The sequence below is a fragment of the Opisthocomus hoazin genome, chromosome 18 (genome assembly GCF_030867145.1).
Source record: "Opisthocomus hoazin isolate bOpiHoa1 chromosome 18, bOpiHoa1.hap1, whole genome shotgun sequence".
In the NCBI taxonomy this organism is placed as follows: Eukaryota; Metazoa; Chordata; class Aves; order Opisthocomiformes; family Opisthocomidae; genus Opisthocomus; species Opisthocomus hoazin.
The window spans coordinates 9,226,343-9,776,713 of NC_134431.1; the positions used below are offsets into that span (position 1 = coordinate 9,226,343).

The following is a 550,371-nucleotide window of genomic DNA, read 5'->3' on the forward strand; positions in this document are numbered from 1 at the left end:
AAAACAGTGAACTTCACGCTGTAACTAGCTAAAATGTAGAAAAAATACAGTCACCAGAACATCCAAGATGATACTTTGATCTCTTGTTGGAAATTCTTATTGTATACTTATATAAATCTTTACTAGGATTTGGTCACGTATTACTTCTCATAAGGAAAGAAAACAACTCTTTTATGGAAAAAGCAATGTCCATTAAAAGAAAAAAACAAGCTGAAACAGGCTTCAGAAAGCAGTGTGGTTTCCTATAACAATTTTTTACTTGTTCATCTCTCATTTTTCTCCTAACACAAGGACAAGCATTCAAATTCCATGGGGAATGCCAAACCATTTCAAGCTTTCAAGATTTGTGCTTTTCTTTAAACAGCAGCACTGGGAACATTAACTTCAGTTGTTTTACAAATGCATGCTAACAAGGTAACTACAGGAGACAACGACTTGAAGACAATATTCACAGTAAGATTTTATGGTGAGCTATTTCGTCAGCTCCCTGTTTCTTCTTACAGACCATTAAGAAGCCCACAGCAGCCTTGCCCAATCCATGCCCTCTTAGAGGGCTACAACTGTACTCCTCGTGAAAGTGCGCGTTTCTAACCCACAAATACACCTAACAAGACTACGCGTATCTGTCCAGCCCCAATCCAACCAACGCATAAATGTTACACAACAAGCAATGGACCTTTGCTGCTGTTAAAACTGAGAGAAAATGGATGCTACCGAGTTTTATACAGAAATGGCTTCATATTTACAGACTGCCAGCGCTGCTTTCTTTTTATCAAATTTGACAGGCTTGGATTCAAAGGTCCCACACTTCTGAGACAGAAGACCCCAACTGAAGTGAAAATATCTATGATCTGGAGACTGTGCAGAAATGAAGATCCATCCAGACTGAAACGAAACTGGAAATCCAGGAACACAACTTTTTTTTCTCAAACAGTTTAATAAAAAAATTGTGAAGTTTCTTGAAAAATTGGAGGAACCCAAAGCATATTGTGTGTGTCACCTGTCTTAGTCACAAAGAAACACAATTGTCAAAAAAGATATTTAAGTTTAATACAAATTTTATACAAAGAAAATGTGAAAAAATACTTCCATATGCTAAAAGCAATTATGCTTCACAAATAAGGCCAGCTAGGCTATTTTTGACACAACTGCAATTCACGAATATTCTGTTCTCGCTTTTTTTCTTCTAATACTTTTTTCCCTCTAATATGGGTACTAGCTGGAGACTGTACAAACCGCATTCTTTTATAAACAATGGGAGAAATCAACATGACTAAAATGTACAACAGAATGTACTGGAATGATATCATACAATTAATTTTCTCATATACATACATCACCTTTGCTTTGTTCAATGCTTTTGTTTTACACAACATACAAAATGGTACTACAGTATAAGTGTAACAGACAGCATTTTCAGGGGTTACTTTCTCTCATACTGTACTGTTTCATGCTTACATAAAAACATAAATTCCATCATTTAAATAATACATGCTCTGGCCCAGCATCAGAAGTCCTTTGCCCATGTTTCCCAGTCCATGTTTTTCGCCACACTTAGTTCTTGCTCCATTCAAAAACCTTTTTAAAGTCCTTTTTGGAGGATTTTTTAAAAAAGAAAACCAAACTGTGACGCATAGGAAAAAACTTCACTTTTCTCAAGCTTTGATATCAATGATCAGAAATCATGTCTCAACCAGCTGGTATTACACTTTGCAACTTTTCTGATATTGGACTGAAGGAAGTTTCAACTTAATTGTAACCTGTAAACAATATAAATTTTAAACAGTCTGGTCGTTGTGAAAAACAATGTAAATCTTTCTGTATTTCAGGTCCACAGATTGGAAATGTCATAATTTGCCTAATACAATTAACTGAAAAGAGATACCCTTCATTATTTGGTTGCTCAAAGAAATTCTACAAATGTTCCAAAGTGCAGATATTTTTGCCAATCCAAATGCAAATTGAGTTGTCCAGATTATCATGATTATATTATTTGATGCATGACTGCAATTTCCCAAGACCAGCTTTCAGTGTTAGCTTGCGATAAAGCTGTTTTAAACCTTCCTTTTCCAACTTCAAACACTCTTTATAAGTTAAAGTCAATAGAAATATAAAAAGGAGATGGTACTCTAACTTTAATGACATCCACAAATTGTACATTATTTACAAAAGAAGCATAGATTTAATATGGATCTTACCTGTCCTCAGCTTTTCTAAGCCAGCGCTAATGCTTTACATTAATGTAGTGTAGTTAATGCTTTGTACACATACACAAAGCTAAAGTCTGAACCTTTGAGGTTAATCCAAAGAACTGTGTTTATTTTTCACATTTCTATTAGATTTATTTATTCCAACAATTGTATGGACTTCTTGTTAGCAGTTAGACTCTTCGTACTTGGACTGGCATTGTGGTCTGAACATACTGAACTCCAGTTCTCATTGCCACTGTCCCAGCAGAAGGACTTACCACTACAGGAATGGTCTGTGGATTAAAACCAAGAGAAACATATTGTTATGTCAAAGGTCACATAAACATGACCACAGAAATAGAGATTTCTTTTCCAGGGAAAATCCAGAACAAGTTCCAATTTTGTGCAAGAATTAATACCTTTATTACCGCAGTGTTACCTCATTCCAGCGTAGAAAGTAGCGCATTACTTTCCTATAGCCAAGAGGGTTTCTGTATTATTATTACTATACAATTACAGGGACAGGTGGTCCTGCAGGTACTGTACACACTCTGTCTGTGCTTGGAGAATTCAGTTTTCATAGTTACTACATCCAGTTATGTATTTTCCCCAAACTAATACATGGGAAGAGGAAAAAGGGCTAAGAAAATCCTTTGTCATTTGAAAAAGTTTTGACAAATCAAACTGGAGTACAAAAATACCCTTGTTTATAAGTATATTCATGTTACACATTACTTAAATCTTTTTCCCCAGCGGAACTCCCCCATGCATTCAGTCTACACAGAAGAGAAAAAAGAACATCCATTTGAACAAAAAAGTACTTAAGTTAACTTTTGCACAAGTCAGTAACAAAAACATTCAGCATTACTGGGAACTGTCTTATACACCCTGTAAAAATATTAATATAGAATAAACTTTTCACTTCCATCATACAGATCATGATTTATAAATCTTGACAAATGAAGTTTCAGGACATCTCTATAGGTGGTAATTGATTCTACAGATGCAGAGACAAAGGCACAAAAATGTTCAACAATCTGGTCATGGTCACATCACTCTGGAAGATCTGGAAGAGGATTTATTGAATCTTACGTGTGTATCTTAACCTTCTGCCAAAACCGGGAGAAAGTCTAGAGATGTCTATACCATACAGACTGCAAGGATGTTTTGGTACAATTCCCGTGACGCACAAGTGGTGATCAGCCAAATGCATCCATTTCAGCTCATAACAGTTTGTGGAAGAAACAGGAAGGGAGATGTTGAGGAATCTGAAAGGGATGCACAGATCTTCCCCCTGATGGCAGTGTGATATTCTGAAGAGAACATGGAAGAAGAAATACAGTTTCACTGAAGCCCAGTGTTTCCCCACACCGTTTTAAGAAACCACATTAGTGTCTTAATGGTATTCAGCAACGATTGTGAGCATCCCTGCTGAGATGGATTACAGCCTAGAGCGTTTATCAGCTCCTTTGTGACAAAGTCTGTGCCTTCCAGAAGCCCACTCATTCCATTCCCTGGAATGCAAAGATGATGAATTCATATTTTTACATTATTTTAACTGCAGAAAGAATAAAAATCAAACATGGAACCAATCTGGTAAATAAATGCAAGGTTACTGTCATTTTGTAATGATTTCAGATGCATATAGAGGGTTCAGTGGAAAGGTACCCAGAAGATATACTGGAAGTTGTTCAGAGGAAGAACTCCCTAGCTGGAAACAAAGTGCAAGCTGAACCCTAAAGTAGCCATTATCTAAGTCACTGTTAGCACTACAGGTGGGGAAATGAAGGTTGCCACAATCGCCCTTTAAATATACACACTTACACAAATGAAAAAAATTAAGTTTCAGTTCTTACAGCGATCAGGATATGGAATGTATGAGACTCCTTAAATGTGTTAAAAGATCATTCCCTGAGAGGTAAATTTTCCACCTCTGCCAGTTTTACACATATGTACATTTTGCATACATATTAAACATGCACTAAGGTTTAAAATTATTTAAATTGCACGTGCAGTCATTAGCATACAGAGGTGTCTGTAGCTGTGCAAGACTAATGCAAATGTGTACAAAGTTTTAAACATGCACAAATAAAGGCTGAAACCTTTCAGACGTTCCAATGATGCTTTACATAACTCAATGCACTTTGTATTACAGAAAACCAACGAAGGTAAACTCCTTTTTTCTGAGTATTACACAAAACACCTTATGATCTTACAACCTCTCAGCTATTCACAAAAGAGCCTAATGTCTTTGATGTTTGAAATTAGAACACACAGAAAACCTTGCTGTTATGGTAATTCAGTCCAAGCAACTTAGGGCCAATGCCACAAAGGTGCACAGTGTTCTCAGTTGAGACAAAATGAGTTAACGTGCTGCTAGGAATGTGAAAAGTCGTGATCCCCACTAAAAGCAGTAACGTGTGTGGAATATAATGGCTATGAAATGCTGTATGTATGCATGCATGTGCGTGCATCCACAGACGTACACACACAGAGGCATGTATCCAGCGGCTGGCTGTGCACGCACGCACACGGGGGTGTGCGCACAAGGAGAAAGACAGAGTAACTTCTACAGCAAACTGGGCCTCACAATCACACTGTGATTAAGGTACACTGTTAAATTAGTACATCGTTATTAACTATCTAACTTCCGTCAGAAAATGAACTGAAGTTATCCACACAGGAGCTTCCCTGTTGAACCCACCACTGAGACAGAGCCGTTCAGCCACCAGTGCAGTATCGGCATTTCTTTTTGGCAAGAAGAGTGTCAGCTCAGCTGCCATGCTGACTCTGGAGTGAGTACTGCAGAACACGACCAGTTCAAACAATGGGATATTACGGTGCATCACATACAAAACTCGAACTCACTTCTGTCCCATCTCTTGTGACTGACACTAGGGAATTCAAGTGTCCTTGGTTAAGTCTTTGACGGAAAAAAACAGGTCTGATTCCAATGGTGTTTCTCATAATTTTGTAACACTCATGTGCAAGACTGCGTGGGAGATACACTACTGATGAATGCATATTTTCTTTCTTAGTTACTGAGATGTCACAGGAATATCAAACATAGCTCAGAATTAATTAAATCTCTCTAGGATACCATAGACAAAGAAGATATTTAAAATGAATTCTATATATTTACAATGATATTGTGGTCAAGTATATACACAAAATGGACAAATAACTAACATAATAATGTAAAATGGAAGTCTGACTGCCCTCAGTGCCTTTGCTATACTTAATGACAATTTCTGAATCCTTGTAATAATGAATGATGAAATACAAGGGTGGAATGTTGCACAGCAAAATAAGACATTTTGCACTGCAAGTTGAGACTATACCAGTGAATTCATATCTTGATAGAACAGCAGATGGAGACAACCCCCCAGAAATACTGAGCAATTTTAATGCCAGGAACAGTACTACTGCAGACTTGAAATGATGATATTGTACTTACAATTGTGGGTTGAGTAGTTGGAATATAGGTGGTGGTCTGCGGTACCTGGACCAGTTTTATAGGCTGGTTGCTTGTCACACCTGTTGCTATCTGCAGAGACAGCACAGGCAACCTCAGTAGAAGTCTCAGCTTTTACATAAATTCCACCTAGTTGTTATTATTATATGAAATTTATGTTGGATGTTTTGTTTGTGTTAAAAATTTGCATCTTAATGAATTCACAGGTTACTTCTTTGTTAATAAAACAAAGTTCAAATTATGAACATGATCAATGTGTACAGCATGATGTTTCAGGTAGAACATCTATGTGAAAGCAATTCCAGATTTGTATAACTGGAATATTCCCTGGCAAAAGTTTTAGGTCATTGATTTTCTCCCATCCCCTATTTCCCCAGTTGTACAAAGGTTGTGCTGCCACAAACAATGCATACGAACATCAACTGAGCTAGAATTTAACTAACTTCACCAAAGCATTCAGGTGGAACAGCACATCCTTTTTCCCCCTCTTCAAATCTGTTTCCCAAGTTACTCCCTTAGATGACATGTGAAGCCCAGAGATCTAACACCAGACAGTAGCAAAAGTGTCAAGAAATGAACACAGCTCTCTAGTTTACTATGCTTCCCAATTCTATAGGACTATCTCAATGAGACATCATGCTGGAATCACAATACTACAAAATTAGTTTGCTTTTAATATTTTAAAATACAACAAGGCTCCTACTGATGCGGGGGATCATGTGTAAGGGTTTGAAGAATCGGCCCCCCACTAAAATTTTTCATTTAATAAATCTTGCAAGGGCAGAAGAAAAACAATGCTGAAATTGCTAATAGTCAAGCCCTACCCATGAAGCAGAATCTTCTCTATAAACATTTTCTATATATGCAATGTTAAGTCCCTTTTATTAGAGCATTTGCTCATCCTTGCCTACTGAACACTATCAGAGTAGATGCTATGGAGGATTTCGTAACTGCACACTGCTCCGTTAACTGTAGATCCAGGTGAATTGTTGTATCAGTGTTATGGAACATTGTGGTACCCTAGTGGCAGTCTGTTCTGATAAAGTAAGTTGATTTGAATGCAGGTCTTGAGCTTGGCCTCTGAACCCCCAGGCAAGAAGGGCTTGGAAGTGCTGCAGTCAGTATTGCTTATCAGAAGGCAACTTGTATCGAAAGATCCAGACCAGAAGCTACACTGATGGGTCCTGGAGAGAGAGAGAGAAAGAGGTCCAGTCCCCTTTGGCTGGAAGGATGAGTCAAGCCAACACAGGTTTTTATTGGGTATGAGTGAAGGGGAAAGGGTGTTTCCAGAGGACAGAAGGAGATTTTTTTGCCAAGATGAAGAAAAAAAAAAAAACAAAACAGCACACCACAACACCCTGTCTCACTCCCCAAATCACACTTTTTGAAATATGCAAATAGTCATACATTCCTGGCTGATCCAGGGAAGCCTTTAGGGGTAGGTTTCAGAGAAATCTTACATATTCTTTTTGTTCGAAGTGACCAAATGATACTTACTGTAACACTCTCTTTGCTTTTATCAGCTGAACCTTCCTTTTCCTTAGGGGTGCTGGCTGTTTCTGTGGGCGTAGACTGCACACTTGAACTGGGCTGGGATGATTTATTTAATGTTTCTGTGCTAATTTCAGTATCTGTTTCTTGCTGTGTTGCAGTAGCTAAAATAAAGGAAAAAAGAGAAAGTAGCCGCTACTCATGTGCCCCAGGCCATGAGTCACTCTTCACAGGTACATCTGCGCCCATGCAAATGAAGAATATTGAGTCACTGTGTATTCCACCCACCCTAATCCCCTCAGCTGTGAAACAGGCAACCCAGAGCAAGATTACCTGACTGTGTGCAAGATTTCATATGCTCAGGCCAGTGAGCTTGTTGGCAGGGATAGTCACAGTAGCTAGTATTCCAACAGCAATAAAAAATGGCCTCTTTCTTGCAGTTAGCGCACCACTGCTTCTTTTTAGTTTCATCCACTGCTTGCTGCTTTTCCAATTCCAGCTGCTTCTTCACCTCAGCAATCAAACGATCTCGTTCTTGTTCTAGACTCTGACGCATTTCAGCCATTGTCAGTTCTACTCAAAATGCAAAGGAAGATGAGTTTTCCATTTTCCACCCCCTCAACAGCAAGGTGCAAACCAATAATTTTCATGAGTTTAAAGACAACATGAAATTAAAGCTAACAGCCAAAATTTTCCCTGAGTTTGGGCATCCTTGTTTCATACCTAGTCAACAAATGAACACCTTCCTTCCATCTTCTTTCCTTATTCTGGCACCATGATTTTTACCCTTAACCATTACCTTCCATTTAACACTTAAGTTCTAGATGTTCCACAAAGGATCAGAGTCCAGGTGTACTAGGTGCAGCATAAAGACAAAAAGGGTGTACGCAGCTGCTGCTAACATACTTTGTCATTACAAGCCCAAACTTTTGTTCTGCTCCAATATTCAGAAAATAGAGAGAATTATATTTCTTCTCTTTTCTCATACATAACAGCGAATCAATTGTTCATTGTATCTTGGTTTCTTTGCAAAGAAAAAATGTGAAAGTTCCAAGAAGGACACTGACAAACCCGTAAGAACTCATCACTGCATGAATAAAGCTGTAAATTTGAGCCTTACTTCAAGATTATTCTGAGAACCACCCACTATTAATGCAGTCATGAACTGATACCTCAGTCACTATGAGTGACTACGAGTGAAACAGAGCTTGACAGAATCTTCAAGCAAGCGGGCAAATACAAATAAAGAATTCCGATTCTAGCCATGTTGACTCGGGATGAATCTTTGACTCTTCTGAAAATCTCTGAAGTTGATACACTTTCAAAACACCACTAAAGGTGCTTATTTAAATCAGTAGCTTAAGACTGGTGGCAAAGGGTTTAAAGGATTTTTCTTTTATTTCTGAGCACACCTATATATTCAGTTTTGTGAGTTACAGATGAGTTGTTGCCATACCCAAGTAATTCTGAAGATTGCTATAACTGGACTGCAGCAGTGGAGAAACTGGTCTACCCTGATTTGAAAGAGCAGAACGTTACTAACAAACCAAAGACACGAGTCTGAATATGGAGTTATTCTGCCCCTAATTCACTTCCATTCCAGATACACTCTGTAAAAAGAGAGTTAAAAAGTGGATGAGGACACTGTATTACACAGTCCTGGGGCTGTTTGGACCACACGTAGCTTAAAGAAGACTTGATAATTCAATTGCAACCTTCTTCCTACAGTCAGTGCATTAAATAAGGATAATTTAAGAGGAATTACATTTAATCATAGTTTCATTTCCTGCCCATATGGTTGAGCGAATGTAGAGCTGAAAATCCCCCTCCTAGGAGGAATATTCTTTTATCTGTTTCAGGTAGTATTTTGAACTTCTTTCACTAACAGTCTGGCATGAAGACTGAGTCAAGGTTCACTACTCACTTTAAACAAATAAGTAAGTGTGTACACCAACAGCTGATCTGAACCAAAATGTCAGCTACAATCTCCAAAGGTACCAGAGGAAGCAGTTTCCCCCAGCGGCTATATTAACAGAATCTGCTTCATATGAGAATTAGAATGAAGTAATAAGCATAAAATATCTCATGAAGAGGGATTATCCAATGATGCATGAAATTCTCTCCTATCAAAAGAGTTATTCTCTCCTATCAAAAGCTCTCGTTAGCCTAAATTTGTCTAAGGGATGAACACATGTTGCTTACTATGCAGAGACAGAAGCAACTTTGTGTACATACTCAATAGGTGTCTGCTAACATCAGCACAACACATTGTATAAGGTTTTATGTCCTCCACTTGGACAAACTGTAGTATCATATGATGAAGGAAATACATATTACAAGCATTTGGATCTTCTATTTAGGACAACAAACTGACACACTATTTTGGACTGCCTTTTTCATACCTAGGTTATGCTTCATTTCTGAGAGTTCCTGTTGATGTAACCATTGAAGTTTTTCTATCTCAATCCTCAAACGCCGAATCTAAATATTAAAAATTTAATAGTTAGTAATAATAAACAGGGTGCAATGTATAATACGTAACTATTAAACAGAAAAACATGCCCAAAGCAAAGAGTCTGATCATTACTTACATCAAGGCTCCCCCACACTAACACGAGGAACCAAAGTCTAAAGTATTCTAAATATTTGTTGCTAGATTTTCCTACCATGAAAAGTACAGGATTGTTTGAAAACAAATTTCTATTAAACTTGCTCTTGCTTCCTCTGAAATTAGTAGTCTCAAATTTCTCTCACTGGAATCAAAAAACTATTCCTCAGTTTTGCTTGCATTCATTAGTATGACTTTTTTTTTTTTTTTTTTAACTAGATGAGGCTTAGGAAAGCAATTTTTTCATTTACTGTGGATTGGGAATACAAATATCGTTGCTCAAAATTGTGACTCCACTGTTTTGGTTAAAGCAAGCAAACAAATCATCACACTTTTAACCCTGAGCTTTATTTGTTCACATTTGTACTTAGTTTACACTGCTTAATCTGCTTTTTTCAAGTTTTAAAAAACCACTTAAAACATACTAAGTACTGCCTTTGGAGACAATTAAAAGCAATGCATAGCATTTCATTAAAAAATGCAAGAAGTATTAAAAGTATTTTTAAAAAGTATTAAAAACTATGGTCATAATCACATAAGTGGAATAAGCTACTGCACTACGAGTAAATTAAAATCTTCCTCTGGCAGATAAATACATGCTTTAAAAATGGCACTTTAAAAAAAAGACTTCATTTCTCATTTTAAACAAAGTGAAACAGAATTAAATCCTCAACAGCAGCTTTAAGGATCCGGGCTTGCTGGCTTACTGTTCTTGCTGCTTATCTTATAGAGCACATCTGATATTTTTTCAGTGTTTTTCTCTACCACTCTAATCATTACTTCTAAAACAGGACAGAAATTCGAACATCTGGACAGTCTCAATTTATAGTACTTTGTAGGTATAAATTACATGGTACTTTTATATATAAAAATACTATTTTGCAACTTTCAAAGTTAAAATGCAAGCAATATTATTTATTTTATCTTACACTAACCTCAGCTATTGTACTTCCAGTAGTATTTTTTGAAAGATCATTATATATTTCAGTCATTGTTCCTTTGATGGCATCCATCATCTGAAAGACAAAATGAAAAAAATCTTTGATACTTACTTTTGATGGATACCCACTTTCACCTCCTTTCAACCACTTTAATGGGAACTTATACTACTATCAACAATGCCCCACATGTCTCTCTATATTTATCTGGGTCTACTTTCAGAGGACTATTTAGAGGGTAGAACACAACAGTTTTGACCAGGACTCTGATTGTTAAGTGTCCTGAACTGGTGAAATCCTTGACCTTCTACTTTTCCAAGAAATTGCCATTGATACGATTTACAAACAAAAAAATATGACCATGAGTTTGGGAAACATTTACTCACATTGCTGACCACCGACAAATCCACCAAGACCACATGCTTGAGTGAGAACATTGAAAGTTGATAGTCCGGATAAATCCTGGTGGTTTTAATGACTGGCTACTCAACTTTATTTCCTTATATAGTATTCACGTTGATTTTTTAATTTAAAGATCTAAGAGAGTATATGAAAAGCTAATGTCCCATACCTTCACTGTCACTATTACGATACAAGTATTACACCACATCTCCTCTTTAACAACTTAGCTTCTGCTTTAATACATGAATACACACTTATGACAAATTACCATCTGATGAAGTAATACAGTGTTTTAAAACAAAACTACACTTTTGTGTACGCATTACCGGACACAGATGAAGAAATATTAACGTTTTTTGTAAACATGATGCTCCTTTAGGAGAAAACACAGAAAATGGTCCAAAACACAATGCAACGTACGTAAGAAGAACCAATGGGGGAACATGAGAAGGAAAGGGTTTTAAAGTGTCTGAGGAGCTGAAGCCTATCATATACACACTCTGGCTTGGAACGGCAGGATTCAGCCACCTCTGAAAAGATGGTTCAGCACTTTCATCAAAATCTAGCTGTTCCTACCCAGCAGAATGAATTTGCAACATATGACAACCTGAAAATAAAGTGATTTCAGAATTTGAAATGTCAAAAATGTGAAAGTTCACTTCAAAATAAAATTTCAAGAAAACCTTGCTCAAGAACTTACTTTGCTAGTATATTTAGCAATATCTGCAGCCACATCAGCTGAAGCTGTTGCAATTGGCAAATCTGTATTAACTGAGGAAGAAAGCGTACTTGCAGATCCAGAACTGGTAACCATAGAAATAGGTTGAGTACTTGTAACCAAAGTTATAGTGGATGTGGAAGTGCTCTGGGTGATCTCTTTTTGCTGCACAGCTAAGAAAAGAGAACATACAGCAGATCAATCACATAAACAATTATGAAAATAAATAGGCAAATTTCTAACTCTAATGTCTAACTTAAATATGTGCACCTAATCATTTCAAAGACTTACATTATTTATACAATGGTACCATTTAATCAGTTAATCACACAGTGCCCAGCCACTGAACTTGTACATAATTATAAGGCTTACAGGCAATGAAACAAATATACCTGTCAAATTTATTATTTTAGACCGGCCAATGCACAAGTCTCCCTCAGATGTGTATTCCTCCATTTTTGCACTTCTTCAACCCACTTCCTAGGAATTCACTACCTAACCTCTCAGTCTGGAGAACTCCCAATACCATACACATGAACATAAGTTAGACTTTCATATTTTCATTTGCAATAATTTTTAAGATATTATTGAATTTCTTTTCTTTTTGCTTTGAAACAAGGTTTAGTGAGCCACTGTTGAAGAAAGCCTGCTGTAGTAATACTTCCTTGTGTTATTCCCATTCTTTTGTTATTAATGCTACTAATCATCATTATTAGTGTTGCAACATGTTTAATATACATGTATCGAGATCAACATTAGCCTTTGGTTGGCTGCACAGCAAGGAATGCAACATTAGAATAACTCATTAAAGCAAAGAAGTTATTCATAGTGTTAAGTCAAACAGGATAAGAAAAGTTTTCTCATCTTTGGTCAATATTTCAAATAATATTAAACAGTGGGTCATTACAAGTGACCATACAAATCAAAATGCAAAGACCTTCACCTTTTCATCCCTAACAACTTAACTGCCTTAAATACTTTTTTTAAAAAATATTTTAGGACGATATTTTTCAATCTATTTTTAATGATTCATATTATAAAAGATGTCTTTATTGCCAATATCCTCAAAACAGGAATTATTGAAATAAGTTATTCAATTTATTGCTCTGTACTATATTTTTGTTTGTGCCAATTCAGTATGTAAGAAATTTATAGACTTTGTAGTTCTAGCTTATAGTATTTCTATAAGACGGAACATAGCTATGATGTGCTTAATAGTAAACATATTGATAAAACAAACTCATAGGCTGAATATTTAAAGTTCCGTCCATATTATTAAGCCCTTTATATTAAAGTATGACTATTAAAAGAAAGACTTCACCAACTTTCACATTTGTTTTTCTCACTGAATATTTCCGTATCAAATATGTGCAGTCTACAAGTAGAAAGATAACACTTCTCCAATACTTCTTAAATGACAGTCATAAAAGCAGTTTGGGATCAGAGAAATGTGCCTCTGGTAAACGTTTGTATGTGACCTAAAGCTCTCTTCTGCGTGAAATCACTGACCTGCCAGCAGTGTTAGCAGAATGGAGAATATCTGTTCATCAGGCACAACAGTAAAGAGTTCAGTTTATTAACTTCAAATTACAAATGAAGCTAGATTTGCAAAAAGTTATTGTTCTGTGAAGTGAAACAACAGAAGCATGGCCTTATGCTACTATGTGCCTACTATTAGCAAAACCTTGGGCAAAGGGCTGGTAAGAACACAGTTATGAAAACACTAAAATGCCGTCACTGTTTGCTCAGTAAACTAGCATCAAAGTCATGTTAAGAGTTAAGCAATGGGGATTTCAAAGACAAGTGCAGTCTGAGTAATTTCATTACTGTCAAACTATACTCTGAAAAACCATACAGATCAGCTTGTCAGGTAAAACTGGATCCAGTTTGTAGACACAGAGGTGACAGTGGTAATCATGCAAGTGGAATAGAGTTAATGGTTTCATCAAATAAGCCAGAAAATAATTCAGTTCACTCTCCCAAATCTGCGATGGCTAAGAATGGCAAAAATATTCATACAGATACACACACAAACTTTCTGTCATTAAAATAAGGAGACATGACTCTAAATACACACCAGAAAGAGGAGGTATGGTGAGTAAGTTGTTGTATTTTAAAGTCACTTATCAGAGTAGAACCACACTTTGAGATTTTGTTTATATGGAAGAACTCCTGGTTAGGCAGCCTTGGAGCACTGAGATCACTACTGGGGAATTAGGCATCACAGGCACATTGAGTTAGAAAGTGTATACCTTTAACTGCTTGTCTTGTCTGATATCTTGTCCCTTGAGAGGACTGAGGCTGCTGTGACTGAGACTGCTGGCTCTGCTGCTGTTGCTGCTGTCTCTGCACCTTCTGCATGTGCCATTTCTGAGATGATGTCTGAAATTTATTCGAAGAATTCCACACCACACGCTGCACAGCAGGGGCAGTTTCCTTAGGCAGCAGAGGCCTCTGCTTTTTCACAGGGCTCCCAGTGGCTGCAGATGGAGCACTAACAGTAGAAGAAGCACTAGTAGTTGCTGTCACACCAGCTGGTGGAGTCTGGACTGCAGAGCGGGTAAGTACTGGAGTTTCTGGTAGAGACTGGGTGCTTGCACTGGAGGAAGGTGGAGTTTTACCTACAACTAAACAAACATAAAACGTAATGCCAGCTTTTCACCAAAACATCTGATTCATAATTTTCCATCTAAGTTCTGGAAGAGCCATATGCATCTTCCAGTCTACTCTGAATTATTTTCCTCACAAGGTAATTGATATTCTACAAGTAAACTCTTTTCAGTCTAATTGAAGTTGGTGGCAACTCAGAAGCACTAGACATTACACAAAACAAAACAAAAAGTACAAAACCCAGAAAACCAGTCTGACCTCCTTTGGAAGATATGTGAGAAGTCAGCATTTGTTAGGATGTTTCTGGGTCACCACTTTACAACTGTCATCCCAGTTTCTTTCAGGAGAAAAGTACATTCAAAAGCAACAATGACTGAACACAAAATAACTGAAGGAATAGCGTAATAAAAACTTTCTAAACAAAGGTGAACAGGCACTGACAACCAAATATACAGTCTATTTAAGATATCTATGTTTACTCAAAAATCTGCCAGAATTTATAGTTGACTGTTCCACATCTCAGATCAACTTAGGAACCGGATGATTCTTCCAAAGCTGTGGCTAGGACAAACCTATCTGAAAGAGAAGGCTGCTGCATTGACAGGGTGCAAAGACCTTCAGATTTGCATGTATCAGATTTCTTTTCTGGACGAAGGTATTTTAATACCCGATATCCAGGTAGGGGCTTTGGAACCATGGACCGGACACAAATGCTGTCTAGAATATATTCACATAGGTCTATATACATGAATATTTAAATCCATGTTTAATTTAACTCAGAATATGTTGGGGTTTTTTTGCCTCAATATCAAAGTAAACTTCAAGGATTACTTATTATTTCAACCATCACTGGTTTAGGCCAGTAGTAACACATGAAACAGTGGTTTTGAAATTCACAAAGCCACCTTGCTTAATAAATTTTTAAACAAAACAAGAATCAGTCCATATAAAAGTCCCAAAATTACAATTCTGTTTTTAGTTTGTAAGCCTATTTTCTTTGTTATCTCAAAGTAACATTTATCCATTAAATTCCATTTTGAGATTCAAAATTCAGAAGCATTAAATTGTCTTCTAAAGTATGCTTAACTGATTGAAAACATTGTTTTAAATAAAATGTTTGAGCCAACATGCTATAAAATATAGCCAACAAGATAGTTATATGAAGAATAAAGTATTTTTCTATCTAACCATTTAAATCTGGTTTTCTATTTTATTTTGTCAAAAGGCTAACATGCAGAACAAGCTTAGCAAAAGCACTTCACTCATTAATTGAGATTGCTTTCCTCTTTTAGCAACACACAGAAACAAGGGACAATATCTCAGGGACAATACACTTGATTTAGCTGTTCTTTTGATTATTACTGAGAGCATTTACATTGATTTCAATGGGACCTTATTCAATTTGTATGTTTGTTAAGTTCCAGCTTCTTCTATACCTGCAATTTTGGGAGGTCTATGGAAATGCAAAGATTCGTAACAATTGCGAAATAAATTCTACATTTGTCACAGAACAAATATTACAGATATTCATAGTTCTACGCTGCTGAAAGGAAACTCAATGAAACGTATTTTATTTAAACCAGAAACTATACTGGGGACTGAAAACTTTTTTCATAGTCACAAAGAATGAAAAATCATTCCTAAAAATTGGTTTAGTACAGATATTTTTGTCTTAATGCAAAAATAAAGGTAACAACTCCGGCTTCAGTAACAGCCCTACAGAATAGAAGAAAAAAAAAGAAAGAAAATAATTTCATCCTACCATCTTGTTTAGAAGGAGGTTCTTTAGACTCTTTCTTGGTTTTCCTTCCTTCACGGCCACACTGATCATCTCCTAGATCGATGACGAGTTCACTCTCAGAATCAGAGTCCAGTCCTAGATGCACAGTTGGAGAGTCTGTTTCATCTTTACCTTTCAGTTTTTCTTTTGCAGGATGCTGTAAACTTTTTCCCTTTTCAGAAAATTCTTTTTCAGTGTCTATAATTGCCTTTTCTTTGACCGGGTCATCTGCTTTATCCACTTCTGGACTTGTGCTTTTAAGTTCCTCCTTGTCTTCATTCTGTGCTGGGGGCTTAGGTTTTTTTTTCAAGCTCAATGATTCTTTGTCACTTCTTGTACCGTCCTTGTCCTCTCCATCTTCTTGATCATTCTTTGATTTCTGATCCTCATCACTATATTCACTATCACTGGTGTCAGATTTTTCAGAATCTTCAGAGTCACTGTGTTCTACTGCAGTATAAACAGCTTCAGATATTTCATTTATTCCTAATTTTGGGAAGGAAAGTACATTCCATGCTGACATCAGATTGACTGATATTACCAAAAAAAATACTCTATATACCGGAAAAAAAGTGTATACATACCATTATCTTAACTGTCAGTCCTTAAACTATAAACACTTCCCTTAGTGCCCTATCTCAACACCAGAATGTATAAGAATTACCTTCCACATATTCCAATTAATATTTCTATTTCATTCGATGGCCCTCTTTTCAATGCTTTTTTCTACTACCTGCAAGCTGTTTTGTTCAACTTAGGACCAATGCTAGCAAATACAAAGAGGAATTATTTTTATCCACAAGGAACCACCTTAAAATCAGTAACACTATTCACCTGGTTAGAGTTACTTACATGCATATTTACAGAATCTGTTTTAGACTGTGTAAGTTTTGTGAGGAGAACCTCTAATTTTTTCAGTGCCTAGAAAGTCTTTAATTAAGTGCTAGACAACACTAATGTTTCTAGCGGCATTCAGCTCCTGTGTAACTGGATATATGAATTTGTGCAACCGACATAAGTTAGGTACCATTCTAGAATTTTTCAATTTACAAAGCAAATGTTAAGACTATAATTCTGTCACACTACCTACGTCAGAATGGTACAAAAATAGATTAAAAGATGGAAGCTTTTTGACAAAAATTTGAAACACCAGGTCTCGCTGTATTTTAAATTTAAGCAGTTCACTTGCCTCTAAGAGTTCAAATATCCTCTACTCTTGTTTTAATGCATAAAATATTTAAGGTTTTACTATTTGACAACTTCTTTTAAACTCCAATTCAAAATTTCCTCCAATGTATCCTTCAGATGTCTATTGCATTCTTGAGATATACTTACCAAGTTGTGCTTTACAACTCTCTATTGTCTTGTCAAGATTAAGCTGAAACCTACTACGTATCTGTCGTTTGGGTGAAATGAGCTGCACAGGAGTGGTCTGCTGTTGGACTGACTCGCTCAACTCTTTCAGATCCATCTCAGCTTTGCTACGATCTAGAAAAACAAAAAGGAACTAAGTAAAGTATTTTACAAAAAGACATCACTACCCAGGTAAGACAAATTTTACTGAATTACAACGCAGACAATCTGAAACATATTTCACTTCTTTTGTAATTATTGGCTAAATAATAATTCTAGAATTACCTTACACAAACAATGGTTACTTCGTTTCTGATACTACATATTTCACACACAAAACACAAGCACCAACTATGTGGATGCTTTGTCTGTCAATGTGAAATTACCAAGAAATCAGCATTCAGGTCTGTAAGCTGTCTGACAGTACTTCTAGTAAGCTACCGCTGTTCTTTACTACTAGTAGCAATATTTTCACAGAGAAAATTGAATAGGAATACAAATCCTTATAGTCACCATTTAAAACTCAAAAGATAAGTCATAAGAATAGAAATAAAAATGTGGATTGTAACACGAGATAAATAAATTTAAGATAAAATAAGAAAATTTTCAACCTATGTCAGCAAAATCTTCTCGAGTTCTCCTATACATGTAGAGAATTTTCACTCTGAAACATACAGGTCTGTCTGCAGAGACCACAGACTACAGTGCTAAAGCTAAAGTTGTCTTAGCAACTAAGTTTCACATTTTTGATTCGGTTTTTCAATTTCACAGGTTATGTTTCTGTTCCATAGTCCTATCCTTTACTCTTTGCCAACAGTGCTGACACTCCATTAGTGCTCAGGGCACTAAACCAGTATGGAGCTAGTTGCTTGTTTGGGCACGAAGAAGGGAGAAGGAATGAAGATATCGGTTCGGCCAGTTCTGCTCCTTGAACTGTCTCATGGTAGGATCAAAAAAGCCATATGCTGGAAAAGGACAGCAGCCACAGAGAAGACAAAAGGTAACACTGGCACAATGTGCATTTGTGCTTTGTTTAGAGTTTCATTCCACAGCAGTTATAGATGTCACAGTATTGCTTTATTTTACTTTTTTTACTAAAAAAAACCCCACATATATTTACGAGACCTTTTTTGTTGATGAACAACTCAGAGAAAAGTGACATAAATATGAAGGGCTGAGCCAGAAATTCCTCTAACCAGATATTCTTTAAAAGTTTGAACATATTATCAAGGTACATTCCACATTTAAAATTTAAGAGCCAAAGTACATAATGACTCAAGTTCAGCAGTACAGTCGTCTCAATCAGGCTTGGCCACTGTCTCCTATTGGGTTGCAAACAGAATCTGTATTACAGATAGAGCAGGTACAGAAGGAACAATTCGGGTATTTATGCAATTTTTGTTTACTGCTAAAATAGCAGTTCATCATCTCTTCCTAGAGAAAACCATCAACTTGTGTGGTCCGATCCACAAGCCAAATATACAGGCTATAATTTGGTTCATCCTGGCTTGTAACATATATGCATTATAGCATACACAAATTCAGACTAAATAAAACTCAAATCATCCTTTCTAGTCCCAGTGAAATGGTCATAAAAGTAATGCTGATTTTCACACTCCTGTCACATTCATACTGAAAGAGACTAAACATAATACAAACTCTTATAATTTTCAGTGCAGTGTAAATTTTGAAAATAAAAACGAAGGCTCTAAGTCACTTAAATACCTTTGAAAAAAAAATTATTCCTTGTATTGGAAATATTTACTAGATTAAGCTTCTTCTTCCTGTGCTAACTATGTCTACCCAATCCACACTAATTTGACAGCAGTAAGGGTTGTATCACCCTTAGTACAGAATTTGATTCAAGGCCTTCACAGCCTTGGTTAACTACATGGCAGGATACAAACAGAAGAAAAAATAGAGAATGGGTGAAGATGAAGTCGAGGCAATGTAACACCTCCCCAGGGAACCCTACATCATAGGGTATATCTTAATATATGAAAGTCTCGCAGTCCAAATTCCTGTCTCGCCTACAAGGTGGTCTCAATGACATCTGGATTTCCAATCTGTCTCATTATTGTCAAAGCATTAGTCAAAAGAAAACAGAGCCAAAGGGCAGACAAGCCCATTGTGGGGGAATCTTCAGTTCTCATCTCCAAAGTCTTTACTTTTTCTCATTAGCAATCTGAAAATTTTCACTCTTGAGTTGGTCAAACTTGTTCTGTCTCTTCTGCCTCTGTCACACAAGGACAGGTCCTACACTACCTGGAACAGGTATTTTTTCCAAGCAATCTGTGTATAGCTTGGTCATTCACACCTCCATTTTTCAATTTAGCCAGTCTGCCAGTAACAACAGATGGCTCATTTCCATTATTTTGCTTTCCTTATTGCTGAATTGAAGGACAATCATGGAGTTCCCCTAGTACTCTGCTCAAGGTATCACAAAATCACAGAATGTTAGGGGTTGGAAGGGACCTCTGTGGGTCATCTAGTCCAACCCCCCTGCCAAAACAGGGTCTCCTACAGCAGGCTGCACAGGACCTTGAGTGTCTTTGTTTTCTGGACTTTCATTTTTGTTTTTTTCAGAGAGAAACCCTGTTCACATATGTATGACAATGAGACACAGTAAATCATATCTGAAAACCATATGATTCACAGATTAATCTATGTCTGGCACAGCTGACATTATTAAATGAAGAAGCATTGCCATTTTCATTCCCAGCACCGAAGAGTATACTCCCCTAAAGCTTTTCAGCTGATATTCTACTTGAAAGCATATTAGCTGTTCTTTTATAGTATTGCTCATGGACCATAACATCGGATTTTCCAATCCACACTATTTATTCAAAATAATCTATGCTCCAGCTGATGTCTCCCATCTGTGGTTCAAAACTAGTGCAGCACCACATATTTCTTAACATTTTTCCAAATGCATTGTCACCTCAGGTAAGACGACAAACAGCTACAGTGCAGCAGAATAAATTAATACTACAGTTATGTCCACACAGATAGACACACTGAAAAATATACTTGTGAGCTTGTACCTAGAATATCTGTAACTCACTGAAAACATGAATTCAGCATTTGAGCTCAAGCCCTCCTGAAGTACTTGGCTGACACTAAGGGGAAAAATCCTGTTTCTCCATGTAATATCATGTGGAGGTAAGAAGTAGCCAGAACTGAATCAGAATACTCAAAACAAACTCAGGAACAAAGCATGACTCAGGAAACTGATTTACATCCGTTTGACTTTCAGAACTATTTTACCAACTTAGTACTTATCTACTCCATCTTTCAAAATTCCAGATTCCCAAAATTTACTTCTAGGGATTTTCAAGACACCTGTTAATTCTTTTCATCAATCTATCTCCCTAGAGAGGGATGGTAAGTGAGGAGCTGATGTGAAGGCAGCAGGAGAGAAGCCCTAGTATATCCTAAATCCTAAAGACCACAAGAAAATCATTACATTACAATGTACATTAATTTGAACAGTCCAGCTAAAAAAAAAAAAAACCCAAAAAAATCATCCTTTAACTACTTCCTTTCATCAACAAGAAGAAACAATAACAGGAACTTCCACTTATAAAACAAGAACAGAACAGCATATCTGATGAAATCACAGTAACACGTGCCTCGTTTAAAGCCCTTCGTTCATTTAAAGCCACATACAAGCAAGTTTGTTCACATTACGTTGCACTGACCACTGTAATTTATTCGGTTCTACCACTATTAGATTTTCAAAGGTTAAGACTAACCAAGATTAAGATTCAGAATGCTTCCTGGAGTGGAAGTTCTTTCTTGCTTAGCAGAAATTGGCGTTGACGCTTGAGGAGAGAAAGGTTTGGGGCTGCCTGACAAGCTCCCTGCTTGACCCGTTCTCGTTGGTGCTGGAGAAGCTGAAAAAGTACAAGATTAATAAAGACAGGTTTAAAAATTATCACAATAAAGCCAAATTCACTGGGACAAAACAGCTTTTAAACCTACACAAGTAGGGAAAGGACTTTTGTTTAATAATTTCAACACTGTGTTATACTTCCATTGTAAGTTACTATTACCCCTTTAATTTAATAAAGAAAGGAACTGTAAGGAAAATAATTTTATTGCAGCTATATAGTTGGATCAAATGTGTGCTTACCCTCAAAATCACTCTGCAGTGACAGAAAGTTTCTAGCTTTCAAGATTTGGTTATTTCTGGTGTTAACAAATTCTTACACCCTAAATTGCTATCCATTTTAATTCATCTACATAAGTAAACACAGAAAACCCCACCTACACTATCAAAGAATTAAAAGTACAAATCATAGTAAGTTTAATCAGTTCAGCTGAAGATCAGTAACCAAATGTCTCCAATACTCTAATTTACCAAAGTATAAGAAAAATCCTACGCTCTGAGCCTTTAAAATCTCCATGAAATAACGTTTCTAAAACAAACTTTTGGAAACAGCCATGTAATCTAGAAAAGGAAGCATTGTAGGCCATCACCTAAAAAAAGAGGACTAATTTTTGTCAGCAAGAGACTAATTTCTGTCTGTTAAATCTCTGCTTAATGCTCTGAAAACGTCATACTGGAAAACTGTCACTGCTGGACACTTTTTCTTCCCCAGTACAGCCAGGATTGTCTATATATTTTCAGATTCCTAAAGAGCAGCAATATCTGCTGTTTCAGTAACTGTTTCCAAGTTATTTTCTACACATCACTCAAAATACACCACAGAGGCATCCAAAGAAAACTGGTCTTGTCTAACGATTGTGCAGTCATACTGCTTGAATTACATTTTACAGCAAACAAGTAATTTAATGCACATTTGAAATGAAACACAGATTCCTGTAAAAGGACAGTGAAGTTTATAGATAAAGTAAATATTACAGAAACTGCATTTGTAACAATATACAGGTAGAAATGCCAGGTGGGAAACTGAATATTCTAGTTTAACCCCTGTTAAATCCAATCCAGCATTTCTATGCACTAGGGTAATGGATAGTAAGGCCTGAGGAAAAGTTAGAAAAATTCTCCAGAATTGCTATGATAATCAAGAATCCAGGGTACAAGGATAACATCTGTCATCTTCTTTTATCTTTATCTGACAAAATAGCTTTAATGTGACTTTCCATCTCCACTAATATAAAGAAGTATTAATGTGCTATAACAAAAGCTCTATATTTTTAAGACACAAAACAGTACCTGTTAGCTACACCTTATGTGTAAGAGCTGTACACATACATACATGATAATTTATGTATAAAATTAATTATTCCTTTTGACATGCTACTCTACTGAAAAATCCAAGTATTTCCATATATTTAAATTCATACAGTTACTTTGTCATCACTTTCTTAAGATGGACAGAATCATATCACAAGACACTTTTGTACCCAAAGGTAGTTTCACAGCCTAGTCTTTACTGGCTACAAAGAATAAGATTGTAATAAATAAATAAACAAATAACAGCTTTTTATCTAAAAAATTGTAATGGAACATATTAATTTAGTTTTCTACACAAAGACATCCTTTCACCAAAACCTAAGTTTTAAAACTTTCATGTTAATTAATATACTGCATCATTTCTTTCACATAGTGATGAACTTTCTTTTATGCATGAAAAAGATCCAGATAAAGTAGTCTGCCTGAGTGCCACAAAATTAGCTAGCATTTGGTCTTTGACTACATTATAAGTCTGAGAAGTCCAAATTCTGTATTCCACACTCTTTTCTCTTTATCCACTCTGCCTATGGAGCTGTAGTGTTACCATATTTTAGCTACTCAGTTGGGAACATTGCAAATTAAGCTCACTGCCTTGAAAAAGAGCTATCAAATTTTAAATAGAACACCTCCTAATCACAACAATTCTAACTCTTTGTGTATTTACTTCTACTCGCCATTCATTCTGACAGTTACAACTATTTCCTGCTATTTAAACTGAAGGATTTTGGTCACTTTTCAAGATTATTTATTCCTTCTCAATGTGACAGAAAGGACTGTTAGTTCTTATCTGTGATACTGAAAGTTAAATACCTCTCGTTTACTAAAATTTCTTCATCAAATGAGTCATAATACAGTCTGTCTTTAAAAAGGACATGGAATAAAACTAGTGCATTAACCAAATGCAAAGTCCTGTAACCCCCCCCTTTTTTTTTTACCTGTGTTTTTCTCAATAAAGTCCATGGATTCTTCACTAGCACTAAAATGACTGGAAGTCGCTTTCTTCTCTGCGTCCTGTTCAACATCAGATCCAGTGTGAACTGATGAGTTTGTACTCATTGGTGACCGTGGCATATCTGTCAACGAAATCCTACGACCACTACTACTACTCAGCATAGACTTGCTCATTAGAATCTTGGGTGATGCCGTCATATCAAAGTTCAGTTTGATTTTCTCTTGTTTGTCTGTCTTTGCAGTTCCAGCAGTTGGGTTTGTAGGGTCTAGTAACATTTGGTATTGATTGTTGGGAGTATATGGTGTCCGGAAAGGTGCGTAATTAAATACTCCAAATTTTCTACGAATGTTATCAACATAAACCTCCATTTCTTGCATTGCACTATTGAAGATGCTTTTAGTCTTTTTCACAGAAAAAGGAATTTCTTTAGACATGAGGTAGCAATTATTTATTGGAACCCAGGCCCTGTTTATAAAACAGAAAAATAAAAGATAATATAACTACATTTCACACTATGGATTGACATTGGCAACTTTTGTGTGCATAGTTATTTATTTTAGCCTAATTATACAGATATGCACACCTCAGATCATTTCAAAGGACCATCTCTGCCTTCTTCTTTTAACAGTTCAGTGCTCACTTTTGGTAAGTAAATAAACTGCATGTCTCAGATTATCACTAGCTTATGTTACTCTACACTGTAAGACATAAAACATGAATAAACACTGGTCAAATATGACAAAATATTTCTAATTATAACAGTCTATATAACTGGTAAGACAACCAGTCTTTCCATCTGTCATAGTTAGCAGAAGAACATGAAAAGCAGGTCAGGAAAAGAAAAAAACTTTACAAGCACATTCTTAAAAACATAATATTCTATTTTACACCCCACGTCAGGGTTATAAACTCCTCAATGCTAGGAAAAGCTCAAAGAGTACTGGACAGATTTTATTTATCATGAAATGAGACAGACACTAAAACCATACCTTCCAAAATACCAAAACACTAGGAACTTTGACTTCATTATTTCATGGCCCTATACAGTTTTTTTTACAACTATATAGATTTATATTTTCAGTTCATGACAAATCAATTCATATTCATCATGACTTTCTTTCATGCAGAGAGTTCCCAAGTACAGAAAACTCCTTTCGGAGCAAAACTGGCATTGTCAACACAGATTATATTTTCTATATTTTTTTCTACATTTTTTAAACCTACAATTGTGTGTTTACTCCCACAGTGTTAAGACAATATAAACAACTTTATTGGCCTCTTCACCTTTAAGAACTACAGTTCTCTGCAGCACAAAACCAGACACAGGAATTAACTTGCACACTCACTGAGATTACATGTGTATTAACCTTACAAACATACGACATTCTACAGACATCACATAAGAAACTAAGACTGCATATGCTACAGTATTATATAGTTTATTAGGGTCAAGGTTCAAAGACAGGATCCAAAATCTGTAAGAGCACAAAATTACAAGAATTTTCAAGTACTGCCAAAGATGTCCTTCGGTTAGAATCCCACCTGTCGTGTTGGCCAAAGAAACGAGCATCAACTTGCCCATCTTTATCCCTCAGTGCTTTTGCAGGCCAGAATGGAAAACCTTTGAGTTTAGCCCAGACCAAAGGGTGGGGATTGCTCTAGATGAAGAGGCAAAATACACAGTAAGAAAATACAAGCAGTACTACCTTCAAATCTGATAAACAACATAATTTTTTTTAAATTGTACATATTGCTTAGATTCAATAAAGATCCAATATGCACAAGGCACTTGCCAAATACAAGATTCCATTTTACTATATATTCGATAATAAATAATAAGTCCTGAGAGGACAAAGTAGTAATTTTTTTAAAAAAATACATACAAACTTCAGTATCTCAATTAAACAGATTGTAATTTCACTTTTTTATTCATTTATTTTTGATTAATCCTCTCCAAATATGTGGCATAATGTCAGTTAGGCTAGGGCCAATCTTTTAAGTTCTCAAGTCCAAGACAGAACTTGATGGATTATACACTTCTAGTTAAGGGTCTTAAAGAGTCTTCCCAAGTCTGGTGCTGTATTGAAAAAAAAAAAAAAATCAAGTCTAAATTTGCAGGTCCAAACCTACAGAAAGAGACATTCACATTTCTGAAATCTTACCCTGAGTGCAAGTACCACATGAAGGCACAGATGGCCCAGGAGCAGATACCTTACATTTGAGGACAGAGAAGTTGCGAACTGGTTGCGAACTGGTTGCTGACACCCTTTACAGTTATTTCTGACTGAACCAATCCTTTTGTGAAAGTATGCAATTTTACAGCTAAACATCTTGAGATACTCTGAATCCACAAAGAGCATGATGCGCAAGTACAAGCTACTTGGTAAACTACAGCAGCTTTCCTTGACTCAGTAACCACCACAGGTTTAAAACAACGGAGGATACCAAGGAACAGTCAAATGAGGACTGCTAGTTTAATGTATTAGCTAGACAACCATAATCCTTAACTTACACAAGGCTCACAAAACCAATTTTCTCGTTTTTGGCAAGCAGCTAAATAACATTCCGGACATACTTCAATTTCATTCATCTGAAAAGAAAAAGCAAACAATTATCGAAGAGCTTAAACAGAGTCCAAAGTGCAATCAGTGTCATTACATTGGCCTGTCTAGTTTGCTAGCATCATTTTTCCCCAAATTTGTGGTCATACATAACACTGTTTTGACAGACACCCATCTGTTTCTACCCCTGTGACACATGCATTCCAGTTAATAAACCAGTCACATTTTTGCATCCCTCTTCAGACTGTATGCTACTGTCATTTACTCCAGTCAAAAAAAAATACATCCTTTGTTTGATGTATTTATTCCAATGATAAAGAATTATGTATCATAATCCATTCCAATGGCAAAAATATAACCTCAGTTGGGCATTTAATTTCATAACTTATGCAGAACTAGAAATAAAATATTTTACTCCTTATGCTCATATTATATAAACTAGTGAAGATATCAGGCTCAGATTATACATGTATTTTGTTCTATTAAGAATTAATAAGTTCTCAAAATTTATGTGAATCACGGATATTGCTGTGTCAATCTGGGGATGCAGAAAGCACTTCTATAAATACAAAGGGTCAGATCATCAGACAATTTGTATCAATGAAATACTGTTCAAATATATTACATTTAGAACAGCAAATTTTTGTAATACTTAACATTATGGATTGCCACTGAAATAAAATGAGTGCAAATGATCAGTTAAGAGTGCATGCAGTCATTTTTGCATTTATTTAGATGAATTTCATATTGTTACAGCAAAAGAACCACCAAAAACACATCTATGAATCAGAAGATGTGGGTCTCTTTTTCCAGCTCCAAATATTCATTTAGAAGATAGCTTTCTTTGCGCAGAATCCATATGTCCGCTTTCTTCTCTTCCCACTCCCCCATAAGTCTTAATTATAGTGAATATCCTAATGGAAGACACATTAGCAAGCAATGCCCTTGCCAAAAATCATTCTGCAGGCCATGGATATGCATATCTAAAAATAAGAAAGCCTACAAAAATTATAGTTATGCAATACACACATTAGAAGACATATAATATTTCACTCATGAATACGTGAAATGGAACACTAAAAATACAGAACAATTAAGTTAATTGGGGCACACATACCTCATGCTCACAGATTTTGATGATGACTTTTGCTGTTTGTGTCAATTTGTGATTTCCTGAGAAACAACAAAATGCTTTAAACCAAGAAAATTGCCATGCTGGAATTACAATAAAATCAACAGGTTTTGATTTTAAAAGTTAACTTAAAATAAAAGAGAACATCTAAAGAGACGATGTAAAACATGTATGTATAAACTACAAGCTTGTAAAAGCAGAAGGTAGGCACTTTTCTTCTCAATATAACACATAACAAACTTTCAATGTGCCTTTTTGAAGCCTATTGCAGCCTGCCCACCACTGATACACTCTTTCAGTGAGGGACACCGTGTATCATCTCCTACAAAGTGCTGCACAATGTAAAACCCTAAAGCAACTTGCGGGTTGGAACCAGACAAGGGGAGCTGGAAACAGATGATCTTTAAGGTCCCTTCCAATCCAAACCATTCTATGATTCTAAATTATTTTATCCTTTTTTTAAGGTGGAATGAGCAAGTGAAGACATGGGTTGTATTTGGTCCTACAGTTTTATGAATGCAAGTTGTTAAAAAAATAAAATCTGTTGTGTTTAGGCACTATGGTCATTAACAGGAAGATACTTTCCACATTTGCCAACTACAAGTCTACAAATTGCTCTACGACTTTATTTCAAAATTTCGTATCTGAGGATGTAAGTGCATGTTAATACTTACCCCCATTGTAAATAATGCAGTTGTGCAAAATCCATTTGGCATCAGCCAAAAATGCTTCAGTGCAACCATACATTTTCTTTTTAACATTCTGTAAAGGAAAAATTAAGAATTAATCAGGAAACAGAAATGAGTAAAGTGACACCTTTTTCCTGAACATTGTTTCCTATCAGTCCTACAATTAATAAAACTGACTACTTATTTACTGTAAGACTTATGATTCTAAATAGTTAAGAATCAACCAAATTCAGGGTGTCTTTTGACTGCCCTGAAAATGTATGAACTGTGTAAATTAACTCTAAATAATGAATTACTTAGACCAGAATCTTTAACATTACGAAAAAAAAGTGTTCCTTTCCTGAAATAGCGTTCCAGTTGATGTCTGTGCAAAAAAATGAGTCCTTGATTTCTTGTACTGAAATATTATTGCTCCACAGCATTTTTGCTTTTAAATTTTTAGAAGATCCAGAAAAAATTATTTGTCAGAGTAGATAAGACAGTGTGTTTGATATTTCAGTCTACTCACTGGCTAAAGTAATTCAATTAGATAAACTCAGTCACATGGATTTGTTACACCTTTGTACCATACAGATCTCCACCTCCACTGTAAGGACATGGAGAATGAAAATTTGCTATCTCTTCACCAGGTCCTAGTGAACAAAACTCTGCAATGCTTCACTCTTCATTAAGCAGTGGAGAATGGAGAACTTCTTCACTACTTGAAACTTTTAAATTAATGAACGGAGAATGAAAGTCCCATTATCCACCTCTTGACTTTCTTTTTTCTTCCACACCTCAGGTGCAGTGGAGATTACAGTATTTGTTGAATGATCAGTAAAATAGTCTGGAATGACCCCTGGATATACACTCAAATGGTCCCAGATCAATGGACCAGTGATCCATTCATAGCTTACAAACATGATGATCAAATGCCAACCCTGGCTAATGAAGTCTCCCCACAGGATCATTCCTAGAATTAGATGAATTTATATAGGAAGGAGTCATCAGTGTAAGCCTGACATTTTCATACTGTTTTTCCTGAGCATTTGTTACTGGTTCAGACAAAATAGTGGACTTGTTCAGTTGGCATAAAATTGTTTTTAAGCTGTAACTGACCAAAAAAAGTCATCAAACTAATTTCAAGCAACCTCTCTCCCCTTCCCATCAAACACTTCAGAAATCTTCACGTTAGCAAACTGAAGGAACATTCCTCCCTTAGCTTCATACAAACCTTCTCTAACGTACAAAGGTCCATTGGATGAAAGATATATTCTGCATAATCTGGGTGTTGATCTAGTGAAACTGGCTTTTGAAATGGCTCTGTCTGTTAAGGGGGGAAAAAAAAAATCACACTGAAAGAAAAATCAAACAACAGTTTCATCAATGACACAGTACTCCTTTTTCTGATACTACTTTCAACTGTGATGTCAGAGAAAATTCTTTAAAAGTAAATACAAAATTTTATGAAGTAATAAAGTACTGGCAGAACAAGAGGAACTGAAAAGTCTCATTTAACCAATTTTTTTGTATGCTGGAAGTAACGAGTAGCAAAACTTAGGGGTTCTGTAAAATGTACTGTTACTATTTACACTAGGGGTTTTTTTGTGAGGAGTATTAGACGAGGTTTAACAAATAGTTTTTAGCAGAATGAAGGCAGTTACTAAATTTCCAATTCACTAGACTCACAAGTACTTCTTTTTCAGAATCCCATTAGACTCATAACTTTCAAATAAACAGTGGCTTGGTAATGCAAATACATTCAAAATTTTATCAGTGGGACCCTACATTTTATCTGCTAATGTGGAGGGACCGCAATTCTTCAAACAACCAATTAAAGTACTCAGGCACCAAACCAACAGGTTATTAGTAAAATGCCTAAAGGGCAAAATATCTCAATAGCATTCACTGAACATTAGATATCTAACCACATTCACAAAACACTTTATTAATTCAATACAAACAAACACTGACACTTTGCTTCTGAAAAGCAGCACTTCAAGCTTCTAACGGCTCCACCTAACAGGATAGTATTTACCACTCCAGAGTAAAATGATTCCAAGAGCCAAAACCTTTCAGTTCTTAAGAGTAACCTTCCCATAAACCACCACTATTGTTCTGCTAAAATGCTTACCACAGAGAGATCAGAGCTGCAGAGAGCCCATGATTCTGCAGATCTAGTTTTCCTAACAGATTTTACTACAACACTGCAGGCACAAAGACACTCTCCCTGCTCCTCTAACTTACGTACAGGAACAACAAGGCAACGGGAGTTAAGACAACCCTTGGTAATCCATCACTTTGTATTTTGATTTACTGTTTTCTTCATACACGTGAAAACTAGGTAACGCTTGCATGGTGAAGAACAACTGACCAGAACTGTTAAAACTTAGAAGCAAGAATGAGTGACTGGAATAGATGAAATTTTGAGGCATGGTGATTTTGACAAGTTAGTCTAAGACAGACACATGGAGATAGGTACAAGTTGGAGGAAAACCAATTTTACCTCTGTGATAATAACTCATAGAACAGAAGCCTCACACTGCATGAAAGTTAATGGCACGGGTTTTCACCACACTGAGGAAAATATCTTCAGTGTTTTAGAAGTATACAATTAACTTATATGGTAAGCACAATTTTTACTAGCAAATAGGAGCTAGGTTTTCATCAGGTATGATCAGTAATATAACAGTGCCTGTGCCTAAGGTTCCAGCCCATATAACTATATTGGTAAAAGATCATGCTCTCGTCATTCCCCTTGCATATCAAACACAGCATTGTCTATTTTTGGTGAGTGAGAAACCAACACGTCCCACTGGAAAGCCACACTATATTTTTACTACACCTACTGAAACTATGTCCAGAAGTTACATCAAGAAACTACATTTTAAATACACTCTAAAACAGTATGTACAGTCTAAACTAATCTGTACTAGACAGGTGGCAGACAGCACAGAAGCTGTCACATACAATCTGATAAAACGAGATAGGTTCATAATCCGCAAAAGGAAGCAAAACTCAGGATTATGACAAACATATGATCCAAGGATTAAAAAACAAAAAAATCTTCCTTACCCCTGGCTGTTTCATTTTCTGTAGTGCAAACTTCAGTAAATATGATAGCTGTTCAATGGTGAGCATTGTCATAGCTTTACTCTGTGTTTCTATGCATTCTGCGACTGTGATTTTCTAGAAGTTAAGATTAAAAAAAATATTCTGTTAGCAAACATTTCTAGACAAATTATTCTCCGCTGAAACGTTCTAGCATTCAAATGGAAGATCATAACTACCTTATAAGAAACAAAACATTTCTGATGATGCAGTATGAGTACTTCGGATGTTTATGTTACTTGGTTTTTGTTCTGGATATGTTAATCAAAAAAAAAAAAAAAAAAAAAAAAAAAAAAAAAAAAAAAAAAAAAGGGGGAAAGACCAGAAAATCATCCATCATCTTCAAGATCACATAAAGTGATTGCAAGAATACATAAAATTCCCCAATACAATGCAGGTTCACAGCAACATGAACAAGTGAGAAGGTCACCTTGGGTCTCATAAGTGGTCAAAGAAAAATGTGGGGTAAAACAATTTGCTTTCATTAAAGACACTTTGATGCTTTGATTCTCTCCCCAGGAATCACTGGAGAGGAATGATTAAATTCTTCCTCAGCGCTGCAGAAAAAAATAGTAATAAAATACCCACTTGTTTATGTAGACCCTACAGTGTATTTTTTTTCTGCTGCAGAGCTGATCAGTCCACTAGAAGAAGCACAAGTTAAACTAGTCAGAACTGCAGAATGTTTTCAGAATTAGAGGTGCCTGATGAAGAGATCACTCTTTGAAATGCTGCCTTCTCTAGAGACAGAAACACAAAGGAAGCTGAAGATTTGCAGTAAGAAGGCAAACACAATCCAGGTATACACACAGAAAAACTGGTGAAGCAGCTATGGATGCCTTTACCAAGAGGCATATATAGGAATAAACCAGAAACATTTCAGAATGCAAAAAAGCTGTTCATGTCTCACAGACAAGAAAGAAATCCATTCATATCAAACTAACCTCACATTCTGGGCAAAACCAATCCCCCTCTGGTTCCGCTGTCAGTTTCAGACACTTAGCATGATAAACCCGAGGACAGAGTTCACAGCAGAGGACTTGGCCTTCCCGATGACAAACCCAGCAATAGAAATCATTCCGTCCATCCTGTGGTACAACATCAACAGGGTCTGTGGTGAGTGGCTGCTTCATATAGTAAAACGGACCATGTCTTAGTTCTGACTGAAATGTAGGCAAGAAAAACAGGTTTGGTTTCAAAACAAATTTGCATTGTTTCAAATAATAATATTCATAACATATAAGCAAACAGCAGTTTACAGAGTTTGATTAACATTTATGCAAGGACAGTATCTTATTCATTGCACAAAATCTTTCATAAAGAGGTTTACTTCTTATTCAGATGTCAAATGCCAGTCTACACCCAAGACTGAAAATAAATTTTTGTGGCAAGTGAGGGCATCGAGTGCAAGACATGCAATCCAACAAAAGTCAGTAAATGCTTTTATCTTCAAGAAGTATTGCTATAGAAGCTATTAGGTCTTCTAAACTCAGAATCCCATGGGGCTGTGCAAGATAAATACTGAGATGTTTAGTGGTGGCTAAACCCGGGACAACTGAAGAAGTTAGTCCTGAAAGAAGCAGCTGAACACCATGCAAATCTTTCCTCAGCTGCAGCAGTTCACAACTTTGTACAGTGAAGCAAGCCAGCACTGATTTTGATTAATAAGGCAAACTGTAGAGTAGGGTAACAAAGGAACACATTCATATCCTGAACAGTCACCTCTGCTACAGAAGCAAGGAACACTGGGAGAGATCTAATCCACCATTTAAATGCAAATCAGAATTTAAGTCTCACAATCTCCACTGGTTTGCCTGCACTAGAAAACAGTGTTAAGTTTGTAAACTGCATGAACCAGTCTTCCACTTGAGCCCCAGACAGCTCAAAGATGACATAACTGATGCCAAAACACAAGAAACGAAGAGCTTGGGATGGCTAAAGTGGATCCCCAGTTAGATAAGCTTTGAAGAGCTGATAACATTTATTGGAAAACTACAATCTATTTATTAATTACAAGGGAACTTAAGTTTTCTGTTTGGTATTAATTATAGGGGTGGTCTGCTGAGGAGGGCATGGAGGGAAACAATCATGAGCTGTAGGCAGTTTATTTACTGTGAGATTTTGTTTGAAGTAAACCCATTTGGCTCATGACATTACTTGTAACTATCCAAATGCCTGTAGTTTGCAGAACCATTCTGTTTGGTTCTCAGGTAATTTTGCATGTATCCTACACCATTTACACATGTGCAAGTTCTTAGACCCTTGCGCTGTCACATGCCCGTGTGACTCACAGAACAGTGCAACCATATGCATGTTCCATACCTTTGCAGCATCCTGTACAAAATTAGTCACACAGGGCATAAATTAATGTCACCAGAAACCACCAGCATGCCAGCTTGGACCGTGGCATTTCCAGATTTCTAAAGTTACAAAGGACAAGGTCTAATTATTTGTGTGAATACAGGACCTTCAAGGTCAATTTAGCTGTTATATCTCAAAAGATACACCAGAATAGATACCATCTGCAGTTATCTTACACTGTATAATATTTTAGGCAAAGAAAGGATGTTACCCACAAACATTCCCAAAGCATTCTGCTCCCTAAAATATCACTCGAATTTCGATTTGGTGGTTTTCATTTTCTATTCTACAGATGATACAACTACTAAAAAGATACTTTGTTCCCACCATGGAAATGGGCAAAGTGTTATTTTCTGTACTTTCTCTGTACATATTTTTAATCCTATAACATGACAAGACTTTCAAAAGGATGGTTCTGTGAGATCCTGTGGAATAAGAAGGACAGCATAAGGCTTTAACTATACATTTCAAATGTATTACTACTACAGCCTTTCAAACATATAAAAGCGTATGGAAACCCAGCGTGAAGATGGGAAAGTTGCAATTTACAGCGCAGAGAAACGTTTTGTTTGCAGCTATATGCACCACAGCTGTGACACCAAAATCTCAATAGAGTATAAGTGGAGATGAAGCTATGAGGCATTTCCTCAACTGCAGATAAAGGAAATTACCAGAGGAATTCAATACATATTCTGACTTTGAAGTGGGTATAAGCAGTATATCCACACTAACTTCCTAAGAACCAAAGATACTGCTTTAAGACAAATATAAAACCTGTGAAACCATGCCACAGAAATGAAGTCATAACATCCAAACTGAACAGAAGTCCATTTTTGCTAGAGCATGAGAGCAATTACTTTTCTGTAACATCTATCACCGTTTTTTGTCTAAGCCAAGTTTAAAAAAAAAAAGTTCCGAGACTCAAAAAACATCCAAACAACAAAACAAAGGACCTTTTCACTTGTTCTAATCAGAGTAAAAGTTTTAAGAGTTTAAATTTTAACAGTTATGAAAGACAAGCTTTGTTTTCTCAACTGATTCACAACTAGACAATTCCAGCGCAAATAGGCGGTAGCTTGTTTTAAAGTCTTTACCAAAGTTATTAAGACCTGTAGAACAACACAGAAAAGTGAAGAAAAAACAATAGTATTGTAGGGCTGTTCTGGGGAGAAAAAGATCACTATTTATATTCAGTTTAAATTAATATTGAAGCTAGTAGTAAAACAAACTGACAACTTCAACGACATTATACCTGACCTATTGTCAGAAGTTCTTGATTTTTAACCTGACAGCTACATTCTACAATTCCATAATTCTTTGCTTGTATTTCAACACTTTAAATACCTGTTGACACCATTCTGAAGATCTGCTACTGCATACACAACATGTGATATGAAGCTTTATGCAACTATAACTTTTGTAAGGGTATCTTGAAATACTCAAATATTTCAAAACACTTCATAATGTAGAATATTAAGGTAGAAGTTTCCAGTGATGTTGTCATATCTCAAAATGGACTTATCAGCCAATCAAAACCACAGCTATCAGCTACATTGTACTTAAAACTTAACCTGAGAGCAAAACAAGTAACTGTATGCTCAGCTAAAATACAGTAAAAGAATCTTTAACAACCCATGCTACCATATAGAGCAGAGTTTTGCATCTACTTCAGGAAAAATAATCTTCAGGCATGTCCATTTCAAATTTGACACGCAAGACAATACTGAATTAAAAACAACTTGAAAAAGCTAAACAAAACTAAACAGATCATATTTTCTTGCTAACTTGTAACAAACACAGCAAAATGAGCAAGTCTGATTGCTTTTCCTCATTAGATATGTAAGTTTATTCTATCCTGCAATATTTCAGGTCTGAAATGCCTGTAAAACAGAAAAGGATTTACCAAGGGGAATGTATCAAGTTCAACAACTGCAACTGTGTTTTCACATGTATTTTTAAATGCATGAATAGAGAGTGGAAATTAATACCCTAAGATTCAATTCCACTGTTTGTAAAATTATATCTACACTGCACAGCCAGAAGCTCAGACTTCACTAAGGCAACATCTCCCCAGTAAATGTCCAGGACATACAGGAATTTATATAGCCTACAGTGAAGCTCAGTAAAAGCCAAACTGGACACAATAAAATTGTGCAAGTATGCCTAAACATGCTATTACTAGACCTCCCATTTATCCTTCAATAAAATATGCTTGACACTGTAAGACTGTTCTCTAGCAAGGCCTGATTTATTCACAGTCTTCACTCCAGGACAACTGCAGTGATTAGGAATTTCTTTTTTTTTCTTAACCAGTGCAATTGTACTGGGACAATACTTAATGTGGCTGCTGTTACACCAGGAAAAAGTGATACAAATGCTCAGAACTTAATCCTATGTTTATATGATCCTGGCAAAATCGACACACAAAAGCACTACGAAAAATACACAGGCATGTCATTATCAAATTAGATGAGAAAGAATTCCAGTAAGGCTGAAGGCTGCTTTTTTGTAATCTCCTTCAAGACAATGCAGGTCTTTAGAACATTTGCTATTCAGTACACTTTATATAATTCTTTCACTTGTATTAGACAATGAATCAGAAATTGTCAAAGTCTTCTGGAGTCAAGTTCTTCTAAGAATTACAACAAATACTGTAAATTCAGTATTCATAAGACACTGAAAATAAGATTTCAAGCATGATGACTGAAAAGTACTGTCAGTGTGACCCTTTGATTTAACCAGTTTGGTAGGAGTGTACACTGCTCAGCAATTTAAAGGATGGGGAGGGAATCTGCAGAGTACCAAGGAAGGAGCTGGGCTTTTGTTAACAATTGGCAGTAGGACTGAAAGCAGATGAGGGACTTACACTGACTTTCTGAGATCTTTCTTAATCTAGGATATCACGCCACTGAACATTTCCTTTTAATGGTTTTAATTAATAAAAACTGTAACAGTTGGCTTTCTTGTTATTATATTGCTTCATAATCCTTTTGTTCAAAATTGCACTTATTAGTTATACATCTTACTAGGTTTAAGAAATCAAAACCCAGGACACAGGTAGTCTTTCTCATACAGATGTAAAACAAAAATAAAAGAACACCCAAATCCACCTTAAAAGGCCAACTCGTACACTCACTGCATTCAAAAACGAATATCCACTCTTAAAGTACAAAAATGGAGCTTCCTAAAGAGGAGAGCTCCTAATCATCTGCTTCTACATCCTTCACTGTTTTGTATTCTAGGATAACAAGACCATGACTTCTCTTACCTGCTCTTTATTATTACTGTTCAATAGACCAGGTTTCTTTTTCTTTTTTATAGGACTTGTTGATGCATCTTGTGGTGAATGGCCATTAGAGGAATGTGGAGGGCTGGGAAATTTCCTTTTTTGTGCTGTGCGTTCGGCAGAGCCAGGATCTATGACAGATACAAACAATATGGTTGAAGAGTGCATATCAACGCAAAACATTCAAACAAGGTTACAGTTTGTCATTCACACTCCTTCACTGAACAGAATAAAAATTCTCAACTGTCTTTCACCCAGTCACTGACAAAACTGGAAGCACAGACTTGCCAGGTGATGCCACTGTTTAGTGAAATCTCGATATAGTAATTTAGATTAACATCAAGTATTTTTTTCTTTTCCCACAGCATTCTGGTCATTCATCACATCTCAAATTTTAGTATCTTTTAAAGTATAACAACAACTATTTCTGTAGTTTAGCAGAGTGCTATGCTAATTTATGTCATACACTTCAAAAGCAGATAAACAACAGTAACAGTTCCTGACAGCTTTGCTCAAGTAATTTAGGAACATCAGCAACAGAAGTTAAAACACAGTAAGAGGAAAGTCAGTCCTCATCATTTATTTCTCATATTTAAACGTATTCAAATATGTCAACAGAAAAAATGAAATTTTCCTATAGTCTGAAAATAAATGTGCTACCTCAAATACTTAGTCATCTGTAGTACCTGCTAAATTGGATTGTAAAAAGATAAAATTAAGACTCCCAGTCAACTAGTAACTTTTGACAGCAAGATAGAGCAATAAACAGAAAGTGACATAACTTTTCAATGCCTCTCACAGTCAGAGCTCTCACATTCAACCACGCAAATTAAAAGAGTAGTTTATTAAGTCACAGCTTCCATCTATGCCTGAAGTTACTATCCCAAGTAACAAAACTGGCAGAAGGGAGCATGTGCCTGGGTCTCAGTTGCTCATGGATTGTCATCTTAGTGTAAACTCATCACACAAGCAACGTACGTAGCCCCGATAGCTCTGAACTGCATTTTATGACCTATGTGCAAAAATATTTTAAAAATTAGAAGGAAAATGAGATATAGCTCTATCAAATGAATGTCTATTATGATGACCTTCATGTCTGTTTCACTCCTCCAACCATGCTAAATTATTTGAATTCTTCAAAGATTTCTAATTCACCTTTTTTTTTTTACTTCGTCACTGTTTCATGTTCATTAGAATATTCAGAAGGAATTATTTACAGCCTTAAAAGAGTTAATATATTGTAAAAAAAAAATCACTGACAAGCTTATCAGAGATATCCTAGGTAAAAATAAGAACATTTGCAACTTAATTTTCTCAGAACAGAATTTAAATGATTCCTAATGAATATGGAATGCTCAGTTCAATTACAAAGAACTTACTGACTTTTTTTCAAAAGAAACAAGCATGCAATCAGTTGTAATAGACAATCATAGAACAGTGAAATGATCTTTATAAAATGGAAGTGAAAGTTCAATAGAGTTGGTTTAATATGTTTAATTTTTCCTTAAGCTTTTAATGTATGCATCAAAACGAAATGATACATAAAACCATAGGGATCAGAAGTCTTCAATATTGCAGAGAAACAACTGAACACACACCAAAGTCATTTCCATATTTTCAATCCCCTACTCATATGTACCAGTGCAAATGTTTTGTAGCTGCACACTAAACACTTGAGAAATAAAACCTGTCTAAAAAAATAACTTTTTCCTGAGTAATTTTCTTCTATGACCCTATTCACTGCACAGCCACACAAGTGCTTGTAATGCACTCAGCAAAGCTGTTATACCGGATGGGAACATGTAGCAAGAAGAAGAAATGCTGCTTTTGGTACTAATGCCACCTTGAAGTTTGGGGTTTTTTCCCCGAAATAACAGTTTTTGGCAGCCATTTGACAGAAACCAGAGGCAATCAAACTCCTGGTTGCCATGATCCTGCATCCATTCCCTCCTGGATCTGTATTCTTGCCTTCCAAGCCTCATTGGGTGATGGGCTGAGCTGTCTCAGGCTGTGAAGTCACCAAAACCTCACTAAAACACTTCACCTGAAGTCTCCAATGAACACCAGAGGCACCAGAACAACAACCAATAATTGGATTAACTTATCAGAGGATGTCTGTTGTAAATAGATTTAAATTAACTTTAAAAATGTCCACCAAAAATACTGAAAGTTCCCCAAATAGAAAAATACTGAAAACCACAGCACTAGATAATTTCACAGAGACAGTGGACAAACACCCTTCTCCCCCAAATGCCGCCCAATCTGACTTTTAACTATTTATTGAATGAGACAATTTTGTTGAGCTACAACATTCCCCTCGGGGAATGATTTTAACACATTTAAGGAGTTTCGCACACAATATGACCACTGACACTTTATCATTAGACAGTCTTACAAGTGAGCTAGTAAAACACAGTTTAACTTAAAAACGTATTCAGAATAATGACCTGTCAAATTGAAAAGCTACACTGAATCGCATTCAAAAGCAGTGTAATTTGTCACATGGCACTAATCTTAGAGGGTCTATGGCACAATAAAGAACTGGATTATATTTCTACATGATCTCTGTATTTTGTGCAAATGTGGAGGGAAAACAGTCAATGAGAATAAATAAAAATTGACTGCAATAATGATTTGCACAAATGGAGGTAAGATTAGCAACCTATGCACTTTTCTCTAAACAGAAAAAGTATTTAGAACAATAGTTGAGCATGAACTGACTATGAACAAATGACTTTTTTTCTGTTGTGAAAAAGGGCAAACGATACTGATATAAAAATAGGAGTGATACACGCGATGTAATCTTGATGTTAACCTTGGAATGCTTGCATATAATTGAAAATAACATATTATTTAGTGCAAACAGTGAAACAACGTCCAGAAGCCATACAACTATTAACATAGCAAAACTTTTTGAAAAAATACGCTCAAATAACCCCATGATGCTACTAAAACTTCATCTTGATGCAAGCTCAAGAAGTGATCCAAAAAGATATTTCTATATGAAATTGCATTTCAAGAACATATGCTATTTACATGTATGGAAGAAAATATAAAGAAAGATGGAAAAGGCATAGTGGAAGAACGTCTCCTGTGCAAGAAAAGTTCTACTGGACTACGTTAATTTGTGAAAATACCAATCTTACCTGCTATAATTAGCATCACACATCTTTCAGATGGGTCCAGACACATGAAAGATGTAATTGTTACCTAATCAACTGTGAACATTCCATTTATTTCAGTTCCTGGAGCTTTTAAATTTTTTCCCCAAACATATAACTGCACAGAAAAAAGCAGTGGGTTTGACTTCTTTCTACATAACTCTACAAAAAAATTGGTGTTATATGGTGACTTCTGATCGACAAAAAACTTGGTAACATGTCAAGCTAATGATTAAGAATCAAGAAAACTATAAATAAATATGAAAAACATATGAGAAGATAGATGGAAGAAGATATAACTGGGAGAGAAGAGAACGTAGGCGCATTTGCCCATCCTGAGTTTTATTAATCTAGGATAGCTGCACCAGGCTAACAACAGATGCAATTTCAACAATCCTAGGAAAATGTCTGCCACTAGACTTAGGTAGGCACAGCTATTTCAGCAGTGCTGCCTAGCAGAAACGTAGTTTTGGCTTTCAGAGAAATCTTTCTGTTCACATAAGTTATAAAATTTTGTTAAAATTTAGTTAAGCTTATTTAAACAAACAAAAAAATTTCATGTTTTGAGTTTTCATGGACACTAAGAAATGTGATGTTTTTTCCTTTCCATCCCTCCTCTTTTGTACTTGTAGGCAGCATTTAAGACCAGTCATATTCTGACATGCCTAGGCTGAATTAAACCAATACAATGTGTCTGAGACCATTATTGTTACTTGACCTGTTCCAGTTCAAGCGCATTCGCCTCCCACTCCACTAAATGGAGTGGGCCTAAAGCCAAAATTTAGATTGGTCTGACAGTACAAAGAATTGCCAGGTAAGGTACGTCACTTAAACGTGTGAAAAATATAATGCCTGCCTCCTCTCCTCCTTACACAATTATGACAATAAAAATCCTAATACAGGTACAACTACACTGACAGAAGACTACGGATTTTTTTCACTTCAGCTCATTATGCACAGAAGGTGGCAGAAGAACTCTTTTGGCTGGCATATGCTTCATATACCCCAACAGAGCTGAGCCAGTACAGCTATCCTGGAAGAAATACTGCAGCATCAGTGTCAGCTAAACCAAAACCCACAACTTAACCAAAGCGATCAAACCTAAAACCAACACAACCTCTGAATTCTATTTTTTTTTTTCATTAAAGCAGAATGGAGCTTATTCAGCATGGGAACTGTTTGCATTCAGAGTGGTCAACAAAAAAGCCGTATCTTTTCTCGTTTTTCCATCACCACATGGCACAGAACAGCATGTAGAATATAAGTCTTTGTTTCTTTATTATAATTTGCAGTTCTCAACAGAGACTTTTCATGCATTCCTAAAGGCAGTCATAAGTAAACTACTCTTACTGTGAAGTGCTGACCATGCCTTAGTCCTCCTTTTCCAAACGCAGGGAGATCTGCAGAATTGTCTCTCTCTACAGCAAACAACATCCTCAAAGTACTTGCAAGGATCTCTGAGCCTTTGAGTTTCTCCCCAGCAAATAAAGCTCTCACTATAACTCACTGAAGAGATGCAGGCTTTTATTTCCATACTGTACATATGCAGGCACACGCTGAAACCAGCAGCGTAACAGGACAGTAGTTTTCTGCCCTTTAGCTTCCATTTCTTACTCTCAGGCACAAAACTGCCATCAATGGAGCACATCAGTTTCCTTTCAGCTTTTCAGCCTCAGATTGTGGTCGTTACAAAGAAGTTGCCTGTGACACTGTGCGTTGTACCTCGGCTCTAAGTACGAAAAAAGAAAATCAGGTGTAAAGTTCCTCATCATGTGCATGCCCCCGTAATGTGATGCTTCTCACTTTTAAATGCGTTTTTTTCCTAAACTAACTGGTTCAGGGTCAGGAAAAGGGTTAAAACTGTTATTAGCTACACCAGAACTGAATTACGATTCAGTCACAGCCAAATCCAAACTACACTGCAAGAGAAAAGGTACTGATTCAACACCAATTTAACCAAATGATCACAGAGACATACATGCTTGGTTAAGAGATTTAAAAAAACTACTTAACTAGTGTAATTTTCTTCTGTGGTTCAAGCCTGAGCATACTAGGGATTTTCAGAAGTGGTGACATATACAACATACAAAAACTGACCTGAAACACACCTTATTTCTAACTGGCAAGTAACTGAAAAGCACAGAGATTTTCTTGAGGCAACGTAAGATGTAACTGGAACAATTAAGGAATAGACAGGAATACAGCAATGCACAGGCATTTTCTTTCAGATTTAGTTGTGCTAGTGGAATAGGCCAATATCTTCAACTATCACTACACGTTGTGACCTTACCAATCTGTGAGAGACCTAATAATATGAACAATCTTTTAATTAAGTTCAAGTAAAATAAGAACGGTAGCACCTACTTCAACTGAGTTACAGTTTTCAATTCTAATTATGATAAAAAAATGCTGGAGTTGCATTTTGTGTGAATTTCTTTCAACAGCCATGCCCTGTTTGGCACACACTGCCTCTTCTTCCTCCTTGGCTCTTCCAGCTGTGTTAACAGAGTTTGAGTAGCCGTGCTGTGAACCAGATCAAGAAATATATTCCTGTTAAAATAACCTGTCAAGAGGAAAGTTAATTTTTAACCTGGATCACTCCCCCAGTGTAGTTTAACTTCATATTTATTACTTGAACAAAGTGAAACAAATCCAAAAGGAACGAACAAAAAAGACCAAATTTAAACTACGCAATAACTTGGTGACTAGGACATTTACTTAAGAGGTGGATTCATGCTTCTGCTCCAAAAAGGAACAGCATGAATTTTGGTGATCTCTTCTATGTCAGAGAAATATTTTTAAAAAGGTGTTTAATGAGCAAGAATGGTCTCACTTTGAAGAATACCTCATCATGCCAGTTGGCACATATGCCTGCAATCCCCCTGCTTCTTCTACAAAACTCCTACCATACATTGAGCAAGTCAACTTGAACCAAACTTTTCACATAGGCATCAATTTGTGCCCCCACCTTTTCTAACTGAAAAGGCTGAGATCACTTGCAGTTACCCAGCAGTCGGAAGATGAATAAGAAATGAAATGTTCTGCGTACTAAATGAAGGGCATTACAGTAAAATAGTAAATGGACATTTTATTGAAAACCAAGTGTACTAGCCAATTAATTTGCCAAGCAACCTTAATCTACTTATTTGATTTTTAGTGTGTGATTTTGCTTTCTTAGCATTACCTCAATTCCATGTGTCTAGCACAAGTGAAAAAATAGACACCCGAAATAACTTTTTAAATTCTCATTAAAAGCTAACTGTTTCTACATCACTAGGTTATTATTAATTGCTCTGTAACATTGCCAAGGTTGAAATAAGCACCTACGAGTGCTCTTGCAAACCATCCATTGGAGAACAACAAGCTACCCTGAGCTTCACCTAAAGCTGAAAATCTTCATTTCGGTATACCATCATGAGACTAAAGGATTAGTAACTACTGCTCCCAGGAGACAGACTAAAGCATACTTAAACCCTAAAGCAACTTAATTTCAGACTTTCTGACTACTTTAGAAGTCCAATTTTATGTGATGGTAATGCAGTTTTTAAATAGGTAAACTATGATAGTGACTTAATACAATTTAGCTTAGAAAAAAGCTATAAAAACAAGCAAAAAAATTATATTATTATTGTACATCAGGGATCATATCTTGCTGCAGCATATGGAGCATAGACCACAACCATATTTTGTGTTCTATACGTTGCCAAGTACTCTGCTGTAAGTATTCAACAGCAATGACCCCTGACAACTAATTGAGAAGTCTTGTTTTTCTCAGTAGAAGCAGATGCCAACTCAGAAAATACATAAAAATAAAATGCTGTTTTCCTTCCTTTTCCCATGACACCCCAATGTGATTCCTCCTGAAAACAAGTAACATCAACATGCCTTACTGTAAGAACATAGCACAAACTGCTCAGTACCAAGACTTACAAACAGTGATATCTTACACCTCCTTATGCTCTCCTTTCCATATACCTTTTTTAAAAAAAATTTTAAAACTTACTTAAGCTAAATGCAGTCAAAGTAAATCCAGACTAGAATCAAAACAAAATGGCACTAACATATGTATTTCTAAGTACCTATTACACTTGCATTAGTTTCTTTACCCATAAGGCCTTAATGAGAGCCAAAATCCACAGCAAATTACAGTTCTAAGTTAAGACTTCACAGTACCCTTCCACAGATATACTTTCTTTCCTTTGTCTTTCTCTAGCGCTGTTATTTTTTCACCCAGGAAGCAAGATGGTTTAGATAACTGATATGGCCAAAACCAACAAAACCCTCAAAAAATAATTTCAGCTGAATTGGCATACCAACAGGTCACAGAGCTGAAGTGCCAGTATAAAGCAAAAGAATGGAAATGTGGCTGACATGAAGGAGCACATGAGCATGGCAGGTCTGACTTAGATAAACATATATTGCTTTACATATATATATAGATATATATATATATATGTATTTTTTCAGTGAAAGCATTATTATAGTCTTCCAGGATCTGTATTAGATATCAGTAAATTGAGACTTCAGTACACCAGTAAAAGTATTCTGTGATATAAGTAGGTTCTTGATATCTCAATGCAGGTGGGTCAAATACGCAAAATTCTGAATAACATTTCCAATTAGAAACCTAGTCAATTGTTCTATGTAAGTTAGACACTCAGCAGAAGTGTTACAGAGCCAGGCCAAGGCTACTTCTGTTAACACCAATTCCCAATCCCATGCTATTCTGTCCTGCCAGCATTTGGCGAACCAGATGAAGGATTTAAATTAAATGAAATGTAACAAAACAAAAATGTCATTAAAGCAGTTTCATGGATAATTCATTTGATGGCTGTAAGAAACAGCTAGGCTAGCCTAAAACAGGAGGCAGCATGAGAGAAGGTACAATACAAAGGTGACTGAAGACTGCTTAAGCTGTCATTACCCCACAGAAATGTAACTATGCCTTTAGAAGGAACAAAAACAAAACCAGAAAACTAACTTCCACCTAGACTGTCACTTCTCTCTTCTTTTCTCCTCCTCAAAAGCTCTGAATGCACGTACTTTAAACAGTGTTGAGGGAAATCAATGAAGAATTCTGAGAGAAAAAGGAACAACACTATCTCCATTGTCACCATCATTACAGTCTGATTTGACAGAACAGGCTTCAATTAATAATTTATATGGATTCCAGAACTCTGAAGTCTGCCAGTTACATTTATTATCCTGAATGGTTGCTAATAGATTTATGGTTTTTTTCCATCTATAATCTATCCATAATATAAATATCTTATCTATAAGACTCCAGCAAGCTTAATTATCTTCCAAACACTTAACAAAATCATGGATAAATCTGTTAGAACTCACACTCAGCTCTGAGGCATCTTAATCTTATGCCAGGATTTTGAAACACGATGCAGTTTCAATCAACCACTAAAGTCCTGTTTACATTCCAGATACTTCAGCTGATGCAATTAACCCAGTCCAGTTGTTTAATGTAATAAATAATAGAGGTTAGCCACGCTTGTGTAAATCCTGAGGAACTCCTACTATGTCACAATTTTGCATAAGTACAAAAAAGACATTGTTACTTGTTTCTTCATTGTAGAATTTTGGTGGATAAAGAAAAAGAAACACCTCCCAACAACCTGCAATATAAGAGATGTAAACTGCTTATAAGCTAGAGCCTGGCTGTAGGGGGACTTGCTGCCCCAAGGCACTCCTGAAGACCCCCTGTTGATTAGTAAGTAACAAGGGCTGTGCATTAGAGATAAAAGCCTCGGGCTGTACTACTGTTCACTGGAGGATTCTCAAATTATGTTTCACACTGGAGTGAGAATCTCATTTCTATGTGATTAAATACTTGGTATCACTGCACAGAAAGTCGATACACAATGTACTACTATGAAACTGTTACAAAATACATAATGTATTCTGGAAATTCCATTTTACTAGTAATTTTGCATTTATATTCAAAATATCCAAATCTTTTACCACTGAGAGAAGTCCCTAAGACCAAAGAGCCTTCAACACAAACCTGCAGCAATATAAAAGCTGTCAAAGTCAGAATTCTCACCATTAAGCAGCAGTGTATCAGTATATGATTTTACGACAAGACCATCTAATGACTAGTTGTCACTGACTGTGGCAAGTCTGCTCCTAGCAATGACATCTGTCCAGCTCCCGAGTAATCTGGGAGATAAGCAGGTAGAAAACTACTTCTACACCCAAGCGCTTAACTAACTCAGCACTGGCTAACAGCATAGCTAGCCAGCATAGATGCAAAGGAAGTATAAGGGATATACGACTGGTAACGGGAAGAAGAGAGTTAAAGAGCTCCTTTTGACTAGTTGCTAGACCAGCAACAGTTACAGTACTAGCTGAAACATATGAAATCTACATGCAAGTCCATCTGCCACCAGAGCTAACTACTGTTGGTAGTAAGATAAACTAGCAGAAAACTAACCCAAGAATTAAAAAAAAAAAAAAAATCTTCCAGGTTGATAGGATGAAAAAGCCCAGTGGAGAGTTCAGTGCTGTCCAAAGCTAACAAGTGCAAGTGAAGAAATTAAGTTGGTTATGCTGCTCTGGAATCACAACCTGGAAATACTCAAAAAATTCTCCAGAAAGCTTTGCAAATCCCATCTTGAAATATTTAATAAACAAGGTTAAAAAGTAGGCCATGGGGCTGGGACAGAATATAACAAGATGTTTCTGTCAGACATGTTAATGAATCATATGCAGAGGACAAAATATTATAATTATCTAATCCATGGCCTTTCTCCTTTGCTAAACAGTAATCCTCTGCCGACTCCATTTTGTGTTTTTGGACTCAGTTATTCTCTTTAAGCTGTCGTTTCCCATTTCCAGTTCTCAAATGCCTTACGCCGTCTTGTTCCAATGAAGAGCAGCATATTTTAAAACCTCGTATTTAGTAAAGCTGCACATGCACAGCTTATAATCAGATCTACATTACAACTGCTACAGTAACTCTCCTCCTCTTCCCTTCCCCATCTCACCAGATGTCTGGCCCCACAACTTTGTGCAGACAGGCACTTGTATGTAATAGTAGGGTTAACCAATTTATGATTCAGGCAAAAAATAATACTACAAAAAAAATGATCAATTTTCAGCTAGATCAGCTACTTGATACAGCTTACTATGCAACAGTATAAACATCAGTGCCAGACTAAGGAGAAGGGTAGAAAAATGAAGCTAAAGATGAATGTGGAAGGCTGCGTAGCTCTGACCACTGCTATAGGCGCTCTCTTACATATCACATGACAAAGTGTAAGCAAGAAGTGTCACCTATGGCCTTAAGCTCTAGTTTCATTACAGCCTAACCCTATTTAAATGCTGGCTAACAAAGCTCTGCGCTTCCTGCACCCAACTGCAGAAATACTCCTGCCCTCTCTCTTACACCAGTTCTGGCAGTCTACCAAGACATGTCAGCACACTAAGCTAGGAGAAAACTATTCAAGTTTTATGGTTCAGCTAGTTTCCTGCCAGCTTAGGGAGGGAAGGAAGTGGACAAAACTGCTGCATCAAGCAGTGTGACCGTCTTAGGCTGCTTTGAAATGACCACCTTACTTAAACCGATTCAAGGGCTACACTAACACCCTTGTTACACATTAAACAGTGCATGCTTCAGCATAGCTTAAACTGAACTGGAACTGATTTATAGAAAATTAAACTTCTTATACCAAAAGAAAAATATTCACAAAGAGGTCTCATCAGACTAATTGGTTTTAAAGCAACTTAATTTATTTTCCTACAACTTTCTTCAGACATGGCCTCACATGAGTTGTACAAACTGTAGCAGAACAAGTTACGTTACAAACTTGCAGCATATCAGCTTCTCCAGGACAAGTTACACAATACCTCGGATTGATCTCCTGCACAAGCTTCTCAGACCATCAAAAAACCCAACACAGATCAAGAAAAGCTGTATGCTTCCCTTAAGGGTTTGTCTATATAGGGCCAATCTCCTCATCTACATCCCTTCCAAAACACACAAAGCAAAAATCTGAAGGAGATTGTTACAGGAGGAAACACTGTTACCACTATCCCACCAGTTTAGAACTGGTACACTTTTTCTACCTTACACAGAGTGTAACAACAGTTTCAAAATTTCTGGTTTGTGACTTTTCTGCTGCAGAAACACTGCCCTGAGCCAACAGGGAAACGTCTCCATCCAAATAACAGAAGTCCATAAAGATTAATTTTAGCAGGCCTATAATACAGTCAGCTCTTGGACTAAGCAGATGACATTTATTATCCTTTTACTTTCTATGCAAAACTACATATTCAACCAGTATAAAGTTCTACCACTAATTCATATATTCGGTTGGGAATACAAGAAAGCAAGATGGCTTATAGGCAAGTCTTAGGATTTCCTTCCAACCCACATCCCTTCTTCACTGAAATAAAATATATACCTGTAAGGGTTTGGAGTGGGCAGTTGCTACTCTTGCCCTCAGAATGATTCTGGTTTATGTTTGTCAACATAAATGTCAAATTTAACAAACTAATTAAAGCAAATCAGCATCAATTCCATCATATTTATTCAATTAATTCAACCTCTGTGAAGTTTTATCTTTACTCTGGTCATTCAGATCACTCTCACTGGTGTTTAACACACAAAAGATCCTACTGTGTACAGACCAGTGACTTCCACTCAATGACAGCTTGACCCTGCTTCGGCAGGAGGGTTGGGCTAGATGACCCACAGAGGTCCCTTCCAACCCCTACCATTCTGTGATTCTGTGATCCTGTCCTTGTCTTCTACAACCACTCTCCTCTCAATCACTACCAGAGCTTACCTATGAGCTCGTCCAAGGAGTTGTATCAACAGTAAACTGACTCAGTATAAAAACCTGAGTTTTTCTGTGAGGTCAGCTCCTTCTGAATCGACCAATTTTAATTGATCAGAGCCCACAAAGCTAAGGGAGCTGCAAGATCACATGGCTGAGAAGGTTGGGAGATGAAAGACTGACCATTTCAATCACCATGAGGTATTAAATCAGCTCACTGTTCTGGGAAACTTCATCTTAACCCTACAAAGCAAAAGTAAAAAATTTCCTGAGGGTTTAATTCATTAAAACAGTACACCTTGAGGTCAGACCAGCAGTAGAACTAATGTAAGGGAATTGCATCTTTTTGTATGGACCATACACCTGTTTCTGGGCTGAGTAAAGCAACAGCACTAAGATGCAGACATCTACTTAAATAGATATCAGACTCATAAATTACTTTTAGACATTGATTATGTCAGAGTGACCTAAGTAACAGTTTAACTAATAAGTGGGCCAAAGTCTTTCTAAGGCGAAATGAATGTGAGATTTCATGCACAGATAAATGCATCCAGAGACCCTTCATCTCTTCTATCGAGTTCTCATACTCATCAAACTCTTTCACAATCAGACTGGTCACTACAACAGCAAAATAATGTTTCAGTTTTTAAGTTGGTTAGAAAGTTCAACTGGCTGGGATCTAACAAGCACCACAAAGGAAGTAAGCAGTGTGAGCACAAAGCTTGGAGCTTACCCCACTCAGCAGCAATCATTAAAGCAACAAAAACCAGCTTACTTTCTGCTGGCTTAGAAAACTGAAATACAGACATAAGTACACATCAACAGCAGCCCAGTGATGGAGACTGATGTGCAAGACCAGCAGCAGAGAAAGGAGAAAAGGACAGGAAGAAGGAGCAAAAGGAGCAAGCAAATCTCTTCTGAGCTGTCAGATTATACTACCTCATCCAACCATACCATGAGAACTGAAACAAGCAATTTACTGTCTGTTAGCACAAACAAGACTTAAACACAATTTTATAACCATGTTATCTACCCAAGCTACCTCATTAAAAAACAAAGCAATGCAGATGATCTGTGCCACGCTTTCAAGACAATTACATCTGCACATTCAGAGTTAACTAGACTCGACCCCTGTAGCAGAAATGTGAAGAATCAGTGGGTATGCGCCAGAATTCAAAAAGCCTGGTAGAAACCAATTCTGCCATTTTACAGAAATGGCTTTCAAGTATACTGAGCTGCAAAGTCAGCTGCAAGTACAGGAGATGGACAGGCAGCTGGCACTCAATTACAAAGAACCAGAGTAAACAATAACGTGCAAGTATTCCAAGTGAAGGGCATTTCTGTTCCCTCACTTCAAATGACAGTGGGAATATTTACACTGATACAGATGGTTACATATTTGGCTTGCTTTACACTGACAGATAACATCATTTTCTTCTAGTAACTCATCCACAGGGAAAACTCCAGAAACCAGAAGGACAGAAAGTATCAGCCACCTGCAATTCCACCTCTAAGTTTAATTCATGTCAGGGTAGTAGGACAGATACGTAAATGTCTGTGAAATACATACTGCTCAGGGGACCCATTTTGTGGAAACAGAATTGTTACTGTGTTTATTCTTATGAAAATTCAGATTCATTACTGTAGGAAATACTACCTTATTACTACTACTACTACTTTCTCCTACATTGCAAATCTAAAAGCACTGTAAAGGAAGTCATGATAAGTGAGACGATACAAGAGGCTGATTTTTTTTATCATTTAACTGAAGTTAGTTATTCATAAACCAGAAATAACCAGTGGGGGGGGAGTGCTGACATGTAATGGAAACCAAGCACAAATTAAAACACTTTCTAACATACAATGGCCATTGTAAAAAAATACAACGAGTCTTGAGTCTTCACTGAAGAGCAGCTTCATGATAGACTACACAGTTTCACTATCCTGGTTTAAAAATATTCATTTGTTGTAAAACATAGATTAAACATTCCTTCTTACTCACCTTTGGATCGAGTGGAGATATCCATCCCCTCCACCACCTCCTGCTCTGCCTTTATTTCCTCTTCAGCCAAGCTGCAGGATTCAAAAAGGTGAATTAGAATAGTTATAAATTGTATTATTCTCATGTCTAACTTCATGTATAGAAGTTCAACATAACATTGTCAAATACAACTATATTAAAATTTCTGATGAAATGAAATGTTTGCTGTTTGCCAGAGTATACACTGACCAAAACAAGTAGAGAAACAACCCAGGTACACATGTATGCTGCACATTTACCAATTACAAAGGTAACATTGTCATACTAATAACAGTCTCGTAACATGCAATGAAGATTATGTCACTGTATACATAAATTGTATGTGACAGACAAACAGGAATTCTGTTCCCTGTAGCTCCTAATCTAAGGCCTCTATAAACTGTGTGGACAAATGCCTGCCAACATTTACACACTCACCAGCATCAGTGAACGGATTAGCTGAAGTAACAGGTTTAGCAACACAGAACAGCTTGCAAAACTAGAAGGTAACATGCAATTTTAAAAACTATTAAATAACTACTAAATAAATAATTTCTATTTGAAACTAGATTACATAACAGAGAACTGAATAGTTATAATTCCTTGTCAATACAATTCCACCAATTATTAACTACAATAAAGAGTAAACGGAACAGATTTGTTACTATCATTCAACCATTCAGTCTTACATATACAGTTTTAATTCACTCCAGGCAGGATTAAGTAGACAACAAACTATATCTGGCTTGCCAATCTTCTACTTTCTTATAGCGATGCCATTCAAGAAAATAACTCAATGAATTTGGCTAGTTAAGTCAGTTTGGGGAAGGATGCTGGAAGGGAGAAGAAAAAAGAACTACAATGGATATTAAGTTACACACCTCTTTGGGGGATCTGACTATTGTAGATGAAATATAAAAGACAACATATCATGTTCAAGCAAACCCAAATTCAAAATAAGACAAATCAGGTTATGGTGCCTGAAGCTGGTATCACGGTTATCCATAAATATCATCAGAGCACAACAGCCAAACAACATGTAGATCATTTCCTCTGTAGTGACAACTTACTGTCTAGTCTGTTAATGTAAGTTGTTGCTCATACCAGTTTACTTTGACATGGCAGTCTGTGATCTACTGCTGTTACAGAGTGGACTGAGATTCTACTCAGCCATCCCAGCTCTAGGGACAGCTATTTCTACCTCAGAGGCAAGAAGATAGCCACTGTGGTTAAATCTGCCCAAGACAGCCAACTGGAGCTCAGAAACAACACTGAGGACTTGGTTACATTTATATCAGAGAAACTCTTCAGCCTGACAACTAGTTTATATTAGCAGGAGTTTTGTTACTGGTATAACTTAAAACAGCTTCCTAAACGAAGTAAAACTTAACCATCAGAAGGACTTTTTAGTCTGGTGTTTGTCAAAACTACTTCTAATCACCTATTAGCTACCGGGGTGGGGTGGTGTTGGGTTCAATTCCTTTCACACTTCTAAACAGGACAGTATGTCAGCAGAAACTTTAAATACAAATTAACCAAGCTTAATATATTGAAGACCCAAAGCTGAGAAGATCCGTGAACTCCAGAAATAGTTATCCTTTACTTGTCATTTGTATACAGCAATAATTTACAAATTAAACTCTTTAAAGTCATAAAACACTGAAGAGAAGTTCTATTCTATCAGCATCCAATCTCCCAGCTCATGGACTATGCTGTTAATTTCAGCCGCAAGCAAAGGCACCCATGTGACCAGAATGATGGTAAATGTGTAGCAGAGTTGACCTAGCACAATGCTTCACAGATTTCTTTTGCATGGGCAGATCAATTATACTGCACATTTGTTACACCCTTCCCCAGAGGGCGTCCATCACAGAGGAGCTGGCAGTGTGTTGCAGACACCAAAATATTTCATGTGCCACTTGCCTCTGCCCATTCTCTTTCCTAAGCAATGAGAAGGGATGGGTTCATTGTTCTCTTCCCACGTTGCATTGGCTTTTTCTTCCCCTCCCCCCTTATAAAATCCTATTTCAGTATCACCAAACTGCAACAAGACCCATATTTCTAAAACATCACGTATATATGAATAACGCACACAGGTAAATAAGTAATAATACACACTAATTCTGTCAAGAGTGAAGTAATTTGGCAGTATACATTACATGGTTTTAAAATATAGATCAAATTTCAGCCACAGACTAGGACATACAAATCTTCGCGAGACTCAGGTTGAAGTCTTAAAATCATTTTACACAGGTTGCTAGTAAAAGGAATGGTTTCCCCAATCCCTAACTTTATGTTCCAGAAATCATATTCATCTCAACTGAATCAGTTCAGTGATCTAGCTCACTGTGCAGAAAAGAGGAAATGGCAGTGTACCACACGTGGGAAGGGGTGGAAAAGAGTAACGTCCTTTTAGCAGTAGCTCACATCTATGTTACATTAAAGCAATCATAACATTCCAGACTCATCCAAATCTCTCAGGTGCTATGTTGTTCAAATCACAATCTCAGAGGAACATGATATAACAAGCAAGATACAGTAGTTGCTACAAGTCAGTATTACAAGACACGGAGTTGAGAAATGGGTATGACAGATCAATACAGAAACAAAGTAGCAGGAACTGTTCCTGCATCCCTGGCCAAAGTAGCAGGGCAAGTTACAGAGCTGACTGAAGATGCTCTGCAACTGTGGGCCCAAACCTAGCACTGCAGGGGTGTTACAGCTCAGAACTCCTATGCATTAGTTACAGCATAGGAGGTTTCTTCAGCTCTGAATCTGTCTCTCTCCATCTAATGAGTTTAATTCAGGAAATTGAGCCAGTTTCCGCCATCACCTTTTTGAGTGTTCTTTCAACAGATCTATAGAGACAAGAAAAACATTCTTCGTAAGCAGTTCCAAGATGAACAAAGTATCTTGACTTGATCCATCTCTGATACATCATATGTAAGATGCCTGAAGACAGCTTTCCCAAAGATTTTAAGTATAAAATAACACACGTATTCATCACTTGACACAAAGGTTCTTCAGTTTTCTTAGCAATGGAGGTGCATATATTCTATACACACATACCCACATCTAAAACAAAATGCAGCAATTTTATACTATACTATGAAAACTGAGCCTTAGAGGAACAGATTGCATCTCCATATCCTCTACTATAATTAATCTCGTTCAATCTTTCAAGGGCACAAACATTGAAGCATGTAAGAAAATAATTGAGATTGTTCTGAAAAAAATAAAATGTTGGGGGGGCAGTTAAAAAAGCGTATTAGTCATAGCTATAAAAGATACTTAAAATTCACAGCTCTTCAGAAGCATCTCCCATTGTTTTATTTGCTGTAATGTATTATGACTCGCACAACATGACACTGTTTGAATGGTGGCAGTGATGATTGTAGTGGTAATCTTTTAAGACTCAAGTTTGTAAATACATGCTAGCAATTCACAGCAAGTTTACAGTAACTTTTCTAAAGCTGAAAGATCTTTTCACCGTTGCATCTTCCATCAATACAAGCAATACTCTGAAAATGTAAACATACAAACTGCCAAACACAGAAATCAGCAAAAGTTTTCAAGTAAAATAATTCAAGAAAAATGGATCCTTAATGACAGGTACCTTACTATTACCCACAACAAAATAAAAAGAAAATTAATACCAACAGCAAAATAATTGTAAACTAGCATCTAGTTCTACAGAAACAATAACTGTGTGATCCAGTAGACTATCCTAGAGAGTTTCATTTTGAGAACTCATTTTTGCAGGGCTTAGACCTGTTATTTCAGACATTATGCGTTACTATCATGCATGTGTACTACGAATGTGATGCTCTGAGGCTGCAGATCAGAAATGATACTGGTATATACTCAGTTAAGTACCTAGATGACTACAATAAATACCTTATGTCATTCTGAAAGCTAGTCTTATTTAATCCTTAAGATGAATGAACAGAGGAACATACATATTTTAAGAACACAACTGAAATTTAAGCTTTGCCAGTTTCACTGTCCATTGACTAGAACACCAATTAATCATTTAAAACTTCCCTACTTGTATTGACAAAACTTACAAAAAAAAAAAAGAAAGAAGAATTTGTTTTCTAAAATGTTCAACTAATTTGTTTCATACAAATTGTTTTAACTTGTCTGAATGAGGGGAGGAGGGGTGGAGGTTATTGCTTTGAGAATAGCTGGGGATAGAAAGAAAAAAAATAAGGAATGCAAACATACAAGATTTACTGATACTTAGGTAAAAATGCAAAAAGAATTTAGCTGCCTAATTTTTAAATATGCTCTGTAATAAACTGAAGATAGAGTGGGATTTTTATATGAAATTCAGTTTTTCAAATTTCAGACCAGTAAGTAAAATACTGACATTTCTGTTTAGGAAACTCATTCCTGTATTAGTAGTAGTACTTACCTGAAAAAATGTACATATACAAAACATGTAAAGCTGCTCTAACCTTTATTAACTACAAAGTGCAATTAAAAGTTGCAGATGAACTACTGCACCTTGACATTTAACCAAGAAAAACTGACATATATGGAAAACCACTCGAAACAGCTAATGTCCACATATACAATCTAGATCTACAGTAGGGAATAAACACATTACTTTAAAATCAAGAACTATACATTTATGGAATTAATTTTTCCTTTTAATTAGTAGAAAATGAAACAAAAACCCCTGATGTAAGACTATAAGCACTAAAACTGAATTTCATCCTTAAAATAATTCCTGCCTCTCCTATATCACATTTGTGAGTAGCAATTCATTCTAAATAATGGTTTCAAAAAACTGCATTCAGTAAAAAGTTGAAAAAAAATATTTGCATGCCATTGCTGAATAAATAGCAGCTTTGTATAAGCACTCACCTATAACAGTCTCTTACTCATCGGTAGCTATGCTATTTATGCAGGATTCTTAAAATGGCGTCTGACAGCACTGCACTGCCTCATTCCCACACTGTAGCTAAAATGGTAGCAGTTTATTCAATAACAGTATCTCTTGTTTACACATCAGTGCTATATTCGAAGCAAGCATCTAAATGTCAGAAATGGTAAAGCATGACAAAAGGACACCTGGCATCCGAATGTTTCACTAGAAAGGCACAAGATAAGGGAGTTTCGTGAAGTCACAGGTTACTAAGGAAATCACTGAATTTTAGATTCACTCTCCAGTTTGAGCGCCTCATATTTTACATTTCCTTTTGCAGAATTCCCTGCAAAATACTCAACTTGTATTAAGCAATTAACATACACAAAATGCTTGTTCAGATATTTACATACAGCAATGTTTAAGCTAAGTTACCTCTGACAATAAGCAAAGTAAATATATATATATTTAATTTAAAGAACATTTAGGTATTTTCTAAAACCTTATTCTTCAGTGTGCATTCAAAATAGCTCCACAAAAGAGAAAACCAGGGGAGGAAGGGAGATTCTTGGTGTCATACCATCTTCTTTAAGACTATAAACTATAGATCTGAGGCCCAAGCAAGGCTATCAGAATAGCTGTAGGTTTCAGATGCTAAAAACATAATTTGAGAACAATCATGTTTGAAAGTAAAGGTTTATACTGGCTAAAGTAAGGATGTTAACATTCTGCTACAGCATGGTTTTAATATCACAGCATGAAACACAGATGCTACGACAATTGGCAATAAAGGGTTAACATAAGAATGACAGACAACTTCTATCAAATAAAACTCAATTCCTATATAGCTATTTCTAAAATAGACTTCAACCCATGAATACGAGACATGTTTATTAATAAAGATATTTAAAATACTTTCTAAATACAATTTAAAGGGCCAAGCTTAAGGGCCTGCTACAACAATTTTCGGTCCCTGGTTTGCAGACCCCTCAAAGCCAGTGTACTACTAATAAGGGGTTTGCAGACATTAACTAAGTAAACCAAACCTAGTCTAACAGACTTAAATTCCCTATAATGGGATTCATGTCCCCATGGGGAAAATATGAGGGATTCACAAGTAACAAAATTTGAAAATTGCTATCTACTACATTCTACACAGGAAAAGGTTATGTTCAACTTCCAAGATATTTACGAGATTCAAATTAATAGCCTAAATTCCAGAAAGAGAAGAGGAGCGCTTTTACTGAGATTTATCGCCCTTTAACCAATTATGCTGGAGTGGCACAATTGCTATGGGAAACTGACCACGACCTATCACTTTTCAGCTACTGGATCCACATGGCCAATACACTTGAAAACAAAGCAAAAAGGGGTGGGGTGGGGTGAAACCAGCAAAAGTGGTATCACAAAATGGAAGACAGCTCAGGAAGACGAACCAATCGAAGTTTGTGGACACTGATATAAAGGGCTAAATTTGTAATGTAATCTCCTATTTACAATTTTTGAGCATTAAGCTCCTGTTATTACACACTTCCTTAGCAGCAATGTAGGTTTTCCCCTACATTTCAATACTGCTGCCTGATGCGGGGGGGGGGGGGGGGGGGGGGGGCGGGAGGGGGGGGAAGCGAATGTCACATTTGGAGTGGTTTATCCTCTGGATATTTTTTTCATTATCAGTATGTCAAGCAGTGTCATTTGTTTAAAGAAATCACTCAGTTTTTCCCTAGCACTATTTAGGTTCCAACTAAAACAGTTTGCCTGCAAAGAAAGAGGCATGTAGCTTTTCAAAACCTACTGTTTTCTTCATAATTTATAATCCAGATTACTCCTTTGTTTTTCCCCCACTGCATTCTTTGTCCAGCTAATTACAAAAGTAACTGGATGTTGGCACTAAATAATAATGGCTAATCATATTTATCCTAGGCAATTCTAATTCCTCTTTAGTAGCCAGAAAACTTAAAGTGCAATTATACGATTAACTGCTAGTTACATTAGAATAATGGCCATTTGCGACAAGCTGAATAAACCTCAGCTACATTGCTTCATACATGCTCTGTCTAACTGTGATATTAACAAGATCCAGTCCTGTAAAATCTCGGGTAGAAAGAATATGTGCTTTTTCCCCGCGTCTAGCTCTTAAACAAAACCCCACATTCCATCTGTCCTGAACAGTAGAAAAAATGGCACATAGTGCTTCTTATTATGCAATCTATGAAAGTGAGTGATAACATCATACCTTGACAAAGCACCAAAAATATATGAAATTCTTCAGCTTGGCTGAATTTGCTTTACTTAGATGGAACAAAGATGGTAGAAATTTCCAGAAGGCCTTTCTCAGTCTTGCCACTGCAATTGTCAATCTTTAACCTACCCTCTGCTTCTATTGGCTCAAGCACTCCACGGAGCAGTGCGATTGGGCTGATCTGTAAAACAACACCACTGTGTCTACCTTGCCTCAGACATCTTGCTGCAATGCAGACATTTATTTTTTGTGAACTATAAAAGAATTATATTTGAGTGATTAAAAATAGTGAACTTTAACAGACTCACGATGCTATGTTTCATTACATGCACAAGGGCAGCTTACAAATATGCTTCACTGTCAGCAGTGTGTCTGGAGGTGCAGATTTGAAACAGATCCTAGTTTAACAAAACCTGTGGGAGCCATTTTAATACAAGCTTTCTGATTGCAGATCACTTACCCCTGCTTCCTCATATTAAACAAATATTATGTTGTGCACTATTTAAGACTGAAAGTAAACTGCTAATGTGTATAAACTACTGCTAGGAAAATTATGTCCAAATGTAATTTCTGTTTTTAGCAACGGAAGAACAAAAACCGGAATAACTTCTTAACCATGTCAGCACTTTTATGTATGCTGAAAAATGCATTAAAATTGCATACAAAAATGCTATCACATGAAATTCAGTTGTACAACCCAGCAATGTTTCAGGTTGCAAACTGAACTAGACATTCTTATAATTTAATCCTTGGGGGGGGGGGGGGGGGGGGGGGGCTGTTAAGCAAAGTGAGATATTCAAAGTAAATACTCATACCGGCAAACAAATAACCAGAGGTAAATTGCTATGTAACAGAATGTTATCAAACACCTGGCAACCTTCTATAAAAGTTAGCATGTAATTGTGCCTGGGTGCAGTTATTTGCAAAGCTAGCTTAGCTCCAAGTTCTTTCCTAAAATCATGAATATGTGTGGACTGTTAAAACGAGTGCAAAAATTACATTAAAAGCACAAAAGAGCATCCTCCTCTGCTTTTTTAACAATACTGGCTATCACTGAAAAACAGCTTGTCAAAACAAGCATGCAAGCACTACAATCAAAATCTTAATAAAGGGACAAAATGTTCTAAATTAATTACAAATCAAGCAAGTTTGTCTGAGATTACACTTTGTATAGAATGAGAAACATATGCTTATTAACCATTATTTACTTTACTTCATAAGGTCACTTCATTGCTGAGTACTAGCACTTTCATCACACCTCAAAAGCCTAAGAACAACGAAAATGCGCTTTACCCTACAAATGTGGTAATTAATGATCTATGAACAAACAGCAAGTAGAATATTTTTCACTCGCCTGAAGGAAACAGGAAGTATAAACTTCAAACTTTAGAGGCAAATTATCAAAAAAACAGTGCATTCAAATTGGAACAGTTTACACGCACAAGTCCCTTAAAATGGACGCTAAGCAAATCTGATTTTTTATATGACTAACCACTAACATTACTTCATCTACTGGACTAACTGACACAGTAAAAACAAAATGTTTGGAAAACTGTTAAAAATGTTCAGAGAGTAGCATGCTGCTTACTTACCAACTGTTCAAGCACCCATCTCATTTTTCCAGCTAAGAAGATACAACAGGCTGGCAGATTTGGGAATTGATCAAAAAGGAATTTCTTGAAATAATTATGCAGCATTAAACCAAAAGTTAAAAAAAAAAAAAGGGAAAAAAAAGCAAGAACGAACAACATGTACTACTGTCATGAACCACACATGATTTTATATCCTCTGGACTCCACAACACAGAACTGTGGCTGATACAGTGTAAAACAAAAAGGCACAGATAAAAGGTACATCAGTTTATTTGAACTATGTAAAACAAGAAAGCTAACAGTTCAAAAACATTTTCCATAAAGAATCAGATTTGTAAACAGATGTACTGCTGCATTTTACTGAGCAGCAACCCATTTCCAAAATCTGCAGCATAAAAACTCCCTTTTAAAGGAACAAAATATTAACCATACATTGTCCCTCAGAAAGAGAAACACGTTGTATTAATCACTCCTGCAAGAAAAAAGGTTCAATAATCATTTTAAGTTAAGAGATAAGCTGCATAAAATACATGATGCAACAGCACACCACCACCTAGGCCCAATATCTACAATCTGCCATTAGCACTTTTTGCTGATGTCCAGGTTTTTAAAAATCCCGTATTTTCTCAGAGATAACTTATCTTAGCTATTTCATTCACTGTTTAGAAAGGTAAACTTGCCTGTTCTTCTGTCTGCCATTATCCCTGCTTGACTCCCTGTAGGGCAGTTAAATGCATCTGCTCCCTAGCTTCCATTTTCTCTTCAGCAGGCATGTGACACAACAGACAATAGTGCTGGCAAACTGCTCAGAGAGAGAAAGCTTCTTTGGAATACCAGGATCTTGATAAACTCTAAAAACACCATCCTCCTGTGAAGAAGTAGGTATGCCAAGGTTTTGCCAGTCTGCAAAATAAAGCTGTGGCTAATGGCTACTAACCATGTGACCCAAGAAAGCAAATTTAAACAGTTCCAACTTAATAAAGTGCTGTGGTGTGAGTTTTGCACAACAAATCACAGAGAATCACACTCTCAACCCACAACTCATAGGTCTTAGAGAAAAAAAAATGTAAAAAGTAAGGCTTACCTCTGTGGATGCATTGTTAACACAGTGTTATGTCAATACTTATAAAACATGGAGGACAGGCTCTCAGTACTCAGGCAGAAAGGGCTTGGCACTTCAGCTTGATGATCTGTCTTCCTAATAAAAGCTAATCCCGGATTGGCTACTTCGGTAAATCCGAATGTAAAGCTTCAGGGGATTGGCTGAAACACTTCCTGAGCGATTATCTTTGTGCAGCTCTGGCAAGCAGGAGCCATCCTGTGCATAGAGAAGACAGGCTAAGCTAGGCCCGTTTCAGCAAAAGAAACTTAAAAAAAACGCCAAATGTGCGCTCCCCGTATGAAATACACAGATTTTCAAGCAGAGGGAAGTGAATGCAAACTGCCTGCCTGAGCAAATGTGTCTCAACATGCCATTACTGACAGCATTTGGATATTTTAAACCTGAAGGAGGACAAGTTCACCCAGGTCACAAAAGCTGTTCTTTAGAAACAAAAACGTAAATTCACTTTGCTGGTGTTCTGCAATGCGTTTCATGGAGAAAGCAAGGCCACGGAAAGAGAGCAAAGCATACCGAAAGTGAGCATGCACAGGAGGGACTGAAATTAATTACTGAACAGTCTGAGAGAATCCTCCTACTCCAGAGTTTAAATATATGAACACCTACCGTAGCAACCATATACCGACAGATTTCTTTAGACACTATGGTAAGCCAAGCCTTAAACAGGAAAAACTTCACGTCTCATTTCCACAAAAACTATTATACAATTGAAATTGCATTATCACAGAGGGTTGCTGCCGTTCAGTGCGTGCCCTCCCTGTTTATAAAAAAGCTGCAGAGGATAACCAAACCCATCAGCATCACCCCAGCTACTGCACTCCGCAGCCCCCCCGCCCCCCCCGGGCCTGCCCAGGCTGTCTGTTGCACACCACTCTGACTTCCGTGTCAGCCGGCTGCCGCGGCAGCTTCCTGCCGATTAACCCTGTAAGACTTGGTGCTTTTTACCGCACAGTGCAGGCCCGAAACAGGCGTAGATTTCCCTACGTGGCAAGTTATCTGTCTGCTGTGCCAAAAACATTAGTAGAGCTTTTCAGATGTTTTTGCTTTGCCTTTTATCTCTTACTAAAATTCCGCAAAAGAAACAAAATGAGAAAACGGCATGTAAGCAGCTAGTTTGATCTCGGGCCAATTCCCAAGCATTTGATTAAAAAATGTGATTCAGTTCTCTTCCCTAATACAGTGAAAGTGGGAGGATTTATCGCTATGCCAGCAAGGAAGAAAATCTTAACTCCAGATGAAGATTTTAAAGGTCAAGTCTTTCAAAAGGCCCCAAGCAGCCTTTACATTTTTGTTCAAAATTTTGTACCCGTATTAGGTAGCTCAACAACATCATTCTATAGCCATCAACAAATTATTATGGAAACCTTAGATAAAAGGTGATTCTGAAGCATATTGCATATTATTGAAGGATTCTTTATAAAAAAAAAAAACAAGGAAAAACAAATGGAGCTGTAGAGGGAGAGTTTTAATATTAAAACAGTAATTATTAAATAGTGAGATAAAATAACCAAAGCAAAATAAACATTCTTCCAATACAGCATGCAAGGTCTAGGATTGTGCAAAACCGATTATAGAAAACCCTCTCCCATAAATCAAGGCCAGTTTCAAACAGAATGTGCACTTCCCTCTACCTTTACTCGAGTGCTAATGATCCCAGAAACAATCACTTCAAACAAAACTAACACCCTCCCTTAGCTCCAACCAGCACCTTTCATCATGTAACTACTTTACCACACACACCTCTCTGCTTGAGAGCCGACATGACTCATAACAATGCAACTCAGTAAAATTAATAATCCTACTCGGCGTTGTCCCCTACTGCATTCAGATTATTTCTTGAGATATCGTTGTCACAGGAAAACTGCCAAACAATCCTATCACTGTGCTTACATTTTTTGTGTTCTTGCGTTTTAGGCTGCAACAGCGGATTAACAGCCCAGAGGATAAATTCTCATCTCATAAGTAATTCTGGAGTCTCTGCTGGAAGCGTTTTCCCTTTTTAGCTTTGGCAGCGTTTTTCAGGGCAGGGAGCAGGAATGCTCATGGGTTACACTGGCAGTTTGTTCTGTTTTAGGAATGTAGCAGAAACTAGAGAGAGTGCTGCTATAAAGGGAATCGTGCAGCCCACTACAGCAGCAAGAACACACTGGAAATGCATGGCATTGAAGTGCATACTTGTATCAGTTTTAACAGTTCGAACCATTCAAGACAGGTTTCTTTTTAACTGCATACCTCAAGGCCTGTGTCACTCAGAGATATCACCCCCCAACACATAAACATCTGAATTTTGATTCCTACATGCAGCAAATGTGAGGATTGCCAGCGACTAACATTTATGCTCATTAATTGACTGCTCTAATATTATTCTATATAAAAAAAAAATCCTAATCCCTTTGAAGTACAGCAAGGGAGCAAAGCTCAATACACTGTATTTGTCCATGTTTGTGCTAATCAAGACTGGACTCTGGGAATGCAGAAATGCTGATGGCGGCTGGGAACACTGCCAAACTGACACACTTGGACCTATCGGAGAGAATCAGCATGCAGCAGATAGACAGAAGCAGAAGCAGCCTTAGAAAAGGCCTAAGGTCCTATCATCTTCATTCAAGGAAACAGTGGCCCAACTGCAAATGAAAAATTTACAAACCTTCAGACATTAGCACAAACAAAAACCTAGAAAGCTACCAGACAGAATATAGCATTTGTATTCAGCTGCAAGGCTACTCTGCTAAAATAGACAAAAGAATTCTGTTGGGAATCAGGAAAGGAAAACCTGAAATATCTTTCTCTTTATTTTCTTGTCCTTACACATATATTGCAACAGGAGGTACAAATCTGGTGTAAGGACACACAGGCACATCTGGAAAATTCAGAAGATTTTGTCTGTTAAGTCGCAATGATTGCATGTCCTACTGAAGATTAACCAATTCTTTTAAATAGGAGTGGTGGATTTTTTGAGGGGGAAGGGAAAGAAAGGTAAAGAAAACAAAGAAGAGGAGGCAGGGGAAGCAAAAAGCTTTGTTAGTGCAGAAGAGAGGGTGGAGAGATTAGATTAGCTAGTATTTGCCCTTTTCAATGCTTTGGAGATGTTAAGGGAAAACAGGGCTGTGAGACAGGAAAAAAAAAAAGGCTAAAGAGAGAAACTAAAGGAAGGATGGAAAACACAAATTCAGTCAAAAAGAAATCAAAAGACAACAGTGTTAGAAGTGCAACCAACTATATTTAGAGTTCTTTGCAAAGAACTCTGCCCGCTGTGCAGTATCTCCAGAAAGCGCGCACATCAAGCACCACAGTGTTGTAAGGGACTATACTACTTAACATACACCAAAAGCCTCAAAATTAAACAAATACCAGTAAGGAAGAGATTTCTCTGTCTGACAGAAACTGGGGGTTTGATACGTGCCCCTATAGGGGGTGAATAATCACTGTCAGAGGGGGAGCAGTAGGGTGATGGACAAAAGATGGAGCTTTAAAAATAACATTTTTAACAGATACACAAAAGGAAAGAGGAAATGTCATATTTTCCAAGGATAATAATAAAATATATAAAAAAAAAAAAAACAGGGGAAAGGAGTTGCATTAAGGATTTGTAGTGTAGTCCTGGATTTCCAAGTCATTGACTGGCAACTCTAATTTCTAGACTAAGATCATGAAACACTGCATTTCAGTGTCTTTCCTTTTGAGTGTTTTTTTCCACCTTTTCCCCTTTAACCTGAATCTGCCAAAGAAGAACAGAAGACTGCCATCTGATGCAGAATCCAATAATAAATGTCTATAAAGGCAGTTCCCAAACTCTTAAAACTAGGCTGGATGCTAAAATTAGTGACCTGTCTAAGAATGTTCATAATGCTGTAAATTATTAGAAACTACTGGACAATATCTTTATGACAAGTACGTAGCTAATTTGCCCATAAACTTAAAAGGCCTTGTGGCCAGATGCATGCATGCATTTATCCTTCTAAGCAATATCTTTGAACACTTTGGTTTACATCACTTGTTCTGGATCACAACAGTCACTCATTGTCTGCAGATTAAAAAGCTGGGTTTGTTTGTAATATACACTAAATATCTGGTGCATTATGAAAGTTTCTCTTGACAGCCATTTTTAGCATGCTGTGCAACTGCTTATGTACCTTTCCTTCTAAAGGAAATCTCCATTCATATTCAATCAGCTGCCAAAAATACCTGGGAAAAAAAAGCACCTTTAAGCTCTTTCCTTTACCTGCTGTAGCTTTTTTAAAGAGATGCTACAGCCTATGTTATCTTAAGGCATAAGCCCATATACTTAATCCCTTTTACCCCCAATTTGAACCAGTGTCTCCAAGATTTAACAGCTGGGAGCTGGGCTGTTTGATATCTTGTATAAAACACGATTTTCATTATTACATACTTAAATTATATGCTCTATATTAAAAGCCTAACAGTTATAATTTATTTCATATTTCATATGCAGCCAAATATTTTTTAGTTACCTGGAAAGCAGCTGTGAGATGTGCAGATATACATGTCAGACCTAAATCATATCCACCATGCAGTTGAACTGCACCTGTGTAGCAAGTGAATTTATCATGCCTACCCTGTGATAACATGGTATTGAGTTCAACTCGCTGCACATGCAAGGTCTGTGGCTATGGGAATGTAGATGCCTTGCATGAGACCTAGGTACAAAATCCTGAAAGAAGTCAGTGTTTCACCTGGGGATTCTAATGCACAAGTGCAAGACGTTCTGCATACAGCACTTATTCTGACTTCAAGGTCCTTCCCAGGAAAATAGAAGAAAGTCACTACTGTTAGAGAAGAATTATTTAGGACCAGGTCTGGGTAATGCTAAACTCTAGTCCTATTACTATGGCTCCTTTCTCTCTTTTGATTTTTTTCACATTCAGGAATCACTTGGTTAGCAGTAATGAGATACATTACTTTTCTTGTTGTTTGGTTTTGGTTTTTTAATAAAAGCTGATTATCGCACAGAAGACTCCACCAGCTAAAGCTCATACCAAATATGTAAAGTGATGGAACTACAAACATACCGCTATTACAGTGACTTTTCCTCTCTCCTAGGCTCATAGCTCATCACAACCCACTGCAAATTTAGAATATATCACTCTCACTTTTAACGTCTTTCCTGCCCTTCCACACACTAAATTTGCAGTTTGGCTTCAGCTTTACGGCTCTGCATAGTCACACCTTTCTCCTCCCTTTCTGCTATTCCGATTGCTATACTCTTCTCATTTTTGTGGTTTGCCTCTCACCAGCACAAAGTCCTTCTGTCTCTTTCCACCACAGAGGTGCAGTACAATCACTTTCACAAAGGTTTAACCCATAGTTTCACCAACCTTTTTTTTTCTTTTTTTAATCAGACTTACCAGCTTAAGCATCTCTCCATTCCTTCCTTCCTTCCAGCCACAGAACTCAGCTCAGTCACACTTCTAGCAGAACTGTCTGTATGGATGCATGGAGAACAGGACAAGTGAATGAAATATTTACTGTGTTAACTTCAACCCAGGAAAGGCACCAATTCACAATAGTTCACAACACTGCTGCAATAACAATTGTAGTGGCATGACTGAAAGAGCAGGAGTGAGAAGCTCAAGATAATTTAAACAATCACTACCACTAAAAGAAATTTTTGTGAAAGTACACAATCAAGCACTGCATCCATATTTTTACCGGATTTGTGTTATTAACTCTGTTTTCTTCATGCCCAGATGACACTATGGATTTGTCCTTGTCTCTCCAACCTTATGAACAGGCAGGAAGAAAGAAAGCCTTTGAAATATAATCGTGTATCTCAAAAGAAGCAACACAATTTCGCAGCTGTGGCTTTGTCTCCTGAAGCCAGGTGAAAGGCATGCCCATAATTAGCACACATTTCACTCACCTTAACTAACATCTGCATAAACTGTTGAATTCATTTTAGCACCTTTACAGATTATTACTTTTCATGCACTGTTGGATTTACAGGCCATGTTTACTAAGCCCTCCTTATCAAGTGACAGAAATGAGGACACTACTGAGCTAATGCCACTGTAAAGTTGTTTCCAACAGGGACACTTACTGTAAAGAAAGCTATGCCCACATCAAAAAAAGTAATTCTGAAAGGGCAGAAGACGTCATGCTCTATTTATTCTACTTGCCAGTAACAATAAAATCCAAGTGTGTGTTAATCAGATACACAAATAAGTCTCAACTATGTCACTAGTCTGCAAGTTTGTTATTAAATGAACTTTGATACGTTTTTTAAAGCCACAATATCCTCATATGACATTGGAGTGGACAGATGTCAGAGTTTAGGGGATTCAAAAGTGGAGTTGTATGCAACATTTCAACCACATAAACAGCAACAGAACAAAAGTATAGGGGAGATAAATTTCTGTGTTGAAGCTACTATAGGTCCAAAAAGAACTCAAGCACAAATGTCAAATTTACCCTTTTATAAGGCATTATTCTGACTTCTTGTATAATAGTCTTGCTTAATCTTGGCTTTTAAAGATAGGTTGGAATATAACATTCCAGGCACTACAATGCATATTGAAAACAAGTTGTGATGTTACTCTGCATTTTGGAGCATTATTAGTATTTCAGGAAATACCAAGTTATTTCGCAGAGGAGGAGAAAGAATTCTGCAAATATTTCTTAAGCAACTCTATGCAACATCCATTCACAGGTGGAAGATAAAATTAGTACTGCGACCCTTGTTTTTTTGCCTTTCTCTCAATCTCTCCTGCTGTATTTCCCTTAAAATCACTCTGATTCCTGTCCTGCAATTTGCACATTTTTAATCTCTTCTGTGCATTCGGATAAGTGATTGTTCTTTGGAAAGATGTGAGAATGTTTTGGGATAACAACCCATCCTGGACATTAAAATGTTTGCACAGTGTTAACACAGCAGAAAAACATAATGGGGGGGGGGGGAAGAAAAACATTTGCTAGTTGTTATAAATTCTTCATGTTTATATGAGTGAATAAAAATACTTAAAATACAAAAGGAAAACCTATACCAACATTTCTAACTTAGGTCCAAAATAATTTTCATGACCTAAATAAAGCCTGACAAAAGAGATGCTTTCAACACCCCCACCAAAATAATCTAAAGTGGATACAGATTTTCAACTCCTTAATCACTGCTGTAGTCCTATGCTTGTAAACCTGAGATAGAGATAAACACTAATTCACAAAGATGAAGAGTATGCTTTCTAAATTGCAAATTTATGAAATCAGAGACAGTATCTGCACATGCATTTTGAGTCTAGCTCCTGAGTTAGGCCTAAGAATTTAATTAAACAAGATGGTTAAGATTTTATATAAGACTTTACTGCCACTGAAAGGGGTACCATTACTACCAATCCCACTCCCAGGCACATATTCCCTCTTCTTCCATTGCACTGGATTTATTATTTGTAGAACTCTGCAGTGAGCCAGTTCAGTTTGCTCAATCAGCAGAAAACTAGATGCAATGGTGGGATTAGACTCTACAGCCACAAATATTGGAGAGAGGGAAGGAAGGAAGTTACCCCTTTCAACACTTAGGGGCAATTAGTCAGTTCAAATTGTCTGTACGTCCCACTTTCCCCAAAACTCACTGCTACAAAAAGAAAATTACATACAAATATTGGCCAGTTCTCTGGACTTACTGTGTTTTGACTTCGCAATGCTTCTCACTCATCTACAGTGTTCTGGGTAAGATTAGTTCTTTGCATTCCTGTGAGAAAAATGAACCTTTCAGCACTTGGCCTGTTCTTTTTTTCTCTGTGAGAGTCTATATTAAAATGAAAACAAAACCATAAACCACAAAACCCACAGTATATTTGCAGCAAACTCTTGGGTTCATTTACATGTGTATGCATTTGTTTAGGAAAACATAGATCTTGATAGACAGGTAACATAGAATACCAACAGCATTTTAGATTGCACCCAAAAATTGATACTGACATTTTTGCTGACAGCTCAGAGAACAACAAAAGGATTGTATGATGAACAAACACTGAGTTCTTTTTCCAGAACTGAGCAGTATGGGTGTATAAGGCAGGACTATCAGTGGAAAACTTGAAATGCAGCTGTCTGTGTAATTTAAAATATAAAAAACTGATCCTATGTAACTCATATTTAATAATTAAAAATTCTCTTTAACATTGCTTCAATTTGCAAAGATTTGTAAAGCAAATGCTGTAACAGGCAATTTCTTTGAAAAGCAATGTTGTCATTCCTGCTTGTTCTTAGGATTTTTTTTTTAATTAAAAAAGTCATCTACATAGATTTTTACATGATATTGTTCCTCATGTTAAAATACAATGAAAGTTTACATAATTGTCCAACATTTAAATATTTCTGTTTTGTGTAGTTCGCATAAACACTTGAAAAAAATGTAAATTATTTACAGGAAAAGCAAGTTCTAGTACAGAACAACCAGGCTTGTCCTGTAACAAATTTCAAGCCTGCAAGCTGTTCTGTATTTGTTGTCAAAGGATAATTTCCAAGATTGGAGCCCTAGGCTAAACAACTCTGTAGCTTTGTATGTAGTGCAGCTGAACTATTCTTCACCTACTTTTGCATGTAATCTACTGAAATGGCATCCTGATCTTGATTTGGATGTTTCTATAGGATAGATATTTAAAAACAAATTTCTTTAAACATACATAATAAGGCCATTTTCCCAAGTTGTTTAGTAAAGAATTAAAAATTTATCTATTTCTACTCACTCAGATACGTTCCAATAAAATAATCCTATTACATCAAATGACCAAAAGCTGTTTTCCTTACTTCTTGTATGGAAAGGAAATGTAATAATTTCACAGATCTGGCAGTTTTTTCCTTACATATTTCGCTAATTTTGGTAGAAGTGTAGCATCCCCTAGCGTTCATTCATAGGTTATTACACGCCAAAAAAAATGCGGGCATCTAATCACATCTAGAAAATGCTATTCAGAGCAGTTTTTGCCATAGGATTCAATATTCATTTTCACTTCGAGATTTTAGCAGACTTCACTGATCTGCATGATAACCACAAAAAAGTCGGAGAGTGAAGTTTTTCTCAAGGGACGTTGACGTCTCTGTACTGTAGTAGCATGAAGAGAAGCAGTCAACGAGCGCGTTTAAGCCCATATATTGGTTAGTGTCAACACCAAGACCATGGATGAACCATCTTATACTGACCTGTGTGGCTCTTACATCAGCAGTCACCATTCTGGACCTCAAGAAGAACCCTAGCCAGCAGTGTTTAATGCTTTCTTAGTGAGGTAACCATGGAAAAATGTCTGGTGCTTTGATGGAAAGGAGCAGCTCACATACGTTTCATTATGCTAGAGCATAATCTTCCTTTAGCCACATCAAATGCCTTAAGTGTAAATTTAATTCTAGGAAGACAAACAAGCAAATGCAAAGCATTTGAAATCACCGCTAAGTCTTAATCCAGACATGATTTTGCCATATAAGTTACAGTTAAGTATCTAGTACTATGAAACAAATCTTCGTAAACATGGATAGAGACAAAGCAAACTGGTTCTTGTTTCTTGCAGACAGATAATAGAGGCAATTGGGACTCCTCTATTCGAATACATAAGGCAACCACCACCAGGGCACACTCACATAACCCCAATAAATATACATTCAAAAGAGCTGAAATTTATCATAAATTATGACAAGATTTCTTCAAAGTTCTGTCAACATTGGATGACATTCAAAATTAGTGGTCTTGCACAAAGCACATGTGATTTTTTGAGATTCAATATGTCAGATTTAAATTCAATTTTGCTAACTAAAAATCAGCGGATGTGTCTGAGCTTTCGGATCTACATTTTCATTTACGTTAAAAGTGAGCAGTTGCAACCAGAATGCCATTCATTCTGAACTGAATGTATTCCTATATATCTTAGAAAATTTAAAAAAAAAAATCTTTCAAGTAGTGTGACAATCACAGTACTATAGTTTCACAAGTTAATCAAGAAAGAACATAATGGCTTAGTTCCGATAACCTGTGTTCTCTGCAGTAACCCAATAGAGATCTAATTTACCTAAAAATGCCATGCACAGTGTGCCTTGAGCTTAGAGATGGGATAGTTTCCAGTTACAAACACATTTTTCTTTACCTCTGGCTGATTTTCTTGACATCTGTTTAAGATTTTTTTTCCTGATGGTGGGAGGAAGCCACCCCACCTTGATAACATTGAACATATAAACAAAATACAAATTTCATCCTCCTCTGGATGGCATGACAACACTGTTTTGCCAGCCAAACTGATAGAAAAGAGCTGTACTACAAACAGTTTTAATCAACATTTCTAAGAAGAAAGATCTAGTGCTTTAGAAATAAACCTCTCCACCTCTCAGCAGCAGAAGAGAGCTGCTCAGTTTTGAAATTAAAAAGCCAAAGAACTTTATTTAGTTCTATTCTTCTCATGTCAACAGAATAATTCAGGCAACTAGAGTGACATCCAGCAATATCATAGATGTCCTAGATATCCCATATGGCCTCTAGCTTCTACTCCTCAAGGCCAAGAGTCTCTCGTAAGCCCCATGTCATACGTGTCAGCCCCATGAAGACAGCTCAGCTAAATCCCACCCTTGGAAAAATTCTTAGACAACATGACATAATTGGGGTGCTAGTTAATAGCTACCTGGAACATAAAGGAATCAAGGCTTTTACTCACTCTTGAGACATACTATGCTTTTATCACACAAGCTATACAGAACAGTCAGAATTAATATGTTTAGGCAGACAGACAAAAATTTGTGGAACTCATTAGTATCTCACCTGCCTTAAAGTACTACAGAAGGTTTGTGAAGTTCTATAAAATGCTACTTCTTACAGAGAGATGTTTTTATAGATGCCTCATTAATATCATTAGTAGTTTTATGTGGTTACCATATAACAGGAAAGAACAATATTTTTCAGAAGAGACAAATCTTATGAACATAAGTAAAGTAGAAAGAAAGATAAACCAGACACGGAGCATTTCTCCATGACTAAAACTATTGTAAAATTCCTTACAAAATTCCAACATATATACTTTGGAGGCCATGATGAACACATCTTGTAACATACCCCACTAATTAATACATTTAAAAAACACATATCGCTAAATCATAGCAGCATAACATAAAGTCACTTTGCAGTACACACAAGAATTTGTCCTCTCATGATCCCAGGCATGAACCTTTGAGTATTCCAGCCACTAAAATACTATATGCTACACTTTCCACTGTTTTGTACATGCACAGGATCATTTCTTCCCAACATTAATACCTCACTGGCTGTTTGACAGAGTAAGCGATTAAACTGGGAGAAGCTAATTTAAGAACAGATTTTTTGGGGAAAAAGAAAGCAATAGAACAAAAATAAGGTTAAGTTTACACTGTTCAGTCTTGCTCTCTGATATTGTTATACTGGCAAGAGAGCTGATTTTGGACAGAAAAGTGAAGAGCATAGATTCTTTGCTATTTTTTTCCATATTTGCTTTTGTGTGTTTAGGCTATACAAGTTATATTTGTACAAACACTAATTCTCTATAGTTTCAACTTGCAGTTCTCATTTTTTTCTTTAATGCTTAAATGTAACCATTGCACAGAAGAGAGACGATGCTTATTTACAGAGAATAAGAAGAGATGTTTATATGGAGTATATTCTTGATCAACAGCCGTGACAGAATATTCACTGCAACGGGATAAAAGCTAACAAGGGGGGGAGGGGCGGAATGGTTCCTGAAATGATATCAGTGTTTCTGTGCATCTAGCACTTAGCTGTTATAATCTGCACTGCCCAGGCTCGACTGGCAAATTGCATTTGTGTCATCTCAGCCTCATTGTTTGCAACAGCCTCGAATAAACTTTCAATTTGTAATACAAATAGTAGTAAATCATGACAATAAATCCAGGATTAAACAAAATTTCTCGTCTCAATTCCCTTCTAAAGTTTGTGTTTTATTGCACTTTTAGGAGTGTTAAAGGTCAACAATGGATTAAATATTTTCAAAATAGTTTCATCTCATTTTAGGAGGCTTGCTGCTAGGTGATTCCACATCTAAGCAATGCCAGTGTAGTATGTTGACACATTACTACACAGACACTGGCTCGGCAAATTTCCAAGCAAGCATAATATATATTTATAAATATTGACTTAGGTAGAACAATCCTTAGAAAGCAAAAAAAAATTCAGGGAGTTTATCCACCTCGATAAAAAATGAAGAAATATCAGATTAAAAAGAAGGGTTTATTTTCAGTTTCAATTATTTCTAGTCATTAGTTTTTCCTTGACAGACTACTTAATGTATTTATACATGAATGAAGTATTAGTCTTTGCATTGCAGGGTCATCTATTTAAATGTCACTTTAATGGCTTATTACATAAAACCCCAGGGTGAAATCCAGCCCTATTATCTCTAGTGCGTCCAGAGTTTCACCCAGCACATTCGTCTGTTTTTTCAATGCATGGAAATCACAGTCTTTCAAGGAAAATAAAATCTTTTCCAGGCAAATTAAAAATCAATAATGTATCTAAGCCCTTCTTGTTCTATTAAGTTGTGAACAATAACAATTAATATAAATGTAAATTTGCCAGAAATATTTAAGAGAAATGGAAGAGTTCTTCTGACTGCAGTCTCATATTTTATTTTTCATTAGTCTGTTTTCTTGTATTGCTGTTACTAATTTGCAACTACCAATACTTGGTTTTTTATTCAAAACACTTTATAAAAGCATTACTCTGCTCATTTAATAAATAGTAAAAACAAATTACTTTCCTCCTGTAAATGACAAGATGAATACAGTATTATGACCAGAGTGATCAGCTTGGAATACAACAGAAGGGAACACTGGGTTGAAGAAAATGGTGTGCATTCCCTCTTCCTTTTGAGTGCAAACATATAAAAGCCTCTGGAAATTGTCCACTATTTCTTCTGCTGATTTCTGTTTTCATGATTCCTTGGTGAATCCTTACATGCAAGAAAAAAACCCTTAAAACCCAAGCCTTTTCACTACTTTTAACTACATACTACCTTCAAGCCAAAATATAAAGTTAGACAATACCAGTTATTAGAAGTTAATGGGCTTGAGAGGGATCTGGGATAGAACTAGGACGACAGTTTCAAGCCCCATTCTGTAACAAGCAACATGTTGCTTCTGCGTAATGCTATGAGCCCTGGAGCATACTGGCATGCACTCTCTAAGCACAAAAATAAGATGGGACAAGGGTTTCTTTGGAAATAGTAGGGAGTTCAGCAGTCTAAATCATTCTAGAAACCCTGTCTATCAGCTTGGCTGTGATTTCACAGCTTCACAAACAGGTTGGATTGTGCTTATTTGTGATACACATATTTTGCTGTCAAAGGTCCCTTTTGGGTCTTAACACAAAGTAACACTTTTTTTTTTTTTTTTCCTATTAAAAGCCCTGTAGGCTTTCATAGCCTTCAGTCTGGCAAAGGTAAACAGAGATGACTACTAATAAATGGTCACAGCTCACTGTTCTCATTATAGTAGATTTATACAGGCCTGGTTTACCTTCTTTTTTTGTGTAGATCAGATTGCATTGGAATTTTTCAAAGACCAGACTGGATAAAGCCATGAGCAACCTGGTCTAACTTCATAATTTGACCATGCTTCGAGTAGGAGGTTGGCCTAGAGATTTCCTGAGGCTCCTTTCAGCCTGAATGTTCCTATGATTTGCAAAATTGTATCTATTTTTGTTTCTCTACTAATGCAGTCTGAAACTTTCTTAAAGTTCAGGTAAAGAAAGCCTGGAACATAGGTGCTTTTTTCTAGCTATGAAGTGAAAGAATAGTTCTAACCTGTGCTTTCATTCCTATTTATGTTTTGGTGGCACTTTTTGGTTATTCAGAAAGAACGTGACACAATAAAGAATTCACATTATTAGGGGGACAGGAACATATAGAGGAAAAGAGTTATTCACAAACTAGTATAAATTATTGGATGATTTTGCAATGTCCATGTATCATATTGGTAATTATTCCAGACTCTCCACCTGCTACTAATACAGATGTATGTACCGCATTTGAAGATATTATGCTTATTCTTCCTTTATTAGCCAGTCATTTAAAAATTGGGAAAATAAGTATAAAGTGCAATTTTTTGTTTGTTTGTTTGTTTTACTGCTGTATTATTAACCCATTAAGGAGGAAAAGGAAATGGTTATTATGAGGATAGATTCATACTAATATTAATAAACACAAAATAAAATGCAAATGTGAAGTGTTCTCTGGAAATATTTTAAGAGGTTTTTTAGCTTAAATTTTCCCTGAAATAGTTTTGTTTCAAATTAAATCTGCCCCAGACATGGCCAAAAATGTAAGAGCCTGAAAACCTAAATCACTGATTTACTAACATTATCCAAGCTGTAGAAAAAGCATGTATTATTCTGACAATATAACGGTAAATAGGAGTGTTTACATTTTCTAGTTTCCAGAATGCAATTTATGAGATAACACTTTTTAATATAATAATCAGCTGGTGATCTTGAAAGCTGTTCTTTGAAGAACTGCATATCCAGCGATACAAGCTCCATTCCAAAAGGGAAATATACATTACAACAGAAACAACACATAAATGCACAAAGATGTATGTGGAAATAGGTGATTAAAAATCTATGCTGCATATATCAGTTGATTAAATGATTACCATTTAAACAAGGTAAATATAAATGTTGTAAAATGATGCAGGGTTAGTGCCAAGCAGATATATGTGAAATGTGCTAAACATGAAAACAGGGTTTTACAACCAGTATAAATCAACATCCAGGTTTGTGGGTTTTTTATGTATATTAAAGTAGATTCTATTCAGATAAGAACTTGACAGTATCTGGAGAACCTATTTACAACATTAAATGGCAAAATACTTTTAATCTCTCTATTTTTGTTCAACTATGTGGACCTTTAAAATACCTTGTGTCTTGGTTTTGGCTGCCGCCAGCAACAAAAGCGCCACACGGCCACCCCTCACCCCGCTGGCGTGCGGAGGAGAATGAAAAGAAACAGGCAGAAACCAATGGGTCGGGATAAGGGCAGTTTAACAGAACAGCAGAGGGAACAGGAACAACAACGATACAGATAAGGAGAAAACACGACAAAAACAGATCCGCTCTCTCGGACTGCACCGGCGCCGCACGCTCCCGAGCCGCAAGAGAGTTCCCGCCGCGCCGCACCCCTCCCCCCCCCCTCCCCCCCCCCCCCCCCCCCCCCCCAGAACCCAGCGTGACGTCCCATGGTATGGAATACCCAGCTCTGTTTGGCCAGGTGGGGTCAGCCCCCACCCCCTGGTTGTGCCCCTTCCTGGAGTCCGGTGAAAATTAACCCTGTCCTGGCCAAACCCAGGACATTATCCACCCCTTATTCCATACCATCTACGTCATGCCCAGGTCCCCCATTGTCCAGCTGATCACCACCACTTCTCCTGTCTCCAGATATCATTCCCTTAATCTATGGATCATCACTCTAAAGTGTCCATTGAGTTCATTTAATCCATGACTTCAGGCTCCATCTGTCGTAATGGTCTTCCGTGGCAGGAGAGGTGATGTGTGGTGATTAACGGTCACTTGCTGCATCCGGAGCTCATGGCTGATGTATCTGGTGCGGCCCGTGCCCACAGTCTGCAGGAGATGTTGATCCTCATGAAGTTGCTGGATGCCAGTTGTTGAAAACCAGGTCCAGTTCCATCATCGCTGTGCTCTGCTAGGGTTCATCAAAAAAGTCCATCCTTCTTTAATCTGGATGATTCTTACTATGCTACTACTGGTACTAAATATAACAATTGTAACAGTGATAACAGACAGTGACAGGGTTATTTAACAATTAACTTTATACAATTTATTTATGGACTATTCTCGCCCAAAATCAAATCCCCATGAGGTACACATCGGACTTCCCCATCCTTCCGCATTACCCACCAGGTACACCCAGGTCCTTGAGCAAAAGCAATCCCGCGGACGGGCTTGCCTTTGCCGGAGGCAGGATTAACCCAAACCGTCTTCCCTAACGTGTTCCGCATGTGCACTACGGGGACTTTATCTCCTTCTACGGGGCGCTGAGGTTTTGACTGGGCAGGACCAGGCTGGTTGGTGGATCCCCTGGTGTTAACCAACCAGGTGGCCTTTGCTAAATGGGTATCCCAATTTTTGAAAGTCCCACCCCCCATTGCCCTCAAAGTGGTTTTTAGCAGCCCATTGTAACGTTCGATCTTTCCAGAGGCTGGTGCATGGTAGGGGATGTGATACACGCACTCAATACCGTGTTCTTTGGCCCAGGTGTCTATGAGGCTGTTGCGAAAGTGAGTCCCGTTGTCCGACTCGATTCTCTCGGGAGTGCCATGTCGCCACAGGACTTGTTCTTCCAGGCCCAGGATGGTATTCCGGGCGGTGGCATGGGGCACAGGGTAGGTTTCCAGCCATCCGGTGGTGGCCTCCACCATTGTGAGCACATAGCGCTTGCCTTGGCGGGTTTGTGGCAGTGTGATATAGTCAATCTGCCAAGCCTCCCCATATTTATATTTTAGCCATCGTCCTCCAGACCACTGAGGCTTTACCCGCTTGGCTTGCTTGATTGCAGCTCATGTTTCACATTCATGGATAACCTGTGCGATGGTGTCCATGGTCAAGTCCACCCCTCGGTCACGAGCCCATCGGTATGTCGCGTCTCTTCCTTGGTGGCCCAAGGTGTCATGGGCCCACCGAGCTATAAACAGTTCACCCTTATGTTGCCAGTCCAGATCCACCTGAGCCACTTCAATCTTAGCAGCCTGATCTACCTGGTGGTTGTTTTGATGTTCTTCAGTGGCCCGACTCTTACGGACGTGGGCGTCCACGTGACGGACTTTTACAACCAACTGCTCCAGCCGGGCAGCAATATCTTGCCACAATGGGGCAGCCCAGATGGGTTTGCCTCTGCGCTGCCAGTTGTTCTTCTTCCATTGCTGCAGCCACCCCCACAAGGCACTGGCCACCATCCAAGAGTCGGTGTAAATATAGAGCACTGGCCACTTCTCTCGACTGGCAATGTCTAAAGCCAGCTGGATGGCTTTCACCTCGGCAAACTGGCTGGACTCACCTTCTCCCTCGGCCGTTTCCGCGACTTGTCGTGTAGGGCTCCACACAGCAGCCTTCCACCTCCGCTGCTTCCCCACAATGCGACAGGACCCATCCATGAACAGGGCATACTGTTTCTCATCTTCTGGCAGCTGGTTATACAGTGGGGCCTCTTCAGCACATGTCACCTCCTCCTCTGGCGATGCTCCAAAATCTTTGCCTTCTGGCCAGTCCATGATTACCTCCAGAATTCCTGGGCGACTGGGGTTTCCCATTCAGGCGCGCTGGGTGACCAGCGCGACCCACTTACTCCACGTAGCATTGGTGGCATGATGCGTAGAGGGGACCCTCTCTTTGAACATCCAGCCCAGGACCAGCAATCGTGGAGATAGGAGGAGCTGTGCTTCAGTGCCCACCACTTCTGAAGCAGCTCGAACGCCTTCATATGCTGCCAGAATCTCTTTTTCAGTGGGAGTATAGCGGGCCTCGGATCCTTTGTATCCCTGGCTCCAGAACCCCAGGGGTCGACCTCGAGTCTCCCCTGGTGCTTTCTGCCAGAGACTCCAGGTTGGGCCATTCTCCCCGGCTGCGGTGTAGAGCACGTTTTTAACATCTTGCCCTGACCTGACTGGACCAAGGGCTACGGCATGAACTATCTCCTGTTTAATTTGTTCAAATGCCTGTCTTTGCTCAGGGCCCCATTCAAAATCATTCTTCTTCCGGGTCACGTGGTACATAGGACTTACAATCTGGCTGTAATTTGGGATGTGCATCCTCCAAAAACCCACAACACCCAGGAAGGCCTGTGCTTCCTTTTTGCTGGTTGGTGGAGACATAGCTGCTATTTTGTTGATGACATCCATTGGGATTTGACGGCACCCATCCTGCCATTTTATTCCCAAAAACTGGATCTCTTGAGCAGGTCCCTTGACTTTACTCCGCTTAATGGCAAAACCGGCTTTCAGAAGGATCTGAACTATTTTCTCCCCTTTCTCAAAAACTTCTTCCGCTGTGTCACCCCATATAATGATGTCGTCGATGTACTGCAGATGTTCTGGAGCTTCACCTTTTTCCAGTGCAGTCTGGATTAGTCCATGGCAAATGGTGGGACTGTGTTTCCACCCCTGGGGCAGTCGATTCCAGGTGTACTGGATGCCTCTCCAGGTGAAAGCAAACTGTGGCCTGCACTCTGCTGCCAAAGGGATGGAGAACAATGCGTTAGCGATGTCAATTGTAGCGTACCACTTGGCTGCCTTTGACTCCAGCTGATATTGAAGTTCTAGCATGTCTGGCACGGCTGCCTTTGACTCCAGCTGATATTGAAGTTCTAGCATGTCTGGCACGGCAGCACTCAGCGGTGGTGTGACTTCATTCAGGCCACGGTAGTCTATTGTCAGTCTCCACTCTCCAGTAGATTTTCTCACTGGCCATATGGGACTATTAAAGGGTGAGCGAGTTTTGCTGATCACTACTTGACTCTCCAGTTGACGGATCAGCTGATGAATGGGGAGAAGGGAGTCTCGGTTGGTACGATACTGTTGCCGGTGCACCGTTGTGGTTGCGATTGGCACCTGTTGTTCTTCAACCCTCAGCAACCCCACAACGGAAGGATCCTCCAAGAGACCAGGCAAAATGGACAGCTGTTTAATTTCTTCCGTCTCCACAGCAGCTATGCCAAAAGCCCACCGATACCCCTTTGGGTCCTTGAAATACCCTCTCCTAAGATAGTCTATACTAAGGACGCACGGAGCCTCAGGGCCAGTTACAATGGGGTGCTTCTGCTAGTCCTGCCCAGTGAGGCTTACTTCAGCCTCCAGTACACTCAGGTCTTGGGACCCCCCTGTCACTCCCGAAATGCAAATGGACTCTGACCCTTTGAACTCTGATGGCATTAAAGTACACTGTGCACCAGTGCCCACTAGAGCTTCATACTCTTGTGGATCTGACGTGCCAGGCCACCGAATCCACACCGTCCAATAAACACGGTTGTCCCTTTCCTCCACCTGGCTGGAGGCAGGGCCCCTCTAATCCTCGTCAGAGAATTTGCTGCTCATCTGCTGTAAGAATGACTTGGAGGTCCCCTCCAGAGGATTGGAATCAAGATCAAACTGTCTACCTGGTCTGGAGCGCTGGCTGCTGGAAACTGGAGCGGCATTTTTCCTAACAGAATCCCCTTTTGTGATTGTTTTACCTCGCAACTCACACACTCGTGCTTCTAGACTTGAGGTGGGTTTTCCATCCCACTTCCTCATGTCCTCTCCGTGGCCACGCAGGTAAAACCACAGGGTGCCCCGTGGTGTGTAGCCTCTGTATTCCCTCTCCTGAGCAGGGAAACGCTTGCCCCTAATAGCTGAGACACTGGCCCGTACAGGTGGGGAGTAGGACCTACTCTCTTTGATTTGTCGGACCTCCCGAGCCAGTTTCTCCACAGCTGAGACAAGGGAGGAAGAGAGACTTTCCTCATATTGCCGGAGTCTGACAGCCATCTCATCCACTGTTGGTGCGTCTTTACCTTTCCAGTTTACAACTGCCAGTGAGTTGGCATATGAGGAGGGTGCGCTCCGCACAAACTTCCTCCACATGGATTGTGAGCACTGGAGTTCATCTGGGTCTGTGGGTACCTGCTCATCGTCTGTGTCACAGTAAACCAGCTCCCGCACAGCTAATTCCCTCAAGTACTGAATATCCCTTTCCATATTGGTCCACTTGCTAGGATAGCATACAAAATCGTCACTGAAGGGGTACCCCTCCCTCACGCCTGACAGAAGTCTCCTCCAGAGGCTGAGGATTTGTTCCTTTTCCCCAATGGCCTTGTCAATGCCCCCATCCCTGGCCAGGGATCCCAGCTGCTTGGCTTCCTTGCCCTCTAATTCCAAACTGCTGGCCCCGTTATCCCAGCACCGCAGCAGCCAGGTGGCAATGTGCTCGCCTGGGTGGCGGCTGAAGTCTTTCCGCATGTCTCGCAGATCGCCCAGGGACAGGGACCGGGTGATGATCTCTGTCTCTATCTCCCGCGATGACCCTGGCTTATCGTCATCCCTCCCGGAGTGATCTGCTCTCTTTGCGTCTTTCTTTAGTTTTACAGGGGCGACTGCTACTGGCACAGGTTGGTCGTTGGGCTCAGCCGCAATGCCTGCAGCTGGAGCTGGAGCAGCTGCCGTGCCTGCCAGGAAAACCGAGGCAGACCCTGCAGCTGTGGCAGCGGCGGTGCCAGTCGGGGGGGCTGTGACTGCCTGTTGGCCTGGAGGGACTGCAGGGCTGGCTAGGGGGTCAGCGCCAGCCGCAGTGCCTGCCGCTTCATTTCCCCCCCTTTCCCCTTTAAGGCACTGAACAGTGTTGAACAGGGCTCGGTAGGCGTGGGCCAGACCCCAGCACGTTGTGGTGATCTGTGTCTCTCTGGAGTTCCCAGGGTGGCAGCACACTTTTTGCAGATACTTTACTAGTTTGTCCGGATCCTGTACTTCCTCAGGGGTGAGTTTAAAAAACACCGGAGGTGCCCGCTGCCCTTGGTACTTGCCCATGCTGTGCCACACACCCAGCCACTCACAGCTATCCAGCCCCGGGGCAGGTCTCTGCATGATGTTCTTAACTACTTGCTTAACCCTAAACAAGACCCAAAACCCATTCAGGAGGCAGAACAAAAGGAGAGTGCTGGCCTGAGCATCCCATGGGTACTCGAAATTCTCAAAAGCCGTTAGGACCAGCCTGAGGGAGAGAGGGGGGGCGAAAGAATGGGGGAAGGTGTCCCCTTCGGTTTTCCCCACAAACTGGGTTTGATTATTCACAAATTCTAAGACATAGGATCCGAGGTACGGAAATGACCGGAGTGCAGCATGCAAATACAAGCCTAATTTCATGAACATTGACGTTATCATGTCATAAGTCGACATCATACAGTATAGCAAAATCATCACCCTGATCCTTTTCCCCGAGGTAATGAACAGCACCACAGGGAAAACATAGTGCAAGTACGGATTCAAAAACCACAGCCATCTGATCACAGACAGAAACATTTTTACCGGCGACTATTTAGCTAACACAGAAAAATGCGTATAACAAATTTAACAAAATCTAAGAAAGCAGTTTTAACACCCGCTGCTCAGCCCTGCCGTTATCCCTGCCCCATGTTGGGCGCCAAATTAATGTCTTGGTTTCGGTTGCCGCCAGCAACAAAAGCGCCACGCGGCCGCCCCTCCCCCCGCTGGCGTGCGGAGGAGAATGAAAAGAAACAGGCAGAAACCGGTGGGTCGGGATAAGGGCAGTTTAACAGAACAGCAAACAGAGGGAACAGGAACAACAACGATACAGATAAGGAGAAAACACGACAAAAACAGATCCGCTCTCTCGGACCGCACCGGCGCCGCACGCTCCCGAGCCTCGAGAGAGTTCCCGTCGCGCCGCCCCCCCACCCCCACCCCCCCCACCACCCCCCCCCGGAACCCAGCGTGACGTCCCATGGTATGGAATACCCAGCTCTGTTTGGCCAGGTGGGGTCAGCCCCCACCCCCTGGCTATGCCGCTTCCTGGAGTCCGGTGAAAATTAACCCTGTCCTGGCCAAACCCAGGACACCTTGGAAAGAACAGCCCACCTAATACCAACAAACAGAGGCTTTTGGCATAAATATGAAAAATTTAAGCATTTAGACATCAAAACCATCTTCATGTTATGCTACAATAGTAAGAGAACATTTTACAGAATTAATAAATAAAAATGTTTAATTTACAGCTTTTACTGAAACATCAATAATGGCATTTTTCTTGTGATCTGAAAGCTTATTCCAACACTACCTCTCTTTAACTGTACAGTCAATGCAGTACTAGAAAATAAACCAGAAAAATAATTTTGTATTAAAACTATAATCTGGCTCTTCTAAATAATAATTCTCCAAACCGGTGATTCTAGTTCCAAGTCATTGCCCTGCTTCCCTTTTTTCTAGAAAACCTTTTATGTCATGACAAAAAACCCCACCATATTTGATTTTCTAAATATAGTCTTACAAACTAGTTTGCAATCACTTCACCATCTAATAGACACCCTTCCAAACAAAGAAGTGACACTAGACTGCAACCAGATTTTCACCCTGAAAGGAGGAACCACTCTCAGAATGAAACAAAAGGTTTCATAAATCCATAAAGATGTAGGAGCTTGTATTCAACGTATGATCTCTATGAATGCACTACTGCTTTAACGTATGCAGCAGTTGTTCCACCTGCTCTGTAAGTAGAATATTTGCTTAATAGATTCTAAATAAAAACTGCAGTCACCACAGAAACTGCACATCGTTACATAACAACCAGTAATTGATTACCAGATGCAGACATTGAAATGGATTTCTACTTTTGTTTTTCACAGGACAGCAAGATATCTTTTCATTCTTATGTGCTACCTAAAATCTAGTATCTATTCCATTCCTGCCTTTCTTAAGGCTCTACAATTATAATTCAATTACTTATTGTAGTAAAATTACTTCAAGTGTTGTTTAATTGTAAAAGGTTTTTTGATACATGATTCCCTTTGAGAATTTTAATTATAGGGTAGAGGCACAAATCCATGCTTACTTCACTTCCCCTGTCCCAATTATATGACCTACTCTACGTTCTTAACACAGGGGGGGCGTTTCTTTTAAATACATATTTTGTTGCTACAGGATCTTATTTTGCTTGTCATTAAATGCCAGTTGTTTAATCTGTTGTATTGAAGTTTTGCTTTTAGGTAAAGAATAAGTGAAAATATCTGATATATGTACCTTGCATTTTGTTTTACATTATACCTGTCATTATCCTTCTCAAATTAAGGTAGAACCCTTTAAGCCTCATAAACTGGAATTCAATTAGCTTTGGGGAGATTCTACACAGGCAAAATGCTTAGCATAAAGAGAGTATTTTAAAAATGTGTACGCTGCATATCTCAATCTTTTTGTACTTTGCCTTGTAAAACCTGTACCTCAGGAACAGACAGACAGACAAACAGGCTCAAACATCTCAATCCCTCACCCTCAAGTACTCCTGGGCCCAGAACAAATCAAGGATGATCATCTTCACTTTGGTCACACCCAGATGATACTTCCTTTACTGCTGCCATATGACTGTAGCTGAAGACTGCAGAGAGAAATCACCTATAGATTTTAACCTGTAAGTCAAGCAGAACGGAAAGCAAGAACCTCTGTTACTAAAATTTGCCTACAAGTTTGCCTGACAGTCTGTCATTCCAATGGCTGTTTGCCCCAGTCTGACTTTTAGAATGCTTTACTGTACACATGTTCCTCTTTTCTGTTTTTCCCAGCTTATCCTTTCCTAAGTATATCTCTCCTCCCCTATCACAAAGTCTCAAAAGAACACAATAAATGTGTTTTGATGCCATTGCACTGCTTACAGGTATCGTTCTTCTCCAGGGAATCTATCTTGTCTACTTGATCCTAAATTCTGTTAGGTAGAGTCTCTATATGCTATTCTGTCTTTATACAACGCCCAATAAAATAATGATAAATAAACTAATAAAAAATCCTAATCTTGGATCGTCTTTTAACACACAAAAGGAAATCATACAGCTAATTTGAATGTATTTGCATTGTGATTTTTAAACTGGGTTTACTTACCCCATGACAATGTCTGAATCTTTTTTCTTCTCTGAATTTACTCAAATTCTGAATTAGCTCATCTTGTTTAACTGAAGCATAAAATAAAGGAGCCATTCTCAGCTACTTCCGTGTGGTCAAGCAGATCTCTGGTTAATCTCTACAACTCTGCAATATACATTAATTTCATTTTGTTTTCCATATAGAAGAATAACAAATCAACAAAACTTAATAGCAGACTAAGTATTAAAACCTGCGTAGTTGATTTCAACCTAAGTGGCTGGTGGGACATAACTTTCTAATTTTCTGTTTAATTCCTTGACTAAAACCACAAAGTGACAAACCAACAGAAAAGTGGAAATCATTTCATAACCAGAGGCTATGTTTTTTTTGTTTTGTTTACCTTTTTACTAGAAAAAGCAACTACGAACATAAGAATAGCTACATTTGCTAAGTTCATTTGTTTAAAGGATAGGACAACAGAAATAATGCAGCGGGCTTTTATGTGAAATAGGCCCAAATATAACACAGAAAATGTGGAATTAAAGAGATAAAAAAACTCTTTGGGTCTTTAAACCTGGATCTTAGAGCTTAAATAACATAGACACAGAATTATAGACCAGGCAGGAAAGCAGGCAACCAGAAAAGTAAGTGGGTTGTCCTTGTGTAGGTCCATTCAGTTATCTCAGTTTCTAGATACTAGATAATCTAAATTCTGAAGAAATACATGAGAAAATTAAATATTAGTAACAGAAGTGTGGGGTTTCACTGGTCTCTTTTTGTACACCTGTACACTGCTTTAAGAAATAGAGTTTACTTACTTTCCAAAGGCAGACTTCAGCACACTAGAGATCTATCAAAAAATCTTGTCATACACATAGCAAGTAAAAGGGGACACTTCACTACCTTGACACGATGCTGTCGTCAACTGCCACAGGAGGAAAAACAGATCTTAACCAGTGGGTTCTAAAGAGCAAAATTGTGGTCTGCAACATCACATCTTTTTTTCTCCCCCTTGCCTCCTACACACAATCTTTTACTGCAAAAATAGGTTCAAGCCTTTTGTCAATTGAAGTAATCAGTTTAGACAACTGTGATCTCCTCTTGAGCATAAATAAAAATTTTATAGAACAGCAGAAATCACTGGATATCTCTTGAAGCACTTGAACACTAGTTTAATATTGCTATAAGTTATCACGTTTGGTTGTCTCCTATCTCATGGTCTAAATCTTCAAGTCTTATAGCTAGCAAATCTGCCTGAAGATTCATTTTGACAAGACATGGTAATTACTAGATTTATTATGAATCTTAAATTTGAGTAATGTATTAAATCTTACCTTGTACTAAAGAAAGCATGCATCTATACAAGCAGGTACCAAATCATAGAAGTTATCTGTGCTAAAAATTGATTTAATTTTGTTTAAAAATAAAAACTCAGCGTTGCTTGTTTGGAACTTAAGCAAGTATAATAGCTGAAATTTATGCTGAAGGTAAAATTATCTACAAAGCTAGAAATGTAGAAGCTATACAAATATAGAACAATTCTTATAGCCCTACACTAGGGATCTTCTAGAAAACCATACTCCCCGTCAATAAAAATCTGAAGTAGCTTACTCAATCTGATAGGGTACAAAAAGAATGGTGTAAACTGTATCAGATCGTGGGTTACAAAATTAAGTCCCAAGTTCCTGTTTCTTGGCTCCCATTGCTATTCAACATTCCTTGCCCCTTTCTCTAATGCATTCCAGGAAGAAATGGAACCGTTTCAAGTCACAGTCAATATTCAGTCAGGATTATATTTGTAGCTTTAAAAAAAGAACAGAAGCAGCAATTATGCTAAACAGTTATGAAACTCTTTCAATTTTATTGTTTCTTTTTCCTTAAAAAAATAAGCCATGATTTGTAAACAACTTACTATAAGTATTTTCCTTTTAATTATTTTCTGCTCAGAAAAAGAACATGCATGGCAGTTGCTTCCCAAATGAATGTACCAAACAGCACCTGTGCTATGTAGCAATTCTGAAATTTCAAACGTAAAATCCAGTTTCCGAATATATTAGCCTGAAATTCAAAATAGAGGTGGGAAAAAGAGCACGAGCATCAACAACTCAAGCAAAATGTTGAACAGAAGGCAAATTCAGGCATACTAAAAAATAGTTTCAGTGAGCATTAAATATTTAATAATTAACAGGTAGCAAAACTGCTTTATAGCTGAACTGAATTTTAGGTCCTGTTTGGCAACTGGATCCAGGCAAATCCTCTCTTAAGTGGAGTCAGCTGAGGCCATGCTCAGCACAGCAGGGGAAATACCGGGTTACTAGATGGGGCCTAATTCTTTTTTTCTCTTCCAACCCTGTTCTCTGGGATGCCATGCTACCCTCTGGGCTTCACCCTTCCCTTCACTGACTTTTTTGATAAATTGGTGTGGTTTTCCCCCTGAATTCCAGCTAGATAGCCAAATGTCCGCATTTTTAGGAGTGCAAAGCACTCTGAATCCCCTTTCTCTCAATTTTAAGGGGGGGGGGGGGGAGGGAGGGAGCTTCTCAACAGCTTTCCCCCGTTTGCCTAGCCGTAGGTGAGGGAGCACACCTCAGCTCTAGAGGGGAGTGAGGAGTAGCCCTTCCCACCACCTAGGCGGGCCACAAGCCTGGGACTCGTGAGGAGAGCGGACCGACCAATATGCCTCGGAGGCCCTAGGAGAGCAGAGCTACCTGGTCGGTACCGGCGCCGCAGCGAGCACGGCCTCCTCAGAGGCCAGACCGGATCGCACTGAACCAAAGGGCTCCCTCCACTAAGCCTCTGCCAGCGGGAATCTCCTCAGCGCCCAGCCCGCTACTGTCACGAGCCAAGCCCCACCCGCTAAAGTCCGCGGCGGCCTTCCGAGCAAGCCCCACCCACTCGCCTATGGGATTGGTAGGGGTGCCTGTCACTCATATCGGACCTCGTCGGCCGCCGCAAGTGCCCAACTGCCCCTGAAGCACCGCCTTCTTAGAAACCGCTGTTCCAGACCGCCTAACGACTAGTTGTCAGTAATGCCAATCATAGGCGCTGTTAGGTTTGATTGGCCGGAACTCGGAAGGGGGTGGGCCTTTTGGGCCAGCGGTGTTTACCGGGCGTGAGGTGGAGGCTGTTGAGGAGTTGGGAGAGGTGCTGTTTCCCTCGGTCGGGCTGCGCGGGCCTGGGAGTTGTCCCCGCCATGGGGTTTCGCAGGAAAAACAAGAGCCCGGCGGTGCTAAGCCATGAGTTCATCATTCAGAACCACGCGGATACCGCGTCCTGCCTGGTGATGGGCCTCTTGCTGGGGCTCATGTTTGAGGTAGTGTGAGGGGGCGAGGGGGCCGGTGGTTGCCGCGTCGAGCCGCACCTGCTCCGGCTGTGGGGCAGCCGCGGCGCCCTCGGCTTCCCGCTCTGGAGCTTCCCCAGTGCATCCTTCTCGTTCGCTTCAGCCTGCCCCACCCCCTCCGGCTCCTTCTGCCTTTTCCCTTCTTCCCTGAAGGGTTATGTCCCTTCTCTACCCCGAGGCCTAACTCCGTGGCATCCTGCTCGGGCACCCTCCTCTCCGTTTCTCGGCTGTCTTCCGAGTGCAGCAAGTTTGCTGCTCTCTGTCTGCCCCAGCTCAAGTACTCCCCTTTGCTTTCTCTAATGAGTTGTCTTTGCCAGCTCCCGCTCTCGCTATGCAACTCCGTCTCTTACCTTCTTCTGTCAGATTGCTGCGTTTCATTTCTCATCCGGTTTTCCTTCATCTCTGCATACGTTTCATTCCCGGCACCCTCCCATAAGCTCCCTTTTACTCAGTTCCAGTCTCCTGAGTTATAGAGCTCCTCGAGCCCCGTTGCTTAAAAAGGAGTCGTTTTATGTTGCTTTATTGTGTCGATTTACTTTTTCTTTTCCTCCCCCCCTTCGCCCAGTTCAAAAGTCCGCGTGGCAAAGCAGCTAGGAACACTGTTATAAAGAGGGTTTCAGTCAGTCTCTGTCGTTTTGAGCATGCTTAAGCAGATGATAGTTAAAAACTGCTAGTCACCCTTTTGCACCACTGCTCAGTCTATTGCTGTGCCTGGCACAGCTCCCTAGTGATGGAGAATCTGAAGAAAAATGTGAGTTGAGGCAGTCTCAGCCTAACTTCTGAATTCCTCTTTGCTTTTGTGTTTGAAAGTTATCCTAAAGTTTTTTTCCATGTGCAAGCTGCGTATTAGTTTCTGGGGTAATGGATTAGGCATCTCTCTTAGGCACCTTTTTCCCACTTTTGGGACAAAAGCCTTGAGTGTGTTGCTACATGACTATTTTATGTTGGTGTTGAGTATGGGATAAGGCTTGGTAAACAGAGTTTAAATTCTGGATAGACAACTTAAACACTTTACAGAAATACTATTGTGATTACAACTTAAATACTTCACTGCAATATTTCAACATTTCACATCAGTTGGACAAGATTTAAAATAAGATAATTTTAAATTAAAAGTATTGTTAAATTCTGAGATAAAATACTTGCATGTAGGTGTTCTGACTTTTTCTTGACCCGCTTCTGGAGACATTAAGAATACTGGAGAGAAATAAAATAGAGAAAGCAGTTGTGATGGTCAGATAATTTCCTTTGAAATGGTGGACAAATGCAGTGTTGAGGTATAAAAATTTGTGTCATCTGTGGAGGAGTATGTCATAAAAGTTAATATATTAAATGCAGAACTCAGTCTTGGGATAAAAAAAATAGCTAGGGACTTGACAACATGTGTGCTAAAGACTTTAAGAAATAAAGTAAATGTCTACACCTGAGATAAAGTAAATCCAGTTTGGGCTCCCAAGTGGAACTTTTTATGTGTCTTTATATATGGTACTTTTGAAAAGATGTGTCTTCTTGCTGTTAAAACCAAGTGTTTTTTTTTGGAGTTCCATCGCTGAATTAAATATGTCTTAACTCAGGCTTTGTATACACCACGGAAGTTATATTTCTGTAACTCTACAGGTATTGGAAGGAACTGTGCAGCTCTCCCAGGGCGAGTGTTATTATTTTGGTGAAGGTGATTTCTTTTAGAGGAAAAAGGGTGAGTTAGTATTAGTTACATCCAAGGGTAATTAGCAAATTATCTCATTTCTAGTCAGCATAATTCTAAAAGTTCAAATGCAGACTAGAGTCTAGTGTATCTTGTGATATGCTTTTTTTGTGCTGGTTTGAATATATACTATTATACTTATTATCGTATAACTTACACATCTGCTCTCTTTTTTTGATGCAAAAATTACTTTTTTGATTGAGGCACCTCTCATTTATTATGCAGAGGAATGGTGGTGCTATATAACAGGTTAGACCTCTGTGTTAGACGTCCGCCTCATTCATTGCAGAAAAGCATACCAGAGTTATTGGAATGATATCTATATTTCTGTTGTTCATTGTCTGGGTCTTATGTCATCTTTGTTATGGATAATCCAGTCTTCCAAACGAACAAAACTAATGATGAAGTTCCAGTAAATTTTGGTGATGTTTATCATGATTCTGTATGAAGGGCTTCATAAGTGTTTCTGAATTTGCCTACACAACTGTTCTGTCAATATGGAATCATTTACTTGGGCTTACATAGTACTGTAGTAAATAAAAGGGTTTTCTAGGTGACATTCAGTTGCCTATATCCATGAGACCATGCAAAAAACAACAAATATGTTAAAATTAGAAATGACCATTAGAGTGTCATAAATTCAATTATAAGATTTTTCCTAAGGGGAATTCTTACATGTAAAGTTGTTTATCCACCTGCGTTGTACTTTCCTATACCTTAACTTTGCTGATTATTATGAGGTCTATAGGTGTGTGTAGGGATATTCACTCTGATTATACCATACTGAAAAGTGGCAGTTAAATTTTAGTGTGTTAACAACTTCTTCCTTCTGCAAGAATATTCTAGTCTTTTATGTGCCCAATCCTACTCCGTTTCTTGACAACAGAGTGGATCTTGTCTTCTAAAGAAACCTTTCTTTTAGTATTTATGGTTCTTTTTAAGCTTCTGGTATCATCTCAGTGTGTCATATGATTTCTTTCCTCCTAGAACAATTTACCTAATCTTTTCATCTGTGGCTCTCTTACCACAGAATACCATTTAATGGGGCTCCCATACTACCAGCAGAGTGACACACTTGTAGTATTATGTTGTGTGCTTCATGGAGAAACAGAAAAGCTAACTTGCTGGGCTCTAGCAAAGATTCTTACCACCCTTTTCTTCGAAAGAGCATTAAAAAAAGCTTGTTCTCAGGAAAGCTCTCTAATGAAGGGGTCTGCTTGAAGTTACATGATACTGCCTGAATGACCTTCTGCAAGTGAGACTGTTGCTGTGGGCGCTGAGCAATGACTTAAGGAAAGCAAGCGTGTTTGGTTTAGTTAGGTGCTGATGACGTCAATACCTGTGTAACTATCTATATTTTTCCTGTTTTTCTAGGAGCAGTTGGCAATGTACTTTTCACACTCTGATTCCATGAGCATTTTAAGTTAGTATTGATGCTCTGGCTGCTTATTCTCCCCATCAAGCACACAAAAGAACTTCTGTAGCTGAGCAGTGCATCATATTAGGAAATTCGTGTGTGTTAAGATTAATAGGGTTTTCTCCTCCCTTGTGTCTTGCTGGGTCAGTTTTAACTTGTGTAGTTTTCCTGTCCAGTTCACCATACCAGTACTTTTGAAGGCACAAATGTTGAACAGAGCAACTGGCAGTAAAGAGAAAGGCAGGATTGCTCCTTTTGATGGTAGTGCTGGTTTACAAAAGGTTAAACTGTTCATAGAACTGGAATGTCAGAAAGTCTGTTTTGAATGCCAGAAAAATTGGCACTTTCATTTTCCTTAATGAGACTTCCTCCTAAAAGCACTCCTCTGCATTGTGACATCTCTGCTGCTTAATTTCACAGGTGCACTCTAAGTGTAGTGAAGCAGTTTGTGGTCATCTTGTGGTTTTTTTTTGCTACAGAGGATCTTTTGCATTGCTGTGCCTCTTGGTTACTTTGTAGCTGGATAAATTATTTTATATAGTCCTGAATGTTCTTAGTTACACTCTCAGAAATTAGATGTTGTAACATCTGAGGAAATTAGCTTTCTTTTTTTAATTTATATTTCTTTGTTCTAAGTCATATCTATTAAGATCAGCTTAAGAGAAAGCGTAAAAGAAGAATGTATTTTTTTCCATCTGTTTTCATATTATGCCTGTTGTACTTCTCTGATTTATGAACTAGATAACTGAGAGCTTGCAAACATAGTAAATGTATTTGTAAACATAGTATAAGAATTTGCTATTGGCAGTGCAGGACATAATTCCATATTGCATTGTGTTTTCACAGCAAAGGAACAAGTTTTTGGTTCCCCCCCCATTCCACTTATATCCCTGTGTTACAGCTTACCAATCTTTGAGTTGTATCAGCACAACTGTTTTTATCTAAAGTTGTGCAACAAAATAATGAAATGTTTTCAACTAAACAAAGCAAACATATTTACCTCTTATCACATTGTAGGGTCATCCAGTAATCAACATTATTGTTGCGAATGAGAGGTTAGGTTGCTTAAATGATCACTCAAAGGTTTTGCAAGAAAAGATTATACTGAGAATTTAGAAAATGTGAGCTTACAAAGTTTGTTGGCAAGGTCCGCTCTATTACTTATCAAACGAAGGGAATACAAAATCAAAGGAATTTGTGAGGAGAAAATGATTTATACAGAGTAAAAGAAAAGTGTAAGGGTGTAGGGGGACCCTCCTGTTGAGTCACCAGGTTTGGACTGGACCCCTTTGCTTTCTAAACTCCTCCTCAGAGGGGAGCCTAGGTGTGGCTGGATCCAGAACCGGCCTTAGACCGCGAGGGTTTATGTCTAAGGATATGTTTAACAGCAATTCATGGTGTGTTCACAGTTTAAAGACAGAGTGACAGGAAGTTAGCAGCTATTAATCACTGGTTAACTTAACATTTACTAAGTGGTTGAAAAGAATTTGCAGTCACAGTAATAGAATATTATGTTTTGAATCGATTCACACACACAAATTCCCCTTGAGTTCAGTGACATACTCACTTCAAATCAAGTGATTTCTCAACGGGCAAAGGCTGAGTCTCGAGATCAGCCCAGGTAGTTCGCGAGTTATCTGAGAGGCGTCCCATTCAGAGGGAGTTACTGGGCGCAGCCCGCTGTGGATCAGAAGAGCTCAAAGGGCCTTTCTTGGTGCTGCTGTTTATAGGGTCTCAAGATGACTGACTTTAGGCATCAGTAATTTTCCATCCTGGTCACAATCCACATGATGCAGACAGCAACTATTCAATTCCAGTACCACGCAGAATGTACAGTTCTGACATTTACCAGGCAGGTGCGACTCCAGGCATCAGGAGTTTCAGGTGCAGTCAGGGAGCGCCTGATCGGCCCAACTCACTGCTCTTATACAAAGACAAGGAAAGTGCTAAGTCGTCCTGATTCAGTGCACACCAGCCAACTATTCCTGCAGTGCAAGCAAGAATACAATGTTGACTGGTTCTGGGATTGCCAGGTGAGGGGGGGCTGTACCACTATCAACAGTTCTATTGCTACAGCTAGTGACTAAATATACTGCAGCATGGCAATGGGAAGACATTTTGAAGACGTAGGGATGGCTGAAAGTGTTGGGGTTTGGTTTTTTTTTCAGTTGGTTGGTTTTCTTTTGTTTTGTTTTTTTAAATCCACAAGCTAGTTTTGCCACTGGATAAAAAGTAACATAAAAGTATACCATTAGTTTCTTTGATTGTACTGTAATTTTTAGAAAATGCTTGATTTTTCATGCAACAAATTGATTAATCTTATAATTTTACTATGATGTTCTGAATATTCTATTTGTTTATACGGACACTTAACCAGAACATTGCTTTTTTGAGTATCTTGCAAAGTTAGGTGGAACCTGCCATCTGATATAATTTAGAGAGTCTTTTAACTTTTGAAATAAATGAAAGCCATTTACACTTCTAAACACTTCAAAATGTTATTTAGTACAGCAGTGAGTAATTTGATCCTTAGCTAAAAGGACATAATTCATGTCCTGACCCTATGCAGCAAATATTAAAGGATTTTCAGCAAGGTGAGCCTCCACATTTGTGGGAGATAAATAACACCTTCAGGACTTCTTTGATTTAAATTGTGTATTTGAGAACTTTTGTTGATGGCATAATCTTCTGGTTTTGAGTGTTTATATCTAGCTTGTTTGAAAAATCTGATATTTTTCCTTGTTTCTTTTTGAATTTCAGGTCCCAGCCAAGTATGCCATCATGTTTATTGCTATGCAGTACAATGTCACCTATACCACTGGTGAGATTAAATTTGTTTTTTTTTCTTATAATACAAGATCTCAACTATTAAAAATTACTCAAGGCTTCAATTCACTTTTGTAATATAGTGGAACTCTCATATTTGTCTTGTCTGTTTTCGGATTTACTAATACTATATTCGCTGAAACATTCTAGCATTTTCTCTGTTGCTTGTGAATAATTTGGGTTATTTTTCCCCGTAGTTAACACTGCTACTAACTTACATTTTAATGTGAAAAGCATATATTCTTTCCAGTTTTTGATACAATCAACAGGAGTTACCAAGTAACAGAGTATTGTGGTAATATTCTAGATACCTGTTGCTTATTTGTGATTTCTCATGTCATTAGTAATAGATTTCTGTTTTATATTTCAGAAATACCACATTATTATTCTCACATAACTGATGTTGCTGATTCAGTCATGCTTTTAAATAACAAAAGGAGAAAGTACTGACTTTTTTTAAAAAAAGAATATTCCTTTTTTAAAATTTCATACCTGCTGCACTATATACAAGTGGTAAGCAGCTAATGGGATTTCTTAATTTGTGAACTCAATTTTTCTTAATAGTATTGATAGCTTTCATTTTTTTCCAGGAATTAATCTGCACAAAGTCTTGAAAAAAATGGGTACTGTGGTAGAATTATTCCAGATCAGAAACTAAGGTCCAGAGAAAATAGCAAAATCTGTGACTTTTGTTCTAATCTTGACTTCAAAATTTGAGACCTCTGTGCTGCAACCATTCTAAATAGTGTAGCCTTCTGACTGCATTTAATATCTTCAAAATAATGCATTGATCAACTTTGTTTGCAGTAATGAATATATATAATTTTTTGCAAATGTTTCCTGAGATGTTTAATGTTGAACACTTGAGGTGTACACAGTCAACGGACTTCTGTTTTACTGGCATTTGAGCAGCATCAAGTAGAAATCTCCTATGGCAGAGACAAAAGTAAAATCCATGTGTCAGTTACCAAGATGCCTGTGATGTGACTTCTTCATAGTGTTTGGTGCATGCATGTGTATGTATCTGTGTGGATATACATACATACAATGGAAAGAACAAGGTATAGCTTTCTTTAGTTTTAATAGGAGGTGTGGATGAGTTCTGCACAAGCAATTCTGAGGTCTCAGTTCTGGCCCTCTGCAGACAATGAGTGTATTACTAGTGAAAGTCCATCCTGAAAAACAGTGGGACCAGGCAGAAATAGCATTAGCTATGCAATTACTCGTTCATTGATTATATCACAAGCTGCTTTCAAACATAAGAATAGGGCATCTGACACTTAGAGTTATATAGATGTCCTGTTTGTTAGGACCTTAATGTACTATTCATGTTACAGGAAGCAGTAATTGTTTTCTTCACACCTTTTAGCCTAGTTTCTTTTGGGGAAAAAAAAAAAAATTGTTTGATGTCTGTATTTCTGCTGTTTTGCATTTGGGCAACACAAACAGTTTGACAAATCATAGAAGTCTTAAAGATAGCAAAACTCCTTGATGTTTATGAAAAGTGGTGGCTGTATGGGTAAGAGACATCCAAATTAATGCCCTCTCTTAAGTGAAAGCAGAAGAACGTAAATGTTGAACATGCTAGCCTGTAAATCAGGATGAGCATGGCTCTCGAGTAGTTGTAGTACAAGTTCTTTTTTTTCCATTGCAGCGTCTCAGATGCGTAAAGAAAAGTGGGGTTGTAAGGGGTGTTCTCTTCTTTTGGTAACTTTGGTTTTGATTTGTAGCAACCTATTGCTAATTCTGGGGAAGTTGTTACTTACCAATGTGTTGAACTACCAGGGATACTATCCCCACTGTATAGTTTCTTTTTTTCCTACATATAGTTGTGATTCTTAAGATGGAATCTCGTTTGGTGTCTACCAAAGTATAGAGGATAGGGTGTTGGTGTGTTGCGTTTTGGTTTTTTTTTCCTTTTTTCTTTCTTTTTTTTTTCCTTCTCTTTTTCGATGGTCTAGATGAAAGAAATGGATTGAAGCTACAGCTCAGTGTATACTGCTCTCAGTAGTTCGTTCTAGGCTTATAACTATATCGTTGTAATGAAGGAAAAGATGATCTGATTTATCTAATTGGGCATAAAATGTAATTTTAAAAAACATAAAACTTATAACTAGTATCCTGTATTAATTTAACATAACTTCCAAGAACAACGGTCACTGCTGCCCTTTCTCAGTTGCAGAGTACTCCTTCATAAGAATGTAAAAAGAAAGTAAAAATGCACCCTTTTTTTTTTTTTTTTAGATGACAACAGCGAGCAGTTTCATTTTTATGACTATGGTCCAAAAGACATTGCCACGATCTTCTTTTACATGCTCGTAGCTATTAATCTGCATGCTGTAATCCAGGAGTACATATTAGATGTAAGTTTATTGCTGGGATATAATTTATTTTTATAAACATGTCATTTTTAGCCATCGGTTGCCAACAGTTTTTCTTCAAGATCACTGTAAGCTGTGGTAGAAGGAATGGTTTAGCATTTAGAAGCCCTGTTATGATTGATCCTTTTGTTCTTTGTCAAAAATGCAAATAGACCTTGGTTTAGTGGTGGACTAGGTAGTGTTAGGTTAACAGTTGGACATTATGATCTTAAGGGTCTGTTCCAGCCTAAATGATTCTGTGGTTCTCGGATATTTTTACAGTGGTATTTCCTCAATTTGTTATGGTATAAACCACTGAATCTTTCTTTCAGTCAATATCACATATATTTTTCTGTAAAAGCAGATGTTAAATGTTCATGCCTTACTCAAAATATCTGTGAATGAGGCCTGTTGCATTACATTCACAAGATAGATTCAGAAAATTAAAAATGAAAATTACTGCAGTGGTGGATTTCTGTTTGTCAGCTGAGCCTTGCCTTAAACAGGGAGCTTAAACTTCGTTGTGTGCTCTTTTACATCAGCTCAGTTGTGAAATAAAATGAATTTGTTAAAGCCATAGTGAAGATGATGTATTATTAACTGATCTTAGAATGTCTTCACAAATAGGCCATCTGAGCCACAGAAGCTCAAATGGTTTTGAAGTGTGCAAAGAGATTTGAAAAATTTAACAATATGACTCTGATTATGGGGAAAAAAAAATTGTATGACTACATTATCTGAATATTTTCCATGTGAACTTTACCATAATGGCAAGTCTTATTGAAGCTAGTTGTCATGCCAAGTGCTGATCAAGATCTTAAATGGTGGGAGCTATGTATTTTGATTGAGGAATAGGAGATTTTGGGAGGAAAAAAACAGAAAAATAAACCAACTTGAGAGTGAACACTAACTCCCAAATAGCTTTCTTATTTTAGAAATTACATTTATTGGTCTGTTTTTTGTTTCTAGAAAATTAATAGACGTCTGCATTTGTCAAAAACAAAGCACAGCAAATTCAATGAATCGGGACAGCTAGCATTTTTCTACTTGTTTTCGTTCATATGGGGAGCAAGTATTTTGAATGCAGTAAGTAAGTCACATTTTGTGTTGTTTTTATTTTAAAAATTGACTTAAAGTATTAAGAAGGTCCTTAAATCAGTGGCCTTTTTCTTTAGGAAGAACTCATAATGAACCCAACTTCACTCTGGAAAGATTATCCCCGTTCTCGCATGCTGTAAGTGTTCTATTTTCAATTTTAAAAAATCTTGTACTTCTAATCACTGAATATTTAACCATCCCAAATTTTAGGGAACCACTAATAAGGTAGTGACATTGGTACCTTATAAGAATGACAATTAGATGAAAATATTTTCTTCTGTTTGAAAACTGCCAGATGTTTTATCCAAAGGTAGTTTTTGATGATGTGAGCATAGTTAAATGTGTTCTTACTTTTCTTCCACTTAACCATGGTAGCTGAGTTAGTGTTTGCAAGACAGGATATGTAATAGGACTGCTGAACTCTTTCACACTAAACAAACATGTTTGTTGGAAACTAAATTTTCAAGTTAGAGGGGATTTATAGCTTGATTTTTTTCTTTTATTTTTTTCAATTAAGATGACATTAAATTGTGTTGTTTGTCTGTCCCCCTCCCCCTGTTTTTTCCCTGGCGAGTGTGATAGATGGAAGGGGGATAATATACATTTTTTAGGAAGGGAGTTTCACTGCTCACAGAATAAACTGTTTCTGCGTGTTAGGTTTTCTGTTTTTTTTTATTTCCTCCTGTCTCAAAAGGTGATTCAGAACTTGCTATCAAGAAGATTATGGATGCTAATTCAAAAAACTGTCACCACAGTATTTGCAGTTCCTGTGATTTAAGAATCATAAACTGTAATGAGTCAGAAATTAATTCATTTAAGATAACAAAATCAAATCTCGTGTGTCATGTTGAAAGCTTGAAAACTCATCATCTTGTGGTTTCTTATCCTGAATTATTGTTTAGTTTTCAGGTAAAATTCTTCTATATTTGCCAGATAGCCTATTGGCTTCATGCACTGCCAGAGCTATACTTCCAAAAGATCCGAAAGGTATGGAGAGAAGTTGTCAGTATAGTTAATTAAATATCTATTATTTCCAATCATTCATATTAGTATTTTTGTTTATATTAACTATATAAATATGTACATATCTATATTTGTATATTCAGTTATTTGTATACTGTTTATGTATTTTAATTGCCTGCATTTCCTATCTAATTTAATCCAGGTGATCTGTAGGTTTTGATTCAGATAGTCTTTACAGAAATGTATACAATAGTGTGAAAAATAATCAAACCTAATGAATGATATGTTTTTTCTTTGGGGACGATATGGTTAAACTGTAACAGCCTTTATTACAACTTCTCTAATTTTAGGAAGATATTCTGAGGCAGCTATGTTATATTTGCCTTTACATTGCTCATATCTCTGGGGCCTATATATTAAAGTAAGTATTTGCATGTCCATTTTGAATAGAAAGATTATTTTCTTCATTATTTCATTAAAATTTCTAACATTCCTGTTTTATAGTTTGCAGCATTTGGGGCTAATTCTGATGGTACCTCACTATTTAGTGGAACTCATTTTTCATGCCTCGCGTCTTTTCTACTTCAGTGATGAAAACAAGCAAAAAGGGTAAATCTTGCATGTATTTATTAAAATTCAGAACTTTGCTTATAATTGTGTGTAAGTGAATCTGCATGTATGTAAAAGTACTCAGGTAGCAAACATCACTTGTTCAATGTCCACTGTTATCCACTTTGAATTCACGAGCAAGTCATTGTCATTACATAGAGTCAAGAAAGCAAATTCACTTCATGATCATCATCATAAGGTTTTACTGAAGCTTTTGTTAAAGTCCCATCATAGCTGTGTGTGTATTGGCTTCTGATTCTGTAAGTTGCCTGTTTGTTTAGATGTTCATAAATGTTTGTATGTGGGGACCCTTGTTTTTAAAAACAATTAAGCAAAGAAGTAGTAAAAGCAGCATTCCCTGTAAGTTGTTGGCAGGTCTCTGTCCTTTTGGTAAGGTGAGAAAAGTTGTTGGCAGGTCTCTGTCCTTTTGGTAAGGTGAGAAAGGTAAGTAACTATACAACAGAGAAGGTAATGTCTCAAAAAGTGTAGTTGATAAGATGCCTTCAATTATACATCTCTTGAGTAAGATTCTCAACTATTCTGAGAATTAATGGCTATGCATTTGAGAATGGAAGGAGATGAGGAACTGAGATATTTGATCATGAGGAGTGCTAGGAAGAATTGGATGTGTTTCATCATTTGAATGTAAAGACTTTTGGAGGTTCCAGTTTGAGTAAAGCAGCCTTGTCGCACTTACATGTTCTTGTCTCTTATTGTGTCTTTGTTTTCTAAATGACTGCCTGGCTGGAAGAGATTATTGTGAATGCCTTGCTTTCCTTCATGCAGTCCCTGTATACAGGCAGCCTCCCTAGAGGCAGTGTAATGCTGCTGCTCTTTCTGGTCTTTTGACAAGATTAATTTGTGTTGCTTCTTAAAACTAACATTTTTAATGGGTATGCTGAATGTTCTTTGTGGAAAATCAGTGTTAACTGATGCAAATAGGGAGAGAAAGTTAGCTGATCTTTCACTTGTATGTTGTGTTTAATTGTGAAGTTTTTGGAGCTAGCTTATCTGCTTTTTGTTATATGCCATCCAAAAGCATGAAGGCTAAATATTATTAGGAGAACATATTTTCCTGTCTTATGAAGACTCTAATGGTCAGATAAGCAACTATATCTTTCTTTGGCTGGAAATCGGTTATCCTTTATGCAATATTACCACAGTTTAAATAACAGGAAATGGAATTTGGTTTTCATAGCTGATGAATTGCAGAAGTATTTGGGACATTTTATTTCTATTACAACATGTAGCACTTACAATGTAAACTCTAGAAACAACACAATGTCAAATACTAGGTGTTTTTCTTGGCTCAGAAGTTATTGTTTCTTCTCACAGTTCTACATCCAGACATTGTAGCTTTTCTCAAAATCTTTTTTTGGAGGAGGGCATGAAGAGAGTTGCTTTTTAAGCAGTCTTGCTTATACTGCCAGAGTTTTGAAGTATGTTTTCTTTAAGTTTTAAATCAGTTGAACAAGCTGGTGGGTTTTTTTTTCCAGTGGAAATTTTGGAAAGATGCTTTTTTCACACTGGTAGTGTCTTTTTTTAATCTATTCATCAGTCACACGATACGAAGTCTTTTTCCTATAGAAATCTTTGGTAGTATTACTGCCATTACATAGTTTTCTACATTAATTACTATCAGCTTAATAAAACTGTTCTTCAGGGTTTTTTCCCTGCATCCTGTAGCAAAACCTTCTAAATGCTGAAAATCTGCAGGATGGCATCTTTCACGGTTAGCTATAAGCTATTGTTAGTTATTTGCTATCTGATTGCCTTCTGTTCTTGTCCTATAAATGTCTGGCTGTTAAAAATTGTATATATTGTCTTGATTTTCCAACTGTTTAATAAGTGTAAATTGTACCTTTAATATCAGCTTTCTGGCCTTATAGCATCACGATTACTTATAAATGGCTTACAGCATGAATGCCAACTTGAGATGTGTCTTTTTACTTCATTGTGCTTTCTGGTCAAAAGATAGTATAATGAGGCAGACTGAGTGTTTGCAGATGACCGTATTTTTCTGTAATTATTGGTTCCCTCCATGGACATTTCCCTATCATTTCTGAGAGTTTTAATGAAAAGTTCTTTGCACATTTGACTTGACTGGAAAGAAGTGGACTAAAAGGAGAAAGCACATTAATTTAATTATTTTGTTTTCAGATTTACCATTTGGGCTTTACTTTTCGTAATGGTGCGTCTTTTGACCCTAACTTTATCTGTCCTCGCATTTGGATTTGGTCTGGCAAGAGCAGAGAATCCAGGTTTTTCCATAGCAGATGGAAACTTCAACGTACTCCCTGTGAGGTATAACAAGGCTAGTAGACATTCATGCTTCTGTAATGTGGAATTTCAAAATATCTTTTAATAAAACAATCCAGGACGATAATGTGTTTTGACGAATTTCCCTGGGTGATATTTTCTTCTTGAGTAAGGGAAGATAAATTTTGGTCTTTTTTTTCTACCTTTTTACAAAAGTAGCAGAACAGAATTTATGGGAAATAGAAAAGAAGAAAGAAAAAATAAACTTTTTTTTAATTAATTGTTGATAATTATCCAAAAAGCCTCGGATGATTATCTCTAAACTGCTCCCTCCCTTGCCCCTGTCTATACCAGACATAATATTATTTGTTGATATTAATACCCATAATTTTTGACTAATTATTTGTTTGGTGCCCTCCAAAAAGATTTTTATATCTTATTTTTTATATCTTCTATTTTTGCTTGTTAATTTTAAAATTTTATTACTTTTTCAGCATAGGCTCATCACTTTAACATTCACCCTTATAATTAAATGCCTGTAATCAAGTATGTGGGAGGGTTTTTGAATCTACATGATTTCTCATTCATAGATTGCTTGGCAGGAGGGGCCTCAGTGACACAATTCCCTATTGACCATTGAAAGCTATGGTCATAACTCCGTGATAAACATAATTGCTTCTAGCAATATACTTACATATGATTTCCGTTCACTTCTTGTGTGACACCCTAGTCTTGGGTAGAGCCTTCTGATACATCTAGTTTCCCATGGTATGAAGATTTAAATTGTTTTGATAGTAGACTTTTGGAGAAAAAATAAAATAGGTACAGATTTGCAGTCTATTAATAGTTAACTGAAACTTTTATCTGTCTCCAAAATCTCAAATCTTATTAGGATTGGCTGCCTGGGTGCTGTTTGTCTAACACAGGCCTGGATGATGTGGAAATTTATAAATTTTCAGCTGAAAAAATGGAGAGAACATGCTAAGAACCAGCTTCCAAAGAAAAAAATAACTAATACAAAGAGCAAACGAACAAAAAAGGAACCAAACAGAGGTCAGTGGCATATTTTTTCAGTTGTTTCTAGACCAAATGTTTTTATGTGTTGTATCGTCTTATATTTTTCCTTTCTGTAAAAGAGCAAAACCATCTGTCTTTTGACATGCAGAGAATATAGATAATATTATAGCTTGTGTAAATGTTGGGACATGTGCTTCTCTAATTCCATATTGCTAACAGGACAGCACACGGAGTACTATGTGTTTTAAGTGTTAGCCCTGGGTGATCTTCAGGATTATTCACTGAACTCTATGTTAATATAAATGCAAGGAACATTTCATGAAACTGGGCTTAGTGATTTCTTTCCATTTTAAATCATTCTTTTAAAATGTTGCTAAATTTATTTTTGTTTAACGTCAGGGAAAAGAAGTGTCATCCAAAATCCCTACTGTATTTCATAAATTCTGTTTCTATTATGTTTCAGACCATTAAAAGTAAGTTTGTTCTTCTATATAAAGACACATCATGTAAAGAACATCAAACCCAATGAAAAAGAATTCCAAAGAAACATTGTAGTAGCTGGCAAAAGACAGCTAATGGAGAAAGACTTTTAATTAAATTACATCATATCATTTCCAAATTCCAGTGTTAAATTAATTAAAGGAGTTAAATGGGAGTTAAGAAGGTTTGGTAGAGTGAAATTTCATATATATAATACACTGGATAGGGTTACGCATGAAAGATTGGGAATTGCTTCAGGGATTTGTGTAGAGCTTTGAAAAATGCAGTTTCTTGGGAATTTTACCACAGGCCAGCTCTCTTTCTGAAGTTGATCTTTATTTATTAGTTTCTACTAAGAGGAGTTGAATATCTGAGCATTCAGAGATTACTTGCTGAGTCAGCACTAGTTGAAGCCAATTGTAAGATTCTGGACTATAATGGTGCTCATCATTCCAGAGCAGCCTTTCCACTCTGAATGTAGCTGCAGATGCTTTTTTTTTTTTTCTCCTTTTTTCCTTCTCCAGTCCTGCAGATCATTCTCTCCTTTCCAGATGAATAACTTTGGCTTTCTGTGTTGTTTTATGGAATTAGTGAAATTCTTGAATTCCCAGGATGATTACTGTTTGGAATAACAGAAGTGATGCTGTAGTTTGACTTCATGTTTGCTTCAATTAGTCAAAACAAAAAATAGCACAGGCATTATAGCTCTCTGACGGCATATGTGGAAAAATGTTGTACATTGTTTATCAGTTTATCTTATTTCTAGTTGCAGAAGATTCACCCTTGTAGAAATATTCTAAAAGAGAGAGCTTGGGTTCCACTGAAGCCAGTAGTTTAGTTGCAGGCATTAGCCAGAAGTCATTTCTTTAGTCTACTTGAAGGCAATAGACGCCTCTTGTCCTCCAGGTCTTAAGTTGCGAATTCAGATTTGTTTGCAGTTAATGTGTCTGTACACTGGTTAGGCGTGATTTGCAAAGGATCTCAACAGTATAGGAAAAGAATATGTGTCTGAGGTTACTAGAAGTGGAGAGTTATGTTAATAATCATGTTCAGATTTAACTGGCAAAAGAAGGACTAGAAGTTATGTGTACTACAATCCTTCATAGACTGCTTTGTTCCATTTGTCCTGTTGCAGCTTCTCTTCATGCTGTGGCCTGATCTTCTTAAGCTAATGACAGACAAAGCTAGTAAGTGTGAAATGGCATACTCTCTAGGATAGCACATGCCTTACTGGTGTAATACCAGTATGCTGTATAACAGAAAAAAAAAATCCTAAGGAACCAGCAAAAATGATTTAAGAAATAATGGAGAACTGCTGAACTAGGATCCCAGTTAAACTAAGATGTTGCGGAAGAAGAGACATTGATTAATTCTTAGTTAATTAGTAATAAAGCAAAATATAAGAATGGTTAATTGGCACTCTGAGGAGAGCTTACCACGGGGCTCAACAAGTTTCTGTGCTGATTTATTCATCAATAAACAAAGTCTATAAATAAAATTTTTCTGAATTTCTTACAGTAGAGAATTGCGGGAAGATCTTGTGAACATGGAATAAGTAAAAAATGGCAAATTCCTAATTTGCAGTGCAATTCCTAAGTTTCTAAGCTACTAGAAGTAATGCATATTATGGAGAGAGGGAAAAGGAATCATAGTTTATGCATGTGCAACAATGGACTTCAAACTAGCATTCGTTTAATGAAAAATTTTAAATCAATGGTCTTTTTCCTGTAAACATCAGGTCAATTCCTTGTTGCAATAAACCCCCCCCCCCAACAATCCCGAAACCCCTCGGCCAGAATGTACCATCTGTTGTAGAAATCTATGTGCGTATCTACATCCCGAAACTTGTATGCCATGTTGACAGCCCCACTTGAAAAACCTTAGACTACTGACAGAAAGATACAGAAAAAGATGACAGCAAGGGGAGAAACTAACTACCACCTAGCTCAAAAATGTCTGATAGGATACACCACAGAGTTCTAAAACCTTAAGCAATTTTGAGCAGGTAAATAGCAGGTTACTGTTTGCTATTCTTGTAACGTAAGGATAAACAATTTTAATGTAGTAGCATGTTTAAAATGAACACAAGAGGGATATAAAATACGGACAATTTCTAGAAGTAGTTTCTGTGAAAGTATGGATTGAGATTTAATTCCTGGGTTTCGGTCTGTCAGTGGCTAATAAAACAATGGTCTAAGTGCAAGTTAGACCTCAGGAAGTCACAAAGGTTCCCCTGGAATCCAAAAGAAATTATGTTGGTAGGTTACCCTGTTTTTTAATATTCTTCTTGAAGCATCTGTTTCTCTTGGAGACAGGAGACTAGACTTAGAAGCAACTTTTGTCTGATTCCTGTTTGTATCAACTTTGTACAGCTCTTAAACATTTTACGCACCTAATTCCAGGTTCATTTCAAGTGAAGGAAATACTTAAGCTTTTTTTTTTTTATTTAATTTTCCTGGTCTAGGTTCTGTATTTTTTTCATGTGAAGCAAAATTGTGTTTGTTTACTGTACTTTAATTTAAAATTACAGCTGACTTTGTCAATGGATCAGCAAAACTAGAAGGTGGAGCATCACCAAGAATAAGAAAATCAAAACCAGTATGAGAACACAAGCTAGTATTGGAAGACAACATTTGACAGAAGACTGTGACTTAAAAAATTGACACTACAGAGACATTATTTGGATGTCTTTATTATTTCAATGGACACTATCAGGTTATATTTTTAGAATATTTTTTGTTAATGACCCTACACTTGCGACAAGATCATCTTTGGTCTACCTTAACCCAGTAGTCATCTCCAAATTTCACGTAGCTTTAACAGTGAACACAGATGAATCGGTTTGAGCTTCTGATTCTGTGATCAGAAGTGATTACATTTCTATAATATTTGCATTACAGACACTTCAGAAGGCTGTCAAAGTTATCTGTCTATTCATTTGTTTTTGCAAAATCAAAATTTTGTACCAAAAAGATCCTGCCATGTCTGTCTGTGTGTCCATCTGTCGTCCCCCCCCGCCTTCCCTCTCCAAGAATTTTTTTCTTTATTCTTCTTACATCAAGTAAGAGGTATATCTGAACTGGCCTGGTAAAAAACAAAAAATGTTCTATACCTGATTTCTCTTTAAAAATTGCAGATTTAGAGAGAGGGCAAATTCTGACAGGACATCACTGATCTTCTTTCCGTATAAAGGTGAGACTAATGTTTAGTAAAAATGCAAATTATGTGCCTTGGGAAAAATGCTAGACTGCCTGTTGGATTTTGCAGTGGATTGTATTGTCTTGTATGCAGCAGGGGTGGAGGGAAGGAAAGTAGCCAATTGATCTGTAGTATAATCTTAACCCTTCTGAAATAAAAGACAAAACTTCCGAATATTTTTAAAGAGCCAGTATTTCATTCTTGCTATCATGTGCCAGATTTTTTTTCAACTGTATTTTTCCTTTAATTTATAATAGACATGTCTTAAAGTTCTGGGTCTACACAGAGGATGTTTAAGTTAGGTGCTCAAACAATATTGCAATGACTGTTTCACCAAGCATAACCTAAAGGTTTTTTGTTCGTTCTTAACCTGTAGATGATCATTTAGTTTAGTCTGACTCAAGGTATTAATTTGCTCCTTGTGTGAACACTTTATCTGGATATGATTTTAATATTAATATGATTATATTATAAAAAGATTAATGGTATTTTTGTAAGTAGCTCTTGTAGATCTGAGGCTGGTATCTCAATGCTGGGTAAGTTTCATGAACTCACTTTCTTATTTGCCATAACTTTCTGTCTATGTAAATGGATTGTAGGAATATTACGTGAATTCACATAAGTCTATAAACTTCTACTGAAAATGTTTACCATGGAACTAGAATACATTTGCTAATATTTTTAATAATCTTGTGTAATAGAGTGCCACATGTGATAAAAGTATCATCTTTTGAACAGTTTGGGTGAGATTTTCTTAGCCTTTGAGTATTTCTCAGCATGCTGCTCACAGGACAGTGTTTCTTTTGGTGTATGCTGCAAAGGTAAGCTTACAGTCTGTAGATTTCAATTTGTGCACACCTAAGTTACTAGGCTTTTACAAGTGAATCCACACAGCGGTTTAGGTGTCAGTAGCCAGTTCTAGGCACATAAAACTAGACAATTCTGAACTTTAAAGATATTTTTTTTCTTCAGCATTATCAGAAAGTATGTTCCTAATACTGCCACTTGAATAAAATGACTCCATGCTTAAATATTCTTAGTATGTGACACTCATGATGGCCATTTCAAAGAAGATTGATTTTTTTTCTTTAAAGGTAATTTATTTAAATTATTATTTTAGAAATACAAATGCAATGCAAGTATATGTATAGCTACAATTGTATTCATGTACACTTATATTTGATGTAGGAATCTCCTCCTTTGAACATGATTAATTTTGTTTTAAATGAAAATCACTGTCTGTATATTAAATACTTGGATACATACTTACAGTAACACCAAATACATTAAATTAATTCTAGGCTTGTTATTATGAAGATGTTTCAGAAAACTGTTTGCGACAAAATGTCTGTTTTACTTAAAACACTGTTCCTGCAAATTTAACAGCGTAATTACTTCACAGATATGAAGATAGTTCCATTGAATTTACAAAAAAAGAAAATGAGCCAGTTGGTGAACAACTAGTTCATTAATAAAAAAGCAAGTGTATATGCTTTTAGAAGTAAACTGAATTAAGGCAGTGATTCTTACGATTTTTCTTTTGGTTTTTACTGGCTTGCTAATAGAGAGTCTGTGAAAGCTAAAATGAAAACTGTTTCTTAAATCAGATGACAATGAAGATGATGTTTTTTTTTCCTTCCAGCTGAGTGGGAATGAGGAATCAGGAAAGTAGAACTCGGGTGAAAATTATTAACTCACAGGAATACTTGCTTAGATGTATTTTAAGCAACTTCTTTCTTTTGTAAATTTACAAGACTAAGACAATTTTGAGCTTATATCTGCAAGTACTTTTTAAATGCTTTTCATGGTGTTTAAATTAAAATTTGTTGGTTTGTTCCATGTTTAGAAAAAACTGCCACATTTGGGGATTGTTCCATATATTAAGTACAAGATTTTGTAGGGAAGGTATGAGATGTAGGTCATCAACTGTGAATTTCCAAGTGCTTGACAATTTCTTTCAAATTGTAGCTTTCAGAAACATTGCCAAAAATGTCTAAGGTCTTTGAAATTACTTTTCTTTAACCAAATACTTCAACCAATTCCAAACCCCTTGGGTCACAGCAAGATCCGAGGTCAATCCAGGCATCTCGTTATGAAGTCAATAAAACAAAATGCTCAGTAGAATTCTCATACAGGACTGCTTAGCTGACTGAGACATATTTAAAGCCAAATCTAAGCCAAAGGTAATGAGAGTACTGCAAAGACATGTTTATGTCACAGAGCATCTTCAGAAGCCTTGGAAACACAAGACCTAAGTGCCTTGAATCAGAGAAGTCAGAAATATGCGCTTGAGGTCTGGGGTAAAAACTGCAGCATGTTAGGGTTGTGCTTGGTGGGGTTTGTTCTGTGGATTTTTTTTTGTTGGTGGTTGGTTGGGATTTTTTTGTTGTTTAAATATAGCTTTGTCAGGTTTTTTTTGAGAACCAAGATGACTGTGTTTTTCATGTTTTTTAAATATTATGAGTGTCACATAGAGAAACAATCAAATTAGACACTGATTTCTTCCTGTTTCAGCCATGTAGCCTTTGCTGAAGTGGCATAAAATCTGTCAGTACAGATGTTGAGGCGTGTTCCCTAGTGATGTAATACTGTAATAATAATCTTATTAAGCTCTTTTTACGTTTATTTTAAGATTTTAATTTATGTAAATCATAAGACTTTCAGAGCAACTGTATGTTGTATCTTGTCACAGGCTAATTGTAAGCTTAATTCATATATCAGAGGCCCTTCGCAAATAGTCATGTGCACATCAAAATATAAATTATTACTATGCATATACTTTGTGGGGAAACCAAAATCAGGTCATCTTACTTTTAACCTTCCTTTCCTCCTAGTGGGTATGTAAGAGTTGTTTTATCTCCTGAATATTCTTTTAAAGATAAGAGGAAGGGCATCTTTTAGGCAGTGTGGAGAAGCTTACATTATCTATCTTTATCTCTGTTTTTAAACTGTATGATAGGAATCAACAGATTGTCTTGGTTTTAAAAGCAGAATAATGAGAAACCTTCCTTAGCTGATACATTTTACATTCTCTGCTTACTGAGGAGTTGAGTTGGTTGCATGAAGTGGAATAGAGTGGAGGTTTTGTGGTGGCATAGCGATGTGGACAGTAGAGTTACTCTTGCCTGCTCCTGTTCAAGTCCACTAGAACCTGTAATTATTCAGAGTAGGTTCTAAAAATGCAGAATGTTGTCTGGGAGCTGGAGTTTTAAACAAGTTCTGAAAAATGCTAGAATTTCTAAATGTTTGGTCTTTTTGAACGCTGTGTAACTCCGTAAATAATTAGTTTCATTATTTTGTTGATAAAGGAATTGGGAGGGAGGAGGCAATGTTTCATCTGTGTTTATTAATGTTAAAATGGGCAGGTGCATCTTAAAATGAAAGCACATACATACTACCTTTCTTAAACCATCTGAATGTTGACTTTTACTACAAAATATTTCTAGTACTTAAAGAAATGGGTAAAACACTGATACTGTAATCTATGAAATTTTAGATGCTTAGCTTTAAGCCTCAGTAGCTGGAACTGAGTTTATGAATTTACTGACCACAAGCAAGAGAGAAATGTTTACAAACTAATGTTGTTGTAACATTTCTTTGTTACAATTATCCCCTAATTTTCTTACATACAGTTACTCTTTCAGTGAAACAAGCAATCCACTGCAGGTTACATTGACTAACATGTGACTGTCTGATTGCAACAAATATACTGGTTTGGTTTTAATTCCCCTTGAGATGTATTTTCTTTTCAGTTAATCAACTTGTCTGTCCTTTTTCTGCTTAAACAATTAGTTTTGAAATGTGTTTTTTAAAAATTCATTATGAAAAATAGATTTGCATAAATATGATTTAATAATTCTATAAGCTAAAATTATGGTTTAGTGAAAGGCTGCTGAAATACCATAAAGGATTTTGCTGAAACACTAGTTTGTTTTACATAGTTTGTTTTACACGGTTTTCCATGAGAATTTGATTGTTTAATGTGTAATCAATAATGTATAGCACAAGACCTCTGTTTTCAGTGTATGTAAGATTCTGTTTATTCACTTGAGAAAGGTTTCTTTAGCAATATCTTATCCATTTTAAAAAAATTGTTCTCTAATGATGTATTTCAGATGCATCTCATTTTACTCTATATTTTTGTTTAATTTCCTTTGTTACCATTGAATAATCTGTTTTATTGTTATACTAAACCAGTTACTCTTGATAGCCTGGTCAGTTAGGCAGATTAGCCACACAAAATTGGATTGCTAGTCTAGGAAGGAGGTATGTATGTACTTTGCGTTTATTAAAAAAAAATAAATAAAAAATCAAGAGACTCCACTTCTTCGACACTTTACCCGTTTCCTATCCGTGTTGGTTTTCTTTGCTTATTCAATGCCAGAACAACATTTCTGTATAGTCCCTGTGATGTCTATGTGGTAATTTCAGGGTCTTTTGTACACCAGATATTCTTCCCAACTCCAGTCAAGCAGTCTGAAATCAATCTGCTGCAAATTTTTACTTGGTGTACAAAAAAAATAATAATACAGACATTAAAGCAAGTTAAAATTTTGTGGTTATCAAAAAGTGCCATTCAGCCCCAGAAAACCTGTTGGTAATGTGACAAACCACAGTTCTGCTTAACCTAGTTAGATAGGGAACCCAAAAATAAAGTTTCCGTATGAATATTAAAAATATCCAGTATCAAAGACTGGGGAGGGGATTCTAGGTTTGGGGGAGCAGAAAGATGTTTTCTTTTATGTTGTCAGTTTATAATTTGGGAAGGGAAGAGAAGGAAAGCTACTTCTGTTCCGGAGTATTACTGGAAAATGTCATAGCTTAGAACTGATGGGGTTGGTTTTGTCTGTGGGTTTTTTGTTGTTGTTTTGTTTTGTTTTTTCTCTTTTTTAAATGGGGATCTTGTTACTATTTCCTTGTGAAACATTTCAAAAAATAACTTAAATCCTATCAATAGATGGAATTGGAAGAAATCTGAGCTTGAGTAAAATTTCTTATAAAGAGTGCTTGTTGACCATGGTGCTTTTTTCTGTCTCTGAGCAGGGAGTAATTAAATGGGCAGAAGAAACAGGATGTTTCTCTTGCACTAATTGTCCAAACAGAAATTGGTCTTGGAAAATTCAGGGGACAAATCAGTTATGTAGAGACATGCCCATGTGGAAGAGAAAATGTTTTCTGGAGAAGAGTAGATGATGGAAAAGAATGACTGACTCTGTTATTATCACAATGCAAATGAATGGCAGTGTCCAAAAAGTGAGCTATGGGACATGTTTCCCGAAGTCTCTGCTTCCCTTAGCCTTTCTTTACTGAGAAAATGTTGAGATCAGATTTGATTTAATTAGTATGTTACATAAATTAAGCTTAAAGTTGAGTATGTGTCTTGTGTATGTCTTTGGCCAGATTTTTAATACATTTAGGCTGCTAAAGACTGCTTTAGAAGGGATATGCACCAGCAGGTGGAGCAAATAGATAAAAATATTAAATGGTACAGTTCTACAGCTATATTCGCTGTGATCAGATTTTAAGAGAAGTACAAAAATTTAGGGCAGTCCTATTAATTTTTGCAGAGCATTACATATCAATGAAAAATGCAAGCACTTTATCACTGTATCCTTCATTGTATAAAGTCAGAGCTAATTTGAAGTTACCTGTTTATAATTGCTATAACAGAAACAGAAGGTTAATGGCGGGGGAAAGATAGACAATACTTGTATTCTGTTGACAGTGGTAATGTAAGTATAATTTGAAGACCTTATAGTCTAAATGTAAGAAATATGAATAGCATGCATTTTGCCCAGATTAAACAACAACAACAAAAAACCTAAACAAAAACAAAACAAACACACCCCCAACATAACCAAACTCCAGTGTTACCACTGCTTCTCATTAACCGATTCCTCCCTGCATACCTCCTTTGGTTTTTCTTTGTTATAATTCATAGTGGAAGAAGAGAACAACCTGCAGAAAAAAAAATTACCTGGAATGGAAGAATTGCAATTGTTAAACAGCAGACCTCATACTTTCAGGAAATGCAACAGGACCTTTTTCCTCTAAGGTACCCTAAAAACATGAACTCTTTTCTGTTGTGACGACATGACAGGAAATCTGTCTCTACTGGTTAAATCCGAGATCATAAGTACAAACAGACATTTATAATTGGTAAGTTCTCGAGTAGTGTAACTGCAAGGTAAAAATCTAAGGTGGAGCTTGTGTTTCCAGAACTTGACTGATTTGAATTTCATTTATCTCTGGATTTTTTTGGTTTTTAATGTTCGTTTCAGAGGTAGCTGGAGGCTCATATTTGTACCATTAACTTGCTCATAGGTGCCTAATGCTAGTTAAACTTTTTTTTTTTTTTTTAATTTGGGAATTACTGGAAGGTGTACTTAATGGCTTGACTTGTCTGTCTATCCTGAATACTAATTGTGGCTGTGGTCCTATAACGAGCTCCGTATGAATGGCTTGGCAGGACTTGAGTGCGTCCTTTTTCATTATTTTGCACTTTATAAATTTGCAAAATAAAGAGAGAATTTTCATATGGCTGCTTTATGAGTACCTAAAGCTGAGGTATAGTGTTCTCCACACACCCCATTTTAGTCTGCAAAGTTTCAAACAGTTGTTCTAAAAAAGCTTATGAAAGTGGTGTTTATGCAAGGAAACTGTGGCCCAGGAAGGCTGTATTCTGCCGGCCTCCTGCCCCGCGTATCCTCGGCCTTTTTACAGATGGCAGATGAACTGGTGCTATGAGTTAGTTTGAAAACCATCTTTGACAGGTACCTGAAGTAGAGAGTAACTGAAACTATGTATGTGCTTTTTGACACTTGTCCCAACGTGTTTAACAAAATGTTCACTTCCATAGGCTGTTTTTTTCTTTACTGAAATAGAAATAATGGTGCTCGGCAGAGCAAATACTCCAGAAACGTTATTTAGCTGCAGCTGTCCCCTCAGTGCTGTGATTGCGCGCTGTGTGCAGGGCTGGTACCTTACTGCCTTCTCCTCCTCTGAGCCCATCACCCGCTCTCGGTTAAACACCGGACTGCCAGCCCCTAATTATTCTGTGATTCTGCCGTGACTCTCCGCGGGCCGTCACAGCTGCAGCGCCTGACACAAGGCACGGCGAGTGCCAGCCCCGCGTCCAGCTGACGGGCCCGCTGCGGCGGGGCCTGGCACGGGGAGCTTCCCCTGGGACCGCTTCCTCGGCCCGGTTTGGGACTGCCCTCCTGGGGCCAGCGCTGGACACCGGCACCCACCCCGCCGAGCACCCACCGGGCAGCGCCGGGGGAAAACGGCCGGCGGCCGCAGGGGCCGCCGGGAGCGGTGGTGCAGGGAAAGGTCGGGCCCAAACGGGTACTACAAGCACCGTGATGCCCCGCGCGGATGGGGGCGGGTCCCATGAGGGCCCGCGCGGGGCCGTACTACAGGCCCCACAATGCCTCGCGCCGCCTGGTGGCTCGTCTCGGGGAGGCTGGTTCCTATTTAAATCCAGGCAGCGAGGAAAATGGCGGCGAGAGGCTGAGTGTGGGGGAGACGGGGAGAAAGAGACGTAGCCGAGCTTTGGCTCCTTTCCCAGGTGAGTGGGGTTTGGAGGGAGGGAGTAACGAGTGGAGGGAGGAGAGTTCTAGTTCTTGTTCCCCTGCTTCTGGCGCTGGGGTGGGACTGGGATGGGGGAGAGAGGGCTGCCCCTTACCGGGGAAGGGAGCAGCTTGGGGCTGGCCCTGAGGGGCGGCTCTCTTCTCTCCCTCTCGCCCCCCTCCCCAGTATGGATGTGTCTCCCTGAGGGCTGGAGGGAGGGGAGCGTGGACGGGTTGTGTGTGAGGAGTAATTCCAGGGCTGGGGATGAGGGGGTTCCCGGGGCAGCGTATAAATGCCTTTACCCCTTTCTAACCATTGTAACTTTAGCACTGAGCGTAGTTAGAAGGGGGCATTCCTGAGGCAGTGGCGGGGGACCAGTGTGTGGAGCTGAAGGCTTCCCTTATCGCTATGTGATGCGTATCTGAGTAGGGAGAGTTTGGGTGGAGGTTCCTCGTGTAACAGTGAGAGAGCTGAGCTCGCGATGGATTTGTGCTGAGGATCGTCTGATCCCCTGTTCCTCAGCCTGAGTAGAGGGGGTGGGGGGGTGAAATACCTGGGCGAGAATGGCCCCACCTGCCATCCAGCTGGGCTTATCTGATGCTGAGGCGGTTCCGAAGACCTCACTATCTGCATTCTCCTGATCATCCTGTAGCCTCGGTAAGTTTCAGAGGTGACTTGTCTCCCTGTCTCTAGTAGTAAGGAAAGGGATGGGAAATACAGCAAATAAACGATTGATTTCCATGCCTCTTATCTATTTCTGCCTTGTAGCTGCAATGAAACTGTGTTGTTGAGGGATGGAGATGAGAATTTTTTTTTTTTTCACTTCAGGTCACCTACCACTGTAGGTGTTAATGATTCTGGGATATAAATGGGGTGAATATGGGTGGGGATGTTGTCTGAGGTTGAGATGATTCCCAGAGTCCTCTTTGTTTGCTTCTAAAGTTGGTTCTGTTTGTGGTTTCTGCTCTTACTCTTAAGCACAGTCAGGTTTTCTTTTAAAAGAGAAGCTTCCCACTTTGTCAGCTCATCCAGTGAATGTAGTTTTAAATCAGTCGCTTATTCAGGCAGTATCTCCTTCCTCTTTAACCTATTAAGAAAAAAAATCTGATTCTGCCTTTAAATCTTCTATCTAAAAGTTAACACAAAATATTATATTAGATTCTATCTGGAATAGACAAAATTAATCAAATCTGGAAGTGTGAGAGACAGTAATGTCTAGCTATGTAATATCTATAATACAGTTAAAATGAACACTTAAGCTTAAAAAAAATCTATCATCACTACTGTAGAAAGAAATATTTATTTTTTTAAATATTTCTGACTCATAATGAGCAGCTACACCTGAGACAAAGATACGTGTGGTCTAAATATAAATGCAAGATAGCTTCATAGTAACAAGTAGTATCTGAGTGAAAGCCCTAGCATAAGATTTGGAATTAGAGGAAACGGACAAAATTGTGGGTTGGGTTTTTTGTGAGAATTTTTGTTTTTGTGTTATAACTAGACTGTGCATGATAACATACAGTAATTGTATTTGCTGTTAACCGTTATTGTAACGGGCTGTTTAATTGACTGTTTTTCAGAATTTCATTCAGCTCTGTTACTATCACTATTTTTTAAAATTATTTTATTAATACCAATGGATTTGCTGGTGTGAAATGTAGCTAGAGGTCGGGGGATAGGGGAAGTGACAGCAGACAGAATAAACCAGATATTCATCCTCACTTTACGTACTTTTCCTGATGACAGCGTGCTGTTTCTAATCTGCTTGTATTTGGCATGTGAGTTGTATGGGGTTTGTGGTGGTTTTTTTTGTTTTCTTGTTTGTTTTGTTTTTTAAAATTCTTCACTTGAAACCCCTATTCATCCTGGCTTTGGATTTATTAACTAGGAAGTTTTCATTGTCTGCTTATTAATTTTTTGCATAGTATCACTGAGACTAATGTATAGTTGAGACAAAATGCAGAGTAGGAAGGAAGGTGAAATCTGTTTTACAGTAGAATGTTATCTTTTGATCATGGCCTTTTTTATTAATAGTAGACAAGAAATCACAGCCAAAAGCTTCAATATTAATTTCTATATTACAGTTGCATAGAAAAGGATGTTTTGTTTTGTTTTTTTTAAAGAACCCTGAGAAAGAAAGGGTGTCTTGGTTATATTTGTCTGCAAAATCAAGCCATTGGCAGCATGTAAAATGATATTGGACACTACAATCTGACACTGGAGGTTGCTTCAACTCCTGCATTTAAATGAGCCTCCCTTGAAGAGGTGATCTTGAATGACTGTATGATATAGGATGTTCTGCATTATGTTCATGGAAGCTTTTTGATTATGAGTATTTAGAAATATCTTAAATATTCTTCTGACTTGTTTTTATACTAAAAAATGGAGGGGAGGGGGAGGGGAGGAATAGTATTCTTTATGCCAAGGATATGAGAGGGTGGTGAAGAATACCTAAACCTGAATGCTGGGGCAGCATGCCTGTGTGCTTTTTTCTCTGGCTAGATCTATTGATGTTTCTAAAAGTGTATTAGGGAAGAGGCAATTGTGAAAGAATTTAACTGCTACTGATTTAAATCTGCTGTGGAATACATTTCCACTCTGACTTTTTTATGCTGAATTTAGTTAAGAGAAGGTACATCAAATCACTTTTTACCCCTTGTAAATGGGAGGTAGACTTCAGATACACCCTATTACTTTAATAATGCTTTTAATTTAATTGGTGACTTTTATTTTTAGTTGACAGTTATCAACAAGATGATTGTCTTTGAAGCGGAACTAAATTAACTTGCCTCCAAACTCAACCTCATGAGGGATTTTTATTCTTTCGTGTGCAGTGTGTGGAATTACTGTTGGTGAGGTGGTATGCTTTTACATGTAGATACACATTTTTCTTTCGGGCTGTCTAGAGCCAGCCCTATTTCTAACACTGTACAGAGGTAAGAAAAAAGGCAGTTGCTGAAGACAGAATGCTATTTAAATGAGAGGGAGAAGAGGGCAAGGGGGCCACCATTGGTTTAACTGCTCATTTTGCTTATACCCTGGAAAGTCGGGCTTGTTACTGCTGATGGTAAGCTCAGGATATGGTGTAAGCTGCTTGCTTCTGAGGTTGTGACTGCTTTTGCAGTGTACTAGGAGGAGGTGATAAGGCCAGCTCTACAGGTATCTATCTACCTTTAAGTATTTCCTGACTTTGTGTGCTTCGTGTGTGGGGAGGGGTTTTGGTCACCCCCAGTCCCCCTTGTTAACCTTCACTGTTAAATGTGAGCCAGTTCAGGTCAGGTGCAGTTAAACTGTTTGTCAAACCTTCTTTGTTAGGTTATGGATCATTGCCCTGTTGGAAATTTTATTTTAAAAGCTTTCTTACCATCAAGTTATGTTGTTTTTTTGAAGATTACAAACATGGGTAGTGTCATAACTTGAAGTCTAAAACCATCATAACTGCATTTTATGGGCAAGATTGTTCTAGAAAGCTGAAAACACTGTAGAAGTTCTCCAGAAAATGTTGTAATTGCTAGGTCAGTGCAAGCAATTTTTCATCAAAGTTGTTACACATGTGGCTAAACTACCTGGCAGTTTTGTCCTGATTTATCAGGTGCACCTGAAAATGGGGGAGGAGGGCTGCAGAACAATACCACTGTTATACTGTTAGCCATAATGACTAGCACCTGCATTAGCCTTGGCTCTGTATGAGATTTTGTCACAAAACCTGAACCCTTTACTGTTTCCACACTTCCATGTATGTCAAGATGTGTCAGAGCCATGGAATGAGATAATCTAGTATCACAGGTATACCCAGAAGGCCTTTTAGTGGCACGTTTTCAAGGTAGGGGTGTGTATCTGTGTATATATTGTTGCGTGGAATATTTTGCATATGACTTCTGAGTTACGAAGATTTATTTTTCCTCCTTCCATTCTCTAGTGCATGCAATTAAGAAAATGAGTTGTCTACTTTTTCAAAGGCAACATCGAAACAGGTTGCATGGCTAAAAATGTTATTAATGTAATGCGTTTCTCTTGGGTAGTTGTTGCGTAACACTTTCTTTTCTTTTTTCGCCTTGGCAGTTGTAAAAGGGGGACTAAGTGGAATAGGGCAGAATGAAAAGGCAGAAGTACCTTTTACCTCCCTGGTCTCAGAGACTGTAAGGCGATTTAATATATTGATCAAATTTGCTCTTTGGGATTTGCTTTGTTTGTCTAGCATCTCCACAGGGCTACATGTGTGCTTTTTCTCATGAACTTTTAGGTGAGGTGGAGTAGAATGGGATACCTTGTCTCTCTCTTATGATTCCAGTAGCTTTCTCTCAGCAAACACAGATGGTACAAATGAAATTTCTGGAGTATTTTATCATTAGGCCGTACAAACATGTTTTTGAACAACACTACAAATGTCAAAGAATTAAGAATGGACTGTGTTCCTTTCAACAAATACAGTTAGTTTTTGGATTGTTTCTAATGGAAATCCTTTCTAGTGTCGTCTTCAACCTGGGTTTTACTATAATTAGAAAAGAGCAGTTAGTGAATGTGGGAAAGAAGAAAAAAATGATTCTTAGGGAAATCGCCGAGACTAGGAACAAGCTAGCCAAAATCTATTGTCTAAAAGAGTATTTGCCAGTTGTCTTTGAAGAAAACAACTGGCAGATTAGGTGTTTGCCTGCCACTTTCAGTGTACCAGTGTAGAATAAAGCATATCAGCCTGTGTGTTCAAAACCATTGTCAAAGACTTCCTTGAAAGCTTACCCAGTTCATTTAATGTTTAGTGTTTCTTTTCAGTGCCAGTGTTTGGCTCATGTGTGCAACAGAAATGTAATGCCGTACTTTTTTTTTTAAGGCAACTGCAAAACTGTTAATTCATATATTGCACTCCTTCCAAGTGTCTTAGAACACCCATTTATCTTTGTAGCTGATCACAAGCTAGCCAAGACTTCAGTGTCACCATACTGTGTCTAGGGAAGTGTCTCTCTTCCTGTTACTGAACCAAACTGCAGGTATAGTTGTGAAGGTATCATGTGATGCTGCATTAAATTAGTGTTTTCTTGGGGGTAAGAGGAGATCACCTTTATATGACCCTAGATGTGCTAAATGTCCTTCCTTCTCTATACTCATTAACATGTAATTTTGAATTTTAAAGGAAAAATATCTCTTTATTCCAGATCATATGGTATGCTTTTATAAACAATTTAAATAGTATCAAATGCTTGTCATCTTTACCTCATGAAGAGGGAGTGTAAGAGCATCAACTCAAAGGATCTATCGTAATGCTTAATGGGAGATTTTTTAAAGTGGTTGTTAGCAGCTTTTCTTCACAATGAAAACTATATGTTGGCTGTATCATAACTTTAACTCAATGCTTTGGGTAATGCATTAAAATACAAACTGTGCTGTCCCTTCTAGGCTTTCATAATACTAAGCCATAAGACATCAAGCCACTAAGGAGGAGTTGGTGGAGATTTAAAAAACAAACAACCCACCCCTCTCAATTATTGATTCTTTTAAAACCAATATGGAGGTTTTAAACTCTTGTTTTTCTAGAAACCTGAACTTTCATAACTGTTGTGACAGACTTGAGAATTAGTGTATGTATATATATATTTTTTTTTAAAGGCTATAACTTGCTGATAATGTTGCCAGTCTACCAGATGATGCAACATTGAAATCTGTTCACAATGGGCTGCATGGTAAAATAAAGCAGACTGTTTCTTATCCCATGCTTTTCTGAACTGCACAAAGTGAGTACGTAAATACATACACTTGTTTCACAAGGACAACACAAAACTGGCTTGCTAGCACCAGCCACTGCAAAACTACTGTTGTAGTTCTCTTATGCGCTGTTTTGGAGACTTTTCATTAAAAACTTAACAAGAGCGTAATCTCAGGAACTAAGTGTGAAAAATAGCTGAAGTGTTTCTGATGTTTCACTATGCCAAAGAATGACTAAGTGATGGAAGCTTGCAGTAGTGATGTACGCTTTTTTTTTTCCATTTTGCTCCTCTGAAAGCCTCTGGATTTTTTGTTTTTCTAAGTCTTAAGCGGGTCTGTAACTGCTCTGAACTCTAGCTAGAGCACAAGGTTGTGTTGTAGCATAAGAGGACTAAGCAGCTATTTCTACCTTACATTGGCAAATGAGTAGTAAGCTCTAAGGGTGCTATTTTACTGTTTACTTCCTATGTAAATGAGTGAAATGTGACTTTAAATATCTTGTGAGGACAAAATCTCTGGTATATAGATGAGCTGCTTTTTGACTTGCATAAGCAATAGTTCACTCTTTTCTTTTAGACCTTTTATTGTTCTTTTAAGACTTTTATTGCTGTAGGTCTAGAAAGGAACCTTTCTACGCTGTATGAGTTTTAATGTTTTGTTGTTAGTTCTCATAGGCCAAATATTGATGAGCTGAATCATTTGCATACATATAATGGTGTGAAGTCAAATCCAACTTCCAGTGCTGACTGAGCATGAAAAGTTTGTTTGTTAAAATCACTTACAAATCAACTTGCTCAAAGTACATAAACTAGCTTCTGGTAAACTTTTATATGAATGATCCTGGCAATCATAAATGTCTTTCAAATGCTTTCTTAGTTAGCATGAATCTGAGGAAATTATTCTAACTGCATTTTATTAGAGACTTCCCAGAAGAAGTGTTATATGTGCACATCTAAGAATATAAAATATAACAATTTGGTTGTGTTGCTCTACATAGTTTATTTTCTTTGTGTTTATGTTATGTCTAATAACAGAATGCCCTGCTTCACTGAAACATCCTCAAGTGGTAGAACAGGTAATGGAGCAGGGAGTGGGTTGGGTGGCTTCTGTTGCTGTATCTTTTAATGGGAGGATTAAGCAAGAGGCAGAAGTGTAAGCAATTTACTTGCCAAAAAAAAAAAAAGTGAAATGCATGTTTTTTACTCCAGTATTTTGAGGAAACTTTTTCTTGTTCAGAATAGTTAATCTAGAGGACTGTTTTTGTGTTCTTTCTGCACAAGTCTGAAGAACTAAAACCTAAAGCAAAGGTAGCATTCCCCTGTTTTTTCCTTGTGCACTCAAATTGTGACTCTAACACCTTGCTGATCACCCTGTGGAGAGTATTAACATCTTCATATTGCTGGCTTTGTCAACTACCCAAGTGGTGTTTCATCATGTTCTCTGGACACTAGTGATTCTCAGGAAAAGGGAAACTTCGGTGCTGCATGCTTTTTGCTACTGTGTGTGTGAGTGGGTAGCAGCTAATGTAGTCTACGTGGATTAACTTTTCTAAAACTGTTTAGACAACTGTTGAGAGTGTACACATACGTGTGCATGCACACACAAACAGTATGTGGAAGCTCTGTATTGTTTCTTGGAAGCTTATGGGAGTAGTAGTAAAGGTTCAAAATGTAATTTCTTCCTCTTATTCACAATGGTGACTTTAAAATGGTTATCCATTCTTAGCAGCTTACATCTTAAGGAGATGATTTAAAACAAAAATTTGCAACTTCTTTTTTTTGGCCAGTGACTTGGACAGACTTTTCAGATCTCTTCCCCTATAACAACTTCTTTTTTCCCCCCCATAAGGGTTTGCTGAAGAGATTAGATGGAAATAGGGAACTATGGCTTGTGTTGCACCTTCTTTTGTGCTCTGTCCATCTTTGCTGCTGCAATGGACTGAAGCAGATGTAGCAGTATCTTTTGTTGTAGCACTCTTGGTTTTATCTTCTATGGAAGCCCTTTTCATGTTCAGAGTGGGGGTTTCTGGCCTGACAGACAGACCTCAACATATAGCCTACTAGAGGACTGCACTTCAGGTAATGCTGACAGGTGTTGCATGGATTTTTAATCCTTTTAACCAGTAATTATAAAATACCATTTGCTTGGCTCACTTATAACTATTAAGTGCTATGAGAGAGAATCGTTATGTCTAAACTACTTAAGGAAGTTTAAAAATACTTGCTCTAAGTCATACTCTGCTGTACTTCTCATTTAAGCGTAATTTTGTCATAGCCTTTTAAACAAGAAAATCTAAAAGAACAAATGGATTCAGACACTTTAAAGGTATCTTATTTGATTGCGTACCACTTCAGTGCCATGTGCTGGCACATGCATTGTTCGTGCTTTGTAAATAATGTATGCTTCCTTATTTAAAAGTTTTAGTTTCCCATTAAAATCTGTGAATGGGAACTAACATTTTTAGGCAGTAATTCATAGAATCCCCTCTTAATCAGTATTTAAAGTATTTATCTAGTCATAGATAGCTCTAAAGGCAACAAAAGCAAGAGTACTTAACCTGTAAATTATTCTCTTGTTTAAAATGGAACAAAACCAGCACTTCTATTAACATAGAATGTCCATTTGACCCCCCTTTAAGAAGGCGGCAGTTCTTTTGATGAGTGCACATAAAACTGAAAATGGAAAACATCTGCGCTGGCTGGAGTAGCTTTTGAAGACTTTTGCATTACACCTGTGGGTTTTCTGTTGAAGCCCCTAGTTTTTTGGTGATGCATGTTTGTAGCTCGTGAACAAGACTTGCAGAGGTGAGGTGTGGAACCAGTGGTAGCAAACTTGCAAGACTTATGTTGACTATGTTAGAGATCATAAGAAGGTAGTAGGGATGACGAGTGGGATCCAGTGAGATGTAAAATGAGTGGAGATTTGAGGAAATTCAAGGGAGCTATCAGTTGATAGGGACAGAATAGCTTGTGTTGTCATCCACTGTATTTTCTGTTCAAATGTACAGCTACAAGGTAGCTTCATCCTGAACTGCTTTTCTTCTCTTGTCTGTCTGTAGCTGGACCTCAAATGACCTGTATCAAGAGATTAATATGTAGTATGCTAATATTTCAGATTGGCTAAGCAATGCTTTTGGTATATGACCAAGTTTTTTTTCCTTCTCTCCTGACGATCCTAGTACTGCTGTGTATTGACAAAACTTTTGCTTTGAACTAAAGATTCTGTCTAGGCAGAAGTGTGAGGTTGGTCTAGCTGTACATTCAAGAGAGTTTTTAAAAAATCTTTTAAATCAGTGGAAATTTCCAGGCTTCACAAAAAAAGGAGATTTTAAAGTTCTGGTCTAATAACTGCTTTGCAAGAAGAGAGAAATATGAAAAGGAACCGCAGACATTCTGGATGTCAGCCTGTGAAATTTTCCACTATTTCCTTTAATAACATCCAGGCATGCTTATATTGCTGGAATTTCAGTTAGAAGTCTCATTCTGACTGAAGCTTCAAGCTACTTGGTGAGCAAATGCTCCCCAAAAATGGATTGTCAAGAAAAAAAGTTCTCACTTGTAAGAACATGTGTAAACCGCTCCCATGCTGGATATCAACTATTGATAATATTAATCTTGCCTTCAATTTCTTGCTTCACAGTTTGTGTTAACTGTTACTATTATTAGATAACTGCCAGGTGACAATCCATCTTTTTTTGTTTCTAATAGTAAATCTAGTCTTAATGTTTTTTCAATAAGGACTTTATGTTGCTAAACTAGAAATCTTAATTGTTGTATCTTTGATATACTAAAGGAAGAAAGACATTAGGAAACATATCCTGTTCTAATCATATTCTTTGTAAAACAGTTAACTCGAAAACTTATTTAATGGTTGTTTTATAAAGTTATTGTAGCTTCAGATACATTGGTGAAAATCAAACTGAAAGGATCTACAGGTTCAACCTCATTTGTCTACCTTGAAGCTCTTTTCTGTTGAAGTTCTTATTTACCAAAAGGCTCCCTGACCTTTCTCCAAGATCTAGAGGACTCTGTACTTTGAATGTGCCTTGTCTTTCTGTCACTACAGATATTTATTGTTGACTTCTGCTCTTTTGGGTTAGGGCCTAAAGAATCCTTTATGGAATGAGTTGAGGGTTTTTTGCTTAAATGCTGGGGTGGGGGCGAAGGTGGTACATTCTGCAAAAAGCAAGCAACATCACAACGAACTGACTTCTTTCCAATATTAATTGAAAATGTAAAACCAGAACCCTTTAAACGCATTCCCATGGAATGCTGCCTTTCTGAGGCAGTGTGGTACACTTCCACAGCTCTCAAGCCAAGTCAGGGCTATTGTGTGTCCTTTCTGTTGCCTCTTCTCCCGTTGCTCTGGGACAGAGGCCCTTACAATCAGCAACAGATTTAACTGAAAACTGTCCATTCCTTTCCTCTCACCAACAAAAAACCCTGAGCCCCAAAACCAAATAAAAACACCCAGACAACTGCTGGCTGTCAGCTTACCCCTAGCTGCACAAACATCAGTACTAGTGGAAGAGAATGGGTGGGACGGGACTAGAGCAGCTGCAGTCTATGAAGTTTTAAACTGGATGGAGTTCCTAGAAGACTGTTCCTGAAACAAATATGTTGTAGAAAAGAGACTGAGGTGATACCTGGGTGTAGGAGAAATTCAGCATCCTTTGTCTACCCAGGGGCTGTAATTAGAAAGAGTTGGTGGAGTTACTAATTATGTTATATTACTGATAGTTCCTTACCTGTTGTATCTACATCAGAAAACTAACTTCACTTAAGCTGATAGGGGTGAAGTAGAGATACTGAGTGTTGTTCTGAAAACTAATGTTGAGAAATCTGCAAGCATTTAACTAGTATTTGTTGCTAGTGTAGTGCATATACATATTGCTGAGCAGAATAACCTATTGAAAGGAGTAAGTACTGTAATAATTCTATTTTGGTGTAGAATTAATCCATCAAATGGATCGCTTCTGTAGAGACTCGGAAGATCAGCAACCCAATGCTATTGGGTCTAGGGTTGAAGGGTTTTTAACAGGACTAAGAGCAGTAAAGATCTTTAATAGCTCGTGATACTTGTTTCTAAATGAACTTGCAGAGTGCGCTGACATACTTGGCAGCATTTATAGAATCAGTGCTTAATAATAAGTAGTGGAACTGTCATTTAAGTTCTAGCTGTTGCTTCCGCAAAATCAACGGTAAACTTTTTTTTTGTCTGAAGACTATTTTTTTTTTTTTATGGAGACATAAATAAAAGGGGAGGGGAGGACTGTACAGAACAAGTTTTGTATACAGCTGTGTCTTATTTTATACCAAGAGTGCCTTTCATGTCTAGGTCTAGATTGTTTCCAAAGTTAACCTGTACAGCTACGTCAAAATAAACAACTAGGTGCAAAGCTGAAGACAAATTATTGTACTCTGATAAAAGTATGTTTACTGTAGGAAACTATTGCTAAATAGAAACGTATTCAATGTTTATATGACCACTTTTGAAAAAGGAATCTGTCGATGCCTGTACACAGATTGATAGGACACAGGTCAATTTAGAGCATAGCTGTTTTACCTACAACTTCACAGAAGCGATGAAAGTGGGAAGAGTGGCACATAACAGTAATTGACAGGATCATCAATATCAAGTAGTATGTCTCTGAGCCAAGGTGGCAGTGTTTCCAGACCTGCAAAAGCAACACAGCTGAACCCTTTTGATTGGTAATTGCACTATAACACACAGTTGCCGAAATAATTGATTATTTTTTTGGATTTAGGGCCCTGTTGAATGTCTGCTTAGTATTGCCTGGGAACTCTTTTCCCATTTTCTGTCTACCTTTAGGTTACAGTTATGGATGCAGGACCTCCTTGGCCAACTTTCAGGGCAGGTACTTGACTGACTGAATTAATTATGGACCAGACTGCTTAGATTGGAGTGTCCAAAAGCCTGTTTTAAAGTGTACGACCTCACTTCTAACTGGAATTAACTCTTAGCTGACACACAGATTCCACTGGTATGGAGGTTCAACTTACGCTTTCCTTTATGATAAGGGCAAACCCGTGAAGTGAGCTGACTTTATCAGAGGCAGAACAGTCCTAACTCAAGTTTTTAATTAGAATACACAAATGTTTTGCCTATAATAGAATCTCATGAGCATCAACAAACTATGAAACTTAAGTTCTGGCCTTTTCTGCTGGTTTGAGTGTAAGAAAAAGATGGGTCTTGAAACTTTTTAAAGTAAATTTTAATATCTGACTGCTAGATTGTTATAGTTAATTGTCTTAATATGTTCGTTAATCCTTTGTCTTTAAACAGAAATGGTTCTACTGAACATTTATCTTAACTAGTGCTCTTCAATTCTAGATGTTTCATTTTTATTGACATTTCAGTAATGATTCACCTTTTTCTTCCTCTTTCAGAGCTCACAAGAACTAGTAGCATGCTACGTAGAGAAAAACCCATTAGGGCAACACTATTCATTAGTGCCAAGTTGATTTGAAACTTTATTCAAGGTGGTGCGGTTGCACAGGTGAGACTGAGAATATTCTGGGATGCAAAAATAATGCATTGTGCATTTTGCATTAAGTTGGATACAGCAGGGCTCCATAATGTTTATTTGTATCAGAGAATCTGAGAAAAGACAACAAACTTTCTTTCTTAGTTATGTTCTATTGCAAGTTTTTTCTCATTAGACTCATTTCCTGAACCAAGGACTGCTCTCTGGATTAACACGCTGAATAGTTTCAACTTTTAGGAGTGCCTTATTTTAGGGTACTTTAACTCTTGCACTGTGTGGCCTTGTATAGCCTTAGTCAGTTCTATTCATACAGAGTACCCAGTGTCTACCACAGCACAAGAGGTTTGTGAAATAATTCTAAAAAAAGAAGTCTAGTAACTTCCTCCTTAAATATTGAGACAGTAGTACAGGGTAGATGGATCTGTTGCACCAGATTGGTGGTGTCAGCTGAGGATGTACCACATTTGTGGTGGTGTTACTATGGCAACTGCCTTCTAAGAGCTGTCTCAAGGTCACTCATCAGTTGTAGCCTGGAGTGCTTGCTGCTTAAGCAAAATATCTACACCAAACAATTCAGGAAATGATCATTCTGCTTTGAGAAAGCAACAATAGGGGTGCAAAGCAGTGCTTTATTTTTGGGTTGAGGGAAAGGAGATTCTCTTTAATTACTCTATATATTCATCCATCAGATATTATGTTCGTCTGTCAGATGTTTGAAGACTCTTAAAATCCACCCCTCCATGATTCTAGTTGAAATGTAAATCATAAGTAACCTAGTATCATTGATGGAAAAATTGTCTTATTTGAAAGCAAAACAAAACAAAAAATAGAACCTGTAGAAGCTGAAGAACTTCAATAGAAAATGGTGACCAAGCCTGAAGTTTATGGTGCAAAAATGACTGCCTTAGATTGGTGAAAATTTAGACAAGATGGTGAAAACTTTTATGCTGAATTGAGAATTCAGAGTTGCTTATACTTAAAGGCTGCTTTTGCGAGACATACAGATGCATTTTTGCATATAAATCATTGTGGATGTGGTTAGAGAATGGCAAATGCACTTAGCAGTATTTTCAGTTTAATGCACAGTGATTCAGAGATAAAGCTTGAGGAGGGGTTGTTCATGAAGTTGATCTTATGTCTGAGATTACATGAGATTCAGTTATACTACATGTATAAAATTGAATCCACTAGATTAAAACTTGATTGGAATGACAAAGTGCTGTTTTCTTGGTTTGGATAGCTACCTGACTAGTAAAAAGCTACCATGTTTTATGTGGCTTTTTGTTTGATTTTCCTTTCTGGATTTAACCTTGCTTTTGCTCTTTCCTCTTGCATCATTTAATGATAGTAGTATGATAGCAACAGAAGCAGTCATTAGATTCGGCAGTTGATATTATGGCTGACTATATCTCAAACCTCTTTCACAAAGTGGCAAGTTTTTGTTTTGAGAACTTAATGTATTCAGATGGCAATTTAATCCCTCCTCTTGCTTTTTAGGCTGAACAGACCACGTTCTTCTAGCTTCCTCTCAGAAACATGTATTAGCTGATTTCCTCCCCCACTTGTTATTTTGTAACTTCTGATTAGTTTGTAGGTTTGGGAAATATTGTTATTTCCCAAGTGCATGATTTGTATATCTTGTTCTAAGAAATGCTTTACAGAGCTGTCCCCAGAACCATTTCTCTTATCACCTCTGGAGCTGTGGGGCAGGAGTCACTTTTTATAGCGTAGTCTAGATTTGGTGCCCCTCTCTCAAACTGGATTTGGAGATGCCCATTTTTAAATAAATGTAACCAAGACTTAAGTCTTGTCTGTGAGACCTTTAAGAGTTGGGATTGATTGGAATTTTTATACAAGTAGGCTCAACATTAGTTTCCACAAAACCCAAGGAGCTGCATCCTTCGAGTACTACTAGTACTACACAGAAATGATAGGTGAGCTGGTATTGCTATTTCTAGATTAACAGGATATACATACATTTAAGGAGGGAATGAAAACGTAAGAGCTAAGGACATCGTGTTAGTAATCCAGTCTCCGTCTACCCTCAGTGAAACAAGCCTATACTGCAGTAAGAGGGTGGAAAACAGTTGTACATTTAAACAGTTGGTAAAGGGATTAAGAAAAATCTCTTACCTTATTAAGGCTGGTCTGTAAGAGGCATTTATGTTAAGTGTCTGTATCTTTTTTTTTTTTCTCTCCAAAGTAAGCAGTCAGTTCAAAATTTAACACACAATAACGCATGGAAGTACTAGTGTATCTATTGCTATAGGGTGAGGCCATAGCAAGAGAAGAGAAATTTTCACCTGTGCCACAGAACAGGTTTCCAGGGCATGATACACAAGTCATTTCCACATGATATGAAGTAGTGGCATTATACAAGCACTTCCTTGTCTACAAAAGTCTGACACAGACAACAAAGAAATTGCACATGAGGAAGTATTTACTGAAAGATAACCTGAGCCACAGGGCTGGTATCTGCATCCCCAGTTACCAGAGAGATGCTTGCAATCTGAGGTACAGGCTTCTCAGCCCAAAGCTGTCAGTGCAATCCCCTAGCTGTGCCACCTCAGAATGGCTATCTTGTTGCACCGCTCTGCGAGGCTGTGCTGAGCTCCATGGCAAGCTTATCCAGGTTGTAAACTAAATTCTTGCGGAATGCAGCATCTTGTCTACACTTCTGGTGGAAGGTAACTTCAAAGCTATGACAGGCATATTGATGCAAATTTCATTAAAAGAAACCATTGTAGAGCAGATATAATTACTTTCTGCTTAGGAGAAAAATCAGATTTGTGTTTCACTTTGTGTGCACGCAGGAGGGTTTTCTGAAAATGAACAGGCTAGACTTGTGGGTCAGCCTTACACCTGTTTTTTTCATGGTATTTTACAGTATATTATTGTTATTTAAGAACTGTCCAAGAGTTCATGAGAGAAATAGTCTGAACTTCCACAGCTGTTTTATTTTTTGAGGATGCAGCTAGTTGATACCTTTTAACAAAAGCAGGTGAGCTAAGATCCTAGACAATGGCCATGTTCTAGTCCAAGTACTGACTAGCCAAAGTAGACTCAAGTTTAGCTACACTAATTGCCTCGGCCAATTAATTTTTTTTTCTTTGCAGTAGCAAGGCTGTTTCAACTTTCTAATGTAGTATTTTGAACAAAAGGTTAGATACTTTCCTATAGTCATGCTCACTTCCCTGAAAGTTTCTTCTGTCACAGATCCTTGCTATTTACTAATTCCAATCCAGTCTAGACTTGTTTTTTTTCTGGAATAATAAAAAAACTTGCAAATCCTCCAGGCTTTTCTTCCTCCCCAAATAAAGTTTGCAAAGCACTTCACCACAGATTGATTCATTTAGAAAAGATTTTAATGTACTGTTATTGTTAAAAACAACGAAAAACCCACCCTGCCAACAAAAAAACTTGTGCATGAAATGGAATGTTTCTCTTGTAGAGTTACACTGACTCCATAGCATCAACAGTGGAAAAAAGTAAGTAACTAACAGCCCTGGAGAGACTTTAGCTACATCAGTTGAAACAAGGATACAGCTGGGGCTCTGGATTAGTCTAAAACAAAAATAAAACCTCACCCCCAAAACACCACAAAAGAATATAGCTGAAAACAGGCTTGTTCTAACTTGCCTAGTGTATCAAGGTAGCATTTTTAGCATATTCATGCCTAAATTAAAGGCTCCACCTCTGAACCAGGGATTTCAGAAACTGCTCTGACTTTTCTCTGTATACTTGCATAGGAAGTCCTCATACGTTTCAGTATTACTTTCAAGAACCTGAGGCAGCATGGAGCACAATTAAGCAGTTCCTTAAATTCTTAATAAGAGATTGGCCACCATCAGTTAGTTTATAGCTGGAGGAACTTGCATTAAGATTTGTTACATAAAACAATACTGCAAAAGTTTTGCGAAACAGATGAAGCAGCTTTTAATATTAAAACTTTAACTCTTATGAGAGGACACACTAAGTAGGCTTGGCCAAAATGGCTGGTTTTCCAGAGAAATTGTACCACTGGCACTTTTTTGAAGCAAGTCTGGAATAAGCCTGAGGGATAAAGCTCTTTATCTGCGTTTCTAATCAACTTAAATTTCTTCATTGACAGCTATCTTAGCAGTTCTTTACTCAATTTAAGTGCAAGAAGAATTTCTTGACAAAGCCTGCTAGAACTGTTATCCAGCATGGCATTATCTTGAATCTGCTTCACTCCATGCACTCAGTGCTTGCAGTCCTAGATCTTATCTCTGTCAAAAAGCAGAAGAACAGAAGAACAAAGCATAGATCAAGAGTCAGATAAAACAAGGAATACTTACGTGCTTTAATAATTTTAGATAAGCAGAAAATTCAGCTTCTAGAATTAAGATGTTTTGGTTGTTTTGCACTTGGGATAATTTGTTTATCTTGGTTTTGCTGCCATATATCCAGATGTGACTAACCTGTCTCCAGGCAGAAGTTTACCACAACAGTTTTCTATTGCTCTAGCTACAAAGATATTACTGTCATCTTGGAAATATGAAGTTCTGTATTAGTTACAATTTACTACAACAAAGCAGAAGTTACTGATGTCAGAATATGCAGAAATTAACTTAGTTTAATCCTCTTGGAGAAAGTATTGCTTACATGCAGTAACATACCATGGAGATGGCCACTAATTAATTGTTTTGCTAGCAGACATCTGAAAGATTTCAGTATCTGCCATATGCACATAAACATGTCATGGTCTTTGCTAGTGCTAACACTATCTCTAGGAAAAACAGGTAGTTCTTATGCCACAGACTTCTTGAAAGAGTTCTGGCCTCCAGACAAGGCTATCTATCATGTGATATGGGTGCTCACACATACCAGAGTGCTCAAAACCAGTTTGTTATCTTTTAAAGACAAGCAGATGCTCATGCCTCTTCTCTTATTTGTTAGCATCCTTGAAATGCAGCAGTATTGGGCTTGTTTTCAAAGGCATTGTCTTTCAGTTCACTATTGTGTAAATTCTCTGCTCTTTCCTAGTCAATCATGAGATTGTTGGGCTTGGTTTGATCTTGTGAAATGCTGTAAAAAGTATCTTCAGCAGGTCTTACAGCAGTGTCCTAAATGTCACTATGAAAAAGGTATGCTACAGGAATTGTTCCATTAGTGTCAAACTATAAGAATGTGAAGACTGCATTTCTCTATATATTTTTTTTTAAATTTTGGAATGCATCTTATGAAGCACACAATGATTATGAAAAAATAATAGCAAGCAATTACTACTTTCTAAAGCAATCTGTAGGCCTTGATTTGATATACTGTGGCAATGGGAGATTATGTTAGTTGGCTAGGTCTAAGTAACTTTAATTGAATTGTTTGTTGGGCCAAAAATTTATTTTTAAATATATGAATTTCTATATCATACTAACTTCCTAGCTGCTCCTAATACTTTCTCAAATATTAAGTTACTGCTAATGAGAAGGGACTTGCCTAAAGTTAAAAATAGAGCAAGTTGAACTTGACGTGAACCTTAATATCTTTTCCAGCTTTTACAGGGATTGTATTGTGAATTGTGTATTGTTTAGTTAGTTTCTCACTGATTAAAAGTATGGAAATAAACTGTGTATTGTGAAATAAAGCTGCTGTGATTGCTTTGTGTACATTTTGGATATCTTATCTAAATGTTACTTCACAGATTTGATGCGAAGTTCAAGCTTGGAGATGGGATTTCTAAGCCTTAGTAAGACTTTTTTTTTTTTGAAGACAACATGTATTGCTGAAGACATAACTGAAATGTGGTTATTGTCAAAGCCTAAAACAAGCTTGTTTTGCTTACTTGAGCTTTGGATAAAAGGCAGTGTGGCACATCAGATATTTCACTATGTGGACTCTGTTACTACAGCCTTACGGAAGTTTCCAGTGTTCTTTGAGCTTGGCTTTATGTAGATCTTTCTTTATTCTGTTTCTTGTAAATTTACTCATTGACTTAACTGGCAAGTTTGCTAATTACTTCATAGACATGAGACTGATCTTGACTAAAACAATTCTGCAGACCTTATTGCATGCAAATTTGGTAAACTCTTAAAGAAAATGCCCCTTTCCAATGCTTCCTTTTCTGGGAGTAGGCTTGCTTGCCTCTGATCTTTCATTCTTGTCCTCTAAGAATGTACATTTGGTAACTACAGGTAATAATTACAGTCACTGCCAGGGTGATAATTGAAGAAGAAATGATTGTGATTTAAGGGAACTTTCTCTTCTGAGTGAGTTGCTGTATGTATACCTAGCACTTGCTTTTGAAGATTTGTCCTTATTCCAAGTGATGCTTTTGTTTTTATGCTTAGTGATGTACTTAAGGGAGAAGCAGGCCTGCTATAACCAATAGATTTTTGCCCAATTTTCTTCCACTCATTTAAAAAAACAAACAACGAAACCTGAATTAATTATTCCATCAAAATGACATACCAGTACTCGGTAGCGTTCAAAAAGTTGAGTGTTGTGAATTGTCAGTGAAGAAAAAGAATATAAATTTGAAAATACCGTATCATTATACAGTCATGTTATGCCTCCTTTTTGAATATAGGTAATTCGGGTCTATGCTGTATCAAAAAGAGCATAGTGGACTTTATCTTTCTCTATTTTTTCTTTAAGATCACATCTAAAATTTTTTTATGAGAAACAGAATTTACCAGAACTTTTTTGCCATCTTTTTTGGTGTGGGGTTTTTTTTTTTTTTTTTTTTTTTTTTTTTTTTTTTTCCTTGAGAGTACAAGGCAGATCTATACAAAATAACCAGAAGTGTCATGGGATGTCAACAGGAAGAGTGTTTTCCTCTTCAGTCGTTTCATTTATTCTTCTCATTTTCAGATGGCACAGTTAAAAATAAAGACATGATACTTTCACATAGTGTAGACCTTCACTACAGAACTGACTGCCACAGAATATTTTATCTGTATTAATTTTCATGGGTTCAAACAGAAACTTATAGAAGAGAAATCCAGCTGGTGGGAAACAGTCCTTTCAAACCAGGAAATTCCTGAGCTGTAGTTTGTGAAGTTTGACAGTATGCTGAAACACATTCATACGCTTACCTTTTTCTTTCTAGGCATTCCTACTAGGTTCTGTTGGAGAGAGAACACTGTGCTAGGTAAGTGTTCTGTTTGACTTATGTGCAGGACTACTTTGATTTATGACAATTAATCTAGAGAAAACATTGATAGTTAGGGGGTTAGGAAAAGGGAGAAAATAATTTTAGTTCCCTTAGAAAAATAAAGGTATTTTCTTATCTTCTGTGTTAGTATTGCATATAGTTTGCTCTCCTCCATCTCCCTTAAACTTGAGGAAATATATGGTATGACCTGGCCTCAGTATGTATGATAGTATCTAGTGGCACAAGTATCTCCCAAAGGCCTATTAGCATTAAAGGATGTTGCGCTTAAAAGCTGTGGGATGGAGTGGTTGCATCCTTCTGTGTATATATCTGTCTTGAGTTTTTAAGTCTCTGTATCACTGATATGAGAGTTTTGTTCTTTCTGAAGTAACTGGTGATGTAAATACTTAGAACCGTTCTTTGAAACAATGGTGATGAAATAGGATTTTTTAGCTAAAGCTGTTTTGGGCCCAAAGTGGACATGATGCTAATTGCTGGTGGGTTTTGTTTGTTTGTTTGTCATAACTTCTGGGGTAACCAATTTAGCCTTGAGTACTCAAATAGATTAATGTGTCAAGCTCTATGCCTGTTGCTGGAGAGTAGTGAAAGTGGTAACTTGTCTGGACATTCAGTACAGTGGAATTATGGTCTCCAGAAAGGAAGCACCGCTTTAAGAATAATCTCTTGTGGTAAGATCAGTCTCTTTGTTCAGCAGTTTAGCAGGTGCCCTGAAATAAAATTAAAATGAGCTGGCTTAATTAGAATAAGGTAAGGTTAAAGCAAAATGAAGAAAATGATACAGTGGAAGGAAAACCTTTGGAGAATGATCTCTTCAAAGCACAGAAAAGATTGTGTCTTGTTTCAGATAGCTGTGCTTATTAAAATGCTACAGTTCCTAAGCAATGATTTGTAGACAGATGACACAGTGAAGTAAATAATATGTGGTAGAGAGAAGGGATAAATAACTTCTGCTCTTGACTGGACGGAGACACTTGTCTAAGCATATTGTCTGTCATAAATCTACTTGCAATGAAAAAAAAACTGCAGCATTTTTGTTCTGTAAGACAGAATTAATGACATCAGACTGAAGTTTTGTATGCTCTTTTCTTGTGTTCCCTCCATGGTATGCTGTGTTTATCCTGTTATTGTATGTACACTGTTATTTATAGGCTTCATCTGTATGAGAATCTAACAAAGTAAGCTTTCTACTGGTGAAAGCTCAAGTGTAGGTAAGGTTTTGTAGGTTTCTCAACTTTTAGTGGACTGTTAGGTACACTAAAAATGCTTAGTGGACTTTGAAAAGAGAATATTAAAGCTATGCCATGCCTAGAGACAACATTAGCAACTTTTCTCCTAATACTTTTGACAAGGCCCAAGAATATAAGATTCTGACTGAGGTGTACATAAACATAACTTCCCTTGCTTTTAAGAATTCCGTGTCAGTGTGATGTACTGGTTACTTGGAAGATTACTTACCTGGACAAATGCAGTGTGGGTGTTTACTGACAAGAAAACACACTGAATCAACTTCCCTGTATAGCTGAAATACTCCAGTTGTATGACATAAATGCATGACTGGAGCCGATCAGTTAGTTACCATGTTTGATATGCTTACCAGATGCTAATAAAAAACCGCCCAGTGCAGAGGTGTGGCTGAATACTAACTTGAAAGCTTAGCATCAAGTTAAACTTTGAATTAAACTGCAGAATGACCTGAAAGTCTTGTAAAAGAGAGCACGAGTTTTTTGAATCATGGTGGATGCATCTTGGATGTCTCATTGGCAGACAAATGCTCAAACAATGGTTCCTCACTTCAGGGCTTTATTGAATGTAAGATACAGTTCAGCTGGTCTACTTGTATGGGAACTAAAAATTCATCGCACATAAGAAACAGGGATAACAAAATTCAATAGCTCTACCTGGCATTTTTTCCAGTACACTGTATAAAAATATATAAAATTGCTTCCTAATGTGGTGAAACTACACAACTACTTAACCATTTATCTACAAAAAAGGAAGCAACTGGATCTGAAACAAAACATTACAAATGTTTTTTGCACTTGACGGGGAAGGATGTGATCCCTTCTTCTGTTTTTGGCAGTCACTGACCTCTTGTACTAACTTCCAGAATGGCTGTAAATCTTCCTAAAATTACTTGGAATTTCTATGCTAATGATGGTAGTGTCATTTTGGAGAGTTTTGCAGATAAACATCAGTGTTTGAGAAGTGCCATTTGTATAAAAACTTTCATGAGCAAAACTGGTTTTCTGCCTGTTGTAGGAATCTTAGGCAGCTCAGTGTGAGATTTGTTGAAAAATTTCTTTTTAATGAAAGTGAAGGTATTGCTTCTTTAATGGAGCATTAGAAAAACTAGAAACATAAGGTTTTTATGCGATGGAAATTCTTTGCAAAGAATATAAAAGTTTGGACAAAAAATTCCAGAGGGCGTAGAGAGCCTTATTCAAAAGCATGCTGCTTTTTCTCATAAGTGGGGGGAAAAAAAAACCCACAAACTTAATAGTAGGAATTAATGTTGTTGTCAGGAATCCATACTTTGTGTCCAGTAAAGATGGGAGTATTGACGAATGTATGCAAAAAAAGAGTACTTGAGACTAATAAAACATCCGTTTAAATCAGTACCAAAATGAATGTGGTAATACATCTTAAAAAGTAGGATTAATTGTCAAGTGCTCTCTTGTCTTAGTCCATTGTTAAATGGTACCAGTTTATCATTGAGCTGCAGGCTGTAATTCTCTGATGATGATGTTTTACTGAAAATCACAGAGAAATTATGCTAACGTCGATCCAAACACTGCGAACAAAGTTAGAGCTGATTGGTCAGGGTTGTGTTCAGTCAAGTTTTGAAGGTCTCTGAGAACAGAGATTCCATAGGCTGTCTGGAACTGGTTCCTCTGTTCAACCACTATTTGAAAACTTAAATTTAACTTGTTGCAGGTAGTGAAGCTTGCCTCTTGCTCTTTTGTTGTAGGCCTCAGAGGAGACTCTGAATCTCTTGTCTATAATATTTCTCTAGGTGCTATTTTTCTGTTTTGTATAGCATTGAACAAAGACACCAACCTTTGGGGTTTTTTTCTTCTCCATTTTAGCTTAATTTTTAAATAATTCACTCCTGAAATCTGATATTTGAGTCTACCAGTGGCATGCAAAATAATGTTACAGCTTTCAGTTTCATGCAGTATATTTTAGCAGGTGCTTTGTGTTATAACCATTATAACAAGATAACCTGACTATACTATGGAGAGACAAATTAACCTAATTTGGGAGTGATTCTATTCTGCCTTTTTTTGTGTTTAGCTGAAGGTACTTTACTAAGCTCTGGTCACTATGAATATGAAATACAATAAGGTATATGAAAAAATAGGGGAAAGGCTATTTTTAACTAATACAATGCTCAGATTTATTGGTATACTATATACTGTCACTTCAAATTTTGAATGGTAAGCATTTGCGTTGAACTAAATGAATACCTCTTGCAGCCATACAAAGTGTACCTGTGTACACTCAAACTTAATCAGATTTTAATTACAGCATTAAGCCTGGAACATTTCCATATTTCAAGGTCAAACTGTGTTTTAGAAATGTCACCTTTGTATTAAGTAGATGTACTTATTCCTTACAATGAAATAAATTCTATATAAGCTATGATGCTATGCATGGAAAACTTAAACTTTTGATTTCCTTTCTTCAGGAACTTCCTTTGGTTTTAGTCTCTGATCTTGGTACTCAGATTTGAGAGTCTAGTTATGCCAAAAACTCAGGAAACTTCATTAATGGGCCTTTTATTATTATTGGATAGGAAGATAATAAGATCTAATTTTAAAAGCCAAGAGTATGTGTGTTTTTCAAGAAATTAAAAAAAACCCACCCTATTTTGGTAGCCTGATGAAGAGACACTAGGCATTTAACTGCCACTGAAGCCAGTTTGTGTGAGCCTGTGCATATGCAGTATGGAAACCACTAATGGATAGCTGCCTTCCCCCCGCTCTCTCCCCATGGCACTCAAACACTTTTTCAGAATTTCAATCTACATTTTTAAAATGCTGATGTATCCAGAGCTTTGATTAAAACTAGTTGGTTTACAGTGTAAAATAATAAATTTACTGGCATTAATTCTACAGCTTAGTTCTTGTGCAAACACATGAATAAATGTCCGTAAGTACTGTATCTGCTGACTAGCAAAATGTGCCTAAGGCAAGTCAATGTGATTTATGGACTGTGTTTCTTTCCTGCTCGTGTGCCCCTCCTTATTGATGGGTGTAAATTTACAACAGTTAAATCAGTGATTTAAATGCCAGTTTAAAGTCTGCTCTAAATGAATGTTCTTAATCAAAGTTGCAATTTGTCATAATCAACACAGTATATATGTGTTGTTTACTCTTCATAGGAAAAAACCCATGTCCTAATTTGAATGTCATTGAAACTCCCTACATACTCATGCTGGGCAAAGGCCAAGTCAGGTCCTTGACAAGACTTCAGTTCTCTGTTTGAGACCATTATCTATCACTGTATAGTAAAGTGAACATGGTTGCTGAAACAGTAATGCACTCTGGAGATGGTAAAACAGACGTAACGAAGTCTATAGTAGTCTTTTCTGTGAACTGATGGGTGTCAGTCCCACACAAAGTCTAATAAGCAGTTACACAGCAATGTGCTTAATTAACTATGTGCAACAAGGCTTAAAGGAAGAAGTGTTCAGAGTTGGAGTTGGCCATACTATTTTAAGTTTTTGAATGACCTCACAACCTTAGTATTTTTAGTGTAACTTTTTGTACGCCTTTAAAGAGATATGGAAAAAAAGTGTAATTTGCCACAAGGAAATTTCTGCTCTGTTTGTCAGCAAGGTTGTCAATTGGAATTCTGCAGAGCAGATCGACACCGCTTTAGTCACCGGAATGTGCTTTCTACACGGGCTAGTCACCAGAGGGGCTGGAGCATAGTCCTTTAGAACTGCTGGCCAAGACCCCCATCTGCGGTTTCAACTGGGATCTTGAACTTGGGGGGGAAGGAAGGGTGGCCTTTGCTAAGCCCTTGATCCCACAGCTGCCTCGTGTTTTGTGGATGCTGTGTATGGGTGGGGCAGCATAACCTAGAAAAATGTCCCTGTACACTAGCTACTGTGCTGCCAGGCACTTCAACTGCTTTGGAGCTGGCAAGTTTATAGCGAAGCTGCTCTTGCTCTTTAGAATATGGTGGTAAAACATGTTCTGTCCTGTCAGCATGGAGGAGCTGTGCAGTGACAGAGCTTACTTGGTTACATTAAAATACTTGAGGGTCTTGGCAAGTGGTTTAAGACAACACTGAGCATGTTCAAAGACTTTAAAGGTACTTTCCATCTGTAAAGGTATCTTCATTGGAGCAGCAAGATGAAGTTTAGCTTGTTCCGAGATTTGATCAGTTTCTCTTCTAAAACTTTAACTTCTCGGACTGAATAAAAGGTTATATTTTGTTCGTCTGAATTCTCCACTCTGTTTTTAAATGTCTGAACCAATTTTATGCAAGTCTTCCACCAAAAGTAGTTCTGAGGTGTGTGAGAGAGACAGTCATTAAAGAATTAGAACAGGCTTCTGTGATGGAAAATGTTAGGCATCCTTGACCACAGATGTAGCTGTGCCTGCATAGGTAATGATATGCTTTAGTGTATCTTTCTATTTCAGGCAAAGATGCTCACCCAAAACCAGCAATGTTCTTTTCTTTTTAGTGCACCGGTTTGTCAAAATTAACTTTTATTCAGTAGGTTGTCCTAATTTTAGCCTTGTATGAAACTTTAGTTGCAATGTTGGTTGTATCAAGGCTGTTATAAAGATGGAGTATATTAAATTGAGTGTGTGTGTGTGTTCATAAATAAAGTCACTGGGGCCCCTTTCCTAGACTAACAGATGCCCTAGTGGAAATGTCTGTTGGTGTGTGGTTTTAAATGCTTTTCAGCAATCTGTTCCTAACTTCCCCCCTTTCCCCACTGTTAGGTACTCCAAAGTGTAGAATCTTTATTTGTACACACAAAAAGCAAAAAAATAATACTCTTTTGTTTGGCATGGGACTTATTTTTATGACCTGTAAGCTTTAACTGTGCCTGAGAATGGAATAAGCTACATCTGTTTGGACTCTCATGCATAATGCAAATATGGCATGTTTTTAAAATAACTTTTAATAGATCTTTAAAATTATAGGTGAATGCAACTAATTTCTAATTGGTTTTGTGAATAATAGGTATAGTCTTCAGAAACTGGAAAATTGCATGCTGTGGACTTCTAAAAAGAGCGTTCATGCTTTCCTGAAATATGTTTTTCCTAAATGGCCTCCGAATAGGACACAGCATGGATTGGGTGGAGCCTCACAGTCTTAGTAGGACTGAGACACGCTATTAATTCAAGGGCAGTCTCTTACTAGCTTCATGAGCTGCATAATAAAACATACGTAGTAAAAAAAAAAAAAGTACATTTTCAAAGGAATTGCATAAAGTTTAGTAAAGGTTCCTCAGAATTATTCATATTTTTGCAGACGTGCCAGTGCATCACTGTGAATCTTTTTTCTAGAAAACATGATTATACACACTCAGACTTTAGTTAATAGGTTACTTATGTGGTGATCTAGTAAACACTTCTAAATATTACTAAAATTTTGTAATGAGTGTATTTTTGGAGACAATGTTCGAAATTGCTAGTGTTGTCTTCCCATCCCCCAGCTTTTGAGCTCAGAGGAGTCTCGTTTGCTTGCAGCTGCAGTGGTAGGCATCTTTCAGGAAGTGACCTTGGCTTGTATTAATCAAATTCAGAACACACAGAAAAGCTTCTTGGTAACATGCTGACTTGATGTAAAATTTTATAGCATCCATTTTCTTTTAAAATGAGGCCATCTTATAAGAAGAGAATTTATGATACCTCAATTTAAAAGAATTTCTCTAAAATGATGTGGTATTTAGAGAAGGTAAAACAACAAAAACAAACTGCTCTTTTTACTGAGAGGAAAATAGCTTTTTATATATGTAATTGAGTCTTAAATTACTATTGGTAAAACTGTATTTTAGCCTAGCTAAACTATGAAAATACAGTGTTATTTGATACCATTTTCATTGGTGTCTTACCATTTTTGAACTAGATTAGAAAAGCTTGGTAGTCGGGCATGATCTCAATCAGCTAAGATTCTTATGACGTCTTTAACTTTCTGACTTGATGTATTTTAATCACTTACTGCATCTTTTGTTAGCAGCTCTCAAGGCATTACATTAACCTCATAGTAGCTGTATTGAGCTGCTTTGCCTATTTACATAGACTGAGAAAGGAATCTACCTGTGCCTGTCGAAGAAATCAGTTTGACCTTGCTTGCCAGCTGGAAATTGTTTTTCATTGGCTGCTCTTAAATGGAGTGGCTGACTATTCCTGAAGCAGGTTTTAAGAGTTTTGCATTATCATCTTCTTGACTAAAACCATTTTGTGAATTCAGTTACAAAAAGAAGATTGTTGGCAGTGTTTTCAGCTGGTATAGCTGTTTATAAGAGTATGTGTCTATTCTTTCTTGGGACCTATACATAGGGCTGAGACCAGAATATCTTTCATCATTGCAAAGTGCTGTGAAAGCCTTTAAGGTTCTGGGGTAAGATAATTTACTAACTTTCAAACTGCATCTTTCTGGAGAATTAGTCATAGCTGTCACCTGACTAATGTTTTTCACCCTTAGGTTGTCATGTATGTTATCTTGAACAATCTACCATCTGGTTGGTTTCAGGGTTTAGAAAACTCGACTCTACTTTAAGTGGAATCTTCAGCATACCTCTTCTGCATGTTGATGGCATATTTTTACTCATTTTACCTCTTCACAATTGTATTCAGATTTTTGTCATTCTTTCTGCAATGTGTTGAAGATCTGAGTATGCTAACATACATGTTCCTAAGTGTTTCTTGACTCGATTGCTGCCTGATTTGGAATGGTTAATTCCATGCTGTTTACTCTGCAAACCTATGCAATGATTTGCCATTGTACTTGGTATCAAGTCAGAGTTGCTAATTGTTCCATTGAAGATCTCTGTGTAACCCTACCCCTTTCTGCTGTTGAACATACTCTTAGATTTCTTTGCTACTGAATTTTCCTTAACTACATGCTTTATACACTTCTTTTCATGCTGCCTCACATTATATTGTCTGTTATTGCACCATACTAATTACTCCTCATCCACATCTTCACTCGAGAGTGCTTTAGTCCTCTTTCCTTGTAGTTTGCAAGATCACTGAAGGGGTGATAAATCTGTTGCTTTTTGTGCTTAAGTGTAGTTGACACTGGCTTTCCAAGATCAAGTGGATGCCAAAACACAATCATAGATCGTGTCATTCAGAATTTGCTGTTGTCAGCATTTTCATCAGTCTCCCAGAGAATAAAATTGGTCCCAGCCCAGATTTTGGGATACCCCACCATGGACTGATTCACTGAGTCAGTAGTTCCTGAAACTACATTGCTACTGATGTTTTGACTCTGGAAAGATTGTGTCATAATTCCCTCCATTAAAATTTTAAACTAGAGCTACTGATTAGGAGGTGACAGAACCTGGAACCATTGATACAGAATGGAGGCATACAGTGGAACAAGACAGTGTTCTTCCTCTAGTTATGTAATCTTAAAATGAGGGGGGAAGATGCATCTTGTCTTTTTCAGTGGCAAGGCAAGACAATCTGTTAGAAGTGTCCTGTGTCCAGACTGTTTTCTACTTCTGTGGCTAGGTATTACTTGTTTTCCTGTGCAAGACTGGGAAGAGCTGACAGTTTTTACACCGAAGAGTCACAAATACACTGTCCATCCTTCTTGGAGTAGATGGAGGATGACTTGAAGTCAACATTTTGAAGCAGAGTAGTATTAACGGTACTGTGGGGACTGGGCAGTGGGCAGCAGTACTCCTTGGGCTGCCCAGCCTTACGCAAGGGCAAGGCCGATTCCTCATTTGAGAAGAAGCAAAGTAAATCACTGCAGCTCCAGACTGCGCCTTCGGAATCCTTTCCGACAATTCTCCTCTGCTGTTCTCCCTCCCTCCCCTTTTGCAAGGTCAGTCTTTCCTGTTTGCCAGCACAATCTCCCTGCTGTCACTTACAGCTCCATAGTTCAGTGCTGCTTTGATAGTGCCTAATCTCAGTCCTACTCCTCACACTGCTGACGTGGTTTGCATCTAAAATGGGGGTGAGGGTACCCACTGCTGCAGCTCAACTTCTGACGCGCTGCCCCTGCACAGCTCCTGGTCCCCTTTATTTCCCTGCGAAAAGAAACGCTCCGGTGGCAGGAGGCGGCTGCGCGCAGTGATGTGCAGGCCGCTCGAAGGGAAGAGGAGGAGAGGAGAGCACCTCGTGTGCCCCGGCCTGCTCCCCCGGCCGCTCCCCGGCGAGCCGCGCCGCGCCGCCTGCCCCCGCCGCGGGGCCGGGCCGGGCCGCAAGGAGTTAAGGGCTGCGCTGCCGCCCGCGGTTCTGTCTGCAGCCGCCGCGCTCCCATTGGTTGCGGGGAGGTGAAATTGAAACCACGGTAAACTTTTGACCCTGGAGCAGTTCTTGTGGAACGCCTTCCCCTTGCCAAGAGCAGAGGGCTTTTTTTCCCCCCTTTTCCTGTATTTATTCTCTGTGATCGTGCCGTGCCGCATGCAGCCTCTCCGAGGGAGGGGGAGGACAAGCACAAGCAAGTAGTTTGCGTGTCCAGCTAGCGGTAAAGCTGGACGATGGCTTAAGGGCTGGTGCCAGCTATTTTCTAAACCTCTTGATCAGTAAACAAGTAGGAGTCCATTTTTCAACTTCCAAGATGGTTTTTGTGTGGTTAAAAACAGAAAAAAACAACCACCAAATTGACGCTGACGATCACGGCTAATTAAAAAGGGGGGAAGGGAGGGTGAGTCATCAGGCACGCCGGCTGCAGTGAGCTCTGCTGCTTAATAAACCTAGTGGTTGCTTAACGATGGGAGTGGTTTCTCGTTACTGAAATCTGAAGTCTCTCATTATTACTACTTAGCTCGTAGGTTGGTGTGTTAAATACATACGTAGCTAACTGTAACTGTTTTACTATCCTTTTGTGTCTTCCTTAAAATATTTGTTCAGTCTGGGAGACAAGTTAGTGCCAGCTGAATGTCATTGCCAGCTTGCGAAGTATCAGAGATGCATGGTAGCCAATGTTACGAATTTTTAGTTAGGCAGGGAGACTATAACAGATTCTGGACCCAATTAGAGGGTCCATCACTTTCATACTCTCCAGAGTTTGTCACAAAAAAATAAAAGTATCTGTGGTTGAGAAAAATCCACCTTCCTTCTGTAGCTTTGATAAACCAGATAAAGCAGCATTACGTTTTCAATGAAGTATGAATACGAGATTTAGGTAATCCACGTTTCTCTCCCCTTAAACATGTCTGTCTTCACTGACAAAAGAATAGCTGACTTGGTTACTTTACTGCATCAGCTGCCATTTTCTCCCTCCCCCGCTCCCAGGCACAGGTACCGGCCTGCTGTTCTTGCTGGAACATTAAACTTACTGAATGTTAAGTGCCACTTAATCAAGGAGTCACTCAGCACCTGACTTAGAGATAACTTTGAAAACTCTTCCTTAACAAAGAAACTTGATTCCTGACTACTTCAGGCTGATGTTTTCACCTCTCTAGTGGCTTGTTCTTGCAAATAGTTTCATCAGATTGATACAGAGTGTTCATTTTCCTAATGAGAGATCAGGGTGGGGAGGAACCCTTAACTGTTGTGATTTGGATTTTTTTAAAAATTCAGTTCAATAAGCAGTGCAGTGGTTAGGAAGCGTTTAGTTTGCGGCAGCATTCGCGTAGTAGGACAAGATTATGAAGGTTTTGTGTGGGCTTTTTTTGGAGTGCTGCTGTCCTCACTGCAGTTTTATCTGGGAATTGAGGGAGTCTCCTGAAGCGTTGCCAGCCGCATCAAGGGAACAATGAATGTAATATGATTAATAGCAGATCCCCTGCCCCCTCTTGTGTGAAATTCTCCTTGCAACTGCAAAAGAAACATGCGCTTGTAATGATAGTTGGTGGCCTCCCTGTTTGTTCCAGCTAGTGTTCCCAAGCAGCAGCTATTATAGAGTTTATTTTTGCCCACTCCGTGTGATTTCTTTGTTCTGTCCTCCCTGTGCCTGTGTGCGTCCTATCTGCTTCTTATTGTCCGTTTCATGGCAGTTTGTCTGCCTTCACAGTGGAGCTGCACTGAAGCTGAAATGGAGTAAATGCTCTTCTAAAGGAAGGAAGAGTAACAGCTGCTAGGAACTAAAAGTCACTTGTGAACTCTATTTCTGAAGCGTCATTTAAATGTTTCTATCTGGAAAGGCTTCTGTCGAGCAGTTGCATGATTGCGTTGTGGTAACATTGGGTGCACATGCCTTTTACTGTTAGAAATCGGTGATCTCTAAAAATATCACTGCATGTGCTAGTGGTAGGGTGGGAAACCTACACAAAATGAACACAGACTCTCAAGCTAAAGAAACACAAACTTCACCAGATTTGTAAATCCTGTAACTTCGAAGTATCCTACTTGGGGGGAGTGTTACTGAAGACTATTATTGAGAGCTAACTGCTGGTCAGGAGAAAATCACTAGTGTAACCTTTGCTTCTAATAAAAATAGCCAGAAAGAGGGGTATCGGGGATACTGTCAATGCGTTTGGTAACTAAAAAGCATTAAATGAGCAGTCACAAACTGAAAATAAATACAGAGTTCTATACTGTTTTGTTCTCTACGTTTATTCAGAGCAAATTTTGAGGCTGGTTACATCTGCCCAGTATCCTCAGGAGGGAGTTGCAGTCTGCTGCTTTGGAGCTATCCTTTTAGAATTTTCTCCCCCCACCAAGATTTCCAAACTGAAATTTAAAAGGAAGTTCATGCCAAGGTGTTTTTATCTATTCTTTCTGTTATCAAGAGTAAGCAGTTCTGATTGCCATGTTTTACTGGAGGATGGAAAGATGATTTACAGGAAATTCTAGAGCACAGCCTCTCAATCTGGAAAATTGTTTCATATTCCAAAACTCATCAGTATTTCTATTGTGTGCTTGAATTTTTTGCTGGCTTATTTCCCCTCAGTCTCCTGGCTTTGATCACAGCATTGTACAGTGAACTGGACTCTGGCATCTAGTATTAAAGCTTGCCGCTTTCCCCAGAATCAGCTCCTAACTGTCATGCTGGCACAAATGATGCTGAAAGAAACCTGCAGTAGTTGGAACTTAGATTTTTGTTTGTTTTTTTTTTTAAATATTACCATTGTATGTCTGTCTTCTTTGCTTTTATTTCTATTCCAGTTGGTGACAAAACTTACTGTTTGCAGTCCGACTGTTTCATCATGGGATGCAATAAGCAGCTTTTTCTCTGCTTCTTCCTCAATAGGTTTGTCTCAAAGTTATCCTGTCTGCATCCTTGTTCCAGATCTCCAATGATAAGTGAACTCTTCGTCCTCTGCAACAATATTGGGTTGGGTTTCTGGAATGTGAATTCCTGTTTGAGGAGCTGTGTGAGATACGGAGACGTACCTTTTCTAAGAAATACATTGATCAGATCTAGAGGTCCTCACAACACTTGCAAGCAACTTTGAGGTCCAGTTTTGCTCTAGCCTTGGGGCGAGTTTATAGCAGCAACTTCTTAAAAGACAGTAAAAACAAGAAAAATCAACATATTAATTCTCTCACCTTCTCTGCTAGCAGAAGATGCATCGTAATTTTTCTAAGTTCTTTTGCATGCCATCAGGATATAGCAGGATGAATAGATGCAAAAAAATTAAAGCTGCGGACATGTCAATTCCTTTAAGCGTATGTGTCTAAGCACACCGTCTTGTTTCTCTGGCACTAGAGTTCAGGAATTGGAGTCTAAGAAATCTTTTTTTTTTTCTTTTAATATACAAAACAGTAGGTAGAAAGTCTAGTGTTTTTCAGATAGAACAAAGTGGTATGATCACAGTGAAGCAGACCTCCTGCTGTGAGTTGTGTTTCGCCTCATGCACTTTCTTGAAAAATGCTGTAAATACAGGGATTGGCTGCTGTAGCTGGAAGGACTTTATGCATTTATAATCTCTCCAGGTTGTGTTATCTATACAGCTGTCACTCGTAAATGTTTCTGGGTTGATGTGCCCTAATAGCCAGGTTGTTCCTAGCTTCTATTGTAGGCTGCAGTCTTCTCTGGCCACAGAAACAGTAGCTTTCCTTATGGATTTTTACTAAAGTAGCAGACCAGGCTATTTACTCTGCAGTCTTTTTAGAAGAGTCTGCTTTATTTCCAGCACAGTTTAAAACTGGTTTTAGGTTGTTTTTTTTGGGTGGGGATCTTAGGTGTGGGGGTAGGACAGGATAGGATTGCTCAAAGAAATTCCACGTGCTAGTGTAGAACCCTCTCTGCCATTCACATTCAGCTTTTTTTGTATGTGTTTTGGAAAGCTCTTCATACCTACCTTATTTTGTCATTAGCTCTGATTTCTCTAAACTTTCCTTCTAATGTTTATTAAGCATATATTACTTGTCCTTCAGGATGATAATCAGTATAATCTATCTGGCTATTTCTCAAAGCAGTATGTGAATTTTAAATAGTAGAGAGACCACATCCCTGAACAGGTGGAGGAAGGAAAACAGAAGATTGGCTGAAGTGCTCCATAACCATTGCATTTGCTCATTTGTGGTATGTGATCGTTCTTGTAATTGTCTGCTGAAGTCTAGATCTAGAAGGCTAACAAAAGGGATAAACTTACAGTCTGTGGTATCAAAAATTCAAAAATGTATCTGTCATTGCACCCTGCCCATTGTTCACTCTGTCCAGTCAGATGGCAGTAGAAATGCATAGTTTTCTTCAAGGCGAGTAAATTAAAAGCACAATACAGTAATCTTGCTAATAAAAATACTGTAATCCTTACAGTAGACAGTTTCAGTTCTGAAGATAGAAATAGGGAACGTCCTGATAAATCAAGGATCTGACAAATATAAATAGATTCAGACCAAAAATGATATGCCAGCAAAGACGGTATGTCTTTTGTCTTGCTGGCTCCACATGCTATTGTAGTCTTTTGGTAATGATGCTGTGAAAATAGAGGATGAGTATTTTTCATTTTGTATGTTACTTTTTAAACATATTCCCATTTCCTGCACTAGAACAGACAACTGTGAGCATTCTTTCTTAATAAACCTCAGGGCTGTGATGTGATACAGAATAGGAAAATTAGTGATGCCTGTCTAAATTTCTTTCCAGTGCTAAGCTTTGTGTGTCCTGGGGAGGAAAAAGGGCAATGTGTACTGAACATGGACAATTACAGAAAGTTTATTTTATTTGAGGGAAGAATTTCTTACGTCTTACATTGGGAGAAATAATGTTGCCTTTTATTCAATGCCTATTTAATGTAATTATAGATTGAGGGGGCAAAATTGAATTACCCTGGCTATGAAAATGGAGGAGGAAGGGGAATTGCAAGCTCTGTGATGGTTTCAGTATCCTTTTTAATTGACCTATGACTGGTGTACATGAGAAAACATGCCCATGTAGATAGCGATGTTTTCGATAATACTGATTTCAGGAATTTTGAATTAATACCTTAAAATTATATATATAATATACTGATAATTTTATGCTTCTTTGTCTCTTTTCCAGCTTCTTGTATAGAATATTCATTAGGTGATTTGTCATTCTCCTGCTTTTCTCCACAATACAGTTAAAGTAGGAAAAGCAGTTCTGTTGGGGGGGTTTGTTGGGTTTTTTTGTGGTGTTTTTTTTTTTTTTTCCCCACCATGATTTTCTACCACCTATGTAATGTCGTCCTCCTGGGTCCTCGCATGTTGTGACAGGAATAGAACTGAGGATTTCAGTCAGGTGAACCTTCTTCTGAAATATCCTGAAGTTGAAAAAGAAGAAATTACGATCAATATGAAGCTTGCTTAAGCTTGCTATAAGAGGCAGAAGAGGACATTTGGAAAGAGAACAAATGTTTGAGTTTTTCGGAAGCTGAATAACAGAGCATGACACATAAGAACAGACTGGAGTCTTGTGTGTTTTATGGCGAGGACAGTGGGGGCATCCTGGTAAAGGAAAAACAAAACCATTTAAATTGTTAAAAAAGAAATTAACTTATACAATTAGGAGGCGCATGATATCAGACAAGTTATTAGTATACTAAAAAGTACTTAGTGTTTTTTAGTAGGACAATATTTATATTTAGTAGAGGTTATGAGGGCACTCTGTGGTGCATATTAGTTTCCTACTGATTCCTGGAAGCTAAACCTCTGTGTGGTGGATTCAGCCTTTTTCAGTACTGAATACTGTACTCTGGTATGATAGAGCATGGTGAATTCTGTGTTTCTGTGGTGAGCAGGTATTGATAATGAATACATTAGTGCCAGAAACGCTATCTTTATTTGAAGAAAATAATCCTTCTCCTTTGCTTTCTTGTTATGTTATGGGTCCATAATATAAATGTTAATTATGTCTTTTCAGGTATGCAGAAGACATTTCTGATCTTTCTAGAAGTAAAGCATTCTAAGTTGTAATTGTCTTTGTTGCTTGCTTTTACAGTCTGTCAGAGCGAGATTAATACTATTTAATGGCACTGTTTTACTGTAGTATACTATTCATGCTATCTTCATAGTGTTCTTCAGTTAATGTTTTCATGAAATTTCAGGGTAGCTTCTGAGAAATGTTGAAGGCTGCTAATCGCTCATTGGCTCAAAAAGTTAAGAAAACATTGAATTGCTTGGTTGTAACGGCAAAATTAGTCTTTGCTTTTAGGAAGGACTTAGGAAATACACACTTAATTCAGTGTGTCTTTGATGTGCAATCGTTTGAAAATCAGCCTTTTTTAGAAGTGTTTTAAAGATATTTTTTTTATTTCAGCCCTATAAACTAGCAGACCTAAGACAAATTTTAGTAGTGTCTTAGGATCTCTGATGAGAAACTGAAGATCTTCTGCCCTGCTTGTACTGTGTGACAGTTATTTGTCAATCCCGAACCACTGCAATTTGCAGAATGATGTTTTAAGATACCAGTTTGATTTTGCTTGAAATGCTACATTGTGATGTGTGACGTCTTAGTGGCTAATAATGAGCAATTTGTCAGTGAGTAGCTGGCCATGCAGTAATGGCAGGGCAGTAACTAGCAACCCCTTCACTTGCCCAGAGATATGAAGAAATCTCCACTCATCATCCAGAGTTCTGCAAAAATCCTTGAATTTTAAAGAACATTTAGAGCTAGGAAAGATGTCTAAAGCAATAAAAATAACTGTTTGGTGTTTACTGCGGGATCTGTGGCTCTTTTGTAATCCAAGGCTGTGCTGTAATTCATAGATAGTGACATTTAACTCTTCCGTGACAGATGGATGAAGCTTACCTCTCATCCAAACTAAACTTCACTTTGGCTTTGTGTGACAGATTTTGCTTTAGAATGAATGAAATAATCTGGCAGTCTTCCTGAAATTTGCGAGGATAGAATAAAATGCATAATTTAAAGACTAAGAAAAATTTTAGAATTTCTCAATGAAGTATTGTGTGTAAGTGCTTTAAAACTTAACCAGTTTTGACTAACTGGAATACACAAGACATCTTCTCTGGTCAGTAGTAGTATACTGTGGTCCTTAATTTGACAATTTTTGGCACTCTTAGTACGTCTCCTTTCCTTTTTTATACGTCTGTCATGCTAAGAAGGGATATATATTCTAATCTGTCTCTTTGAAGGTGCCTATTTTGAAATGTCGATATGAGGATTATAGCATTAAGAAGTATGTAATGTTAGATTTTTTTTTTTTGAAACAGAACATATAAATTTTACTTTTCAGAACCATACATCTTCTTGCTGATATTAATAGGCAACTTATTTTTCGGTTACATTTTCATTAGATTTTCTGTCTTGATTGTTCAGCTCTCATTTCACACCACCAATGTTGGTTTCAGAGCAGATGTAATGAATACTGTAAATTAAATGTGCAAGGGCACTTTTTCATACTTCATGTTCTTGTGCCATAAAAGATCTGAAAAGCTTTTGTATTCTGCTGAAACTCAATAGTTTGCTCTGATTAGCGCTTATAATCACTTTTGCAGTTAAAGGATGTTATTTTGATGTTTACATTGCTACAAATAATGCAATTTTTGTAGTGAATCTAGCAGTTAAGTTGCAACTGCTTTCAGCAGTTGTTCTGGTTTTGCAACAGTGATGTTCAATGTGGTTGATGAAGGATCATTTAGATTACTTATCATAACTGTAAGTAGTGGACAGTTAGTGTATAAAAAAGTGTGTCTTTTAAAATAAAAAAATGTGAACATTGTAGGTTATTACTGACGTTCTTAGAAAATATCAAGTAGACTGGAACAATGATTTTGAATAGGAGTTGCTCCAATTCAGACACCAGGTTTAACATAGGTAGTAGTACCAGAACATTCTTAAAAGGTGCCTGTTGAGCAAACAGATATTTTATCTGTTTATAATCTCTGTGTATAATGTACACCTATGTTTCTAAGTAACTTATGAAATAGTTCTACAAAAACTTTAGGTCTTCTGAGTCTCCTGATAGGACCAAACACATTTACTGTATCTTTCTGTTTGAAGTTAATAAAAATATTCAGGTAATATTTTTTTTTTTTGTTTTTCCCTGCTGAAGATAAAATTTTGAAAGAAATACTACTTTCGGCCTTAGTATTTCTACTGGAGCTGGTGACAGAATTCTCACTGAGTTAACAGAAACAGGCTTAGACCAATGCTAAGTGCTTCTGAAAATCCCAGTAGAAGTATATTAAATTTTAATGGATCAAAATACTTCTTCCTTAAACACAGAGAGGGAAAGGCATTGATATGACATATGTATTTCAGATCTTTCAGTACACTGAGCTTTTAACCTGCTCAGGAAAAATAGCTAATACTTTTAATTAAAATTCATGGAAGACTATCATAGTGCTTCAGACTTAGCTGTGGAGGAAGAAACCTGCTTGTTGACGTCGTAATCACAGCAAAATTTTTAAAGTACATTTCACTGTTTGACATGATAACAGTAACATAGTAATAATTTTTCATATACACAGAATGAAGAAGTATGTGTGGTTTCAAATGGGGGAGCTGGGGAATGGATAGGTATGAAGTGGACTACACTGTAGATAGGGATGATTTATATCACATGAAAAAGTAACATTCTTTAATGGAAAGTTTTGCCAATCTGATCCCTACCCCACCCTTGTACAGATAGTGTTCCAAGGCTTTGCTCAGTTTTTGGGCTAATTCTGCAAGATACAATTAGAATTTTATGAGGGATTTACTACAGCAGAAAATGTTGTTCAAGTAAAATTGGACTGTAGAATATACAGAATTGATAGTGGATATAAGAACTGTTTTTTCTTTTTCAGGTGCTTTTTGATGTGGTTTGATGTTGAATGTCTCCATTTTGGTAGAATGTATATTAGAGCATTATATGTGACTTTACCTAAGATTTTGGGAATACTTCTGTTAATTTCAGTGTGTTGACATGGTCTGTGTAACAATACCATGCTGTAGGAGTTAAAATTGGAAAATGCTAAACTTTTGACCTTGGGTAGATGTTGCCATGTATAATGCATTATATTCAGCTGGTGAAGTAAAAATTGCATTTTTCTGGGCTCTAGTTTGTGGAAAAAATAGTGTGTATTGGGCTGTGATGCCTGACAGCTGACATTTATCAAGAGTAATGTGAGCTTTACTCATTCTCACATGTTAAAGCAGCTTTCAAATCTTTACATGTATACACATGTTCAGCATATGTCTTGCAGCTTTGAACATTTTGTTCTAAAGATGTCAACTCTCATTAAGATGAGAATCTAGACTATAAACCCATAACAATTTTCGTTTGTCAAATTTAGTCGCAATGTTAACATTTTGTAAACTGGCACTGTAATGTAAAACAGTAAGAGTAATGTTTAAAGCTTAAGAATACTTTTTCCCTATGAAATGTTGTAGTGAACTTTAGACCAGACTTTCAGTACATAGAGTTATTTTGAATGCATGATACTCTTTCAGAAGCATGCTTTTTCTAGAAATCATGAAACTAAATACTGTAAAAATGCTGTTTCTTGTTAAAGTGCTAAAGCTTCCCTTTGAAAAAGGAAAAAAAAGAAGATGATGCGTTTTCTTTTCAGTGATGAACAAATTGTCTGGTAGCCATTTTGGTATCTTCCTAAACAGTTTGTGTGCACTGGCCAAATAATGAAAAACTTGTTCTACCTGCTTTAAATGTTGGAAAGAATTACGTGATTGTCTTGAAATGTTAAAAACTCTGTATGTAATTATTCTTGCTTAATAATCCTCTTAAATAGAGAATTGTCTGGAAGAAATTATTTTTTTCATATTTGACAGATTTTCTGGTAGTCTACATAAGTTTGCTGGTCTATTTTTAGACTCGTAGTTTCCTGTTACTTCAGTAACTCAGTGTAGCGCGGAACAGATCACACTGCTCTGATGCCAGGTAACTCGAAACTGTAGGTGACTTCTAAAGAAAAAATGGATGGGTGTGATTGTGATCATCATAATTTTAATTGCTGATCAATGGTGTAAGGTACATCTATTTTTCCTTACTAATGTTCTTACTAAATACTTCATACCAACATTAATAATATTCATACCAAATACTTTTAGTTGGTCACTTCTACATGGAAGTAATTTCAGATGACCTAAGAAATAATTTTCTGTATTCTTTAAATAATATTCAAATTGCTAAAGTCAAAAGATAAATTGAGGTCTGAAGCCAGTCTGGAATTCAGACTTTGCTGGACCAGTTTGTTAAAAATCGGAGATTCAAGACGGGATTTCTTTGCTCCAATTCGGAAGCACCAGGGTTTTAAACATTAGTTGATCTCAAACACTCCTAAGAGGCAGAATGGATTCACTGTATTTTCTGTGTTGTTTTAGATTGACCTCAGCCAAAATTGTGATCATAATTGTAGCAACTCTCAAATCCTCCCCATTTATTTGATAAATTTAAAATGTGGAATTGCCTTTGTTGGATCATTTAAAGATATTACTAACACATAACCAGGTCTTAAAAGTCATGCAGGCAACAAACAAGTCAAAGTAAGATGACAGTTGAAAATGTCTCTTTCTTGAGCTTGTTGGTCTTGAAATAATCCATATAATTTAGCTACTGTCCTTAAAAGCTTTGCATGTTCATTTAAAGAAATGAGTGCATTGATTTATGACATTTTAAGATTTCAAAATTTTTGAAATTTTTGTTTAGTGTTTTGCTTAGGTTCATGAGAACCATAAACTGATGTCAAGTAAAATTTGGTCTTGCAGACAAAATAAGCTGTATGAATAGCAGAAAATATCCTTTTATAAACAGGAATAAAAACTTAGTGTAGTTGTGCCAGCATGATTGTTTTTAATTGCTTGTGAGCATCTGTTATATCACAGGTAGTTCAGAAGATACATTCTTCTCTTTAGCAGTATCCCTCATAATTTGTCTGCTGTTTATGGAGTACTGGTAGAATGATGAGCAAATGGATCTCTTCTAAATGTCAGCATTTTCCCGTGTCAGACTATGTTTATATACTTTTATCCTGTAAAGTTTTTCTTCCATGCATCCCTCCATGTATGCGTGGTCAAGAAAAGTAACATTTTGTATATATAGGTACCTTTTTACTGAGGAAAGCTGCTCTTACATGACTTTTCTTGAGAAATTTTGGGTTACTTTGTTGGAAATCCATGTGATTTCTCCTTGCAGTGACACACTGTGACCTTCGTGGTGGTGGTGCTTTGGGGGTTTTTGTTCGTTGTTGTTGTTTTGGGCGTATTTTTGTTTTGTTTTGAAGGTAGCAAAGAAGATATTTTGTTGTAGTGGCTTGAAGCTTATCTGTCCTTTCTTGGTTAGCTCCAGCTGCAGAATTACAGTTTTTATTTCACAGTTCTAACACACATATTGCCAAAGTGGGACTGATGGAGGGGCAAGCACATAAAGATCTTAAAAGGGACAAAGCTTGCTGTCGGAGTTAGACTTTGGCATGCTCTCTTAATTTTATACAAGCTTTAGATATTTGGTAAGGTGTATGTTGGAGGAGAGCGTATTTCTGCCTGTAAAATTTTTGTTGCTCTATTTGTTCTTTTCATTGTGAAGTACTTGTAGGCATCATTATGTAAAACTGTAGATGCTAAGAATGTTTAAGGATATACATTCTTTGTTTTAGAAAGCATTTTGTAACCATAAAAATGCATGAGTAGCTTTATTTTTTTTTATGCTGGCCACTGATACTGAACAGCAAATTACATTAGGGAACATGGTGAAATTAGTATGCTGAAATTAAATTCATTTTTGTGCTGTACTGTTACTACAGTGATTGTGTGTAAAACTCATTTTACTGTTGTAAATGAGTGAAAGTGTTAAAAGTATAATGCAGTATAGGTACAGTATTTGTAGTGTATTCTCTCATGGGGTGCTAGATTAATCTTAGTTTTTCTACTTTCCAAGTATTTCACAGATATACATTCATTCACTTACAGTCAGTCTAGAAGAAGAAGGAGCTGATTAGCACACAGGTAATTTTTTAATACGTTGGTCGGACTGTATTATCATTCCCTAGTTAAGGAACTTGTATATGTATTGCACGAATGTTTGTGTTTACCTATGTGGTAAAATGTATCAGTGTTACTATGCTGCTGTTTGTAAACTTTGGTTGTTATAGTGGCTGAACATTACCGACTGAACATGTAGAGATGGTGTTTTATTGGTAGGATAATGCTAGTAGGTCTTCCCATGTAAACAAGCCTATAGTTTTGAGTTTTGTGCATCCTTTTCATGCATAGTTTCTCACGATGCACTCATGGTCAAGTGCTTCTCCTTGTTCATTCTCTAAAAGACATTTTTTTTCTAGGTTCATTTGCTTTTTTTTTTTTGTGACCTAAATAATTGTAATATAAATTTTCTTGAAGCAATTTTGACAATTAGAAGTCACAGATAATGTTGTAGTTTTAAGTATTTTTCATATGAAAATACTTCTCAGTTAATATAGGAAGGAAAACACAATTGCTGCTTCTTCACATTTGTATGTTTCTGTTGCAGGCTGCAGTATTGCCCCCCCCCCCCCCCCATTATATTTGCTCTTTCTCTTCAAACCGCAACTGTGACAGTGACACAGCTAGCAAAGCATCTCATATTTCGTTTAAAAAATCCATTCCTCCAGCACTGTAAAAGAAAATTTGAGTTTGCCTTGAAGTCTGACTGAAGAAAATGGAGAAGCAAGGAGCTTGAATCTAGAAGCCACATTTTCTTTTTTTTTTTTGAAATAAGGAGAGAAACATGAGTTTTAAGGAGTTGCACAATTCGAGGTTTCACTGAACTCTCTTCACTCCCCCTCTTTCATTGACCTCTGGCTCATGGATGGTTAAAGCTTTCACTTTTAGAAAATATTAGATGTTCAGAATGATAGTGCCGTGTTTATCCCACTAGTTTTTCTTAGGCTTAATCTCTTACTACAGAAGCTTCCTGGTAAAGCTCTGTCAATAGACCTTAGTAAAATCACATTTCATACTGGCAAAGTGGTCTCTATATCTCTGAATAAAATAGGTTATATGGGTAAATACATTGTTTGCCACTGTACTAATGCAGTTCAAATATTTAAAAAAAAGTCTTCTTATAGGTTTTTACAAAGGTAAAATGGCAAGAAATATTAGATCAGTCTCAGGATCATAGAGGTCACTCACTAATTCTGTGCAACTTTCTGTTTTTCATCAAATAAGCTTTCCCTGTTCAGAAGTCATGCCATGTTGGCTGTTTTTCTGCAGACTTGTTTATTCATGTGCTCAGTAATACTATTCTTTAGGATAGCTTCTACCCTCTTAACTATAGATGGAAGTCAGTCAAGGCATGAATGTGAAATTCACTGGTCCATAGCTTCTGAGAATCTCTGGGTTCTTTTATGTCAGTAGGAGCTGCGCTGGTCACCTGCCAGCCCTCTGATACAGTGGCCATTTCCAATGACAGATTATGTGGTTTGGCCAGCAGTTCTGGAGACTGGCATTTGAACCCCTTCTTGGATGAAGGGTATCCTGGTGACTGATTGACACCTCATGTGTCTGTTTCTTTAAAATTAATTTTGTTTCTGCAACCAGTTTGCTACAGCAAAATGCTGGAAGTGGGAATCTCTCCTGTGTCTTCAGTGGTGAACGCCATCACGAAGAGATTTTCAGGGCTATGGCTTTATCCTCTCTGAGTGCCTATGCTATGCCTTTGCCATGAAGAAGTCCACTGTCTCCCTAGCTTCCTGCTTCTGATGGTGTTGTTTAAATATCTTTTTATTATCAGTTGGAGTTTGGTGCAACGCGCTCTACACATTCTTTTTTTAGTCCTGTTTTTCCTGTTTACATTCAATTTACCGTACTGAAATGGGTGTTTCAGTTCTTCCCATGTAGAAAAGCTCTCCACTTTTTAAATACTAACTTTTTCCCTGTGGTATCCCCCTTAACTTTCTTATGGAGCCATATAGGTATTTTTTTTGATGTTTTTGTTCTCTGCTGCCAAAGCTGTGTAGATGTAGCAGCTATTAGCCAGAATTCACTTGAGAGCCTGCGTCTTTTTTGTCTCTCTCCCTCTCTCATTGTTGTCATCACGGTGCAGTCATACAGTGACAGTGTAATCACTTTGCCATCTTGAGGGCTGGGGGTGTGTGGTAGTGTCCTCACGTATCACTAGAGATGTGTGAATTAATATTCCACACTGCTTCTAAGCTGCATATTGTTTTTTAAACACAGCTAGGAGAATAATACCATCTTTGAGAATTTCTTTGATTTGTGTGCACAAGCACTAACTGATTAATGTGCTGACTTCCTTTTCATTTTTTTTTCGTGTTAAGACTATTAAGGGTATTTGGTTTTAATAGTTTGAACTGGAGCTACAAAAGGATGTGAAGAAATAAATATAATACCATAATGTGGTAGAAATTTTAGAATATATGTCGTGCTGTCTGTATGTCTTTGTATATTGTGGAAAAGTGTTTTGGCACAATTCTGAGTAGTTTTGAAAATTAAATCTTCACTCAATTCGTATAGTATAGCTCAAGACTTCTAAGTTTTAGGTAGCTGGGAATTTGCAGTGATTGTCTTGCTTGCTTAGTCCTTTAAGTGTGCCCATTTGTGTTCCTAGTAAAAAAGTCATATTAAAAATGAACCTTAAGATTTGAAAGGCCTTTTTGGACTTACAGTAGATGCATTCAAAGCCGATTAATTCAATTTTAAGTAGTACTCCTGTTGGTCTTATAAAGATTCCCTAAATATTATGTCAAATTTGGAGATAAATTTAGAAAGTCTGCTATGTTTTAATCTATGAACATTTGGTGAGTTGTAGTAAGAATTTGGTCTTTTTTGTTTTCTGCCATCTTTACTTCAGTATTTCTCTCAGGTTCTGATCTGTTTTCGCTGATGGCCAGGCAATACTGCTTTTTGAGGTCCATAGAAATGCTAGGCTTTATTCGTTCCATAGATTTGCCCTTTTGTTTGATCGCTTTTATAAAACGTGTCCAACATACCTGGTGGGTTACTTTTTCTTCTCCTCCTCCTGCAAAGACTCATGTTTTCCTCTTTGGCTGTGTTTAGGTCTGTCTCATGACTTCTGCCTGATTCTTCTAAAAAAATGAATTCAGCTAAGAAATCCAGCAAGAAATAAGACTAATTTAGTTATGGCACATAATGCTTCCCAACTGCATTTTCCAGCATTATTCGCATCTTCATGTTACAAACACAAAAGGCTTGCTGGCCTTCCTCCCCCACACCCTCCATTATAGCCGTATAAGGCACCTATTGTCTCCATTCATATTGAGATGTCACAGATGTGTACTCTCTTCTGGGTTCTTTTCTCTCTTGCAGCTCTAATGACCGCTACTCCTTTGATTCTTTTCTCAGGCAAATTGGCATAGGCTATACAAAAAGAAATTTAGGTCACAAATAATCTTCATATTATTCTACTTGAGTGAGAGAAAGATTTAGCTGACTGTGTATTTTGTATATAGTGGAAATTTATGGCAAAATTAGTTTCATCCAACGAACACTATTTTGGCATCTCTGAGATCATTGACTTTAAAATATCACCCAAGGAGCATGCAGTTTTAGTGTGAAATAGAAGTGTGCAATTGAAAGAGTTTTAAAGCTATGTTTATGCTTTTTTTTTCCTAGAGATTAGAAGCAGATGTGTTCACCTGTACTGTTAAAACTACTAGGAGTATTAGGAATGGCTAATTTTAAATAAATACTTTTATGTATTTTCATTTCAAAATGAATATAGATATTTTTGTTCTATTTTGAGATTAGCTACCCTCAATACCAGATTCCCTGTCTATCAGGACAGTGAATTTAGGGTTTAGCTCTAAGCATGGATGTAGCTTTCTTTGAAGTACCTGGAACCCCATGTGTGTTTTGACTCTTGGCTCCCTACACTTAGGTGTCGTGGTAGGCAATTTGTATTCGCTCATGGACCATGTTAGTTGTACAGATACGTAGACGGTTGAGATGAGCAGGCAGTAGCAGTGGTCTATTCACTAAGAATGGTTTTTCTTTTTAAGAGAACAAATTCCTTTTTCACATGCTCCTCAGATATGCTGTTCGTGTGTAGAAAAAACAAAGGTTTACAGAAACAGGAAACTATTCTGTGCTTTGCATTGCATCTCTGAACTGTCTTGTACCAACATCCTTTTATGGTTGCCTACTTTATTTTCCAGTTAAAACTAGCGTTGTGTTTAAAGTATGCTATAGCAGGTCACGCTCTTCATCACTTCTGTAGGCTGAGTTTTGTCTGTTGACTAGTCCTATTTTTTAAGTTAAGAGCACTCAAAAGGTAAAAAATCCACAGATAGAGCATCATTTCTAGTTGTTTCACAGGATGCTGTGATTAAATCTAAACATGTTAGCTAAGTTACTTAAGCTGCCTCTCATTATTGTTTGTCTTTGTTGTTGTTTTGTGATAACAGAATACTGTTCCCTCAAATATTTGTGTCCTGGGAAGTGTTGTGTATCTCAGCTGGCTGCAAATTCATGACAGCAGGCCGCACAACTTATGACATGCTTTTTTAAGATGGCAGTCAATGCTTCTGTCCAGTACTAGAGGCTTGGTAGTGTGGGATGGTATGTTTTGTAGAACTGACTTGTGGAGTGTTTAGGAAAAAGGACAGAAATTACTGTGAGCATGTTTTGGGTGGCTTGTATCCCAATTCATCTGCTGTGGACCCAGAACACCACTGGCAGGGCTTATTTCTCTCACTTAATCTGTTTGTGCGTAACTCTGCTACTAATACCAAAATCTGTCTTTGAAGCACTGTAAAGAATGGAACCAAAATATTTCATTAAGCATTATATCGTGTTGTTTTCTTGGTATTTGTGTTATCGAAGTCTTGAGTGATTGGAGTTTTTCCAAGGTTACTGTCAGAAACTAATTGGTTACTTGTGTAACAAATTCTGTTCTTATAAATGCAGAACAAAAGATTGTTGTCTAGATATTAACATAAAAGATTCTTGAAACTGCAGCACTGGATTGCATATTTTGTAGACCTATTGTTTTTCTCGTTCATAAAAGTGAAAGGTTTGCTTTTTAGTAATCAGAATCAAAGAGATTCTTTCTGTTGATGGCCAGGACATTCCAGTAAATTTTGAAGTTGATCTGATGTGTTTAATGTTCAAACATTTCGCTTCAGAGGTCTTTATGTTGAGTGTAAGAACTTGCCTCACTTTGTCAGTTTGGCTGAAAATGGTCTCTTTTGTAGCATCCACCCAGCAAAAGGCTAGCTTTGTTAGAAGTTTGCGGTATCTGCCACGAGACTGTGTATCAGTACACAAGTAATTATATTTTACTGTTCCCCAGTGCTTCCACAAAGGCAAAATATGACAGAGCTGTGCAGAAACACTCAAAAGCATCAGGACTGTTCTTTTCAAGGATTTGCGGTTTCCAGCTGTTGATAAACTTTTGTGCTTCTTAAGAATTTGTGATTATTCAAGTGCTAGGAAATGGCAGATGAAGTGAACAGACTGATAGGCTAAATGTGTGGTGGGATGATTAATGACAGTGCTGTTTAAGGCACAAGAGCATCAACTAGATCGCATCTGATCTCCCAAGATGAACAGTTGCCCAGAGTAGAACGAGGGAAAAAAAACTATGGTCAGATCTTTGCAAAAATTCTAGATTGCATACAGCTCTTACTTTTAAAATATGCAAATAGAAAAAGAATAGTTAGAATATTTTTTTCAGCTGTGCAATTCTAATTAAAAACATTTTTTTCTCTGCATCTTGACACTTGAAAGTGTTTACTTTTTCAAATAAGCAGTTTTCTTAAAACTAATCTCCGTACCTACTGTATTGATGAATACTTTCAATTCACATGCAAGGTTCAAAGACTAAATTGGAAATACTGGGGGTGAACATCTGTTTCTAATAATAACTATAGAAAATGCAACAAATTCATCTGTTTTGGATGCCATTGTGTGTATTACTTGTAGAAGTTCAAAAGCTGGCATTAAGCTTGGCATCTACTTGATAGAGATCATGTGTCAGAAACTGATAGTGTGTAGAGTAAATGTCTCATTCTGTCAAAACCAGTCACTTTTTCCCTTTGAAGGCATTTTGGTATAGTTAGAGATCTTGATGCAAATGTAAAATGACTTCTGTCTCTAAGATTGCAGTGGACAGGCTGTTACAAGGAAATTGCTGATAATTTGCCCAATTTTTAACTGCTGCTTTGGTAAACTGATTTTGAACTGTTCTCATTCTAAACAAGTTTTATACAAAACTCTGATCTCTGTAAAATGAGTAAGATTTTGGCGTGATAGGGTCTGATACAATTACAGCAATGCCATAGCACTAAATGAGTTAATGCTAATTGTAATACTATAGTTGTGTTTAAGTTGTCTCTCTCTAGAAATCCAGCAAGTAGTCTTTGCTTCCATGAGATTCTGGTAGGGTAGAATGGTGGAACAAAAAATTTTCATGTATATAATATATAAAAATGTATGTGAACCCATTCAGAGTCTCCGGAAGGAGAACAGACTTGCTGATGGCACGTTCAGAGCCTCAGGAAAGGGAATGGACTTGGTGACTTGGAGAGGGATCACGTGTGTTTAGTGAAACAAATTCAGTTTAGATGATTACATTTCCTGTTTTCACCAAGAACTTCGTAAGTGGTACTCTCTGCTTTTGGAGTGTCAGACAGTGTAAAGCTACCTCAAAGAAAACGATAGTTGTTGCTACTGAAAATTTGCAGATTGAATTCTTACTATATTGAAACTATGTTTGGGAAATTCGTTCCTCTCTTGTAAGGGAAAACTAATTCCTTAGTAATTGTTAAATTAAGGTAAGAGCTCTTATATCTTTATCAGATCATGTAGGAAAATGTCTCAATCACTGTTATCTTACAGGCGCTACTGTATTCTGTAACAAAAACATCCATCATATTTATGTGTGATTTTGTTCCCATAAAATATAGTTCTCCTGATTTTATGTCGTGCCATGAGTCCCATCTAATATCTAATAGTAGTTACTGCTTAGTGTTTGCATTTAATGTGATTGTTACTTAGTTTTTGGCAATCATCCCTTTGCATTGACTTTTTCTTTATGTTAAATAACTTAGGATTATGTAATTCCATTTTAACAAATCAAGTGAATTAGTTCAAACTTAGCGTCTAATTAAGCTGACGTTGTAATATGCATTGTATAGCTTGCATTCTTCTTAGTAACCTGTGGGTTATGTCGTGTGTCAAATGGCATGGAGTCACTTATGAATTAGGCGTATATAGAGCTGAAAAGTGACTCCAGTACTGTTACTGTTATCGTGGTATTCTCTCGTGAGATCTGGCAAGGGTATTTTGTCTTGTAAATGGAACACTTTTTGTATAAATTTCATATTTTTTTTAGAATTTTATAGCTGTTAGTAATAGTACAGAGGTTTGCGCACAGGTCAGTACAATCTCTTTCTATAGTACCCACTGTTTTTGGCAAGGATGGTGGGAAGAAGTGTTTTCTGCTTTTAGAACTTCATTAAATATTAATATAAAACCTAAGTAGACCATATGTATTTCAGTCAGCTACTGACTTGCTGAGTTTCTTCTGCTGTTGAAGCGTCTGGATGTACAGAAAAGAATGGTGGTGTTCTGTGGTTTCTTGCCAGTTAAGTAGATATCAAGTCCCATTATAGTAGCCCAGACATCACATCCTGTTTCGTTCTTTGTGGTATTTGAGCTAGGGATTTTTTCCTTTCTATATATATTTATTAAATTTTTAATTGTTTTTTTTAAGTAACTGTTTACTAACTCTTCCAGATACAAGTCTGTAAGGCCTTACCTAAGTTAAGAATGTTCTGAGTATATTCTAAAACACTCGACTGATGCCATCAGCTATATTGGAAGCCCATATTACCTCTTCCAGTACAATGGCTTAGAAATTAGTCAAGATTAAAGGGCTCTTTCAATATTTTTTTGACATGCTGTGTTTGAGCATACCAATTCTTGTTGTCAGCGTCTTGCAAGTAGGTGGTGAGGCTGCATCACGCCCAATTGCCTCTTGCTTACAGAGGTATATCGTGAGGAACACATCTAGCCAAATAAGTTCAATACCTTTTCACAGCTGGGTTGTGAGGGCAGCAGTTGTTCTGAGTCTGGAGTGTGGCTCGCGTGTCTTTGGTCCTGTGATGAGATGCGGTAACTACTTTACAGCAGTGCTTTGTGCAGAAGCTGATAGGTGAGAAATTTTTACAAGTGTTCTGCAGTGTATGGTGAAAGCATAAGGATAAAGATTAGTCTTTTTTATAACAGTGAGTTCACTGGAGCCCGCCTCTGCTCTTTCATACATTTTGTTTGTTGTAAGAGGGTCCTATATCTGTTGCTGTGACTAGGGAAGAGGGACGTGTAGGAAACAAATTAACAAGTAATAACATTCCAAAAATAGATCACACACATTATTTATCAGAGGAACAGGAGACGCACTCCTAGTGTGTTCTACGTCTGACCATCCTTTAACTGAAAGTGTCCTGTCATTTTAATATATGCAAAGTGAACAAGGCTGAAGTTAATTGTCATGTCTGAAAAATAGCCCAGGAGCGCATAGTGCTTACTGAACACTGCAGGGGAATTGCTAAATGAAACCTGACAAGGCCTGAAAAATTATAGTCTCCCTAAGACAGAACGTATAAAACGGATGTGTGCTGAGTTAAGATTATTTAACATGTTGCAACAAGGTGTGCTTCACTGGCTACCAGATTATAGATGGCACTTTTTTTTTTTCCCCTCTCCCCCAGACTGACAGCCCTGATTCAGTAAAGTCTGTCTGAGGCAGTTACTTATTATCTAGTAAATGACTTTTTTGGCTGAGGGGGTGGAAAAAAAAAAAAAGAGTGGAGAATGATCAAATACGTATGCTTTGGAATAGTATTTTATTAGTTATTGTACTGATAGAAGTGCTAGATTACAATAATGATATATAAATACAATTAACAATATAGTTTTCTGTTTGCTCCATAATGTAAGTATAGCTGCTTTAATCTTAAAAGGTATGTTAAGACTTTTTAGCACAAAATAGTTACAGTACACTAAAACCTCTGTATTAACTCAGTGTAGTGGAGTCTCCTTATCTGTTTCAGTAGTTTGTTACATTGTACTTTGAGATTCACAAAGCCAGCGAAGGTTCAATGGCATTTTTTCTCTGCTGCATTTTTCCCCTCCCCCAGAGGTTTAAAAATATGTTGATTTTATGTACTATAGTTTGAACTGTAGTCGATTGTATTTGATTTCTTTTTTAAACAGGGACATTAATTATTTGTGAAACATTTAGGGAAGATTACAGATACAATCCTTTTTACTTCTTCTTTCAGAAGGTTACCATTGTGTTTACCGTATCTGGCACATTTGACTATGAACATGCATGTATATTTTTAACCTTAAAAACAGTGTAGCTTTAGGGCTCTGTCATATTATTGTTGTCTGTGCCACAGGCAACACTATGGCTTGTCACTTAGCCATCCCATCCAAACCCTAATGTAATCTTCTTTCTTTTATGTGCTTTAAAAATTGGATCAAGATTTGGACTGTGTGTACATGTAAATTTGGTAGCCAGGCTGTGTTGGATGCCTAGTTTCTGTATGGTGTAGACTGTGTATCTCTGTAGCTCATCCTGAAAGTGGAGAAATCAGTTGAAGGTCACTATGTTGAGCGCATTGAGATCAAAACATGCCAAATGATGTTTTTGTGTGAGCATCCTTGTCTTTTGGTTGAGCAGGTTTTAGACAGGAAATAGTATGCTCATGTGTTGAAAGTGGTACTGGTGCGGTGAGAGCTGATGGAGAAGCTGACTGCACAGCCCCAAATGCCAGGCTTTTTAGAAGAATACTGACTCTGAGACTGACAATTGCTTAGTGCATGACTGTGCTTTGATACAGACACTCTAATAACCTAAACTAATTCATGTGAAGCAGAACAGAAAACAGTGTTGAAATAAAATCTTTTTTGTATTTAATAAGTTAAGAAGTTGACTTAGCTCTGTGCTCAGAAGAGGAAGCATGTAGCTTTAGAGTTGAATGATCGACTTTCAGTATGTAAGAGTTCAGGCTTTCGTTAGCAGGAAAAGAACAAGTATTATTGAAAACAAGGGGCATATTTTATTTTTTCATTTAAATGTCATCGGTAACAACATGTAATGACTTAATAGATTATAGAATTTTAATATCGTGTTTTATTTATAGTGGTAGTAACTTCAGGTCTTATTTACTTTAAATGTATGGTAAAATTTTACTGTAGCATACTTGGTGTTAACACTTTGGTTTACATAGGGTTTTCATCCGTAATTCAGGTTGTTTTAATTTCATCCTGGTCTGTAGAACAGAATTTAGAATATCAGTCTAGGTTGCCCTGCCAGCTGACACTTGTCATAGGGTGGTCCTCTGCATTGTTTGGCCACACCAAATGAGTGCAAATGCTACTCTAGATGCTTTTCTAAGCCTTCAAGAGCCTTCAGATTATTCGGAAGGTTATTTTTTAGTTACTTTACTGCAGTACTTCCTTGAGAAGTTGTATTCCATCTTCCGTTTAAACAGCTCAGATGCTGACATCTATGGAATGAATATTGACTTGAGAGGAATGTAAAGGGAATATTCTAAAACTAATTTAAATAGTGTTAAGGTATTTATGTGGTCTTCAACTTAGTACATTTTCAGGGTTCTTCTCTTTTCTCTTGCTTTTCCAGTCATACAGAACCCTTTTGATACTTGTGGGTCTTGAATCTCCCACCTTTAAGTGATTTTGAGCTGTTCGTTTCTCCTGCATAGGTCAGCTTCTCAGTGACACTTTTGTTTAATGCTGTTGAACTGCTTCTGTTCTTGCACAGGTATATTCACCAGTTTAGCAAGCTTTTGGAGAAATTTAAGGAAAAATACTGCACATCAAACTGAACAGTGAATGTAATTTCTGCTACCTTTTTGTTTCATAAATTCTGTCCGGTGGAGACATCGGAAAATAGGCCTTGTTGGGTGTCAGACAATCCCAGTGATGCTAGATAGCAAGCTATCACTGAGTGTAGTATCAGTCTGGTTTAGCATTTTTGCAGAAATGAACAACTGAAGGATTTAATTTTCCATGATGTCCAAATGCTTCTGATACTGCATCTTAAGATTTCTTAGATTTTTGTTTTTTTGTGTGTCTGCGTGTGTGCTTTTGTTCTGGTTTTCATGATTAGCAAAGGTTGATTTAGCATAAAATGGTGTTATAGAAGTCTTTAATTAGGAGACAGTTTACTCTTGATGCTTACTCTTATGTGACCCAGTTGTCAATCAACCTTCTAATTGGTAATTCCAGATTGATAAATAAAGTTACAATCAGTATTGTCAAAGGGATGGTTAAAACTGCAGATGAATGCATATGCAACCAGTTAATATGAAAAGCTTCTGTTTAATTTCTTAAGAAATGAGTTGCTTGAATAAAACTCCCTTACCTGCCTGCTAGCGATTATCTATTAAGTAGTCTGGTAGAAGTATCAATTTTGAAACTCTTGACTTTGGATAGGACTATGGTGTGTGCTTACATGTGAATGTCTCATAAATATTTCCCAAGAGCAATTTATTTTTCTGATTAGCTTAAACAGCCTCTGCTTTACATAGCGCTTTCAGCAGTTTTCAGTAAATCAATCACGCAGCTGTTGTTTAAAACTTTTCTTAAGTTACTGTAATTCTCTATAGAGACCCAGAATCTCACTAATTGGGTATACTTAATCATACCTTGTATAAAATGCATGATAATATGGATTAATCATTCCTAGAATTTCATAGAAAACCAGTAACAGAGACCTGAGTGTTCATGCTCTGAAAACAATTTGCTATTCTCATATAATAGTTTTGTACCAAGCAGTGTGTGCAGGCTGACATAGAGTGGCTACGCACTTAATTTTTACTTGCCAGTCATAACTTTACAAAATAATTAAGCTGGAGCTGCAGCTTTTTGTATAAGATTTAAGAATTACTAAGATCAAACATCTGCAACAGTTTCATTATCTCTTCCAATGTAAAAAAAAAAAACCAACCACATCTAAAATAAATATATTTAGTTCTTATGTGAAAGGAAATCTACCTTACTGAGTTACACATTTGTGATGTTAAGATTCAGACTTTTGAGCTGCTTAGCATACAGCAGAGATGGCAATTAGTAAGAGTTATTATACGTGAGTGTTAAACTCATTCGACATTAAAATAGCTCAATTTTGGTGGTTTTTTTTAAAGATTATTAATATTAGAGGAAAAAATTGGAACGCAAGCACTTTTTTTTAATGTACAGCTTTTTTGTTTTTCAGGATGTGACTTAAAATGACTTCTGATTCTGAAGGTCCTCTGAAAAATGTACTGTGCTTGAAAGTTTGCTAAGGACAAGTAAGTGACTGGTTTAATATTTGGACTATACGTACCTGGACAGTTGTTCCCTTACCAGTTTTAAAGCTACAGTTTGCAAAGTGTACGTGTAAGTATACAAGAAGCCTGTTGTTAAAAAGAAGAAAAGGGGAAAAGGGGGAGGAGGGAAGAAAGAAAAAAAACCAAAACAAAAACCTCAAACCTTACTTAACTACTGCCAGCTAAGTTGTTCTTGTGAATTCCTGTCTATGTAAATAGGAACATCAGTTGTTTCTGTTGATTAGTCTCAGAACAAAAGAATCTTTGCGTAGTTTCAAGAATAATTTGAATCAGAAGTTTCACTGGAAAGCTATGATACTTTTTATGTAAGTGTGTGTGAAGGAAATACAAGTTTGAAATAACAAATTTTCACTAAAAAAATGGAGTTGCTGAATGTAATGTCCTCTAGTTTTATTTATATCAAATACAATTTATATATTTGGGGCTTCTCTTAGCATAAACCAGTTTATTACAATATGCATCTTAAAAAACTGTGTGAATTATGACTTGGGTTTTAGAAGGGAGGATTATATTTAGTGTTTTAACATTGTATGTGATTATAAACATTCCAGACCATCTTCATGATTCATTGAAAAGGACTGGTTTGATTTAATTCTTCATAATTGGCTTATTCTGGGGAATGCAAAGAGCCAGTTTATGCTTTTTTTCCCCCTAGTGATTTTTCAAACAAGAAATCCGCTCAGATAGAAGAGCTTCCAAGCATGCAAGACACCACGAGTATATGTATTTAGTATAGGAAAAAGTTGATGGTTTCATGGGACCAAAAAGTGTTAAAAATGTTTTTATGCAAATAATGATTTTTAAAATAGTTTGGATATGGTTTAAATTAGTACTGTATGGTTGTGCTTTGTGTGGTCTTTTTTTTGTGTGTGTGTGGTAACTATTGCAGCTAAACAAATACAAAAACTAAATCTGAAGCATCTAATTGTTCGTATTTTTGGGCCCCTATTAGGACAAGACCTTCCCAGTTGCCATGTCCTATTTAGTGAATAGGTCTTTCATCTACAGCTGCTGCGAACATGGGCATGAGGGAATAATGCTTGAGCAGGAGAAGGAAACTAGTGCTTTGAAAGAGAAACTAGCAGAAAGTGATCTAAAGAGTGTTTTTAAGTTAGTAGCTTTCCAATTTGTGTGTGGGTGAGGAAGACCAGGGAAGAAACTATCATATCAAGCTGAAAACTTTGTGCTTAGTACTTCTCAATATCGTTTTGACTTGAATGCTCTCTAGGAAATGGCTTTAGGAACTTACCCTGTTTCAAACATGCTGTATTGTCGACACATGCATCCTTTTCTTGGTAGTCTGGGACAGAATTTTAGAAGTTTGCTTTTTTTTTTTTTTTTTTTTGCCTGTCAAAATGCTAGTCCTAAATGCTGATGATTTCTTTAAATTCTATGTTTTTGTTTGGAGCGCTGAACATATATTGTTGCAATGAATGGATTAATAATTACTAGAACTTGGTTTTATCTGTCAAGTGCAAAAAAAGTACCTTTTTAACAATCCTTCTAAGATTTTCACTGAGAAATGAACAGACCTGACACATGAAAAGTATATAGTACATTGCAAAGGATGTAGACATGCGCACCTTACTAGTAAGGGCAAATGTTTTTCCAGTGTACTTATTGATGAGCGAAAGGTCTTTGTTATTTTTTGTTTTCTTGTTTCCCATTTTTGATAAGTGAGAAAAATTTCGGAAAATGTAGGATTATATCTGAAACAATAAATCAAATGGTAGTACAGAAACTATTACTTAGTATTTGCAAATAATTATGAAAGTTTGGAACAACTTCTCCAAATGTTACTGCCTTTGGTTCCACTCCACTGGTGGGATTAGGAACATCAGTATATAGTGGTTCATTACTGGTACAACCAATGGACTTAAACAATGTCTTGCTTTGAAGACTTTGAACCGTCTCTTACATCATCTTGGTTTTTTTTTTCAAATTTGCTTTAAGTCAAAATTTTGGAGAGCTCTGGACATACTTGCTTTCATTCAACTTTTAAAGTTCTCTATTTCATATGAATGTACACCCTTCTAAATTATTTGGCAAGAGCTAGGGCTTTGTTTTGCTGGATAACTTTTTGAAAATCATATTGGACAGAACAAAGTGAGGCTTGTGTTGTCTGTTTTCATAGCTAAATGGAGTGTAGCATAAAATGATTTTATTTTATAAAATGTTAGATGAAAATGATTAAGTATTCCAATACAGTGGAGTAACATGGGCAGTTTAATTTAGAAATTAAAATTAGTTGCTGGTGCTGATGACATCAGACTAGCAAACATTTAAATATTATTATATACATAGAAATTATTATTCCTTAAGTACAAATTTAAAATGTGGCAGTCCCAAGAAATTCTCTTTATACATTATATAAACTAGAAACACATAGTTGTTTGTCACTGGATAGAATTTGTATTCAGCATTTTGTCATCCTTACATGTAATCAATGGGCTGTAGCTGCTTGCATTTTAAGCAAATACTTGCATACAAATTTCATTAAGTGCATAATAGCATGGTATTGATAGCTAAGTTCATAATACAGTCCCACTGTTAGTTATCCTTCTATGCAGTACGTTTGACATCCATTTTCTGAGCTTGTACATGCAACTTTGAAGAAAAATAGCAGAACAGTTGTCAGATTTTTCATGGAAGTGGTTGCCGTGTATATTTCCACTATTCTGAATAAGGATAATATTTTGTGATGGAAGATTATCATTCCTGTGTTTTGGATAATTTATACTTATCTAAAATTTAATGTAATTGCTTATATTTGCCTGGTTTTATGTAGTAACTGAGCTATTCATTGAGTCCGATTTATCTAGCTTTTACATTTATTTTAATTATTCAAATAATAGAAATAATTTCACTGTGTAATTATTTTCTTTAAAATATGCTTTGCTTAGGTAGATAATGTGAACTATAACTAGCAGAAGAGTCTTTCTAGCCAGCATGATGGGTTCACGAGCCAGAAATAATGCTATTGCCTGTTAGCTCAGAAAGTGAGATTACGAAGATGGTTGTGTTAAACATTTTTGCTTTTAGGATTAAAAATGCATCAGAGTTTTAATGTTTGAAAGCTGTGTTTCGGAGCTGTCTTTTGAAATCATTATTAACTTCAGGAAAACTCCCCAAACCTCCCAAAACAGATTTCTTCTTGGAAAAACTTTTTAGCCCATTAGAGATTATAGGTTCATATTCAGTAAATAAATTTAACACCTGGTGCTTTTTTAACTGATGATTTCTTTCATTATTAACCCACTGAATAATGGCTTCTTTTGCTAATATTTCCTATAGCAGGGAAATTGGTTTGACTGTTAACAATCTGTACTGTAAATCCATCTGAATTGGGAAGCAGCTCCTCTAATTTCCTTAGCTAAGCAGTTACAGAGTAGTTCCAGGCACTACAGGCCTTCCCAGCTCGTAATGGTGCTCTTAGAGGAAGGAGGACACATGTGCGGGAACTCTGCAGCTTCAGGGCCCAATAACCTCCCCCAGGCTACTTGGGGTTATAGTAGGGAAACAGCTTACACCAATTACCTCGTTTTTCCTTCAGTCCTTCCTTCTCCAAGCTGCTATATTTAGGCTCTGAAAGGTTTTCTTAAACAGGGGAAGGGTTGTAGTCTCTGATATGTACCATGTTTCTGAGGCAAAATGTCATAATTTTGTTTTTCTGTTTAATCATATGGTAAGTTATCTGTCAGTGCAGGTAGATGTTAAACCAGAAACAACGTTTTCATTCTAAATCATTTAATGCAACCCCATTACCTGCAAAATTACGTTCTTTTGAAATGTCTATCCTTGCGCAAATTTTCGACTATTTGGTGTATTTTAAGTCTTTCCTCCTCTGAAACAGAGTTTCCTCTTGGCTGCCGGCGTAGGGGCTGTGCCCACAGCCGCGCTGAGCTCTCCTCCCTCAGCCTGGCCCTGGAGCCCTGCCGGCCGCTGCCCCTGCGCCGCTGGGAGCTCCGTGCCCGGGTCCCTGCGGGGCGGCTCGGCGGCCGCAGCCCGACTGGCAGGGCGGTGGGCCGGAGAGCTGAGGAGTCGCACGATCTACTCCGTGCTAGCTTCGGATAATCGGCTGCTTTTTGCATGATCATAGCCTGTTTATAGCACCTGGGTTTGAAACTGCTTGCTTCTTCAGAGGAGTAGTTTTTCATTCAGCTGCTTAATTGCAGCAATTATTAGCCCCGCGGTTGTTCACTGCTATGCTGTCATCTAGTGGCATAATGGCATATTCTTCTTGAACGTCACATAAGGTGGGCCACTGTAAATGTATCTGAGAGGTTTTTACCCTGGATGAATATACGACTGAATGGAAGTCTTCAGGATTGCTCTTCCATTTCTCTGTATATTGGGTTTGCTCTTAGTCAGTCTGGAATTGTATCAAATATTTAGATGTAAAACCAACTTCATGTCTGTGTAGTACGTGACCATAGTCACGGAGTTAGGCATCTTTTATAGTTGTTTATTTCAAATTCAAGATCACATTTTACTGTAGGTTTTTTTTTTATTTTATTGTGATGCAAAAATTATATTATCCTTCCTCTCCTAGTGCCTGTCAATTGGGATGATGATTGGTCATGAATACAATTTTATGTTAAGCATTGTAACATGTGCTTAGCTGCAAAGAGAACTTGTGATTTAAAGAGATGCCATTTTACTTCTGAGCTTCGTACACGTGCTAGAGCAATCCAGTGTCTGCTCTTCAGTGCAGCCAGCAGTCCTCTGTCCTGTCTAGCTTTCAAAGGTTTGTACTGCTGTAAGAAGAATGTCCTTTTAAATTCTCCCACTGTAGCTAACATCCTGCAGTAAGAGTATCAGCTATTGCAAGCAACTCCCATGCTGCTTCATGCAAATAAGTTCTTGTGTGTCTTAGCGCTTTCAGTTTAGACTTTAGAAAGAACTAAAGCAGTATTACTGTTTTGCCACAAAAAGCCAGTAAGGAAAAACCCCAATCAGTCAAGGTTAGTAGCCAGAAGTAATACACACACTTCTTTCTTTTCTTTACATGTCTTCTCCTGGAAGCACTTAGTTGACTAAATGCCTAAGAGGCTGGTTTTCTTTGCTGCAGGGGTACACTGCTGACTTGTCTTTAACTAACGTCTTGTTCACCAGGGTGCCCCGATCCTGTTCTGCAGAGCTGCTTCAAGTCAGCTGGCTACCAGCCTCTGACACCTTAACATAAACTTCATTTAAGTGAAAGTATGCCGGTAGCTCCTTGTCTTTGTGATATGTGATCACTGACCTCTAGGGATTTGGTCATCCTAAACCATTTTTTTTTCTTAGTAGTAATAATGGTGGGTTGTGGAGATCCTTAAAGAGCTTTTTTTTTCCTGAAAGATTTGTGACTGGGTTATATGATATGGAGAAGTTGCTCTCCAACTAACAAGTACAACTGTCTTACCTAAATGTTTAAGACCAGTTACTGTTGTTGCTGTATGGGGTGAAGAAATGCAGTCTGAACTAGATTGCAGTAAATTAAATTCATATTTAATTTTGAAATTTTGTAAATAGGATAAAATAATGCTAAACTTCTAACTGCCCAGATATGTCACCTTGTCATTGTGGTACAAAAACCCAAATACTAATTATTAGATTATTTTGTAGTTCAAATTATGTTCTAAAATACTCTGGCTAGATAAATAGCACAGATCCATTAAAAATTTTTTTTCCTCCCTCAGCACGTCGTTGATGGTAGCATAGCATGATCTGGTTTAGGTATCTTCTCTGCACTGTGTTCCTTTTTCCTCTTGGGATGGAGGGGAGATGAGTGCCATGGTTATATAATCTGCCAGGCTTGTTTCATAGAGCTAGACTTTAAGAAAAGCAACCTATTATTTTATTGCGTTATGACCCAATCTTTGCTGCAGAAACAATAGAATTGGAAGAGTTCTGAAGTCTTTGCTTGCCTTGTCCTCAAAGATTAAGAAAACTGTGTTCATTTTAGGAAGTTTAGAAAGAGATATGAAGTTAAGACTATAGTAACCTGTTGAGTTAGAGACAGTAGTAGTAATCTGTTGGCTTTATACTGAGCCAGGTGTGAAACTCATTTAAGCCCACTGATTTACTCCTAAGGATGACAGTTATTTGTGGCTGCAGAGGCTGGGTTACATGAAGAAAAGAAAGGAGCAGACAGAAAAGGAAATTTTATTTGACATGTCTGTATGTTCAGTGTTCTGGTCACCCATCCTTCATTGCCTTAGAGTATCACTTGCCTTTTTCTTTGATGGTATCTAACTTTATCCTTAGTATTTAACTACGTTTTGGTATAACACATTAATTTACCACTTTCAAGTTACCTAAACATTAAAACACTGAGAATCTTTTTATTTTCAGACGTATTGGAGCTGTACAGTGGTCTCAGTACTATGGTGCAATATTTTAAACATCTCTGAATCAAACTAAATGCATTTTTTCACATTTATTTTTGTTTACCTTGATATAAGGCTTTGTAAACCTATGCTTTGGCACAATACAAAGTAGATTTTTAAAAACCGGTAACCAAATATTATTTTTTAATAGTAAAAAGATATATGGATTTCCAGTAAAAATACTCATAAATCTGATAAAAATAAATAACTTATCTGGGTAAGTTCTGTGCATTTTGAGTTATTATTTTGAAAGGTTCATTCACAGTTCTTATTTTATTGCTTTTAGTTGCTGATGCATGGTCAAGATGAGTGGATTAGGAGAAAACTCCTTGGATAGCCTGACCAACGAGTCAAGGAAGCGCAAGCCATTGCCCTGTGATACACCAGGTGCAAGGTAGGCTTATATAGACCTTTCTCTTTTTTCTAAATGAGTTTTAAAATATTTTTCAAGTTTTCATTGTAATTTAGAGTAAGTTCTAACTAACCAGTTTGTTCAGATGAAAAATTCTTCAGGTCAGCTTCTGTTGTGAAGATACACAACTCTACTATTATGTGTAAATATTCCAAAGCTGATGAACTGTGCTCTATAATTAGACTCTTGTGGAAATTTTAATAGAATAAACATATAAGGAATCACCGAAGCTGTAATTGCAAGGCAAAAGAAGAAAAACTTCTTGCTTCACAGGAATTTCAAAGGCAGCATCTTACATCTGGTAGTTGATTTGACAGGCCTCATTTCAGGTGGTTATGGTCAGCAGAGAACTCATCTTTCTCCCTTTTGTATACATCCTCAGTGTCCTATGTTGATTTCCTGCAGCATGCAGCAGATTGTGTGTGAGATCCTCAGATTCTCCCACCGTATCCCAGTGTCTCTTTGAGTGTCCTCCATTCCAATTTCTCTTTCCCTTTCTCCAGGACCTGTCTATCCATTCAGGAATTCTTTTTTTCAGTTTGTCGCCCTTCATTAGCCTTCTTTAACTTTCAGGCCTCTGCTTTGTCATGTATTTGTTTTCTTCAATACAGGTCCATGCATACTTTCCTAACTCCTTCACTTGGTTTCTTCTCAAAGAATATTTATACATTACCTTTTGATTCCCTCAGTGTGACCATTCTTGCCCCCTTCTTTTCTCCTGAGTCCTCCTTTTCCTGCTCATGGCATACCCTGTGTATGATGCAGTGATCTCTGTTGATTTAGGCTGTAGATAGTGTCTTTACTCAGCACATTAATCTATGGAAAAGGAATTTCAGAAAGAGACTTTATCCAGCAACATTAGATTGTCTGTGATTCTGCTTTTCTTGGATGTTGAGATGGCATTTTTGTCCTGATGCCTAGATATTTCCGAGGCATCACCTTCTGTTGTCATCTTGTTACAAGCAAGCTAAAGAGATTTCACAGAATGTTAAAATTCTATTTCATTTGTCTAACAAATTTTAAACAATTCTAAAGTAACTTCTAAGGTTAAAATATACTTTCTGTATGAGTGTTACAATTTTATAACAAACATTTACTATTGTCATTAAATTTGACGATAGAGTAATCACAGGAGGATTTTTTTGATGAATAGCTTTCTCCTATCCTCTTAAGATGAATTTGTACTTAAAATTCTTAAAAAAAACTCCACAAAAACCAAACTAAACAACAAGGTAATGAAACACACACACGACCTTCAGATTTGTGTTTGCTGCAAGAATAACTACTACCTAGGTTCAATGGATAGGTGTTACGTGAAGTACATTGAAGTTCACAGAGTGAGTACAGCTTTTGTATATGATGGTATGTAAGTATATGAAATTATGTTCTTGGTTTCTAGTCTGACCTGCAGTGGTGAGAAGCGTCGACGTGAGCAGGAAAGCAAATACATTGAAGAACTGGCTGAGCTGATATCTGCTAATCTGAGTGACATTGACAATTTCAATGTCAAACCAGACAAATGTGCTATTTTAAAAGAAACCGTGAGACAGATTCGACAGATAAAAGAGCAAGGTACAGTTCCCTGCTAAGCCAAAATAAATAATTTAATTTCCTTGTGATTCCTTTTCCAAAGCAAAATTGAGTAATGAAATTGAAAAATTGGGAAATTGAGTAGTGTTTTTTACAACAACATGTAACTGAGGAGGTCTTCAGACTTTGACTTGAACCAAACCTTTAATATGCCTTAAATAACTTTATATTTAAAAATAAGCAAGTATTTATCATCACTTTTTATTGGGGATCAGGGCTTTAGAACTTTGTATGGCCTTTCTTATCAGTTTCCTGAAAATACTATGAAAGCTTAAGCTAGTCCACAGACAAGTTAAAAGCAGATGGTACCGTAACATCTGCTGGAACAATATACCAAATACCCACTGGTATGAAGAATACATACTGTTGTCTTTCACTACAAGGGACTTCATGCTTAAAGGGAGTTTAATGCTTTGAAATGAATTTCTTAAAAAATACCAGTTTCTTATGGGGCACACCTCCAATCAAATATATTGATTTTTATTGCTTTTTTTTTCCTATTATGTTCTTATGGACTTTGTTTTCTTGTGCTGTTTCTAATACTTCCTAATGGTTAAGTATGCTTCCTAAATGGTTAAGAATTGGACCACAGTATATTTAAAATACATTTAGCTTGAGATCAAATAATTAAATAGTGCAGTTGGCTGTACTCAGGATATAGTCAAGTCAACAAAGGAGAAAATAGCAATGCATCAGATCTTAGTAATTTTTGTCAGCTAGGGTAAAACTAAATGGTATAGTATTTTTTATGAATGGCCAGGTATATGCAAGACCTTATTTTTTTAAATGTATCATGAGGTATATATACATATATATATATTTTTTTTTTAAACACCACTCCACCTGCACCTCCACCCTCCAATAACTATAGGCTACCCAGTGTACATATTTCCTTTGGGCAGTAAAGTATTAAAAGATCAAATGCAGTATAGTGTACATTTTACCTGTCATGGTGAATTGCTACATCTTTTGAAGACGTGTTAAAACAATTCTAAAAATTCACCTTAACTTCTGTTTTTAAGGTTTGTTATAGTGTAATCTAGTGTATTCTAATGTAATTCTGTTTCATTATAGAGTTGAATTGAGATAGTCTTCCCTTAGGATGTTGTACTCCTCTTGTGGTCTGCTTAGCCAGCCAGCAAGTACAGTAGAACAAAGTTTACAGTTTGTTTTCTGTAATTCTGCTGCTTGTTGTGGATTCTCATTCCACCTTCTTCTGCAATCAATTTATTTAGGATACTTTGATTCTTAGAGTATGATTTTATTATATACATGCACACACACATACATATACATACACACACGCATATATTAACATGAGCCAAAGCCTTTTTGTAGAACAATGGTGGTGGTATCTGAAGACTGTGACCAATGATGATGAGATCATAAAAATAAATTAAAATAAAACCTCAAGGAAGAGGTATGTATAATCAGTGTGTTTAACAGCCATTGAAAGATTCAGCAAGCATCATCAGACAAATGATCCCAAAAGCAGCAGAAGAAATATTGTTCACAAAACAAGTGGATCTTGTCAACTTCAACTGTAAAGTCAATTTATGTGAGCAAAGACTTTGGCATTATGTAGCCATGACATTTTTTTTCTACTCTTAAGCAACTAAGAACATGAGAGACCTCCTCTCTCATTCATGCTTTTTTTTGCATTTACTCACACGCTTCCTGGAATCTGTCTTGTAATGCTAAAATGTGATCTTCGTGTGAAAATTTACTTGACTGAAGTGTATCTTTTGGGTTTCAGGAAAAGCAGTTTCTAATGATGATGATGTTCAGAAAGCTGATGTGTCTTCTACTGGTCAAGGAGTTATTGATAAGGATTCATTGGGACCTCTTTTATTACAGGTAAGTACAAATTAGGCCTTGGTAAGTACCTGTGGAAACAAATGCTTAAGACAGGTGAAAATACGACAATAAAGCCTACAATTCTATAGTAACAAATAGTATGCAAGAACTATACAGAACAATGTTTGAAAGGGTCAAGAATAAATGCTGTCACATTTCTTAATTTTGCTGAAATGCTTTGTAGAAGGAAAGAGAAGAATAGCATTTGTTTTTTTCTTGTATTCTTGTGCTTTACCTTCTCCAGCAGTCATTAGTGAATTACTATTAAAGCAGGGCTTAGTAACATGAGGAATATTTTGCTTTTTTAGTGGATAGGCATTAAAATAAATGGATGAGTTTTTGCGAAGACTAGAGGTTTGTGTTGTGTATTGGGTTTGTGTTTCAAAATTGTGAAGCATTTTAAACAAATGTTGCCATCCAGTAAAAAACCTAAGAATAACTGTAAAAAAGGGTACGTGGCGGATACCTTTTCTTTATGCCTAGAAAACAAATGCCATATTTACAAGTCCATTATAAGCACTTCTGAAGCTTAATTGTTTTACATAGACACTTAATTTTTCTTTCAGTTAAGATAATACGGTATTTTAAGATACGAAGAGACCCTCTTATCTCGTCACTCGCTGGTGGAAATGTCTTCATGTTCATGTCTTACTGCTTGTTTCTACTGAATTTCTTCTTGTTTCAATTTGCCATCTCTTGAAATAATGTTATAAATTCATTATCTTGTGTTCAAATAAAGAAAGAATGAAAAAAGAAAGCTGGTTATCACTGTGAAAGAGCTCAATGGAATAGCAAATGAACAGATTAATTTTTAATATTGAAATCATTCCTGACCAGACACAATTTTCCACAGAGAAAAATTTAAAACTTCAGCTCAACCCTTGCAAAGAAATGCATGTATTGTAACTTGACATTTATCACCCACATAACTTTTAGACTAAATTATGTTCAGAATTAGGTGATGTGTCATATGTGATATGTTGTCATGTTAATATTTAGGCATTGGACGGTTTCCTGTTTGTTGTAAATCGAGATGGGAACATAGTATTTGTGTCAGAAAATGTCACACAGTATCTGCAATATAAACAAGAAGATTTGGTTAATACAAGTGTCTATGGTATCTTGCATGAAGAGGACCGGAAGGACTTTCTTAAAAACTTACCTAAGTCTTCAGGTAATACAAGCTGACTTACTACACTGTTACTAGTCTATTTGAAAACAATCAATCAGAGAGGAGAAAACCAACTTGTAATGGATAACCTTTCAAAACAAATTACTTATATAAAGAATATTTAACTAAAAAATGTTAGTCTTGAAAAATATTACTGTGTTCTTACTAAAGCACGCCACCAGAAATGAATGTGCGTACTTTAGCCTTTGTAATTTGTTCAGCTGTCATTTAAACCACGGATACTAAAGGAACACGTTTCCTCATGCCACAAGAGTAGCTGAGGGATCTGCGTGTTTTTTAAATGTGTGAATGACTTTTCATCTCTCCTTCAAGTGACTGAAAGTGTCACGTAAGGGAAAGAGTTTTTTGTACTTGATTCTCAAAATTACTATTTTATACCAAGATATTAAACTAATGGTATACTGAGAAGGTGTCTTAAAATAGTCTTTAATCTCTCTAATCTAGAAACAAGGTATCTAAATTAAGAAAAATCCCTTATGAATTTATTTTATCTGAAAATCTTTATAAATTCTTACTGTGTTCTTTTAAGTTAATGGAGTTGCTTGGACCAATGAAACACCTAGACAGAAGAGTCATACGTTCAATTGCCGGATGATGGTGAAAACCTCTCATGATCTTTTGGATGATGTAGGCAGCCACCAGGATATACGTCAAAGATATGAAACAATGCAGTGCTTTGCTTTATCTCAGCCAAGAGCTATGATGGAGGAGGGGGAAGGTAGGAAATTTTGTGGAATTACTGTGCACAAAAGAAATCTTAGGAAAGCTTTTTAGTGTTTGGTAATGTGTTACGAAGTCTCTAGCTTCTGCGATCCATTTTTAAGTAAGTAGGAACAGAATGCAAAAACTTCAATTCTTACTGCTTTCACTTCCATTTTAACAATGAAAGATACTTCAGCTATTTTCTTAGGTGCTTTAATAGAATAAAACAGGAGAGAAATGAAAGAAGAAACATTCTTTTTTAAATACAGATTTGCAGTCCTGCATGATTTGTGTGGCACGTCGTATTACAACTGCAGAAAGGGTGTTTCTAACAAATCCGGAGAGCTTTATTACAAGACATGATCTTTCAGGTGAGAAATGTACCCAAGATGAAGGTATCTGTTTTCGTCCTTGTGCTCTTGTTTTAAATAAATCAAGTCAGTAAATGAATTGTGTATCTGTAGTGACTAGCAGAATTCATAGTGCGAATTCCCAACTGGTTTTTGCAGTATGCCATTGGTGGCAGTGGGTAAAATAACAACTGTGGGACGCATTTTCTGTCTCTACGCTAGTATGCTGTTGTTTGGCAGCTTGGTATAAAGCATTACTTGTGTTTTAACTTGGCAGCATTTCAAATGGTTGCCATTGTGCTGTCCTTTACATGTAAGAAATATTTTAAATCGTAACTGAAGCTAATGAAAGTTCTTTGGAATGCTGGTATTTTTATACAGTACATGAGCTAATGTTTGAAGTGTTTTATGCTTATGTTTAAATTGAATTACTTATATAACCTAGACAGGGCTTTTTCAGATGCTAGTTAGTGTTTGATGTTCATTTGTGGATGTAGTTGGTCAGTATTTTTGAAAATGTTACTCTGTGTGTATCCTTTGGGAGCCTGTAACCAGAGACTAAAGTTACTGTTCTCTAAAGCTCTGGCATTAACCTGTGGGTGCTTAACTTCTACCTATTCAGTTATCTAAATCCCTTTGAATACTGATGTTTTAACAAGCAGCGTCATATTCTCATATGGCAGATAATTCATCAATGTATCTTCTACATACTTAAAATCTAGTGTTAGGCTGATGAACAATTAAAATGGTGATATTGGAGCCTTCTGAAATGTACCATATTTATACCAAAGGATTGGCATTGTCATAAAGACGTTCACTTGTGTATTTTCTTTCCTCTTACAGGCAAACTTGTCAACATCGATACAAACTCATTACGGTCTTCCATGAGACCTGGCTTTGAAGATATAATTCGTCGGTGTATTCAGAGGTTCTTATGCCATAATGATGGACAGTCATGGTCAAACAAACGCCACTATCATGAAGGTAAAGTCTGCTTGCAAGGTTGGGTCGTACTGCTTCTCCCGGTGGCTGCATTTTTTTTCTGAAAAACAAAAATGCTAAATTCTGCCTGTGTTCTTTATTTTTGTATTTTTTGTTAGTGTTAATTGCTGTGACTCATATTTACAAGCTGAAGGAGGATCACCTCTTGAGAAATAGGAATTCTGCTGGAAGCTATTTTGTTTTTCTAATGTGTCTGTTTTGATAATTTTCATGGAAAATACCAGATGCATGATCTGGGAGCCTGAAGTAAGCTGTTTTTCCACAGATGGATCTAGCAGTGACAGTGATAGCTATATTTCTGTAATAACATGTAATCCTTAATTATCATTAGCTTGTTATTTTTGTTTAAGATTAGTTTGATTTGCTTTTTGTTTCAATTAATCCTTTCTTTATTTAAAGGATAGCTCACTAAAAGTGGTAACAGTTGTGTTGACGCCTTTTTCTTATTCAAGGCACAAGGGTTCAAAATATTTTCAGTGTTCCAGTGTTAGATATTTTGTAATGGTAATTTGATAACCTTGATAGATAAAGTGAAGTACAGCCACTGTCTTCAGGAAGAAAAGTGACATTTTCTAAGTTTTCTGAACTGTAGTCTTTTTGAAGGTTTTATGAAGTAATTCAAATAGAGAGAATACTGAATAAAGAGAAACTCATACTGGCAGAAATGGAGTTTCCATTCCATTGGAAGTTCTTTGACTTAACTGATTAAATAAGTCCTAAATTAACAAGAAATTTGGAGCTCAGATTAAAAGCAATGGTTTCCACAATTTTTTTAATTGAAATAAAGCTTCTGAACTTTTAAACTTTAAAGTACTTCATCTGAAGGCTTCCAAGTTTCATTTCTCCTGTATATTTTAGTGCAATTAATATTTAAGTGCTGATTAGTCCTTCTCCCCAAGGAGAAGCCATGGAAACCTACTAACCTGGGCTTGGAAGTCTGTTATGAAACGTAGAACTTTGCCAGCTGTGCATAGTGAGCACAAGATACTGCAGCATCAAAATAATCTTGTTTGCTTTTATTTTCCCTCTACTAATTTAGAAGAAAGTGGAATACTTCCTTTTTCTGAATATCTGTGTTGGGTATATGTTTTTTTACTATTTATATATTTTTAAATTTTTTTTTAAATCTTCAGCAAATGTAGGTTGTAGGTTGTTGTAAAAATCAATCAAGTGCATGTTAATAATTATTAGGTTTTTAAATATGATCTGTATTTTTGTATTTCCTTTACAGCTTATACACAAGGTCATGCTGAAACACCACTGTATCGGTTTTCTTTAGCGGATGGTACTATAGTGACAGCGCAAACAAAGAGTAAACTATTTCGAAATCCTGTAACTAATGACCGACATGGATTTGTGTCTACCCACTTTCTTCAAAGGTGAAATCAGTGGTATCTGTGTGACATTTAAGTGTCATAGCTTTTAAAAATATACCTGACCTTGAAGATACCTAAAAAAAATAGTATACCAAAATATCTTATCTGATTAAAACTCAAACAGAGGAGGAATAACTTGAGAAGCGAGTTGCATGGCATATAAATAAATGTGTCAACCTAACACTGATGCTCTCAACTGTGTGGCAGAAAGACAGTTGCAGTCAAAAGAGAGGTTTTTCCTCAGAACCTGCGTGGAGTCTGTATTATGTATTCATTATTCTTTTGGGCTAACATTTGTAATGATGAAACACTGAAAATAGGAATGCTTAGTTACACACTTTATCATACTCTTTTTAATTGCAGACCAATTAAAAAGACAACAAAATCCCCTCCGATGCATCATTGATGACTCAAAGTTAAATGTACCTTAAACAGCACTTCCTGTGACCTGTTCTTGTTGATTGCAAGAATAATTGAATTGCCACTCTGGAGGGAATCTGTCTACTTCTGGCATTAAACTGCCTCCAGATGCTGAAAAATGAGTAGCTGAGATTGCTCAGGGCATCATTAGTGTGCACAGTAGAATGGTGTCATGCATTTATTCAGGAAGGGAGTAGAAGGAGGAAGATGTTTAAGCTGATAAATCTGACTAATGACTGTTGATGAAAGCCTTTTGAAGCGGTGATACTGTGCGTACTTGTAACTCAAATCACCTAAAGGACTAGGCACTTTGTAATGAATAGATGAGTGGCATAGCTTAGTTCTGCTTTTGTGGAAGTTTAAAATCCCACTGCTTTTTTAAAAAAAGTATTTGAAAAATCACAGAATCACAGAATCACAGAATGGTAGGGGTTGGAAGGGACCTCTGTGAGTCATCTAGTCCAACCCTCCTGCTGAAGCAGGGTCACCGTCAGCAGGCTGCACAGGACCCTGTCCAGGCGGGTCTTGAATATCTCCAGAGAAGGAGACTCCACAACCTCCCTGGGCAGCCTGGGCCAGGGCTCCGTCACCCTCAGAGTGAAGAAGTTCTTCCTCATGTTCAGACGGAACTTCCTGTGCCTAAATTATTTAATAATGTTATTCTGCCATTATTTAATAATGTTATTCTGTCTTTGTAGCACTTGATTTCAAATAAGGTTTTAATTTGTTTTCTTGGGGTTTCTGGGGGTGTTGTTGAACTTACAGAGAACAAAATGGATATCGGCCAAATCCTAATCCAGTTGGGCAAAACATCAGAACGCCTGTTGCTGGAAACACAAATTCTGTTGGTGGCCTTATGAACGTGTCACCTGGTCAAGGCATGCCAATGCAGAGCAGGAACTATGGTATGGGAGATCCCAACGCAGTGAGTCAGCTGAGCAGCATTCGATACGGAGGCCCTGGTAATATGGGGCCAGTGAACTCTGGACCCGGAATGCAATCCTCTGCTTATCAGAACAACAGTTACGGGTTAAATATAAGTAGCCCACCACATGGTAGTCCTGGTTTAACTTCCAACCAACAGAATCTAATGATATCTCCTAGGAATCGAGGGAGTCCAAAAATGAGTTCACACCAGTTTTCTCCAGTTACAGGTATTTTATTTTTGCTATAAGCTCTGTATTTTTTAAGCTATTTTTTCTCACTTTTATCTGAATTCCATCTTTCACCCTTTTTAACAGTTATGTATGACCTTGTATGAGTTACTTCAATGTAGTATACCTAATTTCATGGTAAAACATTATTTTAAAATAATTAACTCAATGTGACAGTCATAATCCAAAGGAAATGTAGATACAGACAGTACTGTAGTGTATCTAATAAGTTTGATCTCTGTCATGTGATACAGGTATGCACTCTCCAATGGGATCTGCCAGCAACACCAGCAACAACACTTTCTCTAGCAGTTCTCTTAGTGCTCTTCAAGCCATTAGTGAGGGTGTTGGAACTTCTCTTTTATCAACACTTTCTTCACCGGGTCCAAAATTGGACAATTCCCCAAACATGAGCATAGCTCAGCAAAGTAAAACGAGTACCCAGGACTCTAAAAGCCCTTCTGGCTTATATTGTGAACAAAGCCAAGTGGAAAGTTCCATCTGCCAGTCAAACGGCAGGGATCTCCTTAGTGAAAAAGATAGTAAAGAGGGGAATCTGGAGGCATCTGAAAGTCAGAGGGGACCATCTGAAAGCAAAGGGCATAAAAAACTGCTTCAGCTACTCACGTGCTCCTCAGATGAAAGAGGACATTCTACAGCATCAAACTCGCCTTTAGACTCAAACTGTAAAGAATCTTCTACCAATGTTACCAGTCCTTCTGGAGTTTCCTCGTCAACATCTGGAGGGGTATCTTCCTCCTCAAACATGCATGGGTCACTCCTGCAAGAGAAGCATAGGATTTTGCATAAATTGTTGCAGAATGGTAATTCTCCTGCAGAGGTAGCCAAGATCACGGCTGAAGCTACTGGTAAAGACACGTATCATGATGCTAGTAATGCAGCCCCCTGTGGAGAAGGCACTGTCAAACAGGAACAACTGAGCCCAAAGAAGAAGGAAAACAATGCTTTACTAAGATACCTGTTAGATAAAGATGATGTTAAGGACCCACTTTCCAAAGAGTTGAAGCCTAAGGTAGAAAGTCTGGATAATAAAATGGGACAATGCAGTAGTTCGACAATTCCTACTTCTAGTCAAGAAAAAGAGATGAAAATAAAAACGGAACCAACAGAGGAGGTACAGTATAATGTAAAATGATGGTAGTGAACAAACCAATATTTTCTTATTACAGTGACTGGCTAAAAATAGAACATGCTTTTCAGTATGTGTGTGTAAATGTTTCTAAGTAAGTTCTTGCAAATGGTGTGAAACTGTATGCTCAGGTTTTATTGTAACTGCACAAGCACAAAGAGAACTACAGGATGTGTATGTAACCCAATGCGCTGGACTGAAGTCCTGGACTAATGTTATCTTTAAGTTATGGTACGATTAAGGTAGCATATATTTACAAATTACTCCTTAAAATCAGATCTTTAACATGTGCTATTTCACATGGCACATGCTTATTTTTGTGGCTTATTAGGAAATGGAGCTGTAACTGCCTGTCTAACTAGCTGGCAATACAATAGCAAAAGGTTAAACTTGCATGATTTCGTTTTGAATATATAAACAACACACAAAAATGGGTAACACTTAAAACAGCTATAGATTGGTTTTAGTTCATTCATTTGATTTAGCACTCTTTTTTTTTTTCCTTAAATGAGGAAAAATGTTTTTCCAAATACATATCTATTCAGCATTCAAATAAAAGTATGTTCATCTATTTGTTTCAATGTTTCTAGAGTTGAAATTCCAAGAAATGTTATGATACAGCAAATTACATCACCATGGAACAGCTCTCCTGAAAGCAGCAGTACGCTTGTTAGAGACAACTGTTCTTGAAATGATAGAGTGTAGATAATATTTTGTTTGTATTTAGTTCCCACTTCACATTTGGAGCCTCTTCAAAGTAAATAATAGTGGTCAGTATGGCAGAGTTTACTGAAAACGTGTTTATATCTTCAAACTTGAATTTCCCAAGTCAGTAAGAACTATGTAAATAAAAAAATTACTGCACAATTTTGATACTAGCTAATGGGTGACTATAAATGAAACACTCTATAACATTTTGTGAGAACCACTTATGGAAAAGTCACTAACAACTGTGTCATAGTACCCAGTGCGTAGTTTCAGTCCTTGCTCCTGAGATCTAATTAATATTTTCAGAGAAGCTTGTTCTGTGAAGATATGAATCCATTATATATGCAATTCTTTTTCTGTTAAAACTGCGTCTGATTTAACGACAAATTTTTAAAGAAGATTAGGGCTCCAATTGACCAGAAAAATCTGTGGGTACTTTTCATGTGGTGTTGTGTTTATGAGTGATCAGATTAGGCTTTTTGTGTGTGACAAATACGTTATTTATCACTGAATGGTACACATTATTGATGATGTTTGCTTTCATTAGTGTTTTCATCTTTGTAATTTCTGACGACTGAAATGTTTATATTCAAAGGTGCTTTTCTTTTTATTTATGTGTACCTCCAGTTTCTCCTAATTCTCAAAATTAGCCAAGCAGAATAGTCTAAAAAAATGTAGCTAAATGGTATCTGAAATTCTTTGGAAATGGAGAGATAGCTCAGGGTACTGTCAGTGAACTAAAACAACTGTCTCCTAGTTATAGCTTTTAAGATCAGCAAGGAGCTAAATAAAAGCTGAAGGATAGCCATATGACAGTAAATAACCTTGTTTTTTTACTGCGTCTTTTTCAGATGAGTGGAGACTTGGATAATTTGGATGCAATTCTAGGTGATCTGACTAGTTCAGAGTTTTACAATAATGCTATGTCTGCAAATGGAAATAACCTTGGAACAAAGCAAGCATTATTTCAAGGAAATACCCTATTGGGTAAGGAATTTCAATCTAATATAGCTTTGGTTTTAAAATTAGGATTTTCTTCTTACCTGATGTAAACATAATGCATCTTCAAATCCTTAGAGAACACTTTCTTGATCTCCTGCATCTTCAAGGACAAATGTAATGCAGAATTGCTAATTCTGCTTTCACAATCTGTTCTGTACACTACTAGCTGTCTCGACAGCATTCATCTACTATATACATAATGAATAATGTTAACTTCAGTTCCTTCTTTTATGGTTTCTTCTGGGTTTGTATAATGTGCATTTTTCGGAGACGAGACAGCAGGAAAAATGTTGTGCGAGTTGCAAATTAAAATTGAGAATTTTTGTTCCGTACAGATGACTAGGGAAATAATATGGGATTGGTGGCAAGCTTTTGATTTCCCGCTTATTCTATGCAAGAAAACATCTTGTGGCCTGCAAATTCTAACCAGTACTCCTCGACATTGAAAGGGGTGCCCTTCCTTAGTAAGAAGCCGAGTAGGAGGGAAAGATAACCTTGCTAGTAGACCAGCTATTGCAGTTGTCACTTCCTTTTATAATGTTGGTCGTCTCTTGATTATATAGGGCAATAGATTGCTGAGGTAACCTAAGGAAGTGTAGCATGGATAATGATAAATGTAAAAACAGGTACGAGAACACCTAAGGCCACTGACGCTGATGGCTGTGGAGCACAGTGACTTCTGGGTTAACTAGTCCACTGAGTACACTGTGCTCAGGAACACACTGCATTTGGGTTCAACCTGATCCAAACAGAACTATTTGACTTGTTTCTGTCTCTGTGTCGGAGTTATCCAAAGGCTGGGCAGTCCACTCAGATGTATCAAGGAGTCTGTAATACTAGTGTGTTTCAAAATGTTAAACACATGGTTCATTACACAAATTCAAATGAATCTTTTTATGTCTAGGGCCAAAGGGAACTGCATTTGGCTTTTCCTGTTACATGTCCTAACTATGTACTCAAAATGTGATTTGTGTAGCGAGACCATGGCTTGTTTAAGGTCAAATATAAGTGCCTATATCACACTTATTTATTCAAGTCATTAATGGTACTTTCTATTTAAAACGTACAGTTGCATGCATCTTTTAATTCTTTAACAGGTATGAGGAGTCCCCAGTCTGTGCAGACTGCCCGCCCAGCTTTCAACAGAGCCATGTCTTTAGACAGCCCTGTGGGCTCAGGTGCTCCAGTGAGGAATGTCAGTGCGTTCTCCATGCTACAAAAGCAGAACCTGATGGGTGGAAGTCCAAGAATGATTGAAAACCAGGAAAATTTTGGAGCAAATCTGGGTCTGTTGATTGTGTGCAAATAGATCTCCTCTTATGTAAAAAAATATTGCAAGATTATAATATGAATTTTGGTTAGAAGAAACCTTAACATTAAAGAATATTAATTTTACCATCAGCATATAAATACTTTTAAATTATTATCCCTAGCTAAAATTATAAGAACATAACTGTTTACCATGCGTGTATTGTTATCAGGACTTTACTTTTGTTTAGTAGTTAAATTATTTACTATTTTGTTTTTGATATATAGAAGCAAGAAGAGGTCATGATGACAATCATTAATATTTTAAAATATATTTATATTAATATAGTTGTTTAGTGATTTAGAGCTTGGCATGGTAAGCTTTAGATGCTGTTGTAAGAATTCAGTGAATTGCTCTGTCATCGGCAGGTGTCCTTGTTGGTAAAACAAAACCCCATAAAAGTAATTCTAAAACCAAAATATGTGATGTCTCCTAGATGAAAAATTATTGTATTTTCTGCTCTTCATTGTAGCAAGCGCTCCCAACAGAAATGTAGTGATGAATCAGCACCAGTCAGAAGACTGGGGTTTGCCAAACTCCAAGGCGAACAGACTGGAACCTACAAGTTCTGCTTCGCTGCTAAGGCCAGGACCTGAGTTCAGTGCGTCCCTTCCCAGAGCCACGGCGGGGGGTGGCTCTATGGCTGGGCTGCCCGTTCGCTCTAATAGCATACCTGGTACAAGACCAATGCTACAACAGCAGATGATTCACATGAGTAAGTTCTTTACTTTTTTATTGTCCTACTTAGCCCAATCTCACTAGTTTGTCAGTAAGCATTCATCATCAGAATCTTGTTGGTTTTGGTAGAATACTACCTTCTCATCCAAAGGCTTTTTGGGGTAAAGACTGGGACATATGATGACTTTTTGGTGTTCTTTTTGTTTTCTTCTGATGATACCTGTGTGTTTCATGTACAGATAATTCATGCTGAGTTAATCTCTGTGTGCTTCTTTAGTGCAGTACTTCTCTGCTAAATTCCAGGAACTAAATGCCATCTGCGATTGTATTTGAAGATACTAGTGTTAGTGTTCTGATTAATTTAATTCATTGCACTTGATATAGAAGATTTTTTGCTGTTAACTTCCTGGTAATCGGGGGGGGGGGGCGGGCGGGTTAAAGGTTTTTCTTAAGTGTTTCAAAATTATTCTCACATGCAGTATCCAAATTTCGTATAAAACCACATTGCAAATACAGGTTCTCTTTCAAGTATTCATATTTGCATGGGAGAAAATAAGCTGCATGTCTAAAATATGAAGAGAGTCTTAAAGCCTGTGGGTTTTTTTCTCTTCTATATCTCTAACAAAGGTTTAGCCTAGAGCTGAAATTGTCCTGTCTAATGTGCTCAAAACGGGCTGAAACAGTGGTATTCCTTTTTTCCTTTTTTATCATGGAAGGCTACTAGGACTGTTACCAGTTCTCTTGTTAAGTACCTTCTGTTTCTTTTGATTTGCCTGTTTTGGAATTTAAAATGCACATTGTTGATGTTACTATGCCAGTGTATATTTGCTAGTACCCAGATTTCATTGGCCAGAAAACTTTTTTTCCCCCCCCCCTGTATGTAATGTTCCTGTATCTGTCAAGTTCCTATTTTAGGGGCTTATGGGTTAGAAATAGCAATTGTGCTCTAACAAGATAGCAGCTTTAGATCACTGTCATATTTAAATCTGTGTTCTATTCTATTTCTGAAATTATTTTGAGTGTGAATTTATATATGTGTACACTTTAAAACATGCTAATGGAAAGCTCATGAAGCTGCTTGACAATTTGCGTGATCATCCACAATGCTTTATGTGAACACTGGGAGAGCAAGATGACACCTTTTGTTTTTAAAAATCACAAATGTTTTTCCTTGCAGGGCCAAATGAGATAAACATTGGCATGGGGGTGAATCCGTATGGACAGCCAGGACCATCTAGCCAGCCAGCATCATGGCCTGACAACATGCTGTCCATGGAGCAAGCATCGCGGGGTTCCCAAAACAGGTAGAATTGGGGAAGGTTTTAAATAAGTTTAAATACAACTGTTCACTGTTTGTCAGAAGAATTTATACAACTGTTCACTGTTTGTCAGAAGAATTTAAGACGTGGAAAAAAATTAACGTAGCACATAAGAGATTGGAGTCAGAATCTGTTTCCGTTTCTGCTGATGATATGACACTGGGTACCTTTAACCCAGCTCCGCAAAAGGCATTGCTAACAAAATCAATCAATGCTTGAGTTGGGAGGCGTGGAGAAAAGAGGTGGGAAAATCTGTAATCGTGTCTCTCTGACACATGCAGAAGCCAGGGGAACACAGAATTTACTTGTGTTCAAGGATACATGGCAGTTGACTGGACATTTTAGGACCTAAATTTGGGATTTAAGTTATTAAGTCTTACTTCAGTCTTCTTGGTGATTATAGTACTTAATCATCTCCAGGTCACTATATTATATAAAAGCTGTGTATACGCCTTCATAGTCTGTAATGGTTGTAATGTTTTTATATTTATAGACAATTAGTTAGAAACTCTTTGGATGACCTCTTATGTCCGGCACCAAATATGGAAGGCCAGAATGATGAAAGGGCACTTTTGGATCAGCTGCACACGCTGCTGAGTAATACGGATGTCACAGGTCTGGAAGAAATTGACAGAGCATTAGGAATTCCTGATCTTGTAAACCAAGTAAGTAAACACATTTTGGCCATTTATTTTCCAAAAATCTATATTATTTTGTTACTTGAAAAGCAAGTGAAGACAGCCTTCTCAGTCACTCTGTCTCCTCACTTCCTTGTCTTCATTTTCCTAAATCTGCCTTTGGAAGCATCTACAGTGAGTAGTGATTTTCATTGCAGAAACTCGGTATTGATTAAATTTCTTGTGCATTACAAAAACGTAAAATAGCATCTTCTTATCTAAGTTTATTGTAATATGCCTTGGTATATAGGGCTTTTTTAGGGGGTGTAAATCATTATAATTCTATAAGCGGAGAATTATGTTGGGTTTCTTTAGTAAACTATTGTCAGCTGAGCTTGGGTTATGAAATACTTGACTAGCAGTGATGTTCTGGTGTGTAGGACACTTCCATCTCCTGTTCCAGCTTGAATTTGCATGGCTAGCAAAGAGGAAAGAGAAATGCTGTGAATAATTTGGAACTTGCTGAAAACCCCAAAATTGCACTGTCATTTGTACAAATAGCAGTTTAAAATTGTGGAAGGACTTGAATAACAGTACTGGTCTGCCTACATAAGCAGTGTGCAGCAGAACTGATTTAAAAAAAAATGTATTGTTATTAACTTTTGCTGTTTGATTTGCCTGGAGACAAAACTAATAGTAAGCTGTCCATGCTGTCTTCTGCCCAAGAAACTATTGGTGGTTGTATGCTGTGTTAGCTTTATTGTTTCTTTGGGAATTCCTACTTAAAGAATATATCGCTAGTAGAAAACACTTTTGTATCTGTTGAAGGGACAAGCTTTGGAACCCAAACAAGATTCATTTCAAGGTCAGGAACCTTCGGTTATGATTGACCAGAAGCCTTCATTATATGGTCAGCCCTATCAAGGGCAAGGGGCAGCAATGCCAGGAGGTTTTAGTAACATCCAGGGACAACAGCCATCCTTTAGTTCAGTGATGAATCAGATGAACCAACAGAGCAATTTTCCACTTCAAAGTATGCATCCTAGAGCAAATGTGATGAGACCTCGAACCAGTACACCAAAGCAGCTCCGCATGCAGCTCCAGCAGAGGCTTCAGGGGCAGCAGGTAATCTTTCGCTCCTGCGTTTACACTTTCTTCTTGTTTGGGAATGGAATAACGTGCACAATGAAGCGTGTTGCTTCACGAGTATGGAAATAGGCATTAGAGCAGATGATTGAAAGGACAGATCTTTCATTTTGACGGCGTTTTTTCACAGAGTGCCTGATGGCTGTAGGAGTGAAAGAACCTTTATTAGGACAAGTGTTTCTCCTTCATCAGCCTGCTTAGCTACAGAGTGGATAGGTTCCTGCAGCACACAACTTTACTGCTACCTAAACCAGTACTCTTGTATGAAGTAGCTCTGGATGATCTCTTTATCCATGTTAGGATTTAGTATTTTTTCTGAATTTCACTGATATCATTAAATGGGCAGCCGCATTTCTCCTGTAACTGAAGTGTTACTTCTTTTTCACTACGTTTTCTAACTAATCATTTGGGCTAACTGAAATACGGGTTTGCTTTCCATTTATTGATTTGATGCCATTTTAGGTGTTTTCTTAGAATGAAAGGTGAGAGAGTAGACAGAGCCACATAGATCTTAACACTGGGTTACAAGCACTGCTTAAAAAACTGCTGCATGGTTTCAGCATTGAATTCCCGATATGAAAATGCAGTCCTGGATTCAAACACAATGTACCAATAGAAGTCACAAAACTGAGACAGTGCTGTGTGACATGGGATAGCACTGTTTAATCCTTAGGAAATACTCTCTTGGTTGTTCTGTGACACTAATTCAATCTATATGGCTTTGGGGTTTTGTGATGGAGAGGGAAGGAGACAGAATTTTATTATTTTAAGCAAAGCTAGTGCTTATATACCCTTCTGCCCCAAACATGATTTGGAACAAATAGATAGTCTGCTATGTATTTATTCTTAAAAGGTGCTAATTTCAAGGGAATTAAAAATGAAGCCAGTTAGTGCTGCACTGTTTGGAAGGTTTTTCTTTTTGTGTGTGTCTGAGCTGCTTAACCGAATGGTTTGCTACTTCAGGTACATCAGACAAGGCAAAAATTAACCACCGCACTTTATGGATTCAAGAAGTCTGTAAAGAATGCTTTTTTGGAGGGGTTGCCATTACTTTGTTTAGATACTGGTATTTTCAAGCTAATAGTGCTAAAATGTCTTTTTTCAAGTTTATGAATCAGACCCGTCAAGCGCTTGAAATGAAAATGGAAAATCCAGTCAGTGGTAATACTTCAGTGATGAGACCAGTTATGCAGCCACAGGTGGGATCCCAGGTAAGTGATTATTACACTAACCATCTGAAACAGTAAGTTTAAATAGACCCATCTTCTACACATCTGTTTAGAATTTGGACCTTCTTTCATGGTTCCACAGCATTCCTTTTTGTTTTTTTCCCTTGTACATTTAAAAAAAAGTGGGCTTTTACCTCTCTTACTCATGAGATTTCAGAGGGATTTGTTCATTAGGTCATGCTATCAATACAATGTGCCAATAGCCTTTTCCACGTAGGATATGATAGCTCATCTACTTTATCATTTGTTTAGCACTAATGACAACTTAATGAAAGCCTTTGTCTGATATTTTGATAATTTTTGTAGTGGCTGTGGGTTTTCTTAACTCTCTGTTCTGGTGATGGATATGCTGCTTCTTAAAGAGTTAGAAAGAGCGTAGGTGGTTTGATTGACTCTGATGTGATTTCATTTGTAAAAGTGTTTTCTAATATAATTTTTCTTTTCTTTGGGGGATAGCAGCAAGGTTTTCTTAATGCTCAGATGGTGGCTCAGCGTAACAGGGAGCTAATCAGTCATCATTTTAGACAACAGAGGATGGCAATGATGATGCAGCAGCAACAGCAGCCTCAGGCCTTCAGTCCACCACCGAATGTGACTGCCTCAGGAAGCATGGATAGTGCTTTGACAGGCCCTCCAATGGCTCAAGTTCCTCCACAGCAATTCCCCTATCCACCTAATTATGGTACTAGTACTAACATGTTTATTTGTTCGTCTGTCTGGTTTTCTTTTCCCTTTCTTCATTTATTATTAATCCAAACTATCTAAATACCAATCATTCTGAAAAATGGAAAATACTTCTACAAAAAAGGATGACTTTTTTCCTTCCCATCATTGCAAGATAAACTAAAAGTACTAGGTGATGATAACTGAAGTATATTCTCTGTCCTTCGTCTTTTAAGGAATAAGCCAACAACCTGATCCTGCGTTTAACAGAGTATCAAGCCCTCCCAACCCAATGATGTCATCAAGAATTGGACCCTCCCAAAACCCTATGATGCAGCATCCTCAGACAGCAACAATGTACCAGTCCCCCGAGATGAAGGGCTGGCCATCGGGAAGCATGGCCAGGAGCAGGTGAACTTCACAGTTATAAGCTGTAGCTCAAAAATTGTCTTTCTTTTTGTTGAAAGTAGAAGCTTTGTAGTAGGAAAAGGATTCAGAAGAGGGAAAAATTATTAAAACTCTAATATCCTTGTTGACCTTGATCCTGCTCTCGTTTAGGAAATAGACATTAAATTTATCTTATGCTTAGCTCCATTTATTCATATTGGACCTCTGCCATCTTTGTAATTGGAGGCAACATTCAGTCTTTGAATATTGAAAAAATAACTTGGGGGGAAATACAGAAGTTCAGAATAGTATTACAATGGACAGCACAGCCCTAACAGACGCCTCCGAAAGCGTTACGATAGCAAATGCATATGCATACTTCTGTGCGCATCTGAAATTTCAAAATTCCTTTTGGGAGGGAAATTTCTCTTTCTACGTTAAACAGATACTAGGTAGAAACAAGTACATGTAAAAATAGTTTTATCTTTCATGCGTTGACAGCTGGTGCATGGAAGGCAATATATCAAAGTGGAAGGTAATTTTTATTTGTCCTTTTGTGCTTCAGTTCTTTCCCACAGCAGCAGTTCAGCCATCAAGGTAATCCAGCAGCGTACAGTATGATGCACATGAATGGCAGCAGCAGCCATATTGGACAGATGAATATTAACACCATGCCTCTGTCAGGGATGCCTATGGGTCCAGACCAGGTAAGTTGTACATAGAGTTCAATGAAAAGATCTGTTGACTCTCTTCCCATTAAGTACAGTTTGCTTCAAGCCGTTCCTCTGGCACAATCCTGTGGTCGGTTATCCTGTGTGTATTCACATCTGTGGACCTACCATTTGTATGTCCTAAGAGATACCTTATTTCTGATGATATTTAAATCAAATCCCTGATGAACCCAAGCTATATGCTGTGAGTAGCTGTTAGCTTTGCAGTATCATAGGTAGGATCAAGGCTTCAACTACACAAAGGATAAATACTTCTGAGCCTGGAGAAACTCCAGAGCGCAAAACGTGGAGATTGTGAAAAGCATCTTTAGCAGATGTAGATTATACAGAACAGCTCTCATGAGTCACACCAAGAATCCTGGTAGCACAGTATCCTTCTTCTGGCAGAAGCTGATGACACTTACCCTTGTAATACCTTAGAATAGCTTCTGCGTGCATAGGAAGAGACTATGGAAAACCTGGGCCCCTTATGTAAGGGAAAAATGAGCTAATAACAGGCACTGCCAAGAAGGCTGAAATACTAAATACACTTTTGCTGTAATCTTTCCACAAAATACCAAGGGATGAGAAATGTAATATTGAGATAGATTTATTGAAGTAGATACCACCTCATGAAATTTTGTCTAAGTTACCTAAGGAAGCAGCCAAAATAAACTGAGGACTTCTGGGGGCGAAGGAAGGTATTGGACAACTCTGATACAACAAGTACCTATTATAAAGAGGGCAAAATTAAGGTGAATGTCAGGTTTTCCAAACCCATGTGTCATGCAGTGAGGATACTCAAATAATCTGTTCAGGAAATTCTAGGACAGCATTTCTTTTCTACAAATTTATCTTGAAATCGGAACACTAACATGCTGTTCTTCTGCTTAGAAATTGACTGTCAGTACTTGCCTCTTCAAAATACAGTATACTGACCATTTTTTTCAGCAAATTTTATTTTCTCTGATGATGATTTTTTTTCTTTTCTTTAACAGAAATACTGCTGACACCTAGAACCAGATCTTCAAACAAGAATGCGCTGTATTAATGATGCACTAGTGTTATAAAGGAAAGCTACGCATTCCTTACAGCAACTAGTACTGGCCTTACAGAAAAAAGTGATTTTCCTGTTTATCACCATGATGTCCTAAGTTACTTAGTTCAGAGGAAAAAAAACAAAGCAGAACAAAAACCCAACAAAAATACATCTTAGTAGAAGCAGTCTCTGTATTACTGTATATTGTGGTGTACAAAAAAGGTCAGAAATATTTTTGGCGCTCTGCCTCTAGCAATGTGAATTTGGCAATGGCATTTTAGTAGAGGATGGGTTGACTCCTGGCATACCTTACCCACTTAACTGTAGCTCTCCAAAGCCCTTCAACTACAGGCAGACAGAAGTGCCTGGAGAAGTCATGGGGGTAAGAATTTTCTGATTTCGCTAGTAACAATATCTGACAGAGAATGTAGTTCCTAGCCTTGACTCTTTTGTATTAATTCCTGAATATAAATGCTGCTTTTAATCTCTTACCCCCAGAGTCAGGATTTCCCAAGCAAAGTAGCAGTGCAAAATGAATTGGCACATACTAGTCCAAAATCCTGTCCACTGAAGCCAAGGGGTAGAAAGAGAAGATAATAAATTTAAATTATTTAAACACAATTGTGACTAATATTTACATATTGATGTGCAGCTGAGTGCACTTTATAAAAGACTATATAATGGATTAATGCAATATCTGTGATAAGGACTTCATATGAAGGTAGGGTGTACTCGTGTTCCTTCTCAAACACAATCTCTTAAGAATTATTTGAAAAGACTGCATAATGTAATGATTTCTGTGTATGAAAATTAGAGCAATAATGTTTCATCTTTTTGAAAATAACTTCAGAAAACTCAAGGCAAGGCACTGCAGTCTGAATCAGAATTTTGCTGTCTTTTTGTGAATAAATTTTGTAAATATGATCTTTAAGATAATGTATTATATATATGACTTTTGTAGGTCACTAACTCATTTTTGCAGAGTTTGTGAAGCTAAATATTTAACAAAATTGATTTCTGTAAACTCCGTGTAGTTGAGGTCCAAATAGATTTTTTTTGTTGTTGTTGTTGTTTTTTTGGTTTTGTTTTTGATTAAATTTAATAACTTTGAAGCTGGGTGACTTTGGCCCACATCTTTCTCTTCTTTGGTCTTCAATACTTCATTTATTTTTACATCTTTAACATATAGCTTTTTATAAAAGACCAGTTGTTAAATGCTTTCTCCACCTGTGAGCACTTTCTTACATTTCTTTTTACATAAGGCAATTTGATAACAAGGCTCTGCAACGTAAGATGTTACTGACTTCTCACGATGGTCATGCCTTTCTATAACATGTTGCCTTTTCAGCTGATGAATCTGGACTGTGTCTTTTTGGTCAAGTTTAATGAACTCTAGATGTTCTTCAAAAAAGTCTGTTGAAAAATGATTGTTGTTACATGACATCCAGAAATCTTTAAGGATATTAAGCCACACTGTAACCAAATGTTTGCACCTCAATGGATTGTTCTAATAGCAATGAATGTATTTTCTAAACAGGTTTCTCTCATATCAGTATTTAAGTCTGGTTACAAATTTATTCTTATTATTTGCTGATAGGTTTCCCCCCGCCCTGCGATTTTAGTTCCTTGAAATGAAGACCCCTTGGCAGTTTTTCCAGTTTCAGGCAGTCAGAACGAGTCAAATCTCTAAACTTCCATCAGGGACGACCCAGGCATGTTTGAGATATGTGGTGCTTCTGTTCTGTTGTTCACTGTGTAATGGAAAACTGACTTCTCCCAAGTGAGTAAAAAAAATAGTCTGTGTTCTTGATTGCTTCTTTCGGTACTTTAAGCAAGAGGTGGTTTTATTGTTCAGAATATTCAGTGATCTTCCGTTTTAATAGAAATAACTTTAACTGGAAATATTCTCCAAAAGTTCATCCTTAGCATACAGCCAGTTGTGGTCCAAAGGGAACGTAGATTCAACCAATCTACTTTCTGCAACCCTGTCTCTGCAATTAGTGCTGAGTATACAGATCTGGTGACACTATTTATGTGAAACCTTCAGTCCAATTCATGTGTGTTTTCTAACACAGACCTTTTAAAAGCCTAAAGAACTTTTATCTTCTTTTTTATTTCTTAGAACATATCTATGTGTTAAGTGCTGCCTACTGAACGATCCCTTGCTTTTTATATCAAATCAGAGTAGAACAATCTTTATATTTTGTAGTTGTTCATTACATTGATGGAAACTGCAAACCCTGATTGCTTTCATTAGGTGAGCTCTTAGACTGTACCCTACTTTATACATCGTGCCCTCTTAATTTTTTTGAAATGTGAGTCTGTTTATACATCTATGTATAACTGGTACCTGACTGATGGTAGAGAGGATCATCATTTTATCATCTGTGTTTAGAATGTTGGAGCTTTCCAGTACCTACTTTTTTGCTGAATCCAAAGAATTTTAGTTTAAACTTGATTAAGGGTGGAGGGGGGCATTTTTGAAATGCATTGATGACATCTTTCTTGGCAGCACTAATCCTAAATACTACATCTAGTTTGAAAATCTTGCCTACTGCAGTTGACATTTAATATCTCCATCAATTCTGGTTTGGTTCTATAGCAGCAGATTTTTCTGAATGTTTTTTAAAAAAACCAGCCCGTATAAGGTTTTTCAGCAGTAAGAGACCAATTAGCTAGTACAGCCCCCGCTGTTCACTGCTGCGTAATGAGCGCCATTTTGCTACCTGTCTCTGTTGCTCTTTTGATCACAGGAACCATGTTTTTTGTAAAATTCATATGTAGTATTTTTTTCCAATCTTGGCCTAAAATACTACTTTTAAAGTTAGAAAATCAGGACCATTTTTCAGTCATAAGACAAAACTATTTGAATGTTGTACCAATTCGCACACATTTTATTTTGGAAATTCTGTGCAGACTACCAGATGACAGAACGATACAGCGAGTATGAAACCATGTAATTCTGAGAGCAATATTTAAAAAAATTCTCAGGAGAAGGCATACAGTATTGAGAACTGCATTTAAGTTTAGTTTACATTATAAGTATTGCTTGAAATATTTGTATCTTTATGTTGCAAAACAGAAAAACCATGGGAACTGATTTATAAAAGAGTTGGTTGTAAGGTATTACTGCTCTTCTGATTTTTGTGTTTGGATGTTAATAATAATGTAAATAAAGGTTTCTATTTAAAATCAGAACTTGGTGATGCAGTGTATTAGCTAATACTTTAAGGCTGATGACGATATCCTCCAAAGGTCAGAGAAAATCCGGTGCTGTTACTGAGGAAAGCTACGCATAGCAAATGATGTAAGTTTTGACCTCGTTGGCTGTTAAAGCAAAGGGAGCCCTTCCACCTGCAAGACCCGTTCAGCAACTCCAGCTGCACTGGCACCGAGTGTCTCTCCCACCTTCAATAGCAGCCTTTAGCAGAGCTGAAGGGAGAGGAGGTGGTAGCTCTCCCCAGAGCTTGGCAACAACCTACCTTTCATAAAGCACCAGCTGCTGCTCGTGTCACATACAAGTCTCGCAGCTCAGGTTTGTACAAAGGGACCTGGGATCTTTTTAAGCTTCTGACCGATACGTAACAGGAGCAGCAACACTGGCTGGGCAGCGTTTTGATAGTCACAGCCTCATCTTGTCAGAGATTATCGGCTGAGCACAAAAACAAAAGGTAAGTGCAAATTCTTTTTGAGTGGTAGACAGCTAACACTCTTCTCTGGAAAGCAGCAAAAATGGATTTCTGTTGGTGAGTTTAAATATAGTGTTTTTTACTTACTTGTATGGATCCAGGATCTCCTCATTTGTGATACAAATACAAGCTCAAGCCTAGTTTTACTCTATAGCACATCCCGTGGAAGAGCCCACTGCCACTTTCTGAGAGGGTTTTCTTTTCTCAGTTTCTAAATTCAAGTATATTTTTGGAATATGGGTGTCTGCTACCAGAGATCTACATCCCTCATGACGTAATTCCACTTGGATTTCCTCATGTGCAAAACTAGGAAGGGTATCAAAATAATTTCCATGATGTATTTTTACACCGAAGTGCAAGTTACATTTGTGTTTTGAAAAAAAGTACCTCTTTGTTAAGTGCGAAGGCCACAGTTGGTCGAGTCTGTCACGAGCTCCCTCCTGCACGTGCCTTTAAAACAGCAGATTAACATGAAAAAAATTACAAATACAAACATCACTGCTAGTGCCTGTACTACAATGTATTTAATAATGCCTTTATGAAAATACTCAAATAGACTCTGTACAGTGTGCTTCCTCAGTAAAATGATGGGGTTTTTCCCTTTAAAAGTAACTGTCATTCAGAACACCTGTATTTTGTAGATGGAACTATAACTAGATTATTCTTTATTGGCTACAAGTATTGAACTTCTTGGAGCTGCCTTTTTTAAAAATAAATGTGAAAGTTATACTACTAAGCAAATACTGCTTTCTCAAAGGAATTTGTTTTGGTTTTGAACATACAATATAATATTACCACATAAAAAAACTTAATACAAATCTGATTTCATTAAAATTTAAGATGTACATTTACTGACATTTTTCAGTAATTTTAAAAATGGATAAATTCTGAAATGTACTATGCAACATTAAGTAACATTTTGAGAAATGGTGTGTGGGCATTCTGCTCTTTTTATTAACAAAATTCTTCACAACCTGAAGGAATTTCTTTTCAGACAGTACATTGATCAATATTTACACAACCCCTCCAAGAATCCAGCGTCCTGTTAGTCAAGGTTTTCTCTAATTTTCCTAGAGGTGTCAATAGAATGGACAAGTAGACATAGAACAAAAATGTATCCTCAGAAGAAATTTGAGAAATATCATGGTGTTGAGAATATTCAATGCTGCTCGCTTCAATTCCTAAATCTCTTAAAAGTTTTTTTCCACCATTATCTTTACCCCAGCTAGAAGCAAAAGCGTCCATGTTTTCTAAATCTTGTTTTGGAGTTCTGCTTGGCTTGGAAGCTTCTCTCATGACATCTGAAGGTACAGTTGAGCTGAGAAATGTTTTAAGTTTACTTCCCCTTTCCTTGTGTACAGTGTGCCCCTGGGACGGCAATCCTCTTTGGGGTGCTGCTGTATTTCCTCTGCCGTCAGTTCCTGGATCAGTGTCAGTGGTGTCTTTGTGAAGTAAAACGCCTTGTGACACAGGTGAGGTATAATCCCAAGCAAAAAGCAGGTATGATAGTGGGTTTCAGAGACCTGTATTTTTGACAGCCTTTCCTGTAATTTCACTGCGTCTAATTCACTCACCAGTGCAAACATTCTATCTACTTCAGCCTCAAAGTTTATCCAGTCCTCCAGGCTAACACTATCATTCTTTGTGAAGTCATACGCATTTTCATTTCGTCTGTACGTAGATTCAAGTTCTGGCCAGTTTGTATCCTCATGGAGGTGCAGCACCTGGGAGAGGTTAGCCCTCCCATCCTTCCCACAGTTGTCCTCTTTAAAATAAAACAAACACGATTTAGTGCACAACATTGTAGTAGGAAATAGTCAGAAATATATTTTTAATGGTTCCATGCAGGAAAACACAACTGAAACATTGTGGACTACCTAGAAAATACAGCAGGTATATCACAGAAACAAGTACGTTTGAAACTTCAACCTGTACAAAACTTGTATCTCATTAAGTGCAGCTTCCTTTTGCTTCTAAAGCCAGCCTCGGAGCTCTTCAACTAGAAATTAAAATATTACCATTAAATGAGCAAATCCTCTTGGGCCAGTGGAGACGGCCAGACTGTGCCTATTAAGGTACTTGTACATATTTTTTCACTGCACAATTTGAGAGCACCTTCTGATTTTCACTGAGCTGAAGTCTCAACCCATTTTTAAGGGGAGATTCAGAGACAAACTGGCACAGCAAAGGCAACTTTTTCATGTCTTTGAATTTGTATCTCACCTTTGGGCTCTGGCAAGCTGAGAACTTAGTATCCTCAAGTTTTAAAGGGCAGTTAAGTGAGCTATTAGCAATCTTAGATTTGAGAATAATGTTAGAATAAAACTGTCTTGTAGACTACTTTGTGTTCTAACGTGCTTTTTTTGCTCACAACACAAGAGGTTGTGGTTGGATACATAGCAAAAAACCACACAATACTCTCTCTCTACTCTGAGAAATTATCATCGGTTTTGTTCTTTCTGGATGGTGTGAGAGACAACTAGGTAGCTGCTACAAGTTTATACTCAGACAAAACCAATATAAGGGTCTCTGATTGCTAATGGCAGTTAACCACAAATGGTTTCTTCAACTGAGCATCCACCTTTGCTCAAGTTTGAAATTGCCTTGACCCTAATGCTCCTAGATTCCAAGAAAAAAATGTACCAAGAGGTTTTGTACAGCAGTAGTTCCCTGTAGTGATGGCTGTATCATATTTCTTGCGTAATTTAGAGGACTTAAGCATTCCATGAGGATAGATGGTGATGTTAAAACAGGTGCTGCATGCAGAAAGAGAAGTGAAGGAAAGGCAGGCAAGTAAAAGCTAATGCTTTTTGTGAACTGCTCCCAACTCACAGTGACTTGGCAGATGATGGTCTCTTCACATCTGGCCACTTTCGACGCTGAAACTGCCTAATTTTCAAGCAGCAAAAGGAGAAAAAAGTTAACCATCACCAAGAAACCCACCAGCACTACAGTCTGAAAGATGAGGAAGGAGAAGAGTTTAGCCTGAATTTTGACTACAAAGATTAAAACATGCTGTAACATTGAAACAGAAATAGCTCCAGTGTTTCAAAGTCACTGGGATGGAAAAATCTTGCAAAGGCAACTCCATGCAGTGTCTGTCCCTGTGGTTCCCAATCCCACACTCCTAACTGCTGCAGCATGAAGGTAGTACTTAGGAATAATAATTGAATTATTTTTTTTAAAATGTACCTGTACTGCTCGTAGCTTCCATCTTTAAGTCCTAGGTGAGGAAAAATTAACAATGTTACTAACCATTGCCTGCAACAGAATGAGGTATCAGGTAAGGCACAATTTAAAACAAGACCTAGGAATATTAACAAATCAAAGTGCACGGCTATGATAGATATTTCCATACGTGTTACCTGGAGCTGTTAGTTTCATATTTAACCCCTTATTCCAGGTCAAACAGATTGTAAATTGGGATAGATATATTTGAAACTTTTCTGTAAATGTCCTTTGGTGGTGTATTTAAATGCCAAAACCTGTTGATTTCCAAACACACAGCTCTGTGTGGTGCATGTACTAAATAGGACCCGAAACAGTATTATGGAGTTGGGTGGACTCAGGTACGTAACAGTATTTTGGGGCTGGGAGGTCTTCAAGCTCTAAAGGCTCTACTTTTTTAAAAAATAGCATTTCTTACATCAACTTAATTGGACTAAGGGGTATATGAAAGGCAATTTAAAAAGAAATACAAGTAACTGTATCTTTTGCTTTGCTAACACCATTAAACATGAAAAAAACACAAGCAGTATAAAAAACAGATCCACTGAGCAGACCCAGAGAAAATTTAAGGGACAAGAGTAAAGACCCATTGTGCTTTATGGAATTTAAATCCATACTGACGGGAGCACCTTTTGGTAGCACAATGCAACCATTCTTGGATGCGCTGTTATTTCACAACTACCTTACACCAACACAGGTGGGGAAAACTGATGAGTTTAAGCACTTGGATCCTTTTTGACTTTTTTTTTTTTTTTTTAAGTTTACTGCTGTCTCTAAAAGAAGCGTTTCTAAAAATCATGCCTTCAGCTGCAACACTGAAACTCAGCTGCTACACTGGTTACCCAAAGAGGTTGTGCAGTCTCCACCCTTGGAGGTTTTCACAATGCAGCTGGATAAATCCCTGAGTAACCTCGGCTGACCTCACAGCTGACCCTGCGCTGAGCAGAAGCTTGGACCTGACAAGCTCCAGAAGTCGCTTCCGACGTGGGTTGTCCTGCGAGTGTGGAAGTAGCTATTGGGGTATTCCTTCCCTCTTTCACCAGTTTTGTTCCTTCCCCATCTCCTTCCCCTGCGCCTCAGCAACACTCCTCACTACACTATTTAAGCATCATTCTTCATTTAAGAAACATGACAGAACACAAATGGAGCAAATACAAAAATTTGCGCATGCAGCCACCAGCCTCCGCAGGACATTACTAGTACAAAGAAATACTAAAACTCTTTTGACTGATACAAGTTTCATATTGATAAGTAAGAGCCCCGTTTCTTTAGGGGAGTTTCTGAGTGTAACAGGAGAGGCACGTACCCAGATCCATGTTCCTAGTTCTTGGATTGCATTGTTTATACCCTTTGCAGCTTCTTAGTTCCATGAGTTGGACGTGCAGTTGATTGAGAATGTCTCTATCTAGTGTATTCACTGCATTAATTAGCTGCAATAAACAGAGGTTCTTGTCAGTAACTATTGCTCTGTAGTTTGGTAACTTCCATACATGGAATACACGTGGTTTATTTGTAACAGGGAAGAAGCCAAATCACACTACAATCAATGACTTAGGCCGTCTCTACATCCTGCACCAATACCGTGCTATTTCAATTTATCATCGGTAAGGAACAAGGATGTATTTTCTAGAGCTGTTCTATGAAGACGTACCTGATATGGATCGGTATTGAGATCAAAGTACTCCAAAAATCCAGTAGCAAATTCACAAAAGAGGAAGTTGTGGGTCTCATTGATTGTCCTCAAACACCAGTATGTGTTGTTGTTGGCACTGGTACAGGCACAGAAAGGGCCCACTGCAAATTGAAGAGTTATAAAGATGTAAGCCACATGCTGCTGGCTTTAGGCACTGCTTATTACTTTTCATTTATGATATTACTTTATTCATAGGCAGTTTCTCTCTCTGACTCCTGAGCTCTAAAGCAGAGAATGCCTTCCAGCATCAGCTCCCTGTTCTGTGCATGGCTACCTCAACATCATGGCCAGTTGCTTTCCCTGTCTTCTCTGGTTGGGAAACATTCCAGATGATGAGACACTACACATCATAGTACTGGACACAATAGCTGTAGGTTTTTATTTGCAGTTGGTTTTGTTTTTAACTCCCTGGCCTTTTGTGTAAGGATAATGCCAGCACTGAAACAATTATTTAGTATGAGGAGAGCTGCGTAGCTTTGGCTACACAACTAATTGATATCGGTAACTTCTAGTAACCCAGCATCCTTGCCCAGCCTAGCCAGTATGCGCCTACCTATTACGTAGTTTAAAGTATCCTTACGTGTCCACAGGGGAGCAGTCTGCCAGTGTTGGTTGTCGTGGGTGAAGCAGGTCAGACCAGGCATGCTGCATGTGTCATTATTCTTTATTCTCTTCAGCAGTTTGCGCAGTTTCTTCTTTCGCCTTTGTTCCCTAAGCAGCCAGAGCCTGTCTTTCTCCTGTAGGGCTTTCCTGCACACATGAAACATTAGGGTCATGCAGGCTCTGTTATTCTTGAACACACCTAAAGAAAATGAAGCAGCTAATAAAATAAGCTGCTCTGAGGGAAAGAAAGAACCCGTGCCTTTTAATTAAATGGCTTCTCTTCCAAATGCCTCTGGATATGACTCTGCAATTCAGTGGCACTGAAAAAAAAAAAAGCAGCCAAAGGGACTTCTAAGCTTGCCTGAAGTCTGTGATGTGACATTTCCCAAACCAGGAACCTTAGCTCAGATGTCACAAGCATTTCAGCATGGGCTTAGTTCCTTACCCAGGTGTCTGTGTGTTTATTCTTTTTAATACAGGATACATGGAATTGTAATTTTACATGTTTGTAAAATGTTCAAAATTCAAGCCTTTGCATTCCCTCTTTCAAAGGAACAGGCCTTCACTTACTTGAAAGGATGAAGACTAGAGCCCTTGTGCCTCAGTTTGCTTTTGTGTTTTGAATGGTAACTGGAAAAGAAAAACAGCATTGTTGATGAACAACAGAAAAAACAACTGCTCCTGTTCATACCACACTATCACACTGGATTTGAAGCAGATTTAATCCAGAATCACTTCTCCCTTCAATTTATTCCTTCAGGGTATGCGATGAATGCAAAGCAGCCTTGCTAGCTTCGGTCAGGCACTTCAGAGCCCTGTTGGGCCTTTTTTTCTTTCTCCTCAGCTCATTTGTGCGTGGTGCCATCTCCTGCTCTCACACTGTATTGCAATGTGTAGCCACAGATCATTCCAGCTACAATTTTCAATTTTAGTTGTCGTTGTTTCTTGTTTCCGTATGCAGGGCAGATAAAATCCATAGACTTATAATCCAATTACAACATTTCTTCAACGAAATATTCACTACTGTGTTCAGCTAATAAGATGACAACCTCATACCACCTTCCTACTGTTTTCCTTCTGAATGAATTTAAATACCAGTTGCACTTTGTGGGGTTGGGGCTTTTCTCCATTGTTATAGCTAGAAGTTCCAGGAGAACTTCAGTAAGATGCATGGAACCGTCCCAGCAACAGCAGCGTCTGATACACTCTGAGGTATGGAGGGTGTCAGCGGGCACTCACATTCTAGCTGGGTGGCTCGACTGTTCTGGTTCTGTCTCCAGAAACTCTTAGAATAAGATTTTGCAGACATTTCCTTTCCATGTAGTTTTCAAAGTTAAAAAAAAGCCAAAACAGCCTTAGGCAATGGCAATATTTTCTGACTGATAAGTTCATTACACTGCCCACACAAATCATCAAACTAAGGTCACTAAATGTTATTTTCTAAACAGTACATCAGAACTCAGCTGTTAGACTAAAACTATCTTCAAAACAAATCTTTTTAAATTATTAATGCTAGCGGGAGCTTTAATAAATGTAATCCTTATAGCAAATTAACAAAATAAGAACTATCTATCTACAGTCAATTTTTTTTATCTTGCACAGGCACTGGGTATTTCATTAACTAATCCTAAATGCTAAATCTTAATTCAATGCAATTCTGCAAACACTAAAACGCCTATAACTCAGGTGATTAACTCCATTGATTTCAGTAGGATTATTCATCTTAATAATGCTGTGCATGAATATAGACTCATGGAATTGTTTGGGTTGGAAGGGACCGTTACAGGTCATCTAAGGTCATCTAAGTGCTTCCTGTACTGGGTCTGAAAAATGTAACATTCTTTACATTTATTATAGAACACTCGTTATAAAAATAACTTAATCTTTAAAGTATATATTAAATAAACTCAGTTGTAAACATCAGTTTTGAAAGCAGTGGATTATAAGACAATATAAACTTTTTGGGGAATTGCCATTTAGAATTATACTGATTTCATTTTAAACATTTTTTGCCATGAGTTCTATGTATGAGTTGGCATAACCCAAGAAATTGATGTGCTCTGTAGCTGAAGCTATGTCGCAGAATTCACGCAGGCCGCAAGGACTACGTACGTCATGTCTGTAAACCAGGGTATGTTGCACCTCCAGGGATTTAAGCGTTATGCTCAAAACCTCATTCCATTACACCAACGAGACAGAGCAGTATCATCTGCACACTCTCACAGAGGCTAATACTTAGTTAAAACCGCTTTAGCTCAAACAATAGCATGGCTGCCTTGTGGTTTTCAGCACAGTCCAGTACAGCTTTCCTTGTGATATTCCTCCTGCTACCGCCACCGCAGCTGCTGTACCCCAGGTGACAGCTGGCTCACAGCAGCCTCAGAGATTGCTCGGTGATCACTACGATCCTTGCTTCCTTCTGAACAGCTTTCTCAGGGGCAAATTCTGTTGGAGTTAACATTTGCTTCTGAAAGATTTTCTGCTGTGCTTATTTGCAGAGCAAGAGCTTGCTTGCTCCCCATCTTGCTTGAACCTTCTTTCCATGGGCTGAACCTACAGCCATTTTGCAAATATTTAGCTACAGGAGAAACCAAATATGCAGAGACCTTAATGCATAATCACTATTTTAGTATTGCCCGTTGCCCTTACAGTTCACACATAATCTGCGCTAGGGAAAAAAAGATCTGCACTACGTCAGTGGTTGTTACAAAAATACAGTTACCCTGCACCAACAGTTAAACTCCTGCTTCTCCCACCTGGCACAGCTGCTAAATATTGCAGTGATTGCAGCCGATGTGATAATACATCCAGCCTTGAAACAACTGAAGGGGGAGAAATCCTCTCACCTCCCCATCCTGTTTTTCCACATGCTTTACACACTATTCTTTTTCAAACAGATTCGTGGAACACTGCACCACATTGACAATTTGGCCTTGTAGAAAGCAAGTTTTCAGAAAAAAGCCTGCAGCGTAAAATCTATTAATCTCTGCTATCAAATAGCAGGATCTTCAGTACCAGAGCATAACTAACTGGTTTATAACCATATTACACGTCCTGTTACACCACCATCACTTGACACAGAGGCAATTAAACTCCTGCCTGGCAGAAGGTGGGCCTTGTACTTCTGCAGCAGTCCAACTCCCCCAGCAAGCGTTATACCAGAGTACAGTAAGTGGGCAACCACTGCACAAAACAGCTTCTGAGCTCTCCTGTGAAGACATAAATCAGCTACAGGTGCTCACTACAAATAACTACTCTGAAGTACAGAACAAATACCTTATCTTGTTACAGTCACACTCTTCAGGTCGCTTCTTCTTCAGATGACCTCTCACCTCCCTCAGGTTTTTTATTTTATTTTGCAGAGTTTCAATCTAAAGAAAGTAAACATACAGGTTAAAAAAAATACGGCAGAATTTAGTCCTATTCTGACCTTCTCAAACCCATTCTATGGTCACCAAATGCTTCCTTTTCACCACCTCCCATGACTCCCACCACTAACAAGCATTTTCAGATTATCTGCCTTTCCAGAATAAAACCTACAGCAGGGGAGCCGCGCTGGTACAGTCTGCCTGCTTTGATTACTGAATGTGAAAGCAGAACATGGCACTGGGGGAATGGGAGGGCACACAGCCTCGGGTAGACAACCACTCCTGGGTCCATTCTGATTTTTCCTCTTGTGCTCTACAGCACGTTTGCAAGGGCGGAAAGGTTGGTTACTCAAAGGAAAATGGAGCCCTTCAAATTCAGCCTGTTATGAACCTGAGCAGCGGATGGGGAGGGAGCGCTCTGAAGTCCCCTCTTCAGAGCTTTGGAAAAAGAAAAGCAGCAAGGCTCTGTCATTTTGCATGGCAGTCTCCAGCAATGTCTGGCCACATGGGATACGGATTAGCAGTTAATTGTGCCACCAATGTGGTTTATTTTTAACAGCCTGTTTTTTTTTTTTTGTCACTAAATGAGGCTCCACACTTTTGTTCAGTCTAGCTCACACAGCGTGGCCCATTTCCACCCAGATGGGTACTACAGACTTACACCTCGGTTCTTTACTCAGCAGAAAAAGCAAAGTAATCTGGTGTGAACAACAAAGTCACTGCACAACTACCATTAGACCAGAAGTCTAGTGGAAGCACGTGGCTGCTGAGGCACTGACAGGACAGAGTGCTCAAGAAAAATACACGAAGAATCCAGCCCTGTGAGCTTACATCAGGAACACAACAGGACAGGAGTGAGCTCTCATTTGCTTTCGCACTCCATATAGCCTACCTTTTTTGAAGAAAAAAGAATTAAAAGAGTATGGTGACACTGAAATTGCCCTTTTTTAAACCCAGCAAAGCTAGTAAGTTTTTCAGTGTCCATCTGCCTCGCTACGCATCAATCTGTACCATGAAAGGGGCCAACTAGTTCTTGCATAGGACCGTGCTGTGATTCACGTAATTTGGTAAGAGGTTACAGGAGGCCCTTTCTCTATGCTTCTCTTTGGTATTTCTTCCACCATTATTGGTCTTAGAAGACTGCCTCTTTCATACACAGCATGTGTGAAGGGTTTGAGCTTATATTCTTCAGTATTAGTGACAAAAATGTCATATGAAGTTTCACAGACAAATTTCACAGGGCAAATTATCTCCAGGTTCTTCACACACACAAGCCTAAGGAAAACTAATTCAATTCCAAAGTGCAAGGGTTAAACACAAGCAAGCAAAATAAATAATTCTAGAAGCACAGAAACTAACAAAGCTCACTTCTCCTTGGGCTTATGTTTGATAGTTGCAGGACTCTTTTTGAGAGGTACATTGAGAAGCAGGGCTAGTGAGATGTGACAAAGATCCAAATGAAATTTTTCCCAGGATGGGGACACTTACAAGTCCCTCATTTACCTCATAAGGCTTACGACATTTCTAAGCTGTCCGCTCAGTTACAGTTCTCTCCTCCACTCCACGTCTTGTCTTCACAAACTTGTAATAACTTACTTATCTCTGACATATGTATTCTGAAATCAGCCAGCAAGTTCAAAATGTTCCAAGGAGGTACACAGACACCCAGAGGCAGACAGACACAAACACAGGCAGCATGATCCTATCGGCCCACAGAAAACCCCACTGAACATGCAGGACTGAGAACATCACTGACCTCGTGGTCAATATGAAGTTTATGGTCCTTCCACGCTTGCAGTGACCTGTACAGATCTGTGTCACACTGAACGGTGTCATTCTCCAGGATATAGCACCTTGGCATGGAAAAGCAAACAATGTTTATTACGGTGGATACACACATACAGAGCAACGCAAACAGCTGGTTTTAATAACACAACTCCAGGACAGATGAGAAGCCAGATTGGAAATGACATGGAGAATTGAAAAAAACAGTGCTCATTCAGGAGGAGACGAGTGTGCTATGAGCCAGGAAAGAAGTTTGGGTTTGAGTTGCCATGGAAATTTTTCAGAAGTAGAAAAATTGAAGGAGAACATTCCTATGAAGCAGAACCTGTTGACTGCTTGATTTCTATATGTAAATTTTGCTGCACAGAGGTCTTGCTTATTCATTAGGCTGCCTACATAAATAATCTCTACTAACTAGCAAGCATCAACAGCATTACTCAGAAGCAATTTCCCAATGCATAATTAAGTGATATGGGGGCAGGGGCAAGGATAAAGTACTTCTTTATAAGATGTATTACTACATCATAAAGAAAAGGAAAAAAAAAACAGAAACAAAGAAATTTTGCTGTTTTCTACATAAAAATCTTTTCAAAGATATGTCTCTGACTTCAAAGGCAAAACACCCTCTGACAACTTCAAGTTCTTACGTTTTACAAACCTCTAATACAATCCAGGTTTTAGAATTATTTCAAAACCAAAAAGCACACTTGACAGATTTACCCGAGAAGTTTATTAGGGGTCAACAAACGCCATGTAGTCATTTTCGAATGCTTGTTTTAATTAAAGCTGAGTATTTTCCACACTCCTTTATTTTCTTTAAACCAACTCATGCTTGTTGTCCCCACTGCCTTCTTTTCTGCAAGTGTTCCTGGGGACTCCTCATGCATCATGCACAACCTTCCTGACAGTTCCTTGTATGGATCTGGGATTCACCCAGTAAGGCAGCAAAAATCAATTTAACTTGTTCCAGAAGAAAAGTGAAAATAGTGATTCATGGGTCCTGGACATTCCTGAGAGCTGGGGTAAGGGCACAGTTCTCTGATGTCAACCTAGCTACATTTCCTCATACCAGTGAGTCTCTAACTCCGTAAACAGAAGTCAAATGGAAACCACAAATTCAAACACAGCTAACAGGCTCGTGTATGTTTACATGAGCTAGTCATTAAACAATTTAATGAACGTAATGCTCGATTTCCTGATAATTTACAAGCAGAAATGGTGACTAAACTAATTAAGTACAGTTGAAGATCCATCATCAGCCCCAAGACTTGCACACTGAGGAACAGACTTTTAGCTATTAGAGTGCCCAGACAATTCCCTCACCTCTCTCTCACTATGTTCCGCTTCCCAATGCTCCTGGGCCATCCAACTTCATTCCTAGTATACATTTTCCTTTCCTAGCACTGGCTACAGAAAGCTTTAAGAGGCTGCTTACTCCCTTAGGACTGATTTGGTGTTTGAAATACAAAGCAACCAAGGACATGAAACTAGGTTGTACTCCAGCTGGAACCTGCGGTCTCCAGACAGGCCAGGTTACCCGCTGCGCACTGAGATTTCCATGGGTAGAGCCTTTCCTGGTTTCACACAGGTGTACGCGCGACTGCTGCAAACAGTTTTGCTTCTCCTCACTGGAAACATGCCCTGATCAGTCATTACCGTCTCCGAAGTGAAGAAGACATAAAAGCACTGCTGTAGTTCTTCAGTAGCTTCATACCCCTCTGTACGTGACAAAATTAACAAAACCAAAAGCTGTTGTACAGATGAGAATAAGAACTTTAGTGAAGCTAGATTGGGTATCCAAAAGGGGCACAACCTGCTGCTCACCAGTTAACACAGCCACTTACATAACGCAGCCACTTAGGTAGCCAAAGCTTTTAGCAATACCGCATGTGCACTCACCTGTGAGTCACTTTTATCAGGTTAGGGGCTGTGTACTCTGCAATGCCACCGGTGCCACTGTACTCCCCCACGTCCTTATCTTCCTCCTCACTAAAAACAGCCCTCTGCACCTTGTGCCGCTTGGTGATGTTTCGTGGTAAGACAGGTTGATAGCCATCCTCCAAACCCAAGTTATAAATGGCTCCATCCAGCTCAACAGATACAGACCGGATAGAGCGATTCCGGACATAGCTTGGTTTGTATTCTGTGTGGAAGAGGACATGGAAGGATTAAGGGGGTGACAAACAGCACATTACAATTTAGTCTTCTTTATGTCTCTTGGGAGGAAACAAAACAGCCCATACTGTGACATTCGGAATTAACTGGATGACAAATGGCACTTGTTGCAGCTGTCCTGTGAGCTGCTGCTTCATTACCTTTCCAATGGATAGATGGATACCTTCAGGAATGGGAAAGAGGGCAGATATAATGCAAACGCACAGGGACGGCAGAGGGGAAAGGAAATGTCCAACATCATCACTCCGTGAGCGAACAGCTTGCAGAGACGCTGCTCTTCCCCCCAGAGTCACCAGATGGCAGCAAGACCTTAAAAAACGAGCCACGACCGCCCAGCCGGCAGGGTCTGGGGTCATCCTTGCAGCCTGGCTCGCCACCGCTTCCTATAGTCTCCCGCAGGATGCTCCAGCGCCAGGACTCCTGCAGCACTTCCCTGAAGCCGTCGCCAGTGTTCAGCCTGAGCTCTTCTCAGTTTTATGCGTTCTTCAAGGTAAGATGCTTGATTTTTTCAGGAGGGATTAATATCTGAATCTTTACCTTTATCCACATCTAATTCTTTTCTTTGCAGTTATTTCCCTGACATGTAGACCTGTCAGTGAGTTTCTACATGAAGCACCACCCTTCAGCGCTATGCACTTCCCCAGCCTTTGCTTCTGCATTTGCAGCCCAAAGGCAAAATGAAACATCTGCTACAAATTGTCACTACACAGTATGAGATTCTCACTGATCTTTTCACCATTACTGTTTTCCAAAGTTCTCTGTCCTGGCCCAAATCCCCAGAGCTCCTCTCCCGTTTGGTCTGGAATAGCACAAACATATCCTAGTTATGGAGTCTAAATCCACACCTAAACTTCCCTACTGTATGACGGGGTCCATCTCTGACCGTATTTCCTCCTCACGGCCAACAACTGCCGAGAGTCGCTTGTTACACTAAGTGCAACCATTCTCGCTCCTTGAGAAAAAAGTACAGCCTAAATACCATCGCCTCTCTTCTCCACCCTGCCTGGTGCCTGAGTCTTTGCTCTGTATATGAGGCTTACTAGAACATCCAAGTCCCTTGGCTCCTCTGGTCACCCCTCCTTCAGACAGAGCTGAAACGCACAGCACATCCCACAAGAAGGGGATTTCCTTCTGCAATCTGATAAGGGAAAACTCAACCAGTGTGCCAAATGAGAAGACCAATCTTACTTGCAATCCCACACTCCACAGAAAAGCCAGCTTTGTCTATGGGATAATCTGCCCAGCAAAACGAGCAACAGAAAAAAAAAAGAAATGGGAAGTAGAACCAGAATTGACAAAAGAAATAATCCAATGTCAACTGGCATGCTTTGGCATTAACACAGAGTGACTTTTTTCAAGAAGCCTTACATTAATTCCAAATGGGTTGCAAGGTCTCAAAAGCCATTTTGCAGACTGTGGGAAGAGACATAAACATCTCCTCCCACCTGAAACTGGTCCAAGCACTATATTTTGTCAGCACCAGACACAGAAAGTGGAATACCAGCTGGATTGCCTGGCTTTGCACATTTTCCACCTGTGGTTCAGAGTTTATTGCTGACATTAGGCCAGGTGAGTCACTGCTGGGGGGGGGGGGGGGGGGGGGGCGGAACCTGAAAGACCAACCCTATTTCAGGCACCCATTCAGGAAATGTTTGACTAAATGAGAAGGAAACTCCCATCTTTTCAGAAATATGAGCAGGTTCCAAAAAGCTACACCCTAGTAATTATATTCAAAGTATAAACTCCCTTTTCTTTAATTGTTTCCCCATTTCATCTTGTTAAGCTCAGCCAGCTAACAATTTACCTTCCTTCCAAGTCTAATATGGCAATCCAGCATGTTGGATTTCAGCAGATAGCTGCAGGGAACTGTCCTCTGCACATGTCCCTGAAGAATGAGAAGCCAGGAGTCACTCCTCCCTTGCAGCCAAACGAACCCAGCCTTACAATGAACAAATTGGTCTGGACTGAGACAGCTCATAAAGAACTTGCATTGTTTTAATGCAATGCGCTATCCACAGTGCTGTGATTAGTACCAAATGCCAATATTCGCAGAGGAAGTCATTCAAATATTTAATAGGATTAATATTCACCCATGCTGTGCTCTCCCACCTGCTAATTACTTATTAGTCGATCCTCCCCCAGGTTTAAGTTTTACTCTCCAATTTGTTTACCTGTGTACACAACCCACAAACAAAGTAGATCTCGGGCTGGTAAATACTCAACCCAAAACACCTAACCTTCCTTTTCCAAGTTATTAAAGTTTGGCTTTGGTAAGCTCTATGAGTCCCAATGCCTCTCTTCCTCTGGTCTTACAGAAGCCAGCTGTCTTGTAGACGGTAGTGCTGAAAAGCTGCATCCTCAGAACTGAGTCTGGAAACAGAGTCTGGAGAAATCCAAGACTAAGAAAGTGAACTACGTTTCAGTGCTCCACTCATCCGCTTGTGTCTTCTTGGACCACTCGACAAGCATGCCTGTCTTCGCTGGAGCCTGAAAGGAAGTACACTGTTCTGGTCCAGATCTCCCCAGACAGCCTAGAGACTCAAACACACCTGATTTTTGACAACTATTTTTCGGTAGGATCTCAGATTTCAACACTGTCTAGTGAAAGCACGAACTGCAGTATCCAAAACTATTATTCAACTGAATAAAGCGTGGCAATATTGTATTATAAAACCATAAACTTCATATCTGACATAAACATGCCCAGCCTTCGGGTTTATATTTAAGTCTCCTCACATCATCACCACCCAAGCCTTATTACTTATTTTGCAGCTGCCAAATTAATGATTTAACACTGAAATAATTTGGAAATGTTTGTTCTCTCAGGGATGACTGAGAAGACTGTAACCAACTATAGCTACTGTATGGTAATTTCCCCAAAGGAGGAGGGTGACTGCTCAGCGGGAACACTGCAGAAGACCGAGACCTCTTGGTCTTCCCTGTTGACACTTACTCTGCGTGGGTATTTCGGATCTGATGTATTTTCCAGCATCACAGGAATGACAGACTAAGCCAGTACGCAAGGATTCTGCTTCTACACACGCCATGAGGAAAATGTCCACCACTAGCCTCATGAATTCCTGCTCTTCATTTTCCAGTAAGGTCTAAATATTTTCCAGAATTTTGTAGAGAAGAAGCATTTTTGTCTATTAACACCAAAGTAAAATTAGGCACCTTGAAGTATAATTTTTGAAAATATCTCAAGTGTCTAGAAATGCAGATAATTTTTTCTTGGACATTAGGTACCTAGGGATTTCTAGAGATCTTATTCTGAATCACAGAATCTGTGTCTTCAGATACTTCAAAGAGGAAAAAAGCCAACCCCCCCAAAACTTTCTTACACCCTGTTTCTCACAACTGCCATTAAAATTATACTTCAAATGGACTGAATTTAAAGTGGCTGATGTTCAGGTTTGTGTTTGTTTTTGGTTTGTTTTTTTTTTAACAACAAAGAAGGTCATTTTGACCTAACATTGAGACTACCTCAAAAGAAAAATGAATGACATGAAAATTGGAATAAGACTGCACTAGCCCCTTTGTACACAATTCTGTTTGTTGTTTACAAATCTGTGTGGCCCATCATCATTTCTCTACTTGCAGCTTAATAACTCCTTTAATCACATGCACTTCTTCATGACAGGAGGAAGAGATCAAATCCACAGCAAGAAAAACATAATAGACCACAACACAGCCAAAGATTTTAAGTGCTCACAATTACTTTAAACTTTCTTCCTACTGAAAAGCTTTGTTTCAACCTTCTTACAAAAATAAAAACATACCAAAGAAAATAAAGAGGAGACAGAAATGCAAACATTCCTGACTCTCAAACCCGTATGTATGGAATATTAATGCTTATGTGTTTCTAGCATGACAAAGCTTTGCAGGTGGGCCGTGTGTTTGTACACAGCCCAAATGGCATGTACATGACATGACCCTGTTTTGCAACTGAATTTACTCAATTTAGAAAACATTGTTGCCTGCTAAATGCACTGGTGCACCTGACAATGGGTCTAGACCATGCCTACCTTAGAAAGTAACTACTTTATCAAAACATTTGGTGCTCCAGCCCCTCTATCAGCAATTTAGTCTGGCCTTTTAACTACATGTTCTCACCACATGACTGGTTTTAATCTTTCTGACAGACCAATCCTCACCCCCCCCCCCCATCAGAGTCTGCAGCAGACTTGATGCACCCTAGAAGCAGGGCATCCAATTTAGTTCTCTTCAAATGACTAGATTGGAATCCATCAAAATTGCTCTGCAAATCCACCTCTCTTGTGTGTGATAGAAGGGAATGATCAGGGTGTTTCCTTCAAAACTACGCCATTGCTGTGAACTAAAGCATTAATATGGACGTGACCCGAGTCCAGTTTGAAACTTCTGTTTTCTATTTAGCTATTGTTCAATCTGATGAACAGCATTCACTGGCATTCAAGTCGGGCTGCAGTATGATCCCATGCACTCATCAAATCCTGTGTACCAGACCTTGAAGATGCCCTCAGAACGACGCAACTCAGCAGACTGCGCTTTATCATAAGTCTCTTGAAACAGGTCATAAAAACCCAAATAACATATCATCAGTATACAGGTCACCCTCTTACCATTCGCCAGCTCTCTACGTAAGCTGTTTAGAAAACCCTTGGGATGTTACCTTGACTTGTATTGCTTTCTGCTCATTTGCATTCAGCGTGTGATTTATTAGATAGTGCATGTGAAAGAATAGCCAACACCAAATCAAAGAGTCTGTGTCTACGGATCCAAGCTAACCTCTTCCACTGTACGGCACACCCTGCATGTAGGCAGAGGGAAAAATAAAGCATCTGTGGAGTCAATTATTTTACTCAAGACAAGCAATGGGAACATGATTGTCAAGATCCTGTCTTATGCTGCTCAAGCTCATGCCCTAGGGTTCAATGAGGCAAGTGAGGTGAAGGCTATAGAATCATAGCATAGTTTGGGTCGGAAGGGACCTTTAAAGGTCATCTGGTCTAATCCCCCTGCAAGGAGCAGGGACGTCTTCAACTAGATCAGGTTGCCCAGAGCCCCATCCAGCCTGGCCTTGAATGTTTCCAGGGCTGGAGCATCTACCACCTCTCTGTGCAAGCTGTGTCAGGATTTCACCACCCTCATTATAAAAAACTTCTTCCTTATATCCAGTCTAAATCTACCCTCTTTTAGTTTAACACCATTACCCTTTCCTATCACAACAGGCATTACTAAACAGCCCACCCTCATCTTTCATATAAGACCCCTTTAAGTACTGGAAGACCACAATGACATCTCCCTGAGCCTTCTCTTCTCCAGGCTGAATAACCCCTAGTCTCCCAGCCCCACTCCAACAGGTCCATGTCTGTCCTGTGCTGAGGGCTCCAGAGCTGGACGCAGGACTCCCAGGGGCGTCTCACCAGAGTGGAGCAGAAGGGCAGAAACCCCTCCCTTGACCTGCTGACCATGCTGCTGGGGATGCAGCCCAGGGCATGGTTGGCCTTCTGGGCTGCGAGTGCACATTGCTGGGTCATGTCCAGCTTTTCATCCACCAGTGCCCCAAGTCCTTCTCAGCAGGGCTGCTCTCAATCCCTTCACCCCCCAGCCAGTATTGATACAGGAGGTTGCCCTGACCCAGGTGCAGTACCCTGCACTAGGCCTTGCTGAACTTCATGAGGTTCACACAGGCCCGCTCCTTGAACTTGTCCAGGTCTGTCTGGATGGCATCCTGTCCTTCTGGCATGTCAACTGCACCACTCAGCCTGGTGTCATCTGCAAAACTGCTGAGGGTACTATAGTATAAACTCTCCCTCTTCTAAGCAAAACATAGAGAAAAAAACAGCATTCTGATCCCTCTGCTAGAAGGGGCAACCTTCACTTTCTTTACCTGAAGCTCCTTCATACACAAACTAAAGGTAATTGTACACTTAATCACCTCCTCTGGATATTGTGAAAACTACTTAATGTTTAGGAAGCACTGACACAGATGAAAAGTACTTAAATAAGTGTTAAGCATTATCAGATAGCATTATGTTGCCCTCACTTAAATTGTTTTCCTCTTCTCATTTAAGTGCCTTCGATCCACTCCTGTTATTTGACTCCCCATGACTGAACTTTCTTCTGTGTGACTTAAAAAAAAAAAGTTAAATTGGACTCCAAGTTCTAGTGTTATTTAAAGATTATCCGCTGTGCCACATATTTAAACAGCAAGTATAGTTGAGTAATTTCATCCCGGAACCAATAATTTTTTTCAACTAAAAATTAGCTTAGTAGGTACTAATCAGCTTGCAAGGCAAATATAATGGGAGAAAATCAATTTAAACTCTCTGTTTGAAGCTTGTGCCAGGTCATTATACAGGAAGACTAATCTGCTAAATAATTAAGGCTCTGTATTTGTGGAGTGAGACGAAAGAAACATTAAAAGTGAATAATAATTCTGTGCTGCCGTTTGACTCTCTAATCTATAATTAGACTAGTACTTCAAATATAGATGTTAGTCTGACTAAGGTTTAATACAGAGCCAGCGGAATGGGCTTTCTGAAAAAGCACCTGATCTGTGCCAAAGAAAGTAGAAACAGAGTCATCCCCTTTGGACGTGATCTCTGGTTAGAAGTCAGCCTTGCCTCTGCTGACTGAGCAAAAGGAAAGGATGTTAGGAGCAAGCAGCTTCTGTAACAAAGCACAGGCATCCTTATTAAAAATAAATCACTGCAGTAACAGCTTCAAGCTGATCTCAGTATCTACTAAAAATTCGAGTATTCTCTGTAAAACACTGTTTGCATTTCATGGCCTATGTAAGGATGTGCTACTTGCCACGTCAACGCGTGTACTGCATTTCACAGTTTTGAAAGACATAAACATAGGACCCCATTTTGGATCAAAACACTCCTCTTCCTACAGACAGAGATATTTTCAAATCTGACTGGCCAATGAGGCACACTGTTTCATAGGTAACTACACAGTAAGTACACTGACAGAATTCAATGCCCATGAAAATCAGGACAATTATGTGTGTTAGTAAACAAACTTCTAACAGTTTTGTGAGGTAGAGACAGAAGATACAGTAAGTGGGTTCACTTACTTTTCTTGGAGAAGAGTTTCTTTCTCCGTCCGACATGGCTCAGCTTGTATTCGTTCTCTTCACAATTGCAGTCTTCGCTATTCCTGTTGTAATACTTGAGCAAAATATTGGAGGTGCCTTTGCTGTTGCCTGCAGCTGCCAAGTTCGCCATTCCCTTGCACTTGTGTAGCTTGAGCTTTCCACTGGCATCTTCCACACACTGCCATTTCTGGAAGAAATATTTGGTCATTAAACCTCTGTCCCAACTGTGCTTCGTCTAATGGCCAGCTCCCGCGATCTGTCAGAGACTCCTTCTTGCAGTAAGGTGGGGCTCATCTATCACCTAGTACCAAAACAGAATTTTTGTAATCTTCCATTTTCAGACAAAACAGGAACTCTTTGGAACACTCTTGCATTTGTTTCTGATCTTGTTTCTTGGAGGCAGACCAAGGGGAATTTCTTAACAAAATCAATACTACAGCTAAAACCACAGAGGTGACAAGTGACAACTTTCAGAAGTGTAACTGTGGCATAAACCAAGGATGTTCAAGCCTTATCCACAGGTTTGAAAAGAATCCTTGCCTACCAGCAAGTGTGTTTGTCAGGCTGGCACGAATCCATGCCACTAAAACAGCACCAGGCTTCAGGCCTGCATATAATCTCAGCCTCATCCCATACTCTACCAGAAGGTAAAGAACTTTTCGGAGAAGTCTCTTTCTCTTTCCTAGTTCAAATGCCTGATGGTCTGAGGATTTTATCTGAGTTGTGGATTCCTTTACTGCAAAGTAAAAGTCTGAGCTGATTACCTAGACTCATTCTACAGTCAGAGCAGAGGAACAGCCACTTCCAGGGCATAATTCACTTCATCCTAAACTGGCCAGACAAAAGAGGTAAGAAAAAGGAGTGCCTTGCAGAAGTGCCTGTTTCTCTCATTGACCTTTAAAAGGGTTGGTATGACTGGATCAGCTATGGAGGTCTGTAGTAAAATGAGTTTATCTCCATCTTGAGTGTCTCTCAATAGCTTCCTCCTTTCAACACCCCTGGGCTTGACTAGCAATGGTGAGCTGCACTGGATGCCTGTGAAGTAAGAAACCCCGCCCTCTTCCACTCAAACCAGAGAAAATCTAATCTCTAATCTCCAGTTCCTTCTGCTACTCAAAACCTGAAGTAACTTGCTTATAGCTCCCTTTGTGCTGCTGTCAGGGCTGTGCCAAGGGCAAGGGAGTTTGGCCATCTTCAATCTGGCGCTGAAGTTTTACCCACTTCCCAGATACCTTATGAAATTATTTCACCTACTCCTTTATTTACCAACACACTATTAGCTACAGAGCTAGGCTTTGAGATACATAAAAAAAAAAATCTCACAGTAGCAATTGCTACTGTTTTAAATAGAAACTCTCGGAAACACTTCAGCTTTTTGCTGAGTCTTGAGAGGCGTTCCTCTTTTTCTCTATTACAAAGTCCTAAGTCTGTGCCTCCAGGACTCACTTGAATATTGAGAATTTTCCAAATAAAAGAACAGAAGGAAAAACAGCAACAGCTCCCAAGTGAGATGACATTTTACATCAGCCTGCAGCTCTACGAGGGAGATTCAGTCACTTCAGTTCCCACAGAGCGGTGCGTCCAGGCTAGCACAACGAAGTCTACATTTTTCATTGAAATTCACTCCATTGTCTGCATGGCAGCTAAGTAAGAAAACAGTATCATCGTGGTTTTATAATACAGAATTTAACAGGAATCAGAAGTCAACTGGCCAGTAACAGTAGATTTAACTATGTTCACGGCAGACTCTCTCATCCAAAACAATGAGAGTTCTATGGTGTGTCCACTTATTTCCTCAACCAAATGGATGCCAGGTCTCCTGAGCTACAATTACTTCTTAGATACCGTGTCCAGCCTCCTGTATGATCCAAACCTTGCACTGATACAGATAAACCTGGCTTAACTTTCAGCACAAGGAATCATAGGAAATCAGTGAGAGATACTGACAACGGTAAGACATTTGAATCAGACATCTTTGTGTGACTGTCTTCATCTGTAAAGCAGGACACGTTCACCTAGATGGGGTGTACAACAAAAATAACTTCTGAAGAATAAATTGCTGAGTCTTTTTTTCATTATTTTTTATAAATACTTAACTTTGATGCACAGACTGAGGTTTCAAATAAAAGCTATTTTACCAGAAAAGCAATAGTTTCTTTCACAATGAAAAAAAGATGTAAAATGTTTGTTGCTGTTTCCCATTTCAACTGAATCTTATTTCTGAAGTTATATGAACAAACTGCATTTTCTACTCAGTAAAGCTCTACGCTGTAGGTGTCTGATATATGAAAAATGAAGATTCAACAGAGGGCAAGTTAAATGCCATGATGAGAGCTACTGCAAATAAGAGCTCTGATGTGTGGCCCAAAAATATTTTTTTCTCTATTTCTTTCATCTCCTGTCAAGAAAGTGCTGTTCATTTTTCCCCAGGTGAACTGGAAAAAAGCCTTTAATTTTTGGTGCAGTTTAAATCTTTCCAAGGCAGCTGTATGATACAGTGAAAACATCTTAAAGGTTTGCTGGAAGGGCACATTGTAAGCATGAACAGCCCACTGCTGAATGACTGCAGTGCAGAACTACGTAAATGAATTTAGAAGCAAACATTGAACACAGGTGGGGGGCAAGGGGGAAGAAAATTCTCAAGCTTTTACTTTCTTTCCCAAAACAGATATAGGCATGTGTGTGAACGTGGCTGGGATTCAACAACTTACCCTTGGTCTGCTTGTAAGTACAAACACAAACTCTCTAGGTCAATATCACAGCTATATCAGTTACAGTGTAATTTCCACAGAATGCTTTCAAATTCAGGGAAAAAGGGCAGTAATTGCAAGGGAGCTGCGAGAACCTCTGCTTGACAGTCAAGAAGCTTTAAACATTGTGAGTTCTGGCATTTTAAATTGGTTTCTAGTGCACAGCATACCATCATGCAGAAACCTGTGTCAAACCCTGGAAGCAACTAAAATGCTTTATGAGAGGTAATCACTTAAATAATTAAATCCCTACATGAAGAACTCCAGAGTGCCCCAGGGATACTTTGGCTCACAGGTACAAATGATAACCACCCAGCAGCAAGACATAATTACTATAAATAGTGGATTAACTCAACCAGTCAAGAAAACAAAGTGCCCTTGGTTCACCAATTGCCCCTAACTTTTCAGGTCTTTTCTTCATTAGATCAAAAGATGTGTTCCTAATTCAAGTTCTACAGCTTGTAACATCTCACAAGAGCTAAGTCCTGAAAGGGAGGGCAGTTTTAACACAAACTAGAAGTCAGTGGAAAACCCGGACTCCCCCACAATCTTCATCCCAACTTATAGCAAAAGTCCAAAGGAAGAACCTGTTTTTTCTCCTGCAAAGCCTTGCAGAACAGCTACTCAAGCCATCAAATAAATGGCTTTTGCAATACATCCTGAAGTCCATCAAGCTCACATTACACAAAACTTTCCAGACACCTCATTTAATCATTAAAGCTGTTCCAGCTGGAGATTTCCCACCATCTTCGGGGAGGGCAAGTTAGCTGCTGTGCTTGTGCTCTCTGCCACCTACTGCGCTGGGCCTGTTCTAACACTTCTACTCCATCCCCTGCCCCAGCTCCCACTGCACAGCACATGCTACTCCGTTACTTGTGTGCAAAGCAGAAGAATCTGGGCTTTAGTTTAATGGAGAAATTAGTGCTATTGAACAGAAATCTTCTTCAAAGGTATACTGCAAAGGTAAAAGAGAAGACAGATTGTAATGTATATTCTGCCCTCCAGCCTAAACTACCTGCTATGTGTATCAACAAGAGTAAATTAGGACTTCAGTATATATGAAACACGAATCTCAACAGCAGCAGTTGTAGACTGAACAGATGCCCTGTTTCTCTCCAGTAACACTATTCACCTTGAACATGCAAATGACCCCTTCACAGAAAAAGACATGTTGTATCTTTCTGTGTCAAAAACCCATTATCTCCTTCACAGCCCCCATTATCATGAAGTGGTTTCTGTATTACTGTGCATCAATGTCTTCTTACCGCTACAGCAATCACAGATGTTAATTCAAAGTCATTACTTGAGGCCCCAATCAGAAATAAATAGCCATGACCTTCCCTGTAGGATTTTTTCCTACAATTCACTCATTTCCCTCAGTGAATCTCTCTCAATTGACACTGTTTTCTTTGGGGGAAAAGGGCTGATCACACAAGCCTTGCTAAGAAAAGATTCCAGTTGAAGCATACAGCTGGCAGAGCCGAACCCTAAATCATCATGCTGTGTCTCATCAACTCCTCTTTTTGTTAAGTGAAAGAGATTCCATTCCCTTTTACAGAGAAGTGAAAAGTGAAACTGTCTGATCAGTTAGCTGCCAGCAACGCTCCCTCCCCAACAGTTTTAGGAATACAGGCTCTAGGAATCAAAGTTTCTGCAAGATAATAAAGTCCTCTGTCCCTGCCAGCAACCTGACAAAAACATCTCAGCAATATCCATCTTTAGTTTATGTGGATGTTTTCTGAACCCCAGCCTTCCTGCCCCATTGGATGGTGAGTTAGAAACGAACTGCTTTAATGGCTAGAAATACTCTTAACTTCCAGTCTAAACTGATTTATGAGTAATCAGGATACATTTTTTTCTTGTATGAAACAGTACAGTTACAGCTTAGTTAGTATGAAAATTGAAGTTACAGTTTAGTTAGCTCTTGTCCTTTGCCATGGATTGCTCCTTGTGTGATTTTTTTATTGGACAAAGAGCAAAATCCAGAGAGATATGCAAGCCCCTTCTCTACAAGAGGTAGTTCTACTGCTTTTGCTGGCGGTTTAACCTACTGCTGAGATATTACAGGTTTCAGGAAAAGTCACCTCGAATTTCCCATTGTTCGTCTCCTACACAATGCTATTACTCTGTTCTTGTTGACTGCAAATACTTGGCTCATGTCTTCTGTATAGCTTCTCTTAGATTCATGCAGACAGATTCCTCTCTCAGTTATTTTTTTGACTGAATATGCCCAGTTCCTTAGATTTTCTCCTCAGGTATTATTTTCTTAATCTTTTAACATTTTTGTTGGGGCTTTTTTTGGTGTCCCTTCCCCCAATTTATCCATCGGCAAAGGACGAGTCTAAATTGCTCTATTTCATGTCATCAGTATATCAATAGCATGCCTGGTCCTCATTCCAACTGGACATTATTTCATTACACTGGCTCATGATGTTTGGACATACAGACCTCTGGGCTCTCAGCTAAATTTCAGTTGTCAAACACTACGTATCACCCAAACTTTAAAACCATAAGATGGACGAACAATTTATTGAGAGAAAATTTGGAGGGCTTTTTAATGCCCCAGACTGTAGCTGAAGTGAGGCAGGTGGGACAATCAACTAGGACACAAATGAAAAATCAGATATTCAGCTAAATTTAAGATTACAATCCTATAATTCATTTATTATTAATATAATAATTGGATTGTGGTATCAAATGGTCCCAGCTGCTATGTTAGGTACTGCAGAAACTAAGGAGTGAGTGCAGCCTAAGCAGAAATTACATTAGTGGGGGAGGAAAAAACAGCAGCACCAAAAGGGGAATGAATTTGTCTGAGGTCCCGCATTGCATTTGTAACAGTTCTGAGGCTGAAGCCAGTCTCCTGACATCCAGATCGTCGTCTTTTGAACTAAACTACATTGCTACTCATGTAAGGATATTTGAAAAATTTAATGGTTTTATTAAATGTTGGTATTGATTTTGGCAAGCTACTTGCAACATCCACTACTGTAATGACAAGGAGTTTAAAAATTTCAGTTAACAAGAGATGCAAATTTCTTGGTTTTGTGAAGCAACAACGAGCAAAAAACCCTTAAGTAAAATAGCCTCTGGAAATCATTATATAGGCTATTTCTGGCTAAAGCAGGAAAAGTGTTGTTAATTATAATTCCTGATAAGGAATATAATCCCTGAATAACAGCCCTTAATAAATCACTATTTTAATTTTCATGGTTTGTTGCCTCCTAATGTTATCAGTTTGAGGGCTGATAAAATTTTTAATGTATGAAGTTATCAACAAGTCATTTCTTGTAACAATCACAGATTAAGAACCGGATCCTGAAAGTTGCTGAGCACGTGCAACTGGCACTAGAATTCAGGAACTCCAAAGATCCACCTAATGAGCTATTAAAATTATCTGGATTCTAGCTGACTTGATGTGCTTCACTTATCAACAGAACCTAAATTCTTTAGTAACCTCAGGATATCTCTGCTAGGTACAAAAGAACCGGACAACTACACAAGATACACACATCAAAAACTTTCTTCCTGGTTGTTAAAGAAATTCTTTATAAAAGCTGACTTAGTTTCCTAGGTCTGGCTAACATAAGATCAAGCTACAATGCTCTCAGGAAAAGGAGAAAATGTAGGTAATTTTTTCTACTGCTCCACCCTTGGCACTAGGCAATGGCTAATGATGATTATGGTGACAGGAATACGATCTAGACGTACCACTTATGAACTACTGTAGGAAAGCACACACTGATCAGAATAGTTTTCATCACTGCTATGCCATGCTGTGTCAGAGAATTGTGGGGATCAATCGAGTAAGTGACATACTTCTACTTATATCATCTTCACGCCAGTTACAAAAGAGAATATTCTTTCGTGATCCTGGTACAGAACAAAGCAATGAAAGGGAAGACTCTGTATCAAACCTTTCATTTGCAGAACATCTGAAGGAAACAAAGTGCAAATTTTTGCATTTTGAATGTTCTCCTGGTGAAAACCATCATATAAAATAACATTATTAACGTTCTTTAAAGGCAAATTCTACTTGTATCAGATTTGCACATAGAGCTTTCAAAATAAAAAGGATTTGAAATGGAAATAATGTGAATTCAGACAACTGTCGTCTTCACAAGTCAGCAACATTACTGTACTATGCCAGCCCTGCTAAAGACTTTTTTTTTTTTTTTTTTAACATGAACAGCATAGCTCCTCTATAGCAATCAGCAGTGCTGCAGGTATTGCATGTTTAACGAATGTGCACAAAGTTGGCAAATGACTTAGAGGGAGATTTTGTGCAGCTGTTGTTATGATACTGTTGAGTTGCAGAGAATACTATCCAGAGCAATGCTGATATCATAATTGGCTTCCACAAAAGCACATTAATGCAGGCCGCCAGATAAAAGTGGGTCAGCTTCCACTTACCAGCCAGTTTAGAATGAAAAGCCAAACTACACTGAAGAGAAAAAATTTGTGTGGAAGCCATTAGGTGCTAGGATAAATGTTTTTTATTTCATATGGGAAGAAAGAGCTCATCTCTTTTAAATCCTTGAATATAAATGCTAAGCTGCTCTTTCATTTGAGCCTACAGTCACCCTTTGGATGCAAATAACTAACACAGACCAAACCCTACTAACTGAAAAAGAAAACATGGCAACACACAGATTCCCATTGCATTCAGAAGAACTTACATATATTAGTGTTGCCAAAAAAATCCCACATAATGGACTCTGAAACAAGGTTTTAAACAGCATGAATAGCCTCATCTCCATGATCCTGATGCTCTCTTATCAAAAAGATTACAGGTCAAGGAGGGTGACAGAGATTTACAAAGGAAGAGCATTTTGTGGCAATAGAACTGTATTCACAAACTTGCACACTCACAAAGCAGAATTTCAAATTCTCCAGCTCAAATTCAAAGCTTTCTTTACCTCTCCTTTACTCTAAGCTCTGTTCCTTGTCTCTTCTCATTCACTCCCCTTCTCAGTCTTTGTCCTCCGTTTGTCCTTCCTGTCTCCTGCTCACACTGTCAGATTCCCTGGCACCACTCAGACTTCTCTGTGCATAGAATAGCAGGTTCCCAAAACATGTTGGAGTCAAAAGAAAGAGTCCCAATGACTTTAGCAAGCTTTCACCTAAATTCTGACCCAGACTTGTCTTCATCTTTGCATGAGTATGTGAAAATTCACCTTTTGCACTAAACACTCCAGATACTGTTAAATGCACAATAACAGTGTCCCGCAGGATCAGGAGATATCTGCTAAATAACCACCCTATCTGTATGCCACAAGCTCCCCCAGGCAGTGGTACGTTATTCATTTGGGCTCATTCTACTTACTATGCAGAGCTGTGAACAGCACCAGCAAACAGACAGCGCCCATTTGTCATTTCAGGAGTTCGTCTTGCTTCACTCTGAAAGACTTTTGGGTGCACCCATATTTAGACACAATTTATCCTCAAATGAGCACATTCATCTCCCCCTATTCCTGCTGACTAGACAGACTACTAAGACATATTCTCTAGAGCAGCGGTTAGATGGATTGAGACTCCCTTGAGAGCCCTTCCCAGACTCTAATTGACTTGATTGTTAGGCAATTTTTCCTGATGTCCAACTTAAATTTCTTTTTTGCTCAATTTCATCTTATCACTTCCAATTACGTCTGACTGAACTGTTCAAAACAATTCTTCTCCTCTCTGTCTGCTCACAACGAGGCTACAGCACCGCATCTCTTATTAGCACACCTTCACTTCAGAATTTATTGGCAATTTGAGTATGGAGTTGACATTTTATGCCCACTTCTTACAGATGTCAAAGATATTTTATTATCCATGGAAGAAAACATAAGCCGGGGAATGTGTGTAGACAATACAAGGCCTTCCCCCTTTCTTCCATAACCGAGACATGTGGTAATTAGAGTAAGAAAGCCTGAATGTAGCTAAGTTACCTTATGCAAAGAGACAGCTTCCGTGACAACATGGACTCGGATAGTCTCTCTCCTCTGTTCTTGCAATAATGTTCAAAATAATTGGGAAGACGAAGACAAAAGGAAGAAGTTGAAACATCTCTCCAAGGGAAAATACTGATGGAAAAAGAAAAGCTGTATTTCCCCAAACTGCTTACTGGATGTGTTGTAGCACAAACGACTTTTCCCCCAGTTTCTCAAAGTATGCTGCAAATTCAAAAAACAATGGCTTGCTCCCATCCATCTAAAATTTCAGCTCAAGACATCTGATGACACCAAACTACGGCAGTTCAGTATTTTTAGGAAGAGCAGAAGGTTATAATCTCTCTGTATACTAAATCTGACAAAGAAGCCACAGGAGGAAAAGAGCATTTGGAAAATGCTTATGCATATCAATTGGATCTAAACACCTAAGGAACAATGGACTCATTTCACAGGCACACTGAACTACAGATTGGTAGACCCAGAAGCAGGGAGCTTGGCCTTTGACAGTAGAAAATGAACTACTGTAGCCTGAGTAGCCCATTACTGACTATCACCTTGGTAAGACATTCACGTCACATCTGCAAGAACGGTTCCATTCCACAGATTGACTGACACTGACAGCCCTCTGAGCTGCCAGGATATGAGCTAATGCCAGTCTGACCCCAGATACATTAGCTTCTTCACAAGGAAGGACCCTTCTACATTCACCCCTTTGGCCACAGGCAGAATGCATTACAGTCCTTGGACGGGGGTACTCTGACCAGTACCTGGATGAGAAAGCAATGGCACAGAGTCGGTTTTGCCATGTTTCTGGAGGATGAGAATTCCCCCAAGAGTGGAGAAATGTCCCCAGGAGTGGCGTTGCTGGAGATAGCTTTGCTATGCCTTTGCACTGCTCTGGTAAATTTGCAAAACCTTCTGCTGTGCCGAGACTATATATGGATACCGCTCTAAATTTTTTCCCCTAAATTTCTTCTACATAACTTGGATCAAAAGTGAACGTACTTTTGTGTCTGCGCAGAACAGTTACGTAACAAGAGAAATGACACACAATCAAAGAGCTTTGCACCCACATACACACAGCCTGTCTACAGTCGTAATTCCATGTGTGCTTCCACAGTACATTTTTGTTAAGAGCAATATATTGAGTTCACAGAATGTTAGTTTCCCATCATCATATGTAATTCCAAATAATAACAACAAAACGAGTCAAAAATTCAAAGCAAAGGGAGTTATATGTATTTGGAGGCGGCCAGTCTGTTAGGTTCATTGTAGCTTCTCATCACTAATGAATCCCAAATCACATTCTTTTTGGGGAATACAATGTTAAAACAGCCTAGACAGTTCTCTTAACAGTAGTCAGGAATCAATACAGAGGCACTTGAATCAGCAATTTCCTGACTGACAGTCAATCTCATAAGTGCCGGGATACAGTTTTGAGCAAAGGCCACAGAATGAGCCATTTGATTTACAAGCTGGCATTGATGACAAGGTGAAGGACATTGTCACAGTTAAGGCATTAAGCTTAGCCTAACTACAACTGCTTGCTTTCAGTCAGGGGTACAACGCCCTACCTGGCCAAGCTGTTCACAAGCTGTTTGATACTCAGCTCGCTGACAGAGGTCTTTCACACGCTGGTATTTGGGTAGAAAGTTTTCTTCTTGGGCATCTACCTTCTCATTTTCCCTCTTATGCAGCAATTTACTGCAAAAGAAAAAAAGAAAAAAGATTTATTTTTGCATTAATATTAATTTCAAGCTATACATACAGTTTGCTGAAAAAAGGCTCAGAGGAGTAGGTTATCTGCCAAGACCATAGCATCACTGGCAGCCAAAACTTCATAGTCCAGTAGAAACTAGCACTTACCATAATCTCCAATAACACCCAAGTTATTCATATCATGCTCTCAGGGTGTGTACAAAAACCACACAAAACCAAGACAGTGTGTTTCATGTCTGATTGGCAGGCAGTAACAACAGTTGATACAAAGAGACCATAACCTCCTCACTCCACAGGGCTGCACTTCACAAACCCTTCATGCCCTGTTCTACGTGTTAAGGCAGAGGCGTAGAGGGAATGGCCAGCAGACGGACATGCAGAGAGGAAAGGTTATTCATACTCCCATGACACAAGCAGGAGGGTCGGGGGGCGGGGGCAGCAGCTGAATGATGCCCTTCCACCTCTCAATCTAAGTAAAACTCCCCTTCCCCCACCCAACAGCACATTTATGCAGGTGGTAGCCAAAGGCCATAGATTCCCTCCTATCACACAATCACTGCCATTAGCCGTACTGCAGCCGTGTCCCTGCTGGCACATCTAAATGGCTTTAGGTCTCTGGTAGAGTGCTGCTTTGGCTTTAGCTGTTCAGTACCCTTCTATTTAAAAAGACTGGCCTTTGCGATTAACACTTTCCTTACCCTCTTTCCACTAGAAACGAGTCTCTCCACACCTTCACCTTTTTCTTTAAATGGAACCTAAGAGAAAATGAGGAAAGGAAGAAGCAATTCCCACAAAACCAATGATCAAGTCACGCCCCAGTTTTCCACCCCCAATTCAGACAAGAAACATTACATATAACGGCACAAGGGGACATCCAGCTTTATGAACCAGACACATATGCCTCTCCAGTGCAACCCACGAACATAGTACAGGTTTGTTCTCACAGGGACAAAATCCACAACAAGTTCACAGTACAACTATTTCAACATGTTTAAGCATGTTTAAGGCACAGGGGATTAACTGAATTGTCCTTGATCACAAAGGATCACAAATTAAATCAGGATTTCCTGACTCCAGTTTGGGCTTTTAACCTGCACACTACCCCAAGAGTACACTATTCTAAAGCAGCTGCTCCTTTCCCCCTCTCCCTCCACCCAACTACTTGTAAAGCAAATCCCCTTCTTCCCTTTTTCTGCTGATTTTCTCTGCCAAGCATCCAGTCTAATTCTCTTCCTCAGTCCTTTTCCAGTGAAAGTATTGATGGAAAGTCTCAAATAATAACCACAACTCTGAGTGCTAGCCTGTCTTTATATTATAGTCTGATACACCACCAAACCTTTCAACTCAATTATTCTACAATTTATTCAATATGAAATGCTTTGCTAGAAATGATACCACAGAGACATTTAAAATCTATAACTCCTATAGCTAAAGACCTTCACGTGTGGCCCTCTCACTGCTACATTTAGTATATCCAGATACCATATATGCCATACAGCTAGTATACAAACCTGACAAAATAAAAATAAATAACCGAAGTCAGTCACATATTGCTAAATGGGTCTTTAGATTTTTCAGTGATTGACGTACTCATATAGATGGTAATTTTATTATATTTTCCTTTAAATTTGCTGAATGTTGCTGAATATTGCTCAGTCTCCTGTACAAACACATGCTTGTTTACATGCACATTTCCATTTCTTACCTATTCACTGGTCTCTCCGAATCCAGAAGCTTTAGAATGGATTTACCATCCATATCAGATGGAATATCCAATCCAGCAATATCTAGAATTGTAGGTGCAAGATCAATATTCAACACAATGTGAGGATTCCTGAAAAAACATATATGAGAACCTGGTTTAAGTCTATGCAATGATACCAAGCAACTCCAGTTCTTCCACAGAGACCAGGGATCTGAAAAGGCTTATTTCATGATATCTGCCAAAGAAGAAAAGAGGACACAATCCCATTCCTTTCCATGAAGAGAATAAATTTAAAATTTAGGTAAGCTGCATAACTTCAAGAGGCGCTAATATGAAGATTTAAAACTTTAGCACAGAGCATTTTTGAGAAAGCAAAAGTAGTTCATAAGGCAAAGTTAGTTAATTATTGCAAAAGAGGGTTCAAAAATCTTTCAAAATATCAGAAAGCACCAGAAAATCTCCTTGGGTATCTTCTAGAATCAAAGTGTCTGCCAAACATACTGATGCCTTTATTAAAGAGTAGATTTGGCAGGTAGCATATGCTTTATCTGTTTCAAAATATGTTATAGAAATATGTACCTCAGCTTATACCACAGCAACCATGTTCTGAAGAGAATACGAGGAGAAATATTTTGCTAGGCACTACAGTAAACAACTAGAAGCTGCAGTTGCGGAGAAAAAAAAAAAAAAAGAAAATAAAAGCACAGCTTTAATTGAAATACTATCAGTCTTCCCAAGAGCAGTTATCCATTCTGCACTTAAAACCAGCCATGCCCTGCTACTTAGCAGAGTAGTGGCATGTGCTCCTCAGTCACCACAGTTAACAGGACAATATTTGAACTTAAATTGACTTCAAATTTGGTTAAAACACAGGCATCAACTCCAGAGGTGTACAGGCAGCTCCTATCCCCAAATCCCTTGAACTAGCACAGCTAAACATGAGTTCACGGATCAGAGCATCTAGTCGCATGCCTTGGCATTCAGTAGTTCAACAAATGCCCACTTTTCAAATCCCGTGACTTGGTTTTACGATGGGTCTGGTTTTGTAAGAGTGCTTCCAGTTTATGCTGACCCTTACAAACTTCTTTCAAATATGTCTATGACAGTGTTGTGTAATTACTTACAGTATTACATATATACATACTGTTTATCAGCTGTATACTATTTCTTTTCTGTATTTCTTCAAAAAAAAAAAAAAATCAAGGAAGACACTCATCTTAAAAGTGGGGAAAAAAAAGACAGGGAGCATAATGCTATACAAACAGCCTTCTACAGCACTGAACATAAAGAATCACTGTGCTATGATCTGCAGGCACAAAGGAAGGATGGGACCAGATGGGCTGCAATACATGTCAGTGCAGAATTCTAGCTCAAAATACAGGACATAAGCAAGCTGTTAAATTCACACTAATTAATGAGACACCATTTAAAAATTACTACATTTTTGAGCTAGAGAGCAAACAGGCACCGACAAGAGCATGGATGATGAATTAAATTAATGTACCTAATTTGATTTTAATTACTAATAATTGTGGTGTAGCATATTTGGTAACAGAAATGAGAGCTTAGTAATGGCTTGCTACAATGACTGCTATTAAATCTTAGTTGGTATCAAAAGGAAGTCATAGCAATTACTCTGCAAAAAAAACATAAGGCTCACACAAAACATGGATGATTGAAGTTCTACCATTTAAAGAAAATCAGGCTGAAAGGGAGGATCAATTTATTATCTGATGTATTCCCCCTCCAAGGTATTTTATCCTGTTCTTCCTATTTGTTGTACTGTGATGCACAGATGTACCATTCCGTTAGACTCTGTCAGGCTGACTCCTCTGATTCTAACATAAATATTTTTTCATGTTCAAAAGCCACTGAAAAATAAAATTCAGTAGGAAGGTTTCACAGCTTTTACGCATGTCTGGGTGTAAAGATCCTTGAACTAGAGCAGACATGAGGTGGCTGGTTTCTAGCATTGCATGTTGCAGAAAAACTAGCTCAATCCACTTGGGCCATATTAGCATTGCCTCTCCAATAAGACCACAAACTGCAGTCAAAGGGAAAGAGAGCATGTTCTTAGAAGGCTAATCCAGTTCACTGGAAATTCTGTGCTGCTGCAGACAAACTTCTTCCAGTGCTGCGGTAACATGTTTAATTCCACTTGAGGAATCCCTCCTCTGCTCTTTAAAGTAATATTGTTTATTATGCATAACTACTGTAAATAAATTAGACACATCATGCAGTATCTACAGAATTTAACATTTTTGTGCCTATTGATACTGTGAATTAGTAAATTTAAACAGCAAATAGAATGAGAATTTTTTTAAATTATTTGCCACTGTATTACACACTAGATCTGTTCCTCTGCAGTAAAGAAAAAAATTGTGTGGAAGACTTTGTATGTGTTAATTATGCTAAAACATGCATACTGATATAAATAAAAGGCAGCAAATTATGGCACTCTGTCCAAAATCATTACTTCAGTGCAAATATTTGCTATTGAAATAATTGCTTAGAAAGTGTATTTACATAATTTCTTAGCTGATCAAAGCTACCATTTTAATTAACAGCCATATTCTGCATGCTTGTGTGCATCTGACAAACAGCCCTAACCACGTTACCTCAAAAGGAACTAAAAAGGATCTTCTGTGAATAATACTGTTACATACATTCTTCTTCATAAACTGAAACAAGTGACTCCACTTTAATGTTCAGCAATAAATATCTACTGTGGCAGTGAATATCATACAAAATATTTTTTGCCTTGAAAATGTCATAGTTATGTGTATTATTTGTAACCCTCAAAATGAGGCAAATAAGTGTTTCCTAGATTGAACATATTTCAAACTGGCTTTTTCAACTACATCCTCGGAAGTGTAGTGGCTTGTGCTGCACACCTACGGAAGCAAAAGGGCAATAGCATAAAACTATGTCGTACCAGTACATGCTGTCAGTTCTGCCGTCTGAGTAGACATATTTTTCTGCCAAAGATGAGCAGGAAGTCAGTCGGTCAGGACGGGGGAATTTTGTGCCTCCATTAGGATGTGAATACAACTAGAGATGTGAATGTAACGGATTTTTCTGGTCACTACATAAACATACCTATATACACAATAGCCAAGAACTTACAAGGATCCAGCCTCCACATTTGGACCTCGGACATAGAAAGGAACTCTGATATCAAACTCATATGGCATGGACTTTCCTTTCACCAGCCCAAACTGCCCAATATGATAACCATGGTCTGCTGTGTATATTATATACGTATTGTCCAGTTCACCCATTTCAACCAATGTATTGTAAATCTGAAAAAAAGCAAAAGAAAATATGAAATTCATTCCACTGAGCAGTACTATATGCAGAGTACTAGATACAATTTTCTGCCTACGTGTAATATACAAATAAATAACAAAAGTTTTATTATGCCACTGAGTTACCACAATGAACTATTCTGAATAATCCACAATCAAATTAACTGAATATTGTGGCTTTTACAAGGCAAACTTCTGTTTTTTGTTTTAAAGTAAACACATTAGCATGCCATATTTTCAGCAGTGTTTGGGTTCAGTATTTTGCATGAGTACTGTCAAGACAGTACTAAATACATAGAGTAACAGAGAAAAAAGTTTCACGGTGATAACCGTTTCTGAAATTTTCTCTCCACCTTTCTCTTTTTCCTGCAGCAAACAACTTCAATAAAAATGACAGCACTTTGAATCTCACTTATTTAAGCAACACTCAACAACCTTGCCTTCAGACAAATGACTCCCCATTATGTAGAGTATTTGCAAAAACTCTTCCAGGTAAATACCACTCAGTAATACTCTCTCAGTAGCTGGAGAACTAACATGGAGAATAAGAGGAGCTTTAACTCTGTCTGCGGTTGCTTCTACAGATTTACAAGAGAATCCTTATGTGAAACGTACCAACTCCACCATCACAAATCAATTTTTATGTGACATCTTCATTTGAAAAGATACGAAGGTGGTGGGGCCTCACATGGATCCAGAACACATCAGCACAGAAGAAAACCAACTCTTTTGTTGTTGTTGCATTGATTTGGGTTTTTTTGGGGGGCTGGTTGGTTGGTTTATTTGTTTTTGGTTGTTTTTTTTAGATTTTGAAAGACTATTAGATGCACATAATTCAGTAGAAAAGATCAGGCTAACTTGGCCGTTACAACTGAAAAAAAAAAATCCAACTGATTTTGCCTGCAGTGAATAAGTGAAACCACTTAACCAAAAAGAAAATCAAGATAGAGTAGTGAAATAGCCAATCTCCCCTAATGCTAGTATCTGATCCATCTAAACAGGTTCATTAACATGAAGTAGAGATCATACTTGCCTGAATCAGTAATTATAAGACATTACTAACAAGTTGATGCAATACCATCCAGACAATCTCTTCTTTGCCTTACAGGGCTCCTCTTATTTTACGTTCTACCATTTTTGAATGAGAATGCCAAGAGATAAGCAGTAAACTGCAACACCTTTAAATCTGCCTTTTTGGAAGGAAAAAACAAAAACTGGAAACCCATTCTTTTTCAAACTAGCTTTTAGCTAATTTAGATGTTTCTGTTGAAGACACCCAGTTTGCAATAAGATATTTCATTGTTACATCATGCAGACTTCATTAAAAAAAAAAAATCTACCTATATATTTAATTACTTTAACATTTAACATCCTGGTTTACCACGGGATTATTCCAGTCAGGACCCCTGTAGCATCGCTTTTTGTTGTTGTTTTTCTTCTCTCAGAAACTCAGTGATACAGGATCAAAATAGGCCCACAGTTAGGTAATTATTTCCAATAGGTTGTAGGATGACTTTTCACTATCAGACGACAAACTTCTAGAATTTATAATGTACATTTTTACAGGTGATCCCTCCCTCTTCCCCTTAATCAGTAGTGGCTCTGTGGCAACAAATCAGCTCGCTCACACCACCCAACTCAAGGTACCTGTCTTTAGGAGATGAGGATTCTTACACATTGAGTAGACACACAAAATCCTCACGTGTGAAAGGACTGATGCAGTCCTTCTTTTTCCTTCCCCCTTATCGTCACATACAGCACAGCTTGGCGCTTACCTCAAGAAACAAGCACCTGTTTAGCCAAAAAAAAGTGACTACTGATCTTACCATCTCCATAGAGTCGTCCACAGACATGAGCGTTTGAAGGCGCTTTCTCTGTAGCATGTTAGTGAACTCCATGTGTATAGGTTTCATGGGACCTGTATACCTCATTATCCAGTGCTTGTCTGGATTTGGAGCATAGTTATAACTGGGAGTGCTAAGGAACAGAGAGAAAACCAGAATGCATTAGCAGTGTAGAAAAAGCCAGAATAACATATACCAATAATTTCTATTTGATCAACACTATAGGACTAACTCTCCAAGGTGCACGAGCAAATACTGGGTTTACTTTGGAAAAGTCTAACACTTTTATGTTCTATACAAAGATGGGAGAATGAAAACAACTCTGTGGGGAATTAAATCTATTAAGAGGGTAAATGTACACTGTCTTCGCAGTGTCTTCAGACTAACATATATACATTTCAAGGCCAAGAGACTAGCCTCAGAAATCTAACTCCACAAGTATGATCTGGATCACGTATGCACTATAGAGTTCCTACTCATGTAACTGCTTTGCTTTCACTCAGCCCACAATAGCACCAAATATTATGGCTTGTACAAGCTGTTTAACAACAGCTATAGAACTTGCAGAAAAGGTTCTACCATGTTCCTTAACAGCTTTTTTGAATTCAACATGACTGGCTATTTGAATACTTTCACACTCATGTACCCAGAGGAGCACAGGCACCCTACCTGGTAGTATCAAACTGCATGTGAGCTCATGGCAAGCAGAGGTGGATACATAGCCGGATTTTAAAGACCTGCCAAGAAAAGCAGGGGTGAGGGGAAGTAGGACTCTATTTTGCAGACACTTTCCAGCCACCAACTCCTTTCCGATCATCAAAGTCCCTGCAAAATCCCATGAGCTGGATTCAATGTCCTCCTAGAATCTCACAACTCCTCCAAGTTCTTCTGATCCTGTGACATCATTAAAGTCAGGAGAACAAATACCACTGACTGTTCATAATTTCATGTTGTTGGCAGTTCCAGAGATTGCTTTTTTGTGCACAATTGTATTGCTCTAGCTTAGCTAGATCTAAACAAAAGATTTATTTTGGTATATCATTACCATAATGTTGACTCTCTGCATCACCAACTCACTAGAAAGGTATATTATAGCTTACATTTGCAAGAAATATTACTTTTACCTACTATATCTATTCCTAAAAAAGTTTGTTCTTACTAAGATTGAGAACCTCCTTTGTCAATTTCTTCACACCTCAGCTCAAACACATCACCTGCAGAGTCTAAAATGTTAAAAATTACTTTTCCTAAGTGATTTGTGGAGGCTTCCCTTTTTCATTCAAAGCAATAAACTCAGTCTATTCAAATGTGCAAGCCAAGAGGGTGACACAGTAACACAGGGGAAAAAAGCAGATATTCCGTTATTTTCTTCTTCACAACACTCAATTTCCTGATAGATTCAGCCCCTATTTGGCAAATACCTACTGTTGTTTTTGTGTAAGCATCAGAGCAGCGGGGTAAGTTATTAAGATAAACAATAGTAATATAAGTTGAAACTTCTCCTTGAAATGCATGTATCTAATGTATCTTTGAATATGACAGGTAGCCTTGAGAGTTTTAATACAAATATGAAATTAATTATCTGACAGTGAAATGTTTTATGCCGAAAGCCTCTGTTAGATGCTATCTGAAAAATGTGTGTACGCAGCAAATGGAGGCTTCTTCATATAGGGAGGAAAGGGCTGGTGTTTATTCTCTCTGTATTGTTAATAGCCTCTTGAATTTCAGAATGTTATTGTGGCTGAAATAATGACATTGCTCCTTTGAAAGTGCTGACAGTTATGGAAACTGTTGCTATGTGATGCCCAGAATGAATCAAAAATGCTTGGCAAACTCCTTTTCAGCTTACTTTGTGATTTCCTGGCTGATTCGAAACCTCCTGCTGTTTAATCCAACCAAAGCCCATGATTTTCTTTGATTACTACAAATGTAACCCTCTTACACTTAACAGATTTGTCTGCCTTATGGGAAAAATACAAACACAACATTCCTAGAAGTTGGTTAAGATAACCTCTTCAAATGTACTCCGAAGATAAGTCCTAGCCTGATTGCATTTGACCTTGGAAAAGATGGGTGGTAAAATGTACCTTCTGTAGAAATAACATTTCTGATCACTGTTAAACTGCCCATCTGTTGAATTCTCCGCAGTATCAGCACAGGCAGTAAAAAAGGAAAAACAGTCATGTAGCCTAGGGATTTGCTATATGAATGCTGGTTGATGTGAATAATCCTCAAACAAGAAAAGACTGTAGATGCACACAAAAAGTAGCTCTGCAGAACAAGGTGGAGAGACTGCAGTATAGGGTGGAATGGACATATCAGCTAGTATATATAATAATAGAAGCAAGAGAACAGCAGCATAAATTGGCAACCAAAATACACACCAGGGTTCCCAAGCAAAATAGTACTCAGACTGTCAGTCTATGCTAAAATCCACCCCACTAACTTTTAGCTATTATTCGCACTGCTACACAACGCAGTATGTACGTCAAGCAGCGTAAGCAGTACAGTCACACCTTCACTTTGCTTTGTGGATATAGCTCAAGAATCCGCTTGCAGACTTTGTCAGCGCTGCCACAAGCAGATGCACAGAGACGTGGCACATGGTGTACCGTCTGCCGATTCGGGGACTAGACAAAGACTTTGCTCAGGTTATTGCTTGCTGCTTTAGGGCAATTCATAAGAAGTGTTCTGTGTTCTGATCCCTCCCTACCATATCCACATGACAGCAAAACAGTAAGAACTGCCTACACCTCTTTATCATTGACAAAGGAATTCCTGGGAATGCGGGAACAAGGGGCAAAAATGGAAAGCAGAGAACTAATTTGTACATACAGAATCACAGAATCACAGAATGGTAGGGGTTGGAAGAGACCTCTGTAGGTCATCTAGTCCAACTCCCCTGCCAAAGCAGGGTCACCTAGAGCAGCCTGCACAGTGAAGGAATGATGCACTTTCTGCATTTTTACATTTAATCTTAAACCCGGGTCAATGAAAACCCTTACAGATTATTATTTAGTGCCTGTAAAATAGTTTAGAATAAGGTGGGCAGTTTCTTTGCACAAGACGTACATAAAATCCTATTTTATACTCATATCCAAAAGAAAAACACAGTTCCTTGATCTACTAGGATAATTTGTTTCTTTACAAACAAAACTTCTTGCCACAAAGTGACACCTCCTGTGTAATTGTTATCATTGTAAGAAAAGTCACCTACAATTAAAAATAGTTTTGTGTGACTACTTTATAATTAAGAACATAAATCCAATTTGTGTGAAAAATAAAATATAAATTATGAGCAAAAGAATAATAGATGTAGTTTATATCTTTCATTGCTGACCTTCCACAAATCCTTCTACTCTTTTTCATTCGACTAGCTTAATTAAACTGCTACAGAAAGTTGCTTGATAAATGATTATCATCTCTGAGATATAAATGCCTTCCAACGAAACTTCTAATATGACTGAGGTCAATACCGGGTATAAGCTACGAGAAGCTGCTCATTCGTCATTTCTGTAATTTTCATTTCAAAGAAAATAAATGAGCACAAGATGGCAAACAAACACAAAATACTGCATTGCTCTAGATCTAGGACACAGCTGCTCTTTGGTAGCACATCACAAAATAATGTAATATATAATTCTAAGTTACGCAATACCTAGACAATAGAACTAAGGAAGCTTTTTCTCTCAGACTCTATTTTAAATAAAGTGAAGAAGCTCTAATGTATTTCACTGGACTTTGGACTAGTCCCGAGCAGCTTCAGCTACCATTTGATTATTTCCATCAGTTCCCAGTTCCTTCATAAATCCAAAATAAACCAGAATTCCCCGTAAAAAAAAAAAAGTTAAAAAGGGCACATAGGAAGAAAGTTACAAAATGTTGAACATCAATGAAAGCACGAAGCTAGTAAACAGAAAAATACTGGAATGCTTTCAGTTGTGCCAGAAGGTGACTTGGGAGAACCATTCCTTTTATCACCATGTGAGGAGATGCCTGTAATGGAGGATTACAGAGCTGGACCTATAAAATGACTCTGTGCTATAAACAAGAACCATCTCATCAGGGAGCTTATGAACATGTTAACTCAGGAACTGGGTGATACTGTTTTTGGGACCCATTCAAGACATTGCACTGGGTCATGTACAGACATAGCAGCTCATTCAGAAACAGCTTGTCTAATTTGGTGCTGCAGGCCTGTATCTCCTTTCTTTCTGTATATGAAACAGGAGTAATACAAGTAATTGCATATGATGTGATTTTTGGCAATACCCATAAAATAGTACAGTTTATACATAGGGACAGGGAGATAGTTTCTTCCCCAGAAAAGATTACAGTCCAAGAACCAGATTTTGACCCCCCTGCTCAAAATAACGCAGTGCTTTGCTTTCCAAATAGGCTTTAACAATGCCCAACGAATGCAACATTAATCTTCCCATTTATCTCAGTGCGCTACAATTCTGAGTTCTAGGTGCAGTAACCATTCTCAAGATACTTGTACTAGTCTGAAGAGATGTTAAAAAACCCCCCAAACCTCAAAACTATTCTTACATATTTGCGACAAACTTACGCCCAGTGTATTATAAAGCAACCACTGTTCCCCCAGAGATACCCATGACTTCCGTACTCCTGAACCTGGAAATGAAAGGGTTTTATTTTTCCTTACATGTGTTGTGAGGCATTAGGAAAGAGATGTGAGTACTGAGGGGCTGAATCTTCAGGGCCATGAGGAGCAGCATGGCTTATAACCATCAGTACAGGCCTGTGAGGATACATCTTCTTTGAGATTCTGAAGAAGGTAATACTGTCATTGGTAATCAGGTCAGTTAGATAATCCTGCAAGTAGAAGTAAAAGTATAATGACATACTTGAAAAATAATTTCAAGTTGAGGGGCGAGATAGGAATAGGAGATCTGAGGTATCATAAACAACAGGAAAAAAGAAGCTACTTCACTCAGGATGGGAGGAGAAGGGAGTAAGTTACAGATGTTAAAACTTCAAAAACTAAACCCAAATCATTCTTTCTTTGCTGCCCAGAAATATGCAAAGCAACAGCTTCCTCTCAGAAATGAATGACATTAAAGAAGATCAAATAGCACTCTTTCTTCCCAGAGTATGTAATTACATTATGAAGACCATAACACTAAATATAGTGACCAGGTATTAATAAAAAACATTAGAAAATTACAGGTCAATTTCTTTGCTTTTTGGTCTCTATATCTTCAAGGTGTATACACCAACCTTGCACCATAACAGTGCTTTGAAAATCTAAACAGCTTGCTGTTCATTTTTCGTAACCTCCCTCTGAACCAGAAGTCACTAAAGCTAGATGATGCCGGGCTAATCGGACCAAAAATTTCATCCAATATTACAGAGACAGTGACAATCTGCTAGACATATAGCTCTATCAAATCAATTGCTGAGAATTCAGAAAACTTCCTTTGGAAGATATGGGCTATCTTTCTATTTTCTAAGAAGTATCATTATGATTCTTATAACTGCTGAAGCTATATGGACTAAAGACAGTAATTTTAATGACAAGCTAGGTTCTCTCTTTAGGCTGCACCACAGGAAATGCTGCATATACCAACACCCCTCAAACATGAGTAGAATATGAAATTGCATCTTTAAAAAACAAAATAATAACTGTCATGTCACAGCTGAACCTAAAATGAGACATAACATCTGCCTCTGCTCAAGTGAACCAATACAAGGTGTGGATTGCATCTCCCTTTAAGTACTTCTAAGTCCTTTTAAGTTCTGTTCATGGTTCAGACACTTGCTCGTCTTTACCAATGCCAGCATGGTTGATCTGAGAAGTCAGCTTATCATTCATCAAAAATCAGCCTTTTTCATTGACCGAACTTACTTTCCCCAAGTTATTTCCTGTGTATCCCAGAACAAGGCTGGTAAAGTCTCCATTTGGAACTTTATACGGTGGTCCCAACATGAGGCATGTCTGTTATGGAACTGCCATGATTATGACTGTTATTGATAGAATATTTTCACTCACAAAAACTGGTGTAAATAGGCATAATTCCACCCAAGTTAACTGAAGGACCTCCATTCATAAGCATATGCAGGGGAATGCAGAATGTACAGTAAGCCAGACCAAAGCAAAACTGACTTCTGAACATACTTACTATACCCGAGACCATACTCATAGCTGAAAATACTGGAGTGCTCTCAAAAACGCCCTGACAGTTATCTAAAATGTGCCTGCTCTTTAACCTGGTCAGTCACTTTCTTCACCATGCTACTCATCTTTCATTTAGCCATTACAAAAGCATAGTTTTCAAACTCCATTTTGAAGATGAAGGTTTTCACCTGATCGAAGTGAAAATTATTCAAATTTAACATTGCAAAACCAGTGTTTGTCAGGCCACAACACCAAACAGAAACATTTTCCTTTTTTTTTAAAAGCTTCAGGTTGCAGAGGTTGTAATAGACTGTGCAAATGCATACAAAACTAAAAATTCATCAAAAAAAGTTGACAGAAACTGAAAAAGAAAAATCAAAGTAAAATATATCCTGTTATAAAATTGGAAATAATTTGCAAGGATTTCATTTTCACAGGATAAGTGTTCGGCAGTCGCTTTGGAGGACAGAATCAGTAGTGGTTTTTTCTAGTTTTCCACTGGCACATAATTAACATGAACAATGTCAAATAGATAGGGCTAAAAAATAATCTGATTATATTGTTCATTGCTGGAAAATTAAGTTTCCAGCAACAAAAATGGCAGGAAAGAAAGAGAAGCAGTCTTGTATTTCAGCTTCTGTTTGTTCATTTGTAATCCAGTGTTAGCATGCTGTTGCTCTGCACACTGTCATCTGTTTATTACCATAGCTGTGTATTGTGCAAGAATATGAAGATTATCAAAACATTTATATCTTCATCAGACTTTTTTTTAATTTATTACCAAACTTGGTAAGAAAAACAAAACCAAATGAAAACTGAAACATTTTCAAGTATTGCATAGACAAAACTGAGCTGAGGATACTGGAACATAAAGTTCCCCGCTGGCTTCTTGGTACAATAGGGAACAGTGCCCTGTGAAATCACTTGCCTGACATTGTTCCACATAAGATACGTTTCCATCATAACATTTTTGGTACATGGCTGTAAAGATTAGCTCTCTCATTCTTCATAGATCAGAAGGGAAATAAAAGACAAATAATTCTGTACACCAGTTGCCCCTTCCCCTTAGCAGCTGGTGATAGAAAAGGAAACCCAAGAAGCCTGTTTAAACTTCACTTTCAACACATAGTACCTTCAATTAAAAATGGCAAACAGGGGAGGGGAAGGGCGGAAATCACACAGACATCAACCTTTTAGAGGAAAAACTGCGAACACACTGCTAAAGAAACACCAATATAGAGGCAGGAATTCCGCTCAACAAGAGAAAGGGAACCAAATCCCTGTTCAACAAATACACCTTGCAAATCCCTCCAGAGTGAGGTAACTTCACAAGTTATACAACTACAGCAATTTATGGATAAATTTATTTATCATCATACTTCAGAGACAATTCAGGCCATTTTAGGAATCAGAAAAGCTGAATCCTTTGGAACATTAACCATTTTGGCTGAAATAAACATATTCCTGACTGCAACAGGTAACTATTTGAGCTGTAACATGTGCTAGATGAGGAAAAAAATGATACTGCATTTGACAATGACTATCAAGCATTTTAGTAAGTTTGGCCAGGGTATAACATCCTTGCAAGCACATTAGGAACCATATGCACCTGTACCAATGCATGGAGATACGGCTTTAATAGTTAAATTCTCCACCCATTCAGAATTATTGTAAGATATATCAAGATATTATGAACTCTTCATCATGCTGTGGCTGTGAAACAAGTTCCTTAGACTAACATAAAAAGATAGGTCTAGCTGGAGGGAACTGGATTCTTATCTCGTCTACGCTTGTGTAACTGCACTGCAGACAGTGCTATACCAGGGGAATAGATGATAATCAGACTTAGCATACAATAATTAAAATACAAAGCACAGAAATAGTTCCTATGCAGCTTTTAAATCCATTTTTACATCTTCAGCTCATACTACATAGTACAGTCTCAGGATGTTTTGTTTGTTTCCATTGCTGCTAACAACGTTTCAGTAACATGACCCTCCCAGAATGGAAGATAACAAAAAGTCCAAACACAATGCCTCTTGGGTTGTAGCTAATGTTACACAGAGCAGCTTTCAAGTATGAAAAGAATTCTTTAGTTAGACTAAAACCATAAAGCACAGCTTTCTTGCAGTCATGTCCAAATGTTAAAAAAATAGAAATAAATCAATAGGACATACCCTGGAGTAGTCATATCCGTGCTTCTCCTTCACTCCATTTCTACAGAGCGTGTAGTTGTAAAACCGAGAATTTTTAAGTAATCCAACCCACTCTTTCCAACCAGGAGGCACATAGGAGCCATTGTATTCATTAAGGTACTTCCCAAAGAAAGCTAGGGGCGGAGAAAGCAGAAGCATAGTAAGCAGGCGTAACAAACACTCCAAAGACACCATATTTAATCATATTCTTTCCATTCTGCCTCTTCTGAGAGAAGCTTTGTTTTCTTCATTCCAACACATTTAAGATAAGTTCTGTTGGCCTGTGTTTATTTCAGAGCTCCATAATACAGATCTTTTGATTTACAACCTGACTACATATGAGAGAAACTGGACCACAATTACCATTATATTGTCTTTAGTGCCTGATACATTTAGAGTCAGATGAACAAAACAGAGAATGCTTAAAATAGTGCCAGCTGCTGCATTATCTCATCCTACTCTGAATCACCCAATTTAGCTACATTTTTCATTTTGGTTACACCCTCTTAAGCCATCTTCACCTAAGGAACTGGCAGCAGCAGTGAAGTCACTATTAGGAGCCTGGCTTGTGAGAAATGATGACAAATGAGGACCCCAAATACGATGAGATTTTAAACTTGCTGCATAGAAGAAATGAAGCAGCAGGCTGTTTGGCAGAGCAAGTGCAGAATGAGTACAAGGATTCTCACAGAACACAGGGCAAGCATTTAAACCATGCTCCCAGAACAGCTATGTATATGCTAGCCTTGCTCTGTAAGCCACAAATGAACACACGTGAACTATTTTTCAGGAAATGGTTAAGCAAAATCAAAAGCATTTGTTTTTTATGAGAACACCACAAATTCTCTAAAGTACACGATGTACCCCAATGATGCTTTCACACTATTCCAGTAAAAAATTAAATAATTTAAAGGAACATCTTTTTCATTATTAGTTTATACATTATATCATCACTGTGCAATTACAGGACAAATTATACTGGAAGACTCCATTTGTCTAGCTAGTTCTTTTAAAACTTCAAGGCAAAATTCTGCCCTTGGGTCTGCAGGCTGCATTGCAATTCAGCATCCGACTTTTCACGATCAGAGCTCAGATCTCGATTTTTCAATGGTCTGGCAATACTAGTTAGCATTACCACAGTGACGAGCACAAAGATCTTTACACTTGTTCCACTTGCCATTACAAATACTTTTAATCCAGAAGCACATAGTATCTGCAGCTTCTCACGCTGGCTGTTGATCAGTGAACATCTGTGCTTCTACATGGACAATGGAATATCTATGATTCTGTTCCTAGATTAAACCTCACCTCTTAATCTAGAGGATTTGAGCACATAATTCACAGCTCCCACATTCTTAAATATTTTTAGGCTTGCAGCCTACAGTGTCTGATACTGCATCTTCTTGTACTTGTATAAACACAAGGGGCAATACTGTGGTTAGAGTAGAACAGATTTTCACTGCAAAGAGGGCTAGCCCCATTGAAGTCAATGGATTTACGTCTATTTGTAGTAAGCTGAGTATCTGTCCAAAAGATAGACAGAAATAGTGATACAAAACAGTATGTGAGAGGGTTACATATCATTACTTGATAGTGCTTTTTTTTTCTAAAAAATGGGAAGTATGACGTTAGCAACAAAATAATATAGTGGAATAGAATTAAATAAATTTACAGAGAGTAAATACATTATGCACTGAATGTCCATAAGATCCAACTCAAAGTGCTTAGGCAGAATGCAAAAGCATATTTGGAATCATCCTCCTCAACAAATTTCAATGTATCCAATTAATGTGTAAGGTGAGCCAAGAGAAAGTGAATGTTTGAAAGAGATGAAAGCATTGACAAAATTAAGATCTACATCACAGAAGATGAATACATCTATTAGGACAGAATTAATAAATTCCTTAAAATGACACTGTGCTTTCAAAGTATTTTGCAAAAGCAGGTAAGGTGTTATGCTATTTTACAGACGAGCCACCTACAAAAGGGTTAGGTGACCAATAAGCACTGTGCAGAAAAGAGTTTATTTCACTGTCCTAAACTACCTCATGACGTCTTCTTTAACCAAGCGAAGTAAACAAGTAGCAATGAACAAAGCAAAATCTACACCACAGTAGGTGAAAACTATCACATTACTCAGGGATCATTTTTATACAGTATATAGAATCACAGAATAGTAGGGGTTGGAAGGGACCTCTGTGGGTCATCTAGTCCAACCCCCCTGCTGAAGCAGGGTCACCTACAGTAGGCTGCACAGGATCTTGTCCAGGCGGGTCTTGAATATCTCCAGAGAAGGAGACTCCACAACCTCCCTGGGCAGCCTGTGCCAGTGCTCCGTCACCCTCAGAGGGAAGAAGTTCTTCCTCATGTTCAGACGGAACTTCCTGTGCTTCAGTTTGTGCCCATTGCCCCTTGTCCTGTCACTGGGCACCACTGAAAAGAGCTTGGCCCCATCCTCCTGACACCCACCCTTCAGATATTTGTAGGCATTTATAAGGTCCCCTCGCAGCCTTCTCTTCTTCAGGCTGAACAAGCCCAGTTCCCTCAACCTCTCCTCGTAGGGGAGATGCTCCAGTCCCCTCACCATCCTCGTAGCCCTCCGCTGGACTCTCTCCAGTAGCTCTTCATCTTTCTTGAACTGGGGAGCCCAGAACTGGACACAGTACTCCAGATGAGGCCTCACCAGGGCAGTGTAGAGGGGAAGGAGAACCTCCCTTGTCCTGCTGGCCACACTCTTCTTGATGCACCCCAGGATCCCATTGGCTTTCTTGGCAGCCAGGGCACACTGCTGGCTCATGGTTAACCTGTCGTCCACCAGGACACCCAGGTCCCTCTCCACAGAGCTGCTCTCCAGCAGGTCCACCCCAAGCCTGTACTGGTGCATGAGGTTGCTCCTCCCCAGGTGCAGGACCCTGCACTTGCCTTTGTTGAACCTCATCAGGTTCCTCTCTGCCCAGCTTTCCAGCCTATCCAGGTCACGCTGAATGGCAGCACAGCCTTCTGGTGTATCTACCACACCTCCCAGTTTGGTGTCGTCAGCAAACTTGCTGAGGGTACATTCTAACTCTTCATCCAGGTCGTTGATGAAGAAGTTAAACAAGACTGGGCCCAGTACTGACCCCTGAGGGACACCACTTGTTACCAGCCTCCAACTAGACTCAGCACCGCTGATGACAACCCTCTGAGTTCTGCCATTCAGCCAGTTCTCTATCCACTTCACCCACCACTCATCCAGCCCACACTTCCTCAGCTTCCCTAGGAGGACATCATGGGAGACTGTGTCGAAAGCCTTGCTGAAGTCAAGGTAGACAACATCCACGGCTCTCCCTTCGTCTACCCAGCCAGTCATGTCATCGTAGAAAGCTATCAGATTGGTCAGGCATGATTTCCCCTTGGTGAATCCATGCTGACTACTCCTGATAACCTTCTTTTCTTCCACTTGCTTCATGATGGCCTCCAGGATAAGCTGCTCCATCACCTTACCCGGGATGGAGGTGAGGCTGACTGGCCTGTAGTTCCCTGGGTCCTCCTTCTTGCCCTTTTTGAAGATTGGAGTGACATTGGCCTTTCTCCAGTCCTCGGGCACCTCTCCTGTCCTCCAGGACCTCTCAAAGATGATGGAGAGTGGCTCAGCAATGACATCCGCCAGCTCCCTCAGCACTCGTGGGTGCATTCCATCGGGGCCCATGGATTTGTGGACATCCAGATCACTTAAGCGATCCCTCACACAGTCCTCCTCGACCAAGGGAAAGTCGTCCTCTTTGTAGGCTTCTTCTCTTACCTCCGGGGCCTGGGATTCCTGAGGGCCAGTCTTAGCACTGAAGACTGAAGCAAAGAAGGCATTCAGTAGCTCTGCCTTCTCCGCATCCTCCGTCACCAGGACACCCGCCTCATTCAGCAGCGGCCCCACGTTGTCCCTAGCCTTCCTTTTGCTGCTGATGTAGTTGAAGAAGCCCTTCTTGTTGTTTTTGACATCCCTTGCCAGCTTCAATTCCAGGTGAGCCTTGGTCTTCCTCGTCGCATCCCTGCATGCTCTCACCACGTTTCTGTACTCTTCCCAAGTGGCCTGTCCCTCTTTCCACATTCCATGGACCTTTCTCTTCTGCCTGATCTCCGCTAGAAGCTCCTTGTTTAACCATGCAGGTCTCCTGCCTCCTTTGCTAAATTTCTTTCTCAAGGGGATGCATTGCTCCTGTGCATGGAAGAAGTGTTGTTTAAAGAGCGACCAGCACTCATGGACCCCCCTGCCTTCGAGAGCCCTGGCCCACGGGATTCCTCCCAGTAGCTCCTTGAAGAGGGCAAAGTCAGCCCTCCTGAGGTCCAGGATTTTGATCCTGCTTATCGCCCTGCTTCCTCCACGCAGGATCCTGAACTCAACCATTTCATGGTCACTGCAGCCGAGCCTACCTCCAACCTTCACATCCTCCACCAGTCCCTCCTTGTTTGTTAACACGAGGTCCAGCAGCACGCCTTTCCTTGTTGGTTCCTCCACCACTTGCATCAGAAAGTTATCATCGATATACATCGATATACACTTTCAAATCATTATGCTTTTTTAACTTCTCATTTTTAAAGAATAAAATGCAACACACAGCGGTTATGGGTAATTAAACAACACAGATGTACATTTGTTGTTCTCCTAGCAGCCAAGGAACACAGGATTGAAACACTGACCACTGCCTACAGTCGCAGGTATGCACAAGGCAGTCCAAAGCCTTTTGTCCTCTGTTCAACATACAGAGATATATTTCGCATTTCTGCTGACAGGAACCAATCCATTCCTAAAACCTTTGGCTGAGCCAGCTGAAGAACTCAGGAAAGAGGCATTCTGTAAAGAATTACTTCATTGTTCTTCTGCAGCGGCATTAAAGGGAAGTCTGGCGGAAGTTCCTTCCAGCACCTTTTGCACACCCCCCATTGTACATTCAGGATGTCTTTATAATCTTTCATGGATGTCAAAAGGCTTTAAATAATTTTCTCTGCTGTTTCAAATCTTCCATGTCACGTGTTTTTCTTTTCCTCCTCCTTCTCAGCCATTTAAAGGATTGTTATTTCAAAACTTTTAAACATCACTCCTCTGGAGTACAAAGTACTGGGTTACAATAAAGCTCTCTTGATACTGGAGAAATATTTTGATTTTGGATTCTAAAGATTCTCTCTAACACAATTTTTCCCCTCATCAGATTAGTTCACCACCAGAAACAGCTGCTCACTAGAGTACATATGCCTTTGGTACATCCAATTTCAAATCACTCCAAGATTGCGGTACTAAACCCTCACAGGTTTGATACACTCAGCCATGTTCCTATATCTAGTCTATGAAAGGATCATTAAAAAACATTCAAGTGGCTGTTTTTAATAAATCCATTAAGAATGTGATTTTCCTTTGCTTTAAATATTATACAACATAGTTTCTCCTATGACTACATAAAACAGGATATGCAAGAATTGAGTCCTTTGTACACTGTTACCACTTCCGCAGGGGTTCATAACCTTCTAAGGTTCTTTTCTCAGAGTCTTGCCCTTCGATGATAAGCACCTGGAAAATTCTTTGGTACAGAGGGGAATTTTTACAAGAGGTATTGTTTTTTAAAGTTTTCCTGTAAGGAAAAAAAAAAATTGCACACGAAAGAATTTTGCCTGTGCTATCAATTAATACAAAGGTCTGCTCTGAATGTAACACAAAAGCAGACATATCCAGGCCACACTTCATTGCTTAAAAAGCAGATCTAGCATATTGTCAAACGTAGTGTAAAAGCACAATCAAAAGAACGGACTTCAAGGCATCATTTACCATCACCAGAAATGTTCAATATAGTTCTATCATCTTTCTGTATCATCTACCAAATTCTGCAAGTTTGTTAGGGTTTTTTTCCCTTTTTTTAAACACTAATTCATTTCCTAACGCCTACCTAAAAACACTTCACACAGCCAAAATGCATCTACAAAGGATATTCACAAAATTTTGCTTTAAATTGAAAACAAAGATAATTCAGGATGCACCAATAGAATACGCAAGTGATCATTCACCCCTTTTTATTCTATACAGACTGCCCAACATTGGGAGTTGGCTATAACAGACCTTTTTCAGCTCTCAAACTAGAAACAGGAACGCACTGGAAATCAACAGAGATTCACCAGTGTAAAACTGCCAGACCAGATTTAGACACAGAATTCCAGTCTTTCATTGTCTCCTTGATTTGGCAGCTCTGATTCTGACCATAGTTAGTCGTCTGTTTAGACACAGTTTTGTTAGCTTCTGGCCAGGATCACCTATCCATTTTGCTAATAACCTGCTTAACAGTATGATCATAGCATTTATCGTCATTTTAAATAAAGAAAGAAGGAAATCAAGACAGGAATGTATGAGAGAAGCACTGATAACAACTTCCTGACAGTTATACATTACATTCTGTTGGGGAAGCAGTGAAAGATAAAACACTCACAACACATAAAGTCAAGTCAGGTTATGCACTAGAAAAATATACTCTGTGGAGCAACGTTAGCCTGGCTTCGGGGGGACTTAATAACCTTTTCACCTGCAAGGAGATTACTGAAGAGACAATGCCAGGCTCTTCATGGTGGTGTATGGCAGGAGGACAAGAACGCAGCAACATAGATTGAAACAGGTGAGGTTCAGCCTGGATGTAAAAAAAAGCTTTTTCACAGAGAGTCAAAGAATGAAATAGGTTCCTCAGAAACACTGTGCAATTCTAATCCTTGGTGGTTTTCAAGACTAGACTGGATAAAGCCCTCAGTGACATGGCCTGGGGTAGGCTTTGAGCAGGTGGTGGAAGAGAGACCTCCTGAGGTCCCTTCAAACCTGAATTAGCCTATGATCCCATGAGGGACTAGGTGACTTATGAGGCCCATCTTCAGTTGAAATCCAGGATTCGTGGACTTTAGAATTCAGGAATGTATTTGTAAATATTCATACTCATAAAAAATACTGAAGCTAGAAAAAAGTAAAATTCAGCTTTTTGTTAATCCTGGAAAGTAAGCTCAGTATTTACACTACACCTCCCTTGTCCTGGAGTTTTCTCTTCACATCCTTCACACTAGTCAGCTGTATCCACCTATTAGCACCCCATTAAATTGCACTTACCGCCATGACTGTGAAGTTCAACTCATGTTTTAAGCTATTAACCCTCTACATATGTTGTGTGTTAAGTACTTTAAAGACCTATTTAAAGCACTGGTTTTCTGACATTTTTTAACAGCCAACTTTCCAGGTGTTAACTTGGGTTTTTAGCTGCGATTCTTAGTTACTCATAGGGATTTGTTTATCTCTCCAAAATCTTTTACTTCTGCATCTGATACCAGTTTTCCCCAGCTCAAAGTTGAACAATTAGCTACATTTGAGCAATCCCTTAGCTTTGGACTAGGAGAAGGGGAAGCATTTCTGATCTTCTTTCTGCTACATATCTAGTAAAAATTACTTTCAGTACTTCTTGTCCTTTAAGAGACAATCAGAGGAAAGCAGATGAGAAAGCACTCTCAGCATGGTTAAGTATGCATGTAACAAGCAGTAAGCCCAAAGGTCAAGTCAGCTTTGCATTCACAACACAGCCAAATATACTCTTAAACTGACAATGTACGATGAGATAAACCCAGTGAAATTAATGGATTTACAGTGGAACTATGGGGGTTCTGAGATAAAAGCCTGTCATTTAGTATTAAAATTAGTTCTATGGGAAAGATTTTTTAAGACACATCAGTTCTCACTAGGTATCAAAATAACTGACAAGGTTTTCCAAAAATAAGTAACTCCCAAGTGCTGAAGTTACCTGAACAAAACAGTCCCAGCTGGCACCTTTAGGGACAACAGGAAATATGACACCACTGCAAAGATTAGAAGATACAACATCAGTATTAATACCTCAGTAACTGCAGTAAATCTAATGGGTTGCATAAAACTTACAGCAAGTTCCTAAATGTTAGAGAATTTTTAAGGGGGAAAAGAGAGGCTTAAAACCACATTTTGTCTCTGATCCCTTTAGTTCCATCAGTTTCAGGATGCTAAGGGAGACTGGGCTCCGGATATTTTTTTGCTCTTTCTTTTGTATGTCTGCATCAGTCCTATGAATACCCTGAAGTACTTAACCAGCCAGACTAAGAAGTACAGGTGTATACGCACACATTTTACTTCAATCTACTGCATGTGATGGCCTAATTGTTCTCTAACCTATAGTACACTGATAGCACAACATTTTCTTAAAGATCACATGCTCCATCCACCGTCACAGGGACATAAAAAGAGTAATACTAAAGGCAAGAGCCTTTGCATGCACAGCTTTTCTCTGTAACTGGAATAAAAATTATCATTACAATTCACGAAACATAATAGTTGTAAAAATCGTCTTGTACAGTGACTGGTAATCACTGCAGTTAGAACAGCCTACAGGCTTTCTTGTTATGCCAGGAGCTAGTCTGATATCCAGCAAGACAAAGGCAATGCACGGTAATCTTTATGACACCTTTGTTTCTCTTCCTGAATTTGCATCGCACATTCCTCAGTTGCAGCCAAGGATCAGTGCCAAGCTCTATTCAATGAACCAGGGGAACTGGCTGAAGGGGAGCAGATGAAGCCAAATAAAACAAAAGGGCTCAAACCAAGTATTCTGAAATGGTCAACAAGGAATCAAACTGAAAAATGCTGATGGTGAGCCAAGTCTTGCTTGTCCTTCTCAGGTGAGCAAATTCCCAATGGCACTGGGGCCAAAGCCCTCTTTCATTAATGTCTATGGCACAGCTTACAAAAGCTGAGACACAACTAGAATTGTCAGGCATAAATACCTTTCTGAACATCCCTCTCACACACACCCTCCGAAAGTTAAAGGAAAAAAAAACCCAGAAATGGCAGTCTTCATATGATCAAATTATATTACAATACAGGACACGATGACTTAGTGTCGCAACAGCATCATTTCCTATACTGGGCAGCGCAAGAGAAAGCAGGAGTGCTGGCTGGCTATGTGGTTTAGAACACTACTCTACTACACAGCTCACTATCACTAGCCAGTCTGCTCATATGCCTCAGTGGCCAATCCTGACCATTCAAACTTTCCACAAAATGTTTCCCAACATCAAAACCACCAAAACAATGACAGATTTTATTAACAATTTACCATGGGTATCACTCCCCCTTTTTATGAGTCACGGTCACAGAAGAATATTAACCTTTAGATTTATACTCATCACACGCAACATTTCCTCCTCCACACATAAAAACCAAAAACCTCCCCAACAGTGGGCTGTCAGGCCTATTTTAATAATGAGCAGTCTAAGCAAAAGCTTATCTTGCTTAATGCTGAATCTTTACTAAAACACCAAAGTCTGCCCCATGCTGTTTGGGCCATCTCCAAAAGAATTTCATCAAGAGCCATTTTGTCTATAGGATTTGAAGAAAACCCACTTACCAGGTTTCAGGGACCTAGTGAGATATGCTCTGCAAGAAGAAATATTTGCTGTATTTTAACTAAGCTGGTTTTTCCATCTAGCAATAAACTTTGAAGAACACTACTAAAAGCATTAGTTCATAAGTAAAAACAACAAAGTCTTACCGAATCCAATTAGGAGAAAGGTCCAATCCTGGTTCAACGTAACCACAGAATTCCTTTCAATAAGACATTCACTGAATGAGAAGAAATCTCGGTTCTACGGTAGTTTATTGTCTGTATGTTTACCTTTTACTTTTGACAAAAAAAATTTATTTGACACTACTTATTTTAAAATAACCAGTCAGTTTCTTACAGTCCTGAAATGCACCCATCTCAAAAACATACAGATGGGGGGTGTGTGTATATATACGCACAAGGATAGGAAGTGCTATTATCTCCAACTTGGAAGATGAAACAAAGGTCTCAGGACACTACTTGTGCTCCTAAAACATACAAAAAGACATGAGGATGTTCCAGTTCCAAGAAACTGGAGTTCAACTTCCAGAAACTGGATTTAGAATCTATCTGTAAAGGTTATACTGTAGACACCGGCCAGTCTTTGAAATCATTGCTGTCCTCCTACACACTTTATTAAAAAGTGGCATACATCTTATTGTTCTATCTTTGAACTCCCATGTCACTAAGCTTTTCCAATGCCCACTAAATTGTGTATCGCTGCTGCACAGGCCAAGTATATACCCACGTGGGCCACACAGTACACTCACATCTTTGGGCATCTAGGAAGAACAGCTTCGGAAAGCTGTATTCAGTAAATTACATTACTAAGTTAAATTTGATGATTTTGAAAACCTTCTGCAAGAAAACCAGCACTCTAGAAAAACAAAGAAAAAAGAATGCATGAAGATATCACAAAGACTTAAATTGCTAGCTGGATAAACAAAAAAAGGTCTTAAACTGGAGTGAGGAGGAGACAACCTCTTCTCATTTTTGGCTGATAAGCTACCTAATATTGAACACAAATGGCACTGGAAGATGAAAAACTTAGTAAGTCAATACGTTCTTTTAAGTACTGCCATCCTGAAAGATCTACACTAAGAAAGATTTTAAAATATTTATCACAGAAGTGTATATATTACTTTCTTCAGGATAGTTAAAATGTGCATTAAATAACACAAAGCTACACTCTGAATCTAGGAGATGAAACAGTAGCTGTATAGATAAGCTTCACTTCTACAGCCTCTGTGTAATCCTCACAGGACTGCAGCTCTACTTCCTGTGTTCTCACTTTAAGTTACTATACATTGTAATAAGTTTGAAGTCAGACTATTGATGCTTAGAACTCAATTCATAGAAACGGGGAAAAGACACATGCATGTTTGACTTGAAACCAACTTATAGTATCAAACTGAAGTCAGAACTGGGAGGAAAAAAAGAGTCTTTAACACATGAGGCAGGAAATCCAGAACTGTCTTTTGTTTGAAAATGTCACTCTCCAGAATATTTGCAGGATATTCCAGCTCAGTAATTCACTGCCATGGACCAAGCCTGCCAGAAGCAGTAACATGTATGGAGTCAGTGGATTTGGGCTATATATCAGGACTCTTCTTACATCCTTTCCCTCATAGCTCCTTGGTTTCCTTTTCCAGTAACAGCTATCATGATATAGCCCCTATGCTGAACCTTCTTCACACGACTTGCAAGTCCAATAGTCTCAAACCATCTAACAGATACAATTTGACAGACCTTGCTACGATAATATTTCTATACAGAGACCAAAAGATCTCAGGCAACTACCCAGCCTTCAAGATAAATAATTCAGAAACACGATACCCAGTTTTGAAAAGTCACCTAGGTGTCTTGGAGGTGAATATCGTAACACTTCAGTTCATAATCACGCAAATCACTTCTAAAAATTAAGTCTGACTCTTAAATAACTCGGTTATTATTTTTTAAATAGCCTTCAGTTCTTCATCAGCTGCAGAAGCTATCTGTCCTGCATATAGGATGTTACTCTGACCTGGATAACCCGTTTTCTTTATATGCATGTAACATGACAGAGAAGAAGTGCAGCATGATGTAGTGGCTAGGGCACTGGAATGTGAAGCAAAACTTGAATCTCTTCTTAATGTTGCTCTTCACCTGCACGTGACCTCGTAGAAAGTACTTCACTATTCTGCCTCTGCTTCTGTCTACCCTTTGATTCTTTAGGTCATCAATTATTCCCTAGCAAGCAATTGTACATTGAGATCAACTTCAGTTGAGTTTTTAAGTATTTCTGTAATAAAAAAAAGCAATCAGCAACTATTGTGGAGAGCAAATTCTACAGCAGGAAACTGATAATCTGAGAATTTTTCTTCCTGGCATGTATCTAGATATTAAAATCTGGTCACATATTTCTCAGGTTCATTCCTCCTTTAATAAACATTGACTAATAGCTCTTCTCTTTCTTACAATTTAATGTTAAAAACACTTTAAAACGTCAAAGGCTCAGACAGTGAAGTGGAAAAATAATTATTTGAATGCAGTCAGCCACTGTACCTTCTTAGTCTAATATTAATGGGAGGAAATGGAAGATTTTCACTGAATTTTAATGAATTCATTAATTAATTATTGTAAAGCCCCACGACAGTGTTAAGAATGATTATTGGTTTTATTCCCAAGAAATTTTTTATGATGGCAGAGATGGACCTCCCACAACAACTTTTCTCTAGGTTCAAAATACACAACTGGTGCAAAACGACATTTATTACTTCTTTGCACAATTCAAGTATGGATTTACCATCAGAGTGAGATACTGGAATATTACCACACAAGAATTAGCTTTTTCCTTTGATAATAGGTTCATTTAACTGAACAGGGTTAGCTGTACTATTGGGTACTGCTCAACAGGAACAAGGATGGTAAGTTAGCCAAAAGGTGTACTGCATTTGCTGCATACTGAGCCGCACTAAGCCCTAACATGAATTAATAGAACTCTCTCAGAAGATCCACTGAAGCATAAGTGTCCTTCTGCCAGGCTGAATTTGGCCCATCATCCCTAATTCTGTTGAATTTAATAAGGTAAACACATCTTTTCATTTCCTGACTGCAGATAAGGCTGGCAAAATATTCTGGAATCAGTCACCAATTTTAAGACCTACTCTTTCAGACAGCCCGGCAAATGGAATAGAGAAGCTTTTCTCATTAAGTAATGTCTAAGGAAAAGTTTAAATCTGTAGTCCAATAAAACATCTTGGTATTTGTTGCTGCAGGAGCCAAGCATGCAACAATGCATCATGGATTTTAAGAGCTGACTCGCAGAGAGAGATGTGTATGTTCACAGAAAGCAGAACCTTTTTTCTGTAAATGTTTACACAGGGACCTTTGGCAGATAAATTCTCTGACATTCAGAAATGTTTGCCACAGGATCTCTTTGTTTCTCTTCCATTCTAATCACCTTCTGTTCCAAGCTAAAGTACTAGCAACCAACATTTTAAGCTAGTGATGATTCAGTTGTTGCTTATACTGACCTTTCTAAAGATTAATTCATCAATTGACTTCATTTGTTTACATAAATTGTCCTTCTTGCCTAATTTCCTACGATACATAATAGGACAACGATGTGAGAAGCTCTTCAAAGTAGGACTGATTGCTTAATATACTGAGATTGGGAGGTTGTTGTCTACATGTAGTGGCTATGTAACAAGAACACAGCCTTTCAGTCACTATTCACGGCACTGACATTTTTTAGATTGTGAGACAGGTGAATGCAGAGGAAGACATACCTGTAACACCTACTGTCTCAATGGCTTTCACTGTAGAAGGAAAACTCGTCCTTTGCATTGTCATGATATTTAACTGATCCACATAGAGTGACAGTGAGCCCTATGCATGACGGTCAAAATCCTGACTGTTAAAGCCAAAGACAGAACTTCCCTTGAGCTAACCAGTTCCTTTCATCTCTATTCTGCCAAGTCCAGTGCCTAACAAAGTTGGCCAAACTTTTTAAGGTGCCAAAGTTGAAAAATACAACACCGACAACCAAGGCTGAAACTGAGAAACAATTATAGGAAAGTTGCACGTTTTCCATCTCCTCTCATATTTTTCACTTGCAACTCAGTGCAAAAAAAAAGCCTGCGCCGCACTGCTCCCTCCTGCCTGCATACCACCAGCAGATTTCCGAAAGGTGTCTGCAGCAGCACAAGTCTGTATAGATCCAAACCACAAATGCCACCACCACAGGGAAAACACTACAACACAAAGAATGGTCCCCAGCAGAATCATTTTTTGCAACAGCACAAAACACAGGGAGATCACAACGAATAGATGAGAGGGCAAGGAGATGTGAAACGAGCAGCAGAAAAGAAAAACAGTGGGAGTAGGAGAGTACAATTTCTTCCTTTACGTTTAAACAAAAGAGAAAAGAGAAAACACAAGGAGAAGACGTTGCTTATGAATTAAGAAAAAAACCAAACTCCCTTTCAAAACAATAGCTTTCTCACTCCAAGGTTGTGAATTTAAATATAAAAGCAAGCCTCAAAAGGCTTTATTCTTCATGGCCTCCTTTTCTTCTTCACAAAAAAAAAAATAAAGGGGGATCAAGAAGCTAAACTGTATGCTTGCAGGGCAAATCAGTAATACCACGGACCTCAAAAAATAATTTTAAAAACCCTACAAATGAACTCCTGTGCTTTCCAGATCTTACATTGTTCACTGCAGTCATGTTCAGGAGGACTCCCCATTTCGGAGAAACTGTATTCATAATCTCCAAAATACGTTCCTTACCAGGTTACTTTTGAAGCTTGAGAAACTGAGTGAACAAGGTTCTAATGTACAATTTCCAGCTGTTTCTGAAGCAGGTAGATCTGATCAGATCTTTGGAAAGAAAAAGGTACGTAATACCTTCTTACTACTGACATCCTTCATAGTGGATAACTCAAGAATTTAACAGGAGATCAGAAATAAACACCAGCCTCCAGTGATGGCAATTTCCATTTAAATTTGTATAACAGCAGATCACATTTAACTACATGAATGCAGATCTCATTTGTACCTGAAGATTGGTTTGTACCTGTAAAAGTGCTATTTCCGTGTGTTCCAATAAATTTAGTCTGCAAATTAGGAGGAAGACTGAAAATGTAGTATAGATTCATTGAGATCTTGGGTCTGAATTTAAATATTACGTTAGTGTAAAAATATAGGAAATATGAATACCAGGACACTTGCAATAGCTACGCAAGTTAGTAGAAATTGCAGGTGCTCAAAATATAGTAACTAAACATAAAAATTATTACAATAGACAAACATCAGTAAACACAAAATAAATAATCTATTAAGAATAAAACATTAACTTTGGTGTGGTATTCATATGCTCATCGGTATTAGTGCCAGGAATGATAAATGGAGGGAAACAGCAACCATTTCATAAGGTATGTGCACTTCCTCTAATTTATTTCTTCCCAGATTAATTCAGGTCTTTATTTTAGAAAAACAAAACAAGGAAATTACCTATTTGTTTTAAGACCAAGCAGCAATAACATGTAAAACTCACAAGAAAATCATGATCTTGTTACAGTTATTTTTCAAGATTTATACTAGTTTCCAGAAGCCTCAAATACTATAAATTCAAATAAAAAATCCATACTATCAATAATTACTATATACCATAGTATATATACACTATAAATAACACAAACAGAACCAGGTTTACGCCTGTTTCTCATCATGACAAAAGGCATTAGCAAGAAAAGTGACACAACCACTGTAACAGCCAAGGACATACATCCCACACCTGAAGAATACAAGAAGGAAATAGGTGTGAAACATGTGCTACTTATTTTCTGAAATCCTTTCTATAGTATATTTATTCCTAAAGAGCATTGCCTGCAAAGAGGATCATTTGTTTCTCAGGAGTACATTTGATCTTCCCAATTATTCCTCCGTCGTTATTTACCCTAAACACCTTTCTGGAAATGGATTGTCTAGAGAAACCAATCCAGCTGATACCTCTGCCCCAAAGCACAGAAGGAGCAGTCCCTTCTTTCGTATTCTTAGCTTGATTAATTATGTTTTATGAAATAATCCAATCACTAATTCCTTTCCACAACATCTTTCTTGTCTGTTCTGTGTACTTCAGGTAATTGCAGGCCATATTCTACACATGCTAGGTCTTCGGTTCAAGCACGCACATTATTTTAGCCTTCCCAGCTTCTGAAAAAAGTATTTTTCTTTCTTTCTTTTTTTTTTTTTTTAATTTCCTCAAGTAAAAGTACAAGGAAGCTAAACCTACACACAAGATTGAAGCTCTGGCATTCTGCACCGCTGCAGTCCATTATGAGAACAAATTAAAATATTATATACATTAGCCTCTGTACTAATCAGTCTAAGAAAGCTTTCTGATGGATGCAGCCTTGATCTTACCTGTCCTGTATCCTGTGTTGTTGAGGTACACTGCAAACGTACGTATTTCATGCTGAGCCTGCCATGACGGAGAGGAACAGTTCTCATTGTTAGTGTAAGTGTTGTGGTTGTGGACGTACTTGCCCGTAAGAATAGAGGAGCGAGATGGGCAGCACATGGGTGTTGTCACAAAGGCATTGATGAAATGAGCACCTCCGTGTTCCATGATCCGCCTTGTTTTATTCATCACTTGCATAGAGCCTGGAAAAAGAAAATCATCTCAGAATTATTTTCTTGTTTCAGTCAGAAGAGCTAACCGAGAGCTCATGTGTTTCATCAGAGACAAGAATGAAGCATGGGTAGTAAGGCTACTGTAACCTCACAGTGAACCCAAATCCAAAGAGATTATTCTACTCTCTCTAGTGAAGTGCTCCCACTGCTTTAAGAAGGGTCAAACACCAAATCCCACTGTTTTATGAAGGACCAAATCCTACGTTAAGATCTGACTTCAACTTGTTGACATAGATCATAATGGTTTTTTAATCTCTCTCTCTCTAAGATCAAGATTTACCACTGTAACTATCTGCACCATCTGTGCAGCCTTCCTGGAGCCACTGTTCCAGTAGCTGAAGGCAAGAACCAGCATGAATTAAACTGAGACAACGTGACCTGAGGATGCAATTCACTTTGTGCAGCAACCTCAACCAAAGTTTGCACGCTCTTTAAGCATTATTTAATCCTTGGTTTCAGAAGATACCTAATGCACTGCCTTTTGTGCCAACCTACTGCAAAACAGAACCATCAAGGCTGGAAGGGACCGTCTGGAGATTATTTAGTCCAAACCCCTACTCCAGTAGGGTCTGCTAGAGTTGTTCTCTAGATAGAATGCTCTTTTCCCTAATGTGAGGTATTAGCAGGTATTGATTTCTGTAACTTTCACTGAAGCAAAGACAAAGTAAAGCCACCATAATAATTTCCATAACCAGCCTGTTGAGTTCTATCTATCCACTTGATCCATTTTGATAATAGTGTTACCTGAAACTCCCTAAATTTTCTTAGGACTTGGTTCTGCAGAATCAGATTTTTAGATGACTGCTTGGGACAGATAAAACCATGTAGTTTATAACCACCACCTAAAAACAAAGAAGTTTAACTGACAGGGACTTGGATGAATTGGGGTAACGAGAGTAAAAGTCTATTTTGCCAACAATTACTGAAAGCCACAATGCTGCCAAATGGCTGTTCTGTTTCCTGTTTAAGACAAGGTTTGGACAAAGACTGGATCTTTACTATAGACATCCACCTAGCTAAATACAAGTTGTTCTCACACACAGAAACACGAAGGATCAGAAGAAAAAAGACATCTAGTTTTCCTCGTCTATCAGTGTCTGATAGTTAAAACTGCATCAGAGTGAGTTATACTTCATCTAGGAAGAATTTCCATTTTTCAAAGAACTTGAATGGTACCTGTCATCAGCATAACCTTGCAAAGGAGAGTAAACCTTTCCATTACCAACCCTCCCTTCCTGTTATGGGCAGGGAAAGCCAATAGCCAACATGGAGATGAAGGTATGTGTTCATGCTGGAGTAGAGTTGGGCTAATGTACCCAAGATTGAGTTGGATTAATAGTTCAGCTTTAATCAATGCATTCTGCAACCACCTGGTACAAACTGTATATTGTTTCTGTCAGTAATGCGTTTAGGTTTCTTCTAAGCTCTTTAGGCAGGGATATCATTATGAAATCGCAACAGTAAGTCAATTTGATACAGGGCACATTGATATAACCAGGAGTCAAAACCCAGAGGGAAAATGGTCCTAAGCCATATATGAAATCTGACTCTCTGGCACCATGAAGGAAGGTAATTGCTATTTTAAGTCATTCCACCTAAAAATTGCCATGGTATTAGTTTTCTTGAGATCATTTTGTTGGAACAAATATGAAAAAAAATCTGTTTGTGTATTTCTCAGGTCAGAACACATCTCTGTCACATCACTTTGTGACAAGAACCAACGCAAGTTATTGCACTCCCCCTTTAGAACTTGCTAAACTTCACGTATCAAAAAAGTTTCTGAAGAAAGCAAGATTTTAACTGTGGGATAAGTGTTAGTGCTCAAAGGCACTAACAACACAGTTGACAATTGTAACAGTCAATTTCTACATTATGTGAGCCTAAAAACTGCAGACGTTTCCTCTGTGTTGTCTTATAAGCTAGTCCAAGCATCAACAGGCAGACGGAAAGAATGTTTTGTCATCCCAATATTACAATACAATTTAACCACCCCTTCAAATGACAGAGGCATCTGTGCATAAATAGCGGTACATGTTAAGACTCCCCTTGGGGACAGTAACCTCCTTTAATAAAACTGTGGTAATGACAAGGCCCTATATATCAACAGTCTTTAATACAAAAACATATGATATAATCTGCTTCCCCAGCTTGAGAACTAATACAGAGTGACAGATCAGTGGAAGGTAAAAATGCAGCATACTCTTCTGTACTGTCTTAAATAGGCCAGCTTAAATATTTTAAATGGCATTAAACCAGCCAACCAAAACATATTTTCTTCAGCTTGTCTCCAATACAAACACAGAATTGTGAGAAAAAGTAGAAATTGATCCTTCTGTGGCAGAAGATTAGTCATTGTGTTAATCAGCAACTGGAACCTCACCGAATCACCTTATGAGTTGAAAAACTTTCTGGGGTTTTATTAGTGGTGGTACTGAGGGAAGTCATGCTTTGAAGTGTTAATATTCAATTCAGAAAATGTTCTGTCACCTGTCAAAATCCACTGATAATAAATAAAAATGATTTAGTAGTTAAATGTGAAATTTCTAAGCTATTTTTTAAAAGTATTCATTGGACTACCATGAAAATACTAAAGTTGAATCAATTTCATGCATTCAAGCCGCTCACTGAAAAAAGTGAAGCAAAATCTAGGTTGAAATTCCACTTGAAATTTTGTGGTATCCATAACTTCGCTTAGTGTGTCTTCACAGTTCACTTTAGGGATAAGGCTGATCCTTTTACTAATACTAACGGAGAAAATATACCAGTTATTTATGAAATAATATTGACTTTCTCACTACTTGCATTTTGTTGTCTGAAGTCATAATTTACATGAGTTTAAGGGAGCTCCCGCTGTTGAAGAACTTGCACTAAGTCCCAAGTGACTTAGTCTACTCTGAAGCACAGTTTAAAAGGTGATATCCATATGCAGAGAAGTTAACCAAACCCCAGAATGTTAAGTACCTGTCCCCTAAAGACTTCTATTTTTATCCTATTTGAACCTCATTAGACAACCTTTTCACAGCTTTATTTCCTTCCCCCCAATATTTAATTTTTAAAAAGTTTGAAGGCTCTTATCTCCATGTATGATAACCAAGAAAAATTATCCACTTCCATGCCGTTTTTGTAGTTGTTCAGAGGAAGATGTTAGAGACGTACAGATCACCTCTCACTCCAATTTCTCTAACGTGGCTGAAATATCATCTAAATAATCAGATCTTTCTCCAACTATGAGATAATGAAATAAGCTGGTTTGCTAAACCACAGCAATATGGCAGGCAACCTAATTAAACTGGAGATGCTGAGTCCATCACACGGGGGACGTCAGTATTACACTAACTTGAATTTAAATTGCTCTAATAGGGAAAAGAAAAAGTCTTTGTTTCTAATTAATTCTCCTCGTCAGTATACTCCTTCATATTCAGTTGTGCTTGTCAGTACAACTCTCGATTACACAGTCAACTGAGTATGTATGTTTCAGATGTTCTTGGTGTTCTCATCTGTCTTCTCCCATTTGTATCCATTACAATTTACAATCATTCTCCTTTGACCTGGAGATTCTGCACCCATTTCATCAGTCTTTTTCTCTTTTCAATACATGGCCAAGGTTTGGTTTCCCAGATAAAACTCATGATTAACAGAAGCGTAAATTAAAAAAAGAAAAAAAAAAAAAAAAAAAAAAAGAAGTTGTACTCCTTTCCCGAAAGGACGACATTGTCTTTCTGGTAAATTCCACCTGCTACTGGTACATTGTTAAATCTATTTTAAATCAAATAAAGGAAAGGCTTTTAAAAGCACTTCAGATTGTGTTGTCTTTCCTTTTGCCTCAAAAGTAGCCACAAAAGCACAATGAAAACTACAATATCCATCAGTTACAGAATATTCTTAGAAACAGACGACATCTTAGTTATGCACAACTTTCTCTGTTACGCTTTCATACTTCCAAATTTTCTTTAGCTTTTATTTGTAATTCACATCTTGTTTTCATCTCTCTTAAATGCATTAACCACAATCTCCACAAATGGCAATTTTGATTAACTTGGACAGCTCACCAGACAATAGACAAGAATAAAAATTAATACAAACAAATATTGGGTCTCACAAAGCCATTAGTGGCAAATGACAAATATCAAATCTCAGCTTCATCAAATGGATTTTCCTTAGTTAGATCCTAATTCGTGTGGACACATGCCCATTATGCTTGAAATTCAAAAGCATCAGACTATCAGAGAAGACAAATACACTGCCCAAAGGACTTGGACAATTGCATCAGAAACAAGCAGGCTAGCATAAAACAGAAGATGATAAATTTTTTAGGGCCACTTTCTGAGCCTGCAAGATAATTTACTTAGGTTCTTTTGGATATGTATTATTGAAACTGCTTTATATGTGATCCAAATAACCGTTTCAAAAAAAAAAAAAAAAAGTGACAGCAACAACAAATCTTCTGATCCTACTCATTTACAATCCTACAATTACATTTGTATTTGGTGGGGTTACTGCCATAGCAGGCTTTCTCACCGGCTTTGAGAAGAATGCGACATCTATTGTACTGCAGACATGATACTGATAAAAAGGAATCATCTGTAAGAATACTGCCACGTCGCTGTGATTAACTTCTCAACTAAATGAGTAAGCGTATAAGTAACACAAGTTGATTAACTTTACTATTGTGCTCCATTTTCTTCTGTGAGGTCTGTTTTCCAATTTTTCCCATCCATGCAGCTGTCAAAAAACCCCACCAGACCACACATACAGAAGCTCTCATCTTCCAGATGATCCAGGCTTTATACTCGCTTAAAAGTGTACTTCTAATGCAAAATTATTAATGTAAACTGGTTTGTGTTAATCACTTCTCCTAACTACAGACAACATTTGGTAAATATAAGCTTGTTCAGGTAACAGAACAAAACCCAAACTCTGTCAGTTAATTCATTATTCCAAATCATTAGGCAAAGCGTGTGTTTAATCTCCATCTCCTTTCTTCAACAATTAACACAGCGTTGAATAACACAGCAAAGCCTTTTCCTATGAAGTCATTTTGGTCAGTAATTAACTACACATCTAAATGGACAATACCAAGAATAATATGACTACGTTAGGTAACATTTAAGTGATTAAAATTAAAATTGTATATGTAATGAATGTCTGCAATTATACAAAAAGTGTGGGTAATTATATGGTGCAATAATCAGTTACGAATTTAAACCTACTGCTTTGGCATGCAGCTTCCCCGGTTCTACTTGCAATTGCCAGAAGCACAGTTGAGATGTCTAGATGAAGACAGATAGGCAGGAATCTCATACTTTTACAGAAACAGGCAGTTTGACATTTTAAGTTGAGACTAACTTTTGCTGCCCTTGAATCGCATGCAGACAGAAAGTACTTTCTACATAAAGGTAAGTTTAAACTTTTGCTACTTGTTCTGCCTATCATTTTTCACACTGCAAAAAAATAATTACTTTGAACACAAGAATCTAGCTTCAAGGAAAAGTAGTGCCATACTCATGAGCTAAAATTCTCATTATGTTGGGCTCTTACCAAGTTCTACATCCTGATCATCAGTAAGAACAAGGATGATGTTTGGGCGGATGTTTCTACGGTCTCTTTGAAATCTTCCCTTCAGACGCTGATTTAACAGGAAAGCTGAACTTCCATCCAACAGTGATAAAACAGTCATCATAAATAATCCAAGGACAATACTATGCTGTGCCATATTGTGCCGATTTAGTGTTCTCTCTGAACAAGGTAGGTTAATGGCTTCTATTTCTTTTTTGTTTGCAGGTCTCCTATAAGAGAGAGGGAAACAAGTATTTATTTATACCTTGACCACCCTACCCCCCCCAAGGAACAGCAGGGTTCACACCAAAGAAGTAAAAAGCAATATATTTGAAATAATCTGACTCCTAAGAAAAAAACAACAACAACGCAACTGAATGTTTTTCTAGTACCAGATAGAAGCAGAAGCTTGAGAAATTCACACTTCATAAGCTGTTGCCAATGCATCAATGAAGTTTCACTCTTTGCTCAAATAGGAAGTTCAAGGATTTAGCATGGTACCAAACTCTTACTTTTGTTTTGATGCATATTAAAAGCAATTGTCTTCCTTAAGGTTCTGGGATGTTTTGAGATGACATTTTTGTTTACTACATCAAAAAAGCAGACACTGAAGAAAATAACCCACGTCTATCCATATGTCCAAATAGGACTGTGGTAAAATCTACTGAGTTAACAACACCGCTGCAAATTCACAGAGCATCCTCAGACAGCAGAATTGTTATATACCAACTTATCTCACAAATTTCACTGGAGAGCAGAGCTGCCCAGATCTTGGAACTATGTTTGATACTATTTGAAGTCTACTACAGCTTTGATGTTAGTGTGATATCCCTTCAGCATCTCATTGATTTCCAAGATTATGTTTTTATAAAAAATACCATCATAGTTAATGAACACATTTGAAGGCCCATTACTGCAAATGTTTGGGAATGGATGCACCAAAATGATTTGCTCTGCCTATGACTTCATTGTAAATACAACACCCCAAAACTGACTTGTTTGCAAAACCAAACGCATCTCACTGGTACTGCTCCTATTAATGAGCCAATAAAAAATTCTTAGCAATTTCTACATGGACATTCCAAAAAATAAGTGTGCTGAAAAATTTTTGAAATCATAATTTTGTTCAGTGATTTTCTAGCATAAAGGGATTTTCTCTTACTTTCAGAAGTCAAAATAACAGTATGAAACTGTATTTAAAACATGAAGTCCTAATTATTTCATCAGATCCAGTGATCAATGGGTCTGTTTTTGATGAATTCCCTACTTGCTGTCTGCCTTTTCCTGGACTGGTGCCAATGATCTCTTGTAATGCATTGAAAAATCAATTAAAAATGACACAAGGGGGACTATCTGCTTTTTGTAAAGACCAGAAATGCCTGAGTAGAAAGAACCTTGCGCAGTGTGTTATACCCAAAGAAATACACTGACTATTCCGTCCCTAAAGCCACTTGAGAAAACAGTTTTTCCTCTAGAAGATTATTTCATAGCCACATTATTACTTCATCTCTGTCACCGTCTGTTCTTTGAGATAAAGTCTGATTAAGAAAGTTCTCGTGCAATAGCAAAACCACTGGTCTGAAAAATTATACTCTATGCTTGCTTAAGAAATGCATATTGAATTTTCATATAAGTCAACAAAGAGGTAACTATAGTATGATGCAATATTTATTAAGGCTGCTTTCCAAAAATGTACACTAATAGGGTTTTGAAGAAATGAAAAATCCTTCTTCCTTACTAGTTTCTTCAGTGAGTTTCACAGGCAGATAAATTTTTTTCATAGAAACCAAAAATTGATTTTAAATATCCTAGCACTTGTTCCAATGGGTAGGGAAAGAGAAAAGTCCATCTTCCTAAGTTTACAGATACAGCTTTAGTACCTCTGCTGCTGCTCAGAGATTTGCCAGGCTACAGCAGAAGGAACACCGACAAATCCTATCAAATTTCATTCCTTGTACACCGAATTTCATCTGCAGCAGTACAACCGGGAAGAAGCATGTCAGATTCAATGTGTTGCTACTGTCCAGAGTAGTCAAAAGCAGCTCGAGAGGCAAACCTGGATCTGTTTCAAAAGGGGAGGGAAAAATAGCAGTTAGTCTAGCAGGCACATATTCCTGGACACCAGCTTTTTGGGGGAGGGAGTAGAGAAATGGCTTCTGCTCTTCAGAAATGACTCCATATGTACCTCTGTTTAAAGAAAAATAAACTGACAACACAGATGTTTTCATTACACACAAACATTTTTCTGAAGGTCTAAAAGTTAATGTGGGGTTTTTTTCTGCTCTATACTAGCCAATAGCTTCTTGGAATAATAGCATTTACTGAGTTTTCTCGCAGCATTTAGAAGGCTGTCTATTCTTGTAACATCTGCTCACAACTACATTCACTGTAGAGTGTTGTGCATATAACAGTCTTCCTTTCATTTATCTTGCTTTTTCTAAACAAATGCACGGAAGTAACCTCCTGACCTCATTGCCTCTCTCCCCTCAGCCTGTCTTTTCCTCACAGTCTATTGCCCCTCACTCACTTCACTGTATCTAAAAATAGAAGTTGTTCCCAGCTCAGAGAGCTGCTTATCTATCTACAAAATACGCATTTGGGGATATACATAAACTGCTATTCCACAGCTACTTTACCCACACTTGCATATTTACGGTTAAAAGAATTAGTTATCTCAGAGGATACTGCAGGTGGAAGAGAGGGTTTCATGTCAAGTACAACAGGCATTTTCTACCAAACCTGTTGTCTCTTTCTCACCCCCTTCCTTGATGAAGATTTTTCAATTATTTTGGTATGTTCTGTTCCTATTATTATCAGGGTAAGTACCGCTGGGAACCAACTCAAAGTATGTAATTACGTGCAAAACTCATACCAATAACTAGGTAAGAAAATTAAAGCAATTTTAGAAAATAACCTATTTCTTGAAGTATGTATTCATAAAAGACAGACATGCCACAACTAACTGCATATATGCAGTAAAATCTAAAAGCCAGCTTTAAATAGTTCTCAGAATGGCAACAGAAGAGTCTCTCGCATGGATTGCCAGTGGTCAAATATAGATTGATTTTTTTTTTTAACCCCTAGTCTTTGGTGAATTTCAGGGAAGCAATATGACATACAGTCTCTATTAACAGTTCTTTCCGCATTTCTGTCAACAAGTTTAATCTGCAACTCATAGATAAAGCCAGCAGAGTTCCACAGCAGTGCCCCAATCTGCCTTCACTTTTAATATAGCATCCTCTCCAACGATGCATTTTGATCTGAGTGGTACAGATGGTCCACTGCTTTATGTGCCTCTGCAGGCCATCCTCAAATATTAAAGACGCTTAATCTGTAGTGGCTCTCACGAGAATTAGGTATGCCTCTTATCTTCTCCCAGATTACACGAACTTGACAAGTCTGGTCACTCCTGTTTTATGTTTAGGAAAGTGTTATCAGAAATTTATGAAATGTTCTTCAGCTGGGGCATCTAGCTGAGCTTTATTAAGCCTATGAAACCTCCTAGCAGGCTGCTTTACAGAAAGTCTGGTCCTCTTATTTTCTATGGTTTACGGTCGAGTTTAACAAATCCCTATCTCCCCTCATAGCCTGAATTAGATACAGCTGCCTCTTTTTTTTTTTTCTGAACTCCTGCTAGTATAGGGAATGAGAATAGAGCCAAACTTAATTCTCCTGTGTGGCAACACAGAACATTACACTAAGTCACATTATAAATGTTGAAGAGATAAAGCCAGACTTCAGTACATTTATTCTATTTATAAAAGAATGAAGCCAAGTTCTGTTCCCAAGCAGCATTTACACCAAGGAAAAACTGCTTTTTAATACTGCCCTCTGTAATTCATGTCACTTCTACCGCAGCACAGGCAGGACGGACAGGGATGACCGGTGTCAGTTCTACCCCCAGATAGTATTTTTAACATGCTATTGATTAGTATTGCTTGGCAACGATGTAACAGGCACTGTGTGCAAAACTAGTAACTGACAGTGGCGTGCACACACTGGTGCTCCCAACATTGCTAATGCAAGTGCTAGCATAACTGTGCCATGTCTAAACCCAGTGCAACTTCACTGAAGTCAAACAATTAAGTTATTCCAACATAATCAAGAGTAATATACGACTCTCTCTGTAACAGAAAAGGTGCAAACATGTAACATATTAATTCTTGTACGAAATGTAAGTTAATCCTGCTTCGAGCCTACTGCTACAAAGCTGTTTCTAGTTATGTGTACAGCAACTGTTTTTTTTTTAAATAACATACTACAAAACACTAAATACAGAATTGGTATGGCAAGTTCAACTTGCCCAGCAGCCACCACAGAACGGGGTAACAGCACATAAGCCACACAGTGGAACCGCACAATAAGGGAAAGCTAGTTAGCAAGAAGCAATGCACACCTGCTCTAAATGCGGCAGGAGCCAACACCAGGTGTATTATTTAAGCAGACCTGGGCATGCTATTTGTCCAATGTTTCAATTCATTGAAAGACATGGTGCTGGAGCCATTCCCTAGCAACCAACCCAATTAAAACCACTTTGCCAGTTAAATGGATTCAGCAGTGCTGCTGTTCTTTTAACTCTTGAGTCACTCCTATACGTCCAGGTTTAGTTATGATAACTCGCTTTTCACTGAAGCTGTCAACCATCATTTGAAACCATTACATTTTGTTTGTAAGAGATAAACACATTTTTATATGTGGATTGGGAAGAATCTTGTTTGCAATCAAACCAGGTTCTCAGGGGAAGGTTGGTATCAACATTACTGCTGTAATCTACCAACATCCTGTGCTTTCTTACAGTTTTACACTTTCTGATTTTCCTCCCCCAGATAGCTGAAAATTTAAGAGAGAGTACAAAATGAAACCTCCAGTGCAATTCGTCACTCTCAAAGATCACAGTTGTACTGATTTACCTACGCAAATTACAGCTAAAGTGGTTCTTATTTGCAAGTATCTACAGTTTCTTCAGAAGTCAGGACCAGGGCTTCCAGATTTATTAGAGCACTGAATTACTATTCAAACATGATGTTGTGACTCGCTTTCCTTACGCTGGTGAACTCTATACCATAGCCAAATATTTATCACAGGGAAGCCTACTTGCATTACAGAATCTCTCCACTATTTTGTAACTTTATTATAAATAAAATTGAATTATAAATTAGTTATAATTTTCCCTATGACTTGATATTATAAAAAGTGTTTTAAACAGCACAATATACTCACCATGAATCCATGAAATTCTTTCTGTTCACTGCTTGTATGTTATTTTTAGAGCTTCCCAGTAATACACACAAAATTACTTCATCCTCAGATAGGTTAAATTGCTATTTGGATCCCCGAAATTCACAAAAATAAACACACTTTCCCACACTACATGTAATGATAACCCAGTAACAACTTGAAGAGGTTAAGTATTGTTTCCCTATTATACTTACCATCTTCACACATTTAATAAAGATACACAGTCTCCAAGATACTTAAATATAATTATATTAACTTGCATTGAGTATAGTAATAACCACAGACTTTCACTTCTGAAAATACCAGAAGGGAATAAACGCAAGTGCTTTGAGATAGGAAAAGTAGGCAAGAACAGTTACCAGTAGATGAATACATTCTACAAAGTCAACAGAAACGTTCGTAGCCGCACACAGAAGAACAATCACGCCGTGTACACACATCTGCAAACACATCCAGCCCTTCAGACACCCGTATTACCCGGATGCGCACGGGGATTCTCTGAACGCGAAGCTAATCGCTATCTGTGGCATCAGCTGTCTTCGGAAACTCTTCCCGCACAGCCACAACCCGCCGCGGCCAGCGCTCACCGACCGCGGGCACCCGCCCGGCGAGGGCCGCGCACACGGCCCCTCCAGCATCCACACCCCCCCCGCAGGGCTAACAGCCACCGGGCTGGCACCGAGCGCCCGCCCTGCCGCGCCCGGGCAGGCAGCAGCCTCCAGGCCGGGAGGGCCGCGGGGCGGTGGCGCTCCCGGGGAGCTCCCGCCGCACCGGGCGGGGCTGGCCTGGGGCAGCGAGGGCGCAGCCATCGCGACGGCAGGACCGCATCGCCTCACCTCTCCTCCAGGCTCCGCCGGGCCGGTCCCCGGCGCTTCTCACCCGCCCGCCCTCCCGGCCCCGAGCCCCGTTTCTCCTCACACCTCACTCAACTTCCAGCCCCGCCCGTTACCTATGCAGCAGGAGCGCGGCCAGACCTGCTAGCTGCCTGCTGCATTAGACCCTCCGCCCAGGCCCCCCGCCACGGCAGCCCGGCTCAGCCCCCGGGAGCCCCAGATGCGAGCGCACCGCCGCCCAGCCGCTCCCACCCTCCGCGCCGTCCCCGGCCGGGGAGGCGGGCGGCAGGGAGGGCTCCAAACGCCGCTGCCAGCGCTCCCTGCGCGGGCAGCGCAGCCGCCACCGCCCACTCACCCGCGGAGCTGGCGCTCAGCCGTGCCGTGCCCCGGCTCTCTCAGCCCGCCCGCGGAGCCCGGTGCCTGGCGGGGCGGGGAAGCGCATCCCGCGGCCGCAGCGCCAGGCAGCGGCCGAAGCCCGTTTCCCGAACAAGCGCTTGGAGGAAGCGCTGGGGCGGGTGCTGCCCCCGCCTCCTCTTCCTCCTCTCCCTTCTTCTCCTTTTCCCGTTTAAAAAGTTCATTTACCTCGAGGATCCTCCTCCCAGCACTGACGCAATGCCCCGGCGGCGCGCGGGGAGGAAACCTGTTCCACCGGCCCCGGGCTCGTTCGCGGTCCGGCGCGGACGGGGGAAGCGGGGAGGCCAGCGGCAGCCTCAGCCATGGGGACACGAAGCCTTGACTTATCAAGGGGAGAGGCCACTGGGGGGGTGGGGGTGTGAATTAATCGCCCCTCGTAAGTTTATGCTGCACTTGTCTCCGAGGGCGAGCCGGTGTGGAGCGCGCTCCAACCCCTCACAGCTGAGCGGGGGCCCTGCACCCAGACACCTGTGGAGGGGGAGCCTGACCACTGCAGGTGCTGGTGACACAGACCCTGCCCCACTCGTGCAGCTGAAATTAAAGGACTCAATATTCATCAGTAATTAAGAAAAGCTTAATCAAGCTCTTCAGGTGGTGACTGTGTTTACAGCAGGTGCCATCTACACTACCTGAACAAGTTACATTCTACTCCTGGAACTTAATACTGTTTGTATAAATACCTAAATATGTAATATCTTCAGTGGATTCTTTAAGGACCTCTTAAATATGCATCTTTCAAAGATACTGGTACATTAATATGTTAAAAAAAAATAAGAGTACACCATTTCCATTTTCTTCCAGTGTCACACATTCAACACAGGTTACCTCAAAACTTGCTGACAGTTACTATTACACCTAATACTGAATTATCCACAGAGGAGGCCGCAGATTGCAAATTCCAGTGTATAAGTAAGGTTTATTTTGAATTTGTATCTTTAAAATACGCATTAGAAAACATACGTCTGAGAATAAACAGAACTTCATGCCACTATTTTTATCATAAAATGATGCTACAGTGAAAATGGTTTGTGTGGTTGAAAATGGACAGGATATATTTTCCTTTGCAAGAACAACAATCAATGGAAGAGGAGGAGTAAGAAACAGATTAGAAAGAGAAGATTCTATAATTTCTCTGCTCAAGTCAAAATACACACTTGCACAGCTGCAGCACCAGCAAGAAAATATGATGGTTCCTGAAAATGCTATAGGAAAGGGACTAGGTGTAGTTTTAAGGAAACAAGCCACAGCAGAAGAGACTCACAGAAAGAACTATAGTTCTAGAACTAAATATTTTGAAAAGCAATGCAAGACATATATACACAAATACTTCTGTTCCACCTACGATTTATTTGGACTTCCTGCTTTAAAACAAGCATTGTTTCCAATTCCCTAATTCGGGCTTCGCTGGGGAAGGCTAATTGTCTTGAACCTTTTTTATTGTTGGCTACACATAGCTTTGACCCTAAATCAGCAAACAATGCAATGGCACAATTCCTCCAAACACAGGTATGTCACTACTAAGGTGCCAAGCATGCTCCTGTGCGGGCAGGAATGATCAGTGCAAGTGAAGCCCTGCCTGTCAGTACAACTACGTCCACACTAGGGGCTGCAACAGTATAGCTGTATTGGTATAAATAAACCACTCCCTCACAGCAAGTTACAATAATACAAAAGCTGCGTGTAAAACAGGAGCTACATCTTGCTAACATTTTGATAAAATTGTTATATTGCTTTCTGAGATAACACTGGACCTTTTGCTAGCGACTTTCATCTCACAATAAAATAAGTTACAATTAATTTTTACAACACACCTGTGAGCTACGATGAGTTCATTCTGCACATTTTAGACATGAATTAGTGTCAGATAAGGCAGCTGAGTCACCCAGAGCCAAACAGCCTTTCAGCAACGAGGCCAGGAACAGAACCAGGAACCCAGCATCCCTCTCTCCTAACCACAGGCCAAGAGTCTGCCATCTGCAACGCACAACCTCTACAACTGATCTCTAAAGCGACTGCAAACAATGATTACCAAGCCAAAAGAAAATACAAAGTTTGCTACACAGTGGTCCACATTTTACATTGGAGACGGAAATGGACAAGCTCCCCGTTTAAAACATAATTTTCTAGAGCACTGTAAATGGGATCTTCCATTATAGGAAATACACCACATAATATAAAGCTACATTGTGAGTTTTCATTAACATAAATTAAAAGCCACAAAGATACTAAAACTAGTATTAGTGACATTACTATAGCAACCTAAATTTGATTTAATATCACTAGAAAATCTGTCGCGATAGATCGCTCATTTCAACCAAAGGGTATATTCATCTCACTGTGAGTGCGCATAATTTCCATTAATGTTAATGGCAGTTATGCAAGTGCATTAAGAGGACAATACACCCCCTGGTCTGAAACAAACCTGCAAAGTGAAAGGTGCTTCCTCTTGAAGAGAATGGGGTTTCCATCCCATGCATTTCAAAAGAACTTGTTCTGGCACTGTTACAAAGCAGGATGGATAACAACTATTATGCATACCTGGTGAACGGTTTCCAAAGTTAAAGCAGCTCAGTGATTTCAGCTAGTTTTCCTATTGCCAAAATTTCAAGGGTTACAGATGTATTTAAAACACTGTGGTTTATTTGAAGTCTAGGGCAACAAAATCGTGTAAAATAACCGGTAAAACAAGAAAGTCTGAAAGCCTACTGGTGCACTGGGGAAGGAACTTCTTAGATATCTACTGTTAAATAAACTCTTTTCACTCACTAACTGGAAAAGAATTCCATTGATGGATACGGACCATCACAACTGATCAGGACTTCAAAAGATAAAATGAAGAAGCACACCACATGTTTTTCACTGTGCATCACCATCTAAATTCCAGATCTCTCTCCCAGTATGCAATTTAACAGCTTGGAGTTCTTTTACTGTACCTCAAGTAACAAATGGTGCCTATTATTTAAATAATTTGTCTAAAAAAAAATCCTAGGATATACCTATTAAAATTAGGAGATAACAGACGTGCAGGAATTTCTTTATATATCGTCTATACATCTATTTGCATTATTAGGCACACAAATCCCTCCAAAAATTTCATTTACAGTTTCTCCATCCACCTTACTTTCCAAATGGTGTGGCACAGAAAATCATATTGAACAATGCATGTTGGGCTGCTAACTAAACTGCGGGTTTGCACACAAAGGGGAACCATTTTGATCCAACTGGCAGATAGTGGGGATCCAGACCACTATCTTTTCATCAGTTCTGAGACAACAGCTGAAACTCAAGGGTGTAACCACCTCTCATGGGGAACTGTCCCTCCGTAAAGGAGCACAAGAGCAGAGCAGCAACTTCTGGGAAATGAGAAGACAGTCAGAGAGAGTCCAAAGTCATTAAAAAAACACCCTGGAAATAGAAGATAGGCAACATACTGTGTGAGGCATGTCTTTTTCGCTGTTGCCAAATATATTATGCTTTCAGAGCTCGAATACTGCTCTCTTCTCATGTTACATGACATAGAAAAGAAAGGCTGGCTTTCACATTTTTACATACCTCAGTCAATTCCTTCCAACTCTTTTTCAGAGTTGTTAATCTTTACAGCAACTCATCATAAGTAAACTTCTCAAACCACTAGTCATTTTGATTTCTCCTCTCTCCTTTCGTATTTTTTTAATGTATACACACATGCTCTGAGCCATCTTTAAAGACCTAGAAATAAAGCCAGCAACAGAACACGAGTCTGATCTCGCTTGCTTTTCCTCAGTGTAATTTATTATGGTAATCAGTCCAGAGTTATACTAATTACGCTGGTCAGAGACCTTATGGCAGTATAGAGTTTAATTTTTTACTTCTTTAAATAACTGCATTTCAGTTGCGTGAAATGTGTAAATACTGCTTCAACAACAAATCAGAATGCTATTAGGAAGGCATAAAAAACACAATACACTCCACTCCTTGATCCCTCACATTGCAGGCATTTTATGTCGCAGACTCAATGTGATTTTGTGGGCAGTTGCTCCACTCTTATCTTTTAAAGTCAAGTTGGACTTTCTATAAATACGCAGTCACATTATGGGGAAAATGGTTTATATGTTTTGAGATACTATGAAAATGGAAAAGGGGAACACAGCCAAGAAAAGCAAAAGAAGAAGGGAAAAATTCACCTTGCTTGACTGATCCAAACACTAAGCGAAGAAATGTAGTATTCTTTTCAGTGTGAAAATAAAGATTAAGTATAGCATACTGTATGAATTTAGTTACAACTATGAGTTTACAATGTGTCAAGATTTGATATAATTCTAGCTTAAGATGAATCAAATGAATTTTTATCATAACTCACAACTGTGGATGCAAGTCACCTGACGAATACTGAAGCAGCAAAGATGATGGGGAAGTTGTAACAGTGACAAAAATAACACCCCAGTGTATTGATAAAAGTGATAGCTTATCTATTTGGAACACAAACTCAAAACAAATCTTTCCTGGAAAGCCAAACAGAAATTCATAAGAAAACAGTATTGGAATGATCCTGAGGTTCACATACAAAATTAATGTATGTGTTCCGAGCATTAATATTATTAATAAGGTTCAAAGATGCATCTGAAGCTCTATACAGAGGATGTAAATTCAATGAACCATTATTGGTCACACAGCCAATTTTTTTTTTTTTCCACGTCTTGATCTAATTTTCCCTTGTAGGCTTTCAACACATTTTAGTATAGTGCTCAGGCTGCCTCCTATTCTGATAACTGGATGTTGAAAAGGTATGGCTATGGAGCAACGGGACAACAATAACTAACACAATGTTTAACGAATGATCAGCTGCAATCTCAGCACAAGTCAGCACGTGATGCAAAATGTGTTATATTCACTTCTACTAGAACTTCTCAGAGAAGTCAACAGCCATTGCTCTTACTTAAATAACATTTCCTAAGAAAATCATAGAATCATAGAATCCTAGAATGGTAAGGGTTGGAAGAGACCTTAAAGATCATCTGGTTCCAATCCCCCTGCCATGAGCAGGGACACCTTTCACTAGACCAGGTTGCTCAGAGCTCCATCCAGCCTGGCCTTGAACACTGCCTGGGAGGGGGCAGCCACAGCTTCTCTGGGCAACCTGTTCCAGTGCCTCATCAACCTCATGGTGAAGAATTTCTTCCTAATATCTAATCTAAATCTGCCCTCTTTTAGTTTAAAGCTGTTCCCTTTTGTCCTATCACTACACATCCTTGTGAAAAGTCCCTCTCCATCCTTCCTGTAGGCCCCTTCAGGTACTGGAAGGCTGCTATAAGGTCACCCCGGAGCTTTCTCTTCTCCAGACTGAACAGCCCCAACTCCCTCAGCCTCTCCTCATAGGAGAGGTGCTCCAGCCCTCTGGTCATCTTCGTGGCCCTCCTCTGGACCCACTCCAACACATCCATGTCCTTCTTATGTTGGGGGCTCCAGAGCTGAATGCAATATAGTAACATATAGCAAAACAGTAACATATGTAATGATAAAAACTCTGTGCCCATCTAATAACAACTGTGCTCTGATTTGAAAACATAGAGCAGAAAAAATGTATAATCAACTGATATAGGAAGGATAGAGCAGCAGGCCTCACCTTAGTACAACACAACAATGTCCACTCTTTTCTGTGGCCCACTGCACATCTAATGTTAGTCAAGGATCAATCTGCGTAACCACACTATCTCCATCCCACAGAAAGGCACTCCTGGCACCCTGGAATGGTTACCTTCATGTCCTGCCTCCGAACAGCTCCCAGATTGGAGCAGGTATCCAGCGTATGTTACGTACTCTTTGCCATATAAATGTTTGGTTTGCAGTTTTCAGATTCAGGTGAATTTGCTGCACCTACAGCAGAAGCACCTTCAGTTACAGAGACCTATTTTGTAAGCACAAAGCCCAATGTGGAAAGCTACAGCTTACTGTTTACTTGCTCTGCTTTTCATTCTGTCTTCTAATTATTACTGTTTAACAGTTCTTCCTCTCTACCTCAAACACTTTTTATAATAATACAGATATTTGGATCTGACTGAGTATCTATATATTCTAAGCTGAACTTCAAATGCAGAATTTGAAGAAATACTAGGAGAGCAAATCACATAATTGCCAGCATTTTGCACACACAATGGAGGCCAAGTCATTTTCTTGTTTGGTTGCCTCAACAGCACAAGTGTGGCAAGGCTTATGGTGGGATGTGATACCTGTTATTAGATCAACGGCTAGGGAAGGAACAGACACACCCTCAGGCATATCAAGCACTTCTTCAGGTCTGAAATAAAAGCAGTGATCTCCAAAGATAAACTGCTCTGAGTTTAACTAATGTGTTAATCAAGCCATCTGAAAGAAAAGTAGCTCTTATCTCTGACATAGGCAGGCTTGTTTCCAAAGAAGGAGATGCAGCTTGATTTGTGAAAACAAGGAAGTAACTCATCTCCTGAAAAATTTTGACTTATTACTGCGGTGGTGATACACGAGAAATCAGAAGAGAGATTAAGAAAATTGTAATACCTATAAACCCAGTATCTCTACCAAGTCTATTTTTTTTACCTTTTAATGGAGTCATGAATCTTAATATCAAGGCTTATCTTTTGAGGTGGCTTTGTAGATGTCCCTTGAGGGTCAGGACCGATTCATCAGAGATACAGTGGTTACTTTATGGGAAATGTTCACCTACCAGTCATTGGCATCTCTCACTTCTTGATCATCTGCAAGGAGCTTGGGGGTTTCTTGACTCACTTTCTGCAATATCATTTGGTGCATTTGGTTATGCAGGTTATTTCCTCTGAGGACTATGGAGGTATATCAGCAAGCAGATAGGCAGTTTTGATAATCTTATGGTAGCTTCATTACTCTCAATATAGGTAATGTGCAGTCATTTGAAAGATTTAATGCATACATTCGGTGTTCTTAAAATATAAATTACTATATTTTGAAAAAGTTGATTTTTTAAAAAGTTGATTTTTAATTAGAAATCCACAATTTCAAAATTATTCCCTAGGTCTCAAGGGCAGAGATTATTTATGTGTCTAAAGGACACTAAAGCCACGCAAACATTTACTACCTCATTCAAGACAATAAGAAAAATACTGAAACAGAAGCATCCTGCCCCTGCTAAAGAGTGTTTTACTTTCATCTCCAGAAAGTTGAAAAAAGAGTTGAGTCTACATGTGAGCTTTAGCATCACTCCTCTACCTTCAGAGTTTACAATTTCCCATAAAGAAATTACAATTAAGATTCCTGCATGCAAGAACACCAAGATCATGTCTACAGCACTATACTATGAACAGCCACTGACTCCTTGATGTCTGAAATGTGCCTTGCAACCCTGTTTCTTCCTCTTCTCATCTTTTGTGTCAAAATTTTTTTTAATACATTTGTATAAATAGATCTGATTTTTGTTCATCTTTCAAAAATTTCAGGCTGATTATAGAGTTGTCTAAAGCACTAAAAATAAGTCTTCAGCTACTGTCTGTGTTCAGAGTCCTGTGCAATTAGATCCTTCTTTCATACTTTATATAACAAGATAAAAGATTCCAATTCTGTAATCTGACTAGCATCCTGGTCTTCTACATAATAATCTTAGTTTCAACCTTTTATTTTCTTTCTATCACGTAAGTAGTCATTTCAGGTCACTTATATCTATGTTTTCTTCATGTGTACAGCATATTACAGGATCCAACTGAGCCCCTTTGTTATTCAACACCGTCACTTTGAGTTATTATTTGTAACCATAATTTCTCTTCCCATTTGAGAAAAATACTTGCTCTACATAATTTTCCCTAGATTCACAAGCAGGATGCTCTCTATTTGCCATTTAAAAAAAAAAACCTAACTCATCACCATTGTAGGAGCATCACTGGCTACCGCTATGTTTGGCAAAGAACAAACTGAGCCTGATTGGTCCCTCTAAACATCATTTTTATTTTTTTTTATTTTTAAAACATCACAGCTGCCCTTTCTGGCTTCGAATACATACTATTTCTGATTTCAATCATTGCTTGAAAGTTATGTCTGATCCTGAATTCAGAGAGAATTTTATTATTAACTGTAGTAGAAGCACAGTCCATATTCCTGTCTCTGCAAAGCTTCTACATTATCAGTGAGCAACAAATTACAGGTCAGCTATCTTACATATAGTAAGTCTCATTTATACACCTAAAATGGAGTGATTTGATTGTTCAGATGTGTTTAGCATGTATAGGAAACAGTTCTGAAAATTTATGTAGGTCTCCTTAAATTCTGAAACTGAACGCTCTTGATGTTTGGCAATGCAACCTTTTTATTTGTACTTCAGTTAGTTTTACATTATTTGTATGCCTCATCACTGTCTTGGTTGATTACAGTAATAATTCCAGAGAAACTTGCTAGTCCCAATGTATACCTCCCCTGCCAAACAGGAGTGTCTGACATGAGGATATCTAAGTGTATTTTTTTGGGAATTGAAGAGACTATTTTTCAAGACAAGACTGGATGCTCTTAGTTGGAAGAAGTTCTTACCATACTCTGAAAAGTTGATATGTAAACTGTAAATCTAGAGCAATTTCTTAAAATGAGATTTTAAACTCAAAATCTATTTTTGCAGATTTGGCTCTTAAGAGTTTTCTGAATCAACCCATGTAGTATCAGCGAAAAGCTCCTGGAGGTACCTATCAAGTCATCACACAGATTTTTAGTAATAACTGTGATAAAAAAAAAAAAAAACAACTACTATCCTTCAGGTCTGAATGATGGTAAAGCACCAATCAATATTTACAGCACAGTATTAAAATGTTTTGAATTTTGTTTACTAGCAAGGAAATAGGCCAAGACAAACTTCAGGCTTAATAATTTCCAGCTGAATGGATTTTAAAAAGGCCAAAATCTTTTGTGAAGTGGAATGTTTCATGCAAAGAGTTCCGGCTGTAGTATGTAATTCTAAGGTGGATTTCCTACTCACCAGCAGATTTTTGGCTTGTGTATTTCTAAATGCACACAAGATCACAGACCAAATTTTGTTCTGACTTGCATCTGTTCAATACAAAATAACTGAAATAACCTAGTATATTTTACCAAGCAGAAAGTATTTTAAGTGAACAGAAAAATATTTCACCACAAGCACCGTAACACACTTGCTAAATGAGAATCTATTCAACACTCCCAGTTTTATGATTAAAACCTCTAAGATGCCTAGGGCAATTTTAATTTTTTAGAAACTATCTTGGGCGTAAAATTCTTGCAAAACATCGTGGTTCCAATAACCAAGATAGGGAAAAAGGAGAAATATATGCAAATATGATCCCAGTCTCAGGCTCATCAAGTCATAATCAAAATGAGTTATATCAGGTAGCACCTGTTTAGAATGCTTGCTTTTAAATGCTGCATGAATTAGTAGGTATTTGAAACTCAAAGCAGTGTCATCTGCCAGAAGGAAGCTGATAACACTTCAAATGCTAACAACAGTGGAAAACATGTTAATTTTTTATGGACAGTAATATCTCTTCAAATAAAAAAATCTCTTAATATCTCTCTAAAAAACACCTTTATTTGAACCATATTGAAACTGAATGATAAGAAGTTAGAAGTAACATTTCATCCCCTTGTCCGGATCTTTCAACATCTTGTTTATGCCCTACAAAGAGACCGTGAAAGACTTCTCACTAACAATTGGGATAAAGTGTTGTCACAAAAAATAACATGTTTATTTTCTCTTATCTTTTTAATGTAGATACCTAGTCTACTAAAAATCAAAACAGTCAAAAGCAAAAGCACCCAATTAATCTTTCAAAGGATGGAAATACTTCTGTTTTAAAATAATATGCACAAAGAAAAAAAGGCAGAATTTTGAAAGTGCTCAGACTCAGTCAGCAATTTGTCAAAACCAGCCTGAAGAGCATAGAGATGATTTGATATATTCAGCTGTGCTTTTTAAAGACAAAAATGTTAAGGTTGGAACCTTCGCCTCCCCCCACCTGCTAGTTCCCCTTTCTTACCCACTGCTATAGATATGCCTAAACTAAACCCTTGGATCTGAACTCCAGATAGACAAGGGCCAGAAATTGTAGCTTGCAGCTTTTCCTAAAATCAGCCAATTCCATATACCTAAAAAAAAAAAAAAAAATCCCATTTGGAATTCAAATCACTAAGGTTAGTATTGTTCTACAGTCGTTTTGGTTTGTTGTTGTTGGTTTTTCTTCCTGTTACAAGGCACAAGTTTTTGACCATGATTTTTAGTTTAGAACAAGATTTTTGAGCTGAGCCTTTTCCTTTGCAGCTCGGTGTAAATTCAGCCTACATCAGTATACGAACAGCACATACCAATGATGCAGAACAAGCCTACGCAGAATTGCCGGGATGAATCCGGGTACTGCAAAAGAAATTCTGCAGAAAGGAACAACAAGTAAGCTATTCCAGAGTTACTATTAGAGACTACTGGATCTGAGCATAAGGTGTGAATGGCCAGCCACTTCCCACTGCATTTGATCTTCCACAATCCAAACCCTAAGCCTGCTCTTTGGTTGACACTGCAGAACAAAACGACATCTGCATCAGGACACAACATTATCATATGTTAGTGTAGTTCAAATCTAAGGTCATTTTGCAGTTAAATTAAACTTGACTATCTTTGCCTTTTTTCTAGATAAAAATATAGAAGTTATAATCCTGTTCGACTTTTAGCTTAACTGGTTTTGTATATCTTACATCCTCTAATAGTAACTTTACTTCTTACCTATTGCTTTTCATAATTAGGTCTCAAAGGGTTTTGCAAATTAGGTATGGAATACGTTATATTGATTGAGAAACTGAGATGTAGAAAGGTAAAATGACTTACTCAAGGTCAATTCAACAGGTCAGTGATCCATCTAGGAATAGAATCACAGAATCACAGAATCACAGAATAGTAGGGGTTGGAAGGGACCTCTGTGGGTCATCTAGTCCAACCCCCCCGCCGAAGCAGGGTCACCTACAGCAGGCTGCACAGGACCTTGTCCAGGCGGGTCTTGAATATCTCCAGAGAAGGAGACTCCACAACCTCCCTGGGCAGCCTGTTCCAGTGCTCCGTCACCCTCAGAGGGAAGAAATTCCTCCTCATGTTCAGACGGAACTTCCTGTGCCTCAGTTTGTGCCCATTGCCCCTTGTCCTGTCACTGGGCACCACTGAAAAGAGCTTGGCCCCATCCTCCTGACACCCACCCTTCAGATATTTGTAGGCATAATAGACATTCTGGGCTCCAAAATACTGTTCTATTTGCTATGCTAGAAGTTTCCAACTTGAAGCCCATGACCTCTGGGGGTCTGCAGATTAAATCTCTAGGCTACATAGTATTTGCTTTGCTTACCATAGAATATATATAAAATAACTTGCTTTGCTTACTATAGTTTCTCTACATGCATCAGAACATACCAACTATCCTGTGCAAACAGCTCTCCTTGACACTCCAGCACATGGAGTATCTTTCAGATTAGAGCTGCCAACCAAGGTCTCAGACAATTATACTGCAAACTGTCACCCACTTCGATAACTAGACCAATAATGTACAGCTATTTGCAATACACACTCAAATAATGTTATTGAGGAGCAAACATAGGAGAACTGTCCTGTACTCTGGAGAAGCCTACAGGGCAAACCAGGTACCTATGTGCGTGCACACACACCAGCTGAGTGTCAGCTAAGGTACGCTCCAGCACTTACTGCAGTGGGCAACGCGCACATATGTTTCTGGGGGAGCAAGATGAGGCACAGGAAGGGGGAGAAGGGAGAAGGACAAGGGGAATGGTGGGGTACTGTGTCCGAGGAGATAACAACCCTCCCATGCAACACAGCCCTATATATCAACTGGTGTTAAAACAGAAGCACTCCTTAATGCAACCTTAGTAAAGCAGTTTATACTTGCCATATCTGGTGTCCTGGACTGTCTGAAGACTTGGGTAGACATCTCCATATTGATGACATAATGCTTAAGTGCTCAACTGCTCAAGAATCATGAATTCAACAGAACAGGAAGCTTCAAATAAAAAGCAAATAACTAGGATTCTGATACAATCACATAACTTCAGGTACTTATAACCTATCCAAGCCCTCTCTAGTTTGTGATGAAAACAAGGCAAGCAGGAAAATACCAACGTATTTATGATGGAAAGTCATGATTCAGGATCTTGCTACAACAGTCAATAGGCAGTCTGTTTACTTTGATCCCCTAAGGACAGCTATTGGTTTTGGCTGGGACAGAGTTAATTTTCTTCATAGCAGCTAATATGGCGCTATGTTTTAGATCTGTGATGAAAACAAGTGTTGACAACACACTGATGTGTTAGTTATTGCTGAGCAGTGCTTACACAGCATCCAGGCCTTTTCCGCTGCTCACACCGCTCCACCAGTGAGCAGGCTGGGGGTGCACAAGAAGCTGGGGGGGACATGACACAGCTGGGACAGCTGACCCCAACTGACCAAAGGCATATTCCATGCCATATGACATGCTCAGCAGTAAACTGAGGAAGGAAGGACATTCGAAGTGATGGCGTTTGTCTTCCTAAGTAACTGTTCGGTGTGATGGAGCCCTGCTTTCCTGGAAATGGCTGAACACCCGCCTGATGATGGGAAGTAGTGAACAAATTCCTTGTTTAGCTTTGCTGGTGTATGTAGTTTTTGCTTTACCTGTTAAATTTTCTTTATCTCAACCGATGAGTTTTTGCTTTTTTACCCTTCCCATTCTCTCCCCCATCCCACCGCACGGGAGTGAGCAAGCAGCTGTGTGGGGCTTAGCTGCCTGCTGGGGTTAACCCACAAACAGGGTCACAGGCACCGAGCCCAAGAACAAAAAAGAGAAAAAAATTTGCAGTCGACTGCTCAAGATCCAGACGAAAATGTCATGTTCCAAATGAGTCCCTTTCATCAGTTCTGAACTGGTGCTGCTGCTGTAAGAGATCTTAAGAAACTAAAATGTTTATGAAAACTTAAGCATAATGCAGAATTGTCTGTTGCAGAGTTGATAACAGGCAATGGTGATAACTCACAAAATTTGCATAGCTTTACTAGTTTGTACCTAACTACAAACTGCCTTGAGGAAGCAGACGCATGTGTCGCGCACACTCTCTTCACATCGAGACACTCCATTGCTGCTAACAGCATCTGAAGTTATAAAGCACTACTCATCAGTTTTTACCGTGTGATGAAATTTGAACATCAGAGAAACCTCAAGGGCTTGTTTTGACTTTTGAAGACACTTCTTTCTTACACTAGAGCCTTTGTCTTCAAGCAGCACACCTTTTCTTTCCTTCCCTTCTCAACAATCTCTGCAAGCTTAATTTTATACACATATTCCCAGTTGTGAGCATGTGGCTGACAAATCTAGAGGCACAAATCACAAGCTGAGTGATAGAAAATTCATTGCTGCTGGAACCATGATTAAAAAAAAAAATTCTACTGAATTTTAGGATTGCCTGAATGGATCAAACCAATAACAAAAGGGCTGACTTTAAGCCACTCTGCTAGTTCAGACATGTTCAAAAATGTTGTTGGGGTAACTTCATCCCAGGAAACTTTCCGTTAGATCAGGTATCACTTCTCCTCCCACAGTTCACCAGAATAAATCATGAGCTTTGTTCAATCTGGCAACAAGACAGATCTGAATCTAGTTTATACTTCCAGATATCCCAGTACTGCACAGATCTAATCTTAATGATCACAAATGCAATCTGCAAATGTTATTCTCCTTGCTTTAAAATGGAGCTGGGGAGTGGGAGTGTTAACATTTGCTTATCAGACCTGAACACAAGGCAAAGAGACTGAAGCTCTCTATTTAGCAGGCTATGTTACAAAGCAGGAGCTCCTCAGGCCTTTTACAACAGCAATCTCATAGCAAGCCTTCTCAAAAAAGTTCATAGCAGGCATTTCTCTTCCTTCAGTTTGCAATGTGCCGATCTCCTTATCCTCTCACTGTTAAGTCTAACAAAAACAGATTCAGAGAACAGTTCATTAGACTTGCCTCAGTGACTACAACAGTGATGAACTAAGGTAAGTTAGAAGCTTTGGTTTCTTGGTAGCTTGATCACTTTAATGGAAGCGAACAATTAAATACTGTGGCAAATAGTTATAGCACGGACATAGATAACTACTAACTGAAGTTGGATCTTTAAACCTTGTGTTGTCTAGCTGCTTCTGATTTTACTTAAGATACATGTCAGTCCCTGACTGTCCCCTTTCGATATCAGCTCTGTGACATAAACAATGTGTTATCTGGGTGCTTTTCCCCACACCACTTTTACTGAAATAGACAACATCGTATGAATGGTCCAACTGCACTGGTCTGAGGCAGTGTGCATGATACTGTAGTTTATGTTTAGCAGCACCATTATTTAAGATTAGAATAACCAACCTCTAATCTTTACAACCTGAAGTGTACTGCATTTAAAAATAGTCTTGCAGGTCATTTGGCACCTGTGTTTATATGATGAATCCTTCTGTAACTTAAGCATCGAAATATTATGTCCCCATTCTGACACATTATTGTAAAGTCTAAGGATTACAGCAAGGATAGCTATTCCTAGGGGCATAATATTAGCTGCATAGAAGATGGATGTCAGTAGCTACAATGAAGCATAACACCACTATCTCTGCTCTAACAGAGCATTAGAAATTCTCTTGCTGACCTACAGCTCTAAAAATAAATGCTGAGTGACTTGAATAGCTTTGCAGCAGTCCCTAAGTTAAAAAGATTGACCTACAACAGACAAATTAAATACAGCACTGTGATTTCTTCAAGTACAATAAAAATGTGTATAATTTTAAGTTTGCATTTTCACATACTTTCGTACATATCAATACTCAGGTAATGCTGCAATTCAGTATTACATGCACATACAAATCTACATGACAAACATAGTATGAGGCCCGAGTGATACCTATCTTGATCTCAATGAAGAAATGGTTTTCAAAAATTTGGACAATGCTCCCATGCATTTAGCACCTATTAAATTTTAGTAACTCCACAAATCAACAGTGATGCTTCCTCAAAAGCTTGTAAATACTCTCCAGCACCTTTGATATCTACAACTTTATTAATACTTCTTTTTACCTTTTCTGACTTAGTAATACAAATGGGAACAGTCCTATCACAACTTACCACAAAGGTCAAGCAGATTATTAACTAACTCACTCTGGGGAACCAGACGAAGTCTGAGTGGGTACCTCACTGAGCAGGAAGACATGTGTTTGTTTGTTATGATTTTAAATTATTGCTTCAGATGCTTATGACCACAAAAGGCACCTTGTTCTCCCAGTAACAGAAAGCAACCATCAAATCTGAGAAACATAACAGTAACACAAAGCCATTTTCAAAGTCGATAGCCACTAGTAATACACAGAATGGATAAAATTCAAACTGTTTTCATCTCCATCTCAGAAACCTTCCTTAAAAGATTAGTCTTGTGGTTGTAGGATATTTCACACCACTATAACATGCACTGCCATTCAGCTCACATTTTACCTTCTTGTCACGTCTACTTTCCCATAATTCAGAAACTCTGTGGGATGCAGTCTGACTACCTAGCACTGGACCCATTCCCTCAGCTGGTCTACTGGCAGTGGGAAAAATGCATATTCTAACACTGAAGGCAAGCAATTGCAACAGGAAAACTAGGCTGGAAAAAGAAATAAATATTCCTAGACAGAGTAGTCAACTAGACTTAGGTAAGTAAGTATTCCTAGGAAGAAGAGACAACTAGATGTAGATAAGTAGGTATAGGAAGTAGCTAGTAGCCAGAGTTTCCTCCCTCCAGTTAGCCATATTCCTTAATTCAGTCAACTGAAGTAATATGTATGATTAAAGATTTTCTGCAAAAGGAAGAGGTTAGGAAAATAGATGGTATCGAATATACACTCGGTGTTTTTAGACTACATAGAATGCACTTAAAAGAAAATGAATGGAGTACTGAAGTGTCACATTAGTTTACATCTGCCTATACTGTTGCCAGTATTTCCTCATACACTTCATGCACAGCAAACACTCATTAAATCTTCTCCGCCCACCTGATGTGATCTTGCCAATACAACAGTATTACATAGTGACATGTACTTAGAGACTTAGTATGTTCTTCTGTCAGCAAAGTTTTTAAAGAAGCACTACTATAGATTAGCAGTTCATAAGTAAGATTCAATGTCTTTATCACTAGTTTCAGGGGCAAATAGGAAAGAAAAGATAACGAGGCAAAAATCTGGAATCTCAAAATTTTAAAGCTCTGGTCCCCAGCAAACCAGTTTAAGCATATAAAGAAACACAGGAATGGAGACTAACCTGAGGCTTTCAAGTTTGACAATTTCAAACTCATTCTCAGAAATTACACAGTTCTGCTCATTTACCAGTTAGCTAAGAAACCTAGTTACCAGTCCTAGTGAGTGACCACTCTTACCCTAATCTTTTCAGTGGAAGTCAGTGTAAGAAGTTGGTCATCTGTTCAAAATCATAGTGCGATTTATTAGAAAGCAGCAGCACCTGAGCTCTATTTGAGTAGCTAAGTAACAGGCCACAAAACATTTGCATGTAATGCTATCCATCTCATTTTACACATGTACCAACATAAATAACCATATAAATGCAGAGCAACGGGAAACAAGGTTCAAGAATTCCCAATTCCTCTTATTTTTCTGACAAAACCTTTTCCTGGCGAAAAAAAGTCAAACCTCACCTCCATTAAGAACAAAGTACATGTCAAACTTCTTTTTTATAATAAAAATCTCATCCAATGTATCTTTAAATCAAACAACCAAATCTACTGAAACCAAGGATTACATTGCACATCCACTTCTCTACCTAAACTAAGGATGAACAAGAGAATTAACCTAAAGGACAACTACTACTTACGTGACAGCATACTGCTAGATGCTAAGGAATTCTGCTGATATGAATGGTATATGAATCAAACAGGAACAGAATGGTTTCAGCACTTCAAAGAGCCATTCCAAAATTTGAGTCACCTAAGGTCAGCAAACCTGATGGCTACCAGGCTTGCTGTATTCTGGGATATGACAAACGATCTTATCCTTCCAACAGTTGCTCCAGATTTCTAGACAAGTCATAAATTTACAGTACACCCAAAATTGGTGCAGTCTGTTTGCAGCACAAAGCTCATATCAACTCTGCTTCCCCTGATATTCTCTCATCTTTATCTGTCAAAGTGAAGGTCTTATCAGAATGCCTTGACAAGCATTTATCCATATTTAGTTAGGTACTTTCACATTTCCCCCTCTATTCTTATTCTTCAGTTCTGTTCTTCTCTTTTCATTGTTCTCCAGCATATTTGGTACGCTACAAATACTCAGAGTATGCTGAATCCATGAACTTTCACCTTACAAAAAGATGAAAGAAAAAAAAGTATTTTACACATAGCCTACATTGTGTAAGCTCATATTCTCCCAGTCAGACCTTCATTCAAATCACAGCATTTTAGGAAACACTAGCTTACAGTTTCTGAATAGTCAATTGTCACTCTAATACGAAAAACTGTGTGCCATCTTCAATAGCTTTGCCCTTTAGAAAAATACTTTTCTTTACAATTATGCATGAATGTAAAACATTTTCTAAATAAACTACATACCTAATTCCCAGAATAGAAGATTTCCTCCTCACTCATAAGCATTATACTTCAAAACTAAACAAATCTCAAGCCTTTGATACTGCTTGCAATATTGCTTGAAAAAAGGCCCAACCACTTAACTTCTAAAGTAAGAAGGACTGAAAAGTAAAAAAAGGTAATAGAAGGTGCTTTTAATATATAACAGAATTCAAGTAGTAAGGCTGTAATTAGTATTTTATTCTGATCTCTGTAGCGCTTAGCACACAAAGTTTGATTGCAGGCAGGAATCCGCTCACCTGAACATCTGCCAATAGAGAGGTGTTAAAATGAAAGCCATCCTAATGCTTATGGTAGCAGCATACGTCCATCACAGCAACACACTCTCCTCAGCATGACTTTAGAAATACCAAATAATGGTGACTGACATTTCCAACAATGAAAACTTTGAAGTTCTATTTCTGTCTGTTTATATATTTTCCACTTATGCACTAAATACAACAGGGTTTACCCATGCAAGCTCCTTGACAAACTCAGCAGAGCAGCATGACCAAGGAGACAGGGTTATACTGTTATTTTAAATGGTAAGAAGAACTGGGTTATATTTGGCAAACAGTAAGCTGCTGTGTCCCTTCATTAATGATTCTCAGCTGGATAAGATGCCAGGCATAGAATTTTCTGCTGTAACACTAGGAAGCATATTGGCTATACATCTGTAGCTTTTTTCCCCATTTCAGTTACTACTGCTGTTCATTTAGGTCACAAGGTACAAGATGGTGTTTTTAGAGCCCAAGGTTGTTTCCTTAGGTAGGTGGATAGCTAAATACAAGTACAGGCTGCAAATGCACTTTTTACTTTAGAGCAGTTTAATGTGAGTATATATGGGGGTATGTGCATGCCTGAACTGATGTAAAACTGGGAATTTTAAATTTCACAAGAGGATTTTCTAAAAGTGAATCATAGCTTGTCCTGTGAACTGCTCCAGGAACCAATATCATCACATACCGCACTGTCTGAGGAAAAAATATGGCATCTACAAGACTGTTTTGAGCTTTCAAAGGAAATGTGCCCTGACAAGCTCAATAAATCAGCCAGAGTTCATATCTAACATATTCTGTGCAACTCTAGCTTAGCAAATTCCAGCATAAAAGAAATCAAACCTTTAGCAGAACTGTCAATTTCTAAAACAAATACATAGAAAAAAGGACAAGAGGGACAAATCACAAAACACCCAGGTTTATGTATTTAAGAAACAGGTAACAAAAAAAAGTACAGGTTTGAGGGTCATCATCTTATTGAACAGCTTAGGGAGGAAAGACTTTTATTTCAGAGGCACAGAGTAAGTGCCAATGTTTCTTTAAAGAAATGAGCCTGATAGTGCATATTTATCAGGCACTCTAGGGATTTGTATGGTGAATATACGCCAGATACTTTAGAGAAAAGATACTACGCTGTTTATACCCCTATAAACCGTCCTGCTGTAAGCAGGCATAGTACACATACTGGCCTAATGAGGCAACTATGAAGCCCTACATGACAGACTATTGTCCATACTCTGACTTAGCATATTCATTTTATATATTGACTATTTCCTTATTTTCTTGGTAGATCTATAATCGGGAGTCTTGTTACCTTAAAAGAAAAAAAGAAAACACAGTGGAAGCCTTGTTATGAGGCTTATTTATGTAGAAAGCCACATAGAAAGCAGATAATTTAACCTATATTGTTTGTCCTCCAGCCTCACACTTACTGTTTGTAATCAAATTAGATGAGAGCAGAGGCTGCATCTTTTTATGCATTTCTGTGGGACTTAGCATCCTGAAGCCTTGATTAAATACAGCCTCTTTTGGCTCTTCTGATATATAACTTCATAATTTAGAGGATAAAATACTACAAAAAAGTCTAACAGTCTACCAACATTAAAGGTAATGCCCCTGCAAACAGAGAAACCCACTTCAAATGCCCTTTGAAATGTAATGGTATTCATTAGAGTGGAGTCTGATATGCCAGGCTTGCACTTTTGCACATACCTGTCATTTCCAACTGCATTCACTGCTACCCTAACTGAATCAACTCCTTCATTCCTCATCAATGCACACTTTTGTCTGTGAAGTATCAGGCTGTTTTCATGATTTATTTATTTCAAGTCATTTGGTAGTAGCTAGAAAGTCAATAGGTGCATGTTAAAATGACTTTTCTTAATTATTTAAGGCTTCAGAAGATTTAAAAAAAATCTTAACATGAATTGAGCATTCATTAAATAATGCTCAAAGAATAAGAACACCTACAGTCTTTTTAAAAATAAATAAGGGACTTGAAAAGCTAACTTTGAGAGTAACCATCAGAATAACTAAGTTTCCTAGGAGCAGGCTGCCCCTCCTGATACAGGTTCCTACTGTTGCATATTGAGTAAAAACCATTGATATTGGTGCACGGGCACTGACAAATAAGCAACAATGAAGATGTATGGCTACCCTCTTCTAGCCTTTGGCGTTGAAATAACGTCTATTGTGTGATTAATGGATGCTGCATTAGTGAAAAGGTGCTGTCATCATTAAGGATTTCTGAAACAATGTCTGTTCCAACATGTTTTTAAGGCAGCTGAGGTCAGCACTGAAAGATAACAACTGAACACTAGAGCTCCTGAAGCAGCTCCTGAGAGACAAACAGTAGTGAAGACGCAGCTGCCATTCAAAAGCAAAAGGCATCTAGCATGGAACTGCAACACTTTTTCTGGTTTTGAAGCTGTGTGTAAATCACTAAAACAATATAATGAACTGCCATGAAGTTAGCTCATAAAGAGTACACAGAGTGAGACTCTCCTAGTAAGATGAGACTATCAGTAAATAAAATGTTACTGTCTAGGAGAACAGAACCGCATAAACTGATTGAATGCTCATTCTACTCTACAGAAAAGGACATTAATACAAGCCTTTGTCAATCATCAGTTCCACAAGTTTTATTCCAGATGAGCTGATCAACAATGTTTAAAGAATGAGAAATTTCTTATCTAACAAATTTTCTGTTAGAACTCTCTCTTGTGTACAGCAGTATTTTTTATACAAAACAAAAGTTTGGACTGTTTTGAATGATGTCAGAACCCACCCAGTAGGAACTTCCCACACCAACAATGCCAGCACAGACAAATTTTAACTTGCTCTCCAAATCATCACACGCGTCTCATGCTTTTTCCAGAAATGTCAATAGGGGACTTTGAGGAAGGAAATCTGTTTCGTACTTCGTAAGAAATGTCCAGGATGTCCTGTATGCCAAATGCTGAGTGATTTTAGCACCTTGCTTGCAGCAATTTTGAGATCATGAGTCATTTTGAGAGAAGAATGGCGAATAGGATATGACTGGCATGGTTACCACACTAAGATTTCATGAAGCCAGTCGTTCCAAATAACCAGTAAGGGTTCTAACACGATGTAGAAACTATTTCTCAGTATGCACACAAAGAACTTGCCTTGAGGAGACAAAAAGTTGCTATCAAGCAACTTTTGCTGCAGACAAAAGACATAATGCACTTTACATGCGCAGGGGAAAGAATCAAATTCAACTTTCACATATAATGATAATTACAATGTTTGGTATAGTTTATCTATGATTAAGTAAGCTGACTTACCAACACCCGAGACTTAATCATAAGTGTGTTTGCCCAAGGGAACACAAAACATGCCAATGTTTCTAAGATGCTTAATTGTAGATCTGAAATTATTCATGACAGAGAAGGTTAACATGACTCAGTTACTGCTACTATTCACCACAGCCGCTAGATATCAAGACTGAGCTCCCTGTAAAGTGGTGGTTCCATCACAATGCTTCTCCGTGTGAGCAGAGATAAGCAACATCCAATGCTGCCTTTGATAGTGAAGGCTGAACTCTGTCTGCAGTTTTATCCAATACTTCTCAGAACTTCCCTGTGCCCCTCTGAACTCAAATGCATAAAATGGGGTGGCCAAAGGTGAAAAAGTTCTCTTTCACCCACAGTGCATGATGTCATATAACAGACACATGCTCCCACAACATGGAGCTGCTGACAGAGATGAACATACTGTCCTTCGTGTCATAGGCTCTCTCCTGCTCCCCACACCTGACATCCAGAGTCAGAGGGTTAAAGACAACCTCTGGTCCTGTACTAAAATCACAGAAATACCAGCACCACAGAGCAGGAATGAGAGTTAGAGTATTGGAGTCCTCTAACCTGCTCTCTTCCTCTCTGTCTCAGCTCTGCAACCTGGTGATTGTTATTCAGTCTCTGCGCGAGACAGGACAGTTCCTACAGAATCAATGTGACACCTCAGAAAAAAAAAAAAAAAAAAAAAAATCTGTATTTTTCCCGTTTTTCAAAATTGGAAAGTAAAATATAATGATTTTTATAATAAATTTTTTTAAAACTACACTTTCATTCAGCTATTGCGAGATCCTCAAAGGGACTTTGAATAAGAAAACTTTTCTCTTCTAATGCTTGAGGGAGAAGATTCTACGTTTTAAGGAGTTCCTGGCAAGGCACTGACAGCTCTTCCAGAGAGAACTGGGCAGGAGTGTACCCCTTCATGGCAGTGTGCAGGATTCTCCCTGGCTTGTTTCAGACAGGAGGTAGTATGCTATTCACCCAAGGCCTGATAAATCAGAGTCACTTTAAAACATAAGGTATATTTTCCTACTGCTATGTCTAATCCCCCGATGATTCAGCTGCACAGGGAATGAAGACTTCATATGCCTTTCATTAGGTCACAGATTGCCTGAAGCACTCTTTATACTTGAATACAGAGCAAGCCTATTGAGAGGAAAGACAGACACATTCCTTTTGCCTGGTCAGACTCTACGTCCTCACAGTGACTGTCTGTGGAGCGCAAGTCAGATTGTCCTGTTAGATCCCAATACCGGGTTTCACAATCAGTCCAAGCATTTGTGAAAAGTGGGATTTGCGGCAGAGCCTGATGCAGAACACTGAAAGAGCTGCTGTGAGAAGAAAAGCCACAAAAACTTCCCTCACGATAGGAAGATAGAATCCGCTGTCCAATTTTGATGTCACTTGCTTGACAGCATTGGTCTGTCTTTGCAGGGCCCAGCGTCACAAGACTTCTCTTTGCTTTAGGGAAGTCTTCTTTCTGTGAGAATCTTCACACCCAGGTTAAGCCTCACAGAATGGAGCTACAGCTCTCAGGAGACTTGAGGAATTCCACATATGTCCAACTTAAAAGTTCATTTCTTAACAGTGCCCATAGACCTCTGACTTAGCTCCATGCTTTCCCATCTTCTCTGCTGCTGCAGTAAGGCACAGAATGATGTACCAAATGGAATGGGGAGCGAGAGCTCTCTAGCCACTCGTCACCTCAGAAGAAAAGTGGTGGACTCTCATATAAGAAGTCACTAAAATGAATAAAGGATAAAAGACAAAATGGTTGAGAGAAGTTCAGCTAGCAATTTATTCCACTGCTGAAGGCAGAAAATTTGATGGGCTGAGCTGCAGCATGGGCCATAGTCCCAGAGGCCCTACCAGGAACACTGGTCTACCTCCAAATTCCACACCTATGAGGGAAGAGCAAAGAGATGCACTACAGCAGGATACGCATGTTTTGTTTTCTGAAATTAGAAATTTTTTTTTTTTTTAAAATAATCTTACATCAAAAGGATCACTTGTGTTCGTTCACTGACTGAGAAAAGCTCAACCCAAGAATGTGTTTGCCAGAACATATTTGTCCTAGCATATTCCAAACTGGCAGAAAGACAGGAATAACTAAGATTGATCAAATAAATCTAAACTGTCCATATAGACAGTAAACAAATCCATGTGTTTAGACCCCTTCCCCTAACACAGCTCCAAAAGGCAGCAAAAGCCAGAAAAGGTGAGAAAGAGAGAATAAGGCACAGAATGAAAGCCAACAAAACCCAACAGACTGCATATAATAAAATTTAATGCAGTGTAGTTCCCATTCAAATGGACCTAGGAATTTAGTGATGCAGCCTGACTGATCATATCAAACATAAATGAACTGCCCAGAAACACAGATAACACCCTACTCAGCAGGATTAGGAAGCAAATCAGTCACAGCCTTTGTTTGCACTGTATTCTTTCTCTTTACTGGTAGAATACTGTTTCTGAGAGTGCTTTTGCAAGTTCTTTAAGAGAGCTTCTTTTTATTTCTTGCACCATAGTTCAGTCAAGAATGTTAAAGAAAAAGGGGTGGACTAACTCTCGACAGTAATTGGGAAACACCTCAGGATACAAGTTCTGGTCTTCCAAGGAAAAAGGGTTAAAATTAAAATAGCCAATTTTAATGGGACCCCACGGCAAACTAATAGTATGTGTAATAAATGAAAAGAGGTTGCTGCCAGACTGCTGAGAAGTGTCACTGGGCAAGGGATCTAGGGATCCAAGGTGGCTGCAGGCTATTCTGTATGAGCTTCCTGACCTCGCTGTGAAAGTGAATTAAATATCAGAACCACTAGATGAAATTAAATGTACAGCAGCTCTCAAGTTCCACAGAGAAGACACAAATCCTCCAGAAGAGATCTGTATAAGATAAATGGATTCCATGTAAGTACTTGGGGTAAAGAAAGTACAAGAGTAATAGATCAGAGTAGGAGTTTCTCTGAAGAGCTAATAGGTCATAGGAAACATAAGGAGGAAAGAGATCTCAAAGTTAAAGGATTTTTTTATAGGGAAGAAGCAAGGAAGCATACACAAGAGACATGATGGTGATAATGAAACCCAGAACAGTGATGATGCATCCCATTAAAAACCACAGGATGAATTTAAGCATCTAGAACGTAACCGTGTGAGACATTGGTATTGAAAACTAAGATGATGATGAGTTCCCGAATTCAAAATAGTTGAAGTTACCCAGCACTCCTCAAACTAAAGAGAGAAGTTCTAACACCAAGTTTTAGTTTATTCAAAGGCAGAAAGAATAAAACAGAAGCTTCACTACTGCTCTATTTTTCCTACCGAATGAAGAGCCTTTAAAAGTCATCAGTTTGCCAGAAGAGAGTTCTTCACAGAAAGAGATGGCTGCAGCCCCACATCTATGGAGATGCTGCTGTGCTGCAACACACAGTCCTTAGGGACTTCCTGCCATTATGTCTGCCCCAGGAAAAGATCTCTGTGCTTCCCTGAGCTTGTTCACACCCACACACTTTTAGCAATGCAGACGGACTTCAGTATGTAGGGATGGCTTGAAGATACTTTAGACATTACTCTTTGCCAGGCTGCAAACTTCAAGCTCTTAAAACACAGGATTTCAACCACAACCCATAGCACTGTTTCCTGCAGCAGCTGGGCTGTCCTGGAAGGTTTTCTTCTCCAGTATGGACTACTTCTAACTCTGAGAGGCTACAGTTACAAGCAGTCAACAAACCTTTTCTAATTATGTAATACTGACACACTTTCCACTTCTATATATTTTCCTCTTCTTTGGTGAGCAAGGTAAGGAAAACCGTTCTGTCTCTAGTTAGTCTTCTCCTTCATCAACAGTCAAGTGAAGAATTAACTTCGAAATACTAGGTAGCGCTGAACATCCATCATTACATTATTCCCATTATCTAGTAGAAGCTCTAACTTTTAAATTATCTTCTTTGCCTTATATCCTTCAATAGCTTCTCTTTTCACTCTTTAAGCAATATTTTTTTTCCTGTTTTAGTAGGTATAATTACCACCTCAGTCCCACCTCACATAACTAATCTACCTCAGTCACTTGGTACCATTTAAACATTTGAATACTGGCATCCTTGTACGAGCAGTCATAGTAATTGACACTGTGTATTTTTCCTTCTCTGCCAAACAGTCTCAACAACTTTAAACTGTACAAGAAGCACCCAATTTTAATGACAAAGTTCACATACTGATTTCCTTATGCAGCATGTATTCGATACTAGTGAATAACTGGACCACAACAGGCAATGATGAGGAGGTAAGATTTCTTTCACTGCATTTTAAACTGACTGCAGCGGATGCCTTTTTTAGTCCTTGGAAGATTGATGATTCCATTATTTGTAGTACTCAGCAATAAATCTCTGAGTTTAGTCTAAAGTGAGCACTTTTCCCTACTTTGCGTCTTCCATTACACTGTTATTCATCATGTTTAATCATTCATTTACCTCTGACTGCTACTGCAGTTGGGGAGGACTGGCACATTATTGATTTTTGACTTTTACCCTTTAGAAGCTGGGTAAAGGGCTTTGCGACTGCTTAATCAAAAGTGACATGACCAGGGCAGGGGAGCTACAAACCTTGGGAAACAGCAGCTAAAAAAAGTGCCAAGTTATGATGAAGTGAAATGAAGAGTCAACAAACAAAGCAAATTATAACAAACTGAAAATTAAAGTGGATACCCCCAAGAGACCACAGAGTACAAAGCACTCCTCTGCCTAGCAAAACACATTTCTGGGGAAGAGGAGACTAAGATTAAGCAGGAAGTTTTACAACTTCAAATTCCCAAAAAAATAAAAATAGAAAGCCATGTTCTGTTAAAGAAGTGTCAGATAATGTAATTCTGCTGAAGTATATTCTCAGTTGCTTAAAAACGTTTTTCCTCAAACAAAGCATCACTTCAGCACCCCACTAGCAAGCATGCAACAAGAAAACACAAAATGTAATATTTTGACAGCTGGCTTATTTTCTGCTTACCAGAAAACTGAGATTTTTAAGAAAGTCAAAAGAACTCCATTCATACATTAAAAAAAAAAAGTGCAGATAAACCCATGACTTCTGCTACAGTATCTAGCACATTATGCAATAAATAACAGATGTAAGTACAGTTATCTATTCCATATGAACAGCATGGTAATGCTGGTTTCATATTTTAGAAAAGAAGTGAAAAAATAAAAATGCATAACATAATGGTTAAAATTGTCCAGCTTCTTGTATAACCCAGTTATATGTATGTTCTCTCTTTAGAGAGAAGGAACTGAAAGGGAGAGGACTTGTGGACTCGCAAATGAAAGAGCTCGAGTTCCTATTGCTCTTTCCTGGAATCCTCAGGATCTTGTTTTTTGTGGCCCTTCATATCGTCATCTGTTTGTCCTAAGGAAGAGGAGAAAAGGAAATTGCTAAAGCCATCCCAAATACCCAGCAGAGTGTCACTTGGCTGGCACGAGCTGTCATTGTTTCAGTGATGCCATTTAAACAAACCTATGAGGGTCAAAACCACCTGAAGGAGTTCCAACATGCACCTGCTCTTCTAGAGCAGAGTGCTGCCCCATCTCATTTTTCTTTTGAGATATGACGCTATTTTCCATTTTTTCCTCTTTTATATCTATTTCATTTTGTCTTCTCTCAGTCTTGCTTCTGCTCTCTGCTTGGTAAAACACAGCACAAATGCTGAGATTAATTCTTCTCCGAGTTATGCCAGTTTTAAGTTGTGGTGGCTAAACCAATGAATATGAAAGTTAGAAAACACCACAGCTAGTAATATACAGATAAATGTGATATATTGGAAGGCAGTCTGCATGCATCTTGTAAGCCAGAAGTCACTACCGCACAAGTTTATTACAGCCATTGGAAGCAGCCAGTAGATACAGTGATTAAAATGATCCGATTGACAAAGCATATTTGTTTCCCCAAAAAGTTCTTGACAAAATTCCTTCAACTACAGGTTTTTAAAGTAACTGAACTGTCATGGGATGAACATGCTAGGAGTCCTAGTATGCCACTTCAGTGGCTGAAACAGGAAATGAAAGGTGAAAACAGCTAGTTTACATGGTGGAGAACACCTTTGGAAGGGACCTGTGGGAATGTGTATTGGGACCCACACCATAAAATACGTTAATAGATGTCCTAGGAACAGATGAAAAAGTGAGATGACAACATCTGTTCACATAGCAATTATTCAAGGTAGATTAAATTTACCAGAAAATTGCAAATGAATTTCATAATATTGAGTAATTGGCAATAAAAAGTCTAAGTCAATAACGTAAAGTAATATATACGGAGAAAAACAAGATTACCTATTCATATACTTCAGTGAAATCTAAAGCAGATACTGACTTTCAAGACAGACTTTCAGCTGTCACAGACAGTTGCTTTGCACCCACAAAGTCTCAATCATGTACCCCACACCCACACCACTTGGCTGCCAATAACTGTTTCGGCTACGGTTAGTCTGCAGGAAGTAGCTCAGGTCACATGCCAGTGACCACTCTAATATCTCCAAATGGTGATTAAAATAATGTATTTTGGCAAAGGCCACTGCAAAACTTTCTAGTATAACTTATTTTGTCATGTGAAATGGGAATATGCGAGGGGTATAATCCACAGCATAACTTTAATCTGGCTCAAAGAATTCAGGAAAAGTAGTTCTGGTATGAAAGGTGGCACTATGGCAGGGGAACTATTGCTCCCTGGCTATGTGAACTGAATGGAGATCATAGACAAACTGTTTATGAAAGTGAAGTTGATCTTTTAAGATGTGATAAATGACACAAGAAGCTCAAGAAAAGAAAATCAATAATGACGAATTTTTAAATATAACATACATAAACCTGCGTAAGTGCAAACACTGTGGGGTAACTTGCCTGGCCAGATTTTCACGTCTGGCGAAAGATACTCTCCAGAAGAGAGGGTTCTTTGGAAGAAATCTGAAATTGAGTATTTCAAGACTGTACCTTATATGCAAATTACTAGTAGATTTTCAAAGCCTTGCCCAGTTATACCTACAAGTTCTCTGCATTGCCAGTTTCTCACAATCTGCTGCATTAACATGTAACTTTATAACACAGGAAAACAAAATTAGTGTTGCTAATCCATGAACACCAATAAGATTGACAAGCTCTCATATCAAAACTCTTTCAAAACTGAACGTAAAAGTATAAAGCTAAAGCAATCAAATTTAGGAAATACTATTGTTCATACACTGTAATTCATGTATAGCACACTCACTTCAATTGTAGGATTCAAAAATATTTTCACATATGCTTCAGCATAGAGAGTGCAATGAGAAAGTACAAGGTATGTATTTTTGAGGGTGTTTAGTGTCTTGGCAGATCAGAAGAACAATTTATGGAAAGGCCTTCTGAACCCCTCTTTGCCACAATAAATCATGTCCAGTCACTCTAAAGGACAGCACATGCAAAAACTAATTGGTGAGAAAGTAAACAGAAGAAAAAAATGAAGTTAGAAAAGTGAAACAGTTTGGGGTTTTTTGTTCTTGTTTTTTTTTGGTTGTTGTTGTTTTGTTGTGTTTTTTGGTGTTTTTTCTGTTTTTTACTGAGAGCTGCCAGACATGCAAACAAAACTGCTGATCATATAATCAAAGTTTTTGTCAGTTTTCATGGTTAAGTAAGATTATTAAATCAGAAAGACTATTTGCACAACCTTCTCAAGCCAAACTGAGTCCCTGCTTCATAAGACAACAGTTTTTAACACAATAAAAAAAAGATAAAAGGAAAAGAATTTTTTCTTCACTTTTTCCGCCCCCTACAAAGCAACTGTATAGTCTTCCCTCAAAATTCAACAATGTCAAACTGCCAGAAAAAGTCCAAAGAGACTTTAACACACTGCAAAGCTCTTACAAGCTCATACAGAGTGATCAATGTAATCATAGGAAATATTACCTGTTCCTTCTGTAACAAGAATGTGTATTCTATTTCCTGTGGTTTGTTGTCAAGAGAACTGTAAGACAGTGTCCTATAATTGTTATCAGAATCATGCTTTCAAAAGAACTTTAAAAAGTTATGTTTCATTTATAGTACAAAGACTTTATGCAATATCTCTTTCTTCCTAAGTATTATCATTATTTACAGCAATTCTGAGCAGTAGGGCCTCCTGTTTATTCAAATGGAAACATATGGTGACACATCTCTGCGACAAGCAACCTTTCTGACAGGCAACACAAAAGTTCAGCATCACCTTCCAACCTTACTACAATCAAGTCATTGCACAAGCTCTCTTCATTTGTCTGGATAGTCAGACTTGCTCACAGTAATACTGTGACTAACTTCAGTGCAGGAGTTCTGAGCAAATGGCAGGGAAGTAACAACTGGCTCCACAGCTGTATGCAGCCTGATCAAACAGAAACTGTTCACCAAATACTGACCGAGAGAAGACAAAGTTCTGTCTCATTTTTCATGATTCCGTCCCCAGTTAAAAGAACAACATAAATAATAGAAAAGTTTCTCACTAATCAGTACAGCACATTTCTAACATTTATATATTTCATTTTAAAAATAAAAATGTCTTCACCTTAATAATCCTCTCAATTCATGTTCCACATGATTTTCAGTTCCCCACTAACAGAAAAAACCAGCTCTGGAAGCAGACTGAGCCAATGCTTACAATAACTACTTTTCTGATACCACCTGACAAAATACTGCCATTTTACTGCAGTCAGATGTCATGTAGTACACTACACTGCAAGAACAGAACACAGCAATTTCCCTATTATATTTAATAATTAGATTAAGTTGAAGCAAAATGCTCAGTGTTCACACCAATCATCAGCAGTTAATCTCAGTAAAACCAGTTTAATCTGGATGGCTATTTTGTATTTTAAAATGTTATTTTTTTAATATATAAATAGTAGAGCCTTTTTGGTTGGTTGCTTTTTATGCAATTGATTTAATTTTATGTTGCACGGCAGAAAATCTGAGCCAAAGAAGCAGAGTGGAACATCGCCGAGATGGTGGGCAAGTATTTCCTTGTTGAACAAGTGACTTTTTTTTTTCAGTAAGACTAAACCACTGTTATCCCAGTGACATATAGGATGGAAAACTGTGACTCATTAAATGCCAGTCAGGAACCTCATCTATGCAAAGCTGTCAATGGCCTCCTGAGCACAGCCAAGGTTTCTGACAATTAGTTTGTGATGACACTAATAACTTCACTCAGACAACAGAAACTGCCCAGCATTCACACTGCTGAAAACAGTGGCAAGTATCAGTTATGTGTAGCACTGGTCATCTTAATGATGTCAAGACAACACCCACGTTTTCCCAAAATTGGCTCACTACTGCCTACTAGAGGGAAAGGTGGTAAACTCACACATAGGAAAAGCAATATACTTCATTAAACAGACAAAAGCACTTAGGTTTATGGCCTGTTGCTTGCTCTCCTAGGGCAAATAACCTGTCACCACCACTTCTTTACATCATTATCCTACACTGCCAATCTCGACAGTGGCTGAACACACAAATAGTGCTTCACTGAGCCTCTGGAACTGCTGTACTCCAGATAAACTCTCTTCCAAGTTGTCTGACTTAATTCTTTGCTTCCCTGTGGCCTACCTCCTTAACTTCTTTCACCCAACGTCAAACAGAGTTTGAACACAAGAGTCACATCTATTTGCCTACATGACTTAAAATGAATATTTACCATTCTGGTTCAATTTTAATGATTGACATGATTATAGCTCCCAGCAATGAGTTCCCCACACAGCCTAGAAGTCTGAGAAGAGCAGCAGCAAAATTAACAGAAGCCAGGAATGGAATAATCGAAGCTTGTTAGTTACTTGGACCCCAGAGACCTTGAATTCCACAGTTCCTGGTTGGCATCGTGCATTGAATCATAGAAACACCCAGAGAGAACAAAACCAGTGATGAGGTACACTGCATCATACAATACCTGTTCCAACTACTAAGCAGTTAATTCAAACCAAGGCAGAGTTTTGAGGATGTAACACATAAGCAAAGTATCTAACGCCAAAATAATAAAGTGCTGGATATAATGAGGCAGACACATTTCAGTGTGATAGTGCTAAATCATTATACTTGGAACAAGTAAACTCCTCTACTACACAGAACCCAGAGATAACCTCCGAGACAGCAGGAGAAAGGCTGTCTTACATGAGAGTTTTTAACCACAGCTCTAAGACTAAATAGCCAGAATCACAGCACATCTGGTTCTCAGTGCCCAGAAGGATACTAACTGGTCAAAAACATCTATTCAAGCAAACAGGTAGATACCTAATATAGGCAAACAGAGCGCCCTAAGTTACTAATGGAACAACTAATTTGTGCGTGGCTGCTCTTAGAGAAAAGATGTAGCTGTACATTTGTATTGCTTTTTCAGTGGCCATACATACACGCTTTTCCTGAGTCCAGTTGCATGCTGATGCAGACTCTGGCATGCAGCTTGGAAAAAGAAAAAAGAAAGCTCATTTTGGCAACAGGAGGTCTTCCTGAAAGCATAGTAACTGAACTCTGACAGTACTCAGCTTCTCTGAATCAACAGAAGCCATTCAATTTGGCATCCGCACAGCAAAGCTAATCACATGCAGTGTTTAAACTTTGTGGTAGACAGCGAGATGAATTAGAAACCTGAATTCTTAGCAACTAGAATAAGAAAGCATTGGTAAGTTTTAAAAAGCCAGAACTTTGCAAGGATCCCTCAGATGAGAAAAAATTGAGACGTTTGCTTTGGAGTTTCAACTCTCCGCCCAGTAGACATACATTCTTCCATTAGTTGTCAAAACAAATGTACTGCTGTCCCAACACCTCCAGTATTTAAAGTTTACTTTGCTTTGCAAATCAATTATTAAAACTTCCCTCTCATGAAAGACACTTTCTTTTCAGCTTTTATTCCTCATTTCTAGCACTATAAATGAACTACTTAATAAAACAAGCAGTATTTCCAATAAGGCAAATTAGCTGAGATAGGTAAATCACTGAAAGTCACTGACAGGAAGGTTTAGGAATAATTAAGTAGCTGATATACAGCTGCATTACCATTAGCCTCTTCTTCAGATTGCCATATTTCTCAGCATGACACAGGCAAGACTTTGTTTCTGTAGTATAAAGAGACTCTTAATTAAATCTTCATTCTTCAGTGTACCAAGATTTATCCTTCTTTGTATGAGCTCAGATTATTCTATTTAATGCTCAAAAACATTCATTTTCTGCTTAAATTCACCAGATTGCTGATGGGATTTCCTTACAATTCTTTGTTGTTTACAACTTCTTTAAAATAAAGTGCTACACACTCCTTAGGTAGAAAGTAATCGCACTACTCCAGTCTTCAGAGCAGTCATCTGAATATTACCATTCTCGAAAAATTTAAATTTTAATATATTGTTAGTATGTTGGAGTGATCTTAACCTGCAGTCATAAAACTCCATGTAATTGCCCATGTCTTCATGGCCTCAGGCTTTGAATACAATCATTGGTCTTTGCACGCTGCCTGTCACACTTAGTGCCTGAGTATTGACACTGTATCTCTTTTAGGTTCTTTGCAGCCCTTTAACAACTATGCCAATTAATAATGCATCATTCTCTCTCCTCTAGCTAATTTTAATTGCTGTAATTTATGTCCCTAGACAATTCTTGCACTGCAGATGTAATCTATACCACTGTGACTGAGTCAGAAGATTACACTCTCAAGGTCCCTAGCAGATAAACAACACAATTTCAAGTTCATAGACATCATCTACAATTGACATCAATTACTGTTCAAGGAAACCAGCCATGACATTACAGGTAACAAACAGCTCATTTTTATGTTCTGGAACAGAGTGGACTTCACTGGCAGGGCTCTGACAATTAATTACAGCTTCACAGACGGTGCTTCATGGAGATAACTCAGATACTTTGAAAGGGAAAATCCACCTAAAATTAGCAAAGACAGAGGTTCTGAGGTTCTTCAGCAGGGTGAGGCTTATAGTGCTACACAGATTTTCTCAGAAATATGCGAATAACCGCTCTGAGGTAGTATCAGATTGTGGCATAAACACTCTAGTTCCTTGCCTACAGCCCGAAACAATGCATAAGATTGACTTCAGCTTCTATTAAAACATGGTTGCAAATCTCATGGGTACAAACAAAATCATGCAGAAAAAAAAAGATGTTTATAAAAGACATTTATAAGTAATCTACAGATCTACAGACAGCCCAAAATGAAGGGTATAGCCATGAACTATGTTTGTCCTGTATTAGATTATTCAGTTCATCCCCATCATCATCAGTATTAGGGATGCTTCACAAATCATATTCCAGTGTTTCACTTAGTATAGCTTACTTGGATCCACAGCCCCGCAAAGTTCAGCGCCTTGTTTCTACTGTCGCCTCTTACAACCTTCAATTCACCTCCTCAAAGCCATAAAGCTCCTTGTGCCAATTGCTTCCACTTCTCTTCCAAAGCCAAGTACCTTTCTGGCCCTGCACATCACACCCTAGTCTCCCTAACAGTAGCCCTCAAGAATGTTGGCCTGTTCATCTCTGTCCAAAGGACACAGAAGCATTAAGACAGCCTACAACCTGTATCGAGATGCATCTAACTATGCACAGTATAAATTATAGAAGCATATTTAGAAAAGACTTCCAAGATCATAAAGTCCAACCATCAACCCAACACCACTGTGCTTGCTAAACCATGGCCCAAAGTGTCACATCTACACTTTTTTAGAACACCTCCAGGCATGGTGATTCCACCACCTCCCTGGGCAGCCTGGTCCAATGCCTGACCACTCTTACAGTAAAGAAATTTTTCCTGATATCCAATCTAAACCTTCCCTGGCCCAACTTGAGGCCATTTCCTCTCGTCCTATCGCTAGTTAGTTAGGAGAAGAGAACAACACCTGCCTCACTACAACCTCCTTTCAGGTAGTTGTAGAGAGCAATAAGGTGCCCCCTCAGCCTCCTCTTCTCCAGACTAAACAGCTCCCAGCTCCCTCAGCTGCTCCTCATAAGACTTGTTCTCCAAATCCTTCACGAGCTTTACTGCTCTTCTCTGGACATGCTCCAGCAACTTGATGACCTCCTTGTACTGAGGGGCCCAAAACTGAACTCAGTACTCAATGTGCGGCCTCACCAGTGCCAAGTACAGGGGGATGATCACTGCCCTTCTCCTGCTGGCCACACTATTCCTGATACAAGCCAGGATGCAACCGGCCTTCTTGGCCACCTGGGCACGCTGCTGGCTCATGTTCAGCCAGCTGTTGACCAACACCCCAAGATACTTTCCCGGTGGGCAGCGTTCCAGCCACTCTTCATCAAGACTGTAGTGTTGCATGGGGTTGTTGTGACCAAAGTGCAGGAACCAGAACTTGGCCTTGCTGAAATTCATACAGTTGGCCTCAGTCCATCGATCCAGCCTGTCTAGATCCCTCTGCAGAGCCTTCCTATCCTTGAGCAGATCAACACTCCCATCCAACTTGGTATCATCTGCAAACTTACTGAGAGAACACTCAATACCCTCATCCAGATCATTGATAAAGATGTTAAACAAGACCAGACCCAAAACTGAGCCCTGGGGAACACCACTTGTGACTGGCTGCCAGCTGGATTTAACTCCATTCACTACCACTCTCTGGGCTTGGCCATTTAGCCAGTTCTTTATCCAGCCAAGAGTACACCCATCCAAACCATGGGTAGCTAGTTTCTCCAGTAGGATGCTGTGGGAAACAGTGTCAAAGGCCTTACTAAAGTCCAGGTAGATAACATCTACAGCCTTTCCCTCATGCACTAGGCAGGTCACCTGGTCACAGCAGAAGATCAGGCTGGTCAAGCAGGACCTGATCCCCTGGTTGACTCTCACATGCCTGGTGAGTGCGCTCAAGATGAACCACTCCATCATCTTCCCCAGCACCAAGGTCAGGCTGACAGGCCTGTAGTTCCCACAACCCTCTTTCCAGCCCTTCTTGTAGATGGGTGTTACATTGGCTATCCTCCAGTCACCTGGGACCTCCCCTGTTAGCCAGGACTGATGATAGATGATGGAGAGTGGCTTGGCCAGCTCCTCTGCCAGCTCCCTCAGCACTCTTGGGTGGATCCCATCCGGCCCCATAGACTTGTAAGTGTCCAGGTGGTTGTTAACTGCTTCCTCCTGGATTATGGGAGGTTTACTCTGCTCTCAAAGTATAATCCACTCAATTTATATGGTAGTCTCCCACTGCACTAGTGGGAGTATTTTCTATTCCCAGTCAGCCAAAACCCATTAAAAAATATAACACAAATGTCAGTTTTGGACAAGATCATATCTACCCCTTTCCACAGATGAAAAGTTCAACACCAACAACGTTAGAAATCCATGAAAAGCATGTCAAATGGCTAACTTGCCTGCTATCTCAGTAGCAAACTGTTTATACTGGTTATAATGTCTTTGGAGTTCATGAAAACATAACACTATTGCAGATTACTTGACTATTCAACCGTTACTTGAAGACTATTCAACCCTGCCTGGGTTCAGTGTTGTAACTGAATGGAACTAAAGATCCAAGATGTAATTTGGTATTTGTATTATTGCTATAAGTACTATATTTTATAGGGTACAAAAACATTAAAATGATTGCCCTCAAGCACAGCAATAACCATAATTCCTATGCAACAAATATGCACCCTGTTAAACCATCACATAAATTTACTTGTACAAGTATCGCAGACAGTGTAATTTGTCCCAGTGATCTTTAATTGATCCTTTCTCCTTAAACACCATGTTACTTTTTAATATATGAGATCACTAAACGAAAGATAGAATGAAAAGCAAAACTTATTGTGGCTTGCAATGGGTCTATCATCACTCAACTTCCAAGTGCCTACTAATGAATCTTTGAAACAGTACACATCTTTAACTAGTCTCTAGTGAACTATATTCTTATATGCTATCCTCAGAACTCATCTAAAATGCTTCATAAATTTACTGGCACAGAGCCAACATGTCACATTTCTTTAACCTGTTTCCTTTCTTCTATCAGAACTGAGGCACCCATTTGCTTTTAATTATTTCTAATAGCCAGAAAGGTGATAGAAATAGACAGGTAGGGTGGAAGAGAATTCAGGGGCCTTTAACTACATCTGCATACCTCCCTCTGGAACTTGAAAGAGAACCTAGAAGGCCTCAGTTGCTGAAGCCCCCTTTCTGCTGGCAAAAAGCTATTTGGGGTACTGTCGAGCTGCGCCTCAGTGCTTTCACACAGCTCGCTCCTATGCAGAGGGCAATAAGCTGTTATTAAAGCACTTACTACACTCATCAAGTATTACGCAATGGTATGAACCTGAAGGTTCCCATCACTCTTCTCACAGATGGGCCTGCAGTAGTCTTCCACATGACAGCAAAAGCAAACAAAACTAAAAAATCTCAAGCAATAACAAAACAAAACAACCCTCCACCAAAACAAGCATGTTTAACTGTAAATGATTACTGTAAATGATTACAGTAACACTTAACTATTAATGGCTTCTGTTGAATGTCTGAGAAATTACTTAGCAAGGCTTTTCCACAGTTGATAGCTTAGATCACAATGGCCACCACTTCCTGGGTTTTTAACCAAGTACCTCAGAAGCGTTTTACATGGTAAACTGCAAATGAAGCCAGAGAAGTGCTTATGACAATTACGCTCTAAAATGCTATAAAAATGCAAAGTAGATAAGTCAATCCCAAGTCAAATTCCTAAACTAATCACAAAATTTTAATCTAAATTGTGTCACTTGTATCTTCTCCTTGTCTGAAATGGTGGCAGCAATGATACCTGATTTGAAATTACTCTAATAATCACAAAGCATTTAGATATTATGTTGATAGTCACTGTAAAAGAATCAAAATAGTTAATAACTCTGCATTCAGGTTTACTGTTGTATAGTGTCTGATAAGCCAGGCATCAGGACCGTAAAAACAAACCGCTGCAGTTATCTGATGCAGTAAGCTCCATCTGTCCTGCACATGGAACGAGGCAAAATGAAACAAACCTTTATGACATGGTCACATAAAATGATAGTATACCTGTGTAAGTGACCAAACTAAAAGAACACTTGTGTCCTCAGCTTTACAAGCATAAAATTAACTTCAAAAGGGGGTGGGTGCATGCTTAGATATTTAACTACAGCAGAACCTCAGCTGTTAAAACAGCTGTGACACTCTTTCACAATCAGTTCAAATTCAAAATTGCAACTCATATAAAGACATTCATACCTGTTTCACCAGCCTCTCTTCAGTGACAATCACTTTTCACTCCCCTACCCCTCTGAGTTTAATTTTCCAGTGAGCAGAGACAAAATTGCAGCTTTTGAGGACCATACACCCTGCTGTAACACTGTGAAGGAACCGACACTAGTATACTGAAATTGAATCTGTGCGTGCAAGAGCAGCACGTATCTCCATGAGTAACTCTTACTAGCAACATTATTGGCTGCAGAAAAGTCAAGGATGGGAGTCAAATGTACCACTGCTTTCCATTAAAGCTCCCTCGATAAAAGGGAGACAAAGCCAGATTCCTAGGAGAACAGATGAAACAATCATAATAAAGATGTAGTTCTACTGAAAGCCACACACAATAGCAAGGTCAGCAGAGTGGTGTCTCTGTATGATTTAGAATTAAGCTATAATAGGTTTCTCTAGTACCTCAGATGTGAACTGTTAAGCAATCTTTTCTGCCTCTCTTGCTGTATCATACTAGGAACAATAAGAAGTGTGTCAACCAAAGAAAAAGCCTAACATTGCTTTATACAAGAAAAAAAACACAAAAACTAAACAAAACCAAAAGCCTTAAATACTTTGTTGTATTTCTTTAACTTCTGACAGATTGAGCATAGCCTTTACATTACTGCCAAAAGCTTGAGTTGCAGCAATGCTAAAACCTACAATCTCCAAAATCCAAAGACTGAAACAGCTATAAAGAAGTTTGCAGCGAATAAAACTAGCAGTTACTGGTGTTGTAAATAATTTCATTTTAATTAGAGACATTTTGCAGTGTTTCTCACTATCTATATACTTAAGTACAACCAGGCTCAAAAGCTGTGCAATTACCTCCTTGGCCTACAACATAACTCAAGCTGTTCAAAATATTCATAGTGAAACCTGAAAGTTTGGACAGGTAAAGTTTTCTCATCTTTATTCTTGTTGCAGTCAAGAATTTTTTTATAGTAGAGAGAGTTGCTCTATTTTTATGACCACATGACAGGGTTTGTTAAAAAATATTAACCAAACAAAACCATGCACACAAATCCAACCACTAACACACTCCACAACTGTAGATATTGCATACTAGGTAAGAGATTTGTTCTTTAAAAAATAACGTAAAAGACACTACAATAGATTAATAAGGATGCATTGCTAAAACCACACAGTAGGTTAAGACAAAATTACAGAATCCTGAAACTGACACTAAATCCAAATTAATAAATATTTTAAGTAATTTCTCAGTCATCCCCTAACGGAAGCATAATATGAAACTTATTATACCAAAAGTCCTCTGTACAAGGGGTAAACACACATATAATGGCAACAATGGAAGAATAAAAACCTACCTCTCATATTCAGAAAAGTCCAAATTCCCTAACATTAATGACTGGCTCCATTTTAATTTGGGCATATTTTGTCCTTATAGATATATGCTACTATGAAGTGAAATATATTTTAAGAAATCATTGTAATTATTATGTGAGTACAGACTAAAACCTTTTCAGGTTTGTTGGAAAGAAGGGACAGAAAACCATAATGAGCAGTTCATCTAGTCACTTCTTAATAAGAAAGTCTCCTCTCCTCATCCTGTGAGGACTTTCAACCACAGAACACCTCTAGACGTGAGAAAAATGGATGGCCGAATCTTCAGACTGGCAATGGCACAGTCCCCTACGATAGTTACTTCCACCCGCTGGTGGTTACCCCCCTCTACTTCCTTACAGCTATTTACCCTGAACCGTGTTCTTTTACATTAGCATTGCAGGAAAGCAGTAGGTCCTTGTTTAAAACTGTAATTGTAAAATAACAGGGCAAAGGGTGGAAAGAGAAAGCAAAAGGCAGAAAGAAAATATACCAAACTCAGTTTTAGAGTATTCAGAAAGCAATGAGAAGTGAGTGACAAAGACAAAAGAGATCTCTCAAAATGCAAGAGAGAAATTGAGCAGTACAGAAGAGGGAACATGAACAGCTTGTCTAAACAGAAACTTCAGTGGTAATTGGCAAAAAAGAAGCACAGATGTTTGCTTCCCTGCTCCAATAAAAGGTAAATGAACTGATCTTTAAATAGGACATGCTTTAAAGATTCCAAACTGGCCAAGAGCTCAGCTATAGTATTAATTACTCCAGTCTGTCACCTGAATTTCTTGTGAAGACCAGCACATAGGACCAATGTACTGCCACAATCTTATTCATAATCATCATTCTTGTAATGTCCTTCCATAAGCTGGAGATCTAACAGCAAGACTAAGTCCCAGAGTGAGGTACATAAGACGAAAAGCATCTAGAGCAAATAGCGAGGATCAGAGAAGAGAAAGATGGCCTATACTTCCTTTACACTGTGCTGGTACACACTGTCAGACTCTCACAGCTTTGGTTTCAGATTTGGATCACAGGTCTTAAACTGATGAGGGACATAAAGTTGTCTGAAACTACATGAAGATTCAGTATTCCACGTAGAATACTGAACACAGGACAGACTTTCTTCAGTGTAGGGCAAATGTGACATGATGAAAAATTACATATTAGCAGACTGTCTTCGCAACTTTGAACACTGGAACCACAAATCTGAAAGTTTCATAAAGTCCAGAGTGTATTTCAGTACTACTTGATTGACAAGCCACAGTATCAATGAACTACATTCAGAATTTTAAATCCCTCCTGCCCACACCAGATTACCAGTTGTCAGAAACCCATACATCTGTTAAGCTTAATACAACTACACTGATTTACAATAATGCTTAATTTTTCACTTTTTCTCAGAAAGGCAGCATTTTCTGTAAAGATCAACCATCAGAAAAACACTTGACAATTTTCCAACTGTCACAAAAATTCTTTCTTTCTATTATCTGACAAAAAGAGATTTCCTGGAAACCGAAAATATTTTTTGCATACAAAAAGGAAAATGAGCTTTATTCCTCAGAAAAAACTATGCATCAGTAAATAAACTTTGAACATGTCTATAAGTCTCCTCATGGAATATATGAGTGAATTTTAAGTGCCACAGAGACTAGGCAATTAACATAGTACAAGAGGGTTTTACACTCACAAGGTCAGCAATTGGTCTTCTATAGAGGAACAAGTAATCAAGCTTTCCAGTATTAGCAGCTGTACAATATTACCAAAAACAAACTAGTGATTCACTAGTGTGCAAAATTTTGCTTTTAGTTACACATATAACTAAAGCAGTCCACTCATTAAAATCAGACTTTTGGAACACATAGCAAATACCTTAATCTGAGGTTTCCTCCAAAGAGACAGCACAACAGCAGTGCTACATTCCCCCTTCCAAGGTACTGATTTATTCAGGACATGAAAAACTGTACCCATTGAGCTACTAACAGCACATTGTACAACACCTGTGGGAAGGACTTCACGCAACCACTGACTAGCATTAAGTAAACACTGATATGCCAGATTTCTTTGGACAAAACCTCAGGCAAGCATGAGACCACCACCACAACCAAGGAAACCACATCATTTTGCAAAACTATCCATAAGCAGTCTTTTATTTCCCTGTTGTAGAATTAGTTTTAGAAAATGCTGCTCCGAACTTTGGTCTCTCAGTCATTCTTTTCTCCTTCAAAACACCAAAGTGGTTTTTTTTCCTGGTATACAGTACTAGCTAGTTTCATGCCACACTTTCCACATACAGTTGTCCTACTAGCACTAAACAAGGACTGATGCACTACTCTGCTCACTTCCAAGTTCTTCCATCACTGATGCTGAATGGGCCTTATATTTAGTAGTGATGGTACTTCAGGATTCAAAAAAAAAGAAAAAAATCAGATCTTGCTGAACTTGTTATTACTAATATGGGTTGAGAAACAAAGATTCTTGGCCAGGACAGTCTAGAGTCTCTGCAGGGCATGTGCAGTCTTGCAGGCTGCGACTCTGACACATGCCGACAGCACATCTTCTTTCAGTCAAGAAGTCTGCTCCTAACACATTTCGTATTCCTGATGATTCTTTTTCACATTAGGATAACCTCCAGATCTGGTACATAGCTAGGCTTTTCAATTCCTACTGTTAAGCCAAAGATACAGGGAGTTATTTCTGATGATACTAGTGACAGTGTTGCATGCACAAACCTGAGGAAAACAGAAACAGGCCCCACTAGGGCACTGCAGCATCAATATTGCCAGTGGAGCAAATGCACCTGTATACACACACTGACATTTTAGCAAATTCTCAGTCAGCCTAATTTTCAGAAGCGCTGAATTCTCAAGCCTGCAGATAGGGGAAGTAGAGCTATAAATAGTCAGCACAACATAAAACCCTGGATCATTAAAAACCTGTTCAAAGAAGCAACTATAATTTGCATTATTCACCTGCTGTGGTTTAGCTTTTAAGTCCAAATCAAGTCATCACAAGAATAGGTTACTTATGTGGAGAGGAAGATTAAAATTTTTTTTAATAACAAGTAATAAGAAAGGTTTAAAAAGTTATGATTCAGCCAATATTATTAATTTGCACACCAGAAGCAACAGCTTGTCAGACAAAACACACTGCTTGAAGGGAAAGCAGGCCTAAAAATTGGCACCATGTTAAGAAATCAATGCATTATAGAGATAGTTTAATAGTATACAATTCCCAGCTATTCAGGTGTCTTGAAGCTTGTATCAAACTTAGGACTTTTAACCAAAAGTTACTCTATATAAATAATTTTTTAAAGAAAGTTGACTACATATAAATCTCTTAATGGTAGTCACTCTACTGTCTATTACAACAGACAAGAAATGTAAGGATTTTTTTTTTCTGGAAAAGAGGTGCAACTATTGACAGCGAACAGTTAATTTGACTACTTTCTACTAGAAAGTGATACTTTGTAGTTGAGTATATTATGCACTTGTAGGGAGCATCCAGATCACTTTCAGACAGAGTCTTGAAAGCTTTTGCCATGAAAAATGGCCATATTTTCAGATACATACTGCATTCTTTTGCAGAAGACTATAAGTTCTCCTTTGAACTCCCGGTTAGTGCAAACATTTCAATATCTTACAAAAAATATTGGAACTAAGCCATAGTAACATCTTCACACTTCAGGCTGTTCATGGATCCTATTTCACAGCTCATTCAAAAGGAAGATTAGAAAGACTTTTCCTATTTCATATATTAAATGGTTTAATTCACAAGGGATCTGTGTCAATGTAAGTATCCAAAAATAGCATGCTTCCTACATAAACTGTGTTTTTTCATCCTGATTAAGCCCTGTTGCACCTGCACAGTCACCCACTGCCACTGGTGCTCAGTGTTTCAAAGCATAAACCCTACAAACAGGGAACTACTCAGCCTGGATCTTTAACTTCCGTTTCCTAATAAAATAAGAAATATACTATTAACTCTTTTTATTATGTCATCAATAAGAATGTGTCCACAGAAAGAGGAAAAACCTCAGACAAATACTAATTTACAAACAACTCAGATCTTACAACCACCCAAAGAACTTGCAGTTGTGGTCTTCCAGTAAAGCCTGAAGTGAATGTCTACCATCACTTCTGCAAAAAGCAACACCAACTTTTTAGTAAAGACTAATTAAAGTTTGGGGAGGGGGACAGCGACACATGATATAAAACTTTTCTTGAGCTTTACTGCAATTTGTCCTATCCTAGCAACAAATACTAGAGGACCCTCAATACATAAGGCCTCTGACATGCGCTTTGTCTCCAAAAAGCAGCTCTTCCTACAGGGTATGACCTCAGCATTACACTGATAAATATGTTACCTCTTGTGTCTTAAAATCACAAGCTGAACCAGAAGAAATAAAACCATAAATAATTAAATAATGTGCTAAGTAACTTTCCTCAATCAAAAGAAGATTTAAACAGTTTACAGCCAAACTCCAGCTTCCATACTACCTGTATGCTTGGTTTTATTATGTGTACTTACAGCTTTTTATGAGCAATATGGTAAACTGTACCCAGCTATATTCTTGCACTATTACAAAATATATAATACATCGATTAGCCCATAAATTCTACTTACAATTTTTCTCCAGCTGTAATGCATTTCACTATTTACACAGCTGTTACTATAGTAAATTATTGGAGGATGCAAACACAAGATACTATATTAGATTTGGATAGTCTGCTGCTGAATTGTCCCAAGAGAAAAGGAAAGAACAAACCTGTGCTTCCTGAGACTCACCATTCCCTTGTCAGCAAACATGTGACAGACTCGTAGCAGTATGTGCATTTCATCCTCCTATAGTGCTGGTTCTAATAGAGAACAACTTACTAGCTCTGTCAGCTAGGGTTTGTTTTTTTTTTTTCCTCAACAGCCAAAATGACTTAGGAGGAGCTAAGTGACATGTCTACTTGGTTGGTAGGATATGCTACGTCTGATTGGGTTGATGTGTTTAGACAACAATGCAGTGCAGTAACATGCTAGCTCCAGAAACGCAAGCACAATGACTATGCTAACACATTGCTTAACACAATTAATGAGCCCTGAATCTGAGCAGGGCTAGTTAATCCAATGGCAAACTTTTCACAGCTGATGACTGTGTGCTCCTAGTTTTCTGTACAGAGGCAAGGGGAAGGGGAGGACTGAGCTGGCATTTCTGAAAAGTTGTCGAGAACTTAGAACTGTGGCTGAAGTCCTGTCTTTGCAGTGTAGAAAAGGCCATATGAGAGTAAATCAACTGCAGCTGAGCAGCCTTCCACCTGACAAAGCAGCAGCAACAAAAATGCACCAAGGATACTTTGTATCTTTATCTCAATTCATCACATGTAAAGTGTAACTATAACCTTTTCCATTCAAAAGGTGAACTAGGAAAATTATTAATTTTTATAAAGTATTACAGTGTTCTTTGATGGGTATGATGAAAAATTGCTACTACTTCATGAATTTTATAATAAAAGCACAGTTGCATTAATGTCAGAATAGAATTTAAGGCCAACAGTAAACACTTACTTATTTACCTCACCATCAGGCAATAAGTTATGACCACTTCCGTATCCCAAGAGAGAACTGGGCTTGTTACAAGAAGCAATTTCTTTTTTAGTCATAAGCAAGGAAGCCCTGGCTATCACTTCTTATTTTAAAATTTACAGGGCTTCAGAAACCCAAGTAGCTTTTGCATAGATTCATGTAGCATTTTGAGTTTCTGCATACTGTGAAAATAGGTTTATCACAAAGTAAATCATATTGCTATAACTCTGGATTCCAAATTTCAAACCCAGAAAAGATTTAAAAGGTAACATGCAAAACTGTCCAGCAGAAAATAATCAAGTATCAGAGGTCGGCCTTCATCCCTCACAAAGGCGACATTTTGGAAACAGAGAACAGAAGACAGGTAAGGGAAAAAACCCTGCTTCCTCAGAAATAGGATAAACCAAATGCATTTGTTCAGTTACTCAGATTCTCACAAACCTGTTGAGCTGCATTTTTACAGGGCAATTATAAATCTTTCATCTTCCTTTCTCCCAGGACATTCTCAAGGCTATCATTAGTCCCTCAGCATCAGAAGAAAAGGCAAGATACCTCAGAGAATCAAGAATCTGACTCAGTTAGAATGACACAATGTTTATAGTTGTCTCAATGCGCAGCTATGGTATTGTTTCAGCATCAAGAGGGATGGCACTGTAAACTGGCAAGATTAATATAATGTTGTGCCTCTTACAGATTTGATGGCTCTATTTGGAACATCCAAGATTCCCAAAAGTTCTCCTTCAATTACTCCTAGAATGGAATATGAGAGCGCTCATTTGTGCGCAACATTATACTTAGGAAGAAAGTGTGTGAGCTTTGCCACTGTGTTCTCAGTTTTTGTTATTTGTAGACTCTCCAGCTCGGGGGTCAAAAGGCTTACTGCTCTTATTATGGAGCTCTGGAGTAGCACCATTAGCACTAAACCATAATGCGGTATCTGAAAGGGTAATGGCAAACAAAAAGAGGTGACTACGCATATTTTCTTTGTTTCCCCACAAGGCATATTCTTAACTTACACACATAACCCTTGTCTCCATTCAGGGATAGCCACGGCTTTCCAAGTAAATCTTCCTCATAAGATATATATTATTTGCAAACCTTTCAGTACAGAAACCTAAGGATATGGACACAGTATCTGAGTTACAATGCTTAGAGCTCTTTGTAGGAAGTATATTTAGTCTTAAGTCTCAAAATTCTAGATTTCCTATAACTGTACACATAATGAGAGAGTGTTAGAAAACAAACAAACGAAGAGGTATACAAACTTCACAGCAGGAGAAACACTCACCTAAGGAACGAAGAGTAAGTATTTTGTGTGGAAGTTCAAAATTACTATTAATTATCAAATTCGTGTCCAAAACACCCTGAGGAGTATAGCATGTAACATGTACACATTCTTTGATTCAGCAGTGTACGTTGAAGAAAATAATTCAGAAGTGAAAAACTAAGAAGAGCAGCCACATTTCCTTTTTGATGTTTTATTTCCAAGTAAGACTATCTGGTCATCCCTGCATCTGAGACATCTCTAATAAAAGCAATTGTTGCACTTCATCCATGAGAGCCAGGATTTTTTGGACCGTGCATCACTGGTCTTATCTACAGAAACTGCAGCTAGTCTGGGACAAGATGAAAATTAGGTACTCTTCTCAGCTTAATAACTGTTTTGGGGAAAGCAAAAAACATAGCTGAGAAAATTGCACACAATCTGTTGTATACAAGCCAAGGAGGCCAAATCATTCCAGCAGAAAGCAACAAGAACTTTTCTTAATGATATTTTAGAAATAGATACGAACAAAAATTTTGTTAACTAAATTTTGGTCTGTATTCTTTAAAATACAGAAATTAAAAAGTTAACAGCTTAAAAAATTAAACAGATCATAATAAAATTGAGGTTTCCTGTGATATTTATTCTCCAACAATATCCTTTATCACAGATAAGGCGAGATCCAAAGAAGGCAACTATTAACATTCAAAGAGTGTTAATTAAGTTCTAAGCCTCCTCTTGTTTCATGAGTCTTTAGAGACTTGCTTTCTTTCGCATCTTTGAAGACGTATAAAAAGGTGCTTTTGTATTAAAGTGAAAGTTTCCATCTAAGGTTTTAAGCTGTACTTCCAAAAGTTATAGAAGACACAGGACAGATGGTGATCAGAACTCAAGCCTGTCATTCATTAAATCAATCATAACTAGTATCAATTCATAAACTGAAAAAACAATTTTAATAAGAAAGCTGAATAACAATGCATCTAATAACAGAGACTAGAGAAACTACCACATAAAATCCATACTATTTAAAATATTTAACAGCCAAAGAAGGTCAAATGCATTTGAAATGTACTGAGTAGGTACTTCAACACTTTGCTTAACCAAAATGCAAACTATTTCTGGGCATTCCTTTCCTACCACCCTTTGAGTAGCTATCAAGTTTGCAGATGACATCAAGCTGAGTGGTGCGGTCTACACGCCTGAGGGACGGAATGCCATCCAGAGGGACCTGGACAAGCTCGAGAAGTGGGCCCGTGTAAACCCCACAAGGTTCAACAAGGACAAGTGCAGGGTCCTGACGGTTCCTTGTCTGTGAAGTTTCTTCCATCCTGATATAGGGCAGAAATGCTTAGGCCATAATGACATTGTTTAAGTTTGGCCTGACTACTTTACATAAACAATGCATGCCTTACTAACAACTATGCCCTTGAAGAGGAGCTAGCAGACTTATAAAAGTGGAACATCCTGCCCAGAAGGTGCCAAAAATGGGGTGACTGCAGAAGCAGCATCAAGTTTACAAAAATCTAAGGTCACTAGGAAAAAGGTACAGGTGGCAGGGGGAGATCGTGACCGTGGACTCAATTCAGAACCAGAAAGATTGCGCCCGCCCAGCTCACGAATACGCATAGTTAAATAAAGAACGAATATCCCTTTAAGATGAGTGTATAACGCAATGAACCAAACAGAATGTAATGAGTAATTTCTTTGATTTCGTAAGAGTATATAGTCCTTGGAACTTTGCTAAGTGGTGTGCTAGCTTTGTGGAATTATCACCTAGCACCCATATCTGAGCAAATATGCAATAAAGACAATACCTTTGCTCTGTGTTTATATTGGCGTATTGCACACCGTGTGAAAAATCCCACTTTTGGGAAAACAATCCCAGATAAAATTTTTACTTATAAAAAGATGTTAAGAGCATCATATATTTAAAACCAGAAGGCCTATTTCATTACATTTTTGGCACGCAAACAGCCATCATGAACTTTTTTTCCCAGTGCCACAGTTAATATTCACATTTACACAAGGAAGGCAAAGACATCTTAAGTTCTCAACATCACAGCTGTGTTTGCAATTAATAAGCCTAACTTACTTCCACTAGAGACAAATCTCTGTTACCAAGGTGTTATTACACTGATCTATCCACAGTTTGACTAGGAAAGCTTTTATGAAGAAATCTTCATCAAGTCAGTCCATTAAAAATGTGGATCCTGATATAAGGGATCTGCAGGTAAGTAGCAGAATAGCTGCACAAAATGGGGGGAAATTTGGATGACATATTCAAGAGTAAATACCATCTATAAGAATATTTCTCTGGCACTTTTTATGTACGAATTTTTTTGGCTCATTTTTATTTAGCATTCCGTTTCTCATTTATTTCATTCTAAATACTATTCCCAGTTCCACTTAATAAGAGAGATAACAGGATGACAAAATTGAGGATGTGTATTAGAGTGTTCAGATTTGTTTACTATGCTTCACAAATATCTTGTCTGCAAGCAGAGTAAATTCAGAGTTTAGTCTCTTTCTTTAGCTAAGAAGTTTTAATTTCAGACTGTGGCATCACCAACATCAGAAATATTTCAAGTACTCTGCAAGCTGTGTAATAACATCAGCAGCTGCATGAGAGCATGCAGCCTTATCACCTGTTGAAGATTATGTTGCTCCAAATTTGTATTGCATCTCAGCTACCAGTACTGCAGATGTTTTTGCTCATGAACAGGACAGGCTCCCATCTTAAGTGAACATAACTACAGGTGTAAACATTTCCCTTTTCATCCAAGCTTCTTGCCTGTGTTGTTTCTAAGGGTAACTTCTTATCATGTTCTTCACGATTTCATAAAATTCCTCCATTTCCTCCAGGAAAAGACAAAGGTGCACTGAAGGTGTATGTTGCATGCAAACAATACAAAGAAGATCACTCTGAAATAAAACTTCAACTGCATACCCACAGCATGCCAAAAGTATCAAAAACTTCAGTTTCTGCTGATGAAGAACATGTAGCAAACAGCATGACAAAGACAACTAGTTGTGTTACTAAGAGACAGAAAGCTTAAGAATTCTTAAGCAGTTCAAGTATTAGAAAGCATGCTCAAGGAGTATGGCAGTAATTTGGAACTTCAGTTAGGCAAGTCCTAGCTCAGCGAGACAATGAATAGTACAGGTGATAAAATTTCAGGACTGAATACCTAATGACCATCCTTCTGCATGGAATCATGAGGGCAGAGGTTGTTTAAGGCTTGTAGCTGTTTTTTAAGCATTGGAGTATAGTGTATTAAAATGTATACTTATATAGGAATACCTATATATATTTTTTATATAGACAGTTATGTATATATATAAAAAAATAAAACACACCCCCCCCCCTTCACCCTTGGAGATTTTCAAGGCCAGACTGGAGGAGCCTTCAGTAAACTGGTCTGACCTCACAGCTGATCCTGCTTTGAGCAAGGGGTTTGACAAGATGATCCTGAGGCTCCTTCTAACCAAGATTTTCTTACAATTCATATATAAATATCATCCTGCTTAAAGGTATTAAGTTCAAAATTTATTCACAATAACCAGAGCTATAGCAGCTGCAAAATGGACAGACTATCATTAGTATCTGATGATACATTTTGATCATGTATTGATTAAGATGAAATAATAAAATCTGAAGTCTATTCTATTCATTATGAACAAGTATATTTCTCCTTATTTTCTCAGAAGTCAAACTAGTCAAAACAGCACAAAGAACAACATGCAATTTACCACACTTCCTAAAAAAACCTGATTATAACATACAGCACAGACTAAGTTTTTAAAAAGGTGAAGAATAAAAGAAATGGAATGCCTATGTATTACCTGTAATTAGCATAACTAACATTTTTTATCATTTACAGTTACTGACTAAGCAAATTTTTTTTTCTCATGTGAAAGAGGAATGATAAAAGTAGTACTATTGTTACTGGTATTCTCTATTCCAGATAATGAACTTCTCAAGTCTTTCTGCCAAAAGAGAAAGGATGATTAGGACAAAATAACTTTAGGAATCCAATATTAAGAAGTGTGAGGACACCTTTTTTCTCTTATACTAGCCCTCCTCTTTAGACGTCCAAGCTATGATACTACATTCACTGTCTAGGAAGTAGAATAAAGGTGGGTTTCTCCAGAAGGTAATTCAGGAATTCAGGAACACTAATTTAGGAAACAAATTTAAATAGAGGAGAAAGCATCATTCCAGCCTGGATATCTAATTTAACTGATGCAACTTCTACTATAAGAATATTTTTTTGTGAAGTAACCATGCAGTCTGTGGTTTCAACACCTAATAAATTGCTTAGATATCATTGTTAACTCTTACTGTGTCATTTTTGTTTCCTCAATCTTAGACTTCCACACCCTTACATTTTACCATATTTGTTTATTCCCATAGTCATTGATAGACCATGAAGTTACTGAGTAGTGCATGTTGTTGTCACCTTTAAAATCAGGGTTCTTTGACAGTGCAAGCACCTTGATGTTTGCAGCTGTTTATTTCTGACAGCTTGCTGAAACATTAGAGTATTGTTTCACATTCTCCCTCACCAATAGATTTATCAGTATCTGACAGGAACATTTTAATGACTTTTCAGCACTTGTACGAGTGGTGCCTAACTCCCTTTTGAAATTAACCATTAAACCATTTGCTAAGGTTTAAGTTCACCATATGCTTTATTTACTCAGTCAAGCTTTACAAAAGACAAGTATGTACCATTTTCGGTAGAGATGATTAAATCAGGCAAGAAGTTACCCGAAATGATTACTGGTGAACTGAACCATGAACCCTTCACATACACTGATAAGCAGTTTAGACACATGGATAGTTTCATTAAGTATAAACCGCAATGTCTTTGGCCTAATGTGATCGTACCATAAACACCAGCTGAATTGCATAACAAAAAGCATTGTCTAAAAAGAGGAAACATCCATTGCAATGGTAATTACAAGCAAAACAATGAGGTTAATTGGTTAACCAATACAGTTAGGCAAACCAATAAGGGTATCTTAAAGGGCACAAAACACTGTCAGCCTCTTAACCGCTTTCTGGTTAGGGGTCACTGACCACTGTACTTTCTCTAACTCTGTACCCCCCATCTGTGACATATATATTATCAACAGTCATGACAAAAACCATGGATAATTTTAAAGTGTGGTAGAACCATCCTGGATCTCTGAAGTCCATGGCACACACATCAAGAAATAGGAACTGTAGGTTAACAGTCCGCAAAGTTTAGAAGACGCTGGTCAAATACAGAGTGCTGACAGGTGTAAGAGACATCATTGAGGAAATGTACCAAGTTTAGAGACTGATTAGACACGGAGAAAAGTGCTGCAGTAGTTGTACGTTAATTACAAGCTTTCAGTCTACACTGCAGCTTTGCCTTCCAGGATTACTGTGGTAGTTGAGGACTATACTCCCAATTCAGTCAAGAAGCAACATGATAACTCAGAATACTTGAGAGCTTGAGTTTACCAAGCACCAAGAGTTAGGAATGAAACTTTTCAGACAGACAGTTAAGTTCTTGGATTCTTGTTGTCTATTTTGTGGTGGCAGTTGAAGGCAAAAAGGAGCATGTGAACTCACAGTTCTTACGCTCCAGCTATTAGAAGTGGAAGATTTTACCCTGTGCTTCTCATCCATCAAAGAAATGGAGTCCAAGTGCAATATATGAGGAATGCCCTCTCATTCACAAGGCTTCTTTCCATCAGCTGCTGTTTAGTCATCTTGTGTACCTCCACAGTCCTAAACAACTTACTGCTGATTCATCACTCCAGAAGGTAGTATGCCCAAATGGCTTGGCAGTCATGTAGGTAGGCAGAGACATGGATCTTAACTTCCATTCCCAGACTGACAGAGTGCACAACAGTTAGTGAAAGTATTAAGAGATGAAACCTCTTCTACTCAGCATGAGAAGAAAAGCAGAAGGAAATATTTTTTAAAAATATTTTGAAGTATAAATATATATGTAGATACACGTATACACATGTACACCCCCCTGAACACACATTTATCTTTGTTTATATACACACATACGTGTGTGTCTATACATATACACAATAAAAATAAAACAAGGCTTACATCCTTTGCATACTTTCTAATTTCCTGGAGTTCAGAAAACCGGTTTCTATTGTGGATTAAGATTCTTGTACATTTTACTGACCACGGTACGGGACCACTGTAATCTTCACGAAACAGATTTACTATGCCCTTGAGTAATCACAGGAAATTCCAATTCAAGCATGCTGCTAGAATTCTGTATTCGTTCAGCAATATTTTTTTTCGGTTTGACAGCCCACACTGACATCAATCTCAAAAAATGTTGCTTTGAATTCTAAGTACCCAGATCTCCTCCACTTCTATAGCTTTAATAGCACTGAGCCATTATCCTTCCTATGAGCCTTCAGATGAGTTCTGAGATTAAACAAACTTTACTAGAAATTTACTAATTTTGCTTTATCCTTAGTCTTAAGTAGTCATACTAAATATACCACACAAAAAACACACCTAAATGGAGAGAGAGCAAGAGGGAGGGAAAAAAAAAAAAAAAAATGAGACATCTCCTAGAAAATCTGCTGGCTTTTCTTTACCTGCTTGCCCTCTGTGATCCCCATAGTCCTGATGAGGAAGAAGGGGAAGCATTACAAATTGGAAGTTCCAGAGAACTGTTTCCTAAATGGCCCTTCATGATGTGAAATATGCTGTTGTTAAGGGTCATTAGTTTATAGCACTCCTGCCAAAATTACAACATTAATTCAAAACTTAACTGCTCTAGCAGATTGGTGCCACAATAGCTCAACTTCAAAAACATCCTACCAGAGCTTCTTTGCAACCCAGAATCAACATAGCTTTTTGATGCTATATATTAAATATCCAAAATATTTGTCACAAGACTTCTGCCTTCTGGCTGGTTTGAAGAGCACCCCTTCCTTCCTTATGGAAGAAGAGTATTTCCTTCTTTCTGCCATGCCATCTAAAGTTGTCAACCAGTCAGGCATCTCACGAATCCTACTTGTTCCCACCTGTGACACCACAGTTAAAAGCTCTATCTAGTAAAAATACTGTAGCCCAGATTATTAAGCGCATATTTTTTTTTTCTTTTAGATAAAACTGAAGGCTATGTGAGACCCAAATAGATAAAACACAAGCTTTACTGAAATCTCATGAAATCTGCAGAACGGTCTGCATTTCCACACCCAAGTCTTACACAGTTCTGAAAACAAGGAAGATGATGAAAGCTCTTCAGGTTAAATACCAGTATCCACTTTTTTCCCCTGAGGGAACAGAGTTTCATTGTATTTTTAGCAAGTTTAAGTTTGGGCTTTTTCCTTTCACAAAGCATCTTTCTTTAATTCACATAAAACTGTGAATCATTCTGCATACCCACAGTTAAATGTCTTATCCATGGAATCTGAGAAATAAAGTTTATATATATGGCTAATATTTGAGAAAATATGAAAAATTCAACAGCCAGTAATTGAACTGCTGTAGTTGATTGCCCCAGAACTACTTTATATGGCATACTAATTCCAAAGATAGATTCTATACAGCACACTAGAAATTGTTTATGCAGATCACATTTACGATCAAGAGGAAATATGCTACTAACTTTTATAAGTTGGAAAAGGTTTGATTAAATCTTCTTACCAGAGTAATGGGTGCAGGAACTCAAATTATGTTTTTCTGGTAGAACCCTTGATTATTTTTATTTATTTGTATCATCAGGGATTCTCTGGCAAGTAAGCAAACACCTCCCAGCAACTGGCTGATAATTCTGAGGTTACAAACTGTCTTTTACAGAAGACTTGACTGAAAGCAGTAATTAAATGCATACTTGCCTTCATAACTTCTGTGATTGGTTTGCATGGAGATATGATAGAGCTGTGATAAGTACTTGTCATTCACATGAACACAAATGAAAAACATGTTCAAATTTGAAATTCGATTCTGAATCATCGTCTATACATATTCATCTCAAGATTAAACCTCAGCAGCTTTCTCATTACCTTATGTAGTTGGTGTCTTTACCCTAGAATTTCATCACAGATTACTCACACGATAACCAGTCACAGCAGTATTATACACATATCAGAAAACTCTCAAGGAAGATAGAGGCATGTGAACATTTTTCTTCTTTACAAGCCAAGACACATTCACAGCAATGCAATGAACACACAACTACAAAAATTGTTAAGTCACAATTACTGCATTCATAATTTATTTCACAATTAGACATGTGGTACACCTGAAGAACTGACAACATCTATATATGCACACACTGCTATTTCCTACTGTTACCATAATGGATTATTATTTGCCATATGGTTGGAATGGAATGGTTGCTCACTGCAGTTATGAATGGCTGACTACACCTAGACTATTGCGATTACCAATTACCAGGTTTAGAGTGCTTGCCTGCTGATGTTTTTAATACTTTCTTCTTTGCAGAATGGTAGTTTGATGCCTCTCTACATGACTTCACTTTTCCATTATGCCAGATACAGCAGAGGAAATTCACTAATCCACAAAGTTAGTTCAGAAATGTGTGACATGACAGAATTTAACCACATATATTGAATCACGACGTTATATTTGCAAAGCTAGGTTTTGTTTTTAAGTAGATCTCATTAGTGCTGTGTACATGTCTAGCACTTAAGCAGCTGAGGTATTATATTTGTAAAAGTACCAAATTTTCAAGAATATGAGATTTATCCATTCTATCTGCTGTTTAATCTAGTATGAGATTAGAGTGACAAAATTTTACCTTTGTATTATGAGATTTACACCTTACAGTCTCGAAGTTCTACTACAAAACAACTTCTTTTGTAAGCCATTAAGCTTACTAACCTGGATTTTCCTGTTACATCCAAACACAACTCCTTTCTCTCCTTCCATTCACGAATGGCCCTCTTCAGCCCTAGTCCCAGCTTCACCTAAATTTCCTCCAATTATAACTAGACCAAGAAGTATCACACCTTATTCCAAGCTGTGTGTGCACTAATTGATCAATGCATATACAGACTGACAAAAACCAGCTAACAAAATTGTTCAGCTTAAGCTTTAACCTCAGGCCTTTCCCTGAAACAAGTCACTTATCTGACACACCCAACCGCCAGTTTCCAAAAACATATACGTTCACAGCTGTCCCTCTAAAACTATCTTTTTATTAATTACAAAAATCATTAAGAAGCTGGAATCCTGCTTCAAAACCACCCCAAAGTTTGATACTGTACAGTAATACATTGTCAAAGGGGTACCAATCCTTAGGGAAAGTGTCCTGGGTTTGGCCAGAACAGGGTTAATTTTCACCGGACTCCAGGAAGGGGCACAGCCGGGGGGTGGGGGCTGACCCCACCTGGCCATACAGAGCCGGGTATTCCATACCATGTGCCGTCATGCTGGGTTCCGGTGGGGGGGGCGGCGCGGCGGGAAGGCACTCGCGGCTTGGGCGGGCGCAGCGCCGGTCCGGTTTCGGGAGAGCGGCTGTCTGTACGGTTCGTGGTTGTGTTTTCTCCTTATTTGTATCGTTGTTGTTCCTGTTTTCCCTCTGTTTGCTGTTCTGTTAAACTGCCCTTATCCCGACCCACCAGTTTCTGCCTCTTTCTTCCCATTCTCCTCCGCATGCCGGCGGGGGGAGGGGCGGCCGCGTGGCGCTTTTGTTGCCGGCGGCAGCCGAAACCCAAACAGAAAGAAACACTTATTGGTGGGTTTCATGCATGCTAGCTTCAGAAAAGAAAAGAGATTCTTCAGTTTCTAGATATAAGATTCAAATTCCCTTTCATTTATTCTGATGCAAGGATCATCTAAACAGTTAGAAGTACTTTTCTTGAAATCTAAACAGTTATGCTAGTAAGAAGAGAGTCAGACCTATACTGTATATAACAAACTTTAAACTATTTACTGAAATATATGTATTTATATACATTGTATATGAAACGCAAGACAACCATCATCTGGGAAACAACTCCATCAACTGATCTCTTTTAAAAAAATCATTTTTTAAAGAGGATGGAAGGGAAAAAAGACTTTTATTTTCTTTTCCCTTCCTAACCCGTCAGGTACCACTGCAAATTTAAAAACCAGATGCAGTAAGTAGGGACTTTGAAACCTTGCTACTGTTCCCACTTCTCCCCTCCACTTCTCTATAGCAAAGGGTGTTGGTTAAGCAGTTCCTTGAAAGCAGAATCAGTCTGTGTACACCAAGTAGAGACAGGCTACAGCTGTGAATGTAGTCAGGAAAGAATAGCTACTGGGCACACAACCTGGCACTGAAAGGGAACACGAAAATTAACAAGCATAAGCACTGGTCTTTACTTTTTGGAACAAGAGGGCTGAGAGAGGGAAGAGATGGAGGAACAAAGAGAGAAAAATTGTACTTGAAACTGGAAAAGAATGCAGGAGCAAATACATAAGCTTCTAATCAACGAAGAAAAGATTAGTAGGACATTAAGAGAAAGGGGAAAATAGCACATCTCATCAGAACAAAAACAATCCATTACTCAAAGAACAGGAGTACACCAGTTTAAACACACAGCGAAGAGAACAATAGAGTCAGCACTTCCTCAACAAAATCCTTAGTTCCACAGATGCAGGTGTGTTACCCCACCACACCACTGCAGAATTTATTCCCAAGAGCTAGAGATACCTCTGTGCACATTTCAGAATGTGCACTCTGTAACTCCACTAGAGACTTCAAGTAAGCACAATTATTTATGTACACAGAACCTAATACTCTCCATTGCTCTGTACAGCATGACTTCAGTTTTTAGTATTTATAAAAAGAAACTCTGATCCCTTCTCATTCATACAAAAAAGGCCTGCTGGAAACAAAATTCTTCACTGCATTCTATTGAGAAAGGCTCACATCAGGCTTAAGTATAGGCAATCCTTGACACTCGTGCTATTTTGATTTCAAAAATACTTTGCTTTAGAAACAATAAAGCTACCACTTATTTTTCACTTGTTAAAAGAGTATGTATTTTTTCTAGATTCTCCTTTTATTGAAAATGCTTTGAGTTGGAATCTATATTAAAACTAACTGAAACTTCCATGCAGGACTGGGCATTCTTTGTGTCATTGCAACACTGAAGAAAACTATTTACATCCCTTGTATTTTGGCTATTTGAAGAAATTTAGTTTAGCCAAACTATCAGAAAATTGTTTCCAGTGCAACAAATACTACTGATATCTGAGGACAGCTGCTTTTTTAAAAAAAACACTCCTGATATTAGAATATTTTCAGAGATGACACAATATTTAATTATGTTTTCAATTTATCTTTCTGTTCCCCTTCTCATTTCCCCTTCCTTGTGCTTTCTGTATATTGTGACATGTGCCAACATTCACAAAAGTTGAGTTTTTTGTTTCATCATTGTTACATGTATTATCGCCTATATTCATCAAGAAACTATGACCTTGCACAAAAAAATAAAGAAAAACAACTCATGAATGAAACGCCATCCAGTTCTTACACACCCAAGCAAGCAGGCATTCAGAGGCATGTATGATGTACAAGTTTCTGACAGTGACTGATGGTGTCTCTCACGTGCTACCTACAGGCAAAGGAGAACACCTTTCTAAGCTTTCAGTCACTCTGATGGAGTGCAATTGTATATATTACAACTCTAGTTCGCATATAATTGCAAGGGATATAATATTTGCTATAAATCTTTGTGTTACAAGCCAAAATTAACAATGAATTCTGGCCTAAAGGGTCCCTCTCAATTTTGAAAATCTTTTGTATTTTGGAAGCATACAATGTATGCACTGGGCACTGTTGTTCAGAAAAAACATTAAGCGGACTGAAAAAGAACAAAAGGTAGGCATCTGAAGAGACCAAAATACAATATACAGCAGGGACCAACAGAATGTTTATTCAAGCAAAGCAATCAAGAATACAGTTCTTGCACATCTAGCACACAACAATCTTACTAATTTTAGTGACTGAGTATTTGAGGCTGTCAAAAATTGTGAGCCAAGCCTAACCTCTATGCATCTTAAATACAGATTCACTAACTTAAATAGGTGATAAACAGAGAACTATGCATATATCACTAATGCCAATAGTTTTCAATACTCATTTAAATAATTTTAAACACCTGTTAGTAGAGATCTATGTACTATGAGCACAGGAATACAAAGTTAAACACATCTAAAGAAAAAAATCCCTGAAATTCCCATTTTTAATCTGTTACCATGGTAAGTCAATCTATTAAAAAAAAATTTATAAAACATACACACACACACTCACAGCAGGTATCCAACAGATTAGTTCTATATCCCTTCTAGATTCTCAGTATCATTTGCATCTACCAATAATTGTCTGCATGTACATAACATCCATAAAATACACAACACAAATTTTGCAAGATTAGGCTACAGCAAAGGTCCGTGGGACAGAGAGAACCTGAACCTTCTGACACAGAGTTAGTTGTGATTACAATATACTCTAAGGATAACTGTTCAGAAATCTCAGCATTTTCCCATAGCACAGGAGTAAACAGACAGTAGAGTTTGGTTTCAAAATGCATTTTTCTAGAATACGGTCTGCATTATTAGTGCTAAATTGATTCTATATAAAGCACCCATAGGTGCAAGAAAGGTAGACATTTATGAAGAGAATTTTGATTGGGTCAATAATATAATTAAGGAACACTAGCACTATTAAATATAATTTTATACAAATAGTAACTACAGGCATCTGTAAATAGTATTACTTAAATCAGGTTCTGCAAGTATGCCAACAATACCTACTGTTATCCACTGGGACCAGCATCACCAACTTGAAATGTAACCAGTCTCTGGATAGGCATTTAAAAAAGCATTATGTCAATAGTATCATCATCTTCTAATCCTGCTCTTGTCCTGCTCCTTCCAAGTGCCAAGATGTGGTATTTCAGAAAAAGATGAAACCCTTTATCACCCTAATAATACATGTTCAGCTAAAGCATAACAATTTACTGAGATGACATCTATAATTCTTTTGGATTTCTAGAAATCATGAATTTACATCTGCAGATGAGGCTTGCCTCAAATTAATTCAGCATTATTGTCAAACTCATTTTGATTTTTTTTTTAAAGCAGCTGTGCCATACATCTGACAAACTTCCTGCTTTCATGAACTGCTGTATCAGATGAGTCAGTTAGGAGGTATACACTGCACACTCACATCTTATTTAACACTCTTCAGTTATTTGTTTTTAACATCATATGCTGTCTTATTCTCAAGCTGAGGGAAAGCTCAGCTCCTTGTTCATATCTGCTCATAGTTCTGACAACTCCCTCTAGTTTTCCCTGAGGCCTAAACATGCACACACGTGCATTCTCTCACATCTTTTAGAAGAAAAATCCAATTCCAATCTCTGCTACCTTCCTTTAACCTCACAGACTCACCCCTTCTCTTTTCAATCTCTAATCACAAATGCATGGCTGACAGGCACCTTTCAGTACTGCATCTGGGGATAGCCAACGTCAGACACACAAAATGAACTAATTCCTTTTTCTCTCCAACTACTAACAATGCCCCTTCTCTCGAGTTGACAAATTAGGATCTTTTCCTCACATGGTTACAGTCTCTGCAAACTGCTGACAACTCAGCAAGAGGCCAACTAAATAAATCATTCAAAACGAAAGAGCTGCCTAAGCTATAAGTGACCTGAAACAGCTGGTAAATTTTTAAATGCCCATACCCTCCCCTCAAAGCAATGAAATATTTTGTATAAATAAACAATGGCTCTCCAAACCTGCTGGGCTATCAGAAAACAGGGTTAAGAATGAAGCACAAGAACCGGGAATCAGCAGGGATAATTAATTTTTCTTGAAGGACTGCAACGCTTCCATTAATTTCCTTGAAGTGCACAGAATGTAGGAACAGCCTCAATTAAAACTGATGTTCACATGCCAACTGTACTTGTCTTTTAATCACATGCTTTGCATATTGATTTTGATATGAATGGGTATTACGGAGTATGATACTTCTATTGTGAAAAATCCTTTAAGAAGGTTCATTTGGCGAAAAATTTCAGCATTATTCTGTGTACATTAACAAATGTCTATGATATTTTCCACAATTTGTAACATCAATTGTTGTTGTTACAACTTAGGCAGACATCTGTCTTCTAAATTAGAAGACCAGTTAGAGGTATTTTGCACATGACACTGTCTGCTGTTCATCATTAATTTGTTATTGCAAAGTTTCAGTTTAAACTGGAATGTGCTTCTTTTATAAGATCCAACGTAGAGCTCCCAAAATCTTGATACTAGCTTCTTTACATAGCTATTTTATTGTATGGCCTAGATAATACAACATTTGAAGAAAACAAGACAAAGAATTGTGTTATCAATCACATTTTGTAAACCATTTGGGGACCACTTGGAATACAGTATTCTCTGCAATACGCTGTCAGTGAAAGGCAACTACTTTCAAAACTAATGGTGGTACCAAGAAATTGCAACAGAGAACACAGAAAAAAAGACTGACACAAAAAAAGGATTCTAGCTTCAAAGATCTTAATACCAGGCAGAACAGATCATTTGTAGTTTCTCATTTTCATTGCTACCATTAAAAAAATTTCCTATTTAAATAAGAAAGAAAAGAGGTATAATCTAGGCCTATACATGAGAACCAATAAGGATAATTTATAAAATACAATGCAGAAACTCGCCCCCCCGACACCTTCATTCCAATCATCTGATCCCTTCTATATGAGTAACTGAACAGAAAAGACGTTATTCTGGTCTTCTTTAACCTCTTATCCTTGCCAACAATTTTCAGCTATAACTCCTTTTTTAGCCACCAGGATGAAATATGTTTGATGGCTAAATCAGCTAAGCACAAAATAAAGTTCCAACAAGAGCAGGCTCTCACTGAACTCAGCAAAAGCTGAAGCAATGCTAGTGGAGGAGAATGGGAGCTATCAAGGAAACAGCACAAGTTCAAGCAAGGACAAAGTAGATAAAATAATCTGCAGCCTTCAGGTAACCCTAGTCTGATGGTTACCATTGCCTCAGACAGCCAAAACCACCTTAAGCATCTTCCTTCCAGTTACAGATGACAGGATGACTCGGTTTGATCCCCCCAACTAGTAAATAACTACCATCTAGCCACAACAGACCAACAAGCTCACAGTACACCCCTGTTTTGCATTCTATACTGCATTTAGTTTAGCATCCTCTCTTTTCAGGCTGGGTAATAACTTACAGAAACTGACCCTGTCCTATGTTAGGCTATTACACAAGCCACCTCTGCTAGAGGAGCAACACAATTATCTTGTAAAAATAAGTTAGCTGTAACAGCACAGATCTCCACATAAGCCACATCGTCTGCTCATTCTCTTTGGCACATGCTTTGGTGACTGGATGGTATTTGGAGTATATTCTAGACTTGTCATGCAGAGAGCTTTGTTGCACAAGAAGTCAGTGCTCTAGATTTCCCCTAGTAGCTTCTCCAACTTACATGTAACCAAGGCATCCCTCCATTGCAGTCAGGTATCTCTGTTGGACTCTGCATTAGCAGAGATATCACAAACATCAGGGATGCCCATCTTCATAACAGAGGCTGACTGGATGGAATTAATAGGTCAGACATAATATTACTTCAGCTGCAACTCACTTGGCAGGAGACAGTCCATATTTAAGCAAAAGACAGAAACAATAAACTACAGTTTAATTCCTGAAGTCATCTCCTGCTTGGAAGGAATTCAACTAAATGACCTCCACAGGCCCCTTCCAGCCTAAATTATTTTGTGAGAGAGAAAGTACGATATAAGCTTTCAGTTTGCCATAAAAATCACAGAAAGCTTTTTTGCTGTTATGTACTGCATAAGACAACAGGCACTACATATTTTGTGCATGTAAAGCTACACAAAGCAGAATCTAGTACACCTTATTTCCAATCAAAACTATTAATTGCCACCAATTTTCAAACAATTTCTATAACATTACAAGAATGCTCAGAAGGAATTCTGAAGAGATCTGGTGTCAAAGGAAAGGGCATCTCCAACCCCTTACATTTTTATGCAGCTAATGAAACACACCTTAAATTTGAAGCGGAATTCATTCAGACTCTCATAATTCATCATACACAACATACATTAGGCCAGGTCTGGAGAAACATGAATAATTAGCATTAAAAAGAACAGAGTTCTGGCACAGACTTGTCATTGCAGCTTCTTTCACTACAAGGTGGCATCACAAATTTATAGATGGAATTAGCTTCAGGCTTTTACTAAGAAATAAATACTGTTCCTCTTTAGAATTTGGTTGAAAATATAAACCAGCATGTCATAGCTTCTTAAGCAAGATGATACTCTCTGTATTTCTACATAGCTATTCAGAGTATATAGCACAAGCAAAAAGCGCAATCAGAACTGTCACACACTGATGTCACAGACTGACCCCACGAAAACAGTGAAAACAAATCTCTAGTTGAAATAGATAGCTTAAAACTGAAACATTCTTGCTTTTTAGTTGGGGGCTACATTGGCAGCACAAAAATGAATCACAGCTACTGCTGAAGACTAACAACTTTCTAGCCATACTTCAACAAAGCACAACACCTGAACTTTGTCATCAGCACAGACTCACATACGAATGAATAATTGTCACAAATGTAGTCACAATTATGGTACCTCTACACGACATAATTTCACATGAAGCAATCAAAACGTCTACCGCATTTCAAGATACAAAGAATGTAACATCATCTGCAGAATATGTAGATCAAATTGGCATTCATCTCTGCATAAAAATGTCGGTGCTTGGTCCATTTAAAGTAACAGACTTAAAAAGAATTGTCTTAAAAGCGTATTTGTATTTGGGACACTTTAAGCTGTAGTACTATCATACATACAGTGTGCACCTGCAACCCTAATTTTAAAAGACAGGAGGTTTAAGAGTCACATGATAGACAATAAAAAACAAAAGTCAATACAACTCATCTATGGGGTCCCCTGTACAAAGAACATCCTAATTCAGTGTACACAAGCGCACCCTCTGTAAGGTATTTAAATGCCTGGCAGTGTAATCTACAAAGTAACTTGGACGTTTTTACTTATTTTATAACAAGTTTTATTCTTTACTGTAATTTCTCTGTTCACCTGTTTCATCTTTGTTTTTAACCAAAAATATGCAGGTAGAGCCTATACTAGGAGAAACAGCTGAAGCACATTTCTGAATTTACCATGAAAGTATCTTAGATTTCATATTTCTAACGAACACGAAAGCTTGCGGAAAATACAGTAAGACAATCTTTACACAGTTAAGGTATTTTAATTCAGTCATCTACCCAGCACTAAGCATGTAATGAAAACTACACATCACTATTAAATATTGGGGGGATGGGAAACAGTTGGTATTAAAAAAAACAAAAAACAAACCAAAATCACACAACACTCTCCCCCATATTCCTAATATTATTAGCAAAGTAATAAACAGCAAGTAGTACATTGTCTAAGTCTAGTCCTATATTTATTTCCTCATTCTTAGACATCTCATCACTTCCCAACATTAAATGCTCAAACTACACAAATTTAAAAAAAAAATAATTCCGCTCTATTTAAAATCCAAGTAAATAAAGAAAAGCAGACTGAGAAGGATTTGTTTCATAGACAAGTCATTTATGGCTAGCCATTAACATTAAGAGCATATCCACTTCAACATCTAGTTCCCTACAAGCTCCTTCCCCATCTAACAGCTGCTAATAGAAGTAACATTAAAATTTATCAGCCATGCACCTCATCAGAAAAGAGATCACAGTCCTGCAACCCACAGAAGTGAGAGCTGAAGTCTACTGCCAATTTTTTCAGCTGATTGAGAGAACATTTTCCTAGAATAAATGTGCAGCACAAAAGTAAAAAATACAAAGGCAAAAGAAACTCTGAAGAAAGCAGCTCATAAACACAGATTAAGGGCTAAATTAAACATTGTTCAGAAACAGTAAATGCAGACAGTCCAGATTATTCAATGCCATTATGACACTTTTTCAACTCCTCAACCTGAACCTTGTAGGATTATGAGCCAGTTTGGTGTCTATAAGCTTGCCAGTGTCTCCTAGTAGCTACATACTACTAGAAGCTTAAGTACCGTTTACTTCTCACACCTACACCTGCAGCCCAAGTAGCAGGAAGCAAGAGACAGATTCAAATCCAGTAAAAGGCTACACCACCAGTCCATAAGGCAACCAACCCACAAAGAATGATAAAAACTAACTCCTGCACACTCCTGTTTGCTCCCTTTGTAACAAGTGAAGCAATGAGCCAGAAGAGGATTTTTCACTGAGTGAAGTTAAGGTCAAATGGATGTTTGACAGTAAGAAAATCTTGTTGGCTTACGAAGAATATATTGCTACGTTTTGAGGATGGAAGAATGAAACCTGTTACTTCTGTTCACTAAACACAAATTTAAACCCAGTTTTCCAGGAACAATTCTTTCCTTTTTCCAACTATTTTTAATTGTAGATTTATACTTCATAATCAAGAAAATACTGGGTTTTTACAGAGACTAAACTTCGTAAAACCTATAGATTGTGCAACAAATCTAATTTTAACTGCATTAGATAAATACTGGGGCACTGTCAAACACAGCTGCAAAGTGTGTGAACGGCAACAGTGTTGGACTGGATGTTCTTTGCATAGTAACTCAAATAGAGCACATCAGGTTTCACACAGCATCATTCTTGGGGCTTCCCAGGAAGCGTTTTTCCTATCCCATCATATTGTATCATACGGACTTCATGTCACATTGACTTCAAAATCAAACATATAAAAATAAAACCAAGACCATCTAAGTAGGGGAATGGGAAGAGGGCAAGCGTTGCTGGGTAAAAAGGGGTGTGAGATGTCAAATATACACCCTAATACTCAATCAATGTGGTAAATGTTTAACATGGGGAAGAAAGTTTTCAGTCTGAGTTACCATTCTCCAGGTAAACAGTTTTCTTCCTCCCCCTCCCCTGTATGCCTGATAGCTATGCTAGAATAGCCCTTTCCAGTTTTCTGGGTTTGGGGGCAGGTGTTTTGTCTTACCACTGAGAATCTCCTTTTCAAACAGAACGATGCAGGAGGCTTATATGACAAATACCAATTTCTGATATATAATATTTTTATGTAAAGGTTTTCACAAACTGCTTTACTCATTTTACATCCTTTTCCTGTTGTATATAAAATGATGTTGCAAAATCAAGTTTTATTTTCCAAATAAAGATAAAGTAGATGTTAATAAGCTACTTTAAGTGTTATTCCTGCTCATAATCACCACAGTAAATAGAATTCGTACAGTTAGAACGAATAATATGTTTTGGGCCTCACACTTTCAACATTCTCTAAGTTGTCATGGATGCTACAATTATAAAATAAAACAAAACATCTAACAACCTACAATATTTACTACAAAGGCATCATATACTACTTCCTCATCAAAAAGCAGCATTTCCTAAAAACATTTTAAAGCTCAAGGAAGCTGTGACTAAACCATGATTTATATGGTATAAACTGTTCACATTTCCATCCCCAGAGTGTGAAATTAGTGACCGAGGAAAGATTTCCCAGGAAAATCTGAGTGCAGTGCTATCGCAAAGGATTTTCAGTTTTGGTCTCTTTGCCAAATCCTACGTATGTGCAAGCTGCTGTACTCATTCATGCAAAGCAACAGACAATCAGCAGTGTCTAAAGCTTTTTTACATTTATATTGAACGTGGAGCTCTTTTCTCACTATCAGCATGTATCTAATTCCTTAGGCATGGCAAGGTCATATCTGAAGTAAGCACTGGGGAAGTTCCTAATGCCACAAGTCTAAAAATGTTTCTGATTTCATGTTTTAATAAAATTCTGGAAATCTCTTAAGAGTTCAAGAGCAGCCAACATGGGAAAGAAATGCAGAATAAATAAGGTAGAATTGAAGTTCAGTGTGCGAGTGATCAGCATTTGCATTTTAATTGTTTATAGGCTTTGTGCACTCATTTAATAACACTTCACAGTAAATTCAAAATAATGAATTCCAAATTGCCGTAACACACATATCAATCACATTGAAACACACAGATCCCTTGGACAAATGATGACAGCTAAAGCAACACTGAAAGACTAACAAGGCTATTCCCTCCACTAAGTATGCCCAGGTTAAATGCCAGGAACACATGCATACATTCACCTGCAGCTCACTGAAGCATCCTGACTCAGTGGCTACAGAGCTAAAAGCAAAGGCTTCCCAGACCTCACATTTACAGTACATCACAGTCTCTTTGTTCCTACGCTGTTCAGAAAACTCACCAGCAGCATCTGAAACACAGCACCTGAGAACAAAAGAAGCCACAACACTGTGCAGCATCAAGGGAGCAGTGCACCTCCTGGATTTACTACGCGTCCCTTTAGAAGGCCACACAGTTCAACTGCAGAGGCCTTTCAGCGTAGCTCCTATAAAGCCCATGTGGCTGGATGCGTGGCATACTCACCCTCATCAGATGAGTCAAGACCCATCATTTGAATTCAAAAAAAAGTTTTTGTTCCCTTCATTACCTCTTGAGTTTTAATAAATGTGAAATAAACAAAACTCCAAAAGACCCCACACAAACACTCATAGGAAGAGGCTTACTTGTGGTACAAACATCAACAACAAATTCAGTAGACTATATCTGCCTAAATGCCAACTTTTTTCCTGAATGGTAAACAGGACATCTTCAAAGAGAAATGGCCTAAACAGGTTAGAGTAAGTGCCTTTTCTCTTCATATTCAAGTATCCTAGTGCAACTGTACTGAAGTCACTTGACTCCAAATTAATACCAGGGCAAGAAGCGAATATGGCATAAATAAGAGATTGAATTTGGTATTAAACTCATGGACTTAACAGCTACCTCTGCCCCCACCTTCCAACCAAGAATATTTTTCCATATATCTTCTTTTCAATTTGCTGAGTTTTACTCTGACAGTCAGGTGTTATGGAAAAGTGACACTGGCAGGCTTCAAGTCAGTTGGATGGGGAAAAAAATTCAAATTATTCTATATCTATTCAAGAGCTGTAACTACGAAAATTAATTTGACAAAATTTGCCACAGTCATGCTTTACTCCTTCTACAAACATTATGGGTAAGGTATTGCTTTTGCATCATTGGGGTTTAGGAAAACACTGTAGTTTGAGATAAGTTTCCTAAATCAGTGTTATCTTGAGGATCTGCACTACCTGGAGAAGGCAGAACATCTTGTTAAATTCTACCTTGAAAAAAAATGGCTTAACAGAAGTTACTTGAATTCTGCACTCTGTGTTGAAAACTACTTAACAAATGAACTGTCCTGCTCACAATAATTAGGGAGCAGCAAGAATAGAGGAGAGGAAAAAAGGTAGATGGTAATTAAAAGCTTGGTATTTTGTTTCAGAGTTTTTAGGTACAGTGTTTAAAAAGAAAACTGTAACAGGATAGTTTTCAGTACACTAAATATGTATTTAAATCTTGAGAATAATAATGGAATCCATATCCATAAACCGCCAGCACTAGCATCCTGTATTCCCTACCCCTAGAGCTTATATGGCAATTTACATTTTAACTTTTTGGGAGCAGATTTTTGAAATTATATCCATCAGGCTAAGCAAGTAGATTCATCAATGTCACTAACGGACTATTTACAGTCAAGTTTGCAAGATCAAAACCCGATTCTGTTTTTTACACATTTGTCTTTACATAAAAATTTATTCCCAAAGTAACACGTTTTCCTGTTACAGCGTTCACACTTCAGAAAGAACGAATTTCAAGCACAAGTACGAGATGAGCTTTGTCATCCCATACCTATACTACAGAATGCAAAGTATTTTCAGTCCTTTAAGACAGAGGCAGTACCTAAATTCTCCTTAAGTGTCCACACTATAGGCAGTGCCAGTTAAGGTTCCTACAGGTGTCAATGTAGAAGTGCACTAAAGACGGAAATAAAACACAAGAGGAGAAGCTCTGAAAAGTTAAGCATTTGAAATAAAGAACCATTAGGAAGGTAATTTATTTTCTATAAATAAAAGCACTTCAGAGAGATTTTGTATTCTGATATACATGAAGTGTTATATGAAGTCTCTCGTGATCATTCAAAAATATTTTTTAAAAAAAGCTTTTCCTTCTTCGCAAATAGACATGCAATGGAAACCATATTCAGTGAACAGTATTTCTGAAATTTCCTTCTGAAATCCTGTTTCATGTTTTAGCTTTTTCCTTCATTTTCTTATGCTTCCATACCTTAATCTTCAGAAGTTGATCACAACTCATTGCATTGCATGGTATTCAGAAACTACTTGTGACAGATGAATACATGATATCAAATTGCCCCTTCAATAAGAGGGCAAAACTATTTTTAATCACAAAACTTAATCTGAACACATACCACATGAGATCATTATCCAGAACACAGTGTAATACACTCAATACATTTTTCTTACCTGGTCTTGAAGGAACTCAGTTTAGGCCTTCAATATGAACAAGGCCTTCACCTTACACTGGAACAACAGCACTGACTGTAGATTTCTACAAATTAATAGAAACATCACATACATTATACTGGAATAATTTCTCTCATTGATTTCTTTTTTAAACACAAGAGAAGACAATAAAGAGATATCATTGAGCTTAGGATTTGAAATATCTCAAAAGCATATTCCCTCTCTTACAAAAGCTTGAGATTTCGTTCCTCTCAACCACTAACCATGAGAAGCAATTCCCTTATAAATTTATGAATAAGGGAATTACACTGTGTGTAATTTAAATCTTCTCAGTCACAGTTGCTTTTTGCCTCCAGCAGCAGGAATAGTCAGAGGTGAAATAGGGAAAGGACCCATGGAGACCACCACCAAGTCTGAAATCCTGTTAAACCGCTAACAATACCAAAACTAACAGACCCTGACAGAATAAGCTCATAAACAGAAAAGACTAGGGACTAAGCTGTGGGGCACTGTAGCCCCCTTTGTACATAGAATTCCCTGTACTCTCTGATGACTGACAGAAAAAGTTGTCATTTTCTAGATGCTCCAATCAGTAAAAAGGGAAGGATTTAATATCTTGTGACTTCAAATTCCTTTTGTTTAGACTTCATTTTCAAGAAAAACAAAACAACACAGAGGTTGATATTTTGCTACTTCGTTCATCACAAATAAACAAACCCAGGAGAATACAGGACACTTTTCAATCATTTAAATTCAGGCACAAAGCCACATTGTAACAACATAAGAAACCACAACTTGAGTGTCATTTCTACAGAGTCACTTAATTTCCTCCTCTACCCCCCTTACAATAAGGAGGAAAAGGGTTGCAGTGCCTAGTAGGATACAATGTGGTGGATCCTTTATAAACAGACTCTTAGAAGAGAGGAAGAAATGGGTTTAACCATCAGGCAGAACATATGCCAAGCCTATTTGGATGGCAGAGGTTTCACAGCAAGTGCTAAAGATTGTACAGTTGTCTCAGGAATGTTTTTTCCATGTTTAATGTTTTTCATAAGTAACAAGGAAACTGGGACAGACAAAAAGAGAATGTCAGTTTTCCTCAGCTGGTGGAGGTAGCTGGTCTCTAGCTAAAATGCAGAATATACTCAAGGCTCACACAGAGCACAGACACTGCTTATTTTTTGTGGTGCTCTAAGCCACCTGGCTGAACAGAGCAAGTTCCCAAGAATCTGTTCATGGAAAATTCTCCTCTCCCTCTCAGTGTTGCATATTTTTAACATATCAAACAGTGATTCTCAGGTCACAAAAAGTCCCCCCCCAAACACCTAAAAAATGTCTGAACAAGTGTCCTATAGCTCAGCAAAACAGCCCAAGCTTCCCCACTCCCCCTCCAAATGCTTCTGTTAACATGGTCAACACAGGACTCAGGATTGCTGTAGAGCTGTTTCCATCTGCTCTTTGCAGAGCAGCTATACTACAGCATAAGGCTGAGCACTCAGTAAGCTGTTTCTACCTGTTCTTGTCGCTGCCATGGGCAAAACAAAAAATAAGGAAGAATTTAAGCTCCAGAGGAAATTTGCAGTAAAAGCTTCAAGGAACAGACAAAGCAGAAAGGATTTGTTCTAGAACAGCTGTTTCTTGAGGCCTCAACCCGTAAGCACTAGATGTTCTACGTATCAGAAAAGGTTCAGGTTGTTTCAGACTATGCGTTACTTAATAGATCCATGACACAGACAATATGGACTATTACTATGAATGGGTGTGGATAATCATTCCGCCTTGGTCTGCCAGTTGTTCTATCACTATAACTTGATTTCCGGAAAAAGAACATGTACTTCATAGATGAGCCCACCCAATTGCCAGAGAACCCCATTTGCATCAGAAAAGTGGTATTCAGATCTGCCCTTAGACAAGTGCTTCATTATTATTACTTTATGGTTATATTCAGATTTATTTGCATAACATAGCCATGCAATAATAAAATTGCATTAGCTGTAAACTTCCCTACCAAAGCCTGTACTGGTTCTAGTTTAATTTAAAGCATGCAGAAGAGGGGAGTCTCTGGGAAGCTGCCAACAATAATGTCCTCCTGCACGTTAAACAAATAGTTTGTTTCCTCCACAGGAGACAGATCAATACTCAAGAAACAAAAACAAAACAAAGAAAAGCTAAAAGCTTAGTCATGTAAATCAGGGTGGAGGAAAAATGAAAGAAAACTGCTCATTGGCATTCTACAACTTCTGCAGACCCCCATGACCCATTAGCTAATTTCTATTAAAACACACAGCTCTAGAATAATAAATGCCAGTAGCACATTTCTAAAGGTTTGTGGCAACTGAAGTAAACATGTCCCTGTTCCCAGGACACCAAGAGACAGAAAATTAACCAGAGGTTAACTGGGTCGTTAGCTAGAGCACAATATAGGTCACTGCAGATTTAATTTAGTTTGTATTCAGCTAAAGAATCAAATACAGCAACCAGTTCTCACAGCAGGAAAACAAGTAACTTACCAGCATGTTACCGTATCTTGGATACCAAGGCACCAAGTCTGTCATTATGATTCATACCACTTTTAACTAATTTCACACTATTTTGATGAAACAAAGTACAGTGTATATACACGTGCATACAATTCAAATGGTTCTGAATGCAAGTATGCAAACACACAGAATATTTAACTTTGTATGGAGTCTGCTTTTCTGCCTTTTTTTTTTTTTTTTTTTTTAATATACACTGGAAACATAAGTTGTCCCTCCCAAAACAGGGCTGGCAAGGACGTAATTAATACAGGAGTCTAAAAAGTGTTATACGGGTTAAGAAAAAGCCCAAACATCAGGTTTTAATGAGTGTTTGATCAGGACCTAAATAACACATATGTAAGTATTTTGCCTCAGTACAGTCTTCTGTGAACAAAACACCTCAACAGCTGTAACAGAAGGAGCCCAATAGCCCAAACATTGCAAGAATCAGCATTATTAAATAGATTAAACATTTAGGACCATTTTGTATCCAACAGATTTGCATCATTTTAGGAAAGTCTGCACTAAGGAAGAGGGTTCAGAAAGACTGCATGAATTATCAAGCTGTAGCTACATCAGGTTTAATTAAGAGACTACCAACTTGGTCTGTTACAAGTCCTAAAACTGCCTTAATTTCCACGGCTGCTGTCATGTTTGTAGCTAGTCTCCTGTTCCTAACACTTTCTCCTCTTTTGTTCTTGTGTAAGAAAAAGACCTACAAGATGCACTCGTAATTACACATAGAAAACAAACAAAAGTAGCTGAATGTTGGGAGTGCGTGGATCAAAATTTTAGGTGTAACATGTGGCACTAAACTTTGAGATAGAGATGAACTGATTGTTTTCCTTCAAAGTGTCCATCTTAATCTGAAAATCTACCTTTTCAATAGAAGTAACAAACATATATAATGATCCAGTGCCAACAAACTCCTACTCAGTTTAAAATCCAAAGTTGAAGTGAAAATGAAGTCAAAGTTAAATCAATGCTAGACTTGAGAGTAAGTTTAGCAAGACAGGTACTGTATTTTGATGCACGCCAGTATCAGCACTCGGCAACTAATTTAAAGTACATCAGCAAATCACACAGCAAGTATTTCTTCACCAAGAATGACTCTGAGAATTAGACAATTCTGCTTGAGTTTGTAGCTTTATCTAAATTTCATTTTTAAAACTGCATATAATTAATCAAGACCTGAATTACAGAATGAGAAAGCAAAAGTTTCATTTGTTCAAACAAGGCATTTCTGTACATAAACACAAGATATTCCTTGTTCAGGAAGCATCAGTTGAAGGGGGGGGTGATGCGAAAATCCTCCGTTACCTTGAATATTGAGGTTTGAAACTCTTCCTGTTCAGCAGCCAAAGAAATGATTTCTGTGCACTCCAGCCAAGCATCAGAACAAACCTATTTGGTGGTTCAGTCCTATTTTCTTGCAGCTCTCTGTATAGTGATTTCCATTTACAGCAGCTACATTTTCCACTTTAGCTGGAGACTTTCTCCCAGCTCCCTTTCAGCTGAATATCCCCAGTAGCATCTTCTCTATACCAACAAGATTATTATTTTTACCCTGCCTGGAAATCTCCCAGTGCCTGCCCCTACATAAGAATCCCACACAAGCATACACCTCAAACACTAAACTTCCATAAATATATTGATCAACATCAATAATGACATATTGATCTCTAATGTTACAAGTCCTTGAAGTCAGACTGTAGTCCTAGTGGCAGGCAGGCATTCTAAGTCAGAATCTGCAGTCCTGGAATGGGATCAACAGACTGCAATGGTGTGCACCGAGAACAGTACAGACAGCAGAAAAGACCAAAAGCTTCAAACTCTGCTTTTTGTTCAAGTCCTTTCACCCCTCTCTCCCTTTAACTTCTTGCAAAGATGGCTTTAAAATATCTCTAGTTTTACCTCCAAAAGTTATTCTGTTTTGCAATAGTATGTTTAAGAATCTTAAAATTGTTGCTCCAATAGTCTGATTACAGCAACAACACCACTGGGCTCCGTAACCTTCTCTATTCCATATTCACTATACTAGCATTACCATTCTCTAGCATTTGCATTCTGGAATGATCAAGCGTCCACTTGATTCTTTGTATTTATTTTTCACTGAATTGCTAAAGTATCATTATTATTAAATTTCACTGAATTATCAGTCTGCAGAATACAAACCTCTACCTGAAAATTTGCAGGGTATCTCAACTAATTCTCACTAGAATTAGTTGCAACAACTCACAAAAGGAGCTTAACACCATGCAAAATTTGGCTGTGCTACTGCTTTTGAATTTGAACTTATTTTCTTCCTATATAGTCCCCACTGGCCATAAATAGGGCTTCTCAGGCCACATAATAGCTTTTTTTTTTAAAAAAAAGAAAGCATATCTTGTAAACATTGAGAAAAAGGAACAAATTGAAACCAAGTCAAACTGAATCAGAATCAAGCTGAACCTAGATCCAGCTTACAAAAAGTCCATTTGGTCACACCTAACTCCATAAAGAAACAAACCAATCCCTACTTCTCTTTAACTCATTGTCTCAGATGAGTAAACTAAAGATCCAAGTCAGGCTCTGTACAATTTCTTGGAAGCTTTGTAGATATTTTGTAGATTTTGGTATTTCTTTTCCTGTATCTTTGCTCTTAACAAAAATCACGTTCAATTCAGGGAACGTTATTACAGTTCAGTACACCATAACACATTCTACCAAAGCTTCCCAAAATCTGAATAATCTTTCCTTCTTCTACAGTTGCCATTGCTTTGAATACGCCTAGAGAAACAAAAGGTGCACTTCATGTTCTGAGTATATGAGCTTTACCTAATGGCAGGTTGCTCTTACAGGCAGCTCCATGCTAAAATCAAGCAACTGTGTATCCCATCCCCTTCCTTTCATGTTATTTTTCCACCTGTGTCCCAGTATATACGCTTTCGTAAGTATAAACAGAGCAACTTGATTTTCATCTAAACTATTCCTAAGAAAAACAAGTGTAATGAATTGTTTTGGCATTTCTTTCCTGTCTAGGTAATATTAAAATAGGCCAAGATGCATGTTTTCAGTGACAACACTTGAATCCTCAGATTAAAGATTAATAATGCATCACACATGCTGATAAATGCATGATTCATGAGAGATACATACGGCAAGTTCTATTTAAAGCTTTGTATGGCCATGAATAGAACATTAAGATGTATACAGTAGAAAGCAAAAAGCAAAAGGTGCCATTTGCTGCAGAAAAAAACTGCCTGGATATGGATGTGAGATCATGCTTTGCACAACAAAACATCTGTGCAGCTAATATATTAAGAAACCACTGCTCAAAAAAATAAAGCTGTCAAGCAATAGTCCAGTATTAGACAGCAGCCACACTTAGTGTCAGAGAGGTTTGCATATAATTGCAAATGTAGACTGCATTGCTGTTTGGCAATATTCTTAAAGCCCGACATGCTATAAATTAATGAAGACATAAAAAACTGATCTCGTGAATCACTGAAATCTACCTTGCACAACTGTAGAAAAGCTCAAAAATCTGTACCTCATCAGCTCAAAGAACAAAACCAAAATAATCTATCTGGTTTTCCATTTAAGCGTAACGGATTTCAAACAAAATGTGTTTGTTTACCTTTTTTTGCCCCTTTTTTTTTAAAAAAAAAAGTAGGTTGATCTTTAGGTCTTGGAATGGGATGAGATGGAATCAACAAATAAATAAAACCAAAGCAAGAACTTCAAGACTTTATTTTTTAAAAAAATTCTTTACAGTAAAAACTTTTAAAGCTTATTACAAGCATGAAGATGTCCCAGAATTCAGAGACATATGGCACCTGCATTAGGAGACTGTAAACCTAACATTTTCCTTTTCCACTTCTTGCAGAGCCACAGAAGCGTGGCTCAGGAGTTCTCTTACTGAAACTCGCATCAAGAATCTACTCAAAAAAAAACCCCACACCCAAAACAATAAAATCAGTGTTTAACTAAACTAATTTCTGTAGTACTATCCATTCTAGTTTCATGACCACTTGAATAATTCTCCAGAACAGGGTCTCTAGAGCAGATGATGCGAAATGTCACAGCATTTAGACATCAGAAGTTCCACTAACCAAATCATCACCCTACATAATAGGGTTTCCCAAACCACATGCTTTATTGTTGTTGTTTGCAGTTTGGTTTTCCCCCTTCTCCAGTAGATAATGTGGAATGTTCAGTAATATCTCAAAAATACAGCTAACTAAATTATATTATGTTTCTGAGCCACATTTTTATAACAGTAGTAAATCAACCTGTAAAACTAAGTTTACAAAAACACTTTCTGGGAAATGAGTTCATTAACTGCTTCAGTTCTTTGACTACTAAGAGTCCAAGAATCCTTATCAAATTCCAAATTGAACAAAATCACAATATAAATCAAATATATGTCAATTCTATATATCAAAATATAAAAAGCAATTCTAATTGCTGCTTCTTCTGAATACCCTCAATACGGAGCACTAGAACAGGCTGCCCAGGGAGGTTGTGGAGTCTTCTTCTCTGGAGATATTCAAGACTCGCCTGGACGAGGTCCTGTGCAGCCTGCTGTAGGCAACCCTGCTTCGGCAGGGGGGTTGGACTAGATGACCCACAGAGGTCCCTTCCAACACCTACCATTCTGTGATTCTGTGAATACAAAGTTTACATGGGACTTGGAATATAGTTTTATATTAAGAAGTCTTTCTTTTTTTTTTAAAAAAAAAAAGCCATAGAGAATCCTTAAGATTCTTCCTTCACCAGAAACGTTATCTTTCCACCTACCATTTCTGACTAACAAAGAATTTTCTCTCTTTTTCAGCTGCTACCTTTTTATATTTCTAAACAGTCTTATTCTAATCACGGTTACTCAACTATCTTGAAGTTAGTTCCCTTCTTTTTGTACCACCTTACTGATCCACACTCAATGAAGGGCTCAGAACTGTATATGTTACCACCCAGATGAAAGTTTCAGGAGTCTTTGGGAAACGCACAATCCAAACACAAATGCTCAAAAATTATTAAAATGGTAAACCAGGTTGTCCTGGTTTCGGCTTGTGTAGAGTTAATTTTCCTCCCAGTAGCTGCTGCATTTTGAATTTAGTATGAGAAGAATGTTGGTAATACACTGATGGTAGTTGTTGCTAAGAAATCAAGGACTTTTTCTGATTTCTCATGTTCAACTAATGAGCAGGTGTACAAGAGCTGGGAGGGATCACAGCCAGGCAGCTAGCCCAAGCTGGAAAATGGAAATATTCTATACCACAGATATCATGCTTAGTATATAAATGGGGTTGGACAGAGGGGCATAAACCCCTTTTCCATGAGTTCAATCCTTTTTCTGCAAGTTCTGCAAAATTCATGAGTATGGTGAAATCTGCGATTGCTGCTAGGGGACTGGCTGCACAGTCAGTCATCAGGGGGTGAGAAAAAGTGTAATGTGTATAGCTTGTTTTGCATATTAGTTATTATCATTATTCTTATTATTTCCTTTGTTGTCTTATTAAACTGTCCTTATCTCAACCCACAAGTTTTACTTTATGTCCATTCTCCTCCCCATCCCACTGCAGAGCAAGTGAGCAGCTGCATAGTCCTAGTTGCCATCTGCCGAGTTAAACCACGACACCAGTATGATTTAGTGAGAAAGATACATTTATAGGCAAAGAAAATAGATCAAGGATTATTAACTGCAACAGTGCAGGCACAGTACAACTTGTAGAACTTGCTGAGCAAGAGGGACTTCTCAACAGCGTACTTCTCTACATTTGTGGTGTTCTTACATGCTTTCACTGGCTGCAACCAGAGATGAAACACTGGGCTTGACAGGTCTTTGTGACTGCCTTGTTACCGGGTTAGACCAGTGTTACTTATCTTCAGCGTCCCCAGTACTATTTCTACTTCTGAGATTCCTAAACATGACATTTTCCAGTTTATGTTGCAACAAACTGAGGTACTCCGTTGTCCAAATCATGTTATCATCACCTTCAGTATATGCATGATAGTATTGCTTATAAAATCACCCCAAAACAGAAAGTCTTGAAACAGTTATCCAACATCATCGCCCTGTCTAGCGAGGCAGCAATGGATGATGTTCCCCACCCATCCCCAGCCATGTAAATATGAACACAGCATGCTGCAGTAGCCACTTTCCTAGCTACCTCTCTTCTCTGACTGTAATTTAAAGAGATCAACTACTTGGGCACACAAGAAGACAAGTCTTTTGCCTTTGCTTCGTCAGAATAAAGTAACTCAAGTAGAAGTCTAAACCTTGACATATCAGAAGAACTTGCAGAAACTATCTCATACTGCAAGTGATTTTGATCTCAGCTTTAAATTTTCTACAACTTATGCACCAAGAATACTATTACTGTAATCTACTGATCACATCCTACTTTAGAAATAAAATGACAAAAAGGTAAATAGTTTCACCTGGGAACTCTATTTAAGGCTCCTACCATAAGGAACACATGATGTCTTCTTCAGAGGTTTCCACTTTAAGTGCAATAACTTTCCTATCAGATGTTTCCTACAGAACATGCTCAAAGGAAAAAGGACAATACAGAAAAAGTTCAACTTTTTTTTTCTTCAACAAGAGATAATATAACGGAACAAGTAAACTTGGACCATTTCCTTCAGAACACGATGCAACACTAAAGATACATTTAAGCAAGAGAAGTCTGACAGTTAGTTTTCCTAAGGCTATTGTAAGAGAAATTGAGATAACTCCTGCCAAGATTGAGCAGCATGAACAGAATCTGGGATCAAAGGTTCAGAGGAAGTTACTTCCTCAGCTGCTGATCTTCCCCTCTGTCAGCCAAATACAGAAGGCGAATACAACAAATAACTTCAACACTGTTTTGCAATGTCATGGGCTATTCTAGGTTATAACTTTTCTAGAGGTAGCCTGAGTTCACTCAAAACTAAATTAAGTCATAGAGGACAATATTTTTGCCTTTATTTTTTCTTCTTTTCCCCCACAGACAATGATTCACCTCTTTTGATTGATTCCTCTACCAGAAACATTTCTTCAGCTTGTCAGCATAGTGAAGTGCTGGATTACACAATACAATTTTCTGGGAAGCTGACATATGCTCAAACATTTCATTATAATTGACTTGGACTTAACAAGCTTAGTTTGTGTTGTACAAAATAAATCAAAACTAGACAGATCATTTTCTCCTAGTGTATAAGGAAGGTATGGAGAGCAGGAGAAATCAAGAGTATAGAAATTGGCATTTTGTGGTTCAGTGTTTTTAAATCCCGGTCTGAAAATTGGTTTAGCTAATTCTAACAGAGACTATCTCATCAGCAAAAAAAATTAAAAGTGTGATCAACAGTTAAATGAACTAAGCCACCAAGACAAATCCAGAGAGTGGATTTTTTACAATCAGCTTCTGGAATATATTTTAAAAGAGATCAGAAAGCCACTTAACTGTCTTTACTATGAAGCTTTCAACTTTTATTTCAGGTTTGGGTTTTGTTGTGTTTTTTTTTTTTAATTCAAAAGCATAACTAGAAAGTCACTTAATACTAGATCACATAACTTCTGCATTCCTCAGGATTTGTGATGTCCATGCCAGACATCAGTGTCAACAAGACACTTCAATTTATACGGCTGACTAACACGTCTATAAAGACAATCAGCACACTGGAAAATTTGGACCTTGGTTTAAATTTGTTGCTTTCAGTGCAAAACAACATATATGAAAAACGTGATACATTTCAGTGGAAATTCTTAAGTAACTCAGGTGAATATGTATCTGTCATGCACAACAAACTTCTCAGCTGCACTTCGTGTGCTTTGGCTTCTGCTGCAGAGCTGTCTCAAAGCACACAAACAGGACACTTTTGATGAAAGTAAGCTGGAAGATGTACCACAGAGGCCCATTTAAAACCTACTACAAATGTTAATTAAAATTCAGCTGAAAGGACCAGACTAGAACTGGTATAAAGAAAAAGACCACAAAACACATAGCATGGATGTCAGACCCTCAGCACCAACTATCTTGCTCTACAGAGCTGCTTATATTGTGTTATTTAGTAATGCAGACTAAACATCTAAGTACGTGTTAGCTGATGAAGGATGAAGCAGCTCAGCATATGCTAATATGCAAATCACGAGCTCAAATTTAGTGTTAATAATTTCTCTGGTTTAGATACAAAGTTCCCTTGCCACTTGGGCCCAGTTTTCAATAAATTTCTTCAAGCATGCAATTAAAGCAAGGGAGTAACCTAGCTTATCCACCACAGTCACAGAAAACATTGAAAGCCTTGGAAGTTTCTGCTTCACCATCTTTTCGCTCTGGGTTCTCTAAATAACTTGAAACTTCTAACGCACACATGTGTGCACACACATCCTTTCAGAAATTAAGATTATGAATAGACTGCAAATCCTTTGTTTTCCCATTCTACAGGCAATGCCTTAACTTACTAAAAAACATTCTTTCTGCTTTGAGATGTCATTCAGAGTCATTGCTTCAGCTTGACTGCTCACTTATAGTCCCAAAAATTCCTGTAGGGTAAAGGCAGGGTCAACAGTTAACAACTGCAACATTGCATTACACACCCCCAAAAAATTGGTTTTTGCTCTGTTACAGTGGCAGAAAAGACCTATTTTTAGTTACCTGAAGACAAATTGAAAAATAAATCAGTTTCAAGTCAGTAGCCTCACAATGTTTTATTTTTTGCAGAACACTACAGACATTATATTTTTATTTGGTTATCTTCAAAAGTTTTCACAGATGTTATAAATTAAAAAAAAAAAAAAAATTACTCTGGCAGACCAGTAGTTTGGAGAGAAGAAAATAAAAGACACTTACTTGAAGGGGGCTCAATTCTGAAATTCCATTTGGACATCTAAATTGGCCCAATTTGTAGAGCGCCCTGCTTCCAGTGAAATCAGTACAACTTCACCGATATTTCAACTCCCCTCAAAAACTTAAACAGAGATATCCAAATGTATTTAACTGTACAAATCACATTAAACTGCTGTGCAAGAGCTAATTCCAAGAGTGCTGAGAATCTGCAAAATCCAGACTACCTGTCTCTGCAGACCAAAGCTCAGTTTAGAGATACCCAAACTAGCTCAAACTGATTTAACCACATTAGCACTAAGGTCTGCCAAACAAGGTAAATGCAGGGCTCTGTTCAAGTCATTAACATAGGTACACTGCTTCCAGTACTCAAGGATTCACATTTCGAGCCAGCTTAGTTGTACTGCATTATGCAGAGCAGCTGTATCTCTGGTGATCCACAGGCTAGATGGTTCAGAGTATCCCAGTATCCAAGGCTAGACTCCTAGGAGTATTCAAGCAACAGTGGGGGCAGAGAGGAGCACACAAAAAATAGCAGGGGGACACTCTACAACTACAAATGGTGCTAATATCCTCCTTCCCATTAACTGGACTTTTTAACAGACAGCATTACCAAAATACACAGTATTTTTGTCCCTTCCCCAAGATACTGCAATGCATCTGTAACAAATCAGGAAACAGGATTTGAGTCAGTAAATCCAACATGGGGATGTTGCATTAGATCTATGCTGGAGAATTTTCTATGCAAGGGAACTGCTTGTTTCTTGCCTTAAAGCAAAATAGGAATGGCAGGGTACTAGAAATAGCCAAGCATCTGGCCTAGAGGTAATTATTTTAGAAGTATTTGAACATCAGAAAATCCAAGAATCAGACACCTGTCACTCTTAATTCAGTCAAGTTCTGGTGCTGGCTCTGAACCCACCCTCAAATCCAAGTAAAAGTATCAGCAACAGGAAGAGGAGGAAAAAGCCTTCCTGTTCAGCATAAGGCTTAAAACAGTCAGTTTTAAGAAATAACTGCCTTACAGGACAGTAGAAGCAAAGACTTTAGGCAAGGAAAGCCCACCCTCGAATTCTGCAAATTTTGAGTCCCAATTCCTAATAGAATTCCTGTTGACACTTGATGGGCAGAGATCACCATCTCTGCAAATCAGACAGCTGACTGTCCAAGTGTAAATATTACCCTCTGCTCACAGATGAAACTAACAAAACTGGCATTATGCTGGATTCTTGGAAAGAAATAAACTTTACCAAACATAATCTGGAGATATTCAGTTTCTTTGCCTTTGGTAGTGTTGGCTTCACCTGTGGCAAGCGGTTTTCGGAAAGTGAACAATGCTAAACTATCTGAAATTTGACTGAAAACAAAAATCAAAGAACTCCCTGCAAAGAGGGTAGTCATGCTTATCCTTCAGATGCCTGTGTATTTAAGCTCCATTTCATCCTAAGTAAGTTAGAGTCTTTTATGTTGTAAAATTTGTACCCAGCTGAACTGGTAGCTTTCTGGCAACAATTCTGCATCCATAAAAGCAGCAGGCTGAAACTTAACAGAGCCTTTAAGCATATATTAAGTTTTCCTGTTAATTAAGGGGTTTAAGGTTTTCTGCACTAAAGAATTTTTTTTATTAGCACTAAGAAGCAGATATTCTAATCTGTAAAAGACTAGACTGCACCAAAAGATGACTGATTTTAAGACAATCTCCATAGCTGCACTCTTCCCAAGACATATGATGCACATATACTTCCTCATTAACAATGCACATTTTTAAATCTGTGCAATGGGTACGAGAATTTCAGAAGTTACATGGAACTCAGTCCCCCTATAGTTCCTCAGAACCACAGCAGAAATGCAAGTTTTAATGCCTTGAGAAGAACCAGAAAGTTTTCATACAGGTAAACTCATGAGGCAAAACGCTTTCAGTGGTAGAGCACTGGATAAATAGCGCTGCATTACTTATCTTAACATCTAATCATAATTATTCAATGAATGCAAGATCTTCAGACATTGCCTCTTCAAAATTATTTTAAATAAGCCACTAAGTGACAGAAATGGAACAGCTGATTTTTTTTTAATTGTGATTATAATAGGTTTTAACAAAGTCAGTCCCATATGCTTGCATCTCATCATTATTTTGCAGATACATCTGTGGTAACTCACGTTATAAACATAACGCATTTTGTTATGAAGAGTGAAAACATACCAAAGAAAGGGGGACTAAAGACTTTTACTGCAGTGTCCTCCACACCATGCCATTCTCAGTCTGGGAACACCTGCCAGGTAAGCAGTAACCTAATAAAAAAAACAAAACAAAACAAAGAATATTCAGAAGAGGGCATCATTTTCATGGCCCTTTAGCAAGTCACTTTAGAATTCTAAGGTACAGAGTTTTCAGTTTTCTTTTATATCAACTAAGAACACTCTCAGAACTCTTCTGGAAGCCCTCCCTTCCCCATTCTGCAAAGTCCTTGCTTTTGTACAGCAATTTCACTAATTCGGTGTTTTCAAAAGGGTCTGATTCTACAAGTTAAGTGACTGGCTGCCGCAGTAACTTCTAAGCAAAATTCAAGTAAACACACACAATCGTAACACAAATAAGGTGCTGGAGGTATTCAAACTTGGCAGTGACTAGAAACAGAATTAGAAGTAGTCCACAGTTTGTCACAGAAAGGTTGAGATTGCGAGGGACCTCTGGAGATCATCTGGTCTAATCCCCCTGCTCAAGCAAGGCCACCCCAAGCTGGTTTGCCAGGACTATGTCCAGGTAGCTGTGGAACATCTCCAAGGATGGAAGTTCCACAACCTCTCTGGGCAGCCTGTGCTGGTGCTCTGTCACCCTCACAGTAAAGAAGTGTTTCCTTACACTCAGACAGAACCTCCTATGTTTCAGTCTGTGCCCATTGCCTCATCTGTCTCTCAACACCAACAGGAGCCTGGATCTGTCTTCTTCAAAGCCTCCCTTCAGGTATTTATCTAAATTGAAGAGATTCCCCCAGAGCTTCATCTTCTGTACACTGAACGTTACCAGCTCTCTCAGCCTTAAAGACCTTAGTGGCCATACAGTGGACTCCCTCCAGTTGGTCCATTTCTCTCTTCTACTGGTGAGCACAGAAATGGATGCAGTACTCCAGGTGCAGCCTTACCAGTGCTGAGCCGAGGGGAAGGATCAGATCCTTTGACCCTCTGGCAACACTGCTCCTAATGCAGCCAAAGATAACATTAGCTGCTTTTACCATAAGGGCACATTATCAGCTCAACTACTGTTCAGTCCTTTTTGCTTTGAGAAACACAATAATCCACAGCTTCTGGATTTCCTAAATGTAGTCTGTTATCAGTCAGTCAGTATACAGCTGAAAGAAACAAGTAACTCTAACATGACTGTGGCAAAATGATGGAAAATCCCAACTAGCCACTGCAGTAGATTTTTTGCTCTAACAAATTAGGTATCTCTTTTGCCTTTTCACAGCTCACACAGTAGCCCTGTCACAGGAAGGCTGCTTTAGACTCCAGATGCAGACAAAAGTCCCACTGGGTTTTAAGACCGGGCCCTATGAGGCATTAGGTTTCTAAGCATCAGTAGCTCCCAATAAACATCTTGAATGCTCCAGTTGCTGTCTTATCATTGCAGATGCAGTGAATGCATACGTGGAAGACTAACAAAAGTAGATATCAACATGATAATGCCTTTGCCCTGAGATCAGAGAGAGAGCAGCAAAACTCAGCACACAGATGATGAAAGAAACCCTATAATTCCAGCATGATGAAAAAATATTCAGCATTAAAACTTCACTGGGTGGCAGGCTGATTTAACGTTGATTCAGACAAGAACAAAAAACTATTCTTACCTTGCAGTGCAATTGATAGTATAAAGTTTTCCACTTACACATTTTACATACATATACACAAAAAGTCAAGTAGAATTAAGTACTGCTCACAGTTTATTTCATATCCAAGACAGGAAACCTATCTTTCAACTATTTTGTTTCTAGGTTGTAGCAGATATTCTCTACACACGTGCACACACATTTCTCTCTCCTTAACATCATACCATTGAAGTTAGAGGAAGAAAACTTAAAATCCTGAATAAAAGTGAATATTTATATATGCTGAGAAGTGTGAATAGTACTACAGCCTCTTTTGTAAGACATCTTTATAATTTGGATTTAAGACAGCATAACACTCCTGCTCACCAAATTACCCACAAAGAACCTGAAAGTGATACGACTACTCCTAACACTGTGTTGATTTTGACCTCAGCTAGTTTTAAAGCCTTTCCTTGATATTATTAGCAGCCTGAAAATAAGCAAGCGCTAAAAAAAAAACAATAAATTGAATCTAATTCCAGGTGGTTTACCATACCCATCTCTGCCATCATAGTAGCATTGACTCCATTCTGTATCTCTGGTTGCATGTTCATGATATAGTCAAACAGAATCCACAGTATAAACATACTCATCCTGGTAGCGACACTCCAAGATTAACATTCACTACTACAACTCTGCTGAACACTAATGGAGGGATACATGGTTCTAACAGGCAACTATGCTTTCTAAATAACAACATGAGAGGCATTATATATTTACACATCAGCAATCCAATCAAGTACAGCCTGACGACAGAGGGCTGATTCAGAAAAGAAGGGATCACCAGAGTTCAGTTCTCCAACACCTTTGGTCCATGGGAGAAAGTAGCTATGGAGAGCTCTTCTCTTTCTCTGATGTCTGTCCAACCTGTTAAACTTCTTACAAGGTTTCACAGCTTTACTGGGTACTCTACTCCTGTGCTTTGAAATGCAGTGTGCTAGAAGACCAAGTTCACCCCACAAACACAAACAGATGCTGCATGTTAATACTGGAAGCTATGAAGTACTGTAAGCTTATTATAAGGAACCCCTGCTCAAGATCACTAGAAACAAGTCCAACATCAATCTATCTTGTAATAGGACAGAATAGAAATCACAAGCTTTCTCAAAGTCTTAGGTCTTGAAGAAAGAAGGAGTTGTTTGGCTTATGATCTAATCCAGGGGACTAATTCAGTCTTCCCTTATCGGGGCAATAATTATTTTAGATCATAAATCATTTTACTCCTTTCGTCTACATTCCTCCTAGGGACTTCTGCTATGTTATGTTTTCAGGATAGATCCTTAAGAGAAAAAAATGCTGGTATTTGACAGGTTCCAACAATATGGGACGAAAATGAGATTCTAAATCTCTAGAAATATAGTCGGAGACTTACAAGGAGGGAAGTGTTTAATTTCAGGTTCAGCTTTTAAGTATTACTGGTGCCAAGGTGCTCTGTTCATCTCCTGGTACCAAAATATCATGGGACACATATGAAACTTTCCTGCACAAAACTTGCCAAATTCAGGCTCTATTCCCATTCCCCCTTCTCCCTTTCCACAATTCAGCATCTGTTTAAATATCAAGGTCTTCACTTTTTTTAAGAATCTGCTGTCCTGTAGAACATTTTCTTGCTGCAAACACTTGGTTCTGTATCAGACTTGCAAAGTTTGGTATACAGTGCTACATCTCAGATGCACCCACATAACCATGAACATATCAGACTGTGCTTGGCTATTTGTCAGCATACATCAAATTACATGCCTTAGTAGCTTGGGAATCATATCCTAGAAAAATTAGCAAGAATGCACATTCAAAAACAGATATTAGACATTCTGGTCAATGGAATTGATTGATCCAATTTTGAAAAAAATTAATTCTGGTTTTGTGTGTGGTTTTGGTGGGATTTTTTGTTTATTTGTTTGTTTATTTGTTTTGTTTTAAATATGTCTTCAATAATCTTACAGGGTTGCCATTTCCAAATCTAGCTTCCAGTGGAAGGGAAGAAAGATACTGTTGCTAGCTAATCAAAAGTTAAATCTTTCACCCATTTTTAAGTTTCAAAAACCTAATGGAACTGTTATTTTAATTGCTTGTAACATCTCCATTCTTGCTAAGATTAGCAAAAAGTTTTGAAGTCTCTGAAAATTATTTTTGTCATTTTCAAAGTGACAATAACTATCAAGTCTGTCCGGTTCTTTTTAAACTGCAACAATACTGTAAGATAAAAGCAGGATGAAGTCACAATTTAGTTTTATTGTTTGACAGCACAGCAACTTCAGCTGTAGCTTTAATGAGATAAAACAACAGTGGCTGAAGTACTGTACTCAGGTCACACTTTAGAACATTGGTGCAGAAGCTAGAAAATTTGCTCATGAACTGTACAAGGTAATAAGCTACTGCAAATACATCATACTGTTGAAGTTTTTATGTTCTGAAGCTGGTGATGTTAGTACTCTCACTTGACACTACAAATCCTTATACAGCTACAAACAGGAGTAAGAAAGTCACAAGAATCATCTGAAACTAGATTACTCCCTTCCCTAAAGTCACGGTAAATGCATTCAACAGTTAACATGCAAGTCTGTATTACATGTAGTCACCTGATGGAAAGGGACGTACTATGCGAGTCCCTACTTTAATCTCTGGCATAACAACTGACTAAAAAAAGTGACCTAAAGCTGTTAATAAGAAGAACGTTCAAAATTATACAGAAGATTATAGGAGGAGTTAATTGAGGCTACAGCACTTTTCTACAGTGCACTGCTGGAGCACTTGCTTAACAAAACCAGGACAAATCCTAATTCAACAGCAGTGCCTGAAGGAAAGGAAGAGACATCAAGATATATGTTAAGTAAGTAAAATAGTCTCCAGCACTCTTTACGGATGTGAAAAGAATATAATGAATCCTTCATTGCTTAGAGTGGAACATTTTTGTTTTGCCAGAGGACAGATTTCCAAAGAATGATACTTACATTTTCCTACAACCTGTAATTTTCTCATTTATCATTTGTCAGGGCCCAAAGAACTTTTAATGCACATAGCATGTTTGCATATGTTTAATGATCCTTTTACCAAACAAATGTCACAGTTTGAAGGAGGAAATTAGTTAATATTGCTGATGTTGCTAATTTAACACCATTAATGTCACACTGAACACCTACAGAACCTGCAGGGTCTTGTATCATAGCTAAGCTCTACTAGTTGCAAGTCTGTTCTCGAGCAGACAGCACCAAGAACCTAACAGAATCACAGAATCACAGAATAGTAGGGGTTGGAAGGGACCTCTGTGGGTCATCTAGTCCAACCCCCCTGCCGAAGCAGGGTCACCTACAGCAGGCTGCACAGGATCTTGTCCAGGCGGGTCTTGAATATCTCCAGAGAAGGAGACTCCACAACCTCCCTGGGCAGCCTGTGCCAGTGCTCCGTCACCCTCAGAGGGAAGAAGTTCTTCCTCATGTTCAGACGGAACTTCCTGTGCTTCAGTTTGTGCCCATTGCCCCTTGTCCTGTCACTGGGCACCACTGAAAAGAGCTTGGCCCCATCCTCCTGACACCCACCCTTCAGATATTTGTAGGCATTTATAAGGTCCCCTCGCAGCCTTCTCTTCTTCAGGCTGAACAAGCCCAGTTCCCTCAACCTCTCCTCGTAGGGGAGATGCTCCAGTCCCCTCACCATCCTTGTAGCCCTCCGCTGGACTCTCTCCAGTAGCTCTTCATCTTTCTTGAACTGGGGAGCCCAGAACTGGACACAGTACTCCAGATGAGGCCTCACCAGGGCAGTGTAGAGGGGAAGGAGAACCTCCCTCGACCTGCTGGCCACACTCTTCCTGATGCACCCCAGGACCCCATTGGCTTTCTTGGCAGCCAGGGCACACTGCTGGCTCATGGTTAACCTGTCGTCCACCAGGACACCCAGGTCCCTCTCCGCAGAGCTGCTCTCCAGCAGGTCCACCCCAAGCCTGTACTGGTGCATGAGGTTGCTCCTCCCCAGGTGCAGGACCCTGCACTTGCCTTTGTTGAACCTCATCAGGTTCCTCTCTGCCCAGCTTTCCAGCCTATCCAGGTCACGCTGAATGGCAGCACAGCCTTCTGGTGTATCTACCACACCTCCCAGTTTGGTGTCGTCAGCAAACTTGCTGAGGGTACATTCTAACTCTTCATCCAGGTCGTTGATGAAGAAGTTAAACAAGACTGGGCCCAGTACTGACCCCTGGGGGACACCACTTGTTACCAGCCTCCAACTAGACTCAGCACCGCTGATGACAACCCTCTGAGTTCTGCCATTCAGCCAGTTCTCTATCCACTTCACCGACCACTCATCCAGCCCACACTTCCTCAGCTTCCCTAGGAGGATATCATGGGAGACTGTGTCGAAAGCCTTGCTGAAGTCAAGGTAGACAACATCCACGGCTCTCCCTTCGTCTACCCAGCCAGTCATGTCATCGTAGAAAGCTATCAGATTGGTCAGGCATGATTTCCCCGTGGTGAATCCATGCTGACTACTCCTGATAACCTTCTTTTCTTCCACTTGCTTCATGATGGCCTCCAGGATAAGCTGCTCCATCACCTTTCCCGGGATGGAGGTGAGGCTGACTGGCCTGTAGTTCCCTGGGTCCTCCTTCTTGCCCTTTTTGAAGATTGGAGTGACATTGGCCTTTCTCCAGTCCTCGGGCACCTCTCCTGTCCTCCAGGACCTCTCAAAGATGATGGAGAGTGGCTCAGCAATGACATCCGCCGGCTCCCTCAGCACTCGTGGGTGCATTCCATCGGGGCCCATGGATTTGTGGACATCCAGATCACTTAAGCGATCCCTCACACAGTCCTCCTCGACCAAGGGAAAGTCGTCCTCTTTGTGGGCTTCTTCTCTTACCTCCGGGGCCTGGGATTCCTGAGGGCCAGTCTTAGCACTGAAGACTGAAGCAAAGAAGGCATTCAGTAGCTCTGCCTTCTCCGCATCCTCCGTCACCAGGACACCCGCCTCATTCAGCAGCGGCCCCACGTTGTCCCTAGCCTTCCTTTTGCTGCTGATGTAGTTGAAGAAGCCCTTCTTGTTGTTTTTGACATCCCTTGCCAGCTTCAATTCCAGGTGAGCCTTGGCCTTCCTCGTCGCATCCCTGCATGCTCTCACCACGTTTCTGTACTCTTCCCAAGTGGCCTGTCCCTCTTTCCACATTCCATGGACCTTTCTCTTCTGCCTGATCTCCGCTAGAAGCTCCTTGTTTAACCATGCAGGTCTCCTGCCTCCTTTGCTAAATTTCTTTCTCAGGGGGGTGCATTGCTCCTGTGCATGGAAGAAGTGTTGTTTAAAGAGCGACCAGCACTCATGGACCCCCCTGCCTTCGAGAGCCCTGGCCCACGGGATTCCTCCCAGTAGCTCCTTGAAGAGGGCAAAGTCAGCCCTCCTGAGGTCCAGGGTTTTGATCCTGCTTATCGCCCTGCTTCCTCCACGCAGGATCCTGAACTCAACCATTTCATGGTCACTGCAGCTGAGTCTACCTCCAACCTTCACATCCTCCACCAGTCCCTCCTTGTTTGTTAACATGAGGTCCAGCAGCGCGCCTTTCCTTGTTGGTTCCTCCACCACTTGCATCAGAAAGTTATCATCGATGCTCTGTAGGAACCTCCTGGATTGCGCCTGCCTAGCTGTATGGTCTTCCCAGCTGATGTCAGGGTGGTTGAAGTCCCCCATGAGAACCAGGGCCTGTGACTGTGAGGCTGCTTGCAGCTGCCTGTAGAAGGCCTCATCAACCTCCTCCTCCTGGTCAGGTGGCCTGTGGTATACACCCACCGTAATGTCACCCTTATGAGCCTGTCCCTTAATTCTAACCCACAAGCTTTCAACTCGTTCCTCATTTGCCCCCGGGCCAAGCTCAATGCATTCCAGTTGCTCCCTCACATATAGAGCAACTCCCCCACCTCTCCTTGTTGGTCTGTCTTTCCTAAAGAGTCTGTAGCCATCTATGACAGCATGCCAGTCATGCGAGTTGTCCCACCACGTTTCTGTGATGGCGACCAAGTCGTAGCCGTCCTGCTGTATAATGGCTTCCAGCTCCTCCTGTTTATTGCCCATGCTACGTGCATTGGTGTAAACACACTTGAGCTGGGCTGTCAATCTCACCCCTGGCCTTGGCACTCCAAGCCTAGGCTCATCCCTAGTGAGCTGGGCAATATCCCCTTCCCCCTTCGAACCTAGTTTAAAGCCCTCTCAATGAGCCCCACCAGCTCGTGGCCAAGAATTCTTTTTCCCCTTTGTGATAGCTGAGTTCCACTTGTTGCCAGCAGGCCCGGTGCTGTGTACACCTCCCCATGATCAAAGAAGCCAAAATTTGACTGATGGCACCAGTCCCTGAGCCACCTGTTAACCAGGTGAGTTTTCCTGCCCCTTTCAGTGCTGTCCCCTGCCACTGATGGGATGGAGGAAAACACCACCTGCGCCCCTGATCCCTCAACCAGTCGCCCCAGTGCCCTGAAGTCCCTTTTGATGGCCTTGGGACTTCTTTCTGCTACCTCGTCCCCGCCAACCTGCATTACCAAGAGGGGGTAGTAATCAGAAGGCCGCACCAGACCAGGGAGTTTCTTCGCAACATCCCTAACCCGGGCCCCAGGGAGGCAGCAGACTTCCCTGGGGGATGGGTCCGGTCGGCAGATCGGGCCCTCTCTTCCCCTCAGAAGGGAATCACCTATGACAATGACCCTCTTTTTTTTCTTAGTTGAGGCAGTCGTAACCCATGCAAGTACCACATGCAAGGAAATTCAATAAATATTTTAAAGATTGCCTTGATTCTGTAGTTAGGCTACCAGACAAGTGTGACTAAAGACAGATCATTTGATAGAGGTTTAGAGGCACTACTTGGAACTCAAATATTTATCTACACTCTTACAGCTGCCTCCACTTCTATCAGCATGCTAGGATTTGGAGCAGTCAGAAAAGAATCCAAGTGGATCACAGAAACCATTGCATCATGGTATTTCTAGATGTACAGCAAGATCCATAGCTTTACCCAATGCATCAGATGGCAGAAGACACATTGAAGTGTTGTCTTCAGTTGCAGCCATGCCTTTTCACCCATCTCTATGCACAACTGAGTTGCATTTCGTAAAGTAATTTGTCTCTGCACATATTAACTATGAAAAAAGCCTTCTAAGAGCAGAAACATACAATTTTTCTCTAAGCCATTCAAGTCTTCTAGACACTTCCTCTGACAAAGAATGAATGATGTAAAGGAGCCAGATTCTTTAGAAAGTCCTTCAAATGCTGCTGGTACTGGAACATAGGGGAAAATAAAACTTGATGAAGACAAAGAGGTAAATTATTTTAAACAGAATTAATAACACACCAACCCAATTATGCGTGGAACGTACCCAGAAATAGAGGTGGGGAAGGTAATTGCAACGCAATTCATACGCAGCAACAGGAGCTAGTAATGTCAGGATGATTATTAGACATTTATCAATACGGTATTTCCCTTAACCTGATTAGTAACAGATACATACAGTGTATTTTTATTTTAAAAAAAGTTGATAATTCTAAACATTACAGTCAGCAATGTATCTGGCTTTTTGTTCTTTCCCTACCCAAAGGCACAAAGTGTTATGTTGATTGCAAGACCACAGGACCACAGGGATGGTGAAAACTGGCAATGAATTCGACTTGATGTGTAGTAAAGTTAGGGGAACAAAAAGAAACAAACACCAAAGACACAGAAAAATCAGAGAGAAATGCTCCGGAACTAAGGCATTACTAAGCAGTGCAAATCATTCAGAAGTTGCCTCAAACTTGTTTGAATCCTTACCTGACAAAGTTGACTGAATATCTCAGCAGTATAGAGACAATTTTATTAGATTTTGCCCTGTCTTGCTCACCTAAGTAGACCTAGCAAAGCTTTAATTTTTGTAACATATACAAACCACAGTGAAATGTCTTAATTCAAACACATCAATATGACAAGAAAGTAACTTCAACAGCTTATTCCAAACACCCTAAACTGAGGTCTAAGCCAAAGAAAGCAAACAATCCATCAGGTAATCCATCTAGTTTTGTACTACTGTTTTCTTATGGTGCACCCTTCTCAGAGAGAGACCTTTATCTTTCCCGAAGTAACGAATCTCTAGAAACATTCATGTTCTCTACAACTGATGCTCAAGGCACACATCACATGTCTGGCACAGTGAGATTTGGAAGTCTAAAGTATTAAAAGGATTTCATATCCCAGCATAATGAAAGCATGCTCCTGACAGCACAATCTAGAAAACAGCCTGCACCTTAAGCAGCTCCCAATTTGCTTTATACATGCATACATAAAATCCCAGCTTTCTCAAATACTTAATATAATTCCTCAGGTCCCTAAAATAATTTAGGCAAAAGCAACAACTTGGAGCAAGAACAAAGACCTAAGTTTTCAAAGGATATCCATTTTTAAGTTTTACTTTTTCATACGAATGAATATGCAGTTCTTCCCTAATACAGTACTATTATTTCCTGGATCAAGTCCAGTAACGTAAAATAGATGTTACTAGATTCTACAGAAGTAATTTTAGGATTAAAGAGATTTATTCCTCAGATCACCTAAAAATGGAAGAAAGAGGATACTATACACAACCATGTATTGAAATCCCAATTTAAACACTACTAGGAGAAAAATTCAGATGACCATTCATACTCCCTACAGCAGTCCTCTACAAAGTCACTGGCAGTTGCAGGTATATGACTTACTAGAAGAACACAAAGATTTTTCTTGCAATTACTGGACAAGACAGACATGGACATTTACCACTACCTTGTTCCCTACTCAAACTTAAATTCCGATGACAGGATCTTGTCATTATTTTTTAAAAAAAGAAGCTACATACATTTAATTATTACTTTTGGCAAAATATAACTTCACATGCCAGTTGAAAATTAACGCTATTATAACAATGCAACATCAACCTGTTACTACTTTTAACCAATACAAATAGGAACTGGTGGAAGAGGAAGAAAGGAAACTGAACTATAAAGCTTTGTGGAGATTAGCTGATGTTAAATTCATCATATTTTAAGAGTCCTACCAAGTATTTGGTGTGCAAGAAGGATCAGAACTTTAGTTCTTAGGTGTGCACTGAGCTTTATAGTTTCGGTACTTCAACCTTTCTTAGATACAAGCTGCAATTTCCAAGGCTGCACACTATTGCTCCTTTCACAGTCACGGAAGTAAACTGTGTTGGGTTAGGATTTTTATGTAAAAGCTATAAAAATAAAACAACAAAAAAACCCACCCTAAAACACACTTCTGTCTTTTTAACTTGTATTCTTCCTCTCCACTGAATGGCAGTAACTCTGGGGTAACATGCAGGGATAACACTGCAAAGGATGCATCAAGAACTTCATACTCTTAGCACTTCAACCACATACTAGACAGAATCCAGAAGAAAAATATTAAATCTATAAGCAGATCCAAGAAAATCTATACAACAGGTCAATCAATCAGGACTTGCAGATACCAAAAACCTACAAGAAGTTTTCCTTATTTGGTTTCCAGATTGTAAATAACACCAGCTTCTGACACATTTCAGCATCTTTAGATCCACAATCTTCCTTTCCAAAACATTACAGCAAAACACAAGTTCTTAAATACACTGAATCCACCTATTAAACTGGGTAATCATAGTCAATGATTCAGTCACAGAGATGGTCAGAACTGTCAGGTCACAGCAGAACCATTGTTTACAGAACTTCCTACCTCAGGGATCAATAATTTCAGCTTTTCATAATGACTGCTGCCTGTCCAAGATCTTCAAATGAGGCAGCCAGTTCAACTGCTTTCTTTTTAGGAACTTGATATAAGGTGTTGCCTATTTCTAGACACGTCTTCCTGGAGGAATGAGACTTCATCCAGTATTTATGTTACTTCTAGTGAGGTATTGCTATTTACAGTTGTTTCCCCACCACTACAAAGTTATTACCTTCATTTTAGAACACTATATGCAGATTAGAGAGAACTCTACAGCTTAATAGATGCATTTTATTTTGACACTCTTCCAACAATCCATTAAACATGGCTAATTAGTACTAGTGATTACACATCAAAACTTATTTCACCACAAACTGCTTAAACTCACTGAACTGTGAGCTGCTATCCTGATTTTTGCTGTTTACTGAAACAGTCTTACTGCCTCAAAAACAACACTTCTTCAGATGCTGCTTCTTGCTGAAGACCCGTACACTTGCAGCATCTGTATTTGTAGAAAGGCATAATTATATCTAGTATTGAGACCAGTCTGAAGCAATAATTTTATGTACTTCAGAAATACTGCATGTCATCTCCTCCTACAGAGGTCAACTGCTAATTACTCGAAATCCTTCCTTGTCAAACTTGCATCATCATTCCAGAATTTCTCCCCACGCACCATTTTGGTGATGGGTGGAGTGGTGGGGATGGGCAGAGGAGAGGAAGTTAACAAGGAACAAACTATATTGAGAAATTCACACAATTTCCAGAAGTTAAACAAAAACCTAAGTCTATTAGAAACTAACACTAACGCGGGGGGGGGGGGGGGGGGGGGGGCGGCGGGACGACACATGGACGGGACACGAACAACAAAGCAAAATTCAAAAAAGTATCAAACAAAATAAACTCTACTCATTACAGCTTTCAGGTTTCAAATTAAATCACAGCTTGTACTGGAATGAACCCAAGATATTCTCAAAAACATGAGCATACTGCAACATCCACCTTTATATTGGAAATGTACGCCTGTATCTCATTCTCCAAAGTCTCCACTCCAGCCTGACAAATTGGCCCAGCATATTGATAAAAATGAGAATGTGTTGTGTCAAGGATACTGCAAGGGTGAATTTGAAAGGCAGGTCTCCTCTGCTCTTCATGGAAAATTGGCAAAGGCATGGAGCATTCTTAATAGAAGCATGATCTCACCAACATCTTTAACCAAAATTCTCTGATGGGTTTGTAGCAGTTCTTGACCTTACTTTATTCTGTGTGGCAGTGAGGCAACATCTTCAGGTGACTGAGGAAAGGATGTTGAGAGCAAAAAGGAGAAAAAAATATTGTGTTTCTCTGAGGGGATACAATTATTTGGAAAATGTTTTAATCCTATGTTATCTACAGAGCAAGAAGTTAGAGCTGTCTAGAATTCAAAGTAATTACTTCTAAAAACTATTTTGAAGGGAAAATAAAAATTCACACCTTTTTCAAGTCGTGGAGTTCTTTGAGATATTAGATATTAAATCTAGCATCTCAAAAATATGCATCTACTATTACACAGCAAAAGCATTTGCTGTATTCCATCACCTTCCTTCTCATTCACAAGAGGAGGGGGTCTTATTCATGTACCTAAATTGGTCATGTACCTAAATCTGGTCAGACATTGGAACAGGCTGCCCAGGGAGGTGGTTGGGTCACCATCCCTGGAGGTGTTCAAAAAAACATATAGATGTGGCACTTCGGGATATGGTTTAGTAGGCATTGTAGTGTTGGGTTGACAGTTGGACTTGATGATCTTAGAGGTCTTTTCCAACCTATGATTCTATGATAAATCACTTATATTTGCAAATTCGATATCACCGAGTTGTTTGAAATACGACTTTTGTAGATAAGCAGCCATAATTATTCTCACTTGGGATCCTCACACATGTTTAAAAGGAAGTCACAACAGTGGAACACAAAGACTTAAAAACAAAACAATCAGAGCCATAGCAAATCATCATCTATTCCAACTTAACATTTTGTTTAGTGAAATAATATTAGCTACTTGGGTAGAAAAACTACAGACATTTTCCCATCCATTTAGAGGAAATGATGGAGAATCCGGTACTGAAAGACCAGACTAATCGAGACAGTTTTATACAGCAAGGGCAAACACTTTCAACTAGAAATTACCTGAAATAAGACTCCTTGCACGGAATCTAAAGCAGCAGGGTGCTATGAAGCCAAAACATAAGCACAGCAAAAAGATTTTTTTTGCAAATATCAAAATGCAGGAAAAAAATTAAGTCCATTACATACTTTGAGAATAATACTATATTTTCCAAATGAGATTCAAACAAACACACACAAACCCCTCCTCATTCAAACCGTAAGCCATCTATAGTAGGAAAACCCCACCATGTGAGGAACCTTGCCTCAAATTCCATGATTTGTGCTGAAGAGTCCAGAGTTCACCCAAACTCCCTAATACAGATTAAAAATAAAGCTGTCCTATTTACACAGATATTTTGATTGTTTTCCTAAAACTCTCTTATATTCAATTTCCCCACCCCCCAAAACCAAGCAGATAAAGGTTAATGTAAAATTGAGCAAGATGATAGGGGTGTTAGCTTAGTTTTTGAACAGCACTTTCAAGTTTCACTGCTGCAGGAGGTGTCATGAAACGCAAGGGTCAACCAAATTCTATGAAGAGGATTGGCTTGGAGGACTCTTATAAAATGTTTAATCAAAACAACATCCTTACACGTATCAGTTTTACTTCCACATAATAAGAAATTCAAGAGAAACACTGAATATTAGGGGGGACAAACTACAGAAGAATATCTTTAAGTAAAGTCATTAAATTTATATTTGGGGAGGAGAGAGGGAATAGAACTGTTATGCATACAGCTAGCACCAAACCCATTACTCCAGTTGCATTCTTTGAAGAACTCTTAATCACCTTATACTCTAATGCCTAAGTTCTCAAAGCATGGCCCACCACGCTTTACATCTCTCACATGCATTGAGCATAAAAGCTATTGCACTGCAGATTAATTTTGGAATGCTGCTGACACCTAACCCATTAAGGGGCTTTTCACAACTTCTGTCTGATGGCATAAGACATTCATCATTAATAGCAAAGACATTATTTCTTGCCACAGCAAAAGTGAAGAAAAAAAATCATATTTTCACCAACAATTTCTGGTTTTAATCTACTGAATTTAACATTAGCAACAGAAAAGCAAGAGCACATATGCATTCATTCACATGTTTGCACGTCGGAGAAAGCAAGGGAGATGACACAGACTCTGCACCTCTGCACGGTTTCACATCCATACGTAATGCTTTAAAAGGACAACCAAACAAAAAAAAGCTAATTGGAGACCTACCATTAGAATACCTACCTACAACTCCACCACGTCTATGCCTGGAGCCCTGAAGCCTTGCAGTGCTGTTATTCAACAGCCCAGCCCCGGACTAGGAACCATAAGTTTTTTAGTACAGCGCATGTTATTTTCCAGCTCAGCCACTGCCTCACTGCGTGACCTTGGGCAAGTCACTTCCCCCACACCTCAGCTCCCACCTGACAGCCTCCCCCTCCGCAGAGCGCCGAGGATGAAAACCCGGGAATTATTCATCACAAGCGACTCCGCACCGGCGAAGCTGGAATAAAAGGGGGGGGGGGCAGGGATGGGAGTGGGGGTTTCCTCACACACAGATGATAAAAATCTCCCCGACACTGATTCAGCCTGCCGCCCGGGGGAGGATCTCCCCCCACACCTTCCCTACCGTACGGGTTAAACCGGAGGAACAGCCCGCAGCTCCGGTTCGCCCGCCCCAAGCGCACGCAGCAGCCGGGGCAGCCGAGCCCGCCGGGCCTCCCGCCCCCACAGCCAGAAGCCTGCCGGCAGCCCCAACCCGGCTGCGCACGGAGGGAGGCGGCGTTACTTACAACACCCACCAGCCAGAAAACTCACAGGTGGCCCGGGGCCGCTGGCAATCAACGGCTGGGAGGCGACCTCCGCGCCGGGAACTCGGTCGCCTCAGCGCCCGCGCGGGAAGCGAGCAAACCGGGATGGGGGCGCTGCGCTCCGCTCTCCGCCGCGGGGCCGCGTAGCTCCGGCCGCTGCTGTCGCCCTCCCTGCGCGGGGCCGGCTCCCTCCCGCCCTTCCTCCCGCCGCTGGCCAATACGGGCTGCGGCGAGGAGTCGGCTTTAACCATCTGTTGCGAGGCACCTCCTCCAAGCGCTGCCGCCTCCCTTGCCGGGGGGCTCCCGCCCAGGCACTCCGCTGAGGAGACAGGGAGCCACGAGGAAGCTTAGCCCTGCGCGCCCCTCCTGAGGGGCTCCTTGCACTCCGCACCCTCAGGGACCGCGGCCTTTTCCCGCCTCCCCTCCCCCGCTCGCCTCAGGATCGCCGCCCCCTCTGGACTGGTGCCCCTTACCTCAGCGCTCTCGTCTCCCTAGCCTCTGCCCCTTTCCCCGCACAGCGCCCCTCAGTTCCCTCCCTGCCTGCCGGGTGGACGCCTTCCCGCAAGCCCCGGCGCCGCTGTGAGGTGAGGGAAGACGAACCGGGCTGGAGGTGCCCAGAGACCCCTGCGGAAATCCCCCAGGCAGCCCCACCCATTAGGAGCGCTGTGTGGGGCAGCGGGGGGATGCAGGATGTGCAGGAGTGTCAGGGAAAAAGAAGTGCGTGTGGAGTCTAATGCTCCGCAGGTTGGTGGGGATAAAGTCCAGACCTGATAAAATTTATGTACTTAATAATCGGGGTTCTTCACATGGGGTGTCAGGAGGCCGGCGGTGGTGTTGCACGCGGGGATGTGCCTCACCTTTCTTCAATGCGCATAAACCAGAGCTAACATCTGTCCGTGTTTAGACTTTCTAGACATCTCCTGTGGAGAAGCTGCTCCAAAAGAGTCAAAAGTCTCTTTCACTGGGTTTGAGTTTTAGCCTTTCGTGTTCCTAATTTGAAGGTTTTTCCATGAAAGTGAGGATAGCCTGTGTGCAGGGTCCCTTACTTTGGGTCGCTGTCTCCATGCAGCTGATGGTAGTTCAGGTGGTTGCAGTGCCTGTGTAAACTTTCCCAAAAACAGTGCCACAGCTTCTATTTTACTTCTCTTTTAATATTAATAATTTCCTTGTTACAGACCTCCCTGATCATGCTTTTTGGTGAGGTCCCTATATTTTCAGTTGATTCTCCACAGAAAATCCAGGGAATGAGAAACTAACTTTATTCCAACAGGTTCCAGGGTAATGTTTTTATGAAGATATGTCAAGAAAATGATGCAAATTCTTTGCAACTTTCAACAACTGAAAGTTAACAAAACAGTCTTGAGATGCATATTGTGGAAAGAAAAAAAATGTACACTTGTTGCGCGTGTTAACACAAGTTCTAAATGAATTTTTGTCATTTTTTGAAACTGTCAGATTCTTATTTCTCACCAGAGCTGTGTCATCAAATTAGGGCTTTCAAACCAGAGTATAGACCAGATACAATCTGCAGGACTTGCACGATTTGAGATATATTATTATGCAAATTTTAAGGTTATCTTTTCTTATTGGCATGTATGTTATCGATAACTGAATAGTCTTGTAATCAATTATAGATCCTTTTATTATAAAAAAAAATATGATTTCTGGAAATAAAGTCAATCACCTGTATTCCATACCAGTGCTTTTATAGAATGGCTTGTAAATGGTACCATGTGTTACTCCAAGTAGACACTTTCAAAGATGGGATACGTTTCTAACCAGCGAAGGATCTCAACAGAGCTGAGATTTATCTTACTATTACAAAAGAGTCTCACAAATACTCAAAATTAAATGATTTGCATTTTTCTTATGAGACTCCAGATGGATGATATTTTGCCCTCATGTATGCGTGTGGAATGTCTATAAATCTGAAGGGACAATTTGTCATTGCAAGATATTTTTAAGGAATAGTTTCTATATAGTCATAATTACTAGAATGACAAATTAGCTAGTGAATCTTCCATTAATCTTACAAAGCTATACTCAAGTCTAAGTTATTCCCATGTATATTCTAATCAAGGCTCATCATAATAATTTTGTGAGATGCAGTTTCTAGCATTACTACAAGGTTTTGTCTTACTGCTCTAGGAATGTTATTATTGATTTTATTAATACGTGGAATTTCCATCTAACATCTTAAACCAATTGTCCTAGGTACCAAATATATGCATGAAAACATGCTCTTCACTGGAGTGCTTTGCATGCCATCATCGTGTGTAGAAGTCAAACAAAGGATGGTTGGAAACAGAAGAGTCCATAGGCAAACAACTGGCCTCTGAAACAGTGAAAATGTGAATAACTTGTTCAGTTGTACAAGTAATCTTGGCAGAATCCAAAAGCATATGCAAGTAAGTGGTGTCTCAGTCCACTGCTGTAATAAACACTGCTGTTAAATATAAAAAAACTATGCCTTAAGTCTCAAAATAATGTTTCTCTATGAAGTCTTTCATTTCACAAGCAAAATGACTACTACAAAGGCAGTTTTTAACCTATTTTAAAATATGTGTCCTTTCCCCTGGCTCATTACAGTTTTTATTACTCATTGGTATAGATTAAAAATATGGCAAATTCTGCATGCATACATCATCAGTATCATGTATATCATGGACGCGATTAGGACAAGATTCAAATACACCAGCAACATGTCATCAGTTCAGGGGTTTTCTTCTGTATTTTTACTTGCTGTTGTCTTGGTATGTGACCTTGGACAATTTGCTGAACTTGCCTGTGAGTCATTTTTTTCATCTGTGAGATCTGGGATAGTCATACTTGAAGAAGTGCACTTTATTAGTAATAACATTTTGTGAATTTATTTCTCTGTGACTATGAACTAGTAAATAACATCTTTGAATATAGGCATCCAATCATTATCCGTCATAACAGTAGTTTATCCTGCTTCATTCTAAGCAGCATATAGTTGGCGGTCTATAGTGCTTAAAAAGAGGTTTAAAAAATAGGTAGTATTTTTTGTCAAATATTATAGCAAACATCTTAAGATCATCAAAGATCCTGTGTGAAAGTCTTAGAGAATATGCCTATTTTTCTAATTGGTCAAGTAGTGAATGAACAGTGTATGCAGAGGTAAAGCTGCAAGCAATTATAGTCCAGGAGACCAAAAGCAGGGAGAATGAACAGTTTTCCACAGAGTTCATGATAAAAAGCACTGTATCCTGAAAAGCTTTATGTTTTCTTCATGAAAAAAGATTCCGGTGCCTAATTATAAGAGTTCAAAGAGACTAGGGTCTGGTACCTCCAAGAAAACTATTCAAAAACTATTTTGGTGTGGTTTCCTTGTGCAGCAGGTGTTCATCACAGCAATAAGCTCAGAAAACAACATCTCTTGCCATTCCCACACTACGTGTTTGCACTAAGAATTTTGGTTTTAGTGGGTGCTTTCAAGTCACTTCCAACAAGAGATTGTGTGAGCATGTTACATACAGTTACCCTTTAACTTTCTTCCCACATCTTTTCTTTATGCAAAGTTGATCGAAATGCAATCTATTAGGCTGATGCTTTCAGTAGAGTTCAAAATATTGATATGCATTAGCTGCAATAATCACATTTTTTACATCCCTAATGTCTTAAAAGATCCATTAGCCTTAATCAATCCAACACAACTGATTCTGCTTGCCAACTGCCCTTTTCCAAATAAAGATATATCAAGTTACATTAACAGTATCAGTAATTAAGTACTAGCATGAGTGCAAAAACAAACTGTAAGATCCAAATAGTGCAAACTTGGGCCACTGATTTAGCTCTAGATCTTGCAGCAGGCTGTTCTGTGAAGTGAGCCAGCCAAAACCGTGAGTGGAACTCAGCATATGAGTGCAAAGACAAAGTTTGAATTTTAAACCCCCTTTTTTTTTCCATGTGAAATATGTTAAGTTCCCAGTGGAAAAATAACCTCAGAATTGAATAAACTAATCAGAAACATACCTTAGAATGTTAGTCATAAAGAAGCTGCTTTATTATAAAGACAAAGCAGATTTGTGGGAATGTTACCACTTTTTATACACTGTTGAAAGCTGAGGGTTGTTTTATTTTGGTTATGTGCCAGTCGTGACTCAGGAACTGTTATGAAAATGAATGTGCTATTTCACATGTTGCAAGAGCTAGCCTAGATTTAGATAGTGTCGCATATTTACCTAAACAAACAAATTAGACTCAGAAGCTGCAGAACTGAAACCAGTTGAAATGTCACTTTGGTGCTGCCACTACTGAGAAAATAAAAACATGGATGGACAATGCTAACCACTGAAAATGCCAGTGGATGGTAAGTGAAATGTTACGTTCCTACCCCACAGGGCCATGTCGTCTGCTGGTGAACAACTGTATCTGTTACTGGATGGGGAAAAAAGGAAAAACAATAGCAACAGAAGATGCAACAAGTACATAAGGAAACAGCTGTCTAAATTTCAGAAGAGAAGACAGTTGTCTATTTCACTCCAAGATTAGTCTTTCTGTGTGAAGACAGCTATCAAAACCGTGAGTTTTTGCATATTTTTTGATAACTGTGGTAATTGGTGACTGCAATCTCATGTTGCCTATCCCCTTACTCAGAACACATTAAGGGAAATGGATTATAGCTTTAGTGCTAACAGGGAAGTGTTCAGCAATAACAATCTGTAGCTTCTAGAGTACTTTTCTGTTTCAAAGGGCTTTGCAAACATTGATTAATTAATCTGTTCTGTGTTCAGTTCTGGGGAAGCATGCAATCCTTCCACTAAACAGTTGAGCTTTGTTATGGCTTTTAAAGCCTGAACTGTGCTGTGGGGTTGGGTGAGCGAGCACGTGCAGAGGCGTAACACTGGACTGACAGCTGCTGAAGGCATGCCGTTTGGGTAGCTACAAGCAACATGTTTAACAGTGGCTGTAAATCTTTTCCTTTCTGGAGGTACCAGATGATACACAGAGGTAAAAAAAGCCTTATTATCTCTTTCCACAAATTAGGTTTCCTCTTTGATGTGTTACACATAAAGGCAGGTTACTGTGCTGACACAAGGATCACAGTCATCAAGTTCCTTCTGCTACTCACACATGCTTACAAATTACTTATTTTTTCTGACTTTCCATGTGTGCAAAAGCAAAACTTATTGTTTTGGTTTGTACATTTAACCTAGAATTGATTCAATTTTAGTCACAATCTCTTTGTAATGTGGAGTTTCCCTTTGCAGTCCAGTTCCTCAAGATACACCTGTCTGGATGCATTCACTTGCGCTGACTGCCTTCACTTGAGGTAACAATGGGACACTGGCTTTGTACCTTCTACACCTTTTGTCTAAGAACACTGATCCTGCCGTTGTCAGCTGGTAGCCTGAGTGATCAGAATGATATGTATCCAAAAGTTACCCTTTTAAGAGCCTGTTTACAACATCAGGTACTGAAATCTAAACCAAATTTCTTACTTTGAAATGCGCAGTGCACTCATTATGTACTTCAAGTATACATAGTTATAATGGACCCCCGCCAATGATATGTCTCAGCAATTGCATATATTGCACGTCTGCTTTGATACAGTAGTGAATCTGGCACTAGATGTTATAGAGCAGATTTTTTCGGGGTTTGAGTGGAAGACAGTGTCTGAGGCACCTTGACTAGACTATAGAAGATATTTTTTTTTCCTATCTCCAGTATGTTGAGGAAAAACATCTTAAGGAGAAGGAATACATGAAGTCATTTCAGTGGGGAAAAAGAGGCAGAGGGAGAAAGAACTTTATATAGTTTAGAAATCTCTGCCAAGTTGCTTGCTGTAGGAGCTTCTGCAGACGCGCTTTGTAAGCAAAGATTCCTTGGACTCTAGCAGGGGACTAAATATTTTTTAAAAGATGTACAGCTTTACACTGCAGGACAGGGTTCACATTATTTACTGAGAAATGGCTGGCTGCCTGCCAAGCTGAAAAACACTCCCAAGCTAGCATTTCAGCTGAAGAAAAAAATGAGGTAAAATAAATACTTCAATATTACTCTATTACAGTGTTTAGACTCTACCCTTCAGATGGAAAAATGAAATTTATTACAGCAATAAATGACCCCCTAAAGATCTGAAAACTGCCAGGGCTCTCTGTCTCTTCCTTTCTAATGAAGCTTTGCAATTTCACCAAAGTCAGAAAGTTGTGATTGTACCAATAGATCATGCCTGTGCATACATATGCAATGTGTATGGAGGAGCGACATGCTTTAATTGTATTTTTAATGGGAAAGATCAAATAATTCCATGAAATATGCTACAGGTCTCATGACTGATGATTTCATTTTGAACAAGGTAAATTAAAAATGAGGCTGAGAGAACTGGGAATCTGTGAAATTGCTCACTCTTGCAAATACAAATTTATGCATAGATCTAATACATTTGGATGGGTTGAATGTGCATGTGGTGTCTTTTCTGGTTACAAGTTCGTGGATCTTTCCTATCATTTGTATATTTCTAAAGTAATACCAATCAACATGAATGCATTTTCTGTATTCTTAAAAATGGCTTGAGGAAATGAACATGGTTATCACTGGGAATTTTTCGTTATGGTGTCTGGAAGTTGTGTTTCATGTATACAGTGCTACTGCAGATATACTTGTATATTAACCAGTGGATCTGTAATCTGCAGATGAAGAACAGAAAGGTATGTACTCTTTAAGTGAGCTCTGAGTTTCACTCTTCACCACCAGCAAGTGCTGGTCTACAACTGTCTTCAATCACACAGGTTAATTCACAAGTGGTGTTTAAACATTTTCTTCATGCTTCATGTCTGAGATCTAAGATGTAATAAAGTAAATAGTATAGCTATAGGCTAGGCCACACAAGCATCGGTTGGTAGATATTAAGAAAAGCAGGAACCCTTGTGACAGCTTAACTTGATCTTCTGGCATCTAGGTTTTCTGGTTATACAGTGAATCTTTCAAGCTTCACTGGTTACCACTGTCTACTATGATAACTGTTCAATACCACAGATATTGTTAGGCTGTATCTTGCTTACATATGCCATGTGTGTTTCTATGTACTGAGCCTTAAGATCGAACACTCCCTGACCTTTGGGACATGCAGTTTGAACCACAATCACACATGGATTTAGCTGCTAGCCTTTACTACTTAAAAATCTCAAACAGAACTGCCATTTTTCTTTTTTGACTTAATACCTGGACTCAAACCAGACCTGCATGTGTGAGATACATCTCAATATGTGTGAAGTCATATATGGAATCTCCAGGGTCTCAAGGGTAGTTGATTTGAAGGTATTTGCCTATGCTAGGGAACAGACAATATATGCAAAAGCATAATTTCTTTTGGATTTTCTTCTTCTCAAATATATGTACTGACTGTATACTTATATATACTGTCTTTATGTTGTAAATTTGTATATAGGTAACAGTTTTCCTGGGGCAATATGTGTCTGTATAAATGCGTCTTTTATTGAAGGATGGGCAAGCGTTTGGCTGAAGTCAAACAGCTTTAGATATAAGTTGGACTGCCAAGCGTAAAACATGTATTTGGGGCAAATGAGACGTCACAATAATGCATCCTTTTTTGCACATACCCTTTCTTTAGGCAGAAAGCAAGTGTACAGCCCCATGCTGTGCTGTTCTTGCTGCTTGACATGTTGATATAAAGCATCAGAAATATCAAACTATTTCAATAGTTTTCTTGTTTTCTAATTCTGATTACAGAAATTTCTGCTCCCATGACAGTGACATCACATGCTGCAATGCCTAATTGTATCGTTCCTCAGGTTTTGCCTTTTAATTTTGTATTGGCAGAGTAGAGAAATCTGAATGTATATCTGAAGGGGGAAGGGACTGAGCTGTGCAGCTTCTATGAAGCAGGAACAGCAAATGAGAATCCCACCCAGAGGTTTTCATTATGTAGTTCTTATGAAAGAAACTACATTGTGAGATAAATGCCCAGGCCATTGTTTGGTTTTTAACCCATTCCTCACTCAGATTAAATCCTACCAAAGCAGACTGAAGTTTCCCAGAGTGAAAAAACATGTTTTGATTTTTGCAAAAGGATCAAGTTTTTGTCTGGAAAATCCATTGGAGCAGAGGTCTTTATTGTTAAACACATTTTACCAGATAGGATCCTTTCTCAATATATGGTGTCATACAGTTTACCAAATAGTATTTTTATATCCTCAAAAGTTATATAGCAAAATTTAGCCTAGCATAGCAGCTGTAAGGATCATGATCTCTACAGGCAGAATGTAAACTTAAACATTTATAGTTATTTGTAATAATATTTCTTTCTATTCTGTGATGGTATAACTGAGAATAACCGCAGAAAATCTAAAGATGTCACATGCTGTTTGCAACCTAAATCTATATGGGAATTGAGCCCTCACAAGAGTTTTGAAATCCACACATTCAAGTTCGCTCCTAAAATACATAAATCATGGTGTTCTGGCTACTGAATCATAGAAGACAATGAGCAAATGCAGTGCAAAGGGATCGCGGAGAGTAACAGTATCTAAAGCAGTAAGGATTTAGAAAGAAAATTAAAATTAATTCCTGCTGTTGGGTGGGTGGATTCATTTCTGAATTTGATTTTTTGGAGTTGTGACATGCTTGTGGTGCTTTCTTGAAATTTTTTTAGCATAAGCAATAAATCATAACACTTCCTAAATGAAACATTTTCATTTGTGACAGATAATTTTGCAGGAAAATTGCATGTAAGAAAACATCACTAAAAATAAAATTCCTAATCCATTTTGTGTTTTATTCCTGCTGAGAGCTTGTTATCATTTGAACTTTCAACCCACTGCCTAAGCACACTGATTATATGTTTATTTAACCTATTTCTTATCACAATGCATGAGAGAACTGAATATGAAGGAGAGTTGCTTATAAAATATATTGCATTCTTTTTAGTTGCATCTGTTGTGTTTCTCACTTTGTGTTTGCAACAGGCAAAAATGACGGTGGACAAAAACAATAGGCTCATATTTATATAAATGACCTATTCTATATTTCCTTCTGTTTGATAGTAACACTCAAAAGTCAGCTCCATTTTTATCAATTGCTGTTAAAGTGAGGCTGCAGTGGTGGTTTCTAGGAACTGTGGTCAGCTGACCTAGTTGTAGAACCAGAAAATATGGATTACATCTGGTGGCATACACGTTTTTAGATGACTCTCTTTATTATGAGAAGAATGAATCTAAAAGTCAGTCCCTCTGTTTTTTGTGCAACACATGGTATGCCCTTTTAATGTTGGGTAATACAGAGTAATACATTTGAAGCATATTCTAAAAGTTTTGACAGATGACTTTTTGGATTTGCTGGAAAAAAGCAACACAGATAGCAGTACTGACTGTTGGTTTTAAGTCCATTTCACTCTGGTGTTCATATATCTTATCTTCCAGTTACTCTATTATTTGCAGCTGTATGATTTGTGTATTTATCTGAACATAGTCTTTTCATAGTAACAAAAGGCTCAGTGTAACTAACTGCCAAAAATCTCCTACGGGCTTTTCCTCAATTTTGCCATGACATTTAAGACTTGGTCAATCGAAGAGAAATTCTATTTGTTTAATTTCCATCTTGTTTATTCCTTATAATAAATTCATATTCTTTATAGCTCAGACAAGGTTAAAGGAGAAATCCCGGTTGTACTGAAGACAATTGGGATCTTCTGCTGGAGAACTTGTATATGTTCTTCTATTTTAGAAGAATTAAATATTGTGTAGGATTTTAATTTCTTTCTCTTGCCTGCCCAAGTTTTTATTTATTCCCAGTATGCAACAGGATCTTATTTTTGTTCACAAATTTATGCTGCTGTACAAACAATTAACACATAGGATAGCATCATAATCAGAAAAATCCATATGTGTTTTATTTGTTACCTGTAAAAATCATCAGACTACTTTAGGTTTTCCCTGGAGACATCACTTTCTGCTCCTTTAAAAGAGTTTAGACACATTTTATTTTGGAGTAAGGAAGGTCTGATTTGCAATGGATTTATTTTTACATTGCATGTTCCATTTTACTCATTCATTCTAACCTTAATAGGCACCTGTTGATTTGAGAGACAGTGAAAAAACACAGAACACAAAACTCAGTATGAAAGGAATGGCATGGGAGGACAAAAGAAGAGCAAAATATGAATGAGAGGGAAAAAAAAATAAAGTCTGTTAAAAGAACTAGAATCTCTAAATTTGCATGTTGTTTTCCTACCATTACCTACATTTATGCAAGTTCACTGCAAACTGTGAACGAAGAGCTAAATCAGAACATTTCTGCTTACATTGAATTGGTGGTGGAAAATTAAGCTCCAGATAAACTGCTGAATATGGGACTCAGTCTTTCACCAGCCTGTTTTTTGGCTAGGGTCTTCTATATGCACTAACTGCCATAAAATTGACTTTAGTAGGAAAAAAATATTAAGCCGTATCCTGGACTGTGTGCTGGCTCCTTTGCACTAAGAGGATCTATAAAGGTTTCCTGAGTTGGCAGCTGAGATTTCTCCTGCAAGAGGGAATCCCTGGCTGAGGTAGAGTTGGCTTACAGCCACCTTGGCTTCCATTTGTGCCAATGGGTATTAAGAAAGGAATCTGCAATATTGTCCTTCAAGATTGAACCTCTCATAGAACACAGAGACTTGCACTATTTTTTTAACTAGGTCTGAATCTTCATGGCTCATCTTCTCCCTGTGTGTATGTCCTTACCATGTATTTATGTGCTGTGCATATATGCTGTGCATATAAAGGGACTCTTTCAGCAGACTCATGATTTTACAGAATTTGATAGGTTAAATTTCTTTAGAGTATTTATCTTTTCTTTTGTGAAGAGCTGTTTCTCCCTTTGTGTGAATGTTTGACTATTACTATGAAGAAACTGTACGTTTCCTTTGGGAAAACTCATGCTGATTCCAGGTAGAAACTTGTTTACAATTCCTTTTTAAGCCCTACCCATCTTAATATTTTATTCATAATAACTGTAGTCTATTACAAAATGTTGATTCAGACACAATGAAGAGTAAGTAGGTTTGGTTTGAGTCTTTTTAAAGTAGGAATTTAATGACAAATTCGAATTCCTTTAGTTGGAACTCGTAACATGGTATCTGAGCCCACAGAGAAACGAAATAATAATCCTAACATCTTTAGGTTAGGTATATGGCCCAGAAGTACATAAAACTGACAAAGAAAAAAGAGCTTTGTTTGAAAATACAAGTACTAAAGCTTTCACTTGTATTATCAATATCATATGTAAGGAGCTGAAAGCATGTTAGAGTTCATGAGTTTACTGTGATATATGTAAAGGGAGTCATGGTTACAACCGATAATGTGTAAAGGATTGCAACAACCAGTTACATAATAATATGTAATTTATCCTTTATAATTACTTCCTGTTTTGACGTAAAGAACTTGATTGTTTCTTACCTTGCAATGCATATGGTTTTGTTTTAAAGCTTCGTTGACATTTTGAACCTGACAAACATTGAGCACTTTTATTTTACAAGCAGCAGTCAACCTCAGTACGTGCAGGCAAACTGATATGTGACTCTTAAGTTACTGCAGGTAACAAGTCTGAAAATTTCAAGTGTTGTGTGTCTTTGTCATTGAGATTCAGAAGACATTTTGTGTCATATCGTGCCACTTCACCTCCATGGGGCTATTCAGTAGTGACTCTGCATCAATTTATTAGAACCACATGAAGAATTTTCCTGATGGTACAACATTGGCATTGCAGTAGCACTAGAGCTAGATTTGGTCCGTGCAGATATGGTAGAGATAAATTTCAGTTGAAATAATTTAATCTGGAATTACCAGCTTTTCCTTTCAGAGTTGAGCCCGTGGCATTACTGTATTCTATCCTAGCTTGTAGGTTAGTGGTTTACCACTAATCTTTCAGTATCCCCAGCTGAGCCATTTAATTACACTTCCATCTCCCTGATGGCCAGTCTGGCCAGACTGTGGAGAATGGACTCGCATATTAGTGTCTTATGTTCTGTAAATATCTTATGATGTTATTACAGTGTAACATAGATAAACTAATTTGCTCTGTAGATGTATCTACTGTGAAAGGTAGAAAGGCTGTGGCATATTATGCCAGGAGATGTTTTGGCCAGATCCTTGGTTCCTGAAAGTTGATGTAGCTCCATTTATACAACATATCTTTTCCTGATCTATGCTGTATTTTTTTTCTATTCCACCTTAAATTCAGACACTGGTCCTGTTACTGCTTATCATTTGGGTTCTGATGTATTCTGGTAACAGAGGTGAAAAATATCTTCACTTCTTACCAATCCATGAGACATCTTATGCTTAGTGACATGTTAAGTGAAACCAGAAGTGCCTAGCAGAGCCATAGAGCAGGAAAAAGGAATGCTCCTGTATAGAAATATTAATTTAAAATAGCAAGAAATCTGGGCTTTTTGTATATAGTGTTTTAGATCTTTGATAATTATTTCCAAGAACAGGGAGAAACATTCTGCCAGCAGCCTGGACAACACTTTGTGTAGATAAATCCTTGTAACCCTAGCTAAAACTAATATGGCCCATTTCCAGCTACTTAATGGAAGGCTTCTTAGTGTTCACTACAGGTGTGTTTGTAGTTTATTGGGTTTTTTTACTGGTCCAAATTTTTAAAATTATTACATATTAATTGTAGGCATAGATAAAAAAAATCTAATTAACCAGTCAAAACCTGTAGAAACCTGTAGAAAAAAGGAGGGCAATGGTATGTTTTTCCTTTATACTACCTTCTGTCTTTCACATCAAGACATGACCTGCTCGTTAATATCTCCTGCCAGTCTTTTGAATTAAAGATATCTGTGTAGTTTTAAGGTGATTTTAAATGTCCCAATCCATTAAAATATGTATCATTCACATTCCAGCCAAATAGTCTTCTTTGTGATTAGAAGAGTTTAAAATGTTGTCTAATGGATATAGAAGGGTAACTTCACTGAGCATTTTATCTTTGTTGAGTTTTTATATTCTATGTATTTTTCTTCGCAATTACACAGCTAGAAGCCTGTTATATTCCCTTTGCAGAGCTGTTTGAGAAGAAATGAAAATGAAAGGGAGAGATTGAATTTTTTGATTAATACTAGCTACAGATTATCTGTGTTGGATTAAAAAAAAAAATCCGAATATATGGGTCAAGAGTTTGGGAATGAGATATGGAATTGGTCATATGATTCTATAGGATCAAATCAGTTTGACCGAAGTTGGTTGCATCCAATGATTGTTACGATTTGATAATCTTTGGGAAACAAGCTAATGGGAGAATGACTATATGACAAAGAGCTGAACCAAGCTATCTCTGGACTTCTTATGGTCTATTTCAAAGGAAAAACAAAAGTATGTCTGGGATGTAGCTAGAGCTTACTGAACTCCAGTGTTCACAATGGCCAAAATGTTGTTGAGCAGACAACGTATGTGCTAATTGGATTTTGTATATGCAATATGAACCCATTTTCAAAAAAGTACATGTTTAAATAGAATCATAAATTCAATTTTAAAAAAATCTGTAATGAAATAATGTATTTAGTATGCTTGGTACAGAAGAGTGCAGAAATACTTATTTGCTCATCAAATATCAGTTTTTATTGGGAAAATATGTATTTACATTTGTAATTACTTTGATGTGTTAGTCCCAGACAAGTCCAAGATAGATTTTCAGTTTCTCCAAATATTTAGATTTTTAACATTTGTTTGTAAATCATCCACCAACTTCATAATAGGAATGATACAAAACACAAGTGAAATCTTGTGTGTGCAGTGTGTGTATATGCTTTAGTCAAAAGCTCTGTGTAAGTTTGAAAAGCAGCTAATGCAGTGCAAGAGCTACAAGAGTGGATGACATCACTTTGCTTGAAAAGATTTTGAGAAATGAGAGTCTATGCCTTTGCATGAAAACATCAAAGGATAGAGAAGATGATGAATGCTGAGCAGGTTTCAGGTTTGTTTGATTATATTTGTGACTTTTTCAAATTTCTTTAAAAATGTGCTGAGTTTTGCTGTTTTGCTAGCAGTTCAAGACCAAATAACCATGGTTTAATTGTAGGTTTTGTTGTTGTCATTCTACTGACTTAGTACAGAGGCATTTATCAATCGAAGATTTGAAATTAACTTCAAAATGCAGAAAAGGCAGTTTAACCCAGGGAAAAGGAGCCTGTAAGCGTATTTTCTAACATAAAAGGATTATCTGGATCTGAATCATGTTGGGAAGATGGTTAAATGTCTAGAAAGAAATTGCCTGATAGGATGTTAATGCAGCTTGAAACTCTTCTGGAATTTATTTGAAAGGAATAATTTTCTGTAGCATTATTTTCTTGAGATATTTCTTATGTCAGCTGATCTAATTCAGTTTATAACATTAAATTACATTTTAACACTTTATGAACATGAGTAGAAATATTATGACTAAAATTACAATTTATAACGTAAGAAGTTTAAGCAGTATTGCAAAAAAACATGAATTATTATCCTTGACCTGTTGTTTACTCCTCATTCCTTTCACTAGCCTTTAAATCAAATCCCTCAGATCTAACCTCTTTATCTCCCATCCCCTCCAAATCATGACAATATGCTCCAGCAATCATCCCACATGTGTGCATTATTCAGAAATTAAACTGTAACATTTTGAATCATTGCCATAAAATATCAGACTTTTGGATGAAGTTTCTTTGTAATTTTGAAAACAGAACAAAGCTGAAGACCTCATGATTGGCTCTTCCAGTTTCGCCTCAACAGCTAAGTTGCCACATATTCAAACCATATTGTTAAATTCTCTACTTGATTGTTATCTTCTTGGATCAAGAATCTTGTGTTGTTATATGCCTCTATAATAAGCAGCATAATACAAGCTGCATACCATTCTGCTCAGATAATGTGATGAATTTGATTTTTTTATCTGTTCGTCTTTTCCTATGTGAAAAGTGGAAACATGGATCATAACCTTTATCTGTCAGCAAAAAAACCCCAAACCCTCAACAGTAGTACCTTGTTTATAACTTTACGTGGCCCAGAGCATAGAAGTCAAGATTGCAGTGGTACAGTTTAAGGCAAGAAGAACCTGGATCTTGCTTGATGACAACAAAAGACCTGGTGTGCCAAGCTGTATCTTTGCTAAGAATAAGAGTAACACTGCTTCTTGCTCTTTAATGAACGGGCAACATCTCTCGACACCCTCGCCCCCAGTGTCATTTTACTGATCTTTTTGCTGCCTGTCAAAAAATCTATGAGTGACTGCAAGGTGCTACCTTTGTAGAATACATTCCCAGTAGAATATTAGCACTCTCCCAGTTACAGCTTCCCCTTTACTATTTTAATTTTTTATTTCAAAGGAGGTGAAACTTCCACCTATTTACCCATAGTTTTCTTGCTCATGTATTACCACAAAGTCTATGTTGCCTACTGAGAGGTGTCCTCCACAAAAGTGTGTGACATCTAAGTCATCTTTTTTTGATTGGTGTTATTCACCTCTTTGGAATGATCCTTGTGAGTGCTGAGATTTGTCCTATTGTATTGTATGCTGTTGAATCACATTGAAACCTGTAGCAAAAAAAAAAAAAAAAAAAAAAGAAGCAATGAAAATGTATGATTTCCTCTGCAATTGAGGTTTTAATGTCTTTAACATTTGCACTTATCATAAAGTTTATGGACAATGCTGTGTATAGTTGGACAGATTCATTCCCTAAATCAAAAGGTAAATTGAAAAACTCAGAGTAATACCATCAAGCTGTACTTCATACTACAGCTTAATTTATTATTATGTATGATCAGAAAAGTAAGCTTTGAAGAACTGCTTTGCTTTTGCTGTTGATAACTGATAAACATTAGCCAATGCTGTTAAATATTTTGTACTACTCAGAACCAAATGCTGGTATTTCTGCCCCTTTCTGTTTCAGTGGCTGAGATGTAGCTGTCTCACCCGAGTTCCTTATCTTTGTTTTCTGCTGAAAAGTTAGAAAATAATAGAAGTTCTATCCCTTATACATTACCTGCTGTTATAAATTCTCATAGTTTAAGAAACAGCAGTAACTAACTCTTTCCTTCCTAGTTTAAGATATTTTCACTGTGTTAGTGACAAATCACATTAAGTGATTTAAAAATGCGTGGCATCTGAAAGTCTTGGACAAGTTTATTATTTTCAGTTTGTGCATAGAGCTTCAACTGGTACAGTCAGCACGGCTGTCAAGAGAGCTATGTTCCTTTTTGTTTTTTCTTAAAATTCTTACTTTTAGTTTATAGTTTTAATGGCTTTCAAAATATCTTCTGATGTAGCAAGCTTCTCCTTAAGCTGATGCACACTAGATTTGCTCTATAGGCTTATACAGCACAGCTCAAACTCTGAAGAATTTTGTTACTGCTAAAATACAATTAATTTTCCATTTTCCATACATCATTGGCTTTGTCATTACAATAAAGTGATGTCACCTATGAGTCTCCTTACTTATTGCCTGGATTTTTAACTTGGTATGTCTGGCAATAGTTAATATATTAGAGACTGCTCTAATATTTGGCTGATGTTGGACAAATCAGATATTTTTCCAGCTTTTCAGCAGAAGTAATTAGTCTGTATGTAGTGCAATGTTTCTAGCTTTAGCACCTGAACTCAGTCAAGCATTTCTGCAGAGATATGCTTTGTATTACAGTGGCATGCATTCAGGAAGGCGTTCTGTGGCGAAACTACAAACAGTTTTTCTGTTTAGCAGGATCCAAGTAATGTTCTCAGTCATGATTTAAGGAATGTGAGGGAACTGGTGTAGTGTTGTGAAAATTCTGACACATGCTATTATTTGCCCTTTATGTTGGCTAGTATAATGAGGTCACAACTTTCATCATAATATTAATAAATGTAAGATTTTACTAAAACAGAGGTAATATGTGCAACTATAACACAGTATGTATTCCTGACTATAGGTTTTTGAGTTGATTTGTTGATTTCCAGATTAGAAAAGTGGGCAATTAGTGCATCATTGCCATACATGTCAGTAGATGTGAAACTTACACTGTTGGTAGTGATTTTTATCACATCCAGAGGGCAGAATGAAAAGTTTATAAACAAGTTGAAATTACAGCCCAGACTGTGTTTTCTATGACCAGCCATGTTTGGTTTTGTTTGAAAGAATTGCTGAGATATCCCTTAACTGACAACTCCATTTCACGGTTCATTGAGTTACTTCACTGGAAGGAAACTGCAAGGATGAACCTCATAAGCTCTACTACAGATGAAGGCAGTATGTTGTCATCTTTTCCAAATAGCAGAAGTTTTGTGTGTGACTGTGTTGCTTCATCATTTTTTTCGAAGAAAAAACATTTTATTCTAAAATTGAGTGTACCTTAAATAAGCCTTCAAGCCATCACAAAGAAATTCAGAAATATTCAGGAATGATTACTTGGTTCATTTATACACACACACACATATATACACATATTATATGTGTATTATGCATACATTAATTTTTAAATATATACTTATTTGAACTCTTTGAAGTGGTCATTGCATATTTGAGAAGACTTGTTCCCATCTCTATTGGGAAAAGCTGAAGTGTTAGTCGGAAGTGTTCAGTAGGCTGTGAACACATAAGACGTGCTGGGCACTATATAATTATATCCTTATTTCTTTGTCTTGAGAACTCATTTGTGAATGTTTCTCTGAGGATTACTTTTTTCATTACATCTTTTTGGACATTGAAAAGAAGGTATAACTGGAGACTGACAATTCAGAGATCATTAGGTCCAGATTCTGGCCAGTCTGGAGTATCAAAATATCTCCAAGTAGAAGTGGAAACAGCCAGTAGTTAGCAGATTTGTAGGAATCTGATCTGCCTTTGACATAGCCAGTTGTTCAGAAGTTCCCAGTGTTCAGGGTGATTAGCATCATGTCTCATCTCAGCAACTCCTTTGCTCACAAACCATAGGGATCCTTTGTATAGCTGCGCTGAAGGAATTCAGGCATGCTCCTCATTTCCCTTGCACCTCAACTCTGTGTTAGCAGCATGATCATAGGCCGAAGCTGTGGTGGATGCAGATCCTCTTCAAAAGGTCATTTCACCTCTACAGCTTCATCATTCTTTCTACTTCTTTCAGGGCTCAGTCACCAAGGTTTAGAGCATGAGTCCTCCTCTGTTCTTTGCTACTTTCTCCATGCCTTTCTAGTCATACGCTTAGCTTCTACCCTGACAATTGACCTTCTCTTCTGATATGCATAGTTCCAAAATTAAGCCTTTCTGCCATTTTCCCCACTAGCTGTAACCCAACTGGCAATATCGTGCCATCAAAGAGGCAATATAGTGCCAAGATTCTTGCAGTATTCTGTCAGTCCCAAGTACCCTTTACACTGTGAAGTAAATGGGTGAGCAGCGTCAATTTCCTGTATCAGTCTGTGTGTTATTATCTAGGAGAGTTAATGCACTATTTTCTTTTCCCTACAGGATGCCATTGATCTCTGTTTCGCAAAGGTATCCTCTAGGGAATGTTGCTGTTTAAACCACAGCCTGATTCTTGATTGGAAAAGTGGCAAGGGTATGTATGTGAGCTGTGGTTTTGATTCCCAAAGGGCATGGTTGTCAGCATTAAGGCTACTGATTATATGCCTTTTTTTTTTCAGATTTCTATTCATAACCGTAGCATTCAGTCTCCATTTTTCTGACATTTTTAGTATTCCAGAGGAACAGAAAAACTATAGAACATGTTGCAATTATGGTGTGTCAAAAGTCAGTTTCAGATATGCAGTCTGAATTTTAGAATGAATTGTATCATTGAGCAAATTATTTGCTAAATGTCATAGCTAGATCCTTAATTAAAGTTTGAGCAAATTTGTCTGTTGGTCCTAAGGACTTGCTTCAGCTGTGACTCTAGCTGTGATATTTGGAAAGACAGCCCGTTTACTTGGGGTATGCTTTGATCTCTATTTTAGAGAGTAAGAAGTGGTGACTGCTACTCTACCTTAGGAAGATTTGTATTTGTAAGCAAAACACTGTTCCGCAAGTAATCAGATCTACTTGCTAAATCTGTCTGAGACCATAAGTTCTGCCTAATCACAACCAGAAAATAGAAAGAAAAATTAAAATGTAGCTGCAGGGTATCAAAGAGATTGGAAGATATAGTAGTCACAGTGCATAAAATCCTAATAAATGACTTGCTGAATTGCACATACTAGTTTTAAACTAGTTTGTGGGGTAGCTTTTACAGTCTTCCGCACAGGAAATGCAATATGAGGTGAGTCTTAATACAAAGAATGGTATAATAGCATGTGGAACCTCAGAATGCTATGGCTCTGTTGTGCTAGACTTAGTGTGGACAGCTGGTTAGGAAAGATCCTACCCAAATTAATGTGTTATCTCAGTAAATGAGGCCAACAAAAATAGGGTACATGAAATAGTAATTTAAGAGTGTCACGTGAAAGGGGCAGGAAAACTCACCTGGTTAACAGGTGGCTCAGGGACTGGTGCCATCAGTCAAATTTTGGCTTCTTTGATCATGGGGAGGTGTACACAGCACCGGGCCTGCTGGCAACAAGTGGAACTCAGCTATCACAAAGGGGAAAAAGAATTCTTGGCCACGAGCTGGCGGGGCTCATTGAGAGGGCTTTAAACTAGGTTCGAAGGGGGAAGGGGATATTGCCCAGCTCACTAGGGATGAGCCTAGGCTTGGAGTGCCAAGGCCAGGGGTGAGATTGACAGCCCAGCTCAAGTGTGTTTACACCAATGCACGTAGCATGGGCAATAAACAGGAGGAGCTGGAAGCCATTATACAGCAGGACGGCTACGACTTGGTCGCCGTCACAGAAACGTGGTGGGACAACTCGCATGACTGGCATGCTGTCATAGATGGCTACAGACTCTTTAGGAAAGACAGACCAACAAGGAGAGGTGGGGGAGTTGCTCTATATGTGAGGGAGCAACTGGAATGCATTGAGCTTGGCCCGGGGGCAAATGAGGAACGAGTTGAAAGCTTGTGGGTTAGAATTAAGGGACAGGCTCATAAGGGTGACATTACGGTGGGTGTATACCACAGGCCACCTGACCAGGAGGAGGAGGTTGATGAGGCCTTCTACAGGCAGCTGCAAGCAGCCTCACAGTCACAGGCCCTGGTTCTCATGGGGGACTTCAACCACCCTGACATCAGCTGGGAAGACCATACAGCTAGGCAGGCGCAATCCAGGAGGTTCCTACAGAGCATCGATGATAACTTTCTGATGCAAGTGGTGGAGGAACCAACAAGGAAAGGCGCGCTGCTGGACCTCATGTTAACAAACAAGGAGGGACTGGTGGAGGATGTGAAGGTTGGAGGTAGACTCAGCTGCAGTGACCATGAAATGGTTGAGTTCAGGATCCTGCGTGGAGGAAGCAGGGCGATAAGCAGGATCAAAACCCTGGACCTCAGGAGGGCTGACTTTGCCCTCTTCAAGGAGCTACTGGGAGGAATCCCGTGGGCCAGGGCTCTCGAAGGCAGGGGGGTCCATGAGTGCTGGTCGCTCTTTAAACAACACTTCTTCCATGCACAGGAGCAATGCACCCCCCTGAGAAAGAAATTTAGCAAAGGAGGCAGGAGACCTGCATGGTTAAACAAGGAGCTTCTAGCGGAGATCAGGCAGAAGAGAAAGGTCCATGGAATGTGGAAAGAGGGACAGGCCACTTGGGAAGAGTACAGAAACGTGGTGAGAGCATGCAGGGATGCGACGAGGAAGGCCAAGGCTCACCTGGAATTGAAGCTGGCAAGGGATGTCAAAAACAACAAGAAGGGCTTCTTCAACTACATCAGCAGCAAAAGGAAGGCTAGGGACAACGTGGGGCCGCTGCTGAATGAGGCGGGTGTCCTGGTGACGGAGGATGCGGAGAAGGCAGAGCTACTGAATGCCTTCTTTGCTTCAGTCTTCAGTGCTAAGACTGGCCCTCAGGAATCCCAGGCCCCGGAGGTAAGAGAAGAAGCCCACAAAGAGGACGACTTTCCCTTGGTCGAGGAGGACTGTGTGAGGGATCGCTTAAGTGATCTGGATGTCCACAAATCCATGGGCCCCGATGGAATGCACCCACGAGTGCTGAGGGAGCCGGCGGATGTCATTGCTGAGCCACTCTCCATCATCTTTGAGAGGTCCTGGAGGACAGGAGAGGTGCCCGAGGACTGGAGAAAGGCCAATGTCACTCCAATCTTCAAAAAGGGCAAGAAGGAGGACCCAGGGAACTACAGGCCAGTCAGCCTCACCTCCATCCCGGGAAAGGTGATGGAGCAGCTTATCCTGGAGGCCATCATGAAGCAAGTGGAAGAAAAGAAGGTTATCAGGAGTAGTCAGCATGGATTCACCACGGGGAAATCATGCCTGACCAATCTGATAGCTTTCTACGATGACATGACTGGCTGGGTAGACGAAGGGAGAGCCGTGGATGTTGTCTACCTTGACTTCAGCAAGGCTTTCGACACAGTCTCCCATGATATCCTCCTAGGGAAGCTGAGGAAGTGTGGGCTGGATGAGTGGTGGGTGAAGTGGATAGAGAACTGGCTGAATGGCAGAACTCAGAGGGTTGTCATCAGCGGTGCTGAGTCTAGTTGGAGGCTGGTAACAAGTGGTGTCCCCCAGGGGTCAGTACTGGGCCCAGTCTTGTTTAACTTCTTCATCAACGACCTGGATGAAGAGTTAGAATGTACCCTCAGCAAGTTTGCTGACGACACCAAACTGGGAGGTGTGGTAGATACACCAGAAGGCTGTGCTGCCATTCAGCGTGACCTGGATAGGCTGGAAAGCTGGGCAGAGAGGAACCTGATGAGGTTCAACAAAGGCAAGTGCAGGGTCCTGCACCTGGGGAGGAGCAACCTCATGCACCAGTACAGGCTTGGGGTGGACCTGCTGGAGAGCAGCTCTGCGGAGAGGGACCTGGGTGTCCTGGTGGACGACAGGTTAACCATGAGCCAGCAGTGTGCCCTGGCTGCCAAGAAAGCCAATGGGGTCCTGGGGTGCATCAGGAAGAGTGTGGCCAGCAGGTCGAGGGAGGTTCTCCTTCCCCTCTACACTGCCCTGGTGAGGCCTCATCTGGAGTACTGTGTCCAGTTCTGGGCTCCCCAGTTCAAGAAAGATGAAGAGCTACTGGAGAGAGTCCAGCGGAGGGCTACAAGGATGGTGAGGGGACTGGAGCATCTCCCCTACGAGGAGAGGTTGAGGGAACTGGGCTTGTTCAGCCTGAAGAAGAGAAGGCTGCGAGGGGACCTTATAAATGCCTACAAATATCTGAAGGGTGGGTGTCAGGAGGATGGGGCCAAGCTCTTTTCAGTGGTGCCCAGTGACAGGACAAGGGGCAATGGGCACAAACTGAAGCACAGGAAGTTCCGTCTGAACATGAGGAAGAACTTCTTCCCTCTGAGGGTGACGGAGCACTGGCACAGGCTGCCCAGGGAGGTTGTGGAGACTCCTTCTCTGGAGATATTCAAGACCCGCCTGGACAAGATCCTGTGCAGCCTGCTGTAGGTGACCCTGCTTCGGCAGGGGGGTTGGACTAGATGACCCACAGAGGTCCCTTCCAACCCCTACTATTCTGTGATTCTGTGATTCTGTGATTCAGGCAAGGTGGCCAGCAGCAGATTGAATCTCTCTTTGTCAGAGACTGGAACTGGGCACTGGCTTTACTGCTGCATGTTTTAACTTGTGGCATGTTGAAACTTTAGAAAATTAAGAGAAACAAAACCTGCATCTTCTTATGGAGATTTTTGTATTTGTTTAGGTATAAATGAAACACATTATGAAAGGATTATGGGCAGGGACTTTAAAGGTCAAGGGTGCTGTTCTTGCTAGTCACACAATGTGTTTGGTCTCAGGTTCATGAGTAAACGTTTACTCAGAGAGGTGAGTGTCACAGGTACTTAGAATTGCTTCTAGAAATGTGGGACTGCTGAGCTAGGGGAAGTCAAGTGAAGAAGTTTGGAAGATGGGACAAGCATATTTAATGTTGCACATCTATTTTGTTTTCCTGAGGTCCATTTTAAATGGTGTAAAGGATTCGTTCATACTTAGTCCTTGTATTAAAGGTCTTCTGTTGCCAGGCAATGATAAAGGATTTGTCTAAAGGCAATGATACACATACAGTGAGACGAGGACGATGCCGAGAGATACAGACGCGTACCAGCAACTATTTCATACTTCATATTTCATACATGGAGGTTTATGTTAATTCTTCTTTAGATCTTCATTTATCATTCCAATTATGCTAAAAGCATGGCTTGCAAAATTACTCATAAGGTAGACCTTTGGTGCCATTTCTTGTGGTGCTGATCGATGACAACAACTTTGAATCACGTTTCATGTTTTTTTCCAGAGTACATCACTAATCCCTTTGAATACCATAGAGGGCCAGGATGTTTAAAGGGAGAAACAAAGTGTCTTAAAGATAGAACACGGAAGAGTGAAACAAAGCAATTGTAGCTTTCCTGACTTTTTTAAATGTCTTTCACTCTTAGTGAAGCACTTGTTCCTAGTCAGTTTTATTTCCTTGCATCCTTCACTTGCTAGTAATTAAAATACTAGGCTACAGTCTTTGCAGGTGTAAATTGATAACAGCATTGTACTGCAGGCAGTGGAACTAAGGTGGTATATGCTACCCAAAGTTATGGCCTATTAAAACTGTAAAATTTCCACACATTCCTGCATCTTGACTAAAATGGCTGGTTTTATGAGGCACTCCTGCTAAAATGTATTTTTATCTTTGGATTTCATACACAGTAGAAGGAAGACTTTGAATATGAAGCATGCTAGAACTCCGAAAACTCATATAAAAATCACTAGTTTCACAACATAATTAGTTTTACCTGATAATTAGAAAATTAAAAAAACCCACCTGAGTCACCAGGCTTTTTTAATCCTGTGAAGGGGATGCTGGGGAAAAGACATAGGGAGTAAGAGTTTAACTGTAACTCAAAGCAGGTAAGATTCCCAGAGATTGTGCAACTTCAAAACACGTCAGCTTTGTGAAGTTCTGCAACATTTGAGCAAATATAATTTTGTAAATGAAGCCGTATTTCACATAGAAGTAATAGTGATATTGATATGGAAGACTTGCAAAGTGAAAACAGACTTTGGGAATTTTTTCCTCTTACAAATCTTTTGGCAAATTCACATCTGCTAAAATACCTTTTCAAACGCACTTGTTTCCAGAGAACTTTGTTGTATCTAAAGGAAGAAGAAAAATGAGTGAAAAAACATGTTAGGCTCAGACTGATAATTAGACATAGATTTTGTGCTGTTTGTCATTATCAATATGAAGTACTAGAATTCTGTTATCTCTGAGAAAAAAAAAAGTATTCCCATCAGATATCACTCTTTATCTTATTGCCATCAAGTCCTATTGGTAATATTGTGTGTTTTCTGTAGTAAAGAAAAAATGGAGAAAGCTTTTTTTGTGTAACATTTCCTTATTAATATCAGCATATATAGCAAACACCAATCTATTTATATTATAGCACACTATATTATAGCATTCTGAACTGTTAAGCACAGAGCATAACATACAGAAGACTCAGGAAACTTTAATGTGCAGCGTTTAGGATTTTACTGTTTCTATCTCCTTTTCTTTCTTTCTTCCTTGCTTGCTTGCCTTCATTCATTACTTTCTTTTACCTCTCTTTCTCTCTCTTTTTCATCTTTTTGTCTTTCTTTCTGGAAATAATTATGTTTTTTGTGTCAGTTCATGCTGGCACTGGACTATGAAACCTCCAGGCACTAGGCTGAACTGACGTTTATGACTGCCTCATCAAAGTTCTGGCATGTACTGTTGTTTTGCATGTTAATAAAAGACAGATTATACTGGTCACTTTTTTACCACATGTAGTCTGCAGAAAGCTACAGGGTACAGAGTCTGAATGTGGAGAAAGAGTACATCAGTACTAGAGTGCAGAAATAATTTAAATCTATTGTGAAGTTAAAAAAAATATTAGGACTGTTATATTCTGTAAATGTTATGGTGCCTGTTTCTCCTCCTCTCTTTGCTGGTGCCTTTTTGAGGAGCTGAGATGCATGCAATAAACAGAAAATATGAAGAAGTAAATAATCAACCTAATCTAATTTTTCTATTTGTGTGTTTCTAGACGTATAGAATACCCGCCAGTTAATGCCACTGCATGTGGATCTTTTTGTGCAGGTATTCTAATATGATTGAAGTAGGAGTTCTTCAGAGTAGAAAGTCTGCTAAATTCTTATTTGCCTGAAAATTCTTTTGGGGTTGTTTTTCTTAGTTAATTTTTCTATCTATAATTGTAAATTTTAGTAAATTACAGACAGAATAGCATATGCAATAATGTTAGCATCAGTTAGAATTGCTTAAAAAGATACTGTCATGCTCTCAAAATACATGAATACGGATTGTCTAAGAATTTATTCGCAATGCAGATAAAATACCATACTTTTATTTCCCTGTTTGCAAAGTCCAGTGAAATGAACTGCAGATGCATAGTCTCTGCCTCTTCCTGCCAATAATACTGCATGTAAATGAAGATTGTTACATTCCCAGTGAGCTATGCAGCTGAAGAGTCACACCATTTACCACAAAAGTGCATGGTCCAGAGGGTTAGCAGTGAAAAATTTCTTCTCAGTCTTAATCCTGGTTATGGTAGAGATTTGCTGTGCGATCCTGGAAAAGTCATTTCACCTTTAAATGCTTTGCATTTCCATGCTAAAATTGAATTTAGTATCGCAGAAGCATGTAGTGAACACTCCTTATCATTTCCATACTAGAATCTGTGTGAGTCTTTTAGTACTGTGATACCCAAAGCAAGCAAATCTCCTCTGTAAAGAAATGCTTGTAACCAGTGGTTAAACATGTGCAAATCTTACTTGTCATTATCTTTAAGAAAAGAAAAAAAAATTGGACTTCATCTCTCTTTCAGATGAAAGCTTAGGACATGACCATAACCTCTAGCTAGCATGTCAGAAGGAGATCCAAATTAGAATGGGAAAGATTTTGTGTAAAGCTTGAAAATTTAGGAAATCTAAGATGAGCTATATTTCATGAATTATTTTTCTAGGGAATAAAGTAGTTATTTAAAATGTAATAACTTTACACGTAATAAAGTGTTTAGTTGTCTTCAACGTGACATTAAATACTGCTATAGTGTCAGGCATGCCTTTCCTAGCCATTCTTTCATGGGCACTGGAAAAAATTCACTTTATATGCAAACCACCTCAGTAGAGAATGCTGTTGCAGGGCACTACTCATTGCCAAAGTCCTATAATCAGGCTGTGTCATAAAGCATGGGAAGCAATGTGTGTATGTGTTTGCTGAAGGATCTGAATGCTTCCTTTATGCTTTCCTAAAGAATGCTTTGCTATATTTTAGCTCTTCCTTGCGTGTGGTCTGTGGAAGGTTTTCTGAGCACTGATAGCAAGTCCTGTCCTGCTGCATCTGGAGGGACTATTATATCCTCCACCTAAACTTATTGCTGTCTCCTGCTTTTCTGGATTTTTGTTTTTGTCTGTTGTGTTGTTAAGTGGGGCCTTTGGATGTTGGGCATGCTGCTCCAGAGGGGTTTGGAAGAGCTGTAAAACTGACTGCAGCTGGTGCCCAAAACTATATAATTCCTTATGGTTTTTCACTTGCCTCTGTACAGAAGCTTAATTCCATTCAGCTCCACTGCTTTTTCTCAAATTGGACGGTGGTAATTGTTAAATCATATACATGCTTTTGAGGGCCAAAGTACTATCTTGTTCATGTTTCATCTATGAGTAGTGCTTTTCAGGTAGTATGATGAGATCTTGCAGAGCTAGTTTTCATTGATATATAAAATGACAATGTTCTTACCACTTCCTGTGCTGCAGCACTCCCGATGCCCATGTGTTGTGCCCCTGCTGTACAAGGGATATTCAAAGGGCATCTGGAATAGACAAAATTGCATTTTGAAAAAATTCTCACTAGCAAATTTTACTTGAGTAAAGCCTGTTGAGATGATCCTATTTAGATCTCAATAAGTATCTTCTGGTCTTGTTTCCAGACTTGTGTTTCATCACTAAGCACACACTACTAGGTAGGAGCCTCGCCTTTCACATCCTGAGGTTAAACACTTTATTGTGCTTTTGCTAGTTTGAGAATGGATTATTGAACTTTTTTCCATTTAATGGGCTGCCAGACAGGAGCTCTGCAGAGATCACAGTGAAGTCAAAATGACATAGCCGGAGGGTTTTATAGAAATAAAATCTACTCAAAATGGACCCAGCTCTGGCATGTCAAAACATGTTAAAAAAACAAACAAAACCAGATCTGATCCGTGTTTTCAAAAACTCCCTGCTATTCCTGAAATACCAAGCAACAGCTCTTGTACTTTTGACACTTGGTTTGCAGCTCATTTAGCACTTCCTATATGGACACCCTTACTCATGCTTGTATTGATGCCCAATATGATGCTTGTACTGATGTCTTGGTTTATGTTAGTTACAATATGCTAGACCTGTCATTCCACTTCTAATTTGTGAAGATGCTTTAAGGTGCTTTTTGGGATACAATTATTGCATCTGGAGATTTAATCTTTAGAAGGAAAACTGGCATTCTGCTCAGTTCAGTTAATTCTTAGCAAAGTGAAGCTTTCAGTTGTTTATAAAGAATGAGATCTTCAGTTACTGTTCTTTGGTCTATATGTAGAACACAAGATAGTTGATCAAATGAGCGTGGCTATCCTACAGAAACTGGACATACATCTTTTTGTCATGATCACCCATGTTAGTTCCCAAAAGACTGCAGGCATAAATTTTGAGGATCAAACATCTTACAGCCTTTGCACCTCCTATTTTATGGAGTAAAAGATAAGTTTAGAAATGCTTTTGATAATATGCAGCTAACAAGAGTGGACCAGACTACTTTACTTACAGGTAAAAATGTAGAATATTTAGCAGAAAGTACTGCAAGAAGTTGTTTTTTAAGAAATGTGGGTTTTTTCTCCTCTGTGTGAATGAATTGCTTGGCTGGCTATAGGGGGCAAAGTTGGAGAAAAACTTGATTTAAGGTTGCCTGATCATTGCGCAACATGCACTTATGTATATAAGATACTTCCTGAGACTTTTACAGATTATTTGAATTGGTACTTTTGCCCTTTCGTTTGACTGATGTTTCACCAACTTTAATGACCTTAATTAATCACATATGCTACTTTTTATCAGCTCTTGTGCTGTGGCATATTTTGATGAGATTCTGGTTTTCGATAGTACTGTTAATAAGAAAAGCCTGTCTTATCGTTGGCAAGCATTACTGTTCTTTGCCAAGTTTGAAACTAGCATTTGAAAAAGCATTGTAGAGTCTCAGGAATAAACTTTTTTTTTTTTAATTGATAGCCCAAATACTGAAGATTTACGGGTCTTCTAAGGAACTGATTTTAAAATTGTGTCTACTTTTTTATTACTAGAATTAGAAGAATACCATAAAAGTGAAAAGTTGTGTTTTCTGTGACAATGAAGAAGCAATGGTGTTACGTGCTAGGGCGAAAACTACGGAATCTAGGACCATCATCGTATCCAGTAATTCAGCTGTACCAGTAGAGGGAGCTTATGGTGTTGAATACCTAAAGAAGTATGCCTGGCTAGACTTTCTACAGCGTTTGCAGTTTGTCCTTTCCTTACTTCTCTTCTCTACTAAAGCATGTTATACACAATACAGATAAAGGCAGAACTACCTGGTACTGTTAACTGCCTTCGCAGTGACTTCAGTAACTATCCTTGCAAGTCTCCTGGCTAAGAATGGCTACCATCTGAACAACCTTTTCAATACAGCATCATCCACGTTATGATTGCGATTTTATCTTGGGTACTACACAACGGGTACATTCCTTGCTGAAATAGTCTGCCAAAAGTTGTGGTCTTTTAACATGTCATTATGATTGTTTAAAACGTTTAATAATAGTAAATGAAAGAATATGCACTTGTATATGAGAGAAACATTAAAAGCATGAAGATAAAATTCCAGAAAATTATGAAAGCAATACTATTCATGTCAGAACTGTAGGAACTATATTTGAGAATCAACAGAAAAACCTTTCTTTTAAGAAAATCAGTCTGAAATGTTCGGAAGTGGTCAGCTGGCTTTATTTCATTTAAACTGAACTGATACTTTATGAAATGAAGATTAGATAAGCGCTGAACAATTTTGAAAGTCTTCCGTTCAAAGTATAGCTTTTTGAAATCATTTCCTTTGTAACATTCCACTCATTAATAGTTAGTTCATTCTTTAACCTTATTTGAAGGAACTGGATTTTTTATTCCATGGAGTGTTTACCAGTTCCATGACAGATGAACCTCAGCCTGTGCTTTGTTTCTTATTTAAGCAGAATTCCCAGCAACCTGCAGTTTAAACCAAGCCTTTTTCTGTTGTTGAAACCTGTGTGCTTGAAGGAAGCCACTGTCCACATGCGTCTTGATTTTCTTTCCCACTTCTTTCCAGGTTCACACAGTGCTTTCCCCTGTCTCTCTGAGGCATGGTGATATCATTCAACTCTTTCTTGAGCATACCAGCTGCAAAATTAGTGCAGAAATATGTCATTCTTGCAGTTTTACTGTAAACTGATGGACATAGGGTTTTTAGGTAGGGCAACTGCACTTTAACTAGAAAGTGTGAGTTTGGAATGTGTGAATGTATGCAATATTTGTATGTTTGTATGTGTACAAAGATGAATCCTTTGATATTGATGGAATTCACAAAATTATTGTACATTTGGAATGAGAACATTTGCAGAAGATGTAACTGTGACTTCTGATGGCCTTGCTTTTAGTAAATTAGCAGCTATTTTCTTGAAACACTGTTACATAGATCTGTATGCCTAGAACTGATGCGGGCTGAGCAATGGATTACAACAAAGTATGATCTGGTGGCTGTAGATGTCTTTGTATGCACGGTGTTTCAGTGTTCTTGCCATGTACTATGAACTTAGCTACCATCTCTATTCCAACTTGTATATTATATTTACATGTAAGGACAATGAATAAGTCCAACTCAATAAAATGTTCTGAGTGACCAACTACAGGCTTCTGGCAGCTTATTTCATAAGGAAGAACTATTCCAGTTTTGTGTCTGATGATGAACAGTATGCAGAATACAATGTTAGGCAGAAGATCTGGTTTTCAAAAAGACTGTAGAATAATTGCATTCGCTCATTCATGGCATGCTTACAGTTATTGCATTGGATGAGGGTATCGCTTAAAGAACCTAGTGAACATAGGATTTACCCAGCATATCATATAACGTCACCAAAATGATGTGAAGAAAATTGTTTCCAGTAAAGATATTAAAATATTCTATTCATTCCTCTGCGGCAGCTGTCAGATGGAAAACAAGATTAAGCAGGATTGTCAAAGGGCTGGTATTCTAGATGGAAAAGTCCTAATGAGGCTAGCAAGATAACCAGATTGGGATGCTCTGAAAGAAGCACTTCATAATTCATTAAATGTCAGCGACCTTACTGAAGGCTTCGATTTTTTTTCTTTAAATGCAAAGCTAGTTATTGAAATGGTTCTAAAATTTTAATGGATGGTTATAAAATTCTACTTCTTCTTTTGTTACCTAATAGAAGGAAGAAATGTTGGGAGGAAACAGAATATTCTTCTGAAAGGAGGCACACTTAAGTGTGCAGATTTACTTATGTTTCAGGCATTTTACTTTTCGAGACAAGCGTCAGGTAGGGGTAAGACGATGAGAAGATCAATCTCCATGAAAACAAAGTTTTTGCCAGCTCAGTTATTTTTTTTATCTAAGGACAATAAAATTAACAACTACTACTTTAGAAAGGTTTTTCTTTCTTTTTGCTTTTCAGTTTATTTAATAAAAGCTATCTACTCTGACTGAGGTGCAGCTAAGCCATGTTTAGTCCAGTTTGTTTTACTGTATTGGAAACACGGCATATCCATAGATCCAGTGGATGGTGTCCTTCAACCTGTCCTTGTTCCCAGCTTTTGTGACTATCTGGACCTAGAAACTTGAAGGCAACATCTGAATTAAATGGCAGGTCTCTTTGTCTGGACATAGAAAGACATCTTCATCTGTAAGATTTTTTGCAAAGCTCAGAGTTTTATAAACTCTGCACTGTGGGACCAGTTGCCTCCTGTTCAGACATAGTCTGCTCAGCTACGTCACCTGAATGCCTCAATTTAGCAGGATCCAGTGACCTGACATATAAAAACTGTATCATGGGTATTTCTTTTTTATGGAAACTCTGTCCTTCAGCTGAAGAGTTTGCATTCTTCTTGTGCTTTGCAACGTATTTGATACTTTCCTTTCCCCATAAAACAGCAAATTCCTTCCCCTTTTCTTTTAAAAAGCTGCCAGAATAACTACATTGTTTTCAGTATGAAAAATTCTCACCTGCTGATGAATGTCAAGCAGCTGAGAGGAGAGATCTTATAATCCTTGGAAGTCACTTTCATCTAAGCTTGTTGGCAGAGTGAATTTTAAAGCAGCTTTAGAATTTTGCCTAATCTCCAAATTCCTCCTCATTATGATGCATCATTTTTATTTTCATTTTCATTTTCTTCGAATTTGTATCCAACTATCTTTCTCAGCTGATATTTTTATGCATTTGTTTAGAATAATGTCATATTCTAAGCTGCTAACTAGTCAGATTGCAGTATCAGAATGGAGTAATGAGTTTGCAATATAGTATCCTTTTTTAGTTCAAAAGTTTGTGATTTTGCTGTTGAGAATATTATTTTCTCTTTCAAACGTCTTTTTTCATTTTCTAAAGAGTTGAGTGTGAAACACTAAAGTAAAGTGACAGTAATGCCAACTTCAAATCTTGAAAATTTATGAGTATGCCTGCTCATTCTCTCCCCAAAGCCAATAGATTTAAAAAACAGGCAAAGCTAGAATTTTTCATTTGCTTTTTAGGAATTAAATTTTTTTGGATCTCCCTCATTATGCTTTTTTATTCAACTCTATAGGAAGGAAAATTTTAAAAAGATGGAGACTTCGAGTAATTGCATGACTCTAAGAACTGAGACTCTCAGAAGTATGGTGTTACCTGCTATGGTGTAATAAGATGGCAACACTGTGGAAGAGCATAGAACAGTTGGGCAGCGGAATCTGGCCTGTGTTAGTAATATCGTTTAAAGGTATGAGGAGAAGGAAAAGGGAGCTACTCATACAACTTTTCCTTCCAGGCTTTCAGTGCAACAACCGTTAGCTAAGAAATATCATGCAGGCTTTTAGTCAGTAGCAGGCCTTGAGGACAGGCTTATAATATGAGAACAATAACTGATAGGCCCTGTCTTTCTCAGGGTCTATGGTAGCTCTTGAATTAAGATGGTGTTTAAATCTGGTCAAATTAATTGCTATTTTTTTAATAACATAAAAATCAAATTCCATGGAAGTTATTTCCAGTAGTTGAATCCGGTGACATTTTCTAGGTGCTGTACAATTTAAATATTTCTTTTTTAGCAACTGACCTTCCTCCCTCTGCCCACCCCCTGACCCCCCCTCAATTTGCCAAATAATCTTTTTAGCAGTAGAAGCTCAATTACATTCAACACTGAAAACAAGCCGTATCCCTTCCTGTCTTTTGCTGTCAGTCCCTGGATAGGTTTTGGTTTCACATTTAGACAAATGCAGACTGTTGATTGTGTGCTTCATAACAGAAAGGGAATCATGTAGTATTAGTGCATTGCAATAATATTTTCAAGATCTAGTTCATCTTGTTAAAGATTTCTGTTCTAAAGGTCCTTTTCTTTTGTGCAACATAGAATAGGAAAACAATTGGTTGAAAAAGTTGTGCCGTCATAGGTTGACCTTTAAAGGAAATGAAGTGCTATACTTGAATAGTAACTACTAATTAATTATTGCTGTTAATAGATGGCTCTGGCCACAATTTGTCACTGTTTCTTTTTGCTGAAAATTTTTCCTGTTGATTTTACCTGTTGAAACCTTTCAAGTCTTCCTGAAAGTTATCCCGCTCTCTACTCCTTAGCCATGAAGCTGTCTCTCTGTCTCAATCATATGCCCAGCCATTTGCAGTCACTGCTTTACTTGTTATTTACTCATGCTTCATGGGCCTTTCAACAATTTACACTAAAAAAATACAAACTATTACTGTGGATGCTTTAATTCTAAATTATGAATATTTGGAATAACATGATTTTATGAGAGAATATTTAATATTTGAGTATGTATTTAAAAATGCTTACTGGTGAGGTTTGTTTTAGTCCAGGCTTTAGTGTCAAGAAATACAGAATTATACTCTTTTCCCTTGAAAAACTGAGCAACTTATTGTTAAAGATGGACTAAAGAGCTGCTACTGTTTTTGGAAATGAAAGTCTGGTGTGGGGGAGCATATTAATTTTCGTTCTATGACATGTAAAAGCTTCAGGCAGTTTAAAAGACCTGTCCTAGAATTGGTAATACATTTTTAAAGTGTGCTTTAAAGACAGACGTGGATACTAGGAGTGCTTATTAGGAAAACATGAACAGCTTAGACCTCTAAACTTGTAGAAAAGATGGAGGTTAAAAATGTGCATGGTGATAGTTTATCTCTGTCTGTCTCCATCCTTTTTTGGGTATGACTAACTTCAGGTACTGGAAAGGACAGCCTGTACAAACTTGTTCTGATTTCTGAGCAATCCAGCAGCTGATGGCAACATTACCATATTATTCAGGTGGACATCCTCAGACAGCACCTGTAGCAGAAATGGGTCTCATATAGTAAAAGTAGCACCTCACAAAATTTATGATATTTAATTTTGTTTATGCATCTACCAAATTGTTACCTGCTTTAGGGTATATTTTAATGACAAACTTCTTGTACCTCTATAGTGTGTTATGTCCCATCTCTTGTAATTATTTAGCTACTTTACTGAATTATTAATGTTACTTATTGCTTCACACAACATTTAGTCTCTGAATCCAGCCACATGAGGAGTGGTTGCTGCTTGGTCGATTTTGATGACAAAAATAACAAATTGAAACCATAACATTTGTTTACTCAAAGCACATTAGGCTGGTACTTATCAAATAAGAACTCTATTCCTACCTTAAATTACCTTGAAAATAAAATCAATAGTTTATTTAAACACAGACCAAACAAGATAGAAATAAATTGCCCCCAGGAAGACAAGTAACACTTCACTTAGAAAGAAACAATACTGATAAACTAGCAGAAGGGATTTCAGGGCACAATTGGGATATGCTGGTCACCAGAGGGAACAGAAGAACAAAATAATGATGCCATTTGTTTATTTCTATACCAGTGCAAATAGTTCTATAAGCATTTTTTCAAATTTAAGGTACATTATAATAGAAATAATAATAAACACACTCATGACTCATCTGTGCATTCAAAGTGGATTTTAAGTGTTTCCATTTGAGAAGATAATTTGGAAATAAAATCTCCAGCTGGTAGAGTGACAGCTCATTTATACTTGCGCTTAAATGGTAAAACCAGCGTGATTTAATTCGGATCCCCGCTACCTGTGATCAGCCTGTTTCAGAATTCTGAAATAGCCAGTCTCTAGGTACTGTTTTCCCTTGCACCTTTTGCACCTGCCTTGTTGCTTACTTAAGTGAACATTTACTCTGAGATAAAAAGCAATGTTCAATCCTTAGTATGTTTGGAGGAAGGTGTCACTAGCACTTTAAAGCAAAATGATGTTCAGCATATTTCAACTCTTTTTGAAAAATCAGGACAGATATCAATCTTATAATTAATAACTCGAGCAGATGACAGAGGATCTGACTCCTTGGTGAAATCTTGCAATCTGATACAGTTTGTTTTGAAGTTAGTGATGAAGTTTGCTTTTACACTGTTGCCATTGCCAGCTGGTCAATGTCTAGTAGTGAAATCGCTGGAGGTGTGATATTGCTGGAGGAGTTCAACTTGGACTCACTGCCTTAGCAGTTGCATGATGCTTTGTTCTGTCACATCTACACTATTGGTAGTTGTTTGCCCAGCTAGAGGAGGGTAAACATTTCAGTTAGTGGAGGTCTGTAGCATTTTCATCAACAACATTTGGCTTAGGAATTCATCAGGCTCCAGATTCTCAGAAGATATTCTTGGAGAGGTATCTGCACCCCCTTTGGGTAAAAGGCTGTGACTCTTAATGTATACCAAGAGAAGTAAAGGACTAGGGTTCCCTGCTGTTTTATTATGTTCAAGATGAATTCCCGATTTGCACTTTATTTTGCCCAGGGATAAACATTCTTTATTCTGGAATAGCAGGTAATGGGCTGATCACCTCAAGCCAGAGGCTGGGAATGCATGTTAGCACCACTAAAGCTAATCATCCTTTGAGGGAACAAATGGTTTTTACCTTCCAGGTTTCTGCTGTCAGCACAGATTTAGAAATGCCTATTTGGTTTTGTTTTGTTTTGTTTTTATTATGGCAGCTTGTGTAAATGGCTGGATATGACTTGCACAGTGATCTCCATGGACAGTGGCAATAGAAAGTATTTAAAATAGAAAGTAATAGAGTAAGTAAGTAAAATAGAAAGTAATAGAAAGTAAAATAGAAAGTAATAGAAAGTATTTAAAATTAGAATGAAGTTTGAGAGGCTTCTTGGTACTTTCCATGTTATGAGGAATCTTCTTCCTCTGCTACTTCTTTTTCCTTTATGCAAATCTTATACATTTAAGAATACAGTTCTCAACAATGCTGATCTGTTAATGTCAAAAACATTGATAGATGAATGCATTGTACTGTTTGTTGGTGACATATGCGACTATAGCATTTACTGTGTCTGCAGGAAAAGCTTGCCACTGCAGTCCCAAATCCTTGACCAGGTTACAGATGTGCTCTTTGCTCATGGTTAAGAGTGATCACAAAAGCTTTCCAAGTGCGAATTGTCAATGCCTCTAAAAGAATCAGGTTTCCTCAAGAAAACCTTTGCCTATCATGGAAATGTCCTGAATTAAAAGAAAAAAAAGTTCAAAGTGTAGCAGCTAGTCTAATCTGCTGCTTCTTTTATTCCAATTTTATTCTCCATTTTTAAAGAGCTAATTCAAAATTTACTGAAGTTATTGGAAAAAAACTGCATAAAACCAAGAATCTTATTTGCTTAATGAACCATGAGTGGAGTTCAACCCTAAAAATCTGGCATCAGATGAACAATAAGATGTATTTTTTAAAATAATTGTATGGAGCATGTGCAGGGAAAATGTACTGATCTGGAAATTCCTTGTGCTGTTATGTTTGAGTGTTTCTTATCCTAGTAGATATTGGTTTCCTGAGCAAGGGTTGTAAGCTGAGTCATTTCTTTATCAGATGGCTCACAAATCATTGACCATGGTATCTCTTTAGAAAGTAACTTGAAGTTTTTAAGTAATTTTATTTTTAGCTTTTCAGATCACGCCAGTCAATTCTGTGTGGAACTGAACACTCCTGACAGATGCAGAGTGGATTCATTTCACAGTGATTTTGTGGATTTGGACCTTTGATTCTGTTTCAAAATTCATCTGTCTCATATCATTAGCTACAGGGGCTTACCCAAGATCAGATCCCATGTATTGTCCTTTCAGCATGAATGTGTTTGTTTTGCTTTAACTATATGTCCAGAGTATCTCGCCTTAGTGTTCCTATACATGCACCCATATGTTATGGGAGCAGTGGTTCTTTTAGTTCAACAGGCAGAGTTCTGCTGCTGGTTTGTGTCACAGACAAAATAAATCTTGAAGACTGCTGAATATGTGAACCATTGCAAAGAGAACAATGGACACCAAAGGAAAATTTGACAGTAAACCAGACAAAATTTTAAGAGTTTTAGGAAATCACAGTAAAAGTAATGTCGTACAGAGAAAGAAGTACAATACCATGACTGCTGTGTTGTTTACAGGGCTAATGTGCAGAACAAGCTTTTTCTTTAGAAAAAAAAATTACTTCAAAGATTTTTTTCCCAAAGCTATTTTAAATACATAGTTTATGATGGGTTTTCCCCTCATTATATGCTTGGTTTTGTTTTATTCACCCTCTTTAAAAAGTGACAGCCATTTTCGCTTTTTTGACTTTGTTCTTTGTGGATGGATGAATACTGTCTCTTTTTTCACTCTGTTTGGGAAAGAATTGAAATTAATTCTATTATCTCATTTAACAGCAAACATGTGGTCCATAAATCAGTAGAAGTGAAACATGGTTGAGTTAAATCTTAAAAAAATTACTGTCAGCTGAAGTGTTATCATTTGCTTTTTGACCCATGAGGTTTTATTTCCAGAGTGGTTGATTAAGTACTGTTGTGGTACAACATAAAGTTTGCTGCTTCACGAATATATGTATGCCTTCTAATGTAATTCAATAAGATTATACAGGTATCAGAGGTAAAAAAGATATGTGAATTGAAGAGATTTGTATTCTGTATTGCATATTAGCTTTCTCCCCTGCCTGTTGTCAGCAAAATGTGACTGAAATACACTAAAAACATTGAGCATTTTTTCTGATGGATCAAAAAATAAACTCCTTTGTTTAGTAGTTGTAGCAGGTGATAAAGGTACCAGAGCTGGCTGTCAAAGAGGGAAGATGCGTACGTCAACCGAAAGAAAGTACACCATGCTCTCAAGTGTAGTATGGGTCTCTTATCGGAGGGCATTGTCTCCTGCAATTCCTGTTAGGAGCAGCCTGTTTCCATCTGATTTACATCAAGTTTTGAAAAGAAAGAATTTTCTCTTCCTTGTCAACCTCCTAACTGATTTATATCACTTCTGTTTATTATTGACAGTATAATTGAAAGACATATGAGAAATTTTAGGATAAAAATTATCTGGAAGAAGCTAAGCATATTGGTAAAAGTTTTATTTTGGACTTTCAGAGATTGCATGTCATTTTATCAGTTTCTGTTTTGCATCCTTTTCTCATTTCCCTCTGATAAATACTTCTGATATATTTTCTACTCCTCTTAAGTCCAAAGCAGAGTTACCACTGGCTTCAGGGGATGCAGCGGTTTTACACTGGATGTCAGTTCAAAGTTGTTATTACATCACCTGGCATTTTTCTGATCCGTAGAAAAAAAGCAAATTAGAGTGTATAAAAAGAGTATTCTGGAAATTGATCTGCAGCTTCTCAGTTCTATGGATTTTTCCATCTGGGACCAACACTTGTATAGAGACACTGCACTTACTTAAGTGTGATGATACTGTGATGTTAGAAGTGACACCGTCTGACAACAGGCCATGGCAGCAGCACAGATTATATGTGACAGGTGTGCTCTTTGCTGTTTGTTCTAGTGTAAACGTGTTCTGTATGTTATCTGGTAAATATAAGGAGAGAGAAATTTTATTCATTCATCTATAATCTTCATGCATTCAGATTTTAGTGTGTTTGCAAAGAAGAAAGAGCAGAATACATGTTTGTGCTCTTTTCTGGCTGTCATCTCCACGCAGCATCATCTTTCCATACCTGATTCAGTTAAGCACTGAAACTACAGTGAAATTATTTGGATTGATACATATTTTCTGGTCTTCGCTGAATGAGCTCTAATGAAGTTCCTCAGCTACCTCTTCACAGTGTTCTTGCTTTGTGAAGCAAGTAGCTTTAAGCAATCAGCTGGAAAGTATCAAGTACTAAAATCACTTTGAAATAAAAAAAGAAACCTACAGTGCTGCAAATCATCTGGGACTTGCAAGTGGGTAAAACTCACCTCTGCCTAGAGGACCGGTGTCCTTCAAGTCTTCTAGAGCGAATTTCACCTGATATGGCTGAAATAATGATATAATTTTATGTAGTTCTTCTAACTGTGCTACACACACAGCTTAATGTAAATACATGTAGACTTCTTGGAGTGGGGACTGTAGTTCTGATCTTGCTCTTGGACAGATCATGGCAAAGCTTTCAGAGAAGAAAGTTAATGCAGAATTTCGCTTAAAGCTCCAATATTAATTTTGAAGCAAAAAAGTTATTCTTAACTTTAAATTTAAAAAAATGCACATATTTATTAAGCTTTGGAGCTCCTCTGCAACAGAATAGCTAATAACATTTTAATGAAAATTATTATAAAGAAAGCATTCTGCATCTTATTTATCCCTCCAGAAGTTATTTTTTAAAGTTAAATTGTGTCAGTGAAAGCATAGAAGTTCTTATTTCTGAGAATATTTGGTGTGGAAATTCTGGACCAATGTACGAATAAAAATTATTCTGGTGGTACTAAAAATACTTTATAAATTAAAGTTGTCACTGCTTGCTCCGTTTTAAGTGCATTTTTTCCTGAAGTTTTTTCTGTGGAATACTTAGAAACTGGTTGAAGGTCTTCTTAAGGTGTTTTAAACAATATTTTCACCTGGCCAGATATTGCACTTTCATAATCTTGTTTTTAACTCACTTCTTACAATAGTTAGATGTTTTTCCTCTGTGACTTGGTATTTTGATGACAGTTTTTTAAGAAAGTAAACACATTCCGAGAACTTTCTTCTTTTCTGGAGATGCTTGAGACATTTTTTTGTTTGCTTTCATCTTTGTACCCCAGCTATAAATTGATATTGGATTTGATATGAACAATAGATGTTAAAGGGCTCACTGTTAAGCCTGTGCTGAGACAGTTTGGTCTCATCTGCAGGCTGAAGGCAAGTATGTCATTTAGGTCTTGACCTTCTGTGGATTGCTGCTTTTTAAAGTGATGCACACAGCACTTCTGGTACAGATAAGCAAATCGAAGAGGTTATATAAAGGATATTAGCCTTGTCAGGAACACGATAGTTTAAAGTTGACGTTTTATCCTTTGAGGAATAATTTACTGCTGGGAAAGGAATGAGGACTAATGACTCGTACAGCCCTTAGGTCATCAAGAAGTCACTTAGGAGTCTTCCATTGACTTGCTTTGATTTTATATTAACTGCTTCTCTGTGCCTTAGATAATCCAACAGTAAAATAGGTGTTCTTGAAATTTTTCAGGTGTCAAGCTACTGTAATGGCTGTAATTATGATCCTTATTGATTCTTTTGAGGATTTTGAGAGGGGCACTTATGTTGTGAAACATTTTTCCATAACATTTAGTTTAAAGAAAAAAATTAACAGTCATATGTTTGGTTGTAGTTAGCAGGAAGAATTTTCAACAGTTTGCATGCCAAGCTCTTCTGCATGCTAATCAGGTAGTTGCACATGAAGTGACTAAACAGGAGCATCTATAAGTGTGTTTGCAGAACGTTGCAACAGTGTGCTATGACTTGGCATGCTACAGTTCATTCTTACGTATACCTGTCCTTATTGTAGATTGTATTCAGAATGTGTTGTGATGAGTTCAGATACTGTACAACGTTATTATCCGACTTTGAAAGTTGTAAGTTGATATGGTATATGTAGACAACTTATTATTTTTACAGATCTTTTCCAGGTAAAATGCATTTGCTTGAAAATTAAGGTCCAGTCTTCTGTTTTCTTCGAAATACAGATAAAAATCTGTGGGTTCAGAGTGATTTAACAGGATTATAAAGAAATTACTCTAAGATTTTCAGGTTGAGATCTTTGAAGCTGCTTAAAGAATTTGGATGCCTTATCACCATTCACTGTTAAGATTCTCTCAAAGAATAGGAAGGAGGGAATTAACGAGGGTTTAAATTCCTGCCTTGCCTAGTCGAACTTGAACTATCCATGTATTCTCTCTGTGCCTCTGTCAAATGTGGATAGCTGCATTTGTTGGGGTTTGTAAGACAAACCAGAGTGTTGACAAGATTGGAAGAAGAGACGTAGAAATATCCAAAGGATATCTGATAAACAGAAATTTTTACCTTTGGAATCCAGCATCTAAGAACATCAAATATTTGGAACCAGAAGATGTTATCTATAAACAGATGACATTTAAAAAAGATATTCCTTTAGAGTGGTTGAATACATCTGTCTGAAGTGTGAAGATTTCCCAGGATGAACAAATGTAACTATTCACTAAAAAAATCACATGGTGATAAAATTATATAAAAGAATCCCTATTCTCCCTCCCTCTCCCAACCCTCCTCCATTTTTTACTTTTTAAACTTTCTAATTGTAACGGAGGGTGGATTTGCTTGTAGACAAAAATTGGCACAGCAATGTTCAGCTCCTGGAATGGTTGTCAGAACTCTGAAATTTGGAGGACTTCCACACTTTTTTTCTCGTCTTTGATTCTTACAGTTTCATTATTGTTTTCTACTTTGAATAGCCATTTTGCAGAATGAATTTCCAGAGCTTCTAGAGTCCTTGAGTTTCAACTTATTCTGCCCTAAAATGATATTTGGAATTTAGATCATTCTGATAGAAAGGTATAAATAAAACTAGATTTATTTCATCTAGGATCAGGTTTATCAGGTAAATTTATAAACCAGAAAGAAATTTCTGACAAATTTGTCTTGAATTGTTGGTTTGTTGTGAAATTTAGAGCCATCTACATCAGATACACAGAACCTGGTTAATAGTATCCTCTGATTTTTTTACTCTGTGTTTTATTTGACCCAGAAGGTGAGGGGTTTTGTATGGTAAGAAAAGATGGTAAAATCTTTCACTGACACAACTAAATTAGGGTGGATATCTCCCTTTTTCCTTCTGTCTTCACTGGGGGTTTTTGGCTTTGGTTTTGGTTTTGGGATTTTGTTGCTGAGTAATATTACATACACAACTGTTTGTAGATGTGTTAGAAATGTGTACATATGATTGGGCTGGAATAATTAGCATACATATTGGTAAAAAAATTTTGCAAACACTACTGGTAAAGTTTGAATTTCAAAATATTTGCCTTGACTTTAAAGATTGCTCATTACTGTGAAGTGTTACAGTCATTCGTTATTTGGAATTTTATCACAGGTAGTTTTTGTAAACTACAAACCAGCTTTGATTTTTCTGTTCAGTGTTGGAGATAAATATTTGTTTAGGAACCCCTCCAATAAAGTCTATTAGTAACATTTTCTGGATTTTTTAATCACTCAGCTGTGTCTGTGTTTTAGTGCAGCTGTCTTGGCTTCACTTGTAATATCATAGAGATTTTGGAATATTTTGAAAATAAAGCCAGACTCTTTCTTGATTGTTGTTTAGTTTATCTAATAGTTCCAAGAGTTGTTCCTGCACATCTCCTGCCAGTCCCTTAGATGGAAGAATTCCCAAGTGACTTCTGTGTTTTGAAATCTATTACGGTAATCGATTAGGATTACAACTGATATGGTCAAAAACAGAATATTGGACAAATTGAAGAGTTAATGTTATCAGAACTTTTAAAATTTGTCATATCCTACTGGTAATAATCCACAGGCTATCCTTAAATTAATTCTTGCCCAGCAGTGTTTCAGTTTGTAATAAAATGGGGTCAAGGCACAAAGCTTGCAGTAAAGCCTGGTTCTAGATCTCAAAGATACAAGAGGCCTGATGCAATTTGGATATGGACATACTCTCCTGCTAGTAGGAAAGAAGTGTCTATCCATCTGTGCATGCAGATCTATGTTGCCTTTCTTCAAAGCTGAGTCTTTCAATTCCCTATGTTCCATGTGTTCTACTTAAATGGCAGCTGCACGCTCAACGCACATAGTGCACTTTGTTCCCTAGACTGGCAAGGGCCAGGAGATATCACTTCCTCTAGCTGCTTACTACTTACTTAAGGATCTGAAATGGCTCCATCAGTGCAGGAAGAGAAGCTTATGTAGATACAACAAAAGCTGCAGGGACAGCTTGTTTTCTTTTCCAAGCTTTCCAAGTTTCTCTTCCTTTTTGGTTAAGATTACCCTGTTTTCATCAGTTCTTCATAGTTTTCAGCTTGCCCATGGTGATTCCTGGTTCCCCAGCAGATGCTCCAGGTTACTTACACATCAATGATTCCATCCCCCTTCTATTCCCGGTGAATGGTTTCCCATCCCTATCTCGTGTTTGCTTTCACAGACAACTGCCTGCCTCTCCAACTGTCTTTGCCCTTGAAATCGGGCCTGCTCTGCCCTATGAGCATTTATGCAAACAGGTGAGAACAGGTCCCTTCTCTCTCTTGTTTACTAGACTAAAGGTCTGTAAATTGTTCTCGGAATATTTATAACACATTTGCTTCTACCAAGGGTACATATCATAGCACAAAATGTTGGCAGCTGTGGCAGGGATAATGATGCACACTGGTATTTAAAAAACAAGGAGGAGTAAATCTATGTTCATTTCGTTCATGATGTCAACACCATTCACCAGTTCTGGATGGAAGCAATGCTAAATTGAAAGCCCTGCATTATATAACGCATGGCAAACTTTCCAAGGTTTCAGACAGCCCAACTAAATTACTTTTTTATTGCAGTATTGTAGTCACACGTTATCCTTCTCAGAAAAATAGAATCAACTATTCTGCTATTGAGGTATATCTGCCTGTTAAACCTTCTGTTCCAGGCGTGGATGACTGGGGCTACATATTTAATTTGTCTGAAATCTAGGCCTTACTATTTAGTAACATTTTTTTTCCCAAAACATCCAAGACATTTTGGTATTCATTACCTATTAACATTGCGGAGAGTTAACCACTCAGTTTATAAATTACTGTAGTACTTCATGTTTAGATCTCATTTTTACTTATGGCAGATTCATTCCCTTAGGGTCCAATACTATTTTCTTGTTTAATCCAAATGTCCCTTCAGTTGCTGTATCTTTTGTAAGGCTCACTAAATGACAGTGCTTTCATTTATATGAAGGGTAAGGTGCCTTAATAAATACCTAAGTTAATTCTCAAGCAATTACTTTTACTAGCAGCAAGATTAATGTATTGCGAATGATGTGAATGTGTAACAAGATCTCTGGGATTACTCACTCAATCCACGTGCTGCTGGCTGTAGATAGATTATTGCACGTAATTGTTTTTCTGATTTATTTGTGTGAGAGTTGGAAGAGTCAGGGTGATGGTTTGTAGGAGCTTCAGGGGAATAAGAGTGTACAACTAGTGTTGAAGACCAGGCTGTGCCCCTTGAGGTATTTTATAGATACTGACAGAGAACTTCATTCCTTTGCTGATTTATGTTAGCTGAAGGAGCAAGTTTCTGATACCATCGCCCCCACCCCAACTCCAGTTCTTAGCTAGAGCTTTCTGTCTTTAAAACACTTGGCAAACATCAGCCTGCTGCTGATGCTAACTTTGGTCATTCCTTGATGCTGATACTCTGTATAACCATGAAACTAGTTTTTTTATTATAGCTGCTGTACCACTCAGTCAGCCTTCCTGTACTTTTTGACTTGTCTTGTTACTACCCTCCTGTCAGTTACAGCCATTCCATTGTGTGTTACATTAAGAGTTACTGCATATAAACTGATGTTTATATGTGAATATTTTTTTATACGACATGGATTAAAAAACTATGCTGCTTCTCTTCTTTGTCCAGCTTGATGCTTTTCCATCATAGTGTAACTTTTTTTTTTCCCTGCATTCTGGAGTCACTATTGACAAGAGAGACATTTCATTTTTGATCTGCTGTATTACACAGTACTCAATTAACTGTCTTAAATATGTGCATTTCATACAGAATATAAATTTGTAAATGAAGGTATTGTTAGAACAGTCAGTAAAAGTTAAAGAAGTGGATTATTTTCATTCCTGTCTGCAGATTTTGCAGGTTTAGGTTAGATTGTCTTAAAACCAGAATGTAATAATTGAGTCTTGCTTTGAGAGGTTCTATTTTTGTGAAGTTAGTAGCATCAGGTAATAGTAAACACCCAAATGTAGCTCTTTGTTTAAAAAGCAAGAATCAATTCAGCTTTTGTAAAGATAAAGGGAAGAATTTTCATGGAAATACTGTACCACATAACATACTTTGAAAAATTAACTGAAATCCCCAAATTTCTTATTTTGTCTCCTTTTTCTTTTTGACAAAACAAATTCTGATTGTGATCTGATTCATATTTAGAGAAGGGTAAATTCTGGTATTTATATAGAACTGTTTTAAAGTAATTAGTCGGGTAAATGAGTTGTCTTGGGTTTTATCTTTTTTTTTTTTTTTTAGCTTTAGAATACTTTGATGTGTTGTTTCTACTTTTCTGGGTATTTTGTGCCTCTTGTCTTTCTCCCTTAACCATTAAGTGCCAACTTTGTACGTGGTAATGTGTTTAGTGTTAAAAATACTTAGCACCAGCACACCACCTCCCAGGAATTTGAGAGAGATTTACAACTGTTACTCAATGGAGGTTGTAAAAACCGCTGTGATTCTCAGTTAAAATTGCAACTAAGGCACAGAAGGGTGAAATGAACTGGCTCGAGTCACTCAACAAATCTCTTGCAGCATTGAGAACAAGATTTTGGATTCCCAGGCTTGCACACAAACTTAATTTGGGAACCCATTCCAGTAGTCATTGAACTCAGTGAAGGGACTCCTGTAGCTTCACAGGCCTGTAGATCAGAGCCTGTGAAGGGGTAATTCATCAGTGGTATAGTGCTGCAAATGGCTGCCATGCTGTAAACCTTAGTGCTTTACACTTAAGTTGTGAAAAAAAGTCTTTCCTGCTGGTCTTGCTTTGTAAATCTTTCATGCTTCTGTCAATCTAATTCCATTAGCAGCTTTATAATTGTTCTGTTGCTGGTATGCAGCGCATTGAGATGATATACAATGTGGCTATATGTCTTGGTATTTGGGTTTTATAGCTGATTTGGCTGTAAGGAATTATGGGAGAGATTTGGATGCAGTTGATGCTGCATTTTGTGCCGTATCTAAGATATAGTTAATGTTTCTGCTGAAATACTGCAGTGTGGGCCCAGGCTATTTCTGTTCATCTCGTGCTACAATAGAGAAAAAGAAAAAAAAAGAGAAGGCCAGAGTGTACTGAAGTTACATTCATTTTAGGGGTCTGTCGCACTGTGGATTTTTGTGTGCTGAAATCATACAGGTACCGTCATCTTGTACAGAATCCGTACAGTTTTCAGTCATCAATCTGCCACATCACTAATAAGCAGAATTTGCAGTATCAGTTTGGCCCTTTGCATTTAATTCGAGTATTATTCAGAGGCTTGGACATACACCAGTGTTCTGCACTACCTGACTACTTACAGGAGATGAGGGAATCACCTGGAGCTTAGGGAATCCTCTTTGCAATGCTGGTAAAGCAAGAGACTTGCTGCAGGCAACTGGTAGAAACATGCTCATTCACATCTTCTAAAACTGAACAGCTGGTTCTTGCATACATTTCACCTGAATGCGCACACCGCTACTCTTATTTGGACTTTATATCTGGCTCTCTGTGTAGGGATTTCGTGTGTTAGGATTTGTGTTCTTTTCTTGAATACATATTTCCTCAAAGACTTAGTCCCACAGATTGCTTGCACTGTGAATAACTGCCTTGGAACCCCATTTAATTTGATGTTACTGAGCATTTCTTTGGTGCACGTGGGAAACATTTACAGGTGTTTCCTGCTTTTTTTTCTGTACCATAGTGAGCACATCACATTGTAATTTGCCTGTCCTGGTTCTTTTTTGAAAGAAAGGAGAGAAAGGTTGTGTGAGAAGTGCACTGTTACAAAGCTATATTAAAACAAAGCTGAGTACATCTACACCGTGCATTTGCAAAACCAAAATTAATATACTGTTCTGTATTCTGCCAGGATAGTGAAGCTTTTTACTTTTCTTTTTTACTAAAAAAGAGGAAGAAAGAAGCCAAGCCTCTGTTCTTGATCTTGTTCGTTGTTAGCCTCTGCAAAGTATAATCGAACTAGGTCATACATGGAGCTGAGTCTTAGTCTTTTGTTTGTATGTGTTGTTATTAAACACATCCTTCTATTTAAGATAAAACAAAATAAACAACATAAAGACAAAAATCACTGTCTTGAAGCTTGTTTGAACCCTGATGTCCTGAGTGCAACAAGAGCCAAATGCTGTTTGCAGAAAATCAATGAAGCACAAAATATGGCAGCATGTGTCACTCCCTGTGTGCATTATTATCTCTCACACATTATCTGAGGCACCCCGTCTTGCACAGTGTGTGTCTGAATAACCCCCTGCTGTTAAGTGGATTCATGCCTGCTGTTCATTTTTGAAAAGTCATTTCATACAATTATCCTGCTAAATATTGACGGCTTTCACCACTCCAGCCACGGCTAATTAAAAGACACACTGTGTAAAATTTTAATTAGGATTCATGTCACGGTGAATAATGATTAAAAAAAAAAAAAAAGAAAGAGAGAAAAGAACAACAAAACTGCTTGGTGTTTCTAGGGGGATTTTATTTATGACCTGGTGGTTTGTTGCTGAAGCTCTTTGTATTCTCAGATTTATTTCCCCTCCCAGGTTGTTCTCAACTCCTGATCTGAGGGTATGGAAAAAAAGAGTTCCTCAGTGTGAGCCTGTGCTTCATACATCCCACTGGAAAGCTATATGTTTTCTACTGTGTTGGTTGCTATCCTTTCAATTAAGCAACAATGATTTAAGGAACCAGGCATTTCCTGGGGATTGATGACCACTGTGCGGAGACTTGGTGGCTTCCAAAACAGAAAGCAGTCATTAACTTCAACTGGGCTTTAACTCATGGGGAAACACCCTATACGTTGTTTTCTGTTGCACATAAGTCATAATAGTCATTAAAGGGATAAAATGTGCGAGAGAGGGAATTAACCTTTATTTTAACTTACATGCTTTACATTATTTCATTTGCATGAAAGAAGAGAAAATGATGTAAAATTTACATGCATATTCTTCTCATGAAGCAATGCATAAAATTTTAGATGTCTGAGTTTTAGTTGTCAGCTGTATGGAAGCTTTGGAAGTGTTTTCAGGCTTTTCTGATGATGTTGAAATTTAATGCATGCAGACTTTATCTGAAATTTAATAGAAAAGGAGTGAATAAGTATCCATCAAAAGTCATTTAAAGTCAAAAAACCACCTACACTGGGAAGGATGTGTAGTGAAATATATGTCTTCTTGGTGGCTGGCTTTGTCTCCTTCACCATTCTCCCTATTAGAGAGTTTTGCATTTAAGTGTTAGACGGTTACAAGTTTGTCCGTCATACAAGTAATTTTCTCCTGTGCACTGAAATACCATTACTGAGTCCGTGTTAACAGTCTAAGACTACTACGTACTAAAGGTGCTGCTAATTTTTTTGCACTAATTGACTAACAGACTTAAATTATGTCCTTTCTTCAGTGAGAAATCTTAAAACCTAGGAGGAGTCAGGTTCACAGGTAAAACTTCTGAATCTAGAATACTAATGAAAATAATATTGGCTATAGCTGATCCTTTCAGCAGAGCTTCTTTTTAATACATTATATTTACAGAAGGGTCAAAGTCAGGCAGATGTTTCAAAATACTTTGAAAATTTTAAAAATTTTGAAAATATTTTGTTACACTTGTGCTGCCAATTTATAAATGCTATATTCTCCCCAAACTGTGAGGGAAGAATATAAATCATAAGTATTGCTGGCGGGAGTATACAAATGATCCAGAGTATAAGTGATGTGAATCAGTGAAGAGACATCATTGTTTAGAGACAAAATTAACTGAGTATGGAGAAAAAGCAATTTGCATTCATAAACCACTGAAATTATTAGCTTAATAAATATTGGAAGAAGGTGTGTAGGAAGCAAAGTTCAAATGTTAAATATTTACCAGTTGAGCCTTTATTATTTGTCAATATATCATTTATTTATAGGTAATTTATTTTTATTGCTGGTTTTAGGGGTTCATTCTCTGCAATTCTCAGGTTGTTGAATTTAACACCTCCAGAAGTTGCTGGCCTCTTTGAGCTGAGGGTCCAAGACTGGCCCATTTGATCTCTGTTTTACCTGGCTGTTAATGGAATGTCATCACAATATAACTTTCAGCTCTTGTATTTATTTATTAGATCAAAATATGACCAGTAGGAAAAAAAAAAGATCACCTCATGTTACATGAAGGCTCTGAGTGCACCAATTTATGTATTTATAAATGGTGATTGTAGACTAAATTTTAGCTTAATTTCATGTTCTGTTGTGGTTTGGATTTTCCTTTAGACAATATAAACGTACTGACAGGTTTCTAATTAACTGATTTACAGCTCTTCTGGAACAAATGGCAATTAATATTCATAGATGTTTGTAGCATTTAAACAGATGTATAAGCCTGACATGACAAAAGTGTGTACTAATTTGGAGATCTAAAAAAGCACAGTGCTGCTGTGGCTCTCAGTCTTCGAATATGAAAAGTGCGTCTTTTTAAGTGGTTGTCTTCCCTGGCAAAATAGTAACCTTTTCTATCTAGCAGACGTTTGTCACTGAGGTACATCTGGTAATTTGCTCTTAACATGTTATGGAGCAGTGGGGGCCTAAGCCATCAAACTTGTAGACAGTATGTTGCAGTTATCAAATTAATTTCACCCAGTCGAAGCTGGAGGTAATTTTGTGTTGTCTATGTTTTGTCCGTCAGTTCATTCAGTGGTTGCTGAAGAAACATTGGATGCTACTAATGCAAAATAAGAAGAGATTGCCTGAGCTTCAGGAGTCTTTGGATCAGTCTGTACCTGAATATATTTGTGTTTGGCACTTAGATCTTTTACACAGTGAACTTCCTACCTGCTGGGTAACAGGAGAACGGGTTTCCCCCCAGGTATGGAAAAGTCTGGATAAACTGGCTGCTACAGGACATGGAGGGGGACGCAATGTAAATATAGCCCATGCCATGAAACCACCCAGAAATCTTTGTTTCTTAGCTCTGTGCTGACATGTTGAGTTTCCACAGGTTCCAGATCCTACAAAGATATTCCAGCTCAGGCACAGCATAAGACTGAGTTGTCTGTACGTTCACACCATGCAGTTGCTGAGTTAAGAAGCTGTCAGAACTCTAAGGCAGGATATTAACTACCTTATAGCAAACAGCACTGAGCTTATAACATACTGCAAACATTATACTTCACTATGCCAGTTGTCCTTAATTGTAACATTTGAATTTCCTCTGGCAGTGAATAATGTTAGATGGTTTGTTCCTCAGAACAGTATTGCATAAATTATTATAGGGAAGTGGAGTTTTTGCAAAATACAGAAAGATAGGAAATGTCTTTAGTGAAACAATCAAAAGACAAAAACTTTCCTGCTTCCACTACAATTTGCCTGGAACAGTGTATAAAGCAGGCATTGCAGCAGGACCATAGGGAACAGCTGTAAAAATATATTCTTTAGAATCCATTTTCTTATTGTGATGATTTATGTATTGATTAATTATATGTGTGGCATACATAATCTCACACTAAAATTAGGGTAAATTTGTTGGTTACCGTAATTTCATTAACATATGTGTCATAGCAAAATTAACTCATACTAACTTCATTATTCACTTAACCTTACACCAATATCCTACATTCTATGATTTCTTCACAACAATTTGTCTATTACAAATTCCATACTCCTTTACATAGTCGATCTAATCAAAATACACCTCATTTTATGTATCATAAATATAAACCATACATGTTCCATATAATTACATGGGATTTCTTACCCAGTACACCAGTTATTGAAACCATACAACATCCATTTTACAAGTAAATCACCTTTCCTATTTGCGTGCCGTCACAGCTATAGTTAAATAAGTTTCTGCCTAACAAACGCAAAGTCTATCTTAACTTTACAAAAATCCTTTACAGTCAAGAAGTGCCTCCCATGACAAAAATACTGTTAATAATTTTCCTTACCTCTTGTATAAGACAACTGCAATAAGCTTATCAGTTTAAATCTACTAAAAAGTAGAAAGTCTTAAAAAATCATATTTTGTTGTGTTGGAAGACTACATTAACTACAACAATTCCTTTATCTGTTACCCTTTTTTGTATCACCTTCCAGCCACGTAGATAATGCTAACTCAAGTCTTTCATAAAAATGTGGGTTAATACATCTTTTTATTGAAGCCAATCAATCTCTATCAGTTTGGAATCTGTTATTTCATAAGTTCAGTAGTGGAATGTGTGCTTTAGACTTCATCTATTCATCTAAATTCTTGACAACGCATAGATTCATAACAGCTATATAACTTTAAAAAAAAAAAAAAAGGAAAATTTTGTGTGAATAAGCCTTAGTAGAAAACAAACAGGAATTTGGAATTGTGCCTGGACAGACAGGCCAGCTGTGGTAACACTGTAAATCTTTAGTAACCATGCAATACCACTTGTTTGCACTGTATGTTATTCTCTCTGTTAGTCTTGTTCCACTTAGTAAGCTTCACTGGGTACACAGCAGAAGCTGATGGCCAAGGGTTTTCTGATCGGTTTCTCTGGTTACTACCTTCTAGAATCATGTAACTTTGGTGTGCCAAATGTGTTGTACCAACACAGAAATTGGATTCCTAAGACCACCAGTTTCTGAAAAGTGCTGTCTAAATATGGAGTTGTTTTTGAGTAAGCACTTTCACACATTCCTTGTAGACGTCAGTGTCCAGAAAGTAGGCAAAACCTGTGGTAAGTGGCTGTGTAAAAATATCTGTTTGGATCTAACAGTGATAGGAAAACAGTGAGTGAAAGACATTTGGAACTCTAACCTAGAACAAATTCTGTTAAGAAAATAAAATTGTGCATTGGATGAGGTGTCATACTTCCTAGTGATCTAGCAGTTACTTAAGAAAGTTTAAAACATGATAAAAAGTATTTATCTTTTGGTTTCTCTCCATTAGAGAAACAGTTGGATCAGTATGAGTAAGTATACTATGCATCTTTATTCAAGCTGGGAAACTTAAGGCATGTAGACAGTATTCATCATTTGTTCACCATAGGCAAAACAAATTGTTTCTTCTTCTACATATTTATGTTTTGCCTGCTCATTATTGCATAATTATTAAGCTTAGTCTTGTTTTGAATTTCATTAAACAAGTGGGCTATTTCATGCATATCTTAAATGTCAATTTTTCCTTCTAGCTAACTCTCAATTTCCCGGAATAATAGGAAAAATCTCTTCATCAGGCTCCTCCCTCGTTCCCTCTCTGATATGATTAATGTCTTTCTGTTTGCATACGTATAACTCCACATTGACATTCCTGTACCTCAGAAATGTCCAGTTAAATCCAGTTCCTTCGTTTGAAGGATTGATCCTCTATTCACCTCAGGATGGTTTTAGTTTTTGTGTATAACTGAGGTTGGTAATGCCTCTGATTCGGTGTTGATAAACTAGTATAAAAGAATAAAAAAATAAAGCCTAAAGGAGGCCACTCTGCTGTATTTGCAGTACCCAAATTGATTCTTTATATCGATTAAATAAATTTAACACTGGAAACCAAAACTTCTGCCACTAGCAGAACCTTCAGTTAGCACAATATTCTATAAATCGGGCTAACAAAAGTTGGCTACAGCATTTAAGTTCTTGTTTGAACTGAATATTGTTTTAGTTTTGGAAGTAAACACACCCACCACACCTACTTTAGAATCTTGTTCGTTGGAATATACTGGTAATGTTCATGGTAGTCTTAAATTATATACATTGCATCTTATTCTTGTAGGCTCTTTTAGGCCTCACATTACCCCAGACTGTGTCATTATTTCTGCAGTGTGTCTCCACAGTCTCTCCTTTTGATTCATTTCCTAAGAGGAAATTTTTTGCAGTCTTACAGGGTAACAGATTAGTACTTGTAAAATTATACTAGGCAGTATACTCCCTAGTATAGTATCAGATCAGTTTGTCGAGTGGTCCCATAATATTTCACAGTCCCAGAAGTAGTTTGGAATGTCTGAAACAATCACTGGGCTTGTTGGAAATTCTTGGAAGTTCTTGATAGTTATTCATTATAGTACCTAGGATTTTAAATGTTTTTACATGAAGAGTTCTTCTGATCACAAATCTTTTCATCTTTCCTGTTGCTGTCCAAACTGCCAACACAGAAATTCGTGGTACCCATTTTGGCAATTGGTGAATTGTCAGGTTCTTTTTGTTCATATTAATACAGCTAAACTGCTGCTGATGGAATTATTTTTAAATTGTCTGTAAATCTGTATTTAGAGATTCCTAGTGCCTGGTTTAGAAGAGATTATTTTCTTGTTTCAAACCAGTGTTACTTTAGAGTATAACCCTTCTATACTTCCAGTTTCCATACTAAAAATCTTGTACAGTCCTAAAACAAAATTGCCATCAAACAGAGACTTCAGTTTTTCTCATTTGTAACAGATAGTGCAGGTGTATTAAAAACAATCAATTTAAATTTTTGTTACCTGAAAAAAACAAGGTAAATACAAAATAAATTCTCTAAATATAAAATGCAGCTTAATCTTCCTTTTCCATTCCATCTTTCTATTCCTCCATCATAAGATCTTCATACTGCTGAAAATGGTGGTCCCTTTCTTGTATGTTTTCAGTTGGTTACTATAGTAGCATTTATATATAATGGTTTCTTTCCCTCAGAAATTCTAATTTTGTACATTCAAGAGCTGAACTTACCTGTAATTCAATAAGGGCTATTCCATTGGTGACTCAACTTGTACTTGAACACCATGTAGCTACAACATTACAAAAACTCTAACCTTCCTGTCATTTTCTTGCTGAATCTTGTCAAAAGAAGCTTTTGCTTTAACTTCGGATTTTTCCAGTTTGTAGCTACTTGCATATATATGTGATTTATTGATATGTTTTTTGTAAGAGTTGCAAGTAACTTTCTAATTTTACCTTCTTAAGTTGAAAGTGATTAGTATTCTTGATCAGATATTTAGGAGAGGGTGAGCATGCTTTGCTTACCGTCCAAGGATGGTTTCCGTTGGGAAGCAGAGCAGCCCAGTGTGCTGTTAGAATAGGGGGAACTAATAAATTCCTTAGCGTTCACTAGCTTCCATAGCATTTAATTGCTAGTTTTAATTGTCCAATTTACAAGCTCTAGCATGTCCAAAGACTGGAAATGATAGAGTATGTGCTATTTTTCTGAAGTCCCCAGTGTTTTAAAGTACTCTTGAAATACTTCGTAAAATATAATTACTTGGTAGATTGGACCTTAGTTGACTGAAATAAGATCAACTTGTCCTACCATTAGTATGAGTTGTACTGGCTACAGTGTGGCATTAGCAGCCAGTACAGCATTCATTTTCAAGCAAATGCTTCTACCCATTTAGAAAAAGCATGCACAATTAAAAGAAGGTATTGATTCCTTCTTTTTAATGGTATGCTTAATATGCTTGCAATAAGGACCTTTTGATTCCTCACCCTTAAGGGTAGCAAATTGGTTTTGATTACACCCTGACCTGTCAACATGAATAATTAAATCATTTTCCCTTATGTGAGTGGGAATTGTTAATAATTGTTAAACTGATGTAATAGGAATCAAAAGGAATACCAGACGTATTTGCTCATGCAAGGATTGCTAAATCTTCTGTCAAGCTTTAGGCCAGACTCATCTTTAATGCTGTCGCGTTAAAACGGGGTAAGGGGAGTCTGATAAGCGGCAAAAGGAGACCCCTGCCATCGAGACACAAGGTTCAGAGCAGACCTCCTTGCTTTCTAAACTTTCAGAGGAGAGTCTAGGTGTGGCTGGATCTACTCCTAGTCCCAGACTTGGTCAACGGTTTATGTCTAAAGTATAAGTGTGTAGCCGCTTATCAGATTCAACTTGCCTGTCAGAGCCCCTCCAAGGACTTTCACTGAAACAGTTTCTCAAAGATGAAACAATAGGTAATTTATTCAGTCGACAGGTATCACAGGATTGCCGTTTATGAACGCACTGTCTACAAAAGTTGAGCTCAAAGTAATAGTTTAGCGCTTTAGTTAACAATGTGTTCCTGGGGATACGTCTGACAAAGTCAGAGGTGCGACTCCTACCAAATAGGCGGCCCTTCTTGGGCAGGGAATAGCAGTTCAGACCCGTCGACCAGTCCGTCAGGTAAAGTTCTCGCTTGGCTCCTCCTCCTAAAGAGAGTTTTCAAGTGCCAAATTTTATATGCTTGGAAAATCTTTCTGCAAGGTGGGACTAAGTCAATTATTGTGTATTGATTGGCTCTTGGCATGGAATGGCATGTCCTCAGAAGCGGGACTCAGCAGTTTGACACGCCTATGGAGCAGGCATCTTGGCCCAGAGGCCATCTGTTCTTTATCTGAAGCAATCTCTGGCTGCACAGCCTCCACAACGCCTGCAGATCACTTGGTTTACAGTGATGGGCTATCCCCCCTTACTTTTGTCTGATAAGATAAGCACCAGTTGATTGCTCCCTTTGTTAACTCTTGGCTCTTGACTCAGACCAAGTATGTCTTTCGTCTTGCATTTGACAGTCCAGCAAGGCCATCGATTACAAATGCATAGTAATAAGGAGAGCAGTACCTGTCTGGCCTGATTGATCTATTTTGCACTTGTTTTTTTACAAAGTCATCAGGTGATTTAAGTACTCCACAATGGTCAGCAGGGAAAGAATTCCATAAACTTTCATCAACACTTAAATGGAAAATTTGAGTATATTACTCATATCAGTCTTGCTGCTACTAGTTTTTAACATACACTGTGTAAATATGTTTCTTTTTCCTTGTAACACATTTCTTGGCGTTGTCATCCAAAATACAAATGTCAGTGGCAATTGCAATAAGAAAACTAGCAGCAATGGCAAGAGGGAAATGAGTTATAATTTCTTAACTTGGAGTAATTTCCAGGAGCGATCTTCCAGTGAGGGAAAGTCATAAAGTCTTGAGAAATAGAGAGTAATGTTCTGAAATCATAACTCTGGTAAGTTCCTGTTTTGTTGTCTTAAAAAGCTGTGCTGTCTTGTGAGAGTTTCTGTATGGTTAATATTGCCTATCACGACAAGCCTCGGTAGCCATACAAAAACCTTGTGATGATTCTGTTACAGCAGAGGTTGGTAGTAAGTACCTCTGGATGTACTAGTAGTCATTGCAGTAGTTGTCTTGGTGACAGATTAAACTGTGTCCTATCGTGTGGTCTGATGTGAGATGTGAGAGAGCCCCCTCCACCATTGTCGTAAAGATGAGTAACTGTAACGTAGGAGGGACAGAATTATTGTGTACCAGGGCCACTTTTTCAGTTCCAGCATTACTGTTACTGAGCTGTGTAAAATCTTGGCATCTCTCAAGTCTGAGTTAAGATATTTTATCTCTTAGTTAAGTAAAATCTAGAAGCATTCCCTGCTCTGTGGAGCAGTGTAATGCATTGTGTCTTTAATGGCTATTCAATAAATAAATGTGGTAACAAATGAATTTTATCAGTGAACTCAGTTTCAGGGAAGTCAAAAGATTGGAGATGAGCCTCAAGATCAGATTTGGTTTTCTGCTCTTCAATTTCTTCCTTCTGAGTATTGCAAGCTTTACCAGTGGACCAATGGATAAGCTTTAGATTTCACGGCTCATTAGTGCAAAACATATATGTCTTTGAACCAAAACGTTGTAAAACTTGAGTTGTCATACTCAGTATGACAATCAACAAAGGGTACGTACTCAGTATGAGATTCAACAAATTTAAATTTACATCTAGGACACTCAGCCATGAATTAATAGCAAATGTAAAATCTCTGAAGATACAGTCTGAGGGGTGAAAAATGGCAGGAAGAGGAGAACACAACTTGTACTTCACTTGTTAAGTTAACTCAGTTAACATAATAAGAAAAATGTTAGTCTCGTGAATAAAAACCAAATCAAAATTCTATTTTTTAATGTAGTAAAAGGAAAACTCAGTCTCAGGGAGTAAAGTGGCTGAGAAAGAACAGAGCTCATAACTGTTCAAAGTGCTTTTTATACCTTTTGGATTTCAGACAAGCAGATATGGGCAGATGATGCAACTATGAAAAAGCCAAAATCACTGAGTTTAAAAGTGTGCATCATGATATCATTATCATCTCAATTCTCAAAGAGAACTCAAACCAAGATATAAAAAGAACAATGTAAGAAAGAAGATCTTTGTTGTTACTCAGGTTGCTGGCTTGCAACATTTTAGTAATGTCTAATTAACACATTTCTTTAATTTGTTAGTTTGTCAGATGTTTCTGTCCCTCCGAGCAGTCAGAAAATCATTATTGAAAGAATCAGTTATAACAAAAGTAAAGAGTTCTCCTACTCTCACCCCATGCTTTTTGAAACAATGACAGGCGTTGCAAGGTGATGTTGGAAAACAACTCTGAGACATCATTCTTTAGCACAGCTCAGAGACATCATTCTTTAGCACCTATTCATTAATTGTATGTACTAATTTAATTAATTAATGCTATTTCTTATATGTGCAATATACGTAACAGGGTAGTTCTGTTGGTTACCATTGATTCATTAACATGCATCGCTGTAATATCAAACTATTACTAATTTATTACTTAACCTCACACTGATATTCTCTATGTGAAAATGAAACTGTTTTGTCTGGACAAAACACACTCCAGTTTTAACATGTTGACCCACCATTAAGAAAAAAGAATCAGAGACATTTCAGGTCCCTGACTTCACAAGATGTCTTTTGCTGTTCCTCATTTATCAAAGACAAACACTGGCCAAGTCAAGAGTAAATCACCTTTCCCACATATTTCCCATCAGAGCTCTAATTTATTATGCTGCTGTCTTCCAAATTATAACCCAGCTTTTATACCACCACTGTGAAATAACTAAGTAGCAACTCAATTTTAGAGATGGTCAAAAGTCAGTATCAGAAGCACTATCTCTTAACTGAATATTCCTAGCTTTCAAACCAGTGGGCTGGCAGCAATTTGGTGTACTGGAATGCTGATTACATGTTTTATTAGCAATTGTGAGAAAGCTGATTTGCTTATCAGGCAGCAATAGGATCAGTAATGGGAAAAAAGGAGAGAGCTGGCTCTGCACACCAGAAAAGTTACATTCAGTTCAGTCATGACTTCCAGCTCATAGTCTGATGTATGTTTCTGTAGGAGGTATTTACACCGAGCTTAGAAAGGTGTATGAGGGGGGTTCCATTTCAGTTCACTTAAAGATGAGTTTGGGGTGCATCTGCTTATTGATTAGATTCAATCCACAATTTCTGATTCCTAAGTGCTTCTGAAATAATTTGTGTGTGTGTATTTGTTTTCAGTAAAGTGTTTGTTTTTCATAGGCAGGAATACATCAATGGCTTTAGAGGGCAACCTTGTTAAACTTGAAGGCTCAGGAGTGAATCTCAGCAGAGCTGAGCTTAAGTTGTTTTTTTTTTCCATTTGAAAATATGCAAATAAAATAGGACATCCACAGAGGCCATTTATGTTGAATATCTTAGCTTTGTTCGTTATTTGTGGTGTCTCATCTGAGGCACAATCATTCATAATTCATAGTAATTCAGAACGGTTGGACTCGATAATCTTAAAGGTCTTTTTCAAGCTAAATGATTCTATGATTCTGATTCTATAATCAGATAAGCCTCTAACCCTAATCAAGACAAAGAACTTTCAGTTATTCCATGTTGCTTCAAATCATTAATGGCAGAAACAGAGAAGATCACATGGATCATTCTGCAGTCGTTGTCTCTGTGATGACTTCCCTGCATTAGTATTCCTACTAATAATTTAAACTCTTCTTGTAAATCTACGGTGATAATGTGTTAAATGCTTTTCCTGGGGAAAAAAAGCATTCTTGAGCGTTCCCTATGCTTTTCCTTGCCTCCTATGCTAAGAGATTCTCTTTTATATTTGCCCTGGCCTGTCATCAAACTACATGTCTTCATGTCAAGCATGTTACATTTGGATTTCAAAGGACTTGGCTCTATGTATCTGAGACCAAGATATTATCCTTGAAACCCAGCTACAAGAAAAACCTATGGGCTTCTGCATTTCTTTGGTACATAACTGCCTCATTGAATACCTATTGTGTAGGAGCTTAAATATCCACTTCTGGGTACATACTGATTTCAGCCCTTGAAAATCAGAGGAGACGGTCACATTTCTTGTGTGCAATTAAAATATTTTCTTGCTCTAACTTCGCCATCAAGATAATTTGTATTTTTTAGGCATTGCAATAACAGTCCAAGCTTCCCACTTGGCAATTTTTGTTAACGTTTCTCATTCCCATTGCTTTGGGCCTTTTCCCAGACTGTGCCCTGCCTCTGTACCCAGTGCAGATTTAGCACTGCAGTGATATCGCTGTGCTCTACACATCAGTCCTGTCCACAGACAAAAAAACTGTCATGCTGAATACTTTGCCATTTAATGTTTGGGTCCCATTTAAAACAGCAGGGTGTTAATGGTAGCTTTGCTGTTGTTACCAGTCTTGTTAGCCAACAAACATGCATTCTCTGCTTATCCTCGTGAATGTAAACCTAAAACTGTCCCAAAAAGCAATGCAGGAGAATTGCCTATTTACTACTGGAAACACGCACTGAATGGCAGGAGAAGTCTCTCATCAGATGACAAAACTTTACCTGCTACGTGTAGATTTGCATTTGAAAGAAAATATTGCTTATTCCCCTGAGTTTGTGTTCTGCTGCCATACCTGAACTGAGTGCTATGAAGTTGTTTCTTGTCACTTAAGATTTGATGTCTTTGGGATCCAAGTATATCCCTGACACAGTTTCAGTGAGGGTGAAGTTTTGGCTGGGACCGAATTAGATCTTGCTGTGTAAAAAAGCAGGCAAAGAAAAAATCCCTATGTGTCTTCCCCTTCCCAAAACCAAACGCAGAAGAAACTATTCTAGCAGGGTTAACATAAACTTGTATAAGTGCTGGTGGGTATTATGAATGTTTTATCTCTGAGCTTCAATACGCATTAGAGAGTTTAGCTATAATTTTCAAATGAAGGTACAAAAAAAGTCCTGCATTTTTGAGGCTTTAATCCTAATTCGGTCCATGCATCACTATTTCCTGTCGATGCTTGTTCACTGACAGTTTGGTATATCTAAGTCAGTCAATATATTTTGTGTTAACAGGGGATTTTCCTCCGTCTATGAAAAAATGAGATTTAAAAGTATTTTCCTCCTGTCACCTGAGACATCTGTAATACAATTGTCCACATGCCCCACACACTCTCTTTGCTTTACCCTTGTTTCTTGCCTCTGATAACTGTAAATGTAACAAATGTAACATGTAGGGGATGTTATTGTAACCAAGGTGATGGAATTAGTTAATCATAAAGCACGAACAATGCTGCTATGTCCCTTGTACAGCCCTGCCTATCTGAACATTAGGTCTGGGAACAGAGGGTTTAGTCCCTAGGTAATCGTTAATGTTAAACAATAATTGTGAAGGGGGATTTTTAATAGAAATAGCGTTACCAAATGGTTGCAGGTGTATTTGTGGTACCTATCTATTGTGTGAATTAATTGAAGCAAAAAGTCATACATCTCCCCCCAAAGAAGTTAGTTTTAATTAAAACCAGCAGGTGCCTAGAACTGGTCAAGACGACCCGTGCCGCAGGGACAAGAGCCAGAAGAGGACTGAGTTTGCGCAGAAACTGTGATGAAGAGGATAAGCCTTCATCTTAGGACCCCCGACGACCACCACTAGGAGGCACTGCGCAAGCGCGGGTGGGAGGAGTGTATGAAAATGGACTGATTTGACTATGAAAGGAAGGGCTTATGTAATCAGATGAATATGTATATTTTGATCTATATAGACTGCACAGAAGGGGTATGGGGTATGCACGCTTGGTGGAATTATCCCCCGTGCATCCAGCGCTGCAATAAAGAATGCCTGCCTTTTAACACTACATTGGTGTTACGAGGTTTTATTCCCGGATTTTCTGTGACATTATCACTTCAGGTGGTCAGAAACAAGTCTTGGTTCTTTGTGAATAATTGGGACGGTTGCAAGACAAGGGATTCCTGAATAATCCCTTTAGGCGCCTGGGCCTTGGGAGAACAGGTATGCAAACTACAGAGATAAGGAGGCTGCAGGATAATCTGAAGACCCCCGCCAAGAGACGCCAAACAAACATGTGCGACGGACATTACCACATATTAACGAGTTCTCGGAAAAACCATTACTATGATAAACATTTCTTGGAAATGTAATTAATATGTATGTTAACATAGCATGAATACCTAGTAACTGTGTCTCTTCGGTGCACACGTTTGGAGGAGAGATCCCCCGTGTGCCCGGCGCCGTAATAAAGAATACCTGCTTAATAGTCTGCCGACTATTGACTCTTCAATTCCGGCTTTTCACGGCATCATTTCCTCATTGAAGGGTACATATCTGTACAGAGGGGCAGCAACAGATAGATGCTTAGAGTGAAGAATTCCCCCATCTGTGGGGTACGTAGGCAGGAAATGTACAAATTCAAGCATGGAAACAAAAGTGAATAAAAGTTGATCGGGGATAAAAAGTAGATTCAAAAGTTATCCAGAAAGAGGTCAGACAAAGAAGTGGACATGATTGAGTATGAGGACAGAAACGGAATCAAGAGATTTGGCTTGAAACAAGGTATAAGGCAATGATGATCATGTTCTTTTTTGTCAGAAAGGAACTGGAAAAAAGAGCACTGAAAATCTCTGGGCTGGACACTATGTGAACCCTTCTGGAAGAAAATGCTGCAGCACACCTGCACTGAATAAGTAATTTTAATAATATGATAATAGCATATTCGTACTTAATAAGGAACTATTGAGTATGAACATCTTTCAGATGAGCATATGTTCAGTATAATCCACAGTGTAAAGTAATGTATTCTAAAAAATATCACTGTCTAACTCAGAATTACTATTTGAACTTTACTGTTATTTGTTTCTTCGTTTTAAAGAAAGATTGATATTTTATTTAGTACCATTTAAAACAGGCATGCATGCACAGATAGCCCCAGCATATTCTTGTCAGGGTCTGGCACCCCTACCTAAAACTTTTGTGCCAGATGGGAGCTGGTTTTGATTTTTTTTTTTTGTGAGAAGTGGAGTCAGATAATTCACTGCACTTGAGTTCAAATAGAAATCACAGAAACTGTTAAAACTAATCTACACACAGAGACTTGAAATAGCTTAAACAGTATGACTATTTTTGTAGCTACTCTTATTTCAGATTTCATTGATTAATGTGCTTACTTTAAATATATTTCTAATTAACTTTGAATTAATAGACACGGTCAGATGTGGATAGCTGTGTGATAGCTCTATTCACATGCTAGTTTGCAGTTTGTGCAGATTAACAATGGACTGTGGTTAAACTGGCAAATTCTGCCTCTGTTTTAAAACACTAGTACTAAATCGAATCTTAAATTAAATTTGTATAACACTTTCTGTGAACAAACAAAATAAATTCTGTTCTGCTTCTTCTAAATCTGGAGTTATTCTGCCTACGCCTAAATAATGGAATGGTTCTGAATTTTAAGAATTGCACTTGAGAGCTGCCCAGAGTACAATGTGCTTGACTGTAGTTGTTTGAGTCATACAAAAACTATCCGAACCATTTTGGGGTCCATCAGTTTATTGGCTTATGTCTGTTTATTTGCTATTCTTTAAACCCTTCTCACTCTATTAACTGACAATTTGATTCATAGTCTATTGAGCTCGATGAAGTTCTTTAAAAGCTTACATGACAGAATAAAAAAAAAATTAAGCTTGCTTCAAAGAAAGAAATTGAGAATGTTCTACTGAGTTCATCCTTTACTGTGTGAAGAATCTTAAGGGAGCTCACAGGCTTCTGAGGAGAAATTGTAAGAAATAATATGTTCAGAGTATTTCCCCTTTGCATTTTCTCTCAGGGATATTTGTCATGCAAGATTATTCCTTCAAATTGTCAGAAGTGTTCCATTTGTTTAGGTTTTACCTATTAAATGGGAGTGTCACCGAAAATCCGGGAATAAAACCTTGTAACACCAATGTAGTGTTAAAAGGCAGGCATTCTTTATTGCAGCGCTGGATGCACGGGGGATAATTCCAGCGAATGTGCATACCCCATACCTTTTCCGTATAGTTTATATAGATCAAAATATACATATTTATTAGGTTACATAACTTATCCCTTTCATAGTAAAATTAGTTTATTTTCATACACTCCTCCCACCCGCGCTTGCGCAGTGCCTCCTAGTGGTGGTCGTCGGGGGTCCCAAGATGAAGGCTCATCGTCTTCATCACAGTGTCTGCTGGTTGACCCCAGCTTCTGCACATGCGCAGTCCTCTTCTGGATCTTGTCCCGTAGTTAGGTCGCTGTAACTAGGTCGCTGTAGCTAGGTCGCCTTGACTGGCTCTAGGCGACCGCTAACATTTCAGGTGGGAAACATGGAACTTTTTGTTTCAGTTAATTTAGACAATAGATAAAAACCACAAACACACCTGCAACCATAGTAATGCTATTCCTATTAAAAATCCCCCTTTACTGTTATTGTTTAACATTGATAATTACCTGGAAACCAAACTCTCTGTTGCTGGACCTAACGTCTGGATGGGCAGGGGCTATACAAGGGACATAACTAGCAGCATGGTTTATGTTTATGGTTAACAGATTTCATCCCCTTGGTTACAGGAGGGTTAGTTGTAATTGGTTGTATTGGTTTGTTTCTGCTCCGTGCCAGGACACATGTACCATCAGGTTTCTGCTTCTGAATGTTCAGTATATGTGCATGCCATGGAGTTAAAATTTAGATATACTTTTCTATTTTAGTGTAATTCTTGCTATTCATTTGTTCTTAGTTTTTTGCTATTGGTTGTTGCTACTAAATTTTCTATTTAGTGAAATTAGTTGCATCTAATCAAGAGAGGTGGCAACCTCTTTGAAATAACAGTGAATTCATATGAACTAGTAGACACTGGCTGTAACATATTTCAGTCTTTTCCTTCTCTAGCATATGCAATTCTATGAATTTTATGGAAAACACAAATTGTTTCAGCAACTGTCTCTACATTTTAGCTTCCACGTTTGCATGTGAATAAACTGAATAAATCATGACTAAATTTGTTATTACAACAGTCTACATCAAGAGTTACTCCCATGTTTATTCTAGAATGATAACTACAGCAGAGATGAGTTTTAACTCCAAATTGTTATGCATAAAAGTATGTGTATGTGTGTGTTTAAGAGAGAAATAGTGTGCAAAAGGATGGGGCTTTTTTGAAAGTAGATATCTGAATAGATTTCCAGATATCAAACATCAATGTGAAATGGAGGTTATTGTACTCTATTGTCTGCACTCCATGCTCTCCATACACAATCACGTACTTCACCTGAACCTGCAAGAGCAATCATCTTTGAGGAGCCAGTGACTGTAATTCAGTTTTTTTATTATTACTACAGAGGCAGGCATTTTTTGCTAAACAGTATTGAGTGATGTGTGGTGATTTTATGATCTTATCTGGGGATTAGGGAGTAGGAGCTAAACTCATTTTCCTTAGAGTCACATATTGGCCTCAAACCATGGTTCATGGACCATGCTGATAAAAAGCAAATGATTTTATTCAGTTCACATTAAATTCAAACTTCAGGCCCTGGAGACGTACAGAAATAATGTATTAACACTTATCTTGCAGAGCTGAGTTCTTCTAGGAATAGCAATCCTTCAGCAGCAGAGCAGAGAGAATGCTAAAGCTTTCAGGAGTCTGGCATTTTGTCCTGAAGTAGACATTGTGCTATGAATTAAATTTTGAATTTTGGGAGTGCAGTTTTCAGGGGATGTTGTGTGTGCTGCTCCAAGAGAATCACAGGAATAATATTTGTATATTCTAATGTTAATTTAAATCTTCATTATTGCTGAAGAGAAAATCAAAAGAGTGAAGTCCATCCATATTACCTGAGAGAATACCTTCAGCTTTTAGTAATTTATTTTTCCAGTGGACAGAATGAGAAGTGGGTGGGTGGAAGGGAAAAGCGTCTTAAACAGAGATTTTGGATGTTTCTTAACAATTCCCTTCCCCCGTTATAGTACACACAGTAGCAGGATAATTTATTGTTGGTGATGTGCTGGTTTGAAGCAAAGAAGCCTACATATGATTCTAAGAAAATCATATTTTTGCTGTATTATCATTCAGTGTCACAAATGCACTAGAAGACATTGGAAAATTAAAATGCAAATGATGAGACACACAATACAAAAATGGGTGGATGGACCATAGAGAAAAATTAAGATATAGGAACTTCTTTCTAACGCCGAATCATTGTGGAGGAGTGTATTCTGGATCCTAGCAATGAAATAAAGCACATTTTTCACTGGAGTTCTATGTTCGTAAATATCTCCAATATTTCTTTGGTCATTGTTTGAGTGTTGTAAATTCACAAGAAGATTAATAATCTGCTTGCAGTGGAACAGCAATAATCTATTTTTCCGCTACCAAAAAATGCATGTCAGGGTATACAATTCCCTTTTTCCCTGGGTCCCTGTGCTGACCAGAAAGAGCTTTGATTTCAGTGCTGGTCACCATTACAAACTGAAAAGTTTCAGTGAGTTATTTGGCTCTGTTTCTCTTGATCAGATCAATGGATGCTATTTCCCTAGAATGATCAAAGCAGGAATAGAATAAAATTAAAATATAGCTTAATGCTTAACACCAGTTAATGTAACTGTTTTGCCTGTGGAAATAGACTGGTTTGTCTAGGATTCCAAAAAAAGGTTAAACTTGTGAATTGATGATAATATAACTGACCAGAATACTTATATATAGCTTGCAGAATTTTAAATGTTATCTTTGTGTTTAAGAAGCCTGCTGACCTAACAGTAACTATATGGAGCTAAGCCTGGCATTCAGTGTTTGTTTAGTTAAAAGGGTTAGATGGATCCTAGTGTATCTGTATGATTCCTTCATAAATAGGCACAGACTAAATCAGGAGGTATAGCGACCATGGCTCTTGCATGAGCATTCTCTAATACAGCAGGCACTCTCCCTGTAATGTGAATTGCAACACTCTGCCCAGTAGCCACAGTGCCTTCATTTGCTTATTTACCTTTCCTGTTTAAAAGCCAACATGAGAAAAGTTTGAGGATGATTTCACTGAGACTGAAGAAATGTTAACCACAGCAATGGGGGCAAAGCCATTCTCTAAATTACCAAATGGAAAGAACATATCAGACAATGCTGGATAATGGTAACCTTGGAATCACCACAAATATAAACAGTCCCATTCTTTTTGATTATTAGCACTTTAGGGGTACCTCGTTCCCTTCTGTTAAACTGCCTCCCCTCTGAAAATACTGCATTATGTACTAAATAGGCTTTGCAAAGTGTAGGGATTGCTCCTTCATTAATGACAGTTTTATTTTTATACTTTTAGGAGGGGAAACATTGGCTGCCTTGTGCTGAAGTTTAATTACTTTTTGCATTGAGTAAAGTTAGTAACCTTTTATATACATAGCTAATTTTTGCTCTGCCAGTCTGGATAAAGATCTCCTGACTATCTATCCTTAAATTTCATTGCTATTGTGATATCTCTGTGTTACAGAACATTCTAGACAGTCCCATATTGATTTTCTCTGGCAGTCATGTCCATGTCTCTTGCTGGCCCTGCTCTTCTAGAATCTCTCCCATTCTTCTACTTTTTTCTTATCTGGTACCCCAAACTGGAAGTGCTATCCTCATTTCTGAAATGGAGTAGAATAGATTGCCTCGGTGTCTTACATAGGACTCCTATAACAATGCCTCCCAGAATGAGATTAGCCTTTTTTATTTGAGCATCAAGTTATTGATTCACCGTAAGCCTTCGATGTTTTTCTGCTGAACTGCTGCCTTGCCAGATGGTCCCCATTTTGCTTTTGTGCATTTGATTTGTCCTTCCTAAGTGCATAGCATTTTACACTTACCTTTATTGAATTTAACTTTGCTGAGTTTAGATTGTCTCCATCCTGTCAAGGTAATTTTGAATTCTCAGCTTGTACTCTGAAATGTTTGCAGTGGCTCTAAAGAAGGTGTTACAGGCAGATTTTGTAAATATCATCTGTTCTTATTATTCAAACTTATATAGAAATCATTTTTTTAATTGAGTTTAGAACAACTCTACCCAAAGGATCCCGCTTCAAATATTTGCACTGTTTGACAGAGAAGCATTTCTTAGCAGGTTGTATATTCTCCTTACACAATTTCCATCGAGGACATATACCAGTCCTTCAGCATTTGTCTCTTAATACAATAGTGCTTCAGAGTTGAGAAAGGCTTAGTCCCTGGGTGGTTTTGTATTGCTTCAGTGTGTGAACTATGCCACAGGTACATCATTGAATGATAAGGGCTTGTTTTCTCATGTGCTTGTAATGTAGAATGCTGTACCATCAGTAGTAATTCTAACATTACAGACCATCCATCTCAGCAGAATTTCTGCATTAGCTAGGAACTCTTGGGGCACACAGCAGAAATACTCTTTACTGGAATTAGTAAAGCATGTCTTTTCTTCACTATTTATGCTATTCTTGATTTATGCAATGTTATGTTTCCTACTCTTCAACTGAACGATCAGGCATCTGTCTAGAACAGCCAAATGTATTATTTCTTGGTTTATATATGAAAAATATGCTGTTTTCACAAAATAAGGACAGAGAGAGGAAAAAGAAAGAACCATCAAGCTACCTGCAGTTCAGTATCAGAGTAGATGTAATGTGTCTGTGTGGGCAGTTTATTCCATGGCGCTCTTTTCCTCAATACCCTCCTGCCTGTGCTCCCCAAAAGCTAGCTTTCCTTAGCAGCCCTTTGTGTCCTGAGTTTCCCCTGGTGCCTGCTCCCTCTACCCTAATATCTTATTCCTTCTACCTCTTTTTTTACTGTAATTTACCTAAGGTGTGCACTATATCAGTACATTCTTTCAAGTGTTTCTGAAGAGATGAAGATAATCCAAGGTATCTGTAGTACAGGTGAAAACACACAGCTGAGTCAGTTTCTGTGGCTGCAGTTACGAGTTTCAAAGCAGCAGGCTTGTGCATTCACTCTGTGTCAGTAAATCCTTGTATTAGGAAAGCAGCCAAGATGCTGACTCTTATCTTTTGCTCTTCATATCAAATATGAAGAGGGTATAATACACAAATGTGCAATGTGAATGAATCACAGGGTCACAACAAGGTTCAATACAGATTTACTAAATACAAGCAACATGCAAGGCCTAGCAAACTGAGCCCTGAGGAAAACTATGGATCCCCATTTCAAAGGATGCAACAAAATTCAAAACAAGGGAATTCTTGCTTGATTTCTAGCCTTCGGCTTTTATAGATGAGGAGTTTCTTTCTTGTTGTAGTTGCCAGCTACTTATTTAATCTCTAAACTAGAAGAAATACTTTGTTTATATATTCAATTTGTCTTTGATTAGAGCACAATAAGCCTTAAGCCCAATGGGCAGGGTTCTCCCTACCTGTTCTGCAAGATGTGAGAGGCCTAGGTTCAGTTTCTTTCTCTACTAGGTTTGAATATTGCTTTTCCGTATACTGAATTAAACTGATGAACTTTCATAGGATGGATGACTTTTTCTGACTGAGGACCACCTGCCAAAACTTACTTGTAAAGCAGAACCACAGAATTTTGCATCTCATTATTTGGAGACAGGAGTTTATACGAAGAAGATCTTAAAGGTTTCTTATTTTTTGTTTTCATGTTACTGCTGGTTTCCAGCTAATGGTTGGTCCTCCTGATGTTGGTTTCAGTAGCTTACTTGGCTTACTTGCATAGCGATCTGAATTTCTTAGCAGTGCCTGGGTCAGCAGGGCTTCACTGTTGTCACTTGACTTAGCGCTGCAGTAGGGTGATACATAAATGTCTTGCAAACTGTTTGTGGCTCAAGAGCTGGCAGCTGGCCAGCCTTCTTTGGTGTGTTTGTCTGCTTTTCTTTTTTCCATTTTGAAGTTAAAAAGATAGTTAAATCCCAGATTTCTACAGGACAGAAGAACATTTCATACACTATTCTGTACTGGAGCCAAGGGATTGATTCTTAGTGAATGCTTAATCAGTCTGTCATAGAACTTTTATGAGAACTGATTTCCCATATTTGAGAGTGTGGCTTTTTCAGTAGCCGTGTTCTCATCTGATCCCCCAAGCCACTGCTGTCCCTTAGAGCGAGGTCATCGTTTCTCAGCCCTGTTCACAGTGCATCAGCTTACTGGGGTGGAAATAGTTTTTCCTTAGCACAATGTAGTCTCTGCTGACTGGCAGCATGTTTTGGTCAGTGTTAATTTGGGGAGGGATCTGTATGGTACATCAGAGTCAGTATCCTTCTTTTGTTTCATGCTTCCAGTTAGATTATCTCAGCAGCATGAAGCACAGACGCAGGATCATGGCTTACATTATGTGTGTTGCAGCTGGTCTCACTTTGGAAAGGTTCCTCTATCAGTGAGTAGACCCATCTGTTTCTTTAGTTTGTTTTCCACATTGGCACATCTGCCAGAGCTTAGCAGTTCTGACATCATACGCTCAAGGTTGAAGCCTGAATTCTGAGATACTTGTTTAGCTTGATCATCATTTCTCCCCTCACTTCCTACTGCTTCTGTGACTGTGATAAAAACGATTTCATATAAAGCAGGACTATTTTGGCAGGTTGACTACAGACTCTGAAAGAAATGAAAGGGGGCTCTTGTCTGTATAAACTGCCTGTTGCCTAGCTTGCATCAGCAGTTAATTCATGTTGAAGGTACTAACCAAGTTTGTGCTTCAGCAGTTTACTAGTTGCGTTTGCACTTACCTGGTTTATATGTATACTTGAAATGAAATATCATAAATTAGGTGAACAGCATCTGTTGAGTCCATGAGATAGCTTAGTTGTACCTCAAACTCATTAGGACTTCCCAATTTCCTTTAAGAAATTCAAGACTCATTTCAAAAGAGGAGTGGGGGACATTAACAGCTGCAAAAACAATGTTGTTGCACAGGAAGATGGCAGGGGAGATGAAAGGTAGGTCACTGCAAAATGCAATATGCTATCCTCTTCTCTTCCCCCTCTAAAAAAAATAAACCACCCCAAAACAAACTATGGTTTTAGGCAAGTAGCTTGCCTAAAAATTTACATCATGTCTTGCTGCATGTTGAGGAGGTAAGGCTCCTTAGAGAATATGCAGAATACCAAATATTAAGATGAGAATTCATGACCAACAAAATGACCTAAAAAAGATGCAGCAGTAATCGATTTTATGTGTGTGCTCTCACATTAGTAATATCCTGTTTTTTATAAAGTTCCTTTCAGAAGTAAATTCTACAGGGCTTTAAAGCAACAATTAATTCCATTAAATTCTTCTGTGAGGATCCAGAAGTGTTATTATTTTACTTATTTTATGCGTGAATGATGCAAGGAGTGAAAGATGGCTTGCTGACACTTCCTAGTGGTAAGCTCTTCTTTTTACGTGATTACATATCTCCTTCCCAGCTTGCTTTTGGTACATGCGGAGTTTTACTTGCAGTCTTAGCTGTTGGCGACAGTGTTTGACACAGAATCTTGAGCCTCCCTAAAAAATTTTAGATATTTGGACTGTTGTGTAGGGTTTAAAATAGCTTTGAACTGCAAGAATAAATAATCTAAAAGTAATTGACAGTTCTAAAACAGCAGTCTAGAGTTCTCCTGTACTTTTTTCCCTATAAGGCAGTAGTTCATGATTTCTGAAAGCCTGAGGTTCAGCTAACTGCTTTATAAGAGCTGTGCATCATTCTCATATTTCTGAAGTGCCTAATTAATTATATGATGGATGGGGTTTTATTACACAATAAACTAAATGGATGTAAAAGATTTTTATGTATGTAAATAAATATCTGAATTAATCATGTGCACAAAAGACCAAAATTGGTTATTTGTTCATAGTAATTGTATGTTGCATTTCAGAATCACAGAATCACAGAATGGTAGGGGTTGGAAGGGACCTCTGTGGGTCATCTAGTCCAACCCTCCTGCCGAAGCAGGGTCACCTACAGCAGGCTGCACAGGACCTTGTCCAGGCGGGTCTTGAATATCTCCAGAGAAGGAGACTCCACAACCTCCCTGGGCAGCCTGTGCCAGTGCTCCGTCACCCTCAGAGTGAAGAAATTCTTCCTCATGTTCAGACGGAACTTCCTGTGCTTCAGTTTGTGCCCATTGCCCCTTGTCCTGTCGCTGGGCACTACTGAAAAGAGCTTGGACCCATCCTCCTGACACCCACCCTGCAGATATTTGTAAGTACATATTAGGTCCCCTCACAGCCTTCTCTTCTTCAGGCTGAACAAGCAGAGCTCCCTCAACCTCTCCTCGTAGGAGAGATGCTCCAGTCCCCTCACCATCCTTGTAGCCCTCTGCTGGACTCTCTCCAGTAGCTCTTCATGTTTCTTGAACTGGGGAGCCCAGAACTGGACACAGTACTCCAGATGGGGCCTCACCAGGGCAGTGTAGAGGGGAAGGAGAACCTCCCTCGACCTGCTGGCCACACTCTTCTTGATGCACCCCAGGATCCCATTGGCTTTCTTGGCAGCCAGGGCACACTGCTGGCTCATGGTTAACCTGTCGTCCACCAGGACACCCAGGTCCCTCTCCGCAGAGCTGCTCTCCAGCAGGTCCGCCCCAAGCCTGTACTGATGCATGGGGTTGTTCCTCCCCAGGTGCAGGACCCTGCATTTGCCTTTGTTGAACCTCATCAAGTTCCTCTCTGCCCAGCTTTCCAGCCTATCCAGGTCACGCTGAATGGCAGCACAGCCTTCTGGTGTATCTACCACACCTCCCAGTTTGGCGTCATCAGCAAACTTGCTAAGGGTACATTCTAACTCTTCATCCAGGTCGTTGATGAAGAAGTTAAACAAGACTGGGCCCAGTACTGACCCCTGAGGGACACCACTAGTTACCGGCCTCCAACTAGACTCAGCGCCACTGATGACAACCCTCTGAGTTCTGCCATTCAGCCAGTTCTCAATCCACTTCACCGACCACTCATCCAGCCCATACTTCCTGAGCTTCCCTAGGAGGATATTATGGGAGACTGTGTCGAAAGCCTTGCTGAAGTCAAGGTAGACAACATCCACAGCTCTCCCTTCGTCTACCCAGCCAGTCATGTCATCGTAGAAAGCTATCAGATTGGTCAGGCATGATTTCCCCTTGGTGAATCCATGCTGACTGCTCCTGATAACCTTCTCTTCCTCCACTTGCTTGATGATGGCCTCCAGGATGATCTGCTCCATCACCTTTCCTGGGATGGAGGTGAGGCTGACTGGCCTGTAGTTCCCTGGGTCCTCCTTCTTGCCCTTTTTGAAGATTGGAGTGACATTGGCCTTTCTCCAGTCCTCGGGCACCTCTTCTGTCCTCCAGGACTTCTCAAAGATGATGGAGAGTGGCTCAGCAATGACATCCGCCAGCTCCCTCAGCACTCGTGGGTGCATTCCATCAGGGCCCATGGATTTGTGGACGTCCAGATCGCTTAAGCGATCCCTCAAACAGCCCTCCTCGACCAAGGGAAAGTCGTCCTCTCTGTAGGCTTCTTCCCTTACCTCCAGGGCTTGGGATTCCTGAGGGCCAGTCTTAGCACTGAAGACTGAAGTAAAGAAGGCATTCAGTAGCTCTGCCTTCTCCACATCCTCCGTCACCAGGACACCATTTGGTTGCTTAGACTCTAGGTAATGTTCATCATCAAAAATACCCCCTAGATTTAGTATAAGCTAGAACTGTACTGGGCAGATCCACAGTAATTTAAATCACTGTGCTGATTACATTAATGGAACTTATGGGTTCGTTGCCCTGGCTTCTGTTCCAAGCAGTGAAGCCATACACAGTTGTTTCATGAGTGAAGCTCAGCGGTGGCCTGTTACAGAAAAAAATTACTTGAACTTTTTCTCCAGAGGTTTGGAGAGCCATGTTTTTGAAATTAGCGATACTACAGTGGTGTCTTTGAATTCAAAGAGGAAACTGTCTCAGAGAAGAAGGAATTGATGACAGTATAGTGCTGACTGCCAGATAGATACCAAATTGCAAAGTTTTGCTAGAAAGTGACATTGGGAAGGTTTCATACAGACAGCAGCTGGTGAGATGCAGCTGTGCCATCAGCTCTGCAGAAGAGTCCACGCAGTGTTCAGCTCTCTCAGTGCAAAACTAACTTCTGTTCCACATGGATCAGAAATATTTACCACATTTTATCATTAACTGGATGCTGATTTTGTGCAGGACCTATATGGAAGAAATGGGAAGTCTTGCTTTTAACACACAAAATTCTTGCTCAGCAACAGATTCTTCTATGTTGTTTAGTTATAACATGCTCTTTTTGGGCAGAGGCTAGCCTGCTTTGAAGAGATGATGGGCCATGTTAAGTATCACTATGAGACAATAAGATATATTTCTATCAACACTACAAGATGACAGGAATTGTCTTAAAGAAGGTGGCTGTTTGTTTTAGACCATCCATAATACATATCCACTTACCATACAGATAACATTCAGAAAGACTTTGGTATATGTGTTGACTTTAACGTCCTTAGGATTTGATGCACACCCTTTATCACGATGACAAGATATTTTGAAATAGACAGAGATGCTTTGCCATGAGTCTAACAGAAACCAACCATGGAGGAACACAATCAGTTGTGTCTAAAACTTACTGCTTTTTCACACTTCAGTCTCAGTGAGGTCCAGTAAATGACTTTTGTTCTATACTTTCTGGTATAGCTCTTCAATCAAGAACACAGAAGCCGGGTTCATAGGTTGAAAAGTCCGGTATACTGTTCAACCTCCAGCCCTAGGCATGGGATTTATGGCTTACACCCTCGGAGACACAGGCAGCCCTCGGCTGCACTGTCTCTGTTGGTCCTCAGCCCAAGCAGCCAAACCTCCAGGAGTGGGGAGGTTGTGCTCAGGGCCCTGACATTGGGGTTCTTTTCCCTGATTCTGTCTCTGAGCACTCTTTATTTGTTCTGTGGCTTTGGACATCCAGCATTAATACTTGGTTTATTTTATCTCTGACTAGATGTTTTCCTGTGTTCTGCTGCCTGTCTTCTATGGTGAGTCAAGAGAAAACTCACTTCCCAAATATGAGCTCATCCCACTGCTTTAAAGTGCTCACATATGAAAGAGAGAGATGAAAAATGTGTGGCTATTCTGTATTTCTGTACAGAGGAATAGCTGTTATGACAAAAGTCTGTTAGGAAATAATGGATTTCACACTTTACATATGTGTTTCATCATTTTTCACTGTGAGTGGAAAAGTAATTCAGAGTATCAGTCAAACCAGTCAATTCTTACACGACAGACTCTTCAGATTGTTACCAATGTCGTACCTAATTCCATAGTGCTGCCCAGTAAAGGCAGTCCTCTAGTAAACAAGATGTTCAATATGAATTTTTTATTCTGTGCGTCTGAAATTAATGAGCAGCAGTGTCACTTGCTCTAATGGATTTGAACTAGAATGGTGAAGAATTCTGAGTTTCTAGACCTACTGTATTCTTTCCACTTTCTGTGTCAATTTTCCTATGATACTTTGGCTGGGTAGGAATAAGGAGGGTAAAGTCTTTTTCTGTTTTGGTATACTTGTTTTATGTTTTAAAAAACTTTAGATAGTGAACATAATTAGTTGTTTCCGTTTGAAAACTAGTGAATGAGGAGGAAGAAACCACAGTGGCCAAAAGTCCTTTTACCTCCTTTTTAATTCTAGATTTTTCTCCAAATTAATATCATTTTGACCTTTTGAAAGAATGAAATATAAAAACATTGAAATGTTGTAATGTTTTAAATATATCAAGAAAATATACATTCTGTGTTCTTTGTTGATATTTGGAAGCTGCTTCTAGTGGATGTCCTTCTGGAAAAGCTATGGAATAAATTCAAATAAATGTCTTCAATTGTAACTAGATACCATTCCCTGCACCAATGACACTTTCAATCAGAATGACAGCTTTCTGTGAACATGGACTCTTTTCCCAAGGGAAGATTCCACAGTATATATTTGTACAGTAGATTAATTCATCCCTGGGATCTGTGCTGATGCTTTGCCAGCAAAGTTGACAAAGGGACAAGAGCCTACTGTGATCCAAGAGTGCCAGCTGGATGTGTGCCCAGAGCTGGGCGCTGTCAGACCCAGGCTGGTCAGCCATAGCTGAAGAAGAATATTGTTGGTAAATACTGACTAATGACTTCTACCCTGGGATGACAATCCATGGCCTTATATTTGACAATGAGAAATGTTTCTTTTATTGAAAAGTAGCTTAGCCGTTTTGACTTCTATCTTACTCTGCAAAAACTTAAGGGAAAGTTTTCAGATCATCCCCAAGGATAATTTTGTGGTTTTGTCAAACAAAAAACTACAAGCTCCTTTTACTATGCATTATGCAGTCAAAAGTTTGACATTATAAAATCAAATTCCTTTCATCCTTTGAACAGATTACTGTGCCTTTTTCACTTTAAGCATTGCCATGTCCTGAAATTCCTTAGCTAAGTATTCTGAAAAGCAAAAAAAATCATGGCCAACACAAATAAGCTATGAAATGACTAATGGCTTCAGCTTTAATCATCTGACCTGTCCTTTGAGAGAACATGACTTGGTGTGCATCTTCTCTGTGACACGTCTCTGGAAGTTTATGGGACATCATGCATGTCTAGTTAGCAATTTAAAAGTTTAAACTGCAACATGAATGCTAACATCTCTTCCTGCCTGGGGGGTTCCTATTTCAAGGTAGACAATACCTTTCTAAAATAAATATTGAAAGTTAAGATGTTTAACTAGCATAAAAATGGCAGCTGCGAAGCTAACAAATGTGAAACATTTAAATGGATAAACCCAACACTGAAACAAAAGTATGAATTCTTCACAGTGTCTTTTGTTGTTCTGGAAAGGAAGACTCTTTTATATGTTAAGGTTGGACTAGCAAAATCTCACCTTCCAGTTTCTCCCTGAGCTAATTAGACAGAAGCTGGATGCTATTCAGCCTTCTGCAGCTCACAGAAGCTGGTTTCCAAACCTTTGTAATATGATTTAAAGTTCTTCTCTTAAGGAAATTGAAAGCAAATTGAAGCAACAGCTTATTTTTAGAAACCTGCCTGAATATCTGAAAACTAGCAAACAACGAACCTGATACTTCTTTCTCACCTGAACAGAAAGGATTCTTCTCATTAGTCTCAGTGTTGTCTAATTCTAGACATTTGATTTTCTTTTTGCCTGCTCCTGGATATAAGGTGTTTATTCTGCTCCCACATCACTTGCATGCTGAGCTTAGTGTTTGAAGACTGATTCAAAGTCCACTGATGTCAAAGACCTTTTTGTGTTAATTGCAATAGGTTTTGCATAAAACTGAAGTGTAAGGTGCTGTTCATCAGAAACATAAGTTGGTATGATATGAATAGCTTTACCTTCAGACTAGGAAGCCAGACGGGTGTTTTCTATCTGTGACTGGTGAAAGAAAGTAAGACTTAGGCAAGTCTGGTTTATGGGTGGGGCAGAGGCAGAGAGAGATTTATGCTAGAACCAAAAAATATATAAATAGATGTTTCTTTGTGAATGTAAGAGCACTGCACTTCACATTACTACTTCATGCATTCTCTGCATTTGTGCCTGTCACCAAAATGATTCCAAGCCATGTGTTTTAAACTTACTCGGTGTTTTGCAGACAGCTGTAAATATCACTATATTTATTACTATCCTAAAGGAAGTTTATGCTTAAGCTTCTTTTCTTTCATGTTATTACTTTAATTCTTCCTCATGATGTTGGTAGCTATTTTGCCAGGAAGGCATAATCCCTCCCAACAATGCATATCTGTTCAGTACAAGTTGTGCATGAAGGTCAGACAAATGCCTGTTGTGCCCAGACCCCAATCTCATATGAGTTTCTGGACAATTTGAAGTATTGAGATTCAAAGGGATAAAACCTAAGTTTGAGGTCTTGTCCACAATCATCTCTTTTCTTCTTTATCAGATGAATTTAAATCCTTTATGGCTTTGACATCTCAGAGTTTATGGTTATGACATCTCAGAAGTAAACGTGTTTATTTTTAGGGAGCTGGCTATACAGTTTATTGAATGAAGCATGTAACAAGCTTAGTAGGGAAAGGAGGTAGATATAAACCAGAACACATTATTTAATAAACACTATAACTAAGGGGAGAACAAATATTATGAAATGAACACAGTAGAACAGAATTCTGAGGAAAAAATTATAGTAATCCATGTATAGCAGATTATCATTGTTCAAAAATTAAAATGTAGAACAATAAATATCTAATAATTATAATTATCTATTTAATTATCTAATTATCTAATTATTGGGTTTGCAGGTGTTTGTGCTAATGGTTCAGAGTATGATTCAGTATCCATCCAAGTTAATGGAAGACACTATTTCATTTTCTTAAGATTTTGATTCGATTTTGGAGATAGATTTTACATACCTACAGAGTTTTTCATGGGAGGATACTAACAAAATAAATTAAATTCCAAGAATTCGTCCTTTTGCATGTGCAAAGTGTATTGTTCCATTAAAGTCAATGGAGATGTTGTCAGTTCGTTTCACTTAGGAGCAGAACAGGTTTACAACCTGTTGTCCTGTTGAACTAGAGAGTGTTGTTAAAAGTTTACTTCTCTACATTCAGGTTCTTTGTATTTACTTTCCTTGATGAATCGTGATGAGAAACACCTTCTTTCAAACTAGTGTGAACATACAAATACATACACCCTGACAACAGCAAGAACTTAAAAAGCTGTAGGTGGAAACTCTGTAGGGAAGTAGCTTTTGCACTGTAAGTAACTAACCTAGAGTAGCTACCTAGTACTATTTTCTAAATTTGTTACTTTTTTATTGTTGTCATTCTCTCTACTCTGTTATATGATGTTTTATTTTCTTAATTATATGATAAGAATGGAAAGAAGCTTGGGGTGGAGAAAAGTGGGGGGAAGAGCTCCAAGGATTTGAATGATTTATTCCCTTTTGCATGTGTAGTTCTGCCACTTGTCTTGCAAAGCAAAGAGACTTCCATGAGAAGGGAATTATTTCTATAATTTCAGTGCTACAAAAGTAATTTTGCATATTTTTACTTTTACAATTTTATAGCTTTCTTTAGTAGGGAAGAAAATAACTGAAATGTTAAATGTTGTAAAACACTGTCAGGTAGTGTCATTCATTTAGAGGCTTACACAGAATAGATGGATGCCTGCTTTGTTTCTGGGTGCTTATTGGAGAAGCAAGTATTTAGTTAAAGACAAATAAATAGGATTTACTTAAATATACTCATGCTTTTAATGAAAGGGCCTAGAGATTTTTATACGAATGAATATGCTGTTATACACAGTGGCTGCATGTATACACTTCTTTCAGTCCCAAAGGTCTGGGAAATTGTAGTTGTTTAGTAGCACAAAGCAAAGATATAAAAAATCCTGTCTTTGGTTATTTTTTGGAAAGGCCTAAGGTGGACCATATTATCAGAATCTGAAGCTCTGAATGCTGTAACATGAGCATTAGAAGGAAGAACACTATATTGCTTGTCACATAGACCTGTTAGGGGTCTTTAAAATAATAATCTGTCAAATAAACTAATTAGTTGTTTTCCATATTCTTAATTTCCCCCTATAAAGCATATGCATTAACCTTTTTCTTTAAAGCAAACTACTACTACTTTACTAGTCCATAACAAAGACTTTTGGTATTTGCAATTTCCAATATATCTTTAAAACAACATTTCTGTTTCTTTATTACTGTGAGGACTTTGCGTGGCAAAGACTAATCACATCTGTATAAGAGAAAGTGCTTTATGGAAAGAATTTCTTATTTCTAGGCTTGCAGTCACAGCCAAGAACTGATTAATGCAGCATGGAACTATTTCATATTGAAGACTTAAGATTTCACAAGCAGGAAAGAAGCATAAAATGATGAAATATTAGGAATGTGTATTGAAGGTTGTATGGGTGTGGTAAATGTGTTTTCTAAAATCAATGGTTTGGTTTTGTTAAAAACACTAAAATTCTGGTAGAATATCTTGATTTCATATTTCCTCATTTTGCAGACAGTGATGTTTGGTATACTCTGTTATATTCATGTATTAACAAGGAACATGGGACATTTATATTACTGGTAAAAAAACAGCTTAACACACTTCAGGTGCTGAATGAACATGCAGCTATTGAAACAGTGAACGCTGGTTTAAACTTTTGCTTTCCTTTGCCAGTTCTGGAGTTGAAATGTGTTTAATGAGATGAACAAATAACTTTGACATGGTTGTAGTGCAATGTGTTTTCCTCTTTCATTAACTAGCAATGAATAAACGTTGGAGAAAATGTAAAATAAGGTTACAAATAATATATATATTAAATAGTTTCCCCAATGAAGCTTTGTTGTCAGGTCTTGGAAGTTATTCATTTGTAGTGGCTACACAGAGGGGCAACAATTTATAACACCTGTGGCAGTATTATAATATACTGACATTTCAGAATTCTAGAATGTTGCATTTCATCTGATGACCTTGAATATTCTACATTTATATTTCTTTCTCCTCTTGCAAGGTGAGCTTAATATCTATTATCTTACTAAACATTGAATTTTACTGTCAAGAGGCACAATCCCTGAGCTTTAAGATGTAATTTTAGATTCACTAGTCTTTTCTTCTGGTGATACTGAGCATTGATGGGAATGAATTAGCCAGGTCTGCTTTGGTCACTGTGGTAAAGAATTCTCGCTGTTTCTGCTCTGAGATAACGTTTTTGTTCCCTGCAATGATGAATTCTGTGTAGAATGCTTCCATCACAAGTGCAAAAAGACAACAGATGTGTTTACATTGTCTCCATGGAGACACAAAGACATAAGCTAAATTCACAGTAGCATCAGGGAGAAGATTCTCTCTCCTTTGTCTTCCAGAGATGGAGAATTGCAGGGAGAATATTGAAGAAAACCAGACAGAATTCTCTAGAGACTGTTTTTCCCCCTTGTCTTTCCGCAAAGGATTCTTTGTGTGATCCTTCAGCAAAGACTCCTGAATGCTGTGATGGATGTTTGTAGTTCCACTAGGAATTCAGTGAGAGCTTAAAATATGCTAATTTGTATTAACATTTTAAGTAATGATAAACAGGTAATTCACTACAACTACTTCATTCATTGTCTCAAACATACCAGCCATTTCAATTTATTCAGTGAGCACATGTTATTAGTTGGGAATGTTCAGGAGAGGCAATGGAATCACATGAGATTCCTTCTGTTCCTTTTTTGGAGGATCACTGACTAGGTTTCCATAGACGTTAATTGGAAAATACTTTTCTGTCGTATTTTTATCCCTTTGCACTTGTCTGTTTTCATGAATCTTTACAAGCCACTACTGTGTTTCTCAGAGCAACTGCAGCTTGGCCATATGACACGCATGACAGTGTTCAGCATGAAGGTTTTGAGGCTCATAGTGACTGGGAGAGGGAGAAGCCTCTTCACTTTTCTGCTCTTTCTCTGGAGACCATGATTTGTTTACAAGTGACACAGAGCTGAATATATCCTTTAAGTGATGCTTTTTTAAAATAAGTTATGTGAAACAAAAGAGCAAAGTGTGAGCATGCACAGATACTCGCGCTAAGCCAAATAAGATTTTTTTTTTCAGTTCCTACATGTGCATTCAAGCTGTTATTTAGGAAAATGTTCCCTAAACTGGAGCTAGTTTCAAAAACCTTCATCTAATTGACAGAACTTTGTTTTGTTAGCATTTTGGGGAATTACATTTTAAAAAAATTAAAATGAAACTCTAAAGAGAGAAACAAGGCTGTGATGTCTTCAAATTAATTTTCTGGGAAAAAATATTTATCATAATTTTTATTCTCAGTTTTTAGGTTGAGTGTGCCTTCCAAAGATGCATATAAATGCATTCTATTCAGAAACAGTACACACCCATCTTGAAATATCTATTTTTTTCTTGTTATAAAAGCCTAGTCATTCAACTGAACAGCAAAAATACCAGTGACTTGGATCACCGGTCCCATAGTGAGAGTGAATAGCAGAAAATAGAGCAGATAGTGGTCAGAGAATCCAGAAACATGTGGGAGTTCAACAAAACTGTGTTTCAAATAATTCTTCACAGAATATGAAGTGAATGAATAATTTTTTGAAGAAAAAAGATAGCATGCTCATGTTGTTAAACACATGTAATTCCTCCAGGTCTCACTGTATTTTTAGCTTAGCTTTAGTGACAATATTAAAGAGCTAAATAAGTAACATCATGCCAGTGAACATCCCATTTAACAAGAGGCTGCAATTTGTATATATAAAATTGTTCTTGTACATAAGTATTTACAGAATCAAGGCCTTGAACACTGTCTATATAAAATCTTCTCTTTGAGAAATACTTAGCCGAGAAAATACTCATAAAAGGTGTCTGAAACCAGAATTAGCGAGGCTTCTTCCTCAGAAATTTATTATTAACAGCCAGGAAGTTGTTTTTCTGATGGATCAGAGGACCCACCTTCTATATGCACTCTTGGCTTTTTTGTCAAAGATAAACAGATATTCCCCTAAATTTAGTTTTGAATTTTCACTGTGGTTTCTCTCACAAATTTTTATTTAAATATTACACATTCCAGTCATCTCTGTGAACCAGTGAACTGTAATTGGACTTAGTTTTCTATGGTATGTGATTTCCTGGGCTTCCTGTGATGCACATGGAAGCTCAGTCAGAGGAATGACAGATGCAATGTAGTAAACATAGCCTGGGCTGAACTCGGATCCACCGAGGAGAATGAGGCCATATGGAGACTGTTTTTTCCTTCTTCAAATATAGTATTTTCAAAAGCAGTTTTATAGAACATTTTTTCATCTTTAGCTTTTTGTTCGTGATAGGAAATCATTGTTTATCAGTTCTATACCCAAATATATTGCATTTAAAATGGTAGTTTATGTTGGAAATTAAACTGAAATTTAATAATGGAACAGTTATTTTGTTATCTTGTTGCTAGACTAAAGAAATGTTACTGGAGTTGACATTAAAATCATGAAAGATATCTTGGAGTTTCTGCCCCTGTGAAAATTGGAAATCCTGTGTGGGTGGTGTGATTTCTTCTGCCAATTTCTGTGATGTCTCCATGGACATGAAAAAGGTGAAACTCAAAGAAACCTCTAAAAGAAAATAAGACCTACCTGTGGCTTCGTTACCTATGATGCTTAGAGTTATTGTGTGCATTCACTGTCACCTGTCTTCTCCCCCATGCTCCCCTAGACTTCAAAAGTATTTTCATGCTATTGCAGGCTAACTTGGTGGCGTTTTGGACTTCACGGTTGTACCTCAAGGGCTGAAGCCTTGTTGGATCTGTTGCCTAAACTTACATGTTTCACAAGCTGATCTCAACTCATGCTATCTTCATTTTCAAGGCAGTTCTCCATACTTCAGGGGTAACTGAACACAAGTCTAGCATGTACAGGGGCAGTATGTACACACCTATTGGAATTTAGTTCAGAATGGCTAGGTTTGTCTAGTGCAGAAGAAAATGCAAAACCTTGTTCTATATACTCTGTGCTGTAAAATCAAGCTTGCGCTTTTGTGATATCATGTAACTTGAGTTTCTGCAAGCATTTTGTTTGTTGCATCACAAGATTTAAACTAAAGCTTTAGATGTTTTTTATTTGTGAGGTCTGCGTGAAGCTGCCGGGGAAGCTGAAAAAGAAAATATGTCCCAATAATTTTTCATTCATTTAGATCTACTGTTTGAAAGTTGTTTGTATGAAAATCCATGGCAGATTTGATAAATAACAGATGCAAGACACATTACATCCTAGTTTTTTCATTCCAGTCACAAGTTAGCAACTTCTTTCTGTACGATACTCCAGCCTTCTTATTAATAAGGCCTTACAGCTTTTTGTCATCAGCACATTCTGTGGTTTCATTCCTCACTCTTCTGCTGTGAACGTTAATGAAAATACGGAATGGCCAGTCCAAAACTGGAGCTTTTGTGAAAATAATTCAAGCTTTTTAGGCAGCTCATCACCAGTCTAGTTATCTCCATCTTTCCTATCTTTAGTAATAAGATATTTCTGATGTGGTGTTTTAGCAAATGATCCCTTGAAGTTTTGCTAGGTTAAGTCTACTGTACTTTTCTGCTGTATCTCCTTAGACATCCGTTATCTTAGGAAAACAATACTGAATTAGTCTGGCGTGATCTGCTGTTGCTAAATCCATGTTGTATTTTATCTCCTTCCTATGATCCCTGTATCTTTACTTATCTCTTTTCTTCAGCCTTTGTTGTAAAGCTCAGTTCAGTGATTTTTTTGTGGGAGCTGTCCTTAAATGCCACTTGGACACCACCTCTTTCACTGTGAACATGCCTGTACCAATTGTGGAGGGTCGGTTTTGTTACTGTACAGTCATACCTTTGAAGTAAGAATATAAATTGTGTGAGGTTTTTGTCCTCTGTCCCACTTTATTCTCTCTGTTCTTTGCCCTGATGATTGGCCAGTTGGTTGTCTTGTTTCTTTCTCCACTTGAAGGCTGTTGCTTCGTATTTATGGCTGGCAGCTTCAGACCTCAAGTTGGTGTTTATTGGATTTACTTTCGTTTCTTGCTTAACCTCTAGGGGAAGCTTCCAGCTGGCTGATGTCCTCATCTTATTGTGCTGCAAGAGCTAAACTGGTGCAGATTCTTTCTTTCCAAGGGCTTCTGCAGAAATGAGGAGGAGCGCAAGGCAGGTCCCTGTAGACCACAATTTGGAAATTGTTAGAAAAGTTTCTCATGCTTGCATAGAGCAAGGGGATAATGACAACAAGAGTATCCTGAGCCAGCACCCTTCTGATGATCTGCTGGTTAAATGTTTAGAGTTTGGTGTCCTGTATTGTACTGAAGGGCAGTGACTGGGCCACTAAAGAAAACAATACAGCCTATGCTGGTCATTCTCTTTAGAACAGGTATCCTGAATATTTTTTTTTTTTGCTGTGCGAAGCTCAGACATTCTGTCTTTGCATTAATAAAATGACAGAGATTTTAAATAATTAAAATCCCACTGGCATCTTGAGAGCACTTCTACTATATTTGATGCTGATTCCAGTGAGTGTGATGCTAGGGAAAGAGTTGAGAACAAGGGTTCAAAACCAAGGGTCAGACCAAATCCAGAATCCTGCATGATTTACTCTTTGATCAGAGGTTTTTTTTGTTTCTTTTGTCTTTTTTCATTCTGACTAACATGTGTAAAGAGTATTGTTTAGTTCAGTGATCTTGGGTTGAAGCACAATCCAAATATACTTTCTGATATGAAAGATATATTTCAGCCTCTGTGATTTCATTTGCTGTTTTAAGAGTATATACACTGGGACTCATTGTGGCTTTAAGAAGACAAGTTACAGACACGAAGCAGTAAAAAGATCAGTTGCTAAAAACCAGAAGGATTGTGACAGAATATTAATGGAGCTGTATCCTGAGGCGATGCAGAAATATTTGGAATTCACTCTTGTGCCAAGGCAACCAAGTCACTGCAATGTTTTGACTTGTGCTTGCATTTGTAGGTGTCTGTTGGATGGAAGGTATCAGACCTCCACATTTGTCTAAATTCTCTCTGCTGACTGAGCTAACTGGGATTTCATTGAGCCAAAAGGTCACTTTGGTGTCATGTTTTCTGTCCCATGATGTAATTTACTGTCAGCCATGTTGTATGCATCTATGCTGTAGCTGAGTGTTTCCCCTTGGAGAGGAAGTGATTCAATGACATCCAGTAGAAAGATAAAAGACCTAATGTGAACATTACATATGCCCTTGTTTTGGAGGGAGTTTTCAAATGCTTGCTTTTGCACAGGTAACAGAGGCATCTCACTTTGAGTTTAATCTAAATTAAAGAGATTAGACAGTTCATCAGAATCACTGAATTCTGTAATCATGCCAAATGCATGTCAGTGGCAACAAGGCCCTGCATATGTTCACCACATGCAGAGAGGCCTGACCAGTATATTCCTCCTATCTAAATCAGGAGGACATCTTTCTTTCCTCAGCCAGCAGTTATCAAACTAGGGATGAACTGTAAGTAGGATTACCTCTTCTTTCCTTGTCTGACACTGACAACGTGCTTGTGTTAAAGGCCAGTCATCTTTGAGTGAACCCATTGCTCCCCAGAAGTGCTGAGCCTTATTCTGATCCACTTGCTTTTTGTGAGAATACGATGTCATTAATTCTGAAGAAATTACGCCTGGTCTGTGTGCTTGTACATGAGACTGCCGAAAGGTATGGGTTTCTCAGCCTGGTGACAGACACGTGATAGTCATCTAGATGTCACAGCATGTTGCTTTCAGTCTTTTACAAGCTGTGTATGATTTGGCATTGTGAGCATAAAGGTGCTGGTTTTGGCTCTGTTTCTTTGGCTCTTCTCCCGTAGTAACTAGCATCCTGCAAGTGGGATGATTTTCAGCCTCTGCCTTTCCCTTGGGTCAAAGTGATGCAGACTCTGGGGTGGTGCTATAAGTCTCCTTCCATAGCCCCTAAGGTCCCAATTATAGCTCCTTAACATTAGGCCTCCAGCCAGCCGGCAGCTATCAGCTCTGAGGTATGCCAGCTAGAGTTTTCCTTCTGCTCTAGACTCTGACTCACAGTGCCTGCTGCACCTGGCTTAGATGTTGGGCCCCCTCCTTACACTGGGCCGTGATCCCAAAGATCTGTTAATCCTTAATTAGTCAGAGACGCTGGAAAATTTTAGTATCCTGAGAGGGAAGTAGGTATCTATTTGGATTGCAGTTGGGTGCTCCTGCAGCATGATAATTCCAATTTCACGGTGGTGCAGACAAGCAAAGAAAACTAAGTTTGTATTTCAGCAAGTATTTGCAGACCTACTGTTTGCCAGCTTGGAAATTCATTCCACATTTAAAAAGTAAATAATAATAAAAAGGCTATATTAATATTATGTTTTTTCCATAAAGATGTCAGGGGTAGAGCTCATCTTTATTTCCCAGAGGGTGTCAACAAAAGCAGATGTGGGGAATGTAAAGAATTGTAAGAGGCAGGAAATTTTTTTTTTTGATGGTGCCATTTGCATTTAGAACCACGCAGATGACTCTGGCCCAGGTTGTGAAAGAGTTGTTAAAGCAACGGCCAGGCAAATGGTAGCTGAAGCAAGGGATGGAGGAGAATGGAAGCTGTTGAGTCTGCTGCAGATGTCCCATGAGAGTTGGTGCAAATAACCTTAGACCTAGCTGTTCAGTGCCCCTGATTCACATGCCTCTGATTTCAACAGGAGTTGGACATGTAAGCAGTTTTGTCTGGGCTGAGCACAAATCTCTTCTCTTTTTGTAAAACGGGGACAGAAGCACTGTCCTGCTATGCAGAAGCATGGAGGATAAACATAATGAAGGCTGTTAGGGTTTTGTGCACTGATAATGTTCATGTATTCCAAGACCTGAAGTGGAAAGTGTGACTTCTGCAGTATCAAAATTTTAAGGAAAGGAGAAATGCAAGGCAATCTCTACAGTATGTGGTGCTGTAATCTGACAATTTTGCAAACAGTATCATGTTCAGGTGTCACAACTACTCGACATAGTTAAGTTCTCTTTTTGTGTCCTCGGCTGTATGCCAATGTGGAAAGGGAAGGGAAAGCGCAAAGTGGCAATGCTGCTAATAGTGGAGCAGTGACATCAGGGGAAGCTTCTGGAGGGATCCTGAGCTGAACCAGACCCTTCTGTGTTGTGAAATTCTCCTGGCCTTTGTTCTCAAGAGCCTGACATGCCTGTAAACTGAGGGGAGGATAGACTGGAACTTGGAACTTTTTTGCGCCTCTTACTTTTCAAATGGTCATTTTTTTCCCTTCTGTAACTTTCTTAATGGACAGAATGATATAGCCCCGGTATGGAGTCAGTGTGGTGGAAAACTGCTTAGACTGATTTCATCTGTATGTGCTGAAGAGTGTCATGAGCTGCAAAGCTTTCTGTGTGTGCGCGTGCATTGTGTCAAACCTAGATGGTAAAAGGCTGGATAGCATGAGGTAAGTGTTTAGAGAGCTAGCTGACATCCTGAAAATTACCAGAGACCCTCTCTTGAAACCACTTACACCCTTATGCAGAGCTGACTTTCATGTCAGCTGCCTGAAAGCCCCTCGCTGGGCTGTGGAATGTGACTCTCACACACGTCACGTGAGCTCTGTCAACTCCGTTGTGGATTACAGGGACAAGACCTTCATTCCTCACCTCTGAGCTGGTGGTTTGCAGCCATGTGGGACAGGGCAGGTGGAAGTGTGCTGAAGGTTGAGGGTGGATAAGTGAGGAAATGGAAGAGACTTGTTCTTCAGCAGGAATGGTATTATTTGAAACACTTAGGTGATAAAAGAAAATTACATGAGTTTTAGTGCCCTTTTACAAAACATTGTAGATTTGGATTAAACAATACTATTCCTTTTGAAGGGTTCAATATGGTGAAGTTTTGTTCTTTGTATAAAAAAAAAAGCAAAAGCATAATGCTCCCAGTCCAAATTTCTGTAGATTCTTGGAGTTACATCTATATAACTGTTAAATTTCAGTAAAGCCTGATTTGTTTGGATTTATTCCATAATGGAAGTCTTGCCTGAAATTCACAAGGTGGGAAATACATATGCACCAGTGAAATAATTTCTAGATGGAAAAATATAGCAGATTAACAGATTATTTTTATGTTGGCATATTTGAAATGCCTTATTTCATTTATTTCCTTTAAGAATTTAATGTGGCTGAAACTTTTCCATAATAGATGACAGACCAAGGCTGTAAGGTACCCCTCCGCTGAGGAATTTGTTGGTGTTTGTGATGGCCTTTTGCACAAGAATCAATCCCCTTGTGTCAACCAAAGATGTCAGCAATGCCTGTTCTCACTATCATGATGTACTTGCAAATAAATGCAAATTTAAGGAGTGGGTGCTACCTTCTCTTGAATGTCAGGGCTTTCTCAAGGTCGTTTGACACTTCAAGTTAATTTTGTAAGAGAACATAATAAATAAGTCTGCAAAGCTACTTGGTTTAGTGAGCCACAGCTGTGGCTGGAGTAAGTTACAAATCCTCTCTTCAACTCGAGGCAGAACTGTTTCAATTAAATCTGCACCACCAGAGGTGACAATAGTTTGGGGAAGGAGAAATAAGCTGCCAACATTTGACTGTAATTGGCAGCTTCAGCAGAAAGCCCAAGGGGTAAATGGGCTGCCCAAACTGAATTCCCTTTTCACCTGAAAAAGTTGTTCTTCCAATGAACGAATGAGGCTTTCTGTCAGGGGACTCAATGTGGGTTAAGATCACATGCTCCTGCCTGTACTGTGCTTGTTATGTGGATAAATAGAACTTAGGGTCTCCAGGGCTGTCAATCTGGCCTCTTTCAAAAGCACATAAATGCCTGATCCCAGTCCCAGAGAAACTGATAGGAATCATTCAATTGACTTTGGGTCAGATTCAGTTTCCATAGCCTATGTGTTGTATACCTCACTCAAAAGTCTGCTGTGTTGGTTCATGGATTTGAAAAGCTAGTGTTTGTGTTCATAAATGCAATACAATAGTATATTTTTGTTCTGCAAGGTGCTGAAAGCCATGAAGTGTCCTGTACTTTTGAGAGCTGTGGTTGCTCTGTTTTCTGCAGGGCTAAGCCCTGACAGAATACAAGACTTGAATAAAATTTTTTGTTTTTGGAAGAGTAAAATACAATTCGAAGATACTTCTGCTCTCCACACCCCTCACCTCCTGCTTTGTGAAATACTGATATTAATTAGCAGATGCTAGAATGTGTTTCTTCCAGTCATTTAATTTTGCATTGCTGTAATTGTAACTTGGCTCTGATGCAAGATTTTGTTTATTGTCTATGTGTAAACTTTTATGATGAGGTTTGCTGTACCTCTAGTCTGGAGCTGCATTCTGTTTTTCCAGTCTGTTCTCCTTTGCTTAGACTCACTGTGCTTTCTTTCTGGAAAAGCAAAGCCAACGAAAGCCATGTGTTGCTTTCAAAAGGATTCCCTAACTACAGGATCTGAAATTTTTCTGCGCTTCAAACTTTGGTTCTGCCCTTATAAAAGAAACCATGCAATCCACATGAAAGCATATGTCCTTAAGTAAAATTACATCATGGGAAAGTTTGCAAGAGGTAAATCCGTGCTATGCCTGTCTTGACAGTCTGCCCAGGCCACCCATTTCATGTTTAAATAGTCATTTTAACTGAAACTTGTAAAATATTTCCACCTTTTGAAAGCCATTAGGTTACCTGGTTTTGGTCAAGAAGAATGACAGAAATAAACTCTCAACAGTTCACCAAAGAAGGCAGTCTGTGTGGCCAGAGTTCTCTTGTTCCAGAATGCTATTCATTACGCCTGTAATTCTCAAATGGCTCCATAGTTAGTCACTGCCCTAATTCTTTTTCCTTCATTTGTTTTCTCAGCTTCTTCATAATGAGCAATAGCTAGAGGTGTCGGTGAACGCATTTTGCCTAATTATGAACCATTCCAAACACTGTGGATTGGAAAGTTCTGCTCTTGCCTTCAGTGTTTCGGGGAAAGACTGGGTGGAGACAAAAGCAGAGCAAACAGAGTGGAATGTTCTACAAAGAAAGGCACAGTGTTAATTGAAGACAGAGAGGGGAAACGGGGAGGAATGTAAAGAAAACTCCCGAAATGCCTTGGAAATTTAAATATATTGAACCTAAAAGCTATGTCGATAGAAGGTAAATAATATCATCATATTTGTACTGATGGACACACAGGAGATGAGGAAACTAAAGGGCTAGTCATAAAGAGACATTACGTGCTAAAACTCCAAGCTTTGCAGCACCGAGATCTTGGGTGTCCATCTGCCCAGTGTAGCTGGTTATGTACTTGGGGTATGTCTGCACACACTTTTGCAAACAGATGAAGGTTTACTCTGTCTGTGATGCAAGCTGTCCAGGTTTGAGTTAACTTTAACCATCAGCTGTGCAGTCATGGTGCTTTAACTAATAAGCTTGGCATGTTTTGATTATGTCTACATGACTTATTTTTCAGAGCCAGTTCATATTTAGTTGGTCTCTAGTGCGAGTTTCCTCTCATGTCTGCAAAAGGCTTTACAGATTTATCTTTAGCTAGGCTGCCTTAAGCACCTGCCTAGCAGCCTAATTAATAAAAAAATCTAGTTAATAAGAAATGCCAGAAAGGTTATATATGCTTGTGAATCAGGACTTGTATACTCTTTCTGAACCTGAGGGAAGCTTCCCTTTGTGAATGAGGCTCACAGTTCTGAAAACCATCCTAAGTCAGATGATCAGAAAATGGGAATAAGTCAATTTTTCTAAGTCTGTCCAAAGGAGAGGGTGTGGTTGGCAATTCCACCTTATCTCCCACAAAACAGCTCTTTGAGTTAGTGTGTTACCCAGGTACCAGATAGTGAAAGTTTACAGAAGCCTTAGGCTGCTTTATTATATGCCAAACATGAACTCGTATTAATGCCTCCTCTGCACTCAGGCCAGAAAGCTCTAATGGGTTCCTTTTTTATCTTCCTTTTTATGTAAGTTAGTTACACCTGAAATCAGATATTACAGAGAATAGTGATTTCTGAAGTGCCAGCACCTGTTGTGTAGCTGAGGACCCAGTTAGCGCTGTTTAATCTGTTACTGTTCCCAAGAAGATGACTTTTACTTGCCTACCTAAGAGGAAGATGTGCTGTTAGGCCTACAACGCCAGGGACCAAGGCACACTGTTTTCATGTTGCTATGTATGATCAGTTGTTCAAGTCCAAATCTAGCAGTTTTCTAATATGTGCCTTTTTTTGCCAGCCATAACAATTTAACTTAAATTGGTATGGGTGATTTACTTTGTTATATATTCATAGCTAAGTTAGGTTCTTGTTTACTGCACTGCTGTTCACTGACAGATGGGGGAAAATATGCTGAATTGATAGAGTCAAAGAAGCTGCTGACAGTTATATTTTTATTGCTAAGATTAGAAGGTAGGAATATACTGGTTTATGTTAATACATAACTCATAGGGAAACCAGATAAGTAGAAAACTTGGCATAAAGGACTTATGTGTTATTCTTTGTATGTTAATCCCTAAAAGGTATTTTATCTTGTATGACATTTTTTCTTATTTTGGAACCATCTCTTTCTCTATAACCTGCTAGTAAGTTATTGCAAATGTAGTTCCAGACATGTAACTTCATTCTCCTTTAGCATCCAGAATTAATCAATACTTGGAGTTTATAGGATCTCTCTAATGGACTCAGATTTTGCAACTTGTAAAAAATTTTAGGTCTAAATAGCTATTAAAATGGTGCAAAACCTTTGGGAGACTTTGACAATATGACCTGTGGTGTTAAAGGTTATGGAATCCTCCTTCTCCCCAGATGATTTCTAATTCCATTATGACAAGATACCAGGAAGGTAATTCTTCTAATCAGTGCAGCCACGTAAACAATGGCCTTTGAAATTCACCAACCATTGCTTGGTTTATTTTCATTTGGTGTATTCACCCTTCCTGGGAAGCAAATAATACACATGTGTTTTGAACAGCTGACCTACAGAGGCGTTTACTTCTGCAGACACTGTCAGTGTGTCTTATTTTCATGGCTACAAAGATCCAAAGAAAACACAGATCGCACTTTATTCGTTCTAGCTATCTATGGCGTCTCAGTTCCAAGACTACCGTGGGGCCAGGTCTCAAGGTTAAATAAGAGAAAACAAAAGCTGTATACATTACTTCTGCTGATATGAGGAGGGTAGCTCTTTTAGAAATGAACATATAGATGCAAACTGACTTATGGTCAAACTTGGCTTGTCATCATTAACTTCACTGGCCACCTACTGTTCACTTGAACTTGGCTTTTTCTCCCACTAATATAGTATGAGGAGATCTGTTTGTTGCTGCACAATGGTCTATGATTCTTTTCAAGCTTTAGGCAGTTGTTTACCAAAATTAACATTTTGGAATTCACACTTCACTTGTCTCCATCAAAACATTTAAATCAAGTTTAAATAAATTTTGAAATGCCTAACTGACTTGCTCATTACACTCAAAGGATGGAGCTGGATGCAGCTGGTTCTGTAATTAACAGTTTGTTCTCAAATACAGTTTATTAGGTATACTATGTTGATATCTTTTGTTCTGATGTTTGCACAGTAAAAACAGAAAAACATTATTCATTAAGTGTACTTCTAAAAGAGAAATGACAAAAACTCTTCAGAATGTCAGTGTAATCTAATTTAACAATAAAGAGGAAGCTTTTAACGAAGAAAATAATTCATGATATTTGGAGGAGACCTTGTGTAGGTAGCAAGTTTTCACGCTATTTATGAAGCTAAGCAGGCACAGCTTTTTACCCTGTATATTGAAGCACAAGAAGAGATCTGTATCCTGTGTTATTCTAGGGATCACTTAATCCACTGTTAGCTGAAGTTTGCTTTTCAACCTCCAAAGTTTAAAATTCCCTATGTGAAAATTACTATTTGTGAGAGGAAAAGGAGGATTGCTTTTTCTGTCTAATTTAAAAGTTCCTGCTTTGCTTTTTCTTTCTCAACAGATTTACTTTGGGTCACTTAAGAGTCATATCTAGTTGCCTTTCACTTTTCCTATTTTCTTTATTTTCCATTCTGTCCTTTCATACATTTTGTGTAAGGACCTTCCTTGTGATTCCCATAGGCTTTAATGTACTGTTCATTGATTCTCCAGATCTCCTCAAATTTAATTTTTAAGCATACATTTTCTATTGTGATTACACTAGTTCTTGCTGTGATGTAATTAAGACCCACTATCATGCCATGTTTTACTCCACAAATGGTCTCGTTCTTTCACTTGAGACTATTTATAGACTAAGATACTCCTCCTGTATGAGTGAAATAAATGGGTATGCGTATGCAGTAATCAAAACATAACTGCAGCTCTCAAGGTGTTACTGAATCCAGTTTTAAAGGGGCTAGGTAGGAGTGTTGCTTTTACACAGTGACTGTTAAGAATTTGCCTAGCATCTCAGACGACCTTTGACTGCGACAGTTGGTACAATGCATATAGCAGCTGAGCTGCTTGCAGTACTCAGGTAGAGTATGTGTCATGAAATCTTTGTCACGTTAATGTGCCCTATCTATCTGCACCATAATCTGTTTTAAAGTCTGTACAATACAAACCTGTGCTGGGATAAAATTTACCTGAGTTAAAAAAAGTGGAACATTACACACTGATCTTTAATACAGTGAGTCTTTTTATTTAGTTTATTAACCAGATTTCTGAATGCATGTCAGTGCATTTGTCCAAGACAAACAACGTAGGGTTAGCTGACTGGGAATGTTTTCTATGCAATAATTATTCCACTTTCGTGAGATAGATGTCCAGAGAATTTCCCCTGCAGTATGAAAAATCAGCCAGAGCAATTCTAAATAAGACTGATCTCAAATCTTCTCTCACTCTTTCACACTATGAGCTAGTGTGAGTTCTTAATGTCAGCAAACAACACTTAGTTAAGTATGAAATCTGAGACTTTCACCCTAATCAATGAGATCACAGGGAGCAGCTGAGTCTGACTAATATCTGCTAATGTCAAGAAATGCTCTCACCACATTAAAATGCAAATAAAAGTATTTTAGGACCAAAACTGCTATTAACTTCCTTTGTCTCTTGGTCTTTGTTATTCTTCTTTTATTCTCTTTTTATTACTGTGCTGGAGACCTTTCTTTTGATTAAAAAATATTTCCATTAATTATAGAAAATAAATATAGAAAAAATATTCTGACAGATACTGCACAAATATCTGTCTTTCAATAATATTTATTTCTTATTGTTTAGGGGTTCTTCTGTTTTTCAAAGTCAAGATTGCTGTAGTAATAATTGAGACAAAACAAGTAGCTTTGCTCAGTTTTTGTAATGTAGTTCAAGCTTAGGCTGCAATACAACTTGTTTTCTTTCTGCTGATTTTGTTTTCCTGCTGTAGAAGCAGTGAGATCAAATTCAGTGTTCACTGCTTGTCAGTGGTAAGCATGGCCCGTGGTAGACAGACTGTCATGAGGATTCTGTTGTCAGCAGGCAGCATGAAACAGCAACATCCAGAATGTTTTCATTGCTTGCTTGCCAGAGACATATGACCACTTGATCAGCACACACACAGAGATATGCGTGTGTTTATGTGTATATATATACGCACGTATATGCATGAAATATGGGCCTCCACTGCATTGTCACTGAGCTGTTGGATATCCAAAAGTCAAGTCCCTACCCAAAGGCATATTCTGATTGTATTTTTTTAAATTTATCAATTCAAAACCCTGAACCTGGCAATAGTGAAATCTTTGGATTTATTGTAAAATTCATCCTTAAAATAGACTTCATGTTTTATTTTTAAACTTCACACATTATTCTCTTCACTAACACATTGCTTTGCTGATAGTGAACTAAGGAGAGGCTATGTATGGAAATGTAATTCACCACAGCAGAGGACGCACACATAGACCTAAAGCTATTTTAAATTCCTGTTTCAGGGCTTAATGATACATGAAGCATTCTTTGGGCTATCTCTGCTGGGATGATTTCCACTTGGCATCATTGTAAAAAATGGAAAGCTTGGACTTTGGCCTGATTGTGACATCTTGGGTATGAGACTAACCTGGATGCTGTCCATAAGGCAGAATTTAGACTGATGCAGCCATGCATTAACATTCAACTGCACTTCCTACAGCAGGTTTGTGGGGTGAGAGAGACAGTTTAGACTAAGCACCCTTCAATGAAATAATTCTGTCCTTTCAACTTCCAAGGAATTATTTTAGAGGATATAAAAGTTCTAAATATGATTAATCCTACCCTTCATACAATCTGCTGCAAACTCTGTAGGTTCTTGGAGTTACTTACAAATGACATTTATAGAAAATGTTTCAACAGTGAAAAAGGAAATTGTGAATTCAGTACCTGAAGGCAGGCTTTTTGAAACAAACCATAAGTATTTATATTGCCCTGTAAATGTCACTTTCAAAATTTCGAACTGTGGTAAGGTTACAGACAGAAATGAGAATCAGCCACTGAATAGACTTTTTTTGACTTGGCAGATATAATAGATTAGCAATTTTTCAAATTGTGCCAGGGTCTTAGTGCAGCAATGCTGAACTTGCGTGTTACCCTATTCTGACTCCCACTAGCATGAAAGCATTTCTCACTCCTATTACATACTACTTTAGACTCAATATCCATCCTGTTGTGGAGTATGACCTGGAGCTTGATTGTTTCCAGTAGTGTGGCTAGCTGTATGCTTGGATTACAGCTACAAGCTGATTCACAGCTCAGCATAACATATCAGTTCCTCATCCAATCAATCTTTGCTGTTATTCATATTCTTCTACTGTACTCTAGTGGTGTTTCACAGTGTATTGTCCCCTCAGTGTCCCCCATCCCATTCGTGTGGTATTCTTGTTAAACTGGGGGAGATTAGTTGAAAAGCTTCAATGAACTAGTGAGGGAAGAAGGATATTATACATGAATTGGCCAGGGTTCCCCATGACTGTGTGGATGCTGAACTCTAGTGATAGCCTGTTTCTTATGTGTGATAGCGAACAGGTGTTGGATACAAAAGAGCATTCTGCATAAGCAGCAGTGTTCTGGACAAGCGAAAGCATAAAAGAAAGCACTTGCTAATAGAAGTGATTCTCCTGGATGAGGAATTCAGTGACTTTAGCTTCTAGTTCAGCATCTTGTATGGGAATTACTGTCCTTGCAGGACAAACAAACTCCTTTGACTTTTAGGTATGATAAAAGCAGGCCTGCAGTTCACCAGCCATTGAAACACTTTCATGTACTGTGACTGCAAGCCCTCAAGGGAATCCTCATACAACTTGGTACCCTTGTATATTCCTTGGTGCCTAGGATCGCTCCAGAAGTCTTTCAGTCAGTAGGTGGTTGTGGCAATGCTTTTAAGTGACTGCATACGTAGATATTAGTCCAATTCAATTTAGCTGTCTAGATCTAGCTGTTGCCTAAACCTACTTTTCTTCTAATGGGTATACCTCTCCAGCCAGAGAGGAATTCCAGTCCATGAAATTGTAATATAAAGGAATTACTGCAGTACTATTATATCCATTATTAAACTATTACACCATTACAAAAGCTGTTACTGTTGGGTAGATGTGAGTTTTGCAAGATACTGTTACCTGATGAAATGCAAGCGTGTAACATTGTGGATGAAGTTGACCTTAACATTTACATGTACAGTGTAATGAATGAGTATGATATTACTAATTTTACAGTAATTCTTTCTTTAAATATGTAGCTACTGGAGCGATGTGATCACGTAAAAACCATAGATGCCATTAAAAAATTTTATTGTTCTTGAATTCAGGGATTAAAGCTTGAAAATTTAAGTTGGCTAGCCCTGAAATGTGGTCATATTTTAGTCATAAATCTCATGTTTTTTAATAATTACAGAAAGCTTGGTTTAGTAACAGTGGTTATTGCTCATACAGAGACTCATATAGAGCTATAATCCTGATTCAGTTAAGACCCAGTAGCCCCATTATGATCTGGAAGGCTGCAGCCCTCAAGTGCTTTCAATTTGCTTTAGCTTTGGTGAGCCTGACACAATATAAATACACATGGGCAGTGGGCCAGTCAGCAGTATTGCTAATTGCCAAGACAAGAGGCCAGTCCAAAGCTATCCACTGTTAATGGCTTTTGTTCAAGAGTAACCTAGGCTGGAGTTGAACCCTTACAAGAAAAAGGAGTTCCCCAATTTCAAACCCTCTGAATGTTGAGGGTAGCTCTGAGGAGAAGGACTTGGGGGTGCTGGCTGATGAGAAGCTCAACATGACCCAGTAATGGGCGCTCACAGCCCAGAAGGCCAACCGTATCCTGGGCTGCATCCACAGCAGCATGGGCAGCAGGGTGAGGGAGGGGGTTCTGCCCCTCTACTCCACTCTGGTGAGACCCCACCAGGAGTCCTGCGTCCAGCCCTGGAGCCCTCAGCAGAGAACAGACCTAGACCTGTTGGAGTGGGGCAAGAGGAGGCCACAGCAACGATCAGAGCTGGAGAACCTCTCCTATGAGGAAAGGCTGAAAGAATAGGGGTTATTCAGCCTAGAGAAGAGAAGGCTCTGGTGAGACCTGACTGTGGCCTTCTGGTACCTGAAGGGGGCTACAAGAAAGCTGGAGAGGGACTGCTTACAAGGGCTTGTAGGGATAGATCAAGAGGTAATGGCTTCAAGCTGAAAGAGGGTAGATTTAGATTAGATATAAAGAAGAAATTCTTTAGTATGAGAGTAGTAAAACACTGGAACAGGTTGTCCACAGAATTTGTGGCTGCCCCCTCCCTGGAAGTGTTCAAGGCCAGGCTGGACAGGGCTTTGAACAACCTGGTCTTGTGGAAGGTGTCCCTGCCCAAGGCAGGGGGCTTGGAACGAGGTGATCTGTCCCTTCCAACCCAAACCATTCTGATTCCAGGCCTTTATAAGGCTCTTCTGCATCTATGATTAGTAAAGCAAATATACTAATCATAAATGGCAAAAGGGATTGTATTATACGAAAGTATATGTTGCTGGGCATTTTTAATATAGCTTTATCTTAGATATAGACTTTCTAGAACCCAAAAAGAAAAACAATAAATTCCACCACGAATCAAAGAGGTTAGGAAATGTACTTAAATAGCCAAAAGATAGATCATATGAGCAATTAGAAACTATGTGATAAGTCATTGTGCAGTTTTGCAGGATCCTGAAATGCATGTACTGTGTTCTGAGATGTAGTAGTTATGGTGCTGGCAGGTGTCTTGTAGTTAAAGTACAGATACCTGGAGCAGAGTGAATAAGTTCAGCATCTGCAGCTGTGCTGCCTAACTTTGTAACAAATATAGTGGTATAACTCACTGTTGTATGCTAGACTTTATGCTAAAAGTTCCTTAAATACCTACTCAGAATGATACACAGTATTTACCTTCCAAAAGCTAGATCTTTATCAGTAAATGCTACACAAGGATGCAGGATACCATCTTTATGTCTGGTTATAAACAAAGAGGGTGTTACTGGGGTGTTTCCAATGTCACTCTCTGACAAATGTAAACAAAAGTCAACTATTTGAAGACAACCTTTGTGCTGTGTAATTCATAACTACTTCTCACTTTACCCAACACTTCCAATGGCAATTTGCCATCTTGAATACAAGATTGTAGTCTTCTGACAGTCTGTGCAATATTTTGGAGAGAAAGTAAAGAAGATTCTCATGTATTTAAATGATCTTGTGGGAATAATTTAGTAGAATGAATCTAATTACCTGAACTAAAATATAGCTAGGACATTAGTTTCTATAACATTCTAGTTCCTGGCTGTATCCGGGAGAGTATGTGTGCACCTGCTATTTTGCAGTTACTGTAAAGATCAGCTACAGCTGAAAGACTGAGTGGGGTTGATTTTGAAGAATTGCTTTTGATGTCAGTCAAAAATGTAACTCCAGCAGCATGAGTCCATGGATTTAACTTTGAAGATGACACCAAAGTCACATCAGCCTTCCAATTTTCTTACTGAAAGTTGCCATATTTTGGTCATATACTGTTTTGTTTGAAAATTACTTGCCAATGAGGCCAGTCGAGTAGATGCATTAGTATGCAGAGGAAGAAAAGTAGGTAATGTATTTGACATAGAGTACACCAAAGAAATTATGGAGGTGATACATGTCCATTGGAATTAATTTCTGAAAGCCATGGCACAGTAGAATTCCATTATTGCTGCATCTTGTGATGATTGTGCTGTTTACCAGTGGCATCCCTAGCAAGTCTAGGAGGAGGGTCCTCCAGATGCACTTGAAATAAATGCAAACAAATATTTTATGTAAATATACACATATGTATTGAGTATGTGTGTATTTTTATGTACATTAAAAATAAAGTGCACTAAAATATGCTGCTCCCTCAGAGGTATCCATTCACCCATCTTACTCGCTTTCCAGACATGCTGCAGCATTAACAGACAGACCTAAATGGAAACAATATCTCCATTTTTTCAAAATATTCCTCATTTCATTAGATATTTTGGGTACAATTAATTGCTTCAGACTTTGGTGAATTTCTGTATACACAAACAGAACAGGTTCATTGTTACCGTCTCTTTCTGAAAAACCTGTTAATGCATTACACTACAGGACTTGGCACTCATTAGGCCACACCTAGAACACTGTATCCAGTTCTGGGTCTCCCAGTACAGAAAAACATTGATAAACTGAAGTAAGTTCATTGAAGGGCTGTGAAAATGTTTGGGGACTAGAGCTCATGTGCAAAGAGAAGATAGTGAGGGAATCTGGCTTCTTCAGTCTGGGGAAGGCTTAATGGAAATTTAATAGCAGCCTCTTGATACTTACAGGGTAAATAGCTATCAAGAAGGCAGACCCAGCCTCTTCGCAGCAGCGTGTGGCAGGAGAGCAAGAGACAAAAGGCATGAATTGAAACAGTTGTTGAAACAGGCTACCCAGAAACATTGTGCCTTCTCTACCCTGGGACGCTTTAAGCAGTCAAGCTGGATATAGATGATGATCATGGTAATCATAGAATCTTCGTAACATAATGCAGATTAAAAAGGGTTTCAGAAGGTCTCCGATATGACTACTTGCTCAAAGCAGAGTCAGCAATGGGAACAGACCAGGTTTCTCAGGGTTTTCTCCAGTTTGGTTTTGAAAATCTCTGAAGGTAGAAGCTGCCCAGCCGTTCTATGTAAAGTATTCCAATGCTTGACTTCCCTAATGGTGAAAAAGCTTTTCCTTATATCCAGTCAAAACCTTCCTTGTTTCAGTTTATGCCTGTTGTCTTTAACCATCCTGCCACATATGGCTTTAAAAAGCCTGACTCCATCTTGTTGATAACTTCCTCAAAGACAAGTTCCTACTCAATATGAGAGCAACCACAGGTTCTGAATTGACATACATGGTGTGCTTGGCTGAGGAGGCACTGAAGCAAGGCTGCTGTCTACAGGACACGTCTAAGTCAGCATGCCCCCAAAACGCAGTGATAGTTGCTGCAATAGTAATCTTACAATCATCAATGGTTTCAACTCATCATATGAGCCCAGAGCTCAAGGTCAAGTTGGCATGTGGCCCAGTGTGAATATTTCTGAAAATAATGTTTCTAAAGCCTCTCCAAAAGTCAGACGATATCCTTTTTGATATGGCTGAAGTTAATCACTGCTTTACTTACAGACCTGTAGAGAAATGAACAGGTTAACGGTGTGGTAAAGAACTGTCATTTTACTGCACAGGTACAGGCCAGTTAAGATAATGAAATCTCTACAGTATATCAGAGCAGGATTACTGAGGAGCAAGTGAAAAAGGGGAGGTGGTTTCTGCAGGAAGAGGTAATGGGATACAGAGGGTTTCATGCTCAGCTCAGTCACAGAATCCCCCAGCAAAATGCTTTGCCACTAATTGGCACCTGTGATGACAGTCTCAGCATAGAGGTCAAGGACTGGAGGGAATTTGAAGGCTGAACCAACCACTTCTAGGTCAGACATGAGGCACGCTATTAAAGGTCGGGAAATGCTTAAACCTCAGGCTGCCTGTATCATGTATCTTTTATGGGTAAAGAAAGAGTCTGTTTCTTTAGCATATTTCATGAGTATCAAATATTATTACTCACACTAGGGACTTAGTAATGTTTAATTCTGTGTAATAGTATACTATTGCAGAAGATGGTATACATGCTAGTCATATTACATCTCAGCAAGTAGTACAAACTCTGAAAAGTTTCAAGAATTGAAAAGATCAGATGCTGAAAGGTCACAGCAAATTATTACATACTGGAAAAACGAGTCCCTGATGGCGATCTCCTTCTGGTGAGCATGAATATAACCTGCCTGTTTATCACACTTGGTTCAAAAGTTAACTTGTAGAACATGTCACAGTTCGTGCAATAGACCACTAGGACCCTCAGATCAGTGTAGATGTTGAGAGAATAAAATGCAAGCACAAAGTTGGGCAGAGAGGAACATGATGAAGTTCAACATGGGCAAATGCAGGGTCCTGCACCTGAGGAGGAACAACCCCATGCATCAATACAGGCTTGGGGTGGACCTGCTGGAGAGCAGCTCTGCGGGGAGGGTGTGCTAGTGGACAACAGGTTGACCATGAGCCAGCAGTGTGCCCTGGCTACCAAGAAGGCCAATGGCATTCTGGGGTGCATTAGGAGGAGTGTGGCTAGTAGGTCAAGGGAGGTTCTCCTTCCCTTCTACACTGCCCTAGTGAGGCCCCATCTGCAGTACTCTGTCCAGTTCTGGGCTCCCCACCTCAAGAAAGAGGAAGAGCTACTGGAGAGAGTCCAGCGAAGGGCTACAAGGATGGTGAGGGGACTGGAGCATCTCTCCTACGAGGAGAGGCTGAGGGAGCTCTGCTTGTTCAGCCTGAAGAAGAGAAGGCTGCGAGGGGACCTAATATATACTTACAAATGTCTGCAGGGTGGGAGTCAGGAGGATGGGGCCAGACTCTTTTCAGTAGTGCCCAGTGACAGGACAAGGGGCAATGGGCACAAACTGAAGCACAGGAAGTTCCGTCTGAACATGAAGAAGACCTTCTTCCCTCTGAGGGTGACGGAGCACTGGCACAGGCTGCCCAGGGAGGTTGTGGAGTCTCCTTCTCTGGAGATATTCAAGACCAGCCTAGACAAGGTCCTGTGCTGCCTGCTGTAGGTGACCCTGCTTCAGCAGGGGGGTTGGACTGGGTGATCCCCAGAGGTCCCTTCCAACCCCTACCATTCTGTGATTCTGTCCTGCAAAACCTATGACTTGCTTTGAAAGTCTTGAAAACAAGTACTAGGCAGTCTGCTTTAGCAAGTGAGTAGGTATATTTATAGGTCACTACTGTGATTTTTTTTTATGTCTGATTCACAAAGATGCATGCCTTGATGTTGGCCTGATGGCAGTTGACCTGCTTACTGAAATTCTTACTGTAAACAGAAGATGTCAGGAAAATACACAAATGCTCAGTAGTGAGTGTTAGATTTCTGCAGTTCGTACTCTGCTCACTGAGTAGGCAGGAGGCATTCAGAGATGATGGACGGAGAAGCAAGGAAGGTAACAGGATGAAATCGCAGGTGTTAGCAGTACACTTTGCTGTTTTGAAAACAATTTTGGACCCCTTTCTGTAACACTAAATGTTGAAGTGTTCGATAGGTGTTTGGAAGTGATTGCTTGATATGTAGACTGCTGAAGGTAGTGCTATTTTAAACAGTGTCACTTTCAGGGAAATCTAACAGTCACAGTATACAAGACTGTGTGTATATTCTTACATAGAAACTCAGAGTTTCATGTGACCAGGCATGTGACAACACAAGTACTGCAGCTATCCATGCAAACCATTTAAAAAAAAAAGACAAAATCAAACACAAAACTTCAATCCTTTTCAATGGGTAGCATTGATCCCACTTGCTGTTTTGAAAGTTAAAAAGTCAATGGTAGTCAGCAGAAACAGCATAGTCAACATTTCTATAAAACCAGAGAAGCATTTTAGCAGCTCAGTTCTGTGGCGGAGTGGTGGGAAAAGCTTACTTTTCAATGGTGATTCTTGTGTGCCTTGTGCTTTCTGAACATGAGGGGTTAATAAGGTTTATTTATTCAGCCCCTGCTCTGCATTTGGGAATTCTCTGGACTTGTGTTTCACAAATTCTTCCCTTCCTCCTATGAAAAATGTAGTTGTATAGTAGTTGTTAATGCCTGCTGCACAACTTACAGTGGTATTGCTATGTTAATGTTGTTTGAGATTGTAGAATCATCGAACAGAATGTAAGACATGTGTGTTCAACAACACACCAAAACATAGTTCATTTGACTTCTTCAAAACTGTTAGTGTTGCCTTGCCTTGCCAAGGGAGGGACATCTAGCAGAATGTGATTTTGAGCAACCTACAGTGATCATTGAAGTATAAAGAATTATATATGCACAAACTTAGTGTGAATTCTCTCTCCCCATTTTGAACTAAGAGAAATGAACTTAGTGCCTCAAAGTGAGTCTTGTGTGTGTGTGCTATGTCTACTTGGGTGTTTTTCAATATAGACACACTGGTGCAGGTTACATCCAAGCCGTATTTCAGTCTATTTGAAATTTCAGACTAATTGAAGCCTTACTCTTCACTCAGAATAGTGGTTTTCCTTGGGGAATATGGGATCTTCTAGGCTGATTTCCCAGTGGAGGAGAAATCAGTGACATAGCGTGGATGTATTCTAAATGTAACTTGTTTTGTTGCATGCATCAGTCCTGGAACAGTAGTCACAAAGAACAGACAGGTGCCCTCTTCTTCGGCAGAATTCCACTGTCGAGGAGTAGTTTTTCCTGAAAGGATTTGGAATACCAAAGCAGAGGCCAAATTATCCTGCCTTTGACACGACCAAACTTTACCTGACAAAAAAGTAGTCAGCAATTCTAGTATCAACATATCTTCCGAAGAATGGACAGTTCTCCCACACTGGGGTAAGTGCTTGGCAGACTGTGCAAGAGTGCCACCTGGTGATGACTGCCATGCAGAGTGTTTTTCAGTAGGAAGAGAGGTCCAAATCAGCACATCGGAGGTACACACTCCACTTTGAAGTGTTATAGTGCATTGTGCAGATTGAGAAGACTATAGTTATGTCTAATTGATACATGACGAGAACAGTGGTTATTGGCATGATGGATGTGCAAAAAGACCGTGAGGTCTTTACTATTTTTTCAAGAATAAGTTGGTACACACTTGCACTATTCCTTTTACACTAACTGCTTAAGGAAGGTAGAAATAGTTTATTGCTGTTTATACACCCTTAGTGGTTTTCCAGACCTTCCCACCACCACATAATCATAACAGTGTGAGAATGACGTGTTGCTGCATACAATTTTTCTCTTGTTAGGATCTAACATAGAGATGCTCAGTCAAAGAAGCAGGCAAAACTTTCAGCAAAAGGAGATAAAAGCAAGATGGCAACTCAAATCAGATGGAGTCATGCTTCTTTTGTGTATATAAGATTTCTTGTGTTGATTGTAGCTTTACCCTGCCATATGTAGGTCACTTGGCTGGCAAGCTATTAATGTCTCCTAGATCTGCTATAGTGCTTGCAATGATAAATTACCCGCTTTCCTGGGAAAGTGTGTGTTAAGGTTAGCTGTGCATTTACCTTCCTGACAGACTCAATGGGGCAGAGGAAAACAATTAACCTATTTAAGAGCAAATATTTTGAGGAAGAAATTGCACAGAGGAAGAACCAAGCAACACTTCCCTCATGTAAAGACAGAGTGGTTCAGTTATGTCCAAACAGATCAGTTTGAATGGAAAAGATTTGTTTAATGATACTGGCTTTTCAAATTATTTGAATAATTTGTTTATAGCCCAGTCAGAGCAAGTTAAAGTCAGTGAGAAAATTTCATGTTTGAGGGATAGGGGCAGTTTGTATCTATGAAAAAATAGGCAACAGAATTCAGCATCTTAAACTGAAGTTAGTGTTGCACCTATGAAGGGGAAGATGAATTCAACACAGGACTTGGCAGGGGAGATTTTAAATCTGAGGAATGGGAACTTACTGCCTACCTTTCCAATAAGATGGCAAAATAAGGCCAGTTGAGAGACTCCAGTGATGAGGCTATAGAGTAAGAATCAATTAAAATGCCAAAGTATAAAAAGTTATGGGGGAGGGAGATTCTATCTCCTTTCTTCTTCTTGTTTTGTCATGTTTTACTCTTGCACAGAATGCTGAACTGAAATGAGGCCTTTATTACCGGCCCAAGAGAGATAGATTTTGAATTCCTTTTGATTTATTTTATGGAGTGTTTTTATTTTATGGGCTTGACAAAGATCAGGAAGACCTTTGTAAGCTGGACTTTATATGTGCAGCATCTTTGCCAGTTGAAGTGGAGCTCGATTGCTTTGACATTAGCTGAGCAGCCATTCACAGTGCTGAGTACATATTTAATCCTCATTTTCACACATCCTCTAGTTATTAAAAGATGCCAGCATCTGCCCAAACTTTTTGTCATCAATGTATGCTAGGGACTCAGGTATTTGTCTGGGCACTTTTCAGAAAGCAAGGAAGGTCCTTGGAAGCTTGAACCACTTCAGACCGCCTGTGATTCGATTATGAAGAACAAGAAGAAAATTGAACTGAGCAGGAAGAGACTTACAGCAACAGGTTTGCAGAGCAGTCCTTCCTCTGCTGGGGCTAGGGAGACCCTGGGTGCATCCCAGCTAGTAAGATGCAGGGGGTATTGGAAAGCACTTCTGCTTTGAAGGTGATTTCAGTTTTTCCAAAACTGAAAGGTGGCAGTGATTGAAGAAGGGCTGAGTGAGGCAGTAAATGGGAGCAGTGTTCCTGATGAAGTATACTGGCTTCAGCTGGTCAGTACAGAGATGAGCAGATCATGTACGTGCATATCTTCCTCCTCCTGCCATCACTTCTTTTGCAGTTGACCACAGGACCTTATTTGTGCAGGGTTTTAGGATGGTATCAAAGCTAGCAAGCAAATAATGGGATCACTGGTGGGAAGAGAATAATATTCAGGGGAAAAACAACAGAGATTAAGAATGCATTAAAAAGAGAAGGAAAACACTCAGAAGGGAAGGAAAGAAAAAGACTGAGGTTGTGGTGATATCTATAGGATTACGAAAGAGAATTAAGAGGAAAGCCTGAGAATCAGTGTTTTCCCCTGATGGTATAGGAAGGGAGAATGACATTCTATTCCTAACACAGAAAATCTGTCCAAGCTAGAAATGTGTGAGTTGGTTAGTTAAAACTTCCTCTTGTAAACTGTAGATTCAAATTGACCAAATAATTTTGTTGCTTCTTGTGGAGTTGTTTTGGTTAGGAGGAGGAAGTTGCTAAAAAAATTTGTATGATCCTTCTGAAAACAAGGCATTTCAGTTTTTTAAATGAGAAAATAAAAATGTAAACACCTCAACCATGTTTTATTTCAGCGAATCAAAAATTTTACTAAGTCTGAAGTCAACAGAAAAATACTAACTTACTGGAAAAAAAAAAGGAAGAAACTTTGAGACAGTGTGAAACTAATCTCTGTAATAATTGTTTTCCAGGTCAGTGATGAAATAAAAAATGAACTGTACACACATATGTATTCAAACCACTTACCATTATTTAATAATGTTGTAACATACATGATTCCAGGATTTCTGAGTTTGGTGTAGCACGTGGGATCACTGATCCACGTGGAGCAACATTCTGTCTCTAGATTTGCCCAGTTCCTGATGTTTTAGTGGAAGACAGACAAACTAAAAACATAATCGGTTACTGTTCTCCCCTCAGTTTGTGGTGAGCTACGAAGTTAGATAATGGAGTCTATAAGTAAGCCCTGAACTGTAATGCTGTTTTTCCTGCTCATAATATTCCATGACTATGCAGTTATCTTTTGGTCATAACATTATCCAGCACTTTTCTCAAACCTGTCTGAAATGTTTGAAAGAAAGGCATCCTAATGGCAGCAACTGTAATTATATCCATCAAGTGGCTAATTAATGAGGTGACCAGATAGTTAAGCAAACAGACCAAAGGGTAATACATGACTACAGGTCTAACTCATGCTATTGATGCATGAAAGTGACAGAACATAGCAAGGAGATTTCTTACCCAGTTAATTTAGTGAAGGTGAAAGTGAGTGTGTAAGATGGCTGTTCTCATACAGCTTAACTCTGGGCATCTGGTTTAAAAACCTAAGTTAAGAGACTAGCCTCCCTTGGATTCCTACATAGTCAGCAGAAAGAGATAGTTCAACCACTGTCTCTCACAGGAGCAATGCAGAACAGGAGCCTACTGTAACTCAGATTCTTGATTCTAAAATGGTTGAGATTATTCTTCATGTAACATGGATGATCATGACACTATTGTTAGTAAATGAGACAAATGTATTTACTGTGGATAACAGAGCATATTAGTCATCCAAAAGCGTAGTTACAAGCTGTAAGAGAATGTGAATGGGAGTTCTTTTTAAAAGTGGTCTAAAATACAAGATTTGTAGAACAGTCTTATCCTGTGGCTAGTATCCCAAGTGCTAGAAACTACGCTCTGTTAGAGAAGAAGCTAACAAGTCTGTGTGTAAATCACAAATGAAATGTTTTCAAAGACAATATTCCTATGTGGTAGGGTTTTACAACTGTTGATCTGTTGGGGGATAGATGCAATTGCCAATGTCTCTTTTGCTTGGGAGGCACCTATTGTTGGGACTCCCCATTGGCTTCTTCCCCAGATTTTGGAGAGACTCCAGGTCTCACTGGAACCTGGCCTTGCTGGCAGAAGTGAAATATATTTTCCAGTCCTGCTTTACAGGCTATATAGGAACAGAAGGTGGTTAAGTGGTGGTGTTCTGAGAAGGTGAGGCTTGTACAAGAATACCTCTGGATTTAAGACTTTAGTGGTAGCTGACTTCGCTCACTAAATGCTTCATGCAGTATTTGAAACATGGACATGTTAAGAATACAGTTTCACCTGATTAATATTACTGAAAAGGGTTTATAAAAGCAGAATAGGTTCGACTTTTTTATTTCAGTGTATGTTCTTCCAGATAAAGAATATTTGTAGATGCTAAAGAAGCCACAATAACTTTCAGAAGCATACACATTTATATACTTTTGCTGTTTGGCCATCAAAGGAGATTATCTTAATCAGCAGAGGATAAATGGAACTTGACTTTCAATTAGTAAGAATAAACATGGTGCATTAAAAAGTAGAATTACCAAATCAAAAAGGAGAGTATATCAGTGGGAACAATGTACTCCTTAGATTAAAGCCATTGCTGGTGGCTGTTTAAGTCTAGACCAGAGGCACGTTCAGAGACACACTTTTTCCAGCTAAGCAGGATCCTACACTGTGCCAGCTACCCTCCCTAGCTCACTCATGTGAATGCATGTACCGTATATGCTGTATGGTTGGGTTGTTGCTTCGTGGAGCAACCAGTTGTGCACTGTACATATGAGTTGCAAAAGTTGCACATGGTGTCCAGACTAGAGAGCAGACAGATACAGGTGGCTGCAGATGGAAGATTTCTTCAACCTGCAGTTCAGAAGCAGTCCTGGAAGAGATAGTCTCAAGGGAGAGCCAAGTAAAATTGATTCTTGCACAGCTGATATTTACTTATATTGCAGTCTCATTAAGAATCAGTATTATATACTGTGAGACGAACGGATTTTCCAGTACTGTCTTTGTCAGGAGAGCCACTTATGATGCCTCTAAAAGTCTAGTCACTTGTAAAACCAATAGATGTGTGACTGGTATGCAAATATGACTTTAGGTACCTAACCTTAGGTATCTAGATTTTAACATTTTGGCTTAAACCAGCTTGCTTTGTTTTCCTCTGCTTTTGCTACTCACTCAGTTTTATCTTTCAGAATAAGCATTGTTCTAAGCTTGTAGGAGAGCCTCTGTACATATGAAAACAGACCTGTTCATATACTGTATGAATCTGAATCACAGAATCACAGAATGGTAGGGGTTGGAAGGGACCTCTGTGGGTCATCTAGTCCAACCCTCCTGCCGAAGCAGGGTCACCTACAGTAGGTTGTAGAGGACCTTGTCCAGGCGAGTCTTGAATATCTCCAGAGAAGGCAAACTGAATTTATATACTGATGGGTTTTGGAAATTTTCCCTGAATATTTTCCATAAACAAGTTATTTGTTCATTCAATAAACCTGGAGCACTTCAAAGCAACTCTTTACATTAAGGGTGAAACAGAAAATTTTGGTTGGCAGAATTCCATCCTCATGGCTAGAGAGTTGTCAAGCAGATATATAAACATTAGGGAGCTAATATGTTTATACTGAAGGGACAGCTCAAGCCAAAAGCATAATTTTCAGATAGAACATCCCGATGTGTTAGTGTATACACACCTATTGGTGGAAACAAAATGACCAGTGTTGGCTGGCAAGTCTGTTTTTGGAGACCAAGCTTGGAAATTCTACACAAGCAAGTGTTCAAGCAAAGGCTCTACTTCAAATTACTGCGGGCAGAAGTATTCATGCTTCTTACTGTCATTCTGCTTTTAGAGCTATAGTGAGATATTTTGGGTCACAGTACCTGAAATGGTTACAAAGTCTAAGCTGACAAAAGGAGTATATAATTTCTAGAAGAGAGCAGAATTTATGTCTTTAGTGTTATACTGTAGGAACATATGCATCTCTCATTAGTCCTTGGAAAAAAACCAAGCTAAAGTGTGAAGCTAAGTAAATACTGTAAAACTGTATTCCTGAATATTTTTTCAAACATGCTTACTTCAAACAAATTCAGACAGTTTTTCCTTTTTATTTTTCATTGTGCCCTCATGCATACAGGCCTTTGTTCATCTCAGTTCCTGGGAAAGGCTGCATATATATATAAGCAGTTAAGAAGCTAATGATTTATTTGCAGCTTGGAGGAAACAATAACTGACCATGTAACTCACAAGCACCTTCACAAAGTACCAAATAGACAATATAAATTAAAAAAACAATAGTTTTTCAAACCCTACCAGGCTGTAATATACTTACCAATAAAGTTATGCATAACCAATGGCTTCATAAATAGCAAAGTCTGTTTGCAGAAAATTATGAACAAATGTTTTAGTCATGCCATACATAGTTTATTACAGATAAGACCCCTGCATGTCTAATTGCAAGATTTGCTCTGTGTTCTTATCTTGTGTGTGTAAGAAAGTGAGGGAAGTAATTACAGCGGACTGTATTTGCCAGCAAAAAATAAATCCTCTGAAAGAAAGGAGGCTAATTATATGAAAGCCTTTTACTAGCTGTAGAACTGTTTCTGTGGAGCTATTTAACAGAGTTTTTTTTCATAGAACCCCTCTTTGAGGGGGTGGATTCTTAGTTGTAGAGAAATATCTATGAGAAAGGAAGTATGCTGAAATTTTGGATTGTACTCAGGTTATTTCAGAAGATCCCCAGGGGATGTAGAAATTTATCCACTGATTTCTAATAAGCTTGGGTTTTTTTCACTGTTCTGTGATCCCAGAGAGACCAGCTTCCTGACTTGCATATCTAAACATGGTACCTAATTTCAGCCAGTTGTGAATGCTTCTGAAGCATGGAAAAAAAGCTAAGAAATACATAATTCTGGTATTGTCTCTTTCACTAAGTAAGTTTGAAAATAATAAATTTATTATCAATGTAGTATCAGTTATTTGCCTTTTGTCTTCCAGAGGATTTGAGGTGCTTGAGATGAATTGTATTGTTCCTACTCTATCAGGATGGCTAACAGGTCACGTCTAACTTCAGCTGTAACAGAAGCAGCGTTTAAACACTGTGGTTGCTTTGTGAGATAGGCTGAAGGAAGAAGAAAAAAACAGAAAGTTGTATTTCAGACCAAGTGATGAATACATTGTGATGTCTCAGTTATATTCCTTACAGTGTAGCTTCTGTACAAATGTTTCTTCGTCTGGTTTTGAAACATAAGTATTTTGCCTCAGCAGTGAAGAGATAGTGTAGGAGAGATTCTGCTGAGCTTACAAAAATGGCTAACAGTTGTCGTAAGGGGTACTATTGTTGGTGGCTGGCATCAATACCAAATAAGAGTATCTGTACATAGACTAGACCATAGAAAAGATTAGTTTCTTGTCAAAAACATTGCTGATAACAATTTGTTGAAATAATATAGTTTGCAGCATTATCTTGTGTTTTCAACTTCCATTTGTACAGCTGGAGCAATGCAAGCATAAAAAGTGGCAAAAAACTGCACCAAATCAAAACAACTTATCAGGACTTTAGGGGACTGAGCTGTTTCTCAGCTGTTGTGAAGCCAGATAAGTTGACCTCTTGCTTCTTACTCGCTTCCTAACACCAGAGATGCTTACAGGGGCCTGAAGGGTAGACCAAACCTTCACCTGCCAGAAATTAGAGCAGCCAGTAAACTTTATTCAGTTATGGTGAAGGCCAACACATCCCCTGCCGGCCCCGGGGAGCAGGAGAGTGGTGTAGAGTTCAGCTCACTTTAGAGTCTGGCTTTTGCGCTGCTGCAGCCTGTCCTAGTTCTTGTTCTTTTAAGCTCTTGTTTATTTCTTTAATAGAAGAAAACAATTGAGTCTCTGTTCAATACAGATAATTGGTCCTGGTCTGGGACAGGGTAATGAACTAATAATCTCTTGACATATCTGCTAGCTCTACTTTCTAGAGAATAATCTTCCAGTGACTACGTTTTTCAAATGTGGACAAGAACTTCCAAATCATATGTATTTAGATTTCTATTCATGATACTTCCTGTACTGAAATGCAAGGGCTCATTTTGAGTTGAATCAGCAAATAAACCTTCCCTAATCTTGATTTCTCATAACCCAAATCACTACAAAAAGTAAAAGACAAACGACACCTTAATTTGTTAATAAGAATAGAGAAAGACAGAAAAGAGAATAAGGTGATGTGAGGCTATTTCCCTGCTTGAGAACCCCAAGGGCAAACTTACTGGCTGCTTGCTCACTGTGGATGGGATCAGCCAAAGAAGTACATCCAAGGTAATCTGAACATCATTCTTTCCACTTTTAAAAATTCTGTTATGCTGCCAGGTTTTTGAAAGGACATTAAGAAAAAGTTGGCAGTGGAAGGCAGGAGGGGAAAGAGCAAGATCATAATTCAAGTCTTCAGCCTGGCTGGTTTTGCTGTAGCTGTGGTATAATGCCAAAACCACTTGCGTGCAGACTTCAAGTGTAATTCTGATCACTCTCTCCTCTGATAAATTTCAAGCCAAGATGTGCAGATGATAGAATATCCATGCTGTCAAGAATGCTGCCATTCTCCCCATTTTTGTGAGCAGGATCCACCTGCCGGGTTTTGATTGATTGAACCATCTGGCTTTGCATTGTAACTGCAAGAATGCATAACTTGCAGAGAACCACATATGGTTTAGTGCGCATCAGGATATGGTTTAGTAGGCATGGTGGTGTTGGGTGGATGGTTGAACTTGATGATCTTAGAGGTCTTTTCCAACCTATGATTCTATGAGTCTACATAAGCATCATCTGTGCAAGGCATTCATTGGATTCAAAGTCACTACATCATTACCATTGAAAATGGCATGGTAAAAATTACTGATTTGTTATGTATTATGTCTTCCAAATGATTGTCTTCAGTGAAACATTAGTTACAGAGGAAATGCACGTCTGAATAGACATTAGAACAAACCTCTACCCCATCAGTGATAAACAAACACTGTATTCATCTGTAGTTGCTGGTGTGTATCAATCGTTTCTCTTATGTGACAAGATTTTAGAGAAGACACGTAAATTTAAGAGGTAGTAGAACTTACATGAAGGATAAAAGGTTAAAAAACCCCCACCACTCAATTAGTTCAGTTTAGTTTTCTCTGTGCTTGTTGAGGCATGTCACAGGCAAGGTCAGGGATTGCTTTGACACTAGCAGTGTTTATCTCCAACTGAGGGACTTAATGCACCCTCTAGCTGGGTGACCCAAGTAGCACTCTTATTGTTTTGTTAGATAAAATTAATAAAATCTTTTCATATCCAAAAGTAAAAGGTGGGCAAACTGTGAAACAGGCAATCCTGACTTTGTTGCTCTTTCAGCAAAAATTTCTCTGTGAGACTTCTTCCCTTACAACCAGCATATAATTCCTTTGAATCATCCAACTTTCCTAAGCAGTGAAAGGCACCAGAAGCTGATGAAGAGTGTGAGACTTTATCTGTGTTTTCAGGAGTCAAAAGCACAGCAGAAACTGGACAGAAATATTTTACAGTGAAAATAGTGGATTCCTCATGACTATTTCTAGTGCTCTACTAGAGAGACATAAGGCATGTTGCAAGCTTTGATTAGGGATTTTTTCTTTTAGTCTGTTGCATATCATATAGTTGATATTGTCTGGTAACATGGTCTGGATTAAGTTAGCTGGAAGTACTTGTATTTTGTCAGTTCATGAAGAATACCTCCAGAAACGTCCTTAAGGCTGCAGTTCAAAGTGGTGCGTATATGTAGGGAAAATCCAACATGCACAGAGATATATCAGTTTATTCATGATCTGTGTAGTGTTAATACAGTCCTTTGGCTCTGCTGCTTATTGAATTGAAGGGATCATGTGGAATAAGTATCATATTAAGTTGTGATTCAAGACTCTTACAACGCAGAAACTGAGAGATGCGGAATTAAGATTGTGTGTTCTACTGCTTGATTTCGCAGTAGGAGTAATGGCCCTTGAAATTGTGTCCATGTACATGTGTGTATGTGTGTGTGTTCCTAAGACTCCAAAGGAAATCTGCATAGTACTTATCCCATCCTATACCAATAGCAGGGTTATTTCTGGAACACTCATAAGTATGGAATATATGTCTTCCATCTGAGCTGCAGAAGAGCATTCCTTTTGCAGAGCAGAAGGATCAATCCTGGATCTCAAGGTATTTTATGAAAAGTTCAGCCTCGTGGTTTTTTGTGTCTATTTAGTCTCTGAAGACAGAAGACTCCCCGCCCAAAGAACTACGAGATAAGCTTCTGGTACAATGTATTGTCCCAGGGAATGGAGCTAGAAACTTGGTAGGAGAGGCATGGAGAAAATAAAATTTTGCTGAATGAGTGGCAGGGAAGACAAAACATAGGGAGCAGCAGGTCTGGGAGATAGTAGTAATCTGTGTATTTTTTCCCACATCTGGTTTTCCTCTCTTGGTTGTCAAAGACTTGTTATGCTGATACATGCCATTACAGGGTGAGCTCAGGTTCTAATTCCCTCAGCTAGCTTATGCTATGCTGATTCTTTAATCATTGTGGTTATTGCAGCAAAGGTCCATATCCTAAGTGAAATTAATTTAAAAGTAGTTTCTGAATACTGAATAAATTGTTAAGAGTTTTTGATTTTAATAACAGCATAATATCGATAGTTTACTTCTCCTGGACCCATTATATTATATTTATTATTTGCCCTAGTTAAACTATAAAGTAAACCTACAAAGTGATGTTGTTATACCAAGTTTACTTCTCTGAATAGAAAATAATAGACCGTCCCTTCAAAATTCATCTTTTAATTTAAATGTCAGCTCTTGAATCCAATATTATTCTCTCTCTCATGGGAGAAAATTATAAGCAAGATTCACAAGGAAGTTATGGGAGGAATAATTTTAAAATTATTATTAGATGTTATTTGTTATTTGCTGACCGCAGATGAGACATTTGGCATTGCGCAGATGTATTTGAGGGAGCTCTGGTCTGCGTCTGGCAGTTGAGAGGGGCGGTTGTGTGCCTGTGTATGTAGATATAAACATATGAAGAAGCAAAAGATACTGAAAAAAGCAAAAGGGACCACATATCTTTATACTGTATACTTCTGTATGGAAGTAGTTGAAGAATAACAGAAACTGTAGCTCTTCTGACTCAGCAGTGTCTTATGTGTAATACGTGAAAATAAGCTTCTGAGGCAGGCATTTGCTTCAGTATTAAATTTCTGCTTTTGCAAGTAAAGGATGGTCACTGAACAGGCCTTTTGGTATTTGTCAAAATCTACATCTAAACTACTAATACGAAGAGGTGGAGTGGCTATATGCCTTTATCTATCCTCCAGCAGACATGTCTAGGACTCTGTTTAACTATCACTGACATATCTAGCAATATATCTTAAGGATTATTTCCTCATTTTCAAAATCCAGTCAGATGAGACAACCTGTAGAGTTACAGTAAATTTTTTACTGTATATCTGTCTTTGTTTGGTAGTGGTAAGATGAGAGGAACCCTGCGCAAAGTAAGTGACATCGTCTGAAGCTGGGTTCAGAGAAAGAGAGGGTGGTGGAAGGTATTCTTGAAGACAGACAGAGATTTTACATTCTCCAGCCTCCCCTCTTAGCCCAGCATCAGATTAGATTATTGGCTGTATAGAGGACATGGGCCTCTTGGTGGACAGCATCATTTGAGCAGGGAAAATGGGAATCCCTGCTAAGTTACAGACTTATCTGTACAAAGGCAGTAGTAAACTGAGGTGGCTTTACACCCGTGGTGTATATATCTCCTGTTCACATTACTAGGAAATTTAATTTATAGTGCTCAGGATAAATGAGGATTATAATTAACAAATAAAGGGACTTGGCTATCAGGCTGCCACATAAAATAAAAGTAGAACAATAGAAGGAAAATGTATTATAGTAAAAGGAATCTTTTTTGATGACATTTTGTGCTTTTTGAGTACAGTCTTAACCTGTTGTGGATGTGTGTTATATCCATGAAATACACATGAACATTGTTAAGGAAAGGACGTGAGAGTCTTTCAGCTGGTGATTAGTTTGTTATAGCCAGCCTTCATAATTTGTATCTTTTTTGAGTTAAGATTATCCAGAGGCTCTTCTTACTCATTAAAATTTGATTCAAACACACTGAAACCTAACAGAGGATTTTCAATAATGATAATGAACCTCATGTTTCATAATCTTTTGAAGCCTTGTTAAAGTTAGTGAGGAGTTCTGCAGGTCATTTTGTACATTCTTGCAAGGAAGCTGGATGCCCAGCGGCATTGACCAGAATGTTGATATCACTAGCAAACATGTTATTTAAAGAAGGGAATTAATGAGAAACTAGAACTGTGCTCCAAGGTGCTGTTAGCTTGTTCTGTAAAAAGGAAAAAGTTGATGCAGATTACCAGAACACACACCTGTTTGACCTTTTCCCCCTACATCCACAGAAAGTTTTACACAACATCAAGAATACAGAATAAAATCTATATAGGAAAAATTGACTGTATCTGTCTGAAGGCACCTATTTTCAAAATGTTACTGAATGTGCAAAAATTAGTGATGTTTTTTACAATGAACTGTATGAAGCTGTACCTGTACCAAATCATGGCAACAACACTCACATACTAACTCGAGTTATGTTTGCTTGGGTCTGGCTTTGACATTCATTACAGCTATACGCATTAGTCGCTCCACTGGCACTGTAGTAGGTGACAAGAGCGGCCAGTCAGACAGTGAGAGTAGTGAGCACTGCAGATCTCGGAGGGATTGAAATCCACTCATTACTGAGGCAGAACTGTATGAACTCGTTCCAGTGCACCATCTTCCTGACAAAGTCAGCCTTTTTTTCTGCTTTTCTAAAAAGATCTTATGTTTGTTTGTGACTCACTCATTCCTATGTAGTTTACTTCAACAAATTTTTTATTTCAGTTACACAGTTTACTTACACAATTTATTATTTGTCATCTAAGATGCAAATTAGTCTGTTTGAACTTTGAAGTTTAATAACCAGCTTTCACTATTTTCTGAATATTTGTGAACATTCAGAACTGTTCCATTATCTTATATATGACTAATAAAATCTTTTCCCTGTGCATGCGTGAAGTTAAATAATTAATTTCTTACAGCTTTATTCTTACAAGCAACAGAGAATGTTCACAAATGAATTTTTATTTCATTTTCCCAAAGCTAGACTGAATCGTATTTATATGACATAGTCTGTCATTGATTATTTATGAGGACTTCCTACAGATTTGTGACAGGGGAAACATGGAATTTGGTAGATTTAGATAATATATATTAGGAATTTAGGTAGTTCATACAAGGAGGATGAAACTGTGGTAAGAATGTTACCTTGAAATTAGTGGTTTCATATAGCAGCTTTTGCCATACAGAAAAATTATTTTCTTTTTTTGAAGATAGTTTGCCTGTTGATTTTCATACAGTCAGTTATCACCCTGATTCCTTTTACAACAGTTAAATAAAAACTTTTAAAAGACTTTAAATTTTTTTTAAATTTTTATTGTAAATTTAGTAAACCAACATGATGAAAGTATTAATGAAAAAGTCATTAAATCTGTTAATGTCATATTAAACTCAGATGTTTAGTGTCTGAAATAAAATTGTGGACCCTGAATCATTAGGACAATTTTTTATTAAACCATTTATAAGTCATTTAGTTTCATCAGGGCCAGTTTCTAGTAATGTCAATTTAATGTGCCATTCTTCAGAAAATTCAAAAATGCTGCCAGCTACTGCTTGCCTTGAAATGATACAGAGCATTAGCTCCCCTTTCTACATTTAGATTCTCTGGCACAACTTCATTCCTGACCTTTCATAGTTTCTATAGCATTTAAACTCTAAGCAGAATCATGGAAATATATTACCTGCAGTGTTGGGTTTAGGTCTACCAGTCAGCATGCAACCTGATGTACAGATTTTTCAGGACTGCCCAGCTGAGGTCTGACTGAGTTCTAATTTGAAATCTAAAAAAACCACATGCATATATATATGTATAGGTGAGAAAAAGAAAACTCTTATTAATATGAATATACCTTAGTGCTTCACAACTGACAGATGCCTGTATAACAGTGTATCACCAGAAGAGAGGTGTTACATTTAAGGGGAAGAAAATTCAACTACTGCTGAAAACTTTTTCCTGGTTTAACTGTATGAATTATATATTCTTGGTTTGCTTGAGACACTATTGTCCTTGGTCTAAAAACTCTTATGTAATTTCTCTTCAGTACTGCTAGACAAGTAGGTCCTCCCTCATCTAAGTACGTCTATTTCTGCATTTCTGTGCAATGATACTGTATAGTAGAGAAAACATGCTCCATCATGTTGCACTGTAAGATCACAGAGCATTTCCGCTGTAGTGAGGCACTGTACAGCATCACTAAAGAGCTGTTCAAAATTAATCATAAATAAGAGACAAGAATGGACAGCACAAATTCACTTTAGCAGAGGTAACATCCCCTTTTTCTCACTATCCTGGCTTTATTGTGATAAGAAGTACATATAGATTAGTATCAGGTCTTCTCCCCACACTATAGTATCCCAGCCCCCCTGGCCCCTGGTTTGAAGCTCTGGAGACAGAATCAAATGCCCCTAAAATGAGTCTGTGAATTAACATATCAGAGTCATTTTCCAATGTTAGTAATTTTTTCCTTTGCCTTTTAAAGCAGGTGAGATGAATGACATTTTTGTAGTGTCCCTCTTGTATGCAAGGAATTATTAAAGACATTTATTGTGTTTTGGAAACCATTGACTTGTTTCTGTTCCTCAAAGAACAATCTACAAGGATTCTAACCAATAGGCTTATCCCATAGGCAGAATATTCCACAAGCCGAAATATTCCAAAATTCCATTTAGCCAATAATGAAGCAAAAGCTATATGGCTTACTGAAAAAGAGAGGCATATTATGAAAGAAGTCAGGACAGAGGAAAACACAGATATTCTGTAAGAACACAGAACACCACTCGTATTTCATCTGCAAAGCTAGTAGCTGTGGAGACCAGAACAAGTACAAATACTGAAAAAATGAGAAAAATGGGTACAGCTCCTTTCAGCTTCATTAGCTTGGGTCAGATTTGAATTTATTCTTAAGCTTTTAAAAGCTCTTCAGTATTGATCTTTTCTTTTTCTGTAGTTTCTTGTGCTTTTTCTTCATTATCTTGTACTTTAGAGAGCATATAGGGAAGCCGATGACCTAGATTCTGCTTTTGGGTTTGCCACACTCTACTAGTGATATTTGATGTATTGAGGCAAATAGTCTCTTTATAATATAAAATTAAGATATTTATCTACCTAACTCAGATACTTCAAAGTAAATTCATTAGTGTTTGTGATGCTCCCCGTTTTGGTGAGTGCCACAGAAAGCAGTGATAACTGCACTGAAAGTTTGCAATGGCAATAAATAGTGGATGCCATATTTTTAAACCCTTGTGGAAGAAGTTTAAGCTTTTACACAGAGGAAAAACTTGTTCAACTTCTTCATCAATGGCCTGGATGAAGAGTAAGACTGTACCCTCGGCAAGTTCGCTGATGACACCAAACTGGGAGGTGTGGTGGATACACCAGCAGGCTGTGCTGCAATTTGGTGAGACCTAGACAGAGTGGAGAGTTGGGCACAGAGGAACCTGATGACGTTCAACAAGCGCAAGTGCAGGGTCCTGCACCTGGGGAAAAACAACCCCATGCACCAGTACAGGCTTGGGGCCTGACCTGATTGAGAGCACCTCTGCAGAGAGGGACCTGGGTGTCCTGGTGGATGACAGGTTGACCATGAGCCAGCAGTGTGCCCTGACTGCCAAGAAGGCCAATGGGATCCTGGGGTGCATTAAGAGCAGTGTGGCCAGCAGGTCGAGGGAGGTTCTCCTTCCCCTCCACACTGCCCTAGTGAGGCCCCATCTGCAGTACTCTGTCCAGTTCTGGGCTCCCCACCTCAAGAAAGAGGAGGAGCTGCTGGAGAGAGTCCAGCGGAGGGCTACAAGGATGATGAGGGGACTGGAGCATCTCCCCTACGAGGAGAGGTTGAGGGAACTGGGCTTGTTCAGCCTGAAGAAGAGAAGGCTGCGAGGGGACCTAATATATACTTACAAATATCTGCAGGGTGGGTGTCAGGAGGATGGGGCCAGACTCTTTTCAGTGGTGCCCAGCGACAGGACAAGGGGCAACGGGCACAAACTGAGGCACAGGAAGTTCCGTCTGAACATGAGGAAGACCACCTTCCCTCTGAGGGTGATGGAGCACTGGCACAGGCTGCCCAGGGAGGTTATGGAGTCTCCTTCTCTGGAGATATTCAAATCCCGCTTGGACACGGACCTGTGCAACCTGCTGTAGGTGACCCTGCTTTGGCAGGGGGGGTGGACTGTATGATCCAGAGGTCCCTTCCAACCCGTACGATTCTGTGATTCTGTGAAAATCTTATTTGCACATGGAACTTATTCTGTCCTCCTTGCTGAAAGACACTTGGAGGCAGAGTAACTGTAGGTTTAAAGATGAGTGGAGAAATTGATGAAATAAAAAATTCACTGAAGGCTACTATATACCAAGATACCAGTTCTCAGGAAGTCTAAATACAGTAAACTGGTATTTTGAGAAGATATCCCTGTAAGCTTCACACAGCCTTTGCTGTTGACCACAATCAGAGAGAGGGTGCTAGGATACCTGGTCCTGTGGTCTGAACTTTGCTGCCATTCTGATGCTCTTTTAGCTTTGTAATCTTAGTTTTAATATTCTTCTTGTGTCCAAACACAGATCAGTTTTACTGTCTTGTCATGTGTATATGTGGATATCGAAAGCACTGGATTCTCCTTAGTGTCCTATAATCTCATGTTTATATCATAATATGACCAGACAGACACATGTCAATGTGAAGTCCTTCTGAAAAATCTGCAATTAGACTGCAAAAACGTTGTGCATTGCTTATGGTGTGACATGGTTTCATCTCATGAGTTGAAATTGCTGGCACTTGGAAAGAAAGTCTGTGGAACAACAATGCATCAACCTTGTGAGTCATTCTTGTGAACAGGGACCTTTACAACGAATTAAAAATGAAAAAGGATTCATAGTATGAAAATACCATCTCTAATGCACTCTCTCAATCTGTTCTGTTGTAGAAATTTGTCAAGAGTGCTTTACACACTGATAGAGCTAATAGAGTAGGAGGTGGAACACTAATTACAGTACAAAGCAGTACTTAAAAACCCTTGGCAATACTTAGATACAATAATGTACCCTGTAGACTTTTTCTAAGCTTCAGGTTTTCAACCTGGGGTTCAGTCTCTCAGTTTTTGCTCAGAACAGCTTCAGGCAAAGAACCCATTGACGTCAGTGGGAGTTGTGCCTAAATAAGAACAGCAGATTCTGGCCCCTGAATTGTAACTCTTTGTTTAGCATAGTTTTACTGCTAGTTGGGACACACATTTATATACCTCTTTATGGAAGATTTTAGTTTTTCAAGCTTGCAGTGGGACAATGAAAACTGACTAATCTTATCCATGAATTTGGTGGAGCCCTTGGGGCACCTGGGAGGGATAGCTGCAAGAGCACTTGCTGCTTTCCATTTGAATGTCACATTATTTCTTGAATTTAACTGAAGTAAGACACTGTCTCTTTGCTTTTATAATTACTGGGGGAACATAAGTTCAGTAACATGTGCTTGGTCAGCTGTCCTGTTTTCTTCTAAGCAGTGAATTTACAGCACACACATGCTCTGAGGCAATTATTCTCTTATTATTTATGGTATCTAAACTTTTTTCCTGATGAATCTAATTCATATAGATTGACAGTTCAAACAATGTGTTTTCTGTGTCTCAGGAGGAAACGTATGGCTCACTTTTGGTTTAGTAATTTACAGAGATTAGGTTTTGCATAATGTAAATATGAGGCGGCTGATACTTTGTCTGTGATGCTGTGAATGCAATTAGTGAGATAAATACAGAGCTAAATTCATTTTCTCTGAAAAGAGGCAATCTGATTTCTATGCAAAAAGCACCTTTATTTGCAATACCAGCGGTTCATAATGTGGTTAGAAATGCACAGAGTGGCATTTTGATTTGCAGCTTTAAAGAATTCTGGGATGAATAAAACATGGAATTAATTGCCAGAGAAGAACCTTTGCCAGACTAGATGAGATCTACTGTGCTGAATAAAAGCTATAACCTATGACAAGCTCTGTTCCACTCCCAAAGGAAATGATGTCAATACCAGAAAAGGTTAAATAGCACTTCAAATAATTTGCAGTGCCAGAAGTCCTTCCTCTTCAGATGTAGGGTGAGGGTAAACACATATTCATGTGTCCTATCATTGCATAGCAGGTATGATTAGAACAGAGCTATGAAAAATATCAAAATCCATGCTTTTTATTAATAAATTTGAATCAGAGTCACAGTTGATTTTGAAGTAGGAAAAGCTGTGAAGTTGGAAGGGAGAATAGGCAAATTTGGATGTTTTCACATATGGGGAATCCTAAGTCCATATATGGAGTTGCATATAAAATGTTCTAAGTACCTGCAAAACCCTGCTGAAATCGGGGAACACTCAGTGTGCCCATGAGAAATGCCCCAGTATCAGTTTCGGAGTCTTGGTTTATACATGTGTGTTTGAAAATGCTGGAAGACTCTGGTTGTGAATCTCTGTCTAAGCAGCTGTTGCTGAAGTGATCTTGCTATGTCAGTAGGTGGGTTTATAGGGGAAACTTAATAAATCAGTCTGTCTCACAGTGGAAGCCCAGAAGAACAAATAGCAAATGTGTATATAATTTTAGGAAACATATAGTAGTGAATATTATTTGGGTTCCATTATTTTTTACAAAGCTATTAAACTCAGATGAGGTTTGTCGTGGATTTGCCTAGAGCTGGTGCATATAGATGAATACAGACTAACAGTTTTAATTTTTTTTCACTTGTGAACAACTAAAATTCATTCATTTTAATTTACCTCATCTTTTATACTTTGAGTCCACTTGAACACTCCATAGAAGTGAAATCCATGGAATAAACATGTATGTAACAAAACAGGAAATAAGCAAATGCAGACAAATCTTTTCAAACAAAACCAAGTTTTAAGCACTGGGAAAACTGGTCAGTAGAGATGTATGACAAGATGCTAACTCCGTTGTCTGTCCCTGTTGTACTATTTATAAGAAAGAAAAAAAGCTAAGAAGTTGCATGAAGGCCTAGCAGGCATGTTTTAGTCTGAAAGCAATTTGCACAATTTCCATGGAGATTTTTCAGTCTTGCAGCCCATGGGGTAACTGACAGTGTAAGTTTCTCACCTTGTCCAGACTACGCTGGATGCCTGCCCTGTGTTTCAGAAAGGTGAAAAGGACCTTAAAGCTGCACATTGTTGTCCTCTGGAAGTTCCGTATTAGCGGTCGTTTCTTGACAAATGCAGCCGTGCTGAGGAGACTGTATTAATATAAACAAATGAAGAAAATGGCAATCCCCTTGTTTACCCACATTTTTGCAGTGGTATTTTTTGTTGACTGGTGATATGTCTTTCAGTTTCCTTAGGGGAAGGAAAGAGAACAGACGTTTTTGTTGGTTCTCACAGACTTCACTGAGTGCAAACAGGTAGCTTGAATAACAAGCCTAAAGGAGTATCCAGTGTCCGTGCTCACGCATTTGTTGTGTTTGTAAAGAATGGCAGCTGGACCAGCACAGCAGCAGCACCGTGATGTATTTGTGGGGCTTTTGCTATGGGGGAAATCAATAGTCAATCATTAGAAGAGGAGCAGCATCTTTCCTTTTTTTCCCAGGTTTTTATGCAAAACACACAAACACACACTTCTACAAATCTAGATGTGTGAAATTTAATATCCCAATATGCTCTTTAAAATCCCATAAAAGTACTGTGTATGTGTCTCTAGTGTGATATGGTGTGGTGGAGGAGAAAGAAACCGCTTGCTCTAGCGAGTGGTTCCAGAGAACTCTCACTGAAAAACACAGCCCTTCTGGAGGCTGTGACGGGAGGGAATCTTACTGATGTGGAGTATGAGAATATGGACTCAGTTGAAGCTTAATTCTTTTTTTTGGTAACCTGAATGATAATGAAGAAGGAAGAAGGAGATGGAAAGAATTTAAGAAAGGTGTGCACGACCAAAGATTTTTTTTGCAAGGTGTATGTAGATTTCTTGAATTCCTATTCATTTCTATGTAAATTATGAATTAAAGGTAGAAAGTTTAGGGGAATCACAGGGGCATCTAGCAGAAGCAGTGATAAGCAGAATGTTTAGCTAAAGAGTCTGGGAATGAGTAAAACACTCATACCAAAGCGGCGTTGATATCGGTATTTGTCACATTTTTATCGGTACATTTTAGCTGGATGTTTTTCTGCAGATCTGTGAACAGCAGTGTGATGAAGAATCTTTAAAGAAAATAGAGAGAAAAGCTGGAGTTTTCTAATGAGAAGTGAATATCCATACCCTGGATATTCAGGGTTGTGTCTGCAGTATGATTAACTAGAATTTGAGGTCTTTCACATGTAAATTAAGTAATTGAGAGTACTGCCAGCCTTCATCCTTTTTCTCTTTGTTTATGGGACTTTGCAGGTTCACAGGCTACCTTTTTAACAGAAAATTCTTAAAATTCTTTTTTTTTTTTGTCTTTTGTGTCATTTCAGGGTTTCACTACTGTCATGTTATGTTATATGATGTAAAGCATACCATGGTCAATTTAATTTGAGGCTAATGAATATGCCATTTAGACTTTCCTGAGGAAAAACAATTATTAGAAGGACATTTTAAAAAGCTATGTTATTGTAGAATTTCTAGCCACAAGAGTATTTCCCCCAATATAAGGGTATTGATTCTCTGTATCTGACCTATTTCAGTTGTAACAAATAAATATATTTGTTTATGAAAAACTTCAGCTGCCTACCAGAGCAGACATGAAAGGTTTTCACATATTGAGATCTCACTGAATCATGAAACCTATCATTAGATTTTAGCTCAGTGTTGTGGATCAATTTTTCAGCTGTGGCGACCACATGTATGATTATTTGTCCGTGGAAGTATGCAGTTTACATCCATAGGTCTAGAACAGTTTATGGCTGTTGAATATTTTTCTTGCTGTGTGCAATTCTCACATTTTCCACTTACCTTATTGATCTCTATGCAGATAGTATCTCAAAATGCTAAAAGAAAAAATGAATGAAAACTGTATATGAGGCCTTCACGAAACAGAGACACTTGTCTGATTGGTTGAGTCAAGAGATGATGGTTTGGAAGACTCTGGACAGTCTTATGTCATTCTGAATGGAACCACAAAAGCATCCTTCCATTCAAAGCCCACACCTACCTTTTTGGAACTCTCATGCTTGCCAAAAACTGAGTTGTTTACACACATAGATTATTGCATCAAAACAGCACAAGCCTCCTGATGCAGTAGTATGGGTATCATATTATTTGACATTTCAATAGCTATTCACCATGGAAAGAGGGTTTGTCATACTGGTATAAAGAATCTTTGTATATGTTTACTGGTGTCCCTGGTAGGGATTGTGCAAGTATTACATTTTAATTAAAGAAACAAAAAGGAAAAGGCCAACTCTTTAAGCCATGTGCTTACACTGATTCCAAAATTGGGTTACCCAAGCATATAAAAACTGCGGGGGGGGGGGGGGGGGGGGGGGGGGGGGATGGGGAAGAAGAAAGAGTCAGCTTCAGTAATATAGCAGTGGATTAATGAGATTTTCATTGAATTTAAACTCACCCAGTGACTCTCTAACTTGTGGTATCCTAGTCAAATAGGGCCAGAAGGGACATCGACAGACCATCAGAACATTCCCTGAGTTCCAAAACAGGAACAACTGTCCTTTGCAATATGTTTACTTGACCTGTACTGAACAACCATCACGATGTCCATGTAGTGATCTGTCCCATTGATTCCCTTTGCTTTCTGTTAGAATTGTCCCATCCATTCCATACACAGGTTTAAAAGCTGTTACCATGTTTCTCCTTGGTCTTCTAAGATTGAAGACAATTAATTACATTCTTTTCTTATATGCCATGTGTTCTGGACATTCTTGTTCTCCTCTCCATTCTCCCCAGATTGTTCATGTGTTTCTTGATACCTTGTAGGCAGATTTTATGTTGCATTCCAGCTGAGGTCTTTGCAGTGCTAAATATCCCAGAACAATTATTTTGCCTGTCTTGCAAGTAGTGTTAGTCTTTAAGCAACCCAGTACTATGGTTACACTTTTTTGCAAAAGCGTGACATTTTTAATGTACATTGGATGATTATTTCACTTTAAACCCCACATCCTTTATAAACAGATGATTCCTAAACTTTCTTTTCTTTGTACAGTTGGTTTGTCCTACATGTCATGTGTAACTACGGTCTGTTTTACTTTTCATTGCTTCTCTTCATTATTTTTCCAGTTTTCTGAGATTACTCTGCATTATAATCCTGTTTATGATCAGTATGCGAAGGTAGTGCTGATGGTTAATCGTATACAATCCAGTGCTTTTACCTGAAATATGCACCTTGCTATATATGGTGATTGGTGAGGAGGCAGACAGATCTGCATTCCACCTGCTCCTTTGCTGGGACTCTCATGTGGGAAATATGTGCATGCATGGGTGTGTATGTTCTGATATGTATAATGGAGGATATGAATTTGTCTCCTGGAAGATGGAGATTTCACAGAGGGTGCCACCTGTGTAATGTAGCACTGCACCACTGAAGAACTGTGCGTTTTGGTGACCTCTACTGTAGAGTGACTGCACTTCTGCTGATCTGATCTCATAAGGCGTGTGGTACACTTGCCCGCTCTAGCTCACGGACCTTAGAGCCAGACGGCCATTTTTCTCCTTTAAATTTGTTTTGATTGTTTTCTTAGAAGGTTAATTCTGAAGAGCTAAAGACTGAAAATTTGCTAGTCTTGAGGATTTGCAGGATGTATCAGTACACAGCTTAATACTATCATCTGAAGAATGCCAGGGCAAATAAGAAAACATTGATGTTTCTATAAACTAAGAATGTGATATTGCCAGTGCTATATATATTAAGCTGCCAGAGGGAATTTTCTTTAGTTCTGACAATTGAACAAGACTATTAAGAACAAGTCACAGACTATTTTGTTTTCAGCCATTCAAACCTGCCCAGTTTAGACACACTTCTTGTTTGCTTTGTGCCTGTTTGAAACCACTTTGTTCTACATCTGTATGGTCATCTCGGTTGAATTTTAATGTGAAAGCCTGCTACATACGGCCTGGTGAACTAACATTCAGGGATAAGGTCACCATCTGCTCATATAGTCAAAGCTTTGTGCTTAGAATTGCTTTTTACATTGACAATGACAGGCCCTGAATGGCTTTTATGAAGGGTCAAATGAAAACAGGAAACCAACAGAAGGCAGCTTTCAATCATACAGAAACCTGTTGCAGAACTTCTTGGAGTTTGGTTCACGCAACCAAATTTTTTTTTTAAGGTGGAACCTTTTCAACCATCTGTACATTGATTTCAAGTCTCAAATTTGTGCTTGTTGTCAATCCATTAACTTGCCTGAAATTACACCAGGGATGCTTTTGTCTTTTAGTTTGTTTTCAGCGTTTTCTCAGTGCACTCGTTTACGTCTCACTTATCTTCTGTGTTGTTCTTTTGCCCAACTCAACACTGTTTTCTTGTACTGAAGAAGATGGGACTAACTGATTCTCATGCTAACCCAGACCTTGATAATGTGGGAGCAGGGATTGTACAAAACTGGTACTAATGATCTTCAGTGAAACTTTGAACTTGTTGCATGTTTCTCATTAGGTTTATTAAGGTTTGTTTGGTCTGTTAATCAAAACCGGGGGGGAAGTGAGGAAGAGCCATAGCTCATCCAAAATGCTATCCAGTGTTTACAAGTTCTTTGGGAGAAATTCTGCAGAATTCATTAAAATTATGTGGCATTGAGGGTGGAATAACTGCATGCAGAAAGCAAAGATGTGACTTGTGGTCAAAGTCATACTAGAGCGTCAATCTTCGTCTGTAGGAGGAAGTTCACCTACAGTCTTAACAGCTTTTCAGTAGTAAATGTGTCTTAGGTCAGTGGTAATTTATGTTGGATTGTGAGGTAGCAGAATCCCACCTGGAAGCAGAACTGCATGGATTCTCTCCATCCCTCTCCACACAGATAGGCACAGGAAAATCTTTTTTTTTTTTTTTTTAATTGAAGTTGATGTTGCACTATGGTTAATGAGGGTGTGAAAACCTAAGTCTTTTTACAATGGGTTTCATATTCTGTGTTGATTTGTGATAAGGCAGGCATTGACATGGAATGAGAGGCTATATATTTCTCTGTCTTTTGCATTTCATTTTGGAGAATCTTTTTCTTTTACAGAGCTTATCATATTTGAAGCAGTACATTGTGCAAATTAAATGTATCCTACCTATTGCCCACGGATTTCTTCTCATTCTCTTTTTAGAGTGGTCTGTTTGTCTGCCATTATTAAAAGGTTCAGTATCTGACCAAGAAGAAGTAGAGGAGTTATTGCATAGCTACATGATCTGAGAAACACAGAAAAAACGGAAAAATTATCTCCTAAACACTAATAAAATGGAGACAGTCAGTTCTAGAAATGTTGTCAATACCATTGCAAAATCCAGGCTTTTTTCCATGGAAATATTAGGAAACATTTCTTTACCAAGACAGTGATCAAGCACTGGAACAGAATTCCTAGAGAGGTGGTTGATGCCCCAAGCCTGTCAGTGTTTAAGAGGCATTTGGACAATGCCCTTAACATGCTGTACCGCTTGGTCCGACCTCAAGCGGTCAGGCAGCTGGACTGGATGATCGTCATAGGGACATGCCTTCCAGCTGGGAATGTTCTATTACATATTTCAGGAGGAAATCACATGAGGAAACTTAATCATTTTGTGAAAGTGATAGCAATTTTTCACAGCAGTTTACCATTGCTGCACACTCTGAGTGTCCCTGTAATTAGCTGTGATAGTAATTTAATGTATGGAATTATTACCAGATACAGAATCACACATGTAGAACTGTTTCTTCCTCTGTGGTGTGAAAGTAAAGAATGTCCTTTGGAATTTCTTTATAACTTGTGGTTTCTAAACTGTGTGTTAACTTCTAGTGTAACAGAAGTTAATGTGCACAGGTGTGGTGTTGCATTTGTTGAATGTAGATCTGATTGTGGGATATGCATACATATACCCATCTGCATCTGATTTGATTTCTATGTGAAGACAATTAAATCTTTTGGTGCTGGGAATTAAAACAAATCGAAGTAAATGGATTTGGACATACTTAAACTATCTGAGAAAGTGGCCCAGGGAAAGGACTGAAAATATAATCACCTTTTTGAGAGAGGTCAGATTTTTCATTTGGGAATCTGTTTCTTTTTTGTAATTTTTCACAGATAAATTGCATTTGAACAGCTTAATGTATTTATTCACATACTCAAAGACTGTGATTATTTTATTAGAGCTTGATTTTTTTGGCTGTTACAGGCAGTAAAGTTGAAGCTGAGCAGATGGATAGTACTGTGGAGCCAAATCAAAAACAAAAAAACCCTGAAGTCAATGAAATAAAAGCAGCAGTTAACAAGCTGAAAGAGGAATGCAAGCTAGAAAGAGCATTTGAAGAAAACAAGAGGGAGAATATTTTCTGTGCTCACCTTGAGAGCACAGAGAAATGATGGGCAAGCAATGCCACAATCCAGGAGTATCTGCATGCCCTCAGATCTTTCTGACACCATGGAAAGTCAGCGACCCACACGGTTCCCAGAGCTGGCTGTCATGGCGCTCTCAAATTTACCTGCTCTAGGTGACCCTGCTTTGGCAGGGGGGTTGGACTAGATCATCCACAGAGGTCCATTCCAACCCCTGCCGCTCTGTAATTCTGTGGAATTGCTCTTACAATTCTTTCCTTCCCCCTCTTTTTTAAAGTCCTCTAAGCAAAGCAATGCTTATCTGTTTGTTCTTGTACACGAATCTCACTACTCCTTTAGGCAGTACTTCACTCTTCTAAAAAACATTTTTTTCTTGTTGTATCCTCTTTAAGATTGTGGGACTGTACCTGACCACAGCGCTCCAGATGAGAGTATACCACTTACTGATACAGAGACATTAGGTTTGGGGATTATTGTTCAGTCAAGTCCTAATGCTGTTCCGAACACCTCTGGTCTTCCTAATGCATTGTCTGTACTAAGCAGAAGTTTTTCATTGGACTGTCCACAGTGACATATGGGACTTTCTCCTGAGTAGTGAAAGTTAATTTATCAGCAGTTCATCAGTTGTTTTATATGTAATCGCTTTCTGGAAATAAATTGATTTGGAATGCAGGAAGTATGGATTTTTGAGCTTGTTACTCTATAAAATACTCCAAAAAGTTATTTGAATAATTTAAATAATTCATTCCTATAAACAAGCCACATTATATGTGACGTCTTTCCAACAATACACAATGTCCCAAAAATTAACCTTAAAATATTTTATAGCATAGTTTTCTAGTCAGAGATTACATCAGTCTCAGGAAGAAACAGGAAAAAAAGGCTTGTCCTTGTACTTTATGATAACATTCAGAACCTTAGGATGAGATTTCCTCTCAGAGAAATGTTTTCTTTTTATATATAGACATGTAAATATACATATAAATACATTTTAAACAGAAGACTAAGCTGAAGCCCAATTTCTAATTGCAGTAGCACGTTATGTGTTTTTTCAAATAGCCAGGCAGTTCCATTGTTGCCATCATCCCCTGCCTCTGCTTATGGAGAGTGACCACGTAGTGCAACATTTCTCCAGCAGGGCTAACCAGTTATGGCTACACTCTTCCGTCTTTACCCTGTCTCCACCAGTGAACACTTCAAGTTTCCTTATTAAAGACCAAACATATACCTGTCCTATATGGGCTTAGTATCTTCTGAAAATCATTTATGCCAGAAACACTAAGTTTGGAATTTGAAGCCAAGAGAGATCAGATTTATAGCCTGGGCACTGAAGCCCACATCTGTTTAAGCATCTGTACTGCTATTTTATTATATATTCAGTTGTTTCACATTCTCCTTATTTTCAAAAGTACCAAATTACATACCAGTGCAGTATTTTGCTGTTGTAGATTTTATTATGTTTAAAGATTTTCTGTGTTAAGAATATAATTGAATACCACATCAGTACAGCTTGTAGAAGATGGAAACTTGATCTCCTGGATTTTATGTTAGTGGTCTACGATATATGTGGAATCCGGTGAATTAGGACATTATCACTTGGCATAATCACAGAAAGCGCTTCGGTTTTCTCTTAGTAAAAAGCCATTGCATCTTTGAAGTACAGTTAAGCTATTGGTATGGTAACCACCTCAACTTTATAATATGATATGACATGAAGTCATAACTATGATGAACTCCCTGGGGCTCCAGATGTGCAAATACATTGCCTGGCTATCTCCTTTTCAATTTCTTTGTTAAAGTTGGTAAAGGACGCTGGAAAGACTAACTAAGAAAATATCATAGAGCAATTTGCTTTACAGTTTAGGTGCGAAGGTTTTGATTAATTTATGTTGTATTTGAGTTTCTTTGGATACTTATATATCAGAATATTTTCATATTCTCTATTAAGGAGATTAAATACAATCAATAGAGAATAGCTACAAGCCAAGATTAAAATTATGCCAATGTGTCTCACTGATGATAATGTGTTTTAAGGGTTCTAGTTCTAGGGAATATTTAGCATTACCAGAAACTTTCAGTTGTAGACAGGATTATTGACCTGTATATCAGTCCTTGTGGCTTTGAAGTGCTACTTTATGCCTACAAGACCCTTCTTTCTGTTCCACCTACGTGAAACCCTTCAAAAGGTGGGATAATCCTATTCCTGTATCTCCTGTGAAACTATTCTGCTTGTCCAGCTCATCCTTTTGTGTCTTGAAAAAAATATATTTGTAGAGATTGGTATCACCTCATGATCTGTCTCCTGCCCAAGTTCCATGGAAGATTAAGGTATGCATTTTTGGAAACACTTGGTGTGAGTGTGTAGCACAGCAGGTAAAAATAGCTCTACACATTAAAAAGGACAAGAATTACATAGTTGCAAATCTGAGCTAAACTGTATCAAATTATTTATTTATGCTAGCATTAGTGAGGAAGCTGGTAGCTGCGTTTAGTTACCTGGCACTTCCCAAATAGGCAGAGTTTTTTGAGAAGCTCTCACTTTGCAATACTTGCAAACAAATGTCTGCTATTTCTCATCAGTCAAGAAACTCCATAAACTACAGGAATGTCTTTTCATTGTTTCAGACAATTATTTGCAGAGCAGAAGCAAGTGTTTTGGGAATAGAAAAGGTATTACTATTCTCAAATTAAGGTCTACAAAAGCTGGAAAATACAGAGCTTAATATTGACAATTGATTAGCTTAATGGTTTTTCACAGAAGTTATATTTTATGAATACTTTCAGAGGTGACAAGGAGTATGGTAGCATACTGTGCATAGAGATATACTTGACGTTTGTGAATTTTCGTTATGTTTGCTATCTCTGTTGCTACCATTGCTACCTATTTTTCAACCATATATCTTCTCCACTTCAGCTGCTTAAATTGACTGACAGAATTTGAGGGTCAGTATTCTCAGTAAGGAATGCTCACTAATGTGAATTATGCCCATTTTCAGGAAAAATGAAATATATTGCCTTAGCTTAATGAAGGGAAACACCACAAGGAGTTTCCAGTGACTGCATTAATAATATTTTCATGGTTACCGGAGTAGAAAATAGTGCACTTGTTTATGTGCATAGCTTTAGGATACTGCGTTTTAAAAGATAGGTTCCTGAAGCTTGTCCCAGGGTTTTCATAGGCCAAGTTAGAGAAAGATTCCTGGCTGTGGATCCGTTGTTTAAGATATTTCCTGGATTTATGCCATGAGCTATAGAACTGTATACTATTTTTAAAGGTAGCTTCTATTTTTCAGAGCCAGCATTACAAAAGTTTGTATATATGAGTGTACATAAGCGTGTTTTGTATGCCTGCTTTTGAAAATCTGGTTCATATTATTTTCTTTTCTGATGAAATTTTTTCATGCTGTTGTGTTATTTTGTGTTATTCACCATACTGTTTTAATAAAACTCTTTGTTCACAAAGAGTCATCATGAAATCAGAATTAATATTTTGGCAGTGAAACGTTCAATGCTGAAAACTACAGACTTCAATGTGCTTTTGTGAGATTTTAATCAACACCAAAGGAATTCACAAAATCACACTACACTTAGGGTGCCTTTCATTGCACCATGTAAGAATGCTAAGTTTCATTACAGAAGTGGTGAATCTAAACATGAATTTACAGTAATTTAATGCAAATGAAGTATAATAGTTGTGTTGGCAAAGTAAAAAAGGTTTTAAAGCACTAAAATATTGAGCTTAAAAAATTATATGATCTATGGACACATAGACACACGCAGTATTAATTTTAATTTAGGCTTAGAATCCTGTTTCTTGTCTTATAAACAAATATTATAATCAGTAGTTCCTAAACGCAAAAGCATATGCAGAATAGATTTTTCACGTCTCTTTCAACAAAAAATTCACAGGATTTTCTTCTCCTATTGGTCAGGATTGCTGTCTACGAAACTGTACCGTTAAATTCTTATCTTGTCAATCATATGGATTCATATCAAGGGTGGACAAGGGAAAACCAATGGACGTCATCTATCTGGATTTTTGTAAAGCCTTTGACACGGTCCCCCACAACATCCTTCTCTCTAAATTGGAGAGCCATGGATTTGATGGGTGGACCGTTCAGTGGATAAGGAATTGGTTGGATGGTCGCAGCCAAAGGGTAGTGGTCAACGGCTCAATGTCCAGACGGAGACCAGTGACCAGTGGAGTCCCTCAGGGGTCCGTACTGGGACTGCTGCTGTTCAATATATTTATCAATGACATGGACAGCGACATCGAGTGTACCCTCAGCAAGTTTGCAGATGACACCAAGCTGAGTGGTACGGTCGAGACACCAGAAGGACGGGATGCCATCCAGAGGGACCTGGACAAGCTGGAGAGGTGGGCCTGTGTGAACCTCATGAGGTTCAACAAGGCCAAGTGCAAGGTCCTACACCTGGGTCGGGGTAATCCCCGCTATCAATACAGGCTGGGGGATGAAAGGATCGAGAGCAGCTCTGCCGAGAGGGACTTGGGGGTGCTGATAGATGAAAGGCTGGACATGAGCCGGCAATGTGTGCTGGCAGCCCAGAGGGCCAACCGTGTCCTGGGCTGCATCAAAAGAAGCGTGGCCAGCAGGTCGAGAGAGGTGATTCTGCCCCTCTACTCTGCTCTGGTGAGACCTCACCTGGAGTACTGCGTTCAGCTCTGGAGCCCTCAGCACAAGAAGGACATGGAACTGTTGGAGCGAGTCCAAAGGAGGGCTACAAAAATGATCCGAGGGCTGGAGCACCTCTCCTGTGAGGACAGGCTGAGAGAGTTGGGCTTGTTCAGCCTGGAGAAGAGAAGGCTGCGGGGAGACCTGATTGCAGCCTTTCAGTACTTAAAGGGAGCCTATAGGAAAGATGGGGACAATCTTTTTAGTAGAGACAGCAGTGACAGGACGAGGAGTAATGGTTTTAAACTAAAACAGGGTAGGTTTAGGCTGGATATAAGGAAGAAATTCTTTACAATGAGGGTGGTGAAACACTGGAACGGGTTGCCCAGAGAGGTAGTGGAGGCCCCATCCCTGGAAACATTCAAGACCAGGCTGGACAGGGCTCTGAGCAACCTGATCTAGTTAGTGGTGTCCCTGCTCACTGCGGGGGGGGTTGGACTAGATGACCTCTAGGGGTCCCTTCCGACCCAAAACTTTCTATGATTCTATGATATGTCAGTTTTTTAAAAAGCCTGACTTCGTCTTCTCATTTATAGGAATTGCAATAACATCACCGCAGCTAAGTGTAAGACTTTCGTCTATCGGACAGTACTTCCCTTTTTTCACTATTAATTAAATACAAAAGTAACTTATTATGCAGATTTTATACTGGTAGCAACACGAGTATAGATCAGTATTTGGAATTATTTATTCAGGCAGCATGCCAGGCTGATGGTGTAATTCCTTCAGCTGATACATTTTTTTTTAAGCTAAAGAAGTACATTAACTCCAAGTCAGTTTTTCCAGTAACTCTTTCACTTCTTATGTTACGTATCTGTTTCTTCAGTTCAGCACTGAGAGTTCACTTTCCAGGAAGTTCTGTCATGTCATGTCATGTCACCATTCCAGCGAGACATTGTAGTAGTAATAACAAAACCAGATCAGGCTTTGACCATGCAAACCCTGAGAGTTATTTGCACAGCAGGGTTGTGGTGGTGGAGGTGAGCATTATGGCAATAAAACACAGAAGACCTTTTTCTGCAAAAAGTAGAAATGTCTGTGTTTTCTTTACTCCATGATAAAGCTGAGATTTTATGGTTTCCTTTCTTCTGCACGATAGTTAGAAAGCAGATTTTTCCAATATAGTTTTCTTTATAAAATGGCAGCTACTTTTATGGATTATCCTGAATGTGCCTGCTTGCTTTCTTCTCTGCTTTACCTTTGAATGGTAAAAGAAATGTGTTATGATGTTGGTGTCTCATAGATTCCTCCTTTTTTCACCACAAAGGTGAAGATAAAGGGACAAACTTAATAAATTCATATTTGTTGACTGTTTACATTGTTTTGATGTCTTTGTAGCACTATACATTCTTTCCGTGAATCACATTTAAAACTTATAGCTCATGAGTTGTTATAAAAATATCACATATGTTTGTCATAGAAACATTATCAAAGTGAAATTCTTAGGGAAGTAGCACAGATGCTATCCACGTGTACCGTGTAAGACCTTTGTATATGCAGAAATTCGTTACAAGCACTCAGACATATGCTTGACTCATCACAGTGCTTCCATTTATTTCGAAGGGCTCTGGTTGATATTCTACATACAGCTGAGTCTTATAAAGAAAATTTCAGCATTTCAACGTACTTTGTCCTATGTGTATAGAGCTGTGTTGTATTTTCCTTAGAGCCAAAGGTCTTCCCACTGTGGTAATACAAAGCACCCGCACAGGTGTGTATGTATTGAGAAATGTCCAATAAAAGACATAATGTAGAACTGGAATTTCAACTTAGAAATAAAATATAGAGAAATTAAAGCTCTGAAGATTTAGTTCTGAAGTCAAATCCAGAACAAGTGTGTGTCATTTGTAAGAGTACTGAGGAGCAGAACATCATAAATTGGAATCAAAACATGAATTTGTGATAAAGCAATATTGGAAAAACATCACAGATATCTGTAACACTAAAATTAAAGACAAGATGTCCATCACCTATCTGTTCTCCCCTACTTCATTTTTTTCTTTACCATGACTGTTAGAGTCCTCCAGTCTTTGGACTATGTGACATATAATTTTTTTTAAGTCACTACTTAAAAATGTTACAGAGAACGATTAACTACCAAGTCCAATATGTAATTTCAGGTGGCCAGTCAAGCATGTAGGAGGAGGAATACTTTCAGATATTTTACATAAAGTTTCCACAGTGTACAATGAAATTTCACCAGACGAAGTTGCTTTGGTGTGCTCTGACCTGTGCAAAAATACTGATGGATGAATATCACCTTGCAAACTTCTGCTTTCCTTCCAGTTATTTTTATCTTCTTTATTACAGGTAGGGTTCGTTTTAATGTATTCCCACCACAGTGCAAAGCATAGTAGAGGAAGGACAAAATTAGCACTTAGGTTATATCTCCAGGTTCATGATCTGCCGGGACACTTCTTAGTCTGCTTTAACAACAATGGATGGGATATAAATCTGCAAAAAAGTTTACCGTCAAAGTATTTAAATATTTATATTTAGCAAAGTTGTCTGGCAATTTGTTAGTTAAAATGATTTCCTGAAAATATAAATCCAAAAGTCCAAACAACCCGTAGCTGGCTTACCGTAATACCAATAGTGACTGGAATTTCCTGTGGTGTTACTGCTGCAAGGGTATACACAGAGAGTCTGTGCATGTGTTGACGCAATGCTTCCAGTTCCATCCCACATTTCCCTGCTCCTCAGCACATACCCACTGTTCCTTCCCATTTCCTTGTTGTCTGTACCATGAGTGGCAGCATGTTCTGTGACTGATGTATGCTGGTACACACATGGTGACTGAGTAACCACAAACCAGAATAAGGGGCCTCAAGTGGAAATGAGCAGAGATGGTCTCACTCCTTAGGACGGACTTAGTTTCACTTTCTCTCCACTGAGATCTTTAATTTCATGAAGGTTGTAGGAACTTACTTATTCTTGAGGCATCTTTCTGAGTGTCAAATATCACTGAAATTTGTGAAAATTAGATTGAATTGGATTGAACTAGGCTAAAATGCCATGAGATCAAATCTGCCAGATCTGCAGAAAGCATGGCTTTGTATTCCCGGGTTCACAGTGTATTCAAACAGCTTTTCATGCAGTGTGCGTTTGTGTTGTTATAAGCTCATGTTAACAGCAGGTTAGTCTGATGGTGAGTTTAGTGCTTACATTTCAACTATTATTTCTAATATGGTGTCAAAATAGGTTCTGAGGAAAATTTTTATTCCTTGTGGTGGGGGAAGAGGGAGAGTTAGAATTTGCAACTTCCTCTGACCCAGGGTGGGACTCTGCCCAACTTAGTTTGTCATAAGAAAACACAACGAAGGGTTGTAAACATGGTGAAATCAAAACTATTTTCAAAGTATAATTGACTCATGGAAATGCTATTCCTTTTTCGTCTTCGTGCCTTCATGCATTCTTCTGAGAGTCTCAGTGTGGGTTAGATGTTTACAGGTAAGACCACAACAGCAAAAGAATAAATCGGAAAATAACATGTTCTGCGCAACGATCTCATTGCGTTGCTGCGCCATATCATTTAGATAGAAAGACGAGTTGAAATTCATTATTCCAGAGCAAGAAAGAAACAAAATTAAACGAGGCCACTTCTGAGATCAGAGCTGCATGAAAAGCGTGGACCAAAACCCACAAGGTCATAAATTTAAAACGGGCTGAAAAGTCTTCCACCATGTTGAGCCTGATGATACTGTGGCAGTGACCTGACTCTTTAATTAACACCACTGCTAATCAATCCTGCAAATCTTTAGCTTCCCAAGGTTCTAAAGAGAAAATCGATATATATGGCCCATTTTTTCTACTTTTAATGAAGATCCACCACTGCTGTTCAGACCCATTTTTCTTCTTTGCAGTTCAAATTAACAGCTTTCAGGCTATTGTAAATTATTCTTCTTCTGTACTTTTTTCTTGCCTGTGAATATTTGAGTTGATAAAGCAAAACGCATTCCCTATTCATGTGTTGTTCTCTTGCCTGGGATATATTATGTGCTTTACAGCGTGTCCAGTGGGAATATGCTCATATGCAGTTACTGAAAAATACATAAACTACTTTTTTCTTCATTATGCCATTTACCTTAAAACCCTCTTCCTACTCCAAAGCAAAATCATCCATAGAAAAGTGTATTTTCTATGTTCATTTCCATGTGATGATTTGAGGTGTTGTCCCCACGAAAACATTATCTCATATTTCTGTATGTGTGAAAATCTCAGCTCCTGTGTTGTGCATACTCTGAAATATTTTAATCATTCATCAGACTGTTCACTTTACCACTTTCATAAATATTTCTATTCCATTGCATTTGTAGGCAATCGTACTTATATCAGTAATCTTTCTTTTTTGGGGGGTGGGGTTTGTAGGTGAAAAAGTTGATTTCCATTACTTTAGCTAGCTTTACTAGTTTAAATACTCATTAGATGAAGAAATAAAGTAGATTTCAGCAAGTATTTAAAAAGTACCAGCTGTGGAAAAAAATTGAAATAGTGCCTTGTAAGTGAAAATTTGCACATGCAATATAATTGTCGAATTTTGCTTTAGTTTTCCTTTGAGGTTTTGGGAGTAGCAGGTGGACGAAAGCATTCTGTACAGATGCTTCTTACTCCTGCCCTAATCATTGATTTTAGGGTGACTTTGATTGCAAAACCAAATCTTAAATCCAGTTATTTGAACCACCTGAAGTAAGGAGGGAGCAAGACATTATGAGGGAAATGGAAAAAAAAAATTAGGTGCATTGCTTTGGTTTTGACATCTCTTTTGTGTTTTGATTAAAATTTCCTTTAAATTATCAGCTCTCTGAAAGCTTGGAGACTTGGTGAGTAATCTTATATGATGCTAATTGTAGTTACTAGTATGTGTTTTTTTTCTTAGGGTGTGGGCTAGTTCCTCTTCTAGTCCAGGTAAATCCTACATATTCGCAAGGGAGAGGAAACTGACTTTACACAGCAGATTCGAGCGCTTTCAGCTCTGCTCCAGCTATCTGTGGCACTGTTCAGGGATATTTTTTCATCTTTTTCCTTTTTAAAATTGAATTTCTGATTATCATGGCCTTTTAGTAGTATCAAACCTACAGATGTATAGGAAGTTTGTTTCTGTGGGTCCATTTATTTCCTTTGTTGCAGTACTGCTCCTGCTGTAACTATTTATTCTGGAACACAAGCTAAAAACCCCATTTGTTTTAATGCATCTTTACAGTTCCCGCTATATGACAGGCTCTCTATCAGCCTTAGTGACTGCAATCATGATATAGAGCAGTGGCCTCTTGTCAAGATTTGGTTGGCTCTACTGAGGTACTGCAGGGTCCCATGTTCCTATAGCCATAGTATGTTTAACCCCTAGAAAGATCATCCCGTTTTTAAAAATATGTTTATTATGGAGAAATACTTTTTATTTCTATTTTGGGAGCATGGTTCGAAATCTTCAATGACTTAGGCATCCTTGCATTCCCTGAAGATTTGTTCTGTGTGGCAACAGTAGGGCAAGTCCATATGGCCCTTTTGGCCATTCAGGTGGTTGACAGTGCTGGGAATTGTGGCACAGCCCTCCATGTCGAATTCCACTGCCCTTCCCAGTGCAGCTCCTGCTTTAGAAGATGGGATGCAGCTGCAGACATGAGATGGAAGACCCCTTTGATAACTACTTGGTTTGCAAGGGCTCGTTGCATAAAAGAACGTGTAGTCTGTTTCAAGTGGAGATTTTAATAATTTACCAAGATTTAGTTCACTTCTAGGTATTTATTCCTTCAGTATTGCTGTATTGGTGGCCTTTTTTTATAAAGAATTATGCTTTCCAAGCATGCCATGCAGTTTTATTTAACTTTTTGTAAAGCATATTTTATTTATATTAGCAGGGTTGTTTGTGTGAGTCAATTTTCATTCATCTCTTTTGTAAGTGTTAACATTTCTTCATAGCATAATCTTACTCTTATGTTGATACATACAGGTTTTTTAGCCATCTGAATGTGGGCTCATCATAATTCTCGTCACCTATACAAAAATGTTAGAATCTGATGGAAAACCTTCAGAATAGGTAGGCATCCATTATTACCATTTGCACAGGCAGGTAAACAAAGCGTCATGCTTTTATAGTCACATCTTGGTGGAGCAACAACTGCCATCACTAGATCCCTGTGGATCCCTCCTTTGTAATGGGCTGATCAATCAGCAGGCTGTTGTCATCCGTTCCACCTTGAAACAGTTTATTTTCTGGCTTAAATCCAATGATTTTGGAATTATTTTGAACAGAGCTCTCTAAAAATGAAAACAGTTTATATCGATTAGTAGAAGCAAACATATGTTCTGTAGCATCAAAGTTAGGGCATGTACATGTTTTAAAATAAAATATAACATGTCACATATGATATGACAGAAGGGGAGAGGAAATGTAATAAAGTTACGAACAATGCAGATGAGGCTGTATGAAAATCTAGAAATATTGATATGTCACCTAGTTATTGAGAAATACTCTGACAGACTTGTGCAGCGTGTGCTTTGCAGGACAAGTTCTTTGGCATATCAACAGTGAAGAGGCAGCCTGCATTAGCTGTTTCACCTGAGGACTGACAGGCAATACCACAACTGAATATCCGACAGACCAGGACATCCACTCATGCTGGGCGGCTAAACAGCCGAGGTGTACATCTGCTTTAGCAGAACTGCTGCTTAATGGAAATGACAATCTCTGAATGAGCCAAACCGCCTGTACTACCTCTTGAGGTGCACTACGTGTGTCAAAGTATGTGGAGTCATCTCGTATGGGATAGGTCTTCTGCTGCGTTTTGGGAAGAGGAGGCAGGTGCAAAGGGATTGGCAGGGAGGTAGTGCAAAAGAGGGAGAAGACAGAAAAGCTCAGTCTTTGCTATTGTAAATGCAAGAGGGTAGGAGTGTGAGTGGGTGGTAGGACATTTCAGGATTGGTTGGAAGTGTCTGGGAACAAGAGAAGGATGAGACACTGTGGGAGAGGAAGGAAGGGAACATGGGAGCCAGGGTCTGTGATAGAAGTTCGTGGATGGAATATCACTGCTTTAAACATTACATTGGATTAGTGAAGAAAAACACTTGGGAGGTAAAAATTACTTGCCAGATCGTGTATTTGGGTGTTTTTTGAGGCCTTTGGCTAGGAAGCAAGAAGTTGTAAGGATGTCAAATAGTTAGTCTTCTTGAGAAGAATAACAATTGTCAAACATCAGGCGGTGTCCATCACTTGCAGGGTACACTTCATGGAAGATAGTCTGTCAAGTTTCTGCCGGAATCAGTTATCCCAGTATGTTGGTACTGTTGGACATAAGAGGAAAGTCAGATGTGTCTAGTATTTTTCACTATTTGCAAAACATGTTTTCTTTCTACTGTTTAATTTAATTAATTAGTTGCTTGAAGGAAGGGCGCTTTCATTATCAAAATTGCTGTTGTGGAGGAAAGTACAGGTGCATATCAGACTAACTGATATAACATGGTTATAACACTGTGAACCTCAGCCTAATCCAAGATGAGGGAAATTTCGTGATGAACACAGAATCACAGAATCACAGAATCACAGAATAGTAGGGGTTGGAAGGGACCTCTGTGGGTCATCTAGTCCAACCCCCCTGCCGAAGCAGGGTCACCTACAGTAGGCTGCACAGGATCTTGTCCAGGCGGGTCTTGAATATCTCCAGAGAAGGAGACTCCACAACCTCCCTGGGCAGCCTGTTCCAGTGCTCCGTCACCCTCAGAGGGAAGAAGTTCTTCCTCATGTTCAGACGGAACTTCCTGTGCCTCAGTTTGTGCCCATTGCCCCTTGTCCTGTCACTGGGCACCATTGAAAAGAGCTTGGCCCCATCCTCCTGACACCCACCCTGCAGATATTTGTAGGCATTTATAAGGTCCCCTTGCAGCCTTCTCTTCTTCAGGCTGAACAAGCCCAGTTCCCTCAACCTCTCCTCGTAGGAGAGATGCTCCAGTCCCCTCACCATCCTTGTAGCCCTCCGCTGGACTCTCTCCAGTAGCTCTTCATCTTTCTTGAACTGGGGAGCCCAGAACTGGACACAGTACTCCAGATGAGGCCTCACCAGGGCAGTGTAGAGGGGAAGGAGAACCTCCCTCGTCCTGCTGGCCACACTCTTCTTGATGCAACCCAGGATCCCATTGGCTTTCTTGGCAGCCAGGGCACACTGCTGGCTCATGGTTAACCTGTCGTCCACCAGGACACCCAGGTCCCTCTCCGCAGAGCTGCTCTCCAGCAGGTCCACCCCAAGCCTGTACTGGTGCATGAGGTTGCTCCTCCCCAGGTGCAGGACCCTGCACTTGCCCTTGTTGAACCTCATCAGGTTCCTCTCTGCCCAGCTTTCCAGCCTATCCAGGTCACGCTGAATGGCAGCACAGCCTTCTGGTGTATCTACCACACCTCCCAGTTTGGTGTCGTCAGCAAACTTGCTGAGGGTACATTCTAACTCTTCATCCAGGTCGTTGATGAAGAAGTTAAACAAGACTGGGCCCAGTACTGACCCCTGAGGGACACCACTTGTCACCAGCCTCCAACTAGACTCAGCGCCGCTGATGACAACCCTCTGAGTTCTGCCATTCAGCCAGTTCTCTATCCACTTCACCGACCACTCATCCAGCCCACACTTCCTCAGCTTCCTATGCATATCTTCTCCTAAATGAGAGGAGGTGAACCAACGCCTAACATGTGGTTGAAGAAACTTGAAGTTAGAGTTTCCTGAGTAATCATGCTGGTCTTTAGCTGAGAGCTGAATTAGATCGTTCAGTCATCATGAGAGCATGGTGTTCAACATCCCATAGCTCTCTACAGATGGAGATGTATGTCAAACTTTGTATACATTTGAAAGAGACAAGGCAAACATACAGTTAAGTAAAAATAGACTAGGACCCAAAGTGCATTTGCTATTTCTCTTTAAAATTGAAACACTACTTGACAACTACTGAACATCTTGTCCTCTTTGAAGCATTTGTTTTCTCTTCCATGAAGCTAATTTGGTCACGTTTCAAAAAATGTTACTATGTTGTGATCTTGTTTAATGCACTTCTTGTTTAATGCATAAATCTAACCCACAGGGTCTCTGAGTAGAGAGATTAGAGTTATGAACTATAAAGGTGTTGAAATTTTGTAACAGTGCATCCATTAAAGAGGTTTAATTACTGTTTCTGTACTGTAGGCAAAAGAGACTCATGTTGTTTACTTACCTGGCACCAAAGAATGACAATCTGGGAGTGGATATCTGAATTTTAGCTGACTTTCATGAGCCCCCAGGAATACGAATGCATCATGTGTTACACTTGACAGTCCTGAAACACACAAACACTTTTCACCGTTTCTTCCAGTCTTCAGGAAAACAAATTCTAAGGAGTATGATAAAAATGGATTAAATGTATTTTGAAACTGAGCTATCTCTAAGATAATCATAACATGTATGGGTAGTCCACCACACAAAATATGGATACAAATGTATAGACATGATTTTCACTTGCTGCAACTAAAGACTGTAAAGAGACTTATTTCCTTTGTAAAGCACTTTAAGGTCTACTAGTGAAAACACTGTGTAAGAGCTAGGTGTTATTATCTTTTATTACTTTCTTCAAGAGACTGCCAGGGGCACCTAGGGTGTTGAACGGTGTTCTAGTATTACAGACTAGTAAAAATGCAAATAAATAACTAAAGCACTTTTTATGGGTTTAATTACTTTCAGGCATTGGAACAATATAATTCCTAATGGAAATGTTGATGAATCTCTATTTTATCACCAGTTGTTCCTCTGTAGAGAGTCTTAAATAGTGGGGGATTTATAAATTTTTAATTAGATTTTGATAATTCATTTTGGGGTACATGTGTATTCAGGAAATCTGAAACTTGAAAGAGCATAGGTAATCCGATGGAGAATGCTCGTCACTCCTCTAGCTTCAGTTACATGTACAGCATGCAGTTTCATGAACGTTTGATTGCAGTAATTGGTATGCAGAAGTGTTTGTGCAGTTTTTAAGTATGGCTATAGAAGTATGGTTGGCCAATTTTTTTGGTTATGCTAGGCTGCACGATTTTGGGTACATTTTTTTTAAACTTGGCAAATACATGCACAGAAGTATGATTTTAAGAAGTATGATTTTAAGTTGTATGTGCATTCCCTGTGACTGTGGGTGCAACTAAATAAGAGAATGCAAAGGTACCTGATTAGTTGAGTGCAGTTGAATGTACAAGGTATCTGTGCACTGTTACTGAAAGTATTTGCTTAATATACCTGTACATGCAGTAGCAAAATATAGTTACTAAAATCGAAACTGTTCAGCTCATCGGCACATACAGGTTAGGAATACAAGAGAGAATAGTTTTGGAATTGTAGTCTTCTAAACTACATTTCTTGAATGTGCAATTTGTCATTTAGAAGGGCCTTCCATCAGAAGGTTGTTTTGGCACAGAGGTAGTGATGTTGTGTATTCTGAAAGGATACAAATGAATTGTTCCGTAGTTGTTGTGGAAATAGCTCTTTACTTAGCTTGAAAGCAGGGACAATACAGGCTAGAATGGTGTAAAATTGTAATGAATGCTGTCTAATATCCATCTATCTTCATGACAACAGATGCAAACTTTGCAATACTTCAGCTAGCGTATAATGAATATGTTATATTGCTATGCTAACAAGCTGCTTCAATGTTTTTGTGGATTTCAAAACACTATTGAGGGCATGGAAGCTGTTTGTTCCCTGATATCTAGCTAGCAATGAGAATAAAACTGGATATGACTGAAATCCTGTGCAATAAGTTCAGTTTATATTTGTATGAAGCTAGATTGCTTTTTTGAAAACTATTTTCCATTGTGAAATGGGTGATAATCAATGATGTAACTGAAAACATGAGCCAAATCAAGATTATAATTTTAACGTGAATGGCAGAGTATTAACTATTTCAGAATTAATCAACTGTGGACCATGTGTTCCCCACCCTAAATTATCATAGCTGTTTTAAAATGAGCAATCCTCTTAAAGTAGCAAGGCCCATTTTATCCCTCATGTAACACCCAACAGAAGTCTGTTGGATTTACGTCAGACCCTGATTTTAAATTGTGGGCTTCTTGTTTTGAAAAACAGTTTCATATTGCATTCTTATTCCTGGAGATGGCTGTATAGTTTTGGAGTATTATACAACTTCACCAAAGCTTTGACAGCCAATGTCTGATCCCATTCCAGAGATTCATGCTTGCCAGCCCAGTAAGAACATGGTCAATTATTTTCCTTTTAATCCCACTAGATTTCCCCAATGAGCAAGGAAAAAAGTTACTTCATTGCCTGGCATGTAAGGATTTTGTAAATCCACTGCTGCTGTTTCAGTCCCAGTGTTCAAATGAAGTGGGAGAGCAAGTCTTGAAAGCCTTGTCTCCAGAGCTGCAAAGAGTGTATCTGTCAGTGCTTGAAAAAACATACTCTCACATTCAACCAATCCTAGTAAACTAGTGATATTAAAGTATGTATTAAAATCTAGCCAAAAATATACTTTCTCATAAAGTTTCATTAATTTATTATATGCTTTTCCTGGACTGTAATCTCTAGGTTTGAAGTAAGTCATCACAAGGGCAAATCTGTATATGGTACCTATAATGTATATTGTGTATTTATATGAACTCAGCCTCCCAAAAAATATTACAACTCTACAGTGTATTCATTACCTAAGACTGGCTATGATTCAGTTATGCAACAGAGGTTTTAAAAACTTTCTGGAAAAAATAAATTCTGCATCAGTGAAAGGTTGCTCAGTGGTCTTTTTATTTTGAGCTTTTGAGCAAAATTATCACCACTGTTCTTATGTACCATTATGAGTATTTTTGATGAATTCTGACTTCCAAAGTGCAGCCTTAGAACATCAGCTCTGGTGAAGGCAGATGAAAATCCTCTTACTTTGATACTTAAATAAATAAGATGGCTGTATGTGTGAGCACGGTATATTGTGGCTATAAACACAGGACACCCCCAGCTGTCTTAGAGTAGGTTCAGATGATCCATTCCCTCTTAGGACATTCTGATAAAATGGAAATTCAAGAAAAAGAAAGAAACTGTAGCAAGAAAAAATAACCACAGTTATCTCAAGAAAAAACCTCCATTTAACCACATCGTGGTAAAGCTGTGTCAGCTTCAATACACAATTATAACTCAGACAGGGATCTGACCATTCAACACTAATTCTAGCAACTTCTTTCACGTATATTTTGTATAAAGCTAGTCCTCTCTTGCTTTAGTAGGCAATGAAGATTTTGCACTCAAACTCACAAAACCTGGTGAAATAGTAATGGGTTTGTCTCTAATCTTCCTGCCTCATTTTCACTAACATGACCATCTATCTTTTGTAGAACTCAAAAAGGATGTTCTTGATTTTTGAGATGAACAGATTTAGGCCTGCAGCCACCAATACAAGGCAACTCAGATGAATATACTGTTACATTGCATTGCGGTCTTTGAATTGCATTAGTATCTTTTGCTTTGGAGTTTTGACTGATTGCTGACACTTTACAAGTTCTAGGTGAGGTAGATAAGCATTATCCTTATGTCACAGGTAGAGAAACTGAAGCATAGAGGAAAGAAACACATGCCAGTGACAGAGGTTAGGTCTAGATCTTAGAAATACTAACTCCACCCTCATAATGAATTCAAAGTAGAAGAGTGTGTTGGTGGAAGTCACAGGTAGGAGTCTTGCAGTATTTTAGTACTTACAGCTATGCTTCTAACAACAACGGAAAGGATGCTCTGAGAATAAGCCCCTGTAACTATACCGCTTATGGGTGTGCGTGCAGTGTAAGTCTTGCTGCTGCTGCCTCAGTTCCTGGAGAGCAGTGACTTACTGAAACTGATGGTTGTAGTTTAGAGTTTAGGGAAGAGCAGCTCACTCTCTTTTTAAAAAGTGCTGAAAAGAAAGCCTTAGATTCCAAATTCTGGCATGACTGGCCCCTATGAATTGAAACAAATGTAAGATATGAGTGCTAGCACACTGTTTTCCTTCTTCTGCCGTGCTAAAGCCCTCTTCAAGCTGTTAAAAATCCAAAATCCAAATAAGATTATTAGAACTTGAGAAACAAGAGTGGTAAAACATGATTTACCTATGGACTTGGGAAGATTTCCTGCTGACGCAAATTAAAATTCAGGACCTTCAAGGGTCATAGAGACTTTCTTGCTGTTCGGAGATGAAGTTTGATTGGAAGCTTCAAAGTGTGTTTGGTCACTCAGTAGTAGTGATGATAGACTACACCTGGTACTCTAGTTTGCTTAGCTGCCATGGGGAAGAATTTTTGCGTGTTGTTTTTCTCACACTGAACTATAGAAATGAAAGCTACTAATCTGTTCATCAGATAACAACTGGAACCCTGGCCTGCATCTATTGCTATAGTCCCATTAAATTAAATGAAGCTATTCCAGTTTACATGTGCTAAATATCTCGCCCAATAATAATAAAGCAGTAAGGTGATAAGAAAATGTAAGAGCCTTAGCACATTAAATATAACTAGCTATGGATCTGTTAATGGCAGACAGCAGGGAGAATATACCTCCATTGTATCCACTCTGTACCAATTATTATATATGGCTTCACTGTGTATTTCTCAGCCTAATTTTTCACTGTGAAATTTTAACAAAGCTTTTTGATTTGGTGTTGTTTCTGAGTTGCTTCTCAAATTGATTATAGTTGCAGCATGGCCAAATGTCAGCTGAGAAACAGCAGTTACAGGTAGCTGTAAAACTGTATGTACTCTGTAGATTTTGCATGGAAAATATGGCAGTCAAAAGGCTGTTTTTTCATTTAGATTTATTTCAGAAATTCAAGATTTTGTCCCAAACAGTCCATTCTTCTATGCAGTCAGTGTTGTTTTATTAAATGAAGCCCTTTAAGCATTCACGAAACTTTGGAACATGAAATAATGACCAGACTTAAAAATAGGCTGTAAACTATTAATGATCTGCCATCTGGTGGCCTGACTTGTTTGGGCTGTTGCTCTTATTTGCACAGATGTAATTCCACTGAAGTCAATGGCTTTAATATGCTCCTTGTGGTTAACAAGCTTGGTGTTGGAATAACATCTGGTCCACTTCTGTCCCAGACTGTATCGCTGTGATTCAGGCTAGACCTGTGTGATCTTAGGTAGTCAGGCCACTTGAAAAATCAATAGCGAATTTCCTTTTGCTGAAGGAGCAAAAACTGTGCTAACCTTGTTGTGGGTGACCTTTCCCTCTAGCCACTCTCATTTTTAATAAATGATGTCAGAGATTGTGTTGCCTCTTGGGTGTTACTGAGATGGTTGATAATCCACTTCTTGCCAAAGTGGTCATGTATTATTCCTATTTATAGCTAAAAAGCATTGCAGTAAGTGCTAAATAATTGAGATTTGTTTATATTGCTTTCCTGTCCTTTTCAGTTCTTCCTTATAGCCCAAAGGCATGGCAGATTTACAGACTGGTTCAGATCTTCGTTTCTGGAAGAGGTTAAGATATATTGCACAGCACTTGATCTAAAGCTATGGTCATGTATTATCCCAGGGTTACATCTTATCTGAGACTGGAATCATTTAAACCGGAAGGAAGGAGATCAATCTGATAGAAAGGCTGTAGTTTTAATTAAATATTTAGGGGGCATGGTTTGGTCACCAGTGACAGGTCAGGTGTAAGAACTGTGGCAGAACTGATGCACCTTCCTAGAATATACGTATTTTAGGCAATTAACAGAAGGCAGTTTGTGATTTAACACTACTCAGATTTAAAGGATTAAAAAAAATTCCTCTGCAGTGATTCTTTATTGTTTCATAAGATTCAGATACAGCACAACAACGGAACTCAGTATTCATGCTGGATATTACGTTCTTTCTTCAAAAGTAACTTACAAATGTAGACAAACTAATCCTCTTAACACCTTTTAAGGTAAATCAGTACTGCCATGAATATGGTTAGGAAAAAAAGGGGGGGGAAGTTATGTCTGCATTTCTACCTACATAACTGACTTGACTATATGACAAACTTGCACCAAAATAGGAAGACATTTTGTGATATGCATGCGAGTATTGCATTACACCTGGAATGACATTCAGCTCTGGAAGCTTGCATTGTCTTGGCTGGATGACTCTAAAAAAGGGTGTATAACCAATATGCTGCCAGCAAAGATGTATTTTTATTTCCCCACACTGCTGCTGCTTCTCCCTCAAAGAACGACAATTAATACGTGAACACTTGAAAATCAGTATCTCCTGCCACTGCAACTTCCTTTAGAATCAGGACTTGGACACACAATTTTCATAGTTTCACAAACTGGCAACTAGAATCTGATGAAGCTGTCTGAACTTCCTTCTCCTGGCCAGTTGGGAATTCCACTGGCGTGCAGAAAGAGCAAATGACCTGAGAAGGAATGATATGGAATCAGTTGCATTAGTTATATCTGTCAAGGCAGTACAAAGAGGAAAGAGATACAAATACAGCATACTTCATTCTCACACTTTGTTGTCATAATGACTTCTTAACTTCTCCTGGAGGCTGTTATAAATATTGTTGCCTAGACGCCATGCTATTTTACATGGAGGGGACTATAATCTGTTCCCAGCAGCAAATGAAAAAGTACACCTCTGCTTGGCACATGAAGCTTTATGCTGTATGCATTACAGCCAAATGTGAGTATAGGGATCTGTCTTTCTTGATAATTTCCTTTATAATTCAGTTTTGTTTCTTTTGGAGAGATATCTATTTGGCAGTTTTCAACAAATCATTTTTTGCAAGCGTAGGTAAAAATGATGTAGTAATTATTTTAGCAGAATCATCCTGTACTCTCAATAAATTACTCAGACTGTCTCTTAAGAGTAAGTTTTCTCTTTTACTGGCATCTTATTCTTTATATGCCAGGAAAATATCCTAGTAATTTTCTAAACAGTGTGTAATTATCCTTTAATTTCTACCTTAGCCTTTCCTATTATGACTATCTCTTCATCTTCATTTTGTTGTGCTTTCAGACTTCTCGCTGTTGAATATTTTATTCCTCCCCAAAGCCTCTTTCATAAGATTGGTTAGTCTTTGCAAATGGTCATTCATAAATGTTGACCCTCTTTTAATGTTAGTGTATTTATTGTTGGTTGTGGAATATACAAGCCTAGGGCTTATTATATAAGCCTAGGCTCTTACACAATTTTTTCCCCCACTTTACCTGCTTTGTTTAATTTAATTATTTCCCACATAATTTTAATTTTTTTTTTTTTGGAGAAAATTTCTTTATGACACTTGCAGTGCTTTTCCTATAGTCCTGACTTTCCTCTAAGTGGTAATTTTCAAAATGGAGTCTCCAATTAGTGTGCTCAGATACATTTCACTGAGATGTGACTGAAGTTATTTTGCTTAGTCTGTTGTTCCTTTAAGTATGTGATTCTCATTTACACTAACTCCCTTTTTCAGGCGGCTGGCAATATAAAGGAGGTTTATGTTAACATTCAATCTCTTCTCATCATAGACTGCTGCTAAATATAAAATTTGAACCTGGAAGTTTTGGGTTGTCTCCAGACAGTCAAAATATTCCTGTTTGTAGCAGTTTGTTGTTCAGCTTTATGAGATTTTCAGTTAATCATCTCAGCATGGAGATTCTTCTTCTGCATTGTGTATGAAATAAGTGTTATGGTACATTTAGATTTTAAACTGTTCACACCAGTTATATTGGTCTTTAAGGACCTTTAATGTCAGCAGTATACTGAAATTCTGTGGTGCTTCTGTTCTTTGATTATAGTTCATTATTGCTACCTCTCAATCTAGCCATTGTTTCCTCCAAACTTTTCTCTGGTTTCTTTATGAACTCAGTGTTCATTTTTTTTAACCCTAGAGCTATTCATCTCCAAGAGTGGTCTTTGGCTGCATCACCCGAACACATTTATTTCTAGATGTCAGCTGTGACATAAAAGTGAGAATTCCAGTGAAAAGTCTGGCTTCCATCACTGGGTATGCCATAATGTATCTCTTGTGATTATAGGTCATCACTTATTTTGCCTAACTTCCTCATAATTTTTGACAAAGAATGTGTTTGTCACTAGCCAATCAAAATTCTGTCAGTGTGACTATGTATGCATATCTAGCTTATGCTTTTAATTGATCTAGTCACATATTTCAGGTTCTCTTGCTCTTATAATCACTTCTCAAGATCTCAGCTAAGAAGTCTCCATTCAATTGAATAATAATGATAGCTTGGAGCGTCCTTCTCAGATTGTTAAATGAACAGAGATCTTATCTACTTGCTTTACAGACCCCATAGCTAAACCTAAGAACTCACTCGACAAAGGAGTATTTTTCTCTATTCCTTATCTTTAATACTTAGCCTATTCAATATGATCCAATCACATATACAGATGTTGCACTCACAAAGCCAGTGCCAGTCATAATTTAGTTAAATCCAGAGTCCTTTGCTCTGAGATTGCTGCAAACTCAAGATTTCTTTTGAGAATACTTTCCACCTCCCCATTTGCCTTTAATTTTTGAGCCTGTTTTATTAAAGTCAGGTACCAAAGATGGGATAAAGCCCTGAGCAATCTGTTCTGACCTCATAGCTGGCTCAGCTGGGAGAAAGAGGTTGAAGTAAACGAAGTCTTATCCAACTTAACTTATCCTATGATCCTATGACCACTCAGTGGCTTTATTAAAAGAGGTATCATGTCTTAACTCTTCTACAGGAACAGCCTAAGTGACTTACTGTGAGGAAAGTGTTCAGAATTAGCAAAAGCTATAGGCGTGTTGTTAGCAGAAGAACATGCTTTTCCATTCATGAGACGCAGAGCAGTGCTGGCTGAGATCAGTATTAATATGCAGAGCTTTTTGGTGTATAAAATTGCTTGTTCAAGTTTTAAATTCACAACCAATTGTGTGGAGTGGCAGAACCTTATTTTGAGCTTTGTGACTTCCATCCTTGCCTTTCTGCATGCCTTGATATGTCAAATGGTTAAGTATTGACAGTGCAGCTCACAAGTAGCAACTAAAGCAGCTGTTGTTTCATCACAGTTTTGGACTGCCACATGGTAGGAACATATAAAAATTACAGCAGTTCACCAGTGATCTTTCTTAAATTTTCTCTGTACGTAGAATTTTTCAGTGATATGCACTCTGCCTTAAAGATGTCCGAGCTCAAGCTTATTTTGGTCTTACAGATGGATCCTTCAGAGATACAGATGTGGCATCTTAAGTTTCTGCACTAAGAAGATCCTTCCTAAGTTATAGCAAAAACGTTTAGTGCTTTTTCTTTAGTTCTGAGGAAGTGTGTACCTCACTGTGGTCTCAGTCAAACATATGGCTGCCAGTTTTGAAGCTAGCTATGAAAATACGAACTTGTTACTCTTTTGTATATATTTGAAAATATTCTTCTAAATAGCTGCTATACTTATTTGGTGCTGCATCATTTTTCCCTCTAAAGTGACTGAATGGTTTTTTAAATAAGCATAACTTTAAAGTAAGATTTTTTAAAGAATTTTGTTTTAAGCCTTGTAGTCCATCTCTCTAAGGCCTGGTAGATAACTGCTCTTGGTTCCCACAATGAGCAGCTTCATCTCTCACTCTGTATTTGTATTAGTTTAGGTTTGAACTGAGCTCACTTCCTCTGAAATCAAACTGAAACACCTTCTTTGTATAATGGCCACATTTCCAGTGCTGGTATGTATCTATTTATAAAAACTAAATTAAAAAGATATATGCATGACAATAACTATGAACACACAAAGCATCATTTTTTTATGCACAAATTTTAAAGTTCCCAATATGTTATCTTCAGATGTTTACTACAGTAAATTTTAGACTGAAATAAAATGTCCTTTGCATTTAAAATGCATGTAGAGGAGCAATCAATAAAACTAAAGTTCCAGCTGTGCAGAAACTTACATTATTTCCCCAGTGAAGTTAAGACTTTATATTTGTCTACAAATATCTGAAGGGTGGGTGTCAGGAGGATGGGGCCAAGCTCTTTTCAGTGGTGCCCAGTGACAGGACAAGGGGTAATGGGCACAAACTGAGGCACAGGAAGTTCCGTCTGAACATGAGGAGGAACTTCTTCCCTCTGAGGGTGACGGAGCACTGGAACAGGCTGCCCAGGGAGGTTGTGGAGTCTCCTTCTCTGGAGATATTCAAGACCCGCCTGGACAAGGTCCTGTGCAGCCTGCTGTAGGTGACCCTGCTTCGGCGGGGGGGTTGGACTAGATGACCCACAGAGGTCCCTTCCAACCCCTACTATTCTGTGATTCTGTGATTCTGTGATTTGTTGTAACATACAGCAATATTTTGTGATGGCCAAAGATTGTAATTTGTGGCTTTTTTTTTTTCTTTAAGCCACAGTGAAAATCCTTCGCTAGCACTGAAAATCTCTGCTGAGATTCAGGAGATACTTCTGGAAGACTGCTATTGCTATTTTTCAGGATTGAGCAACCTCAAATCAAGAAATATCATGTATTTGTGAATGGAAAAACGATAATTTACTGGATTGCTAACATACCGTATATTCATATGGAACCATAAAAAAGTCTTTCCCCTTACTTTTATTAGGACTCCGTTAGGGTGGTAAGCACAATAGCCCCTTTTAGGAGAGCAGAATTTAATACTGCCTTGTCCATTATGGCAATGAGTTCCTAGCATTTGAACATGTGTGTTGTGTGCATTAATTTAGTATTTTTTCATTTCTTTTCTACTAGACCCATAAAGGTTAGATAATCATTCACAAGAAACTTAGCAGATGTTATATCGTATCTCTTCCACTTAAAAGAACACTTGTGATCATATCCTGAGGGATGTGCCATTTGATTAGAATCTATCCTCTTCTCAGAAATTCCAGAAAATTTGCTCCGCCTCTCAGATCTAAACCTTCAATATCTAGTAAAATAGGCCAAGACTAGTCCTTGTAAAATAAGATATAAAGACTGAAAGATAGCTTCTGCATCAAGAGGAGGTGGGGAGGAGATCATGATCTATGTTGGCTTCTTTTACAGAACTGCACGTTGTATAAAACCTGTACTTTCTTTTTTTTTAGCTGTTGGGTAACAATTCAACAGAATGTAATGAAGAATGAACATCAGAAAGCATGGATTGATAAGTCTTTATTTCCTTTGAAATGCCTTTCAAATTGCAAGTCATGAAACAAATTTGCAGACATATTTTCTCTTTTAAAAAAAATCCCTATCTTAGGCTAATTTTTTGAGCAAATACCTGCAAATTCCATAGCTAGTGCAATCTTATTTCATTCAGTAAAATTGCGTAAACTCAGTGAAACCTATACTCTTCATACCAGGTTAAATTTCTCCCACTCTTTTAGCAGAGAGAGTTGATGAGATCCAGTACTATCTCATCTGTACGTCAAGTGCTAGAATCAGAGTTTCTCGGTCCAGTGATAGTCTTATCTGAAATTTGTAAACATGTCTTTCTTTAGGGTTAGCAATGCAGTTACTTCTGTCACTCTTGGATGAAGAAGGAAATAGCACTGAAGCAAACATGCATAGTGTGTGGCCATTTGAAAAGATGTTGAACATGTTGTCTGTAGGCACATGGTGACATTTACAAGGAAACAAATGTGAAATGAATGTTGATTTCCTGTGCCAGTTTGTGACATCAGAAACTCTTACTGTCTTTTGTTCCCTCTTCTCAAAATTAAGAACATTCCATCCATAGCAAGACGAGCTGGAGTCTGTATCTCAGTTTACAAGCAAGCTGACAGGATTTGTTCAGCTGCGATGCTAACGTTGTCCTCAATTAATGTAAACATCAGACTGTGAGGGACCCACAGGATTCAATGTCCTGTTGTTGTATGCAATCCTGTCATATAATCTTGTTCATTTAGCAAGATACTTCAGCACACACTTAAGTCTCTAATAAAACTGCATTCAAGGGTATGTATAAGAATGGGATTTTCAAAACCAGCCAAAACTAACCTAATTTTGGAAACCAATGGAAGTTTTGCCACCAGTTTTGATACAAACTTTAAGGATTCGGTACGAGTTATATAGTTTCTCAGAAAAAAAGGAATTTGAGCATACAGTTACATTGTTTGAAGTGGATTTGTATTGTTATGGTTATTGCTACTATTTCTAAAGCTTGAAGAAGCTCAACTGAGAGCAGACCCCAATGCAAATGATTCATCCAGTCTATACGTTAGCAACCAGTTGTTTGAATGTTATGAATCTTTTACTCTTTCAGAATCATTCTGCTGAAACTATAAATGTAAATGAGAGTCATAAAGAAAGTAACCTGAATTTCTGTGTCAATAACAATAAATGCCAATATATTTTGATGGCTGAAGGGAAAATTTGCTAACCTTATTTTTAACCATGCACATTACAACATCTCCTGATGACAACTAAGTGTTCTTTTGCTGGGTTAAGCAGCCTGTTCAAATTTCAGCTTTCCTCTAGTGTTGAGTGTCACATGTTGGAATACTGGAGAATGTGTCTCTGAATGATTCTTGTGCTCTTTACATCCATATGTAGCAACAATATGATAAACAATCCTTTAATAATAGTACAAGAAGTAATGATAAATTAGATTATAGTTTAAACAAAGTAGAAAATTCTTTAGCTAAATCGTCTGTGCAAGGAAGTAAAACGTAAGCCATTAAGGGCTGTTACATCTCTGGGATGCTTTTGCAATGTAAATAACACATGAGAAAATGGGGAGAAAGAGTTTCTATGATCTAGGAACCTGAAATTCAATGTTGTTGACATAATGGTCAGTGTCTCAATGTCCGGATGGAGATCGGTGAGAAGTGGTGTCCCTCAGGAGTCCCTATTGGGACCAGTACTATTTAATATCTTCATCAATGACATAGTGGGATCGAGTGCACCCTCAGCAAGTTTGCAGATTACACCAGGCTGAGTGGTGCAGTTGACATGCCAGAAGGACAGGATGCCATCCAGACAGACCTGGACAAGTTCAAGGAGCGGGCCTGTGTGAACCTCATGAAGTTCAGCAAGGCCTAGTGCAGGGTACTGCACCTGGGTCAGGGCAACCTCCTCTATCAATACTGGCTGGGGGGTGAAGGGATTGAGAGCAACCCTGCTGAGAAGGACTTGGGCACTGGTGGATGAAAAGCTGGACATGACCCAGCAATGTGCACTCACAGCCCAGAAGGCCAACCATGCCCTGGGCTGCATCCCCAGCAGCATGGCCAGCAGGTCAAGGGAGGGGATTCTGCCCCTCTGCTTCGCTCTGGTGAGACCTACCCCCCCCCCCCCCCCCCCCGGAAGTCCTGCATCCAGCTCTGGAGCCCTCAGCACAGAACAGACATGGACCTGTTGGAGTGGGGCCAGAGGAGGCCCCAGCAATGATCCGAGGGCTGGAGCATCTCTTCTGTGAGGAAAGGCTGAGAGAGTAGGGGTTATTCATCCTGGAGAATTAACGGCTCCGGGGAGACTTCATTGAGGCCTTTCAGTGCTTAAAAGGGGCTTATAAGAAAGATGGGGGACAGGCTTTTTAGTAGGGCCTGTTGCAATAGGACAAGGGGTAATGGTTTTAAACTAAAAGAGGGTAGATTTAGACAATATATGGAAGAAGTTTTTTATAATGAGGGTGGTGAAACCCTGTCACAGGTTGCCCAGAGAGGTGGTAGATGCCCCATCCCTGGAAACATTCAAGGCCAGGTTGGATGGGGCTCTGAGCAACCTGACTGAGTGGTAAATGTCCCTGCTCATTGCAGGGAGGTTGGACTAGATGACCTTTAAAGGTCCCTTTCTACACAAACTATTCTATAATTCTATAAACTTTGTTGTTTATTTGCATACCTCAAGACTGTGCTCAAAATGGCATGAGGAAGGTGGATAACATGACATGCTAGGGAGAATGATAGACCATTAAAATTTAGGGACAGCCTATTCAAGGTAAATCACCTGGTGGAATTAATTTACCCAGGGCGATTAACAAGAGAGTACAAACTCCTCTTATCTCAAAGAGAACAGGGAAAATATGGAAAGTTTGTAATGGCAGTGTGTGGAGGGAACAGCAAGGAAAGTTTCTTTGAAATGAATACATCAAATGCAGTGTTCCAAAGTCAAATGATTCTGAAACAGAAACCTGTTGAAATTGGCGTGTTCCCCTGAGACTTGGCTTTGAGCAGTGCTGTAACGGCCTTGACCATCATTGTAAAGTAATTTGAGATCTACTGATGAAAAGTTCTGTGCAGCTGCTAGGTATTGTTAAAAAAATCTGAGAAAGAAATCCTAAAACAGAGATTATACAGAGGATTTCTTTACAATAAAGAAAGGTGTATCCCCCTGCTTTTTAGTTTCTTATATACATTTTTTGTGTTTTGTTTTGAGTCTCTGTCACTTTGTGTGTCTCTTTTGAACCTTGGCAAGAAAATGAGGCATTGAAGCACAGACCATTAGTAGGTTACTAAATGAGTCTGTTGAAGGAGATACAGTTCTTCAGAGGATACTGTGCTAGGACTAGTCTGACTCTTGACTAGATGAAATAAGAGGCTTACCTGGGAAGAGATGGCTGGCAACTGCAAACTCCTTATATACTGCCTACAAAACTGTCTCAAGTCCCCCAGCATATCTGAGGAGGGGAGAAAACCCAAGAGGCTTAATAGTTTATAAATAGATTTATAGATTTATCTGCCTCAAATACATCCTTTTTCCCTTTTTCAAGCACCAAGCTTTCTTGCCCATGCATCTCTTAAACATTAATAGAGACCATGATATGTATTTAATGGACTGTGTTCTCTCAGCCAAATTATTGCTGGACCTGCGTATATAGCTGACGCAGCTGCTTTGAGGAATCCTTCCAATGCTTCTAATTAAATGAGATTTGATTGATAACTAATATGATTGTCCAGGCTTTCCAGAGTACCCTTATTTTTCCACCTGTGAAAATTCATTTACTATTACGCAATTACACCAATCGTGCGTAACAGGGTATATTTTTTAGGAATTAATCATTCTGGCTAAAGGCTCAGAACTGTCTATGTGTTTCTGCTTGTGTAAAGTACATATGCTCATATGTATCAATATTGCTTGAGGATGCCATGAATACGTGTACCGTTGTGCCAATTTCACATATTGACATGCATTTTAAAAAATGCGTGATTCAGAGAATGTGAAACAAGAATATTTTTCCTAACTCTGTGACTGAGTTTGGTCAGTCTCTATCCTGTCTTTTTAGTACCTTTTACACTTGCAGTGATTTAATTGATGGGGTGTGTCTTTCCATTCCATTGTGATCATTGGGAGGAAGTGAAATCTCACAGCTGTATTATTTTCATTTTATTCACCTTTATACCTGTTAGGGGATCTACTTCAACTGCGCAATTATCACCAGCTGGTTTTGCACCTCTCTGTACATCAAAATTGAGCATTAAGGTCTTCGTCCTCAATAACTCTACACTACCTGACAGTCCAATTTAGGCTTTGATTATACCATAATTCATCAAAGGTGGGACATTCTTAAAGCTCTTGAAGAATTGGTTGGGATTTGTGTAGTTTCATGGTACATACTGTGAAACACATCTTCCATTTTGTAGTGATTAGACCTGTTGCTAATGTGCAGAGAAAGTTGAGAGGAAGTTATGTCCAGGAGCTGGCTCACTCTGTGTCACGTATTAAATTATATATACGTTGTGAAAGATATTCCAGTTATTTCAGCTGCTTTGTCCATCCCATAATCTAGGTTAGCCATTATGAGAAGAAATGAGAAGTTGGCAACTTTGCTGCTTTCTAGGAACCGGACTGAGACCACCAACTCATTTACAATAGGCCTCCAAAGAGCTATAAAATAAAAATGAGGTTTGGTCATTGTTGACCTGAGGCTAAATTCTACTAGTGCTGTATAGCTGAACTGAAAAATTCCCTACCTTCGTCCCAACCACCTGAGCAAACCACCCTGTATAAATAATTGTTGATATGGGTTAATATTTCCCTGCTACAGAAAGTTGAAAAAGCAGTCATATATCTGGGTAATGTCGCAGGAAGATTATAGCTTTACCTTTATTTATTTCTTTTTTAAGTCCAATACTCCAAAAGTAATCAGATAAATGAGATTCTTTAATGGCTGATGATTGGATGAAAGCTTCACTGATTAAAGACCAAAACTGATGGAATATCAATCACTGCTGTTTTTGATTAAGTACCTCACTAATCTCTGTCACTGCATAATGACTACCCTGGCAAACAGAGTCTGATTGCTGAAGGCAAATCATTTACATTAATCAAATAAAGTAAGAAAGATACTGATGTACTTCACTGTTCAAGGAAAAATGCTGGATGTCTCTTGCTGAAAGAGCTGGATGGACAACACACCTTTAGAAGGAAAACCCTAATGAAACTAGGTTTAATGCTCTGTGTTCTAGAGGCTGCTATTAAGAGCAGGAACTTTTGCTGCCACTGAACCAGACCCAGATTTCTAAGCTTGCCATAAGCGGTGCACCAATAAGTCAAATTTAGTAGGTAAGATGTTCCAAAAATAATTACCAATTAACCTGAAATAACTACAAGTTAACAGGTATTAGACTTAATAAAATGCAGGGGCCTTTGCTATTCTGTCCAGACCAAGGAAACAGCTGATCTTGTCTCCTAGATATCTTTTTTATTTAATAATTTCTGGAGATTGCTTTTTATTTGAGGATGGAAAACTAAGGGCCTTTCTAATAAGTTATTAAAATAAAACCATGACTCCAATCTGCAAATATTGTTGATCTTATACTTTAGTGAAGTCTGTGGATTTCTGTGAAAGCATCTGTCTATCACTTTCAGGTCTGGGGAAAGCACTGAAGCACTGCTAGGATCCTGAAACATGCTTCTCTGCAGCAAAAACCTGTTGGAGCTTAAATGCAAGTAAGGAAGTATGTATCTTGTAACTGTTGAAACAGCCAATTTTCGTAAGGAAATAATTTGCAAATAATCCCCATGGGGTTCTCGAACCAGGGTTTCTTTTCCATCTGTTAGTCAATCTGATAGCTGTTTTCAGGGCTTCATCTTGGAGCTCTGCAGAGAAAGCAGCTGAGTATAATATTTGGCAAACGTACACCTCATCAAACCCAAGAGCCTACTGTACAGCATTGACTCTTCTATGAGCAGAAGAGGTGCTGTTTAGTCTTTTGATAATGAGGCTGAGGTCTGAAATGGCTGACTGAGGTAATTCAGTACAAAGTGAAATGAACTGAGGTCTTCCGTTCCTTAAATAAGGCACCATGAAAATTGGACTGTCCATCTTCAAGGCATAGAAGAGATAAGCTGTGGTGATGAACTGCGAAAGGGCAGATAAATAAATGGGATATGAGCACATAATTCATTGCTGTTGTAGTGTCATTGGAATCAGCAATGTTACCTAGGAATTAGCCTGATGCTAATAAAGCTATCAACAAAATAAAATTTTTTTCTAGGCCATGATTGACTGAAATCTTCCTCCAGTCATACAATCAGTAACTGTAAAAAGCTTTATACATCAGTGGTGCAACAGGGATAATAAATAACATCTGTACAAAGGATATATGGTCAAAGACTCGGAGAACACAGCAGCTTACTTGAAACAGTAATGCATTACTAGTCTTTAAATTAACAACGTAAGAAAAATTAACTCCATTTATCGTGTAACTTATCTATGTCTAGTATGTATCAGGCCTTTGTATTACTCAGTGATCATTATAAACAAAGCAAAGATGGTTTGTCAGTGGTAATAAAGTAAGGCAAAAAAGATTTTGGAGAAACTTAAATTTACAATCCAAAGCCTTGGTTTCCATCTCTTCAGAAGCCTGGCTGAATGAAATCGAATGCCCAGTATTCAAACATCACTGCTGTAATTTTACGTGCCTGTTAGACATTTATTCATGTAAATGGTCCAATGTAAAGTGTCCAATTAGTCTGTGCAAATCAATATTCTATTTCTCTGTTCAATTACAGTAAATGAATGTAACCCTATGTTTTCAAAAATATCCAAATAATTTTTAAAGGCAGAGAAAGTTTGGAAAGATAAGAAGCCAGGAAAGGAGCTGCTTAGTAAGCATTCATATTTTAAGAAGCTTATCTTGACATTTGAGTTTTGGCCTTGAGTAATCATAACGGCTTTTGCCCAGATCTCCTTGGTAGCTTAAGGAAGCCAAAGGGATAGAGTATACCAAATCTTACATGTGTACAGAACAAACATTGAAGTCACATACCAGGTTACATCTCTGCAGTATATAAATAGTAGGAAGACAGGGAGGAACAGATATCATTTCTTTATGTGAAGAGTTTTATGGCTTAATGATATGGTAAGATTAAAAAGAAACTAGTTGAAAGTAAAAATTTGAACTAGAGGGTGAGTTAAGAGGTCTAATTTTGGGTGGGTCTTGCACGTGCATACGAGAGAGAGTCCATTCTTTAAATGACAGCTTTTTAATTAAATCAGCTGTAAAAATCTGAATGGGCTACTTTGTGGCAGGCATATTCAGATGTGAGCAAGGCACAAATTTGCTCTTTTAGAAGAATGAGGACATGTCTTCACCCTCCTCCCCCACCATATGCTCCTTCCATAATATAAACAAGCTTCACAATAGTTTGATTTCTTAAAAACTAATTTTCCTATGAATGTGGAAGAGACCTAATAGTGAAAGTGAACATTCAGGAAGTAGTGATGAAATGTTCAAAAATGTTATGTTGGAGTATTTTGGTAATTCTTTCTTACCTTATCTTGCCCTTCTTGAAATATATTGTTCCTGTGAAGGAATGTGATAGGAAGACCTGGAAATTACTAAGTGCAGGCTAAAGGCTGTGCAACAGATAGTAAATTCTTGTTCTGTTTTGAAAATATGTTTGTCCAGCTAGCTGTAGCAGGTAGAACATATGGCAGGAGATAAGTCTATATAGTCACAAGAGGATGATGAGAACTCAGAGATATGGTAGCCAAGCCTTAGTAGTCTGTGCTCATTTTGTTCCATTTCTGTTCAATGTTTTTCAGTGTACCGGGGAAACAGAACATTGTTGATGCTATGTTTCTGCACTTGTCATAATAATATGCCACAGGAGCAGGGAAGTATCAGTGATTATATAGTCATGAGAGAACATACTGTTATACAACTGATTCTAGCAGGAACAGAAAATGCAGCAGCAGACATCCATTGTTCTGACAATCTCTCCATTTTGATGAAAAAGATTCAGTAAAAATAAGAAAATATATTAAAAGAATGTTGTCAAAGGACTGAAGGAAAAACAGCTGGATCTGTTGATATAAAAAAAAAAAAAAACCAGAAGCAACCATCCAGTCCTTTAAAGACAAAATGGACCAGAACAAGTAATTTAAGATTGTGCTTGTCTTCTGCAGTGTAAAGCAAAGATATATTTTTTAAAAATAATAAAAGATACATGTGAAATTATGAACATAGCAAAAACAACAATTGTGTAACTCCACCTCTTCCAGTAATTTCCTTAACATTTTATGTGTCCCAGGGTTCCCTTTGTTGTTTTGTCTTTGACCCACTCAAGTCCTCCTAATCTCTTAAGGCAATGTTAAGCACAGGAGCTTGGCACACAGGAATTTCCAGGCTGGATGAAAGTGGAGATACATCTAATCTAAAATACAATCTCTATCAGTACCCAAATCCTATTAGCAAGTAAAGGTGTGCGATAGAAAAATTCCAAATTTCTCAAGGAGGTTTTATGACCTTATATGATTACAGCAGAACTGATATTCACCATGTGCAAGTTTTGTTCTCTTTTTTTTTTTTTTTTGGTTTTGCATTCTCCACCTGCGTTGGAAGAATACAAAGCCAATAGCAAATGTGTAGAAATGCTGGTCTTGACAATACAGTAGATGGAGTTTTGCCCATAGGTCATAGCTACTCTAAAAAGGTGCACTACTTAGAAATTAATCTTGAGATAATTCTGCAACATTTCTCCAGTATATTGCCAACATTTTAGTAGCACATCAATAGCACGCAGTACTGATGAAAAGCATTCTTATCGTGTGTGTTCCAAATTTTCTTGATTACCTGTAGGGGAATATACTAAGAGTGTGATTCAAATGAGCAGCAGCTGTCACTTGCTTTCAGAATAAAGCATACTGAGACTATGACTTGTGACCAATGACTTCTGATGCCCAAATTGGGTGCCAAAAGGTTTATTTCATTGTAGGTCAAACAGACATACCTGTAATGAGGCTGCTTATCATGAAATTTAGAAATATAATGAATTTTTTTATTTAGCAAAGCCAAACAAAAATTAAGACTGCAGTGATTGAATGACTGAGGTCTACTTTCCTTACATCACTTTGCATGCAGAGATCACTCTACTGTGATACATGCTTTTCATCTGTCTTGAGCTTTCCACACCAGGATTATTTTACTAAACAATTGCCTTTGGTAGCTCTTACTCATTTTATTATCATAAGATCATATACTCTTTTTTCACTGCCTTTTTTTTTTGTTTTACATCTACTGAGAAGTCAGAGACAACTTCTTCATTTATTCAAGAGCTCCTTTATGGAAAATAACGTGAGAAAGTTGTATCAAAAAAAAGAATGCTTTTTTGTGGTCTCTCTGTTTGTTTCAGATGCCTGTAATTTGACTTTGTAGCAGAAACAAGGCCCCTTAGATCTCAGCACTAGACATAAGAAGAAGAGGTTTGCAAAGGTTTTATGGGAAAACAAATCTACATCAAAACTGTAGAGACTTAAATGAAATCCCAGATACAGATGGAATGGGACAGACTGAAGGGGTGAGAATTCTTAGTTCTGACTGAAATCCTGGACCTAACTTAGAAAAACCTTCTTAGAAGTGTAAGGGGTTTGTATTTTCTCCTGTGCCCTCAGATCCACTACAAATTCATAATACAGCATTTAAGCATTGTAACACAGAATGAAATTCATTTTGTTCTGGAAGTCCTTTAAATTAATACTTTGATAGTCTTATTTTACATCCCTGACATTACCTTCTGAACATGCACTAGCTACATTACAGTAGCTTTTCAACCTGCCAGCTCTGACTTGTTAAGCAAATATCCAACTGGGTATAAATAGGAATGGTATTCAGTAATGGGGACATCCAAGTTCTTCACACATTCAAGACACATTCTGGCTTTTTGCTTTTGTAAAAAGACAAAATTCTATGAAACAGTGTCTTATATACATATCCTTCTACACCAGAGGTGTTTCTTATTGGTCATAAAAGTTCAAAAAACCCCAGAAACCCCATGGAGCTACCCATTGCTATGAACTTTTTGCCACCTACTGTCTCCAGTTTTATCCCTATGCTGCTTGATAAATTAAAAGAGTTTTCAGAAGACATCCTGTGTTACTGATGAATATTTGTGCCCACTTGAAGTCTAATTCTCAATTATAAAGAGGAAAGAATTAGTCTGGATTTTGTCTGAACCCTCCAACCAGGAGAATGTTTCAGGGGATCTGAATTTAAGAGAGCAATGCCAATGTGATCCAAGGAAATAATTATCTCCGGCCACAATAGCTGACTCGTTCTATCCAACTTTAAGAGTCCCAAAGCAACACTTTGCAGAGGAACTGGCAAGTGGTATATTACAGTGATTCATCTGCTTGGTGCAAAACAACACAATACCTATGTTTGTTGTTGTGTTGGAGTTTTTTTTTGTTAATGAGAGACAGGGCTACTGAAAATAAAAAGGATAAAAATCTTCTTTTCTTGAAGATTTTCGTGCCCCACAGTCCTTACATGCAATGATGATAGCTACTGTACTTTTAAAAAGCTCCAATTAGGAGGAACCCCAGAGGCAGTAGATTACAATCATTGACAAATACACCTTTCTCCTGAGAACACAACAAGGAAAACCCCATTCATTACAGAGTTAGGATAGCACAGATCTCCCTTGTGTTCAGTCCTGCTGTGGTGTCCAGAATAGGAGGATAGCTCACATAGATCTCCTGGTATGCATTCTCTTGCAGCTGGCAGAAGATGGAGAACGAACTGCTAGTCACTGTAGTCCTTGAAAGATTCTTTATAGGAGGTGCCCATAGATCATGCCATCAATACAGATTTTGCAGAGCTTTTGAAGCTCAAAAAGGATTTTAAAGAAAAATTTTCCAAAAAACTGTGATGTTGATTTGTATGCTAATAAGCATGAAATTTTTTACCCATCTTTTAAATAAGATTAGTCAGTCAGTTTCTCACCTCTCTATTTCTGGATTAGTGGTAGATAGCAAAAGGGAAGACAAGTAAGAAAAACCTGCAGGGCACTAGTAAACCTCCAATAGTTTTCCATATGTGTGTGCTTATCTATCACCATTCCACACCGAATTTAGTGCAGTTTATTCTTCAATGTACTTTGCAACTAACAAACTGAAAACTTCCATATGGGCAATCCTTACAGAATAATTCAAGTGCTGTCAGTTCATGCCATCAGTAATCTCATGATAACGTCACTGTTTTCTTATATCTTGTGTGTTTCCTGTCTGTCTCCCTGCTCAGGACTGTCATTTTATACAGACTCAGGTTTTCTGCAATCTTGAATTTGGTTAAAACCACCTGAATTTCTTATCTAGAAGAGATTAGCGTCAAGAGATTTCTCAGATGCATCATTTCAGCTTTGGACACTTGTACTGTTGAATCTGAAGCAATTATTTCTCTCACCCATTGAGATGTAATTACAATCTGTAGGCACCCATTGAAGGTGTATATATTTATAAATTAATACAATAGTTTTGAAAGGTTATGTAAGTTGATTATCTCTGCAGCTTCCCCTTTCCAAGACAAAATAGCAATTACATGTGTTTTGGAAGTGCATTTTTTAGCTGGATAGAACGTATATTGTTGCCTTTCTTTTAGTTTCAAATTTCATTTAGTCAAATAACTGTTTTGAAATTCCCCTCAATCTAGGTTACTTATAATGCTGCCCAGAACTCTTTGACAGTAGTCTTATTCTTTCTTTGATCAGTCACACTTATCGACTGGCATCCAAAAATTATTGCCTTTTTTATTTCTCACTTGTTTAATGGATTCTAATTAGTTACAGCATTCCTCTTGCGCACTGAAGAGGGTGTTTAAGGTTTATGGCACAATGGGAAAAGGAGCATAAACTTTTTTCGCTACATTGTTGGGCTTTATCATTCAGGTATGTAACTGCTCAGGGGTCCTAATGCTGTGACAAGAACATGCACTAATAGATATTGTGTATTAAGATTTGTGGATACCTTTGGAGTTACAGGAGATTCTGATGGGAGACAGAGGGAACAGGAACTCTGCTCAGCTGCACTCATCCTGAGTGTGATGCTTGTGGAATCATTTTGTTCCTCATGCACCAGGAGAAGGAAAGCAGTATTTGGGGTGGTTTTGGTCTGTTGGAGGTTTTTAACAGATCCTGTTACGAAGACCTAAAATCATTCTAGGTGTGCAGGGCTTATTCAGTTTGGCGTGAGACCATTTTTAGTTCCTACATCCAGACTGACGGAAGTTACTGTAATATATTCTTATTGCGGTGCTAAGTTTCTTGAGGAGTCGCCCAGTTCTGGAATTTCATCTCTTAATTTATTTGCATAGGATGAACTAAGGTGTACGTTAAGTGCCTGTGGTCATTATCTGACTTTTGATATTTTTGTGAATTTCAAAGATACAAACTTCAATGACTTGGTTAAATCTCTACTAATTAGTTGAACTTCAGTTATTATATGTATTCCTCTAGCAATTAGTAGATGTACATTGGTGCCAGTGTCAAAAACTGGATAGAAGCCAGTCCAGGGCTCATTATCTCACCAGAAATCCTTGGTCGCTAATCAGCATTCGATAAAGATTAGATGGTTCCCTGCCGGCACTTGGCTATTAAATTCCATTTATACTGTTGCCCTGTAAATACTATAAATTCTCTTTCATTAGCAGCCTGTTCACAAAATCCTTTGAAAATAGAAGTTTCATTTGAGGATGACTGAACAAAATAGAATCTAATTAGGCTAGAAGACCCCAAACCACCATAATTTCTCACAGTGTAATAATGCCAAAGTAATGCTTTTGAAGCTGTTCTGCTACAGTGTTTCCAAATGAATGTGTGTCATTAAATTAGGAGGGCTTAGCAAGCTGGGATGCATGATAGTTCTGGTCTAAAGGGCAAAGATTTGTAGATGTCCGTGAAGAGAGCTGGGATTTTTGAAGTTAAATTGCACCCATGGTGCACTGCTGCATTTGAAACAACCATCTCACTTTACATCAGTTTTAGAAGAAAATTATTTTTCTAGCAGAAGCAGCTACTAGTAAGCTTTCACACAGAGAAACTGGGGGGACCCAGTCCCTTTATGTAGGATCTGTAGTGTTCGTTATTGTGACTGTGTTGTATATAGACTGGTAAGAACACCCGATACTTCTTCTTTCCTAGTTATAGTATAAGCTTGGGAGGGATGAAAATTTTAACTTGTTCCTGTTTTTCATGTGTGTAAGAATAAACTTGCAGAAGGAGCTGCTAAAGAAGGTGTTCATGTTTCTGAAGTGGTTAGACTCTGGGGTTACATCAAATGCAATGCTATGCCACTGTGTTAGTCTTTGTGAGCATTTATCTGTAATCGTAGTTTTCCATAGTATTTGAATGAATTTTTGGAGATCACACATAAACTGAGCATTTTTCCTTGGTATTTACAACAATGACAATGCTGAATCTCATTGGCACTTATTTGGCATTGGTAATCAGACAAGTGGTGCCGATACCTTAAAATCTTCTGCAGGACAAATAGATTTCTGCTAATGCTGGTCATATTTTCTTCTTCTGCCTTTCTCTTCTCTTCTCTGCTTACTCACTAATCCATCATTGGGTCCCCCATCCATAATTTGACCCTCAGGAGGTTTAGAATTGTTGGAAAACTATCTGATCCTTGATCTCAGCACAAACCAATTCGAGTGCAGATGAACATTTGGCAGCCATGCCACAGACATTTAATTTTAATTTCACTGAGGGAAATATTTGTTTGTTATTCATGAAGTCATTTGTTAATGGTGCTGATAAATCTTTCTGTTTGCACTCACTGGGTGATGTGTGTAATGGCAGATCTGTCTTGGGAAATTACAGATATACACTGCAGGCCATAGAGAATGAATAGCCTGGTAAGCATAAATATTACTAACTACACCCTGCATCCAGGTGCTGCATTCCTCCACTAGCTCCTGTGTTGACCTACAGCATTGATCTTGTTCCTTCTTAATAGCAACCTTGAAACAAACAATCACTGTGCTTGCATCCATCTTCTGGAAGGTTGTGCAGTACTGCTGAAAGAAGAAAGTCATTTGGGTGCAGAATTACAAGGGGTTTTAGGAACAGGATTTCTTTACTTAGATGTAGAATTTGGATTTACGTTATTTGGTATTTGGACAGGAAAAATATGAGAAAAATTAAGATACAATCTAGCCTCTCACATAAATATGCTACAATTTTCTATCACTTGGATATTTAGAAAGATAAAAGGACTGTTAATTTAAAAGTTCAGTGTGCAGTTGCAACATGCAAGAAGTGAGAATTGTACATTTAAACATGTTTACATAATTAGATGAACCACTAAAGATGTGATACACGATTGAGTTACTGTGGCTTAATGAGTTACCACATGACAACTAAATAATAGTAAAACTGCATATATTCTTTTAGCCTGTTCTAAATATGGACTCAAAAGAATTAACTTGTCTCCTTCATGAAGGTTTACTCTAACTGATTTATCACATTTTGTTATTGGCTATGAGTATGCATTTGATAATAGTGGTGTTGATGTGTATAGTGTAGTATGTATTTCATGCACAGCGAATGCATAAATCACAGAAAATTGATTTTGTATCTGAATTCTGAGGAGTGCTTTATCTCCAACCTTTCTGGAGTAGATCAATTCAATCAGAATGACTTTGTCTTTACAACAAGGTTTGTAATATCCGTGGGGATTCCATTCAATTTCTTCAATAACTAAAACTATGTCCCTGAAACCTTCTGAATTCAGGATTCATTCTACAGTATTTAGTTTTGTTCTTTAGGAAATACTTTCTTCCAGTCCCCACCCACCTGCCTTGCTCCCTTATTTTTATATTAATTTCTACACTAGAGACCAACGGAGAGTTTTCAGATTCAGAAGACAGGCAACTATAGAACAGGACTGAGAAAATGATAAGCTTCCATTATTCCCCGTTTCACTAAGTCAAATCCTTATTTGGAGGAACCTCCTTTGTTGGGTTCTCTGCATTGGTAGATGCTGCTGTCTTCATTTGCAAGGAACAGGGAAGAAAGAAAAGAGGAAATGTCCTGATGCTTGTTTTTTTTGGTACATAATGACTTCCCATCCTTCTGAAGTGAGCTCTGGGCAAGCAGTTCAACTGGAGGAGCTGCTTTGCTGGTGACATCTCAGATGTTTTTCACATGATAAGCTTTTAGTAAAACCTGTTGCAGGAAGAAACTGATCATTCCCAAGAACTCAAACAAATTAGGGCTGTTTAAATCTAAACAGCCTCTTAGAACTGAGCAATGTCAGATTCCCAGCAATGTACCTAACTCATTCAGGATGTTCTATAAACATTAAAGAATGTTAGCTCTATATAGTTCATATAATTCACATGTTTCCTGTAAGGCTTAGGAGTACAAACTACTCCCATAAGAATGGTGAAGGGAATCCTAAACACCTCCTGAACACTTCAAATGCGTTTTCCCCTTTGGACTGGGTTACCTGATGAGCTGACAGCTGTGCTGTTGGAATAAGGTCTGATAGGTATCCTGAACCCTTTCTGTTAGAGAAAGTGACCTTTAGAGAGGCTGCTGAGACTGATGTTGCTTGGTCACTCTGGGACCAAACTGCAGGTACCCCAAATCCCTTCTGCCACTTCACTTCCTGCCTGTGAACTCTTGTTGAAAGTCCCTCTCCTCCTTGGTTCTCTGAGCAAGTGTCTTGTGACTCATGACAGTGAAGATCATTCTATGCATCTGATTGCATAGAGAAGACTGATCACTCTGTTCTTTTGGATTGTCCTTTCTTCTTCCCCACAGATAAGTCAGGCTTGATCTCAGCAGCATATTCCTAGGGTATGGTGTAATCTAAGGCACATATGAGCAGGAAACCAGACCAGAATATTTCACCAATACTTTTATAATAAATCTGTAATCACTAGAAATTATGCTGCCTCTGACAGCAGACTAAACTTCAGTGATCAAAGGGGCAAAAAAAGCTGTATTAGCAATGGAAGATCTCAGACATCCCTCTGAACAGTGATGAACACACTTATTACTTCGTTTCTGTGTGTTAAACTTCACAAATTCTACCAAGCGCGAGTAAGAAAGTACAGGCCTTAGTTGATTAGAGTGTGGAAACAACATCTTCGTTCTTTAGCTATCCAGCAGTTCTTCCCACTGAAATGAAGGAGTTAATATTATTTTGTAATCTTGACAGCAGCCACATACATAAATCAGAAGTATATTTCGTGATCTGCAATAAAAGACTGTGGAAACATTTGGGCTAGGGAAAGAAGCAGCAGAAGCAAAGCTGAGAGTGATCCATTTCTTAGGTAAAGGCAAACAAAGGGTGTCTGCACAGCACAAAGCAGGTACCTGAATTACCACCAGGCAGCTGCCAAGCTTGACTTGAGAAGCCCTGCTCAGCAAAGTCCTTCTCAACAAGGCTATTTAGCCCCTGTGGAGAGCTGCACTAATACAATTATGTGACTTCTGCTGTGCAGGATTTCTTGCTCAAAGGTACCAAAAATCTTTACACGGGATTAGATCATATGGCATGGAAATACTGTTAAGGAATTGCTTGACTGTATCTGAGGATATGAAAAGCAGGTCAGTGTCCCTGAGTGCTTTGTAGAGCTCAGAGGAGAGCAATGAAGCAGCAGCAAAGGAGTATGCAGTATAGGCATTCTGGTTTGTTTAGGATTCATCCAGTGAAATAAATACAAATTTTGAAACTGAATTTGATAGCAAACACAACCAAAAAAAGACTCTCTTGCTCTATATGTTATGATATATTCTATAAAAATAAAGCCCATTTTTGTTATTGGAACTGGCCATAGTAACACCTTAACTGCTTTCAGAATCTTCAATGCTGTTTTATTTTGTAGGCTTGTGCCTACCTGGACTTGGGATTTTTATGCCAAAGTACCTTCTGACTTTCATTTATCAGCTTGTGTGATTTTGCAAAAACAATAAATTATTCTGTCCTATACAAAAACCATAATCTGTAACAATAGTGTCAGATACAAGAGCGAAAAGTAGAACACGCTGAAAGAATGTCTCTGTTCCTTGTTTATAATGAGATATGTGGTGGGAGGTAAAAGTGGATCATCATGTTCTTGTGCATAGTAAATGATAATTGATGTATATAGCAATCAACTGTCAGGCCTAGAAATAAGCCCCTGTCTTCTCCATAATCAGACAAAGCCTGCGCTATCACTCTTTTCAAATTCTGTGAGTCTCTCTCATTCTGTAGAGACAGAGGCCACTCTGTTTCAGTGGAATCCTTGAAAATCCAAAGTGACTTCTGTCATTTGGAACACTACAATTTCGTTGCGTAGCTGAATTCCCTGCCTTTCAATGCAGAGATGATGTTCTGTATTGAGTAATGACCAGTACTCTAGCAATGACAAATAATGATTTGTATTCTGTGCAAGCGCATTGCTTGTATGCCTGCATGAGATTTCCTCTACATATATGTCCAACTGACAGATTAACACAGGATATAGTGTTAATAATTTTCCTTTTCAATGGAATGTGGATCGTCTGTATTGATATGTATATAGCCTATTATAACATCAATGTAGCATACCACATGGATCTGTCCAAATTTAATATAGAACTGTAACTGTAAAAATATTCATCCAAGAAAAAGAATTGTAAAATTTGGAATGGGTCCATACACTGACAAACATATAGAGTATATTAAATGGGCATTAAGTGTATGGATATTGACTTTGTGAGTGGGTATGTAAGCGTCCAGTCTATTCAGTATATGCAGTTTCTACAGGTGCTCAGGTGCACCAAGATATTGTGCTTATGGTCAGGACTGAGTATCTGAAACCAACAGAATGGTAAATGGAAATTTTATTGGTCTTTTACAGCATATGGGCTTTCTTTCTCCCTAGAAAACATTTACACACAGATATTTTACATATAATCCTAGGATGATCATTTTAAGTGTGATCATGTATCAAAGCTATGATTGATACCACTGGTTTTCCCACAGGTTCTTGTGAGTAATGTTACAAGGAAGATATGGTACAGCCCTGTACTACTCCGAGCTTTTTGTCTTGCCTTGTGGTAATATCATTCTGCTTCTGGTTCTGCTCAGACTCATATGCTAACTTTACTTCCACTCACATCAGCAGGAATGCTAATGGGAATAATGCTAAGAACATATGTAGGTCTTGACAGAATATTAGTCTATGTATGCCCAGGATGAAGTGAACATAAGTCCAGGCTTTCAACATGATAATTTTACTTGGTGCTTGTGCAGGCTAACAAATTCTGACTTCTGTTTCCACTTCTCAGACTTGCAAGCAATTAAAATAGTGGCAGACATCACTTCACTACATGGATAATGAGACCAAATCAGGTCATAAGTCGTTTGAGACTACACTGATATATATGATTAGTCACGTGTGAACTAATGCTTCACAAATTTATGAAGCAGTTTTGCAATACCTAGAGGGCGGCCACATCCAGTTCTTTGACTCTTGTAGAGGATCTCTAATCAGTTACAAAGCCGCAGCATCTCTTTTATCCAGCAATTAAATTAGAATCCTCCAGAATTACATTGGTACAAGGATTTAAAATCTGTACTCAACCTACAATATAAGTGGTGTCCTTAGATGGTTTGTTGACCAAAAAAATATAATCATAAATTAATTTTTCTAATTTAGCTGTTTTATTTTTTTTACTTTTGGGAGTGATCTGGAAACAGACAGGGTTTTTTCTGCATTTTTTATGTTCAAATTTTGAATCTTGGATTCAGTAATTCTGTATGAGCAATGGGTCCCTTCCTCCCTTCCGAAATATTCCTAAAAATAGCATTATTGAAAATACTTCATTTTTTAAAAAAAAAAAGGGCCCTTGCCGTGTTTAAATCATAATCTGTTCAGACACTGCCTTTCTCATAGCCTGGGAGATGTTGATCACTTTTGCATTGCACCATTACAATGTCATCCAAAGAGACAGCAAATATTGCAGATTAATGCTGCCAAAATTAAAGTAATTACTCTCTGAAAGTGACAGGCATGTTATTAAGGCCATATGACATTGTACATGCTTGGTGTAATAACTAATCGGAAACCGCAGTATTTCTAGGACACAAATGTTTGGCAACATATACTTGACTAAGAGTCTTAGTATTGTAAATATATGCATTTCTCACCAGGAAACCAAGGAAACCACCTATCCTGAGGAGGGAAATCACACCTCTTTTCTAGCAACAGAAAATATGTATGAGCTTGAGGTAAAAGTGACATTTGCCATCTCTTTTCAGAGTTGGGACTAAGAATGGTCATTAGAATCCATAAAGGCAGGCTAGCTATATCTTTCTATAAGATTTTTTGTTTTGGTTGCAGTCTGAGAGTGCACAGTGTATGTAAGTGATACAAAATTACCTCTTAATGACCTTCAGGGAAATTGCAGAGACCTTTGCTGTCCCGGGCAGCTTAGTGAGCTGGGAGGACAAGACAAGTTTCTTGTGGAATCAGGGCAGCTTTGGATGCAATACAGTTGTCTTTCTGATGTGGCTCTTAGCACCTGTGAAATAAATAAAAGCAACTGTAGTGAGGTTCACTTGTTTCAGATCCGTCTTGTAGTGCTCGAAACAGAGTGCTGGTTCTGAGTGAATTTTTTTAACACTGTAATGATATAAATACAGTGGACTGCAATTTCCCCAGTCTCTGCAGCAAATACGACCTTCTAATGACAAACTAAACACAGAAAAGGAAAGCTGAGGGAACTGCTAGTGGACAGACTAGCCTCTCATATAGGGCACAGCACACTGCTGCACAAGATGTTTCTCAAAATTACATTACTCATCTCTTCCTCCTCTTTTGTGAACAAGACAGCAGAAAGGTGGAAATTTCAGGCCTGGATTTTTTTCTATCCCTTGTATCTGACTTTCGCCAAGGCAAGGTATCTTCTGCTTCAGTGTAGGTAGCTGAGTGAAAAAGAATGCCTGTGAGTATGTCAGGTTGGGCACCTGAACGGGCACTTTTCCACTTGTAAAATTGGGCTAGTTATTTAGCCTGTGAGCTGTGAGTATCATTTAACTACCATTTGTAGAGTACAGAAGTGCTAATATGAGTTAGACACTTTATTTTCACAGTATCCGTGACCTTGCTAACTTATACTCCTCTTCAGCCTGAGAAATTGGTTAGAGTTGTGAAAAGAGAAAAAAAATTTTCTAATAATATTATTTTTCACTTATACTTGAATTCAAGTTACTAAGTGGTTATGTATCTGACTATACTGTCTCAGGGCTTCAAGATATTTTATTGTCCCTTCAGAGATGCCACAATGAAAACCCTCTGCTGCTTTTTTGGCAGGTACCTTATGCCACTGATAATTCGTGTGTTTCAGTTACAGAATGTTTAATTGCGCTTTTAACATGTATACTTTTTGGCATCCTTTCAGCTCATTTGTAGGCACTTAAAATGCCAAGTGTTCTAATTTTTTTTAATGCAAGAAAATGGAGATAAAACATACTTTTTATATGAAAGAAATTTTAGAATGACAAATTCACTCATGTAGTTGCTCTGTAATTTTAATGTATTTAGATCAGAAATTTGAGCTTCACCCATGGTAGTTCAGAAAATAATACCAGTGAGAGCAAATATACACAGACAGCTTGGTATGTTTTTATTGAACTTGCAGACAATGGATTATAATTTTACTCCTCTTTGCATCTTCTGAGAAACAAAATTGTCCTTTACCTGGGTTGTCATATCCTGACTACATCCACTTGGAATCCCGCATGGTGATGTGTTGCCTAGAACTGAGGCAGAGAATAGCAATTCCTCTGTTCTTGCTAGATCAGAGAGGGGAAGGAAAGCTTCCATTGGAAGTCTCTGCTCTGGTAGGACTTTCAGTCCAATATGTGATGAGTAACACTGCTGTTCCAGTTGAGCAGGCTGTCAAGTTAAATATGTTTCTCGAATGATGCTTCCAGCATAGCCTGCTTAATACATATGCAATACATGTATTCAAGTAAAATAAAAATGAAATTAAATGTGCACTGAGTGTGTGAGCTGGAAAACCTTATGCCATTTTTATGACTAACATTGAAGAGCTTGGGTGTAAAGCTGTATTTCCATAGAGCAGACGGAGAGGCCTCTGGTGTTTAGAGTTGTAGCATTAGTACAGCCAGGGTTCCTGGAGACATAAAACAGAAAATATAAGGCTAAGTGCCTATCCCCTTGGGAACAAAAGGCAGAGTGGCAGATGGGCCGTAATTGTTCCAGCCTAAGGACAAAGGAAGGACATATTATGGTCTTCTTGCTAATGCAGATGTATCTGTGGACATAAATGGCAAAACCTACATTGTAAGCTGTATGTCAAAAAACCGGACTTTGAGATCCAGAAACGCTCAAGTGAAGTGAAAATCTCCACAGTCATCTATGAGTTTTGGAGCTGTCTTTTCACAGGTGTGTTGATGTTTATTTTACCTTTTAGCAGCTGGTGACCAGAAACTAATACAGATGCTCTTTTACAACTGATATATGGGCCTCCCTCTAGTTGGGAGAAGTTACAGCTGACTCTCGAGGAGCTTACATGAGCTCCAAATATGGGAAAGCTCTTCCTATGTGATGCTGGTTTGCCTTGTCTGTGTTTGAGGGTTTTACTGAGCACGTCCTGTTATTGAAACTGGGGCTAATCCCTATCTGATATAAGATCCTGGATTTCTGTTTCACAGAGATAATAACTGCACAACAACCCCCTCTTCCATTCAGACAGGTATGAAAAATGCTTGAATGAGGCAGACCAGCTTCTGTTTACTGTTTAGCAGGTGAATACTTTGTGTGCTGGAGGGCATAATGAGGCAGGATTGAAACAGCAAACAAGATTGGAAGAGCAAGGACATCTGCTGCTTAAAGACAAATCTGGTGTAATTGGAGTAACTGAAATGCAGCCAGTTCAGGAAATAGGCTGTAATATTACATTATCCAGATACAGAGTTTAAGGACAGGCAATTCTCACTGAGAAAGGAGAAGGAGATATGACAGTATAAATGAGGAAGGACATTATGCTGAAAACAGAATAACATTCACACAGGTGGCAACTTGGAGACACCTTGAACTTGAGGCTACATACTGAAATGGTAAAACAATTATAATAGAAAACAATTACTGATCTCCCAGGGCTAGGTGAAAAGACAGATCAGGAAATATTTATGCAGATGGAGGATTGCACTTGGGCTAGGACGTTGATCATATGAAACTGCAATTACTCTGACATTGACTGGAATGAGAATTACGGAGGGACTTGGGAAGCTGAAGCTGTGCTTATTGACAGTTTTTTTTTTATCCTGCAGCTTGACAGCGAACAAGATTAGAGGCCATTTGGAAAAAGTTGCAATGACTAAGTGAGGGGACACAACTGCTGATGCCAGTGCTCAGGTTGGAATGATGTTATCTGAAAGTTAAGATGGAAGGAAATTGATTTTGAGTGTGGGGATGATTCTGATTTCCAGATGTGGGGAACTTCCTGTTATATTGTACTGTTGAAGCCCCAACTTTTGGGTGAACTGAAGTAGATATTTTATTGGATGACATACCAAGTAATTTCCAAAGCTGTCCTGACCTAGGTTTGAAACAGAATCACTGACCCTAATGTGGTTTGGTTTTCTTTGTCTTAAACTTTTAAGAATATATAGTTGCTGTAAATATGATTTCTGACTAGGATCATATGGGCTAATGGGAGAAAAGTCTTCAATCTGTATCTTGATCAGATAGTGCAGTAATGTTCAGCAGTAACACTTTTTAACACGCATATGATACTACTCCATAAAGCAAATGAATATTAATACAAAGTCTGTCATTTCTGTCTTTGGATTGTCATAAGACAGGATGATAAAAGTCTAATGGAGAGATAATGTTAACCTTCTCCCTGTTGTTTTAATTTATGACATGGCAGTGTGCTTCCGTCCAGGTGACACACACTGAGGTACCCAGTGTCAACATTTATTTTCAGTTCATTAAGAGACTAAAGGCTGCATTTAATTGACATGTTATGGCTGAAGCAGAAGTTGCCACTCTCAGATTGCAATAGATACCAAATGCAAGCGCAATCTTTTTGAAGGCGATGGAGTAATTCAAAAAGTTGGTTCCTCAAAAAACCTTTCAGTACCACTTATCATCAAACTCATTTGAAGGCATTGACAGTCTCTCCATACAGGGCTGGACTGTGGCCATCAAGAAGGACTTCATCGCTCCTTAAGATAAAGAGAGATCCTAAGCTGAGACTGGTTGCATCCACAACTAGCTAAAACCGGACTGTCTTTTGTAGATGCACAAGAATTATTGCTAGAAAGGTAATACCTGTCTTCCACCCTCTGGGTGATGTGAATTTACTCCACAATGCTCCAGGCTATGCTAATGTGACTTTTCAGCTGCTTGGCTTGAAATGAAGTTTAGCCAGCTTGCTAGGAGCACACACAGAATGTGCTCACATTTACTTGCAAAATATCTTCTCGACACAGTGTGATCCAGCATAAAGCTATTGAACTTAGGGTGTACTATCTGCAGTGCTTCAGTGTAAGCCTGGAGGACACTATAACCTAGAAGGGACTGGAATTCATATATCTGGGGGATGGAGGATAGGGTGATATGGAAGCAGCTAATGCCAGCCTGCAAAAAGACAACATGAGGAGTTATTCTGTCTGGGTAGTAGACGGAGTTTAGACTGATAAGGCAGGGACAAATACTTTTTCTATGAGATGCAAATGACAGCAAGGTTACATGGCTCAGGCAGACCACTGAAATCATCACACCTATAGAAAGTAAAATGACAGATGTAGGGAAGGTCTTGTTCCAACAGTCCGTCCTTACATAATCTGTCCTGCAGAAGTCTTTTAAAATCCACAAGACACAATTCACAGAAAGACCCCTGCCTTTTCTTACATTGACATACCATTGTTGATGAACTGGTGGTGTATATTTGTAATGATGTAATGAATATTTGATGTTAAAAATGTCTCTCATGGGAGCTTCTGCGAGCTGTTTGCCAGGAATGTTCATCATTACTTTCAAAATGTTAACTCTTGTGACTGGTCAAAGGGGGGAATGTTATACTCCTCCACTCGTTCTGCCAGATTCTTGGTTGGTAAAAATCAGCATATGTCTTTAGGATTGAGATTAATGGGGCAGCATCAATTATACCACACATGGATCTGTCATGGTAATTTAATAAATTTATAACTCTTATATTTCCAGAATAAATATGATTTTTACATGTGGTTATCATTAATACCTTTTAATAGCCACACCAAATTCACTATGTCTTTCAAGAGTCCTGCCTGGATGGATATTCCCTCTGTAGAATATTTATAGAACTTGAGCAAAATGAGGGAAATAAACCGTTTCATAAGAATTTTTTGTGCATATGCATTTTGCAGGCCAGAGAGTAACAGCTTCAGGCATAGGCACACAATTCCTACCTCTTCTTTCAGAAGGCAAGTTCGGGAGTGATGTGAGCAGGGTGAAGGGGTTGGCTGAGACTGAGGCAGAAGAGGATTTACAGAGCATACCCAGGATATGCACTAGGGATAGCACAGTGATTGATGTGGTCCACCTGTAAAGTTCCAAGCGGGGAAGAGGGATACAGTGCAAAGAGGCAATAGCAAGGCAGTGGGCTGCTGAGCTGCATGTTTGGAGTCACAGCTCTGGTACAAGAATATTGTGCATTTCACTGTGGAGGTGCCTGGGGGGAAGGTGGTGTCTTGTGCACATTCAAGTTCTTTCTAATGTAGAAGTTTTTGAGCATGTTTCCACAAATAACATTAACATACAGCTGCTGAATGCCAGCTAGAAATGTGTTGTTCTTTCTGCAATATGCAGATGTGATTAGTGCTAAAAATAATACATAACTGAAAGCTCTGGGAGCTGTATATCTTTCCAATTTGTCTTTCAGACTCCAAAGAAGTAGTGAAAATAGTCACAGAAACAAGAAAAAGAACTTAGCTGTATTCCTTCTGTTATCTGCAATGTAATTTTAGTCATTTAGCTCTAGCAGGCTGTTTTCCGAATTTCTTTCCCCCTCCTCTAAATGCCTTGTCTGCATTTCTGAGTATCTGTCTATTTTGAGCTTTCTTATTTATGCAAAGGGAATTACCGCCATCTCCTGGTCAAGCGACAGAGAGTAATAAAATACCTCCACCCACTGCGAGCTATACAGTCCCCCCACCCGCTGGAAGCAGGGATTTGCAACGGGAATCCCCGTGGATTCAGTGCAGGCGATTCTGGTATGATTAGGATACCAGTTATTTGTCTGGCCATTCAGAGAAAAAGGGAACACTTAACTGCACGTTGGAAGCCTGGTCCAATGGGTCCTGACTAGTCTGAGATTTGTACATGGTTCCATCACTGGTGTAATATGTGAGTGGTGACAAGTCAATTAGCTGTGCTATAAAAGGAGGAAAATTTAAGTATTCTTTCCTTAGGCAATGTCTTAGACTTCAACAATACAATACCCCTTATGTGTTACAGACCAACAGAAATTGTGTCTGTACTTTTATTTTCGCTTCCTGAAGTGACCATTTCAGCACAGGCTATTCAAGAGCTTAAAAATCAGTTGGGGTGAATAGCTAAAGGCACAGCTGAAGGTCATCAGTTCCTCTCAACTAGTCATATATTGCCAGTAAATGCCTTATGTTTTCTTTATTGTTTAAATAATATTCCTGCAACTGCATGTGAAAGGGAACAAAACAATTGCTCTTGACTTATTGGGAACGATCATTTCTATAAGGCATATATATGTTTCCCGTAAGAATCTAATCTTTGATATGATTACATCTTCTGTGATCTTTCTTCATCAGAATATTCTGGCTTATATGTAAGCCAGTTTAAATATTTATTTATCCAAATACCAGTTTGGAATGATCATTTCCTAATTTTTTTCTTCCAATATCTTGCCTTCATTGTGACCTCTGAGCTTAAAGGCAGAAGTAATTTTAAAAAAACTCTTAATTATAGCCACCTTCAGAGTGAATCTGCCAGCTAGTAAAACATAAAGGTTGATCTTCTAAATGCTAGTGTGCATTGTATATTGTGGTGTCTGGAAAAGACTAATGAGTAAGGAGGCAAATCTGGAAAGTATCATTACACCATTTTGAGAGTTTGGCTTGTGTTTTACAAAAAAAGAACACTTAAAGAATGAGACCAGAGACCTGCAGCCATGCACAGCATTTGACTTAACATTTAGACTCATTGTGCTTGTTCACATCCTTTCTGTGCTCTAATTCCACATCTCTCACAATGGACTCTGCACGCAAGAAAAAATTTTGGCCAGAAGTTGACACTTCTTCTCAACAGGACTAGGAGCAACATTTCATCTTATTTTTGTTTATTGATAGTTTCCATTCGTATTTGCAATGACATGCAACAGGCTTTTCCTCCCACCATGTAGTCTGTAGGACTTTCAGGACAAAGGAGTTTGTGTTTAATGGTTTTCATGTTCTTACTTCTTAAAGAGCAGAGTAATTTATGGCATTGTTTCCCATGCTCAGTAGGCCTCTGCTTATCCCATTAACTGTTTCTAGTAAATAAATGATCTCAGAGCATGTTGTTATGCCCTGAAGATGCACGTTTGTATCATATGTATTAGCCAAATGTTCCATAGTGTAGGAAAAAACAAATGCAGCACAACAGATAATTGTAAAAAGCCTATCACCAGGAAATAATTTAGAAGAAATCAAACCTGACCCAGGTAAGTTTGGAGGTTTTTTTAATTATCTTCAATAATACAGGAAGAATGCAGATTAAGATTTTCCTAAATCTTAATGCAGATTAAGATTTCCGAAAGCAGGAAGTGTAGCAGATTTAATCATGGATTTTGCCCACATTCAGCAGACCAGCAGGGCACTCATTTCACAGACTCCTAAGATTATTCTGTCCGTTCCGTGAAATCCTCTTCCTGCTTTCTGGTTCGCTGACAGCATCTGAAGATGCATTCTGATCTGAGGTGGTGCCACTAACAAAGGAATTCTCTCTGGAGCTCATCAATGATAGAAATTGCAAAGGATTTCTCTTCTAACCTGGTAACTGATCTTTAAACTCACTTCAAAAAACCACTTGCCAGCCTTGGTGAGTTGCGAGTCAGTCAAAGAGACTGCACTTCTTTTCCTGTTGTGTTCTGCAGCACTCTGCTTTTCTGCTGGTCAAAGGATGAAACCAGTGAAGTGGTTTTCATCCTAACAGTTTTCATCCTTCAGGTTTACTGTCAAGACTATACTTTTCTAAATCTCTAAACAGTACAGGGCCAGCATGTATAGCAGGCTCCACAGTGCTCCTTTCTACTGAAAAAGAAATCATTATTGTTATAATCTTTTCACAGGGTCCTTCGCCTAGCTGAATGGCCTCATCTCCCCTTACCTCCCTTCAGCTTTCCTTCCCCTCCCTGAGGTGTAAAACTGAAGGCCATGATCACTATGGAAAAGATGAGGGATGTTACCAGACAGTTTTCACTATGCCTTTGGTGGAGGCACCAGCAGAACTGACAGGGTAGGTTAGCCATCTGCTCATTGTGCGTTTTGTCACAAAGTCAGCCCAAGTTTACCAAACAGCATTCAACGGTGGGATGAAGTGAGCCCTCCAACTTTGCACTGAAGCAGATGAGAAGTGCTGGCATGAGCTGTTTGTCCAGGGGCAGGGCCCTGAGCTGCAGCTGGCGGGCAACGGTAAGCCCCTGGCAAAGATGACGTCTTTAGCTGCCAGCAGCCTTCTTCATAGTAATTGTAGTTCCTGTGGCTGCACCCCTCAACTGGCCACCAGGAAAATCTTTTCTTAGGTACGTCTGTGTCCAGAGTTCCAGAGGAATACCAGATTTTACTAAAGTACCTCAGAGTGAAGTTACACAGCATGGAGAAGGCAGTACAACAGCTCATTTCTTCTGAAAGGAGGACAGTCTGCTTCCCCCACTCCTCACTCTGTACTTTCCTCCATCACCTTGTACTGATGCATTGAACCTTGCTGTGAGCTGATTCAGCTTGCTAACTGAGCAGGAAACACGCCAGCGAAAGAATGAATAGATTTCTGCTGAGTTAGCGAGTTGAATCAGCTCACAGAAAAGTCAGATGGGTGCCAAAACCGGTGCAGAATGGGGCTAGAACCGTGCAGCTGGACACCGTTCTGGCTGCAGCAGTGGCTCTCCATGTACACTCTGTACCCTTGCTCTTACGCAACCAACCCATTTGACCTTACATTTAAGCATATATTAACTGCTTTACCAAGCAGCATCTGGAATCAAAGGAAGGGATTTTCAGGGAACTAAATTACATGAACAGAAATCTATTGGCTTCTGTAGAAGTTTTGTCTAGGGAAAAACTGAATGAGAGCTAAGGATTTGTGTTGCAGGACATGTCAATCTCATGGGTGGATGCCAGCCTGTCTCTTCTCACTGTTGTATGTATAGAGTGATGATGCTTTGTGGTTCTGCAAAGACAGTTATTTATGAAAAATCTCTTCCTGAAAGATAGAAATTTTGATGGAACTATAAATAGAAAAAAATAATTTATTATTTTACAATCTGGCATATTGTCATCTTTGTCCTGCAGCATCCCATATTAAATCATACTGTAGCACTGCAGGATTGAAACAGCTGCATACAGGGAGATCCAAGTGCAGGGAACCAAATTTTCCTTGCGCTTATACTGAGGATACTTTCACTGCTTTCAGTGAAGACACATTTTAAAAAGAATTAGCCAAAAGCTTTTCAGATACTGTTGATGGGATTCATCTGTAGGATTAGCTAT

At 38.3% G+C, this 550,371-nt stretch overlaps 4 protein-coding genes across 22 annotated transcripts; 2 read left to right on the top strand and 2 right to left on the bottom strand.

Annotated features, from left to right (window-relative positions):
* Positions 1–260: 260 nt before the first annotated feature.
* On the bottom strand, positions 261–60,724 carry ZMYND8 (zinc finger MYND-type containing 8). Of its 8 annotated transcripts, XM_075438414.1 has the most exons (22): positions 60,603–60,724; positions 50,794–50,864; positions 36,821–36,969; positions 32,136–32,354; positions 31,156–31,269; positions 29,315–29,407; positions 28,087–28,174; positions 27,398–27,453; positions 26,232–26,309; positions 25,262–25,377; positions 23,703–24,184; positions 21,320–21,460; positions 17,547–17,699; positions 16,194–16,697; positions 14,074–14,448; positions 11,804–11,994; positions 10,699–10,779; positions 9,558–9,636; positions 7,489–7,728; positions 7,162–7,319; positions 5,647–5,736; positions 261–2,482 (listed from the first exon to the last, which is right to left on the bottom strand). In XM_075438414.1, exons 1-22 carry the CDS (start codon positions 60,614–60,616, stop codon positions 2,381–2,383), a joined length of 3,594 nt encoding a protein of 1,197 aa, XP_075294529.1. In that variant the 5' UTR covers positions 60,617–60,724; the 3' UTR covers positions 261–2,380. The 8 variants fall into 8 exon arrangements, with proteins under 8 accessions (XP_075294529.1, XP_075294526.1, XP_009932109.1 ...); XM_075438411.1 differs by lacking the exon at positions 5,647–5,736 and having other exon boundaries at positions 32,136–32,279; XM_009933807.2 differs by lacking the exon at positions 5,647–5,736.
* A 26,659-nt stretch (positions 60,725–87,383) lies between these two features.
* LOC104328836 (translocating chain-associated membrane protein 1-like 1) lies at positions 87,384–109,882 on the top strand. 3 transcript variants are annotated; one of them, XR_012765811.1, is made up of 12 exons: positions 87,384–87,552; positions 93,462–93,522; positions 95,772–95,890; positions 96,857–96,973; positions 97,063–97,121; positions 97,888–97,972; positions 98,299–98,369; positions 98,453–98,557; positions 100,718–100,861; positions 101,709–101,869; positions 104,844–105,028; positions 105,450–109,882. XR_012765811.1 is itself a non-coding variant. In XM_075438799.1 (11 exons), exons 1-11 carry the CDS (start codon positions 87,433–87,435, stop codon positions 104,915–104,917), a joined length of 1,116 nt encoding a protein of 371 aa, XP_075294914.1. In that variant the 5' UTR covers positions 87,384–87,432; the 3' UTR covers positions 104,918–109,882. The 3 variants fall into 3 exon arrangements, 2 of the variants coding, with proteins under 2 accessions (XP_075294914.1, XP_075294915.1); XM_075438799.1 differs by having other exon boundaries at positions 104,844–109,882; XM_075438800.1 differs by lacking the exon at positions 87,384–87,552 and adding an exon at positions 88,277–88,330 and having other exon boundaries at positions 104,844–109,882.
* A 3,100-nt stretch (positions 109,883–112,982) lies between these two features.
* NCOA3 (nuclear receptor coactivator 3) lies at positions 112,983–197,846 on the top strand. 4 transcript variants are annotated; one of them, XR_012765821.1, is made up of 25 exons: positions 112,983–113,081; positions 132,361–132,402; positions 166,151–166,226; positions 172,923–173,030; positions 174,448–174,620; positions 176,395–176,495; positions 177,495–177,669; positions 178,217–178,405; positions 178,659–178,760; positions 179,583–179,723; positions 180,973–181,120; positions 182,303–182,691; positions 182,946–183,826; positions 185,401–185,536; positions 186,649–186,837; positions 187,333–187,575; positions 188,716–188,842; positions 189,351–189,522; positions 190,303–190,599; positions 191,727–191,831; positions 192,306–192,531; positions 192,749–192,923; positions 193,465–193,606; positions 194,608–195,030; positions 196,246–197,846. XR_012765821.1 is itself a non-coding variant. In XM_075438974.1 (24 exons), the coding sequence occupies exons 4-24, from the start codon at positions 172,933–172,935 to the stop codon at positions 194,617–194,619; spliced, it is 4,221 nt and encodes a 1,406-aa protein (XP_075295089.1). In that variant the 5' UTR covers positions 112,983–113,081; positions 132,361–132,402; positions 166,151–166,226; positions 172,923–172,932; the 3' UTR covers positions 194,620–197,846. The 4 variants fall into 4 exon arrangements, 3 of the variants coding, with proteins under 3 accessions (XP_075295089.1, XP_075295091.1, XP_075295090.1); XM_075438974.1 differs by having other exon boundaries at positions 194,608–197,846; XM_075438976.1 differs by lacking the exon at positions 190,303–190,599 and having other exon boundaries at positions 194,608–197,846.
* On the bottom strand, positions 197,822–368,285 carry SULF2 (sulfatase 2). 7 transcript variants are annotated; one of them, XM_075438977.1, is made up of 24 exons: positions 368,236–368,285; positions 353,508–353,596; positions 339,979–340,063; positions 267,379–267,560; positions 265,481–265,728; positions 259,673–259,912; positions 243,855–244,006; positions 240,205–240,374; positions 235,521–235,671; positions 233,513–233,688; positions 230,387–230,515; positions 229,380–229,436; positions 228,537–228,666; positions 218,256–218,463; positions 210,914–211,157; positions 208,986–209,082; positions 207,138–207,232; positions 204,432–204,491; positions 203,839–204,008; positions 203,217–203,359; positions 202,872–202,995; positions 201,530–201,560; positions 201,170–201,226; positions 197,822–200,102 (listed from the first exon to the last, which is right to left on the bottom strand). In XM_075438977.1, the coding sequence occupies exons 5-24, from the start codon at positions 265,653–265,655 to the stop codon at positions 200,072–200,074; spliced, it is 2,640 nt and encodes an 879-aa protein (XP_075295092.1). In that variant the 5' UTR covers positions 265,656–265,728; positions 267,379–267,560; positions 339,979–340,063; positions 353,508–353,596; positions 368,236–368,285; the 3' UTR covers positions 197,822–200,071. The 7 variants fall into 7 exon arrangements, with proteins under 7 accessions (XP_075295092.1, XP_075295095.1, XP_075295097.1 ...); XM_075438980.1 differs by lacking the exon at positions 267,379–267,560; XM_075438982.1 differs by lacking the exons at positions 267,379–267,560; positions 339,979–340,063.
* Positions 368,286–550,371: the final 182,086 nt, after the last annotated feature.

Bases quoted from the DNA above. Each gene is read 5' to 3' on its own strand.
- SULF2 (XM_075438982.1), bottom strand. From the start codon at position 265,655: ATGGCACAGCATAGTATTGTCCTTGGATTATTTATGATGACTGTTTTA. The intron at 204,492-207,137 runs GTATTTGTTCTG...TTTCTTTTCCAG, and splicing joins TGTGACTGTAACAAGATAAG to TTACCATTCAAAACACAAAA. The intron at 201,227-201,529 runs GTACATTTTAAA...CTTGAAAATTAG, and splicing joins GGAAGCTACGAGCAGTACAG to GCAGTTTCAGCGTCGAAAGT.
- ZMYND8 (XM_075438414.1), bottom strand. The intron at 36,970-50,793 runs GTGAGTAAGAAG...TATCTGTCATAG, and splicing joins TATCTCCACTCGATCCAAAG to ATCCTGGCTCTGCCGAACGC. The intron at 7,320-7,488 runs GTAATCTTGCTC...CCTTTATTTTAG, and splicing joins GAAATCTTGCACACAGTCAG to CTACTGCAACACAGCAAGAA.
- NCOA3 (XM_075438974.1), top strand. From the start codon at position 172,933: ATGGTCAAGATGAGTGGATTAGGAGAAAACTCCTTGGATAGCCTGACC. The intron at 176,496-177,494 runs GTAAGTACAAAT...GTTAATATTTAG, and splicing joins TGGGACCTCTTTTATTACAG to GCATTGGACGGTTTCCTGTT. The intron at 183,827-185,400 runs GTACAGTATAAT...CGTCTTTTTCAG, and splicing joins AAACGGAACCAACAGAGGAG to ATGAGTGGAGACTTGGATAA.
- LOC104328836 (XM_075438799.1), top strand. From the start codon at position 87,433: ATGGGGTTTCGCAGGAAAAACAAGAGCCCGGCGGTGCTAAGCCATGAG. The intron at 87,553-93,461 runs GTAGTGTGAGGG...TTTGAATTTCAG, and splicing joins TGCTGGGGCTCATGTTTGAG to GTCCCAGCCAAGTATGCCAT. The intron at 95,891-96,856 runs GTAAGTTTATTG...TTTTGTTTCTAG, and splicing joins TCCAGGAGTACATATTAGAT to AAAATTAATAGACGTCTGCA.